At 54.2% G+C, this 480707-nt stretch overlaps 4 protein-coding genes across 19 annotated transcripts; 3 read left to right on the plus strand and 1 right to left on the minus strand.

Annotated features, from left to right (window-relative positions):
• Positions 1-50463: 50463 nt before the first annotated feature.
• Positions 50464-60449, minus strand: TEDC2 (tubulin epsilon and delta complex 2). 2 transcript variants are annotated; one of them, XM_042798782.1, is made up of 11 exons: positions 60174-60449; positions 60001-60099; positions 59756-59811; positions 58553-59267; positions 57065-57118; positions 56008-56064; positions 55034-55118; positions 54546-54654; positions 54211-54312; positions 53563-53774; positions 50464-50689 (listed from the first exon to the last, which is right to left on the minus strand). In XM_042798782.1, exons 1-11 carry the CDS (start codon positions 60197-60199, stop codon positions 50543-50545), a joined length of 1662 nt encoding a protein of 553 aa, XP_042654716.1. In that variant the 5' UTR covers positions 60200-60449; the 3' UTR covers positions 50464-50542. The 2 variants fall into 2 exon arrangements, with proteins under 2 accessions (XP_042654716.1, XP_042654717.1); XM_042798783.1 differs by lacking the exon at positions 56008-56064 and having other exon boundaries at positions 60174-60448.
• A 13546-nt stretch (positions 60450-73995) lies between these two features.
• On the plus strand, positions 73996-333265 carry LOC116964400 (ankyrin repeat and fibronectin type-III domain-containing protein 1-like). 15 transcript variants are annotated; one of them, XM_033003974.2, is made up of 26 exons: positions 73996-74082; positions 78894-79034; positions 80185-80313; positions 107820-107934; positions 150109-150302; positions 157005-157222; positions 257978-258018; positions 292645-292773; positions 316953-317154; positions 317482-317689; positions 318002-318196; positions 318450-318563; positions 319205-319302; positions 320693-320783; positions 322888-322995; positions 323255-323354; positions 323967-324099; positions 325229-325348; positions 325723-325938; positions 326294-326460; positions 326786-326936; positions 327717-327885; positions 328134-328300; positions 328856-329066; positions 329362-330017; positions 332037-333265. In XM_033003974.2, the coding sequence occupies exons 4-26, from the start codon at positions 107918-107920 to the stop codon at positions 332322-332324; spliced, it is 3993 nt and encodes a 1330-aa protein (XP_032859865.1). In that variant the 5' UTR covers positions 73996-74082; positions 78894-79034; positions 80185-80313; positions 107820-107917; the 3' UTR covers positions 332325-333265. The 15 variants fall into 15 exon arrangements, with proteins under 15 accessions (XP_032859865.1, XP_032859866.1, XP_042654640.1 ...); XM_033003975.2 differs by having other exon boundaries at positions 74079-74096; XM_042798706.1 differs by lacking the exon at positions 107820-107934 and having other exon boundaries at positions 74079-74096.
• A 45223-nt stretch (positions 333266-378488) lies between these two features.
• Positions 378489-379891, plus strand: LOC116964398 (noggin-2-like). Its single transcript, XM_033003960.2, has one exon. The coding sequence runs from the start codon at positions 379030-379032 to the stop codon at positions 379666-379668; it is 639 nt and encodes a 212-aa protein (XP_032859851.2). The 5' UTR covers positions 378489-379029; the 3' UTR covers positions 379669-379891.
• Positions 379892-399498: 19607 nt separating this feature from the next.
• On the plus strand, positions 399499-439281 carry NTN3 (netrin 3). The gene is made up of 8 exons (XM_042798906.1): positions 399499-399516; positions 401970-402096; positions 411310-412305; positions 419217-419405; positions 426118-426267; positions 427157-427210; positions 434849-434923; positions 435200-439281. Exons 1-8 carry the CDS (start codon positions 399499-399501, stop codon positions 435526-435528), a joined length of 1938 nt encoding a protein of 645 aa, XP_042654840.1. The 3' UTR covers positions 435529-439281.
• The last annotated feature ends 41426 nt before the right edge of the window (positions 439282-480707 follow it).

A 480707-nucleotide genomic window follows, 5' to 3' on the forward strand; every position in this document is an offset into this window, starting at 1 on the left:
TTGGCAAATGTATTGCCACTTCTGTAGCATTAGAGTGTGCAAGGCACTCCGTAGATACAGGGTAAACAGTAGGATAGTAGAAGTACTTGGCAACATTGTCGTCGTTCCCTCTCTTGTAATCTGTGATCTCCTGCAGAAACTAAGCTGCTATTTGAAAACAGAGGAAAAGAATGAATTGTTTAGCCATTATAACTGCAGACCCTCCAGACGGTGACTCAGTGCCATGATGTCTGCGTGAGCCTCCCTCCAGTCAGCCTGAAACAAGGACTCTGAAAGAGAAATTATGTGGGACTACTGGTTGCTCTCTATAACTCCAGCTAAATTAAATCTCCTTCCTGCAAGAAACAAAATCCTTGTAAAACCTTGCCCATGGCTAACATTACAACGGAGGTTTCTCTTGCCTGCATTCCAATGCAGGCCTGCTCCGTTAACAGGACTAGCATTTGTCTTATTACAGCAAACCCATTTCTGCCAGCCTTAGACCCGTTAGTGCAGATATTCTCGGTGCGCTTCCTGGCACTGCCTGCTGGCTCTCAACAGGCGTTGCTTGTCAGGGGACAGTCGACAAATGGGTGACCCTTTCTGGCTGCACACCGCAACCACCGGCTAGCTGCAGTCACAGAAAAGCTTCCTTATCGTTTAACCATTTAACAAACCCTGGACCCCACACATTTAGAAAAGTGGCATTCACAGCTGAGCAGCCCCTCAGCCCTGGCTATCCCCATGACCCCTCAGTGAGCTCCTGCGGCCTCTCCCCCCCAGGCCTGAGGTGACCCATGCTTGTAACACACAGCTCCCCTGGCCTGCACCCATGGCCTGGCAGAATGCAGGGTTCATGTCCCAGCACGTGGTTCTCCAAACCCAGCCCCGGGCCGGGCCGGGGAGGCTGCTGGCAGGGGCCTCGGCACAGCCGCTTCCCTTCCCCGGGGGTCGGCTGCCTGTGTCCGAGGCCAGCTCTGGTATGGGTATACGTATCCCAAACCTGGAATCAGAGTGCTGTGCAGGGCAGAGCAGTGAGAAGCCTCGTGGCTCCTCCAGAGCTGCCTTTAAGCTGAGGTTCCTGCCCTCGGGGCCACTGCACAAGCTACACTGCAGCCGTGGCCATGCTTGAACGTGTCTCTCTCTGGTTTGGACCCTGACCTGCTGACTTGACTTCTTGGCTTGACCTCAGACCAAGTCCTACTATGTTAATAGATGCTCTTCCTTCCCAAACAGGCAGTGTTTTCCCCACAGTAGCATATGTCAAAATAGAGTTTAGATGGTGATTAGAAGCCTGGAACTCAATCTTCTGAGACTTGATTTGGATTAAACATCCCAGTCAGTTTGAGCCTTGTAAACACTGCAGCTTCCAAGGAGCTAACAGCGGCGCTCTGCACCTCTTGTGAAATATAAGCCCCAAAGCCCTGCAAACGCAAGGCATAAAAATGTCAGTCACTTTTCAGGCTCAACTTCAGCAAAGAACAAATCTATGCACAGCCGCAATGGCAATTCATTTGCCTGAGTTTTACGGTGCCAGAATTTCATGGTGACTCCCATTACACTTCAGAGGCAATTTTAAAAGGTAGATTTTTAGAGACCTGGATTCTGAATGCAAAAAAGAAGTGGAATATGAGTTGTTGAAGAATATCTTTTGAGCTCTCTGCAGGCAGAAAGAAACTGCATTCCCTCTTGTCTTTTGTCTCCTGAAAATAGATAATGACATGCATTAAATACAGGTCCAGATCCTCAAATGTATTTTGCCAAGTAACTGCCATCAATTTTCTTTATGGATCTATGACTTGTTTTCTGTACTGTGCTTGCATTGCCCCTCTTCACAGCAAACTTTGCAGAAGTGTAGGAAAGAGTCTGACTGCTGCATCTAATTGCAAGAAAAATGAATCATTAGCACATTTCTAAACAGTTTAACTAGAACAGAAAACAGAAACAAGCTGTAAGGCCACCATCTTATTAATTAGAAGGGCAAAGGTAAGAATTAGGCTGGCAAGAATCTCCCATATGAATTGTTATGCAATGGAAAGTTAGCAATTGTGAAGCAATATCAAATTGGGCAATTTTTGACAAAATTATTTTTGATTGTTCATTGGTTGTTATTTTTTTTGTTTGTTTTGCTTTTTTTTTTTCAATTTGGGACAAATAATTTGGTTTGTTCTTTTTTAATGTAATAATTTACAGGCACACCTGGAGACAGGGGGAGAAATTGCATCTCCTCTTGGAGTCCACGAGGTAGGAGGGAGTCTGTGTCACTGCAGGACACAGTCACTGTCTTTGCTTTTAGTTCATTGCAGCATAAAAAGTGACTCCATTTCTCTTGACATCCCAATTGTCTTTGTTTCAGTCTGCTTCCCAGAAATTGCCTCTCTGGGAAGTACGAGCGAAATGCCTGCCTCCTGCAGCGAGAGCCATCAGCCACAGGCTCAGCCAGCGCTGTGCAGGTGCAGCCGTGTCTGAAATCTAGTTTAGAAAAAAATAATTGGTTCCTCATTCAGTTGATATTTCTTAGTCTTCTGCAATGGATCAGTGTGGGGGCTTCGCACATGATATATCCAAATTACAAGCAATTATGCCCGCCTGGGCAGGCTAATAAACATTTCTCCAGCCTCTGGTAAGGATGATGAACTCCATAAGGTGAGCAGGTGGGTGCAGGGTGACGATTTGTCTGTCTACCACCATCCTCTTCTGGCTTCTGCACCTCCCCAGTGCCAAGAGGTGCAGCAGTAGCCCTATATTCTTATGCCTTTTAGGCTTTTTAACATTTAAACAGATGACCTGTGTGCTGTAATGACATCTCTTGCATTCCGTCTGTTTGGTGCCTGCATGCTCACAGAGGAAGCTCTGGATTTATCCTGCCTGAATCAACACAGCAGAGCAAACCATGACCAGAAGCAGAGAGCATGCGGAAGTTCCTGCCTGGCACAGTCGTCAGCCTCTCTGTCTGAAACATGAGTAATCCCTGTGCAGATGCTGGTTATATTAGTGACTTGTATACTCTGTGTGAGCTCCAGCTTCCAGCTATGCTCCCCAGAGAGCTGGGCTTTTTTCTCCCCAGAGAGCTGGGCTTTTTTCTCCCCAGAAAGCTGGGCTTTTTCACTCCCCGGAGTAACGGGATGGGAAGGACTGGCGAAGCTCTGAGGAGGAAAGACTTCATAGCAATTCTTTCCACAACAGCTATGATCTTTAGGAGGAGATGAACACCTGTCTGCAAAGGAAAATGCAGCTAGTGGATCTGGTTGATGCTGTTCAGTCATCCAAGCCAGCACTGGATTTTCCAGCCTGTTCTCAGTCACAGGAGTAGCTCATGGTTCTGCTAGTGCAGTACCTGCCGTGCGTGTTGGTATGCAGCTGGTGGCTGACATCACTCACAAACCTGACAAAATCTGATGAGGGTACTAAAGATGCTTGAGTTAAATGGAAGGAGCAATTAAATCTCCCTTCTGCAACAGCTGAAGCAGTGGAGGCCACCACAGAAGGCATAGACAACCATATGGAGGTCTGAGCAGAAGCCCTGAAGCTCTCTGGTCATTTGAAAACTAACCCTGCAGAAGTGTGTTTTCACTGCACAGCCACACAAAGCTGGTACTGGGGAAGGGGCAGAGCTGTTGGGGTCACAGTGAGGGAGAAGATGGGCACTGACTCCGCAGGGATTGCATGGGCTCGAGCCCCGCTGGAGACTTCTTTTTGGATAAAGTACTTCCACTACAAGTAGATGTGGATTTCTAAGCAAGGAATCTGTCATCCTGCTCGTTTATACAGGGCTCAGGGAACCAGGCTTTCTGTGCTTTTTCTGTAAATATGTCCCATCACACTGAAGAACGTATCTGACAGATCCCCACTTCCTCCCACTAGCAGAGCCAGCTACGCCAATCCCTTCTCTTAAGATGCCACTCAGGCTAGGCAAGGTACCCGTTTTCACCCCCCAAACCCCCACTGAATAAGAAAGTAAAATTTTCACCTTGTTCTGTGATGACCATGATGAAGATGGAGAGCTAATACTCATCCAGCCTAACTTCGTACATGAATTAAATCACCTAACCTGGGCCTTGGCAGGCGCTGGTTCTGGTGGAGCTGGCAGCGAAGGGCAGGTGTCCCTGGTGTGTGAATCAGACACTCTGAGGGTGGTGTCACCCTGCAGAGCTCTCCAGGATAGGGACCCCCGTTGTTACACCCCAAATGCATAAAGTGGGATGAATTCAGGCACCAGTGACATCCTTGATGTTGGAGATGAAATCTGCAGCGTACAAGTCACAGGCTAGTATCTCATCTGCTGAACTAGCTTTCCTCTCACTCCGGTGTAAATTGGATTAGAAGACTCTTCATACAAAATTACACCCATGTTTAATTAGTGTTGTTGGCATTACAATATCACTAAGTGGTTCTAGCTGCAGATGAGGGCCCTGAGGTGCAGGCTCTGCACAAGCACTGCGGACCGGTTCCTGCCAGAAGTGCATGCTCACTTGGCACTGCATGGCGATGTGATAAAGCTTTGGTCAAAATCAGAAAAATGGTGTCCTACCCAGGAAAGCCAGGTAGTCATATACACTAGGTTTGGAGATCATGTTTTCCAGTTTCTGCTGTAAATCAAGATTTTTTTAACATCCTGTGCAATAAAACATTTGCATGGGAGTCCTGGCTTGAGAAAAGGAAGTCACTGATATGCTTGCAATTACATTTCTGGCTTTATGAACTACAAAATCAGAAGTGATTTCAGTAAGTGGGCTGCGGGTGTAACAGAAGAAGCTTGGACAAGCAGAGCCAAAGAGACAAGCATGGGAATGCATTCAATGAGCTGCCTTAGGCTCAGCCTGTGGAACATGTTACTGACAGCTGGCCAGGAATACACCAAGCATGCTGCAAGGTCCCTGTCCAAGGAATCTGCAACCCAACACCGGCAAACTCGAAGCCAGGACATCAGTGGGGAGGAAGGGGAGTGTGTCTGCAGCAGGAAGGAAGAGAAGAGCAATAAACACAGTTGCGGAAGCAAAGAGGCTGTTGGAGAACTTTGGGAGATAGGGAGTGACTGGCAACAGGGGACAAGGTGGAGAAGGGTCAGCCTGAAGGACAGCAAAAGAAAGAGAAGACAGGCATGGGCAGTGGGAAGGAGAGAGAAAATACGTTCGAACTCAATTTTTAATATTAATTGTGAATTGAAAAATGGGTTTAAATAAGTGTTTGCTGTGAAAATCCTGTTGTTGTCCTGCTGCTATGACGCTGCATTGGAGCATGTGTCTGCTGTGCTGAGTCCTACAAGCTCATCACCCCACTCTGTGTTTGTGGCACACGGCAGCCCCTCCTGATCCACGCCTGGGAGAGCAGGTAAAGGCAGAGAGCTCTGCGCTGCTTCCAGCCAGCACCGCCGGAGCAGCACTTCTCTGCAGTCCTGAACACTTCCAAGGGATGACCCGAACTTCTTCCCAGACTCTGGACCCTGAGGGCACCAAGAGGGTGAAGAGTCAGGCCAAAACCACTGAATATGCCTTTTGTGGCATTGCCCAAATGCTACCAGCGACTCCATGGTTAAATAATGTTACCCTCTTCTGATAGCTCCCTTCGATAATTATAAAATTTAATTTTCTTGGTGGTGATGCTATAACTTAGTGAGCTGGAAGCATTCCCAGAGAGGGAAGAAAACTGTACTCTAAAGACATTTATTTTAATTGTTTTATGAGGGACCCATAGAAAATGACACTAAGTTATCTCTAAAGAGGCAATGTTAAAGCATGGGAGCTTTTCCTCCCAAAGAGGCACCTCATGCTGAATTTCTGACAGGTCCACTTTGCCTCTAATGTGCTGCTTCATGCTGCTGTATGCTCTTTGCAGCTGATTGATAGGTTTATTTTCTGCCCTTCATCTAAGATGACTGTTAGTCAGCTTGGCTTGGACTTCTGAGATAAAAGCAAAGTTGCCAGGAATCCAAGTGATCTCAGAGAAGGGTACTAAAAAGCCTGACTCTCCTGTCACTTGTAGCGATGTAACTGTGAGGAGCTGCTGTCCTGACCATAAGTTGACCAGAAGCGACTGCTAAAAGAGATCCCAAAGCCTGCCAGATGTGCGGAGCGATACACTGCCTCTCTGGGTGGTGTTGCATTGTGCCCAGGAGTCAGTCCCAGCCTGAAACTTTAAACTGGGGTTCAGCTGCTGAGTTCTTGAGTTGTGCCAAAGGTCGCCAAGGAATAAAGCTTTTCTGATGGGGTTTCAAGATCTCAACCTGAAGCCATTTCCAAGAAGGAAATTGAAGTGGAAAAAAAGAGACAGTGGAAGAAGAAAAAGTTAAGGTTAGGACAGAAAGGCTTAAAATGCTCTGGAGCGAGCACTTCACTTACAAGACCACCATGAAGCTTTGGCAGCAGACCACCTAAGCTGTAATGGAAAATGAGACGTGACTTTTCAGGGCAGTCTTAGGTCCATGCTAGGTGGTGAAACCAGAGAATAAATTCCTGGGAAGTTGGTTTTGCCAGTAGACGAGCTGGGTGAAGCAGCTGTGGCCTCCTTCAGTGCTCTGGGCTGTGCTGGGGAGCCACAAGCATCTCCATCCCAGGCTGCGAGAGGACCAAACAATCAGCAACGCCACATGAGCCTTCACTTGTGCATGACACAGTACCCGAGCAACTCTGCTTCAGTGAAGCCAGCCCCCATGCGAAGTGCTTCAAAGTCTTGTTTTGATACACACGGGGAGCAGTAACTTTATTAACCAGCTTTGCTTCGCTGAACAGTCTCTCCATAATCATAACTGGTACAAATTGCGTTCAAAAGAGTGTGTTAAAGTCATTAGCTGAAGATTAGGTGAGGAAGTTATCCATTCCCTCGTGATTAACCAGCAATTTCCTATCCATCAAGGCCCAAAACCGTCCTCTGTTAGACTTTATGAAACATGCAGGGTGTGTGTAGGCAGAGAACATGGTAATTGCCTTAATTACAATTCTTTTGATTAGTAATATTTATTCGGTGTCAAGGAGGTTGCCTGCTCCTGCGTTTGTGGAGAGCAGTTTTCATCCCCTTCTTCTCAGGAACATACTTCGCATGAGCAGCGATCCCTACCACTCCTCCCTGCAGAAGAGCACGAGCCGCTTCCATGACAAGAGCTGTCATATTTTGGTCCTTTCTAAGCTCCCTATAATACTTTGCATCTTCATAGGCACAGCACAGCTTTATTTTCAGAAGCCAGCAGGCAGACTGTTTTCCTCCTGCCTCATTGTTCTCAGACAGGCTCATTAATGGTGCTGCTGTCTTGCACTTCAGCGCTTTCTTTAATCAGATCATACCAGTCCCAGGGGATACCTGTTTCAATTGCCAGAGCAAACTATTACATTTCCAGAGCTCACATCTGATAGGAAGGATCATTCGATGCCACTGAATTAGGACAGAGGTAGGGACAGTGCCATGTACGTGTTGGAAGAGTGCAGGACTTGTGTGGAAGGAGAGTGGCAAAGCCGTGGATGGCGCTGGGGTGAAGGGAACAGATTTACCTTCCAGGGTTTGTTGTCAGATGCTCAGTAAATAATTTTACTTAAGAGTTTTCTGGAATTTAGGTTGTAATGCAAGAAGGGCCTAACCAGAGAGGCTGGGACGAGGTGGCAGTCCCAGCCACGAATTGGCAGGTGCAAGGCAGGGAGCCCAGCAGCTCGCTAGCGGATCCTGGGAATGACTCAAGCAGAGGGAGTTTCTCTTTTCTGAAACCCAATTTCAATCTCCTCACCTCAAGTCCTCCTTGTTGGCAGGTGTCCCCCAGGACGTCACACCTTGTGTGAACAAAGCATCAGCATGGAACATCAGAACCAAACACTCTGGGGGGCAATGGGAAACTTGGGCAACCACACTGGAAAGAGAAGAGTGGGGGTGGGTGAGGGCGATGGTGTCTCCGTCCCTGCCTTGCCAGCTCTCTGACCAAAACACGTGGGTAAGGAGGGACACAGTGCAGGGACATGCATCTCATACACATATAGAAAGACCTAGCTCAGTCCTTTGGCCGTGCAGCTGAGGCATGGGGCCACCAGCATCCCCTGGGCGACCACCTGTGCAAGCACCACCACGCATTTAATGGTTGGCAATTTGTCCTCACTGAAAGTCACCCAGCGACGTTTTGCTGACGTAAAGGTGGAAGGCACTGAGTGTTAATCAAGCACTCCAAGGGTACAGAAGGAGCAGGATATTCAAAACCTGTGACGTGCCCCGAAGTGGCAGCCTGAGAACCCAGGTACCACACTGGGCCATGGTTGGTTGTGCACAGATACTGGTAGATTTGTATCATCTGCAAACACAATAACTCAAAGCCTTGCCTGTACATCTAGTAGCTGCATCACGGGGCTAGCAAATCCCAGGACTTGAGAAAGACTTTATCACCAAATAGAGGCAAGCTTTTTATATACACCTTACTTCCAGAGAAATATATCTTAGGGACAGACAGACACCACACATGACTAAATGATTAGTAGCCATGTAACAAAGTACATAGTGGATTCCTATCTAAAAATGTTTGTACTGTAAAATGTGAGGAAAGGTATACAAACAGGACATCGGTTCTCTCCCAAGCAGGGAGAATGCAGTGGCTGTGAAACTCCTCACTGTGTGGCCAGAGTACGGGCTGGTACAAGAGGACAAGATGAATGTGCTCCCAGTCTCTGGACAGGCAGGGGCTGTCAGAGATGGCTTTACCAGTGAGGGCTGGTTTCACATACAGATCAAGCCAGAGAGCATAAAGTTGAGGAAAACTTGTTCAGGAAAAAAGAAAAAAAAAAAAGCATTTAATGCCAATACTAGAGAGAGGAAAAATTATGTTATTGTAGAAACAAACCAGGGCATTGCCAGGGATGGACACTGCAGACGGCTGGGGACAGAGCATGTGTGATTGCCAAAGCAGAAGGCGTCTATGACACGCTCCATTTACAAAACGCTTATAAAATATGAAAAAAGGAACCCCTGCTGCAGCCAAATAACACTATTGCAACAACCTGCGTAGGCTGAGTGTTCCCACGTTGATTGAAATCAAGCCAGGTCAATGGGATTAACAGCCTCCTCTTGGGAATGTACCAAGGGAACTCCGCATGACTGCAAGCAGGCTGAACCTCCCCCGTTTCCAGTTTCACCAGCTGAACGATGGCCTCACTGGCACCAGGGCATCCTCCAGCGGAGCACAGTCGTTCAAGGAGGGCTCAAGGCGGAGAGGCAGTGCTCGTGGAGCTCTCTGCGCTGCCTTGGTCTCCTCAGGGAGTCTGCTAACCTTGCGCCAAAATTTGTGCTCCGTTTCAGTTTGAGATCTGGCAGAGGCAGCCCCCAATTCAGGCAAGTGCGGGGCCCCCTGTAAAAGCATTCACTGAGACATCCAGCCAGCAACCCCAGATCCAGCACCAACAACTGGACAGCTGTGACCTGGGCACGGGCAGGACCTCGGGCACTCCCGGGAGAACTCAATATATTCTGTGTTTCAGGTGGGATTTCCATATGCGTGCCATGCTGCCTGACAAGCCTGAGTTTACTTCTACCACAGCACCAAGCAGTTTTTGTTAAGAAACATCTGGCACGAGACTGTAGCTTGTGCCATTGCTGTTGTGTTGGGCTCTCATCCCTGGTAGGCGGTTGATGGCAGCGCTCTCCAGCCCAGATTTTCAGGGATGGTAAAGTGATGGCACAACAAACATTCTTAAGGCTGCATTAAATATCAACTTGGCATCTTTTTCTCAAGAGAGACTGAAAACCAAGAAAAGAATAGTGACGCTGGGCTGTCAAGATGAAGATAAACACAGTGCTGCAGCTTCTATGACAGGTGGTGGGCTTAGCTTTTCCTCAGCAAGGTTCAAGGGCCATTTGAGAAGGTAACACAGGGTCATTCACAACCCACCCACCTCTCCTTCCTTCCGTGCTTTGATCAGCAGAGGCTTAGGTGAGCAGATGGGCACTTCAGTCAGCCACTCATCCCAGCATCAGGACTGGCTCTGCTCAGCCAGGCACCCTCCGGCACATCAGACAGGCAGCCTGGAGATGGACACTGATGGATCTATTTACACTCCATCCCAGATTTAAAGCTTTTTGTCTCCACAACCTAAAGAATCGGAGATTAAGTGTTTTAATTTGGATGTAAGCTTAGAGTTTAACAGAGGGAGGCAGCCTCCAGAACAAGAAGTATGGGGCTGAGTCGTTGCAAGCCGACCCTGAAATAAAGCATGCGTGCAGCCCCATCCCTCCCCCCTGCCAGAGGAAGATGTCTCTGACTCCATTGGAGAAACTTCAGATAAAGGCAGGACCCACGGATCCAATGTCTCCTGATACTGAACTCCTCTGAAGCCTGGGGCATCCAGCGAGACACGCTCAGGAAAGAAACACTCGTGGCTTACCTGTCCTTATTCCATCTGAGGAGCACAATAGGGAAGAGTCATAAAGGAGCAATGGAAAGCTTTTAAAGAGCTCTTTTTAGCCTTTCCTGGCCAACTGAAAAGCTTTACAAATTGCAAGTGAGGGTTGTGCCACAAAAGCTTGCTCTGTGTTAGTCCTGTCTCATAGGAGAGCACAGGTTGGGAGAGGCAGAAGACAATGCATTTCAAAGGTCAGCAGAGACGCTGTACCAGCTCCCAAGCAGAGATGGCTCCCATTTACAATGACTCATCACACTACCCTATCACAGCACCCAAAGGCCATGTTTTAAATCATTATCTTCTGACACAGGGCACTGCAATCCCTGCCCTAGAGCTCAGAGTTTCAGCAGGGGATCGCAGGACGAAACACAAACGCTTTGGATAAGTCACACGTAGGATCTAGAGCAAAAATGGGAACCAGTTCCAGATGTCCAGTTCTGAAGGCAAAGCATCTGTCTTAAAGCCACCTTTTGCCTCCAACAGGAAAGTTTCTTATGTTTACTTCCTTGTGATCATGGAGAAATGGAGCCCTTCACAAGCTGCATAGCTTCTTAGAGAGCAAAACATCCATGTCAGGTCCTCGGATCTCTTTCTTAGTCAAAGGCTGGTTTTCATCTGGTTTTTGCTTTAGTATTGCACAATGCTTAAACAAGAGAGTGGGAAGATTCTTGTTCTCAGAAAGAAACCAAATGAAATGTCAAGGGGAACATCCCTGCAAGTCTAGCATTGAATGTAAATATGCATGAAACCCCAAGGCTGAGTCCTTTCGTCTGAGAAGACGTTAATAAAATTTTACCCTTCAGCTCACAAGCCTGAAAACCAAAGAATAATAGCCACATCTGGTGAACTCCAAAATGTTTCATAATAGAAACAGAGGAACCTTCTGGGCACTGCATACTTTCATTAAAACATGAAGGAAAAAAACCAGTGTTTTTTACTAAGATTAGGAACATCCTCCTTCCGAGGTATGTCTGTAGTGCTCGTGGTCTGCACGCCGAGGAGCGGCAGCCCAGGAGAGCAGCTTCCTCTTGAACCCAGGCCAGGGAGGCTCAATAGCAAAGAGCAATTTCTTCAGTTACAACACAGAAGTCCGAGGGCTGTGGCTGCCTCCCAGAGTGATGGTGTTATCCCGTCTGAGGGAACATGCGTCTGCTGGGAGTACAGGCCTGGTCACAGCTGAGATTTATGCCTGTGGTTACTGGCAGAAGGCAGGAGCCTTCTTCTACTTGCAGAAGAACAGAAGAAAATTGCAGAGCAGTGTAGCAGGGTCTGAACTGTGGTCTGCGATCCCTTGCTCTCCATCAGCAAGTTTCTGGTTACAGCTTTGGCCACTTTGTAGGCACTGGTCTCACTCCCAAAGAATGGACGTGCTCCATCTGAGACATGTAACGGGAGGAGAGAGTAAACAATCTCCGGGGGATGTTCCTTCTTCACCAGCTTTCTGAAGTGCATAAGGTGGCCTACAGCTGCCAGGGAGCCTCCTGGCTCCAACACAGCTCCCATAAATCAAGAAATTTTACAGCAGGTCTCAAGGTCCTCGTCTAGCTCCAAGTACAGTGGTGGCTCCGGGCTTGTGTTCCCATAGTGGAGCAAATTTTCAGCAGTCACGGTAGTGTCCTTCTTGGAAACATCTCCGCAGACAGGGACATGAGGATGGACTCTTGGGAGGCCTCTGTGGCTGACCCCAGGTAACCTTTATCAGACTTACGTTAGCTCCCCGAAGGATCCCGGAGTTATGTTTCACATCCAGTGGGACAAACAAACCTGTCCTGTTCTCTTCTCTTCCAGCATCACGGAAGGCACCTTCTCCCTGCTGCCTGAAAACATGCTGGTGCTCCAGCACCTTGGTGACAACACAGTGTCTGGGTGGATGAAATGAGGCTGCAAATGCAAATCAAACACTGCTGGGAGAGAAGATTAGCTAGATCCAATGGGCCTTCGATGGGCTGCAAGGTCCTGCAGCAGGCCTGGCAAGCCTTTTGCTCGCCATGCACGAGCAAGCCTGAGCCATCTGGTTTTGACAAACGCTAGCCAATATTTTCATTCAGCAGACCCACCTCTGCTGTATTACAGCACACAACACCAGCGCCCTAGGAGAGGAGTAAATGGAGCTGCCCTCCTGGGTTTTTGGCTCCTTGCTTTCCCAGGCTTCAAACCACAGCAGATCCTTTTTCTCTCCTGAGCGTGTGTCCCCAAAAGCGGGTCTGCGCTGTGCTCAGAGCAGAGCTGTCAGCAGGGCCCTGCTGCAGGTGGGTATTTAGTTCCAGCGCGCACGCACTTTTAAGTAACACCTCTGTATTTTTCGTGTTCTTTTAATAAGAAGCAAACAGTTTTGGAAGTCTTTTCCTTCTTTGCTGATGCTTACAAGAGCTTCTCAGCTAACAAGGGCTTGACATTGACCCTGTCTGGCTGAATGCCCACTCTGATAAAGGGTCCCACTGACAGCTCCATGAACTCCTGTGCCAAAGGCATGAAGGAGGCAAACTGAATAACAGCCACTGCGAAGGTATTTAGTTACTTTTACCAAATCCTCACAGTTAAAGTTTTTAGATACTATTTGACAGGGCAGGAAAGGTGCAGCCCCTAGCCCAGCCCCTCGCCGCAGTGGGTCGGATCTGCCTCCAGAGAGGCCCGTGGAGCTGCTGACTCCACGGGTGTGAGTGCAGCCCAGGGAGAAGCGGTGAAGAGGTGGAGAGGGACTTGCAGGATGCATCTTCTAATCCCCGCATCTCTTGGTGTGTGGAGTGACCGTGGGCAAATCACATCTTCCCCAGTCCCCACTCCGTCTGCTCGGGGGCTCCATCGGGATGCTGGGAAGCCAGAGTGCTAACGATGGGAGCTGCTGGGGCTGCCTGGGGGCCCCGCGTGAGACCGGGGATAACACATGTTGGTGCTTTCCTGCTCCAGAGAAACCATGCAGCTTCGTTTGCCGTGAGCCAAATCTTACTTCACTTGTGCTTGTTTACATACATTGTGGCACATCTAGAAGACCCAAAGCGTTTCGGCACAGGGAAAGCATCTGTCTCATCTGAAATAAAATTACAACTTAGGTACTATTTTAATAAAGAATAAGACTAATAGTTTCTATGGGTTTACAGTGTGTAACTGGAAACTCTTAAACGCTGGATGCTGCAGGCCAGCACACCTACTGATTTCAAATTTTCCATGGCAGAATTCACACCAGCCTTTTGTTTTAACTAAATTATCCCGGGTTCCTTTGAGGGGTTTGGTTGTTAACATTCCCCCTCCTGCAGAAATTAAACGTTAGCATTTCTCCATTCCAGCAAACTTCAAAGAAACAAAGACATAAAATACAGATGCCTCCACGTATATTAAGCTAGTGTTGAAGAAGAATGAAATGCAAGAGTGCTAGGAGAAGATGGGAGTTTATGAGTAGTCCCTGGAGCCAGAAATCCTGTTAAATCCTGTTTATCCAGCAAATACACTTAAGCATCTCATCTGACCCCGAAGCTTGACTGTGCTGAAAACAAGTCTTGCTCGAGTTTGCAGAGGAAAGCAGCCTGCTCTACAGTGATGAGGGCTGGAGAACTACTTAGAAATGTAAATGGTCCGTGCATAAGAGGCAAGCTCAAGCAGCTTGATGTGAGATTGGAAGAAAAAGCTCTCTCCCATACTTTCCATTGTCTCAGTTGAGGCATCTGATAGCACTTTTGGCTGGGGCCGTTGCACTGCTTCTCAGAAGTTTGGGGCTTTCCTTGAAGAAGAGGAGGGAAGCCTGTCCCCTTTAGGGATGGAGAACAACTTTTAGGGAGCCACGCAGCTGTGGCAAGGGAAGGTCCCCCCTTTGACTCATGTCTCACACATCTCCACGCTGGCCCCAGTCCTTTCGTTAGGGGACTGTCTGCACACAAGCACATCTGGGGCAGCCCAAGCTGTCGGGGAGAAGGGGTGCAGGGAGGGCTCAGGGCAGGGTTGTGAGGTGCTTTGGCTGCTCTGGCCAGGCTGTGCACCGTCACTGGACCCGTGCTGTACCGGGGAGGCTGTGGTTCAGCATCTGGCTTGTCTGAGGCCCCTCTCTTCCTCGCTGGTGCCCGGCAGGGAAATAAGTGAGTAGAGGTAATAAATGGGAGGGAAGCAAGAGGTAAATAAGGGAATAAAGGTACTTCCCTGATACTATCCAGGAACCTGGAAGGGAGAAAGATTACCAAACATCCCTGAGACTCTGTCTGCTTCCTTCCAGTGCAGCTTTTGGGCAGATCTGCGTGTGCCCGGCCGCAGGCGTGGCTGGGGCGATGGCGGTGGTGGGTGTACAGGCAGGACCGCAAGTCATGGCCTGGCCAGAAAGCACGAGGCAGCCCCGGCCAGCCTGCGTCAGGAGAAAGTGGAAAACTACAGAACAATCTGAAGAGCTTTCTATAGCCCCAAGGAGGCCAACTAGGCAATCTTTAAAGCCGTGTTACTATAGCAGCCCTGATGGTAATTTACCAGTACATCTCCTTTTCTCTTCTTCACACCCCTTTCACAACAAAAAAATGAGATTAGTCTCATCTTCGCCAATTACCTCGCCGTGTTCCCTTCGCAGCCTTCAGCTAACAGCTTTCCAGAAAAGCCCCACAACATCGCTGCACAGCCGAGGGCCCCGTGTTGTTCTCCCCCCGGGCGCCAGGGAGGAAAACAGCCTGTGCCAGGAGCAGCCTCTGGGGACGAGGACGGTGTCACAGGAGGAGACACGTGGTGCTCGCACGACGGGCTCCCACAGCACGGCGCCTCTGCTGCGCTACCCACAGTTTTGGCAGCAACTTTTTGCATGAGCAGGAGAGTTTTGCTGGACGTGTGGGCAGGAAACACTTGTCTGCCTCAAACCCCACAAATGTGTGGGGGATAAGGGTAAATCCATAGAGCGGTGCCAGATTTCCACTCTCTGGTTTTGCTAGTGATAATCAGTTTTAACTGATGGCATGTTGTTACCTGGAAAGAAAAATAAGATTTGGGGTCTGATCCCGCCTAGGAGGCTTGGGAGAAAACAGAAGATGGGGTTCAGGATGTGGTCCTACCTGGCTCAGAGGATGCTTGGTGCCTCCTAGAAAGCAGGTGCCCCGTGCCCCGTCCCCACAGGCTGTTGCTGCCCACGCTGCAGGACACCCCCCGCCAGCGTCCCGCGGGGCAGGGCAGCACGATGGGCAGCCGGGCACTGGCAGGCCCAGGGCTGGAGGGGCAGGGAGGGGGCCGAGGTCCCGCGGGACCCCCCAGCGAGGGCAGCGATGCTGCAGCCCCCTCAGCCCATGCCAGCAGCGGGGCTCTTTGTTGCTGCACACCATCACAACTTTGGCAACTGTGGTTTTTCTCTATGCTGATGGAGCTACAAGCTAGGATCAAAAGCCCTGGGTAAATCTCCACGCAGGACGGTCTGTGCAGGAGATCTGGTGCAGGCCAGCCTGCCCCAGGCTAGTCCCACCACTGCACCATCCTCCTTCCTCACCTACACTCCCATCGTGGACCTGAAGACTGCCCAGAGCCAGCCTCTTACTTTGTGCTTCTCTCCAGTCCCTTCCTACATCACAGAGATCTCCCCAGCAGAGCTAGTATTCAACGTGCTCTTTCTTCCTCAATACTCTTCCTTAATCCTGCACTGGAGGGGAGATGGGAGTCCTCCCTTCTCTGTTGGTGGTGCCTAAAGAAGAAAGACTGCTCCCACTGTGCTTCCTGCACAAATCAACCTAAATACTCATTCCAGTGTCATCTAATGAGCTTAAAGCTTTCATGGCCAGCGCCTCCTTCCCTCCCTGCAGGAGAGGCGGCTTCAGCTGGGACTGTCCTTAGCTAAAGAGCTTTGACAGTAGCAGAGGAACAGGAGGAAAAATCTTTAGGAAACAGAAGAGCATCGCTGGTGTTGCTGAGGCTGCTGAACGCAGAGCTGTTAGTCATGGGCAGGGCTCTCAGTGTGCTGGACACTCTTGCTGCCTGGGTGAGGCTGGATGGTGACGAAAAGGGATTTGGGGGCTCGCTGCTGCAGGTACCTCCTTGCTCCCAAGCCTGTGTCCTGCGGCACCGCACAGCCATGCAGGCGCCTTCCCAGGCTCTATATCACCAGCACTTTCCCCACGCTGAATGACACGGCTGGCAGCAGGTTTGCATTGCTGTACAGGGCTGCTGGTAGGCGAAATCCCTGTGATGGAGGAAGGCGCCAGCAGATGCTGCCCGTGATGATGACATCTCTAGGTGCATGGGGGGTCTGGCCGCTTGCCAAAGCTGGCTGTCCCCTGACTAACTGCTCTGGGGCAGGATGGCCCGGTTCCATCAGCAAACTGCTCCTGGTGCCCCCTGTGCCCTACGCCCACCCTGAGTCACCCCAGCATGAGTCAGAAACTGAGCTGAGGTCCCTGTCATCTGCAGTGTCATCGCTGATCTGTTGCAAGGCTCCTGGGTCCCACCTGCTGTTGTGCTCTCCTTTCAGAACAGTATGTCACCTACTGAGTGAGAACAAATTCACTTTCTAGCCTCAGAAGCAAAAGTATCCACCTCACAGGGCTTCAGCAAGCACCACTCTTTAAATGTCAGCCGTGACCACCCCCAGCACGCTGCATTCACTGCAAGGTTTGACATCTTTGCCCTATTGCACCAGCCATGAAGCTATTTTAGTGCTATGGCACTAATCCATCAGCCAGACCTCACCTGGAGCGAGTGTGATGTTTGCACTGGTGCGAGCAGGTTTCTGGGTTGCTCAGAGTGACTCGCGTGTGTGCACGGACCATGTCTGGGGAGAGGCAGTAATACGATTTTCTCAAACTATGATTGGTTTCCCAATTTCTAAAAAGCCGTCTGGCAGGCTGGGCCCCCATCCAAGGTTTCCTGGAAATATGAAGATGTTAAGAAGGTGCTGCTGTCAGAGTCGCTGAGGCAAGATCGAGCCCATCGCTCTCAGTCCAGCACTGCCTGGTGCTGCCAGGACAGGACTACAACTTTCTAAAATGAAGTCAAAACCACAGCACCAGACCGCTTGCACACCCAGGGCTCAGGAGCTTGTGGCTGAATGCCAGCTTGGCTGGTTCATCCTCCACCCCTGCTTATTTTCAATCCAGCACCAAGTTTATCCTTCGCTTCAGGTCCTGAGCTGTTGTGTAATGTTAATTACCGCATGCTGCCATACTCCTCCCACGTTCGCAGATGTATTTTGGGACGGAGTGAGGTGATTTCTGCACACAGGAGAATGAGAAGTGCTTGGGCACCTTTGATATAAAAGGTGCTGTGCCACTGAGGGACAAGGGAAGAAGGTGGGGTGATTGTCCTGGGTTGGAGTGAGTGGGGGGGTTTTTTGGCGGCAGGGGAGGGGGCTATAGGGGCCTTCCCCTGTGAGAAGCTTCTCGAAGCTCCCCCAGCTCCAAGTCAGCTCCACCTCTGCACCAAGGCTGAGCCCATCAGCTGCGCCTCTGCCATAATGTATTCAAGAAGGGACGTGGTGACGGGCAGGGGGACTTGTGAGGAGGAGTTGCTGCAGCTGCGTGAACACCAAGGTCAGTGGAGGAACGGAGGAAGAAAGGAGGGGGGAGGTGTGCCAGAGCAGAGACCCCCCTGTATCCTGTGGGGAGACGGCAGGGTGGCCCCCCACTGACACCCATGAAGCAGACACTGATTTATGGCCTGTGAGGGGCCTTGCATCATCAACTAAGGTGTCTATGACCAAAGGAGGCCAGGAGCCTGTGGGAAGAAGCAGCCCCCCCTGTTGTAGTTCAGCGCTGGGAGGATTGCAGCATGAGGGGGGTCCCACGCCGGAGCAGCTCGGGAAGGGCTGCAGCCGTGGGAGGGAATTCAGTCGGAGGAAGCTAGTGACCCATGACGGAGCAGTGTGGGGAACGCTGCGGCCCATGGGAGGAATTCAAGTTGGAGAAAGTTTGTGGAGGACTGTCTCCTGTGAGAGGGGGACCACGATGGAGCAGGAGGAACAAGTTCCGGACACTCCCCTCACCGAAGATAAGGGAAGTGGCAGCGCTGACTGCATCCCCCATTCCCTGCTCCTGCGCCCCTGGGGGAGGAGGTAGAGATATCGGGAGCAGAGCTGAGCCCGGGAAGAAGGGAGGGGTGGGGGGAAGGTGTTCTCAAGATGTGGCAATGCTTCTCACTGTCCTACTCTGTTATGTGTTGTTAGTGTCTGTAATAAATGTATGTTCTTTTTTTTCTTCCCCTAATGAGTCTGCCTTTTGCTCGTGATCATAAAGGGGAATCTTTCCCCATCCCAGTCCTATCTCGAACCCCAAGGCTGGCTCTCTGTCCCTTCTCATTGCTGGAGGAGAAGGGAAAGAGAGCTGCTGCAATGTGGTTGGCTGCCAACCAGGCGCAAACCACACCTTTACATGAAAACAGTGTTGGCAGCGAGGACACCCTCTGCGGCCGGCAGAGCTCCCTGCCAGGGCCCGGGCAGTGCGAGCTGCCAGTCCAGCTGCCAACACTTGCCCTGAGGAAATGGCCCACGATCACCACAGGGGCTCTGGGCCAGCCGGCCAGCGGCCGCCCGCCAGCAGATCCCAAAGCTCTGACCTGCCGACCCCACGGGAGACTCCTCGTGACGGCCCCATCCCCTGCACGATGCCCGCTGGCCACGCAGCCGCCCCCGCCCCTCGATTTAACCATTCCCACGAGGCCTCAACGCACATTTCAGAAGTTCTGAGGGGGCTAAAGGGGATGCTCACACTGCACACACTGCACACACTGCTCACACTGCACACACTGCACACACTGCTCACACTGCTCACACTGCTCACTGCACACACTGCACACACTGCTCACACTGCTCACACTGCACACACTGCTCACACTGCTCACACTGCTCACACTGCTCACACTGCACACACTGCTCACACTGCTGACACTGCTCACACTGCACACACTGCTCACACTGCACACACTGCTCACACTGCTCACACTGCACACACTGCACACACTGCTGACACTGCTCACACTGCACACATTGCACACACTGCTGACACTGCTGACACTGCTCACACTGCACACACTGCTCACACTGCACACACTGCTCACACTGCACACACTGCACACACTGCTCACACTGCACACACTGCACACACTGCTCACACTGCACACACTGCTCACACTGCACACACTGCACACACTGCTCACACTGCACACACTGCTCACACTGCACACACTGCACACACTGCTCACACTGCACACACTGCACACACTGCTCACACTGCACACACTGCTCACACTGCACACACTGCTCACACTGCACACACTGCACACACTGCTCACACTGCACACACTGCACACACTGCTCACACTGCACACACTGCTCACACTGCACACACTGCTCACACTGCTCACACTGCACACACTGCTCACACTGCTCACACTGCTCACTCTGCAGCAGCATCTCATGTCCAGTCAGACACTTGATGCAAGTCAAAGCACATTTTTCCCCTGAGCTTGTTTTCACTGTTTAAAACTCAACATTTTAAAACAATAATCAGAAGCATGAAGTGCTACCCCAGCTGGACCCTCTCCTTAGAGACATGCTGGCCTCAGCTTGCTCTGCCTTTGCCAGCCCTGCCAGTGGAAATATAGATCTTTTAACAAGTTCTCAAGTCAAACATTAGCCATTTATACCATGGTGAGGTGTTGGCTCCGAAGCTGAGGGACCCCCAGGGGCCACATGTCCTCACAGCCCATGCTGGTCAGCCAGGGAGGAGGTGCAAATTACAGCTTTGGTGATGAACCAAGAAAGAAAAAGGGTCCCTCATGCGGATGAGCGCTCAGGCCTTTGGGGTTTTAGAGGAGAACAGATGCTGGTTTACATTTCTCATGGATTTCGTTCAGCCTTGAATCTCTGACACTTCTGCAGATCCCTAATTCCTCTCCTTGCCACGCTGCGGATACACAGCCACGTTTTCTGCCTGCCAAAAGCCTTGAAGGCACCTGCCTCCAGACTCCCCCCTTCATAGCGGCACAGGATCCTCCTCTGCCCGCGCTGCCCTTGCCAACACCGCGCATGGGTGCCCCAGCGTGATCGTGGAAGTCTCCAGCATGCTCTTCCAGCAGCGGAGCGCTACATGCCCTCTGCACCCCAGCTGCAGGTAGGGCAAAGCCTCCACAGCTTCTGCAGGAGGCAGCTGGATCCAGAGGAACACGGAGCAAGGCAGTGGTGCTGCCCGCCTGGCTCATGAGGGTGCTGTGGGCAGCCACCTCTGCCAGAACGCACATCTGCCCGGCATCTCCTCGGCGAGGGGGGAGAGGCTGGGAGCTGAAGTTGAGCTGCGGGGACGGGCGGCTGGAGCTGCCAGGGCATCTGCAGAAAGTCGGCGGAGGAGCGTCGGCGCTGCAGGGGAGCGCTGGCCGGGGCGCTGGGCAGCGGAGCACCGGATTTATTGATGAGCCGGGTTATGCCGGTGACTCACAGTCACTGTCTGTACCTGGCAGTGACTCAGCTCTCGCTTCTCTGATGTGACACAAGCTGTAATAAAATCCCGGCTTGTTTGTCGAGGGGGTTATTTTACCCTGCCTCCCACCCCCACTGCAGGGTTAAGGCCATCATTTTACCACTATGGCAGCAGCCATCACAACAACAAGGCCACATACACAATTAAAAGCTTATTGGGAGCTTCCTGCCTGCTGGCCAAGGATCTGGAGGCTAAAAGGCTAAAGATTAGAGTAAGGCATGGCTAAAACGCCGTTAAATGAGAACAAGTCCAGACTCTGCTGAGCCTGGGATTGTGGCTCAGATGTGCAGCCGGATTTAGAATAAGTTGAAGGATAAGCAACATGCATGTGGCCGGAGACAAGCCACTGGATTATCCGTGAGGTTTTGCAGTGGAGAGCATGCTGCTGCCTTCGCTGAGCACCACCAGCCTCTCAGAAGGGCTCCTGTGGCCTCTGCCAGATGTTTTCTGGGAGGTCCCGCCTGTTGAAATTTCTGCCTTGGGCTTTGGCTTGCTCCTTCCCTGTCTCCTTCACAGCTCTCCTCTTCCTCATGTCACAGTAAGTTTCCACCTCGTTTACACACACCTCCGTTTGTCTGACCATGGATGCTGCGTTCTCTGGCTGGGATGCTCACTGGCACCTCAGCCAGGCCCAAGGTCCATGCTGGAGCAGAAGGTGTGGCCTTGGAGATACCCACTTTGGATGCAGAACAAACCAGTGATTTTTACTGTGTGCCCACAAAATGCCGCTGTGCTGCTCTACTGAAGGGCCTGTGGCTGAAAGCGAGTCACGCTTAGAGGATGCAAAGTGTTAATATCCCAGAGAAACATTTCCAGGGATTTTCTACCCCAACAGAGTAACTCTAATAAAATCCCACTGGGGAATACTGAAGGAGAACGAGATTTTTGGCACTGCATAGCTTCTTCCTGCTAATATTCCCCCAGGAGGTGGTGCAGATCATTGTACTTAAAAAATAAACGTTACTATCTCCTAGGAGGTGCAGAAGTGGGCCTGAAGCATGCTGCGCAGCACACAGTGCAGCCATGGAACAGGACGATGGTCCCATCCCAAGGGCTTCCCATCAAAATCGACCACCAGGTACAGCCTGTGGACAGACGGGGTAAGAAACAGCGAGGACAGGGTCCTGGACAGCACGTGCAGCCTGACAGCAGCCGTCTCCACCTGTGTGTCTTGTAGGTGATGCAACAAAAGCAAGCATTGAGAAACGAGCTGAAGAGTGGTGGGATGGCTTTGTGGCTATGTACAGGGACGTTCTCCAGAGAAAGGGGAATAAAAAGTTCTATATTTGTTTCCATTAGAGTACGTGTCCCTTCCTAGAAGGCCTTGAATGCGTCTCTGTGTCTAGAAGCAGCCCTCTGACAAGAAATAAGAGTTCCTGTTACCCTGTGCAGTGACAGAAGCTTGGAAGTCCCCGAGCCAAGTGACGCTGTGCAGCAGCCCCAGCTCCTTCGTCTGCCCGCTGCCCGCACAGGCAGCGCTCACAACCCGGGGAGGGCCTCTCAGTGGGGACCTCGAACCCTTGCCATGTCTCCCCCAAAAGGTCAGTCCAAGGCTTTTTTGGATGTGATGCTTTGAATATAGCCCTCACACTGATGACATCTCTTTGCCCAATTTTTATCTCCTGTTTATAGGGCCAAGGCTGTTTATTGCTTCATCCTCCTCTGTCCCTCTTCTACATACTTCCACCTCCAATGTTTTATTACTCCATTTATAATTAATTTAGCCTATCCTTTTTGCTCATAATGTGGCTGGAGAGCTGTCTTAGTTTGGGTTGAAATAGAGTTAATATTCCTTTTCAGGGACTAGATGAGTGCTGTGTTTTGGATTTAGCTTTGGGTTTGGTATGGGAAAAATGCTGATAGCACACTGATGTTTTCAGCTGCTGCTGAGACTTCAAGGACTCTCCGACTCCCCGTGTCCTGCCTGTGTGCAAGGGCACAGGGAGCAGGGAGGGAGCACGGCCACAGCACCTGACCCGAACTGGGCAGTGAAATATTCCATATCATGGAATGTCATGCTCACTGTATAGAGGAGGGGTGGCTGGGAAGGAGCTCTCTCAATTCCGGGATTGCGATTGTGGGATCTTGGTATCTCGGGGTCGCTGGCCAGGAACAGGCTGGATATTGGTTAGCGGGTGGTGAGCAATTACACTGTACATTGCCTGTTTATATATTTCTTTTTGTTTTCCCCCATCATCGTTATTGTTTTCATTTTATTGCCATTATTAAACTGTTCTTATCTCAGCCGGCGAGTCTCCCTTCACCCCTCTAATCCCCTCCCCCATTCCCAGGTGGGGAGGGGGAAGGGAGGGTGATTAGCTGCGGGGGTTGGTTGCTGATCAGGCCCAAACCACAACAAGAGCCCAGTCTCTTCTTGACCTTTTTAGTGCTGCTTCCTTTGTAGTTAGGACCCTGTCCCTTAATATTAGGGTTAATGCATCCTTGGAGTATGAGCACACAACCATGTGTAACCATGTTAGCACTTCTTAAGGTCCCATCCCTCAGCCAAGCAAGGTGCTGGAAATGCAAAGCACGAGGTTAGCTTTAACCCTGATGCTGTTTTGTTCTTTGCCAGGCTGCCTGACATTAATCTCTCTCAGCTGGCTCCTGTGGCGGAGGGCAACGTGTGTGCAAACAGCAACTGCACCTTCCTTGAGACGTACCAGCTTCTCTAATGCAGGTGTGCTGGGCTTGGGGGGGGAGGGGTTTGGTAGCAGGGGAGGGGGCTACAGCGGTGGCCCCTCTGAGAAGCTTCTCGAAGCTCCCCTGGCCCCAAGTCGGACCCACCTCTGGCCAGGGCTGAGCCAACTAGTGACAGTGGCTGTGCCACTGAGATAATGTATTTAAGAAGGGGAACCTGGGAGGGGGTTGGGACTGGCTCGGAGGAATTACGAGGAGGACACCTATGCAAACACCCAGGACAGTGGAAGGAAGGAGGAAGGGGGGGTGTGTGCTGGAGCAGAGACCCCTGTATCCCCTGGGGAGAGGGCAGGGCCGTCCCCCCCTGCCATCCATGGAGGTCAGCGGTGGAGTAGAGGCCAACTAGAAGCCTGTGGAAAAAGCCACTTGAGGGACAGATGGCTGCGCTTAAAGTAGGCCGGGACTCTGAGGGGAGAAGCAGCCCCCACTGTTGTGGTTCGGCGCTGGGAGGACTGCAACACGCGGGGGTGAGCCAGGACAGAGCAGCTCGGGAACGGCTGCGGCCCGTGAGGAGGCCTCACGCCAGAGAAGGTTCCTGGAGGCCTGTCTGCAGTGAGAGGGGAGCCCCGGGGAGCAGGGGAGGGCTGGGCAGCATTAACCCACCTCCCGGGAAGGAAGGAGCGGCGAGCTGGCCGTAACCCCCATCCCCTGCCCCTGTGCTGCTGGGGGAGGAGGGGGAGAGATGGGGAGCAGAGCTGGGCCCGGGGAGAAGGGAGGGGAGGGGGAGGTGTGTTTGGATGTGGTGGTGCTTCTCACTGTCCCACCTTGTCTGTTAAGTGATGTCTTTTCTAGTGTTTGAATTAAAGTGATGTTTTGTTTTTTTCCCGTAAGGAGTCTGTCTTTTGCTCATGACCCCTAATGGGTGAGCCACCCCTCCCTGTCCTTATCTGTATTCCTGAGCTTTTTACTTCATTTTCTCCTTCCCGGTGCTGGCAGGGAAGGGATGAGTGAGTGGCTGCATGGTGCTCAGTTGCCCTCTGGGCTCAAATCGTGACAGCGGGACAACCTGATTGCTTGAAATCACCTTTCTGTAGCTTTGGTGAGCTGAATTTGGTGAAGTGCCTCTCTTCATCAGCTTGTAGTCACAAGACTCTTCACCAGGTCCCTGTTTAGTTCAGACTGCAAAATTTCCTTTAGTCCTGCTGTGGAGTTGTACTATACATACACAGAGGAGATGTTTTCCAGCTATCTGCCATGAGATTTCCAGATGCCTATCCACCCTCCTGGAGTTACTCTTCCAACATAACCTGGACATCCAGAAATCCCAGACAAGTGCCCCAATGTACCTGTTTCCAACAAATTCCCAACTGGAAAACAAGCAGGTGCCTGAGCAACTCTGGCTGTACAACCGCCCTTGTGTATAGGGATGAATTTAGCATGCAGGTACACTTTTTAGTAGTAGTAGGCTACGTCTCACAGCAAAATAGATCTGTTGTTCTTCTAGATCAAATTTGGAAGACAAGCAATCATTCCAGGCTGGCCTTCAGATATGAGGTTCTCCTCTGGAAAAAACATATGGAGCTCATGTTTGTGTATATTATTTTCTTATACTTCCCTAGGGAGTCACTCTTTTTCCAGATTTATTGCTGGTGTCTTCTGCTGTGGATGCCAACCACTTTGGATGGCAAATGTAAGGTGCTGCCTGCACATGGGTTCAGTCTCCAGTTTAAGGACCCCTTTAAATCCTTTCTGTGTAGCAAATAGGAAAATTTCCTTTCCATGTAGTTGCACTATCACATTTGGACTAAACTAGTCGGATTGAAGTCTGTGTGATGACCCAGCACTAAGAGGTTTTCACTGGTCAGTTCTAAAAAGCCTTTAGCAAAAGGCCTTCAGCTTCTATATATCCTGCCACAGAAGGCTTGTTACTGCTGCTGTAAATGTCTTCCAAAAAGGGAGCCAACAGAAAGCTATAGGCTGCAGAAATGTTGTGACGAAGATTGCTGTGCTCTGTTGTCTCCTAATGAACGAGCAGAAGGGAGATCAGTGAAGCTGAAAGGCATGAAATCTAACATGGATGAAAACAATGTCACTACATCCATCTACGCTCACTCCATTCCCTGCCATGTGTTACTGCAGGAGGTAATATTCAGCAGAAGCCCCCCCCAAAAAATAAGGCTGACCTTTATGTGAAGTGGTGTGGTGATGCTGCAAGACTTCCCCAGCCAACAGCAAGTTTTAAAACTTTCTCATTTCTTCCTGAGTGCAAAATGGCTCAGAAGGCCTCAGGTTATCACAAGAAAAGGGGGGAGGCTGTCTGCTAGGGAGACACAGGAGAGCAAGTGGCGCGGGGGCAAATGTCCCGAGTGTGCCTCCAGATCTGAGCTTTACTCAGTGGCTGAAACTATTAAATGTGTCTTGAAGTATCAGAAATCTCTGGCAGATTTTAACTCCTGTGCTTGGTGCCGGTGTCTCGTGGATGGCTGAACTTGAGAACTTCTCTGTGCCGGCTCGGGAAGCACTTTCTGGGAGAGCCAGGAACGCGCTCCACGGCTGCACACGGCCACGCTGACACAGGCCAGGCTGACACTGCCTGCACATCCCACCTAATGAGCTCTGAGCATTAATCAAGAGCAAAGCTGGCACCCGGGGGCACGTCGCTGCACAAAACGACGAGGCAGAGAGCAGAAATGCACATCATGCCTTGGGGAGCTGCCAAAATGGGACCTGCCAACTGCTTTCATGACCCTTGGGGCACATCCCCTGATAATGCCATAAGCACTGCACATCTCCTGGGGAGAGCAGCCCCACAGGACTGTGCCGACTGGCTCAGCCCCATCCAGCCAAGCAATATGCCTCCCACTCCCGCTCAGCCCCTTCCAGGTTTCCCATCACCCCAGGAGACATCAAGGGGACAGCATAAGCCCTGTAGCTGCTCTGCACTGACCGTACCGCAAGCGTGGTGGGGTTTGATCACAACGGTGAGGGTCATGACTCCTCCTCATGATCCCATTCCGCTCTGATATGGTCTGGTCCAAAAATTAAGTGCTTGTATTTAATAGCTTTAATAAATCTTAGGTCACAAGAAAGACGGCCATGAACGGATTCAAACAGATCCTTCCTAAAAAATGCCATCCATCATCAGGTCTCCTGTCCTGTCCTGGAATTGTCTTCGTATTGTGCAAGGCTGGACATCCATTTTAAAAAGTGGTAGTGTGCCATTGCTCTCAGCTCCTGCATTAAGGATTCCCACAGCTCAGAAAACCTTGAATATGAAACTCAATAAACCAATTTTCATGCTTAATGTCTAACCCCAGAAGTGCCTATGTTCAGAAAAGCCAGAGTAAGCTAAGTGAAGGAAATATAGTAAGGAGTCATGCTGCTTTGTAGTGTTTGGTTATTTTTATTACAGATTGGTCAAGTGACTTGAAAACCCACCCCCCTGAGCAGTGACCGAACTGGCAGTGTTTTCCCTGAAGGCCCCCTTGGCTTTGCCAACAAGCACATGGCAGACCTGGTTTTGTGCATCCCGCGTGCAGGAGAAGCCATGCACCAGAGCGGCTCTGTGGGTTGGTTTTTTCCTGGTCTCTGCTCCCACCTTGGCCTCCCCATAAAATCAATATCCAAGTATCAAATCCCAGAAGGCATAAAAATGCAGTGGTGTTGATTTAGAAATGCCAGCCAGGTACTTTTAGGTTTATGCCATGGGTGTTTCATTCCTCTCGTCTCTGACATGGTCGGTACATCCCCGTGGGACCACCTTTGCCATGCTGCACCGTAACCTGTGTGAGGCATCAGGGCAGGTACAGTCCCAGCGGACAGCCCAGGTCTGTGGGAGAGGATAGACACATGGATGGCAGCGATGTGATTGGCAGCTGCTGTGGGATTTCTGATTATTTGTGTTTGTTCACCTACTATACACCCAAATTTTTTGTCAAACTGAAAATTTCAATGTAAAGATTTAGTAAACTTGAACATTTTTTTTAAAAAAAATATTATTATTTTAAATGCTTAAAATTAAGGATTCTGAGTGGAAAAGAAAAGACTTTGTAGATTTTTTGTCCCCTTTATCCCAGCAGGATCTGAGCCTTGCTCCTAGGTGGAGCAGGCTGTGAACTAACCCAGTTCAGACCTGTTTCAAGGAATAACTTAAGAACCTGTAAAACTCTCAGAAGCTTCAGATCCATTCTTAGCTCTGGAAAAACATTTCAGCATATGGTCTTAAGCACATGCCTAACACAAATCCCACAGAAGTGATTTACCAAGCTGGGGCACTACCAGGAGCCACTGACTACAACCTGCAAGTTATGCAAATTCAGCCTTTATTGGGCACCTTTTAAAGCCAGCAAACAAAAACTAATGAAGAGTTAAGCCAGGCACCAAAAATGACCCACATGGCATACGCTGGAGCCACCGTAGTGGTAACTGAGATGAGTTTTGCTGGGCTCTGGTGTAGCTTATGCTTTTCTTCTTCAAAAGTGCCTGCCAGGTGCCTTGTGAAGGGTAACAGTAACAGTTCTGTGTAATGAAAAAACAGAGCAAACATCAAAATCAGTCAGTGTCTCATGCAAAACCTAATCACTGAGCCGGCCCTCCAGGATTTCTGCCAGCCAGCTCTTTAAGAAAATACTCTCAAGGCAGAGGACTCTGAATAAAACAATGATTTTGCTGTGAACAGAACAAAGAAACGATAAAGTCCTGAAAATATTGCTGCAGAGAGGCCCGGTGCAAAAAGCTGCAGTGTTTTTGCTTCGCAGGGTGCTGGGTGTAAGAAGTGGTGAGGCTGACAAGGTTCTGCAGGGCTGGCGGAGGGACCACGCAGCGTCGCTGGGGTGCGGCTGGGACAGCACCCGCCAAGAGATGCCTTTAAAAGCCTCCACGACATCGCAACAGAAAAGGCCACACTCACTCATAGGTGTCATATTATTTTTTACTTTCTAAGTGGAACGCTGCAAAATGGAGACTTAAAAAAAAAAAAAAAAAAAAAGGTATAATGTGAGAAGTACTCTTAAAGGAATAGTTTAAAAAAGTCCCGTTAAGGAAGTATTTTAAAATAAGTGTTACTGCCTTGATCTTATTCAGTTAGAGGAAATTTGCTCAGTGAGAAATGCTGGTGAGAGCTCTACAGTCCTGGCAGCATTAGCAAACACCACTTCAGTTTAAACAAAAGCTGGTCTCTTTTTTTTTCAGCTATCATCATTTTTCCTGTCTCCTCCGTTATTATCTACTCTCAGAAGCCAGAAAACAACCTGTGTTTTCCACCAGCCACTGTGCTGGCTCCTGCTAGCCCAGCTTTTGCCATCCTTTCCCCCACCTCTCTCCCTGAGGACCACACTTGTTCCTTCACAGTCCTACCCAGTGGCATCTTTTCCAGGAGGATGCCCGCAGCAGCAAGACCCAGAAAAATCCATTACTTGCTGACAGGTGCTACAAAGTTTCCTAAAACACCCTCATTGCCTACATAACCCATGGTTTTAACTGTTTCCAAGTTGATTACCATTAAATAGCTGTGGGTTTGCTTGGATTTTTAACATATTTCAGAGCTTGCTTGATACTGTGCTATGACTTAGTGGAGATAGGTCACATTTTTGACCTAATGTACTAGTTCGTTTAAATACAAAAGTGAGATTTTACTCTGTACTTGTAGCCTGGAGTGCAGGAACAGCTTTCTGTAAGCGCGATGGGACAGAGAGGCACTGTGGCTGCCTGCATCTCTAATGGAAACCCATTTTAATCCAGCAGAAAGCCATAACTGTGTAATGGTCTCTAGCATTTTACTCTGATAATGTCATGGTATTTATAGTCTTTTTAATACATTTCATGACATAATGCTGTTTTGTACCAGGCTTTCACAAGATCAATGAGAGAGAATGATAACCTTTTACAATTTTCCTCCACCTCCACAAGCTATATATGCATAGATTCAGGAAAAATGAGTTTTGCACCTTGTCAGGTGAGAAGCCCAGGCCAAACACGGTGCAGGGCAGTCACTGTGAACACAAGGAGGAGAAAGCAGGGGGGAACACACAGGTTTCTGGCCTTGCTGCATCTCAGCTGTCTCATGTTGGAGCACCTTCTTCCTCCCACCAGGTACAAGCGAGCTCGCGAAGGCTTCCTCCTCAGCACTGCCTGCTGGGCACCAGCATCTTCTCATTTTGAGTAAAAAGACAGCAGAATGGCATCTTAAAATTGGAGGTTGACATCCCACAGATGGCTTAGCTTCATCCTGGATGCCTGAAGCACTGTGCTTTCCAGTCTCCCTTGGTGGCTCAATCTGTGCGCAGTACAGTCTGTATGTATTTGTTAGGTGGGCTTTAACGTAATCGCTAATTGTTGGGATTAGCAGCTGTGAGTAGCTTCTCCCTGGTCTCAAAGGGCTGTCAGGGCAAGGTGGGTGACTGACTGGGCTGGGATTGTGTGTGGTGGGGTTTTGGTAGCAGTGGAGGGGCAGTGGCCCCTGTGAGAAGCTTCCTGAAGCTCCCCCAGCTCCAAGTTGGACCCACCTCTGGCCCAGGCTGAGCCAATTAGCAACAGTAGCTGCACCTTTGTGATAACATATTTAAGAAGAGGAACCTGAGAGGAGGAGGAGTGGTGAGGAAGAGCTGCAAGGAGGACATTTCTGCAAATGTGGAGGTCAGTGGAAGAAAGGAGGAGGAGGAGCAGGGGGGTGCACTGGAGCAGAGCCCCCCCCTGCAGCCCATGGTGAGAGGGGAGGCCGTGCCCCTGCACCCACGGAGGTCACTGCTGGAGCAGATGCCCACCTGCAGCCCGGGGAGGAGCCCACGCCAGAGTGCGTTCCCCCCACCTCCCGAGAAGGAAGGAGAGGTGAGCTGGCTGTAACCCCCATCCCCTGCCCCTGTGCTGCTGGGGGAGGAGGGGGAGAGATGGGGAGCAGAGCTGGGCCCGGGGAGAAGGGAGGGGAGGGGGAGGTGTGTTTGGATGTGGTGGTGCTTCTCACTGTCCCACCTTGTCTGTAAAGTGATGTCTTTTCTAGTGCTGAATTAAAGCGATGTTTTGGTTTTTTCCCCTAAGGAGTCTGTCTTTTGCCCGTGACCCCTAATGGGTGAGCCACCCCTCCCTGTCCATAGCCAGATTCTTTGAGCCATTTGTGCTTCATTTTCTCCTTCCCATTCCTGAAGGGGCACGTGAGCAGCTTTGTGGTGCTCAGTTGCCCTCTGGGCTCAAACCACGACAAGGTCGAACCCCTGCCCGGGGAGGCCCCGCTGCGGTGTGTGACACCAACCACTCCTGCCCGTCTGCTCCCGCCGTGCCCGTGCCTCACCGGAGGAAGGGGAGGTTTGCCCCTGCAGCCCGGCGGGCCCAGGCTGGGCGACGCTGTGGGGTGGTGCCGAGCACAGCGAGCCCTCTGCCCATCCTCCCTGCCTGATGCCATCCCTGGCGCAGGCGCGGGCCGGCTTCCAGCACACCCCAGGCAGTTCAGCGCTGGTCCAAATACACCCGCCTCCACCATCTGCATGGACAGACACGTTGTGTCCGGGCTGAACGTGGCCTCTCTGATCCTGTGCAGGCACCAGCTGCTCAACTCACAGAAGAGCTGAGCTCAAGCCTCAGCTCTGGCAAATACCGTGTGGAAAATACGGCCAAACCACTGAGTTTCTGTGCCCAAGCTCTCTTCTGACAGGGAAAGAAAATATTCCCCTGTTTCCTTCACAGCGTGAGCATCTTCAGGCAGGGCTTGCAAAAAGGGTGCCTGACCATGGATGAGTCTCTGGGCACCACTCCAATAACCTTGTAGCCAGCAAAGACATTTACAATAGATTTTTTTCAACCTTGTGGTAAAACCTGCGTTGTTTTGAACCCCTGTTTGGGGCACCTGCCATCCAGTGTCACTGGAGGTTTGCTCCTGGGAGCTGACGGGGCATGCCGCACATTGTCATAATGCTTTGCAAGAAGGATAAGCCGTTCATTTAAGATGTGCTCTGTCATGGTGACAAACAAGGTTAATAAACTCCAGGCTGATACAGGAGATACCTCTGAGCTGGCTGCACAGCCGGTCTTTTCCAGGTCTCCAGAGCAGTCTCTGGACACAGCTTGTGTACAGCGACCCAGGGAGGAAGCTGCCTTGCCCCAGCTTTGTTCCAGGGAGGGATTAGCACTGGTTGAGAAACTTAAGCAGTAACATATGGAAGTCCAGGGGTAGTTTTGTGTCGCAGCATTTTTAACCTGAACTGGGACAGTGGGGTGGTTTCAGGCACATCAGCTGGGGCAGGGCGCTGCCCAAATGTGTGGTGGCTCTTGCTGGGGCCGTGCAGTTGGCTCCAGGCTTCCCATCACAGCAGCTTCACCCAACGGATGGAAGAGGGAAAGAGCAAGTTCTCAGAGTCCCATCAAGTGACCCAGAGGGGGAAAAAGAGATGGAAAAGGTTTTTCCACTCAAAGCACGGCGGTTTCACTGCTACAAGGCAGAGGCACACAGCAAATCCTGGCATTGCGCCGGAGACGATGGCTGGTCCCACGGTCATGGGGCTATTGCCACTCCAGGCCTGACTTCACGCACAGAAAAGCAGTCTGTGATGAAGATGAGATCTGTGTGGGATCTCAGGATGCCATCTAGCCCCGCAGAGATCTCCAAGGCTCCAAGCCCTGTCACCTCTCCAGGGGCCCCGCCTGGGTGTCTCACGCCCTTGGCAGGAACTGCCCTGGGGGCAGCGGGAGATGTTGGGGAGAAATGGAAGCTGAGATGCTCATGGCTCACCAAAACCCAGGAGAATAAACACCAAAACCAGGCATGAAGCGCACTCAGCAGCAGGTCTGGAAACGCTGCTAAGTGCGTTAGCTCTTTGGTGCGTAAACAGGAGAGGCAACTGCCAGCCGTCCCCCGCCAGCTGGGCTGGGACCCAGGGGGCTGCGAGCAGCCCCTTCCTGCTGCCCTCAGCATGGTGTCTGCCAGTAAAGGGGCACCGAAGCAGACAGCTCAAGGATGTGACCAGACCCCCTGTGCTTCCCCAGGTGTCCTTCCCCGGCCAGCCAGAACAAACAGCAGCCTCTGGCCCAGCCTTGCCCTGAAGGCAGGTTATGATGAGCACAGAAGAGGGCATGCAGGAGTGGACACTGCGCTAAGGAACTGGTTTAAATTGAAGGTAGTGATCCCTCAGGTTAGTTTTTACATTCGGTGGGAGTCCTACCTCCCTACCCACCTCCAGCCATGACTGCCTGGCTCGGCCTCGTGGGAGGAGAACATGGGCTGAGATGGTTTTTTGAACCACCTCTGGACAGCAAAAGGCCAGGAGGAGCTTATACCTTCAGGTCAGGGCAAACTTTGCAGCAGTTTTGGCATTTGAACGCCACCAGCATCTTTATGGCACTGAGGGCCCCGTTTCTCTGCAATGCTACAGGATCTCCAACATTGTCCTTAATCCACGTGAAAGCCCCGTGGGAAGACGATATAAACCTAAACCAGGGCTCAAGCAAGCAGCAGCGGTGAGCGGAGCTGAACCGGCCCTTGGAGGTTGAGTGGTGGGCTTGCCCCTCGCTCCCGCCGGCCGTGCCCACTGGCACCCCCCAGACCTCCTCCCCCCACCTCGCCAGGGCCATGGGAACCTTCCTCCGAGCTGCCGAAGCACTGCCAAGCGCTGCGGCTCCGGGGTGAGGGGACACACACCCCAAATGTAAGATACGGCCGTATCGGAGTCACGGCACTGAGACTGGCTCAGCGTTCCCCGAAGAAGCTGGAGCTGGCTGGGACATCCCTGCAGCATGGAAACTTCTGTGACAGGAAGTCCTCCAAGCACACAGATTTCAGCAGAAACTGTGTTTATTTCGAAAAAACCTTTCTGTAAGAGCAAAATATTCTGTAGCTGTCCATTTGGGGCTTCCTAAATCAACATTAGAGCAATCCCCCTGGGGAAGGGGATGCTGGGTTGGATGGTCTATTGATAATTTTCATGTTTCCAAAAGTCTGCTCCCAATGTTGACTGGCATTCAGCCCCTTGCCCTTGCCCTGGGAAGACAGAGCTTTCCATGCACAGCTAGGGAGAAAGCTGTTAAAATTTCCATTTGCGTCCCTGCAAAAAAATACCCAAACCGTAATGGGAGTAAATAAATTAGTTTATTAGCCAAGAATTCAGCCCAGCTGTCTAAGAGTTACTCATTGTTTTGCTGGCAGCTTTGGACTGGAGCCAAGTAGCCGTGCTTGGCCACGTGGACTTGTTTTTAAAGTGCAGGGAACCGTGCCGGGCGCCGTTTTGCTGTGGTGATTTTTGGTAGGGATGAATGTCTCAGGCTGTGCAGGCTTCTCTGCTCCTTGCTGGGATAAAAAAAACCCTCACTAGCGCGTCAGGCCAGGCTGTGAGCTGTGCAGGACCACGGCTCGCCTACATCTCTGCTTCTGGCTGGGAGAGCAGCTTTGCTTCTTGTATCCGGGAATTTCCAGGTCCAGCTGACACCTGGAGACGCAGCAAAATTAAATGTATTTTGAAAACTGTATGGGCTTGCTTAGGAATCTTTTTTTAGGGTGCCCAGGTGCAGCACAGACACAGTCATACACGGGCAGGGGGTGGCCTCTTCCTCTGGCCGCAGCTGGTGCCCGGCACCTCCGCTCACCGGGAGAGCTGGCAGCACCGCCGGGAGCAGGGACACGCACCACATCCCCGGCTGGCGGTATGTCTGCAGACCTCGGGTGCGTGCCCCAGCCCAAAATCCTGTCCCCTCGTCCAGGAGCTGGCTGGCCGGGTCCTCCCCAGACGCACCAGCCATGCTGATGGGGGAGCGGAGCGGGCAGAGCGGCAGGTCCCATGCCCCGCGGGGAAGGCGAGTGGCCGTTACCTCTGCACCCACCCCGATACCCAAACGCCACGTGAAGGCCGGGGATGTCCCCTGTCACAGGGGACCTGCAGGCACCCGGCCGCTGTGTTAGACTCGGCTCTGCCGCCAGCCGCCTCGCCGGCAAGGCGACGTTGTTGTGGCTTCATTCCTCCATCTGACGTGCTGGGGTCCTGCAGCAGCCAGGAAAAATGGTCCCTCTCCAACTGCCCCGCTGCCACCGCGTCTCTGAAGGGCTCAGGACTTCAGGCTCCACAAAGTGGAGTGGGAAATAGGAATCCCCACCATCCTGCTGAGGACCGGAGGCTGTGTACCCTGGGGAGACTTGAGTTCGGAGCCTGGTCTAGCCCAGGGAGCTCCACCTCCACCTTGTGCAGCTAAACCCAGGCAGCGGGAGAGGACCCACGTGTCAGCTAAGATAAGAAACTAATGTCAGATTTATTTCAGGGATGCATATTTTTATTTCTAAATTTCCCCTTTGTAACTGTTCCCAATTTGGTAGCAATGATTTGTAACCCTTCACTTTGATGCAACAAAACCTGTGCTTTTCCTTTTAAGCCTTGAAAGGGGATTTGGGTGGATCTGGCAGAAACAGGGCACATTGCTGTCACAAAAGCTGAATACATTAATGAGGATGAATTGTTGTTGCAGAGAAAGCCGTGGGGAGGCTGCCACCGGAGGCAAGTTTAGGTTCCTTAGAGTAAGGGAATATTCCCATTACACTGGAAGAGCAGCGGGGGTGTTGGTGCGATGCAAGGGGCAGGTTATATCAAGGCATGACTTTGGGAAGCAGGCGTCTTGGCACAGCCTTAGAGCCAACTTTCCTCCCCAGATAACACCTGCCAGGGGAGCGGAGGTCTCTGGCAGGGTGCAAGTCTCCAGCAAGCAGCGCTGCGTGGGGGCGGCACCAGGCTGCAGCTCCCCGCGGGCACAGCGCCTGCAAGGGTACGAAGCAAAGCAGACAAAGATTGGTGTTTGAGTGAGCTTTATGGGTTTATTAATTTTTGGTTCTGTTTGCCTGGAAAAGGTAGAGAGTGTCTCTTAGCTCCAAATTGCAGTAAGACAGCTACAGCGCTGCCTTCCCAGGGCACTTCCCCCGCTCCCAGGGACAGGCGGGTCCAGCTGGCCGTGCTGCAGCTGAGCCCCGAAAGCTCCTGCGCTGCCACCTCGGCTGCTGGGTGCTGGGTTTGGGCAAACGAGGCACCCATCCCAGTGAGCCACCTTTCCCTGCCAACGGCACCCGGGTGGGAGACCCGGCCTTTCGCTCTGCCATCAGCACCCAGGGCCGAGGCACCCGGAGCGGAGGGCGCCTGTCGGGCACTGCACCCCTCGAAACAGCGTCACGGTGTGCAGGGGGGTGCCCAGGCAGGGTGTGTGGTGGTGGGGGGGGCCCCACGTGGGATGCCCTCCGGAGCCTCCCCAGCCTGCACAGGGAAGGGAACGGCCCCAGCCAGGAAGCTCCCTGCAATGCCACCCCAGCAGGGACGTGAGGACGGAGGTGAGCTGGCAGCGTGTCCTGCCAGCAAACGGAGAGCCATCAGCCCCATCCTGCGTGCTGCCCAAGGAAGAGCAAAGTGGGTTGGTGCCAGCAGGGTGGCAAATTTCGGGTCCCTGGGTGCTCTGTGAGGGAGGACTGATCATGCGGGTCCTTTTATCTTCTTCCTTCCAGTTTCTTTGCTGAGCAGGGCGTAATTTTCCCAGCCACCTATTCCTGCAGCCAAAAAAATCACTCGGTGCTCTTTAAGGAGATAAATTTCTCTAGGACTTGCCCTTCAGCCAGCATGTGCAGCAGCCACAGTCCCACAAGGGAGCTCGCCGGAGTCCATCCACGTAAATAAAACCCTTGCAGACAGCAGGAGGGATTTTGTGTGTGTGCATCTTAGTACCGAAATCAAATCCAGCAAAGCTTTTAACAGAAACAAAAGAAAATACCAGTCTGTGGAGGACATTTTAGCCCGGGACTGGGCTGGATTGGTACTCTGGCTCATCCAGGCTCTCTCCAGGATGGGCTTCAGCTCGCCAGGTAAGCACTGCCCTGCTGAGAGCTTCCCTGAGCAAGCTCTTTGGGAGCAGAAGGAAAGAAGCAGCTCAGCACTGGGGAACCATATTTCAAGATCAGAAATGGTGTGATGTAATGGAGCCTGATGCCAGCTATTTTGGGCTGGCTGGCGAGGCTTTCCTCGGGTGTGCCCGGACAACCCATCCCTGCATCCTGTTCAGATGGGGCTTGCCTCACAGTGCAGGGGAAGAAAGGCTGAGCACTTTTAAAGTGAGCTAAATTTGGGCAGAATTAGGAGCAGGGCTGATAACCCAGCCGGTGGCTTCAGATGGTGGTGACGAGCAAGGTGAGAGCAGAGGAATTTGCAGGCAGCCACAAACCTGATTGCTGGAATATTATAGCAAGAAGAAGGAAATAAAAAAATAAGATGCAATAATAATAAAACTGAGCTGGCATCTCAAACTCTCAATAGTCGAGTGCTTTGCTGAGTGCCCCCCACGGCACATGCTGCTGAGATTCCCCACAGCTGGAAACCACAGGTTTGCTTCCCCCAAGACAGGCTGAAACCATGAACTTCAGACACAGAAACGCCCTGAAGCAACGACCAGGCTTCTGAAGACCAGCCCGGGCTCGACACCTGCTAAACTCATCACCCGCTGTGGATTTGGGCCGGCCTCTGTAGCACCATCCCGTCTCCTGATGGCTCATGGAAGTAAAGCTTCGGGCAGAGTTGGGGCTGAAAGTGTCGCCAAACCTCCCAAACTCTGTGAGGATTTTTGCCTGGGGTTGCAAGACTGGGGGCTCCACGTCCCCGTATCCCGGGCACGGCAGCTCCCGGCCACACACACGGCAGCTCCCAGTGCCTCCTCGCGCTGCAGAGCCCGGTTTAACTTCGGGGGGCAGAACTGGGGGGGCAGAGCTGCCGGGATGGAGGGTAGAGCTGCCAGGAGGAGGGGAGGGCAGGCAGCCTGTGGCATGGGATGCTCAAGGGGGTGCCGGGGCCCTGGTTCCCCACGCACTCGGCGCGGGCTTGGCTTTGTCCCCCCCCCAGTGCCCCCGCTTTTGGCCTTACTCACTCTCTTTTGCCGTGTGTGGAAAGCCTCCAGCTGCCGAGGGCCAGGAGCGGGGCTGCTCGCTGTAGCTCTTGGCACGGCCGCCCGTCGCGCAGGAGCCCCGAGGAGGGCGGGTTTTGGGGAGCCCCGTGGGTCGGGCGCAGCCTCCACGGCCGGGCAAGGTGCAGGGGTGCTGCTCCCAGAGCCTCCGGAGAGGGGCCCACGGCCCACGCTTACTTTTTAGGGTGAAGCGCTCAAAGGTAAATTCAAAGAACGGGAGCAGGCACTTCGTTTCCAAAAAAAAGTGGTAAAAATGTATTTGCTCCTTATTAATGCAACTCCAGCTCCTTGTCCAGCAACAGAATTGCTTTCAGACTCCCATGGCCGGGGGCTGCCCCTGCGAGCTCGCAGCCCGAGCCCCTTCTCCCCGGGCAGAGGGGCCCCCCCGCAGAGAGGACCTGCCCCCCGGGATGCCATCGGGCTGGCTCACCCCCACCGGGACGGCAGGAGCCCGGTTTCCCCCTCTGCTCGCCACGCCGCGAACGGCAACCACGCAGCAGCCGCTGCCCGCGGGGACCCCACGGCCCGAGCCCCTCAGCGTCCCCCTCAGCTCCCGCCCGCCCCTTGTCACCCACCCTGTCCCCACGCGTGTCGGTGTCCTGCCAGCTCCCCCCTTCCCTCCCCCCGCATCTCTCCGCACCGAGCGGCTTTCTTCCGAAACTCCTTTTGTCCTGAGCCACAAGGGTCCCCGCAGCAGCGCAAAACCACGCGTGGACGGCAGCGACACCGGCTTCTTCCAACGCCGAGCCGGGCTCTCGCGGCACCCTCCGACACAGAGCAGCGCCGTGGGCTGCGGGACGGTGCGTGGCGGGGGACGGGCGGCGGGTCCGCGCTCCGTGGGGCACCCGCCGGGTTCTTCCCGTGAGGGTGCCGGGCGGGGGGGGGGGGAGACGGAGCACCCCGCGTGTCCGGGGCGGGGGGGGGAGCGGGGGGCGCCGGGCCGCTGCCCCCAGCCCGGGTCATAGGGCTCCCTGCTCTAAGCAGACGGGCTCCTGGCGCTGCCGCCTCCGCTGCCTCTCCCGCTTGGCCCGCCAGCACACGTAGGCGGCCACCAGCAGGGTCACCCCGAAGACCAAAGTGGCCACCGAGACCACCTTCGCGATGTCCATCTGTGGGCCATTGATGGTGAAGGTGATGCACGTCGCTGCCACGCCGATGACCACGGAGACGATGCCGAAGGGGAAGATGCAGCGGTACCAGGATTTCTCAGTCCCGCCCGTGGCCAGGGCCAGCTTGTTGAGCGTCGCCGTGGAGTCGGTGGCCGTGGCCAGCGGCAGCCCTGCCTTCCCTCCCTGCAGGCAAGTGAGGGAGTTGGACTTGCAGCCCATCATGTTGGCGAGAAAGCCCGGGGAGCGGCAGCGCCAGGCGCGGGGCGCCGTGGGCAGCGCCGGCTCCTACATGGGCAGCGCGGGGGTCGCGGCCACTCGCGATCGCGGCCGCCGCTGCTCTCGCTCCCGGCCCCGGCGGCTCCCGGCTCTTTTGCTGCCAGGCGGAGCGGGGATTGGCGGTGGCAGCGGTGATCTCATGCCGGTGGGAGGCCCGGCTTGGCCCCCGCCGCCTGTTAACTCTTTCGGGCTCCGAGCCTGCAGCCCGGCTGGGATCGCTATCGAAACCTCGCGTCGCAGTTTGCATTTGTGTTCGCTCCCCGCGGTGCCCGGCCAGGCCCCGCTGGGGCAGGGGAGGTGGGCTGGCTGCCCCCAGCTCCAAATACCGCTTCGGGCAGCGAAACCCCAAAGGAACGGGCCGCAGGACTTACAGCTGCCCCCCAGAGCCCCTTCGCCTCCTCCTTGCCCAGCACCAACACCGCCCCCTCTTTCCAAGTTACTCTTTCCCGCCTTGGTCACCCTCTGCCTGCTTTGTCCCCTTGCACAGGGCTTGGGGGGACCCTCACGGGGAGCCCACGGGCCAGGGCTGGGGGTTGGACTGAAGAAGGTTCAAAGACTCACCGCAGCGGTGGGAGACTGATGGGGGGTGGCACTGGGGTGGGCGTGGGGTGAGCAGTCAGGGGACCTGGAAGGAAAGGGGCTGGAGCAGAGCTGAAGGAGGATCTGGGATTTGAGATGATGGCAGGGTAGGATGCTGAAGGGCAGCTCGGCCCAGGAGGGGACCAGCTGGTCTGGGAAGGAGAGCCAGTGTGTGCTGGCAAGGCTTGGGGAACCAGCACCATGCCCACCCAGGCCCCCCGGGTACAGCACGCTATGCTTCTTTTCCCTGCAGTGCCCAAATCTTGAATATCAAGATTAATTATTTTTAAGCAGCAATATTAAGCCCATGTAGGTAATGCTGGCTCCGCAGCCTGCTCCAGTGTGGAACCACACGCTTGCAACAGCGGCCGCAGCACGGGGCAAAGCACAGCAGAACCCAGCAATGCTGCCCGGGGCTCCTGGGCAGCGAGGAGGAGGAGGAAGGCACGGAGATACAAACAGCTTGGAGAGGGTTGAGCACAAAAGCCTCCTGCCCAGCTCTGACCTCATTTTTGCAGGCAAAATGTTTTTGTGCCACCTTTCCCAAGAGCAGATCAGGGAGACACCGAGACCAGAGCCGGCACAAACAGTTTCGCTTCTCCCACACTGACTTTTTTTTAATTGGTTTTCCTGAAGGAGAAAGGGAAGGAATGAGCTATTGCAGCAAATGTAAGAGACCTGGAGTCTTTCCCAGGTCAGAGCTTCCCCTGAGCTGATGGGGCCCAGCTGTGCTTCTGCATCAACTGAGAGGAAGCCAAAAATAAGGGAGAAAATCCACGTTGTAGCAGAAACAGAGCTGTGCGGTGAGAAGGAAGCTGCGGGAAGGTGAGAAGATGGAGAAGCAGAGGAGCTGATGGAACTGACTTGTGAAAGGGGAGGTTTGGGCATCAGTCCAGAGATGGGACATACTATCCTCCCTTTTTTTGTGGGCAGTGTGCTGGCCCTACACCATCCCTGGGGAAATGAACCCACTCCAGGGAAGGGGGAGAATAAATCTGGTTTGAATTAGCCTTTGCCCCTCTCCAGGCTTGGTCGGGAAAGCTGCACGAGACCTTGTAGCACGGGAAGGGAGATGGCGGGATCTTCAAGAGCGCTGGGATCTCTCCTCACCTCTAGTTTCTTAAATAACATCCATAAATAACAAAAGTGGAAGTTGATCAGGTGTCAGATGAATTCCCGAATTTCCGGGAGGCTTTGTGCTCCTGTGGTATTGCCCAAGGCAGCCAGCTGCAGGACACTGGGGATCTGAGCACAGAGGCTCTGACTCTGCAAATACATAGCACAGGGAAAATAACCACAGAAAAGTCAGATGTGCCACACGCAGTGCTCTGTAAGCTGAGAAGTTTTGTTATTTATTCTTCTGAATGCTCACTAAAGGGGAAGAAGAACAGCACAACTGCCCCGGTCAGTGCCCTTTGCCCAGCGAGGGCCAAGCCCTGCCGTCTTAAGGCTGGTACTTCCCCTTACAAGTTCTCTCTTCAGTTTCGTGAAGCTTTGTCAAACTTGAAACGGTTCAGGCTTCAATCTCATGTTGAGTATTTACCCTAGGATGAACCCTTGAAGAAAATTTCAGCTGAAATAATTCAGCTGCTCGCGAGAGCAGGGTCTGGAAGAAAATACCCTGGTGACAAGCCTGGTGATGGGCCACTTTCCAAAGTGCTTCTCAAGAAACCGGTGGTGTGATGACACCCCTAAATACAGCTCTAGCCCCCCGAGAGGAGGATGCTGCCAACTCAGCCTGCCCTAGCTGGTCCTACCCCTGAGAGCAGCCCCATGCCTCCAGCCTCCGCTCATCGGGTTGGGAAGGACTCTTGGCTTCCACCAAAACATGACAGCGTCAGTGGACTGACAGCTGTACAAGTTTTTTTTAAGTGGTGCTGAAAAGCAATGACTGGCCTTGAAAAAGCAGGAGGTGATAAAACCAAGCTCTAACTTCTTAGAAAAAAACCCCAACGTTTCAATGTCTCAAGTTCTGATCCGCGATGAATTTTAATATTTGACTCAGCAACACTGATGCGATCCCTCTGTAGCAACCCTGTGCACTTCCTGCATTAGTAGAAAACATCGCACCCACTACTATGTTAACAGTTGCTTAAAATTATACAGGAGTAAAACATATATATGTACGTGTACGTATGCATGTATACATGCATATATCAAACTCCTCCGTGTATACGCTGAGATGTGGCTCACCAGACCGTTTCCAAAGCAGCAGCAAGCAGTGCTGCCTGCATGCCCGACTGAGGACCCTCTGAAACCTCTGAGGTTGTTTAAAAGAAATTTGTTCTTTAAGTACCGAAACAGCAGATAGCAGAGGTGCACATCACTGAGCCATGCTTGGCTTTGCCCCTGGTTTGAAAGGAAAAGCAAAAAGCCTTAGCGGGACCAGGACAGCCCTGCACAGGCCTCGGGCTGGGATGGGGGTCACCTCCAGGAAACTTCTCACACGTGTCGAAAACAGCTGGATGAACTGCCCTTCTCCACTCAAAGAGGCAAAATTCAGGCAAATCTTTCTCTGATTTTGCAGCAGATTACTAGAAAACTCACAAGCGTGCTAAGGGAGAGAGGAAGAGGCTTCAGGTTGGGCTGAATGGCGTGAGCCCTTATTTTTTGGGCAAGGAATCTTCCCCCCCCTTGGCGGGGCTGTCAGGCTCCTCTGCCTGGGCACTCAGCTCCTTCCCTCCACGCTCCTTCTGCGACTAACGTAAGGGTGTAATTTTCATAGCAGAAATAGAGACTCGCGTGCATTCTCCTCCCTCCTCCCGCAGGAGGAAAGAAAAGCGCAGCTGGGACTGGATGAGTCATGCTGAGAGAGGAGCTGAGATGGATGACACCCCCCTACACAGACACAGACACACACACACACACACACATATATATGAACTATACCCCCAAGGTGTGTGCTGACCTGTCCGCGGATGGCTGGGGCAGTGGGGATGCTGCCCAGAGCTGGGCTGCAGTGCCCTCGGATGCGGGAGAGGCTCCGGAGCCTGGCTCTCAGGCCTGCAGCAAAGAGCTGCAGGAAGGCAAGACAAACCTGGAAAGTTTGTTTCTGAGAAACAGAAAAAGAACAGAGAGGGTTAATGGCTCTGGTGGGCAATGGAAAGCTTGTGTTTTGAGCAAGAAATGCAGATTCCTAGGAGGGAAACAGAGTTGAAGTGAGGAAGGACGAGGAACCCAGGATCCTTCTAAACCAGATTAATTACTCTGTTTTTGAAGTAAGAAAGCCCAGAACCCAATATGATGCTGACCACCACCAGGGAAGCCCAGGGGGAACAAGGTGCAGGAGGCGATCCACGTCCCCAGCACCGGGGCAGGAGGAAGGAAGTTTGAGGTGGGAGTCCATAATGACATGGGTAACCAGAGACACTAACACTGACGTTTCAAAGTAGATGTTAAGAGAGCCAAAATGATCTAGAGACCACACGGAAATGCTGAGATAAAGAATGCAGGGCCACGATGCAGAGACACCCACACCCCGCTTGCTGTGTTTACGGCTTCACCATGCGTAGCCCATCGCCTCCACCAGCGGCTCGGTGCCCTGCCGCCCTTGGGATGGCCTACGCCTCCATCCTGGAGCCACTGTGACTGGAAGGGGTTTGCAGATGAAGGAATTACACCTTATTTTTTTCCAGAAACTAAAAGGCAGTGTGCCTGGAAACAAGAACAGAAAACAACATATCTTAGGGCAAAGATAATCTCTGTTATACAATTCACATATAATCCTGCACTAGTCAAAGAAATAATACTCACACTTGCCCAGCTCATTTCTCATTTTCAGGACGCACAGCTCAGTACCCTGGGATCTGACTTGTAGAAATCCAGCAAATGGCAGCCCTGAAGTCCATGAGAAGTGTGCTCTGAACAAGTGACCCTCTCTCGTTTAACAACTGAATACCAACAGATCACACACATTGATTTACTGCACAGAGAAACAGTAAAAGAAACAACCAACCCACAGTAGTTTGTAAGAGCTACGATATCCCCACCAGGTTTTTTTTCCGTGTCTGTGAGGAAATTAGTAATTCTGCCTTTATTTGGCTGGTTCACGCAAGAGCTGCACATTAGATTTAAGACTAGGGCAAGAAATTCTGAATAACTATTTATTGCACAGCTATCCCCCATAACAAACAAACTTTGACTGCGGTCAAAAGTTGCAGTGAAACAAGAGCAGGTGAATATGGCATCAGCAACCACGTAGCCCATTGCCACAGATGGCCCAAACTGCAGCTGCAACCCGGGACTGCGGCTTCCTCCGAGCTCTCGACTGCAACTTCAACAGCTTTAACGTTGCCATTAAATACAGCCATCGAATAGACCCGTTCCACGGACTCACAAAAGCTATCTAAATATAGAAGGGCAGCTCTTAAGGGCTAAAAGGCTGAAAACTCAGAGGAAGGGGGGAATCACGCGGGAGAGGAAACGGTGACATCTGGATTTAGTGGCGGCAGCGGCTGTGCCGGGGCACGCGCTCCGAGCCGTGCCTCGCCGTCACACCCCGCCTGCACCCGGCTGTGAAAACAGCCCTGGCAAGGGCAGCGGCGGCTTTCGAGCGGCGCCATTAATTTTAAGATAAAGGGCAGGGAAGAAAACTCCTTACGCAGCAGGAAAGCTTCATTAAGGAAGCACAGGTGGCCTCTCGCAGTCCATTTTAAGTTGCTGTGTGCCATGTAAAACTGGAAAACGGGCAGCAAAATAAATCAGGGGGCCCAATCTTAAATTCTAGTGACCTAAGGAGTATTTTCCAGGTCTATGATTCAGCAAAAGGAAGGAAAAAAAAAAAAAAAGTGAGGGAATAAAGTGGCAACAGCCATCAGGAAGTGTGGGTCTGAAAATAGCAGCAAAGTGTCACCTTGATCCACTCCAACAAAGACTTTGCAACGGTGACAACTTGCTAGGTGACATCGCCCTGCTATTCTGGGCCCGTGTCATTACGTTGCGTGGTGAGCCCCGCTGGAGCATCTCCCAGCACCGAGTGCTCAGCCCAGGCGGGGAGGCCAGTGCCAGCCTGCCAAAGGAACTGCCGAACCAGGGACGGCTTTTGAAATCGGAGATTCGGGTGTCTTACAAGACAGACGCTTTCCTGTGGATTTAAATATAGATAGGAGCAGATGGAGGAGAATTATTGTCTCATCTGCCTGGCGGTAGCCCTGCTCCTTCCCAGCGCTGTGCAACGTCGGTGCAGGCTGGGCACATAAAGACCTCCCCTTCGTGCCTTCTGCCGCTCCGCTCCCGTCACCCAGCAGCTGACCGCCCCACGATAGACCACAGCCAGTACTCAGCACAAACAATATTGAGAACCAGGTATGATGCAGAAACAGGGGGGAAAAAAAAAAAAAAAAAAAAAAACAAAAAACCAAAAACCAAACTAGGAGAAAAGCTGATCCGCAGCAGCTTTGTTGATGTCCTCTGGCCCTGAAGAAGATGCTCCAGGTGCTCACGTGTGGCCAGGCACCAGCAGAGCTTGGTCTGACTCACAGGGCACACGCGCTGGTTTTAAGGCTCACAGATAAGAAACACACCTAATACATTAGAATAAGCTATTTTACTGTAATTAGTGCTTAAAAAAACCCGAACCGGCCAAGCAACAAAAAACCCAAAACACACCACAAAATAATGCCGTTTGGCATTATCGTAAGCAAACCTGAATTACTCTCTGTAAATGAAGACCGTGGCACTCACACTGCTAGGAGGAAGGGAAACGTAGTCATAAATGATTCAAATCATTAATGGTTTGTTCATTCAAACAACTCCATCTGGTGGGTTTGCTTTTGCAAGGACAACACAATCACTGCCGAGAGCTTTGTCACCCTCAAGAAGACTACAGAACAGCGCGGTGATGGGTCCTGACAAACACCATTTAATGCTAGACAAAAGCCACATAGTTAAGATTGAGAACAGTTGCAAGGATTTTGCCAAACACCCCAAATTTCCCAATGACACTAAAAGTGAGCCTTGCAGGCTCACAGAAACACATGGCTGTATTTAAATTTACATGACCAAACTTGTTAAAATATAAAAAATACTATGCCTGACTCATCCCTGCGTCCAGCACTTTGAATTCTGTCCTCTTATGCAGCCAGCACACAACTGTAATTAAAGCACTGCAGACTATTTATGTTTTTTTTTTAATGGTCACTATTTTTTTAAAGGTTTTTTTTTTGTGTTGTGTTTGTTTTTTGTTTTTTTTTCTTTTTTATAATTATCATTCTTGTGCTCTCTTCTGTGTGTTCATGTGTCTGGTTGGCACCAAATACTCCATTCCTCCTGAAGGCAGGGAGAACTACAGATGCCCATGGCCTTGTGTGACAGCACTGAGCTGCCCAACAATTTCAAAAGCAAGATTTACTGCACCTTATAGGAGATTTCATCTCAAAAGAGAAAAGTATTGTATATTCTGAAATTTAGAACCTGAAGCAGGGAAAAAACCCACAAAAGAGTGAGATCCTCAGGTAATGCACAACTCCAAACTCCGAAGCTACAAGGCTGTGCCAGCTGCAACAACAGATATGGTGCGACAGTTTTACTAGAGGAAAAAGGATGCTGAGGTGCTACAGAGGTGCAGTTCAACATATTTTACAATGCAAATCCATTTGTGGCAGACAAAGCAACCCTACTTTGAAGTTTTACTGACTTGAATGTGTGCATCAAGTCTCCTTCGTTTTCCTCTTCTTAAACTGAAGATAAAATGAGACTAATAGATTGTTTCCCACTACAACATGCAAGGGCTGAATAAATCCTAACCGGCAGGCATGAGCACAACTGGGAGTTTGTGTTCTCAGAAACTGGGAGGGAAGATGTCGGACAGGCTTTTCTCGGGAGTCAGTCTCCTCTGCTGACTCAGAGCTTGCTTCTATTTGTTTTTTCCTATCTGAACTCCAGATCCACTGATTATCTTTCTTGTTCTGTCTAAAAATAAGCCAAACATCTCCGTCTGTGTGCCTAAATAGCCCACTGCTGTAATTTCTCGCCTTCTGAAATTACAGTTCAAAACTTGCTTTTATTTTTTTTTTTTTTTTCCCCTCCCATTACCAGCTCTTTATACCCTGGCGTACGTGGCGCAATGCTTTCCACTCTCTTCTTTCTAACCCAGCTCAGATTAATTAAGCAGCAACAGATTTTTCTTTATCACAATGCTAAAACCCTTCCTTCTTCACAAATTAAAAACAAGGTGATAGATCTTTTCTTCTGAATGCTGGTTCTGATGTTACAAAAATAGTATTTGATCTGCATGGTGGATAATAGAAATTTTAATACCTATTTAATGAATTGTTTTCATGTCAGACCGAGTGATTAGGGTTTTTGTTTTGTGATGCTGTTTTCAATGGAAGTGAAGGAGGACTATTGAAGCTTCCAGTGCAACCAGATGAAACCAGCTGTCAACTGTGTCAGTCCCAGCATATATGCTTAATAAAAACCCCAAAAATCCAAAACCAAGAGGCCTTCCTCCAGAGAGCACAGATGTGGCAAAAATCAAGCTAATGAGCAAGTGAAATAACATCAGCCTCCATTTTACAGATAAAAAGTGAAAAGCCCCTGGTGTCAGATCCACCATCTCCTACAGCCTCTCAGTGACCCCACCTGGAGATAGGACTCAGGACTGGAAATGCACAGCTGTGTACTGGCTGCCTGCCTGCAAAAAAAAAAAATCCATGTTGGCCCCTTCTCCTGGCTTTCACGAGGTTATTAAAGTATTTCCAACTCATTGTTTACAGTATACTGTGAATTAGAGAGCCTGGGACAGTCCCGACGAGCGCTACGCATTCCTGTATTTACCCATGTTCAGCATCCTCAGCGTGGTTTGCAGTCACATTTAACTCAACATCACCACTTTCAGATTTATCAGAGACAGGCAAGATTTCCCAGCAAAGCTTCATCTGGAAATCCCAAGCTCACACTGAATTCTGTAACTCAGGGAGCGATTTATTTTAGTTTACTTTTTACTCAAATCCAAGGATGTGTGTAGAAGACATACAGCTGTCCTGAACACTTCTACTAGCTTCCCGTCTCAGCATTTGACAGCACCACTGCTCTTTCTGGAAATCCTCAACTGGCACGACAGCACAGATGCCTGACAAGCTGCTGATTCAGGTGTTAACGCTTCGGACTTGACTACATATAGTGTTTTAATTAAGTAAACTGCTCTCTGGAGCTCACAGAAACCTCATTTGGAGAATAACACCAACAGCAAAACTGTCGTCTACAGAGAGAGCTGGGAGATTTCCCCCCAGTTCAACACTTACCATCTTAGACTGCTTGTTGATGAAGTTTCCTTATCCCTCATAAAGTTCCTCCGGTTTTGTTTCTCTATAAACAGTAACCTGTGCTCCTGGTATATATGCAGTCATTTCAGCAGGTCACAGGTTGTCATGCTCCATCACTGCTCAGCCCTCAAAAAGGCCAGAAGAGGCAGGGCATTCCCCCACACCACTCTTGGTGATATTTGCCTTATTTCTTACCAAGACTCCAATTATTTCTGTTTTAGATGGAGAGTGTCCCTAAAGCCACATGCTGGACCTCCCAAGGAGGGAGCTGTGGCAAGCACTTGTTGGCATATCTGATAGCATCTGCAGGATAAACCCCTTGAAGGTTTCAACACAACGAATATCCAGAACTAACCAAAGATTACTAGTGCGTGTGAAATCCTACAAGAGGGTCTACTGATTGTAGAGTGCATCAACAGCGGCACTGCCTCTGTCTTTCCACTGGCCAAATGTATTTGTAGAAAGAAAAAACAGTAAGTGAAGAAATTGCAGAGGGGAAGGAAAGGAGGAAACCAGTGGAAAAGGCAAACCACAGCAGTTGGAAATACTTCAAGTCACAGATTGTGGAAAGAAAACAACAAACCTGTCTTCTCCCGGGGATCCTTCCTTCAGTAGTGGAAAATAAAAACAATCTTTTAAGACTCTATTAGAGGGGACAAAGAAGGAATATGAGCTGCTAATCCTCCCTGACCTTCACTATGCTTTGTCTCTGATCATGACTACACAACACCCATATCGCCTGTCTCTTTCCAAAAATGCTGCTCGTTTCCTGTATTTTGGTAATGCCATCCCCTGGCATCACAAAAACTGCCTTTTGTCTTTTTTTTTCTCCTCATCTCAATTTGATGCACCAGTGTAATTTCTTTCTATAACAATGGCACATTTTAGAAGGAAAAAGACCCCCCAACCACTGAGTTAAGTTGCGATTGAATCTTTATCTGCTATAGCACAAGACTCATTTGAAAAAGTGAGTCATTCAAATGATTTAAAGTCTTACACATTTATGAAAATTATAAAATGCCTCTCACATGGTGTAGGAAGAGTAATAAAACCACACTGCACCCAGAGGCATAAAACAACCCAGCTACCTGCCAGTTATCACGCTAGCAGCTGTGCCCCCCTTCCGCACCCCTCCTACAGTGTCAGCTTGCCTTTTTTGCTTCTAACAACCCCCGTGAACCCATTTTGGTGGGCTCAGTCTCTTTTTTTCCACAGTCCTTTCACACCTCTGCAGTCCTTGCTGTGGCAGTGAAGCTACTGCCAATTTACACTGGACTGCTCTGCAGAAAGAAACAGATACTCCATGACTCATGCAGTGCTTACAGACACAAGTTACGGATAACAGCATGATAATTAACAATACCAAATGTCATCTCTAAAATTCAAACATGCAGATATTAATGCCCATGGCATATGACCACGCTAATTTAGGAGGCAGTGTCTGCCCCTGTGAGCAGCCTTTAAATCAATATCTTGCAATCCTCCAGTACTCTTGACCACAGCGTGGTTTCCCCCGTAGATGTAAACCACATGGGACTCCCCTGCATGCTGCAGTGGGGAAGAAGGTAATGAACCCCTGCCCTGCTTGCAGACTCCATGGGAAATCAGATACCATCCAGAAAGAACTGAATGCAATGCTATAAAAAAAAAGTGAGAGATGATGATTTTCACTTAACATATCAATGATTTTTAGTGAATTTTGAGTGCTAGAAAGGGCCAAACGTTCAGAATAGACAGACAACTAACTCTGGCCTTGAAAAAATTAGAAGGAAAAAAAACAACCACTATCAGTACTGCTAAAAGCTAAATCCCCCCAAGTGAACAGTCCTAGTCCAGCTGAGAGATAGAGTGCGAGTCAAACTGTAATAAGCAGCAGCACACAGTGGCCCTTCCCTAAAATGGACTTCAAAGTGCTCACATGCAGAAGTATTCCACTTGACTCTAAAGCTTTGCTTTAATGGTCACATAGAAACGGATTTGTGGATTACAAGCAAAAACCTAAGATGCAGGAGGAATCGAAGCTGGAACTTCCCCATGGTGACCAAGTCAGAATTGCCATAGAATCTGTGTTTTCCACAGCCAGGCAGGACGTGGCATTAGTGCCTCTGGAACACGGCTGCCCCAGCAGCTGCCGGCAGAGGCTCAGCAGTAACGCAGGGGCCCGAGTGCCATCTACCGGGCTGCTCTATGGGCTCCCTCCCGCTGCAGCTGCATTCCTTCACCTCTCCCAAGCCTCACCCAGCCCTTCTCAGACTGCTGCCTCGGGCACAAGCACCAGATAAGGTGACATAGCAAAAATATTTCACTTGTAGGCTAGGTGTCAGTCCTTACAAAGGAGCCCGGCAAGTGGTGAAGTTGCCTCCTGAGTGGAGCAGCGATGTGACTGACAAACTGCTGAGAAGGGGCAGCTCCTGCAGCACCAGCACCCAGGCACCAGCCCAGCTCAGAGCAGGCACCCGCAAACCAGAGGAGTTCCACAAGAGGCACTACTGCATGCAGCCTGGGCCACTGTGGATGATGACATAAAAAAAAAAACCCAACCTGTTAGTCGGTGAATATTAGACAGTGACCGCTATAATGCTGGTTATATGCCAACTGGTGAAGAGTAATAGAGAGGCAGCAGCTTGGGTTCTCTGGATTTTCACATGCTGGAAGGCTCTTCCCCACCATTCTGTGGCTGTCTGATCAGCATAAATCATGTTTTATTGCCAGCTACACTGTCTGCATATAGGAGCCTCGTGTCCTGACTGAAGCAGCCAAGAATCTAGAGCCAGCCAGCCAGCCAGCCTTTGGAAGAAAAGCCCAAACCAGTGTCTACGAAGCCCTGAAGGGACTTCACAAAACCTTGGAGTTAGCAGGTCATAAAAGTGATATAAAAGAAAAAAAATAAACAAAACCAACAACAAAATACCCCCAAACCCCTGAAATGTAGTTGGACAAACAGGCAGAGTAAAAAAGTTAATAGAGAAGATTTATTGCTTAAAATTGTCTCCGGTTATGTGAATAGCTAGTAGGAGACTCCCACCAGATCAGTCTGCCAGCTCATCTCTCACCAGCACAGGGAATCGACTGCCTCCTTCACAGAGCTGCGTGTAAATCGCCCGATACAGCTGAGCCACAGAGGCTTCCAGGCAGAGCTTGGACTCCAGGACAGGCAGCAGTTCTGCCATCATGACCTGGGCAGGAGCAAAGGAGACATGTCACCAGAGCCAGTGTGCACTTCTAGGATTCCATGAAGTGAAGTGGCTGCATAACAAGTGAAATCTAACCAGAGCGGTATGACTAATAACATGCTAATTGATAGACAGATGCTTTCTCTTGTCATATTTAACAAAGGCAGAGCTGTTCATCCTCTGCTCATGAAGTACACCAGCAGCCACCCAGCCTTCCTAAAGCAGCGAGATAAATGGCAGTGCTTTTCCTCTGTTGCAGAGATGGCCCAGTGCTGGGATGAGATCAGCATCCTGCAAGAAGCTGAATGTCGTGGTTTAACCCCAGCTGGCAACTAAGCACCCCGCAGCCATTTGCTCACTCCTCACCCCCGTGGTGGGATGGGGAGGAGAATCAGAAAAAAGTGAAACTCATGGGTTGAGATAAGAACAGTTTCATAATTGAAATATAATAATAATAGTAATTATAATAATAATTGTAATGAAAAGGAAGATAAAGAGAGAAAAATAAAACCCAAGAAAAGCAAGTGATGCAGAATACAATTGCTCACCACCTGCTGACTGGTGCCCAGCCAGTCCCTGAGCAGAGATCGACCCCTCCTGGCCACACTCCACACCCCCCCAGTTTATATACTGAGCATGACATCCTGTGGTATGGAATATCCCTTCGGCTAGCTTGGGTCAGCTGTCCTGGCCATGCTCCCTCCCAGCTTCTTGTGCCCCTCCTTGCTGGCAGAGCATGGGAAACTGGGAAATCCTTGACTTAATCAGGATAAGCACTACTTAGCAGCAACTAAAACAGCAGTGTGTTATCAACGTTATTCTCACACTAAATCCAAAACACAGCACTATACCAGCTACTAGGAAGAAAATTAACTGTCCTAGCCAAAACCAGGATGCTGAAGCTGATGTTGACTCAGGAGCTCTGCAACCACACAGTGAAGCACTTACTCAATGCTAAATTCAACCATTCACACATGACTGTTCCTGCACCTCCCAGTTGGGCCACATTAATCCAAGACAGCCAGGCAAGCGGCCAAGTCCAGCCCAAACAGAACAAAGCTACACACCTCCCCAGCAGCACAGGCTACAGGGGATGCTAAAGCTGTCCAACATTCCCCAGCCTGGCCTCTGGTTTATTAAACCTAGCTCGTGATCTCAGGCCATGCTCTCAAACAACCCACTAGCCTGTCACAGCATAATTAACAGCACAAAGCTCTGGGATTATGACTGTGACTGACAACTCAAGCACAGGTGAACTTCCAGTAAAAGGACAAAAGTTAGCCTCTAGTACCCCACTCTTGAATTAATACTGAGAAAGACATTTTGCCTGGGACTTTTTTTTTTTTAATTTTTCAGCTGGCATCCGCTAATGAAGTCCGAGCAGTCTGCACATTAAAAAAAACATACAGCCTATTATACACACTGCCTTCTCAGGAGAAGAGTGGACAATGAACTGCACGTGTCAGTCACCTCCCTCAGAGCATTTTTCAGTGGCGGAAACAAAGGAAAACCCAAACAGAAGTTTGGTACAGAGTACAGGCCATCTGCAAGGGGTTTCCTTTCCTGTTCTTCATAAGTCTCTGCACAGGGACAGGGGAACAGAACACAGTTGCTATTCTCTGGGAAGAGTTAAGAGCTGCAGATATGAAAGCTATCCAAGGGGAAAGGCTGGCACATGAAGAGGTTGCTACACTGCTCCACTTCTTGAGAGCGAGCCCCTTCTCTTCCATCTGCCTGGTCTGCTCCTGGTGCGTAAGAATAGGGGAAATAGGCCTTCACCATCAAAGACAGGCTACGAGCTACGAGGACTTTTTAGGATTCTTAGCATTTCTCCAAGGAAAGGCAATGGACAGGTTTCACCCAAAAATACATACATCCTTTCCCAGGGTATTTATCTTGTAGCAAGTCCATTCATTTCACCTGTCCCAAGAATTTCACCTATCTTGCACACTCTGTAAAGAGCTGCTTCAGATGCTTAGAGCTCACCCAGCACAAAGCACCTACTTAGATACATGTGCAGAGAAAATCGAGTCACTTGACAAAGCATCAAGCAGCAGGCTTCGGTCACTACTTCATTTTGGGTAGATAAAAATCAAAACCCTCACAACTCATAATTCAGGATTATAGCACCAGAGTCCCATTTGAAGACAGGCAGCAATCTATCTTCATTCAGAGGGTGCTATGCTGCCAGTTATGAATAACTCTTCCTGGCTTACAAAAAACAACTTTTCCAAAGTGTCTATCATTCAGGTCAACAGCAAAGGTTAGGTCAAAGGAGTAGATGTGATTTCACAGATCTTCTCAGCCCTTTGCTGCTGTTGGCTGAGAAGAACAAGTGATCCCCGTGCAATGAGCACTCTGCTCAGGCTGGTGGAGAGACAGACCTCCTATCATGTTCTTACAGGCAGTCTCAGAACAGTAAAGTCGAGATTAGCAGCACAGTGGTTTGAGATTTAAAAGGAAAGGAACAGACACCAGAGGAGTTCACTAGTTGGAGGTCATGCAGGAGACAATGACAGAGTGAGTGCTCTAATGGGACTGTAAAGGACTGCCAAAAGGGGTCTCCAGGCACCACCAACATCCTCCACTGTCAAACTCTTTCAGAGTAGCTAAAACAACAACAACAACAAAAATCTTATCAGAAGACTCAAACACTGAAAGGTCACTGTTCTGGTCTTAACAAAAAAAGTAAGTCCATTCAATCTATAAAGCACGTAAGGCACTGATGGGACTTGGACACGAGGCATAAACATAGAAACACCACTGAGAAAGCTTGCTGTGCTGCTGCTCCCCACCAAGACCCCATATACCAGTTGTCACCCCACAATTGCCCTTTTCTTGCCCTACCCCAGGAGCACTAACTTTCAAAGACTCACCTTTTGTAAGGCAATTTCTTGGTGCAGCACTGACACTTGCAGCTTCAAGGCAAACAGGTCCCTCAGCTCCTGAAAACTGGAGTAACAAAGGAGAGGCACAGCCAGCATGCCTGCACTGTCACACGCCGGTCCCCTGGGAGGAACATGGGCTGGAGAGCAGCTTCCTCCGTCCCCAGTGCAGTCTGGGCACAGCCTCATCTGGGACTCCACAGCTGCCAGGATGGAAGAATTGAGAGGAGGCAGAAATAGACAAGTTAAATCTGTACTTGCAGAATTTGTGATTTACATGCTGTTCCTAGAAATGAATGATTAGTGACATTGTATTAGTCAGGGTGAGCTCCTCACACATGGCACAATCAGGACACCTTAAGCTATGGCATGCAGTCTCCTCATATCTCAATAGCTCCCTCACCAGCCCTCCTGAATTGCAGCAGTTAAAGTCCCAAGCCTCTCCTGAACATAGATGGGTGGCAAATAGATACCACAGCTTCATTTGCCAGCAGAGAATTTTACATGCTACATTATCATTAAGGATAACCAAGAGAAAATTTGTGTTGGTCCACAGTGTTCTGTGCACAGATGGCAAACTACTGTTCAAGCACAGCTGGCCACATTCCTACCTGACTAGAAAAACAGGGACTGGCTCACCTGCTCGCAGAAGCTGCAGCTTACGCAGGCACTGGGAAACTGTGGTTTGCAAACCCTCCAAGGTTAGAAGGCTTTCATATTCTCTTTGCAGAGTGGGATGGTCTGGAAGAGAAGCAGAGGAAAAACAGCAGGCATGAGCATACTGAAACCTTCTCTCCCAAATACCAGTTTCTAGAATGGCCTTGGCTTCACCAGCCCTCATTTTAAGCACAGAATGCTCCTGCCCCTCATGTCCAGCACATGCCAAGAACACCAGACACGTGGAACTGGACCCCACTGAAATCATCCTTATTCCACCTTCTGCCACCTCCACCCCTCCTTTTTCTTCTCCTTACCTGCAGGCTCAGCTTCCACATACTGGCTCAGAAGGGAGGGGACATCCTGGAGGACCTTCAATTCCTCCTCTATCTCTGCAGGACTGAAGGCTGGCATTGGTGAACAGAACTCAAACAGCAGCAGCTTAAGGAAGGTTTCACACCACCAGCTGTGTGCTACCCCAAGCCCAGAGCCAGACTAGGTGGAATCAGGGGCAGAGGCAGAGGGCAAGCAGCCTGTGAAGTGGCGTTGCAGGGGGAAGGCAAAGACAGCGCAGCTGTGTATGGCATGTGTGCCTTGTGGCCTTGTTTGTCCGGATCAAAAGTTTTATGACTGCTCAAGAGATTCACTGTGGAAAAAAACCACTTCCTAGAGACCCAGATTGAACTCCTATTATTGGAGGAATAACTCTCTCCAGATGGGAGCATGCTGCAGAACGACTGCACCCGGTGCCTACTGTATCACACCACGTGCTCATGGAAGGGGGCAGTGAGCTGAGAAAGGATACAGTTGTCTGGATCCTCTCTATAAAACAGTTCCTTGCAGCTGCTGCATCTGCACTTGTTTGGCAGAGACGACATCTCTCCCATGCCCTGAAAATTCAAGAGGCAGGAAGTGAAGTTATGCTCCACTGTCCCAAACAGTGCTCACACTGAGACGCGACACATCAATGACATATCAGTGCTTCAAATACAAGAATCTTCCTCATACCTCTCTTTTACAGGTTATTTACTAGCCACTCCCCCCTCATTTTTAACAGCTGGTATTAGATCAGCAAGGACACCCTGCAGAAAGCATTAGACTCTGCAAAACACCTATGTTATTTCTCAACTTGTTTCGAGGGGAAGGATTTACAGCCATCAGAAGAGAGACGATACGTTTCTACAAACAGAATGTGAACTTGCAGCACACCACTAATTCTATTGTATCACCCTACTCATGTTTTTATCCCACAGGAAACAACACATCTTCCCTTCCTTTCTTGAGGGGTAAGTCATTTGCATTTCTGTACATTTACTCTCTTAACAAATGTGTGCAAAAAGAAGAGCAGACAGGACAAATTCTCACCCTAGCTTTTACCACAGTGATTCCTTCAAATGTCAAACTTCCTCAAGACTGTCCTTTAACCCTTTTTTTTTTCCTTTTTTGACAAAGTGGTATATTTGGCAAGGGTATGACAGTAGTACATCAGTATCAGGAACACAAACATTTAAGAACAGTATCAGGAGTAAACTGGCCAGGACCTCGTATCAGTGTCCAGTTTTTAAAAGTAAGTGTTACACAAATAATAGCACTACCAGAGGTGCATTTCACTTACAGAGCTCAACATCCCCACTGATGCACAGTCCCCGTAACATCCTTTAAGTAAATGACTGCTTTAAAGAGCCTGTGCATCTCAGCCAGTCTCCCAAAACATGCTGCAATAAGTGAGAGCCATCAGGAAGAAGCTTAAAATAGTTAAGCAGTACATGACTGTCTAACCTGAGTATGCATGTGTCTTCTCTCCATCCAAATGGATCTTTTAAATCATGATAGAAACTGCAGTTTTCAGAAACACATTATGCAAAGAAGTAGCAAGGTTAATGGAACAGAAAATAAGTTACCAGGCAAGATGCATTCCCTCTATAAGGGATCTTTAGAGTAAAGGTTATTTTCAATCTGTCACTGAGTTGAAAGTAATAGTGAAGAGTGTAAAATTACACCAGAGTGATTAGGGTGCCAAAGGGTTCGATTTACAAGTGAAAATTAAAGGAAACAAGTCTTTACAACTTGCTGAAGGGCAGCTAACAAACTGATGTCTGATAAAAGACAGTTCCCAAGAGGAGGAGGAATTCTTAAAGGGCAGCACAAGGAGCTATAGCTAGATTTAAGATAGGGTTTACGATTAGTATCTAGACAAACTACATAATGAGAAATATCCTGAACTATGGCAAGATTTTTCAAAGGAAACAGTGGGAAACCCTTCCAGAGGACTGGAGAATGGACTAGAGCACCAAGTTCACCAGAAACCCAACCACCTGCACCATCAGTGCAGTAACTGACTCTTTTAAATAGAGTTCATCAGCAGGACTCAGCCTCAAACAGACACAGCTGTGGTGCTTCCAGGGCACAGAGGTGCCCCAGCAGAGCAGTTCAGGTCAGTAACTGGTTGGGAAACTCCTTCATTGCACAGGGTATAGAGGCACCCACCCCACAGGGTTTCCTGCCTTCACCAGGTATGTGCTATCAGCAGAGCAGCACTGTTAAACCCACGATTAAAGCATTCCAGTGCCTGTATAATTTGGTGATTAGCAGGGATTAGCACTCTGAAAACAAAAGTAATGCCAGTGGCTAGAATAATATGAAAACACATATCCTCAGAAACAGCCTTGCTGAGACACACTGTATTGGACCGTTCCTCCTGCTCTGAGTCCAGACCCCACACACTGTGGGGTCAGTGCCTCCCTGCAACCTGCAAACCAGCCAGGTCTCCCCCATCTGGCCCCTCTTCACAGCCCTTAAGCAGAAGGTAGTTCTGGACTGATCAGGCTGGGCTTACCTGGAGTTCCTGGAATAGGCTTTCCTGTAGGGAAGCGGTAGCTTCAGCTGGCATCTGCAAAAGAAAAGAAGCATCAATCCTGACTGCCAGAGAGCAGTGGAGCCTTGTCTTCAAAGACAGAAAATTACATTCTGTCTAAACCTGAAATTAATTTAGCTGTAATTAAGACGTCAGCAACCCTGGAGACTGCATCCCCCACTGCCTTTAGCCTGTCCTCAAGGAAAGAGGATCAGTCTGCTCATGCATTTCCACTGAGCGGACTTGGGAGAGTTCCTGCATCCCACCATCAGCCATGAAGAGGTTCATCCAAGGTGAGAAGCTGGGAGCAAATCCCTGACAAAACAGAGTACAGGCATGGGAACAACATGTTCGGGGAAGCTGATCAATACAGATGTGAGCATAGGCAGATCTCCCTGGCACTGTTGCCATACCTGAGCATGACAAGGCAGCTTTTCTTAGCACCATAAACACTCAAAGAAATGGGAAACGGACATTTTGGCTTCCACTGGGAATAAGCATCTTAAGCCCAAAGTATAATAACCCATAACTTGTTATTAGAAAAACATGTGGGTTGGCAGTTACAGCTAGAGTCACATGCAGACTATGAACGCAAGACCACAATTGAGATTTTAAGTAAATAAATATTTGAATCCAGATTCCTGTTCCCCCAGCAACTGTCACTCTGTCTTGTGTCTGTTCCAACACCACATGGACAGTGATAATTTCCTCCCTGCACAAACACAAGAGTTGGGTTGTGGCAGCTGAGAACTATTTCTCAAAATTTTCCAGGGACAGGTATGTATCAGATCTAAACTTCATTTTTTCTTTAAAGCAAAGAGTACACAGAAAATAATATAGAAATTATTGAACAAGACAGACTGGTTTGAATGCAAAGCAAATCTTCTAAGTATTATTTTGCCAACTTTCCACAGAGAAACTCAGTAACATCCATTTCATAATTCTTCCTACACCAAACACTCAAAACAACTGCATTTTAGTCAATACTATTTGTGTAGTTACACGGGCAGTATCTTATAGGTTAAAGGGGATAGTATTGAACCCAGATGCCATCTCTCCAAAGACTGAGCATATGAGAGGGAGAAAGTGCAAGCGTGCAATTAAAAACAAAAAAAAATAAAAAAATCAGTAAGTTGTAATAGAAAGTGCACTCAGAGGAAAAGTAAGGGTCAAGAAAGCTCACCAGGGACAGTTTTCCAAAACAGTCACAGGGGACTATGAAATATCAAAAGTCTTAATTAAAAGACTTTCAGCATCCCAGCCATCCAAGAGTAAGCCCTTAAAATGAAAACACTCACTGGATCACAATAAAGGCTTTTGAACTGTAAAGGATCCTTCCTCTTGAGAAGGATCCTAGGAGAGGTGAAACCAAGCTGGGTCTTACAGAGCAGTAGAAAAGACCAAGCTTTGCAGATGTGCTAGTCACTGTCAAGCAGAAGACGACAGAGGTGCCCATCTCTCAGCACTTACCCCTTTTCCTGCAGGGTGACTGGCTGAGGTGAGGTTCTCCTTCCCAAAGCACCTTCAGCTGTAAGGTCCTCCTTTTTGATGGACTCTCCCAGGAAACCATAGTGTTTTCTTCCTGCATCAAATAACTGCTCGCCTGCAGCTACAGAGTTCTTTCCCCCAGCTGAATTCCCTACGGAAAAGCTTTGCTTCTCATTCAGGGCAGATTTGGACAAGCCAGGTATCTTTTGGGGTTCAGCTGGAGCACAGACCTCTCTGTCACTGACACTGATTACTGTCCTATGACTCCTTCCTTGTTTGCAAGCCACCCCTTTTGAGGAGCTCTTCCCATCTGTCCTGGGACCTTGAGAAACACATCTGGCTGGGGTTTTCCTTTGCAGTTTCTTCACATCTGGGTCAGTCCTGTAAGGAGCTCTTAGCTGGTATGGAGAAGGCTTCTTCAAAGAGACAGGCTTTTTGCTAGACGGCTTCTTCAAAGAGACAGGCTTTTTGCTTACAGTTCTCACCTCTGTGCTCTCAGAAACATCCTGAACAGGTACAGGCACTTGCTGTGCTTCAGAATTCTTAGGAGCAGGTTCCTCACCTGCAGATTTCTGTCCTGCAGCTCCCTGGGCCTCTAATGGAGTTTTCAGGATGCTTTTCCTGACTTTCAGTGCCTTCTCTAAGGCCCTGTTCAGCAGTTCCAGCTCCTCCAGCTCCCTGGGTGAAGGCCTGCTCTCTGCAAGAGGATAACACATATCAGAAGGTCCAAACCTAGATCCTTCCCATTTGTCTCTACATTAACTTGCTTTTCCAGGTGCCCCAAAAGGAAACCAAGCCCAGCAAATGGTACAGTGGGTATTTTGGCCGCATTCCCACAGCAACTACACAGAGGATACAGGCAGGCTTGCCAAAAGCCTCGAAACCCCAAGATGGATGTGAGTCACAGGAGACAGCTCTCCCAAGTCAACGTCCCCTTCCATCAACAAGTAACAACCACCACATCAGTCAGGCCCACAGACACTTCGTTGCTGGCTTTGGTTAGTGCAGCACGACTCCAAGCCAACACCAAGGAGGAAAGTGGGAGGAAAAAGGTAGAGGGCGGCTCGATGTCAGTGCAGAGCACTGGAAGGACTTGTGACACCAAAGCCAGCTCAATTCCGGCCAGGCCAAACGGGCCGGTGTGACAGACATGAGGTGGCACCAGGCGGAGATAGAAGCGCTCACCATGTCCCTTGCTGGAGCCGGCCTCTGGCTGCGCCTGCTCGTCTTCCTCACAGCCCCTGGGGGAGGAAGAAACACAGCGCCAAGGGCCGGCACTGCTGAACAGGGCCGGGCTCGGCGGCCGGCGGGGCCTCTGACACGGCTGCGGGAACGCAAGCGCCCGCCTTACCGGCGCCAGGGGCCCCGGGCTCGCCCGCCGGGCTGCGGGCAGGGCCGCCCGGGGCAGCTCCGCGGGCCCCGGCACTCACCAGCGCCGCAGGACGGCCCGGCTTCTGGCCGTGCGCTGCTCCAGCTCCCGCCGCCGCTCCGCGCCTTCCCCCAGCGCCGCCTCCAACGCTGCCGCCGCCCTGCAAGGCCCAGCGCCGTCAGGGCCCCGGCACAGCCCGCCCTTCGCCCGCCCGCCCGCCCGCCCCGCTCTCACCGCCGGCCGCGGCCCGCGGGCAGCATGGCGGCCCGGACGGGCCCACACGCCGCCGCGGCGGGACCCGGTGCACCCGGTGCCGGCACTCCCGCTCCGTATCGCCCTGCCAGGACCCGCGGGGCGGCCGCGGCCCCGTCCCGCCCTCCCGGGAGCTGAGGGGCCTCCGAGCCCGCGCAGGGCGGGCGGCAGGGAGCCGGAGCCCCCTCCCAGCCCCGCCTGGGCCGCGGCAGCCGTTTTTCCCCTCAGAAGGGTTCAGTTATCCTGCTCGGCAGCGCCTCTCTGAGGGGAGCCGGCCGGCCTCGGGCGGGGCTAAAAAAGGTGAAGAGTGAAGACATATGGAAAATTACAAATTGCCAGTGGCGGCAATTTTGTTTGCTTAATCTAATCATATTTTTATTCGTAGTTCTGCTTCGGAATCTGCCTAACGAAGGAATAAGGTACACCTTATCTGTGACTAACAGGCTGGAGCCTGTCTGGTTGCATGGTTTAGGTACGCTCCGCTCCTATCTAGGAAAAAACAAGATAATGGGAGAAGGACACTGAAGCCTGCAGAATGACCAGATGCAACTGGTTTTGTAAGGGAAAGGGGAAGACAGAACCAAGTTCACAGAAAGGACGCTGTGGTGAAGATGAGGGTGATGAAGTAAATGACCACTGGGGGTCCTAGAAGACCACCTAGAGACTGTAGTGCGCATGTGGAAGGAGGCAGCAACATATTATGATTTTTTGGAAAAGTAATATCGTAATTAGTTCTTAGAAATTACATGAATATGTACTTACATATAGACATACATATATATACATGGTGTATAAATACCATGAACTCCACTGCAGTGCGGCACATATTGGGAGGAATGATCCCCTATGCGTCCAATACGTCGAATAAAGAATACCTGCCTAATAGCTATTACAGCTATTGAGACTAAATTCTCGGCTTCAGAGCGCTCGCAGAGCAGAGCCCTCCCAGCAGCTTCTTGTCCCCACTCTCTCCAGAGGGGCAGAGCAGAAATTGGATTTTATTTTGCTCAGGTGTTGCTGTGGCTGGCCGCCGCGGTGGAGCGTCCGGAGAGCACGCACTGCACAGCCCCCCCGGACCTGCCGCACAGGGCCCGCAGAAGCTGGAGATTAAAATTCGCCCATCCCACGGGCTGGCTGCGCTCCAGCCTCCCGCTCCGTGTCCTGCCCACGGACAGGGCCACGCGGGGATCCCCAGGCCCGCTGGGCCAGCGCAGGGAGAGCAGGAGAGCGGACAGTCCCGCTGGCACCCCACAGGGACACCGGGCTCTGCAGATGCCTCTGCTGCCTTTGGTTTGCGTCAGCAGAGCGGCAAATTTGTGGGTCTTTTTGATGGGGAGAGGAATCTGCCTGGTCCCGTGTCTCTGTTGGCAGCTGAACACTGCTGGGATCATCTTGGGGTACAGCTGTTGCTGCGGAGGGGCGCGCTCCAGGAGTGCCCACAGCTGGTACCCGGCGGGGCCTGTCCCAGGCAGCTGAAGAGCAGGAATCCAGTCCTCCCCCTTGCACAGCAGAACAAAAAATAACAAAAATTTATACAGTAGGAAAGAAGTGGCTCTTTGCGCTCGAGGGCTGAATCTCCAGGTTGAGATGTTCATGGTTTCTCTGCGGCCACAGGACCACAGACTCCTTTAAAGAGAAAAATATGAGAATTCCAAGTGACTCACGGAGACAGCACTTTAAAACTGCTTATAAAACATTACAAACGTATCAAGAAAATCATGGAATCAATCACAGCGCATCGTGGGCTTCCACAGTCACCATCACAACGTAGTTCCAGGTATAATTTGCAGATTTGGCATGTGCAAAGAATGATTTTTCCTTCTACAGACTTTGCAACAGAATCTGAAAATTAGGCTGGCCCCTTCCCGCCGCGTATCTTGCAAATAAGTGTGAGTCCAGTCAAAACATTGTTAACAATTCTGCTTTTGAGGCATAAGCCAAGACAGAGTCCAGCCTGCTCTTCCATGCCTAAGTGGGCTCAGCAGGGCTAACAGGAATATCACACACTCAGAAAATACTTTAATCATCAAAGTCAACAGCTCTAATGCTGTGAGCCCCCGCCCCCGGGGAGCACAGCAGAGGGACAAGAAGGGCTTGCTTTCAGACAGCTGCTTCTCCAAGTCTATTGGCTTTTCCTTCTGCAAGGGTCCCACTGGATTTGCTTGTTGGACAGCTAGGGGCTTCACTCAGAATATCCGCATTTGCTATAACGTGCACTTTGGAGCAAACAACAAGTGGTCCCTACAATGTTTTTGGCTGAATAGATTGCTTCATCTCGACTCCAAGTGCATGAAGCTTCTTGTGTTTCCCTCCTTTTGGCAGAATTATGGCTGTGGTTTTCTCCTGATGAAGTTTAAATGTCCGTCTCAGCGGGGGCGTCCGAGGGGTTGCAGCGCAATGCTGCACAGGGCGGTTTCTGCTGCAGGGGAATGGCCTCCGAGGTGCAGTTGTACTTCACCTCAGCAGAGGGCCGAGTGCTGCTGTAGCTGCCAGCATCTCCCCCTGCTCTGGAAGAACAGTGCCTGGGCGATGAGAGAGTAAGAGATCTCGTTAGGCACCTGGATGCTGTTGACATTCAAGCAATTAAAACCAACCAAAACAGGGATCATACTGCTGCAGTCCAGAGAAGTCTCCTGAGGCCTGAAGCCTGCTGGAGCAGTACTACTGACGCCAACAGCTTTTGCATTAAGCCTCTGTGGTTTAGAAGTGCTAGAAAATCAGACCCCAGAAACCCTTCGTATTTGAGATGAACCAGGCATGCGACCCCTCCTAAACCTCTGCCTTTGTGCAGGCAGTAAGATTCTTACTGATGGACAAGGAAGCTTTAGTGCAGGCCCTTTGTCATTAATATGCACCTTGCTGGGACGAAGGACAGATGACCATTTGCATGAGTCAAGATCAAGGTTGGGTAAGTGCCGCTGCCACCACAAAATTAGGAGTGGCAGCATGCCAGGAGGTGGAGAGGGCAAGACTGTAACTGCCCCTTCCAAATGCTGCAAGCGCTGCACGGGTTAAATCACTGAGTGAGACCATGGCGCAAGAGTTGGGGTGAGGTGATAATTAGCGGGTGGATAGCAGGAACTTACTGACAGAGATAAAACCACTCTGCTGCTGACTCCTGGGGCTCAAAGCGTGCCTACGTTTGACATAACCGCCTAACTGCTGTAAGAGCTCCCTCCCCGCAGCGGACAGCCCCTCTCCCACTCCCATCCCCACCTCCGCTATGGGCTCCTGCTGCCTCGCCTTCTGGGGAGTCTTGCAGCAGGGCAGCTGCTGGGTAAATCAGTTCACACCTTCTCTCGTGGGTGGTTGGCTTTCCAGTGGATCATCTGGCAAACCCAGCTGAGGAAAAAAATCCAAGGTATTTGCGTCTGATTCTTTTCACTGACAGCAGGTTGTGCTAGAAGGGGTAAATGCAGCAAAGAGCCATATTCTGTTCATGTTGCGATGAGCCCTGAGCCAGTACAGACCTGATCTGGCACAGCTGGCACAACGGACATCTTATGCCAGGGAGTGGATTTTAAGCTAACAGAGTCTGAACTATGGTTTTTCTTCATGACATTGCTTGCAGGGAAAATGCTGGGTACCGAAACATGGCACACATGCTAAGTAACATTTAAACTGGTGCAAATTACTACTTAAAGATTTATTTACAAAAGATATGTAGGTTAAAATGCCTGTGCAATGTACAAGTGGCAGCTGCTGGTATTCAGCTCTGCCACCAGTTATTTTTGGTACCTGCAGTGATGTGGCATTTTGCATAGATGAGATGTAGGGGAAGTTACAGTGTCAGCACTCATTGCTTAGGTTGACGGGTGCCAGGTGATATTCTGCAATCCATATTTCTTTTTTACTGAGAGCTCAACTGTCAAATACCTGTAGGCTAATAAAAATAGCTGTCTTGGTGCTTGGATCTCTGGCTGGGTGCCTAAAGCTCTTTGAAAACCCTGACCACAGTCTATCGTGGTAAATAGACTCTCCAGGGTAAAATTCAAGTAGGCATCACACTTTGTTGAACATCAAGAAGAAAAAATAAGAAGCAGGAGATAAACTTCATCACTATTAAACCCACGCACGCTTTCTTTATTATATTACATAAGTTATGTTCCTCCTCTGTTGCTGCCCAGGGAGATCAGTGCTGTCTGATGGGTTGACAGGAAAATCCACCCTGTATATACCAGGGTAATGTCCTGTACAAACTCTTCAGGTTCCGGGGAGACACCTTAAAGACCAAGGAACGGATTCACACTCTCGTGTAGGTTCCAAACCATTCTTTTTTGAGCCAGTTATGAGGAAAACCTCCCAATATTTCCAATGTAAGCCTGAGGATGTTGCTATGCTTCTGGAAAAATGCATAAATATCCAAAGATCCTTCTTCCGCTCTTCTTGTCATTTCTTTGGAACAAAGACTCCAGGAAATGAACCTGTGGGAAATACAGGTTATAGATTTCCAGACCCTGTATCTTGCTGCAGCGAAAATCCCTGCAGAATTCCAATGGCTATCAGCAAGATGGAGTGGGAAGGGGATGTGACATGTCCTGGATGTCTTGTGGCATGTTGCATGTGGAAGTGAAGTTTGTCAGTGTGCAGTGGACACAGTGATCTTTCTGGGGCACCCAGTGGGTGCTGCATCCAGCCAGCCAGTGGGCAGATTCCCAAGTTGCAGATCACAGGCTACATGTGTTTACAAAATCAGGACAAGCATCAGCTTTGTAAAACTGGCTAGGTGAAAAATGCTGACAAGCAGAGACACGTTTGTAGGGAAATACTCTGTGCTCACCCTCTTCCTGAACTGGAGGTTACATTTTTATCAGCCCTCATTAAAACAAAACAGGGAGGATGAAAATATTACATGTGTGAAGCCATGAAACAGATGGGGCTACAGTACGTATCTAAGTTGGAAAAGAGTACAGCTGAGGTGGGAAGATCCAGAAACAAAAGAGAAGGTCTTTCCAGACGTGGTCTCCTGAGGCATGAGTACACCAGCTTGGAGTCTGGGTTGGGGGAGAACCCAACATGCAGAAGCCAGGGCTCTGGCAGCTGGTTTTCTCCGTTCTGCGTTACCTCGGGCTCCAGCAGCGCTTGCACTGGATGCGGCCGTGAAGCAGACTGCAGCTCCCTCAGCGGGACCACACTCACATCAGCTGGTGGGACGAGCCCTGCTCTGACTTCAGCGCTGGAGCCCGGAGCAGGCAGCAGGCAGGGAGGGGAGGATCTGCTGTCCCATGAGAATTCCCACCAATGGCAGAGGACGAAGCTCTGGCCTGCAGCGCGGGTGATCTCTGCCCAGGCAGTGCAAATCCGGTACAGCTCTCAAGAGATCCTGTTTGGCTATGTGGGTGGAAGGAAGTGAGGTACTGTGGTTTGGGGGGAAAACAGTGTTTCAGCAAGGAGAGCCGTGCTGTGGAGTGCGAGTCAGGGACAGGGAAAGCTACAGAGCTAGAGATTTGGCCAGGGTGTTTGGAAAACATCTGCAGCAATTCATCACACAGCCCCGTGAACACCCTATGCAACAGTGTTCTGCCTCTGGCTGCTGTGTTACTCTGCCAGTGGGTTTTTTTGACATACTGCAGTAACAACAGGGTCTTTCCTCCCATCTCCCAGTAGAAAATGATGCCTTTAACACTTGCAGGTCCCCATAAAACCAGGCCAGTAGTTTGTATGCCACATGGGAAGCAGTGGATTAATCACCTGCCTAGGGAGTGAATGTGTTAAAGATCATCACATTAGCACATCTTCAAAATCCTGAACCCAAGCTGAGGTCTTGGTTCACATCAAATGAAAGCAGTGTCCCTTGGAGCTGTCAGACAAGGAAGGGGTCTTGTCCAGCTGTTTGTAGAGAGTCCCTGTATGGCTAAGGTATTTATAGGGCTGTTTTGCTCTTCAGGCTTCTTACCAGCTGATCTACAGTCTGGGAGAAATGCAGCCAAATGGAAACCTGAGGGGTCCTTCCTTTTTTTCCCCAAGCTTCTCATAGCATAGGTTCTTGTGAAAAGGAGGAGATAGGGTTCCTGCAGGACAAACAGCACCCACCCACAGACCAGGGCTTCTCCTGCTGGGGAAGCACTGGGGCTCAGGAGAGTGTTGGGCAGACTTCTGAAATGCCTGCAGTAATTCATCAGAGTTCTGACAAATGCCATGCTCATCCGCACCTCCCCAAACATCACTGCCTCTGGGCTGCTGCACTGCTGATGGCAGGAGAGAGACCCTCCTGCACGAGCACAGACACTTGCAAAGGAGAGACCCATGGCAGCTGTGGTCTGGGAGAGCCCCAGCAGACCAGACTCCCTCAAAATGAACTGCTTCTTCACCCAGTGCTTTTTTTTTCTGTGCTGGAAAGCCTTAAACAATCCTGCTAGAGAGAGTTGCCATGAGATTTGCGTGACCACTTGATGCTCTTGAGTGTTTGCACACTAGCAGTTAATTCCCTGGGAAGTGCAGCTCCCAGAGATGGGGGGTGAACTCTGGGCCCATCGCTACTGGAGTCTGCGGATGCCAAAGGTTGCATGGGTTAAAAGGGGGGGGGGGGGGGGGAAATCTATTAGCAAAACTCATGGGAAAAAAACATCAATAGGAATTAAATGCAAAGATCTGAGCCCTGGGGCAGGAGGGCTCTTGTCCATAGTTTGCCAGGGAAATAACACTGTATGTTGTTTGGTAGCATACTGTGTCCTGTGCTTCTGCTGTTTGCTGTGGGTAGAAACAGGGTACTGGGCTTGGTGTAAGCTGTGTGGCTTGTGGCCCTGAACTCCCTGTCCATCACAAAGTACACAGCGAGCAGCCTCTGGCCCATGGTGTTGTTCACACGTTCATGAAGTTTGAATGGGAACACAAAGGCTAGAGGTGGTGGGTACGTCGGCCACGCTGGCGACTGCATTCGGATGTGACCCCGAGTCTCTGACACCAGCGAGCTCAAGCTCTTGCTGCTGATGAGTTTGAGTTTGAGCCCCATGGAGGATGGAGAGGTGCAAGGACCGAATGTGGATCTTTTCCTATTTCTCTCAGAATTGCTGGTAAAGAGTACAACAAATTTATCTTCTCATCTGCCATTGTAATACTCATGGATAAAGGCTAAAAAGCTGCTGATGTTGCTTATTAGAGGAAGTTCAAACATGGGGCATACGTACCTCAGAGAGGCAAGGCTTCCCAGTCAAACACATATACTTTTATTCCCAAATGTCTTCCTTCCAGCTGAAGAAGCAAAGCTTTAACTTTGACAGGGCCAGTCTTTTCAATCTCAAGATATTTTTGGCCAGCCCGGTGAAGGTTGTTTTGCTGTACTTGTTTGGGAAGCATCTGTGCAGTGGGATGGAGGAGAACACAGGCAGGCTCAGACCATCTACTCCTCTGCCCCACGGCCTCTGCCAGCTCTGCGGGCATCAGGCTGTGGAGCACGTAAGGAAAGAGCTTACCATGGCCCCACACCCCCTCTCTGCCCAGAGTCAGCAACTGGTCAGACTGGGTGCTGCTGCAAACAACTCTTTGTGGCTATTGCCCAGGCGCCGGGCTGACTGCTGAAGGAGGCAATGCCTGCTGTGTGGTGAGCAGGGCCCGGTGTATGCTCTTGGATGGGGTGGTCCATGCTCCTGTAGTACAGAAGATTAAAACTGGTGAAAGTCCAAAGGTTTGAAAAACAATGCAATGCCAGGTACAAAAGAGAAGAGACCTGACGGTAGCTGTACAAATAAATCTGCTTCAGCGCTTAATGAAATGGAAGATATACTGAGAAAGAAAAACCTCCAAACAGTCCTATATCCATGTAAACAGAGGTCCACACAGTCAGAGTCCATCAGGCTGTTTTGATAGCAAAGAAAGGACAATAAGCCATGGCTTTATGAATTGCTTTTCCTAACTGCTCTTTTATTTTTTCCCTATTTAGTCAATAATTAGGAGTTAGAGGAGAAGAGAAATGCCAGTTCTGAGTCTGTGGTGTGGTCACAGATGCAAGAAGAGGTTGCAGTAATATATTTAGATTTTAAGGAGCATTTGACAGCGTGTCTCAAAATCTTCTGCGCAAAACTGACTAAGACAGGTTATATGTGAAAGCTAATGATGGAAATGTGCATCAGGTAGAGGAAGGTATCTAAGTTTCTACAAACAATGCTGCCAGATTAAGATCTGATTAATCAATTCAAACTAACATCAGATTAATATCATCTTCATCTTTGCTGCTGGTCTCAGACAAGACCTCTCAGCTCCAGGCCATCGCATCATCTGTTGCACAGGTAAGAGCATTTGATGAGCTCCATCCCATTCCCTGTGGGAAGCAATCATGCTCAGGATCGAGCTTATTGTTTTCTTTTACTCAGTTTCATCTTCCTCTTCTCAAACTCAAAAATTACTGCAAGTCTCCATGCACTGGAAATCTCGTTTTCATTACTCCTGAACTTGATTTAAGCCATAAGACAGTTTTTTGAGGCATTTTCAGCTAGAAAGACTTCCAAATTCAGCTGTCCATTTTTCATCTCTCTGAGTGCATTCAGCTGAAACCAAGTAAGAATCTTTCATATCAAGTGATTTTGAAATGCTCCAGATGTTCAGACACATGCATATCATCTCTGTAAGGACTTCTGATTTCCACTCATATCTCACACTCAAGTTTCCCACTCATACATCTGCTAGGAGCGCATCTTTACATTCACTGGTGATATCTGTGCTAGAATAACCTTCCACTTCTCATCCTTGTCAACAAGGTCAGCATTATCAGACAGCTCCAGCTCTCAGATTTATTTACAAAAGTTCCCATCTGCTGTTTTTGATGTCAGAGGAATGTAAATTCCTTTCTTGTATCATAATTTTAATGCCTTATATCTGGAAAAAATATTAGTGGTGGGCATCTAGAACATCTTGGAAGGATCATTGTTTCCATACCATGTCAGCTGCCCAAAGCAGTAATTCTCCATCTCCTGAACAGACTCACCCTCCTCTAGTATCCTCACTGAGTGCACTGAGAAACAGAAACTCCAGTCATCAGTAGAGGCAGGCATTATTTCTTAGTAGGGAGTCATATCAGTCTGCAGATGAAAAAGTTGCTTCAGTTCTCTTTTGTAATTCAAAGCGAGTACTGATTAAGAGCCACCAGAGGTGCTGTCTTGCCATCAGCAGCTATAGCTTTTACAAGAAAGCTTTTTTAAGATGGGCCAGCCATTGCGACTCTCTTCCATAGCCTTCTAATTTCCCCAGGATATTTGGTCATGCCCAAAATTCTGGAAGACCGTAGCAACTTTGAACAGTTTTTGTTTTGATCATATTAAATCAGTAGGCATCACTGGATCTGTATGACACCTGGCTGCAACAGCACAAGGTGAATTCCCTGTGAATTTGGTATTTATCCTTATTAGAGCTGAACCCAGCCTTGACCTGAATGAGGAAGGATCTGGTCCAGCTCTCACTGTGGTAATGTGGTTTGTCTGGAAAGGTGTTTCCCTGACAATTAAATCATGAAGGAAAAGACTGCTCTCCTGCAATCTGGGACAGCGTGCAGAAGGACCGGATGAGAATTATTAGAAGCTGGAAACCCTCTTTTTCTTTTCTTTATGTCAAGTGAAGTCAGCTTTAGCAGGAGCTGAAGGCAGGAGGGAACTGGCCCAAAGCCATGGCTCTTCCCCAGGCAGAAGGACAGATGCGTGGAGTGTTGCATTTGGGTGCCTCTTATTTTCTCCAGAAGTTGCCCTCTCCCTGCTAGGCATGTGAGGTATCAGTGGTCTATTCAGAAACTCTGCGCAGCCTGTGGTTGGGTCTGTTTGCACATTTTAGTCCTCACATGGATGAAGAGTGACATTAATCTGAAGAGTACAGCAGAAGGGCTCAAGGTGAAGTGGGAGTCCAGAAAGGGAGGATTAAGCATCTGGGTGTTGTGGTGGGAAGGTGTCATGAGAGTCTGTGGCCTGGCAAGAAATTCAGAGTATCAAGACCAACGAACTGCTGGACCTTGTCATATTCAAGACTTGCAGGTGATTCAGCAGCTCTCATTCCTCTCATTCCTCCTTCCTCTGAGGTAGGAATCTCCCAAACCATTATCAGCAGTGTCCCCTTTCTCAGAGCAGACTCTCCACCTTGCTGCTGTTGACATCAGACCCCTCCATCCCCACCAGCTCTGTGCCAGACCTCTCCAGGAGTGGGGACAAGGCTGGGCTGTGCCTGCCAGCATGAGAACCTTGAATGCCCACTGCCCACAGAGGGACAGTCCCATAGCCCTGCAAACCCTCCCGGGGCAGACCCGTAGCCCTGCAAGCCCATGAGCCAGGCTCGGTTGGGGAATGGGTTGAAGGCTGCTGGGAAATGAAGAAAAGCACCTCTCCTGCTTGGGAAGGAGGGACACCGTGTTGAGTTTATGCTGCATCTGTGTTGCAGCTAGATTAACACTCTTGAGCTGTCAGACCTGACATTTGTCATCAACCTGAGCTTGATTCTTTAGAAATTATTGTTAATTATGCTCTCCAACCAGAAAACATAGCTCTTTAATCAGTGCTTCACAAAGCAAGTACCATCCATTGCTGCATCTTGTGTCAGCCCATTAGGAGTTGCCTTCATTAAAAACTGTGCTCCTCAGCTGTGTCTGAAGTCCTGGACCTGGAAGCCTTAATAGTAAGAGAAGGAATAAGACAAGATTTTTGTAGCCAGCTCTCAAACCACAGACAGACAGTTTATATGAGGGAGGCCTTGTAATGAAGGTGCAATCACTGATGAGCAGAAGGTAAGGCCCAGCAGCTATCCCAGAAGGGAAGTAGGTGTATCAGACAGGATGATTTTTTTTGTCATTGTCTCATCTGCAACCCCAGGCAGGGATTGATGGTACCTGTGTTTGAAGCATGATAAACAGGAGTACACGTGCACCAAGTTTCTTGGAGCTGTACTGCCAGGGCAGGCTTTGGCCTTGCAGGTGCAAACTGTCAGTGTTGAAATTAGTGTTATTAGTGTTTTTGATATACTGTTCAGTGATTTAAAGCATAGCCAGTGTCTTAACCCTGAAAAAGCAACACACTCTGGAAGACTGTTGTCCATGAGGCTGCCCTGACATCACAGAATGATTGCTCTTCAGAAGTTTATAGAGAACTGGAAAGTGAGACTTTCTGCGTTAATTATAGCTCATTTTTCTGGTAGCCCACTGTTCTGCAGCTGATTTAGGGTTGCCTGAAGAGAGGTTAAGAACCCCTTTGTCTGACTATGTGGAGAAGTGATCTAAAATAGGAATAGTGTGGTGGTGGAGAAGGGTGCTCATGACACCGTGACATGCCCGTGCAGCAGCCTTTGCTCCCTGCTAAGGCAGAGTGGCCAATGACAACATTTGATGCAACAAAGTCATCACTGATAGAAATCAATTAAGCCAAAAAGCCCACCGGCATTCTCTAGTTTCCTTCTGCTTGTCCTGAGTTCTCTGCATTCCTCAGCTTTCAGGACACCCTGGTTTTGGACCTCCAGGCTGGGCAGCCATGCCCTGCTATGGTTCTCCTCATGGCCTTCTTGTAGCAGCCCCACGGCTGCAGAAAAGCAGTCTCTGTTGCCACAGTCAGTGCAGAGAGGAATGGCACTTGCGGTATCCTCCTCTCTTAGGGGGCAACAGCATGCCCCAAGAACAGCTGTGAAATGCAACCAGTGTAAAGTATTTCAGACCCCCCTTCTTTTTACATGCCGTGATTATTAGCTGTGCAAGCGCCGTGCGGGTCAGGAGCTGTGCTCCGTGCTGCGTTTGCAGGCTCAGGCTCAGCCTCTTGCAGAGCAGCTGCTCAGTCCCAGCCTGTCTGAGGAGCTGCTTCTATCCCCCAAGCCCTCTCTTGGCTCTGATGCTTTGCATCAAGGGTGCTCTGGATTGAGAAGGGAAAGTGTTTTTTCTTCCTTTTTCAGAGCATGCCTTGAGCATTTTGGCTTGGGAGCCCAGCTCATACCACAGTTCCTCTGCCAGACGTGGGCCTATCATGAGTTTTTTTCTGTTTAATCATACAAAGAAAAATGTATTTGCCTTTCTCAGCAGACATTTTCACTGCAATATCTCCTTCTTAGTCCTAGAGCATATTTTTTTCTCCTACTGAAGTATATGGTTTACTTTGTGTGCTTGTGTTTTGCCAAATGTGAAGTGTGAGGATGATGCTGTTTTGGAGACAGACTGATGAGGCCCTGCGATTCCCAGCCCAAAGGTTAATGCTAATGCAGGGTTTTATGGGACGTTTATCTCAGAGTGCTTCTGGGCAGCTTGGCTAGTAAATCACAGAAGTCTTAACCTCCAAATCACCAAAGCCTGATGTTAGGGGCATTGCTAAAGGCAGTTGCATAAACCTCTCGGGCTGGCAGCAGAGGCTGCTTACACAAATCATCACTGTTTGAGCACTCTTAGAATTTTTTAACTTGAATTAAATGTTCAGTGGCCCTGCAGCATGGCAGGTGGATGTGCACAAGATACCAATGGGAGGAACACGGCACTGTGTCCAGACACTCCCGTGGTTCCCACCCCACCCTGCAGTGCGCCTGCAGCTGGCCACCGCACTGAGATAGCCCTGTCTGCAGGGCAACCACTGGACAGAGCCAATTTTGGGGATGGCTGACAAGGCTGGAAAAAGAAGGCCTGACCCTGGTTCCATTTGTATCGCTGTAGATTGGTGTGGGGTAGCAGAGCAGCAACTGGGAGCAAGCTGCAGCTTGCCATCCTCCAGGGAACGCGGCACTGCATCACTGAGCTGCAGGGAAGTGGTGGGGACAGAGGTCTGTCATTGTCTCGCATCGCTGGCACACGAGGGATGTGCAGCCACTCGGCACACACGGGGCTCCAAAAGCACTCACCCCAAACCTGCCAGACCTTCCCTGTGCCTCGGTACCTTACAACATGGCAGGTTGCAGGTGGGTTGTGTCTGTGGGTGCCTGCAGGCAGCTGGCAGAGGGGTGCAGAGAGGCTGGTGGCTGCAGCTGGGAGACGTTATCAGCTCCAGCTGCAGTGGAAAGCAGGGCAAGAGGGGAGGAGAAACGGTCAGCAGGGACCGAGAGAACACAGGGAAGAGCTCTCAAAGAAGAGCTTGTAGGGATGGAAAAGCATTGTGGCTTTTTGATCCTCTGGTTTCTCTTAAGGTAGCAGGATTCCCCAAGCCATCAAAACTGCAGGGCTGGCACATGGCTTTGATAGGTCAGGCCTCATGTCTTAACTTGCAAAGTGGCGTATGTCCTGCCAGCAGTCTACAGCACCCTGCCTCCGTGTGTTTAGCAGCATAGTGTTTTTGCACCATTTGAAAGGAACATCTCGCTTAGGAGATCGGTTCGCTTTTTCCGGCCATCCTGCACTAGCAGATGTCTCCTGATTTTGAGGTTATGCACGTAATCGCTTGAGAACTAAAAAAATGCAACAGGAGGAATTTCACCGGGCGTCGTGCCCCGGTCGGGGGGAGCAGGTAGCGCGGGGGGAGCGCTGCTCGCCCTGCCTGTGCCCCCCCCCCCACCCCAGCCCCCCGGGGGTGCTCGGGGCGGTGGGTGCTCTCAGCGCTTCGCTGTGCGCTCGCAGGCAGGCACAGCTTTGCTTTGCTTCGCTTTGCTGCTCGGCGCACGCCTGCAGGGCAATTTCAACCCGGTTTTGTTAAACCCCAGAAAATGAATTGCAACGGAGCAGGGACTTGTCGACTCGGCTGAGCCACCCTAAGAGCTGCACCCCCCCCCACCCCCGTCCGTCCCGTTCCCCCCCCCCCCCCCCCCCCCCCTCCAGCGACCGAGCATCCCGGGGCGGGGCGGGCTGGGCTGGCCGGCGGCTGGGGGTGGCTCCCGGTGCCGCCCCTCCACCCCCACCGCCCGCCCCGGCCCACGGCCGGAGCCCGCTGCCCTCCGCCGCCGGCGGGACCGGGACCGGGACCGGGGGCCGTGCTGGGGCCCCCGGGCCGGCTGCGCCGCGGGAGGGGCCCGAGGGACGGCGGAGCAAGTGAGCGGGCTGTGGTGGGGAGCTTCTCCCCCTCTCCTTTCCTCCCCTTCTCCTTCTTTCCTCCCCCCTTCCCTTCCTTCCTTCCTTCCTTAATTCCTTCCTTCCTTCCTTCCCCCCTCTTCTCGCTCTCCCTTCTCCCCCCACTTCTTCCCCGCGCTTCCACGGGGGTTCTCCCACGTCGCCCGTGGCTGTTGGGAGCGCAGAGCTGTGCTGCAGGCGCCTGGGAGGGAGTTGCAAAACATCTCCTGGCTTTGCAGCACGCTTTTTTTCTTTTTTTTTTTTTTTTTTTTTTTTTCCCCCTTACACTTGGAGTAGCTAATTGGATAGGAAAACACTAACTGCAGGGGTGGGATTACTTCATGCTCTTGCAATGCTGTTTTGCTCTTCGATTTCAGTTCTTTCGCGTGAAAAGAGTCTGCCGGGCAGTGCTGTCCCAGCCGCCTTCGGAGTTTGGAGAGAGGTGGGCAGAGGCGCCTTTTTCCTAGCAGGTCTTCACTTTTATGGGAGATTTCGTTGTCTCCGTGGCTGCGTTTGGTTTCAGAGGAGATTTGCTCTTTTGAATGGTGCGTTCAGCGGGTCCTGTGGTATTCCCGGTGCATTGCTGTGTGCCCTCAGGCTTCCTCATCTGGCAGGTTAATTCCATCACTATGGCTATTTCTCTTTTGTTTCAAGGAGATTTCCATAGAAAATGTGGGATCGGGATCCAGTGAGGTGGTGGTGCTAGCAGCGGGCTGTTTCCTTCCCAGCCTGCCGGCTGGTGTCCTGGCCCTTGCAGCCATGGGTTGTCATGGTGTGGAGCAGCTCTAAGGTCTGCCTTGTGTCCCCGCCCCCCCCCCCCCCCCCCCCCCCCCCCCCCGAGAATATTTTTATCTTCTCTTGCTGCAAGTTGGTTTTCCTTAGGTTTGTCTGAGAATGGGGGGACAGGGAAAGTTGTCATATAGGTGGCATTGAAATTCAGCCAGCCAAACCAGCAGAAATGGCTCCCCTAAGAGTACAGTATGTCCAGATGCGCTCCTTGAAAAGCTTATTCTTGAATATGAGCAAGAATTTAAGTGTCGTTTTGAAGAAAAAAGACTGAGGAGGCAAGTCCTGGATGTTGATTCTTTTAGGCCAGGAGCCAGCAGGATGCTTAAATGTGGGGGTGAGCAATGTGGGGCTGGTCATTGGGTTGACTGGATGCATGCTTGCCCGGCTGGACAGTGTGCAAGTGAAGGATGGGTTTGCATCAGTCTCCTGCTCAGCTTTGCTGTGTGTGTTCGCCTTCAAAAGGGGATGTCGAGTGTGGTGCTCGGGAGCAGCCCACTCATCCTTTCTATCCTTCCCCTACAGGTACTTTTTCTTGCTCTCAACTGACAAAGCAGTAAAATAGGGAGGGAGCTATTTGTCTTCCTTCTTTATTGTAAATATTTTACCTGTCAAACAGTAACCCTAGAGATAATTAAAACCAAGGAAAGTTGCTTTGTACATCTTAAACCTGGGCTTCCCCTGATGGTATCATCCTCCGGGGTGCAGCTGTTTTGCTTTACTTGCCTGAATTAATTGGAGTACTGAGAACTCCCATGAGGTCCCTGGAAGTTGTCCTGCATTTTGAAGAGTTTAGAACTTGCTGAGTAGCTGCTTTTCTTCCCTAAAAGGTAGTGCTGTTAGGTGGGAAACTTCCTATCCCAGCCTGTCCCTGGGGATCTGAAAGCTGACATTTGTAGCTTTAACCCCACCAGCAGTGGTTTTGGTTGATATATTTTTTTTTTTTAAAGTTGCTTGTCTCATCTAAAGTTATGAATACTCAGTATTTCTCATAATAGTTGCATGAATTCGCTTATATCCCTTCTCCCCTTCTCTGAAGCAAAAATCCACATCAATTTTGATGCTAACAACAATCATTCAAGTGCTTCCCAGAGCCAGGGCACCTACAGTCCGTTAGTGTTTGCACGCTGGAGCTCTGTCAGTCTTGGATGGTCTTCCCCAGTGCATGGAGGGGGGGCTGGAGGTGTAGGGAAGGCAGATGCTTTTGGTGAGGCTGCTCCATGCTGCAGAAGAGCCAGAGCCTCTGCAAGGAAGGTGATGTAATCTTGGTGTCCCTTCCTGGACAATAGCTTCTTGTGGGCTGCGGCATCTCCTACCCTGTGTAGTTCAAGGATCTCTCATACCTTTTTCAGTGATGTCTGCTGTGATGTTAATGGGGAGCAAGTTTTGATGTTCATCTGGGTGAGAACTTGGTGACAACCTATTTTGTGTTTCTACAGCATAATTAAAACAGTGGTCAGAAAGGGGCGAGATGCTATCCTCAGTGTGGCAGTCATTATGGCAGTGGGTCTTTTAATTATCAGCCCTTTACCTCCAGCGAGTTATAACTTGAGAGCAAGCACTCTTTTTGTTAGCTTAAGGGATTTAATTTTTTTAAGAGGGCAAAGAATTGTCATTTGCACAGGGCTCAGCCAGAGTCATTCTCGTTTACTTTGCGAGGATCTCAAACTGCGTTACACTTTGCGGCATTGTTAACGTTGGGAATTGCAGGGGAGCCCCGCAGGGCTGGGGCAGAGGAGCATGTGTCTGGAGTCAGCAGCAGTGTGGCTGGGGAAACCTGGGCAGCGCTTGGAAGTGTAACTGCAGGGGATGTCGCTTGTGGTGGGGAGCTGAGCCAAAGCGTAACGGAGAGCCCCGTCCGCCCCGGCTGCCGGCAGCGGGAGCTGGCGCGGGCACGGGGACGCCCTTTGGTGCACTGCTGGCAGTGCCTGGCTGCTCTCCGGCTGCAGCTGCCGCTTGTGGGGCTTACGTCTCTCCCAAAAGGAGAAATGTGTGTTGGCTGCTTCACCAGCCCTGGGCTGAGCTCAGTGTCTGCGGCAGCAAGGGCCAGGGCTGTGTTCAGCTTGGGGTGGAGTTTCTCCTCTTTAGAGCCTGCATCCTCTCCAGCCTGTTCTTGCCCTTCCCTTCTGACATGCTTCAAGTTTTTCCCTGCTTTAACACTGAGATGTCATTTAACACCTTTGTGGTGAGATGTGGCAGATGAGTGACGCTGTATCCTTCTGAGGCTGTGTAAAACGCCACAGCCTGTTTGATGGGGGGATGCAGGCACTAAATCAGGAAGGGACAAGTGCCAGCCCCTGTGGCTCCTGGCCCTGCTGCTGCTTTCCTGCATCCCCATGCCTGCCTGTTCAGCAAATGCTACTGGAGCCTCCCACTATTTTATGTGGTTGTCTGAAAACCACAGAGTTTTCTGTGTCTCGCTGGGTCAAAATAAGAGCACATAGGCCAAATTGTCCCCTCTCACTGAGAGCTGGAGCACTGCTTGGTGTTTTGAGGATGCAAAAAGGTATGAAGAAAGGCCACGTAGCTGAAGGATGGGCGCAGAGCTGGGGGACAGCAATGCCGTTTCAGTGGTACGGAATTGGCCTGGGCAGAGTTACAAGGTGGGCTGGATGCTGTTGCTCAGGTGGAACCAGTTACTGTGGTCTCTGCTCCCCATTGGCTTCTGGTTAGGTTGGGAGAGGGACCTCTGTGGCTGGGGCCATCTGATTCCCTCGCTGCTCCCCTTCCTGAAGGAAGGGTTGACAGGGTGTCTGGCTGCATTGAAGCTGTTCAAGCCACGCTTTGCTTAGCCATGTGTTGTCACTGAGGGCAGGGGACGGGATGCAGCCAACTGGGATCACCTCGTGGGTGACCTCACTCCAGGATGGTGCCCGTGGGCAAGGCAGTGCAAGAGCACAGGCCCCCCTCCTCTGAGGAGTGAGGGTCTGCTCTGCCAAGACCCCTGGCACGGGCAAGGGGGATTGTCTTGTGCTTGGGTCCCCTTCAGAGCGATGGCTGATGTTCAGTGGTGTCTGATGCTGAGAGCTGCCCACTGGTGCTCACAGCCGTGGGTGAGCAGGTCTGGCACAGCTTGCTCTAGGTGGAGTATTTGCACTAGAGAGCCCAGGCTTTCAAAAGCTTTAATAGGAAGTTACTTTTTGTGATAAATTGATGGCTTCATTTTTTTGACCTTTGAAAGCTTTTCAGGCATTAGCTACATGTAGGAAATGTACTTTTCCATGCTGAGAAATGATGAGTTCTAGCTCTGAAGCAGAATGACCGATGTGATCTTTTTTTGGATGTCTAGCAGAGCTCATTTAGCATGAAACAAGGTTTGGGTCCTGGACTGAGATCCTCTGCTTCAGAGAGTCAGTGTCTGCGTGACAGTAGAGTTGAAAAGGGGAACCAGGAGAGTTTAGTAGAATTGGTTTATTTTGATGGCTGTGAAGGTCAGAGAGAGACACCAAGGCACAAGGGCTTCCAGACTTACAGAAGTGTTTTGGCAGTCGCTGAAAAGTAGCTTGAGGGGAAAAAAGGAAATGCTAAAATGCTGGAGGCTGAGAACTGCTTGATCCTGAGCCCCTTGGTCCCTGGGGCTCCTCTCATGCTGTTCTCATGGCAGCGGTGGCTGGCCACTGGGGGTCTGGTCCTGCCGTGCTGAGCAGCATGCTGGCAGATGCACCATGGCTCTGTGTGCATCGACAGAGCTGTCACGGAGCTGTCATTTCTTCCTTTAGCATTCCTTTACCTTCCTGGGGGCGTAGTGTCTGTACTGTCCCTGTTCTGGGTGCTTTGGGGTTAGCATTTGTAAGCTTCCTCTCCCAAATGGGAGGCAGCAACCTGCCTATCCTCCTAAGAACTTGTCTCTGTTCCCCCTGCAGCTGCCGTGGGTTACAGAGTACCCAAATGAACGCCCCGTGCGTGCCTGCAAGTCACTACGGTGCTGGCACCCAGCGTGGTTTTGGGGAGTTGTGATATAACGTCCACAGTATAAAACCCTGTTCTTGCTCTGTTTTTATTTGCAGGACCTATCTGGGATCACCATCACCTCAAGGTGCTTAGTGCTGGTGCAGTGCAGCAGACTCAGCCGCCCCAGAGGACGACTCTGCCTCTCCGGGCATTCAAGGTGACACTGAGAGCTGCCCACGTGTGTAAGCATGCAAGTGGTAAGTCAGGCAGGGTGGCTACCTGCCTTGTATTTAGTGTTTTGTAGAATGATAAGAGTGTACACCTATGGACAAGAGACCCCAGAAGTCCCTCTGAGATAACTGTTGTGCTTCTTTGCAAGTTCCCCTCTTTGCCATATATTGGTGTGTCTTTGATTTGGGAAGAGTGCAGTTGCTCTCTGGCTGTGCTTGAGCTTCTCCGATTGGGCCTTTTATTTTCTCTGCTATTTTGTTTCGAAAGCATCCCTTTTCAGCAGTGCAGAGGGGAAATTGGACCAATGTCTTCCTGAAATGCATTTTTTGGGTTATAAGCTGAGTATATCAGTCCTGCTTATTAACCTATATATCAGACTTGGTTGGGGACTGTAAGGCATATGCACACAGAAAAAAACCCTGTGACTTGACAGCAGATGCAGGCATTTGGTTTGCTCTACTAGAGGCAACCCTGCAATGCCACGTGTGTGTGCAGGTGGCCAGGAATCTGCCTGGAGTGACTGAGCTCCAGACTTGCCTGTAGCCTGTGAGGACCACAAACAGTCTTCTCCTTTTTTTGTCAATGTTTTTTGTCATCTGTGAGATGAGGAGAACAGTTTTTCCCAGGTCCCCAAGAGCAGAGCTGTATAGACCTTGTTAATGAGTGATTAGCAAGTGCTGGGAGGCTTTTGGCTGCAGGGTAAAGGGGAAGGGGGTGGGCTATGTGACAGCAGTAACTTGAAGTCTTTTTGTCCCTGCTGTTGCAAGCACAGAGGAAAACCTCGGCTTGGCCTTGAAGCAGGAGCTGTGATGTTACTGTGCCATAGGTGGTGGTACACATCCCCATGAACAGATGACTTAGTGATGCTGGGTGGGTTAAGTCACCCAGGCTGCAGGTGATGCTGAACCAGGAGTGTTTAAACCCCTCTGTGCTGCAGCCTGCTTCCCAGTGGGTAGCAGCAGGTGGATTAGGGTACCAGCCCTGCTCCCTGCTGAGCAACAGGATTTTAGGGTGTCATTCGGGGGGGGGGGGTTTCCCTCCTTCCCTCCTTCCCTCCTTCCCTCCTTCCCTCCTTCCCTCCTTCCCTCCTTCCCTCCTTCCCTCCTTCCCTCCTTCCCTCCTTCCCTCCTTCCCTTCATCTCTGAAACCTGACAAAATGTATCTTCTCCTTCCCAGGTGTGAGAAGAGATGATCTTGCTGGGGCAGCTTGTTCCCCAGGCTCTGAAGCTGATACGTGCTGAGTGAATGCCGGTGTAGCCCTGTTTGGGACTTCCAACAGTGTCTGTGCATTACGCTGTAGCGGAGGTGAGATTACCATGTTAAATACACTAATCCTCCCAAAGGGCAAAATGTAATCTGGGGAGGTGGCTCTTCATGGAAGTAATTAGGAAGGATTGTTGCCAGTGTGCTGGTCCCTCATGTAGGAGGTCGGGACTGACACCAGGGCAGCTGGTAGCTCTATGTAGTGGCTGATGACTATGAAGAGGGGAGGTGTGAGAGCGTTTTAGTGAACTGCTGGGCAGCTCAATAGGGTGTTTCTTGGGTTTAGTAATTATGGGGCGAAATATCGCAGGACAGCAAAATCTCTTAAGTGCTGTGAAGCTTTACGGTGAGTCTGGATGTCCGAAGTTGTTCTATTCATTCAGAAAGAAGAGATGAGACATGGGTTTGTTATTGAGGATGAGGAAACCTGCTGTGCAGGTCTGGCCGAGATCTGCCTTGGCTGGGGCATACCCGCTTGTCCTGGCGCCTGCTTTGAAGAGGCACGGGGAAAGGCTGTTCTGCACACAGGCACCTTGGGCTATTGTTTCTGGCTGGGCCAGGTGGTGTTTCTCCCTGCTCTCTTACAGCATCAGGTGCAGATCGCTTCCCAGGGAACAGCGCTCTAGGTATGTGGATGCTGGCTTGGGTTTCCTCCGGTGCAAAATGGGTTTATAGGAATGTGCTGAGCTCCTTTATAAAACAGCTTGAGATCTAATGAAAGACATCACTGTGTAAGAGAAAAATATTGTTAGCAAGTTACTCACATTGTTAACGAGGTCAGATCATTGCCTTTTAATGAAATTAGTTTGTTTTGCTCTAATCAGTTTTAGTAGCTAGAGTGCTTAATAATTACTCATGTCCTTATGGAAGAGATGGGACAGCGTGAATATAGCTGCTGGCAGACTTCTCTGACTTTGCAACGAATTGTGCAGATTATTTTGGGAGGGCATCTTTCGAGATGCACAGTGCCCCTGGAGTGATGCTGGCAGAACCCAGCTTCAGCCAGGAACAATCATGGTCTGTAGCATGGCTCCTCTGTAAAGAGCTGTCTGTAGGGGTGTTCAGAGAAGCATTAGCAGCAGGAACGTTTTTGGACTCTGCTGCTGTCTTCATTTTTACAATCCCATTTGACATGCAGCATGCTAGGTATCTCTCCCAACTCTTCCTTTTTTTAGTCTGTGTAAATTGTAAAGACCCCAGGGGCTGTCAAATGTATCTGCTCTGTAAAACAGAAAAGGTCCTCCTAGGTATTTGCGCGTCTAGTATCTTTTCTTTGGTGTGTTGTTTGTTTGGTTGTTTTTTTATCCTGATGTCAGTTGTGTGTTCCTAAAGAGGCAACCTGTGGCAGCTGGGTTGGATGGGCAGGGCTGGATGCAGCTCAAGAGGCCGGGGTACTGAGAGCCACTGCTGTGGTGGTGACTTGGCTTGGCAGAAGTGATTGTCAGCAGGCCATGCTTTTCCTTACCGGTGTGATGGCTGTGGATGTGCCTTCTGCATATCCAGCTGCTGCACAGCAAGAAAGGAGCTGTGATGATGGGCAGCAGCAGGCACCTTCTCCTGTGCCTCGCTCAGCTGAATGCAGGGTGGGCTGTGAGACGGCAGGACCTACAGTGGTCTTAATCTCTCTTGGAGACCCGTACCTGTAAACTGAGTCAGAGTGTAGCTTCTGATCAAAAGTCAGGCTGAAGCTGGCCACCCCACACATGCTGGAGGTGAGTGGTTCTTCTCCAGCGTCTGCCTGGCAGCTCCCTGGGAGCGTGGTGGAGGGATAGCAGAGCTGCATCACTGTGGAGCTGTTACGGGAAACAGCTCCTGCCAGCACTGTGACTTCCATTCCGTTGTGCTCTTCCTTCTCCTTGATGGGTCCTCACAGGAACCTGGGTCAGGCTCTTTGAATGCGCACAGCTCAGCAGCTTATACTGAAGTTGTCCTTTTCTGTGAGATACTTTCTGCAAAAGGATGAGTTCATGCTGGAGCCCCCAGCTTTCCCTCCCCTCAGTCGACTTGCTGACTTCAGCTAAAATACTGTTTTCTTGCTGTTCTTTCCCTTTTCTTCCTAGTATTTTCTTCTGGCTCAGCTCAGATGTATTTTTTCCCCCTAAAACTGAGGGAGCTGATGTTGGGTAATGTCTGTCTCTTGGAAAAGTTTCGGGGTTATTGGAACTGAGGCAGTTTGTGGGCTGTCATCTCTGCACCTTAGGGTTTGCCTGTCTAACTGGTCATAAACAGTAAAGTATCACTTGTCCACAGTACACATGAGGCTTGCTGGGTGTGCTCCCAGCACGACCTGCATGAGGTGTTGGAGATGGCTATCTGATGGACTCTTCCCTAAATAAGAACCAGTGGGAAGAAATGCTTAAATATGAGTTTCTGCATCTGATGCTGTGCCTGTAAGATGCAAATCTAGCTTCGGAGCTTTGACTGCTGTGTGGACCTGCTCCTCTGCTGCTGTTTGTGTTGTGAAAGCTCCTGACAAACAGACTGAGGCTGTGATTGCTGAGCTGCCATCTGTGGTAGCCCTCCTGCTCCTTCCCATACCTTCGCTCTGATTTTCCTGTAGTGAATCAACTGAAGAAGCTGGACAGACAAGAAGCCGCATACTGGTGTTGTAAGGTGGCATTTTTAGTGGTCTAGTCCCTGGGATCAGAAGTACTGGTGTGGGTGCAGGGAAGGGACAGCTCCAAGACTCAGTGTTTATCCTTGATGAACTTTGAGACTGCTGTTGGCCCATTTTTCCAGCCTGTCAAGATTCTTCTGAATGGCAGCACAACCCCCCAAGACAGATTTAGTGACTTGGTATTCCTACTGGGTCATCTGCCCTTGCTCCCACCCTTTGTGTACTTCCTTTGAATGTCTCAGATAAGCGAATTGTTCCTTGCTCATCTGTGCAGGACCCTTGCCACCACTGCTTGGTTTCCAGGAAGTGGAGATGGACTGTTTGTGAGCTTGGAGGACATGATCCATGACAGCCGACTGGGTCTCCTGGACTCTTGTTCTCCCCACGACTGTGTCCCATGGGATTCCTCCAAGCTGGTCACTGAGCAGGCCAGTCTGCTCTCCTGGAGGCCAGGGCTGTGGTCTGCAGGCTAGTTGTCCTGTTCACCCCTCTTGGGACCCTGAGCTCCACCATCTCATGGCCACTGCAGCCAAGGCTGCTCATGACCTTCCCATCCCTGACCAGTTCTTCCTTGTTTGTAAGTACTAGGCCCAGCAGAGGATCTTCTCTCATTGGCCTTTTGCTCTTCTGTGTCAGTAAGCTGTGATCAAGGGCTCTCCAGAGACCACCTGGCTTGCTTGAGCCTTGCTGTGGTGTTCTTCCAGCAAATATTGGGCTTGTTAAAGTCCCCTGTGAGGACCAGGATCTGCAGACACGAGGCTTCTTATGGTCGTCTGAAGGTCTCGACTACTTTGTCCTGATCAGGTGGGCTGTTGCAGACCCCCACCACGATGCTGCCTGTGTTGATCTGTCCCCCAGCTCTCAACTGGCTCATCAGCTGTCCTAAGGCACAGCCCGTGCGCTCCAAGCAACTCTACCTCCTCCTCACCGTCCCACAGAGCCCATGTCCATCCATTGCAGTGCTTCGTCCTCTCTGCTGTCCCACCACATCCTGTGGTCCTGGTGAGGCTGTAGCCTCAGCCGTGCCTTGGACCTGCCTTCAGGCCGTGGAGGGAAGCCACGTCCCCCTGCAGCATCCTGGACTGTGGGGGCTCGAGCTGTGCTGCCGCTGCACCATGGGCTTCGCCTTTAATCGGTTTTGAATTTCCCACGTTTTAATTCCATTGAACGCCCTTAATTCCTGTGTAACAGAACAAGGAGAGCTCTGTACAGAAAAGCTCTGTTAGAGACGTGTATTTTGGCAATTCTAAAAATACACCTCGCTCGCTGAGGCTTGTGCGGGGTAACCATAGCAACGTAGCTCCAGGAGCAGGGTTAAAAACAATTGCACCAATTAAGGGGAAAATAGAGCTGTTAAAGCTTATAAAACCTAAACATTAAAAAAAACCCCAAACAATCAACAGACTGTGCATGGTGCTGTGGTCCATGGGCCACCTTGTATTGGGTCGATTGAGATTGTCCCCCTTCCACTCTGAAGGAGCATCCCACGTGCGTGTTGATAACCTTGTTGTTCCTGCGGAGCGTCCGCTCTCGGCACGCCCAGCCCTGCCTGTTGGTCCGCGTGATGCAGCCGCCCCGTGCACCCGTGCGTAAGGCAATATTAAACAACAGGTAGATGTGGGAATGGATCTTCTTGGGAGTGAAATGTGCAGGCTCAAAGAGAGCAGCCTGGCTGAAACATGGGGAGTGTTTTGAGGATAAAAGCGTGGTCTGAAGAACACTTCTGGCCTGGAGCACTGGCCTGTGTGAGGGGGCAGATGTGTGTTAAAATCTGTATGCTGAGCCAAAGTCCCTCAAAATCAGTGGTGATGCTTTCGTTGATGGATTAGCTCTGGGTTGGGAAAACAGGCCTGGTAAAAGCTACCAGATGAGCCTGAAAGTGAAGGGCTAATTTTTCTTCAAAATAAATTTGCTTTAATTGTCCTTGCTGAGCCCTGGCCGGGGTCAGAGGAAACCTCACTAATATGCTACCAGCCTGCTTGCTGGGGATGGTGGTGGGGAGTGTCTCTCTGCCTAGAAACTTCTACAGGAGCAGACTGGGCAATGTGGTCTTTCAGAAAGCTTGAAATAAAATTTTTTTTTGCTATGTCTCACAGAAAAATATGGAAGGATTCAGAATATCTCTTTCCAATACGCTCCAGGCTTTTTGCAGATGTTGCAGGTGTTTTCCCTCCCCAGCTGGCCGTGCTTTGCAACCCCAGCGTGCTCATGCTGTCCCATATTTGTTGAGTGCTGTGGAGAAGGGGGGTTTGGATGCAGATGTGCCTCTACCTGATGCTCTGGGAAATTGCTGATCCTGGAGCAGAGCGTGACGATGCTGCCTATCCCTGGGCTTGAGCCTGGGCTGGTGATGGTTCCTGCCCAGCCTGTTCTCGCCAGGACTACTCAGCTCTGGTCTTGATCTGTCCCACTGACCCTGAAGAGCCCCTGGAAGCTTCTTGCTGTGTGTGGAAGCACTGGTGAGGAGGACCCTGGGGGGGGGGGGTTACTGGTTGCTTGCTGGTTTTGCTTGTCCTGAAGTATACAGGCATTGCTGTGGAGGAAAGGTTGAGGTTAAAACTGTGCTGGGCTTGGAGCAGTGGATGCAAACCAGAGGTCTGCGGAGAGGAAGGAAGCGGGGGCCGTGCAGCTGCGTTCAGAGGATGCAGCGCCCGCTGAAAGGCAGCAGTGGGGTCCCCTGAGACAATTTAGGTGAAGGAAGCCGCGATGAAGTCACCAGTTTACTTGGCTTGGTGATGTCAGGAGGTGTCGTTAGCGGTGCTGGAGGGGATGGGATGAGAAGTTCACATTAAAGGTGTCAGGAGGCAAATGGGCATGTCTGTCTGGTGTGTGCAGGGCATGGGCTCTGGGCTGGCAGCCTGCCCTGTGGTGGCTGAGCTGTCCTGCACACGAGGTGGTCAGTGTTTAACGCCGCCGTTGTGAGAGAGGGATCTCCATGTTGCCCAGAACTGGTCCTTCCCCTCCCCTGGGTGCGAGGGAAGCCTTGTCTGTGCCTTGTGACCGCAGGCTAGGCTGGTGGATTCGGCGTGATTGCAGGCTGGCGTTAGTCCCTGGGGAAGGCAGGTGTGGGTGCCCCTGCGGCTCCCGGGGACGCTTGCTTTGCTGGACCGGGGAGCTCCAGGGGGTGGCATTGGTCCAGGGTGATGGAAGTGCAGCCCCTTGTGACGCTGTGGCAAAGTCTTCCACTTACAGAGAAGCTCTGGACAGGATGGGGATTGGAGTCTTTAAACTGGTTTAGGCATATTCAAAAAAATTTTAGCACGGATGTCTTTAGCTTGCTTTGAGTTATGTTTTGCATCAGTTTGGGTTAATGGAGCTGGAGGCCACACTGTAGTGTGTTTTTTTTGTTTGTTTGGGTTTTTTGGTGGTTGTTTTGTTTTGTTTTGGGTTTTTTTTGCATAGGTTAAACAAAGTATGCATGAAACTGTTTTGGAAACTTGGCCAGGCTGGAAAAGAAATAGAGCTGATGGCAGGACATGGGGGAAGGTTTGAGCACACCTGGTGGCAAAGCTGGCGGCACATGAAGGCACCAGGAGCCTTCCCAGGCTCTGACTTTGCGTCCCTGGCTTCTGGCCGGGGCTGGTTTGGTGGGTGAGGACTTGGCAGTGAAGCTGGTGTGGTGGGGATTTAACAGGGACCAGGCAGCTGTGTGCTCTGGTAGCATCAAGCTGCTGAAAGAGTGAATGGCTGAGCTGGAAGGACGTGTGTGTAAATAGCTGAGGAGTCATGCTGCGAGCAGACCTGGCCACCCTCAGAGCTGTGGGAGCTCCAGCGGATGCAGGTTTGGCTCAAAGCCTCGTTGGGTGGGAGGGAGGAGGGCAGCAAGATTTCACCCCACTCTGCAGGCTGCTTGGGAAGGGCTGTCCCAAGGCTGGTCACCTCTCTAGCTGTCATATCTTGCACATGTAGTGCAACTCCAGCGCAGTTCAGTACCCGTTTTCCTGCATTACTTTGCAGGGTGCAACATGTGTCTGTTCTGTCAGCTCTTTGCAACCCTTTGTCTGGTGGCTCTGGTGTGTGTTTGGTGTCCGTGTGCCTCTGCGTTCCCTTTAGCAGGAATGCTGTGGAAGTGAAATCATATGCTTCCTTCTTTCTATGGCCACCTCTTCCTCAGCGGCCATGGTCCCCTGTGAAATGCCTCTGCTCTTCCAGCTGAGACTGCAAGAGGGGCTGCAGGGGGATGATGTGTGTGTAGGGAGAGGGGAAGAGGCAGCATAAAGAGCTACAGTTCCCTCCCTGTGCGAGGTATAATGTCAAGAGGATTTCTTACAACGTGTGCTTGCCCTATTCCTGCAAAATTAAAATTAGTTCTAATTAAGTGGAGGTTCACCTCCACTGTGCATGCTGCAAATTAATGGATTGTACGATTAACTTATCTTGCAGCACTAGAGGTTCTTGAAAATTACTTGGAAAGAGATGCAGCCCTGTATGTGGCTTGAATTTTTAATTTATGTTAATAGTTCAGGTTAGAATTAATTAATTTTAAATGATGGACCTTTGATCTTTTCTTTTTTTAACCACTCCTGCTTATGCAGCTTAAGTATATCTTTCCAACGCTTCTCCCTTTGTAGTGAAATGAATTGGACAAAAATACATAATATGATAAAACTGTGCTACACACACCCTGAACCACAACTGTGGTAAAGCTTGTCTTGTCTCTGCAGTGCAGGTGTGGGCTGTGGAGCTGTGGCGCCATCTCTGCTGCTGCTGGTGCCCCTGCCAAGGGGTGGGCTGCAGCAAGATCTAGAGGTGTAGGGGAAGAAATTATGTGTTAATCTTGGCATGAGTTCTGGACCAATCTTGTGGCTTTTTGCTTGCTTTGGAGGTGGTAATTTGGGTTTGCAGTCGTGTGTTTTGAACATCTTTCCTGGACAGTCATCTTTTGCTGTTCAAGTTTCCCTGTTGCAATACCCACATGAGCACTAGCAGGTCACGCTCCTGTTTGGTTTACCAAGCCAGGGAGGACTGAAACTCCTTGGGGAAAATCCAGTATGACCTTTCAGGAAAACATGCATTTCCACTTCCAGGAAGCCCCTGCTGCTTGTGTGCTGCAGGCAGGGGTGTGAGGATCTGGTTATGACTGATTTGGGTGCAGCATGCTAATTCACTCTTCTGCTGGAGATAGTGTTGAACTAGCTATTTCATAGAAACATAGAATCGTATATGTTGGAAAAGACCTTTAAAATCATCAAGTCCAACTGTTAACCTATCACTGCCAGGTCCACCACTAAACCGTGTCCCTCAGCACCACATCTACACCTCTTTCAAATACCTCCGGAGATGGTGACTCAACCAATTCCCTGGGCAGCCTGTGCCAGGGCTTGTCAGCCCTTCTGGTGAAGAAATTTTTCCCAGTATCCAATTTAAACCTCCTCTGGCACAACTTGAGGCCATTTCCTCTCATCTCATCGCTTGTTACTTGGGAGAAGAGACCGACCCCCACCTCGCTACGACCTCCCTTCAGGCAGGTGGAGGGAGCGGTAAGGTCTCCCCTCAGCCTCCTTTTCTCCAGGCTAACCCACCCCAGTTCCCTCAGCTGCTCCTCATGAGACTTGTGCTCCAGACCCTTCCCCAGCTCGGTTGCTCTTCTCTGGCTGCGCTCCAGCACCTCAGTGTCTTTCTCGCAGCGAGGGGCCCAAAACTGAACCCAGTATTTGAGGTGCGGCCTCCCCAGTGCCGAGTGCAGGGGGGCGATCACTGCCCTGGTCCTGCTGGCCACACTAGTGCTGACACAAGCCAGGATGCTGTTGGCTTTCTTGGCCACCTGGGCACGCTCTGGCTCCTATTCGTCCGGCTGTTGACCAGCACCCCCAGGTCCTTTGCTGCCGGGCAGCTTTGCAGCCGCTCTGCCCCAAGCCTGTGGCCTTGCAGGGGGGTTTGTGACCCAAGTGCAGGACCCGGCACTCAGCCTTGTTGAACCTCGTACAATTGGCCTCGGCCCGTCGGTCCAGCCTGTCCAGGTCCCTCTGTGGAGCCTTCCTACCCTCAGGCAGATCAACGCTCCCGCCCAACTTGGTGTCATCTGCAAACTCGCTGAGGGTGCGCTCGATCCCCTCGTCCAGATCCTCGATGAGGACATTAAACAGAACTGGCCCCAGTGCTGAGCCCTGGGGAACACCACTTGTGACCGGCCGCCAACTGGATTCACCTCCATTCACCACCACTCTCTGGGCCCGGCCAGCCAGGCAGTTTTTTACCCAGCCAAGCGTACGCCTGTCCAAGCCGTGAGCAGCCAGTTTCTCCAGGAGAATGCTGTGGGAAGCGGTGCCAAAGGCTTTACTAAAGTCCATGTAGACAACGTGCACAGCCTTTCCCACATCCACTACGGGGGTCACCTTGTCATGGAAGGAGATGAGGTTAGTCAAGCAGGACCTGCCTTTCGTCAGCCCGGGGCTGACGGGGCCTGACCACCTGGCTGTCCCGTACGTGCTGCGTGATGGCACTCGAGGTGATCTGCTCCATCACCTCCCCCGGCACCGAGGGCAGGCGGACAGGCCTGTAGTTCCCCGGTTCCTCCTTCCAGCCCTTCTTGTAGACGGGCGTCACATTTGCCAACCTCCCGTCACCTGGGAGCTCCCTGTGAGCCGGGAGTGCTGAGAAATGATGCAAAGGGCCTTGGTGAGCACTTCTGCCAGCTCCCCCAGTACCTTTGGGTGGATCCCACCCGCCCCCGTAGACTTGTGTGTCTCTAAGTGGTGTAGCAGGTCAGTAACCATTTCCTTATTGGATAATGGGGGCTTCATTCTGCTCCCCATCTCTGTCTTCCAACTCAGGGGGCTGGGTACCTCGAGAGCAACTGGTTTTATTTGAGCCATTCCAGCAATGTTTTAAGATTAAAATAGCAGACCTCATCTCAGAAGTTTCCCAGTCCCTGCCAGAGCATTGACCTCGTGAGGCCAGCTTCAGCTGGAGCCAAATCTTCTGTGAATGGCTGTTTTCTCCCCCACAGCTTCTTTTCCCTGTGTGCTCCCAAGCTGTGGGGACCCATGGGTGTCTCTGGATCCAGCTCCACGCCTGCCCTCCTGGGTCTGTGTTGATGGCCCTCCTCCCGGCTGTCCCCTGGTCTGCTGCTGGTGGGAAGCTTTGGTTGCACCATTCCCAGCTTCTTATGTTGCACTGCACGGACTGGCTGAGCCTTCACTGTGGTTGCCATCCAGCAGACGGGTGTTTCTTGAGGAACAGGAGTGAGGTCTGGCTTTTCCATTCCCTGCTCGAGCCCTTCTATGCATATGCTCTGGTTTGCAGCTTCACAGGGCTGGTCTTTGAATGCTGGCTGTGGCATATCCAACTCAGGGAGGAAATTGCTTGTCCCAAAACTCACCATATCAGAATCCCTGCGTTCAGACTTTTGACTTTGAAGATGTGTCCCATGATGTTTTGCTTTCTGCTGCTGTTTGCTTTGGCTTGAGGTTGCTCTGTTTTCTGCACGTATCTGACAGTTGTGTTGTCCAGGGTGGTGGGTTTCTGTCTGGGAAAAACAAATGTATTGGGGGAGGGAAGAGCAGGCATTGAGGGTGAGCTTGTTATTTTCTGAAACCAGGTGAGTGGTATTTGGAAGAGGAAGCAAAAGGGTGATCAGCAATTCCTAGCAGTGGTCTTGCTCTTTATTTTTGTGGTCAGTTAATGTCTCTGAATTGGCAGTAGTGGCTGCTGCCCATGTGGTAGTGGAGAGCACAGAGGAGGTCTTGCAGGAGGGGGGAAGACATGCTGAAAGAGATTGCACATGGCAGTCTCTTCAGCAGAGTACCCTAGGTGGATTGGGCATATTAACCTATCCTGGTGCTGGTGTGATGCTGTTGGGCAGTTTTGGGGACCCAGCGTGTCCAGGAGAAGAGAGGCAGTTCGAAGCTCTGTAATGGTGGTGCTTTGGAGCGATAGCTGTCCCTCAGTGTGGGCTACCCCATGGGGTGGTGGCACACGGTTCCTTGTCTGTTTTGGGGCTGAGATGGGTGGCTGTCAGTGTGGGAGGGAGAGGTGGCTGGGGCTGGAGAAAGGGGCTCTGCTGTTCTGAGCCCTCTCCAGCAAGTCAGAGGGACTTTTCTTCAGCCTGCCAAGGTGGTGGAAGCTATGTCGCCTTTGGTGCAGATTTGTTTCTGCATTACTTGCTGTTCTAACATATGATTGAAAACAAGCTGTAGAGGAGAGGGGGCCAGAGCTTTGTAGTTGAGCTACTGGGCTCAGTCAAGAGTATTTCTTGGAGAAAAAGAGCATGTAGAGAGAGTAGATCTTGTTGTTGGTGATGGATTGCCTGTGGACCCAGCTCTAGGGTGCAGCTGTACAAACGTAACGTGAGGGTCACAACCTGTTGTGTCACTGTTCAGCGTAAAGAGCTTGGGAGCACCCTGTGGTCTGGCATCTGGGGAGGTTCTGGAGGTGCTTGCTGCAAACCTCACCTCCCGAAAGTGCTAGCACTCACCTCCAGCAATTGCCTTGCCTGTGCTGGCTCCGTCCTCCGGGGTGGCTTCCGCTGGGCTGTGGAGACAGTGGGCATTGCCACGGACACACTGGTGCATGTGGTCTGAACATTCATCCCAGGTGCTGGCAAGGGGCTGGTGACCAAATGGGCACGGGAGCCTGTTGTGGCACCGGCAGTCTGGGTCCCTGTGTGCTTGCTGATGTTCTGTTATTTCAGTGTGGCAACAGTGCCTCACTGGTGTTCTAGCTGAAGTCTTATGAAATCTTTATATCTTAAATGTGCATGACCTATTAATCTATCTTTAGGCACTGGGCAAATACAGAGGCGTATCGGATAAAACACTACAAATATTTGCAATTTCCTGAGAAAAGGGCTCAGTGAAGCTTGAGGTTTTGTGTTATGTGTGGTTCTTTCTTGCTCTGCTTTTCAGGTTCAGATCTTGAAGTGCTTGGCAGAGATGCGAGGCTGGTCTTTCACAGCCAGGGAATTGAAGGGCTTTGTCACCTCTGCCAGTCCTGTGCCTCACACTTGTGACTGTCTTGCAGTCTGCCTGGTGCTGGTGTCAGCCCATGATGCAGACAGATGCTGGCAGGCGGATGCGTGCGATGGATCTAGACTCCTTTTCCAGGGGCTGATACTGCAGCTACATGTGGAGTCCAGTAAAATCCTGGTAGCCTGGCCAAGTGCTTTGGGACCTAGTGCAGGGATTTCTGTCTTTCTGGACCATCCCTTGGGACTGGACACCTGGTAGGAGTGTATATAGAAATGATGTATGTATAGAAATACTGAGGAGTTAAGCATGCTCTCAATGTAAAGAGATGGCGTGATGAGGTGGAGGAATATGCCTTTCACGAGGGTGGGGATGGTGTAAGGTGTTTAGAAGCCAAGTTTTCTTCTCTGTCATGGAGAGTGTTAGAATAAGCCCCGTTCCTGAGAGCAGTCTGTTGGCTGGAGGGGAGGGTGAGGTGCAGGTATGTGGTGGGTGTGAGGGTTCTGCTTCCTCCCTCCTTGGAGCACCACAAATTGAAACCCAAGGATGTTGGGTTTCAGCCAGTGTTCATTGACTGACATGTCTGCTGCTGTGAATTTGGTAATCTCTCCATTCCACTCCTTTGAAACTTGAAAGAAATTTTTCTGTGCATCTACACCAAGCAGATGGGGTGAGATGGGAAATTTCCAACAGCTGAGAAAAGCTGTTAGAGTTGCTGAGGGATGGCGACGTGGGGTGCAGTTGTGTGCTGCATCATTTATAAAACCCAGACACTTAAAGGCAGGGAAGTGTACAGTTTAAAGACATCGTAAATCTTACCTCCACCCATATCGCAAACATGAAGCGTTTCCTTCATACCCAGAGCAGGGAAGACTACAGCTTTAAAGGATCATAAACTATCTTTTTTACTGTGACATTAAAATTCAAGCACAACTAGAAATCCTCCTGCAGAAGTGACAATTGCAACAGGTCTGATCCTGGGAAAAGGACTTAAGTGTGAGTAACTTGGCTTGGCACGATCAGAGGGATTACCTGGGGCCAAATCCAGTGACAGCAAAGTTGTGGGGGAGACGACATACGCATCTTGCCATAGACCTAGGTAGATTTTGTGAGTAGAATGGGAGTACATGCCATGTGTGTACATAGACAAGCTCGGGATGTGCTAAACCAGCAGTCTGTGATCAGCTGGGTGTATCTGAGGATGTTCCCACTTTCCCTTCCCTTTTCCCGTTGGAGCTGCTTGTTTGATCTCTCAGTTGAGCCCCGAGCTGTCACTTGTTCCCAGTTCACCATAAGCGATGCGAGATGGATTTGCCGTAGCCTCCGAGGCAGAGCCCAAGTGTAACAAGCTTTTCCAGCTAAGCTGTGCTTACAGAAACGTTCCCAAGAAATGATTTCTGGGAAGGCTTGGAAATTCAGTTGTAAACAGAGATATCAGAAACATGTAATTATATTATTCCTCTATTTCCCTTGAAATGATGACAGTGTTTCCAAGTGACAAAGCACTGCGGTCCTCCAAAGCTGGGGACAGGGTGTCATCCCCGCAGGGTGGCCTTGGTGGCCACCTTCAGAGTGGTGGCTGTGGCCCTGCTATGAGGCTTTGCTGAGATGATGGGCGTGCCACCCCCCCCGGGGGTGCCCTGGGCAGGGTTATATCAGCATCTGCCAGTGGATTTGGGAAGAAAATGGATCCTCTGTGTGCATCTCCGAGGATCCTGTTCATCCTGTTTGGTTAGAGCCATCCCTACCCATTGGGCTTGTGCTGAGGCTTCTCTGTGCCGCTTCCCTGGCCTTGGGGGTCATGTGGTGAATGTGTGATTTCAGGTTTGATTAGGAAAATTTCCAATGTCAGCATTAAAGTCAACATTTATGAAATTTCCTAAAATAGTGTTCAGGTAGAAATTCATACTTGCACTTCCTTGGTGTGTTTTCAGACGTGTCTCTCAACAGGCATATGTTAAGCTAGGACCTCTGATCCTTATAGCAAATATCATATTTACATCCTCACCCTCACATATTTCTCCCTCCTCTTCACGAGAGGGTGCTGATCATTGCATTGAAATTGATACAAAACTGACATTTTGGCAGTTGTTCTCGTCTGGGTTTAAAAAGCATTATATGCTTTGAGTGAGACCTTTGTAAAACTGCAAGGTCTTACTAGCTCTCAACAATCATCTTTGAAAAATGTTGAATTATTTTTTTTTTTTTTTTTGCTTTGGATTTCTTCCAAGCTGAGTGCTTTGGGCTTTTGCAGATGTCGAGAAGCAAAGACACAGATTACACTGGGATCACAGAGTGTTTAAGCAAAGCCTTCTGGTGAAGCCGCTGCTGCAGTGATACCCCAGCACAATCTGTGGCAGAAGCGTTTGTTTTTGTTTGCTGTGCTGATTTCCTATTGGGATGGGTAACGGCTGTTTGCCCAAACTGTGGTTGTGCTGTCGGACATAGCAGCAGAGATGTGAGCTGGGAGCTTTGCACCGAAGGACGTTGCGCACTTTGCACAGGAGAATTGAGAGCCTGATCCGGTCAGCAGCCGGACACACGGGGGGTACAAGTGTGTGCATCACTTCCTCAAGCTCCATCAGCCAGCTCTCCTGTGGAGTCTGGTGTGTGCCGATGGGTCCCAGGTGCTGGCTGGGTGGTGGGATGCACCCAGAGAGATGCTCCTCATACCTGCTGGTGGTGCAGCGCTCTTGGGAGAGCAGCACCCTCGGTCCCACGTGCTCGATGCCCCCGTGCGATTCAGCTCTTCTGTTTCCTCAGGTGCTGCGAGAAGGGGCTTTTAGGTATTGGAAAGAGAATTGCGTGACAGAAGGCAAAGGGTAGGCTGCACGGTTACCTTTGGACTGCTAAGGATGGAGAAGTCGGTGGGGCCACCTAAGGACAAGTTTGGGTGCTCCATCGGCAGTCTGAAAACAAGAACACACAGTGACGTGATCTAGGCTTACAAAACCATGAAGGTGGTGAGTCAGATGAAGGTGCGCCTGCTTCTCACCTTACTTCTCAATACTAAAACTAGAAGGTGGCAGTGAAACTAGCGGGTAATTAATTGAAAGAAGATGAAGGAAAGTGCCGCGTCGCTGAGCAGGCAGTGAATGCTTGGAGCTCGGTGCCGCAGTGGAGGGAGATGGCTCGTTTGAAAGGCATCCCCAGATTCTTGCCCAGCAAGTCTATAGGGTGGATCCAGAAAGGCCTCACCTGGCATATACCCACTGACATACCTCATCCCATAGTTGTGGATGCTGGGACAGGCCAAGGGGATGGACCATGGGGTGACCAGACTCCTGTGCTCTCCCGAAACAGCCTCTTTGGAGAAGGTTAGGGCTGAACAGCAGAAAAGCCAGGCATTTCTGGTGGGCTCTGTGGAGTGCTGAACTCTGCTAGGGGACATCCCAAAGGTCAGGACAAATGTCCCTAATGCAAGAACTTGCACAGTCTTTCTTGAGCTCTGCCCAACTGTAAGATGCGTCTGTGGTTACTGCCAGGCTAAACTTTACTCAGACTAGTTTTTGCCTTCTGTAGGGACTCTTGATTGTAGCCTGTAGATTGGATGTCTCTGCTTGTTAAATGAACGTATTGGGCTGCAGCAGGTTTCACTCAAGATATGCAAAGGTGCTTTGGGAGCCCAAACCCTTCAGAGAGTGGAACTTCTCCTTGCAAAGCCAAGGGGACACATGCAGGGGGCAGCTGGTGGTCCCTACCATATAGGTCTTTACCTGGTGCCAGGACCAGGGTTGGCAGAGCACTGAAGTGCAGCAGCGGGAGGAGGTCAGTGGAAGAGGAGATCTGGCCCAGGAGGAGCAATGCTGTTTACACTGGTTTTGTTGCAAGCCAGTGATTCGTTGCCAGGTTTAATGGTAGAGCAAAGCATGTTTACTCAGCTTGTTTGGATGGCTAACAACTGCTGGATAAGAAACTGTCAGATGGGAATCAATTAGAGGCTTCAGCTCTTGAGTGAAAGATTATATTTGACATCTGATGCCCTATGAAACCGAGTAAGGACAATGCTGCTATTTATATGGTTCTTTTCTGGTTCCTTCCCTTCTTCCCCGTCATCATCTTTGCTCTAATATTAGAGCTTTGACCCTCTGTGTGTTGCTCCCAAAGCAAGCTCTGACACCAACCCTTTCACGTGGTTTCTGTGAAGAGATCTTTGTGTTTGCAAGGAGCGGGGGGTGGGACAGCAGTACTGGTGGAACGTTACACCCCCTCTTCCCTTCTCTCCCTGGGGAGGAGGCAGCGATTGCAGAAGACTGAGTTTCTGCTGAGAAGAGCCCAGGGCAGGTACTAGTATGTGCTGTGCAAGTGGTTGTAGAGGGGGTTTGAGTGGCAGCTGGAGCCCGGGCTGCCCTGCAGCAGGGTCAGAGGGGTGGTGCTTGGGGGCTGGCTGCTGTTTCGGCTCTGGGTTTGCTGCTTTGGGTGGCATTGTAGCCTTTTACTCCTCTCCACTTGATTCCTTGGTATGCTGAATGGTGACATGACTTCACCCGCTTCTGCTGGGAGCCGTCTTGTCACCAGAGCAGATGAAGTCATCTTCCCTTGTGATGACGGCCCCTGGCAACGTATGCGTGGAGTGAGGTGGTGGAGGAGGGTCCAGCAGAGCAAAGGGGGGTGATGACTGTTACGAACAAAAAGCTCCTGCTGTCCTGGAGATCCTGCAAGACTCCCGTGTTAGGGGAGAGTCACTGTGAGTTCCTGTCACCATGACATCTCCTTGCCTAGGACTCGGCCAACCCTGCCCACCGTTGCCAGTGAGTGAGTCAGCAAGCAGTGACTCACTAAGGTCACCGGACCGTATTTACCCTCCAGACAGAGAGATTCCTGGCTGCATTTATGATATATCTTGCTTAAAAGCCTCTTCACTAAGTGGTGATACTTCCACCCTTGCCCCGGGCCTCTTGGCTAGGGTACTGGCAGGCTGCTGCTGCTGGGGAGCCTGCGGCACTGTAGCTCTCAGAAAGAAAAGCACATGTGAACCTGCTCTCTGTCCTGGAGAAATGCCCCATCTTATACTATGAGCATCCATGCAGAAATATAACGCAGTGGAGGAAAGGTTTGCAGTGGGCTTGTCTCTGCCCTGCCTTGGTACCACACTAACTGCATTAAAGTGCATTTCCCTTGAAACACTCAGTCCTGAACACAAATGCTCTTGTCATGAGTAAAGGAAAATCTTTTCAGTGAGGTAAAATAATTAGTTTGCACTTCTTACCTCAGGAGTTAATTTTGAGGCTGGCTTGAGGCTTACAAAACATGCACTTGATCTTATCTTAGCTTCTTTATCCCCGTTTCCTCCCTTTAATGCTGATGCAAAAAAGATTTTCAACTTCTTTTGACTTTTGGCTTTCTAGGTATGCCTAATGGAGGTAGGAAATCTAGTGGGAACTTCTTAGATATGTGGGTTGTTCTGTAGCATGTACGAGGCTGTAGTGTTGTCCCTTGTACGTCCTTTAGAAATAGCTTTTATATTTGAAGGGTCTTTGGTCCGCAAGCTGAAACCTACTCTTCTAGCAGGGGTGTGCTGTTAGGTTTGTCAGAACTGCGGTGGTCAAAGCCAGCCCTACCATCTCTATGCCTGGCTTGCTGGGCTCTTCCTCCTCCCCGCTGCGTGCCAGCGAGGTCTCTGCTCCTGGAGCTGTCTGTCCTGCTGCTGGCACATCGTCGGGCAGCGTGTCCTCCCCGCTGAGCTGGGGATCAGCCTCGGTGCCAACCATGAGCCACTCGTGCAGCTTGGCTCTGCAGCACGTTGATGTGGACTTGAAAGAGAAGAGGAGCAGGTGAGTGTGCTTCAGAAAAGGTACTGTGCGAGTAGAAATGAGATGTTGGTGGCAGACCAAGAATGGCTGGAAGTACTGGGGCTCAAAACCCGCAAAGCTGTCCTGCTTTTCACTGGTCCAGCCCCTCCACAGTGCGGCTGGAGCTGGTGCGCCTTGGTAGGGTACCTAGGAGAGGCAGGGTGACCTTGCTTGGTTGGGCAGATCACGTCACCCCTCTCTGCCCCGCTTTCCCCAGGACAGCAGACTTGCCTCTGCCCTGCCCTCAGTGTGTGCAGAAAGGGGTCAGGGATGAGCTGGGTCTGCTGGGCAGGCTGCTTGTGGGTCAGCAAGTACAAAAGTGCTTGTACCACTTTTGCCTTCTTCCCTGAACAAGGCTGTCCCTGTACAGAAATGTAGATAGCTGGCCAGGTAATAATTATCTGGGACAGGTATCCTAGTAATTATCCCTCCTGGGTGCTATTACACTGCCTGTACATAGCTTAACGTGTGGGGCAGGAGCGGTGAGGGCTGGGTTTTGCCCTCCTCTGTGTTTTTTCAGGGAATGCTGAGCATGTCCTGGCAGTGGAGGATGGCTGTACGCTGCCTTTGGGTATGGTGGCTCACAAGGCAGCCGTTCTGCTCTCCTTCCTGGTCTGCAGAGAGCAGCCCGTGCTCTCGGAGGGCACATCTGCCGTGGGGTGGTGGGTGTCCCATGGGAGCACTGGCTGGTCTCGCTCTCTTGCCTCATCCCGGGCAGCTGTGTGAGGAGCGGAGGGGATGGGAGGGCAACTAAGGGGGGATGCGGCCTCACTGCCTAGTGGGGTTGTGAAGCTTTCCCACTCCGGAGGTGTGCGTGCATCCCGAAGTGGAGCAGTGCCCGCCTGTGCCTCGGCGGGTTTGGAGGCTGGCCCTTTCTAGGGAGCAGGCGCAGGCTGGAGGCGGTGGGAGGCTGTCGAGCTGGTGGGACGCAGCCCTGCCAGCACCCAGCCCTGCCCCGAGCTGCTCCCCATGCCTGCCCACGGCTTCTGGCAGCTCCTGGGAGCCGCGGCAGTGCTGAGAGCTTTGGCAAATTTATGCTGTTGATTTTGCCTTAATGCCAACATCAGGAAGCACTCTGAAATAAATTAAGATGACGACTGGAGGAAAGCCAAAGCCTTTCCATGGCTTCTGCCGGAGTCACTCCCACCTGAGTGCTTAAGGTGTGCAGTGTCCCCGTGTGCCTCAGTCGGCTCAGGGCTGCAAGTTGGGCTGAGACAGGTGCCGACAAGCATCCCCTGGGTTCCCAGGGGATATGCCTTGAGTAAATCAGTCCATACACCTGTAAAATTGTAATTGCACAACTTAACAACAGACTTGCAGCTTATCCTGGTACAACTTCAAGATAAGAGTGTTGTAAAAGTTTACAGCTGTAATAAATAGGTCCTCCTGTAAGGACAGTGTTGTTCTTTCACACCACCGCTGGTCAGGTTTTAACTGGGATGTTAAAAATCATGGGCTTTCTTTAGCAAAGGTTACAGTCTGCTTTAAAGCTCCTGGTTAACTACACCTCTGCTGCTGCCAGTTCTTAGCCTGGCGCTGGCAGCCAGCGCGTCCCATCCAGGCTGGCAGCGCTCCCAGCAGCGCAGGCACGGCCAGGTCATGTCCCCGTGTCACTCCCCCTGTGCCACAGCTGCTGTTTGCTTTGGCCGCGGCTCTGTGCCCGGCATTGCTTCTCAGGCTCTGGGATTTCTATCCCGAGTGCACGTGCTGCGCCGGGGATGAGCAAAGGTGAAAGCTGGCTGGCTGGGCACCTCTGGCCATGCAGGACTTGTGGCTTGCCTGGATTTCACCCTCTGCTCAGCCCAGGATGGGTCCTGGAGCTCGCCCTGCTGCAGGGGAGGATGCTCAGTAGTCAAACAGCCTGCTGTCTCTCTTGCCCACAGATTTTATTGGTGTGGCTTGGCTTTCTGGCTCATAGGTGAACTAATGAGTGGCAAAGCAATTTTCTCTCTTTTCTTGGTATGTGTAGAGTTGCGTTGTGGGTTTGATTGTGGGTTTTTTGTGTGGTGTGAAACGATGACAGGTCACCATGGCTTATGTGCAGCCTGAGAGCGGCTGAAAGAGGGAGCGGCTGGATGGCTGAGGAAAATGAGCCACCCTGTGTTATACCCAGCTGTTAGGGTAGAAAAATGTTGAAAGAGACTGGGGGGAGGTTGCACGCTGCTGAGGCCTCCCTCTGTGATAGAGCACAAGCAGCAGGGATGGTGATGGAGAGCTGGGCTGCAGCCCCGGGGCAGGGAGAGCCGCGAAGGACGGTGCTAGCCTGGGCTGGGAGAGGCAGTGGCTCGCTCCCCGTGGAACCCCCAGAGTCACCGCCAGACACGTGAACACGACGTGTTTAATGATGATTTTTTCATACTCCAGTACTCATCAGTTGTTACTCCTGCAGTTGTAGAGTCCTGCTGGGCTTTTGGGGGGCTGAGCTGTGTTAGGAGAGGGGACGCTCCCCTTCCCCAGCTGTGCTGAGCTGCAGGAGCAGCGTGCAGTGCCCTGTTTGCTCTGAAGACTGCATCCAGTCTCAGGTCACTGTCATTGCTCTTGGGGAGGGTTGGGGGGGAACAAACAAGCAAACGTATTGTGTGTAACTTGGTAGCCAGGAAGTGAATGGTTTGGGAGTGAATGGCATTTTTATCAGTAGTGATGTTCACGGGTTGTCTTATTGCACAGGGCTGTGTTGATTTACTTGTCCAGTACTGGTTATTGCACTTCATTACTTTCTGGAGGTAATCAGGCCCTGGGGAGGATATTTGCAGTGAGGAGATGGGGTTTTTTTATTTATTTTTTTTTCTTCTTCTCCCCTCGGAGGTGCTCTAATGGAGCTGGGGCTGTCAAACCTGTTATCTTTGAATGCGTTTGTGCCCAAGCAAGGTGGAGGACAGGGGCCCGTCCTGTGTGCTGGCATGCAGCAGAGCACATAGCTGGGGGAGCTCTCGGTTGCTGAAGTAGGCTGGCAGCCATGGCTCCACTTGTGTCTCCTCCTCTCCCTCCGAGCTGCCCCGTGCCTTTGGGATGGATTTCTGTCTCCCAGGAGCCCAGCTGCTTCTCGCAGGCACCGCTCCCCTAGGAGCAAGGTGTCCTTAGCAGCCTGATGAAATGTCCCGTGGTGCTTTCCGTGAGAAGTGAGTTACAGCACTCAAATGGGAAAAACAAATGTCTTTTTTTATTATTTTTTTTTGTTGTTGTTCAGTCTGTGTTTTGGAGCTGGCAGATTAAAGAAGCAGTGTTAATAAAGGTGTCGGGGAAGAACTTTGCTCTGGGTAGTGAGGCTGTTCCCAGCAATGTTTTGCTTAGATAAGCAACTTTATGAAATCAAGGAGGACATATGAAGTTTTGGACTATTAATGCTGGATTTACTCCTAGTGGAGGTCAAAAAAAGATAATTGTGTTTGTGTGTCATTACCCTGCAGTTTTGTACAGCAGCTCCATGGTAAAGGAAGAGCCTGAACAAACAACTGGCAAAGCAGTAAGATGCTTACATTATGGCAGCTGCCTGGTGAGGAAGTTTGTCCTTGCTTTTAATCAGTGATGTTGACCATGTGGGACTGTTTGGGGCTCAGGCTTGGCCTTATCAGCCAGCTAATGCTGTCTGCTGCGGGGCTTGTCAGGAAGCAAGATTTAGAAGCAAAAAAAATGAGACATATACATATGCATATCTCAGTCTTTTTAAATATACATTTTGTGTGTTAAATGTGTTAAAAAGGTCATGAGCTTTCCTCGCGCTTTGGTGCTTTGTTAAGGGGAGCAAGCTTTGGGCGATGGCCCTCTTCTCTGACCTGCAGCAGAGGGGAAAGGACCTTAGCCCGGCGCAGGTGGGAAGTCGGGGCAGGTAATCCTCACCTTGCCACCATGAGCAGCTGCAGAGTGGAGGGAAGAGAGGGCAGCCCTCCTTGCCTGCCAGTCCCTGGGGCACCCACCGCTTCTTTGGGACTGCTCTGGTTTTGGGGGGGAAGCTCCCAGAGGTTTGGGAAGAGGTCCCATAACTTCTTCTTACCAGAGAAATTTCTCTGACACAGCAGAAATAAAAACAAAAGAGCTTTTCTTCAGTGTTTACTTTTATTTTTAGAGGACAATAAGTGAGCAGATCGAGCTGCAGGCGGAAATGGTGTCTCTGAAGTTCAGGCTCCCCCTCCGCCCTCGTCAGGAAGCGCATGCTGCACGTGCGCCCGGCTGGGATGTTTGTAGACAAAGAGTTTCTTGATGTTTTTTTTTTTTTTTTTTCCTCCCCCCTACGGTTCCCTTGCCCATAGGCAAAGAGGATTTGCTTGCTGACATGCTGGAGTCTTGCACGGAGCTGGGCTCTGTGTGCCGGGGGAGCACAGCTGCGCCAAGCTGCTTCTCTTAGCAGCCATTTGCTTTGGGTGGGGGGAGAGCTTCCCGATTTTCTGTTCTCCTGCATCGGGGAATTGAATCATCACTGATGTGGTGCTGGTGGTGATGAGAATGCGGGGCTGAGGTGGCTCGTGGGTCCCTCCATTGGGCCGTCCTTCCTCTGTGCAGCTGACTCTGACGGAGCTTACGCTTCCCAGTTCTGCCGCAGCCTGGCTCAGTGGCCCGTGGGTCCCCCCGCTGCAGAATGCGTACGTAGCCCTGTTTCTTTTGCTCCTTTGCCCTGTGCCCCTTGGGGTGCTGGGGTGTCCCCGGTGAGCCGCGGAGCTCTGCCGCAGCGCGTCGTGGCGATGGGTGTTTGTGCGTGGCTCGTTTGTGCCTGCTCTGGCCAGAAGTCACTGCCTGCCACTGAGATGTCCCTTTTCACCAAAAAGAGACCAAACTGAAGCTTTGTTCTTCTGGTCATGGATATGGCTGGACCCGGGTTTATGCTTGTTGGGCAGATAGCCCATCTGGCTCTGCCAGGACCACGTGCTCCATTGGTGAGCCATGCTCTGCCCTGGGACCTGTGGCTTCCCGGGTGCCTTGTTTGGGGCTGTGTGGGAGTGATGGTGCTTGCTTTCCTCGGTGGTTGTTTTTTTTTTTTCCCCATGTCTGCGGTGTCTCTTCTATTCCTGTGACAAAGGAAGCCGATCTGAAGTAAACCCCAGGCTTCGGGCAGGTCTGCGGTGCCAGATGCCGTAACAATGGGCAGATGCCCCTTTGCAGCAGCCGTGACCGAGCGCAGGGGCCGTGTCCTGCTGTGGTGCTGGGGACACGGCTGTTGCCAGGGCCATGGCTAGGAAGTGGACAGAGAGAATTTGTGTTTGTGCACAAAGCAGCATGCAAAGGCTCTTTCATCCAGTCAGTGACTGTCGGAGCATGGCATGGTCCCTGCTCTGCCATAGTCTGGTCCCCCTGCAGATCTCCAGCTGAGGTCTGCAACCCCTGGAGCCAAGGGTTGAAACCAAAGGGCTGTCTGCCTTTGCGAGGGGGAGGTGGCTATGACTGCTGATTTGGAGCAAAATGGAAGAGGTGCTGCTATTTTGCAGCGATGATGTAGTCCAGCCTCCCTGCATCTGCCCCGGGGTGCGGCTGCTGGGTGCCTGGGATGGCCCGCTCCTTCCCCGCTCTGCGTGGGGAGTGACTGTATCTTGCTCTTAATGAGTTTCCCCTCATCCCCTTGAGTCGGCAGGGAAGGGAGTCGCTTGCTCCTGAGCACTTGCCCATCCTAACAGAGTGAGTGTTTCTCATGGACTTTTTGGCAATCCCAGCTCCCGCTGGGCGACGGCGTGGAGGGGAGACTGGAGAAGAGCCAGGGCTGTGTCCTCCCTGCCATAGCAGGGCTGGAGGGTGGCAGGCAGCCGCTGCCTGCTGCAAACCCTGCTATTGGCTCCTGCCTCTGAGCTCCTCCAAATGCCTTTGCCTCCAAGGGAATGTGGGCTTAATTCCTCTTCTCAGACTCCGGTTTGGGATCCTCTGTGCTGGCACAGCAGGTCCTTCTGGGTCCAGTGCCGCCCCCTCCACTCTTGGGGAGTGTAACCCATAGCAGACCAGCAGCTTCCGCAGACTTTCGATCTCACCCTGAGGAGCAAAGTGCACCCTCTAAGGGAAAAAGTGCTTTAAAAGGCGTGTGTGCATTGCTGTCTGGTTGACATCTTTCTTCTGTGGGTACTAAGGGAGGATGTTGTGTTGTATGGTCCCGGGAGTAGCTGTTTGTGTCCCTCCCTATGGACAAGTGCACCTCTGCTCCCTCTCGGAGCTGGGGGAGACTTTGTAATTGGCAGCAGTCCTCATCTGCCAGGTCCCCACCTCAGTCTGGCCTGTGGCTATGGTAAGAGTTTATGGCATTGCTCTTAATCCCTGTGAGGTTCTCCCGTGAAAGTATTTTGCTTTCCTCCTTGTTTTTCCCAGCTGCCTGCTATTGGAAAGGGTGAGGAGATTTGGCAGCTTGGACAGCCCCTTCAAGGACCGCAGGGCTGTGCAGTGCATGGGACACCAGCGCTGTCCCTGCCCAGGGACATGGGGCTGCTCCCCTGGCTCTTCCAGCAGGAGGGATGGGGTTTCCCCTTGTGCCTGATTTGGCATGAAGCTTTCCTTTCTTACATGGCACCAGCAAGGGGTGGCTGGGGAAGGGGAGCAAGGAGAGCTCGCCCAGTGTGCTGCTGGGGATGGCAAGTCCTGCCCTGCGCTGGCTGGTCCTGGGCGAGCTGGCTGCAGAGGTTGGCATGTGGCTGTTTCTTCCTCCTCCGGTTTGGAAGTTGACATGCAAATGCCTGAGCAGTGAATGCGTAACTTGCTTCCTTTTCATTAAGGTGCTTATTTCATGGCAAATTCAATAGTTAAGGGCACAAAACTCTTTCAGTGGCTATGAATTAAAAGCAAGAGCAGACAAACAAAACCAACTCAAGCTCCCAGGAATTTCTGAATGGTCTGTATTCTTGTCAAAAGGGGATTTTCTTTCCTTTTCTTTGAAGGAACCTCCTGAAGCTGTTTATTTCTGTATTCTTCTTGGCTGTGACCATTTTATGCAAAGAAGTCAAAATCATTAACGTAAAAATGAGCGGTTGCCAGGCCAATGATCCTCACTCTGCCAATATTGCACAAGATTTGGCTAAAAATGTAATGACTTGAAACTGTACGAGCTAAACGCTCTTGAAGAAAAGTGTGACTGTTTCTGTAAGGGGTGCTGGCTGGGCTGCTGGGTGGGTTTGCATCTCTGGCCATTGGTGCTGATATCCTGGTGTATGAAATAAATCCCCTTCTGGGAAGCAGCTGCTGCAAGACCATGGGACCAAACCTGCAATGAGTATCCTTTTGGTCCTGTCTGTGCCTGGAGTGTTTTACCTTGTCTGACTGAACGATTCCCCAGGTCCTGTGACAGTGTTGGGAAAGTGGAAAGAGTAGCTCGGGTTTTGTCACACTGGAGTTTCAGTGCTGTTTAGCTCCTTCCTGCATTGGCAGTGCACTGGCAGCAGAAGGGAGCCTTTCCCAAGGTCTGTTTGTGCTCAAGCACCCTCTCCGTGGAGGGGAGAAGCCTGTTTGCTCTCAGGAGTCAGAAGCGTGAGGGCTCGTAGCTCCATGGATGCACCCTTCTCCAGCTCGTAGAGGATGAGGAGGGTTATCTCTGAGCCCTGGGGACCATGACTGGTCACCGGGCAGCACCTGGATGAGGTCCTGAGAGCCAGGGCCGGAGGTGCTGAAACACAGTCTTGGCAAAATGAGAAGCAGCATCCTGCCACGAGCTCCTTCTGGGCCTGGCCATAGGGAGCAAAAGAGCATTTTCTTTCTGTTTAGTGAGAATTTCGATTGCGTTATCCTGGCAATGGAGATGTGTTGCTGCGGTAAAACCTGGCTTTGCACGGACTGGGGAGGAGGGCCAGGAACTTCTCCTTCCAGCCCCTGGGTGCTACAGTTCCTTATCCACAGCCACACACGGGTTTTGAAGTGTTTAGCACCTGCAGAAGCCTGATATATGGCTCTGGTGTCAGCCCCTCGCCCTGTATGGCTGCGTTAACCATGTGTGTTGCAGTGAGAAGGCGTTTGCGCTCAGATGGGCTCTTCTCGGGGTGCCACTGAGAGGACAGAGGTAACGAGCACAAACTGAAATACAGGGAATTGCGCTTAAACACCAAAAATGCTCTTCTGCTGGACTAGGCTGCCCAGAGTGGTTGTGGAGACTCCAGCCTTGGAGACATTAAAAACTCGAGTACGCATCGTCCTGGGCAGTCTGCTGTAGCTGGCCCTGCTTGAGCAGGGGGTTTGGACTGGGTGATCTTGAGAGGCCCCTGCCACCCTCAGCCATGCTATGATCTTCAGTCCTGAAACACCAGATGAAGATGGTTCCTTTGGCTGCTGGCGTTTAAGGAACATCTCCAGCTGCACTGGCTCTTGCTCGCCTTGGATTCTTAATGTTGGGTAATGAGCTGGAAGATTTGTCCAGTGCTTAAGGGCAAACCCCATTAGCTGTGTCATAAATAAAATTTCCCTGGCATCTTTCTCCACATCAGACACAGTGATTAGAGCATTTACTACTTGGCTGAGGTTGCAGTCTCCAATTTACAAGCAGAAAAATATTTCTAGCTGAAACTGAGGTTTCTAGGCTTCCACCTGACAATTGTCCTGGATTTTGCAAGATTTTATGAGGGTAAATAATTTTTGGCCAGATGCTCTCTGCTACTTTAGCAGCCACAGCTGGAACAGGAGCCAGGGAAAGCAGTTCACTTGATTGTGTGCATTAATATGAATTCAGAGGCGCAGCAGTGGCTCGGTGAGAGCAGGTTTCCTGACTAACAGGTGTGGCTGAGGATGTGGTTCAAATATTTCTTTTGCATGAGTGTCCAGCTCTAGTGAAGCAAAATAATGACTTGCAAATAATGTTCTTTGTCGTGTGTTTTCCCCCAGCAAAATTTGCTTTGAATACAAATGCTGAAGCAGACAGTAGTTAGACAGTGGAGACTGAATCCAGGCAGATATTTGTCTAAATTTCAGTGATGCTGAAGACTGGCAGCCACCTTTTTCTGTCTGTCACAGGGTAAATCTGAAACAGGCAGCTTAGTGATATGCACATTAGGGTTTTAAGGCTAAAAGCAAAGGTGCTCTGAGCTGAAACATGGAAAATGGAGCAATATTGTGATATGGCAGAAAAAGCACTGAGACTCCTCTTTTTAGTGGGGGAGTTTTTACTTTAGTATCCCTCATGGAGGAAGACTTTACGCTAAAGCTTTCTCTCCTGATCGCTTTTTGCCCTTCCCTGTCCTGCCTGTTTTTTGCTATCAGTATGGCTGTGGCCAGCAGCAGTGAGCATCCTGCCAGGCCGGGTGGGCACAGGGCTCACAGCCTGCGGCATGCCACGAGAGGGGTCAGGGGCTGCACTGCAGGAGGGGGTCGTGGCTCCCTCGAGGCTCGCGTGTGCTGTGGGTCCCGGTGCCTTACCTGTTCCCCTTGGATAGCAAAGGCTTCACCCAGTGACAGTGTCTGCTGATGGTCTTACCCCATTTATTCCTTTTCCTTCTCGTTCCCATGTTCTTCTCTGCAGTGGCAGGCTAGCCCAGAGCCAGGAATGCAGGTATACGTGGTGTTTTTTTTTTTTTTTTTTCCCCCCATAGGGTGACTGATCCACACCACTTCCCTGCTCCTGGTGGAGAGTTTCTCTTTCCCCAGTAGTCCACACTTCTGCCTTGGCTTCTGAACGGGGCATCTCATCTCTCTTACCATACCAGCTTTCAGGCTAATGAGAATATGTCCATGTAATAATAAATGAATTATGTGTGGCAGCAAGTAAATGTATTAGGTGTTCTTGCCAAGCCATGCATGTTTACTGAGGTCAGTAGGAAGCACTAATATATTTTGGCTGCTAGTGCCAAATAGAGGGGAGGGAGGGTATGTGAAAGTAAAAGCCCATAGTTCTTGATCACACCTCTACTTTTTACTGCTGAATAAGGAATTAGTGTAATCCATTAGCTAATGTAATCCTGTATCAATGCAGTGACTGATAATCATCTAGAAAGAGGACAGCACATCTGGGTTTAATGTCAAAGGTATCAAGCAAATGAAAAGAAGATTTGCATCCTCACAGTGTGCTCTTACACCAGCGTGCCCAGGCTCATGGCTGCTGAGATCCCTTAAACTGAGCTCATTGCTCAGGCCTGGGATAAGCCAAAGCCGCTGGGTGGAACTGCGCTGGACTAGATGTCTCAGTGGTTCTTAGCGCTGTCTGGCTGGGAAGCACAACCGTGCTGGGGCACGTGGTTGTCCTCCTTTGCAGGGCTCAGGGCATTGCCCTCTTCTTGGTTACGTGCTGATGATACGCCGGGCTCTGTCCGTCTCACTAATGGGCAGGGTCTCCATCTCTCCTCTCCCTTCCAGCGGCGCAGGCTGGCTAGCCATGGTGGAGCGTGGAGGTGTGCACGGCGGCTGCCGGGAGCCCGGGAGGAGCTGCTCTGGACCCTGAGGCCAGGGGCGGGATGGACCTTGTCAAAGGGTGAGTGGGGGCTGTGCCACGCTCCCTGGCTTTCACTCCCTAAAGGCTGGTAGGGGAAGACGTGTGCTGGTGTCTGGGGGAGCTGAGCTGATGCCTGGCCCCCCCGATGTAAGCGTCCGTCATGCAGGATAGCTTTGCTCCGTTTTCATACAGAAACCCCATGGATGAGCAGTAAATGCCACAGCTGAGGGCTTGCAGCCTTTCCCTGTGTTTCACCGTTTTTATACTGCCTGACAAATACCCACTGGGACCAAAGCCAGGCGCAGCACTTGCATGTTGTTGTGGGCGCTGTTGGGAGCGCTGGGCAAGTGTTTTATTTTTTAACTGGAGTAATGCAACATGAACAGTCTAAGGAATGACTAAGGAAGGTATGGATGACAGGGTTTGGACCTGTAGTGAAAGCCTGATACGTGCTGTCAAACCTGACTGTTTCACTGCAACAGTGGTTAAACACATATATTTAATCTCAGTCTATTGTGTCAGCTTTCCAGAGTGAGTGCCGTGTAAAGAAAAAAATTCTTTTTGATCCCCTTTATATTTGGTCTTGTTTTTCTCGTTAAGTTGCAGGGAGGATTTGCCTTTTCAGGGTGGTTCCCCTGGGAAGCATGTGCTGGGCTGTCCTGGCTGCGCAGAAGCCATCAGTGGCTACCGCTAAATGCTTCCCACCTTTAAGATCCGTGCTGAGATCCCTTGGGAGCGATCGCACAGGCGTGGAGGTAAACACAGTGCACGTGCTGGTCTGTGCTGCGGGCACGAGTGAGCATAGGCTTGCTGCAGGCAGGAGGGCTGCTCTCATCCCAGAGCTGGGGAAGGGAGAAAATGGGAGAAAACCAGTTGTCCTCTGGGATTTGTTTTTCTGCATGTGGAAATCATTGCCAGCACGGACATGAAGCTCTGGGAAGGAGCAGGATGGGCCAGGTCCAAGAGCAGAAGTGCAGGCCCTGCTTGGCTTACCCCTGGGGAGGAATGCTTTTGAGCCCTCAGCTCTCTGCTGGTCTGGGGGCAAAAGAAAAACAGGGGTGATAAATGGATTTAAGCTGGGATGGGTCAAACCCCTTTTGGCTCAGTCTTCCCGCTGCTGTGAGTGTGCGTTCGTGGACGGTGCTGCGTGCTGAAGGCCCTTGCGTGAGGGAGGACCTGTGGTGGGACCCCCAGCTTGTCTCAGGAGTGGGGCAGGCAAGAGAAAGGGAGCGTTGGAGACTTCTGCTGTCATCCGCACGTGGATTAGAAACCTCCAGGTGAAAAGCAGCCAAAGCATAGGCTCCAGTCATTGAGCTATCCAGTCTTTTCCCCAAAGCTAACTTTGCCTGCACAGATACAAAGGCCGGTTTGTCTCCCCGCCTTGGCAGGGCTCGCCATCAGCTAACGTTGTCTTTGTCTGCCACAGGCTCATGGAGCTGCAGATGGGCTGGAGCGAGCAGCCTCTCAATGCCGAGATTGTTTGCGGCTGCCCCCACCTCGCCTGGGGGACAGGCAGGGTGTGCTTGCTGTGCCCCCCCCCCCCCTTCCCCAGCTGCCTTGCTGGTGCCTCGGGCTGCTCTGGGGTCCCCAGCACCCCCAGGAGCCAGGCAGTGCCCTCGCAGCACAGAGCTGTTGTGACGAGCCCAGTCCCGTTGTCCCCAGGAGTCCCCTTGCTCCCAGAGGGAGCTATCTCCTGAGTGTCTGCCTGCTCAGAGCGGGGAGGAGGATTCATCCGAAGGGCACGTGGTCCTGGTCGGATGGAGATGCACAGACCTCAGCCCTTGCCATGGGCACTTCGGCCGCGTGGGTGAGAGAAAGGGGTGCTGGATATCCACACCCCAAATAGGCTTCGGTGCTCTTGCCGTGGGACAGAGGGATGGAGCCTCTCAGGGCGAGCGTGTAGCCCACCAGGGAGAGGGCCTAACCCTCTGCACCACTGCTCCCTAACTCCCTGCCCTCCCCTGGACTCTGTCCATGTCTGTCTTAAAGTGCAGAAGGAGAAGTTGGAAAAACCAACCTATGAGTAGTAAAGGGATGAGCTGGAGCTGGGCCGGGAGCTTGGTGGCAGATGCAGTAACTGCGTGCAGTCTGCTCTTTGAATGCAGGTATGGACTGCAGGGTGCCTAGCAGGTTAAACTGAAGGACGAAATAAGGTGGTGTGATGTTGGGGAGAGCAGCTGAGCCTGGGGAGGACGTGGTTTTTGTGGCTGATGCAAGAAGAGGTCGCACAAAGCAGAGTAGGAGGTGGGTGCAGCATGGGCTGTTTCCCATGCCTGATTCCTGCCACCCTCCCTCTTCGTGTCTGGTTGTGAATGCCTCCTTAGGACTGGACCTGCTGCCCAGGGATTGTAGTGATGGTGGTCGGGGTTGATTTAACATGGGTGAGCAAAGGGAAGAACAGGTTTCTGTGGCGTCTCTCCACCCCAGGCTCTTGCCAGGACTCTCGTCCCTCTGTGTTTACTTCCTGCACATCCCGGCTGCTTGGGGACGGCCGGGGACGTTCGGCTGCCATCACTAGTCTCCTCTGCCCCTTCTTCCTGGGATTTCTGGCTGAACTCTTTCCCTGAGATGTGGGAAACTGCGAGGGCTGTGCTGTCTCTGATCCACCCGCTCAGCCCCGCCGCTTCCCAGGTGGGGGTGGGAGGAGAGGAGGGGAGGGCAGCACGGTGGGGAGTAGTGGGGTCAGGAGACGGGGGCTGCGGTGGGTCGGGTCCCCGCGGGATGGTGGGTCGGGTCCCCGTGGTGTGTGGGGTGGGGGACGCGAGAGGGCAGTGCGGCACTGCGGCTCGCTTGGTGCCAGCACTCGCGGGAGCGGGGTGCGCCGCTGGTACCCCCTCACCTGCTCTGCTCGACCCTCCCGCCCTGTCCCGACCCCCCCGTACCTTCCTTACACTCCAGCTCTGTGTGCTCTTCCCACAGCCCCAGATCTTTCTGGGTGGCCAAATACCCGTCTCAGTGAAAATTCATATTCTTAAGCCAATAATTACTTATTTTTAAAGGGAGGACAGACCTCGCGCTTTGCAAGCATCAGAAACAGCTTTTACCAAAGGGAGCATCTGACACCCAGAGTCTTGCAGTAGCTGCTTCTCTCTTGGCAGGGTACCACGGCTGGGAACCTGCCTGCCCCTTGTGCTGCTGGGCACAGTGACAAGACAGTACTGCACGAGTGGGCTGAGAGGGGCTTTATGGACGGCTGCCTTTGCTTGCCGGTGCTGTGAAATGTGACGCCTCCTGCGTGCTTCATCCCTGGCTTACAGCTTTGGGAAGAGGGAAAAAAAACCCTCTGCAGAAGATGGTGGTTAAGACGTCAAAGGCATTGGAGCGGGAGGGATGTAACAAATATAAGGTGCTATCCTCTCTGCTTTGGAAAATGAGCCATGTGAGATAGAGATGCTTTGCACAGGAATTTGCTCTTTGGCAATGTGGGAAGGCAGCTGTGGTGCTAGCCCTTGTCAGGATGACAAGGTGAGATTCTCATCCAAGTGCTTGCTTTGGAGGTGCTGGGCAAGGCAGAGCAGGGTGCTAATCCCTTGGGAAATGAAGAGCTGTCAGGAGACAGAGCCCTAAGGCTCTTTTTTTATTTTTTTTTTTATTTTATCTTATTTTTATTTATTTATTTTTTTTTTCCCCCTACCCATCCTCATAGTTCTGACCTAGAAATTCCCCACTTCATTTGCTGAGCTGGCTTAGTTAAAGACTTGACTAATTTCTGAGGGATTAATTATTCAGTGACTGTGGGGAGGGAGGGTAATGTCTGCTCCCAACTCTGCAAGGCGGTGCCTGCTGGCACATGTGCTGCGCAGGTCCCTATCGGGGAGCACATCATGATGCATTTCTGTGTGCCGCTCTGGTCCTTTGCTTGTTTTCACTCTGTTTAAGCAGGAAACCGACTTCTGGCCTCGTGGTCTTCAGTGACACGTTTTAAGCTTGTGCTGCTGTTCTTCCTGGAAATCCCTGTGGCTAATGTCCCCGAGGCCCCGTGTCAGCCACACCGTTGCTCAGCCTCCCTGTTCGGGGTGGGCACCTCCGCCTTGGCCAGGGCTTTCCTGGAGGGTCCTGGCCGCCGAGGTCTCCAGAGCCCCATGCAGAAGGGCTGCCAGCAGATGATGATCTGCAGGGACCTGGTGATAGTGCTGGGGCTTGCGGGATCCTTGGCTTCTGTCCCTGTGGGTGGGATGCTGCTGGCCCTCCCTGCAGCCGTGCCCGTGGCCTGCACACTGGCCCATCTGGGGCCACTTTGGAGGGAGGGTACAACAACCTGCAGTTTGGGTAGTACTTGCCTCCTTTAAAGCCATGCTACTGTGCTCAGGATAATTGCTCAGATGTGCAGTGAAAGCAACTGTTTTTCAGGTTGCAAATAGCTACATGCCCTGGAGAGTGTATAAAGGAATATATTTCCTTGATCTCCACAGGCTCTTGATGTGCTGATGAAAGCAGATTCCATGTTTAACAGCAACGTAAGGGCAGGTTGGCAGTTTCTTTCCTTTACGTGCTTCCCTGCTTTCCTGATGGTGTTTTAGGAGGAAACGCAGATAAGAGGCTGTCAGCAGCAGCAGCAGCCGGGGTGTCTCAGTGCAGCTGGTGCTTTTGGACCCAAGCTGCGTGGCTGTGGGCTCAGATGCTTGGCCCTTCGCTGCAGGTGGGGGTGCAACTCGCAGGACTGGCTGCAGCTCTGCCATAAAGCGCCTGGAGTGAACGCGTGTTCTTCGGGCAAGTGCTTTCGCAGAGTGATTTTGCTGCTGTATGTTCTTCTGCATAAGGGGTTTTGGCAGGAGGCAGTATTTGTCCTGGACATCTTCCTACCTGCGGCAGGCACAGCTGTGCCAGGAGGAGCCTGGGCCACTGGTGGGGTCCTGTAAACCTGCTTTTTAGAAGGCAATACCTGAAACTTTTGTTTCGCTGACCTGTTGTGAACTGGCAGGTTTGCTGGTAGTGACCATAATGCTTTTTCCTTGTGTTTTGGCATAATCATTGCAATAAACATCAAATTATTTCATTAATAACCTGCAAATAGCTGCTCACCAGCTGAGCTGTGGGACCTGTCTGCGTGCTCACTCCTAGACTGAAGGGAGCGGCCAAAAAGCGCCAGTGTTCAAAGCTGACACATTTAGCTGATAAATACCATGGGCAGAGCAGAAGCGTGCAGCTGCTGGTGCTGGCTTGCTGAACTGCAGTGACCTGGCTGCTGTCGCTCACCCCCAAAATCGGCTGTTTCCACAGGGCACCTGGGCAGAATGCTGCTCGGTGGGGCAGCCACTACGGCGTTGGAGAGGCAGTCTCTGGAACCACAACTGCTGCTCATAGCAGAAACGCGTGGGGGCTGAGGAAAGCTCTGCTTGTAGCAGCCTTCTGTGAGCTTTGCAGGTGCTGGGTGGGGAAACTAGGGGATGTTGGTAAGAGCTGCTATTGCCCTGCTCCCCCAAAGGTCCAGCTCAAGTGCAGTGTTGCGCAGACCGCCCGTGTCTCCTGCATGAAGTGTGAGTTGGCATTTCAAACCAAGTCATCTTCTCAGGCAGTCTGAAGGCATATGTGTTTTCCAACTTTTCTCAGCATTGGTGTTTGGAAATCTGTGGGCATCCTTGCTTTGATCGGAGCAACTATGAATTTTACCTTTTACTTCCATCTGTGAGTCTGCCTTCAGCTGGGTCCTGCAGGAGCTTGTACGCAAGCTCCTGAGCCATGAGGTGTTTAAAGCAGGTGAAGAAGGGTTGGGAGAGCATGTGGGTGGCTCAGCTTCACCCAGCAATGGCAAGCTGGGAAGATCATCATCAGGGTCATGGCAGGGAAAATGAGCAGAGAATGGTCCACGAAGCAGGACCCTACTGGTGCAACACCTTTGTCATAGATCAGCACACAGAACTGTCGTGGAAACTTTTCTGATTTAATGCACTGTTGTGTGTACCTTACAGTGCACGTGCCAGGCTGCTGGGCTGCGTTTATGGAATTGAGATGTTCCTGGATCCAGGCTGAGACTGTGGAATGACCTTTCCAGGGAACAGAGCACTACGGCAGTGAAGGTGTTGGGGGGAGTTGCTTCAAGCAGCTTTCTTCATGGCGCATGGAGCACGTGGGAAGCAAACCCCACCAAAAAGGTTCACTGGAGTGGGGTGTTATCCTACACGTGTCCATGCTTGCTGGGGGAGGATGAGGGAGCTGTGCAGAGACATGCCCGTCACCTGCCCTGTGTGTTTGGGAAGGTGCCTGGATCTCTGTGGCGTGGAGCCCAGCACAGCATCCAAACCAATGGGTTCCCTTGGAAAGGAGTGGGAATTGGCAGCTGTGAGTCCAGAGAGCAGCACAGCAGTGCCAGGCATGCAGGTGGCTGCCTTTCATTGCTAACGTGTGGGTCATGCTCAGGACCTGGGAACTGCCTGTGGTCTGTGCTGAACAAGTTCAGGGGTCTCAGCTTGGGTTCCCTGGGAAAACTATCTCCAGGTGCATCTTGCTGTATGGAGGGGTTTGCTATACGAAAGGGCTCTGCGGGTACTAATGCAAGATCTGCTATGCAAACTCTTTCCCTGCATCTGTTTCCTTTGGTCAAGTCTAATGTCTGACTGATCAGGCTCCATTGTGGTGAAGCTGCTGAACACTCTGAGGGGATGTCAGAGCTGAATTTAATGTAGCCAGTGCTTCTGTCTGCAGCTCAGCGCTGCTGTTTAGAAAAGAGGTACTTGCTACACCCCGAATAGTGCTGTGTTAAACTGTGATTATCGCCCAAAAGTAATAAGATGCTTTAGCATATGGTGTTCCTGTTGCTGTGACAGCCTGCTCTCCTTGGTCCCGTTGACCCTGGCTGAGGGAGCCGGGGGTAATTCCTGCTTGTGTATCAGGAGAAGCACTAGCTAATAATTCCCGAAGTGCCAAGGTGCTGCCACCTCGGTGGGGGGGAACAGGGACTGGCATGTCCCTCACTCTTTTTCTGGAAAGCAAGACCCTGTGAGGTGTCGAAGGTCCCTTGGTGCTCCCAGCCCGGGGCTGTTTGCCCTGCTCTGGTGGCCTTGCCAGCCCCTGGATGCCAGCAGGAACAGCAAGAGATTGCTGCCAAGTGTTGTTTTACTTCCCTGGGAAGCAGGGGCTGTCTCGCTCTCCGCAGGCACTGTATGTCTGTGTCTGCACATTTGCTTTACTGCTAATAGAGCTGCTGCTTTACCCATTGGTTCCTGTATCCAGAAAGGGCTCACGAGAGCAACTGCAGCTTTCCCTTTGCTCTACAGAGCCTATTTAGTTTGCAAGTATTGCTGCAATGATTGCTGGATTTCATCAGATGAGAGGCACATCTTTCTTAATAGCCTGTGTAATTTCTTCCAGAGGGACACATTGCATTAAATCTTTAATCCAGCAAGCTGCTAAGGGAGGACACTCAGACTCTATGCATTTGCTATTGATCTCTTACACAGCCCTAATGCTACCCCAGGGGCTTTACCCTTTGGAGTAGCTGGAGCTGGTGCAGTCAGAGCCTTTGGAGGGAAGCTGGGGTGGCAAAGGGCTGCGTTGCTCCTCTGCTTTCTCCCTGTCCTTTGCTGTAATGCCACATCCACTGTGTGCCGGGGAAGGCAGGTTCCCCTTTGTACTGTGTGTACTTGGGTCTCATCAGCTGGGGCCTGTGCGGTGTGAAATAAACTGCGTAGGAATTGAAATGTGGTGTTGCAGGGCTGCTACCAACAACCCTGTGCCAGCAGGTCACTTCTGCCTTGGATTTCTTGTCTTCCCATCCTCAAAAATCCCTGCTTGCCCCATTTTCTTAAGAGTTTCAGGGTTGCTGACTGTCATTTTGGATAGTTTTTTTAATAAAAGGTCTTTTGAAAATCAGTTGGTGCATTGCTGACCCTGATGCTGCCTGCACTGCTCCCTGGGCAGGGGAGGGAGAGGGCTGTGCTGATCCAGCTCCCACTGCCCCATCCTACTTACACTGAATTGACTTTCAGTTGGCTTTCAGCTGCATGCTCTTGCTTGCTCTGACCTTTTCTTCCTTCCTTTCCCCTGCTTTCTGTCCTCACAGCCTTCTCTGCAAGGCAGGAGTAATTTGGGAGGAAAGCCTTGTTCGTTTTTCATGCTCAACCACCAAGTGCAGCTGTTGACTGTGCTAGCAATTGCCTTTGACTTACATTTACAGAGACAGTGACCTGTAAAAGAGTAAATCAAAGACCTGAAGCTAGTGCCTGGGATGTATCTTAATATGGTATAATCTCCCCTTCTGTTCCTCTGCAAATAGTAGGCAGATAACAAAGGCACAGCTGCAAATTGGGCAGAGTTCAGCCACAGGATGCAGTTTACCTGAGAAGAGGGGGTTGAACGTGGCTGGGATATCTTCAGACTTGGGAGGCTGGATGAAGGTACATTAAGCCTGGACTTGCACTTAGCTTCTGTAGTTCTGCATGAGGCGTGCCTGTTGATGAAGAAGATGGTTTGCATCTTCATTTTATTTATTTTTTATTTTCTTGTTATCTGCCTTTATTTCCATCTTGATGCCTTGAAATAGATCTTAGTTCTCAGCATCTCTGTGTGCTTATATGGCTGGGCTCTCGGGATGCCAAGACCTAGTCCGGGGCCAGTAGAGCCCCATCTCTTATTCTGCTCCAGGGCTGAACTCACTGCCCACTGAGGTGATCTGAAGAGATTTGGGCCGTGACCAAATCTCACACGCAGTGGTACCCGATGCAGCAGATCAGCTCTACCAGTGGTGCTTGGCATAGACATTGACACTCCAGTCCTCTGGGCTGATGAAGTGACTGTAAAGAGAAAGCTGCTTAAATTGCCAGAGCTGCCTTATTATCGGTTAATCTTATTCCTGAGCCCTGTGGGGCTTCTTGTGCTGTTACAAGTTCATTCATCCATGAGGCTTTCACAGGTCTGGCTGCTCTGATCTCAGCTCACATCCCCATGTATCTTGGCCAATATTGACCTGTCAGGAAATGTGTGCAGTGAAAACGTGGCCTATTTGATGTCCCCTGGCACTTCCCAACTTCACTGCTCATTCTAAATTTTTCCTGCTCCGTGCACTAGATGCAGAGTGACCTTTTAAAATGTGTTTTCTTGCACGTGTGTAAGGATGTTACCTGATTTTTTTTTTTTTTTTTTAATTTTATTTTTCTTCTTCTCAAACGCATATGTGGAGTCCCTGCTCTGCATCCCTGGGGGTGGCAGGAGAGATCCCAAGGCATTTGCAGCACGGTGGGGAGGACGTGAGTCGTGCTGGCTTGGTGACTGTTCCTCCTGCAGGGTGAGAGGATCCTTTCCTGGTGCATCATTACTGCTTTAACCTGTGGGCGTGGGGACCAGGAAGCCGGCCCTGCTCAGTGACATTCCTGCCTGGTCACCCCGTGGATCTATGTGCAGCATTGCCAAAACCTGCCCAGCCAGGCAGGGAGACCTTTCACAGCAGCAGCTGGTGGAACATCTTGCTGCAAGCACCGAGCAAAAAACCAACTCCCTTGACCTCTTCAGCCCCGTCCCATACTGTGGCCAACTCTGTTGCCAGCAAGGAGGCCCAGGGCGTGGATTGCCATGTACTGCTGTGGTGCCTGGTCCAGCCATGGCCCCTGTAGCAGAGCCAAGTACATGTTTCACTGCAGATGGAGGAAAACCAAGACTTTATTTGGAAGGTGAATGGCTGGAAAGGCACAGCTGCGTAAAAAACATCACCCAGCTTGGGCAGAGCCTGAGGATATTAGAGTGAATAAGTACCAGATTGTTTCTTGCAGCTTGAATGCTGCAGAGCAACACGGGATGGCCGGTGGCCGTTGCGGATGCTGGTTGCCCCCTCTGTGTGGCCCTGCTCAGTCTGTGATCTGCAGCAGCTGATGCAAAGAAACCCCAGGTGTTTGCTGAGCATCCCGAAGATAGTGTGCAGGGTGTCCTGTGGGAATGCTGGCCTGGACCCGAGCCAAGGGCAGAGCTCTCTCGTGGGACCAGTGAGGATGAGCCATGTTGAGGCCACACTGCGCTACGGAAACCCATCAACTTTTGCTTTTAAGCTGTGCCTACCCAGGTTCAGTTTTTGCAGGTTCATGTGTTGGCAAAGGGCTGCTGAGGTTAGACTCCAGGTGCTTTAGGAAGACTCTGAAAAGAATGATGAGGCGTCCTGATTTTGGTGGGGCTGTGACTTCTTTTTCCAGAATTTCTTTTGGGGGTTTGGGGAGTGAGGGAGTGCCCCGGGTACCAGCTGGCACATTTGTGGGTAGCAGGTTGGGGGCTCACAGAGGCGCTTTCTTCTTCACTGGAAGTGGGGGCTGAGGTGGGTTTGAAGGTCCGACAGTGGATGCGGCCATGGTGTGACAAAAGGGTTGGTCCAGAGTGCAGAGAGCTGCTGCTAGCGAGCTGGGGACCAAAGCAGAGTCATCCAGTACAGGGACAGCGTGGAGTAAGATGCAATCTTCCTTTCTTCCTTCTTTTTCTTGTTTTCCCTCTTTCCCTGATGAGGTGTCACAGCTGGGGAAGCCTCTTCCGTGCCCCCAAAGCAGGGGCAACCCATCACACTGATGGGGAGCTGCTGGGGCCTGCTCTAACCATGCAGTAGAGAAGCAGCCCAAGAGACTTTCTTGAGCCCCTCCTGAGAGGGGGAAAGCAGCACCCTTTGTTTTGCCTCCAGGCCCGTGGGAGGGGGAATATCCCAATTTTTAATCATTTGGGGATTGCACAAGGCTGAGCTGCTCCACTGAGCTCTGCCTGCCTCTGGTAGCCCAGCTGTGATGACGTCTGGGGCAGTTTCCTGGGGTGCATGGCTAAAAGACTGGTCTCTGTCCCAGTTAGTTCACCTGTAGTTTTGTGATGTCTGAGGGTGGGGGACTTGGAGCTGAGAAGGGAGCAGAGAGCCTGGGTTTGTTGTTGTGCTGTCATGATGCTCCCTGTGACTCCCACCTATTGCTTTCGCAAGCATCGGGCGATGAGAGATCCCGCAGCCCTACCCAGGGTGAAGCAGACGTGTCGGTTGGGGCTCGTCAGTGTTTGGGAGGCTGTGCCAGAGGTGCCGGCAGAGCCATCCAGGTTGCTGCATGGGACAGTGAAGCCGCTCGACCCCGCAGGTAACATGGTGCTGTGCCCTGCCCTGTGCGCTGAGGAGTGATGGTGCTGGGGGTGTCTCTGCTTGTGCAGAGGTGCACATCGTGGCTGAGATAAGGTTCACAGAAATGTGATGAACAAACCTCTGTGGTGTATGGTCAAGCTTTTTTTTTTTTTTTTGTGCTCTTTGGGGTGTTAAGGGATGTGCTGCTTTCAGGGCTGCTTGACGTTTTGTTTTACACAACCTGCGTGTGTGTATATGCGGATGCGCAGCAGTAGTACATGCAGGAGATGTGCTAAGTAGCCTGTTCTGTTGGACGCCCTTATGATGCTGGTTTTGAGGTATTTGACATGAAGAACCAATGACCTCAGTACCTTGTCCTTCGCCATCTCCTCTCCCGTGGTGGCTGGTAACTGGTGAAGAAGTTTCAGTTTCCAAATCTTCCAAGCAAAAGCAGTGGCTGTGCAGAGCACGTGCTGTTATTTTTCTTACCATGTTGATCGTGGGCTTGGTGGTTTGGGGGGCCTTTGCTGTGAAGTGTGGCTGTGGTACTGGCCCTTCTTCCTCCACGCTGCAGGCAGTGCACCCCTGTGTCGGAGCACAACTTGACAGACCCCAGTGGGGGTCTTTGTGAAAGGTGTTGCCTTACAGACTCTTTGGGGGAAGGTGTGGAATTATGGTAGAAATCCAGTGGATCCTTGACACTGACTGGCAGAAAGACCCTTGGCTAAACCTTGTGGCAAGTTAGCACTTAAGTCTTCATTCTCCAGTCGCCCTGTAGTTATGCTGCCTTTTTTTTTTGTGTGGTCCAGGCTCTGGCAGGATCCTAGGACATTTCAAGGGCTGGTGTGGTGTTCCCCCCCAGCTCCTTAGGGCACAGCTTCACATTACGCATCGTCTGGACCCCCATGTCCCTGGGCCAAGCCACCTCCCTCCACCGCCCTTGTGTCAGGTCCAGTGGTTGCCTGGCCGTGGGGTGAGTCAGCTCGCTCCATTACTGAGCGCTGAGGGAGCGTGGGTGGACCAGGTTGGTTTTTGGTTCATATCAGCTCAGCTCATCTGACTCATCCTGGGGCTGTGTGGCACGTTCCTGCTGATGGTGTTTCGAGTTTTCTGCCCCAAAGGTGAGTGACTGGGACAGCACACCCCCCAGTGTGACACAGATGTCTGTCCCACAGCCCAGTCCGTGGGTTTTCCTTCCCTCTGCCAGCCAGCAGCGTGGCAGCATCCTCTGGGGGCAGCAGCAAGGTGAAGGTCGGAGTAGATCATCAGCTGGGAAGAGCTGATTTGGGCAGAGGGTGCAGGATGCTGGCAGGGTCTCCTTCCTTCTCTTCATCGTTTTTCCCCAGCGGTAGAAACCTTGGTCACACCGTACAAGGTTGCAGTTCTGGGCTTGGACCACACGTTCACAACATAAGCGTAACAAGCGTGTGTGGCAGGGAGGTCTGGAAGCAGTGAGGTTCCTTGGGGCCCGTGCAGACTGATGTGCAGGGCAGCGGCGCGTGCTGGAAGATGCGGGACTTCCCGGTAACCCAGTGTGCAGCTGCCCCACGGGGCCACAGTTAATCCCACCAACTCCCAGGGACTGCAGGAATCACCGAGGTCCCAGGGCTTAGAGAGCTGATGTCTGTCCCCTAAGGAGCAAATTGATTAGAGGTTTTTCACTACCAACTGTATGGTGAGGATCTGAGCGGGGAAAGCAATGACTTGGAGCTGTATGGCAGTGGAGATCATCTCAGGTGAGGAGTCTTGATATGCAAGTTCTCATTTTGGTGGCATTGACCATCTATGTAATTGTTTTTGTTCTGCCCAATGGGGGCTTTAAATATTTTTGCTTATATTGTGAAGGATACGACGTGATCTGGTTTGTCAGTCTTTTTATTTTACTGAAATAAGTCAAAGTATTTGTTTACCCTTGGGTGTTATTTGGCTTCTGTACTCTGTTTGGCAGTCCTAGAGGTTTTAATTTTACAACTAGCATTTTGGAAGTTTTAGAGATTTGTTTTTACTTTGTTTTAATTAAATTGCTATAACCTGGGGGAAATCTTTCAGCTTAATTTAAATGGAAAGTCTTATGCTGAGTAAATCCAACATCCCCGTCTATCTGATGATTGTGCGGTTCACAGTTTTGACATGAAAAGTTAAAATTTGACTCCGGGCTTGAAAGTTTGCAATCATGGACTGCAACAGGCACAGCCAGCTGTGTCGTAAGAGGATTACGTTAATCTATTGTTTGGGGAAGAAGCTGAGATTTTAATAGACTCTATTTTGGTGCTGAAATGGGATAATTACCGGGTGAGAGGAGAGGAGGAAAAGGTTGGAAGTAGAAATGTCCTTCCCTGGTGTGTGTGGGTGCCTGTTGTTGGACCCTTGGGCTGCAGTTGATGAGGATGACTGTGCCCTTTGGTGGGGCCCCTAGAGAGCCCTGTGCTCCTTGGAGGGTTGTGCAGTGCTTATTTGGGGAGTGGGAGGATGAAAATTCCCATGGGGTCTGAGCACTGTCTCCTGGGTAGCCTCCCCACCGCACAGACCCCCAGGTGCCGGGCTGGGTCTGCTGTTGGTTCACCAAGGTCTGGGCCAGTTTGGGTTATGAAGCCCTGGGAAGTGGAGCGGCTCAGGACCATGCTGCTGTGCCTCTGGGATCAGTGGAAGGACTTGATACAAGTCGGAGGGAAGCTCGAGGTCACGGATGAGTAATTTCCCAGCGGGGCTGTTGAATTTATCCATAACTCACTTCAAAGCAAGCCACGCGGAGTGCTTGAAGGGAGCAGGTCAGAGGCGCATCCTGCTCATTCTGGTGCGTATGTAGGTGACCTCCCTTGCCTGGCAGTTAATTGCATTTTTCACCAGCTCCCTCTCCAGCCCGTGGCTGCTGTGGGCTATCTTCTCGCCCCAGTGAGCCCCGCAGAGGGGCCATCCCACATCCCCCCTTTGGCTCTGGCAGTATCCATCAGTCAGACATTTTAGGAAGCTGCAAGCGAAGTGGCTGGGGCGAAGGAAGCAGCAGAGGCAGGGTGGGAACCTGCCATGGTGCGTACAGGATCAGGAGGAGTGGGGAGAGTACAACACGAAGTGAAAACCACGCAGCTGGCATGTCTTTGCACCACGGGTTGGCACAACCTTTCCACCCCTTTTCTGCCTCTTCGGGGCTCTCTGACCAGAACACTGCAAGTCCTGGTGCCTTTTGGGAAGGGGGAAAGAGGTGCAGGTGCCTTAGGGGTTGTGTGCTGGCTAAGGAAAGCATTGTGACAACACCCATAGATCTGACGGTGGGGAGAGAAACTGTATGCGGGGAGCCAGGTGTAGGAGGGGGCTGCTCCTCATCAGAGACCCGGATAGGCACGAGTAGCTGCTTCTGAACGCAGGCAGCCGTATCGATTGTCGTCCTGTGACTCTCCTGGCCTGGAGACTGCTCGCTCCATATTGATTATTATTTTTCCTAAAGACTAATGAAGTTTTCTGGGTTATAAGCGCAAGAATGATTCTCCTTTCCATTTGCTGAAATTCTTGATCGTGTTAATGAGTTTTCCGATTTTTGCTTAGGGTTTTGACAGGGCTGGTTTTTAAGGGAGAAAGAACAACTAGTGTGTGCTGAGCTGTGTCTGTTCTCAGGCTGGCTGAGGATGTGGGAATTGGGATGGCACATGCCCCACTTTTCCCACCTGGGGAGAACCTGGGGGTTTTGTGTGAAAGAATCAAGTGAGTTTTGGGTGGATTTCCCGCAGTGGTGGGGGGCAGAGCCAAGGTAACCATGTACAGGCATGGCATGGCAGAGGCAGCACCTCTCGCCTGTAAGGTAGCCCTGCAGCTCCAAATGTCCTCAAATTACTGTGCTTTCATTTCTCCTTTTGCTGTGTTTTCTCCCATCATGCCACTGTTGACATTTTATACTTTCTTCAGTCCTTTCGAACTCAACAAAAAATTTTTTAGAAGGGACCAACCAATTTTCTCTCTTTTTCTCTTAGCAAGTATATAAAAGTCCCTGTGACTCCTTCAGCTGGCTGCTGCTGTCTGCTTTTGCCTGCCTTTATCTTTCCCGTGCAAGCCTGAGTCAGTTTTTTGTGCTGCCATCAAGGAGCAGGCACCAGGGATGTTCCTGCTTTGTGAGGTAATTGTCCCTGTGTGCGCTGTGATTTAACGGCACGGTGTTGCATGCGGGGAGAACCTTTTTAAGTGGGATGAAACAATTTGATAATTCCCATCAATCTGGGGGGGGGTGGGGTGGGGTTTAAAAAGGGAATTGGATTTCGTGAGCAGGCACATCCCATGCTGCTCTGAAAAGGGGCAGATGCTGATGAGCTGCTGCGGGTGGGTGACTGCATCAGCACCAGCATCTCTGTGGTGGGGGCCGTGGCTACCTTCGTGCTGCTGAACCAGCTCTCTTGTGGTGGTGGGGGGTTACACCTCTGTTTCCTGGGTGCTTCTCCGTGAAGGAAAATTTTGAGGCAAACTCACGTAAATGCTCACTTGTACCAGAGAGTGGTTTGGCCCTTGTGCGCTTTACCCTGCGAGGCAAGGAGCTGTGTAGAGAGGTCCCTGTTTTTGCAGGGCAAAAGGAGGGATTTTGGCAATCTGGAAGCAGGGTGCCGCCAGCCAGGCTCCCAGCACCCAGGGCTGCGTTCAGATGTCGGATGCTACAGTCCGTCTTCACTCTTTAATGTGGCTAATGCCTGCCCTTCTCCGTGTTGGTGCACAGGAGAGTGGCCCAAATTACAAAACAATGTATCTTTGAAGCCTCTCCATATGTAATTTGATGCTGTTCCCAAGAACAAGGATATTTTAACTGTAACTTTGGCAGCACATCTGGATTTGCTTCTGGAATTAGAGCAATTGTGCTAAATGAGTTCTAATGCAGTGATACACCAGGCAAATTAGGAAATTGATGTGGCTGGTTTATGCTAGGTATTGGCACTGAAATTTGTACGTAATGCAATATAACTGACAATTAAAGCAAAGCACCTAGTTAGACTGAAATTATAGAGCCTCTTGTATACTCTGCTTTTTATTACAGCTGTATGAAAATGTAGCACTTCCATAGGGCTTCAGAGCTCTGCCAGTAAGTGTGCGTTAGTCCCAGGGCTACGCTGTTTTGAGGAGTTGGCCTCCAGAAGTCTCAGGCTGTGTTTCTCCAGGACTGTAGGCAACAGCAAGGGCTTGCAGTTTGTTGTGCCACTGCAGGCTTGTGGCTGGACATAGCACAGGCACATTTGCTTGATTTGCGCTGCAAGGGTGGTAGGAAAGCCCAAAAAAGTGTTATATTTGGAACTATTAGTATTTTTGAAAAGTTCTCTGACCCCAAACTGGTTTGAGCAGCAGGGGGGTGTGTGTGCCTTCCGTTTGATGCTCTTCTGTTCCCTCCATTCCCCAGGGCTCGTTGGTGTTGCTGTGGGGGCACACTGAGACCAGCTGTGAGGATGGTCCAGGAGGCCGAGCTCTGGGGGGAGCTGCGGGGGGACTCCCGGTGTGTCCTGGCCGGGGTCCCTGCAGGCAGAGAGGTGGGCTTGCTGGCTCTCCTGTGGGGAGGCAGACCCACAGCCTGTCTGCACCCCGTTGTTTAGGTGTGGTAGGTTTGAGGCTTCACCAGCAGCCAAGAAGCCAAGTGCAAGCTCTGTACAGCCGACGTGTAGGGCGAGGAAGGGAGCACAGTGCCACACACGTGGGCACCGGCCACGGCGATGCCTTCACCGTGTTTGGCGAGTTTTGAAATGGGAAATGCTGGTCTCTCTGGCCTGAACAAGCATACGTACAGGAGTGTGTGAGATTGACCCAGACAACCACATGGTTGTGTTTATGACTTGCTTTTTTTCCTCCAAAATGTCTGCAGACAAAGGTGTGAGGTGCTTGTACAAAGCATTTTTGTCAGATGCTGGGAAGGGACCACAGCACGCGGGTGCGTTAGGCACTGCTGCTGCCGTGGCTGATTCCAGGAGGAGGGCTGCACTCAGCACCCCGTGGCTTCACCAAAATGCCTGGGGCGATGCTCAGCAAGCTTCCCGGGAGGCGACTCCAGGCTGACGTTTGTTTTTCAGTAAGCGCAGCAGCCCTGTTGCTGCATCTTCGAGTGTCGCCCTTGACCCAACCGCTGGAGGTGCGGGGTGCTCCGGCGGGGCTGGGAGCAGAGGAGAGAGGGGCCGAGCTGCCCGAGGGCCTCTGGAGGGGCTGGAGGGAGCAGTGGGAGTGGGGAGAACGTCCAGCCTGTGGCCAGCCCGTGCCCAGGGTGCTACAGCAGCAGCTTTGGGCCAGTCCGGGGCCGTGGTGGCCTGACACACCTCGTTCCTTAAACGGAAGCTTTTGAGTAGGCCGTGCCTTGCACAGTGGTGTGCTGACAGTGGTAAGTGACCGTTTCTGTGCCTTTGTCCCTTGAAAAAAGGGTCACTGATGGGTTTTATATTTTCATTTTGCACGATCTCTGCATGACGCACCATGTCACCCTGAGACTGTTTTCTGGTCCAGCTACGTATAGGATGCTTGCAGAATTATTTTAACCTCCTAAAGACCTAAAAGACTTGGGACCTTGGAACTCATGTATAACTTTGCAATGTAATGTTTTAATAGCGGTGTGTGTATGAGCTTTTTTTGGGCCTTTGGGGACATTTAAAAGTTAGTAGCAGTCCTTGTGCATCCATTGCTTAAATCAGTTCATACTTGCATTTAACATGTTTCCTTGTGTGCACATGATGATAACAGGTTTTGTTCATCCTGTGAAATAATGTATTCCCTTTTTATTTTTTATAACTATTCTGCAAAGTTTGGTGGCACTCTGGTACAGTGGTTTAACTGGTTGTGAAAAATGGGGGCTCAATCACTGTGTGTGTATTTAAAACAGGGTGGAAGAAAATTTTTTTCCTAAACTCCAAGGGTTAATGCTCAGAACTTGACAGGGAGATGATGTCTGTTTTCAGCAGTTTGGAAAATTCCTGCTCAGAAAAACCTTTGAAGTCCCCATGGTGCTTTCAGATGACTTCCCAGGTAACTTGGAGAAGCTGGCTCCTCCCCAGCTGGCAAGAGAAAGCAGCTCATGAGAAATCCTCTCTGACCTGACCCAAAGGCATAGCTGTTCCCTGGGGGATTAAGATGCTTCCCCTCTGTTTTGGGGATCTCAGCAGATGTTTTTCCCTCTGGGGGGAGAAGAACTCTGACCACAACAGATGGGAACTGGGGTACCAGGACCAACACAGTCCTTTTTCCTCTGAGCAGTGGCTCTGGGAAAGTTTGCCTTCTAGCCACAGAACATCTCAGCGTGAGCAGGTAGACCTGCCTTCTGCTGCAGGCTCCATCCCTGATCAGCTGCTCAGGCTTTGGCTCCTCCTTTGGCCAGGCTGGCTGCTCTTCTAGGCTGGACTGCTGTTGTCACTGCTTTAATTTCAAACCTGCTGTCTGAGACCCCACTTACACATCCTGCTGAATTCCATCCTCCACATTGCTAGAGGACCTCAAAAGGTGCAGCAGTTGCAGGTATCAGCCAGACTGGGAAAGGGCTACGTGGAGAGGGAGCCTTAAAACATCCAAGGTGTTGCCGTTTTTGTAGAAATGGGGTGGCTACTCCTGGTACAGCTTAACTCAAGACAGAGTTCCAGACCTACTTCCCCCAGACACTGGGAGGTCGGGTGCTTGTGAGCATCGCCTAAGCCGTCCCGGGGGAAGGGATGAGCTGCCAAAAGCAATGTCTGCATTAGCTGATGAGTGGCTCTTGGGGATGCAGCTCCCTGGAGGAGCCAGGGGCTGGGAGAACGGGTGTGTTTAACTTGTGTTGAGTGGTCTTGGCATGGAGGGCTGAAACTGAAGCCCTGGGGAAACAGGGCTGGAGTCCTCTGGCGCTGTAGGAGCAGACAGAGGAGCTGTCAGCGCTGAAGAGCGTCCTTTTCCTCCTTTCCTGCTTCTGCCTAGCCATGCTTGAGAAGTGGAATCAGAAAAAAAGCTTCCCGGGAAAGCCACAAAGATGCAACAAGATCTGGTTTGCTCACCCAGGGCTCAGGAGCACAATGACTGGGGGCTGCGAGGAGGCTCCCAGGGATGGCGCAAGGGCCACCTTCCTGTGCCGTCCAGCCTGTCTTGCCATGCTGTCCAGGCTGGGGACCTGCCAGAGGTGCTTTCCAGTCCACTGCTCCTGGACAGCCCTAGGACTTGCAGTGTTTGAGGTTGCTGTGAGGTAGCTTCTGCCTGAAAAGCTGTCACAGCTGTTTGCAAACTGAGACTGGATCCGGTTCCCATGTCTGCGATGCCTTCACCGTGTTTGGCGATTTTTGAAATGGGAAATGCTGGTCTCTCTGGCCTGAACAAGCATACGTAGAGGAGTGTGTGAGATTGACCCAGACAACCACATGGTTGTGTTTATGACTTGTTTTTTTTCCTCCAAAATGTCTGCAGACAAAGGTGTGAGGTGCTTGTACAAATGTCTCGGTGATGGTTGCGCAGCAGTGGCGATGCGTGCAGCAGCGCTCTGCGTTACCCCAACACAGAAAGTCCCAGCACTGTATGGATTTTGATTTCTGCTTTAACAGTCTCCTCCACAGCTCCTCTTAAAAATCAGTGTATGTCTCCTGCAAATTAAACTACCATTTCACTTATGAAGTGTTTCATTCTGCTATTAAGTGGAAGTGGGAAGCTGACTTTCGCATCAGTGAGTACATGGCTGCAAACCCTACCACAGCAGATTGTTAATGTGAAATTAGAGATATTTCAGCAATATCTCAGCAGATTGCCTACACTGCTTAATAAAAGGCGCAGAGCTCCCGTGGGAGACAGGCTCGTGTAACAGCCCTATCCTGAAGGGCTGACCAAGTAATTCCTTGAACAGAGACGGGCCTGAGAGCTGTTCCTTTGCCTTGCAGGAAAGGAGACAACCTTCCCTTTGCCCCAAGTCACCAGAGGAAAACCAGAGACTAAAGCACAGAGTAGAGATTATGGGTGCTTGTGCTGCTTCTACCCCGGTGCTGCTTGTGCTTCCAGCCAGATGGGTCCCTGTTGAGCCTGGTCTAGAGGACTGGGATGCACTGGTGGGGGGAGGGCTGTGGGGCAGCAATCCCCTCCGGAGTATCACTTTTTGATCACAGATGGAGGTGTTTATGGAGCTGTCTGAGCTTTCAGGCACTGGTACCTTGAATCCCACTATCCCTAGCCCCTCAGACATGGGGTTTCATGAACGCAGTTTCCTCCTGTTTGTTTTCCAAGTGCCGGCCCTGTTGGGCTCAAAGTAAGCTTCACAGCCTTGCAGGAGGCCTGAATCCCCTGTGAAGAGCCGCAGCTCCCACCTACCTGGTCAGGGAGAGGATTGCAGAAATGTGGGGCGTCCCCCATGCAGCGTGTTGGGGAAGGCTGGCTTGCTCCTTGGAGCGTGTGTCCCTCAGACTGTCTTACCCTCCTGCTGGTTTTTCTACAGTCTTCCAAATTGCCCTTTTGTCCCCAAACAATTCAGCTTTGCAAATGCCAAAGGAGGAGCCCAGGGACAGCACTGCTGCTCCTCTGCCCTCCCATCAGGTGGTTCAGAGGAAGAGGAGAAGAGAAGGATTCAAATTAACCCCGCTCATCCTTTCCACTCCTCCTGCTTCCCAGTCCAGCCCCTTTCCCATTGCCTTTGCATAGCTCAGGAGCAGATAAAATCACCTCTGCCAGGTAACCACTGCTGTCCTTAACCCAGCTGCTTCTGAAAGAGCGGGCATTATGCCTTTCCTCTATGGCAGGGAAACAACAGTTGTCCCCTTCTCCCTCCCGCTTGTCTGGTGTCCCCCTCAGCTGCTTTTTCTGCTTTTTCCACTGCCTCCCGACAGCCCCCTCTGCTCTCCTCCAGCTCCTCTGACCTCCTTTGACGTGTTGCATTTCACTGCGACTGGTAACGGGGAGCCGATGAGAGATAAGAGGGGTGACAGTGTTACCGGCTCACGCTGTGCCTGAAAGAGCCAGCGAGCGGATGCTCTGCCTCAGCCCTCTCTCCGCAAAGGACTCGATTTTAGGAAGCGCCCTGGACCCCTCCCTGGCAGCGGTGGAGCCCATCGGAGGGAGAAGGTGGGAGACGGAGGGGGGCGGCTGTGCGGAGCAGCGGGTAGACAGCTTTATTTTCCCTGGCTGTAAGAGGGAAGCAAGTCCGAGCTGTCCCCTCCCGATGCGTGAACGGGAGGGAGAAGGTGCTGGGGGTCCGCGTAGCTACCCAGTGGAGGGGCTGGCAGGGCCCCCACGGCTGCAGGGCCCCCCCCCCCCCAGTGCATCGCCAGCCCCCCGCTTTGTGCACAGGTTTACACTGGTTTGCTGTTTTGCTGGGATGAACGGGAGTGCCCGGAGCAGGGAGGCAGGGAGTGGAGATGGTTCAAACACACTAACCTCCCCCCCGCCCCCCAAAGAACAGCGGGAGGGTGAGGGTTGCTCAGTCACCAGCAGCCGGCAGGGACAGGCGGCCCCCCGGGTGACCGTGGGCCACGGGGCTCGTGCTCTGCGGGGCGTACCCGGCTGCTCTGGGCGTTTAATTTGGAGCGGGAAGCTGAACCAGAGCCTAGAGGAAAAGGAAAAAATTAAGGGAGGAGGGAAGGAGGGCTCGGCAAGGCACACAGCAGTATTTCGGTAGTGGATAGTCAGCCCTTGTTGCAAGCAGGCTGCTTGCAGTGGGTGGCTCTAAGCAGGGAAATAGCAATGAATGGGTTTTTGTTTATTTTTTAACATGGCATCCACAACAGAGGGATCAGAGGGACGTGAAGGTATCTTGCTGGTCTGCCAGTTGAGTTGATGCTGATTTTCCTCGGGGGTCTTTTGGCATGGCTGCCAGTCTGCCCTCAGACACCCCTTCCCCTGGACGTGCTTCACTGACTTAATCCGGCTTTGCTCCGTGGGGCTGTAGCGAGATTTTTTTTTTTTTTTTTTTTTTTTTTAAGTCCTTGTTTTTCCTCCACCCAGCTGGCGTCAGGCACTGAGGATGCAGAGACAAGTGCTCCTGACTTGGGGAGGTTTGGCAGTCGGATTTCCCTTCAGGTCCGCAGCATCCCTTTATCTGCCACCTGCTGTAGAAGGGTTTTGTGCTGGAGCCTGGGGAGCGGAGCCCACAGGTGACCTCTAACTGGATCAGACTTGCTTGCTTTAAATGTGTCTCCTGCTCCTTGCACGCAGGTGTTTGGTGACAGGCTGGAAAATTGTGTTAGGTAGGTGGTGCTGGAGGCTAAGGGGTGCCTTTTGCTTCAGGAAACTCTCTTTTGGAAGAGAGGGAAGAAAACTGGTGAACTCTGAATAGCCACAAGAAGAGCGAGCGGGGATCCTCACCATCTATTGTGCTCGTCTCTGTATGCTGTAACAACAGACCCTTTGGAAATTCATCTGAACAGCTGATTTCTTGGGGTTTCTCAGCACCTTCTGATTGAGACAGCATCCCCTTGCCTGGCCAAGGGCCACCACAGCCACCCTGGGCCAGCTCCTTCACCTGCCCAGCAGCCACGCGCTGCAGGGTCTCGCAGACCTGTGCCATCGCTACCGAGAGGATCCTTTCCAGTGGGCTTTTTTTTTTCCCCTTTTTTTTTTTCCACCCCCCTCCTTAATTCAGCTCTGCAGCATCACACTAAATAAGCATGCAGACGCCAGCTGCTCTCGTGCAGCCTGGTGCCTGCGGTTGGCTCGCGGAGGCAGGGCTTCCCAGCCTCCAAATTTGAGGGATCGCCGTGGAGCGTGGCGTGGACTGTCCGACAAGTGATTCCTGGCTGAACTCCTCCCGTCTCGTGCTGCCTCTCCCTCTCTCTGACTCGCAGCGCTCCCTGCCCGGTCCCGGGGGGCTGCGGGAGCGCGTGGGGTAGGGAGCACGGCCGGGGTGTAGCATGCACGAGCGTGTGGCGGGACCGGTGCCCCGGCACACAGGCGGGTGCGTGCTCCGGCGCCGCGGGGGCCATGGCTTCGTTCGGGAAGCTGACGGAGTACTTCAGCCTGAGGAAGTCCAGGATGGAGCTGCGCTCTGGGCGGCGGGGCCGGCGGAGCGGGAGCTGTTGCTGTAGTGTCACTGAGTGCAGGTATGGGGTGGCAGTGGCCCGTCTGTCCTGGTACCTGTGCGTGCGCTCAGGGGGCTGCAGGGTGGGAGATGCAGTCCTTGGTGTTTTGCTTTCCCTTTACCTCTCCAGGGGCTAGGAGCAAGCCAAGAGCTCTGGGAGCATCAGCTCGGTCTTGTCTGGGGCTCCTGAGCAGCTCAATGCCGTGGGATGTCTCCCGCAGGCTCCGTGCTCTGGCATCCATCTCCCTACCCAGGGCACGTCCCAGGTGTCGGTGTTACGTCTTGGACGTCTGCTGGGTGACCGCGTGCATGCATACCTGCTTGCCTCTGTCTTTTGCTTTCTGTGTTGTGCAGATGTGCTGTCTCCTCATCAGAGGAGCGAGGTTATCGTGCCGCGGCTGCCCTTCCCTCCCTCTGCCCCTCGCGCTGCTGCATGCGAAGTCCTCAACTGCACAGGCAGAAAGATGTGGCTTCACAGGTGGAGTTGAATCTTTATGTGTAATGTGGTGCTGATGGAGCCTTCTGGCACGCAGAGGCTGGGGAGAGGTGGTGGTGGTGGGGTGTCTCGGTTGCTCTCGGGAACAGGGTGCAATGGTGAGGGGGCTCCTCTGGTCAGACGGACACACGGTTCATTGTCAGCTCCTTTGAGCTATGGATTGATAAGGGGAATGCGCTGGGGATGGGGAGGGGTGGCACTGAGCTGCCTGGAAATCCCCTGGGAGTATGTTGCCATCAGGGTGCTCAGGTGGGAGGCAGCAAGGGCAGCCCCAGCTGTAGGGTTCACGTGTCCTTGTTTTCCATGTAAACAGAGTTATTGCAATTAAGAAAATTGCTCTATGCCTGGCTGGCTTGTCTCTCCTTGGATTTTATGAGCAGCTTGTAGGACGTGGCTAGCACTTGATGCTGCTCTGAGCTCTTTCCCCCTCTGTGGGGGCTCACAGTGGGGCAGAGGGTTACCAGCCTGAGCAGTGTGTGTCCCTAAATCCTCCTGCTGACCTGCACATGGTGCCTCCTTGTTTTTGGACGGGGCCAGGTCTATGTGGGGATACACGGGGAGGAAAAAATAGGTAGCCTCTCACCTTCTTCCTTGTTTTTTGAGAATCTCATACTCTGCAAAGGTTAAATATCTACAGATTAAAAAGAAGTTGGAGGTCTGTGGCTTGGGCCCCTCCTGCTGCTCCCCGTGTTGCTGCTGAGACAGTAGACGTGACGTGCTGTTGCTGTCTCCCCTCTTCACTCCGCAGCTGCAGGAGACGGTCGCCTCTTCCCTGCTCGCTCGAAGCACGGCACGGTTTCTCCGGAAACGCAGAAACATTTGTGGCTGAGCCAGGAGCTTTGTTCTGCTCTTTTTTTTGGCATTGTGGACAGAAACCCTGGTTTCTGCCCTCACGTTTTTGCTGTGCTGGTGCAGAGCTGGATGTGAGGAAGGTTGATTCTCCAGGTGCTGCCGAGCACGGCACGTCCCTGGGGTTTGCTGGTGTGCAGCCGAGCGCCACGTGGAAAGTGAGCCTGTGCCACGTCTCGGGCAGGAGGGCGATGTGGAGGTGCTCCCAGGGCTCCAAACCCTATCGATGCACCATACACAGGGTGCTACAGTCGTGGACCTTGTTTTTTGGGGGGTGAATTGGGTGCTTTCCCATGTAATGGGTGCCTTTCTAGCTCTGGGGCACAAAAGTGGCATTGCTGGTGTGTAGCTTATGTGCCAGATTTTCAGAGGGGATGCTAGGCATGGACGTGTTTGAGTGCTTCCCTTGCTCAGGAGCGTGGCTCACCGTGCATCAGTCATGGCTGTCGGGGCTGCTCAGCTCCATGTGGGGCTGGTGGATGCGCTTCCCCCAAGCAGAAGTTTCTCCATGTGCCCGGGTGGTCCAGTGTGGCCAAGCTTGAGAAGCAGGGAGCTGTGCTCTCCCCGCTCCTTAATGTGTTTTGCCCCCTCTCCATGCCATGCAGCTGCTCCAGGGCAGCTCCTCTGGGCTGGCTCTGAGCATGTAGACGGCGTTCCCGGTGGCCCTGACTCCCCCGGGGACAGGGCTGAGGTGCACCTGCAGATACTGAGCCCGTTCCCTTGATTGCGCGCAGTTGATTACAGAAGTAGAAGTGTTGATTGAATCACGGGATGCTTTTGAAATCAGTGTCACTTTTCACCCAGGCTACTTGAGATTTTGGCTGTTTTTTTTTCCCCCCAATGTCTGTATATTGAGCAGCCCCACTTGAGACCCCTGACCCAAGCTGAACTGGCTGCTGGCATCCAGAAAGCTTCACGGATGCTTCATGGCTGGGATCCGAAAGGCACCATGTCTGACCCTGCCCTTACTCTAGACAGTGCTTTTTCTAGCTCTATTGAGCAACTTTCAGGTTTTACGTCATTTCTTCATCCTAATGTGGGCAAATTTAAACAAGGAAATAACATGCTCAGACCCCGTGTTTTCATGTGCGTGGAGGTACGGGAGATACTGCATCCCTGGCTCAGCAGCGTGGTATCTTCGTGTGGCTCAGGGCATCTGGGCTCCCACTGCTCTTGCCAAAGCCATGGAGTCTCCTGGGACCACAGCAAACAAACGTAGGCAGGTCCCCAGTAAAGAGGATGCACTAACTGGTGTTATTAAATTCTAAATATAGTGGTCCCACGCATTCTCATAGGACCTCACAGATATTAGCAAATGTGTAGTTATGATCTTAAGTAACACGCCTGCATTTTTAACCTACACCTCCACATAAAGCAATGCATATAAGGTGGGCTGAGTAAGTCTGCTGGATTAGAGAATTGGTGGGCTCAAACTTGTATGCAAAAGAAGAGCCCAGAGATTGCACTGGGTCTCCCCATGTTCAGGTGCTATTGGGCAAATGTGCTGCTTGCAGGAGCTCTGCAGCCTCCGACACACCCGTGCCCTCCTGCTCTGCCGGGACCTGTGGGGCAGAGCTATGTCGTGACCCACACCTTCGCTGGGAGATCAGCTGGGAGTTTTTCTGACCTGAGACTTGCCAGCTGTGCTCGGCGGGAGGACAGATGCTCTGCTGTGGTGCTGGGGCGTAGTTGCCTCGTGTTATTAAATCGATTGGACTGTCAGATCTCCAGCTGTTGAGAGGCTCCAGGTGTGACAAGCTGGGGATCAGAGTGTCCCCAGCATGCAGCTTGTACTGGTGTAGTGATTGAGAGTAAACGCACCAGCCAGAGCCAACCTCAGGAAAGTGTGTAAGTGATTTATTTTCAGTAAGCTTTTTTTCAGTCTCGTAGAAGCATTGATGGATGAACCAAGGGCTAAATGTGACTGGCTTTGGAGCTGTACTGCTTTGTGTGGGGTAAAGGCCTGGGTCATCGCAGGGGTTGATTTCTCTGCAGCTCAGAGGCTGCAGCACTGGATGCAGGTGCCTGTGAGCAAAAGACAGGAGTGACTGGGGACGCCCTGTGAGGTTCAGGGTTTGTATTGTGGTGCTAGACTCAACGTGCTTGTGCCCAGCTCTCTGCGTGTTGACAGGAAGTTTACAGAGGATCCATTTCTGGCGTGAAGGAGCAATGAAAGGAAAAGGCAGGTTATTCAAAATAGCTCATCTATTTCGTGAGCTATTTCTAATCTGAAAGGTCTGGACAACTAATTCTGAGTTCCTGCAGCTTTTGCCAGTGGATCAGAAAATCGAGGAGGGCTACTGTCTTGTAACTGGGCTGAGAAAACGTCCTTGCTCTGCTGTGAGTGTGCTGGGGGAGGCTCCAGGGCGAGCTGAAGTTTTCAGAAGCAGGCTGGCACCTCTCCAGGCCGCTGGTTTCAGCCAAGGCTGCTTAGCAGCAAGCTAGCCTGGCAGAGTCCTGGCCTGAGATCCTGGGTGCTTGCAGCCATTCGGGGAGGACGGGGATCCAGTGCCACCTGACAGAGTTAACAGTTTTTGGAGAATTTCTCAAGGAGACTCTTGGAGTTGGTCTCAGCCTGAATGCAACACTTTCATGCAGAAACACCTTTGGGGAGGCATTCTGTCCTCCAGGCAGGAACTTGGGGGGCTGTTTGATTTAGTGGCTTTCTCTCTTGGCCCAGTACTGGTGTGGGCTAGATCTGTTCGCCTGGCTTCAGGAGGCTGATGCACATTCCCTCTTTGGTAGCTGCCACCTCTCCCCTGCTCTCTGGTCCCCAGGGCTGCATGCAGTCCCCGCAGAGGGGCTCTGATGTGCTCATCTGGAAATCGCTGTCTAGTTATGGAAAAGCTGATCTTCATGATGGGGGAAGAGGAAGGAGAGATTTGTGCCTGGTTTTGGATCTTGTGTCCTTCTCCTGGGGGAGACCTTTGGCCTTGGAGGCAGCAGGACTGAAGACTCCTAAAAACTTGGGGGGTGAAGAGCCTATGTCCTCAGTGAGCTCCAGGAGAGGAGTTTTTCCCCGGCTTGGGGGAGGGAGGCAGTGGGGTGACCTTCGGCAAAACCCAGGGAAGCTAAGCTTGGGAAACAGGGAGGAGAGATGGTTAGCGTGTGCTGAACTGGGAGAGTGGGCAGGCAGGCTGTTAGCTTTAGGGATTTGATGTCTTTTTTCTCAATACCTGAATTGGTGTTCGAAGTTGGTGTTAATTAGCAGTGAATTGAACTGTGTAAGAATTAAATGACATAAAAAGTCCAACTTGCCTGGCCTGTTTTGCCCATGTCACTAGATAATATCCAACTAGAATAATGATGCTCGGCCTTTGCACTCGCATGGGGAGCAGGGTTGGGTCCAGGTGTCCCTGCTGCTCTCGGCGTCAGAGCCCGTCCCGGGCCTCTAGGGAAGCTGGACCAAGGAGCTGCTGTTTGCAACAGGGAGCAGTTACCACCCCTCCTTTGGGGGGTATTTCCCACGCTGATATCCTGATGCAAGTTCCTCGCTGTGTAGTTTGATGGGTTTCGAGGTGGGTGAGTGGGGAGGGGTAGCAGGCAATGTTTTCCTGGCAGGATTGTGCTTAGTTGTTTTTGGGTGTTTAAAAATATCTCTTCAGCTCTGGCAGCACGTCTGTGTTCGAGCACACAGTCGTGATGTGGAAGAGGAGGAACTGGCAAGTTTTGGGGCTAGAAAACTGCACTGAAGGAACAAATCCTGTGTTAGCTGCGTACAGCGTGAGGCAGATAAAAATGGCAGCAGGTCTTCCACCCCTGGCTTACAGCACAGCCGTGCCAAGAGTCCCCACCGCTGGAGCGTGACTACCTTGTGCATCCTCCTGGGGTGTATCACAGTGGCTTTGAGTCGCCTGGTATCCCACTGGACACAGTGCTGGGGACTCGGCCCTACTCCTTCCAAGCCCTGATCCCGGCGTTTTTAGATGACACTGGCTGTTTAAACAGCTGTAGGAGCTGAGCGCTGGTAGGATGGAGCAAGAAGCCAGTCGGGGAGCGCAGAGCAGTGAGGCAGTGCCCGGAGCTCCAGGGCAGCCTCTGTTCATCCACCAGCCTCACTGAATGCTCGGGGGTGTCTTCTGCACCCACCTGCAGCATTTAATCTTGCAAATGTGCATGGACCATTTTTCCTAAGTACTGTATCCTGCAGCTTGAGCTGGGTGAGAGGCATCTCCGAGGGGCAGCGAGGGTTCTCTCATACATGGCTGATAGTTTGACTGACTTTTCCCAATTTATTTTTGACATGTTTTGAACAAAACCTTTCTGCTTCCAAGTGACATGTCAATACGGAAAGATACCTGCATTTTAAGGGAGAAAGCAAGGAAGGAACTTGGAAGTGTTTTGGGTTAAGTGAGAAGTTTCCACCTGAAATTAGTCAATAAGGTGTTTGTGGCACTTGTATTTCAAACTTCCCAGCACTGACACCTTCCTTGCAGGCTGAGAGGCCAGCAGGAAAATGTGTGTGGGTGCGTGGATTTGCATTTTTGCTGCAACAGATCATTTTTGCTGTAACCTATTCAACAATTGACGTCCATCGCTACTGCGTGGAAGTGCTGGTGCCTAACCTGGCTGATCTGGAAATAGAGTCCTAAATCCAGTGGTGGTGACTCAGGCTGCGGCCTGCTTTGCAGAAGTGCCAAGTGCCCATTAATCCTGTTAACTGTAACAGGCAGCAGACACTCAGCATCTTTACAACTTAGCCAGTATTGTTTGCGTGGCTGTGCAAGAACGTGAGAAAGAGCTTCAGGAGTCGGAGCTGAAAACTTCAACCTCTTTCAGATGGAGAGGTGCTGGGTTGGGGAGCTCAGCTCTAGGTCTTGGATGGCACAGCTGGATAGATGGCTGTCCTCAAGCCCAGCTTGTGTGCTTTTAGGTGAGGCTTGTTTGAAATTGTGAGTGCTGCTGCTGCTCTTTCTGGCACTGCGGTGCTGCGTGGTTGTGGCTGTTGGAATGACTGGTGCCTTTCAGCTCTCGCGTTTTGCAGCTGCCTCCTTCACCCTCTGTGCGTGGTGAGGTGGAGGACCGAGTCTTCCTCCCCTCTCCTCTGCGTCAGCTTTTCCCCGGGCTGTATGAGCGCTGCATCCCCAGTGTCTCACAAAGATGTCAAGCTGTCAGACGTAAGCGGTTCTGTTTTGTGAGCAGAGTGGCAGTGCCACAGGAGGAAATGACATTTAGCTTTTGTTGCTTGATTGAGCTGCCTGGGCTTTGCATGTTAAACCTAAAGAGGCTCTTTAGCTTTGCTCTCCCCTCTTGTTTGCATCACTGTGGCTGTGATCTATCAGCAAGGCACCTGGGATGCTGCACGGAGAAATCTCTCTCCCCATCAAACCTGTCCTTGCAAGGGGCCTCTCCACCAGGACCTGACACACCCCGGTTCTCCCCAGAGGTTTCTGTGCACTGGGGGACACCCAGGTGTGTTTCCAGTTCCAGCACCCAGTAACCTGGCCAATGCTCTGCGGTGCTCCTGGTCTCGGGGGGGGGCTGCTGGCTCTGTCCTCTCCTGCCCTGTTGTGGTGCTGGGCACCAGCGCATGTGCAGGGGGAAGCGATGCGGGCAGAGCCAGGCATGTCTTGCTTCTCTGGTCCGCTCTGCCTCTTGATACTCCTCAAAAACCTGCTCTCATGGCTGTAGGTAGAGATGTGTTTAATATCTCTCCCATGCATGTGCGAGCTGGCTGGGAAGATCAAACTTTCTGGATCTGACGGGCTGGAAAAGCGCGTCTGAGCTCTTGGTGTCATCTTTTTGGGTTTTGGGGCCATGCTATATCTAAATCCAAGTGATATGGTTTGCACCCGGTGTTCTTCCTTTATGCCTAGCTTCTGGCCTCCTTTTGAAGATAATCTTTGGGACAGGAGATGAGGTTGGGAACTGACTATTTTCTGCACAAGATGAAGCTAATCTGGATTAGGCAGAAAAAAATGGATAGTCATCCTTTATTTTGAAATGGTAGTTGGATGGGGTAGCAGGAAGAAGGGGAAGTTATACTGGTATTAAGGGGAATTACACATGTAGCATGACTGCAGAAAGCCCTGGCCTGTGAGTCACGGTTGCTAGAAAGACTGTTTGATTCCTAATTCACCCACTGTTTTGGCACTGAGTCACATCTGGGTGGGTGTGCAGGTAGGAAACAGAAGCAGCAGCAATACACACCGGGACTTGTGCACGGAGAAGGGGAAGGGAGTGATTTCAGATAGCGGATGGGAATTTTAACAGCTCCTAATAAAAGTGGTGGCTGGCAAGGGGAAGATTTCTGAATGGAGGTTGTCCCTGTTTGCCCTTCTCAGTGCTCCTGCCTGCGCAGGACAGCCCCCAGGGTGCAAGGGGATGCCAAGCAGCATGTGGAGCAGGGGGCTTTTCTTGCTCTGCTTGTGGAGCAAATGCTGCTCTCCAGCTGGGAGTGGGTTTTGAGGGGGGCCCTGCTGGGCACAGGGGAGCTACGGTGGTCTTGGCAGCCCTGCTAACAGCTGCCAAGATATCTAGCTGCATCGGCATCACTTGCCTTTGGAGGTGAAGGGAAGGGGCTTTGTGCCCTCGTGTGCCTCAAGGAGATGTTGAGCTGAATGGCACATGGGGAGCCCGTGAGGATAGTGGTGTTGGAGCCCATGAGTGCCCGTGGGGGCAGTGAGCAGAGCCCTGGGGAGCCAGGAGGAGATGGCATAGTGATTTTGAGGGGTCTGCGCACAGGGTGTCATCTGCCCGTTGCCCTGCTCATGAGCATGCCAATGCTCAGCACCCTGCTGAGTGAGGCCCTGTCCTGCCAACAGCCGCCTGTCCTTGGATGCTGAAGGACCTCCTAAAAGTGACCTGGCCCCCACGCGAGGGTGGGAAATCAAAGACAGAGCAGCAATGTGCCCAGCCTGGAACCTTCCTGCGGAGAAATTTGAGTGGGTTGTCGCCTTCAAAGCCCTTGCTGGGGGAACAGCCAGCCCAGGAGGAGAGGGCTGCTCCTGAGAGAGCATCCAGCTGATACTCTCCGGCCAGAGGTGGGCTGAGGCAGGGCTCCTGAAGAGTTGGAGAGGAAGGGGAGGAGGGATGGGTTGACAAATGAGACTTTTTCTGGACCCAGGAAGAAACGTTTTAAAGGGGAAAGAAAAAAGGAGGCTTCCATTTAGAATATTTCAAATGGGAACAACAGCATACTTTAATAATGAAAAAGTTATGTGTGTTTTTTTTTTTTCTTCTTTCAAAATTCTATGTTTTCTCCTGTAGTAATAGTTGGCAATTATACAGATTTATGCAAAATATTTTTAGCTTGCATTTTTTTGATGTGGAAGAATGCAGGCGGGAATAAGCAGCTCCTTCTGGTTAGCTGGCTGTGGCGGCCACATTGGCGTGGGGGGAGCGGAGCAGAGCCCCAACCCTCACCCCCCACCCGAGGTAGGCCCTTGGGTGTGGGCACTGCTGCCCGGAGCACCCATGTGCTTTCCACGGGTGTTTGGTGCTTGGAAGCCACTGGAGCTGGTGTTCGTGTCGACCAGCTGCTGCTGCCTGCCTTGTGCACAGAATTCAGGTGACCACCTCTGTTACATTCTTTTTTGGCTGCAAATCCATGTTTGTGAAAAGCTGGAAAGCTTCAGCACATTTGTCTGTTGCTTTCAAAAACAAATAGCTAAAATTTGGATAATGGGAGCTCTGTGGCTTGGTGCATGTTATAGGAGTCTCCAGAGATAGGCCCACAGCTGGCACCCCGAGGCTGCAAGGGGTTGCCACTGGGGGCAGTGGAAACTCAAGGGTTATTTATTCCTTCCACCTTGATGACCTTCCAAAGGCATAAGAACTATATGACATTTATGTTCAGGAGGAACAGAGGCCGTTTTTATCTTGGGAAGGCTTGCTGCTGAGGAAATTTCCAGTCTGTTGTTGGCTGGGCTGGACAGCTTGGGATTTCATCTTCCCGCGGTCTCGGGCGCGGGCGGCTGCAGCCTGCTCCTGCACAAACCGCCCGGGAGCCGGCAGGAGAACGTGGTCAGGGGACGTGTGGAGAAAATACATCCTGTGGCCGAAGCAGAAGAAAAATTCCCAGTGATGGTGCTGTTAACCCCTCGTGGTGCTGTTTGATTAGGTACAAGTGGTCGTGCAGGGGAGGAAGGGAGGGTGGAGGCCGGGTGCTGGGCTGCGGGGCTGACGGCTGCGGAGGGAAGAGGCGCTGGAGAAGTGGGTTTCAGCAGGTGTGTGTTGATTCATCCCCCTGGTGCCAGGATGTGTGTTACAAGGCCCTGAAGCAAGCAGCTGTGCTGGCTTTTAACGTTCGTCTTTTCCAGAGAGGTAGGGAGAGCGGGAGCTTATTCAAACTGAGGATTTTAGTTTTTTTTTTTCTCCTGAGGGGCAGCAGCAAGTATGTGCTTCCCCTGGCAGAACCCTCCTCTGCCTTCCTCGGCAGGTGCTCAACCAAAATCGCTCCCAGGCAGCCTGGTAGCTAAAGCTGTGCCCGGGCTCTTGCTTTTGGGCTTTGTTTCCCTTGCATCCCGTGGGACTGACCTGCAGCCCGGCCCTGCGGGGCAGCTTCTTGCCCTCCGTGCTGGTGCCTTTGTGCAGCGATGCCCTGGGGGGGGCTGTCCGGGCTGGAGACCGCAGCCCGCCTCGCCTCGAAGGAAGCCCCGTGGCTGCGTACTCCTGCCCGGCCTCCATGCTCCCGCAAGCTGCTCTTCTCAACTGATCAGCGCCCCACTGCAAAGACCAGGGGGTGGGCTTCCATTCTGGTGTTTTGGGGCTCTTTGCTCTTCACTCTTTCCCTCACAAGACAGATGAACCCCTTTAACCCTTCACAGCCCGGGAGGGCAGAGGCGAATACTCGCTGCGCGCAGCGGTTGGCGGGGTCCTGCCCTTGCTGAAAGCTCTGCTTCCAGCTCCTCGCGGCACCCTTTACTCCTTCACTGAAAGCCATTTTTTTAGGGATGTTACTGTGACACGTTGGGAGCATAAAACTCTGTCTTGTTGAATGGGCTTGTCCGTCTGACCGTGGTGGTGACATGCCTCTTGTGCTACTGATGCTTCAGAGGAAAATGAAAACCAGCCCAAGGCTCTGAATGAAAGGTGGTGCCCAGGAGGGTTTAAAACAACAATATACTGTCCAAGCATACGATTATAAATATGTTTTTTGACCAAAACAGATGAATTTTTTTTTTTTTTTTTTTTTTTTTTTGCCACAGGTCAGTAGTCAGAGATAGGCCAGCTTTGCCATTGTTAGCTTGAAGTGCTGGAAAACTTGATCATGCTGCAAAAATTTAAAAGAAACCGAGCAGCCCGGACATAGGTCTCAAGTGTCGTAATGCTTTCTGTGCTGGAGCACGAAGAGTTCGCGCCTGAAGCGTCTCCCCTGTGTTTGCCGGGAGCAGCAGTGCCCTTTCCAAGATGATCTCAGCAGCTTTTTTGTCTCTTCCATCGTGTGACTCGGATTTTGAGGCATCAGGGGAGACCAGCCCTGTGTCATGGGATCAGCAGTTTGGTGCTGCAGGCGATGGGCATCCCCGGGAGGGGCTGTGCTGTGCTGGGGGGGGCAGCAGTAAATGAACCCTGTGGCCCTGGTCCTGCCTCAGTGACTTTGTGCTGGTGCAGGGTGGGTGAGAGGAGGGCGCTGGGTGCTGGGCTCGGCTGCGGTGCTGGGCACGGCGCTGGACCCCCTTCACATCCTCCCTGAAAGGTGTTTGCAAATGTGAAGGAGACGGTTGTGTATCTAGCTTGCAAGTTAACCAGCCTTTAAAAATACGAGCCAGGATGCTTGTCTTCCATGTTACTTGTGCTTCATTAGCTTTTGTGTCTGAAATTTTTCAAGGGTAAATGGGAGATGAGTAATCGCCACTAAAGAAAAGCCAGGAGCCAGGGCACGAAGTCTGTGGTTCAGTGTCTTCTGAACCTGCGGTGTGGGAGGTTTTTGCTCTGTCCCAGCCTTTGGCAGGTCACATAACCTCCCTCTTCTCACCTCTGCTTTCCCCACCTTTAAACAGGAGTATAGGGTTGATAGTGGTGTGGCACTGAAAGATTTATTATTTAAAACAAGGAACTGTATTATCGTCTGCATTGCTCTTCTCTGGGCCAGTTTTTTTCCCCCTGACTTAACGTGCCCATTGTGCAGCGGCTGTGTCCCAACACACCTCGCTGTCCCTCGCCTGCCTCGGGGCTGGTGACGTTTCTGAGTCATTGGTGTGTCCCTGGGGGGTTGCGTCATGTTTGTGAGCTGGCTTCCAGTGTCCAAGATCGTGAAGTGAGCTTCCTAATTTATCTGAAATACCCTTCTTAAAAAGGTGGGGAGCACAGCCTCGGCCCTCTTTCTTTTGGAGAGTGGTTCGTCGAGCCTGTCGCGTTCCACGTGGAGCATCCCAGATGCCTGTGGTGTCCTCTCCGCTTTGCAGGTGCCTGGATGGCAGAGCACGGGGGCCCTGGGCCGTTCACAGCACTGGTCCCTGAGGATGCAGGTCACGCTGCCGGCAGGGAGGATGCTCGCCCGTTCCCGCCGTTGTGCTGGGATTCCTGCGTTCACCTTCATCTGCCCTCTTTCCCCATTTATCAGAGAACTTTGTGAGCAAGGTAAATGCTCACACTCCATAAATGTTTCTGCTTCTTTCTCTGGCCCTGAGGACTTTCTGTCTTTGGACTTTGTTTTTGTTGAGGAGGCCGCAACTCCAGCGGGTCTGGGCTGGGCAGAGCCCTCCCAAGAGCCCAGTGCCTGCTTCACCCCCGTTAATGGTGTGCAGGTCGGTGTAGCCACTGGGAACAGGTGCCCAGGGCTCCTCTCCTCTGCGGGATGCAGAGGGGATGGTCTTGTGGCATCGTAGGGACAGAGATTGTCTGTGTGCTGGGATCTGGTTGGGGCAGGGTGACTGCCAGCGAGGGCCCCTGCGGGATGCGCCCAAACTGGGGAAAGCCCTGGGGGGGGGGGGGGGACTGGGGAGAGCTCCCTACTGGCTGGGGATTTGGTTTGCTGCCTGCAACAGAGCTGGAAAAAAAGGTTCTTTTAACAAAGAAACCAACATACTTTGAATAAATGAATGGCAGCATCTGACCTCAAAGTATTTCCTTTCCCCTTTTTAACAATTACATTTAAGTAGATGTTGAAATGGAAGCGTTGCTATAAAACACAGCCACGGTGCTGGGGTTCAGAACTGCTGATGTGAAACACGAGTGGGTTTTTTTTTTTACCCTGTTTTTTTACCCTGTGTGAGGCTGGCAGGCTGGAGGGGGGCTTTGCTGGTTGACCAGTTTGGACTGAGGGGCTGGTGCTGCGGGGTGAGTGCCCTCAGAGCGGCGGTGGGTCTCTAGTGCTGAGTAAAATGCCTGGCAGGGGAGAGGCTGTGGGTAGCGCCGGCGGTCGCACACCGGAGAGCTCAGAGAGCAGCAGGCAGCTGCTGCCGCGAGAAGGACTTTTGGCCTTTTTCTGGGAAATTTGGCAGCGGGCCCCTAGCCCAGCAGGGTGGGTGCTGGGAGCGGGGCTGGGTCTCTGGGCACAGCCGGACTCGTAGGGGGGCAATGGGTGCTGAACGCTTCTGCTCTCAGTAGCTCTTCTGAAATGTTTTGCTGAGGCTCCCCCTGTGTTTTCTGGCACATGAGGTGGGGGACCTCCTCTCCGGTGCCTCTCGGCAGCCCCTGAAGCCCATCTCACCCACCCTCATCCACATGTAGTTTTGCAGGGACAGGAGCAATTAGTCCCCTGATGCCGGGTGGTGTTTTGTTCAGTGCTTGGGCGATGGCCCTTGCTGGAGAGATGCACTTCATGCTGGAGAGGTGGCAGGAGAGGAAGCTTTTGCAAAGCAGCTGCTGGAAATCATGGTATTTATCAGCTCACAGCTGAGCTTGGGAAGGTATTTTTATAACTTCACATGGTTTGTTTTTTTGTTGTTGTGATTTTTTTATTATTTATTTTCTGAAATTGCAGGACAAATGCTGTTTTGGTTTTTGTTTTGCTTTGAAACTGTTTCACAGCCGGATAAAAGATGCTCTGTTTTCAGCTATGGTCATCCACTCTTTAGCCTGTTACATTTTAACAGCAGGAAGACAGTTTTGTGGAGGCTTGGCTTGAGTTGGGGGGAGAGAGATGTCACACAGCTGAACTCCTCCGGCACAAGGGATACCGGCTGTGCTCTGTGCAGGCAGCAGAAGGGGTTGCTGTTGCCTCCTCTCTGGTCCCAAACAGTTAAAAAGTAACCGAGCATGGTTAGGTGGTCCCCAGTGCGGGACTAGGACTGTCCAAACCTCTTGTGCTCCAGGGATGTTCTGGGGAACAGGGGAGGACATGGCAGCAGCTGCTTGCAGGTGATGGAGAGGAGCTGCCCGGCAGCTGTGCGGGGTGGGGAGCGGACTGTGCACGGGGCTCGGCTGTGCTCAGGCTTCTCTGATAAATGGTTGCCTCCCTCGGTGGTGTCGGCTGCTTCTCTCTCCTGGCTCTGTGTGACAGGGGATCCTGCTGTAAGGAAGTGACAGGTTGTCGCCACTCACTGCCTGTAAGATGAGAATTGGCGCCGGTCTGCAGCTTCTGCCGTACCCAGACACGTCTACTGGTCAGGGAGAAAAGATTTTCTGTTTGGGTGTTTTTTGAATCTGAAGGGAAGATTTCTCAGTGATTTTCTCTGGCTTTGCAATTCACAGGGTCATTGGAAAAGTACGGGTGACTCACGGGTTTGCTAACTGTTGATAAGGTTTCCAAAGCAAACCGTGGTGATTTGAACACATGTGGATGCCCTGTTAAGGCTACGCTCTTCCTAACTCCTTGGGCTTTGGTTTTTGAGGGCACCCGGTATTTCACCTGTTGTATCGCTTCCTCTCAGACTTCCCCAGTGCTGTGCCGTCCCCTTAAACTTCACCCTCTGCCCTCCGTGGAGCCCTGCTGCTGCTTTGGGCTGTGGACCACACTGACCTGCGGCCCGGAGGCTGCTGCCACTGTTGCCTTGTGCTTCTGCCCAGAAAAGGCTTCTGAGGCACTTGCAGGCTCCTGTGCTTCACCTCTCCTCCCGTTGTTTCCTTTTCCTGCGAAGCCTCTCTGCAGAAACCAGCTGCAGGCAGATGTGTCGTCTCCTGCCGCGCGGTCTGGACAGGGATGAAGGAGAGCATCACACAAATTGCTGCTTGTCTGCTCTTCCCCATTGCAGCCAGCCTCCCTGCAGCAGAGCTCGCACCCGGTGAGCACCGTGTGCTCCTGGGGTGCCCGAAGCACAGCCGGGCTGGTAGGATGTCCGGGATCCAGCTCCACTCCTGGCTGCTTCCCGCAGGAGCAGGCTCTGCCTCTGCCCCGGGCATGGACAGAGCGTGGGGTGAGGCATCATGGGGGTGGCAGTAAAAGGGGAACCCAGCACCATGGAGCTGAGCACTGCTGGGAAACCTCGTCCTGTCCTGGCTTCTCCAGGAATTTTTGAATACTTGTTTGCCTTTTGGGGCGGTGAGCTCTTCAGGATATGTGGTGCCTGTCGCCTTACACCCAGCTGGGTCTCTGCGAGCTGTTTCAGGGAATGGATGTGGGTGTTTGGTTTCTGGTTTTCAATTTTGCAGCCACTGTGTGTGGTAAGAGGCTGTGTGGTTCAGGCTGTGGAGGAGGTGCACGCTGCTTTCACCCTCCTCCCCAGGCAGAGGTGCGCCTGCCCTTGCCCCAGCCAAGAGAGGGTTGTGGTGGGTAATTGCACCTCCTGGCTTGTAGCAACTCTCATTTTCCTGAATCCAGCTGAAACCTTTGCTGAGTTTATAAGGTCAGGTTGCTAAGTTACACCTCCTTGGAGGAGCAGGCTGAGGAGCGTGTTACAGGCAGGAGCAGTCGCCAGCTGGGAAGATCTGGGAGTGGTGTCGCTTCACAATACCAGGACTCTCCTGGCCCCTCTCCCTGCCATCCTCTGTCAGTCCAGGGCTAATCTCAGGACCTCATTTAGCTGTTTGTCCTCAAGCGTTCAGCTTTGAAAGCTTCCTTTGCTCGGCAGATTTAGTGAACTGAATTGACTGGGGTTGTAGAGGGACCACCCGCAATTACCTGTGAAATGCTGTGCAGTCCTGCAGGAGGAGGAGAGCGGTTTGGCTTTTCAATCTTCTTTTTTTTTGAATCCTTATTTCAAATCGCTTGTTCGGGGTTGTGAGCTCTTCGGGACATGTGTTGTCCCCCTTGGAGCCTGGAAATGGTCTTTGCATGCCAGGGTGTATGGCTGTCACTAAGCCACAGCTCTGGAGCAGGCAAGCAAAACCCAGAGCAGCTGGTGCCCCGCTTCTCGGCCCCTCTCCCTCTTTAGCCTTGCTCGCTGGCTTAACCTCCTCCTCTCCTTCCCATTTTCCACAAGCAGCCTGGCTCTGGGAAGACTGGGGGAAGCTGGATTGACACAGTGCATGCTTGGGTTTGTCCGAGAGCTGCTGGCACTGAGTGCTGTGGCAAGGCAAGGGCTTCCCTCTTCCCAGGAATGGGCCGTCTCTGGAGGGTCACCATCCTCAGGCATTTCCAGATGTGCAGGAGGTTTTCTTGCTCAGTTCCCTGGGCAATCATGTAAATGGGTGAGGTTTCTTGGGCTCCTTTTTGGATTGTGAGAGTAGTGGGTTTAGAGTTGTTTGTTTTTCCCTCCTGCTTGCTATCTCTGTTTTGTTGCTGGATTTCTGCTGGTTTTGGCTGGCATGGCAACTCTTCCATGTTTCTCCTGGGTAAGCTGGAGACTCTGTTCTCTCTAGGTTGGGCTGGGAAGGGCCCTCTGGAGAGCAGCTTCTCCCACATTGAAATAAGCAGGGAGGTCAGGCTGGGGGTGCAGTTGCTTGCAGGAGGGATGAAGGATCTGTCTTTCCCTGGTTTAATTTGCATTATCCTTTTTGCTATCCTTCCCTTTCTTTTATCTCTGCTCAGTCCTTCCCCTCGCTTTCCCTGGGGTGATGGAGAAGCCATCGGGTAAGGACATCACCACGGGGAAGGCACCAGACACAGCACATCTTTTGAGATGTGTTCTGCCTAATTTTTTTTTTGCCTTTTTTTGTCACAGTGGCTTTTTTTTTTTGTTAGCCTGTTTGCTTTTAGTAAAATCCTGGGGAGGTAGCACCCATGTCCCCCGGGGGTCACAGGCAGGGGCTCGGGTGGGGGATGCTGAAGCAGTCAGCTGGGCTTGCACCCCGCCTGGCACAACCAGCTTGTGCCCCGCAGCTCTCTGCAGGGTTGGTGGCAGGCAGGGCACTGGCGACTCTTCTCACATTTCCCCATCTGGCTGTGCACTGGGACTGATGGAGCTGTCACTGGGCGCCTGCCTGAGCTCTTGCACGCAGCCAGAAGGATTTTTCCACCCTTGTCAAGACTTGATTATGTGCTTGCCTTTCTACCAAAATGCCGAACAGCAGCTAAATATAGGCTGTAACAGCATCTATTACGGCTTTTCTAATTGAGCTTTACACTCCATCAGGGATCTTTACTAATGGGATGTGGCATCCTTGATAGCAGCTAGCCGTGGAGCCTGCTTGGGGAGCATATGTAGATGCAGTGTGACTTCCCAGTGGCATCGTGTCCTGGCTGGCAGTTGTTACTGAGGCCTTGAGTTGTGCACGGGATGGTGGGTCCACAGAGCTGGAGTGTGGTTGGGAATTCAAGTCCAGATATAAACAGGTTTCTAGTTGCTTTGCTCTTTCTGATATCGATCATTGTCTGTAGCTATGCAATTTAAAAATTGCTCCTCTAAGGGTATGAATTCTTCCCTTTTTACCCCCATGTGATTTGTGTGAGTGGCACTGTAGGCAGAAGGGGATGTTGGCACTTAAAATGCTAATGCCATTCTGCAGGTGATGGAGCTATATGCAAGTGTGTTTAAAAGCACTGAGATTTACATGCAAGAAAAAAGGAATGTTTTGAACTCTGTCAGAGCCCGGGACTCATTTATGCAGCCTGGCGACGTGTGAAGTTACATCCCTGTTGTTTTGTGCCAGGGAAATGTGTTACAATGAGAGGTACATACGTTTTACTGAAATAGAAACAACTCAGGATGCTAATTCTGGCTTTGTATCTCCTGGCTCGGCTTGTTTTCACGTCAGTGCAAGTGAAGCACGGGGCTTGGAGTAGGCAGGATGGTGCTGTGCGTCTGGTGCAGCTGCGGAGGTGCCTCTCCAGGGCTGGGGCAGCGTTGTTGCTGCAGCGACAGCTCCGTGGAGCCGAGCAGCATCACCCGGGAATCAAGGGCAAATGCAGTTAAATTCAAAAAAAAAAAAAAACAAACCCTAATAAATTTCTGAACCTAAACGTCAAAGCGTAGTCCTCATTCCTGCTCTGATGGATGCATCGTTTAGGGTCTGGGCGAGGGGTGCTGGCGGTGAGCGCAGGGGTTGCCTGGCCCCTGGAGCTCCTGTCCTCTGCCCCGGCGCTGCGTGCAGCCACGTTACCGTCCCACGGGAGGTGGCTGCACGGCGCGTGGCTCGTGGCCCCCGTGTCGCTGCTCACCAGTGAATTACATCAGGCGCCAACACCAGTAGGGAGCTGCTGTCACATTTGTAAAGGGAGTGAAAAACGATCGTAATAAACGTAGCGGTGACAGGCAGCCACTGAGGGTCAGGAGCTTTTGCATGATAGACTCTCCCTGCATGACCTTGAGGACTGGCTTAGTGGAAATAAGATAAAATTTAGTGCTGTAATGTGCAGGGAGGCAGAGCGCTTGCCCTGCTGTCTGCACCAGGAGGTCAGCTCTGCGTGATGCTCCAGGATGGGTGGAGGATGCAGGGTCTAAGCTGGAGGGAGGGCAAATGTGGGGTGTGGAAACGGCCGTGGGGAATGAAAGTTCATTTTGTGAGAGGAGGCTGAAGGAACTTGCCTTAATCAGCCTGGAAAAATGCAGGTCAGAAGGGGCTGTGACTGCAGCATAATGGAAATTAATCACGGGAGCAAACACTGGAGAGGGGAAATAATTATTTAAGCTAAAGGTTAATACTGGCACAAGAACAAATGAGCATAAAGCAGCTAAGAATTGAATTTTGGATGGAAATTTGAAGATTTTGTCTGAGATTCAGGAAGAGCCTTATGTGAGGAGGGGCCCTTTGCCGAGCTCTCTTGGGGTGTGCTGAGGAGCTCGGTGAGGCTCAGGTGTGGGCTCTGTGACAGCGGGGGACGGGGGACAGCCTTGGGCAATCCCAGCCTGTAGCTGTCGTCACAGGGCCATCCCCCCCATGTTTCCTCACACCATGGCAGTGCTGGACATCTGTTCCTTTTTATCACGTTTTGGGGATTTTTTTCAGCATGGCCTAGGCCAGTGTCATCCCCAGAGATGGCACCTGAGGACCACCCCTTGAGGGAGGCTGTGGGGTGAAGCAGGGGAGAAAGGGACCTGCTCCCATGCCCCGCTGCAAGGCTTGACATACTCTGGGGTTTTGGAGGAGGTGGTGGCATTGATGTGCATCTTGCTCACCCCTGCAGCTTTTGAGCCCCCTCATCAGACTGAGTTTTGACCCCACAGAGACCTTGAACTTGTGTTTCTATATGTTTCATGACACCTTTGTGAGCTCTACAGTGCCTGCTGTGTGAGTCTGTCTTGCTATAGTCTGGACCCTCCCTATAGCGCATGTCCCTGGGACCCCCGAGTGATCTGATTTCCACCACAAACAGCATTCTGGTGTCTTGGACGATGCTCAGTGCTAAGTGGGGTTTTTACTCTCTTAAAGGCAATTTGTATCACTTCAGAATTAAACCCTCCGGTTTGTTTATTTGCTTAATTCTGGTTATCTGTGAGTTTTGAGGTGAGGTGGGTGCTAGAATGCTTCATGTGCTGTTTATGCTGATTGTGGCTTGCAGCTCAAGATGCAAATTCTAATTAAAATACACTGTCGAAGGGAGAAGGCTTTACTGAAATAGCAGCAGTTTTACAAACGAAGGGTGCAGCTTGGTGTTGGGAGAGGACTGTGTGCTCTCAGTCCAGCGGCAGCAGAGTGTTACAGAAGGGTCCTGGCTTGAAGAAGCCATTCCACCTACTGAAAGGGGTATGCCCTCTGTTTTCTCCCCTCAAGGTCTCTGGACAGAAAGCTGCAGCGACCGCTCCTGGGGAAGTCCCGAACGCTGCCCAGCATCCCGCAGTCCCCGGTCCTGAGCAGGCTTCCCCTCCTTGACTCCACAGCCTACAGGGAGGAGATGCCGGAGCAGAAGCCCTACAAGAAGCACTCAGCCTCCGACCACCAGAAAGGCTGCACGGTCCCTTCTGCCGGTGAGTGGCACAGCACTGGGGCGAGCTTCCACCCCTTTCTGCCAGGGGCCTGCAAAATCCCAGCAAATCTTTCCTGCTTCTCCACGGGCACAAATAAATGCAACTCCAGTCTGCGTGGGGTTTTATCCTGCTCCAAAACCAGCCCTTCCTAATGAAGTTTTTTGCTCCTCTTTGAGCCTGTTACTCAAATCTTTCATAATTACACTGATGAAAAAGCGGGTTTGGCTCGTGAAAGCCACCCAGTGCAGGGAGGTGATGCTCAGAGCCTTCTGCTTCTGGGTGAGCCCCATCTCCTGGCTGCATGCACTGGGGCGAGCTGCTGCCTCAGTGGCTCTCTGGCCTCTGCAACAGGCCAAAGTGCCTCTTCTGTGGTGTAAAGTGGCTTCAGGGCACTCATTGCTGATCTCCATTGGGAGCAGTGGCAGAGACCGGCACTGCTGTGCTCTTCCCAAGGTCCTGGCCTGGGATGGGGATTTGCTGTAGCAAATGCTCCCCAGCCCTGGTAGTGTGCATTAGCCCTCAGGTCAGCTGGGGGTTTTTATCATGTTCTTCTACTCCTGATGAAATACTAATACGGTTGGGCCAGCTGCTCTGAACAAGTTTATTGGCAAAAACGTTGATGACCAAAGTGTTTCAGTGCTTTTGGTGCCAGTGGAATCATGCTGGAGCCATAAAAATGATGGGGAAAGGGATCATTAGCACTGAAACAAAAATAAGGCCTGCAAGCCACAGCTGACAATTCAGCTCTAAATAAAATCTTTATAAAGCAGCTCCTTTAAAACAGCACCCACCCTTGGATTTTTTTTATTTTTTTTTTAAAATCTAACCTGCTCACAGTCACTGTGAGCTACCCAGCAGAGCAGCTGTCCAAACCCTGGCTTAGTTGTAATGCTCTGCAGGCTGTGTTTCATTTCCTGGTGTTACTAATTCTCCTAAAAGTTGTGCACAGAGAGGATCTTGGCACGTCGCTGAGCCCGTCCTGCTGTGCTGGTCGCAGTGGTGCTCCTGGGCGTGCTGCAGTACCCAAACGGCTGCTCTCCACTGCCTGCAGGACCTGTGGTTTTCCTTTCAGCCTGTCAAATTGTTAGAGCAGGTCTTGGTATGGGAGGAAGACCTGTGGGAAAGCTTGTGTGGCTGGCTCCTGGGAATGTCAGGGATTGGGAATAGGTAGGTAGTTGCAGGCAGCTCCATTGTTTGGAATCAAAGACTGCTTGTGAGGTTCTGTGAGCCCTCAGGATTTCCTGCATCATGGTTTGCAAGGACAAACCTGAAAAAATGGTGAAGGTCTGCCTCCTGGTAGAGGGCAAAACAAAGGGCTTTGCAGGATTTGTGCCTGAGAGAGCATCTGCTGTGAAGGACACAGCATCCAGAGCACTCTTCTGCACCCAGCAGGTCCCAGGTTGGTGTGTTGGTGCTTCCAGGGGAGCTGTGCAGGAGGTGGGGGGTGAGAGCGAGAGGCTGGTGTTGGACCATGGGATGAAGTCCCAGCATGAGTCACACCCACTGCAAACTCCATCACCTTCTGCTGCAAACACCTCCTCCCATGTGAGTGCAGGCATGCTCGCACACCGTGGAATAGCCACTCTGGAGCAGACCCTGCGCACAGCCCTCCCTGCACAGCGGGTGTAAGGAAGAGCCCTGATTGCACCTAACAAGTATTTAGGGCATTGCTTTATGTGCCCAGGATGCCAAGAAGAGGAGGAGGAGTGTGAAAACCCTTGTTAGGTTGGATGGCTCCCTCCACAGCCAGAGCCTTGGATGAATGAACAAGGGGTTGTTTTCTGTCCAGATCCTTCCAGGCTCTTTTCCTGGCTTGTTCATACTCAGTTAGGAACTGCTATTTAGCTACTCATTAAAGCTATCAGCATACTATTGTAAGGGGAGCCAAAAAAAAAAAAAAAAAAAAAAAAAAGGGGATTGCACCACTAGCAGTGTGTGATTTCTGGACAGCAGGACAAGAGTGGAGCAGCACATGGTGCAGGACATTAGCAAGCCCTGGTATGCTGATGAGGAAAGCAGGATTCCCACAAGTATTGATGAACGAGAGCTGGGCTGCAGGGTGTCAGGAGGGAGAGAAAAATCCTTTCCTTAAAGAACTTGTGAATTTGCTTTGAGCAGGTGCCACTGCTCCCCCTTTGAGGCGGGGGGGGTGGGATGGACACATGGCCAAAACCACCTCAGGAAGAGGCTCACCCCCAGGGACGTGAGGCTTTGGCAGGAGCAGGGCCATTTGTGGGCGAGGCGGTACACTCATCTTCAGGGAGAGTCACTGCTCTGTGGGGAGGAAACCTCGCGCTGGCTTGCTGCTGCCCTGCGGGCTGCCAGCAAAGGAGTCACCGAGCAAGGTGGGAGAAGCTGCTGTCTCTGGCGTGGATGAGACGTGACATCCTCATCTAGTTGCCGGGACGTGTTCCCCAGCTTTTTGCTTTGTGTCCCCTGGTTCCAGCGTGGCAGAGCTGGAGGAGGGGGAGTGTCCTGTCACTCTGTGGGAGGTCACAGGAGATTGTCCTGCAGGTCTTTGTGTGTGGGCAGCAAGGTGCCTGGCAGGGAAGTTGGGCCCCGAGGATGGACAGAGGAACTGAGCCTGCCAAACCTCCTTCTCTCAAAAACAACCTTCCTTCTCATTTAGCGAGCCGGATAGCTGGCTGGGCCAGTGAGCAGGTCTGGGTTTCCTATTGATCTGGTTCTTTTGTTCCCCTTCAGGTAAGCCACAACAAGCAGTGGTGGGGTCAGCTGGGACAGGCTCCGAGCTCTCTGTCTCCACCTTTCACTCCCTTGCCCACAGCAGCAGTCCTGGGTTAAACCCAAACTCCTGGTGGCTGTGAGCCCTGGATGTGGTGAGGGGGGAGACAAAAGCAAATGGGGCTTGGTTGAACAGGGGCCGGGGCAGCGCCTGCCTTGTCCAAACCATTATCCGTTTGGTGTCAGGTTTTGCTGTGTGTCAAGGGATTTCACACGTGCTGGCAGCACAGAGAAATGAGCTGCCTTTTGCTTGTCCTTCCTTCTCCTGTGCCCCTGTGAAGTTTTAGGAGTGGGACTGAGAAAAAAATTTTCATTGCTCTCCTCTCCCTTCTGTAGCTGTCAGGGGCTTCTTCTCAGCCTTTGGTTGCCTGCAGCTCTTACCTGCCAGCCTGCACAGGGAGGCCACTGCATGTGTTTTTCATGATTGAGCCCTTGCAGTTCCCTCAGCCTTCCACGTGGAAGGAGCGGGCAACACTGGAGCTCTTCACTACCTCCTCTCTCCCTTGTCTGTCATGCAACGTGCTGAGCTCTTCAGAAACTGGCTTCATGCCCCACCGTGAAGCTGGGAAGAAGCTAACTGGTAGCACAGTTGCTGTGAGCTGATGGGGATTTCTGCCCATGGGAAGAAAAGAAAGAAGCCAAAAGGAAGCAGCTGGATTTGAGCTTAGACCAGGACCCTGGAATTAATTTTCCTAGTACTCACAAGGGTGTTTTGGGTGGCCTTCTACAACATCTGCATGAGTGTCGATCTTGCATCTCTGTTGAACTTGGTGTGGGCACACGAGTCCCTCCTGAAACAGCTTTGCTCGCAGCGCTGTCCATCCTGTGCTTCCAGCTGGGTAGCGGTGCTGGTCCCTGTGCTCCTCTCCTCGGTGGCGTGTTGTTTAACAAGAAGACTCCCGGCTCTGAGACTTCAGCCTCGTAGCTGGGCAATGTGCCACCCCCTGTGCAAAAGGAACAGGTGGGCCTTTTTACACCAGCCCGTGGATTGGTGTTGAGAAAGACCTTCTGTGATGCTCGCAGCAGCTGAGGGATCAGCCTGTCTGTGCTGAGAGAGGTAGCACTGGAGAGGCAGCGGGTCTCTGTCCTTGCTGCCCCCTCTGTCCTGTGGTGCATGTCTTCCCCAACACTTCAAATTCAGAAAGAAGAAAGATTTTGCAGCAATGGTTATTGTCAAGCCCGAGAAAGATGATTAATATTTTAGAGATGCTGATGTTGCTGGGTATAGCTCTGGGTGGCAGAGAGATGAACAGCTTCAAGGCAGAAGAGCATAAGGCTGGTTGGCCTCCAGCTTGTGGGCTTGCTCGTGTCCCTGGCATTTCTTCTCCAGGGACTTCTTGATCTTTCCCTTCTGACCGTCCTGGGCTTGATCATTGATTTGCTTGTTTGGTAGAAATCGGGAATAAGCTCCTTCCACATGTAGAAAAGCTTTTTTAGGGACAGCGAGGTCCTGGGTCCCTCTGCAGTGGCTCCCCATGCCCAGGGCGAGGGACTGTAGCCCTTCTGCCCAAGCAAGGGAGAGATTTGGGGAGGATCACCTCTCGTGCAGGCAGGGAGCAGCTCTGCCTCTGGTCCAGCTCCAGGACTGCACTGGAGGGTGCAGCTGCCTGTAGCCCCTTGGAGAGAGAAGACACAAGAGCAGCAAAATCCTTGGGAAACTGGGATCAGAGAGATCAGATGTGAACCCAGTTGGTCTGTGGGGCTTGAAACTCAACTCCTCGTCCTTGGGGGAGGTGGCCTGCACGGAGGGGTGTGTACGGCGGGTGGCTGGCCTTTCCCTTGTAGTGGGGGAGCTGGGCTGTGTTCGGCACGCAGCCCGGGCCCCCCTCAGCCCGGGCGGCCGAGCGGTGGTGGCTGTGTCCGGGGGTGCTGTGGGGCTGGGAGCAGGCAGGCTCGGGGACAGTGGTGGCTGAGCCATCGCAGATGGGCACGGGGGAGCACTGGGGCTGGTTCCTCCTTCCACGTGCGGTTTTCCTGCGTGTCGGGTGGGTCTCCTCCTGGGCTCAGTGCCCGTGTTTCCTGCTGTGTCCCCGGAGCGATGCTATCTTGCGGTGGCAGTCTGGATCTGGGCTCCGATTGACGTGTTTGTGCATTGAGTAATCACAGCTTTCAAACAGCAGTTCCTGTGTTGTATGAGTTGACATTTGGAGAGGAGGAGAAGCAGCTTATTAAATTGAAAGGGGGGGGGGGGAAGATTTGAGGCTAGGTAGTGCTGTGTTCCAGGTTGCCTCTTTGTTCACGTTTTAAAGCTCTCTATCTTTCTCTTCCTCCCTCTTGTCCTCTCAGTTCTGCTGGCTTCAGTTTGGTGCCTTCAGATCCACTGGCAGCACTTGGCACACAGTGATCTGTCTTTACACCTTAAAAAGCTCGGGGACCTTAGGGAAAAGACACTTTTGTTGAGACACGGCTGATGGAGTGGCTGGACGCTGCTCTGAGGCTGTAGTGGCCAACCTGTCTCTCATCATATTCAATGTAAAACCCACAACCTTGCTGGGTAAGCCAGACTTCGCTCACTTTGTGGCTGGTTTTTACCTTAAGGCCTTGATTTGGTTTAAACTGTGCGAGTATTTTGCGCCTCAGTCACAGTGTAGCAGAATCACGGTCATTCATGCCCAAAGATGCAGAGTTTTTCAGAAACCAGAGACAAATGATCTTGCTTTGGGAAGAGGCTGCAGGAGGGAGAGAGTTTCTGAAAACAATCCTGTGAGGTGCCCTTTTGGGCTGCAGTGGCTAATAGTTAATAATTTTTACAAGAATTGAGCACGAGGGCTTTATTGTTTATTTGTTATGGCTATTGAGAAGTCATTTTGTCTGGGGGGTAGGAGACAGGACAAAGTCCAGCTCCAAAGAGGAGACTGGCAACAAAAAGCAAGTGGCACCCAGGCTGCTCAGAAAAGAGCAGCGCAGTGATATTATGGAGACATTTCCTCTTGCCTTTAGGTCTTTCTCCCCCTTGTTGCAATGAAATATGGTCAGTCCTACTGCGGGAGCTCCAGCTCTGTGTGGTGCCGACTGTCCTCTGCTGCCGCTGCTTTCTCAGCATCAATGAGGTTTTGTCTCCGGGTGCTCCAGCCCTGCAGTGCTGCATCAGATGGTGCTGCTGGCAATGGGCTGCGCCGAGCTCGAGGAGACCAGAGGTCTGGTTTCTGTCCTCGGTTTGGCTGTTGATTTGCTCTTGGCTGTGCCATAAAGAGTTTTCTGGAGGGGGAGATGGCAGTAAATTCTTTTGCAGTTTGCAACATTTGTGGTGCCTCAGTTTTCCCATTCACGAAGCAAGATTTATTCTCTCACCGAGCACAGAGTGTGTGAATACCTGCAGGAGAGGATTTTGATACAGGTGCATAGCATTAATGCCAGCAGCAAGAACTGTGTGTGGTTCTGACTGTATGATTTTTATTCCTTTAAAAAAAAAAAAAACCCAAACATTTTATTTTAATGGGGCATATCTTACTGGACTTGGGGTGATGGAAAACGAGTGAATTTTTTTATTTCTTTACGAATGGCCCTTTTAAATGGGATTAACCCTACTAGAGTTAAATAGCAGGAAGTTTTTAAGTAGTAGGGTTTTGGTTATTCTGATTAATAGTATTTATACTGTGATAGTGCCTGGATGCCCTGACTCTGGCCGAGTCTCTGTTGTGCTCGGCTGTGTTTGACCGATTCTTGCCAGGAAGGCGTCGGGTGCTGTGGGCACACGAGGCTGGACGGGGTGGGAGCAGGGGCTGTTGCCTGGGGCGGGCAGGGACCAGGGGTGCGCAGGATCTTGCGGCAGGGATGTGCCCCCCCGACCCTCGCCGGGGAGCGAGCTCTGCAGCACCCGTACCCCGTGGGGTGCTGGTGGGTGTGGGATGGGCAGAGGGGTCCGGGCTGTCCTCTGGGCATGACCACGGGTGGGTTGGAAGGGTGGGACGTGGCCCGGGCTGCGGCTCTGATGGGGTGGCGTGTCCTCCTGCTCCCCAGGGGAGGCCTGGCGCCTGGAGGACGACTGCACAGACCCCCCCCCGAACCCCCAGCTCGGCACGGCAGTGGAGGATGCCCCGTTCAGCTATTTCCGCACCCGCTCCTTCTACATGAGGAAGAGTCTGTCAGTGGACAACCACCTGGGCTCCCTCAGCTATGCCGTCCACCCGGCGGAGACGAGGGCCGAGCGCGTCAAGACCAAGCTGCGGCGGCAGTTCGTGAGTATCGGGGTGCCTGGCCCCAGTGCGTTCACACACGCGGCTTCTCAAAAACACCCAGCGCGTGTCGGAGAGCTGTTTTTACCCGAAACCAAAACGGGTTTGGTTTTACCAAAACGACAGGAAGAAGAGGCTGCTCCAGCCTGGTGGAGCAGATGGCGGCGGCTCGGGTTTGCCGACGTGGCGGCAGAGCCCCTGCCCGGCAGCGTTCCTGGCTCCGCGCTTCCCGCCGGGCGGCCGGGGCTCAGCCGGGCGATGTGTGGGGTACACGCTTCGTCGCCGGGTGCTGCTGGCCCAAGTAGGAAACCGAGTGGAAAGTAAGAAATGAGTTGTCCTGCCCTCCGCCTCGCCTGCGCGGGCGACTGGGACTTCTCGAGGGTTTGCAGCGGGCCGTGGGCGAGCAGTGAGCCAGCGCTGAGACCCCGGGGCGGTTTGGAGAATCCTGGTGGCAGGACAGCAGGGACATGTGAGGGCTGCGCCGCAGCTGCGGGAGGCTCTGATCAATGTTTAATGGCCTTTGCCTCTTCTCTTTCCCAGAGACACCCGACACAGGGATTCATGTGGCCTTCCTCCTGCCTCGTTACTGGCCTGGGGGTTGTAATGAGGGCTCGGGTGTCCTGGTGCTGAAAAGCACTTGATGTTGGTTGGAAATGGGTGAGAGCACCGGTACAATGGGAGCGGAGGGGGGAGCGGGAGCCCGTGTAACCCCAAGTGCTGCCGAGAGCTGCCGGCTGAGGCAGCGGTGCTCACTCAGCTGTACGCTTCGGGCAGACACACCTTTTGAGACTCCCTGTCCCCGAAGTCACTAATTTTCCTTTAGCCTGGAGGAAGGGCTGATCCCCCTGCCAGGTCACCCAGTGCTGCTTCTGGTGTCCCCTGGGCTGAGTCCCTGCTGTGTGGCGTGGTTTTGGGGGGCTCACCCTCTCTGCTTGTGCTTGGACAGACTGTTGATCGTAACGGGAAGACAGTTCTGACCTCGGCAGCGCGTTGACACTTTTCCGTGCGCAGCAGCAGTGGATGCCTGTGGGGGTGAGTCTGGGGGAGCTGGTCACGACCGTGGCACCCGTGAGCTGTCTCTGTGGGAGCTGCTGCTGCCTCGGGCTCAGGAAGCAGCTGAAGGCTTCAGGGATGGAGACGAGCAGAAGTGGGATGGGGCATCCGATGAGCAGCTGAAAGATTTTGGAGGTGTTTAAGATGAGGCGGTCCTGCTGTGGGGTAAGGCACATATGTCTGCTTTGTCTATCTTTCAGCCCGGATCTGCAGCCCCAAGCTGCACCCAGGAGAGCAGCAGGGAGAGGAGGTCACTGAGATGTTGGGGATCCATCCGTTTTCGGAGATGGTCTTTCAGTATTTCTGTGGGACCTGTCACCCACAGCCTCCCTTCTGCGGTAGAGGTGGGCACAAAATACGTGGAAGGACCCGAGCTCTCAGCCCAAGCAGTGTCCTGGTGCCTGCAGAGAGGTGGGCTCTGCCCTTCCCCATGGGGCATCCCACTGTCCCTGCCCACGGGGCCAGCCTGCTGCCTGCTCAGCACCATCGTGGCACTGTCTGTGGCTAGTGTGCTTTGGCCTTTGACTTCATGAGGTTTTGGGGACCTTGAGCTTTCCTTGGTGTACCCACAGAGCTGACTGTCCATCAAGGAACAAAGCAGGATTTTTTCAGGGTGTTGTTTTGTTTTTGTGGGGGTTTTTTTGGTGGTTTTTTTTTGTTTTTTTTTTTTTTTTTTCTGGTGGTGTTTTGTTTTTTTGTGGTTGGTTGCGGTTTTTTTTTTGTTTTTTTTTTTTTTTTTTTCATTTTGTTTTGTTTTGCTATGTCATTTCTGGTGTGTTTTAACAGCTAAAAGGTGTTGTGGCTGTAGGCTCTGGCCACGGGCTATGACCTTGCGAGACCTTCTGAGAAAAGCAGACTCATCCTACCTGGAAAGAGCATCGGCAGGGCCCTTCAGTGAAGGCTCAGGGCAGCGAGTGTGCAGGAACCTGAGCTGGCAGCTTGTTAGCTGAGGCTCGGGCTGGTGTGGGGCCAGTACTCCCCACACAGCTAGCGAGCCTGGTTAAGTTCAGAGTAAAGGTCCTGTCAACCCGGGGAAGTTATTTCCAAGAACAGGTAGCTAGGGCCGGGGTCCACATCCTCCTCAGGCTTGGTAATTACTTTCTGTCTCTGTGCTGGAGGCATTGCAGTTTCCCCTGGGTTCGTGGTGTGCCCTGGCCCGCTGCATGATGCCTGCTCTGCCCAGCCCCTGCTCTGCCCAGCCCCTGCTCTGCCCAGCCCCTGCTCTGCCCAGCCCCTGCTCTGCGAGCGTGGCTGATGGAGGAATTGGTGCCAGGTGAGAGCCGCTTTCCTCGTGCACGTCAGAGCATTTATAGGCGAGAATATGATTTGCCTTTTCTGCAGTGGCTCATCTGGGACCTTTTAGGAAAGCCCATATTTAAAGCTTGATTCATTTTTCCGGGCTGTTGCACTAATTCAGCTCCTAACACTGGATTTCTGGCTTTGCTCTTTCCGTGCTGACAGCCTGAGCTGCCTTTGCCTGGTGATGCAGTTGCTTGGCTTTCTGTTTTGGGAGGTGCTGAGGGAGGGGGGAGAGTCCTGATAGAGGGCTTTTGGGGGGACAGCTGGGACCCTAACCTGGCAGGGCGGATAGAGATGGAGCAGAGCTATTGCCCGCATGCATCCTGTGCTATGCAGCTGTCTTGCATCCATTTGATTAGGACCACTGCCTAATGAAGGCTTTGTGTCGGTCATGGGCATCTAAGCTTCTACGAGGGAGAATTTATTCTAGCTCATGTGAAAACATTTGAGGCTTGCCTCCCTGCACCCCTGGGGTATGGCATGCTGGAGTGCTGCCGGTGTTGCTGAGGCATCTTTCCGCTTCCCTGCCAGTGCAGAGGGAGCACCTGCAAATCCTGCTTGGGCCCCGTTCCCCAGGGGTGGCCGTCCTTCTTGTGTGTGCTGGAGGCCAGCATGCCTGCCTGCCTCCCACAGCACCGTGGAGGGTGGATTTCCCCCAGCCACATAGCTGGTGGCATGTGTCTGTGGTCCCACTTCTGGCATGTGATGGATCTGCACGTACTACTTAAATTTGCATAATTTGAATTTTAAATGAATTCCAATTTTTGTGTTTGTCAGAACGAGTTTTCTTTCTAATAAGCCTTTCCTTTTAACTCCTCTAAGGCTTGTAATGTTGCTGACATTTCCGCCTTTGAGAAAGAGGAGCATTTGATTGCTTTTTACATCTGCCTCTCACACGGATCCCATGCCTTGCCCCAGTGGGTCCAGCATGTGTGTGCTGTGAAGGAGGTGGTGGCCATGGCCGGGACTGGGCTGTGCTCTGAGACCTTTCGCGTGTGGTTTTGGGTCACTTGGTGATGGACAAGGGACTGTTGTAGTTTTCATGCCCAGCTGGCACTGTGCTGCCTCTGAGACAGGCAGCAAGAAGCAGGGATGGGACCTTCTGCAGTGTCCCTTGTCTGGGGGGAGGAGGAGAGCAATCACGGGATGGCTGTGTTACAGGCTGCAGTGACACTTCTTGAATTCACAGGAGCCCTGATCGTTAAAGGTAGAATTAACCCTATTAACCTCGGTATTAGCCTTACGGAGCATTAAAGGAGGTCACTCAGGACTGAGTCGCTGTCTGTGATGGCTGCGAAGACAGTCACTGCAGATTACAGCAGGGCTCTGAGTGAATTTGTGCTCTTTCGTTTTCCCTTTGGGATTTTGAAGTACTCTGTATCTAGGCCGGTAGTTCTGGTATTGCCCACTGACACCGCGACGTTATAAGGAAACCTGTTAAGCTGACAGTGCAGCTCCTGCTGCTCCCCAAAGAGCCCGGGCTCCCGGCGTGCTGGCTGATGAGCCATTAGCTTGATTTGCAGCAGGTCTCTATCCTGACCCCCCTGCTCCTCTGAAATGAAATGCTGCTCTTTGTGTGTCACGGGAGAGTTAGCCCGTCCGTGCAGGTGAGATGGAGGAGAGCGGCAGTTGGCGTGGTCATGCCACGGCAGCTGAGCCAGCTCTGCCATCCCTGGGGCTGCCCCAGCTGGGCTGACACTTCTGCTTGCTTTAGCTCATGCAAGTTTCAAGACTCAAGGTTGTGTTGCTTTCCTGGCTGTGTTCTCATGCACTGATTTATTTTATTTTTATATTATCATTATTTTTTGTATGGTATTTTTTCCAGGCAGTCATTCTGTTATGAAATGTCTGTGCCCTCCAGGAAAGACTTTGAGCCCTGTTTGTCTTGGGAGCTCTACAGATGCGCTGAGCAGAGGTAATCCATGCTTTACAAAACCTGTAATGAAGGAGAAAAGGCTCCACTGGAATGATAGAGCCTGGAAAAAGGAGCCAGTGAGGAGACAAACTTGCTTTGTGGCAAAACCTGATGAAATCTGGTGCTTGCTGAAGTTACTAACAGTACCTAGGCTGCAGAAGGAGGTGGGCACTGGCTGATGTGTACCCATTCAAGTTTCCTGTCCCCATGGATAATGATCAATCCAGAAACTCCTACTGTTCCTGATGGACACTGCAGTGACGCCGGGGAGCTGGAGCGCACAGGTCTGTGCAGGAGCCGCCTTGCCCCAGCGCAGCACCAGGCCATGGGGTGTGAATATCCCAGGCTGGGCTGCTGGTGCCGGATGAGCTGGGCAGAGCCTGGAGCAGAACAATTTCTGCTTAGTGGGACCCTGTGCTATCCCAGTGGTTTGGACTTGTTCTGAATTATGCAGGGAATTACTGAATCTGTTGGAAGCAGTCCATCATCTCCTGTATGCAGCTGGTGCCAGAGGCTCTGCTGTGATGCTTATGGTGACAGCAGAGTCAGGCTCAGCCCTGCTGTAATCCCACCGATGCCGGTGAAATCACACTGGCGGTAACACTCTCCTGCTTGTTTTATTTTATTTGGTTATGTTCTGACACTGCTACAAAACCGTGCTCTCTCATAACTGATTTCAGAAAATGTTAGCAAACTGCCAGTTGATACTTGTTTGTGCCCTGTAGTTCAGTGTAACAACAACAGCAACAACAAAAAAAGAAATAAAAGAAATTAGAGGCTGGAGCCATACAAGAGGCAGGTCAACTGTGTTTCATGAAGAGGGGGAGTAGAGCAATGAGGTCGTACTGGATCTACACACATGTTGCCCTCAGTTTTGCAAAGCACAATTGCAGTTGACTATCTTAAGGAGGTAAATGCAAAGGGAGGTGAGGGATGCGCACTGTATATCACCCAACTACGCCCTACCCCACCTTGGCAAATTGCTCACTTGCTGATGGTTGTTCATTGAGTATTTAAAAAAAAATACTAACCTGATAAGTGACGTGACACTTGAGTGGGATACCAGCTCATTCACTGGAGAGCAGTCAGCAGAGAGCAGGAACCAAGTGGGAGAGGCTACCTGTGAAACACTCCACTTTGCAAATTAGTGCGGGAGTGAACCCACACAGTAATGCCCGAAACCAAAATGTACCCAGCTCATTCCTTTGGCAAGAGTGGTTTTATGTGCAATGGCAGCTTGTAGTGTCCCTGAAAACGCTTTGTGGTGCCTGTAGTAGAAGCAGCGATGGCTTGGGAAGAGGAGAGCATGCTGTGGGTTTGCTCTTAGCATCCCCATGCAAAGGGAAATGTCTCCTGTGGGGAGGAATTAGAGAGGGCGGCTTTGTGGGGACCACTGAAAGCTGGGCTGGTAGAGAGGGAGTTCCTGGTGATGTATGTGGACAGTTGATGCGATACATCCCACTTTTTCAGAGCCAAACTGGTGTCTGTGATAAACAGGGTATAAACCAAGCGAGCTGGGGCGGATGGGCTCACGGCTGCTCTTTGGAATCGAGGATGAGCAGCGAGTGCTTCGCGCTCACGATAGAGCGAGGTGGTGCTGCGATACCGTGGAAGCTCAGTGCTGGCAGAAATGATCCTACGTGCTGTTCGCTGTAGGGAGATGCTGCTGCTTTGCTCGGTGGCTGTGGTGGGGCTCGGTCAGGTGCAAGGGCACCTTTTGAAGAGGAGTTTTGCTCAACTGTGTTTGGGTTTTGGCCAGCCATGCTGGCTCCCCTCCCTGCTGGAGCTGCTGGAGCCAGGTGTCTCTGGGACCCACCTCCTATCGCAGGGTTGGCAGGTCTCTGAGCTGTGAGGCACGGGCAGTGCAGCAGGATCCCAGAGCAGCAGTAGCTATTTTTCTTAAAATCTGAATTAGACTGTAGGGCTCCTCTGGCCCACCTCCACTGGGGGCTGTTTCACACTCAGCTGTGTATCTGCCATTAGGATGGGGAAAATCTCCCAGCTCAGTCTAGGAATTTATTCTGCACCTTGGGCATTTAATGTCAAACTTTGGTTACTCTGATGCTTATGAATGCAAATGCCTTGGAGAGCTTGGCTGAGACAGGTGTGAGATGGGAAAATAATTCTCTTTTTTTCCCTGCTCCTGCAGCACATGCTGGCTCTCTGCACAGAGAAATCTCCTGCTTGGGCTCTGTCAGCCCTTCCCTGCCACCCTGCCCATGGCACACAGACTGCTGGGGGCTCAGGGCTTGGGCACAGAATCATCCGTGTTTGTGCAGGAACATTTTTAGCATGTTTTCCTGACAGACAGAGGTTTATTCTGTTCACCCCTTCCCACTCCCAGCCTTCCCCAGGGCAACTTCAGCCAAATCTGGGCAAGAGTTGGGCATCTTGGAACTGTTGCTACAGCGCACCGGAATGATGACTGTGAGGAAGGGACAGAGGGATGCAGCCTCACCTAGCGTTCACTCCAAACCCCCTTCCTTGGCACCACACTGGGTGTGAGAGGATGGCTCTGGGCACCCCGGGATGTCTTAGTGTGTGCTGAACATCCCTGAAGATGCAGCGGTGAGTGCAGAGGTGCCCTGCTGCACCAAAGGGCTTTTGGTCCCCTGGTCATGCAAAGGCAGCTCCCGTGGTTGGGAGGGGAGTTTTGCTTAGTGTCAGCCAACATGCCGGGCTGGTTGCCTGCTTATGGGGGAATATGGAGGTGGGATTTGGTGAGATGCGTAACATATTTTTTGGTTTAATTGGTTTGCATATCCAAAATGCAGGTCATTCAAAGTCTTGTTTTTCTGGAGTAATGTCTGTCTGTATGAACACCAGACTGATATTGCCAATATTCTTGAACCGCGCTCAACTGCTACTCTGTGTGTACCTTCCTAACCTTCCTACCCCTTCTGGGCTCAGTGGGGAACTCGTCTGTGAGAACAGGAAAAAGAAAATGAAATCCAAGTGTCACACAAGCCCAGATGGCCAGAAGCACTGACAAAAACTGTTGGGACAGCGCTGGGCTGCAGTGTTTACAGAGCTGATTCCCCGGAGCTCTGTGAACTTGTGTAGTTCCTGATCCTGCCCCAGCTTTGCGTGGTTTCCCCCTGTTTGCCTTTGGGGACTGTAAAGTTGTGGCTGCATTTCCCAGCATGCTGCTGCTGCTGGCTGTGTACCCGGCTGGGATGGGGCTGCGGTGTTCGCTGGGCGGCAGCTCAGCTCTGCCCTGTCTTCAGCTCCACGCAGGAGTGGGTCTGTGTTTAATTGCCCACCCGGCTCTGCAACAGGGACAGGCAGAGGTGTACTGACTTCCAGGGTAGGGAACCCACTAGCGACTTGACACCCGGCACGCTGGGATGATTTACAGCCCTGCAGGAGAGCGAGGGGACGTGTGAGCACTGTGAGCCAGCGTGATGTTTTGCAGCAAACTGCCAACAGGCAAGAGACAGCATTTCTTTTTCCTTTCAGAAAATACTGGCTCAGCCATAAATTCTCCCGTTGCAGAGGTTAGGTGAGCAGGGCACAGCCTGGGAGGTACCTGTGTCATGTTTCTGCTATCAGGGCGTCTTGTTGGTGCTCTTAGCTGTCAGGGTGGTGCTGGTGCTGGTCTGCTGGGATGGCTGAAGAAGCCTGTGCCTGCAGTCAGGCTGTGTTGGTGGACAAAGCCAGCGCGTTAGCGTGGGAAGGTTACAAGCTCTGGCAGTGCTGGCAATAGCAGAGAAGATCCTGGGTGGGAGCATCAGGTAATCATGCAGCGTTCCAGGAGCGGAAGGTTTAATGGCTTTGCAAAGGATCAGCTGTTGACACCTTAGTTGCTTAGCTCCATGTTGTGCAGTGTTTGATCGCTGCTGATCCATGACATGCAGCAGGTTCCTGAAAGCTTGCACACACTCTTCCCTCTTCTCCTCTGTAAATCCTCAATTCCAGGCCCCAGGGCAGCCTTCCTCCACCCACAGCTAAAAAGATCAGTGCATCTGCAGGGTGGGTGCATAGATGCCTGGTGGGGTGCACCAGCCTCTACCAGCAAACCTCTTTAGGTCATGGGGAACTGGAATGTGTGTTCCCTCCCAATTCTGGCATTAGAGAGATTTTCCAGTTTTCTAAAGGGAGAATACTGAGTAGTTTGTCTCTTAAATCCATTAGTTAATATTTATTTATTGCTTAACACAGGGTAAAACCACATTGCCTTTGTAAATCACCCGTAGGAAGCCTCTCCTACAGGTCTCCTTTGTTGAAAGCGGTATGAGGCCTGCTGATGGGCAGTCTTTCAGGGCTTTGAGTGTACAGTGCTTTAAAATAAACAGACAGTAGCTGTGGGACCCTGTGCTTGAATCTGTAAGGTGTTTATTGCTGAGGGGCAGACTTTGGTTTTGATTCGAATAGTGCCATATTGCCAGTGGGATACTACTGAGAACTATATGTAATTTTCCAGGGCTGTTATAAGAGAGGCTGCAGGCTGGCTTTGGTTCTTAACTTGGGTCTTTCCAAGTAACTTATGCAAACTATTAGGAAATAACCTCTAGATTCAAAATATAATAACCACAATTAAAAACCGCCACGAGTTCCCTGCAAACCCTCAGTGTTTGCTCCCTCTGCTGGCTTTGCTTTGGGAAGGAGCAGCCTGGGTTCAGCCATGTGCGGCCTGCACAGAGGTGAGGATGCTGGCAGAGTGCAAGGCTGGCTTGGGAGGTGCTGGGAGGGAGCGTCCGACGAGCTGACAGAGAGAAAAGCAGCAACTTTTCAGCCTCCAATGTGTTAGCATTTTGCTTCTGGGCAAGGAGCATCAAATGCACAGAAAGCAGCGGGGCTGAGGAGGAGGAAAGCAGAGTCCTTTGCCAACTTCCAATTTTACTCTACTTCTCCAAGCTAGACTTGCTAAAAATGTGCGCTGCATCCTTTGGTATTTGAAATTTGCGTGAAAGAAAAAGACAACTACAGTGATTTAATATAATCGAGACATTATTTCATGAGCTGGAGTATTCCTCCTCTACGGCAGGACTGCTGCCTCACGATGTGAAACTTGATTGAGTTTTCTGGTTGGTGCTGTAGTCGGGACTGGGGTCTCAGCGATGTGGAGTGGGCTGGGGATGCTTTGGGCTGCTGCCAGCGATGGTCCAGCTGCATGGAAAAAACAAACTCTTTTGGATGGCTCGGGCTTGCTGAGCACACCAAGGCTTGTGCTGGCAGGGGCTAGACTATTTTCTAGTCATGGTGAGGAGGTGCTTCTCCATGACCCAGCTTCTTCGCCTGCCTTTGGCTGGCTGTCCCCTCCCAACATCTGGGCGTGATGGTGACAGTGGCCGCATGTCTGCCTCTGGGTCCTTCCTGGCCTTTGCCTCCAGCCAGAGAGGTACAAGCTGCCAGGGTTGTTCCTGTTAGTCCCAAAGTGCACAGACAAGTGCTTTTTGTAACCCTCATTTCTTCTTGCTTCTGAGCTCTGTGGTTTTCCAGCAGGAATGGCTTTGTGGTTGGAGGTCCCTGGATCCCAGCCTGGTTGCTGCTCAGACCTGGCATAGTAAATCATGTCCTCTACTGACCATAGGGCGTCTTGGTCCATCTATGGACCTTTTTTGTGTTTCCCTTGGTAGATCTGCTCCTCCTCTTGGGCTCTCTTGCTGTTGCTTTCTCAGATATCAGATAGCAAATCTGGTTGCTGTAGTCTGAGTGCTGTAGTCTCTGAGTCTTACAGCTCAGAGTTTACAAGTTTTTGTGTTTTCTCGATTGGAGGAAGGCAGGCACCCCAGGTTCATGAGCAAATGGTGCAGCTCTTCAAATGTAATCCGAAAAACGCCCTACAGTGGCTATTGGAAACTGCCAGCAAAGAAAGTACTTTGACAGCCCGAGGTTTAAACCCTTCAGAGTACTTTTCCTGCAAGCAGATTCACGCAGGGAGGTGCCTGAATAAGCCCTTTTGGACAGTGTTGTGGCTTCATATAGACTCAAGGATCTGGCAGAAATGGGAGCAGTTTGGTGTAGTGGCTGTCTGTAGGTGGCACTTTGTGTGTGCTGGATGCCACCAGCTGGATGCTGCAAGGCCTTTCCAGTTGCAGCCTGCCTGGGGGTGCACAGGATAAATCACCAGTGTGCTGTAAAGTGCTTTTTTTTCATCAGAAGCCACGCGGCTCCAAGAGATGCTCTGTGGTGTTGGTGTGTGCGTGCAGTAGCAGTTATGTGCTGCAAGAGGTCTCTGCAGCACTGTGCTTCGGTGCAGCGGTACCCACCACAGAGCAGCAGCTTCTTGGGCTGCTCGGACTTTTCTTCCCCCATCTTTGCAAGAAGGGCTTCGTTTTACTTATCTCTGCCCTCACTGGAGAGGTCAGAGTTCTCCTTCAGCCTCCAAATCCTCGTGGTCTCCCCATTCCTCCTTGCACCTTAGGAGGCTGGGGAAAAGTACGAGAGCTCCCCAAAGCATCGGAAGGTCGCTGTGTCTGAACATGGAGGTCAGATCTGACCGTTCGTGGTTAACGAGCGCTGTCAGGGCTCTGCACTCTGCCCTCCATCTGTACCTGGAGCTGAGGTTTGGCTCTTTGCTGCCGTCTGCTGTGAGCTGTGATGGTGAGGAGGGTGCTGGAATCTGACCCTGGTGCCACCCAGAACATCCTTGTCCTGCTGCAGGCACTTGGGGTCCCAGCACCTAATGTAGGGTTTGCTGCCTGCTTGGCTTTGCTGGACCCCAACTAAAGAGACTTTGGGGGATGTTGTTACAGACCACAAACCATATCTGAATAGAGTTTTTTCTCGCACAAAGGCTGCCTTACCTGCCTCTCCTGTGTCTGCAGCTTCCATGGGACCTCAGCAGTGGCAGAGCTGATCTCCAGCCCTGTCCCTTCCCTGCACGAGCAGCTCCCCTGAAAGCGTGACGTGGCAGGATGGCCGTCGCCCTGCTTCACAAGACGTTGGCATGTGTAGAGGAGAGGTGATGTGTCTAACTTGTGTTGTCAGCTGTGCACGTACGTCGGTGCCAACCCCAGCACATGGGAACACACTGGGCACCATGAGGTCTCTCTGGGTGCAGCCTGGAGTAGGTTCAGCTCTTGGGCAAGGGTGACAGTGAAAGGCAGAAGATCTGGTGGGGACGTCTCCAGCCTTCTGCAGAAGGACTGGGGATGGGGAGAGCTCTCTGCCATCACCAGAGTCCTTGGCAGGCTCTCTTGCGGTGACGTCTGAAACCTCCCAAAGAGTACAGAGGAGCGGAGGTTTGGAGAAGGAGCTGCCAGTGATCTCAAAGGGGATGTTGGAGGCTGAAGATTAAGCGGAGCATTTCCGGTGGGAACAAGATGATGGCTGGGGTCGGGTGTCACCTCGCTTTGACGGCAACAACAGCCTTGCTGCTGTTGGGAAGGGTGGAAAAAGAAAGGATCCTGAAACCTAAGAGCTGTTTTGCTATTTACTTTGGTTCTGTTTTTACTCCAAGAATAGAAACAAAGACGATGGATTTGCATCACCAGGAGCAACTTGAGGAGGGAGGAGGAAGTGGTGGGGCCTCATTAGTGGCAGGAATGTGCTGGCAAGAGGAGAGCCCTGGTGACAGGGGAGCATGTTTGACCTGGGGGTTCCTATTAGCATTTTGTTCATCTTGCTTCTCTCCCCCCCTTGTGTTTTATTTTTTTAATGACGAGTTTGCAAGCTTCAGAAAGCCAAACCTTATCTCTACAAGGGAGTGTTTGCAGAGGCAGAAACAGCCCAGGCTTCAACAGAGAGTAAGGTGTCTTTGGAGGCTGCCTGACTTGCACAGTTGGGTCTTGATCTCCTGGAAAGAAAAGGAGATTTATCTCCTTCTGCACTGACTCTTTAGAGGTCTTTGCCTGTCATGTAGAAAGCTGGTTTTCCTTCCTCCTGCTGCTGCAGTTGCATCTCCAGTCTGAGCCTGATCACACCAGAGGACTAAGAATAGCTGCAGAGGGGTGGTGATGGGGTGGCTGTATGGCCCACAGCTGTGAGACCTTCCGCCTTGCTGATCCTCACCCTGGAGGAGGAGGGCTAGGTTGAAGAGGGGTGGAATGGATGCTTTGGCTCTGGAGCTTTTGGTGCCTCATGCCATGGCAAGGAGTGTGCTTGCTGCCAGCCTGCTGAACCTTTCCTTGCTGAAACTTTCAGGCAGCCCAGGAGAAGGTGAACTGGGACCCAGGACTATTGGAGTAGAAAGGCACAGTTATGCTTTCGTGGGGGTGAGAATTTCCCTCTGTTTTCTTTGACTGTTACAGAAGTGGTTTTCTCAGGTAGAGAGACTAGCTCTTCTGAGATGCCCAGCTACCAGCGTGACAACGCTCAACTTCTGGATCTTCCTGTTTCCTGACAGCAAAAATGTCCTGCCTCGTTAAATGTTTCAGCACTTCTGGACGCTTTGAGGAAAGCAGTGTGAAAGCTGCTGTCCTGGAAAGACACAATGCGCACGCAATTTCCCTATGAGGTGGTGGGGTCTTGACACTCTTGCCTGGGCACCTATTATCTCCTGTGGAGGAAAGGGTGGGAAGTGATTGCTGGAGGAGACCAGCTATGGAGCTTCACACAGGGAAGCTTCTAGGGACATTGATGGGGCCATGTTGGACCTGGGTCCTTGTTCAACTCCTTCTGCATTCAACTATGGCAATAACTGCTTTGCATGGTGAGGAGGAGACACATGTGTGGTCTGTGGTACACTGAGGCTGGAGAGGACTATGTACTGAGTCTGGTTTTGGTTCATTCTACTTCCCCTCTGGCAGAGATCTTACCCTTTCAAGAGTTGGCCTCTGCATTTTTATGGGTGGGTTCCTCTTTCAGGCTTGAAAGTCAACAGCAAATCCAGCCCATATCTCAGCTGTTTCATCCAGGTTTTTGTTCAAATGATCATTTTCTGTTCTTGTGGCCATTTGAGGTACCTGTGGTGAGCACCTGTGGCATCAACTCCGGAGCGGTAAGTTGTGCGGTGGCTGCTTGGGTGGTAGGACAGAACAGTGGTTGCCCCAAAAGTAGGGAAAATAGGGTCCTACTGCCTGGTGCTGGCTTGAGAAGGGGATTTGTTTTGACTACAGACCTTTGCTTGCCATGAAAAGGTGATGACTCCTTTGCACTGGGATTAAGCATCGTGATGCTTCAGGAGGAACACACAAACCACACAGCTTCCCTGGTAGACTTTCTGTTTTCAGAGAACTTTTCTCTTTTCACTTGTGGGGAGGATTCAGGGCAGGAAGCAGGAGGTGCACTGAAGACTTCTAGTGGGGCTTCAGGTGAATCCAGCCTTTCCCCTAGACCTCTGACTGGTCTTCTGTGGGGGGTATTTGGTGTGTTGTTGCCAAGTGCCTCGTGGTGACAGTATTGGTTGTGTGATTATGGTGTTCCCAACCTTTCTGCATTGAGCCTGTGAGGAGGTAGCTTCTCAGGTAGGTGCAGGCCTTTCTACTGTCCTTCCATCTTCTTCCTGAGAGATGGCATTGACACCAGAGAGCCATTTGCCATGATTATGCATTGCCTGATAAATCAGCAAGCTGCTTTGTCATCCGAGAAGCCAAGCGGGGAAACTGCAAATCTTCAGCTTGCTGATGGGTGAATTAAATAACTGGAGTATCTTTGGGCGTTTCCTGCTTCAAGTCCGCTTCACGCCTGTTTGATAGGACACAACTGAGCTGAAGCTGGCTGCAGCTGAACACCATGCTGATGGGAGTTTTGTTAGTTGGGCATGTTCTCCTAGGGCGTATACACTGATTTAACACCTGCAGGGTAAACCAAACTGTCTTTAGTTCCTGACACGTACAGCAGATCAAAGTGTTTTTCTTTCCTGCACATGGCCATACACATCCCTGGATGATATAACTGAGCTTAAGTCAGCAGTGTCTGACCTCCCTCTGCAGAGATGTCTGTCCAGCCACGTGTATGTGCCAGGGTCCTGCTTTTGGGTATCATGTTATTGCTTATATGTGGCGACTGGTGTCGTGGTGTGAGCTCAGAGGGCAACTGAGCACCACAGAGCTGCTCACGCCTCCCTTACCCCCCAGCGAGGAGAAGAAGAAAATAAAGCTGAAGGCTCAGTAGCCTAAGCTCAGAAGGCAGCTGAGCTCCACGTAGCCGCTCACTTCCCCGTCCCCCCTCAGTGCTGAGAAGGAGAAAATAAGATAATCCAGGCTTGGGAGATAGGACAGGGAGGGATAAATCACCCATTGTGGTCACGGGCAAAGGGCAGGCTTGTTAGGGGAAGAAAAAATAATGTAGATTTATTACAGATGCTAACAACAGCAACGCTTAACAGAGTAGGCCAGTGAGAAGCATTGCCACATCTTGAGAACACCTTCCCCCCACCCCTCCCTTCTTCCCGGGCTCAGCTCTGCTCCCGATATCTCTACCTCCTCGCCCAGTGGCGCAGGGGCAGGGAATGGGGGGTGCAGTCAGCGCTGCCACTTTCCCTTATCTTCGGTGAGGGGAGTGTCCGGAACTTGTTCCTCCTGCTCCATCGTGGTCCCCCTCTCACAGGAGACAGTCCTCCACAAACTTTCTCCAACTTGAATTCCTCCCATGGGCCGCAGCGTTCCCCACACTGCTCCGTCATGGGTCACTAACTTCCTCCGACTGGATTCCCTCCCACGGCTGCAGCCCTTCCCGAGCTGCTCCGGCGTGGGACTCCCCCGCATGCTGCAATCCTCCCAGCGCTGAACTACAACAGGGAGGGCTGCTTCTTCCCACAGGCTCCTGGCCTCCTTTGGTCATAGACACCTTAGTTGATGATGCAAGGCCCCTCACAGGCCATAAATCAGTGTCTGCTTCATGGGTGGCAGGGGGGGGCCACCCTGCCGTCTCCCCACAGGATACAGGGGGGTGTCTGCTCCCGCACACCTCCCCCCTCCTTTCTTCCTCCGTTCCTCCACTGACCTTGGTGTTCACGCAGCTGCAGCAGCTCCTCCTCACAAGTTGAACTCCTCTTCCCAAGTCCCTTCTTGAATACATTATGGCAGAGGCGCAGCTGATGGGCTCAGCCTTGGTGCAGAGGTGGAGCTGACTTGGAGCTGGGGGAGCTTCGAGAAGCTTCTCACAGGGGGCTGCCCCTATAGCCCCCTCCCCTGCTACCAGAAAACCCCACCACTCACTCAAATCCAGGACGATGGGAATGCTGAGCTCTGGCCATCTGTTTGTTTGGGCTAGATTTTCATGGGAACCCTTTGAAACTGTAAAGTGGTGAAATAGATACGCCCCAGCACATATGTCCATGGGGTATTGAAAGACCCGTTCATTTTCAGCGGTTGCTTTCAGGTTTACAAGGGCAAGCCTGCTCTTTTCAGGCCTGCAGCACTTGAGCTGGCGATAGGCACGGCTTCGTCTGGCGTTGGGCTTCATCTGGTGCCCCAGGAGCCCTCTGCTCCTGCAGCGTGCTCCTCTCGTGGGAGCAGCCCTGGGCTCTGCTGGCAAGTGGTGCTGGTCGGGGTGGGCAGCGTTTGGCGTGCACAGAGCTCCTCCAGTGCTTTGCCTTCCCGCTGGTGCGGCTGCAGTTGGGTTTAGTTCGTGCTCCTTTTCTGTGTGTGTGCACCGTCAAGGGGCTCGTGTGTCTGAGGAGGACTAAAGCACAGCAGCCTCCTTTGTAAGAGCATCGAGGAAACTGCAAGAGCAAGCTGGAGCTCCAAGTGTGCTGCAAGCGCTTTGCTGGAGAAATTAATGACCACGCTAAGAAAAAACAGATTTTTCATCCTGGGAGGGAAATAAATAAGTTACTCTCACAGGGTGATGGGCAGACCTTGGTAGAGGGGCCCGGGAGAGAGGAGAGGATGGGATCTAGCCCTGTTCATCCTGCAGGAGACCTGGCCTGTGGAGCTGCAAGCTGGGAAGTGGCTCCTTCCTCCCTAGCTGGTGCAGGGTGAAGGTGCCCCCTCCGCTGCCTGTCCTGCCGGCCGCCCCACCTGTAAGCCTGGGCTGGCAGGGACGGAAAGCCTGGCAGAGGGTGGAGGAGGTGAGGCTCCAGTTTATTTTAAAACACAGGAGGTTGAGGTCCTCGGCTGCTGCGAGTCGGCGTGGGGCCATGGGAGGCTGTGGGGATGGTGCGGCTCAAAGCCTGATCTAAATATTTTTAATTACCCTGCATTTAGAGACCTTTTATAAACAAACCGGCAACAAGCCACCTCCTTTTCTGTTGCCAAGGCCTGTGCAGAAAACAGATCAGCAGCAAAGGCAAATAATCTTGGTCTAGGGACGTGAGGGGTTTTATTTTGCAGGTTCTTTTTGCATAGGCTGGATCTTTATTTATTCTTGGTTTTGTTTAGCGTGTTCCCATCATACATAAACTCAGACTCCGTTAAGGCATTGGACGTGTCTCCTTTCTCCAGGACCATCCGACGCCCCCACGAGCATCGCTCCCCCTTCCGAAAAAGTTATTGTTCCTAGAAAGCAGAGCAGTGCTGCTGGAATGTTAATTGGGAGAAGTGAATAACCACTGCTACCCTCTGCCTAACCTTCCCCAGCCCCCTCTTAACAAGCAAATTGAATTTATTTAGGCATTGAAGGTCCTGTCTCTCTCTCCCCTGGGCAGACTGAAGTGTCCATTGTGCAGCTCTGCATTGGGATTTGCTGCCATTTGTTCCAGGATTTTTTTTTTTTTTTTTTTGAAAGAAAGGCAAATTTTAAGGGGGGAGTACCCTTTCTGTCTTGCTGCGGGGAGATGAGATGAGTTGTGGCATTCAGAGGTGGGCAGGGGAGTGGGTTTGTCACCATTGCTGTTCCCAGAGTGACTTGGGCTTTGTGCATGGGAGGAGATGCATGTGTTTTCCAATCTCTCCTTGTTGAGCCCACAGAGGAGACAGGGGACATGGAGTCCAGCCTGTGTCTGTAGTGCAGAGTAAAATCCACTATATGTCTTGGTGGGTGCTCGGGGTGCTGTTCCCCACCGGCTCAGTGCCCGTCCTGGGGCCTCACATCCCCGTCCCACCTCCTCACCGCCGGAGAGGAGGGCTGTGCTGGGGCTGCGCCCGATCCTGTGCCGGCAAGAAAGAGGTTTTGCTGGCAAGGGAAAACCTTTGAGGCTGTCTGCTCAAACCTGCTAATGCTGCCGCAGCTGGCATGGGGCGATTGTGGTTTTGCATCTGCGTTTCTCAGTTGCGAGTACTTCACCGAGTGCTGCTCTGACGCCCTGTCCCAGCCCCAAGCTGCGGTTTTATGGCTGAGATCACGGTTCCCACAGATGTGCACAGCTGGCCGGGGAGCCCTGGGTGTGTGGCTGGGCTCTGGGCTGGGGCGGGGGGGCAGCCCCCCTCGTCAGAGCTCCGTCAGTCCTGCAGCGTAAAGGGCTGTGGGTTTGAAGGGCTCAGGTTTGCCTGCAGGCTTGAAGTTGGGCTTGTCCACTCAATCATTGATATTTTTTTGTTTTCCTGGTCACTGGGCTTTGGATTTACCGCTTGAACCGTTGGATGGGTTTTACTGGTGTCCTGGGATCTCCACCCTGTGCTGGTAATGCCAGGACCGTCCCAGGTGTCAGAGCCAGCTGGCCTTGGATTCCCGACCCTTCACTGTGTGGTGCAAATCCTTTGCTTAGATTAAGCTCTACAATTTTAAGTACAAATGAGACTGGCTGGTGAAGTATCTCTGGCGCTGTTTATTTTGACATTGCATTTGTCTTCACGCTGTTAATTCCCGTCTCACAGCAGGCTGCTATTGCTTGCCTGGCTGGTTGTCAGCCGCAGGTGCTGGGCTCGCTGGGGAGGGGGACACGGCTGAGAAGGGGGTCCTGACATTTTCATAAGGTGCTTCTGCCAAGAGGCCCAGGGCTGATGTGCTCATAAAATCCTGCAGGCTTCAGAGCTGATGGTAGTGGAGGGGAGAGGTTGTGCCTGTCTGCTTCCTTGCAGAATCGGGAACTGGACTTTTTTCTTACGTGTGCTGATTTTTATTGTCAGTGTTCTGCATTTGGTGTTGCTTTGTCAGCCCAGGATTGACCTGGGAGCCTGACCTAATGTTTGGAGGGAGCCTTGTGTGATGGTCTTGGGGTGGAGATGGAGGTGGTGGTGGTGGGCTGGACCTGGGACGTGAGTGCTGCTTCCCAGAGCTGGGCTGTGGAGATGGTAGGCACCAAGTACATCACTCTGTTGGGTCTCGACAATCTCAAAACTCAAATATCCCCTGCAGCCGCTCCTCCTCGGGGTGTGTGTTAGGAGGGAATCTGCAGAAAGGAAGGAAGGTGATGCAGAAAACTTGCAAGTCTGAGGGCTTAGCTGAACCCCCCCCCCCCCCCAAAACACCTCTCTTCCTCCATGTGCAAGCCTATTTGGGGACGGGAAGGTTGTGGGGAACTGCAGGGTCACCTCACCTGTGTGCTCACTCCTTCCCTGGTGCGAGGAGCTCTCGCATCAGCTGCGACTTGGGGCAGAGCCAGGGAGCAGGGTGTGAACCTGGTGCTTCTCTGACGGTCCCGCCAGTGACAGCAGTCGGTGGCGTGGCTTCCCTCCCCCACTGACATCTCTTCACAAGGAGAGGTGAGAAATCTCAGTCCACACTAAAGCACAAAGCCCCAGCCTGGCGAGGGCAAGGTTTTATACTGGGAAACAACTTGGTGAGGACATGTGAAACTGTCTTGCACGTCGCCTCTTGCAGCCTCTGCAGGGTCCTCCTGCTCGTCCCCGTATCTTTCTCTCCCGATCCGCTTTGTCAGGACAGCAGAGGAGACCTCGCTCTTCTTGGTGGGAAGGACTACAGGGGGAAGGTTTGTTTTCATTACTCTACAACACAGGCATCTTTTTCTAAGCAGAGTGAAATGTTGAACCGACACTGTGAGGATGGGCCCCTTCCCGGCGTGGGGCAGCTGGAGCGCTGGGACCCTCCCTTCTGGAGCAGGCTGGATGTAGATGCTGTGTTGGGGTCCAGGGACTGCACTGCAGTGGGCAGGAAAATGGGATATGATTCTCCCTCTGCATGAGGATGGTTTTGGCTTTGAAGCTTGATGTGGAGCAGTTTATGACACAGGAAACTCGCTGGGACTGATGGCTGGAGCCGTGGCTTGCACAGAAATCCGTGTCCCAGGCTGCTGGGGACTGTCCATCTGTCCAGCTTGATGGCTCACCTGCATCCCCAGGTGCAGCCTGGAACCCCAGGGGAGAGGCTGCCTCCACCCCAGCAGGGACTCTAGAAGGCTCAAAAGCCACTTTTTCCCCATCTGGTTGGTTTGATTTTTTTTTTCCTAAAGCTTGCACTTTAGAAGTCCATTGCCTCCATCTCCCATCACTTCTAGACAAACAGTAACACATACCAAATCTAGTTGAATAGATCTGCAGAGTGGTTAAGGTAAAAGAAGATAATTCTGCAGAGATATCATTGGGGTGGAAACTAAGGACTTGATTCTTGGTTCTTGCTAAGTAGTCAGCTCTCTGCCACGATGCTCGGCAGGGTCTCAGGCCCTTGGAAAGCAGATTCCTCACACGTTGTCTCCTGAGCTTAGGCAAGCAGGCCTGGAAGGTGAGAAGCAGCGCAGCAGGTCCCAGCAGCAGGAGAGAGGTGCCTGGTGACTGGACTGTTGCTCAGCCCTGCCTTGTGCTCGGTCCCTGCCCTTTTTGTAGAAGAAATTAAATAATCCATTCTGCAAAGCAACCCTCTGGTGAGCTCTGGGTAGCTCCTGTTCCCTCTCCCAGTTTTCCAAGTGGCATGCAGTGCTTTGCACTGACAGGTATTGATTGCTGCCTGCCCCATGTTCTGCTGCACACCAGCTTCATAGCACCTTCATGTGCAGAAAATGCATAAAACACAGCAGAAGGCAGGTGTTGGATGCTTGGGAAGGGGTCCTAAGCTTCCTTGGCAGCAGCAGCCTCTGCAGGACTCCCCGTTTAGTAGGTTTGGTGTTTGACATTAAGTGTAATGGCATTAGTGCCCGCATGAGAACTTGCACTCTTCCCTTCGGTGTGCATCGCCGCTCTGTGACCCTCTGCACACCAGTGTCACCCCCGTGCTCTGCCCTGGCCAAGGCTCAGGCAGAAGTGAGCAATATCTCATTACTCGGTGCATTTGTTTTGCATAGATTAAACCCCATGTTTCTCCCTCCTGGCTGCCCGCTAGAGTTGTCTGTGCTGTTCCAGCTGCTCTCATCCCCACAACTTTCCACCAGCCCTTGCCTCTGCCCACCCTCCCTCACTTCTCCTCCCTCTCCTCTCCCCTTTGCTGTCCTCCGTGGAGCTGCTGCTTTCCACCTGGCAGTGGGGAGGCTTTGCTGGAGGAGGGAGAAGTGCAGACTGGTGTTCCCATGACTGGGAGGAAATGGGAGAGGCACTGCTGGGCTGGCTGGATGCGTGGTGGCAGGAGGAGGTGGCAGGTCCTGGCTTTACCCATCCCCTCATTCCTTTCAGTGCAAAGGAGGGAGGGTGGCAGCCAAACCAGCCTGAATTCTGGGTCGCCCTGTATTGCGTTTGGAGACTCTTTTTGTTGTTCATTTGTTGCTGATTTGTATATTCATGATTAAACCCGCAGCTGTCCAGTGCCTGGAGGATTTGGAATGAATTAGAATGACAAGAGATGTGGCTTTTGCAAATAATAATTTTTCCCTGCACTTAGCATTCATCCTTTTTCAAAGGTTCTCTGTGTGACGCAGATTTGCTGCACTTTCATGCCGCGACTGCGGGGAGGTGTCTGGATCTTGCAGTCCTCTTTATTTCTGTGGCAGACGTGGGTGCGATGACGTGGGAGGAAGGGGCAGTGTGTTAAATGCTCTGATAGTTTTTAATGGTGTCAAAGTCTGCCATTTAAATTGGGACTTTCATGCTAGAGAAGAATTGAAAGGGGAAGATGGGCGTGAAAATCGATGCCGTGGGCCTCCGTTCCTCGGCAGCGTCCCTGTCGCAGTGCTTGTTGATCAATCTCTCTCCTCCCGGTCCCGCTTTCCCGCCCGCCGGAGCTTAATCCTCTGCTGATGGCATCCCTGCGTTGCCATGGAAATTGCCATCCGGCTGCTGGGGCGCTTCACCTCTGCCTGATGGAGAGCTGGATCCGGCGGCGGTTGGCACCACGGTGGCTGGAGGTCAACGCTTGTGCTGCAGCAGGAGGGAGCTGGGACGTGGGCTGCAGCAGCAGTCTCCTCCTGTAGCACGTTATAGTTGTGGCTTTGACTTTTTATCGCGTGTCTGAAGTTTATCCATCATGAGAAGTGGCGATGTGTGCTACGGGCGGGAGCGCGGGCGGCCAGTCCCCTGAAGGTCTCTCCCTGGCCACTGGGTCTGGCTTCCACGTGGTCTTGCCAGTTTGTGTGCCCGGGAGCTGTACCCCACAGCAATGCTACCATTGCGTTAGTGTGAGGTTCTTTTGGCGAATGATCCCGCAACTCATCATAAAACTTCCTGAAGCGATGGCAACTTTTGCTCCTTGCCTCCCTGGAGTTTGAGACACCAGTGTGAGATACGTGTCCGTCGGACACTCCAGAGATACCCGAGACCTCTCCCTTGGGTGCTGTACTGGCTCCTGGTCCCTTCCTGGGGGGCGGTGACGGGAATGGCTGCTCGGCTCTCCTGGCGTGGCATGAAGGGCATCGGTGGAAGCGGTAGGCGTAACTCAGGATGGGTCACGGCTTCAGGTTGTTCAGGAACCGTGTCCCCGAGGTTGTGGGACCTGCCTGGCTAAGGATGGGTGGGAGCAGCCTCGGGAAACAGCGGAGTGGGGCTGAGGTACTCATGCTTAATGCGAAAGAGGCAATGATCAAAGCCGGAATATTTAAAATAGGCATTCACTCGAGCTGAGGCTTTTCTGAGTGACGGCTATCCTCTGAATTCTGTCCCAGAATACAGGCATGGTCTAATTGAGGATCAGGCTGTTATGAGGATCATGGTGAGCAGCAGCTGTGTGCCCTCAGGAAGGATGGAATGGAGTCTCTGCAAAGAGGAGGAGGAGCTGTCTTTACCAGCTGCAAACATTAATCCTCATGACGTGGCTGAGGGCAAGCAGGCTGCCATCCGATCCTCAGAGGGTTGGTTGGTTGCTGTGATCTTATTGAATGTTTTTCGTAAGTTCCACCGAGCAGCTTTGAACCTCCACATAACTCCATTGTGAGAAGAAGGCTTGCTGGGTGGTGGTGGTATTTCTGTGCGTCCTGGTCTTTTGGTCTTTAGGGATTGCAGTGTCCTGGGAGCTCTTTCAGGATGGCATGTAACCCTCCTGTGCTGCACGGTGGTGGCAAGGAGCTCTTGGGCACATCTTGCAGAAGGTTGGTGGTCAAGCCCAGAGGCCAGGTTTCTGGACAAGGGCAGCTGTTCTGTAAATGACACGGAAGAGGCACTATTATGGCACTGGCAGGTAACAGATGTGTGGTGCAGCCATCCTTGGGTACCAGGGCTGGGTGGAAGGAGATCCAGTGGATCGTGGTCTTGCTGGAGGAGCTGCTCAGTGGCACATAGAGCACCAAAGCTGCTCCTGCAGCACTGGGGAGGCACCAAAGGCAGGGGAGATTAATGGGTTAAAAATCCCGTGTGTGAGAGTCCTCACTGGAGTGTGAGAGAAGTGCTTACTCCTCAGACACTTCCTTAATTGTGTTGTTCAAAAAACAGTTTCACTACATGAATCATTACGTCTTTGAAGGTGGCTGCTCAGCTCTGGGTGAAAGCTGAGGCTGCCACACCACCAGCCAGCTGTGCATCAGGTGGCATTTTCTGTTAAATGCAATATTTGGGTATGCTGATCAAAGGCTTCAACCCATACTGATGAGCCTTAAGTGTCTTTTGGTATTTGGTATGTCTCAGAAATCTCTCTGGTTGTCCAGGCCTCGGTGTAGCAGACGGCGGCGGCAGGCTGGGTGGGTTGTATGCTGGTGCCCGATCCTGCTGCTGGCCGCAGCTTTGCCCGTCGGCTTTCGGGGGCCAGCTCTGCTCACACCTGCCTTGGGTGGGGTGGGATGGGGGACAGCCGCATCGCAGGTAACGCCGCGTCTCGAGGAGCGGGTCAGCGGCCCCTGTGATTAATTCCTGTAGGAAAACCCCATCCATTTACCTCCTCTGATGATGAAGCAAAAATGAACTGGGCTGCATGGAAAAGCTGGAAGTCATGTGGTAGGTGGGACAACATGGAAAGTGGGTTTATTTCTGTGTCTTGTAATTGAAAAGCCAAACAGATGATGGCTTTACATCCATCCACCTGATTTAAATGAAGCCTTAAAACATCAACATTTCCCAATAAAAAACTCTTGACAAAACAGCTGCTCAGCTCCTAGAAGCAAAAATACTCCGAATTAAATGCAGGGCATGCATTTTGGCAAAAGCAGGCTGAGTAAGTCTCCAAGCTGATTTTTTTTTTTTTTTTTTTTTTTTTTCCTTTAAGTAGCACGTTTGGAAGATAAGAAAGTAGAAGAAACATTACTTGATAGTAGGTCTGTTTCTGGGGGGGTAAACACATGGAGCACGTGTGGTTGGTTGCTGTGCCTGGGGTGTTGCATACGTGTTGGAAAGATGTATTAGAAGGGCTGGCGTGTTGGTGTGGGCTTGTCAGTGATGAGTCTCTTCATTCTCTTTTTCAAGAAGCACATGCATTGTCATTAGGGGCTGGCTCAGTAAGCTGTATGTAGAGCAAAGTTTGCTTAATTGCCAATCCAGATGAGATAAAATAGTTTTGTAGAGATTTATGGGGATAATAAACCATCAGGGAAATTTATGATATGTCTAGCTGTGATCAGTAAACCTTTAAAGGGTTTATTGGGCAAGGTTGTTGTCTGCCATGGACAAGTCCTGTGTGGTATTGGAACAATTGGACTTCTTGTGCTATTGGCTTAAAATATCTCAATTTAAGCCATTTATTTGCCAGCTGATGCTTCTTCCCAGAGGCTCTCCATAAATGAGCTTGCCAGAAACCGCACCCTGGGCACAGGGAGAGGACTGGTGGTCAGTCACCTCCTAATTTTCATCCAAATGAGAGAGAGAAGAAGCTGATGGAGATTGGCTTCAGGAACCCACTGCAGAGCACCTTGTGCAGTACAAGGCTGGGGGTGTCTTCTGGTGTTTGTGAGCCTAAAATTGGGATAAACTGAATTTGTGTGCCCAAGCCATTGACTTCAGGGTTTCTGTTTGTCCAGATGTGCGCGTGTCTTCCTGCCAGCAAGTGAAATAGTCCTGCCTGTCCTGGTTAAAAAGGAAAGGGTTGGAAAATGTGGAGGTTGTCAGAGGGAAGGTGAGCATCATTACGGGGAGGACCCTGAAGTGAGCATCTCCTCCTGTGTCCAGGGAGTGCAGATAAAACGAACAAGAAAAAGCTCGGATTCTCCATGTAGGGACCTGGACCCATGTTGCACAATTTGTACGAGATCTGAGAATGAAAGATGGAAAACCACTGACCTTAACAAATATGAGATGACTAACGTGCATGTCTGTGGGAGAAATCCTGAGTCCCCTGTTACTTTTAGAAAAGTACCACCTAGATATTAAGACTTTGTATAGACTTTGTATACTAAATGGTCTCAGAAACCTTGAGGCAAAAGCGGGCTGCTTTGGGGTTTTAGGCAGGTTGTGTGGAAGAAGCTGCTTTACAATCAACTTAAATGACCACAGAAAATACCAAAACCTTGAGTTCATAAACAGCATCTCTACTTTACTATAGTATGTTTTTAATTTGTAGGTAGCCTCTTCCAAACTCTTAAGAATCCAGTTTATATTTTTTTGTATACTGTTCATATGGTGTATCCGGTTAAGACCAGAAAGCCCGGGAAGTGTGTGAGAGGAAGGACGGAGCTGCCTGGGCTCTCTGCAGGAAACAGAGTGATGTTGAACACTGCATGATCCGTCCAGTCCCCCACGGGCTGCCCTGTGTCCCCTGGGCATGGGTCCCACCAGCTCCTGAAAAAGCCGTACAGGAGCCCGAGGGTCTCTCCCTTGCAGCAGGGAGGGATCCTGCATCTGCCTGCTTGTCGTGCTGCCCCGGGCCAGGCGATGCAGGGTGCACGGGGCGCTGGGATGAGTGGTGCTGCCCCATCCTGGCTGCACCCTCAGCCCTTTGCAAACTTGGTTAAAAAGCCAAGTAAATAACCCCCTCTCCTTGCCCTCGTTAACTGTGGTCAGGGGCAACCATGCAAATAGAAGAGGCGGTTTCTTCCTCCCCAGCTGTAGCTAGTTTTGCCTTCCCTTCGCCCTCCACCAGGTTTTGGGATGGGTCTGTGCCCTGAGGTTCTCCCGGGTCCCTCCTTGCTATCCGCCAGCGCAGCAAAGTCCAGGTGGGACCTCTGGGCTCTGCAACAGCCTGGCCACGTAAGCTCTGGCCTTTCTCATCTGTGTTTCGTATACCAACAAGCATTCAGTGTAATTAATTGCACCGATTCTTGCCCGCAGCTGGAGAACTTTACGGGGAATTGTGTTTCTTTCCATCTCTTACTTTCAGGCTGTGTGGAACAGAAGAGAGCTGAAAAGTGGGGAGGCCAAGCATGGGAGCTGTGCTGTTTCCCGTTGTTGAGCTCAGCATTTGAGTAATTACTCAAATGCAGAATGGGTGGATAAGTCATGGAGATGGACTTAATTCCCAGTTGTGTTCCCAGTTCTCTGATGCAGCTGTGCGTTCTACAGGTCTCTCTACACCATTTCAGCTAACTTTTCTTTATGCCCGTGCTTAGTGCCTCAGGAAACCTCTTTCTTCCTCTCTTGGAATTTTCAAGCAACCAGAAGTAAGGGAAGGATGGAACTTCAGGCCCCGATGGCCCCAAATTGGGGCAGTAATTTTACATCACGTTGTCATTTCTGCAAGAGGGGGTTTGCATGGATGGGTCTGTCCCTCTTGCACCCTCTGCCAATGCAGGGCACAGCTTGCCTCCTGGCAGCCATAGCCCACTTCATGCTGGCTTCCCACCACCTCTCGCTTGGAGTCTCCTCTGCTCTGACACCATACTGCTGTTTGCTTGCTGATCTGTAGCTCTGCGGAATTCCCAGTACCTGCTCTAGGAAGGATGGCTATTTTTTCTTTTCAAAGGGAATAACATGCCTTTAGTTTTCTTCTCTACCAAGCAAGCACAAACCCAACTTCCGTTGAGAAATTTTCCCCTGTAGCTTTGTGAGCCCCTGCTTTGTGGTCTGAAGAATGTCTGGAGGTGGAAGGGACACTTGCACAAGTGCGGTTTGGCAGCCCGGGGTGCTGTGATGGAGCTGCATGCTCTGCAGCAGGCACTGCTGGGTCAGGATGCTCTGCTCCAGGCGGCAGCCCAGCGTGCAGCTGGGACTCAGGCACCGGCCAAGGGAGATGCAGGAGCTGGAGGAGCCTTGCTGACTGGGGCCAGCAAGCCTGATTCTGACTTTGAACACTGCTTTTTTTTTTTTTTTTTTTTTTTTTTCTCTTGGCCCGTAAGAGGATTTTCTCTCTTTGCAATAAACAAGGATTGTATGAAATGCCTCATATCTGGTGGTCTCTGCAGAGGGTTCAGTGTGTGCCTCGTAAGGAAATGTGGTGGTGGTTTGCTTTTCTCATGTTGTCATGTCTTCCTTCAATTATGGGATAAATATTAATACCACAACCACCCACTAAACAGGCGCTGCCTGCCATGTCTTATCATCCTGTCCCTGGGCCGTTGGAACAACTTTACAACACCCTTAAGTTTAAAACAAACACACGCGAAAACCAGTCCCTCTGGATATATTAGAGCTGACCAGCAAATGTGCATTTCATTACCTAAAATATGCTGGTAGACCCAGAAGAGCAAGTGAGCCAAAGGGAAGTAGACCTGCAAAAGGCTTTGGTACTGGATAAAATAGGAAAAGTGGTTTTTTCTACCCCTCCCCTTTCTTTTCTTGATTTCTCCTGCTATGAATTCCTGGTTAAAGACTTGCATTTCTGAGGGAAACCCGGGCGCCAAGCTGGAAGACACATTGTGCAGCCCAGGCACAGAAATGGCAGGGCAGGAGTGAACCAGCAGATGGTTAGAAGAACATCATGTGTTTTATTTTTATTTATTTTTTTTTTCTTAAAGGCATCGGTGCTTGGATCTGAGTGCCTGGGGTGGATAGATGTTTGATGTCGTTTTCCCACGTGGTTCAGAGCCCAGTCAAGGTCCTGCAGTGGGAGCAGAGCTTTTGCTGGGCAGGCGCCCAGGGGGAACGTGGACAGGGTGTTCCTCCTCCACTTGGGGTGCTTGGCACAGAAAGGGAGGGACGATGGGGCTGTGGGGACCACAGAGCTCGGCACTGCCCCGGTCTGGCTTGTCCAGGAATCCACCGTTGGCACCTCCATCTGGGTGTGATTGGCAGCTACGGCTTCAAGGTCAGCCCCATCCATGCAGAGGTATCTCAGATGGGGACTGGTAACACCTAGCCCTGCATTTATACTGCTTGGTACAAAGCACAGACACCAGGGCTCCCCTTTCATCCCTTCTTGGTGGGCTTGGCAGGAAAAGTGCTCGCCTTTTCCAGTGGGATTTTGAAGGCGTCCGTTAGTTTGCAGTGTTGATGATATCTTCTGGTGCTTGGAAGGATTTTGTCATCTGAGGCCAAGCTGTGCAGTACAAGGATCCTATGTTGGCCCTGAAGTGAAGGGGAGACTGGGGCAGAGCTAATTTCCATGGGCTTCGAAGAGCCACACAGCAAAGAAGTGTGTAAAGAGTTATCTTCTTTTTTTTTTTTTTTCTGAGAAATGTTTTGCTGTTGGATGACTGGCTTGTTGTTAATGTGGAGCAATGATTTTTATTCAGCAATGTCCACATATCCCACTGCTTTGCCTCCAAGAAAAACACGGCGAGCTGTCTCACCAGTTCCACCAGACTGGTCTCATGGAGCAAAACCCGGCTGGTGGCTTCACGCAGGGAGTGTTTTTGCATGCGAGAAGATGAGTCACCATCGGTTGCTTGGTCAACAGCAACTGTGTGCGTTTTGTCTGTCTGTTTTTGGACAGTCTAAAACTCTACCCCCTTTTTTAGATGAAAAAAGAGGTCAAGAACCCAAACTTGATCAAGTCAAAGAAAATTCTGCCATTCCACCTAATATTAAAGAACGATAGAGGGCTGCACTTGTAAACTCTAACATCAGTTCTTCGTGAACAATGTGGTGGACATCTCTCTGCCCTCTCCAGGGCCCTAGACTCTCTGTTGTCATCACCACAGTGTCCACACCAGTTAACTCACACCTCACATTTAAGATACCCTCTTACATTTTTATCATCCAGGCTAAAAAAGAATGGTGTTAGCTGGCTATTAGTCTGAAAGAAAAACGTTTTTATTCTGCTAGCAGCCATGATGGACTGACTGCTTGTGCCACTGGCTGGGGAAGCAGTGGCTCCTTCTCTTCGTTGGGATTTGCAGCAACACTGGCAGCCTGAAGTGAAGTTGGTGGTTGGAGTTTTTAATCTCTTTTTTTTTTTTTTTTTTTTTTTTCCTTGGCAAAAGACAAGCTCTCAGAAGGGACAGTGGCAAAGGGACCTGCAGATGAGGTGTTCTCTGTGTTACAGAGAAAGGTGGGTTTTGGCCTTGATTAGTGATGACCTGCAGAAGAGAGTAGTGATGGAGGGAGCACTGTGCAAAAGTTTCAGGAGAGGCAAAGCAAAAGCTCCCACTGTGGGGGTGCAAAGCAGCAAGCCAAATGTCTCAGTCCCTTCCCATGCCTGTGTCCCTGGGCTCCTGGTGCCAGCCTCCCCAGTGGCAGTTTCACTGCTCCGTGCTCAGCATCCTTCCACTTGCTGCCCTCTCTCCTGCTTCCCTTGGAAGTTTCTCAATTGCTTAATCATTTAATGCAGGTACAGACCAGTGGGGTGAAGTCTGACCCATATCACCAGTCTCCCAGGTTGTGCTTGGCATGCTGACTCTTCCTCATCCCTTCTCAGTGCTGCCAGCTGCGTGGTGCTGGTCATGGAGAGGACCTCCTGTCCCCCACGGCACGGGCCTTCTGTATCTATCAGGGCTTTGCATTTCAGAAGAATATCTGGAGCTTTGTCCGTGGTGATTAATGCTTGTAGTGCCTGTCTAGATTAAATTGTGCATGGCTTTCCTTGGACCAAGGAGAACAAGGGCTCATCCCAGCCACCCCCTGTGAGCAAGAAGGGCTGTCTTACCTCCCCGCTGCTTTGCTGGCCAAGTGGTTCCCATCGTTAGGGCCTGGTGTGAGCTGGGGGGGCTCACTCTGCACCTGAGCCCCGTGCCACTGCGGAGCCAGGCTGCTGAGCCGCCCGGACAGTTAAACTGATGGGGGGTGGCAGATTTTACATCTCTATATTTTCATCTCCTAAAATGTACTTAGTGATGTGCCTGATGATGGGAGAAATGCAGAAGTTTGGTCGATGGGAGTCAGGTCGATTTCTGTTTAACACAAAAATAATTTACAGCTGCAATTAGTCCTTGTTCGTCCTCCCTTGCAACCTGACTGATGCTGTGACACCGTAGCCAGGCCACAGACAGGTACTGTGCATGTGGGCTTCCCCTCGCCGCCCCCCAACTCTACCAGCCCCCTGCCATGGCATAGCCATAGGGGCCGGGGAGGGCTGCAGGGAGGGAGGTTGCACATCCCTTCTTCCCACGTTTCCCTCTTAATTCCCCTGTGATCTTCTCCAGGACCATTAGGACACTGCCAGGCTGGCCTGGGTGTGGTGCTCGAGGTGGGCTCAGGATATGCTCAGGGTTTGAGCAACCCCTCAGCTGAAATACTGCAAGTTTTGGGGTACTCACTGTGCTCCTCTCAGCTGCCAGTGCCTGGTCCAGGAAAGGTTGGTGGTCACACAGTCCTGGTTAGCAGGAGGTGGCATGTCTTTGTGTGAGGTAGGACAGCAGCCTAGTCCCAATTTAGGGGCCCTGGAAAGTTAGGAGATGTCAGTTTGTGAGCCGCTGGTGGAACAGCCCAGTTCTCAGCCCTTTCTTGGTGTAAAGAGATGGAATTGCAGCATCCTCACATGGCTTTTGCTGTTGGTGACAAATTAGCAGCGCCAGCTCTAAAGCAGGTGTTTTGCTTTCACTTCCCATGAGGTGGGGATCCTGGTGCCTTTCCTCTGTTGGAATCTCCAAGGAACTTCGGAATGCAACCCAAGACAACACTTTTTGCCACACTGTTGGCTGCAGGTTGTGTAAGGTGAAGTGGGGAGTGGACAGTGGGAAGGACCATGAGAAAGTGAGCTGCAATAGTAAAGGTTTAAGGGAAAATAAGTCTTTGGGAAGCATGCCACGGGCATGAACTGGCATTTAAGTAGCAGAGGTCAAGAAAAAACTTTCCCCAGGGGCAGATTGTCCTGTAAATGCTACTTCAGGGCTGCCTGTGTGTGAAACAGCCAGTGCTTTTGGTGACTGTAAAGATGGTGAACCAGGCAGGTGGGCACCCCCTGTCATCCTGTCCTAAGGATTTTGGATTTCTCCCTTTCTGGGGAGCCATTTGTTTCAAAGAACCAGTAGAATAAATGGTATCTATGCCACTGTGTCCCCGCCCCGCCGCATCCCGCTTTGAGGCACGTACGCCCTTGCTGCCGACTGCCACAAGGACCGGCATCTGGGCCCCTTTCTGGGCTGCTGGGACTCCGCTGCTCAGGATTGCTACAGGGCAGGCACCTGGTCTTGCATTTTTGCCTTCCTGGGAGGTGTATCACCTTGGTGTCTGGTGGCCAGTGGCATGAGAAACAGGAGAAGGGGCTCTGCTCCGTTTTAACGTGTTGCCCCAGCCCCCCAGCTGGTGCTTCTGTCGCCATTCTCCCATGCCTTTGCACTTCAGGCATGGCCAGGGCTCTTCCAGGTCATGGTGATAACAACTGAGATTTTTTTGGCTTTCCCCTTTGCTCAGGGGGTGAAGGAGGCGCTGAGTAGCACCAAGGCAGAACAACCCTGTTGTGAGAGCAAACCTTTGGCTTTCTCTACAGAAGATGAATCTTTGGAGAGAGAGAGAGAGAGGCTAGTCAAATCTGTGAGCTTCTTGCGATGTGCAGTTGGCATACAGCAGGAACAAGATGGGCCATGATCTACACCAGCATCTGCGAGATGCCGGGTGGTATGGGCTTGTGGCAGAAGATGACCTGCTGAGCCGAAGACTTGCTGGATATTGTTTTGAGGTCCCACATGGCTCCTGCAAATGGTCCAAGCTGACCACTGGTAGCAGTGGGTGAAAAACAAGCCAGAACATTTTCTGTCGCGTGAGGGGGATGTATTTAATTTGCTCTATCTTAATTTTAAGCTTTGGATGGGCACTAGTGCTTATCTGTGCTGAAGCTGCCTGGTGCAGCTGGGTTTTAGCTGCAAAGGATGGGAACTGGGCCACTGTTGTTGGGCACACATAAACCTGTGTAGCAGCACAAGCGACGAGAAATTGTTTTGCAGCGGGCTACGAAAGGTTGCCGATTCAGCACTGGCTGTGTTTGTTGAAACAAACGAGTTTAATCCAGGATGTAAGAATTATTGACAAACTGCTTCTTAATGTTTGCTTGCAGGATGCAATAAGGTGGTGATCTGTATACGTTAGTAGGTTTCTGTGTTCAAAACTGATTAATTTAAGACTCATAGTATACACCTCAGTATATACCTCAACCTAAAATCTCCAAACTTCCTAGTTTAGCGATGTGTAAGCTGGTGTGAGTATCAAAGATGACTGAGCTGTTGGTTTTGGGTGGCCCTGCACGTGTCTGGCAGTGGTTTGGTCTGGCTCGGCCGGGCCCAGAGCCATACCAGGGGCTTTGGCTGTGTCAGCAGGAGGTGAGGTGCTCTTTCTTTTGCTTATAGAATTTTAGGGTATCCAGGGTGTTCAGAAGCAGAATTTGTGGTTATTTATTTCCTGTCTGTGGAGTAGTTGTACCAAAACGTGTTGGATGGAAGTGTGAGGAAAATGGAGACTGTGTTACTTCCCCAAATTAACATTCAGGTGGAGGGCAGAGCCTGGGGATGGAGAATGCCCTGGGCCCTCCTCTGTAGTAGAGCAAAGGAATTTTCTAGAGGAGCAGTGGGACTTGAGGGAAGGAGAATAAGTCCAGCAGTCTGCGAGGGCCCCCAGCCAGTGCTTGGCTTTTTGAATGACTTGTGCTGCAGTGATGGGAGGAGATTCTGGTGCCCCCAGCTTGCCGGTGGAAGGCCTTGCTGTGACTTCTGACACATCGTACCTGTTTCGTCCCTTGCTGTCTTTGCTCCATTCATGCTGGAACCATCCTGCACCATGCAGGCAGAGCCTCCTCGGGCTCTCATCAGCTGGCTTTTCATGGCCTTTTACTCTTTTCCTGCATAGAAAAGGAAAAGTTTAACCCACTAAACCAGTCTGTGCAACAAATGGTCCTTCTTTATTCTTCTTGTTCTCTCTTTCCGTATCCAACATAGCCCTCCAACAAGTGCCTTCCCTCTGCCAGCCCACGTCAGGGTTCTGGGCTGGTCTGTATGTTGGTAGGAAGACGGCTGCATTGGAGGAACAGTGCTGGTTTCTTTTTTGCACTCCTGCAGCAACTGGTCTGATTAGATCAAATCACCACAAGTCAGTACAGATGGGCTGGCCTAACGTTGAACTTGGGTGTGTAATCCAGCTACTCATATCAGCATCCCCCAAATGGTGCTGTTCTTACTGGAAAGGTATTTTGTAAGGAGCATGGAATTCCCCTACGCTGGTGCACTTGACCTCATCTTTCCCAAAGGGGTGGGATGAGCATCATGGCAAAGGGTTAGACTTGCTGAGGGCAAAAGGCCCTCTCCTCCTTGCTCCAGAGGTGTCAGAAGCACAGCTGTGGGGGCTTGTGTGCCTCCTGGGCTTGCAGCAGGGCTGTTGACATCCTGCTTCTGACAGTGATAGCATGCACACATGAGCAGGTGAAGGACTTGCAGCAGATGTGGTTTTTGGAAGCCGGATTCTCCTTCGAGGATAGCGGCACAGATCTTGCCAGCTTCAATACGTGGTGCTTGGAGAAGCATGCAAGCTGCCTGGGGAACCAAGGAGCAGCCCTAGATGACCCCCTGTGCCAGTTGGGAGCAGTAGCTGGTACCGGTGTCACTCAGATACATTGCTTACTACATTTTAGCTGAGGAGCCCACAGTAATTGAGTCTCCTATTGCTCAAGTCAGGTAGGCCACTGCTAATATTATTCAATAGATGAAATCCAGAAAGACTAACGGACCTTCCTGATTTTGCACCCGGATAGTGACAGATAGGGCTTTGTAATAAAAGTTCAGCAGGTTTTTTTATCGTGTGATGCTCAGAAGGGCTGTTTCCATTAACTACCCATCCACACCTAGAAAGCAGCAGAGCCCCTGGCCTTGGGAGGGCTCCCGAAGCCCAGGAGACATGCTGGAAGCAATACCTGAATGTGCATGTGCACTTAAACCCAGTTCCAACACTGATACCAAGAGGCTTTTTGAAGGAGGGCGCTGGGCAGGGGATCAGGCTCAGGACACCAGTCCCATGGACCAGGTGTGCCTGTAGCCCTGGTCTACACCATACCCTGAAGATGTGTCCTGCCTGCAGTGTCCCCATTCTCTTTTCCCCAGTCCCACCAAATTGTAGTTATTTTGTATAAGAAACAAAGTGCCTTACTGTAGAGCCTTCCTAAATCTCCTGTTGGGATTAGGAGCCTGTGTTTCCTCTTATGAAAGTAGAAGGGATGTAATTTTCCATGTATAGAACCACAAAATCTCTGTCCCTGTACAAGATGGGGTCTCAGCAATCTCTGCCTGGCTCTCTTCCCAAACGCCACTGCTTCTTGTATTTTGACACATCATCCTAACTGCATCTCCTGCCATCCGCTCCTGCTTGCTCTGGGTGGAGAAAACGAACCTTTAGGTGCAACCACATCAAGGAAGGGTGGAGGTCCTGTAGTCTGACCCGTTGTTTGGCATTTTTCTCCAGCAAATGTACTGCATTGCAGGTAGTGGGTGCCCTGTTACATTTGCACAAGCTGGGGCAGAACAGAGAAAGGATTTCTTCAAGGAATAACCACGCCAAAGACCAGTCTGGAGCCTCTGTCCCCTGGGCTGTGCTGCCCAGATTTTGTCATCCCTTGTGGTGGGACATGAGCTCAATATCTTGTCTGAGACCACATGTACAGAGAGACCAGACTCTCCAGGTGCTCTGAATCCAAGTTTGACTCACCAGACTGTGCTGTCTGGAGGTAATTCCCTCTGTGGATATATAGTGGTTTTAACTAATCATCCTCCTGTAGAAACTGTGTATGTCACTGCTTGTGTTAGCAAAGTCAGTGTGTGAGTGGGGTAGCTGTGTCTCTGTGAGTGTGTTATCCTCCATAAATACCTTTCTATAAATAAATAAACAAATAGATAAAGGGATTGCTGCTACAGGACGTCCCTGCAAATGAGTTCTTGGTATGCCTGTGAACCCTCTGTAAATGACCTCATTCACCAAATACAGGGCTCAGTGGCCCATTGGTGGGTGAGTGTGCTGTGCCTTTGAAGGGAGGCTGAGGGTGGTGGAGCTGGTGGGTTCCTCCTGCGCCTGCAGTCAGGCGTTGAGCCTCCCTCCTCACCCCAGGCACGCTGGGGTGGGTGGAGGGTTTATCCATGACAGCGTTGGGCTGCAGTGGTGGCCCTGCCTCTGGTGGCACGATGGCTCAGGCAGAGCAGAGCAGGCATGTGCTAGCATGGAGCAGAGAGAAAGGACTGCAGGTGTTCTGCTTTGCTAGATAAGGAGCTGGTTTGCTGGGCTTGCTGCTCCTGCTCCCACTGCCCTGGCTCGCACGGGATGCGGCAGCGGCTGTGACGCAGGGCTGCTGGCAAGCTCCCAGCTCAGGGCAGTGCCAGGGCTGCCCAGGAGCACTCACGTAGCTCTGCTCCTGACTGCAACCATTGCTGGTGGACCAGGAGAGAGCCAGCTCACAGCGCCCGAAGGAAAAAACCCAGTTTGGCTCTGAGAAGCCGATCTGAACTTGAAGAGACGACAGTATGGTGTTACTTCAGAAAGCTAAAATGAAGGTACCTGGTTCTGGAGATGGCCAGGCTGCTTCTCTTTTTCCCCCTGCTCAGTGCAGGTGTTTGTGGCACTGCAAAATGGAAACAATGCCCTTGTCTGGTGCCCAAAGGCAGCGTCTGAGTGCTGGTTTAGGAGAGCTGCTTCCCAATCCTGAGCCTGGAAAGCTGTGGTGTCCTGGTTGTTCCTTCTAAAAGGGCTGAAGATCACTGAGTGGAAGCCAGCCAGCCTGTTTAACAAAAAAAAGGCTGCATAGGACAGGGTCTGCCATGGGTGACTCTTGGCTTTGCAAGGGAAAGCTATAATAAGCGGGTGGAGTCAGAGAGGGGGATTTGGGTGAGAAAAGGTAGGAAGAGAACAGAGAAAAGGAGGAAAGGGTGTGAGAAAGCAAAGTCCCTGGGGTAGGAGGATGGCAGGAACAGAGAGGGGCTGGGTGAAAGCGGGAGGATCACCCCCACAACTGGGGACCCCCCCATGTGGGTTCCCATCACTTGTCTAGTATCACTTGTCATTGCATCTCTGGTCTTGGGAGTTTGCAGCTCCAAGCTGCCCTATCCCCTCCCAGGCTGGTTTGGTCCCTGCTCAGCAAGAGGAGCTGCCGCAGTAACCCGGCCCCTCTTCTGTTTACAGGGGCACAGCTGGGACCTCTTTGCCTTTTGAAGCTCCCCACAGGGCGTTGTTTACACCCCCGTTCGCAACGCGTGTGTCTGTCTGTACACTGGGGAGCACTCTTGTCTCTCCATGCACGTCCCGTGGCAGATGCTCGGAGCACGTGTGCTGTGCAGCACGCTCGGGAGTCACGAGGAGACCTTCCCATCGGCAGTGCAGCTTTCCTCCTGCCATTTACAGACTCAGAAGGGATTTTGTGGACAAGTCACAATTTCAGTTTGTAACTGTGATTTATCAGCAGCTCTGCAGGCCGGAATTGCTCCATCGAATGCTTTTCTCTTGCTGAGTGTTTTTGTTTTGGGGCAAAGAGAAGAGCTGATGTTAAGGTAGGGCATGAGCTGTGCAGCTAGATGCTTGTAGGGCATTTTGAAAATATCGTACCCAGAGCAACTGTTTCATTTCAGGACTCTGTGTGCTCAATGTGAACAAGTGACGAGTCACTTTGATGCCCCTGCTTTTTGGGGATGAAGCTTTCGGCAACAAAAATGCCCTTTTTCTTTCTCCTTTCTTGAGAGAGAGGAAGGCAGGAAGGCCAGGATGACCACTGGTGCACTCAGGTGGTTGTGGAGCAAAAGCAGCTCTTTGGAAATGCTCATGGACTCGCTTTCTTTGCTGGAGCTGCGGAGCTTCCCCACAAGCCTGGTGGCACTCGGGTAGCTCGACACAGCAATGCTCCCGCTTGTCTTGATGCCTGCCCCTTCCTGAGCTGCCTCCCAGGGCCCTGTTTCAGAGGTGACAGTCTTCATCCTGTGGCCAGTCCGGATTATGAGGCGGGTTTTGGGTGCTGTGGGCCACCCCTGCCCCAGCTGGTGAGAGGTGGGCGCTGGGCTCCATCTCCCCAGGCTGCTCCCAGCTGAGGAGGATGCTCAAGGCTTGTTTTTCCTCTTATGAAAAAAGTTACAGTGAAGGTAGAAATGCTAAATTAAAACTATCCGTGGCTTATGGCTAATTGGTTTGACTTTGCCTAGGCTCAGTGCTCCTCGAGCTGAGCACAGGTTCGGGCCACGACAGTGACCATGGGCACTGCCATTCCCACTGTGCCTGAGTGCACGTGTGGCAGCTGGCTCTACCCTGGTTAAACTAAAGGCATGAGATTAAACAGGCTCTGACCTGCTGGTTGGTGAGCTGGGATGAAAGCATCAGCGGTCTTGAGCCTGACATCCAGCAGCTGCCATCTGACATTGTGGTTATCTACCGACTGAAAAATGTTCCCTTGGAGCTCCGGGAGAACAAGTGGGGAGGGTCAGCTTGCTCTTTTTTATGTGTTTCTAAGCACACGCAGGGGATGCAAACTTGCACGCTCTTCAAACATCAGGGAGAAGAAAGAGAGTAGGGTGTTTTTTCCTCTGCCAGTGTCATTCATGACAGGAAGGACCAGCTTCTGAGCCTGTCTGCTAGGGCCAGAGATGTGGAGAAGCCAAGCGGTTTATGTTGTCTTGAGTTGGATGCAGGTTCTGGGGATCTGGGTGCTCTATATTCCTGGAGTTTTCTGAATGCCATTCAGCTTTTGGTGGCTATTCTGGATACCTTTTGAAGAAGGTCAGTGAACAGAGAGTGGACATCCATGTCTTAAACTAATACACAGCATATGGTCTCTGGTGCACCAGCATGGCTGAGCCTGTGCGTAGCAGTAAGTACAAAAGTAGTTTAGTTGTGGCCAAGGAGATGAGAAACCTCCCCAATATCACCACAGCCTGCTTGGGTGCTCCCAGAGGGGCAGCGATGGGCTGGTAGGGGTCTCTTTGGGAGAGGTCTCAGGTCTGTTGTGCTTCCCAAGGTTAGGCAGGCGTTTCTCTTACTACAGCACTCACCGATTGCTGCGCTTGATACTTGCTGTTATTCAACTCCCACATTTTGGGGAACATCTAATGACAGAGATCCTTGGTGGGACCAGAGACTGAGGGCAGATGGCTGTCTGTGGCTCTTGGTGAAAGGCTGAGTGTGAATGTAAGGGACACAAAGCATGCTGGAAGCCCTGGAGAGCTCTAACTGTGATATTTGGAGCTGTCATAGACTGATCAAAACCAGATTATCTGCGTTCATCAGATATCTTAAAGGGCCCTTCTCACTTCTTGGGACATTATTATGAGTCTGTGACTGCCATGTCCTTGTCTGATCCAGAAGGATGTAGCTCTGAGCTGAGAAGAGTAAGGGGTGCGAATGAGCAGCCGTGGGGAAAAACGCCGGTGGTCCCACTCAGTGCTACTGCTCGGAGGTGTTCCCGCAGCCCAAGGGAGCGGTGCGGTGTTAAATATCATTTTAATGTGAACAGCATCCCCCCTAAATGAAGCAGAATGCAATATGAGATGAATCAAAACTGTGCTAATGGTGGAAAATGTACATGGCTTTTAAAAAGTAGTGTTACTGCGGGACGTAGTCTGTGTGTCACTGGAGACCTTGAAAGGTTGGTGCTTCGCTCAGCCAAAGAAGACAGGAGAAAAACTGGCTGCTGAATTGTCCCCTGTTGAACTTACGGTGGTGGGGCAGAATAGGGAGGGAGAAGTTTGCCTAAGGGATACTCAACCCATGCTCAACTCCAATTGGCCGTGATGCAGAAAAGGGAATGGGGGAGAGAGGAGGGAGAAGTCTGTCACCATAGTTGTGTGGGGTAAAGGGAAAGTCAGACTTTCCCCCTCCCTTGGAGTACCCCCATCCCATAGATTTAAACACTGGCTTTAAAAGGAGAATAAAGAAATAATGAGGACATGGATAGATGGTTTCTTTTTATCTCTACAGCTGAAGAGATAAATGTGACATTAATTATGTGACACAGCTTTGAAAATCATTATATATCTCTGTTTTTTTTTAAAAGGGAGTTTCAGATTTCTGTCTGGGACTAATAAAGAAGGACAATTTTTTTAAAAAAAAAAACTTTAAAGATGATCTGTAGGGAAAGAGTTTGTTGTCTTAATTTTCTCTTCTGTAGATGAAGCTTGTTCAGCTCTCCTGTCTTTTGCATAGAGTGAATGTGCATGTGTTTGAAGGAGATGCTGAGAGAGGGAAAACCAGGGCAGCTTGTGAAGTTTAATAGGAGAATATGGGCTTTTGGATGGGTGAGGGGTGAGATGGGGCTGCAGGAGGGGGAAGAGTTGAACTCTGCACCCCTCTGTCCTGAGGAGAGAGGAAATTAGAACAGCCAGCATTACTGAGTAAGCAGTTTGCATGTTTTGCTCAAGGTCTGCAGGCATCTACCTCCTGAGCGTGGTTGCAGTAGAGTGGGCAGAGCACCCAGATGGGTGAGGTTAGTGAGGGCATTTGAAGCGGTGGATTAGTTGCCATCCTCGGCCTGGCTGCAGGCTGGGTGGTTCCACCAGCCCTGCACGAGACTAACTGGAGGAGTTGGAGGTCTTGCTGCGTGCGGAGCCTTGGTGGGGGCTGGTTTCTCCCCAAGGGCTCGGCTGGGTATTAAGCTGATTTGCTGCTCTGCAAAACTCAGTCAGTGCTGCTAGTGAGTTCGCTGATGGCCCATCCGATACGCAGGTGAACGCCTGGGAAGGTACCTGTCATGCACAGGGTGGTCCCCGAGCTGGTGGTGGGGTTGCACTGGTCAAGCAACATCTCAACGGAAAGTGGAGTTACGCATCGACATGTGGCTCATGGGGTCATTGGCCTGAGACTTTTTTTGCTTGTAGTATCACATTGAAGGTTCCTGGTTGGGGTGTTACTAGGTAGAAATAAACCCAAGAAACTTTATTTGAGCTACCTTCTCAACTGCAACACAAGGAGCTGCAATAGGGTTTAACCCAGGCTTGCCTGGGAGAGGAGTTGAAGTCTCCTGTGAGCGCGGTGGTGGTTGGTGGTTAGAGGGGATGCAAACTCATGCTATCCAAAATGCTTCTTAGAGTGGTCTGTCGGTGAGCATAAAATGATGTGGCACTAGGACAGGCAGGGGAGTTGCTTGGGGTAGAGGGAAGAGGTGGAAAAGTGTGAGATTGATCCGTATCTATGATCAAATCCTTGTGCCAGAGCCAAACTGGGGCCAGGACTGTGGGGGGGGATGAGGTGGCAGTGGAATCTCAGGCCCCCTGTGGCAGGAAGCCTTGATCCACAGACAAAAAAAAATGGTTTGAAATAAATGCTGTGTAATATTAGATTCCATAAATGGGGATTTCCTACAGATTGCTTGAAGGATGCCGTGGCGAGGTCTCTTGTGTCAATGACTTTTGGTATCAGGTAAAGGTGGAGTCCTACAAGTGGGAGAGGAGCAACACCTGTGTGTTTGTTCCTGTCTGCAGAAACCCAGAGATTTTCCTTCTTTGTGGATCTTTGGAATGCTAACCCAGGCAAGGTGTGTACAGCAGGATTTTTAAAGGAGTAATAAGGGCTTTTTGTATCAAGTAGTTGGGAATCCATGAGCTTCGAGCTGCTCTAAGTGCTGCGAGGAAGCCCAGATGGGCTGATGCTTTCCTGGCCTTCTCCCCAGCGTTTGGCAGCTGGCTCAGGGGTCTCCTGGCAGCAAAGGGCTGCCTGCAGCAGAGACACGCTCTGAGGCTGTAAACATGCCTCACTTGAAAGCAGAAAACCATGCAGTTTGCCAACGCCTGAGTCACTAGCGCAGCAGTCGTAACCCCGCTTTGCGGCGTGGCAGACGGCAGCAGCGCTAAGTGAGATTTCATCAGTGAGAGCAAAACCCCAGGGCCAGGTGAAAAGCCGGGGTGGCTGTGGCTTGCGTGGTTAATTTGGGCTTAGGCGCATCTCTGTTTACTCGGTGCGTTTCTGTGGAGCGGCTGTGTTGGAGGTTGCAGTGGTGGCTGGTTAGTTGGAGGCAGTGGCTGGTGCACGTAGCTCCCCCGTGGGTTGGTGGCTCGGGAGAGCTCCAGCCTGGCAGTCGGTGCGGGACCTGCGCAGTGCCGGGGATGCGCGCTGCAGGGCTCGGCATGCTTCGTGTGCTAGGGGCTGGGGTCTGCAAGCTGTGTGTCTGCACGGCATGATGCTTCTTAAAAATGAGCTTGCTACATGGTCCGCCAAAACTTTACTGAGGGTTGAGCTCTATTCCTGCTCTGTATTCTGCCCCCGCCATCTGAAGAGCAGCCCGCAGAGAGGGAATTGCCGTTTCGAAGGGCAAAGCTTTACAAAGTTTTTTGCCAGCTTGATCTCACTTGCTGCTGCCGTTGTGGTGAGGGGCCTGCTGCACCGCACTCTGTGTGTGGGGCCACGGCCGGGGAAGCTGTGGGGCACTGCAGGGCCCTGCTCTGCAGCCGGGGCTGGAGTGGGGGACGTGGGAACTTCGACTTCCTCGCGCCCAGGGACCCGCCAGGCATCCATGACCATGCACTGCAACTCGTCTGCACAGGCAGAGCAGCTTTGCTGCTCGGCGTGCGCTCTGCCTTGAAGGTGTCCTCCCGGCAGGAGCTTCCTCTCCTCTTTCTTAACCTCTCCATGCGATGGGCATTTCTCCTGGGCAAGTGGGTACCTGGGGTGAGGAGTAGAGGAGGCTCTCAGGTCACTGCTGCTGTGCCCGTCAAAGACCATCAGCTGTCTCGGCTGGCAGTGTAAAGGATATTGCGCTTTGCAGTCGCCATCAGACACGTGCAGGGAGAGATGGGGAGTGCAGAGAAGTGATGATGAGGAGGACAGCATGGCAGTGATGGCCAAGGCATGGAAACATCCCCTGGGGAAGCGGGGGAGGAGGGAGATTCCTGCTGGCGTCCGTGCCCTACCCCTCCCTCAGGCATAAAATAAATTTTGGAAAGACATCCCAGCGAAGCACGCTGCTAAGTTTGGGTGGGTTGGGTGTCTAGAGTACATGGTGGCTTTGTGATTTTTATAACATTCATCTGCACACTTGCTGATGAAAGGCTAATAACTCCCGTATGGGGATTGCATCTTGCTACCAGAGATGGGATGCAGGGAAAAGCCAGGCGGCTCAGACCCCTTCTGAGAAGGGGAATTTTCTCCTGCCTCATGCGTGGTGGCCAGGAGCCTGACACAGCCCTTGCTTGTCAGAGCCTGTTGCATCTTGGCATCCTCCCAAGGCAAGATGATGCCGTGGTTCTCCTCCTCCTCCACCCTGATGGATGGTGGCCGGGCAGGCTGGAGGACCTGCCTGTGGCAGAGCAGGATTAGGTCACCCTCTGCGGTGGCTCCCGCTCTGTGGTGGCTGTGTTTGGCAGCGCTGGCCCTGCATAACCTCCACCGCAGGCCCTGCTAATGCTTGCTTTATGACATATCTTTGATAGTGTTTCGTGTGTGCCCAGCGAGGCCCTATAACTTAGCAGCGCCGTTCCAGCCGACATAACTTTAGACCAACAATAACAAAAATAAATCACTCCACACTTTCCGTCGAGTATATATTTAGATGTTACTGTACATGAGCCACCAAGAGAAAATGATGTGTTTATTGGGGGCCAGCCTTGCACCTCCCAGCACATGCCCCCACGCTGGTGCTCCTCGAACCCCCAGATGCCTGGTCACGCTGGGATGCAGACCCCAGGGTCACCCCTCCAGGTACCTGTCAGCATCTCAGTAAATTGTGGAGATCCCCGTGCCCTCGCCCAGCGTGGGCTTGAACTTTCCCTTGAACAGAGGGGCTCAGTTGGAGTCAGCAGAGCCCACCCAGAAGGTTTTGGCAAGGGGAAGGGGGGAGGCACAGAGATGCCCCCCGCACGGGGCTCCCCTTCCTGCTGCTGGGCTGAACACAGGCTCTCATTTACACTCGGGAGCAGTGTCCTTTCTCCTTCCAGCTGTTATTTTAAACACACCAACCTTGGAGACCACCTTTCAGCTCCAAAGTTTTCTGAGAAAACAAAAGTGTGCGAGCCCGCAGGGTCGTTCTTCCCTGCTGCTCTTGGGGAGGCTGCAGGCTGCCTTTTGCTGCTGCTTCCAGCCTGTTTTTGATGGCAGCTCATGGCAGTACCTGCTGATTAGTTTAAAAACCTCAAACATGGCCCTTGTAGGCTGCCCATAGAATCACAGAATCATTTAGGTTGGAAAAGACCTTTAAGATCATCAAGTCCGACTGTTAACCTGGCACTGCCAAGTCCACCACTAAACCGTGTCCCTCAGCACCACATCTACACCTCTTTCAAATACCTCCGGAGATGGTGACTCAACCAATTCCCTGGGCAGCCTGTGCCAGGGCTTGTCAGCCCTTCTGGTGAAGAAATTTTTCCCAGTATCCAATTTAAACCTCCTCTGGCACAACTTGAGGCCATTTCCTCTCATCTCATCGCTTGTTACTTGGGAGAAGAGACCGACCCCCACCTCGCTACGACCTCCCTTCAGGCAGGTAGAGGGAGCGGTAAGGTCTCCCCTCAGCCTCCTTTTCTCCAGGCTAACCCACCCCAGTTCCCTCAGCTGCTCCTCATGAGACTTGTGCTCCAGACCCTTCCCCAGCTCGGTTGCTCTTCTCTGGCCGCGCTCCAGCACCTCAGTGTCTTTCTCGCAGCGAGGGGCCCAAAACTGAACCCAGTATTTGAGGTGCGGCCTCCCCAGTGCCGAGTACAGGGGGGCGATCACTGCCCTGGTCCTGCTGGCCACGCTAGTGCTGACACAAGCCAGGATGCTGTTGGCTTTCTTGGCCACCTGGGCACGCTCTGGCTCCTATTCGTCCGGCTGTTGACCAGCACCCCCAGGTCCTTTGCTGCCGGGCAGCTTTGCAGCCGCTCTGCCCCAAGCCTGTGGCCTTGCAGGGGGGTTTGTGACCCAAGTGCAGGACCCGGCACTCAGCCTTGTTGAACCTCGTACAATTGGCCTCGGCCCGTCGGTCCAGCCTGTCCAGGTCCCTCTGTGGAGCCTTCCTACCCTCAGGCAGATCAACGCTCCCGCCCAACTTGGTGTCATCTGCAAACTTGCTGAGGGTGCGCTCTCCTGGGAGAGGAGGTGAGATGTGGCCATACTTGTATGCAGCAGCTCCACAGGGAAAGGCTCTTGTCTCTTCTCTGAGAGAGTGCTTGTCTGTGGTAGTGCTTGGGACTGCAGGGATTGAGCCTTTCCAATTGGTATCTTTGCTTTATTATTATTATTAAGACTCAGTGTGTTTGTTGTTCCTCCATGTGTCAGGATACAGACAAAGCTGTTCTTTAGTCTCTCTGTCATGCATGGGTCTAGTCCCAGTGCCAACACCATCTCTCTTCTTGTCTAAAGCCCTTATTACCAATTCTTGGTCTGGCAAACTCTTCCAGTCCCTGACCTTTGGGTTCGGGGTGCTTACTGTGTTTATTATCTAGGTGGTTGCATGTCCTGGCGCATGTGGCTGTGATCCCTGTGGCACACCATCTTGTACCCCCTTTCTGTGCAGTCAGAGACTGGAGAATTAATTTGGGACTGAGCTGTGCTGCTCTGATCCTTCGAGCTTCCATGAACGTGGGGGGCTGCAACAGGCTCTTTTGCTCTCCATCTCCCCCTGCCTTCCCCACTGGGGCTGAGGAGGGGGAAGACCCAACAGTGCTCTCAAGCACCCTTGTTGGTAGTTGTGCCTGTGCTCAGCACTGCCTGAAGACAGAACGCGACCCTTTTTGATTTCCATCTGGGTATGGATTAACCCCTGTGTATCTAGAGGGAATTCCCACCAGCTCCCAGCTCAGCAGCTGCAACAGAGGGTGGGCAAAGCAGAGCGAGGCCTCAGGCTCTGGCTCCTTTCTTGATGCTGTTCCCCACGGCAGGGTGCCAGCAGAGCTGGACAGGGGCACGGCTGCATGCAGCTCCACGTGCATTCTCCTCCCAAGCCCTTTGCACTTCAGTCGTGCTTGCAGGGTGAGCCATGGTTTGGCCGGGGTCTGCTTCACCCCACTGTGGTCCTTTGAGCATCTTGTGGCTGCCCACCCAAGCCTGGAAAAGCACAGAAGGTTGGGAACACCCCAGGAGGGAACAGCCACGGGGTCTGGGGTGTTGCAGTCTAAACCTCTGCCTTAAAAAGCAGCGTATTCCTCGGGTGTGTGCATGCAGGGAGGAGGCAGGAGGCTAGTGCTCTTGGGGAGATGTGGTCTCAGCTCAGCCCAGCTTTGCTGGTGGCCTCAGGCAGCCACTTGGCCTCTGCTGGGGAACGCTGTCTCTGTGCTCAGATGCCAAGGCCATGTCAACTGCCCGGCTTTCCTCATGTACACATCCACCCCTAGAGCTGCTCCACACTTTGCTTGGGTGGAGCAATTCTAGAGCATGAGTAATAATCCAAACCAGACTAGAATTTGGCTTTTCTGCCTGCAGTGAGTCTTTGGCCTGATCTTGCTTTGCCCTGTGCAAAGCCCATTTTCCACCAGGACACCCACCAGAAGAGACGTGGGAGCAGTTCTTACCATTTTAAGCCCTGTGTGGTGTTAGAACCAGACTTAGGTATTGCAGAACTTCTGAGGATGCTTTCCCTTCCCCACAGTGCCACAGTGGTGAAGGGACCTGCCAAAGCTGCCGTTTGAGTCAAAATCTTTGTGCAACTGTTGCATTACTTCTTTGTGGTGGGGATTGTCATCTGCCTTTGTTGACTGCCAGTGGGACCTTGCTTTAAAATCTCCTGGGGGTCCATCACAACAGAGTGGGGGATGGAGAGGGCAGGGGGTGCCTGGGGCAGTGGGAGGGGGGTGGCTTTCTCATGGGCAGTTGCCTTGAGGCAGCCTGGGTGCTGTCCAGACAGCAGACCTCCCACCCAGGCGGGCATCCTCACGGTGAGTGACCAGCACAGGGAGAACAGATGCACAGTGAAGAGGATTTGCTTGTGGGCCCATCTTGCTCTGAGGTCAGGGCAGAGGTTGCTTCAGGAGCCCAGTGGATCAGGAGGTGGCTGTGGCCTCCAGAGCACCCAAGAGACATGTATGGGGTTGCCTTTGAAAGTGACTGGGCCTTGTTTCCCTTGGGGGTGAAAATGATGGGGTTTTCAGGTATCTCCTCCACTAGACAGCTCACCCTGGAAGCATGCTGAGGGTTGATCTTGCCCTGCTAGTTATAGGGATCATCCATCTTTGCTTCAAGGCCTTGACAAGGTGGGCAGAGACTTTTTCACAGTAGCCGTGGAAGCCAATGTCAGGGTTTCTTTTGGCATCAGTGAATTTCAGATAAGAACTGTAATTGCTGCTCAGCACTGTAAACCTAATCTCTTTGCTCCTGAGCCTGAACTTGCCTGCCTTGGACTATAAATGATGCACAGCAGTAGAACGCATGCACATCACGTTTGCTGCACAGCCACTCCTGAGCATCTGTAATCAGGTATCATTAAATCAGCACAGTTCATAACCTGCCATCAGTGAAGCAGTTCAGGTTGGGAAGTAGGCTGTGCCCTGGGAGCTGGCTGTGCAACTGCTTATGTTCGGTAAACACTCCGCTCTGTGGGGCTTTTCAGCTCAGCATCCCTCGGTGGGTAGAGTTAATGCCTACTGGCAGGAGTCTGGGCTGCACGCGTGGCCTCAGCCACGTGGGAGCATTGCTCTGGAGAAGTGTGGCCATGCAGGAACGGCAGCACCTGCCAGGGGTCTCTGCATCTGGCAGGAAAAGTAGCCCCTGTCGTGGTGCAGAGTTATTCTGACATGTCTTTTGGTCTCCCAGATGTCCACGGAGCCAACCCACACTGCAGCCTTGGGTGATGCTGTATGGTCTAATGGATGATGCTGAATGGGTCTGTGTGGCACCATTGTAGAAGAGCTGGTCTCCAGCTCTGCCCTGTTCAGCTGTGGAGCCTCTGGCTCCATCCCCAACTCATGGGCTGATTCCAAGAGTGAGTGACCGTGCCTTCATCTCTGTGGACCTGCTGTGTGAGCGCTGGGCCTGATCCTGCCCCTGATTGTGGGTTGATGTCCCAGTGTGACCTCAGATCTGCCTCATCACCGCCAACTTGCTGGTGATCTGGACTCCTGCTTGAACTTGGCCATGATCTCCAGGTCTGCCCTGCTTCTCGCTGGCTCCCCTGGCTCCTAGCCCTTGCTGCACACCAGCAGTTCCCATCGCAGCTTGGGAGCAAGTGGGAAGAGCTACTTGGGGCTGGCAGCACCCTCCCCAGCATCTGCTATGGTGGGAAAGCTGTGAAACCACAGAGCTTTGCAGGGATCACCTTCAAAACACTTCCAGATGCCTCTGATGTCATGGGAGAGGAGGTTCTCATGCTGGGTCACGGTGGGGTCTTCCCATCCAGAGAATAACGTTGCAGGTTTGCTGTGGTCCTTTCCCCCCACCTGGAGCTGTGCCGGATGGCGAGCCAGGCCCTGCCGTGGTGGAGCTCGGTCACAGCTGTCTGGGGAGCAGCGCAGGGTGTTGCCACGCCAGAAGTGGTCCCACATCCTCGAGGTGCAGGGTGCCAGGCCACCCGCAGAAACACATGAGCACCTACAGGCTGCATGGAGCAGGATGGCCCCAGGATACCTGCTGCCCACTGGATCCCGCTGGCCTCCTCGGCGAGGAGCGGTCCTTGGCCTCAGCTCCCGCTGAGCTCTCGCCTCTCCACTCGGAAGGGGAGCAGGAGTGCTGCTGGAGAGGCAGGGGCTGCTGCTGCTGAACGTAGGCCTCGAGTTTTGTGGCTGCTCAAGGTTTTGCAGCTGACAGAGCATCGTGTGTGAGCGCAGCCAAGCTGTGGGCAGTGGTTGGGATCTGCAGACCCCAGCTGAGCTCTCACGGCTGCTTCCCTTGGGCCGGGAGCTTGGGCTCGAGGAGCGAAGAGCTGGGGCTCCAAAGGAAATCAAACACCGCTGAATATGCAGTGCTGCGGTGGCTTTGTGGAAAGGAGTGTGTCCTTGCAGGGCAGCACGGGGGCAGGCAGGGTGCCACGCTGCCTGGTGCCCAGCAGCCCCTTAGCCTGGTACTCACCCTGCGGAAGGTGCCAGCACTGATGTTGCAGAGTTCAGAGGTTTCTCTTTGGATGTGTGGGGTGCGTGGTGTGAAAGAGTTTGTTCTCCGCTGCGATGAAGGTCCAAAGCTCCCTTACCACCTGCTGAGCCCAGAGCAGAGGGAGCTGGTCCATACTCCACAGGCAGCACTTCTTGAAAGAGCAAATACTGAGTGTGCAAACCCAGGGCAGCCTGGTATCTGTTCTGTTTTAAAAATAACCCTTGTTGAGCTCTGTTCTCATACTCTCCTTGGGAGAAGAATTGATTACTGATGTGCCTGTAAAATTAGTTGAGCACTTTTTATTCTCCCCCTCATTAATATGATTGTGGCAATGACAAGTGAGAAGGTTTGGTTTCCTTGGGAGGAGAGATCTCACAGGCATCCTCAGTGAGTCTTTCAGATGGTACAAGTGCTGATCAAGGATCACGGAAGAAATAAGTTGCTCTAATTCTGCCTCAGTAGGAGGAAAAATGGGAAATAAATTAATTTCTGCCTCTGACATGGCAACATAAACCCCAAACCTCCAGACACACCCTTGTGCTGCTGCCCCTCCCCATGCATTGTAGCAGGGGGCTGTGTTTTAACATGTGTGTAGATCATTGATCTGGGTGCAAAGGGTGTAAGTACCTGTGTATTGGTGCATGTATACATGCATGCACTTGCTTTTACCCCGAAACCATGATTTCCTATCTCTTTTTGGAAGGCTTGTCAATAACTGAGAAAGAGTCAGAAGAATTTTTTATTTTTTCAATTCTAGGTTTAAAGAATGTAAGTTCTTAAGTTTTGAAAGTCTCTTTCTTCCTAAGGTTGGAGTCTTTGGGTCTTTAAGCAAAATAAAACCAAAGGATCAGGCTTTCCCTCCTATTCAGTGGTTCATTCCTGTTGAGATGTCGCATCTGTTGGTTATTATGAATTTTTCTGGTTTCTAAAGTGTAGGCAACATTTCAGTTTCTGATGTTGGAGGTCAAGGAAGTAGAAGAAGATGTGTTTGGAGATAAAAAAAAAAAAAAAAAAAAGTGTGTTATGCCTTAAAATGTACTCCATTTCCCTAGATTAAGCCAAGAGATAAGGTGGTGGTGGTCAAGAGAAACAACTCATCCGTGGGAAAGTTCAGTAGATGAGTTGTCTTTTAGCCAGGCAGTGACTGTCACATTCATGTGTGTGTCCCTGGCCTGGGACTTTCACAAAAGACCTGGAACGCTGTGAGTTTCGGTTTCCAAAGCGCAGGAGAAAGGTTTCCTCCTCAAGTCCCCTCCACTGACGGGGGATGCAGCAAGCCCGTGGTCGGCAGCGCGCACCGTGCTCCTGGCGTGTTTGGACCCGGCTCGGGGCTGACCTCCGTGCATTTGCCTCTGGTGCTGTTCTGCTTTCCGCAGCCTGCTTAGCAACATCTGCACTGGGTTTGGGTTTCCTGGGTGTTTTGAGGACCAGGAGGCTCTTAGCTGAGGAGAGGTGGTATTTCAAGCTGCCTTTGCTCATTCAAAGATTGCTGGGGGCGGCAGGTGGAAGTATCCTCCCTTAGAGGAGGAGAAGTGTCTCACCTGGCTGCTGGACCGACTGCCAGGATCGACCTGAAGACGGGCTTGTCTGTTCACCCCGGGGATGCCCAATCCAGGTCTCTTCTGGTACTTGCTTTCTGTGGTTGTGCCTGCGTCGTGCCAGGGCATTGGAGCACTTCTGCAGACTGCCAGCAGGCTGCTGGCTGGGATGGAGCACCGCTCCTGTCCGCCTGCGCTGCCTGTTCCCTGCACAGTCCTGTCTGCGGGGTTCACATCTGTATTTATGCCTTTGGCAGCTGCTCAGCCCTGTAGTTATTCTGATATTTTCATGCTGGGCTTTGTGGCCTTTAGCTGTTCTGTTGCAGGAAGCTCCTAGTATCTTTTCTCAACACAGCACCGATGCTTTCTGCCTCCTTCCTCCCAGCCAAGGGCCAGCTGGGCATCACCAGACAGCTTTCCCCCATTAGAAGATGCCCCCCTCTCAACCCTGGTGGGTTTTCATACCCTTATTTCATTCTCGGGTGCCTGTCTCTGCAAACAGGATCTGTTTTGCCCAGCCAGCTCATGTGCATGAAAGCATGGGATAATTTTTCCCTGTCCTCTCCTGCCCCACACGCTCGCAAGTCAGTGACTGCCTGTGTGGTCTGGGCCCTGCAGGTGGGAAAACTTGTAATTTTTCTATGTATTGCTCAGATTTTGGGAATGCATTTTGGGAGTGCATTTTGGAAATGCAAGCGTGCACTGCAGGCTCCGTGCTCGAGACAGCTCTTTCCCAGTGGGCCACGAGGTCTTCACTGGATGCAGCTGCTCTGTAGCCTCCTTGCTGCATCCCTGAGGTTTTCGGTGTTGATTTTGGAGTTGTCAAGGCACGTGGGGTACCCTGGCTGTTAACCAGAGTTAGCTGTGTTTGGACAAGGGCGGTCTGTTGGCAGGAATGGATGGACAGCCTGAAGATACCTTAAGAAAGGAAGCGTAGTCCTGTGGCTGAGATAAGGTAGCTCAAGCAAGCTGGGATTGGCACTCGTGTACATTTGTTTAGCATTCAGCCTAGTGAGACCCAGATTTTAATTTAGACCCGGACATCCTCACAGTGCTGAACCCTGCAGAAAAGGAGGGCTGTCAATTCACCCCTCCCTACTCGGTGGTAATGACTCTGTGCCTGTGCCCTCCTTAGTTGTGCAGAAGATTTGTACTACAGGTTTGTTTTTTTTTTTTTTTGTTGCAGTAGTTCTTGTTCTTAATTACAGGGGAAACCTGTAATCAAAGCAAAAGGTGTTGCAAGCTTTGTTGTGGCTGTTCTTGTCCACAACAAGCAGCAATGGCAGCGAGTCAGCTTCTGTTTCCACTTTGCTTTGTTGGTCAGTGAAAAGTGCAGGGAAGTCCCTTGTCCTCCAGACTCTCTTAGATCTTATATCAGGACCAGCTGGAAACCAGACACACACCTTTCCTGGGGTGCTCCCATGTACTTCATTGACAAGAGCCTACATATCACCTAGGTGAGAAGAAACCAGAATTTCGTTGTTAGAAGGAGCTGCAGGACATGCAGATGTCTGGGTGGAATGATACACATCCTGCCGCCACGTCCTGCAGCACTTGAAGATTTGGGGTTAGAGTGATTGATGAGTTTAATTCAGTCTGGTGTTCCCATCCGGATCTCAGCTGCTGGATTGCTCGGTGCTAACCACAGTGTGAGCTGGTACCCAAAAACGTCTTGCTGTGAAGATGGAGAACCGAATTTATCCAGACAATCAAAGTCTCGCATGTGAAAGCAATGTGTGCTTTGCTGTGCTCTTCTTGCTGCCTGTGGGTGAGCAACCTGCCTTCCTTCATGTGACGATGCCGCCGATACGAGGGGCGAATGGGAATGAAAATAACTGCTTGGTTATTATTTTTGCACAAGCAAAACTTGACTACTGGGAACCTGCAAGATAATTAACAAAATTTGGTGGTGGCATAATGTGTAAATATCTTGCTCTCCTAGATAATGATCTAAGAGAGCGCCTCCCTGCCTTAGACACTGGTATCTGTTCAGGTCAGCTTATAAAGTACAAGGCTTATTTTAATTCTAAAACTGATGAAGATGAATGTTTCTTAAATCATTCTGACTTCAAATGCATTCATAGTTTCTAGCACTGTAGTGCCTTTCATCTGAGGAGCTCCGAGCAGTCAGCAAGGAATGAGGCAGCTGGAGTCCTTGCCCTCCCTGAGCAAGGAGACACCTCTGCAGCAGGGCTGGGAGAGCGGCAGCAGGAGTGGGTCTGAAGAGGTTCAGCAAGCACAGGCAGAGCTGGGCACAGGATCTCTCTCCTCTTTTCAGGTGTGTGGCTTAACTATTCAACAGTTGTAACAGAAGGGGAGTGGAGTCAACAAATAGAGCAGATAAAATAATTCCAGATTTGAGTAGAAATTCTGAGTGCTGTGCTCTGGTTGTAGACCTATCCTCACTGCCCAGAGCTGAAGATGATAAAAAAAAAAAAGCTCTTGGGGATGTTCTGCTTTCTCCCTGAACGGGCTGAGGCTTGGTGGCTGTCACTGGCAATGGGAAGGTTTGATGTCAGTCCTTCATACCTCCTTAAGCAGGCTTCCTCCCTGCTAGGGGTGCCACATTTGGGTAATTATGTGGAGGTGGATCAGAGGCAGCCCTTCACGGCCTTCCTGCTGCACCCAAATTATTGTTCAGCTCAGAGCAGTTAGTGGTGGCTGTTGGGAGACGCCCCCCCTATTTTCTGCTGCTTTGTGGGTGCCAGCAGAGGCTTTGTGTTCAGAGCAACTTCCCATCAGAAACTCGCCCATGGGTTTTTAGAATGACCTTATGTACTAGTCTGAAGTAGGATTGGGTTTGGCATTTCTTTTTCATCTTCACTGAGCGTCTGTTCAGATTCTTCTCCAGGGTTATCAGACAATAACAGCTACGTTCTTCAAAATGGGATCACATCCATGTCCTGCATGTCATGGGAAGTCTAGTGGTTCCAGCCCGTTCCACCTCAGGTAGCATCTACCGGGAGCCCCAAAATGAAGGGGGGCAGGATGACAGAGGACTGGTAATAGAGATGGAGCTCTCCTCCTGTCAATAAGTGCTTTGAAGCCTGTTCTGAGTGACCAGAAATTAGCAATTTCCATTCGTTAGCACTGGGTCTTTATGAAAGCAGGTGACGGTTTTGTTCGCTCCATCTGGGACACCTGCAGCCGGCGGGACCGGGGCTATCCCGGCAGCAGCTATGAGGGCTGGGTGGCCAGGTTGTCCCTCTACCACTAAAATGGGCGTTATGTGGTGTCCTGCCCCCGTGCAGTCGCTGCCCGGGGGGTGTTTGCTGGCTGGTGCCCCGTGCTGTGCTGCAAGGGGCCGGCCGGAGCGCAGAGCTCAAGGGCTGGCTGGCCGAGCTGCTGCCACCATGCAGGTGGCATCCAGTATCTGGGGGTGACAGGGCAGGGCCTGCCATGGCCTTTTCTCCTCGATGCTTCAGGAGTGAGGGGAAACGTGCTGCTCCCCACGGGGCAACCGCCCCTCCTGCCCTAAATACTCTGTGCCTGACTGCTCTGCAGGCACAAAGCTGTCCGAAAGCGAGATGGTCCTCGGTGTTCAAGTTCGGAAGGGAGCGATGCTGCAGCGTCCAGACAGGAGCCTGGAAAATTTCAGGCTTATTTTGCATTTCCCAGATACTTTTCAGCTGAGGTTCCCAAAGCACGTTTCAAATAATAGGCAATTTGTTCTTTTACTGTTCCTTTCAGGCTTGCAAATGCTGTTTTCCTTTTCCACAGAAGCAGTCTCATGCACAGGAAAGCTGCTGGGCCTCTGAGGACCTGCATGGTGCAGCCGGGGCTGGGAGAGGATTTATTTAAGACTCCCAGTCCTGGGTTCTCCTTTTTATGCTATTTCTGCTGGATTTGGGTCTATGGTTCTCCACAAAAAGTAGCGAAGGCAAAGTAACTGTGGAAATAGATGCTACATGGAAGCACACTGGGTGATGGGTCCCAGCCAAGCTTCAAATCTGCTCCTGGTGTCAGGGTTTACGAATCGCTGTTATTTTGAGAGGTTGCTTTGTACACTTAATAGGTGTGTGATTGATCCCGGTGCCCAGGAGATTGGCTGTTTTTGTCAGGTCATTTTTTATTTATAACCTACAGCAGCTGGAAGTTTCCTCCTGGAGGGAGCAGCGGTCCCCGGGGTTGCTCTGGGCTGATGGCAGGGTCAGGTCCTCCTGCCATCTCCAGCTGGCTGTGCGTTGGCGCTGGGGTGAGTCCCGAGAGCTGCGGCAGCTCGAGCAGGGGCTCCCCCGCCCCAGCATGGGGACAAAGCAGAGGGGAGCCTGGTGCAGGGACCTCTCAGCCTGGTTTGGACTCTGCGGGAGCAGCTCTGGCGAAGGACCTCCAGCTCCTCCTCTCGCAAGGAGAGGCTGCTCCAGGAGAGACAGCGCTTGGGATGGAGCCTGCTGTCCCAAAGGCACTCCCCTCCCTCTCTCATGCCAGCCCCTTCACCACACATCCATCAGTTTAAAAATAGCTTTTGGGATCTTTTTAATCTAGGAAGCCTCAGGCTAGTGGTAAGAGTTGCTGGAGGAGGGAGGGAGCGCTGTGCCTGAGCACGCACGCAGTTCAATTAACCAGCACGGTGTAAAACACGATCAAGGTCCCTGTCCCCCTTGCCCAGACTCAATCAGCTATCTCTTTAATGAGGACCTGCCTCGTGCCTCGGTCAGCTAATTAAAGAGACCATGCCAGTAAGCCGTGGCACCAGGTTGACGGTGGGGAGCTTTTCTGAGCAGTATGTGAAGGGAAGAGGGATCACGCTGGCAGCAGCTGCTTGGCTGGGGGCCCTGTGAGTTCAGCTCACCCCCACCGAGCTACTGGAAATGGAATATCAGGTTTTAAAACCCAGTTATAAATACGAGCGCGGGAGCTGATGCAACCCCAGCAGACGAAAGCGAGGTGTTTAGAAACGGGAGACTGCTGGCGGGGAAGGCAGAGCTGCCTCGCTGCCCCCGGCCGTGAAAGCCGAGGCGGCCCCCCTGGCTGCGCAGGGGCTCCCTGCCGCCTTCCGCTCCCCCGGCACCGCGCACAAGGGACAGCGTTGGGCTTCAGTGAGGGAGTTCGCCCGTGTGATTAGCGGGCTAGGTTCACTCGTGGTTCTCTCTCCCTCTCATAAGTGTGGGACTTTCCCTTGTTGGCATATATATTTAGATCTACATACACTAATGTACGTGCGAGCCGTCACCTAGGCAGCTGGATGCCCGCTCAGCATGGGTGATGCTGATTGATAGATTTTGTTGGATGCTGATTGTTCTGTCCCCAGACGCGATCGCCAGGGTCAGCACTGCCCAGCTCTTCTGCAGGACCAGTCCAGCTCTGGAAATGCGACACTTATCCCAGCAAAGCACAAAACCTGCTCCTCTCCCCATGATACAATGTGATATGTGGATATTTCCCTTGCTGGAGAATACTTATTAAGGTTTCCCCTGCTCAGAAAGGGTGGGTTTTGAGGCTGTAGCTGCTCTGTCCCCTGGAAAGCACTGTGGTCTCCAAGTCTTATGTAAAATCGGCACACCCAGGTTGCCCTGTCCTGTGGTTGGTCTCCTCTCCTCTTTCACTGCTTACCTTGCCACCCCTTTGCTTAGCAGCAGCCAGCAAGCTCTGTGCTCTCCCTCCGTGGCACGGCTCGGCTGCTGGTGTTGGTGCAGGGGCTGCTAGCCCTGCTCAGCGCCCACCTCTATGGTGCTGGGGGGGAGCATCATCCGTGGGGTGTGTACCCAGCTATAGGTGAAGTCAGACACCAACAGTAGCTGAAATTACTGTTTTCCTGGGTATTGTGCTGCCTGCACTGGGCAGCAGTGTCCAGGGCACTTGGAGCACTGTGGTTCCCCCCCTCCAAGAGTGGATTGGTGCTGGGGTGGGCCAGAGGGGGACTGGATGGGGAGGAGAGGGAAAGGGTTTTGGGGCAGCATGCTGCACCCTGGCAGCACCCAGGGGTATTTTCTGACTGAGGTCTACTGTGAGAGTCCCGTCTGTGGTTGGCTCATCACCCGCAGTGCCCTGGGGGTGGAAGTACCCAGCCCAGCACACCTCTGCCCCTGGAGCCCGTGGCTGCTCCAAAAGCCCTCTTACCTTTAATAGAAATAATGTCCTGGTTTGACTGGGGCAAATCGGGGTCTCTGTGGATTGAGATGGGGTGAGGCCCTTGCACTGTAACCTCTCTCAGTTGGTTCAAAGAAATTACTATAATTTCTAGGAATAGATCTTTGGAATTTAGTAAAGAAATTTGCACCTGCCAAAGAATATTTCAGGCTGCTGTAGAAGAAACACAGAAAAGACTCTTGAGAATAAAAAACTCTGTAGGCTTCAAAATAATTTGTTGAGCAGCCTAATAGTTTGTTACCTGCGAAGTTCCTTGCAAGGCTTTCCCACGAGGCATTAAACAGTGGGTGGAAAAGCACTGGGAAGCAGTATGTTCAATAAGGTAGGAAGAAACAGAAGTGCTCAAGCATGGGGGCTGCTGGCTCTTGGCTCTGTGCTGGCACCCGGTGTGCACCGCACCTTTCCATCTCACCTATTTTCCTCTTCAGCATATAGTTTTGTTCCTTTACAGCGGGTACTCCCTGAAATGAAAGCGTGGCACCAGCCCGTGAGTTTGCATAAAATAAAATTCAAACCCCGCTGTGGTTCCTGCAGCCCAAGCCCTGCTCTGCGTTCCTCTTGCAAAGCGTTCTGCAGCTTCATCCCCGAGTGCTTTGGGACGCTTTGGCCAGGTTTGGTTGTGTCTGCAAGGAGCAGAGCTGCTGTTTCTGCAGCCCCCGGAGAAGGCAAAGAGCCCCAAACCCCCTACCCCTTTGGGGACATCACAGTTGTCAGAGCTGCCGTTCGGAGCACTGGTGGCAGCATCCCTGCATCCCCCAGTCCTGTGTGTAGGCACTGCCTCTTCCTGGCAGCACCGACAGCTCGTTGGACCGAAAAAGATGAGCTGATATAGGTGAGGGATGTGCAGTCACTCTGGTATTTTAAGCCCAGCATCACCTAAATCTCCTCTGAGCCCGGGTAGGAGCCACAGTGCTTAAGCAGCCTGTGCATGTATCTGGCACCGGTGCCTGCAGCCGGCGGGATCAAGCAGGAGCTGGGACACGGCAGCAAACCCCTCCTTGTGCATCCATGTGTGAAGTCCTTTAGGTGTCGCACTGGAGCGGTGAGTCCCCCTGAGAGCCCGCAGCCTCCTCCTCTTCCTCGCCTCCCGCCCGGCCCTCTGGGGACTTCAGGAACTGGCTCCTGGTGCCTGGCTCACGAGGAGCTGCGACTGCCGCATCGCCTGGCCCACCGTGGGGCCACCGCCGCGGGCGCGTTAGGAAGGGACTGGCATGGCTCTGGTCTGCGGGTTGGAACCAGATTTGGGGATCTCTTGAGCTCCTGGGGTCTCCCGGGGGGCTGCCCCACCCTGTGGGGGGCTCATGCTAATCCCTGCTCCCCCGGGAAAGGTATAAAGCACTTTCCCTTCGTTAGCCAGCTGGGTGTCCGGTTACCCGGGGCTCCAAAGCATCCTCTTCGCAGGGCTGTGCACCGTCTCACATGCCAACAGTTTGCTCAGGGCTCTTGGCTGGCTTTGGGGAAAATCTAAGTTTACTGGCAGTGACGCACTGTGGGTAATGTTTTTGGGGCAGAGGGCTGGGAACCCCCAGGGCAGAAAAAATCATCTCCTGTTGCTCGATGTCCCGTGCACTGATCGAGGAGAAATGCAGCCCTGGGGTGGGATGGAGGCTTGGAAGGGGTCAAAACTAGGAGCTACCTGTACTCTGCATCTGATCCTAACCCATTCCCTTGGGGTGGACTGTCTGCGTCCTCTGCTGGCTCTGTCTCACCCTTGTTTTTTTGTCCTGCTGTTGCTTTACCTCTCAGCTTTCCATTCACTTGCCCTAACTTTTCATTAGCTTGTTCCATTTGCAGCTTGAGTCTTGGTTCTTTCTCCTCCTGCTGCCAGTTCTCTGGGTCGCGAGCCGGCCCCTGGGTCACACTGCCCCGTGGGAGGGAAGAGCCCTGGGCTGGAGGAGAAGCTGGGAGCTCTCCTGGGGAGGGGGGTGGCATGGGGAGGGGGGGGTCTGCAGGAGACCCACAGCCCAATGCGCCACTGCTTTGAGCAGAGTTGTCCAGGTGTAAAGTGAACTGTGTTTCTGCCGATGCATTCAGTTGCATCTCCAGTCCTCTTTCGGGGCCTGTCCAGCCAGAGCAGGACACATTATGGATCCAGCGATGTGTGCCCAGCCTGCACCTTTCTCAGGGATAAGCTATTTTCAGGCTGGATCATTTTGTTCCTACCCTGGCACTGCCAGGGTGAGCGACATCAGAGGCTCCGGAGCTGAGCCGCTCGACGGGAGGGATTCAGTTGTGGAGTGCTTGCAGAAAGATTGGATCATTCAGTTCAAAGGTAGAAGATCCCTCTTCTCTGGAGGCAGTTCAAAAAGCCCAGAATTGCTTCCAAAGCTCAGATTACCTGACCTTGGGCATAAATGCTCTACCCCTGTGCAAGGCAACCCCTAACAGGCTCTGTGTTCTGGGAGGGAGCTTGCCCCAGCAGGACCCAGCCGAGCACAGGGGTCTGCCAGGGTGCTGTTTGGGGAGCTGAGTCAGGTCCCCCTGACCTGATGGTGGCCTGCCCTTGGGAGCTACCTGGTTGGCAGCAGTCCCTGTGCCAGGAGCCATGGCTTCTCCTCCCGTGGCTGGTGAAGGTCCCCCTCCTGCGTGGCAGCCTGTGCATCCCATCACCCAGCGTGAGCAGCACGTGTGCAGGTGGCTGAGAGTGAGGGCGGGCAGAAGCTGCCTCGCCTCCTGAGGCAGTGAATTCGAGACATCCCTCTGTGAAGCCCCACCACAGCCACATCAGCAGGGCATGTGGTGGCCAGAGGACCCAGCAGGTCTGGCCCCATTACCCCAAACCCAGCGCCGTGGGCACGGTGTCATGGCAAACCCAGTAGGCATATCTCATGTTTGCAACCTGCCTGCTTTCTGCCGCCTCCCCTCCTCCTGATGGACACAGGGTTTGCTGAGCCCTCTCAGCACCAGCATCCCCGTGTCCCCGATATCAGCAGCTTGAATTCTGGCCTTGCAGGTCTGAGCGCTCTCTCCGGTTGCGGTGGCTTTGTTTCCCCTCGGTTCACACCAGAAGATGGATGTGGGACAGCTGCTTGCTGGAGGAGGCACATCTAGGTGTGGAAAGGGCAGACAGGTCCCATTTGACTTTCCCTTGTTAGTCTTAGCTGGTCCCTAGAAGAGCCACCATCGGCAGGAGGTGTCAGTGCTTGAGAGGTGACAAATGTGTCATCTGCGAGCCAGGGTGGCATCACGGACCACCTGGACATCTGCCCTGTGGAGCACGGCTAATCCCCCGACTGTAGGACAAGTCTTGCTCCTGCTCCATGGAGTTTTTTACCATCCATTTCAGCAGACAGCTGGGTCTGGGGCTGATCCAGTTAGGAGAGGGAGGAACAGAATAAGCAAATAATATTGGCGGCTCCTCCGTGGGTCGTTGGCTGCTTGGGGGAAGGAAGCTGTTGTGTTGGGGAGTGGGATGGTTCCCAGGGAGAGGGAACTCCCATGGATTTCAGCCTCTTTCTACGAGGCAGGCTACAGTGAGAGGGGGAAGCAGAGGGGAGGAGAGAAGCCGCATGGATGCAGCGCTGCAAGGGGTGGTGCAACACCTGATGCTGTCTAAGGTGCTCCCAGGGCTGGAGCGTGGTCCCTCCCGGTCCCTGTGTGCCACGCTGGGTGCACGAAGCACCACCAGCAGCTGGGGCGCAGGTGAAGCAGAGAAGACTTTCCTGTTCCCTTTCCCAGCGGGCTGGAGGAACAGAAAGAAGCAGGTTCGGTACTAGGCATGTGGGAGTGCAGACGCCTCTCCCCTCCTTTCCTGTCTTCCCAACTTTATGGTGTTTTATGGGGTCAAGCAGATTGCCCAGCCCCTCTGCAGCCCTGCAGAGGGACACTGCCGGCTCTCCTGCCCACGGGGAGAGGGAGGCTCAGCGCGGCTCGCTGGGCTTTTGGGGCCAGCGCACGCTCGCAGGGTGCAACGCCTGATCCGTGGGAAATGTGGGATGGTGGCAGGAGGGGAAGGGAAAAGGAGCAGGAGGAGGAAGGTGTCCCCCCCCTCACACCCCACACCCCCACCCCCATTCCCCCCCCCCCCCCCCCCCCCGGCCCACTGAGTGTGCGGCGAATTCCTGCCGGCTGGGCTCATGCGAGAGTATTATCCCTGGGATGAGCTCATGCGCGAAGCGCGCGGGTTATTCGTGCGATTCCGGGTGCTGGGGGCACCGGTGGCGGATTCCCCGGAGTTATGCGCAGTTGCCATTTCCATGCATTCCTGGGTTAACAGCCGATCGGGTTTCGCTGTTCACAGCCTCATTGAGCACTCAGGGCGATGGCTCCTGACGCTGGCAAAGTGGAGCGAAATCCCTCGGTTGGCTTCTGCTTTCCCAAACCTTGCCTTCCCCCTTCCACTTCCTTGATCTTCTCCAGACCCTCCCTCCCCTCTCCCATGGAGTTGAACGCGTTGCAGATTCTCCTTCCCCTTCCTCATTTCTAGTTGAGCTTTAATGTGTGATGCTGGTAGAAACTTGGTTGGGGCCGTTGCTGTGTTGCGATGCTTGGAGGAGAGCTCCTGTGCCTTTGCTGGCACGCGGACCAGCCTGGTGATGAGTCCCTGCACCCATCAGTGCCCTTGCTCTGCTCCGCTGTAGTGTCCTGCTCAGCATGAGGCTGACAAGCAGGGGCTGGAGCAGGGTAATTCCCCGCTGCCCCTTCGTCTCTGTTTTCTCCACTGGTGGGATGACCTCGGGGAAGGTGGACAGCTGAGGAAGACTTAGCTGTGATCTCTCTGTTTATAATTTAGTCTCCAGCAGGTCAGTGATGGGACCAGCTCTGTTAGGGTGTCTATGACTAAGCTGGAGGATCAGGTCTCCTCAATCGCTGACTTCTCCCAGGCCATGAGAGGGTCTGGGGCATCTGCACGTGGCTGCCGTGCCACCCACGGCAAAGGGCGCTCTTCAGAGCTTGACTTGCTCAGCTCTTAGCACTTTTCCTGTTGAGGAAGGGGCAGGGGAACCATCAGGGCTGTAACTTGCAGAAAAGGAGCTCTGCTGGGGCTGGCTGGCGCCCATGTGCCAGAGAGGCTCTTGATCAGCACCAGGCTGGGCTGTGGCTCAGCCCACGGCTCACCTTGCCAGCCGGGACGGTGGCCCTCCTGCCTCCACCCAGCCGGCCGGCTCCAGGGGAGCACTCGGGGAGAGCTTGGGTGCCTCCCCAAAGGGCTAAAGACAACGCACATAGATCAACGTGCATCTAATTCGGTAGCAAAGTGGCTGGAGTCTGTTCACTTTCCAGGGTCACCCCGACTTTGAGAGGGAGCATCTGCATGGAAGCTCTTGGCGACGCTGGCATCTACACACCACCTGTGACTTCAGGGGGTGAATTTGCTGCCGACTCCTGGTGCAGAAAACCCTCCGGAGCAGTGGCTTGCTCTGCCAGCTCTGAAGTGACCTTCAAAACCAGTGCCAAGCAGGGTGACCGTGGAGGTGATGGTGGGGGATACCACTGCTCAGATTTCCTTCATTCCAAGTCGGGGAGCGAGGTGAGTGAGGAAGAAGGCTGACCACCCAAAATGAGTCTCCACCCTGAATCCAAGGGTCGCCGAGACCTGCGGGGAAGAATCAGCTCATCACCTGGGGCCGTGCAGGGGAGCGCTTGGAAAGTGAACTGTGGGAACGTTTAACTAGTGTGGAGCTTATGTGAATTTTCTGCTCTCCAGAATGCTGAAGGTGTGTGGTGAGCCTCAGGGGGGTTAGCGGGCAGGTACTCTGCAAGTGGAAGTGCTGGTGCTGGCTCTCACACATCCAGACATGAGAGTTGTGAGTGCATCCCTCCTCCTGCTCGCCTCTGAAAGGTTGAAACCATGTTCCAGTACAACAGGGAAGAGTTGCTGGTCTGAGCCTGCTTTGGACGTTCTAAGAAGTAGCCTTTTCTAAGAAAAATAATGCATGAATTGCCCTTTTTGGGAGAGTTTCTGTGCTGCCAGTTTGTTAGGGTGTGAACAAGAGGCATTTATAACAGCAGTCTCGGAAAAAATTTGCTGAAACTGTATATGTCGAATGGGGCAGAGGACTAAACTCACAGACTGATTTTATTGTTTTTTTTTTCATCTTCCGTGCCTTACGAAGCAAAAGATGCAGTGATGTGAGTAGTTATAAAATGAGGTAATGTCGCTTCAGAAAAATCTCATGGTGAAGGCTGGAAGAGCACACCTGTAATCGTGGCAAACCTGCGCGTGCTGCCTTCTGCCTGTGCTGCCAGCAGCTCAGCCCTTACAATTTAGATACAGGCGTTAGCGTGCTGTCCTGCTCTCCTGGCGAGGTATCGTCTGACACGTTATTTTATATATACTAGCTGCGCTTTACAGCTGTGCTAATGTTGTTACATGAACCTTTTTAATTTCCTGCCATTTACTCTTTTTTCCTGTGCAACCTTTGGATGCTGCGAGTGAAGTTTCCTTTGTGTCTGTGGGTGTGTGGAGAAGGAGAGAGGGAGGAACGCGGCAGGTTAGGAAGGAGATGCTCGGCAGAGCTCCCTGCTCAGGGAGGGAGGCTGGAGGAGACAGGGGTAAGCTGGGCTCCGACACCCTCCCAGAGCAATGGAGGGGAGGAAGGTGGAAAGAACACACAGCCTAGGATCAAACACACAGAGTGTGTGCTGAGCCGTGCCCGCTGCAAAACTTCTCCTTGTTTGGCAGGAGAGAGGTGAAGGGTGTTGACATGCTAAGTGGTCCCAATTAGGCCTGGGAGTTAACACCTTATTAAGCAGGACTGGGGGCAGTTGGCACCTCCTGGCCTCTGTGTCTGCAGGCGCGGCCAAGGCAGCAGCGCAAAGAGGCTCCTTCCCCGGCTTTAGGGCTGCGCCATTCCTTTTTGACCTCAGTAAAACTCTCCTGGCTGCCGGGCAAGGCAGCGAACGCTGCCGAGGACAAAACGGGTGTCCCTGGGCAGTCAGAGGAGGCACAGGGCTGCAGCCCAGCGCCGGCTCCCGTGGCACCCGGCACCCTCGCCAGCACTTGCCCTGCTCCGGCCGGCTTTACCACGGCGCGATGACAGCTCCCGGGGCAGGCGCTGCCTTGGCTCAGGTTTTCCGTCTGGGTTGCCAGCACCGTTCTCAGCTTCGGAAGGGAGGGCTTTGATCCTGCCCCCCCTGAAATCTGGGGCGCAAAGCGCCTGGGGGCTGGGGTGCTGGGGCAGGGGTGCTGTGGCCTTTCCTTATCCTGCATGACTCCGGCTGGTAATAGAGCACGTGCCAGGCACGTGCCTTTGCTTCTCCAGCCTCAGATGTGATGATGTTGATGTAGAATCATCAGGCATCGGAAAACCTATACGGTGTGGGGCTCTTTTTCTCTTCTTGTGCTGTGTTTTCAATGATTTTCAATTAAAGGGCTAGAAAACATGCTTAAAATTATTTTTATTTTTTAAAAATGTGAGGTGGTCATGGCACAGGAGTAGTACTGGAGCATGAGCTTTAAGGAAAACACCAAATAGCAGCATAAGGCCCATGGCACAGCTGTGTGTGCTGCTCAGGCTGCCTGGAGTCACTCTGCTATTTATTTTGTGCATTATTAGTTTGTGCCAGCAGCCACTTCCCAGCTGATCAGCTGTCTCCGGGCTTGCTGTGGAGGTGACAGCCTGGGGAAGGGTTCATTCCCCAGCACCTATATGGGGGAGAGGGGGACAGCAGCCCACGAAGCGCTGTTAGTCCTGCCACGTTGCATTTTTTGTTATGAATACTGGGATGCACATCCCTGAGAGCCTTTCATGAGGCTCAGCCTATTTGCTCGTTGGCTTTTAGTGGCCTTCTTCGTCCAGTTTCCTGATTCAGCCCGTTTGGGCTTGAGCTTTGCAAGGAGAAATTCCAGGGGCGGCATTGAACTTTCTTGGGTCGTTGCCCCATTTGGAGGGAGAAGCCCTGGCGGGTCAGAGGGACAGGGGTGAGAGCTGTGAGCCTGTTGCTCAGCCTCTGTCCCAGCTTCCCTCTCTTTCTGCCATGCCACAGAGCAGATGCAGAGGAGCAAGGGCAGCGTGCCTGTGAGCTCCATGCGGGGAAGATGCGTGTGGTCCTTCCACGGTGACGCAGACCACAGCTGGTGGGGCTGTGGAGGATGCTCCAACCGGGCATGGGAGGAGCTGTGCCTGCTGGGACACCCCAGGAGATGGGATTTTCCCACTCTGTTGATGGCTGCCATTCCCAGATGCAGCTGGGGAACGCTGGTTTGGCTCCTAAGGATGCTTCCAGCCCCCTTCCTTGCAGTTCCCTTTGGGGAGTGACTTCACGGCCTGGGGTTGGGCTGAGGTAAGTCCCTCGAGGTCAACCTGTTGTACTGGTCTGCTCCAGCCCCTGGCGATGTCTTTTCCCCGCTTCCCCCCGCCCTGTTTCCCTTGCTTGGGAAGGGGGTAGGTTTGGTGGCCTCCGTGGGAGCCTGTGACCTCACTGCTGTTACTGTGGCAAGGCTGCGTGATGTCACGGCGCTGCAAACTCGGAGGAGGAGGCGCCTCCGGGCGGGTGTGAGCGGGCGGGAGGGGCGGGCGTGCCAGCTGCGAGGGGGGAAACCATTTAACTGAATCAGAATGGAGCAACGTCAAAATCTGAGATGGCATTAAAGATAAACTGCTGTAAATGTAATGGTTTTCAATGTTTGCTTTTATGTGACAGCTGCTTTTAAAAGCTGGCGGCTCTCCAGGCGGCAAGAGTCGTGGGTTAGCAGAGCGGCTGGTCCTCCGGCAGCGCGGCGTGCCCTTCAGAGAGAGAGGCTCTGCACTGTGGAGAAGATGCATTTTTGTGGTTCTTGTGGTTCCCTGTGTTTTCTGGTAGAAGGGAAGAGGTGACTGGGGCACAGATCAGCGGCTCGAGTGCTCTCTGGGGGCAGGCGACTCGGCGCTGGGAGTGTTTGCGCTGCCCGGCCCGGCACGATGCCCGCAGCCACGGGTGCTGCTGCCGGGGGCCCTGGGGCAGCCGGGGTGGCCGTCCCCCCTCTCGCTGCTGTGACTGCTGCCTGAACTGAAAGCGTGTGCTCCCTAACGCCATGTCACTTGGCTCCCGTGCTCGCGGCCAGCTGGCTGCCCCGTCAGTGACGGGGCAGGAGCAACGGCCCCTTCCCCTGGGCAGGACCAGCGGCCCCTTCCCCTGCTCACTGGGCCGAGGTGCGGAGCCCTGGGGCCGGGGTAGCCCAGGACATCGGGGTTTTGCTGTAGCCTGAGGTTTTCATGTCTGCTGCTTTGGCACGGGGCTGCGTGAAGGCATCTTTTACCCTGACAGCAAACCCATGGTGACAGCTACCGCGAGGGGTAAGATTAAAACCAGATGCACCCCTCTTTCTCAAAAGCTAGCCGAGCCAGAAACGGTCCTCTGGGGATGGATCGTCTGGGAAGGGCTTGGCCGCGCTCCTTCGCCTGCGCTCGGCCTCCGAGCTCAAAGGCAGAGCTAAGCCCCGGGCGAGGCGTGCCCCGCCGGCGCTGCCCGCTGTCGGGCAGGAGCGGGCAGCTGCGGGGCCCGCGCCCGGCAGGCAGCATCGCCTGGAGCTCGCGCGCGGCCCCGGCTAACTAGAAAAGACATCTTTAATTAGAAAAAGGCAGCACGTAGTATGTGTGGCGCCTGCTTCTAAAGGGCTTTGCGTGTTGTCTTCGTTAGGGGTGTGAGAATGCAGCTCACTCTCTTTTTCTTTTAGAACAAATTAAGGACACATTTCACCCATCAGGAGATGAAATAAAATACGATCAGGGAGTGAGCGTGCCTGGCGAGCTCCGTCTCCGAGTCCGGCCTCATCCCTTGCTCCTCCTCCGCCCTGCCCATGGCAGACCCTGCAGTGGGCAGGTGCTGCCGGGCTCCTGCCACCCCCCCGCCTGCCCTCGCAAGGGCCCCGCAACCTTCCCGGCTGGCCTGGGCTGCTCCCGCACTGGGGTTGGCCAGGGGGACACGCTGCGCTTCGGGGCTCCCGTAGGCTTGGTCGGGGTGGAGATGTCCGTGGGTGGAGCAGCTGGTAGAGCCCAAAGCCCTTGATGGGGCTTTAAGGGGAAGCAAATGCTTCGTGGCAGACCGATGTCTGGAACGTGGTGGGATTCTCCTCCCCGGTGCTGGCTGTAGGGATGAGACCCCTTTGTGGGCACCTGCTTTTCCAGTTCTTTATTTTTTTAAAGCTTCTTTTCCTGCTGCTGGGTTTGAACCCCCCAGAGAAGCACCATCTTAGGGCCTTGAGTGGAGGGTGAGGTGTGGGTTGAAGAAAGGGGCAGGGAATCAGCGTGTTCCTTTGAACAGTTTTGACATTGGTGCTCTGTAGCCAGTGGTTCCGACTTGGCGCAGACAGCTGCCGTGAGAACCACGGCAGTCGGAGCCGGGAGAGCCGTGCTGTGCCGGCGGGGCTGAGCACACGAGCGTGGCTGGGGAGAGCTGGCAGGGTGGGCACTGCGGGGGGGGGGGGGTCCGCCTGCAGGAGCCCTGCCTGGGGGCACGGGCCTGGCAAAACAACCTTGGGGCAGCCCTGAAGGCTCCAGCCCCCGGCGCTGCCGTCCCGCTCCTCATTTTTACCACGGAGCATCAGAAATGTTGAAGCCTGAGAAAAAAAAAAAAAACCCTGGTGCAGCCATTCCTCCCCTTTCAGTAATCCTTTCTGTGAGCTGGATTTAGGGATTCACTGTGGCATTAAATGCAAATAACAAACGAGTCGGTTTTGCACCAAATGGGGGAGGAAAGCAAGTCTGGGAAAGGAGTTTCTGTGCGGTAACGTAACCATAGCTCGGAGGGGCCCACGTCTCTGCGGTGTGTGTCTCTCTCTGCGTGCCTCTATTTTCCTCTTAATACTCGTGGACTGCTGGCTTGTAACATGACGACTTTTCAACGTCAATAATGTATTGAATAACAGTGTAAGAAACCGGAGGAAGCGTTAACTCTTTCCCTAGTCTGCAGCTTGCAGCGGTGAGCCTTTGGGGGAGAGCTGTGGTCCCGTGGCCGGGGCTGGGGCTGGTAAAACCCAGCCCTGGGGGGGGATCCCTCATCCTAAAATTGCTCCGCGTGCCCCAGCCGCAGGGGCGAGAATGACGGGCACCTTGTCTCTCCCATCTGCTGTTGGGCTGGCTGACGCGTGCAGGGTAGCGCGCCCAACGCAAACCGGTTGAATTAGCTCGGAGTCTGTCAGTGTGGTCACGTTAAATGTCAGGGCGCTGCTTGCTGTTGAAACTCAGCACGTCTCTGTTTTCTTTAGTGTCCTGGTGACTGAGGAGCAGCTTTTAGCACTTCCAGAGTGGATGTTCCCCACCTGGGAAGTGCCTGTGCCTCTGGTCTGTACCTGCCCAGTGTCGTGGTTTAGGCCTGGTTGGCAGCCAACCCCAATGCAGCAGCCCTCTCTCCCTTCCCCTTCGGCAATGAGAAGGGACAGAGAGCCAGGCTTGGGGTTCGAGATAGGACTGGGATGGGGAAAAATTCCCCTTTATGATCACGAGCAAAAGGCAGACTCGTTAGGGGAAGAAAAAAAAGAACATACATTTATTACAGACACTAACAACACATAACAGAGTAGGCCAGTGAGAAGCATTGCCACATCTTGAGCACACCTTCCCCCACCCCTCCCTTCTTCCCGGGCTCAGCTCTGCTCCCGATATCTCTACCTCCTCCCCCAGGGGCGCAGGGGCAGGGAATGGGGGGTGCAGTCAGCGCTGCCACTTCCCTTATCTTCGGTGAGGGGAGTGTCCGGAACTTGTTCCTCCTGCTCCATCGTGGTCTCCCTCTCACAGCAGACAGTCCTCCACAAACTTTATCTGACATGAGTTCCTCCCACGGGCCGCAGCGTTCCCCACACTGCTCCGTCATGGGTCACTAACTTCCTCCGACTGGATTCCCTCCCACGGCTGCAGCCCTTCCCGAGCTGCTCCGGCGTGGGACTCCCCCTCATGCTGCAATCCTCCCAGCACTGAATTACAGCAGTGGGGCTGCCTTTTCCCATGAGACCCCGGCCTTCTTTGGGCACAGAACCTTGATCAGACAAGCAGAAGCCACAGGCCATAAATCAATGCCTGCTCCACCGTAGATCTCCATGGGTGTCAGTGGGGGGCCGCCCTGCCGTCTCCCCACAGGATACAGGGGGGTCTCTGCTCCGGCACACCTCCCCCATCCTTTCTTCCTCCGTTCCTCCACTGACCTTGGTGTTCATGCAGCTGCAGCAATTCCTCCTCACAAGTCCCACTGCCCGTCACCACGTCCCTTCTTAAATACGTTATCGCAGAGGCGCAGCCGATTGGCTCAATTTCCCAAACAGAAGTGGAGCTGACTTGGAGCTGGGGGAGCTTCGAGAAGCTTCTCACAGGGAGCTGCCCCTATAGCCCCCTCCCCTGCCACCAAAAAACCCCCCCACTCACTCAACCCAGGACACCCAGATGGGACCACTTTCTGTGCCAGACTGGTGCGTCCTCCTGCCCTGTCCTTGTCGGTATCTCCTGCTCACGAGGCCAGCGGTTCCCTCTTTGCAGTTCCTTGGTGTTTAACGTGATTTTTTTTCCATCATGGAGACTTCCCTGCTATGGAGCCAGTGCTCCAGCAGTGCTGAGAAATGGCCAATACCGACAAGCGGCATTTGTTTTGTAAATTAGTCAGCAATAACGTCGGGGAAAGGGCCATTATAATTGTTAAATCTGTGCTCCTCTGATTCAAGCAGAGAATTTCAGCTTTAACATTTGCAGCAGATAGCCAAGCTGGAGGGCGGCTCTGCACGGAGCGGTGCCCGGCACCCTGCTTGTGCTTGGCTAAAGGGCAGCAGTGCCAGGGTTTCCCCTGGGCTGAGGAAAATTGAGTTTCATCGCACTGCCCACTGTGCCTGGGTCCGACAGAGACCTGTTGTGGTGGGAGCAGTGTGCTGAAGCCCCGGGCTCTCCCTCCTCCTCCTCCTCTTGCCATCCCCAGAGCCCCTCGGCGTGATGAGACCAATGTGCCCGCTGGCCACGGAGCTTGCTCCACATGGGAGAACTCAGGGCAGCACCATCCCCTGTGCCCTGCACAGACTGGTGCTTTGAAATGGTGGCTTATGAAACAGGCTTATGGGTTTTGAGCTCTGCTTTAGCAAACCACGGGTATTCCCAAGCCAGCTTTTATTTGTTTGAGATTTGCAAAGCACGGATCCCCGTGCTGGAGGAGGAGGAGCAAGAGAGCAGCTTGGTGGGCGGCGGGCGGGCAGCCAAGGTCAACCCCGTCCATCCCTGGCAGCTGGGGCTCCTCGCTGCTCCCTGCCACCTCCCCCTGCTCATGGGCTCAGCACGTCCCCTTGACCCAGTGTTTTGGAGACTGAGCCTGCTTTCCAGTTCCTCCTGCCCAGTTGCATTTCAGTTTGCCTCATAGCATAGCAAGATGGCATGGGGTGGGGGACTTGGGCGTTTGATGAGTGCAGAGAAGCTATGCCCCTCTCCTGACGCTCTGTCCCATGGCTACCTGTCCCACTGTGGGATGATATCGATAGCAGGAGCATTTGTATAAATGCTGTGAAGATGTTGGAAGGTGGTGGATGGGGGTGCCAGGAGCAGTGCTCATCTGGGTGATGCAAGCGAGATTCACTCTGCAGCCTCGAGGTGCAATTTCCTCCTCTCTTCCTGAGCCCCATTTGCTGTGCTCATGAGCACCGTGCTGGGGATGACTTCCAGTTCATTTTTCACGTGCCTTGAAAAGCTCCGCAGCTCCCGATGTGTCCACAAACATGACTGGTGTTATCAATGGCACGGCATCGTCTCTCCTCTAGCTTGCCGTCCTCAGGGAAGCTTCTAAAACACTATAAAGACAGAGGCCCCGGGTCCCCACCGATGTAAATCAGCAGCACGTCCCTGACTCCACTCGGAGCAGCACTGATTTATGTGAGCCAGGAGCAGACAGCCTGTTCCTACGTGCTTGCTTCGTGCCCTGGCCCTGCAGCATCGCCCCGCGCACCCTGTTCGCCTGGGTGCTGCTGCGGGGAGGGGGCTGCAGGGGCCGCAGCTGGGAGCCGTGTCCAGAACCGGCTGAGATTAGCTGGTTTCCAGCCAGCATGGCTTCGGCTCCGTACTGTGGGGGACCCCCTCCTCCTGTTTGGCCTCAAGGAGAGGAGGGAATTAAAAAAAAAAAAAAAAAAATTGGTTTTGTTTTGGCGGGGGAGCTGGAGCCACAGGGAATGTTGGGTAAACCACAGCTCGGGTTACCCACACGGTGTGACGCTCCGGCTGGGAGGCAGAAGGGGCTTCTCTCTCCTCGCCCTCCTAATACAGAGCACAAAGGAAAGCCCAGCCCTGAGCCACAGGAGCTCTGTGGAAAGAGGGTTTTCTGCTGAGAAGCAGTGCAGACTGCTTGCTCCAGGTGGTGAGTGGGGCTCTCTGGGAGCAGAAACCAGCACAGGTGGCACTGGGAGACCAGTGCTCTCCCCACTAGCTGCTGCGGTCCACTCCCTAAAACGGACAGGGCTCCATTTTCACTCTTGGTTTTGAGGGATTTGCTTGTAGGCAAAAACCTCCCAAGGAAACCAGAGCTACCAGGGCGAGTGCTCAAGCAGGAGGGAGGTGTTCTCCTTGCTAAGTGGATGGATGTGAGTGGGATCTGAACCTCCTGAAGAGCAACCCTGGAGTCAGTGGTTCCTGGCGTGAGCACTTTTGGGAACCCTGTGCTGGGCACCCTGACCATTACTAGAGCTTGTACTCGTCGGGACCCTTGGCAATAGTGCAGATGGGTGCTGGCATCGCAGCAGATGAGGACTTCACCTTTATCTGTTACCCCCCACGATGCAGGGGACCTCACCAGCCCAAATGCTCAGAGACCAGCTCCGTGTAGGGTCAGTGAAAGCTCATAAAGAGCCTCGGGTACCCCACAGAGTCTTTTCTGTAGAAGAACCGGTATTTTGACATAGGGCACAAGAAACAGTTTTTCTAGAGAGTCCTAAAGTCGAAGATGATGGGGACCAGGGTGGGGAGAGCGGTTTTCTTTGGTTAGGAGTCCTGCATGTTCATGGTGCAGAGACTTCAGTTAGGGCACTGTTTCAGTGCCAGAAGGGTAAAAGGATTTTGTACGGAATGCTGTAGACTTTTTCCATCACGATAACCTTAATTCAGTGTGGGTCATCTGTGGCACATCCCTCAGGTAGGCAAGGTTATAAGGCCACAGTAGCAGAGCAGGAGAAGCCCCAGATCCTTCTCCCGCTGTACTGGCACGGTGTGTGTCCATCCTGGTAGGCTGTAGCACAGAGAGGGATCTCATGTGGCAGGTACAGGCTGTCTCATACACAGTACTCGGCTCGCCATGGTGTGACATGTTGGGTGACAGCAGGGACACGCTGCGGGACAGCTCTTCCACTCTCCAACACGTGGCTGGAGGGGAATAGGATCTTGTAGAGGGGAATGGGACCTCATCTGCTGCTGCCCCGTTGTGGGTGAGCAGGCAGGGGGGAGGCAGGAGCATAGCCAGGGTCTGAGGAATGTCTTTCTGAGCTGTGGGATGTGGCACCCACCCTGGGAATGCCCCCCCACCCCCCCCCCCGGCCCCTTGGGTGCCACTGAGAGCTTTCGGAAATGACGGCCAGGACCTGAAAGCCCCTATTCAGCGATGGAGAAGCAAATTGTCTTATTCTTTGGTCTCCCAAACCACCGACTTCAGAGGGGACAGCTTGAGAGGAAGGAAGGAAGACCTGAAACCAGAGCAGGAAGTTCCTGAAACGCGAGAGCAGCCTTCATCCCGATGTGCTGAGCCTCTCCTCTCCTAGCGCTTTTGGCTGAGCACTAAGTGGTGTTAAATCTTGACTGCAAACTCTTTTGAAGTTCAGATCTTCCCTTCTGGTAATAAATCCAGCCACGGCTCTTCCTGTGCTCCTGACGTGGATCTTCTGAGTTTACCATATCCTCTCACATTTGGTTTTGTTGGGTCTATTCTGACTTGGCATCACTGCAGGGACCCCATGGATCTGTTGGTGATGAGCGTGTCCCCCTGGGGGGTGGGGGGGGTGGCGGCTTAAGGTGCAGGTCAGGTTAAAAGCACAGAAGCTGTCAGCTCCTGGGGGGAGCAGAGGGCCCCGCGGGGTGTGGGTCCTGCAGGTTTGGGAGGTTCCGTAGGTGCCGTGGCTGAGCACGTCCCCGCGGCGGGACGGGGGGACGCAGCCTCCTGCGGTAACGGCCGTCAGAGCCCCAGACACGGGGTGGCAGCTGGAGGCGGCCGGGGAGACAGCGAGGCGACAGGGCTTAGCGCTGGGAGCGGGGGCTCACTGCGGGGAGGGGGGAGCACCCTGCCTGCGGGGCTGCGGGGCTGTCCGTTGAGATTTTTCGCTACCGAGAGAAGGCAGATGCGGACGGAACGGTTCGGCGCAGTGGTTTTCTGGGTGGGGAGGGTGCGATTTGCGGCGCCCAGGCTCCGTGGTGCTTGGTGCGAGATGCGGCGTGGCGGGGGGACGCGGCAGGCAGCTGCCCGTCTGCCAGCGCGGCCGCATGCCGGCGCCGGCGGGGAGGAGGCGTGAGCTGCCTAGCTGGCTGGTGCCTCGCAGTGTTTCTTGCTGATTCGAGGGCAGGCAGGTGGGGATGACTTGATGGGGCTGGAAGTTTTGATAAAGATAGCATGGTTTCCAGCCCGGTGGATTAGGCTGGGGCTGGACTTGCTCTGTGTAAGCGCTCCCAAGCATGCGCCTTTCCCAGTATTTCCCATGTCCGGAGCTACTGTTGAGTGACTGTGGAATTAAAGTATCGTTTGCAATTTTCTACATTCCAGAGCAGTGTCAGATTTTAGTGGAGGGCAGGCTCTGTGTATGCCTGTGTGCTTCACTTGGCCTGCAAGCCCCCAAGTATCTCGGAGACGACGCACATCACTCTTGTCCCTGCAAACTCCTGCTCGACTGAACCAACGGGGGAAGCATAGCAGAGCCAAACTGAGGGCAGGAGGGAGCTCAGCCTCCCGGCTGCTTGGCTGGACAACAGTTTGCCCCCACACTACCACCTCTTTCCAAACAGCAAGTTGTAGCCCAGCAACATATATTAATTTTCCCAGGGTTTTGAATGATGGGAAGATTGCAATTCAAATAAATCCAGCTGCCCGTGGTTTTAGACATCTCGTACTCCCCCCAGCATCAGGTGGGTGGTTGTCTCCAGAAAGGCTGGCCACCAAACGTAACCGAAATCCCAGTCTAAACCCCCAGTTAACTCCAGCAAAAAGAAAGAAGGGAGTTGTTGTTTCAGAGCAGCCGGTCCATCTGCTACCCCTCGTGGGGCCAGGGCCGGCTGCGAGAAGCCAGCGGTACTGTGGCTTTGGGTGCCTGCCTCCCTCCGTGCAGCAGGGATAACGAAATATCAGCACTGGATTTACCTAACAGCGGAGGATCTCAAAGCGGTTTGCAGGCTGTAATGAATTAAGCCTCTCTACGTTGCTCTGGTTGGGCTGGGATGGCATTCGCGATCTGTTTTTCTTTTGCAGCAGAGGAAACTGAGGCATGGAAACACGAGGGGTGGGATTTGTCTGTATAAATAGAGACACGGTGGTGCGGATATATGGCTCTGGGCTGAGTGTTTGGCCTCCCTTTCTTAGATGATGGAAAGCAGTGGGCATCACCAGAGTGTTATTGGCTTGGATAAATGAGTGTGTAAAACAGAGGAGAGGAATGGTGTCTTTGGAGATAACCCCATCTTGCCATTGACTGGAGCAGATGCCTCTGTTGAAGACATGGAAAGGAAGATGTCAAGCCTGTGCCCGGTGATATTTCTCAAGAGACGTAAGAAATCTCCAACAGAAACGAAAGTGGAATGTGGCTCTGTTGTGAGCCCTGTGGGTGTTTTAGTTGTCTTCCTCCACAGACGGCTCGGCTGGCCTCACCTCAGCTTTGGACCAAGGAGTTTACTTGCTGTTATGGAAGTAAACTTGCAAAGGGACCTCCATGGAGTCTGCTTCAGCCCATCTCCATTTCCTTATCCCCACATGCCCGTGATGCCCGTCTGGGCCCTTTTCCCATGTTCAGATGTGCAGCGTTCTGGCAACACTTGAACACAACAGGGTATGGCCTGGAGCCTCAGCTGAAGATGTGCATGGGACCGTATTTCTGTTGGTGTAAAAGGTGTTCCTGAGTTATCTTTTGTGGGAACCATGGGGTTGCAAGGATGAAAAGAAGCGATCTGAAGCAGGCAAACCCTTGTGCTTGTGCTGGAGCGGCTCCTGAGGCCTCCCATACCCCATGGGAGTCATTTGTAGATACCAAAATACAGCGTTAGGTTGTAGGGCTCTAGTACCCTTGTGAAGAGTCAGTCAAATGTGACATTAGCTTGCTTTAAGATGAGCAAAGGTTTCTGTCTGAACAAGGGGAAGGAGAAAAGTCCCGCGCTGTCCAGTGGAGAGGGGTGTGCAGGGAGCGGGTGTCTCTCCCCTCCGCTGGACTAGGAAGGCATGTCTAGAGGCCGCCTCCTGATTCTTTGCATCCACTGACTTCTGAATGAGACAGGACACATCGGGTGTTGGGCTCCTTCCGTGGCATTGTAGAGCAGTAGTCAATATTCCAGCAAGGTCTCCGAGGCTGATTTGGAGATCGAGACTTCCTTAATCACCATACTCCTCAGACAGACACCTCTGCTATTTACTTAATCGGCTTCATGGCTTTGAAGCGACTCAGATGATATCTCCTATGGTCTGTTTACCATTGTGGTGTGGCTAGTTCATGGGAGGGATATTGTGAAGAGTAAGTAAGTAATTTGTATATTTGTATATATACATATACATACACAGCAGTGCTTGGAGAAGGGAAAAACAACCAACTGAACTTTCCTCCTGGTGCTCAGATTTGGGAGGTGAGAGAGGTTCTTTGGTGACCTGGTTATTCCACTCGCGTCCTCTCGAGAGATCCTTCTCATTCATGTCCTCTCCTTGGAGAATCTGTGGAGGCAGCCTCTAACGAGCCTGCCTGCAAGGCAGAGAGGCAACCACCCAGGTCTTTGAAACTCTTCCCTCTGGTTAAAGTGCTTGGACTCTGAAGGTCTATTTTGTTTTCAGAAACACTGAATAATGTAGAGGTTTTCCTCCAAAGATGCCTGCTCAGTGTGGATATTTAGAAACCCCCCTCATGCATAGCATGGTGCCTTCTCAGACGCTGGGAATGTTTTCTTAGCCCTTTGGTATGTCATTCATGGCAAGATGATGATTCACTCTTAGGACATGACTTTGGGGTAGAGCTTTGGTTATCTCCAACCCCATCCAGCCACCCAGCTGGGGCGAGCAGCTCCGCTGCGACTCTTCCTCAGCGCATCTCATTAGAGCACCGCAAAACCCAAGGCCTGGCACGCCAAAGTTCCTCCGAGTGAAGCGGATGAGCTCATAACACAGGGTTGCCACTGGTTCCACGGAGCACATGTTCCAGACTCCTGACTCATTTCCCAGGACCGAAGCACGCAGCCCACTGTCTAACCCCGATTTCCCCAGCGTGCCTGAGGTTAGGAGGGGAACAATAGAAGGAAAGGACCCTCTTGGATTTCCTCTCTTGATATTTTTCTCCATATTCGTATTCATTCTCGCTGTTTCTATTTTAAAATTGTTTTCTTGTACAATCTGTGTGGGTATGTGCTGCTATATTTAATACTTTACTAGTATCAGATTTTGCTTTCAAGGGCTTTCAAAACAAAAACAATAAAAATAAATCCTTCTGCAGGAGGTCACTGAGGTGGAATGGCTTTTTCCCAACTGCTGACACGCTTTGGACTTCTCCCTGCTCCCTGTTCAAGTTTATTTCCCGCTTGCCAAGAGGCCCTTTTCCCCCATCAGCTCTCCCCATGCCCAGCGATGAAGATGCCCCGCAGTGCTCCGGGCGTGTAGCTGGGGGTGTGCAGGGCTGGGTGACTGAGGGAATTCCATGTAGCCCGGTGTTGGGGAGCACGCAGGGTGCTTGTGCGGAGCAGTGCCAGAAGCATCTGTCCTTTGTCTGCTGCTCTTGCAGGACTCGTGCTTGCAGGCTGCTTCATTTTGGGAGCTCATTGGTCCCTTAGCTTGAAAACGTCTCTTGGTTTTTAACATCAAGGTTTCGGACCGTCATGGCAAATCCATCTCCAACTTCTTCCAGACACCGTTCGTTTCTGCTGGAGAAGCTCATAGGTGCGATGAACCACCGACCAGCACCAGCTGGCCAGCCCGAGCAAACAGGGAGCTGTTTGCAATCCCAACCAGAATTGCCCGGTCAGGAGTGTCCCCCCCCCACCCCGGCTCACTGCTCCAGAGTTCTGCATGGCAGCTGGGGCAGAGCCAACCCGGAGAGGTCCTGGGGGTGTCCCGGCCTGCAGGAACGCGCCCTTGGTGCCCAGGGCTCGGAGCGCAGCGGGACGGCGCTCCTGGCTCCGCGGCACAGCCGGGCAGGTTGCCTGGCACTGTCTGCCCGGCGTTGTGGAAGCGGTTGTGCTCTGTTCTGGAGTACCCAAAGTCGGGTTGCAGAGGAACCGAGGCTCCCACTGTTCTGTTTTATTTTTGTTAGCCAAACTATTTAACCAGCAGAATTGTTTGCAGAAGCAAAGCACTTTGGTCCCCGAATCGTTGAGCTTCCGGTTTCCATCCGCTCTCGGCAGGACAGCGATCATGTGCTAAATCCCAATTAATCATTAAGAAGATATTTGAGGTTTAGCAGCTGTGTTACAAGATACAGTTTTTACTGGTTTCAACATCAGTTAAATATGTTTTTAATAGTGGATGGTATTTAATTAAACATAAAATAACAGAGGCTTATTAAATCTAGAGAGACCTTCCTTAGTGATGGATATTGAATGTTAAGTAAATACCAGTTGGTCATTAGAAGCATATTCAGTGTGGTTTCACGGCTATGTAATAGGCAGGTATCTTGTTACCCACCTACCCAGTTTCAGTGAATACGCTCTTAATAATCAATTGCCATTCATTTAATGTGTAATAATAACTATCCTATTAGAGCTGAATTAGATCCTTGTAGGAGAAAAGGGGGGTAACCTGGTACCCGCTGTTTTTTTCCGAGCGTTTTTTGTTTTGTTTTCAGTTGATGGTTCGTTGGGATTAGGTTTTTTTTTTAGGATCGTGGAAGATTGGATGACGCCGGGGCGGATGGTGGACGAGCAGGCTTCACACGGTGCTCGGGGCGCAGGGTGACCCGGGGGGGGGGGGCTTGGAGCGCTTCTTGGTCTTTCTCTTGGGCAGAAATACATTGCACAGGGCTGGAAGGAAGGAAGGAAGGAGGTGGAATAACGCCGTGGGGAAACGCTTTCTTATACAGGAGGCGTTGCCCTTCAGAACTTGCTGCTACGCGGGATCTTCAAAGCCAATTCATTAGCTGGTGTCAAAGGAGGATGAGACTCATTTGTGGGTGATATGATCAGAAAGAGTCGCTTAGGGCACAGCTGGTGTTTCTGATTCATGATCCTGTTTAAGGACAGACCAGCAGCTGACCCTGTTTCCCAAGCTGTTTCTCATCTCGCTGCTCCATGGAGTCAGGTTCTGGTCCCCTGTTTCTCCAGATTTTCATAGCGCATCGGCCAAGTACTTTCCAGATTGCAAAGTGTGTAGATTGTCAGTGAACAAGGACCATAAGGGGACTTGAGAAGCTCCATCCCAACCTTAAAAAGCAGGCTGTTGCAGCCGTTGGAGTGCTTTTGTTTCATTTTGAGGTGAAGTGTGAGTTATTTTGCAAGGCCCAGCACGTCGTTGCTGATCACCTCGGTGAGGCATTGCTGCATGGCAGGAGCTGTTGTGGGGTGGGAAATGGGGACTGGAATGCTTGGGAAGAGTCAGCAGGGCTTCCTCCTTACCAGGGAAAGATGGAGCAACCTGGCAGCTTGGCGACTGGAGAAGAGCTGGAGGGTTAGGAGCTGGAGGGTTTGGCCCTTGAGGAGCGGGATGGTTCCCTGTCTTGAGACAGACCTTGCTCTGGGAGTTACTGTTTTCCCCCTCATCAGCATTCAAAATCCCATTTTGTACTTTTGGAGGAAGCGATAGAGCAGGGCCATGAATTTGGGGACAGTGGGGAAGGCATGGGCTTGTGTGTGTGCAATATGCGTGGCCCAGTCGGGGTGGGAAGTACAACAAGATCCAATTAAGATTGTACATTTTAAATTATAAATACAGAGGTGGCCACTTTTCAGCAGAAAGAAAACTGATGCTGCAAAGCACGTTGCCCGTGCTGCAGCCAGCGAGCCTGCCTGTGATGGAGGTTTGCGGGTTTGATTTCTGGTGAGGGGGCACATCCACGGAGGGGGAAAGCTGGAGCCCAGAGCATTTCTTTTCTGGGACTCTGTGGGTAGTCCTATTAGCTTTCTTACAGTAGCACTTCTTTTTTAATTTATCAGTGCTGCTGTGTTTCATAGGCCATAACTTTTAATTTCTCCCCTTGTTAACTTGCACAGCGGTACTGACTCAGTGCTGGAACAATACATGAGACAGTCAGGAGAAGCAGTGATTCATGCTGCCTGGTGGATGGGATGAGCCCGTCTTCTCTGCTCGCTTATTAATTCCTTCTAGTGCGTGAGTCAGGCTCTCCTCGCCCCCGGGGAAGGAAAGCAGCTGCGGTGAGTTTTAAACCGGGAGCTGGGAAATGGGCTGCGGGGAGGCTGGCAGGTAGGGGCTGCCGCTGGTGGCCCCCCCCGCTCCCCCCAGCGCTGCCAGCTCCGAGTCGTCCAGCGTGAGCACAGGGGACACGGCCGTGCCTGCACCTCCGGCCGGGTCCTGCGGAGCAGCGGTGCCAGCGACCCCGCCTCTCGCCGGCTCAGGAGCCTCGCTGCCTTCCCGAGGATTCCCCTGGGCACGGGGGTGAAGTTTGCCAGCCGGGCTCGCAGCCAAGCCAGCTGTTTGCGGCGCGTGCTCTCCTGCTGCTTGGTCACAGGTTTGGAGGCAAAGGGAGCCGATTCAGCCAGCCTGCCCTGCACATCTCTCTTGGTGCGTGGCACAAGGCTGGGAGCCCCTTTCCCCACCCTGGACGGGTCCACCAGCCTGCAGGCGTGTCCTGACACCCATCCTCCTCCTGGCCAGCGTGTTCAGCGGGGTCCCCTGCATTCTTCATCGCTTGGCAGAAGCTGTGGGAGCAGTAGGACAGAACTGAGGGCAAGGAGGTTCATCACACATGCAGGTTACAGAGCAGGCAGCCTTGTGTCCCGGCAGGATCCAGGACTGGAGCGCTGACCCCCGGGATCAGCCCCGGCACCACGACAGCCCCAGTTGCAGCTTTGCCAATTAACGGCAGCGACGGGCCCGTGAAAGCAGCTGGGCTCCAGCTTTGCAATAGGTAAAGCTGTGAGAGCAAAGGTGGGGGAGCACTCAGGCTGCTGTCTTTGGCTTGGCTTTCACCAGGTAGGCAGCAAAGAAGCTGCACAGCTGCCTGCAGCCCCTGGGAGGTTGTCCAGTGAATCGCTAGATACACATCTGGGGGAGACAGGAAAAGTCAAAGCTTCCCCAGACTTACAGGCATATGAATGGTGGGAGAGCAGTTTGGGAAGTCCTGATTAGCTCTGATCTTGGAGGATGCCTGTGGAAAATAACCCCGTGCCACCTGTGTTGTGCCAGAAGCCGCCGCTCCGGGCATCCCAGTTGCCTTTGGGAGCATCAGGATGGGGATGCTGTGGGTGCTGCGGGGATGGCTGTGGCAGGAGGCTTGAGATCAGCCGGCTCCCGGTCTCATCTGGACTGTGGTGGTGTGAGTGGGCACCTCAACACAGTGGGCCAGCCTCACCGAAGGGGTCCTTGGGCCAGGAGGTGCTTGAACGTGGCTCCCGAGGAGCATTGATGGTGCCGATCCTGGGGGTTTGGCATCTTCCAGAGCTTCGGCAGCAATGGGAGGGGAGGTGCAAGGCATCAAGATGGCTTTCTCCCATCTGGCTGGCACTGTTCTCTTCCAAAAGGGCTTCCTAGCGGTTGTGCTATTTGTCCTTGATGTCACGGTCCTGTGCAGCCCCCGGGAAGATGCAGCGGTCTGTACCAGACTTTTCCTGCCTGAAACAAGAGCGAATCGATTCCCTTCCGTGGGCAGGGAGCTGCTTGGTCACCAGGTTATCCACTCAGCCAAGAAATTTCCTTGTTGGAAGTCACCCTGGCTGTTGAGTCGCCCTGCCCCATCCAGAGGGTGGGTGCCGGAGCCCTGCCTGCATCTGACCGCCGGGGTGGGCTGGGGGCACGCCAGGCGGCTTCGCATCGCAAGCCCCCGGGCAAGGGGCATCACAGCCTGACCCTGCGGGAGTTCACTCTGTCTTCCTCTCATTTTGTTCTCTACCCTCTGCAAACAGCCCTGAGTCTACCCCGCCGCCTTGGCAGGCCTCCCCGCGTGTCCTCCACCCCCGGCCAACCCAGCCATAAAACCCTCTAATCCGAACAGGCTGGGGCAGAGCAACACCGCTGCCATCAGGACAGCTCTCTGTGTGTGGTTTCCATTTATTGCAGATTTATTTCCTCTGGGTCGCCGTCTCTGTTGTTGCTCACTCCTTGGCTCTGCTTCTTGGGAGCATCCAGCATTTACCTTCTTGCAGAAAGGGGCTTTGGGGGACTGTAACTTCATTGTACATGTCAATTAGGAAAACACCCTCAGGAATTTCCTTTCTGATGCTGCCTGGCTCTACAATAACCTCTGTCTCCGTGTCTGCTGTCTCCCCAGAGCCTGTCCCGCCAATGCAAACCAAAAGGGAGCCGGGAGCAGGCTCAGCTCCGCAGACTCATTGAGCTTCTGTTCCAGCTCCCTCTGAGCGTGGAGCCCCATCTCATTTCCACTTCTCTCGCGCTTCTCACTCCCTCTCTGGGCACTGGAGTTTGGAGTTGTTTTGGAAACGGCTGCAACTCCAGCATGACGTCACCACAATTTTGTAGTATCTCTGTCTCCATCCTAGTTAGGCGCTTCCTGCTCTTTGGCTCTTGCTCTGGCTCGCCTGGCGTGTCTACACGCTTTTTTCTCCTCCACAATTCCCCAGGGATTTCTTTTCAACTACTCCCCCCCCACCCCCCTGCATCTCTTACACAGCAGCTTTTTCTTCCCTGTTTGTCCTTTCTTGATTTTCCTCTTCTTCCATCCTTTTCACAAAGAGCCCTTTTGCCCCAAAACTGGCTTTCCCAGTTAATTTTTGTAGCAGGCGGCCATGCCCGCTCTGCTGCTGCCAGGAATCCCGAGGTGCTGGGATGCTCCCAGGCAGCTGGCTCCCGAGGGCAGGGGCTGGGCAGGGGTGGGTGACCCCCCCGCCACAGCAGTGCCACCGTGACTGCGCAGGGGTGCGAGGCGGTGGCAGTGGGGCAGGGTCCGGTCTGCGGAGGGTGTTTTCTGCTGCCCCTCTCTCTGCTGGCAGCGGAGCTCAGACCTCTCCTTCCCTCTCCTCCCCCAGCTCCTCTTCCACCGCTTCATCTTAGCCCGGCTTTTTTGCACAGCAAATCTTCGGCTTTCCCCTGCCAAGCCCTCTGTCCCCACATCTCCATCCAAGCCTCCTTGTGCTCTGACATCCCCGTCTTCACCCCCCCTGCCCTGGCAGCACCCGTCCCACTCTTCCTGGGAGCACCCGCATCCCTGTGCCAGCCCAGGGCTCCCATGCCACCCTGGGACCAGCCTGTGATAACCAGCACTGCTCTCTCCTGCCCAGACTCGGGGAAGAGCATATGCAAGGCTTAATCATGACTCTCTAGCGAGTGTTTACTGAGCACGAACAAAATACGATTTATTTCTTTAATTTCTTCCCTCGCAACAGCTTCAATGTTGCCTGATTGCAGGCAGAGCTCCCCAGGGCCTGCTGAAGGCATCGCTTGCCTGCCTGCTGCTGCCGGCGCATCCCGACCCCCAACCAAAGCAGCAAGGTGCTGTGCTTCCCATGGGAGCAGCCCTGGCAACTGCGCTATTAAACAAAACATGCAAACGTATATATATGTATATGTGTGTATATATATGTATATACATGTGTATATAAATATATATATTTGACTTTCCATTGCCCTGCAGGAGCTGGGTTTTGCCGTACCTGGCTGTAACAAGCGGGTAAACTGAGGCATGTGGTATGAGTGCCAGGAGAATCCTGTGATCACACCACTGTTGCGAGACAGACAATTAGCTTTCCATCCTTGGCTCTGCCTGTGGCTTGCTAGGTCATTTCATGCCCGGAGTATCTTTTGTATCTTATTTGGATTAAAATTGGTTTCAGACAGTGACTGTCTCTCAACATGTGAGTACGCAGTGTCCAGTGATGAAGCCCCAGCAAAGATCAGAGGCTTCAATACAAACTCCTGTTAAGGTTTTGGCTTTTACTGGGGTGAAATGGGGTCTGGATGCAGGACCCTCTTTGTCTCAGTTCCGTAGGTTCTTCCTCTGACTTTCAGCTCGTCACCCTGCACAAAGATGTATGCACATACTTATTTTGAAGCGGCTCTCTCCCTCAGTGAATGGTGCTTGGCAGACACCTGTGGTCAGTGGTACTTGGATGCTTTTCACTTGCCACAAGCTCGTGCTGGACCAGAGGCTCCTGCATCCTCTCCAAGGTGCCTGAAGTCCATCTGCTTTGTATCCCTAAAATAAATGAGCAGAACAGCAGCGAGTGACCTGGGTAACTCCTTGCAGTGGTGCTGCTGCTGCCTCGGAGCAGACGAGCGGTGGATGGGCAGGGCTGGAGTTACTGGCTGCCCCGCTGGGCAGCTAGTTTGTGAGGGCTTTGGTGGGACCAACTGTGGGAGCTGGGAAACAGGGGACCCTGTTTAGGGCACAAACCCTTCCTCAAGTCAGAGGCTGCCATCTTCACGGAGCTGGTGCTGCTTCCACAGAGTGTTTAATCCAGCAGAACTGGTGCTGCTGGGCAGGGCTGGGAGTTGCAGTGGGGTTAAGGCAAGGGACGGGGCGGTGAGTTCGTTAGCTCCTGTGGGACTGGGGTAACAAAGTAAAAAGGGCCATTTCTTACTTGTGGAGTATGGAGAGGATTGTGGGGAGAGGAGCTGTAAAGTTGTCGGACCCTATAAAAGCAGTTTCTATCATGAGTGTGGGTTTTGTTGTCTGCTGGAGCTACGAATTCCCAGCTTTGCTCTTCGGATGGGGTTTTGGGGCTTTTGTGGCCATCAAGCCCGAGAGGTCAGAGGTGGAGTGAGTGCTTCGTGAGAGCTGTGGTGCTGGTGTCCCCACCGACATCAAACATGTCCCCTGCTGCCATCGGTCCCCACCCCGACTGTGCCTCTTTGGGATACGGCCGTACCCCAAGCTCATGTGTTTGACGCTTCTCCTGCAGCCGCCAGCTGGGGCCGTATCCTGCGCTGCCCATCCCAGTGCCCCAGCACCCACATCGTGCCAGAGCTGCACAGCACAGGTGTGCCTGCCAAATACTGTCTAGTGGGTTAGAAAAACCCACCAGTAACCGTGTGGTTGTAGCGTTAAAGGATCACTTTTATCTTCGCAAACGCAGGGCCCATGCAAGCCCTGGGCAGTTTCTAGCTGTTACCCCACTTCTGGGGTGGCCACCCCAGCCCCACAGACCTGCCCTTGCTGGGAAGGAGCCAGCGGGGCTGGGGACTGGGGGAATATCTGTACCCTTGTTTTCTAGGGCCAGGTTGAAGCTAGTTTGCTGCTCTCCACCTGGTTGTTTCGGATCACCGTGCGGCTGGTGCGTGCGGGATGCTCTTCTTTAGGCAGGAGAAAGCAGGGGCAGATAAACCTGCCTTTGAACAGAGACATTTCCATGGAAGTTGCCTCGAGGTTTGTCGTTGCTCCTTACCGTGGGACAGCCACGGAGGCCTGTAATTGTGGGGAGAGGCTGCAGGCAGCTGGATAGGAATCTGGGGACAGGCTGCTGCCCTCCCAGCAGGGAGAGCCTGGCTGCCCTGGGAGGGAGGGGAGGGAGGAGGACAAGGAGGAGAAGGAGGAAGAGGAGGTGGAGAAGGAAGAAGCAGGGGCTCCTGTGCAGCTCTGAGATTTCCAGAGATGGTGAGTGATTTAATGCCAAAACTAGAGGTGTACCAAAGAGATTTGCTGGGAAAAAGCTAAAGTGAGTTCAAGGCAGCTATTGTTTCACGCGGTTCATGAAGATGTGGATCTGGCTGTGATGAAGGCCGGAAGGGCAGGTGAGCTCAGTGAGCAGCCTTGGGGGGCTGCTGGCCTGCGCGGAGCGGAGGTGACCGGTCCCAGCCCCCTGTGTTGTGTGAGGATGGGACCGCTCCAGCGGGCATGTGGGGGGCTGGCCCCACGCCGTCGTGGCTCTCCGCTCCGAGCAGCGGCTGCCAGGCGGGCTGTTGGTTTGGCCTTGTAGGTTACCTTAGTTTTGAAGGCTTCCCCGTGCCCACTGCTCCGGAGGATCAGTGCAGGAGCTGGCGGGATGGGGTGAGCGTGAGGACAGGGGCAGGAGTCGCAGGGTGGGGACCAGGGAGTAGGTGCGACAAGGAAGGGCCGTGGGCGGCAGGAGGAGGAGCGGTGGAGCCTTGCCCAGCCCTAAAAGCCCCAGCAGCTTTTAGAGATGCGCATTTCGCACGCAGCATGTGTCACCCGCCACCCGAGCAGCCGCTGTGTTTCAGCGCAGTCCTTCCAATATGCATCACCTGCCGCGGGAGGATGCCCTGTGTGAATGTAAGAGTCGCTTTTTTCGCGCACTTGTCGCCTTGCGCACGGACGCCAGGCTTGGCTGCCCTCCTGCGCGGCGGCCCGGCGCGGCTGACGTTGGCAGGAGTTTTCCTGGAGAGCGGGTGGAGTCAGCACATCACCCTTCTCCCTGGTCTCCAGGTCCGCAGGGGCGTGAGGACTGTCACCACCTGTCCCTCGAGTGACAGCACACTGCCACCGAGGTCCTTACGGGGACTGAGGCCTCTCTGGGCACCTACATCACCCCACCGCCCTAATGAGATTTCTTAAACTTGTTTGATGATGCATTAAAACTGGTCCACAAGTCCCGAGGGATGGAGGAGAGGGGCCCGGATGGGTTTCAAAAGGGGCCAGGCAACAGGGAGGTGTACTGGGTCTTGTGCTTGGTAGCAGAGGGGAGTTTGATTTCTGGCTCTGCAGCACGGCACCTCAGCGTAGCTTATTTTGAAGATTTGCGAAAGAGGGATGCTGGAGCTGAGAGGCTCTGCAGAGCCCTGGGTTTGACCTACTGTGAGAAAGCATTCTAATTTTAAAAATACGATATGGGTATTATATCATCTGTGTTCTTTGCAAGGATTTACCAAGACTGTATCATGTCATAGCCATATGTTTTGCTCTTGGTTTCCTGAATCTGGTGTTTCAGTTGAAGTCGGGTGCAATCTCTGGCAGTATGTTCGTTTAGATCTCTGCTGTGCAGCATTTTTTCCAGGTTGACGGGGTGGAATCTCCTCTGCCTGCAGGCAGCAGATGTGCAGCCGCGGTGTGGGGCACCCGGGGGACCCCAGGGTACCCCCAGCTCTGCAGCCTCAGCCCGGGGGGCAGAGGGGCTGGACGTGCCTCCTCCCGCATTCGCTGTGCACGGCTGCCACCGCCTTGGGATTTCGTGGCACCTTGCGTGGTGTTGTACATGAGTCCTGCCTGGCTCTGAGTCTGGCCCTTGAAAACACCATGTCTTGAAGGCCCAAAAAAGAGAAAATAAATGAAAAGGCTGCTGTGATAGCTTGCAGGTGATATCCTCCACCCTCTGAGCAGGTGCTGGCATTGCTGGGCTCTGCAGCAAGGCACTGGACTGCTGCCCCGTCGCCTGGGTGTGCTGGTCCTTCCACCCCAGCACGGAGGTGCTACCCTCTCCTTGCTGCGCGTGGGGGCTGCCCAAACCAGGCAGTGCAAGAGTCACAGGTGTTTGAGCAGTTTATCAAATTTCAAAGTGATTTGGAAGGGCTTCCCAGCGCCAAAGGGTTCATCCATTTGTGTTTCGCAGTCTAACATCCCCGGGTAAAGTTCATGCGTGCCTTTATGTTCAATCCATAAAGGGGCGGAAGGTGGATGCTCCCTCATGCGTGCTCTTTTATTCTCTGTGCTGACAGCAGTAATGCCAAAAAAACAAATTTTTGTTTTCTGTATTCGTTTGATCTGCTGCAAAAACAGCATGTGGAGCTCGTACAGCCCTCCACCTCCCCGGAGTGCTGCGTGAACATGACGTGTGTCTTCTTGTGACCAGTAAAGAGCATTTGGGTAGTGAAAAGAAAAACAGAAAGGTTAGTTTGTTATTCTTTGTGATATATGAAAGAGCTGTCAGCTCCTTCCTGAAATCATGAATCCCTGGGTGTTCCTGGGACAGGGCGAAGGAATGCATCCTGTAGTATTTTTTCACTTGGAACAACCATTTGGCTTTCTGGGTCTGAAAAGTTTAACTTCGGCTGAGGAACAAATTAATGCCGTCTCTTAGTCACTGTCTGGCTTGGATGGAAACACTTAGCTGACCTGGTTTATCTGTGTGTCCATCCCGATGGCTTGGGCAGGTCTCGCTGCTGGCTGCCTCCCAGGGCGCTCACATCGCGGTGCCGCTCGCCTGCGAGCTGCTGGACGTGGAGCTGCTGGTACTGGTCATGGGCTGGGCGTAGGAGCGGAGGTGGTTTCTTCAAGAGCAATTTTTTTTTTTTTCAAATTCTTTTTTATTAGGCTGGTGGAACTGGACAAAAGAAACCATTGCTTCTTCAGGCTTCTGCTTCAGACCAGCGCCACGGGGGTTCTGCATCCCAGCACCTGGCTAGTTTAAAAACTGCAGGTTGATCTGATAAAAGATGAGCTGTTGCCCTTGTCCCCATCTCCTCGCCTCTTCGCCGCATCGCCCGCGCCTCGCTGCGGTGCCTGACCCTGCACGCTCTCGGGGCAGAGACGGGCTGTCACGGGCTAAGGGTGTCCGGGTGTCTGAGGACGTGGTGTTGCATCTGCAGGAATGTATGAAAAGGGAGGGGTTTATCCACCTCGGATCTAATGCAGGGTGACGGGGAGCTCAGGGCTGCCTGTGCGTGGGGAAGCTGGCACCCGCGTTGCTGGGTGCTGCTCTCCAGGTCCCACATCCCCCCCCCCCCCAGAGTCTGGCACTGGGGCAGCTCCACGTGCTTCAGGCTAAGAGGACCCTGCCTGGCTCCTCGCACCCCTGCAGAGCTGCCCCTAAACCACCCTGCTCCTCGGCCGTTCAGGAGAGCCCAAGCAAGATGGGCTGGAAAGCCGGTCAGAAGCAAAGTTAATTTAAAAAAACCCCAACGAAGAGCTGTTTTTCTAGTGTTGGCCAAGAAACGTGACACTGAACAAATAGTAGAAAATAAAACAAAAAATAAAATTCACATTGGATCTAGAAACGGCCTTTTAATTTGCAGAATCTACGATGTCTGCGTGCAGAAATCTTAATTTCAGATCCGGTCTTTCAATTCAAATGGCACTTTAAATAGATATTCCTGTGCGCGTGTTCTGGTGCCTTTTGCCATGTCGTTAATGGATTGCTCATTCTGTGAGTACATTCTTGTCTCATTTTGTATCCCCATACATTAAATTGATAGTTTGGGGGATTATTGCTCTTTCCAAGATTACATGGGTGGAGTCCCCTTTATATGGCCATGCTGGTATGTAGTGAATTTGAATTGGCGCAGCAGAAAACTTGAAAATTTGGAACAGATAACTGTCTCCTATCTTTATATGGGAACATCAGAGTTTCTAGCTTTATTCTGGGGTTCTTGCCATTCCAAATATAATTTATTCTTTTATATAACTGTTTTCATATGATACACTCTGAAGAGTGGATAATGGTTTGGGGAGTAATATAATCATTTTTTTTTCCCCTCCAAGGCTGTCTTCCCAATTAATGAGATTGAGAACACGTTCCAAAAATCTATTTTTCCCCTCCGGGCTCTTTCTAATGTACTCAATTTATGCTGTAGTGTGTCTTGCGCTTCCTTTATGGAGTTTGATGCCTAAATATTTAATGGTGGTTGGCCGACTGGAGCCCATGTAAATACTTAGCATACTGATGTGGTCTCTCAGCAAGCTTGGGCAGCGAGGGCAGGTCTGGCCGTCCCGGTGCCTTTCTGCCCAGGCAGGTGGGCTCGGGGATGTGGCAAAATGCCCCCCCTCCCCGCCCCGAGCCATGTGTGCTGACCTGAACCTTGCTGCTGGCTGGGGTTGGCTTTATGGGGGAAGCTGCTTGCTTTTGGGGGGATAGAGGGGTAACCTTGTCCCCCCTTCTCCTTTTTACTGTCCTGTCTGGATGGGAAGCGGGTGGTGTGGAGTGAACCGGTGCCTCCTTCCCTCAGCCTCAAGGTGGCAAGGAAAGGATATTCCTAGAGAAACACGTGAAGCTCAAGGAGCTTCTTCTACTTAGAGCCTTACCTGTAACTTACATAGATAATGGTTTTGTACATTTTTCCCTGCTTAAACAGTTTGTTGGGTATATACCTTTCTTACAAATGCATCCAAGTAAACAGCCCCAGGCTTTCTGCCCTGCTCTGCCCTCCGTGGCGGTTGGCGTCGCCTTCCAAAGATGCTTGTTTTCCAGCTTTCTCTGGCGGTGCCACAGGATGCAAATTCAGCCTAAAACTTCCGACTGTGCTGAGCGGTTCCAGCGTGGGCTTTGGTGCCCCGGGGTTGTTCTTCTGCAGGCTCCTGGGGCACCTGGGCTCTCCCAGGGCACTCTGTGCTCCCCCTTCCTTCCCCTGGCACTCCTAAACCCATTTTTGTGCCCCCGGGCAGTACCGGGGGAGAGTGGCCAGCTGGCAGAGCTGCCATCCACCACACAGGTGGAGGCGAGGAGGATGAGGCTGAAGAGCGGGGCCGGTGTCCCTGGGGTCCCCAGAGGGACGAGGGCTGCATGGCAGCAAGGACCGCAGGAGCACGGACATCAGCATCTGCTCCTGAAAGCCTGTAGCATCTTAATTTCGGAGAGCCTTACAGCTCCAAAATGGATTGGCTGATATGCTCGAAGCCCTGTTTTTAAAATAACTACTTTTGGTTTGAGACTAAAGATGAATTTTTAGCGCTGGAGGAGTTACCTTGGGTTGGTGATGGTGGGAAAGGGGTCCTCAGTACAGACCCTGAAATCGCGCCCACTCTCTTTAAGCACTGGTTTGGTTTTGCAAAGTGCCTGTATAAATATCACCTTCTCACTCCGTGTCTTTGCTCCCCCTGAGTTACATCTGCTCCCTTTCCTGACCAAAACTGAAGGGCGCATTGTAGTGTCCTATGCCCGCCAGCCCTCCCAGAGCCATCAGCTCCGTGGGGAGGAGCAGTGCAGGAGCAGGTTTCCTGGTGCAGTGGGCTTGGTGCCGGCCGCCGTGGTGGAGGGGGGATGATGATGAAGAGGCCAGCTGCGAGGAGCGTAATTATTTTGCAGTGGACACGCTGTTCTGCAAGTGGCTCCGCTCTTCCTCTGAGGTCTCAGTGAAGTTAAGAGCACATCACGGTTGCGTTTGCATCATGCCGCGGTTGACAGGCACGGAGCCGGCTGCCGGCAGCCAGGTTCCCAGGAGTGAGGCTTTATATTTACATAGTTTGACTCAGATGTTGTATAACCCCGGGGAGCCGCTTTCTGGGCCAAAACGAGAGACTTGCTCTCCGATGGTGTTTTGAGCTCTGGTTGGATGATGTCCCGTGCAAGGGCTGGGTTTTTTTTGGTCCCCTGCTGACAGCATGGTTCATGTTCCTGCAGGTCTTGCATGCGTAGTGGTTACTAATAGCTCACTGGTGGGTGGGTGACCAGCCAGGTTAGCTGGATCCCTGCTCCGGCTGGATCCTCTCCCTTTTCCAGGTGTGTTACCAAAGGAGTGATTTGATGGCAGAGGACCCTCCCTGAGTGTGCTGCCCTGCAGTGGCCCTGGTCCCACTCGCTGGGGCAAAGGCATTGTTGCCTGGGCAGGCATCTGTGGTGCCCGGGTGTCCTGGTTTGAGCCTAGAGGTCAACTGAACACCACATAGCCATTCACTCACTCCTTCCCTCCCAGCACTGGGAAGGAGAAATCGAAGCAAAAGGCTCAGGAATCCAGCTAGGGACAGGGAGGGTAGCTCATCCATTACAGTCATGGGCAAAAGACGGACTCGTTAGGGGAAGGAAAAAAATCACTTTAATTCAAACACTAGAAAAGACATCACTTAACAGACAAGGTGGGACAGTGAGAAGCACCACCACATCCAAACACACCTCCCCCTCCCTTCCCTTCTCCCCGGGCCCAGCTCTGCTCCCCATCTCTCCCCCTCCTCCCCCAGCAGCACAGGGGCAGGGGATGGGGGTTACGGCCAGCTCGCCACTCCTTCCTTCCCGGGAGGTGGGGGGAACGCCGCCCAGCCCTCCCCTGCTCCCCGGGGCTCCCCTCTCACTGCAGACAGGCCTCCAGGAACCTTCTCTGGCGTGAGGCCTCCTCACGGGCCACAGCTGTTCCCGAGCTGCTCTGTCCTGGCTCACCCCCGCGTGTTGCAGTCCTCCCAGCGCCGAACCACAACAGTGGGGGCTGCTTCTCCCCTCAGAGTCCCGGCCTACTTTAAGCGCAGCCACTTGTCCTGGTGTGGCTTTTTCCACGCTTCTAGTTGGCCTCTACCTCACCGCTGACCTCCATGGGTGGCAGGGGGGGACGGCCCTGCCCTCTCCCCAGGGGATACAGGGGTCTCTGCTCCAGCACACCCCCCCCCTTCCTCCTTCCTTCCACTGTCCTGGGTGTTTGCATAGGTGTCCTCCTCGTAATTCCTCCGAGCCAGTCCCAACCCCCTCCCAGGTTCCCCTTCTTAAATACATTATCTCAGTGGCACAGCCACTGTCACTAGTTGGCTCAGCCCTGGCCAGAGGTGGGTCCGACTTGGGGCCAGGGGAGCTTCGAGAAGCTTCTCAGAGGGGCCACCGCTGTAGCCCCCTCCCCTGCTACCAAACCCCCCCCCACAAACCCAGCAGGCCAGCCTGCCCCGTGGGACAGCAAATCTCAGGCAATCGGGGTGGGGGACCCCACTGTGGGGACCCTTATGCTGTGGTCCACTTGTGTCTGGTGGCTTGTCCCTTACCGAGGGGCTGAGGCTGCCGGAGGAGAGGAGGACGCGCGGATGCATCTCGATTTTACAGGCTGAGTGGGAGGGTACCCCCCAGACCCCAGACGGGGCGGGGAGGTGGGGTGCAGAGGAAGGCAGAGGGAGAAAACAAGGGAGCTGCAGAGGCCTGTTCAAGGAGAGGTGGATTGGCTGATGGGACCACAGTCAGGCTTTCGGGGGGGACCAGCCGTGCTCAGCCTGCTCCTGTGGGGCAGGGCGAAGGGTGGGGTGGCGGGTGACAGGCCTGCTCCCTGCCAAGGGGCTCCTGGGGGGTTCGGGGCCCGTGGACACCACCCGAACCACCCTCCTGGAGACCCTTATCCGCGTGGTGCCCACCAGTCCCCCTGGATGCTTCAGGGGGGGGATCTTTCCCAGCCCGAGCTGCAGCCCTGGGTCCTCTGTGTCCCGGGAGGCTGCAGCTGACGGAGCAGAGCATGCGATGGGGCGGGCGCCCGCTCGTTTGCTCCCCGCACTATAATTAGCCGGGTTGGCGGGCAGACCTGCTGTCAGGCTGCCTGACACCCAGCCGGGCAGCATCTAAAGTACATGCTGGAGGACGGGGTGTAATTAACTGCAGGCCCTTGGAGCTGAGAGCTGACTCCTCGGCTTCCAGCCTTTTTTCTTGTTTTTTTTTTTTTTTTTTCCTTTCAGTGATGAAATACATAACTTCACCTATAAACCAGTATAAACATGTATGAGCTAGCATGCCCAAAGATTAAAAAAAAAAACAAACAGAAATGTTTGAAAATACCAGGCAGTGCATGAATGCAATGTTAAGATCAGGCAGCTAACAGCACGCCCCCCCCCCCCCCCCCCCCCCCCCCCCCCCGCTAAATGAGGCAAAATAAAATAAAAAAATGCTCTAGCAGCAACATGAACTCAGCCGCACTGCACCCCCTGCGCGTGCCGTGCTCAGGGCTTAACACTATAAATAGCAGCATATTCAGCTACACATCTCGGCCCTGATTCTGCAAACACTTAAGCCCAAGCACTGCTCTTTCCCAACATGCTTAAAGTTGCAGTAATAGTTTGCAGGCTGTAATCAAGAAAGAGAAGAAAAAATAAAGTCGAAAATGGAGCGTGTGCAACACGCTGTTGGTACTGGCTCTCGATGAATATACAGCCTGGGTGTCTGCTGCTCCTCCCTTGCATCTCCTGCACCCTTACCTAACTAATTAAGGATTTGATTAATGAAAACATGGAGGGAAGGTGCCCACGCCTGTGCGTGCGTGTCACCCTGGATGTTGCTGCTGAGTTGGAGGAGTTTACAAGCTCCGGTGGTTTTGCCAGCAATTTGACAAGTCCTTTCATCCAGTGAAGCTCCGATGAGCAGCAAGTGCATGGCTTGGTCTGTGCCAGCCCTCAATACGGCTTGGGGAGGTCCTTCCAGAACGAAAAACCTTGTAATAAAGAGGCTGTGCGTGCATGCATGTGTATATATGCATAAATTATTTTTTACAGGCATGTAGCAGTACAATAGAAGTTGAGAAAACAAAGTTTCCTGGATGAGCTCTCGGCGCAGAAATGCTTTGAAGTTCAGGTCTGCCTTCGGATGGTGTGAGCTGCAAGGGGTTTGCGGATGAGCAGCCCCCGTTGGCGTGGGGAGCGTGGCCTGGGAAGAGGCTTGGCTGGGGAAGGCGGGGGGGTGGGAGAAGGCTGGGGGAGATGCTGAGACGGGGTGGAAAGGCAAGGGAAGGCATGGTGGCAGGGGAGTGAAAGGTAAATGCAAATGGACTTGTTTACTGGGGGGGCATCTGCTCGTTAGCAGACTTGCTTTTCTTTCCAGTAGGAAGGCTGACGCCGGGACAGAGACTGTCCTCATTGCCCCGGTTGATGAGGAATCTCAAAGTTGGTTGTGAGCACTCGTGCCGCAGCCAACCCAGTCGTGTGCATTTCCCTGCCAAGTGGAAAGAGACGGGGGGAGGAGGGGGGGTTGCTGAGTGCTGCTGGTGACAGGGCTGGTGGGCGCCGGGGCGGTGCTGGTGCACCTTGCAGCGCCGGGGCCAGCACGCACGCGTGCGCAGCTCTGCTCCGCCGTGCCATGCACCCGCAGGGATATGCTCTGAGAAAGAGGACGAGGAAGCAGAATTTAGCGATGTTGGGGAGTTTGGCACTGCTCTGGCTTGGTCTGGCCCTCATGAATACAACCTGTTGGCAGGGCCAGGGTGAGCTGCTGAGACGTGCTCTGGAGCGAGGGGCCAGTGATGGGGCTGCTCGCCAGGAGAACCCATCTCATCGCTTTCCTGGGGGTCTGATATAGGTTGGGTGAAAGGTGAAGCCTGTTTTCCGAAGAACCAGGTTTACATTTGCATTTCAGCCCCCAGGAAAACACCAAGGTCTCCCCTCCTGGGTCCTGGACGTAAGGCTGGATGAGCAAGCAGGGAAGAGCATTCAGCCTCTGGGGAGATGTGCTGGTGGAGCGTGGGTGCCCACCGGCTCGCAGGAGGCCGTCCTGGAGTGGCAAGATGGTGGGTTTGGGCTTGGCATCGGAGCAAGACTGTGGTGTTGGGATGCCCAGGGGAGCCAGTGATACACGCGACCTGTTCCTGAATAGGTCCGTGGTGTCTCCAGTGGGGAGAGCTGCTTGGAGGACACCACGAGCTCCTCCAGCTCCCAGGTGTGGGTTGAGCTGCTCTGCTGGGGGATGGCTGCAGGGCTTCCTTTCTGTTCCCTGGATTCCTTCAGTGTACCTTGTGTGCATAGCCATGTTTCCCTTGTTTTTCTCCCTTAGATGGTCCAAAAGAACTTTTCTCTAGTTTTCAGCATGTTTTTCACCTTCCATCGGAGTCAAAGCCCAGCTTGGATGTGTGTCAATGCCCCGCGTGCATGCACAGGGTCAGCGCTCTTTGCAGGCAAGTGTGATAGCTGGTTCAGGCTCCTGCTCCAGAGCTGGGCTGGGATGAGCTAGCTGCTGAAGAATGAACATATTAGAGCCATTGGCATCCTCCCCTGGCTGGGTCAGATCTGTGGGGAATCGCCCGCCCCCTCCTTGGAGCCTTTGTAGTTGAGGCAGGAGGAGGCAGGATCACAACAGCGAGAGGCTGGGGCTGGCATGTGCAGAAACACCGGCGGCTCACGCATCCTTCCCATGGTCTGTCGGTGCTTCGGCTTTGCTGAAATGCCATCCTCCGAGAGACCAAGGTCCTTTTCTGATTCCCAGTGGCACGCGTCCTCCTCCCTCCTCCCCTCGAGCCGGCCCTTCCCATCTCTCCATCTGGGCAGACAGCACTGCTGCCCCAGCCTGACCCTCCCCCTGCCACCAGATTTTGTTCTGCTGTGTGACCTACCCTTTCTTAATCATCTCTGTTCTCTGTTCCTTAATCACCCCCATACTTCAGCACGCAGGCGGGGGATCTGCTCTCCAGCAAGGCTGGCCTTTGGTGGAGCAAAGCTGCGCCCAGCCGGGTGGCCTGGAGCTCCCTCCTTGGCGTGAGCTGGTCTGCAGCCCTGCCACGTCGAAGGAAGGAGTTATCACCGTGATTTTCAGCTGAGCGACCTGATTCATCTGGCCTAAAATTCAGGTTTTAGGATTTGGGGGTTCATCTGGCCTCAAATTCATGTTTTGGGGAGACTGGGGGCTGTATTAACCCAGGGCCCTGGCAGTGCCGGGGCAGGGGTGTTCAGAGGGATACGGTGCAGGTCGCGGTGGTGGGTGGGATGGGTGCTGGAGCCTGCAGAGGGGAGCCGGTGTCTGCAGGGGCGGAGGCAGCACTCCCACAGCCCTTTGGTTTCTCTTTCTTAGGCAGGCCCGTGCCAGGGGCAGGGGGCTGCAGGGAGAGAGGAGTGTGTGGCGTGCCGAGCCTCAGGATGCTCTGTGTAGGTCGGCCTTAGCTCAGAAATATGCTGCTAGCTGGGACGGGGGGGTGACATCGCCTTTCTCCTCCTTCCAAACAACTCCCTCACATCCCAGGCTCAGAATTTTATTCCTCTTCTGACAGTCAGGCATCGACTCCCAATTACTCATAAATGCAGCATGTTGCAGATACGCGGAGCTTGATGAACGGCTGCGCCTGAAAGCACAAACCACCAGGATACAGGGGCGAGAAGCCAGGGTGGGGGGACGCGGGCTCTGCAGCCTCGGTCCCCCCAGCCTGGCCTGGCCTGGGGGCCAAGCGCCTGCTGCCTGTGCCCAAATCCCCCTGAAATCTGCCCAGCCTGGCTTGGGAACCCGGCTTGGGGATGAGGCAGGCGCTGGGGTCCCAGCAGGTGACGGGGCGTGGATGGCAGGTTTGCAGCACAGACCGTTACCGGCAGTGGCCCACAGTTTTGTTTTGCAGAATCCTCTTTTAGCATGGAAAAATAACTCATCCCTTGGTTTTTATCTCTTTTGTTTGTGTGGGCATTGATTACGCTGGGAGTTACTGAGCCAGATTTTATTGGAATGACTTAGAAAGCTGCCACCTGCAAGCAGGCGCTTGTCTTTGGGGATTATTTTGGTGTAGTTTCTAAATAATTGCATGAGGCTTCTTCAGCCTTGCTAATAACTTTGTTCTCCCAGAGACACTGCCCAAAAAAGATGAGCTGAGATTATGCTTGGCAACATTTAGGAGAGGAAAAAGTGCAACAGGATTGCTGTCTGCTGGCATGAATAAATAAATAATACAATACCTCTGCCTTAGCCCCTCCGTGAGCATCCTTGTTTCCAACTCTGTTATCTCCCCAGCTTGGCTGAATTTCGGAATTCAGAGCGGTCCTTTAAATCAGTCTCATCTTTTCTGTCTGCAGCATGTTGTGCTAATTCTTATCAGGGACCAGCAAGGCTGGCTCTAGAAATGAGCTGTCCTAGGGAAGCCTGACTGGTAGCTTATATATGTTGTGTAAGTTGGGCTTCTTAAATATAAGATTTAAATAACTTTCAAAATAGTTTACTTAGTGCCTGAAATTTGAAATTAAGAGAATAATTTCAGGCACTCGTGTTGGCCCAGATTCTCACAGATTTACAAGAACTTTGTGAAAACCGTAAGTCATGTTTTAAATGGAGAGACAAGCCCAGAAATGACTTTGACATTTTGTGCAAAATCTACTATGTAAAAGAAGCCTGGTTTGCAGCACCGAAGGGAGCTGGGTCGTTGTGTATATGTCCCTGCGATCGCTCTGCCTTGCGAGGAGGATTGGGAAGGGCAGCTCTGGGAATGCCACCGGGAAGATGAGAGGTCTTCCCACCAGTCCACTGGTTTTGATGCCAGTGGGAAAAACTTAGCAATGGCCCGGATGCAGCTGGGTGTTGCTTTACCAGTTTGGGAGGCTGCATTTTTACACTCCTGAAAGGTACTTTTTGAGAACCTGGGCACGGGTCCTTATGGCTAATAAATCCACTCTGGCCTCTCAGTTCATCTTGCTTTAGTGTAGAACACCAGGAAGGTTGGTGTCCTGTTGCATTCCCTTTCCCTCACAGCATTTCTAAGGTGGTCCTGCAATGCTGCGCTTTCGACGTTGATGTTGCACTTTTCTGCAAGAGCAGAAGGGCTCTGAGCATCGCATGGAGAGGTCCTTTAATTAAAACAAGGACACTGCAACCCTGGCTCAGGTATTCTTGTACAGTGAGAGGCAGAGGATAGCGGTGACAATGACCTTGAGACAACACTTTCTTAATCATATTGGCAGGCGATTCCCGCTTCTTGGCAGGCTGCATCCTGGCACCCAGGAGCTGTGGGCTTGGCATCAGAGTCCCCTTCTGCTGCTGCCTCTGCTCGGATGGTTGTTTCCTCTGCAGAGGAAAGGGATTAAAGACAGTGTCCGGCCGCATCCAAAAGGGTAGGCGCTCAGGGGGCACACACCCGGCGGGGAGCAAGGCGTTGCGGGCACTGCCAGGCTCTGAGAACATCGTCTGGGACAGCATCCTGGTGTCCCACCTTCCTCTCCTGGCCCTGCTGGCAGCAGGAGCATGAATGCCAGAGGGATTGGAGGTTGCAGCCTGGCAGCTTTTCGGTAGCTGCCTTGCCCAGGGCCACGTGCCGGGGCAGCAGGGTCTGCTCCTGCCCCTCCACGTGCCCCCGCGCTGCCAGACCCCACGGTCTCACGCTTCTGTGTCTCGGGAGGAAAGGGTGGGTATGGGCCCAAGCCTCACTTGAAGTATTTGTTTTAAAAATACACGCTGATAAAAATGACTCTCTCCATTATTTCATTAAGGGATTTAAAATGTGCTTCCTAAACCCTGAGTCATCAATCAAATGAGTGAGTGAGAAGCAGCGCAGCGGGTCGGGCTGGAGGCTGACTCACGCTGCGGGGTGGCTTGGGGCTTGCAGGGGACTCTTTGAACTGGGGGATGCTCCGTTCCCTCCCTCCCTCCCTCCCTCCCTCCCTTCCTCCTTCCAGGGATGGCCAGGGTCTCCCCAGCATCTTGAGCAGCAGCAGGAGGTCTCTGGGAGTCCATGGGGCTCCTGGATTTGTTTTGGGAGCCGAGCCATCACACTGCAGCCGTGCCTCTTTGGAGACCCCAGCTATGCCTCGACACACAGGAGCCACCAGCGGACAACTCTCCTGGAAGCCTGTAGCTCAACCAACAACAGTGCATGCATGCAGGCTAGCATTTGATTTTTTAACTGCATAGATAAAAGCCTCCAGATCCCATATTGGTTCAGAAGGTATGGATCTTTCCTCCAGAAAGCAGGGGAAAATGCCATTTTGTGCTCATTTTTGGGAGCTCTCTGCCTCTTTAAGTCCTCAGGCACAGACAAGAGAAAAAAAGCCAGTCCCAGCTCCCTGGGAGGCCAGAACTGGCCCCTCTGCACCACTCTCCATGGTTTATCTAGTTGGCTTTTTCAAAGCCCTTAGAAACGCTGCTGGATCCCTCCCTCTGGAGTCGGTTCAAACTCTGTTCAAGCTCAGTGCCAGGACGTTTTTCCTAAGATCCGGGCTGCGGCTTCCCTTTACCCAGCTCGGCTTCCTAACATCCCAGCCTTCCCTTGACCACTTTTCCATAATCTTCCCTTCTTGTGGACGCTGGCCGGGACCGTGGTGCCGGGCGCGGTGGGACAGAGGTGGTGGCGGGTGGCACTGTCACAGCCCACACTGCTGCTCTGGGGGAGATGCTCCAGCTCCTGCCCCTTCATGCACCGTGCTACAGCAGGCAGCACCCGTGCTCGGTCCTGCCCACAGCTTCCCATCACCGATTCCCTAAGTGCTTTCTAATTAATATCGTCAAGCCGTCGGCGAAGGCCAGCTCCCCTGCTTGGGAGGATCTCTCCAGGTGCTGCTCTGAGCTCTCTCAGTGCTCCTGGCCAGTTGCACCAGGACGTCGTGATGTCCCTGCTGTTACTACAGCAACAGCTTATAGTGACCTGCTGCGCAAAGTCAGGCCAGAGCCGAGGTGCCCTGTGGTCTCTTAGGGCATCGCTGCCTTCTCACCTTCTTCCTTCTGCCATGGCTCTGCTCTGCTTTACTTGCAGTTTTCAAAGTGTCTTTAGCTTATCCTTTACCTGGTTTATTAACTGCCTTAGTCCCTGTCCATGGCTCCTGTTGGGACACCATGTGTGCCTGCGCTCACTTCTCCTTCCATATTTTCATGAGGATCTTGCTTAGAGGCGGTGAAAAACACATCCTTGCCTTAGGTTTTGCTGCCGGCCCTGACCACCTTCTCCTGCCCAGGCATCACTTCTGGCAGCCTCCAGCAAGTTCTCCTCCGTTTCCTGGTGATGGTTGTGGCCAGGCTGCTTTCCTGACACCCTCCCGGAGCCCTCGGGACCAGCAGCCACCTTGGTTTTGTGCATGCTTGGGAGAAGGAATTGCAGCGTGGTGGGATGGACCTGTGTGGCTCCATCTCACTGCCGGGCACGGTCCCTTTCTTTTCTGGGAAGGAAGCAAAGGGCTGTGCAGGGGCAATATGGGGAAACTGAGGCACAAAGAGGGTAGAAATGGCCAAAGGCCAGACCTTGGAGTTGTGGTAGAGCCAGGAGCTGATCCATGGCTCCCGGCCTTGCTCCAGGCCAAATTCCTTGAACACGTTGTTGGAATTCTGCTTTTCCTCCTCATTTGCTATTTTCTTAATAAGCTTTAAAATCAGCTATTTTGGCTGATCACTGCTGTGATTGCCCCTCATTTTATTGGTTTGTTTGTTTGTTTGTTTTGTTTTTACCTCTCTGCAAAGTTAGCGCCTCACTGTTTTATTCCAGATATGTAAAAACTTCTCAGTTTTCCGTGACTCTTAAAAACTATTTGCTTGATAAGGCCACGGTAAGCCCTGTCTCTTAGCGTGCTCGTGTAGCTCATCCTGCCAGCGGGGGGGGGGCAGGCTGCCATGTTCGCGGCTTCGCGAGACCTTCTCCACCTCCCGTTCACCAAGCACTGAACTTGCAAAGTGACCCTTCCTTTTCCTCCAAGTTCCCGCGTAGTTTCCCTCCTTAGGGGTTGATTTTGGAGATCTGCACCTCCATCCTAGTGAAAGATGAGTGGAAGTTAATGCTTGTGGCTGCGTGTGGCAGTGTGAAGGGGCTACTGCAGATTCTGTCATCCCCTGCGCCGGGAATATTGGTGATAGTGTTAGTCCTCCAAGCATTTTAAAAAAGTAGAAAAGTGTCAGCATCATTTCTTGCTGTTATCAGTTACCAGAAGGCTCAGGGGCTGTCTGGAGCTGGCTGTGGGGTTGATGGGAGCTTTTTTCCCACAGACCTGAGCTGCAGCTGGGTGGAGGGTCTGGCTGAGTGGGAAGAAGGTTTTTCATGTGTTGTTTCAGTAGTGTTGAGAAAGCTGTTTGCAAGTTGTTTCTCCTTAAATATCAACAGTTCTCCGTGATCTTTGCTCACGCAGAGAGCAGAAGGAACTGAACTTGTTGTGGCTTGTGAACCTCATTGCAACCAATCCATAGTTTGGGAACCAGCACCCTGGGTTTTAAGTGTCAAGTTTAAAGATGTCAGGAAATATCTTAAGGGAATTCTGCGGCCAAGGGAGTGAAGGTGTTCCCAGATGTGTTGTGGGCTTGGAAGACAGGTCTCATCACTCAGGGCATTTGCTCTGTGCAGTTACTGCTCTGCTTGTTTCTTTGCTGCTTCAGGAGTGCACAGAGTGGTTGAGGAGATCTGGGGATCTCCTGGAGATCACCCCGTGCAACCCCCTGCTCAAGGCAGGCTCATTCTCACCGGGTTGTCCTGGACATCTAGGACCATGTCCAGTTGGGTTTTGAATATCTCCAAGGCTGATTGCTCCACCACCTCTCTGGGCATCCTGTGCCAGTGTTGGACCACCTCATTCTGGTTTCTGGCCACTGATCCCATGGGGCTTCGCCGCAGCTTCTTGCTGATGTGGTGTCAGAGGAGGGGAAGCAGGAGGAAGAGCCAAAGGGTGCTGCCCTCTCTGGCTGGTGGGGATTGCTCAGAGCTTTTGTATGCCGGTGCGCCAGTCGGCGCATGGGCAGATGAGATCTTCCCACCCCAAGGGGCTGCTCTTTGTGTGCTCCCAGCTCTCACCCAGGACAGAGCTCAAGCATGTGCCTGTGAGATGTGCAGGCGGGTGGCACGCAGCCAGACCCACGTCCCCTGTGCTGTGGGTTTGGTTGAAGCCTCCCCGTGCCAGTGTCTGACCAGCACGTCTGTACTGTGGAGAGGGTCAGCCACCACCAAATGACGGCCAGAGCTCCCTTTTCGGGGGGCGTTTTGGTGACAGTGGATCCCTGACTTGCTTAGAAGCTGGCTCCCTCCTCTCCTCGCTTGCTTTTCAGTCCAAGAGTGGGAGCACCCGGTGGCTTTGGCTGGAGAGAGGGACCACGGGCAGAGAGCTCCGGGAGAGATCCTGCACCCTGATTAGCATTCGGCCCCGCTGCTTTTGGCGGTCACGCTTGCCATTGCCTGGCAACCACGGAGCAAAACTACAACAGCAGCCCCAGAGCCCCAGCGCGCTTCCCGCGGGTGCGCGTGCCCGCCAGCACACGTCTGCTGCCCACGCGGGGCCGGGGCCGGCGTGGGTGGTGGGGCCGCCCCACGCTGCTGCCCACCGTCCCCCCCCCCGCCCATCCTGGCAAGGCGCAAGGGCGAGGACTGTCCCCGGGAGGAGGAGAGGGCTCTGGCGGTGTAACGGCTTTGCTGCCACCCAGGTTTGGTGGGTCGGTCTGTCTGTCTGCCCTGGCGCTGCCCGCCGCGAGTAGCACGCTGTGTCGGGCACAGCCTGTCCCTCTGCGGCCCCTGCGGGCAGGGGCCCTTCCACACCCCGCAGGCTGGGGCCTCGGAGCAGGGCAGGGGACAAGATGTGCTTTGAGAAGAGACTTGGGCGTACGTGGGTGTATACGGAGAGCGGGGCAAGGCAGGGCGGTGCAGGCACGCTCTCTCTGCTGTCATGCACGTGCCTTGCCTTGCACCCAGAGCGGGGTCTGTGGGGTGCCTGTCACCCCGAGGCTCCCCGCGGGGACACTCAGCCTGGCTGGGGTTTCCCAGGGGACCCTGGCGCTCCGGCAGCATGGGGTGGGATGCTGTCAGACTTGTACCAGACCATGCTGTCGGTGGAGTTGGCAGTGGGCGGGAACCCGAGCGTGCATGGGGATGTCTTTGCTTCCCAAGCTTGCCCGTGCTTGGGGTCTGATGCTGGTTTTTTTGGGGCAGAAGAATTCCGTGGTCCTGCCCCCAGGGAGTGGCTGTGGGCCCTGGGCTCAGTCCCCTGCCCCACCGGAGGGTCCCTGCAGGCGGTGGTGGCTCAGTCCCTCTGCCAACCCTGCACTTTGTCCGCTTTCCAGCTGGGCAGGCTTGAGAGGACACGAGTCATCTCCTGACACAAGGTGCTATGCTTCTGCAAGTGTTGGGAGAGACACACATGCTTGAATACATTGGGTTCAGACCTAACGCATCCCCACACCTCTGCTTTGACTCTTTATTTTTACATCCTTGGCTGCTGAGGGTTCTGCCTCTGGCATGTTCGGTGGCTGAAGGCCCTAGCTGCCTGCCCTGTCCAGCCAGCCCACATATAACCATCAGGCAGCAAAAAGCATAGGTGCATGCCTTTTCCTGCTCATCACACATCTTCATCGGTGATGCTTGCTTGGCAAAGAGTTAAAGAAATACATCTGTCTTTTGTGTCTTGCAGAGCCTGGGGTCGGCGGACAAGAAGGACTTTTACCAGCCAAAGTAAGTGCCAGTAGCTGTGGTGAGTAATTGCATGGAAATTCCCGGTTGGTCCATATTACCGAGCAGCTCTGTAGCTTGCTAAGATTAGACATTTCAATGTACAAGAATAGCTGCTGCAATTACACAAGCGAGGATAACACTGGAAGGGCTGTCAATCATTTTGGCTTCAGGGCATATGCAAATCATTAAATCAGGTCAGAAGGAATCACAACAGCTTGACTGAGCCTGAGGGACAGAGCCGGGACCTGGTGGCTGGGAGTGGGGGATGCAGGGGTGACCTTTCCCACCTCTAGCTCCCTCTGCTCTGGGTTTGCACAGCTGAGCTGCTTTGGGGAATTGAAGGGTTTAGTTCTGTGCCGCAACGGGCTGATCTTGAAGCATGTCTTCTGCAGCCTGTGCTTTGACGTTGATGCCTGTTGTCTTCCATCCATTGTGTTTTGTAAAGCATGGTGAGCCACAGGGATGAGGGGAAAGGAAGAGGCTCTCTGGAGCCACCATATTCATGAACATGAACAAAGGGTCTGCAAATCACCCCGCTAACATAAACAGTTGGTTACTTAGTGCATGCCCTTGGCCATGGCTCCGAGCTGGCGGTGACAGTCTGTAAGCGAGGGAGTGAGAGCAGAGCACTTAGAGCTGTCAACCTCTGAGACCTGTATTAAAATGCAAGCAGTATGCCCTTGCAGGCCAGTTATGTTGTTGCACCCAGTATTTGCAGGGCCTCACGGCAGCACAGCACCTTCGAGGGAAGAAGGCTGTCTCTTTGCTGGAAGGATGTGGCTGATACCGTCCTTACTGGGGTAATGGCAAACTTCAATAAAAGCCGTGCTGAGAGGTTCGGTTCTGGCCCTGGCCACTAAGCAGGTGTGTGTTGTGCTGCTGAGCACGTTGTTGCTCCTGCTCCGTTTAGGGAAGTGAACTTCTTTATGTTATCACCTTTTTTCTTCTGAAAAAAACCCACCGTAGGTGGTTTTGAAGTTGTGGAACAGTGCTCTGGTGTGCAGGATTGTCAGAGGAGCGTGGTTTTGGAAGATTCAGAAGGGACTGAGTCGATGAAATTTCTCTTCCAAAACTCAACGTGCTTCTTCACTTGCTCTTTCTTTGCTGCTTTCCAAAATGTTCCCGCAGAGCTGCTTCCCAGTGGTGCCTGAGCATGCAGCGAGCACCGAGGCAGCATCCTCGGTCTGAGTTACTCTCGGGCTCAGAGGAGGCACGTCCAGGGCACCCCGGGGATGGCAGGCTGTCTCACTTGCGGAGCTGCCTGCTCACAGTCTGTGATGGGGAGTGCAAGTGTCGGCTGGGTGTGTGTTCTGCAGTTATCTGCTGGTTCCTCTTCCTTTATGCCACCAAAAGTTTTTAAAACTTGGCGCTGGTCTCCTAGGTCTGTACTGAAAAATCTGATTTCAGGGAGCTCCTCTGTCCGCTCACCCCAAGGCAGTGCTGATCATCAGCTTGCCAAGACCGTTGGCAGCTGAAGACTTCTGAAAACACAGCCAAAGCCATTTCCCAGGCTGTTTAATCCCGCGTGGCTTTCTGGGAGATCAGGGGGATATCCCAGGAGGTTATGGAGTCATCGTGGATGCAACAACAAATTGAACTCACATTTGGCAAAGGACTTATAACCGTGCTTTTGTGACCTCTACCAACAGTCATCCAAGATTTCGGCGCTTCTTATTGTAGTGTGCTGTGTGCATATGTAGAGTGTGTGTTCTGACAAGCAGACTTGAAAAAGATTGAAGCATCTCTAGTATCCCTATTTCAGCTGAAGCTTTTTTGAGGCTTTAAGTAAGAGATTTGGAGGAAGTACGTAAAGAGCTCTTACTCTTTGGTTTTCTTGCGGAGTGGTTTTGGTGGTAGGTAGCAACATTCTAGTGCTACTTTTATAATAAGCTCATCTCATCAGAGAAATGAGGGGTGTTTCTTTACCTTAAATGGGAGAATATGAGCTTCCCATCTCACTGAAGGTGCAGAGATGTTGGGTCAGAGCGGTGGGTGCTGGTGCAGAAGGTCTTGTAGATACAGGGTATCTTACCAGTGCTGTCTTGTTCCTCTGTGCCATGATGCTACAGGACCTCCCTGGTTCGGCCAAGCAGCTTGTGTTTTCAGCTGTGTCAATCATAACCATATGATTTTGGTTAATGCCCTTCCTATTTACATTCCTCGGTGGCTGTTTTGGGGTTGCAACCAGTAGGGTTTGTGGCCGTGAGGTTGCCTGGTACCACTTCCCCCATCCAGTTTGACTTTCTGATCCGTCGGCTGATACCGGCACCGTTGCTGTTGCAGTCAGACCTGCTGTCACTGCCACAGCCTGTCTGCACGGCTGGGCCAGGCGCCTTCCAGGCCCTCAGCCTCTGGCAGGACTGGAGCCCCGGTCTTTCTCAGCAGAGAAGGATCACCGGCAGCTGCCAGAGGTCTGGTGGACCTGTCAAGTGATCAGAAGAGCTCAGCGCTTCTGCGGCAGCTCCACATACGCTTACCCCAAGCCCTGGGCAAGGTGGCGATGAGCAGCTGGAGCATGAGAAGTAGCTGGTTCCTGGAGTGGAGCCAAGCTGTGGTGGTTCATGAACACATCTGTGCGGTGAGACCGGTGATCTGAAAGAAGTCTGGCAGCGGATGGCTGGCCCTCCAGCCCCCATGTGCCAGAGCAAACTTGACTCTGCCTCTGCTTTTCCTTTTCTGCGCTTCAGAGGCAGCAGTTCACTCTGCCAACCAAACCCACACTGTGGGAGTGGGGTCAGAGCATTCCTGCTCTTGGGTCGGTGGTTTTGGGCTCTCACAGCAAATGTAAGTTATAGAAAAAGGAAAGACACACATGCCAGAAATCTGAGCAGTGGGTTTTATTACCGCTTGTCCAGGGAATGAATCTTGCTCTGTTCCTGCCATGTTCAGAAGTTTTCTCTGATCAGATGTCCTCCTCGTCCCTGGACATCAGGTACTCTGTCATCTGAGCTTCTTTGCATCACCCCTGAGTGACTCCTTTCTTTCCTTTGTTGCATCTTCCCTTCAGAAATGGAATTGCTGTCATTATGTTCCCTCACCCTACAGCTACTGTTTGTCTATCTCGGCCAGCAGTAGGGTGTTTCCTAAGCTCCTGGAATAGTCCAGTGCTCACCAAGGGTATGGAGAAGTGTCTACCCTCACCCTCCAACCTTTGGTGGCCTTTACCCTAGGGTCTTCCTTTCTGCCCAGAGCATCCAATAGGTTTTAAGGTACAAATCTCCTGCTAGGTTGCACCAAATGTGGAGTGGCAATCACACAGGAAAGCGTAGCGAAGGTGGACCTCCACTGCGGGAAGTCAGAGGTGCCCAGGATGGAGCCACCAGAGCTGAAATGATGTTGCTACCCGCGCTGGGGGAGGCACTCTTACTTCCAAGGGTTCCAGTGAGAGTGCTTACGGATGTTCCTGCAAGAGTTGGCCCGTGTCAGGAGTGGATTTTAGTGTGCCTGGGAGGTAATGTTCTCTCTTTCCAGGTTAAATGGAAGGGTACAGCCTGAGTCAAGAAGGTTGAAGCATTAATCTTAAAGAAAGTTACATCACTTGAGAACTGAATAGGCTAGAGACCATCTTAGGAAGAAGAGGCACACAAAGAGCTCCTGTGGCTGAAATACCTGAGAGAGGAGCCTGGCATACCAGGAATGACCAGAAGTCCAGAAGTGAGCCAACATCTGCATGGGTTTCCTCACCGACACTGGCTGCCCCAGCCACCCCATGCGAGCAGATACAGATGACTTTCAGTGTTTCCAAAATAGGTTGTTCAGATGTCAGAATGATATATCCCGACCTAGTAATTCTCATCTGATGCAGTTTGGACACATACCTCCCCCACCCCTGTTTCCACCCTACCTTCAGCCCTGCTCCATCTGGGATCTGGCCAGCATTTGTAGGGACCAGGGAAGAAACACCTCATGGGCCAAGTCCAACCCCTGAGCTGCTTGCTCCTTTGTCACCCTGATTTTAGAAGCTGCTAATACAGCTGTAATGCTGTTAGAATAGCTGGGCTTCCAGAGGTACTTCCAAGTTTCTGACAGAGGGCCCTTGACCGCTTTGTCACGGCAGTTTCGTGAGCAAGGACCTGCTGGCTGAAGACCCAGGGACACCATGCTCAGAGACAGGAATAGGCTCTCCCAGGGCCGGTGCTTTTGCTTAATCACTCTCCTAGCAGGGCTGGTTGGAAGTGTCTTGACAGGAACCGAGAAAGGCCGGTGTCTTTGCTAATTCCCCCTGGCATATATTTGCTCCTCAGTGTCAGGCACCGACTGGAACTCAGTTTCTTCGAACCCAGAAAGAAGTTTTGGTAGTAATAACAATCATAAAACCCCTAGCAAATGTAGACTGAAATACCTGGGTTTAATTAAAGTGTCACTGGTTTGCTGCAGGAACTGCTTGTGCTCCCTCCCCATGCTGTCTCCTCTGCTGAGAGCGATGCTCATCTGTCAAAAGAGTCGTCACTCGGGAGCAGTTAATATTTGCCAGGCACTTTGAGGTGTCAAGAGAGACACTGCTGTAGTGACACAAAATGGTCTCCATTGACCAGTCACTTGGGATGATGTGGCCATGCTGAAGAGACCTGATGTCTCAGAGCCCAGTTCTTGCTCCAGCAGAATCCCACAGCTTTTTTATACAGGCACCTCATGGCTCTGTCTCCATTTCAGATTAAAGACTGCCGCCCGCCTTCTGTGCTTAAGCCTCAGACATGTAAACACACAAGGAGCCCTAGAAACCACCTTACATAAAGTAGCAGCTCATGTTTGTTTTGCCTTGCAGTCTGCATTATGCCAAGATGTCTCTGCAGCTAATTCGTTGTCACCCTGCTCTTAAAGCAGAACATTTAATCTCTTAGACTAAACCTTTCTGTGCCAGCACTTAGATGAAAGTGAGTGTTTCATTGCTGAATCATTATCTTGTAAAACTGTGGTGTTTTTAAGGATGTAGAAATCAGTATTTACATCTTGGGAGCATTAAGGGCCATCATAATAAGCTAGATGTATTCCTGAGCTGGGTGTTCATTTCATTGCCTCCTTAACTCAGACATTATTGTTACAGTAATGATGATAATACACATAAATGCTACATTTGACTTCTTTTGCAGCGGCTGAGAGTCATTCAGCTGGGATGCTCTTCAGGTAGCTCAGGTTCACCTGCAAAGTGCCAAGCAGTGGGAGGAGGACACACAGAGCAGGGAGGGGAATAAGAGATGGTGCAGATGATGCAAGGGGAGTGGTGGGGGGAGGAGAAGCAGTGCCGAGGCCACCTTTCTGTATTGAAGCCGTGGGATACTCAATGCTGTAAGAAACTGCCCCAAAACCATCTTCACAGGGTTGAAGAACGCTTCTCCCAGCTTCAGTTGTAAGAAAGGCTGAAGCGCCGTCACCAGCATCTCTTGCGGCAGTGGGGTGGCAGGAAAGTGGGGTGTGGGAGGGCGGTGCTGGGATCTGTGGGGTGGCTGCCCCTCAGGCAAGGGAGCGGAGCCCTCCAAAAGGGACCACAAGCACGGATGGTCTCCTAGCTTTCAACCCCAAATCCTGGCTAAGCCAGTCTTCTGAAGAGTTGGGGAGTTAACTTCCCCACAAGCAACTCAAGTAAAGAGGATTACGATGCTGCTCAGGGCATCCTAGTAGTAGGGTCTGAGCCACTGAAACTTTACAGCAAGCGCAAAAAAATATTTCCCCTGTCGTTTGGCCAGATTCAGAGCCTGAGTTCCAGGCAGGTGGAGGGACTTGGAGCCTTTCTGAGTTCTGATAAAGGAAGGGAGTCCTGGAAAGGTACTTTGGAGAAATGTTGTGGTTCAACAAATGCCAGTTTGGAGATGGAAAGCGGAGCCAGCCCAGAAAAGCAGAAGTGAGTATGGGCGGTGGGGGGTAGCTCATGGCGTTGCCTTGGACTTTTGAAGTGGGTGCAGGAGACGGGCTGGTACTCCAGCCTCGGAACAGTTCTGCAGCTTTCCTTCTGGCCTTCAAAAGGTGTCCCCTGCTCTGTGGTGTGCTCATATTTTAAGCTAAGGTGGCCCAGTCTCTCCCAGTAATGCCCTGAGCCCAGAAAGGCTTCTGGAGACTTGGCTGCTCTGGGGAAGGGTCTCTGTCCTCGGGGGACTGGTGCTGCTCCTTGCCCCGGAGCGGTTCGGAGGGCGATGGGTGCTGTGGTGTGCCAGGCTGGGGCTGGGGCTGTGCAGTCCCTCCAGCCCTGGCAGCTCCCTGCGGGGGGCAAGTGTGCTGCTTCAGGGCCTTGCCATGGGGCAGGAGGATAGTCTGCATCTCCAGCCTCTTGGGAGTGGTTTTGTCCCCCCGAGAACATTGGCTGTGCTGCTGTGACTTCTCTTAGCTCTGTGGCTGTAGAGGGAAGGGGACACGGCCTTGTTGGAGGGTGGTGCTGGCAGAGATCAGTTGGAAGCTCAGAGATCGAGGAGGCAAGCATTGATTCTCCTTGTGGTGTATGGGCTATCTGTCCAGGCTGATACCGCTGTTTGCTTTTCGAGCTGGGAAAGCTGGTGCTGATCCGTGCCCAGTGAAGCGAGTGGGAGCCCATGCTACGGATCTGGCTGTCCTGCTGCTATCCCCATCTCCAGGCGGTCTGGGACAGCAACATCAGGTTGTGTGCCTGATAGGTCCTGCTGAAGACCCGCATTTTTGTAAAGTATGAATGAATACAATTCTTATTATTTATTATTGCTTGTTGTGTGGGAGTGCTCACCCTCATCCCTACATCTCCTGGGGCTGACAGACCGTGGTGGGGTGTTCTACACCCAGATCTATGACAACAGAGATGGCCTGGATGGCACCAGGACCCTCGATACCCAGAGCTAAGTATCTTGGCCCAAGGGAGGTCAGGACAAGGGACCGCTTGGTTTCAGCAGTCCCTTGAGCTGAGGGGACAGGAGGAGGAGTTGTTGGGGCTGGTTGGACCCATTTTGCCATGCTCTGGGTGCCCAGGCAATGAGGCCACTGGACCACCCCCTTGCTTGCTCTCTGGCTGGGAATGGACCTGGTGGTAGAACAAAGTTTTGGTTTTCATTGTTTCTGTGCAGCTTTTAATGTGTTAAGTGAGGTTGCGATGTAGGCTCTTACTGTGTTGGTTGTCATAGAAACTTGAAGGGCTTTTTTCTCTTATCCCCCCAGCCCCTTTCTTTAAACCAAAGCAGGGTTGTTGTGGTTTGGTTTTTTTTTTTTTTTTTTATTCTCCCTGTAATTTCAGTTCCAGTTCAATTAAAAACCTGTCTGGCCCAGTTTCCCCCATCTCCATCACTGCCACGCGAGGACTCGGTGTCTTTATGTTGTGCTTCCTTTTGTCCCGACCGAAGGGTGTGTGTTCCCACACACCAAAGGGTACTTTCTTGGTAGCACTAGATGGACTTCTGTCCCCATGGAGCCCCCAGTGGGGTTGGGGCTGCTCCTCAGCTCGTGTCCCTTTGTGGTGCCTCCAGGCAGGAGAACCTCTCGCTCACCGTGGGGTACCTCTCCTCGCTGCTTCTTCTGAAACCAGGGAGCTGAGTGGGGCATGGCTGCTTGGTGCCCAGTCGCTGGGCCGGTCCTTAGGTGGAGACATTGATGTGGCATCTGCCTGCCCCACTGGTCTGAACCCGGGGCTGCCTTCCCCTCACACAGGATGGGAGGTTAGCGCTGCCAGCTCGCAGCTGAGAGCGGCACAGAAGCCACCTATGCACCAGCTGCAGCTCTGCTGCATTTGCTACGCTCTGCATTAATCATGAAAAGGGAATCGAGCGTAGGAAGATGGGCACTTTTTAACAAAATAACCAAGGCTGTGTTCTCCCTTAAGCAAGAGAGCAAAGCGTTTGCTGCAGTGAGTCAACACAGAGATGCTTTTGGCATGGGAGGTAATGCTCCCACCCACAGCAGCTTTCGGTCCCACAGCCGGGTACCAAGAGGGAGAAGTGGGTCGAGGTGTTTCCCAAGCTGCTTGGCCAGCACTCTCTGCTGGCATTTCTCCAAGAGCAGTGAGAGATCCTTTCCCACATGCTTTGCTCCTGGCACAGGATTTGACGGGGACTCCTCACAGCTAGTCAGTCTTCTAGCTCTGAACCTTGCCTTTGAGCAGCTAGCACTACTCATCTTTGCTGCCCGGCGCCTCCCCAGCTCCTCATTGCTCTAAGGCCAGTGCTATCTCCTGCATCACCTGTCTTCACCGTGGTGCGTGTCAAGGGTTGGCCTCGGACCTCCAGTTATCCTCTGGGACTCGCTTGCCTGGGATTTAGGTACAAAAGGATCTGCCTATTAGATCATGCCATTTGGCCTCCCGTGCGCCGTAGGGACGTGAGTGCTGCCCACGTGCCTCTCGGCAAACTGAAGAGGTTGTGATTGTCCTCGGAGAGGTATCTAATCCTGACCCAAAATTTATTTGAACTTGTTCGGCTTCAGTTCCCTGCCCCTGGCTCTCTGCGTGTCTTGCTGGGTAAGAGCACTTGACACCGTTCTGGTTTGGAGAGCTGGGGTGTAGACAGAATTTTGTCAATAAATGCAACATTAACTCAAATCTTTTGCAGCACGGTATTTTCTCCAGCCCTCAGATCAATCTTATGACTCATCCCTCCGGCCTCTCTGCTTTTTTAGTGTCCCCTTTTACATGCGGGCACCTTAATTGCCAGAGTGTTTCTGTGTCAGTCTCAGCAGTGCCATACACGTAACTCTCCTCTCCTCCAAGAACTGCATCAGCTCTTTTCATCACAGCATCAGAGCCTTGTGTTGGGCTGGTCACCCGTGGTGACCCTTGAGCCTTTCTGGAGGCTCTTTCTTGTCTGGGATACAGTCCCTGTTCATAAATACGGCCTGAAATCCTTCTCCGTAGGTGTGTCATTCTGCACTGGGCTGCATTAACATGTACAGTGTTTGAATGGGCTCAGCATTACCAAGCAACCCACATTTCACTCTCTCCTCATCAATATTTACCATTACATCAATCTTCCTGTCATCTGCTAATTTTTTTGAGTGAGGATTTTGTATTTTCTTCTTGATCATTGATGAAAATATCGACTAGCACACTCCCCGTGGAGCCTCACTAACGATTCCCCATTGACAACTTCTGTTTGAGACCTGTCATCTGGCTCTTAATCTATTTAACTTGCTTTATTGATACTGTATAGTACTGTCTTCTAAAATCAGAATGTCAGGAAGCACTTAGCGCTCTGCCTGCACAGCTGTAATGTACACGGTGCCTTTTTCAGCTGAGCCTGTATTCACTAAAGAGTGACATCGGTCTCATTTGACAAGATCTCTTTTCCACAAAGACACACCGGCTGACTTTAATTATAACTTACATCCTTTAATTATGTCTTGATTTAATTCCAGATGAGCCCTGGCTTCTGGGCCTTATATCAGGCCGACCATTTAGTAGTTAACTAGGTCATCTTCATTGCTGGGTGTGAATATTGCTGTGGAGGAGCCATTTGCCATCTGGACATGGCAGCCCAAAGTTTCCTCACAGCAAGCAGCAGAGCCCAGAAAACTCCCCAGCTTTGGGTACACATTACCTGTGTTGGCTCTTTAGTACTGTTTGGCTGCCTTAGATGTAGGTGAGAATACTGATGGTTTAGGAAAGAGTCATCTCTCCTAGTAAGCACTTTACTCTTCTTTTTTCCTCAAACACTGAATAAGTACCTATTGTATAGATTTGCTTTTTCTGCATCATTATGAGCAGGCCTACATCCTCTGCTTAAAAATGGTCCTGTTGCTCCTTGCAAATGGACCTATTGCTAGAATTTGTTTGGCTTCCAATAGTAGATTTTGCATCTCCAGCCATGCATTTTGCACTTCTCTCCCCTTCTTCAGTTTCCCTTATCAGTTTCCCACACATTGTAATTTCTCATTTGTTTTGACCACTCTTCATTGTATACTTTCTTTCCACTCTGAGCCTTCATTTAGCAAAGGGGATTTTTAAGCGAGTTGCTCATTTTTCTAACTATGAAATTTGGACTTTACAGACATTCAGTGAACATCCCTTAAAGAACTCGTATATTTTCATTCTACTTTTTCAAAGTCTTTCTTGACAGTCAGTTTGATCCCATCTCCCGGGATGTGAAAATAGCAATTTAGCAATACTGAGTGCTGGTCCATGGGGATTGCTGCCAGCCTGGGCTGCCTCTGCAGGCAGCCAGCGACTGCTCAACCTTTTGTCACTTGCCATGCATTAACTTCTGCATTGAAAAGTTATCAACTATAGTGTTTAGAAATGCATGTGTTTTTTTACTGCTGCCTCTATGAGTCTTCTAGCGTGTGACTCACAAACCCAAATAATTTATAGTGCATTATTTCTTTCTATCCACTGAGAACATATGTTGAAGGCTGAGCTCCTGTAGTCCTGTGCTGGCTCAGGTGTGATGTGCTGTGCCTCTTCCCAGTCCGTGGTGAGAGGGTAAATCTGCATTTCTTCAAGCACTGGCTGCTAAAAGATCTGTAATTCTAAAGAAAAAGATATAATGGCATGTATATTAAGTATACAATGCCCTCCTCTTCCTTTTCTGCCACCCTTCCTACGCAGAGGCTTCTGATCATGTAAATCATCGTAGCAGGTTTCAGTAGTGTCGAGTGCATTAAATTTCTGCTCGTGAGTGAAAATTTCTAGTTCCTTATGCTCCTTTCTCAACCTCACTGCCTCACGTCATCTGAAGAGCTTGCTGCTTTGCCCATCAGCACAGCGCGCGCAAGAGCTCTGATACTTTTTTTTCTGGAACGACCGCAGACTTAATCTGGCTTTTTATTCAAATACACTGTCTTGGTATTTTCTCTCCATGCTTTCACCTGCAGTGCCAGATAGACAGCTGGGCCGCAGAGCCATCAGCAGCTACAGCAGCCTGGACTCTCTTCAGAAGCTTGTTCTTGCCTAAGGCCACCCCTGCCGTGGCCAACCTGAGCTCTTTGCTGTGTGGCAGCACCCGAGGTTGCCTTGTGCTCGCCTGCCAGAGATGCTGTTCTGTTCTGCAGAAGAGTGTTTTGGTGTTCCTGAGCCCACCGGCAGGCAGAATCTCCTGGGAAAGAGCGTGCAATGTCTCTTCCCAGCTTCACATCGTCTCCAGCGTGGCTGCCTCCTGCCTTGCTCTGGCGGGGGCCACAAGCGGAGCAGGGCGTGTGCGGCGGGCGGTGGCTCTGCAGCCCTCCTCCGAGCTGCCTGAGCTCCTGAGAAGCAAAAACTGCCCGTGGTGGTGGAAACGAGAATATTAGCCTTGAGAGCAATCAGCCAGGACTGTGCGAGTTGCGGCGTTGGTGTTTCTCCTCTGGCTTTTTGCTCTGGGAGGGATAATCAGGCTGAATATGCTGATTTACTTGGGCTGTGCTGAGCAGACTGTGGGGAGACGTATAGATAGCGCTAATTTGCTCAGGGAACAGCGTGGCTAAGGACATTAAAGGAGGAAAATACATTGTCTTTACTGCATCCTGGCAAAGTGGTGTGCACAGAGGTGAGATCTGAGGCTTTCAGCTTTCCCCCAGGTTTCTGGCATTAACAAAAATAGGATTCAGAGTAGCACAGTGACTCCCAGGAGATGTGCAGTGGGAAGGGACGAGGGTGTGGGTGCTTGGCTGACTCTTTAGGCTTGGGACATCATTTAAAAGGGCACCAGCTCCAGCGTGGCCGGCTAATTTATGGGGAAATTAATTCCTCCTCCAGAAGTGCCTGATCTCTCCATGGACTGCACAGGGAGCCTGGGCAGCTAGCTCAGATCTCTGCTATCAGTCCTGCCACTGATGGCTTTCAACACATCCAGAAGATGAAGGTAGGATGAACCTGTAATAATAACTGAAGAATCACTGGATATGGGTATTTATACCTAATTAAAGACTTGACTAAATCAAGCAGTAGACAATACAGGCAGGTTGACTTTGGGGAGACTTTGGGACATTTTACTGAGGGGTTGTGGGAGGTCTGCTATACCCCCAGCCACAAGAAAACATCTTCTTGCTCCACAATAAATGGAAATGCGTGCAGTGCCTTGAGGAAACAGGCTGGAGAAGGAGGCAAAAGAAACCCTAGGGCCTGCAAAATCCCATTTTTACATTTAAAAATAGAAAAGCCAAGCCTTCCAAAAAGCTTGAATGCCTCAAGAAAACCTCTGGATCTGACAGTGCTCAAGCAGGGCCCGTTACAGGTTTTTCTTTGCAGTATGAGGTAGGAAGGAAAAAGCACCCAGGGAGGGAAAGTTCATCTGCATTCATTCTCCCCCTTGGATGTCAGGGGCGCTTTTGTTTTCCAGCAGTGCTTATTATTCATGCAGCTATCTCATTAGACAGCTGAAATACAGCTACAGCTTGGGGCTCATCACGGCCCGGGCCCCACCGCAGAGCCGTGCGGTGTCTCAGCTTTCCACCCCGTGGGAAGTCCCGACGGAGCTGGCAGGGTGGTGCTTGGTGCCTGCCTTTGGGCACTGGTGCCAGTCAGTGGTAGTTTGGTCATCTTTTCCCCATTGTATTCCTCTCTTGTCCTCTTGCAATCAAAGGTTTTGTCCTGGATCCTAGGCCACCATACACCATATGTGTAGGCTTAGCATTGCTTGTCCTGAGGGTCCTTCAGCTCTCAGCAGCAATCTTCCCAAACAAGAGCTGCTATCTCCGGATGCTTCCCTTGTTCCCAGATGTTTCCAGTAAGCCACTGTGCCTGTACACATCATCTTGACCACCTGCACTGAGGCCAGGTTGCCAAGCCCAGCTGTGCCAAATCCCTATTCTGCAATGCAGCCGGTCGGCTTTGCCGATTCCAGATCGACTGGATGGCTCTGAGGAGGAGGAGGACTCTGCTTCTGGACTTTTACTGAGCTTCTGTGTCCCCCCCCGCCTCCTCCCAGCTGGTGAACGTTGCTGGAATCTCTGCTTTGAACCAGAATCTGGTCTCAGACTCCTAACTAGTTTCTAACCACCTCAGACTGGTTTCTAACCATATTGGGTTTGCTGCAGCCAGTTACTGGCTTCAGAAGTGATGAAGTTGATCTCTGAAAGTGGGGAGGAGGCAGTGTGCCTGCTGCTGAAGACGGTTCTGCTTCATTGAGAGCGTCCTGTGTAGTCCCACCTTTGGGATTTCGTTGGCTGGCTGGAGCCACCAGTGCTGTCACCAGGAGGGACCACGTGCATCCCGGCACGCTTCGCTGTGGTCGGCAGCAAGTCGAGTGTGATGGATCCCACCTCCTGGCACCAGTGCAGAGCAGGGTCCTGGGGGATCTGCTAGCCACAAGACCCTGCTCACCCGAGCAGCGGGAATGCTGCGGGGGGTGTCAGCCACAGCAAATGTGAAACCCTAAATATTTGTACACAAAGGCCATGCTGAAATCCCCATCCCGGTCCAGACATCAGAGGTGTCAATTTTGATTTCCCAAACACAGAGAGAGCCCTTTCAGCCCTGGCCCGCTCAGACACTGCAGCTTTAATGTCCAAGCACCCAGCGTGTTTCCACTCCCCTCAAATGCATCAATCAGGTCTCGCTGAGGCTCTGAAAGAGCTAGTTTGTTAAACAAACACACTTAGTGTAAAAAGTTTATTCCAGTTAATTAGGACTTCATTGCAATGGAAACAAATTACCCAGCTGTCATCTGCCAAGTCAAACAGCAATGGGGGAGAGGGGGTCCTGGCCAGGCAGGAGACAAACAGCCATCTCAGGCAACCTTATTTATGGCCTTTTTATGTATTTCTGTATTTATTTGGACATTCCTGAGCTGGAGAGCTGGGTTATTGCCGAGCTGCGTGCCCCAGCACTTGCACAGCGTAGGCTGTCACCAGCAGCAGGTTATCTGCCTGTGAGGCTCCCAGGCAAGGAGCCAGCACTGGACCGGGCGGGCACTGCCCCTGGGGACCTGGGGGCTGGCGTCTGTGTCCCCAGGCACATCCCTTTGGGTTTAGACTGGGGCTTTTGCTTCGGAGAAGGAGGTGAGGTGCTGGATGTGCAAGCGATGGGCAGAGCTGCTGGGCCCTGCTTACCGGTGGAGCTGGGGGATTGCAGGGGTCCCCGCACTGGGGTGGGGAGGCACTCGGGAGGGCCGGGGGCTGGTGGTCACTGAGAGCTTTGCCCAAGGCAGGGACTCCCACGCCACCGTGGTTCCTTGCCCTCTCAGTGGGATGCCTCATGTCTGCATTGATCCGGGGTATGAATCGTCATTCCTGCTGTAGCCTTATTCTCCCTGCCCAGCCCAGGCAATTAACTTTTAGGCAGGAGAGGCGTAAGCACTGCCTGATGAGTCTCCCACTCATTTCCATCTCATTTTCTTTAAACAGACACCCCGTCGACACCCTTCTTTCCTTCTAAATCTTTTATTGGGAAAAAAGCGAGGAAGGAGGTGCTGGGATGGGGGTTAGGGAAGCCGGAGGCAGGCAGGGAGCAGTACTTGCTGGGAGCCAGAGGCCACGTGTTTCCCACGGGAGTGCTCGGGGAGCCGAGCAGGATGGTGCTGGCTCCCGCAGCCGGCACGCGGAAGTGACAGATAAACCCGCAGGATTAGCAGTGTGTATCGTTGCAGGAGAGCAGCATCCCCTTCCTGGAGCATTAGTCACCCGAGCCTGACGCCGGGGCGGGGGAGGCAAGTGCAAGTCATCAAATTACGTCCTTCTGCCTGCTCCCGTGTCGTGTCCCCCCCCCCCCCCCCCCGTCCCTCCCGTCCCCCCCTGCTCCCAGGTGGCCTGTCCTTGCTTTGTGCCCCTCCAGCTCTGCCCTTGGTGGCCGGGGTGGGGACGGGGGGGGGGATGTTGGCCCCGGGGATGGATGGATGGATGCGAGCAGCACATCTCCGCTTGGCCGTGGAGATCCTCTTGCCTGTCGTAGCAGGCGGCGTGGTGGGTTGGGGTGGCACAAGCATGGAGGCTCTCCCCACTGACCTCGGGGATGCATTCTCCCCTGCGGGCCTTGGGGACATGGAGGACAAGAACAGCTCTTTGCCCATGTGCTGGGACCTTCCGCTGGGCTTGGACTTCTCTTATGTGCCTGGTGGATAAACCCAGGGCTCTTCCCCCCTTCTCTTCTACTGCGATCGCATCCAGGCCAGATTTTTCTGATCCTATGAAGTCCTGAAATTCACATTTGAATTTCACATTGCGAGCGAGTTGCCATCCCGAGACTTTTATACACTTTCAAAGAATGTTTCTGTTGCCTTATATCTGTGAGATCACCGTGGCCTGTGCTCTGAGGTTTCTGTCTGTGATGACGTGTTCGGGGGGGATGGAAGGCCTGGATCAGGGCATGCATCCTGAGAGGGGCCTGGAAGGGGGCGAATAGCAGAGCCGAGCACTGATAGCTGCAGAGATGAGTCCTGAAACTGGACTGATCTCTTCTGAAGGATGCAGGAAAGATGGTGACCAGCACTGGCAAGGACAGATTTGGCTTTGTTTCTGGAGCTTGGAAGGGAGCGGAGGAGGGATTGGGAAGTTTGGTGCAAGCATCTTGGTTCCTTGGGGTCAGCTGGCCCATCTTGAGAGGTAGTTTGAAAACACAAAGATAAAAGTCAGCAAGGAACCTCAGCGCCACGTTTCCCTGCCCGAGAGCTGGGCTCTGTTGGAAGTAGCCCACCATTGCTTCAGAGGCAGCGGTGCCCCCTCGGACCCGCAGCGATCTGCACAGGGGTTCCCATGCCCCTACTCCCCGTGGGAGCCTCAGCAGGCAGAGCTGGGACTCAGGGTGCCAGGCATCTCCCTCCTCTGGCTGGCAGCCCTCTATTATTAGGGACTTTAGCTTTCTGTTTCTAGATTGACTTGTTGTCAGTGTTTATTTTTAGCTCCTCCAGTGCCTCGCAGATTCATCGAGGGATTCTTTCTTTCCCTCCTACAGGTTTGTTTGTAATGTAGCCGCGTTGATTTGAGCCACAAGCAGGAGCTTTCAGCGCCGGCGGGGGCTGCACTGCAGTGCTGGCTGAGCAAATTACCTTTGCGGGTTTATCTAAGGTTGCTGGGTCCGTGGGGTGTGGGCACCCTGGGGGCAGTCATCCCTGCGAGACCAGGGTGCTGAGAGGGCCCGTCGCTCCTGCCTAGAGCCGCCGGTCCGGATGCCTCGCGGTCATCACTCAAAATCCCTGTCAAAGCGTGCTGGGTGGCTGTTGTCCCCTTTGCTCTTCTCAGCACTGCCCTCCTCAAGGTTTCTGTCTTTTCACTACGCAGGGGAAAAAATTCAGATCAACATCACCATACTGGCTGCGTGGAAACAAAACCCAGGGTCCTCCCGCAGCTCCACAGCCAGGTTGGATGGAAATTTTTAAGCATTTTTTTAAAGCCCTGCATAAAATAATTCAAAACAAGTTGTGAGTATATTTTGGACTCCAGTGGAGCTGTCATCGTCGCCTCACTTCGCCCGCTGGCTATCCCAGACAAGGGCTCACTTTGAGCATACCCTACTGCTGAGCAGGGGGGGAATGTTTTCATTCCTAATTTAGAGCATCCGTCCCGCCGGGGTCCAGCTCCCCGTCTCCCGCTGAGCCCAGCGCAGCGCTGGGAGCCCGGGGGCTCCCTGCAGCGAGTTTACCTGTCACCACCAGCTCCAGGGCTGTGCTAACATGTTCGTTATGGAAATGTGACTCTCTTTGGACTTAGCCTCCTTCTTCTTGCCCTGGGTTGGCGCTCAGTGGGGGATGTGTGAAGGTACAGTTTGTGCTCTGTTTTTTCCAGGATTTCTGTTATTTTGTAGAGGAGGGTAAGTTTGCTTATTTTTAAACACCTAAAATATAGGTTGATATTCAGTATAGGCTTGCTGTTTTTCCTGGGGAGAGACAGCACTGGGAGGTCCTGTTCAGGTACAGCTTTGGTGGTGGTAGCTCCATCACTGTGGCTCTGATCCAGGAAAGTGCATTTTTCTGAAGCATTGATCTCCACGGACCACTCTTACCCTGGGAGATGAGCACATGCTTAAGTGTTTTGTTGGACCTGGTCCTGTAAAAGCAGAGTCCCTTCAGCAGCTGAGGGAACCAAAGCCAACGATTCAAGCAAACCTGAAAGCCACTCGCAAGGCCATGAGAGTTAGGTCCCATCGCAGCAGCAAGGCCTCAGCATCATGGTGTTGCAGCTTCTCTTCCTCTCCACGGATTAACCAGCTGCAAGGAGGAGTAAGGAGAGCAGGCACTGGAGCCACATGTCCCTGAGGAGTGGGCGGTGGGACGTGCTGAAGGAGAAGACAGGGACCAGTGCCTGCAGTGGGGCTCTTGCTTGCTTGTATTTTGCAAAGCCATCGATCAGCCATCACCTAATGGTGCTTTCTATGGTGGTCGGGTTATAGCTGGCTGAAATCATGCCCAGGATTAGCAGAGGGGCTTGGGGTACCTCTGTGATGAGCCTAATGTCAGACTCCACTTTAATCGAGTGACCTGGTGCTGGAGGTGAGAGGTTTTGAACATGGAAGCAGGTGCTGTGGTGTGCCAGGTCCACGGTGGACTTTCCCCTCTCTTCTCTTGGTTATTTTGCTTTGGGGTCTGACTGCAACTTTTCTGGTGTGGAAGTCGTCACTGAGGCTTTTCTGACCTTTATTTTTATAATGTTCATTAGCACAGTTCCTTTCAAAGAACAGCACGTTCCCTCCCTGTCCTCGTTTTCTCCCTGGTTAATAACCCTTTGCTGGTTTGGCTCATTTGGAAAAAGAGACAGTAGCTTTGGGAATGATTCCTGGTATAATAGACAGACGTCAGCATTTTCAATCTGATCTGAAAAGTGGCATTAATTGAAAGAGAGAGCTCAGTGATATGACTGCAGAAGGCCCATGTTACGTGTCTGAGGAGCATTGAGCCAACCTGTATCAAAATGTGGCAGTGTGCCTGTGTTCCTCTGCGCTGCTGAGAGATGCGCTGAACCCAGATGGGTGCTTTTCCTTTCAGAAATGGGCTCTAACAGCAGCCTCCTGTTCCTTCCTTCCCTCCCTGAGGTTCCGCTTTGGATATACCCGTTGCTGAGGCTCGTGGTGCAGTGAAAACCCTTATAACAGGGTTGAGTGGTGCAGAGGAAGACCTAAGGTGCGAGATATTGTACAGCAAAGGCTGAGCTGTTGCATGCGCCATGGGTGTTGGAGGCATGTGCTGGGGGGACCATGTTTTGGCTGGGGTTGGATGGGAGGTGGTTGTAGTTTCTGAACATCTGCTCTGCTCCAGAAGCCCCCACCATCTTCCTCCGTTGGGTTTTATCGGTGCCGAGGAGCAGACCGAGGACACCAGACTATGGTTTGAAGTGAGCAGGGGCAACCATCGCAAGGCCATGCTCCAGACTTTCTGCCTCGGGGGGTGGGGGTGGGTGTGGAGCAAGTGCCAACATTGCATCCCAAATGCTGAACCCGTGGGTGTTAGTGACCCAGCCCCGTCGCGAGGACCCGCGGGCATTATCTGGAGGTAGGGAGCCTGCTGCTGGGTTGGGGAGAGTCAGGAGACCACCTGCCTGGTGGGACCCTTCCCTGGGGAGAAGGGGTATATACCAAGCAGGGCTGAGTCACCACCTCAGAGCAGAGAAAAGGCTGTGTCCTTTGGGTGGTTTCAGTAAATCTGGGATTTAGTTCCAGGGGAGGTTAGGATTGTTGTGTGAGATTGGCAGTCAAGGGAAAGGAAGCAAGAGGCACCAGTGAGATGCCCTAAATCTCGGAGACAAGGTCTCCCATCTTACCTGTTGTAACCTTGACCGCTTCAGGGTAGCTTTTCCACTGTCTGTGAAAAGCACAGCTGGTTCAGAAACATCTCCAACCACTGTTCTTCTCCAGAGCACAGGGCCCAGCTCTGCAAAAAAGAGGTGTCATTCTGCAGAGCCTCCAGAAACTCAACTCTCAGCTGCGGTGCCCTTTGGGCCTTCTGGCTGGTCACATCAAAATGTGGTTTGCTCTGAGAAGAGGGGAGGCACTTGCTCTGTGACAGTCTGGATGGAGTTGCAGCGAGGTGTGAAGGGTGCTGTGTCCTGGGGGACCTGCCTGCTGTGGTGTGCCCACCCCACGGACAGTGTTTGCCATGCGCTGAGATGTGTTTTGGGCAACGACCTGAGATGTGTCCCCTGCTGGAGGATGGAGAGGGAACACAAGACCCCTGGAAAACATCCACACTGCTATTGCCAGCGTGAATAATCCACCCCTTCTTGATTCTTCAGGGCTATGGGTTTTCTCCAAGGACAAACCCTCCCATGGTTTATCTTTCATTGCTGGCTCTTCGCTTTCTGAGTGGCTGAAACCACTTTTGAAGACTTTGGGCTGATGGCAGCCAGCACTGCAGAGCGCACCATGCTGGGATTTTAAGTCAGCTGGGGCAAAGTCTTACATCATGGGTTTGTCATTGCATTTCTGCAATGTGTTTCGTGCTTGTGTTGGTGGGCAGATGTTGTCCAGTGGTAGAGAGGGCCTTGCACAACCACAGAGCAGTCACGCAGTTTGATGTGTGAAGTCCAAGCCCACGATGAAAGGCAGAGAGTGAGAAGGTCACTCGTCATGGCTCACATCTCTAGCACTGGCTTTACCCAGTGGTTGTGGTCTTTTCTGCAGGATTCTTTGATTGGAAATGAAGGTGCCTCATCTCCCCCATCACTCCAGGATCAGTCCAGGTTGAGATGTAACCCTCTCACATCTCTGTCCCTTCAACCACTGCCCTCAGCCTGGTCATGCATGAAGGGCATTTTAGGTGTGGGAGCTCAGCTGATGGGCTGTGCTTCATCTGGAGGACGTCAAGTTCCACTGGTTCTCCTTCCGAAGGATGACTGTCTTGCATGAAGAGGCTCCCGTGTCATAACAAGATGCCTTTCACTGGCCTGGCTGGCACGGTCATCCTTCATGGGGTCTGAGGTCATGGGCCTCACGGTGATTTAATGATGCTGGGCGTGGTGAAGTGTAGACAGCTGGCTTCTGAGCAGCTCGTCTCCCCGTGAGTGTTCAAATAGCAAAGGCCAGTCCCTGCAGCCCTTGGGGATTGGTGAATAATAAGAGTTACTAGGGAAACCGAGGCACAGAGACTTTAGCTCACAGGTGAGGCCACTCAGCCCAGACCCATGCGCTTTGATCCTCATAGTACCAGACAAAAGCCATTGTGCTGGGTCCTCTCGCTGTGGTCACCCACCTGGCCGGTCCTTGGCCAGATGCTGGCTGGAGACGTGCCCCCCCCCCAGGTCCTACACCTCTGACAGACCACAGCAAGGTTCCCAGCCTTGGAAATGGCTTTGGCCAGTCCTGCTTGGCTCCTGCTGCAGCGCACCCCTCCTCCCAGTCATCAGTGCTTGCCTTTGGGGTTGCTCACATTGAGCCCAGGCCGTTTGCTCTTCCCCAAGGGCGGCAAGTGCCTCTTGCTCCCCCTTGCCTTGTTGCTGGAGTTTCTCGTGCCCCAGGCGCCGAGGAGCTCTCCTCTCACTTGGCTGCAGAAACGGGCTCAGCATCCCAGAAATTCAGGCTTTCATGTGGGAGCCAATAGTCACACAGCCTCCATCCAGAAACCATCATTATTGACCGCTTGCTTTTTCTTGGTTTCTTTGAACTACAGCTCCCAGGATGCCTGAAGATATGCAGACATCCCGAAGACAGTGGTTTCCCATAAACTTTTGGGGTTTCATGCTTTGCAGGCAGGAATGTTTTTATTGCATCGCAAATCCCTTCAAGTCCCTCAAACCTCCATGGCGCTTCCCCGCCGTGGGGCAGACGCGGTGGCTGGAGGCGGCTGCAAAGGAGGCATGCCAAGGGCTTTTCTCGCCTGCATTTTTCCCCTTCTTGCAAGAGGGACCTTTGTAAATCCCAGTCATGCCTTTTCAAGGGGACTTTTAGACTGGGAGGAAGTTTGGACGAGCTGAGGTTTGCCTGTAGGGATGTGTTTCCTCTCTTCCTTGTTCCCGTTATTTCAAGGGGTGCGTCCTGCATCCCTGTGCTCATTGCTGAGCAAAGCAGGGGCGATGCTAATGGGCAAGTGACTTGGGCAGGGTGGCGAGAGGTTTTCGCTGAACTGGGAAGAGCTGGGGATGCAGGGAAGATAAAAAGATGCAGATTCATGCACCCGTGCAAGAGAGCCCAGCGGGCTGAGTTTTAAATCCTGACGTGCTCACAAGACCGAAGAGAAAAACAGAGAGAGAAATTTTCCTGTAGCATAGAAAGATGTGATTGTAACTGTGACCTGGTGGGTCCCCATCTCCCAGCCCCCCAGCGCAGATTCACCCACCAGGCCAGGGGAAGCACTGGGGGACAGTGCATGCTGTGCACAAGTCCCAGGGGTGCCCTCACAGCTCCACATCTTCCTGCTGCCCATCCTGGGACTGCGAGGAGGGTGCTGGAAGCAGAGCAGGGTCTGTGGCATGGACCCAGCTGCCCCTAATAACCATTTACTTTCTGTAGGAGAGGAAACATGGAGGAGACAATGGGGCTGTGTGTAACTCAGTGGCATTTTGCGGCATTGTTCTTCTGACCGCAAAAATACTTTAATGAGTTTTTCCCATTTGGTGCTGGTGAACACTGATGTTAGATCTTATAGTCACTTGCAGTATTTTGCCTTCCTCCTTTTCCCTTTGGTTTGTGAAAAAAAAAAAAAAAAAAAAAAAAAAAAAGCCCAGTATCCTCCATGGGTTAAGTTTTAGTATGTATTTCTTCTGTAGGTGCTACTTGACCAGTTTGAGGAGCTTTGTGAATGAAACATGGAGGTGCTGGGTGCCCTTCGGGGGCCACCAGCACCCGCAACCACCCAGCTGTCGCAGGAGGCAGCAGGGGCATGGCTGTGTGCCCTGGGGACGTGTCCTGGCCCTGCTCTGCACTGTCCCTGATCGGCGAGGCCAGCGGGCTGCTGCCGGGGGTCCATTTCTGGGTGGGTGTCCTGGTGCCTCCGGGGTCTGGACTCCTTCTCAGCCCCCCCTCTCGTGTTCTGCGCTGCAGCCCGCTGTGCAAGCACACCTGCCCGCGGAAGCACACCCAGGAGCACAAGCGTGCCCGCGTGCACACGTGGCCCCTGGCACCTGCCCGCCCGTCCCGACAGCCAGCGCTGGTGGCAGGCGGTGTGGTCCGCTGGAGGAGGCGGGTGCCAGCCCAGAAAGGAAAACCATCGAGGCTTTGTGGCCGGCTCGCGTTAACCACATCACTCCTCTCCTGCACTTGGAAAAACCTGACCGCCTGGCAGCCCAGAATAACAAGCTTTTCCATTCCTGCACACAGCGTCAGACGTGGGGCCATTTAAAACAAGAGCCGGCTCCAGAGTGAGTGCAGCGCTCAGACTAAACAACGGCACATCCCCCGGGGGTGGCTCGTCCCCTGCAAAGGGGGATCAGGCTGGAGCTCAGCTGCTGGGCAGGTCAGGACGGCACGGCACGGCACGGCACGGCACGGCACGGCACGGCTCGGCCGGGATGCCGGGACTGCACGGTGCTGCCTCACCAAATGTGGGCTCAGCCTGGGCAGCGGCCGGAGCAGGTGGAGGAAGATGAAGGTCCCAGAGGGCTGAGCCCCTCCAGCGACCTCCTTACCCATCCTTGCTGGTGGCACATGAGGAAAGAGTTTTGCTGGTTTTGTCCTTTTCACTTTTTTCTTTTTTTTTTTTTTTTTTTCATTTTCCCTGGTATCTTTTTAATTAGGATAAAAGCTTTAATTGCTAGGGGGGGGGGGCGGAAATTCTGAAAACTAGGGCTGTGCGCAGAGCTCTCCTGTCCTCTGGCAGGATGGGAGCAGGTCTGCACGTTTCTCTGCCTTGGTGGACGTACAATCAAGCACACTGACACAGCTCGGTTGGAAGAGCCCAAGCTCTCTGTCCTGCTGCTCAGGAAGGAGCAATATCTTCATTAAAAACAACAGTAAAGGGAAATGATAGAATTCTTAAAAATAAGCAAAGTGGTGGGGATTTTGCCCAAGGAAATGAATTTTTGCCCATTTTACTTTGTAGTTTTTATTTAGTTGTCTGTAGATAGTTGGACGCTTGTTTTAAGGTAGATTAAGCTCATTTTGAGGGTGAAGTATACTGGTACATGCTGTTCATGAAATGGTGCTTGTCAATGATACGGTTTATGGTACAGAGTCAGGAAAAGCTCTTTGCTTACATAAAATCATAGAATCAGTTTGGGTTGGAAGGGACCTTTAAAGGTCATCTAGTCCAAGCCCCCTGCAATAAACGTCTTCGGCTAGATCAGGTTACTCAGACCCCCATCCAGCCTGACCTTGAATGTTGCCAGGGATGGGGCATTTACCACCTCTCCATCAGAAGTGCTCACCAAGGCCCTTTGCATCATTTCTCAGCACTCCCGGCTCACAGGGAGCTCCCAGGTGACGGGAGGTTGGCAAATGTGACGCCCGTCTACAAGAAGGGCCGGAAGGAGGAACCGGGGAACTACAGGCCTGTCCGCCTGCCCTCGGTGCCGGGGGAGGTGATGGAGCAGATCACCTCGAGTGCCATCACGCAGCACGTACGGGACAGCCAGGTGGTCAGGCCCCGTCAGCCCCGGGCTGACGAAAGGCAGGTCCTGCTTGACTAACCTCATCTCCTTCCATGACAAGGTGACCCCCGTAGTGGATGTGGGAAAGGCTGTGCACGTTGTCTACATGGACTTTAGTAAAGCCTTTGGCACCGCTTCCCACAGCATTCTCCTGGAGAAACTGGCTGCTCACGGCTTGGACAGGCGTACGCTTGGCTGGGTAAAAAACTGCCTGGCTGGCCGGGCCCAGAGAGTGGTGGTGAATGGAGGTGAATCCAGTTGGCGGCCGGTCACAAGTGGTGTTCCCCAGGGCTCAGCACTGGGGCCAGTTCTGTTTAATGTCCTCATCGAGGATCTGGACGAGGGGATCGAGCGCACCCTCAGCGAGTTTGCAGATGACACCAAGTTGGGCGGGAGCGTTGATCTACCTGAGGGTAGGAAGGCTCCACAGAGGGACCTGGACAGGCTGGACCGACGGGCCGAGGCCAATTGTACGAGGTTCAACAAGGCTGAGTGCCGGGTCCTGCACTTGGGTCACAAACCCCCCTGCAAGGCCACAGGCTTGGGGCAGAGCGGCTGCAAAGCTGCCCGGCAGCAAAGGACCTGGGGGTGCTGGTCAACAGCCGGACGAATAGGAGCCAGAGCGTGCCCAGGTGGCCAAGAAAGCCAACAGCATCCTGGCTTGTGTCAGCACTAGCGTGGCCAGCAGGACCAGGGCAGTGATCGCCCCCCTGCACTCGGCACTGGGGAGGCCGCACCTCGAATACTGGGTTCAGTTTTGGGCCCCTCGCTGCGAGAAAGACACTGAGGTGCTGGAGCGCGGCCAGAGAAGAGCAACCGAGCTGGGGAAGGGTCTGGAGCACAAGTCTCATGAGGAGCAGCTGAGGGAACTGGGGTGGGTTAGCCTGGAGAAAAGGAGGCTGAGGGGAGACCTTACCGCTCCCTCCACCTGCCTGAAGGGAGGTCGTAGCGAGGTGGGGGTCGGTCTCTTCTCCCAAGTAACAAGCGATGAGATGAGAGGAAACGGCCTCAAGTTGTGCCAGAGGAGGTTTAAATTGGATATTGGGAAAAATTTCTTCACCAGAAGGGCTGACAAGCCCTGGCACAGGCTGCCCAGGGAATTGGTTGAGTCACCATCTCCGGAGGTATTTAAAAGAGGTGTAGATGTGGTGCTGAGGGACACGGTTTAGTGGTGGACTTGGCAGTGCCAGGTTAACAGTCGGACTCGATGATTTTAAGTCTTTCTTCTGCAACTTAAATGATTCTATGATTCTCTCTGGGCAACCTGTTCCAGTGCTTCACCACCCTCATCGTAAAAAATGTCTTCCTTATGTCTAGTTTATAATCTCCGCTCTTTCACTTTAAAACCATTACGTCTTGTTCTATTGCTATTTAGTCCCCCCCCACCTCTCCTGTCCCCCCTTTAAGCCCTGGGAGGCTGCTCGAAGGTCTTCCCGGAGCCTTCTCTTCTCCAGGCTGAACCCTGGTGCTGGCTCATATCCAGCTTTTCATCCACCAGTACCCCCAAGTCTTTCTCTTCTTTTAAGCTGTTTTACAAACCCAAATGGAGATAACAGGATCTTAATGTGGCAGGGTGACAGTGTGGAGATCCCAACCTAAATATTGCTTAAAGTCTGGAGAGAGAGGAAACTGCCAGATCATCTTATGTCATCTTCAGGATCCCACCTCTTCTGAAGTCCCACAGCCCCATTCATGGGCCACGTTCATGTCGGTGGGCATGGGATCTCTCAGCAGCATGTCCCACTGCCTCTTTGCCGTACTTGCCCATGGGATGCTTCCCGGTTTGTACCCACGTGGGCATGGGGTGACTCACCAGACTGTGGGCACACGTGCCCAGCATCTCTGTTCTTGTATGGACAGCTGTTGGTCAGAGAGGTGACAGTTGTTATTGTCAAAATGCAAATGAGTAAAATCATTGTTTTGGCAGGGAATTTTTAGGGGAAGGACATGCAAATTTACCTTCCATTCACAATGCACATTGGTATTAAAATACAATGTTTGAAAGTGAAAATAAAGGAACATTTTAATTTGGGACTCATCAGATGGTTCCTTCTGCTTGGATTAGCATCAGATTCGTTGCAGCAAATGCTGTAAGTTTGACAAAACTCTGATTTTCAAAGAAAACAAGAAAAGTTCTACAAATACCATCCATTTCCAGGGATTGTTGCTGCTTTCATTTGCCTCCACTGTCATGAAGTGACTGGCCTGGTACTGAATACTGGACAGGCCAACAGAAATAGGCTTTGGGAAATGCAAGTAGGATGTGTGGTTGGGTTTCTTCCTGGATGCTGCTTTAATCTGGTCTCTAAATAGCTCAGGAAAGTCAAGCCGGGGTTCTGCTCAGAGGCGCAGGACCCGGTGGTGGGAGCTTGGAGCACACCTGAAGGGTGCTGACAGACCTCACCATCGGGGTGGGAGAGAGTGGGCAGCGGGGTCACGAGGCTGCCCAGATCGCTGATGGAGGCTGCACTGAAGGGATGTGTTGTGCTTTTTTCCTTGGTCTTCTTTATAAACACCCTCCAAATAAAACCTGCTTTTCCACAGTGCTCAGAAACAGCTGCGCTGCTTATTTAAACTCACCCATGAAGTATCTCCGTCCTTCTCCCCCTGCTTCCCTTCTCCTTTCATCCTTGGGTATACCTACCCGCCTTGTGTTGCAGATCAGAAATAGAGACTAGCCACCAGCTTGCTAATTGTAATGCAGCCTGATAATGCCAACTATAATTAGCTGTACGTATCAAAGTGGTTGTGCTGGCGGAAGTTTTTTGTGACCCCGTTATCATACTTTAAATAGAGGATCCTGTCTGCTCTGCCCGGCTCCTCATTGCAGAGCCAGGTCCTGCAGAGTCCAACTTGGCCCTTCCCAGCGAGACCAGCCCAACGTCAGCCTAGGTGCCTGCACCTGCCAGGCTTGTGAAGATCCAGGCCTGGCAAAGCCGCGCTCACTGACGTGCTGTGCCAGTGACACAGGGCTGCCCTGGCTTGTGGTTAGTGGGGCTTCGCAGCTCTGACCTGTCTCTGCTTTATGGCTTTAGGGTAGTCATTAACCATGAGGCAGCTTGTGTTGACATGTGCTGTGGCACGAGGACAAATGGTTCAGGTCCTCTGAACTGTTCAGGTTCTCAGGATCAACTTGTCTAGAGCTGCAGCATCGTGTCCCATGACTGTCAGACATCTGTCCTTGTTCCCTCTTGTCGAGACCTTTAGCTTCTTTCTTTACCATCTCATGCAACTCCTGCTACTCTTTCCCCATCGGCAGCATCCCCACCGTCCCTCTCTCTGGCCTCACGAATCCTCAGCCTGCTGGCTAGCTGTTCTGCCATCACAGCAACCCCCCTCGTTGGATCAAAACAGACATCACCAGCTTTGCTCGGTCCCACAAGACTGGCTGGTTTAGCTTGTGAAGACTCATCCTTGGCACACTGGTGAGCCAGCGCACTCACAAAGCTCATCCCCTTAGCAGTGCAAAAGCCTTTGGCTTCTTCTCTGCAGCATCACCCAACCTCACACATTAGGCAGCTCACAAGCCTGGTGTAATAACACATGGAAAAGTTTGTTTGGGTGGATATGCCCAAATTCATCACTTGCTCAAACTGTGGCTGTCCACAGCTGCTCTGTCACGCTGTCTAATCTGTCCTGAGCTTGTCAGGGAGGTAAACGAGTGCCTGTTCCTCTGATGTGCAGTTCGACACTGCAGTGCTTGAGGAGGGGGCAGGGGGAAGAGTCTTCCTAATGTAATCGCCTGCAGGCAGACCTTGGGCTGTAACGGCATCAGATCTCACACACTAATCACGGTTGAGTCAGCCCAAGAAGTGGAAAGCTGAAGTCCCGAAGGAAAGCCGGGGACTCGGAGAAGCTGGGGGTGAGTTCCTCTCCCTGCGCTGCCCTTGGGGTGAGGAACCGAACCTCCTGAGCTGCTCTCTGCTGCCCTGCCGCAGGGACTGCAAGCCCAGCCGAGTTCCTGTGCCGCTGTCGGGGGGGAAGGCACCTCACTGTTGTTCAGCTTCAACTGTTGTGTTCTGACAGCTTCCCGTTTCCATCCTTGGGCAGCACCTGGGGAGTTGGGGGTGAGTCCCCAGGGGTGCGGCAGAGGGGCAGTGTCCTGTACAGGCGTGGGAGGTCGTGAGCAGAAGCCTTGAGTGAGCAACCTGGGCGGGCAGCGATGACCACGTGCAGTCAGTGTCTGTCCTTGAGCTAAGGGAACACATTGAGGGCAGGCTTCAGTCCGGGGGTCCGCAGTGCTTCCCACCCACCACTCACCTGGAGCTAAGGTGTGCAGCATCCATTTGGCCTTGGGCAGCGTCCAGTGCCTGTCACTTGATGTCCCAAAACAGTGGTGGAAGAGGTCAGTCCGCGGCTTGTGCACCCCAACCCTGGACATTGCTCATGGGTTTAGGAGATTGAAGAGGAGGAACGTGAGGAGAGTGGAGTACGTGGCCATCTGTAGCTCACCAGGTTCCCTGTGTTGTCACCCATGAGCACGCAAAGATCAGAGACCAGTGGCCAAACCCACTTTCCTGAGTGGTGAGAGCAGGAGCAGGACAGCTTGGCAGCGTGGAGGGGCTTTTGGGCCTTATCTGAAGCTCGCCTGGGGCCCCCAAAAGTTTTGGTGGGAGTCAGGGCAGTTTTCAGCATCGCCACCTCTGCTTTCTCCCCTTCTCAATAGGAACAGAGAGCAAAGCAGGGCGGGGCAGGGTGGCAGGGGCTCACGGCATCTTCTGAGGGTGCCAGTGGGGTTTGGTGGCATGTTGTTGCATCAGGAGTGCCACAGAAAGCCCAAAGCCAGTGGAGGTAAACCCAAGGCATTGCTGCCTTCTGCCTGGTGGTCCCTCCGCAGCTGAGCCTGGTCCCCCTTGTTTGAGCCTGGTCCTGCTGTCCCCTCACCCAAGCCCAGTACCCCTTGTCTGAGCCCAGTCCCCCCATCTGAGCCTGGATCCCCCGGCTGAGCGCAGTCCCCCCCGGCTGAGCCCGCACAGACTCGTGGTTATGTAAAGCCCCAGCGAGCACGACCGGGAGATTCTTCAGTGTCGGAATCTGAGTCACATGGGGCTGTTTTATTTCCCCCTCTGCTAATCTCGTTTCTATAGAAACAAGATTGGGAGGAAAAAAAAAAAAAAAAAAAAGAGCAAAAAAAAAAAAAAAAAAGAGCCAAGCACAGAGCGAGCGAGAAACCTGAGGTGATGGGTGAGGGAAGCGGAGGTGGCGGATGAGGAGGTCGGGCGCACGGGTGGGATCAGGGGATCCTGGCCGGGATGGGAGCGTGCCTGTGGTTGCGTGCGTCGAGGGGACAGGGACTCTCCCAAAGAGCCACTCTCGGATGAGCTGCTCCTCCGGCAGCAGGTGATCAGCAGAGCCCGGAGGGAAGGGAGCAGAGGCTGTGCAGGTGAGTGAGCATCGCTCGCGCGGCTCCCGGCACGGCACGGCACGGCTGTGCCCGGCTCACCGGGGCTCCTGGCCCGGGCTGCTGCTTCGGGGACCCGCTGGTGGCTGGACCCACGGTCGGTGGGCACCGTGCCCCACGCGCGCTGCTGCAGCGCAGGGTTTGCCGGAGCGGCGTTCGCGGTTGACGCTTGCCCCGGAGGCTGGCTGCGTGTGCGCGGCCGTGCAGCCCTGCACATTCCCTTTCTGAAGCCTCTCTCTCTCTCCCGTAAAAGGCTGCTGCCTGCTCGGGAGGCACCTTTCCAGCTTCAATTATTTTTCCTCTGTTTTATTCTAACTGCACCTGTGCAAATAAAACGCTCACAGGAGCCAAACCGCGCAGCTGCGGGGAGCGCAGAGAACTGTACTCGCTCCCAGCCCCACTCATTCCGAGGCAATGTCCGGCTTCCCGAGGCCAGGCTGCAGCCGGGATGCCCGTGGGGATAAGCCCAACTCAGAAGCTGGTTTTGCAATGGCTGTTCTCAAAGGGAGGACCAGCTGAAAATGCTGCTTGTTTGCCTGCTGCCAAGTGCCTGGGCTGCCCACAGCCACCGCACAGCTTGTCCCAGGACTTTTGCTTGCCTGTGCTAATTCAGGAGGCCGGCGGCTGCCTGCCAGGAGCTGGGTTAGTTCAGAACCACGTACAAGCGCGTGCTGCTCCCAAGTCTCAGGCTAGGGAGTGCAACAAGTGGGAGTTATTCCTGCCTGGGCTAAGATATCTCCATCTCTATGGGACGAGTGGCTCGTGCCTGTGTGGTGGCGAGGGCACTGGCTGGCTGTGCTGGTGGAGCAGGAGCGTTGCTGGTCCTGTGCCGGTGCCTGCGCCGGCGCTGCCTCATGACCTCTGTCATCCCACCCCCGTGGCACGGGGTAGCTGTGCCTGCACGGCCCACGGTCTGCCCTGCAGCTCTGGCCACGGCACGGCTGGGTCTTGCAGGGCCAGCGCCTGGGTGAGGCGCCGCACGAGCACCCGGGCTTCTGCGGGCTCACTCTGACGGCTGCTGACTGCCGAAATGCGCTGCTTTTTGCAGAGGCTGCCTGCGATGTCCCTCCAAGGGCCACTGCAGGGGAGAGGGAGGGCCGCAAAGCTGAAGGCACAGGGATTTAGCTTGTCATCCCTTTCCAGTTGTGGCGTGGTGTGTGTGTGGGGGGGGGGATGTGGCGGTGAGGCATTGCAAACCCCTCGGCTGGATTCGCGCCTGTGCGCACTGGTGAAGCTGGAAGGATGAATCGAGTCCCTGTGTATTTCTGTACTAAGTCAGCTTTGGGAAATGTCATTGCTCATCCGCCTGCCTGGCCAGCGAGGGGGTGGAGGGCGGCGCTTCAGACCCTTGTCCTCATCCAGAAGGGCAGCTGAATGGATTTTTGTGCCGGGATGCTGCGTCCTGTGATGGCTCAGCGAGCTGGCTGAGCCACAGGCAGGACGGGGCCAGGCTGCCAGCCCGCCGTGTCTCTCTGCTCTGCCTGCCTTCCCACTGCCTCAGCAAGCCAGGGGCTTTGGCAGTCACCCACGCTGGGGTCAGACCCTGAGAAAATGTACCCGGTGAAGGGATGGGCATCAGGCTGGTGCTACACGGCACGTTCAGGCAGCACAGCTGGCCTGAGAGCTCTGCCCTTTGCTGAACCAGAGTCTTCCCCCTTGGTCAGGCTGGGCTGTGCTGGCAGCAAGGGGCTGAGTGCTGCTCTGGGCGCTGGTTCATCCCGGCTGCACACCCCAGGGAGCCATCAGCACACACCACGCTGGGCACAGCACTGTCCCCATCTCTCTCCAGCAGCAGCATCAGCCTCTGGCTGCCCCTGCCTGCTCGGCGCCTGCGGCGAGGGCCGGGTGCTGTGCCTGATGCCAGGGGGGTGTTTGCTACGCCGGGTCCTGCCGCCCCCACGTGCACACGAAGCGATGGTTTTATGGGGGAGATGTCACGTGCGGGCTTTGCATCCCCACGCCCCGCTGGCAGCGGCACTCCTGCCCCCCCAGTGCTGCAAGCTCTGCTCCGCCGGGAGGTTTGGAGAGGAGGGCTCAGGATGGGTATTACTGCAAGAGTCTCCAGGGTCGATAATTATTTCTGGGGAAAAGATGCTGTGTTCTGACTTAAACGCTGACATGGGACTCTGAACATGTGTAATCTGGCTGACAGATGGCAAGTCACAGAGGTGTGATTTATGATACAGCACAGTAGCTGAACAACCTTCTCTGGTTGTCAGGAGACAATTCTTCTCAGCGCCGTGGTTGATGTTTCAATTGATGGTTTTCCCCGCACGTCCCCTTGGCTCCTCAGCAGCGTGCGGGGATGGCCAGGGAGCCTTGGCAGGTCCTGGCATGGCAGGCTGGGTCCGCCGAGCCCCGGCAGCGCCGATGCTGAGCTGCTGTAGAGATGCTGCTTCTGGCGGTGGGGTGAGCAGGTCACCCCAAATCCTGTGCGGGCTGGACCATGAGCAGGCAGGGCTGGGGCCTTGTCCCCATCCCGCGGCTGGGATGAAGCTGGCTCAAGGTGGCAGTGGCTCTCTGGAGCTGCCTGTTGCCCAGACCAGCACTTGTGGTGCCAAGTGTGCTGGTGCTGATGGGAGAAAGCACAAAAATCTTGCCCATCAGTGAAGCGCACAAGAGCACGGATGCCGACAGCTGTGGGGAACCCACCTTATTCGTACAGCCTCTCCGTGCCTCAGTTTCCCTGCTTCTACCTTAAGATCCCTAACGTTGACCTTTCGCAAGGGACAGGAGCGCCTATTAGTGTTTGGAAAGCACTGGGGAAGTAAAAGTGTGGTCCTGGCAGTATCCCCCTCCCCGTGTTAGAGGCTCATCTCTGCTGCCACCCGCAGAGCACAGACCCCGGGCACAATGCCCGGTGTGGCTGCGGGAGCATCCCAACCCCAGGGGAGCAGAGCAGCCCCAGCATGAGGAGCTCGGGGAAGCTGGGGCCTTGGTGGGGCCAGGGGAGTGGGGCAGAGCAGGCTGCTGGCGTCAGGCTGCGTTTGCCTGTGTGCACGGCAGAGCAGGTATGATTCATTCCCTCTTCTGCAGTACAGTTTATGTAAAGCAGCACTGTATAAATAGCCAGATGATACTGTAATGTGCTCCTGGCTTTCTAATTAGTGATGCTTCTGCTGGAGCTTTTGGGTCTGGTGGAGGTGAGAGGAGGCTGGTTCATTGCTGAACACTTGGGTGAGTTGCTGACAACTCTCAAGGCTGTCGGCGTGGTCGCAGCCATCTCCTTTAACCTGGCTGTGAGCAGCTGGAGGTGGTGGGTGAACCGGCTGAGTGACTGGCAGGAAGGTTGGTCTGGGGTGAAAGCAGCACCCAACATCTCAAGATTCTTGGTCATCTTCTGGCCTGTCGGTGGCCTCGCTTTTCCACCCTGGGTTGGGCAGATCTAGGCAGCACCTGCCCATCGCCGTTCTCCCTGCGCCTTGCCCTGTGGTGCCGTGCTGCGGGGGGAGTCACGCTGAGGCCACATGTCCCTGAGCACCCAGGTGGCTTCTCCAGCCCCACCAGCTCACCCTGCCCCCAGGGACTAATGCTCCCTGTCGGCACGTCACCCTGTTTTCCCTCTGCCATCTCTTCTTGGCAGATGCTGTTGGCTCTATCCAGTGGCTGCTCCTTCCCTGCTTGGGGCAGGTGTCCGGGTAAACCTCCTGGGCAATTGTCCCAGTGGTGTTGATCACAAGAGACACATACTGGCATGACAGAGGCACTTGTCTGTCGTGGTGGGTGGCTGCCTTCTTGCATCCGTGCAGGCGATTTGGGATTTCTCAGCTCCACCATCCCTGCTGGAGACCAGTTCGGGAGGGGTGGCTGTACCGGTGCAGGGAACATGGTAGGGATAGGGTGAGCACAGCAAGCAGGCCAGCGCTCTCCAGACAGTCCAAAATGTCATGAGATCAACATCCCCAGCGGCCTGGCAGCTGGGCGTGGAGCCCTCACCCCTGCGGGGTAGCAGGAGCCTCTCCTGGGGAGGTGGAAAGCCGGGAGGCGTTCAGCCCAGTGCCACTGAGGAGGTGCTGTAGGAAGCCAGCAGCACCCCGGCCCACCACCCAGTCCCGGGGTCCACCCCGAGTTCGGCTCGCCTTGGGGGGCTGCTGCAGAGCATCAGCAGCTGGTGCCTATGCCTCCCTAATTTGGGATCTTATTCGTTACAGCTGAGCTTTGACACCAGATCAAAGGAGTGGCGAGGTGGAGGGGATGGTGTTAGGGCTCTGGTCGATGGGCTTTCACAAGGCGCCTGGATCGCTCCTCTTCGAATGCCTCTTCTCCGGCTGCGAGCAGGGGAGAGCTGGGGTTTGGGTTTCTTGTTGGGTTTCTTTTAAGGCAAACCTCATCCTTTACATCAAAGTAGTATTTCTTCTCAAGAATGTAAAGAATGGCCCTGGAAGGTCTAAGCGGCTCTTTCCCAGCGGTGATTGGAGAGACAAGAGCCTTCTCCAGAAAGCTGTCTCCACCCTGTCCCCAGCAACAGCAATTCATAAGCTGAAAAATAAATCAATAACCAGAGTTAATGAATTGAAGATGTCTGCGTTTAAAGTGTATCAGGAAAAAAACTGTTAGCTGGTCGTGGTTGGCTTAATTATTGTGAGGAAAGGCGGGGAACTCTCATTTCTGAGAAATATCTTTTTTTCTTTTTTTTTTTTTTGGAGGTATTTTGTTTGGTTGAAGCCGGTCAGGACGTGAGAGGAGAGGAGGATTGGCTTTAGCAACGTGTGTTGGTTCAAAGTCTCCCCCCAGATCTGTCCCTCACCCCCCCAGGACCTCTGTCAAGTCACTCCTGTCCCCTTCCCTGCCCAACCCGGGGCTGGCTGGGCAGAGGGAGCAGGTTGTGCTGGTGCAGGACCAAAGGCGGAGGAGAGGCAGTGGCTGTGCCGCCGTGTGTGGGCTGGTTGTGTGCCCAAGCTGGGGTGTCTCAGCTCCCCAGGCTGCTCCTCCCTTGCTGCCACCTCAGCTCCTGGGGGAGTGGCAGCAGGGACAGGTTGTGGCACTGTGTTCAGCTGCAAGCCGGGGCTGCCAGCCCTTGGCAGGGCAGGCACCGGGGCCTCCGGGTGCTGCAGAGGAAAGCAGAGGGCTGCGGCTCTCTGTGGGGCAGGCGCCTCCCAAGCAAATCTCAGTGCCAGCTTTCTGCATGCCGTTGGGCTTGGAGACAGTGCGGTTGTGCCTCAGGACAGCGGTTCTCTTCTGGAGAGAGCTGGGGTGGAGCGGGGTGTGGAGCGTCCCCCCGGAGCCTGGAGGTGCTTTCCTCCCATGTCCCAGGGACTGGAAGCGGTGCTGGAGCATCCCTCCCGGCGGGAAGTGGTTTTGTCACCACCAACGGGTCTTTCAGCTGAACCCAATTGCTTGCACACATTTCTGTTTCCTCCCCCGAAACATCTCCAACATGAGCTGATTTCCATGTCAGCCCTCATCAGGAAAGCCATCCCGGTGTTTGAGAGCCCCAGCTGGGAGGCCACAGGCTTTGGGGTTTCTCTGAAGGAGCACGTGGCAGAGGTCTGCTTTGATTCTCTCGGCCGATGCTTCCCTAGCTGCCTGATCCCTCTGGGGCAGGCACTGCAAGAAGCAGAAACATCCAACATTTCTCCAGCACTGGCCATCACCAGTTGGCATTTGGGCAGGAGCACACAACCTAGGGAGGTGATTTTGCTGCAGCAGGACCCCGTGCTAACTCAGCTTGCCGGGCTGGCAGCATCAGTTTTGCTAACAGCACACCATGGACCTGTGCTGGTCCTGGCTTCACCAAGCGATGCTAAACCCACTGCTGCTCCGCTTCTTCCCCCTGAGGCTGGTGCCACCCCATCCCAGTGCCGCTGACCCCCTGGGAGCCCCCTCCTTTCAGCTCCCAGTATCACCTGGCTTTGTGCCGTGGGCCTGCTACTGGGACCCCGGGGGTGATTCAGTGACATTAACACCTTTCCTCTCCCCTTCCCCAGGTCGGAAAGCAGCCTCTCTAGGTTTGCTCACCGCTTGTCGGTTAAGCAGAAGCAGGAGAAGAGAAGGAAAGCTGAGTATGCCTCGGCTGAGCTGTCTGCCTTCCGGCCCAGGTCTCTGAGCATTGAATGGTAAGAGCTGCAGGACAGGGCTGGGGGAAAGGAGCTCCTGCCTCTCAAGTCCCCCTCCTGTCCCCACCGCTGCCACTCTGTCCCTGTCCAAGCAACATCCCATGGGACAACAGCCCTTCAAACCCTCCCATCTGCTGCAGAACCTCCCCCAGGGTATCAAGCCGAAACATCCCCTGTCACCCCAGTGCAGGGAGCAGCGGGGAGCCCCAGCCGGCTCCTTCCTTGGGGGGGCTGAAGGAGACCCTACAAACTAAGCCATGGGGGTCTTCCGGGGCTCATGTGGAACATGGACATACGTGTCTGCCGGGCCAGGGCGCATGAGCGCATGACCTCCGGCAGCCCCCGCCGCCGGCTGCTCCCCTCTTCACCCCCTTCCCACCCCCCCCATTCCTTACAGGAGCTACGAGCAGATGCTTCCCACAGCCCCCCCGCTGCCCCGCACACCTCCGCTGGATAAACCAGAGCCGAGAGCCACGGCGGGATGGCCACAGCCGGCGTGGGGGCGCCGGGAGCCGCAGGGGCTCCCCCGCTGGCACCGTGACCAGGGTGGGTGATGTGAGGGTGCAGAGCTGCCCCAGCACAAGCCGCCCTTGGGGGGCAGCCCCATTTGCCCACCCCGGAGGGATGCAGGAGTGCTCCCTCCTTCCCTGCTGCTGCTGCTGCTGCTGCGGTGCCCGTGGGGCCCCTTGTGCCGAGCACAGGTCTCAAACTGCTCGAGCAGGGAGTAATTTATCCTGGGTTTCAAAGCTCTGATGCAACAGCCTTGGAAGCAGATCACAGTCTACCTCCCCAGCATTAGAAGTGACTTGCTAAGGATATTTAAAAGAACTGGACATTGCATTGCTTTCTACTTCCTTAGATGGATAAAGGAGGGTAAAACTTAAAAAAAAAAAAAAAAAAAAAAAGAAAAAGAAATGCTTAGAAATTGCAAGAATGTTCAGTTTGGTTTTCGTTTTCCCTGCTTTTTTTTGGAGATCTTTCTGGCATTTATTGTATGTTCTAACACTTCAGCGTGAGGTTGTGGAGTCCTTCTCAAAGGCTTCCTCTATCTGTGTGGTTAGTTAGGCATCAAAGCTAACTAGGTATTAATGAGGCCAGACAAAGAATTTAAGCTATTTGGTGACAGATTGCTTTCTTCTCCGGTTGCACAACTTTCTTCCCTTTGCTAAAGCGATGTCATCATGAAAGCTGTTCTGCAATTACTATGAATCTTCCAAATAGACAAATATGTGAATTTGTAATATACCAACTAGGAACACAAGCAAAGAACTAATTAAAACCAATCGGAGTTTCTCTTTATTCATAATAAAGAAGCAAGAGAAGTCAGTAAATCTCTTTTCTCCCTTTAAATGTCTCTTTGAAGCCCCCGGATCCCATTTTAGCCCTGCGGTGTCAAGGTATATTTGTGGTACATTTTCACTCGCTCTGTAGCATTTTCCTGGGGGAAACCATCTGTCTTGTATTATTTTGCAAAGCACCATGTACAGCAGCAACTCCACAGCAGCGGTAGACGATGCTATTTTATGGGGTTTCTGTTAGCCAGCTTGGAGATGGGCTCTTGGTGAGGAGGAATTGCCTTTGCCTTCAGTTTGCCACGTGCCATCGCATTGGAGATCAAGGCTGAAAAGCGTGGGGCCTGGAGGAGAGGGAGCTGGTGTCACCCCTCCTGCAGGGACGTGGGCATGGCTGCTCTGGCCGGGGGAAGGATGACCGCCCTGCGGTCGTTGGTTTTCTCCATGGCTGGAGACATCTTCAGCTGGATCACACGTCTGACCTGGCCGCCAGGCTGGGCTGGGGTGCTGGGACTCGCGCCCTGGGGCTCGCTGGCACTCAGCAGCAGGGCACAGAAGAGGGGTGACCCGAGGGGGGGGGGTTGCAGTGAGGGGAGCTGGGCGGGCAGCAGCAGGGTGAGGACCCTGCCCACCGCCTGCTCCCCCACCATCTCCATGTCCTTCTGAACCCTCTCTCTGCTGCTGCAGTTAAGCCGACAACCCAGGAGCTGTGCTAGCTGTGTTGCCGCGGAGCAGGAATTTCATTTGCTTTTACATGCACACAGCTGGGTTTCCAAAGAGCAGCTGGGGCACCTGCACACGAAGCACGGAGCACGGCCTCCCCGGCAGGACGGGCACACTGCAGGCTGGTTTTGACACATGCCAGCCGTGCATGTGCTTGGTCCACGCGTGCGTGCTTGCCCTCAGGGAGGCACTCGGAGGCTTTTCCCATGCAAGCACCAGCTTCCTCTGCAGCCACGTCCTGCAAATACACCTTCAGGGATCTGTGATCATCCTAGCAGGATCAGCATCCTTGGTTAGTCGCTCCAAAAGGGCCTTTGGAGCTGTGGGAGTCGCAGCCCCGTGCCTTGCAGGGGAGGTCCTGGGCTACAGGCAAGGCTGCTGGGTGCTGTGGCCGGTGGAAAGCGTGGCTCATGCCCTTGCAAATCTACAGATGCCTGATTTGGCTTCCAGAGCAAACAGCTACATGCATCACATCTGTATGTATTTAGAAGCTTAACCCAAGGCCACCACTGCATCGTTTTACCTGCCTCTGTGCAGAGGGTGAACATCCACACTGTGTATGGTGGGGGGTTCGGCTCATCCCACCCAGGTAGGAGAGGGGTGGAAAAGCAGTGGACTGTGTTTTCCCAAATCAGCAGCTTCTGAGAATCCTGCCCATCTTAAGCCCAAGTCTTGAAGGCGAGGAAGGGCTCCTGGACCCACTGCTACCTGTTGCCAAGGAGGAGGTAGATGATAAGCACAACATCATCAGTGCACATTGCCCGGAGAAGCTGGGTGTCAGGCTGGTGGAGGGATTAGTGTTTTCTGCCTGAAATTCCTACCAAAACACTGTCAGTCCAACCCCTCGTGTCACTGCCAAAAGCATCCTCACCTTTCATCCCCATGGACAACAAGCTAAGCCAGTTTTCCAGCATTCCCAGATGTTCAGGTGCTCGGGTAGGGCTGGATGGAGCTGAGGTAGAAGCAAAGGTGCAGCTTCACAGTGTCTGCCTGACACCGTGTCCCCTGTGCTGAGCGCTGCCAGGTAGGATGGGGACAATAGGTTCCTTCATCTCCTCTTGGCCCTTCTCCCTTTCCCTGGGGACACCTCAAAGCCCTGCGGAGAGTGTTGCTGGGTGCTGGCATTTCTCTGGGCTGGGGGATGCAGTTATTTGCTGCCACAATAAAGCAAGCACTGAATGTCCCGCGCTGCCTCCCCAAAAGCACAAGGATGCGCCCGTCACAGGTCTCGCGGTCCAGGCGGCCGTCAGGGCACATCTCCCCCCGCTCGCCGGGTGGGACACGCTCGCGGGTCGTGTTTCTCCCCGGGCACAAGGCAGGCTTTATTCACACAGCACGTGTTTATGTGCTGCACCGGGTGAGTGGAGCGCGGTCCTGCTCCCGAGCTCGGCTGTCAGTGAGCGAAGCCTCGTTAGTTCCACTTATTAAAAAAAAAAAAAAAAAAAATTGCTGGGGGGAAGGGAGAGAAGGCAGGGAAAGAGTGAAGTATTGAGAAAACACTTCTTTCATTCATATGTTGTTTACTGAAATAAATACTTCATTATTAGGCTTTTTTTAGGCTATTTTTTTTAAAGCCAGCGCCACAAAGTCCCCAGTGTTAGGGCCCATGAATGTTCCATATCACCTCAGCCCATTGCTCCTGCGAGCCGGTGTCTTGCTGCCGGGAGGTGCCTGGAGAGAAGCGCCCCGGGGAGTGGGGTGGTGTGAGGCTTTCCCAAGCTTGGGGGAGAAAGCTGGGGGCTGCTCGTGTCCAGTTTGATTGAGGTTTGTTGATTCCTTTCTCTTCCTCTTCGCTGGACGCTGCACGCTGTGGCTCACAGAGCACCAAGGCAGCTTGAGCTCCAAATGAGGCAAAAGCTGGTAACCGAGGCAAGGATTTTGAGTCTGATTTATTAAAGCTCTGCTTTCTGCTGGTCTGTGATACTAATCTAGCTCCAAAGTTTAAATATCACGAAGGCGTGTGACACAAAAGCAGTCTTTATTTGAAGCTAGCCACCTTCTGCTGTTGGAGTGAAGAAGTCGAAAGCTGGCAGATCCCGTGGAGACCTCCTGCTGTCCCTACAGCAAGCCAGAAATGCCAGCAATCCCATTTCTCACCCCTTAGGGTGAATCGAGGCAAAGAGAGTGTCCTCTCCTCTTCTGCACGTCACCTGAGAAATGATCCACATTTATCTTTCCTCTTAAGCGAGTCTTAATCCAATCAAAGGGCTGCAATCTGCTGGTTTACTCTTGTGTGTGCAGGGCTCGGGAGCCTTTGTCCCCCTCTCGAATCCTTCCAGCTCTGGATCTTATCAGGAGTTCCAGCCCCAGCAGGTTTGTCCTCCTGGCATCCAGTTGTCTCTTCCTTTTCCTTTCCTACCTCTCGGTCTGGTTTTCCTTCTTCCATTTTTTCCTCTGTTTGTCTTCCCCCCCCTCTCCTTTTCCCATACTCACCTCTTGTTGCCCATGCTGATTTTCAGCTCTGTTTTCTTCTTGATTGTTTACTTCTACCCGCTGCCTTTTTTTCTATTTGGGCTTCTTGAGTATTTTCATGCCGGACAGCCTCCCTGCAATCCGTGGTCAGAATAGCCTATTCCCATGGTACCTCAGGAAAAATGCAGCGCATTCCTCGCTTCCCCCATCCCCTTATCTCAGTTCTGCTCGCTGGCTGCCCACCACAAGCTGTTAAAGCAACACTGGCAGGAGCGTGTCGTCCGGCGGGTAGAGGCAGCCAGCCGGGTGGGGTTCAGCCCTGCCTGCACCTTGGTTTGCTGCCTGACCCCTGGCGTGTTGCTGAATCTCAGCTCCTCGCTTCCCCTCTGCTGAAGAGAGGGACGCACAGAGACCTGCCTGCCCAGCAGCTCCCAGTACAGACTGTGCCCGACTGGATGGGAAGGTGTGGAGTGGTTTTCCTGTGATGTCCCAGCAGCGGGGCTGGGCGTAAGGGCTGTCAGGGAGGGCAGGACCTGCAGCCGTCAGGCGTGGGAACTGCCGCTGGCACCACCGGGCTTTGCAGAGGCGGCACGCGCGACACCGTCCTGCGTTGTGAGTTTGGTTATAAAGCAAAAGAGTTTTAACAGAATTGGTTTTGTGAAAGTTGTTTAAACTTTGGCAATGCAATAATATTTCCCCTTTGGGTTTAAGTGATCTTGTGTGGTATGGAAATTCTCCCTAAATTGCTGTGCTGGGGGCATGAAATCTGGGCTGTGGAGGTGCCTGGCTCTGCTCAACCTCCTTCCATAGCTGCTGTCAGCTGATGGGGACAGGCAGTGTGGACAACCTGTCCCCATCGACAGGCTCCTCACCTTCTGGCACCCGAGTCCCCCGGGGCTGCAGAGCCCATGGGAGATGCTGAGCTGCTGGCTGATGTGTCTGACTGTGCCCGAGCCAGTGGACCGAGGTGCTGCTACTGCAAAGCTCTACAAGAGCCTTGTGTTGTTTCCACTGTGGTAGCCTACAGTGCCATAGGACTCTCCCCAGGACTTGACAGTTGTCTGTTTGGCAGGGGGAGCCAGCACAGAGTGAACTGTCAGCAACTTTTTGGGAGGCGGGAAGGAGCAGCACCCTAAAGACAGAGGGCTCAAAGCTCCTTTGGGTTCCACAGCCCTACTCGACCTGTCTTACTCCTAACTTAATGCACACATCCAAGAGGAGGCTTGGAGCCCCTTCTGTTCCCAGCTGACGAAACTTGTAGCCTGAGCGAGGGAAATAAGAAGGAAAATCAGGCTCTCAGCCTTTCAGGGGAAGCGGAAGAGCGCCAAAGTCAGGGAGGGGGGAGCATCCAGGGTATCTGCTCTGGGCAGGCTGAGACGTGGGCACCACGTCTGCACCGGCTGTGGTGCGGGGCTGCCAGCCTTGGCGAGAGCTCTGCCTCCCCCGTCCCACCGCTCCCAGCCATCGCTCTGGGGGGGAACGCAGCCACCCCCAGGTCGGCTGTGCCGAGCACAGGTCCTGGACGGGCCGGCGCGGTGTTGAAACAAAACGCGAGGCGCTTTGTCTCGACTGGGAGCGCTTTAAGCCCTCGCTGGGGAACAATGGCCAAGCTATGGGGTCATTTGTTCTGGTATTTCAGCAGCTTCTCATGATTTATGGGATGTTTTGTTCTGCTGCTTGTCTTAGCTTCCCCCTCTCCACCCTCCCTGTCTCCATCCCTTCTCCATTTCAGCTCCTCCTCCCCCCACCCCCAATTCCCCTAATAGCTGTGGAGCCTCTCTGCCTTATGAAGTCATGGTATCTGTGACTTATTGAATTAGCTGTATGGGAGCTGGACTTCTACACCACGCTGTGGTCTGCCAGGGTGTCCCGGCTGCCCGGGGAGCCAGCCTGCAGCAGGGCCCCTTGCCCAAGGGCTCCGGGCAGCCTGAGCTTTCCCCACGCACGGCAGATGGACGTTGCCATCAGCAGGCCACTAGAAAGCTGCTTTACAGGCAGCAAACGTGGTCAAGAGGAGCTGCAGCCCGAGCTCTGTCTGCCGAGACCCACCTATTCCGGGGCAGGATGGGGGCTTGTCTGCCTGCCCCTGGTGCTGCCGTCCCCCCACCCTCCCAGGACACCTCGCCATGGGTGAGGTGGACACCAGTTAGGGAGCCTAAGGGCTTTTGGTGTTGAGGTGTGCATGGGAGGATGTGGTTGAAGAGCTTGGCTTTAGCCCCCCGCACGCTAGGGATGGCCATGGTCAGTGCCTCTGGGTGGGAGCAGGAGTTCACCCCCCCAGGGCTGGTGGGACAGTGATTCACCAGGGACTCGCTGATGGGGATGGGGATGAGCGAGCCTTCAAAATCTCTCCCTGAAAGCTGGGTTTGCCTTTAGGAAAGCGTTTGAAAGGAATAATTTATTTGCGGAAAATCACCTTTTATCCTTGCTGCCTATGAGTCATCTGCAAACAGATAGAGGCTCAAGGGCAACTGCTGTTCACGGTGATGCATGTGCTCCTGCTGCAGCTGGTCCTTAGCCCAGAGAGGCCTTTGCAACGGTGGAGAAGTCCCGGCCCGTGCAGCGTGGCTTCTGCCGGCCCGTGCTGCCATCAAGGAGCTCAGAGCTCCCCATCCCACGGGCGCAGGTGGGGAAGGAGGGCAGCGGGGGGGGGGGGGGGGGTTGGGACCATCCAAATCTGCAGGGTCTGTGTGAGGCTTGTGCCTCCCCTCCTGATGCCACAAGTCTACATCAGCCCAGGTTTCCTCCTTGTCTGGGGGAGATGCAGCTCGGTTTGTGATTATGATGAGGATGGAGAGGTTGGGAGAGGACCAAGGGCCGGATCCTCTCCGTGTGCAGCTTTGTGGTGTGCTGCCACAGGCGCTGGCTCCAGCACGTCCAGCGGTCCCAGCTGCATTTGTTTCTCGTGTCACTTCGGTGGGAAAAATTGAGCCCTCTGGGAAAGTGACAGAGGGAAAATGTTCAGAGAAGACTGATTTCCAGGTTCTCCCTGTCTGGGACCGGAGCTCTCAGCCAGATCCCCTCCTCACTGTGGAAGCACAGGAAGCAAATATCATTTGTTTAAAAGACAGTTTTAAAATATTGTGCCAGTGTGGTGTTCTGGCCACTTTCCTCTGCTGGTAGCTGATACCTCCGAGCCCTAATAAGATTATTTCTCGGTGCAGCGTATCCATTATCCTCAGTGCACTTTGATTTCTCTCAAACAGCCCATTTGCCTGCCTTGTTTTGTTTTATTCTCATCATCTCTCTGCCGTTTCCCATGGCCTGGATCTGCAAAGCAGGGTGGACGTCTTGGGCCCTGCTGAGGAGCATGGAAGATGCTCTTCATTCTGCAGGATCTCCACCCGTTCTTCTCTGTGGATGTGTCCATGCCCAGAAGGTGCCAGTTGCCTGGGTTTGTACAGCAGGCAAGCCCCATGGTTACGCTGGGGGGAAAGGGCAGAGATGCTGCAATCCTTGGTATGAAAGGGAAAGCTCATGGATGTCGGAATCCTAGTGGGAGACAAGCCTTTCCCAGTGGGCCCATGGATCCTCCACACCAGCTGGTATTCCCACAGCATCAGTCTGCTGGATCTGGAGGGTCTTAGCTCTCCCAGTCCTCTTAGCCAGCACACAAAAAATAATCTCAATATATTTCTTTTGGTGGGAGCATTGATAATCATCCTGGGTTCCTACTGATGGTCAGGACTTCAGACCTGCTGGCTTCGAACCTGGCTTCTCCGTGAGCTGATTTGCAGCCGGGGAAGGGCAGCGCAGAGGAGCTGTGTGTCTGGAGCAGCCCCAGCAAGGCAGGCAGTCTGCCCCAGCCCCTGGGCTGCCAGGCTGCACCCAGGCCAGGGACAGCTTCGCCCTGGGAGCAGAAGGGATCACTGGTCTTGCTGCTGAAGCTGCTGGGGACACTGGGGTCAAGCATCAACATTTCCAAATGGTCCTGACAGCCGGCACTTTCAAGGTATTCGAGTACTTTTAATCTTCCCTTGCCCCTTAAACAGTAGTGGTGGCTGTTGCGAAGGTTTTCTCTGCTCTTAGATAGTTTCCTACTAGCTGAGACACTTCTGCCTGCCAGAGCTTCAGGAACCTCCTGTTTATCTTCCTGGAGAGCGTCTCTCCATGCCAGGTCAATATTGGACCTACTGACTTGGATGCTGGCAGGTTGGGCAGCACTCAGTGGGGAGGCCGAACTGGAGGCAGGAGTCAACCCAGGACACTTGGGACACCGCGGATCAGGTCCTTGGGTGTGATGGGATCTCTCTCCACCTTTGCTTGAGTCTTTCCTGCTGCCTGCACGCTCACTCTTCCCCATCGCTTTGCTTCACTCCCATCCCTCTTACCCACCTTTCTTCTCATGGCTTGCTTGCTTTTCAGAGGAGGTTTGTGAGCCCAAGTGAACTCCACTTCTGCCGAGCCTCATGCCCAGTGGAGGTCAGGGAGAAGCAGTTATGTTCCCCTCTGCTCCTCACTTCCAGATTTCCTCCCATTCTCCCCAAGATTGAAATATTTGGTGTCGTATATCAATATCACTGAAATACCCCAGTGTGTCCTGCAGTAGCTCACTCCCCAGGGGCATTCGTCTCCCCATCCCACTTTGCTGCTTTTATTTGCACTGTTGACAGTGAGGGTTGAGCAGGATGAAAATCTTCTGCCATAAGGAACTGTTGGGCAACGTAGAGGAGGTCTTTCCATGTGGGCAGTGCGAAATAGTGCAGATCTGATAAAAGCGCCAGTTTCAGGGCCAGAAAAAGACAAGGTTCATGCTTGGCTTTGTCCAAGGTGGAATTGGACATTTGGCAGCAGCTGCCAGTGTCATCATGAGAAAATGCACATGGTCTTCACTCTTACTCATGGTGCAGAGGTTCATCTGAGCACCCTCCAGGTCTGTTCAGACAAAATCTGGTTTTCCATCCAAGCGTCCTCACGGGGCCTGTAAGGGCTCATCAGTCAGTAGCTGGGAGACAAATCTCTCCTGCCCGAAGTCAGGGCAGGCTCCTTCCTGACGATCTGCTGTGAAAAGCTGTCGTTTCTGAGCTTCGAAAAATGAACATATGACATGTAGTAGCATTTGTTAAGCACGGCCACCAGAGCAGCTGCTGAGCTGAGCCGAGCAGAGCTCCAAGAAACATCTCTTCTTGGCGTTATCAGAATTGTCTCTGGCCCCCTGCCCCGAGAGGAGCCATCATCACCTTTGGCGGGATGCTGTGGCCTGTTGAGTTGAGGTTCTCCATGCAAACCCTACAGGTTTCCGAGCGTGTGGTGGTTGCAGCCTCTGAGATGGCAGGGGCTGCAGGTGGATCCGGCTCTTCCCGCAGTCTTGTTTCTCCTCGCCACCCCTAGGCTCCACGTTTAGGCACTGAAGGGGTCAGGACCCATACTGACTCACTGAAGTTTCTGAGCTTCACCCATCACAGGGAAGAGTGGCCTGGGCTGGGGAGCAGTGGCCTGGGGCATAGGGCACCTGGCTTCTTCTGGCCCACCGAGCGACTGAGGGCAAGATCTGCCCCTCTTTGTGCCTCAGTTTCTCACTCTTTAAAAGGAGCACAGCAATGCTGACCTTTTTTCTCAGGCACTTTGAGTTCTACTGATGAGGGAGATGCCTCTTGCATCATGACGTGGTAACTGGGCTCTTCTGCTGGAAAACCCATTCCCCCAGCTGCAGGGGCAAGATGTGGTCTGGCTCTGAGCTTGGAGCTGGCAGGTTGAGATTTCTCCTGTTAGGTTTTGTAAGTTTGGGATCACAATCTAGAGGTGTTAGCTTATGTTACCACTTCAGCAAAGAGCACCGAAGTCAAGGTTTCTGTGCCGTATGTGGTGTTCTGCGTGGCTGGAACTTCCTCTGCCCAGGGAGCAGATACTAAAAAAAGAGAGTCTTTTTTTTTCCACCCCAAGTGGCGTTCTCATTCATCAGCATCCTCACTGGGAAAGAGAAGGAAGTTGTTCTGGTCAGAGGCAGGAGTGGAGGTGGGCAGACAGCTCTTTCTAGGGAGATCCAGGAAGGTATAATCTTAAAAGCAAGTGGTTTGGGGTTTGAATGTCACTGTGCACTGGGCTCTGGGGTCAGAGGGTGCTCGCTCCTGCTGTGTGATGGAGCCTTTGGCCTTTCTGCAAGCCTGGCCTACGTCAGAAGACACAAGCCTTGAAGGAGACGCTCCTCGGAGGGTCAGTCCCTGCTACCTTGTGCCAGGGAGCAGCCTTGAGGACGGAGACAGCCCGGCGAGGCTTGGCTGGGTTTCTGGTGCTGGGAGGGGCTGCTCTGCCTTGGGACCTTGTCAGAAAGGGAAATTGGGCGAAGGCACGCATTGCTGGTGAGAAAGCGGGTCATCTGAGGTCTGCCACGTGCCGAGGCGCTGCCGGGGTGCCTTGGTGCTCCATCCTCCCTGCCGCAAGCCGGGCTGCCGGCGCTGCCGCTCTGCGGGGGCAGCTCGGAGCCAAGTCCTGCCCTGCCCTGCGCCAGGCGGGTGCTCGCTCGTGTCAGCTTTCCCTGAGCATCGAAAGCCCGCGAAGCAGCGGGCCAAACCCTGAGAAGCAAAGAGGCTGCTTCTGGACACAGATGAGCCGGCGTGACATGTAGCTAATGCTTCTGCTTTCTCCGGTGTCTTGCTGGCTGTCCAAGGGGGTGTCTGAGGGACCCTCAGCTGTGAGCGGGTTCCTGGAGCTCCTTGAGTAATGAGGTGGGTGAGCTGGTGGAGAGCTTGCCTGCTTTCTGTGCTTTCTGACAGCTGCCAAAGAGGTCTCATCCTCCCAGTGCTCTCCTGGCCCAGCTCTGCCCCGGTCATGAGCTCTGGAAGGCTCATGGCAAGCAGAAAAGCAGTTTTCCTCATGGAGCAGAGCTCCACTCAGCTGAACTTCACATGAACTCATGAAGTTTCTTTGGCCGTTTTCTTTCCTGATGAGGCAGGCAGGTCAGAAACAAGATGCTGTATTTCACGGAGACCGAAGGCTGCCTTCCTCATTCACTGGCACACTCTTGTCATCCTCCTGCTGTGCCATGGAGGAGATAGCTGCTGCCTGAGCAGCTGCTCTTCACCCCGGGTAGACATGCCAGCAGACAGAGCTGTCCCTGGGCTACACTGGGAGCATGCTGCCAAAACTGCTGCTCTCCCCGGTCTTAGGGGGGGTGGTAGGCGCCCCATTGCAGCATCAGGGCTTTAGTGACCCGCTCAAGGTCACTCAGGTAGTCTGTGACAGAGGCAAGAGTTAAATCCCCGCATCTCCTCCTGCTCCCAGGCGTTACCAGGAGATCACACTTGTTAGCTTCCACATCTGTGTTCATAGCACATCGTTTGGTCTGTCACCGGAAAAATCAGGGGTAGGGAAGGAAGAGGAGCCCTCTGGGATGAGGCCTTGTTGGCACAGTAAATAGGGAAGTGTGGTTGCAGCCGGAGCCAGAGTGTGTCAGGATGAGGGACAAGGTGTGGCATCCCAGGCCAGCATGTGCCAGGACACGGTGGGCACCTAGAGAGGCTTTCTCAGTCCGTGAGCATCTTGGTCCCGAGGAAGCTGTCTTGCAGCACGCGGCCAGAAGCAGGGTGAGGGGCATAGCGGGATGAGCAGGGTGTCTCGGGAGCACGCGGATGTCTCCACCCCTCCTCTCACTGTTCAGGGGATGATGAGGGGGGAGGAAGGAGCTGGCATCACCCAGCATGTGTGGGGGCCACCAGCTCTGTGAGTGGTTTCCCAGCCTCTCAGTGATGGCGGGACCCAAGCTGTTTATGCCTGGCCCAAAGCTCCTGTTCGGTGTAACTGTGTGAACAGGGATCTCCCAAGCGCTTTGAGAAATCTCTGAGGTGCTGGGGTGATTTCCTCTCACCCCGTGCTGCCACCTCTCATCTCCGGGGCCACTCGCAGCCATTGTCCCCTGCCACCCTTTGCTCTTCTGTGCTGCAGTGAAGTCATTCTCGTGTGCTGCCATGGAGGAGGGCACCTCTCGCCCAACGTTGTTTGCAGACAGAGCCAGCAGACGCCTGTTGTTAAGACCGTATAACACTTTCCAGCGGAAGTTTGTTTGCTTATACTGCTTATACCTTTGCCAGACTTTAACTGTTTGAATTTTTCCATGCTTGCTCTGCCTCAGGCTGAACTTTCTCTTTCCTTTTTTTTTTTTTTTTTTTTCCAAATTTCAGCAGAAGATTGGGGAAAAATGCTAGCTTTGCCATTTTTTTTTTTTTTTTTTTTTCCTCCCATCTCTTTGTTTGAGGACTTCTGGTGCCTCCACGCTTTGGAAAAGAGACTTGAAATCTGGCAGGGTTGGTGCATTCCTGGTGGAAATCAACACAGATTTGGTCAAGTTGTTAGCCTCTGGAAGGCATGGTTGCATATGCTTGGAGGAGCTCTTCAGAGGCGAGCTGCTAAAGTCCCCATCTGCAAAAAAGACTCTGGCCACTGCACCCACTGCTCTCCAGCTGCACCAAGCACCTCCCGTCCCCATCCCTGGAGACACCCCCTTGCCCACGCGAGTCCAGGTCAGGAGTGGTGACTGCGAGAAGCCGAAGTGGTTGCTTGGTGCTCCTCGTTAACAAGGCTCAAACCACTTTACAAAAGACGACATTGTCTTTATCTCCCATTTCCCACACGTGGAAGCTGAGACACTGGCTGTGGGCATCACCTGCCTCTTGGTCTCAGTGGTAGAGCAAAGAACAAGAGCTCAGGTCAGCTTGGGCAGTGTCTTGTCTCTAGACCAGGAGAAGCTGAGGCAATGCTCAGTGAGAGGAGAGAGCATTTTCCAGTGCTCCTGTGCTGTGTGAGGCCTCGGGAAAGAGTGTTTGCATACCTGCCTCCCCCATGGGTGTGCTTACCAGCACTGGTTGATCAATGCACGGACAGATGAGCATGTCCTCATGGTGGGAGGTTTGACCTGGTGATTACTATGGTTTTTAATAGTGCTGTTTTATACTAAGATGGAAGTCTCTTCTACTTGCCATTCTAGGGTCTGTAATTCCTCCACAGGCTCTATTATCCTTAGCTTGAGCTTCTTCACCTGATGATGATATCTCACAGCTTTCTGCAGCTAGAGGGAGAATAAAGTGACACATGAGGTGGGAAAACTTGTGTCTAAACAAGGCAGCAGGCAAATCTTAGCTGGAAGGAGGCCTGGCTGGTGACAAGGTCTCCCCAGCTGATGCTGTTACAAGAGCACTTGAGCATTTCTGGGGTGTTTTCTAGCAAAATGGCAAAAAAAAAAGTTGGCTTCTCCTCTTGGACTGCAGCCTTTGGACCCTGTCTGCACTGGAGATGCAGGGAGGGAAGGTTGGCTCTGGCGTACGTGAGTGCTTTTGTACTTAGGTGGCAGTGAACCAGCTCCTCTGGCATTGTGATGGGTGGTGCTGGCAGGAGACCAGCACCGGGGCTACGTGGTGGGGTTGGTCCCTCCTGTCAGAGGAGAAGACTCCAGTGGGCGCTCAGCAGGGAGCTGGCCGTGGAGCAAGCTGAGCAAATCCTGGCATGAAACGGTGCGGAATGGGGAGCCAGCCTGGGGCATGACACTGGCAGTCCAAGGAGATCCCTAACGGGGGGGTGGCCGTCCTTGGTAGCGGTGCCAGGGACACTCTGTGGGTAGTGGCCAGCGTGCCCAGTGCTCCCGGCTGGGTCCTGCTGGTTGCCTTCCAGCGGGAAAGGGGTTTTCTGACTCCAGTAACATTTACCAGCTGGGCGGCAGCTCTGGAGCTGGGTGTGTGCATTTGTCTGTTCTTCCATTGTGTCTTGGACGTTGTCTCCTCCTCCCCACTGAGATCAATGTCTGTGGCCTGCCTTTTATAACCACTTTGGGTGCAGCTCTGGAAGTCTTCAGCCAACGATGCTGGTTTCCATCGTGCAGCTTCATCGTGCTTGAGCCGCTTGGTCCCCATCTAGATAGATGGCTTGGTTAGGACGATGGACTGGAGGTGGGTTTCCACCAGAAGGTCCTTCCCACTCATGGCTGGGGAGGTCCCCTGAAGCGCAAGTGGGATGTAGTTGGCTGAGGATGGAGACCAGCCACAGATATGGGGGAGTGAGCTCATATGACCTCCAGAAGTCCTTCTTGGGCCAATTTTTCTACAATTTCATGGTTGTGGAGAAGAGGTGGTTTCTGATGGAAGTTGGATCTCACTAGCGTATTCTTCCTGGTGTCACCAGGTGGCGCAGGAGGGTAAAGGATTTGCTTGTAATCCGGGCAAGTCTGGGTTCAAATTGATTGCCTCTCACTGCTGTGATGAGTTTATAGGTCGCAGCCCCCAGGGCATGTGGCTGTGCCCCCATGCCAGGGCGAGCTGCAGCTCCAGGGCCAGGCAGCGGGGACGCAGCTCCCGGGAGCCCTGTTTCCAGCAGAGCAGGGAGCTGAGCCAACGTTTGAACCAGAGCAGGGGGCCTGGGCACGCGTGTGCTGCAGAGCCCCACCGTCCCAGGAGCAGGGCAGAGGAGCCAGTCTCACAGGGAGAGCCCCAGAGTGTCTCAGCAGGGGCGAGGAGGAGGCAGTGCAGGGTGCTACCCTGGTGCGAGGCCGTGCTTGAAACGCAGAGCATCCCTCCCACACACGCTCAAGCCATCACGGGGGATAGGCAGGTTAGTGCTTCTTGCTGGCTCCTGGGGAGTCCCGGGCGTTTTGCTGGGGTGCAGGTGCATGGCAGCCGCCCGCCCTCTGAGGCTGGGGCAGTGCCATCCTGGCCCCCCCACGGCCCCTTCTCCCATCGGGACAGTGCTCGGACGCAGCTGCTGGCCCCGCGCAGGCTGGGGTTGCCACAGCGGCTTCGCCAGCAGCCGGCCCCGCTCCCTCCCAAGAAGCGGGTGTCAGGCCTGAGCGAGGGGATGGGACCAAGCTTGGCTGAGCGTGGTCTTACCTCCCTTCTCACCGCTCCCGGCATGGCAGCTGGGCCCCAGCCGCACGGCTCAGCATCCCTACACTGATCATCCACCTTCTGCTCCAGTCGGGTCCAAGCTGGGGCCCTGCAACCCCACAGAGGTATCTTTTTCTCCCTCCTTTTGCCTTCAGTGATCTTTGAGACCAGGCGTCGTATGACTCAGCTTCTGCATTTGATACCCCCGAGAAGAGTTTTTCACACATGCATCTGTGGCACAGAGCAGTGCTTGTTCCTGGCAGGCCAAGCCGGGATAGGATTTCTTCCTGAAAGAGGGGCAGTGAGTCCCTGCTGCTCATCCACTTTTAATATGCGGAAGTCTGATTTAGCCGGGATGGTGCCAGCAGGTCGGAGGTGTCTTCCAGCGTACTTTTGACCTGCTCCAGCATCCGGGCTTGTGAGATCCTGGAAGGATGGGAGGAAGCGCCATTGCAATGCAGAGCAGGTGCTCAACTGGTCCCTCTGTGCACTGGAAGTCTGTCTGTCCTCCCGTCCCTACCTGCAAAGGCTCAGCTTGTTGCGGGTGCCAGAACCATCCAGCACATTTTGGGTGCTGGGGCTGAACTGCTAGTTCTGGCAGTCAGCGTGGGGCATGGTCAGCAGAAGTTGACACCGATGTAGATCCTGTGAAGGGCCGTTTGGGCGCTGACCTTTAGGTCCCGTCCGTTTCTGCAGCTTGAGTCTGGAGGCAGCTCCTGACTCAAGCAGGGAGCACCCAGCCAGCCCCCGGGGTCGAGCAGCCTGGGCGGTCGTGCTGAGCTCCCTCTCTGGGGTGCCGAGGGAGCACAAGGTCACAGACCCTGCAGCGCAGAAGTTTTCAGGGGGCAGCAGCCTGTAGTGGGAAGGGGTTTGCAGGGCGCAGGGGTTTGTAGGGCACACGGGGTTTGCAAAGGGCAGGGTTTGCTGGGCACAGAGATTTGCAGGGTGTTGAGGTTTGCAGGGCGCAGGGGTTGGCAGGGTGGCTGCGAGCCCCAACCGAGCCAGGCCCCTGGTGCTGGGCTCTTGGTACCGCAGGACAGGCTCTGCAGCATGGGTTTTTGGATGGTCACAGGGCTGTGGGCACAGCCAGTGCTGCCCGTTGCTCCTGTGGGTACCTGGCACAGGGGCGGCTGTGCAGGGCTTCCCCATGAGCTTGGGTCATGGCTCGGGGCAGCCCATCCTGCTCAGTCCTGTCTCCATCAGGTTCCAGTTAAAACCAAATGCGTTCTCCAGCCTAAGCTGTGCTGCCGTTTAAGCCCTTCCAAAAATGAAACAAATACCCACGGACTGTAATTCGAATTGCAGCTCAATTAGGGCTTGTTCCCAATGCGATCATAAAACCTCCAGTAGGAAAACAAACAACCCAACCAAACCACATCCAAGCCTGACAGCATCCTCTGGAATGCCTTTAAAATAACAAGGGGGGCAGAGGAAGATGAAAGCGGCGTGGCCGGTGGGAAGAGGGCTCTTCGGCCCCAAGGGGCAGCCCGGAGGTGGGCTGTGCAGGTGTGGGGCAGGGTGCTTTGGGATGGGGACTGCTGCCGAAGTGACGGGGTGTGATGGAGACGGGCTGGGATGGGGACCAGTGTGGAAGTGATGGGTACGATGGAGAAGGGCCGGCTTGGGGTCCGTGGAGTAAAGGGTTACGCCGTGTTCCCAGCAGGATTTAGTGGGGTGAGGAAGAGGAGGTTGCATAGGTGTTTTGGAGCATGGTGGCTGTGCTCTGAGCTGCTTCCACGGCAGGCCGGGGGGGGCACGGGGCCGGAGCGGGACCACGGCGGCTGGAATGCGTGTCCGGCGTAACCCTGGCTTGCACCGAGTCCAGCCAGTCTGGTGCCGCGGTTTGGGTTTCACAGCGGACTTTAAACCCGGCCATATTTAGCGTGGGCTTTGCTGGCCTGTCAGGGAGGGGAAGCCGCAGCACAACTAATAAAAAAAGCCAAACAAAAACAATGTAATTAAAGAGACTCAGCACTGTGTGTTCCCATAGCAAGAACATTTACCCAAGACTTCCTTGCTCAGATACTTAATGTCAAGCAGCAATTAAAGGCTGGCATTGTGGGGAGCGCGGTGAGGAGGGTTTACCCTGACTGGGAGGTGGGAGCCCAGGGCTGAGCACAGCTCCCGACGGTGACGGGGGGGATGCTGCATCCCAAACAGCGGCTCCTGACCCCCTCCAGGCAGGAACACCCTCGCTCTGAGATGCACATAACTCTGCTGGGGTAAATCCTCATGAAAACAGTGAAGCCAGCAGATCTGGGCAGGGGTGCAGAGCCAGGGGCCCGATGGGGACGGTGCTTCTCCCCTCCAACATGTCCTTCCAGACCCGGATCCGTGGATGGAGCCTGTGTGAACCTCTAAGATTTTATGTTTCCCCTCCCTCGAGGGATGGCTGGGGGTGCCTGGCTCCAGGCTGTGCCAGCCGGTGCCCCCTTCAGAGCAGCTCAGGGCTGGGGCTCGTGGGCTGATGGTAGTCAGCATCATCTGCCTTGCCCAGAGAGCCAGCCACTGTGTACCATCCTTAGCACGGTCCCCGAGGAGAGGTGTCCCAGTGTCCTGGCAATGCTGTGTGAGGCATGTGTGCAGGCAGGGGCTGCCCAGGAGGGACCCACGTGTGTGGGCACGGCCAGGACACTGCTGCTTTGTGACTGCAGCGGGCATACCACAGTGGTCCTGACCGTGATGGCAGGCTGTCACAGGGGACTGAGGAACTGAAAGTCTGATTTTGGTCATATTTTAATGTGGGTTGAGCCACAGGGTCCTTCTGAGCTCACTTCAAAACAGTGGTCAGGATGCTTAATTAAAAAAAAAGAAAAAAAAAAAAAAAAGAAGAAAGAAGGAAGCAGCAGCATTATCGTGTTGCAGCAGAATTTGCCCGAGCGTCTCTGCTCCCTTCCTCCCCCAAATGTACTGCTGGGCCTGCAGAAACTGGGTGTTTTATGGGAGGCCTCCTCAGGCTGTCAGCAAGTGATCTACTTGGTTGGCTCTGAACCACTCTTGGAGTCCTGGAGTCTCCATCTCTCCCGGATTCAGAGCCTGTGATTTAGGAGGGAGGTGTGGTTGGGGGCAAGCCTTGCGGGTGGGCTCTGCCCTGTTGTGCTGCACTGGGGGACAGGGCTGTGCCTGGCGAGGACACTGCTGACCCACCAACCGGCCCCGTGATGTGGGGCAGCGTGGGTCCGACCCGCCTGCTTCCCCGCTGCCATGGCCCCTCCAGCCGCTGAGCACGGGCTGGTCCCAGGGGGTCCTCACCCCACACTGCAGGGGCTGCCCTCCCAGTGCGAGTGTCCCCCGAGGGATGCAGAAGCCCCCCCGATTTAGGGAACAGCCTGGACAGTGAGGCGCTGAGTCCATCTTGTTCCCACGGGGGGAATCCTCCACATCTTCCCCTGCGGAGGTGCAGGGCGCTGAACGCTGGCAGGCTGTTGCAAATCTCACCCAAGCTGTGCTCTTCTTCTCCAGTTTATTCAGGTACCGAGCTGCTGGGAGTCAGCTTTCAAAGCCAACACCGTGCCGTGATGTGGTGGGCTGCGTGGCCATGGGGCCTGCTCTCTGCTGCCTTGGGTTGTGAGCTCAAAAAGCACCTAACGTGCGCCGTGGCGTGCGTGGTGCAGACAGCAGAGACAACGTGCGGCTGTAGCAGCGTTGCCAAACTGGTGTCTGATGCTCGGGAGGCTCTGCAGCAACCTGGGTGCTGTGCAGCACCTCCTGGCCTTGCGCCACGCTGAGCTTCTCCGAGCATTGGACTAACAGCGTTGGGCCTCTGGAGCTCAAACAAAAATGTACTGGCAGGATCTATATAAGTTAGTTATTGCTAAACAAAAGAGGCATATTCATTGTGGCTCCATTCAAAACAAAACCCAGCGGGTTTGCCAAGTGGGGAAAAAACAGAAAATCTGTAGGTAACAAACAAAGCCCTGGGTCTGGTTTAATGCCTTTCCCTGCACCCGGGTTTCAGTAAGCAAGTGCATTTTCCAGGCGCGCAGATGTTTCCGTGGAGCAAGAGTGTTTAGCTCCATCTTTGCACAGCTAGGTCACCGTGCAATATTTAGATACCTTTGAGATCCATACACCTTAGGATGGGTAACTGGTGTGCAGGCTGCTCCCGTGATTTCTGCTGCTTTGCAGAGATACTAAGCACAGTGTTTCGTCCTAGCGTTGAGTGTGCCTTTTGGTGAATTATGAACTCCCACTCTTTCGGAAGGGCTCCCCTACTCCTGCTCTGCTTTGGATCCAGCCTCAATTTCCCCAGTCCTGAAAAATTGCTTATACTCAGGCAGCTCCTCTCCATGCTGGACACTGTGCTTCTGGTTCCTGTCCCCGTGAGCCGAGAGGAGCTCCTTTGTCTGTTAGGAGCTTGAGTGGACCCTGTCGTGGAGTATTTTGATGCCTGAGCGTTTGTGGCCGTGATGTGTGATTTCCTGCATGGTGGTGCAAGGGTGAGCGTGGCCAAGTGTGCTCAAAGAAGAAAAGACCCCTCGCACTGAGATTTCTTTGGAAACAGCCTGTATGTTGATCTTGCCAGCTGATCTCTTGATGCAAGCTCCATTCGGGGTGACGTTGGCTGGGTTGGGTTAGCACTCAGTGGTAACTGGTTTTTAGGCTTCTCCTGTCCCTTGCCTGTTCATTTTTTGGATAACAGGGACTGAATTGGTCTGCGGTTCAGGAAAGTATCCCTGGCAGCTTACGCTAATGTACCACTGACATCCACAGCACCACCAGGCTACCGTGAACCCTGCCAGTACCCAGCCCTTCTCCTCCTCCCCACCCTAAGCCTCGCCCTTTTGAAGCATTAACACCTTTCGCCCTCTGTCCTTTGGGCTCCCTTTTTCTCGTGCACAGAGCCCCACGGCTTCTCTCTCTGCTGCGTCAGGCTGCAGTCAGCGGGGAGCAGCTTCCCGAAGTGACAGCCCCCCACGCCAACCCCGAGGGCAGGAGCAGGGGGCTGAGCTCATGTCTGCCACTACGACCTGGTGCCAGCCCACTAGCTGCCAGCACAGGCAGGCACCCGTGAGCTAATACTTTCCACAGCCGGCGTGGGGGGGCAGCAGGGACCAGGCAGCCTCCGTTTTTGGCTGGAAGGCCACTTCCACCACCAACAGCATCACTTGCACATGAGCCTTTTCACAGCCCAGGCTCCCACTGGTGGGAGGTGGCATGGGGTGGCCACTGTGGTCCCCAGCAGCCGTGTCCGGGCAGGATGGTCAGTGTCTGCCTGTCCAGGTACCTCCAGCCTCTGTCCCTGTGATGGAAGCACATGGTGGCAGGGAGGACAAAGTCCTTTGGTGCTTGGGGTGCTTGAGGAAGGACAGCCAGGTCCTGCTGGGCTTGGGGCGGGCAGGGGTCCCTCCAGCCAGCCCGGGGTATGGGTTCCGTGGGTGGGAGAGAGCAGCCCTGTCTGATATGGACTGGTTCTCTGCTGGAGGGGCCTACGCCCTTAAACAGAATGCACTTAAAATCATATAATTACAACAATTATTAACACTGTTTACTAGGCCAAGATCTGCAGCGTTGGAAGCATTAAAACCTACAACACACAGAAACCACAACATTATAAACCACCCAGTGGATTTCCTTGTGTTCGCTGTAGAAGGAAGGAGAAAATGAAGTTGTCTTCCGCACATCCATCCTCATGCTTTTTAAAACAAAAGTCCTCATTACATTGGTTTCATGAGACAGGTCTGGCCAGCCCTAACGCATCCTTTCACAGAGCCTCAGCCTTTTCCATGGAGAGGGTGATGGAGTTTGCTGGTATGTGGATTTATGGCATTGCAGACCTGATGTCCACACCGGCTCCCTGATGGTCACAAACACCTCACATGGCCAGAAAACTGAACTGCTAGGTCAGACAAAGCACCCGTCCCCTGCTGCGGTGGTTGCAGTAGGTAGGTAAATAATTATCGACAAGAACTGATTGTGTCTGAGATAAATTTAGTTTGGCTGCACTGAAATTATAAAGGCAGAGGAGGTGGGATCTCCTCCCACCGCCTCCCATCAGGATGGGGCTTTGCCACTGGGGCAAACTGGTGTTGGCTGGTCATACCTTGAGGGCACGACATCTGTGGGTGTTGTTTTCAGCTATCAGTTGCTCCACCGCAAAGTTTAGCTCGAGATAAATCAAGACTATTTCACTGAGTCCAGATGACTCATAACCACAGGGCAGGAAACTCTTTTATCTTTGGGGCAGCCAGTTTAATATAGATAGATGTACACTCCTGAGCTCTGAATAATTTCCATCTCTTTATTTCTCATTAAAAGCAAATCAGATGAGGGAAAATAGAAATTTCTCTGTGTCGCCTCTGTTTCTACCATCTCTGAGAGAACTTCCTCCAAATTGTGCAGTCTGCCTGGACTGGGTCATTTGCCGCATATTTTAATTGGCAGAAAATATGCTTTTGCTCCAAAGCACCACTCCTTTTTTAAACCTTGATTCTGCAGGCGTGGATGGAGCAGGGATCTGCCTCATCAGGGTCTACTCCAGCTTCCAGCAAAGTACTTTTGGGGTCTTCATTCCTTTCCTGACATGGGAGAGCATTGTTACCTCCTTGGATGAAGGGGAACCGCAGTGGAATTAGTCATCTTGTGGATGAGCCTGCTAGAAGAGCCGTCTTCACCTCTGAGCAGCAGCTGGAGGTGGAAAGAGGACGACTGGGGCAGCAGGGAGCTCTTAAACACAAGAGAAGGGGCAAGGTTTTGCTGAAGAGTCTCTCAAATCTGTTATTTTTCTTTCCTAAGTATGTGAAGTAGCACTTTGCTTCTCAGGCTTGGTCCACGGGTCAGGACCTGCCTTCCTGGTTGCCTCGTCCTACCAGAGTGCCCTGCCTGCACAGGCACGGGTGGCTTTTCTCCCTTAATTTCTGTCCACCAGCGACAGCCAAGCTGTGTGATGCTTTTCTGCTCCTTTGATATCTGGGATCCCGTACTTGCCATCTGTAGAGGCTTGTGTGTGCTGTGTGTGGAGCCCCTGGCATGAGAAGCCTTCAGTAGTGGCTGTGCCAGGAACTGCTCCGTGTCCGTGATGAAACACAGAGTGCTCAGGCTGCCCCAGCTGTAAGCTGAGGACTCTGTGTCCAGAGCCAGGTAGGTCCCACCGAGCCCGGGGCTGGTTCTCCAGCCCTTCCCTGTGTTGTGTAGGTCTCTCTCCCTGTGGCGATGCCCTCCGGACGGAGAGCGGCTCCCCTTGCTCCCACCAGCACCAGCAGGACCCTGCTGCACAGATCTCACTGGGGGTGCTGAAGTTCACGTGGCTGATGTTCACTGTTTGTCCAGTCTGTAAAGCCCTGTGTCCATGTAACGCCCATCTGCAGAGGAATCCAAGGCAGTAACTGACCACTGCGGCTTGGGCCGCACTCGAGACCTCTAAATCTGTAGGCTGAAGCCAGTGAGATGAATGATTGGCAGGAGCCAACCTCCCCATCATTTTCTGCTTTTAAATAGCACAGTAATAAAAGGTAAAAATCATTAAAGGCCTTTTGCATCCCACTGTGCCCAATCTGAAATCAGGAGCACATAGCAAGGTTGTTATTAATACCCTGCCTCCTGATGATGGCTTTATAAACACCATCATCACAGGCACAACCTCGCAGTAGCATTTTGGCGTGACCTTCTAGACAACTGTCCTGCTTTTTATCGTGCTTACCCCTTGCTTGATGTTTAACCAATAAAGCGATACGGAGAAGTCCTTGCCCCTAAATATCTGGCCTTATACACGGGGGTAATAGGTCAAAACTGAGAGAAACTGTCTTGAGCGTAGTTGCGCTAAATGCTCTGTAGCCGTGTTGCTCCTTGTCTGGGAGCTGTGCCATGGGCTACAGCAAGAAGGGCATCAGATATTTGACGCCAGCGAAAACCCTCAGTGCTGTAAGGGCTGACTCATGGGCAAAACCCCCATGCAGCAGCGAGGCCACGCTCGTGCTGAAACCGGGGACTTTGCCCGGTGTGGCGGAGGTCTTGGTGGGGACATGAGGGTCACAGCTGCAGGGAGAGGGGCAGCTCCCCCCCTGTGAAGCCAAGAAAAGATGCCAGCTTTCTTAATGACTTGTACATATTTATCGTGGCTATTTAAAGTGGAAATCAAAATCGGAGTGGAGAAAAGGTTTTGGAGCTTAATCAGTGTGGATGGAGAAGGTGAGGAGCAGCTGTGGAGCCTGGGTCTGCTGGGGATCAGGAGACCGGGGGTCTCTGGTCCCCATCAGGGCCTGGCGTTATCTCAGTGACGTTAGAAGTGGCCTTTTGTCCATTCCCTGCTCTAGCTTCGCTTTCAGAGGGTGCCCTTTGTTCCTTTCTTGGAATAAAGACCCCAAGGAAAGTCACGTACCAAAGAGAGCTGAGCAGCAGCAGTAAGAGTGGGAGGCAGGTTCCTGCTAGCAGGATGGATGTGGAGAGGGTGCACAAGGTCATCCCAAGGCAGCTGCATGGTGGGCAGCACTCACCCAGCACAGGGCTGGGGGGCTCTCTGTCCCTGTGGCCCCCACTGCAAAGGGGATCTGAGCAGCCCCAGATCGGGCAGCCCATTTCTGTAAGAGCGGGATGATGGACACTAGGAGTAAGGAGAGGTTTCCCCAGCGTGATGGGTGGAGACCAGTTGAAGAGCTGAGCAGACTGAGGTTGCCTGGAGCATCCTAGCTCAAGGGCAGTGTGGGGCCAGACCGGCCCTTGGGTCTGGAAGGAAATGTCTCACCTACAGGGTTCATACAAGCCCTTGGGTAGTGCCTGTAGGGCCAGCAGCAGTGATGGGAAGGAGGAATGGACTGGCCTCAGCTGCTAGCAGACGGATGAGGGCCTTGCTGGCACTGTCACCCGTCTTGCAACTGCTAACGTCGGTGCTGCCCCAGCACTGCTCTGCCTCTCCCGGGTTGTGCCTCAGTCCCGATGACGCAGATATGCCCCTGCCTTTCTGGAACATCCTCCATGCCTCGTTTCCCCGCACCTCCTTGCTCTTTCCCAGGTCATCCTCCCCTAAAATGACGCAGCAGATGCGGGACTTGCAGCTGGCGCAGGCCAGGAAGCCACCGGGCCCTTCCTCGCCAAACGCGGCCAAGAGGCTCTACCGAAACCTGTCGGGGAAATTCCGCGTCAACTACACATCCTTCGACGAGGGCAGCCTGGCGGGACGGGGCGAGAAGGAGAAGCTCCGCAAGTCCTACCTGGTCAGTGCCTGCTGACTCCATCCAGCGCTGCTGTGGCTGGGAAGGCGGGCACGGAGGGTCAGGGCACGGGTGATGCCGATGCCCGGGCAGAAGCCCAAGAGTGCGTTGAGTGAAGCCGCTCTGAGGCAGGTTCAGCTGGAGCTGGTCTGAGTGTTTGCTCAGCATCGTCTGGCTGTGCCCGCAAAGAACCGAGGCTCCCAAACCCCTGGGACCAGGGCATCCCACCCTGTTTGGGTTTTGTGGGGTGCTGGTGAAAGGCTGGGGCGTTGGGTGGAGTGGGGGAGGTTGACTCACGCTCAGCCAACCTGCATTTCACCCTCTGTCCAGTTCCAGAGCAATGCTGCCCTCTTCGAGGCGGTGGAGCTGCAGGACCTCGACAGGGTGCAGGAGCTGCTGAAGCAGTACAGCCCCGAGGAGCTGGACCTCAACACCCCCAACAGTGAGGGGCTGCTGCCTCTGGACATCGCCATCATGACCAACAACGCTCCCATCGCCAGGGCCCTGCTGCAGGCAGGAGCCAAGGAGAGCCCACACTGTGAGTTGGTGTGGGGTGGCTGCGCCGTGCCCATCACCTGGGTCTCCAGCCTGGTGAAACGGGGCACCCCCAGGCAGCGGGGTCCTGGTGGGGAGTCAGTCACTGGGCTCTGGGAAATTGGTGCAGGCTGTAGCAGGGACTTGAGTGGAGCCATGCACTCGAGTGGAGCCCCGGAGCAGGACACAGAGGGGAGGATGGGGTCTTGGGGCTGGGACTTGGTGCCGGTGAAGCCTGGGCTTGCCCTAACCACCTTCTCTTCCCTCCTCCTGGCTCCCCTCCCGGGACCCACGGCCGTGCCCACCCACCCCGCAGTCGTGAGCCTGGAGAGCCGCTCGCTGCACCTCTCCACGCTGGTGCGGGAAGCAGAGCAGCGCGTCAACGAGCTGACGGCGCAGGTGGTGAACGAGGCACCCAACACCGACTGCTCTGAGAAGGAGAAGCAGCTCAAGGCCTGGGAGTGGCGATACCGGCTTTACAAGCGCATGAAGGCAGGGTTTGAGCACGCCCGTGAGTGCCCGCAGGAGGGCTGGAGGGGGCTGAGGGGCAGGAGCAGGGCTGTGTGTGGTCCAGGCACGGGGCTGCACCAGCACCTGCCAGGGGGTCCCTGCACCCTCTATCCAGAGCTCACTGTCTGGGTGCACGGGGGAGGGTGAGCGTTCCAGGAACGTGTGCGTGGGTGCAGGGGGAGGCCCAGGAGGGACACTGAGGGGTTCAGAGTGACCGTCCTCGCTGTAGTGGTCCCCGCGCTCTCTGTCCCCAGGAGTGCCAGATGCCCCCACCAACGTCCACCTCTCCGTGGCCAGCAGCTCCTCGGTGCAGGTGACCTTCTGGGAGCCCCTGAGTATCAACTCGGCCGTCGTCACCAAGTACAAAGGTGAGGACTGAGGTCCCCACACCAGTTTAGGGCACACGCAGCCATGGTAGTTACCTTGGGTGTGCTGGGGGGGGGGCCACGCTGGGGGTGCTCCCCCCGTGCATGCCACACCAGCGTGCCAGGGGCATGGGCGGCGCTGCTGAGCCCCCATCGAGCTGCCTTTGCGCTCGAGCATGGAGGAGCCAGAGCTGCGCACTGTGACACCACCCAGCTGCCAGCCAAAGGTCCAAGCCGGACCTGACCCCCCTCCCGCACCGTGGCAAAACTCAGAGTGCTGCTTGTTTGCTCCCCGCCTTGTCCTGCGCACTGCAGGGCTTTGCCATCCTGCCCCTCCTGCGCCCCTCACCCACTTAAACCAGCTATTTTTGGCTTCTGGGAGAATTTCCTCCATCCCCCAGCCCCTGACCCATCGCTTGAGGGTGCTGACCCTGTCTGATGCAGCTTGAGGGGGAGGACCACAGATCCCCACGCCGTCCCCCCCTGTTGCAACTCCCCCTCTCCCCTGCCTTTGCTCAGCTGCTTCCAGCTCTGGTCCTGCCCGCGGTCCCTCTGCAGCTGCTGGCCCCAACATGCTGCGGCCAGCCCTGGTAGCCTGTCCCCGCTCCGGGGCCACGGGGCACACTGGGGGTCTCTCCTTTCAGTGGAGTGGAGCTGCTCGCCCACCTTCTCGCCGCCGCTTGGGGAGGCCGTGATTGACAAGCTGAAGAACCTGAACTTCACCATCCGGGGTCTGGTGTCGGTGAGCTCTCGGGGTGCCCCAGGGGGGTCTAGGTTGTTGGGGGGAGAGTCCGCTGGAAAAGCCGCTGGTCATGGTGCAGCCCATGGGGTCATTCCCTGCAGCTGATGCGGGAAGGGGATGGGGTGTCATTTTGAGCAGGAGGAATGGGATTGTGCTGTGGTGCGTGCTGTGTTCAGCACAGCCTACGGGCAGAGATAAGAGCATGGGGCTAGCAGAGGCATTTGTCTGTCCCTGCACAGCCGTGGCTGTCCTGGCAATGGGGAAACCCCGGCACGGGCTGCCTGGGGACTCTCGAGTGAAAGGCAGAATGAGTCCATTCACTGAGTGCCTGATTTATCCTCTGTCCCCCGCCCCGCTCCCGTCTCCACCCGTGTTCCTCCTGGGCAATAAATCAGCAGCTCCTTCCTCTGCCACCTGCACAGATCAGCCCCCTCGCACCAGCCCATCGCTCATTGGAGAGGGGGGGACCAGCCCCGTCTCCATCTCCCGGAGTTTGGCAAGGTCACGGGCTGGTTGGGGCTGGGGCTTCCTGCTGTTTTATCTCCTTGAGAACCGCAGGGGCCATGCTGCCTGTCAGCTGTCCCCTCCCCTGGGGGGCTGCTGTCCTGTCCCCAGCACACACCGGACCAGTCTGGGGGAGATGGGGCGGGATGGGGACTGTGGTGGGGTGGAGCTTGGAACAGGAACACGCAGGGATGCCCTTACCAGGGAGGTGCAGCGCTGAAGCTCCCGGGCAGGCAGGAGGGGACCACTGGCTGGAGGAGCGGGAGAAGCCCTCGATGCAGTTACAGAGGCTTAGCCCCAGGCAGCAGTGCCGGAGCCCGGGAGCTGATGTTGGGGTGCAAGAGCTGCCCTGGTGCTTGGCAGGACGGAGCCCGCAGCAGCACTGCTGCAAGGAGCTGGCCCGAGCCCATCAATCATGCTTTCAGAGCTGCTTCACAGGCTCCTGTCTGCCTTCATGAGTGCCTGGAGGCTTTGCAACATCTGGCAGCTTGACTGGGTTTTAATCAGAGGCCTTTAATCACCGACGCCGTGCCACAAGCCCTTGACAGCGTTGGGCCAGCTCCCTGTCTCCAGGGGTCAGTTCCTTGCGTGTCGCGGCGGGAAGGCAGCACCCCGACCCTGCGGAGGCCCCGTGTCTTTTGGGGCCGGATCACTTCCCGGCAAGGGGCACCTGCCTGCCCCCAAAACCACCCACCCAGGCCACGGCGGTTCTCTAGTGTCTTGATAACCAGAGCTTTGTACAGCTGGAGGAGGTCAGAGCTGGTGATCCGGGGTGTGGGCTCCCAGTTTAGTACTCCTTGTGGTGTACTGGGCGGGGGGGGTAATCCTCCTTCCCTCATACCTAGCCGGGAGAGGTGCCAGTGTGCTGAGTGTTCCCTCCTTGCAGGGCACGGCTTACTATGTCCAGGTATCTGCCTACAACATGAAAGGCTGGGGTCCCCCGCAAGCTTCTGTGCCCCCTTTCGCCATCCCTTCCAGTAAGTACCACTGGGAATGCCTGTGGGAGCCAGCACCAGCTGTGGGATGGATGGGGGGGAGGTGGCAACTCCCTGTGCCTTTCAGGGGTCCCTTTCACTGCTGGGATGGGGTCCAGTGGACCCAGGAGCAGAGGCAGCATTTGGAGTCTTGGGCCAAGCAGGGAGGCTGTGCCCAGGGGTCCAGGCCTGTGCCTCCAGACGATAGGAGCTTTGCCAAATACTGATTTTTCAACCTGAAATTTTCCTGGCTGGCTGGTAAAGGCTGAGCCATTTTAGGCCACCTGGATCAGCTCATCCTAAGGAGAAAGCTAGGAGAGAGGATGTTTTGCTTTCTCGTTTAAAGGGAAGGAAAAACATCCCTGGGTTTTTTAACAGAGGTCTGTGACTTAGCACAGGGCAGCTTTTGGGTGGCTCAGTCCTCCCCACCTCAAGGCAGTTGGCCCCAAAGTGGCCGAACTTGTGCAAAACCACAGCTGACACGTGCTGAGGGGTGACGTGGTGGGATGCCCCAGCTCAGCCCCTGAAGGTGCCCCCCCAGGGCTCCGAGCCATCCCAGCCCTGGGTGACAGCGGGCCTGGAGCCCTCCCCGTGCCACCACGTGCTCTCGCTCACCCAGCCCAGCCCCAGGGACCTGTGTTCCCTGGCATCGAGCTGGGGTGGGGACAGGAACCCCACCAGAGATCCGCTCGGGGCTGTCAGCACTCGCCTCCCTATGCTGGCACCTGGACAAGCGGAGGGGAGGGAAGGGAAAAGCCACCCAGTATCACACAAGGCACCCCGGGGTGCTGGGGGGAGGGAGGACCGAACTGGAAGGAACACCCCCAAAGCGGGCTCCGAGGTGGCCCCTGCCCCTTGTCACCGGTCCCAAGGCGGGGTCTCTGCTGCGTGGGATCAGCGCTGTCGGGTGGGTGAGGAGCGGCACCGTTCAGAGCTGGGGAGGCCGAGCCTGCCCCGAGGAGCAGGCAGCAGGGCAGTGGGCACGCAGTCCCTGCCACCGTGCCGGCAGGCAGCGGGGGACCAAGCGTGCTGCTGCGTGTGAGCAGTGACCGCACCGCCCGCGGGTCGGGGGGCAGGTCTGGCAGCACGGGAACGGCGCTGGGGGGCCAGAGGTGGGCAGCACCATGCATCGCTCTGGCTGCAGGTCCACGTGCCATATAGCACCGGTATGGGGAAGATGCAAAAATACATTTGCATGTCGGTGAATGCATATAGCAAGCATGCACTGCATTGCCCTGCCTTTACCCTGTCATGGCAGCAGGCGTTGGTCATGTTTGCACCCACTTTAAATCCCCTTTGCCATCCCACACGGGTCACATTCCCCATGGCAGAGATCCATGTGGCATTGATACAGAGTGCAGCCAAAGTGAATTTTATTATGAGTGGGTTTTATTTATTTTTATCTCCATTAATATCTCTCCCTTCAGTAAAGATCCCTCCTTGGCCCAGCAGAATATAGTCAGGCACCTCCCTGGGTGTTTTTAAAGTTCCTAAAAATAGTGGCGAGCCCCAGCCAAAGTTAACAGAGCTGAACTTTCCATGGAAAACAGCAGCAGGCAGGACATGGAGGGTGTTTAAAGCAATTAATGTAAAGCTAACGTAGAAGTGCCGGCGGGTCCCCGGCCCCACTCCTGGTCCCGCTGCCGGCTTGCAATGGGTGGAGCTGGCAGGACAGCTTATTTATGTGTTTGCTGAGGTGAGCCCAGCTCTCGGCACTCGCCTGGAGAAAGCTGCAGCTCTGGGGAAGACCTGGAGGAAGACACTGGAAAGAATTTTATTTTTTAAGGCCAGTGAAGTCCAGCAGCAACAGACAGGACCTTGTTCTTTCCTTCTGCTGTGCCCCTACTGTGCTGCTGCAGGGTGGCCAGTGGCCATGGGGTGCTCCTGGGTCTCCCCATGGCACAGGACTGGGGAGCTCCCGGAGCCCAGCCCACCCAGAGGTGCCCAGAACCCCCGACTGCTGCCCTGCCATGTTGTGCCATGCTGTGGCTGTGGGACACCTGGGTGGGGTGCCAGGATTTGATGTGCCATGGGGAGGAGGGGATGGGAACACCTTTTTTCCCCCAGGCCAAAGGGTGCTGGGGTGATGCTGGTCTGTCCCCCACAGATTGGCGGGAGTACGACGGCCGGGCCCCACGGCGACGGGGACAAGCTGAAGCTCTGGACCATCTTCTGGGCCAGGTGAAGACTGTCCACCAGCACTGCGTTTGCCACGGTGAGTGCACAGCGTGGTGCTGTGGGGAGGCTGGGGTGTGGTATCCACATCCAGGCCCTCCCGCCAGGGTTGTGGTGTGGTCCACGGGGCTGGAGTGGGACCAGGAATAGGTCTATCCCGTGGATGAGCGTAGCAGGGAGACGGCTCAGGCAACGGAGACCTTGTCAGAGCCTGCCCACCGGGCTGGCCTGCCATGCCACGGGCTGCTGGTGCAGCCCCTCGTTTCCTGCTGCAGCATCCTCTGCTCTCTGCTCCCCAGAGCCCTGCAAGAACCAGCCCCAAAGCAGGAAGCACTCGGTCTCCAAGAGCCTCAAGCACCTCTTCCACCCCGGCAGCAAGTTCCTCAAGACGCTGAAGCGGTGAGAGGCTGGTGCAGGGGGGTGGCAGAGAGCCCCTCTCCCCGCGGGGACATTGGGCTGCCCACCCTGGGTGCAGCCAGGAGCTGTGCGTGCAGGCCGGGTGCTGGGGTGCTCAGGGGTGGGTCCTTGCCTGGAGCAAGGTGGTACCAGTGGATATGAGTCCCGTTGCCCAGAAATCAAACATTTCTCCTTAGTGTTTCCATTTGGGCTGGCTAAGCTGCACCTGTACCCTGCTCCCTGCACCATCCCCGAGCATCACTCAACACCCCCCCCTCCTCTAGACCCCACCACCCTCCCACCACCCATCTTCACATTTGGCCTCCAGGCACCACAGCGTGTCTCCTGCACAGGCCTGGCTGCGTCGCCTTCCCTTGTGCTGGCCGGGGCACTGGGCACATCGTCTGTGGCATCGGCCAGGCTTGCCTTGCTGGCAGCGTTGGGTTCCTGTTCCTGTTCCTGCTCCTGCACTGGCCGTGTGCCTCTTCTGCCACGGGCTGTTGGAGAGGTGCTCAGACCTGGGGCAGGACATCTCAGTCGTCGGGAGAGACACCCTTTGGGAAATGAAGCTGGCAGCTGGGGGTGACGCCGAAGTCTGTCTTCCCTCCTGTGCAGGGGCCTCTACCTGACAGCCATCTTCTACAAGGACGAAAACATCCTGGTGACCCATGAAGACCAGATCCCCGTGGTGGAAATTGATGACAGCTACTCCTGCCTGCTCATGCAGGATTTTCTCTGGTTCACCAAGGTGGGTGGCCCGGGGACCCTGGGTGCTGGGGCATGGCAGCCGTGTGTCTCCTGACACACCTCTACCTGCCTGGCCACCACCCTGGCCACTGCTGAGATGATGGCCACCACGATCTGCAGACCACCTTCATTGCAGCGCCTTCCCTGGCGCTGCCCACCCCGGGCAGCAGTGCCCACCATGCCTGGGGTGCAGGGGGGGGCTCTTGCCAGGGAGGGCTGGGTCTGATTCAGGGCCGGGAGCAGCACCAAGGGACGCTCCGCCTCGCACAAAGCGAGCACAAGCTACTCGCGCGGGACGACACAACATCCAGGACCCCCGCTGTGCCGCTGTCCTTGCGTGCTCCGTGGGGCAGAGCGATGCCCAGAGCCAGTGGCAGCCCAGGAGTGCCGGGGTGAGCCCAGTGGGCATCAGGAGCTGCCGCTGCCTTCGGCTGGCAGCAACCTCCCCCTGCGCCCCAGGCACTGGGGCTTGGCTGCAGCTCACCAGGGCTCGGCGCGGACCGAGAAACCGCCGAGGAGCAGGTGTTTCCACCACGGTCCCTGGAGGCCCAAAGGTGGGCGGTGGGCTGGCTGCGTGCCACGTGCCACGACGGGTGGGTGCTGCCTCTCCACGGGGACGCCAGCGGCTTCTCGGCTGTTTAACTGCTTCACCGCAGCATCCCGCCGCCGCAGCTCTGCCTGTTGTACAGAGCAGGACGCGCAGGGTGCTGCGCTGCTGCCTGGTCCTCTACTGGCAGTAGGCTTAGTGGAAGGGCAGGTGGGCAGCTCAGGGCCAAAATCTTTGGCTGGATGGTCTTCCTCTACTGAGGGAGAGGCTATCTTCTCCCTCCTTTTTTTTTTTTTGGCTATCTTCAACTTAAGAAAGTCTCAGTCCTAGATAGTCTTCAGTCCCACCTCAGACTGATATCTGGGTGGGCACAGCATGGTGCTTCCCTCAGGTACAGGCTCTGGAGGCATCTTGGGGTGCCTGTGGCATAGGAAATCACACCCCTGCTGAGAGGTGCTATACGCCCGTGCCCGTTCCTAACCCAGCTCCAACAGAAAGGCAAATGGGTTCCCCCAAAACACCTTCGTGTGAACCAGCTGCAGGCAGCAGCGGGTGGTGGTGACGGCCCTTTGGTGTGCTGCAGGTGTCGTGCATGTGGGATGAGATCCTGTGGCTGCGGCAGTGTGTCACCGTCTCCCAGTCGTCCTGCTCCTGCATCCTGCAGACACGCTTCAAGATGCTGCTGGCCATCTCGCAAATGCAGGTGAGGGTGGGCCTGGGGGAGGAGCGGGTGCTTTTTGGGGGCCCTGCGGGCCAGGCTCCCTTGGGAGCAGCACGTGGATGTGCTGCAGCCAGGAAAACCGCAGGGTCTGCCTGTCCTGCCTGTCAGTGACAGGAGTGGGTGCCCCTGCCTCATCCTCCCTGGCAGGACCCCAGTTGCAGGGCAGTGAGGTGTCAGGCTTGGTGGCAAGCTCGTGCAGAGGGGCTGGGGACTGTCGGTGGACTCTTTGCTGGGCAGGCTGGTTTCCAGCAGGCAGCTGCCAGTCACGTCCCAGCCGCCCAGACCCGCAAAACACCATGCCTCGAGGATGTCCCTTGACACTCTGCTTTCTCCCGCTCTCCCATCCCGTCATGCAGGGGCTGCTGGGCATCCAGGACCTGGGGCAGGTCTTCTTTGAGCCTGTCAAAGACAAACAGGGCAACATCCTCATCGTCACCCTGAAGGAGGTGAAGACCAACCAGACCTTCGAGAGTGTCCGCTGGGTTCCCGTCTGCAAGCTTCAGACCAGCCGCAAGTCCGTGTCCTCCCCGGAGGAGCCCACCGCCCTGGACACGCTGCTGATCTCCATCCAGGTGCTGCTCCGGTGCCGTTGCGGCAGGGGATTGCAGCGGGCTCCGCTGCAGGACCACCAGCACTCCCTGCTCCCGCCTTGGGCTGGCGAGGCCATGGCAGAGCCCCGGGTCACGGAGGGTTTGGTCCTGGCTGCAGGCAGAGGGGGAGCAGAGCCCAAGCAGCTTGCAAAACTCCTGTTGCTTCGAGGGGAGGCATCAGGCTGGTGCCAGGTTCTGCCTGGCAGCACCCGGGTCATGCTTGCTCTGCCGCGTCCCTTCTGCCGGCGGGGCTGGCTGTGCCGTGGCAGCTGGCACGAGGGCAGGGGAGAGCCCCGCTGTGAGGGCTTGCTCGATCCAGCAGTGCCTTTCTCCTCAGGACAAGCTGGCTTACCACCAGCGGAGCAGCCATGCCCTCTCTCCAGGCCTCTACCTAGGCTACTTGAAGCTCTGCAGCGCCGTGGATCAGATCCGAGTGCTGGTGCCGGAGCGGCTTCCCAACATCCTGTGCCACGTCAAGATTCGTTCCAACCCCAACATCTCCAGGTGGGGCTCGCAGGGGAGCTCACCTGGAGCAGCCAGGCTCTTCTGTCCCACCCAGCCTAAGAGCACCCATCACCTCCTGCTTCTGCTCTTGGGCTCCTGGCAGCAGTGGAATGTTCCCTCTCAGCCCCGCTGCCTGCCATGCGGGACAGCCTGGAGGTGGAGCAAAGCAAGGACCCCCTCTTATCTCAGCAGATCCCGCATCCCTTGGGGTGCTGCACCCTCTGGGGGAGGAACAGCTGAGCAAGCACAACTCCCATAGCAATTACGTGTTCAGGCCCACCCCAAGCTGCTCCCTCCTTCACACGTCTGTCTCTCCCTTCTCCAGGGAGGAGTGGGAATGGCTGCAGAAGATGGCCAGCGTGGAGGAGCCTGTTCCTGCAGAGCCAGAGACTGAGACAGCCCAGAACCACTTGTTTCAGGAGCTCCAGGTAGCCATCAAGGAGCTGATGACCCTGATCAACATCCCGTTGCAAGAGGTATGGGCAGGTGCCGAGGTCTGGGGAGGAGGGAGGGGAAGGACCCATGCAGCACCGTGCTGCTTACTGTGGCAGGCAGGGTACCACAGCCCCTTCCCCCTCTTTGGGGGCCTGAAGAAGCATCCCTGAGATTTTAAACTCGTGCAAATAGAAGGCAAGTGGCGGACAACCAGCATCTGAAGCATCTGCCTGCCCAGGGACAGTGTCCACAGGAGCTATTTGTCTTACCCTCCCCTGTACCACCAAAGCAAGGATGGTGACTCTGGGTTTGCGTTATTGCCTGCCTGCCACGTGGTTTGGTCCTGGGGTCAGCCCTTGCAGCGTGAGACCAGCCCAACGCTGTCCCTCCAAAGCAGGACAGTCCCTGGCCAGTGGAGGGATGGGGCTAGAACCCCCTGGGCCAGACTGCAGAGGGAGGAATCCCTCCTCCACCATGTCAGGTATTCACCAGGAAGGTGCCCACCAGCCCCAGTGCCATGCATGTGCTTCTGGCCGGGCAGCTGTGAGGGCATCTCTCTGAGCAGGGCTGAGAGCACTGCTGGTGGCACTTCTTCTCTGAAATCCTGTTGTAGTGACTTTGACCGGTAGTTTAGAGAGTTTTAGGCAAAATAAGAGAGAAAGGGAGGTATGCAGGTTATGCCAGAAGCAAGGGGCCTCTGGCTGTGTGCTGAAACAGCAGTGTCCTCTGGCTGCAGGTTGGCATCCCTCTGTGGATGAGGTCTTGGCGGAGGGCCCACCAGATGCTGTTTGCAGCTGTTAACCTGCAGTGTCTTCTTGCAGGCCAAAGATTTCCGTCTGTACAGCCAAGAGGTGCTGGACTTCGGGGGCCAGGTCTCCTTCCTGCTGCTGCTGCCTCCGTCGGATGACGTCTGCACCGCTCCAGGCCAGAACAACCCCTACACCCCTCGCTCCGGCTTCCTCACGCTGCCGCTGCAGATCTTCGAGCTAGGTGATGAGAGGGAATGCCAAAACCCAACCTTGCTGGTTTCCTTGTCCTCTGAGACCTCCCGAGAGCTGGGACAGGCTCTGGGGTGGGATCCCTCCCCCAGGAGAGGAGGGATGGAGAAGGATGCTGAGGCAGAGTAGAGAACCGTGTTGCCTCCTCCTGTGTTGGGTGAGCAGGGAGGAGCCTGTAGGGCATCCACGGCGAGGGACCTGATATTTTTCATTCCCCCCTCTCTCTTTTCCTCTCTGCAGTCCACTTCTTCACGTACGACCGGGAGTTCATCACCCAGTACTGCCAGGTGTCCGCTCTCCTGGAGCTGGAGTCACTCCTCTCTCAGCAGAGCCTCAGGGAGGCCTTCTCTGACGCCGAGCTCTCCACCGCAAAGCAGAGGCACCAGCAGGTTCAGGACTACGTCCAGGTACATGGAGTGGGAGCCCGCCGGGAAGGAGCCGGGCTTAACAGTGCCTGGGTGTGGGCAGGACAGTCGTGCCCTGGCTGAGCTGCAGGAGCATCTGCACCGGGGCTGTTCACTGATCTTGGGGGCTGTGACTCCATGGGATTTCCCTGACGTGGCAGACGGGCAGCAGCAGGCAGGGCTTTGTCTAGCAACTTCTTACCGCAAGGATCACCTTCAAAATCCTGATGAGACAGCTGGAGGCTCCTGCTCTGCAGGTCCTCACCTTGCTAGAAAGGGCCTGGAGTGCATTTCGGGCTGGACATGTGAAAGACCACCACATGCTGCCCCTTTGCCCAGCACCCCTGCCTGCAGCAGGCAGGTCCTGCTGAACTGGCAGCTGCTGGTGGTCGAAGCAGCATCTTCCCACCTGAGAACACTTTCTTGGAATTTCCTGACTCAGGGATTCCCCTGAAGCTTTCACCTCTTGGGAAAGGTGCGTGGGGAGAGGCTGCGTGGGGCTTTTTTGTTGCCGTTGTTTGCTTTTTGAAAGGAATCCTTCGTTTCCTATTCTGGCAGCAAATGGAGGAGATCTGGCGCGAGATGCGCTGGATTATGGATGCCCTGCAGCACGCCCGGTACAAGCAGCCCTCTTGTGGGGTGTCTCTCAGCGGCTTCCTCGCCGAGGCCGGTGGTGCAATGAAGGAGAAAACCCGATCCACCTCGTCCCACCTGGACTACCTTCCCTCCCCGGCACCCTCGCCAGAGGCCAGCCGTAAGCTCAACTCCGGTAAGGACCCAGCTTTGCAGAGCTCCTGCCGGGTGGGCTCAGGGGGCTGCCCGTGCTCGGGGAGGGGTCAGGATTGCTGCTCTGGCTGGCTGCCCCGGCGGGGTGCAGGCAGGGCAGTCGGTTTCAGCTGGGGCAGGACCTGCTCTGCCTGCGCCTTGGCGAGCGCAGCAAAGGTGTACAGCAAGGGGGGGGAATGCTCGGGGGCTTCCTTGGGCTCCAGCTGGTGCAACCCCCCCGGCCAGGGTTGCTGACAGCAAGGCTCAGCCCCGTTTTGCTTCTCTTATACCCCTTGCAGACTCACATGGGCTGTCGGATGAGGAGGGCTCCTCGGAAGTGTTCCTGGCCACCGACAGTGACTACGACTCCAGCAGGGCACAGAGCCCAAAGGAGCTCGACCTGGTGTACTCCTCCTCGGGGCCCGAGTGCTGCAGCAGGAGAGTCACCCACACCCTCCGGGACGGTGCCCCGGACGTCCTGCAGACCCACGAGCTCAAGACCCCGCCGCCGCCGCCGGAGGAGCCCCGGCCACCCCCTGAGCTCTACGACAGTGACTTTGTCCTGCCCAGCCGCCAGATCGAGCTGCTGCGCATCACGGAGAAGCGACAGGCGTACTGCGTTCGAACCAGCAGCCTGGACTTCCCCAAACCACTCTGCCAGGTGGCCAGAAAGTCCTGCCCCGGCTCCGTCGACAGCTCCCCGACGGAGAGGACCGCAGGCCACTGCAGCCAGCTCAGGCTGGGGACTGGCTCGACACCCAGCCCCGAGCGTGGCCGGGGCGGGCAGGGCTCTGAGCCCGTCTTCCGGACGCACTCCGCTGAGTGGACTCAGAACTTTCAGGAGCAGCCGGAGCAGCCTGGGTGCTTGGCCGACCGAGGGAAGAAGCCGGGCTCTGTCACCTTGCGGGTCTGCCCTCAGTACGAAACCGGACTCTCCAAAGAGACCAGTGTCAAGGTACCGGAGCCTGCAAAGGGCAGCGCTGCGGCTCTGCTGTGCCCGGATGGAAAGGGCTGGCAGGACGGGGCTCGCGTGCCCCTCGCCTGGCACTGCCCTCCCCATCCTCCACCGTCCAGGGGGTGAGGTCCCCCGGAGACCCGCAGCACTCCTGCCCTGTGTCCCTGCATGCCTGCGGTAGTGCTAAGACTCCCAGCAGCGTGGGACAGGGCGTGTGGCTCTGCAAGAGCGATAACCGCTGCTGCAGAGAGGGCGAGCCGGGGCCACGGCTCAGGTGGTTTTGGGGGGACAAGTTCAGCGGTGCTGTGGTTCGGCTCTCGGTCCCTGGTTCGGCAGGTTAGTGCCACCCAGCACGGGCAGGCACGGTGGGCGAAGGTCACATTGATGGGTTTCCCTCGCCGCACCCCAGTGTTCGAACACATCGCTCCCCCAGCCATCACCCCCTTGCCCCGTCCCCAGCGTTTCCACAGCCTCCCCCGCCCCGGGGCCTGCGCTCCCTCCCCTCCAGCCCTGTGTGCCTTTGGGGAAGGGAGAGCAGGGCTGCTGGTTCCCAGCCTGGGAAGGGGAGCGGACAAAGCAGCCTCCTTGCTGCAGGCGTCGGGGTCCACCAGAGCCGCTGTGTGACCTGGTTCCCCTCTGCGAGGGTTTTGCTGCTGAGAGCTGACCCTCCCCCCCCCGCCCCAGCTCTGATCTCCCTCACCTGCTCTGGGTGGGCTCCCCCATGGAGGAGATCCCCCAGGGCACGTGTCTTGGGCAGGTGCCCCTCCGGCTCTGCCATCTCCTTTTCGCCCTGCCATGAAGGTCTCTCCTCCACTGCAGTTTCCCTGCCGACATTCCCAGTGCTCCGAGCCGAGGCTGGCGGAGCAGCCCGAGTGCTGCCTGCCCACAAAATGGCAGAGGAAGGACAGAGCCGATGGGCTGATGGGTTTTATTGCTGGGGGGTTTTGATAGCCGGTTTCTCCACACCCAGCAGGGACGTTAGAAGCGGAGGGGAATCTGACTCGCAGTATTTATTTTCCATTTGAGAAATTACCATAGATTTCTATGCAACTGAAGCATAGCCCTCGGGTTCCTGGCGGGCTGCCCACGTGGCTTTTGAAGTTGCAAAGCTCTGGACACGCCTGCTTGAAAGCATTTTACGATGTTCTTCTCAAAGAAAGCCCAGTTCAAAGGAAAGGCTCCTCAGCTGGCGTAAATCAGCTGAGCCCCGCGATGATTGTTCGGAGCTGGCAGGGTTCACGTGGGCCGAGGGCTCGGACCACCCTGCCGGGGCACAGCTCGCGGCGCTCCGCAAACCCTTATGGATGTGCCAAAGGAAACCGTCGCCTTGCCCGGGCGAGGATGGATGTCCCGCGTTAGGGCCTTTGAAGTCAAGTAGCGGGCTCCCGGCGGTTGTTAGCAGCCAGAGCTCCGATGAGCTCCTTTTCTTGGCTGTATTTGGGATTCAGAAGGCAGTCCCCGAGGATGTGGAGAGGGAGACCGAGGGGAGCTGTTGGCGGGAGAGCCCCGAGCTTGTGAGCAGGATGCAATTTAGCGCCGCTTCCCAAAGAGGCTACAGTTCAGCACCGCTAGCTTGGCAGAGCCACTGTGGCTCAGCTGGTCTGATGGTCTGGATCGTGAGAGGGACTTTATGCAGATCCCTCTGCGGTGCCAGGAGCGAGGCTGGGGCTATCCTTCTCTGGCCACAGGTGATGGGACAGTGGGGCAGCCTGAGCGGAGCGAGCGAGCTGCAGGGGGACACATGCAAGAGTTGAGCTGTCAGGTCTCAGAGAGTGTGGTGGAGGCAAGAAAGTGGTGGGTGAGTCTGGGCCTCAGCAAGCCAGGCGTCCGCAGGCAGTGTGTGCCCACGGCTGGGCGCCGGGATGCTGCTGCTGCTCGCTCGGTGGGCACTGCTGGGGTGGCCGCTCCTCCGCCCTGGTCATCATCGCCGTAGGACTCGCCGCGTACTGCCTCTGGCCCCCGGTTCCTCCTTGTTCCTCCCCCTTACCATCCGTCTCTCCCACCTTTCTCTTTTCGCAGCTGCACATCACCAGCCAGACATCCGCCGGGGAGGTGGTGAAGCTGGTGGTGCTCGAGATGAACGACGTCTCCCGCGGCGTGCTGGGCGGCTCCGCCGCCTTCTTCTACGGCGAGGAGCAGCTGGAGCACTTCGGACTGGTGTTCGCTTCCGACGAGAGCGAGCGGTGGCTTCCCGACGACTTCTTGCCTCTGTCCCTCCAAACGACCCGGCCCGAGGGGCGGTTCTATGTCCGGATCAAGGAGACGTCCCCTCTGGTGCTCCAGTTCGGGCCAGCGACCACTGTATGAGAGGAGGATAGCTGGCTGGGCAGTGCGGGGACCTCAGCTTCCAGAGAGCAGACAGCTCGTCTCTGATGCTTCCTTCTTCCACAGACACCCTCTCATCAGGCATCCGCGGGGTGGAATGGGATCATACTGGGCTGTGTGTTATTTGTTTGTGTTATTTTTTAATTTTTTTTTTTTTTTTTTTTTAACCAAAGAGACATCAAGACTCAGTTTTTCTGACTGCAGAAGAGTAGGGTGGAGTGCGGAGACCTCAGAGCTTGGGAGGAATCTCTGCAGGAATGGAATTTTTGAAAGTAAACATTTTTAAGGGGAAAGAAGGGGGGAGAGAGAGGAAAAATATTACAAGAAGAAGCAGCAATACCTTTTTTTTTTTCCTTTCTTCTTTTTTTCTGAAAAGCCTTGTTTGGGATTCACTGAAGGCAAAGCCACAGAGGATTGCTGGGGATGGCTGCGGTGTCAGTGAGGAGAGGGCACGAGTCACAAGGACAGCACTGAGAAGGGTGTTTTCCTATCTGCCCTCCTTTCACTGTACCCGGAGAAACGATTCTTGCCCATCGTTCTTGGAACAAAACGACATTGTTATTTTTTTCCTGAAAAATTGAATACTAATCGTGCTAGAGACACTGAAGTTGTGAAAGAGGCGAAGACCCTTTGACTTGTCTTAAAGGCGAAAGGAGGCCACGCAGCCAGCCCCACGCGCACACAGGCATGCACAGAGCTGTGTTGGTACCACCATGAGAGGTTTGCTATAGGGCACCTACTGCAGCACCCCACACACCACACTGGGATTTCCTTTCCTCCTCGGTTGCCGTTTTGTTCTGGTGATTGTGCTTGGCCTCTCTTGTATGTCCTAGAGCATGACATTTTGTTAGCCACTAGGTCTCTTGTTAACAAGGTTATTTTTCTGATCTCCTGTGGTCCATAGTAAAGATGACTGCTGCTGACTGCGTATCACTCTTTTCCTTCTTGCGGCTCGATGCATAGTGTTCCTTCATCCCCCAAATCAGCCCTGATCTCAAGGGCTGGGCCCATCTTTCCTAGGAGCATTTAATTTGATGCTTCCCACCCAGTGGGGGTTTACATTAACACGCAAATCGCATGCGTGAGAGCGAAGTGCAAGTTCAGAATATTTTTTCTGGGCTTCCTTGCTCTGGAAGGCAGTAAAATAAGCTTTGGCATGCAAAGGCAGTCACCTCCACGTGGTGTTGGAAACCGGGTGGTTGCAGGGCCTGAGCATCTGCAGTTAAATGCATTAATCCAGTCCTGCAGCCTCCACCGAGGGAAGAACACCGAGGAGAGGAGCCGTGGAAGGCAGCGAGAGCTCACAGCTGCATCGCAGCTGGCGCAAACGCTTCCAAGCGAGCGGCAGCAAGCGAGGTGCCAGGCCGGTGGTCCTTCGCAAGGTGAGGCTCGCGCCGCTGCTGCCCCTCCGGCGGCCACCTCGCTCCCCTTCTCTCTGCGTGGAGGGGTTAGGGCTGGGCAGCAGAGCCCCGTCCCTGGGGGCTGGGGTGAAGGCAGGGGCTCCGCGGGCAGCACCCGGGGTCCGGCGCTCCTCGGAGGATGGTCGCTTCCCACCTTGCTGCAGAGAGCCGGCGGCACGCTGTGCGGTGCGGGCAGGAATATATCCCAGCACGAGCCCTTCGCCGCCCCACGTCAGCGCCGCTCTGGAGGGGAGGATCGTGTGCCAGCCCCTCAGCTGGTGCAAATCAACGGCACCGCATTGACGTCAGCGCAGACGCCGCCATGGGACGCGGAGGCGAGCGGCAAGGGAACATTTAAAAAAGGCACTTCTCCCATCTCCTTTCCCCTTCACCCACCTCCTACCTCAAGTCGAAACCAATCCCACTTTCCCAGGTGAAGGCAAAAGCAGGTTGGTGCCTGTAGGGGTTCCCATGGGGTTAGACCTTGTTGGGCATCCATGGCCATCGACATCCTAAAGAGGCAGGAGCTGCAGGGCAGCCCTTCCCTAGCGAGAGCCCATTCGCATGCATCACCTACTGATGCTCAGAGCAGAGGAGGTGGTGAGGCACAACTGGTGGAAAACTATTCAGTGGCTTTCTGGGAGCCACAGATTGAATTCAGTATTAGAGCAGGGCTTCATACAGAAAGCTACATCTGTGTTCCTGATGCACCCGAGCACAGATCCATGCAGCTCTTGCTGCCCTTTTTTTCTTGACCCCAGAGGGGAAAAAGATCTCCCATTTAGCAATTGTTCTCCCTTCCTAGAAGCCCTGCTCCATTGAGAGAGAGGGAGCCGTGACCCGCAGCCAGGCGCTGACTCTTTGGCCGGGGTGGCCATGAGGCAAGCTCTGCAGCTAGACCCTGCTGGGATCTGCTTACCCCCGTTTCTCAGTGCAGAGCCCTTGCCCATGGGAGGATCTCGCTGGCCGTACAGGACTTTGCTGCAGGAGTTTCTCTGTCCATGTAGCAGGATTGTATCACTTGGCTGCAGGGAACAAAAGCAATACATGTTTTCATGGGAACTCCTCCCATTGCCTGGAAGAACAAGAGAAAAAGAGCAGGGAACTCTGCGTAGAGGCAGAGTTGGATGCAGTCAGGGTGGGAAGGCTGGAAGTTGCATAGCAATAGTGCAGGGAACCCCCCCACCGGGGGCACTGGGATGTGTGATGTCCCGATGGAAGCTTCACTCCTCCCCCAAGCACATCTTCAGCCCCATGAGATGGACTTGCAGACGCCTCTTCCCTGCCCTGGTAGATGGTGCGTGATAAGGTAGGACTGCTGCCCAATGCAGGACTGAAGAGCATGTCAAAAGGGGCCTGAGGGGTTTCTGGGGCAGGCTCTGCTGCCCAACATTTCCTGAAGAACGATGCTTGCAAGGTGGTTGCATTGTTTCATGTTCTCCTTCTCTCCCTGGGCAGCTCCATGGGCACATCCGAATGTTTTCTTCCCAACCAGATCCTGAAGCCCTCCTGCCCTGCCCTATGGCCAAGAAGTAGGAGCAGAAACCAGATAGGCTCTGTATGCAGCAGTCTCCAAGGCTCTAATCTCAGTGCTAAGGGCAGTGAGGAGCTGATGTGTCTGCTGGAACCAGCCTGGAGCTGTTTACATGAAGGTTGTTTTGTTTTTTTTTTTTTAATTTTTGAAGGCTGTGTCACACCTGCTCTTAAGCAGGATGGTGTTCTGGTTAAGACTGGGGCTTAGTGGCTCAAGGCCCTAAGGGGCACTGAGGATCTGGATTAGGTGGCTCAAGCTTTGTTCTGTCACTTCTTCACCACTCTGCGCCCCGGTTACAATCTGTCCCCTTCTTTCTCCAACCCAAAGCCATGTACCTGGCAGCAAGTGACCCTGGCAACCTCCCAGCAGCTTTAGCATCCCTCTTGGGGCAGCTGTCGTGGCCTGAAGGGGTGTTGCTGTCGGGCAAGGAGGAGCCATGGCAGGCACTCTCAGCAGCACAAGGGTTAACAGTGTTTGCCCCGGTTGGTCTCCCTGCACTCTGTGCTAACCGCACTGGTGACAGAGGTTTGGCGATGGGGATTTCTCATTCCAGCGTGTGCACCATGGCACAGGGGATGGAGGAAGATCCCCAGACTACCTGAGCTTATCCCTGCTCTCTCCCGACGTAGGGAAGCAGTGGAGGTGGAGCTGGAAGAGGCATCATTTTGCTTGTAGCAATCCCTTTTCCCCAGTATTTTTAAGGAGCTAAGCAGGCTAGAATCCAGGAGGGGCCTGGGGGGGGGGGGGACGGGACTGTGCCTATGCAGATCTGCATCGCCAGGCACAAACATCACCGTCCCTGCAGTGCCTGTGTCCCCAGTACTGCCAGTCACAGGCACTGCCAGTATCCAAACACCCCGGGCGAGCACTAACCCCGCTCCGCACTGGCGTGCCACCTCGACACCCCGCGCGCAGACCCCGTCCCTGCCTGGGCACCGTACCCCCACCTGCCCCAGCCAGCCCCCCCATCCCCCTGGATGTGCAGATGCGCGTCTGAGAGGTGGGGCAGGAGCAAAGTTCTGGGAGAACCACAAACCTGGGCTGCAGCCCCAAAGCTCACGGTGCCAGCCGTCATCTCCTGCTAACCTCAAGCCAACAGCAAACCAAACGGCTCTGGGGTTTGCTTTCCAGCTGGCAGCAGGCAGGCCCTGGGGGCAGCGGTGGGCATCACATGGGGATGGGTTTCCCACCTTCCCTGGGGGGCAGGGACCAGTCTCCTTGGCTGGGACATGTGGCCTCCTCTTCCAGGCTCCACGGAGCACCAAAAGATGACGCTGCACAACAGTTTGCACTTCGTGAGGGCTCTTTCGTCTCTTTATCAACATCACTTCTATCACTAACAGCACTTCAGTGCGGATCAGTGTATTAGTTTTTGCTGTTGGGGACAGTGAAGGTAAAATATCAGCTGGTGCAGTCCAGCAACCAGGTCTTCTCCTCCCTCTGCTTGGAGGCAGACCCAGGTCCAGAAGCTCAGCAGGAGAAAACTGGCATACTTCCATGAAGGTTAATGGGAATGTTATTAACTGACATCACCAAAAGAGCCATGCCTGCATGGTATTTTTCTCACATTATATGCATTTATATGAATAAACCTGAATTGTGCCACTGAATTTCCTCCCCAAAATCAGGAGCTTGTTGGCATCAGTTCTAAAACATCTGCATTTCTATTTTGCCATCCAAAGGGAGTTGCTCAGTTTATCAGACATGAATCCATCTTTGTGTTTCCCAAGTCTTGTCTCTCTGAGACAGGGCAGGAGGGGCATTTTTTTTTTTTTTCTTTTTTGCCTTTTTCTTCGCCCTCCCTCCCCCTACTCCCTTTTTTTTTTTTTTTTTTTTTTTCCCCTGGGATGCTGCTTCTTTCCTTAGTTCTGGTTACTGGGGAAAGCAGAAGAGCTACCCTTTCTCCAAAGCAGCTGTGCAATGCCCACAAAGGAGAGGTGCTCTGAGCCTGAGCTGTTGAAGTCAGTGGAAGCCTTTCTTCCCTTGAACAGGAGGTGATAAAGTGAGCAAGAGCCCTGCCAGCCATCCAAAACACAGTGGAGGTTCCAGGGCTATTCTGGCACATGCAATTACTAAGTTAATTATTGCTCTATCATCTGTAGGAACTCTGTACAATTACTGTGCAGTTACATGGACTGTTTATCCACGTAGCTTATGAATAGAGTTGCCGTATAATTGAAATGTGGTGTGATCAGATTTATGCTGCATGAATCAAGGGGCTGCAGAGTGACCACACTTTCCATCCCCAGCACAGATGCCCACTGAGGATGCAGCTTCGCCGAGCAGCCGCTCAGCAAAACACTTTTGGCCTGGGGCTCCCTGTCAAGTAGCCTTTACTCAGACAGCCCAGGTTTCTCTGAGAAACCACACACTGGTCTACTCTGTACGCTGTGGGCAAAGCCACTTCCCATGTGGAACCAGGCTGGACAATGCAGATTTTAGACCGAGACTGCAATTTCCCAACCACACAGACACTTGGATTGGAGGAGATGAGGGTCTGGTAACATTAGCACCATCGGAAATCTCCAGCTGACTTTGGTGTGTCTAGGATTTTTTGGTTTGAAGTTCTCCAAACCCACCTATAGACCAGGCAGAAAAGCAGCTCTTCCCACCCCATGAATATTCCTGGGATGCAGGAAAGTCTTCTGTTCCCCTAAGTGACCTGAAAAATAAAATCTTGTGAAAACAGGAACTGAAAATGCAAAGGTAAAAATTTATGAGGAATCAATAGTGTTTTATTTTGTTTTATTTTCCACTTTAAAACAAGACAAAACAAAACAAAAACTGAATTATTTTTTTTTAACCAAACTCATTTTCACTTGAAAATCCGAAACACAGAAACAGGCCAGTGACTATCTACAAGTTTGTTCTAACTCAAGGAATTTGGAGGATACCATTTGTTGAAGCCGACAATCCTTTATGGATAGTTATAATGGCTAAAATCTGGTGGGAATTAAAAAGAAAGACCCATCAGATGATGTGTTAAAATGTTTTTATATGGTTATTCCCTCAAGCCCCAGCTTAATCTGATAGATCGTAAACCACATGCTTAAAGCTGAGCATGCACTTTGCTGACTCAGGCTTCAGAGACCCTTTGGAGACGCAAAACGTGTTTGTCCTGAAGTTGTATAATTTGATCTGTAAATTAAGATAGCAACAAAGCTACGATTTTGCTCTTCTTCCTCTGACCACTTTTGAGCTGCTGGACAATGTTCCTAGACTTTCTGTGCCACTGCTTGAAATGGGGTGGGGGGCCGCAGGAGCTGCAGCCACTGGAGAAGAGCAGAGCAGCATTGTGCACAGCCTGCAGCTCCGTGCCGGGGGGCAGCTGGCCGGTACCCGCTTTTCATCTGACTCAGCCTCCCGGGAAGTCCCAGGCCGGGGCTGGCTGCCCAGCCTGCAGGACAATCACAGCAGCTCTGCCGTCGAGGTGCACTTTGCGATGGCAGAAATAGCCGCAAGCACTGCTCCTGAGTCAGCCACATTCCTCTCTTCCCCAAAGCCCCGTGTGGAGCTGGCCGCAGCCAAACCACAACAGAGCGCTCCGCGCAAACAAATGTCACCGCTCCTGGCTTGCTGTTGTAGAGGGACCATCACTGCGATGGTGTCAGTTGACCTGTTTTCCAGCATTTTCCCTTAAGACAGATCGTTTCCAACAGTGCCTCAAAACTGGAAATTAAATGCCCTAGGTGCTTCCACTGAGGTCCTGGAAATCCACCCCACTGAGCTCCTGACCGTGCTGCCTGGAGAAGGGGGCGGAGAAGGGTCCCAGACACGATGAGCAGCGTGTGCTGTGGTTCACTGGTGAATGTCATGGTGGGGAAGCATACTGGGAGATGTTATCTCCCCAAGTGTTTTGTTATTCCTGGACCCAACGCTGCTGTTCCTGCTCCTGCATGAGCAACACACTCAGTTATTTGATCTACATTAAGAACAAATCCAGCCCAGTCCCCTGCAGTGCCACTCGTTGATGCAAAGCTCAGCAGGTCACAGGGTGGAGGCTTTCATGCAACAGCATGGCTTAGATGAGGGCACCGCTTCTGTGCGTGCTGGATTTTCACTCTACCCACAGTTTTCCCGGTAATGACACCAGTAAGCTGAAACCAGCTGCTGAAGTCTAAGTTTATCTTAAAGGATGCGGGAAATGACCAAGTAATTATAGATCCATATATCTTTAAAGAAAAGATCCCTTGGGTGGCATTTGGTAGAGCAGCCACAAATACCGTGTATGTTTGGGCACAACATGGGAATATGCCAGGGTGTCACTGCTGCACCCTGCAGTCAGCATCGGTGAGACACGAGCGTGGCTCACACCACCAGGCCGGCGGGCAAGCCCTGGCCGTGCCCGGCTGCATCCCCTCCCCGGGGGCTGCCTGGTCCTGCCACCCTGCCCGTCGACAGCACCGAGTGAGAAACCATGGTGAGAGGGTGGTACCCACCACGCTCGGACGGGGAAGGAGGGTGGGAAGAGAGAGGCAGACAGCCTGCCTGCACAGTGGGACTCGGTGCTGTGAGGACTCACTGAGGTGTTCGGTTTTCCTGGTGTCTGATGAAGGGCTCTGCAAGGGGAACACCCTGTGGTATGGTCTGCAGTCACTCCACTCTAGGCTGAAGGACTGAGCATTGATTAATGGTGCACCCGAGCTCCCACAGGGATTTAAATCCTGGGGTTTGTTGTTTTGACTGTAAGCGGAAATGTACCTTTTTGCACCAGGCTGAAGCACAAATATTGGTACAAATTCTAGGATGCAGGATTGACCAGGTTGGGGCCAGCTAGTGCCATGTGCTGCCGTGGCAAGCAGAGATGGAGCCACACTAGCAGAAGGCTTTGGGCCCTTGCTGATCAGGCCTGATAGCACAAGGATGTGCGTGGTGGTAGAGATGGGCAGCTTGTATGCTACCAGAGCTTGGGATTCCTGGATACCCACAGGTTAAGTAAAACAGAGCTAGAAGATACATTGGAGAATCTCTAGGAAACACCCAACTGGACAATTTTGTGGTGGTGGTTCCTTCCAGATGACTTTCCCAGCCCTCCTGCCTTGCTGGGCTAACTCAAGGTCAAGTCTCAATGAAGCCAACTGAGAGTTGCCCTTGGCACCAGTGGGACCAGAGATCTGGCCTGGGAGCAGGCTGCCGGGCACGGGTGATCTGCCGCCGCAGGGAGTGCCTCTCCCAGCACGTGCACATCCAGCAGGTCCCTCGCCGTGGCTTGGGTCTTGCTTTCTGGTCCAGGGTGTGGTGGGGACCTGAGGAAGGACACTCACTCCCTCCGTTGGCAGTTATCTCCTGTTTCCATGTGTGGCTGGTACAGGACAAACCAAGCCCTTTTTGCTTTGTCACCAATCGCGGGTGACTTCACGAAGCCGAGCTCTGTTGCACCGTCATGCTCTAGCTGGAAGCAGCTTTGATCTGGGTGTTTAATGAAGACGTTAATTGATAGCACATGGGGGGGAATTTGAGCTGCTCTGAGCTGTCTCTGAGTCCCTCAGATCCCAGAGCCATCATCCCTTCAAAACAGAACAGAAGAAGAGTTATTACAAAACAAATCATGTTTGTATAGGCGCTTAAAAAAAAAAAAAAAAGTCCTCTCCAGCTCTGTTAAGCTCATATTACTGGCAGGGCTAGAGCTGGAGAGACCATGTGCACCATTGAACGCCTTCAGCATATTAAACCAGCATCAACAAGAGGAGAAACAAGGAACTGCTGTCCAGATCCTGTCCAGACTGAAGCAAGACGAGACACGACGCAGGACAGCCGTGGGTCCCGTCCTGCTTGGCGAGGCGCCCGCAGCGCGGCTCCGCTCTCGGAAACGCCTGTCCCCAGTGGAAGGGAGACTTCTGCCCGCTGGGAGCCCGTGCCTTTCAGCCGAGGATCCCTCAGCCCCGGCGCTTCAGGGAGCTGGAGGCTTTTCAGCGCTCGGCTCCACGCGTTCTGGCAGCCATGGCTTGCTGCAGATCCCGTCCTCCGCTGCCCAGACGTGCGCTAAGTGCAGGCAGCGCCAGGCCCTGCGTAGCTGGAGCTCGCGTCCTTCCGGACACGCATGTTTCTCCCAGCTGATGGGGCGCATCCAGCTCCATCAGCCAGCGAGGTCCTCTTCCCAACCGGGCTGTGGGTTACCTACTGGCAACCAACTTTGACCTCACTGCTCTTCTCCGTGACTTTGTGTGGAAGATGCTTCCCTTCCTCATCTCGTCCAAGCTACCTGTAACCCCGGCTAGCCGCTCAGCGTACTGCCGGGACACTTGGGAGGATGCAATATTTTGAGACCTCTCCCCCTCTGTCAGATTGGATTGGAATTGGCTGGTGGACTGAGAAGTTATTAGGAACAGACACCCCCAGACAATGTGATTGCACAAGCTTCATTTCCTTAGAAAATCAGGCCAACAGAGCAGGAGTCTGTCAGTAAACATGTTGATTCCAGGGTCTTTTCTGCACTGCTTGCAGGAAGGAGCACACAGCGCTGGCGCCGGGCCTGCTCCGCCAAACACTGCCTTTTGCTTGGGGACGCCTGGACTCGGCTTGTCTGCCGGAGGATCGGCAGCGTTCGAGCGCAGGGTTGTGTTGCCCGGGGCTCCTGGCAGTTGCCAACAGACCAAAGTTCTCCCCGGGCAGGCAGGGTGGGCGACGTGCGGTGAGCCGCTGATTGCTCCCATGGCGCAGGGGGGGCACTGCTGGGCTTGGGCTCAGTCCTGCCTGGCAGATGCGTTAGGCATCACCGTGGCCCAGAGGTGGGCTCAGAGCAGGACATCATCGTGCTCGTATCCAGAACCGTCCATCCTCCTCAGTCAGAAAGGCGCAGGAGGATGACATCTCCCCATGGTATATGGTCCCTGCAGCCCAGCCTCTCTGCTTCCCACCTTGCCTTCCAAGTGGGGCTCAGAGCCAGGAATCTTGGGGCACTTTCTCCCTTCCCTTCACCTAGACACTTATCCCTGTGCTTCCCGGGCCCTGGAGTTACAGCCTCCCAGCAGCCAGGCTGGAGGAAGATCTCTTGCAACACTGGAATGCTCTGCAGTCATTACCTCCCTCCCTAGAAATTTCTGGGGTCAGAGGACATAAGTCTCAGTAATCATCCAACAACGTCAATGGAGCTCTGTTGATTTACACCAGCTGAGGATCAAACCCCTCCCTTTCCTCTCCCATATTTAAGATATTTTCCAGACTTCTGATGTATACAGAGAAGGGAGTTGATGGCTCCTGGGTTGCTGAAGAGGTTCCAGCTTTGGTCCTGGCCTAGAGTAACAGGAATATGGTGGCTACCCTGGCTCTGCCTCAACGTGGAGAGCCACGCTCCTGTGGTTTGCTGGCTGCCAAGCTGGCAGACTGGCTGGGACAGGCATTAGGGCTCCCACACATCTGCTCAAGGTCTCTTCAGTCACCATTTCTCTCACGGCCAGCGCAAGCGCTCTCCCAAATACGTTGTCGTCGCTCCGTGCTATGGACCCCACCGCCTCTGTTCTTCATTTCTCCAGCCGCGACAAAATCCAGCACACTGAAGCTTCGTATGGTCCGTCTCGGGGCTCACCACGTCCCTCTCAAGCCTTTGCCGAGCAGGACGTCGCTGCCGTGGAGCCGGCAGAGCAGGAGCGGCGCTGCTGAGCTCGGGACTCACCCCCCCGGGGACCAGAAAACCCAGCCACCTAGACTATCTGCAAGAAAAAAGACACTCACAAACATCGAGGCAACCTCGGTTTCGATGAGTAACAGTGAAAGTTTATTCTGAGCCCAGTGTTTTGGTCTGGGCAGCTGGGCCAGTCTTGAGGGGAAATGCAGTTAATACTGCTGATAGCTGGATCCAATTTATAAGGCGCTCAGCAGAGACAATCATCAGGGAAGGAGACAAATAATCTTCAGGCAATTAAATTTAATTGTTCCATCTGAAGATTATTTATCTCCTTGCCTGATGAATGTCTCCTCGAAGTGCCTAATAAATTGGATCCAGCTATCACTGATAGTGGCTGCTTTCCCCTGGCAGCGGGGAAGGGTGTGGAGAGCAGAGCAGCGCTCAGCTCTGTGTGTTGCTTAAGATCTGTCACCTCGAAACATCTTTTTAGCAGACTTGAAAGTGTCCACAGGCTTTATCAATACATTGCTCTTATACAGAGAGCTTGGCAGTCCTGGGCTTGATTGTGTAAAAGCTCCCAGACCAAGGTGCTGGGTGGAACAAGATCCCATGTATTAGGTTACAATGTCAGGCAGCAGTGAATATTTGGAAATATCTCTGTCTGTCTGTCTGTCTGTCTCCACTTCATTAACTTTCGGTCTGGCTGTTTGTGAAAAGGGCTGAGGAGGAGGAGGAGGAAGCCCCGCAAGCTGGGGCAGGCTGAGAGCTGGTCTGCCACAGCACAGGGGGTTTGGAGAAGGGATTCCCGTGGGACCGTGGGGCACAGAACAACTCCTGGGAACTCCCCCAGGGAACACCGTGAGCCCTGAGAGGGTCAGTTTAGAGCTGGGGCAGGACTGGCACACTTCTCCTCCCGTTGCAAATACTGGGCTTGTCCTTGCAGTTAGCCCTTTTTCATGGGTTTGCTTGTTTGTAGCCTGTGTGGAAACGGGTCTGCACTGGTTGGAGAGCCCAACGCGTACATCCAACAGGCAAAGTGAGGTTGGTCCAGGTGAATTAAAGCGAGGAAAGTCTTGGCAAGCAGCACAGTCAGGAAATCATCCCAGGAAGGGGGAAGAGTGGTGAGGAGTGTGTGGAGCTCTTCTCCCAAGAGAAATAGAGTAACTGCGGGGCAAGTTATGTTCGGGATGCTCTGATTTCCTGGAGACAGGATGCATGACCTGCATTTGAGATCATTTAACCACCTGGACAGTGGATTACAGCCATGCTCATGTTCCCAGAGCTCCTGAAGGACAGGTCACTTGACCTGTGAATACCTTGTCCTTCCTGTCCACAGCCTGTTATCAGAGCTGGTTACAGGCTCAGGGCAGTGGTAAAAGCCTTGGGAGTCTGTGGGTGTTCTGAGGGCCTGTGTGGCTTTCTAAAAGCGGGTCTCTATTCACCATCCAACTGTTGAATAGTTCAGTAGTATTTAATTAGCATACAATAACTGTCCCATTGAATTTGATGGAATACATCATTTTGGAATGCTATTTACAGTGCTAGTTTTCTTACAGAAATCCATGTGTCAGAGCTTTATCCATTATTATAGTCTTTAAAATAGGCAGATGTGCCTTTCATGGCCAACTGCATGTTTTATTAATGGGCAAGAACTATCAGATGCATTGTAAATCACAGGACGTAGCCACCAGTCTGGTGCTCCTCTCCTCCAGAGTCCCAAGAGAAGTGAGCTTAATTGCCTGAATGACTTGTAACACACCATGGGACACACGCTCACTTCCCTGCTGTAAGAGCAGGTTCCCCCAACCACTAGTAGTCCTCTATGCCCTGCCGCCGCTGCCTCTGCTCCTGACCACATCTGCTTCCCTTTGCCTGCTCTGGAGGGCATGCAAACCTCCAGTTGGCACATGCAAACCTTCACATTTACATATAGATAAAAGAATAAACGTGGGCTGCTCCGTTCCCTCAACTCCCTCTTTCCCCTCCTGCGTTTCTTCTTTCACCTGCCCCTCTCCCCTCCACACTCTGCCCTCCAAAGTCATGGGCAGGAACAGGGGACCTGGGGCCTCTCTTGCAGAGCTGCACTCCCCAGGTCGTCCATTCAAGCCCTCACACTTTGTGCACGTTTCACACAACTGTGTCCTGTCTCGCCCAAGCCAACAGAGCAGCATCTTGCTTCATTTGAATATTCGCTAACAACTTTAATGAGCTTATTTGGCGGGATTGAAAATACTGCATGGGTGATCACACCATTGGAAAGAACCAGGAAAGGCAGTGAAGGGACACGCCAAAAGTGAAAGCCAACATTAGGCTGAAGGTTTTGTTGAAAAGCATTTGGCAAAGATGTGCTGCCCGCAGTCAGAGCCCGCCCAGCCAGCTCCAGGCACGTGGCAGGGCTAGCAGGGGCCCACCCGGGACGGCTAGCCTCCCTGCGAGCGCCAGGACCGTGCCCGAGGACATCCCAGCCAGAGGCTCAGTTCAGCACTGCTGTCTTCCCAGTGGGACCAAGTTTGGGCAGGAGCAGCCTCGTCCCCTCCCGCACACTCACCCCAGTGCAGGAGCTCCCTCGGGATGCTCCCAGCCAGCGCGATCCCTGCGGGAGCACCGGCACAGCACCCAGACCCTCTTCTGCAGACTAGCCCGGCAGGTCTCACGCCTCACTGACGGCAAAAAATACCCTGTTGCTGCTAACAGGGAGCACAGCCAGTGACCAGGCTCGCGAAGGAGGGGTTAGAGCATTTTTGGAGGGTGTCTGCAGCGAGCGCAAGCTAGCTGCAGGACCTCACGGCTAGCACTCGGGATGATGCCGTCTGCAGTGACATCTTACCTGGATGAAGAATGAGCCTGCAGACTCTGGGGGCTGCTCCCGAAAGAGGCTTGGAGAGCCCCTGCCTGCAAAGGGAGGTGTTCTCCATGGCTGGCTTTGTAGAGGTGTGAAGGACCAGCCCGTGGCCCAGGCAGTGGCCTGCTCCTCACTGCTGCTCAGGTGCTGCTCCCCAGCAGCATCGATGCGCAGGAGAAGGGATGGGGAAGGCCAGAAGGAGACGGCTGTGGTTGGAAAGCACTCAAAGGTCTGTGACTAGCAGGAGGAGCCAGCATATGGGCAAAGGGAGCCATGGCGGATTGTAGACGAGGAAGACAGCAAGGAGGAAGGAGGGCAGGGTTGTGCATGACCATCTCCACTCTGTGCATCTGTAATGATAGCACTGGACGTGAGCACAATACTAAAATCCTAGATCTGTGCGTAATACTCCACTGGGGACAGATGTCCTGTCTTGTTTTGTACACTGTAAATGCAATATCGGTCCCAAACCCAAATGATTCCCCCCATCCAGAACTGTCCTCCCTCCCATCAGCTGCAAATGGCACAGATGGCTGGAAAAAAAGAATAGCTATTTTTAAAAAACAAAAAAAAAAAAAAAACCAACCCTGTTATTTCTGCATTTTTTCTGCGTGAGGACACTTCCTTCCTTCCAGGAGAAATCAATCCAGTACCAAAGTGTTAACTGCTTCCCAGCCGTGTCTTCCATACAAGGTGAATTTGTGCTGGTCCCTGGCAAGCATCTCACCTCGCTGCGCTCCCAGGCTGCCCCTCCTGGCCCTGTGGCTTGTGAATCACCCCTTGTTCCCTGGGCAGAGGGATGGAGGAGGCTGGTGGCCCAGGCGGAGTCATGGCGAGCCTTCAGGACGGCTGCTGGAGGTGCTGGACAGAGAAGGCTCCAGTCGCAGAGCAGAGCAGGAGAGGGTGAAGGAGCTCAGCCCGGCTGTCGGCGCGGTTGGCTTCCCGGCGGATCAGGAGCAAGACGAGTCCTTGGCAGTGACAGCCCGCTAGCAGCTCGGAGGGGCTGGACGGGCTTGCCAGCAGACTGCATCCTCGTGGGACCGCAGCGCATTGGCAGGACATACCTCCTAGCAGGGCCAGGGACAAGCTGAGCATTACCTGCTCCTTCATGGGGATCCTCGCGTGTCCTCCTTCTCCAGCTCCGTGGACCATGACAGAGACTTTGGGGTCTCCTGTCGGAGGTGTTTAGGAGCTGGAGAAGGGGAGTGGGGTGCAGAGCCAGCTTGGACGCTTGAGAGAGTCTCTCGGTGCTTGTTGGTGCAAGGCTTGCTAGCAAGGGTTGTGTTTCTCACCGTGAGCAAGCTCCTGGCAGGACGTGGAGTCCCTCGGGCCATGCCCCAAGCAATTTCAGCCCTCTGTTAGAGGCTGAGCCCACCACCCGGATAAGAGCCACCAACAAGGATACGCCTTCCCCTCGTCTCAGAGAACCATGTTACCATGCAGGCATCGTGAAGGAAGCCCAGCAGTCCAGAGCCACGCTGGCTCTTCTGCAGGACCCGGCCTCAGGTGGGGAAAGGAGCTGGGGCTCCACCGAGATGCTGTGCAGGAGGTGGGAGCAGACATGATGCCATGGGTAAGCAAAGACAAGAGGCAGCCGGGGGAACTTGGCTGTCCTGGCAACCAAAGGAAGAGGGATGCAGAAAGATGTGTGGGCAGTGGGAGCAGAAAGGAGTGGGAGGCACCAGCGGAGGTGCATCAAAATACACACCGAAGCATTACGTTCAAACTCTTCCATTTAAAGAGCAGCCATGAAAATGAACTGCTCCCCCAGGCTTTGAGACCCACCTCATGATTTAGGGGAGGAAGAGGAGATCCCCTTGTGATCTTAGAGCTGTCCCCCTTGGACTGCCTACAGTGGGGATGGGGTCCCTCAGCACCCAAATGACAAGTGGTTTGCTTCTGTGGAACTCTGGAGGCAGTGCTGCTTGGTGAGCATAATCTTTGTTTGCTCTCCACCTAGGGAGCAGTTTATGACCCCCAGCCAAAGCATTTCCCCCTCCCTTGCACCCCAAGGTGCCTGGTGGCAAGAGCCTGTGTGCGAGAGCTGGGCTGGCCCTGCTTTTCAGGGGACACGCTCCTCCCACACGCCCTCCAGGCACCATTTCACAAGAAACTCCAGGAAAAACCCAAAACACTTGGATTTTGCTGGTGAAAGAGCAGTTGTGAGAGGGCTGCTGCCTGCAGAGCTCCTCGGGCACCTGCCTGCAGGAGGTTGTGCACAGGGACCCCAGGATAGCACAGAGCCAGGGGGGATGAACCCCTGCCCCCCAGGGCCCACTGATGCCCAGAGGGAGCCAAGGGGTGCTGAGCAGCGCAGGGGAGGAACGGGGCAGAGGGGGTGGGGAGTGCTGCAGGACCCTCCACCGTGGCCATCTCATCTGGGCCACGTGCAGCTCCCTTGGTGAAGTCCCCATGCCAGGAGAGCTACTTTACTAGGATACTCTACTGAAGGGGAGCTCGCTCAGCAGGACCCTGTCCCCTCCTTCCTCGGGGTCCAGCTGCCCTTGGAGCTCTGCTTTGGCCAAAGGGACGGTACCTCTGCCTGGATGCTCCCATCTTGGGAGGGTGAGGGAGATGCGAGAGGACGGGGAGCTTGGGAGGAGCAGCAAGGGTGTGGGGACGGATGGGGATCAAGAAGGATCAAACCAGGCTGAGGGAATCGGGAGGGCTGGGAGGAGAGGGGTGAGGGGTGCTGTGTGATCCGAGCTGAGCTGGGGCTCCAGGCGATGGGAGAGAGCCGATGGGGTCAGGAGATGGACCTGCCAGAGGTCTGCGTGGGGGCTGGGGGGGGGACAGACCGGGGTGCACTCAGGGGCTTTGTGTGCACAGCCCGCACAACAGCTGTCGGCAGTATGGTTGGCTCCAAAGCTGGTGTTGACAGTCCTTCACTTTTATGGGAACTAAATTTACCCAGACACACGCAAAATCAAAAAAAAAAAAAAAAAAAAAAAAAAAAAAAAAAGGGGGAAAGAAAAAGATGGGGGGGTTGGAATTAAAATAAATTGCAGCAGCGCCAGCATCTGCTCCTTTATGGCACAGTCTGGGTTACGGAGAGGGGAGGAGAAGTCCCCAAAAGGGAGTAGCACTGGTGTTTACTGCAGCCTCGAAACATCCTCTGTTTGCGAGCTGAGTGTGTTTTCACTGTGTTGCCTCAGGAATGCTTGACATCCAAGATGTCAAAGAAATGTACCCACTCGGTGGAAAATGAAGGCCCAACCAGTTTCCATGGGTTGGTCAGTGGATGTGTTTGCTAGTGTATAGGGGCAGTAACGCGCTGCGTTGTTAAGGGAGAGATCTGCTGGGAGCTCAGAGGCTCCAACAGGAGAAGGACATGACACTTGGAGCTTTTACCTCCTTCCTTTTAAGATGCCCTAGAACTTTTGCTGAAAATTTTAGTTATTTTGCAAGTTCTTTTCTCTTCCCTCTCAACCCCCCCAAGCCAGAGGCATGCCCTGTTGTGATGGTGTTTTCCTTCGGCTGCTTGGTTTCTTGTATTTGGATGCCTTGTCTCCTCCAAGTGCAAGGCAGCAGACCCAAAGCATAGGCAGGACTGGCTGGCTGGTTATGAAGATCTTCGGTCGAGCTCCCAAGGTGGTGATTTTAAAGGCGGAGATGCTCTGGAAGATGCTCTACCATTTAAACGTACGCCATGCCTGGTGCCACCCGGGCACATCTGCCAACACTGAGCTCAAAAAGCAAGAGCCACACACCCTGGGCGTTGCACTCTTATATCTCCATCAGCAAGTATCGCAGAGCAGGCGTGCCCTGCCTGCTGTGCAAGAGAGCTGCAGGCATCAGCAGACCTGCATTCCCAAGATGTGCATGGCCCACACTGTACTGGGGGGTGTCTCTTTGTCCAGGGGGGCTTGGAAGAGCAGGGACACCGGCCGGTCGCAGTGTGGCCGGTGCCAGCTTGGCACGGGAGGTGCAGAGGCAGCCGGGAGAGTGTCCTGGCACGAGCGTCTGTCTGTCTTGCTGTGGGAGCCTGCTGCGGCATCGCGAGGCTGCTGAGGGGCTTTAGGTGCCTCTCTGCAACAACACAGGCCAGGCTTGGACTTCCATTCAGAAGACGAAAAAAAACATCCTTATTTTTAAATATCGCCACCACTTTCATGGACATTTAACACTGTAAACAAACTCTGCAGCCACGGTTTACAGAAAGTCTACTTGTCAGCAGGGTTTGTCTGCTGGCCCCCCCAGCAGCTGCAGATGCATGCTGTTCCCCAAACTGTTTGATTAAACTGGTGCCCAAACAGAGGAGCAGAGGAAAAGGTTTTGATGGTTTCGTGTGCGGCTAGAGAGGAAGAAAACCAGCACGAGTGGGCACAGTTTTCAGAAGTTCGGGAGATCTCTATTTTTAGCTGCCTGCCGTCTGATTTTTCCAGATGACAAGTGCGCCGCTCTTTCTAAAAATTGAGCTCTTCTTGGGTGTTTTTGGTTTGATCCCTAATTTTTTAATTAAAAGGGAGATGCTGAAAACAATTAGTTACTTTTTTAAAAATTGTAGCCAACAGTTTCTTTTGCTTCCTTCAGCTGTGATGTGACTGGGGCCAGAAGTTATGCTCTGGGCGGAGGTGGGAAACCAGGATGGCTGGCATCATTTTGGCATTTAGTGGGTGTGTAAAATGGGTGAAAATTATACCAATCTGGGAGTTATTCTCTGAGGAGTAAGTACAGCCTCTGAGATGAACTCTGAAGTCAATAGGAAACGCTCCCCATCCCACCAGGGCTGGACTGGGCCGGGGATGCGGCTCGCGATGCTGCAGCCTGTGCCAAAGTATGTGCACGTTTGAAGTGCGTGGATGGGAGCTCTTCCAGTCCAGCGGTTACTGCTCCTGCTCCATGCTCTCCTCTTGCACGCACAAGTGGCTGCTCGCTGCTCTTCTGCCCAGCTTTCCTGGGCAGCACAGCTCATCTCGCTTGTTCGTGGCGCTGAGAGGTTTGGCCTGGGCTGTCCCGTGGGGGGTTACATGTGTTTTACTTCTTGCAGTAGCCAGCTGGAAGGAGCCTGGGGACTTCAGCGATGCCACCAGTGCAACAACATTGGCTGAAGCAAGAGCAAGGTGGTCGTGGTGTAGGGTGATGGGTGCTTCGTGCTTCTCCTTTTGTGGATGAGAACCACCCCTGTGTACTGCAAAGGAAAAAATCTTACAACTAAACCAGTACCTGAGACGTAGCCCGTAGCGTTTAAATAAGCCCATATCTTTTCTGCTTTACAAGTTGCTGAAGGCTGGTCGCACACCGGGCTTGGTTTCAGCAGTGGTGTTGCCAGCACATGTGTTTGTGCTGGTGCTGTCCCATCAAAGCCCCAGCTCCTGGAGTCATGCGATGCAGCAAGGTTTTCTCTTTTCACTAGATAATCTCCCAGGACTCTGGGCTGTGGAGAAAACTAGTCTATGAGGAAAGAAATGGGAAGAAGACGAATGTGTTTAATTACAGCCTGTAATCGGAGCTCTGGTTCTGGGTGGCCGAGTGAATCCCTGTCACCACTGGTAGCTCTGCTGGCTGCAAACCTGGAACAACTTCTCGAAACCCAGCAAGGCTGGTGTGGTTAATGTGAGGGTCTGTGAACACCAGATTGCTTTCGCAGTCCCTGAGAAGGCTGTTACATTACCTGAGCTAGGGGAGAGCTCACGTGCAAACCAGGCTGTGGCAGGTATAGGAAACCAAAGCCTCCATTCCCTTTGCATCCCGGGAGTGCTGTGGATGCCCACGGGCTCCAGCCCTCCTGTCCGGCCACCACGGGCATCCACCCACCCCTCTGTGCCGTGCCGCCCCGGCCCCTTTCACACACACCCGTGGCCTGAGCGCTGGGAGGTACGGGCAGCCCGGAGGCAGCAGGCACGCTCCTTCGCGGGACTTCAAAGCAGGGTCCTTTGTGTGCGTGCGTGTTTGTTCCCCTCCTCTCAGTACGGCTGCTCTGATCGATGTGACATCACCTAGAGACAACGCGGGGGGACCAGACCCTGCCATTGTCCCCGGGCTGGGAGGCAATGTCCGTCTCCTAGGAGGTGGGAGCTGGGGCTCGCAGGCATGCTTTCATCTCCCTGACCTGCCCCGCTGGCGAGAGGGCTCTTCCCAAGGCACCAGCCTGGGGAGAGGCGTCCCCACTGCACAGCAGAAGGGACACGAGTGAGAGACAGACACGCTCACAATGTTTAAAGACATCATTAAATGCCCCCACCCTGGAAGCCTGCACTTGCCAGCTATACCCATCTGTTGCTTTTCATTAAAGAGAGCCCGCGCCTTTCCAAGGGGTGTGTGTGCGTGCGAGAGTGCGTGCAAGCGTGTGCGAGCTCAGCCCCTCCTCATCACCCCCCATCTCTGCACCCAAGGAGAAGGAGGGTGGGAGGAAGCCCACAGCCTCTGGCTTACTGGGAGCTGCTGGGTCGGGGCTGGGACCCATCCCGGGAGCACAGGGACAGCGACGTGGGACCCTCCGAATTATCCAAGGGCTGTAGGGAGGAGCTGACCGCCCTGCTTGGATCCCACGGAAAGCAGACTGGCACCTTCCCAGAATGGGTGAGAGAAGGTGTCCCGAGGCTGATGGCAGAGGAGGAAGACTCCTCCTGGGCAGGGGATGGAGAAAGGCTGAGGAACCTGTTCCTGCAGGGGTCAAAAATTTGTAGCTGCTCTCTTTTTAGCTTTATGGGAGCAGGGGACTTGTGGCCCACCTTAGGCAGTGGCCAGGGACCCCTAGACTTTCTTGTGCTTTAGCAGGAGCAGAGGGGACATTGAGGAGCAGTTCCTCACATGGCATGGGCTCCCGTCCTGCCTGCCATGGAGGAAATCCCCCAAATCAGCTGATGAGGGGGAGTTCCCCTCGCCTTCCACCTTCAGAGAGGCAGGTGGAGACAAAGCGGCATTTCAGTGCCTGGTCCTTGTCCTGGCTGCCCACCAGAGACAGCCCTGTGGGAGATGCACAGCCAGTCTGCCCCATCATGTCCCAGCTGAAAGGAGAGACGCCAACACCCTTGTTCAGTACCTGGCTACCTGCAGGAGTGTGTTGGGGTGGGGTCTGTCCCTCTCCGGAGGGCAGGGCACCCAATGGTAGCAACCAGGCCTGCTTTGGGGTGAAGTGGATGAGGGGGTGATGGAGCTGGGCTCCCTGGTGCCCCTGCGGGCTCCTACCTGGGGCCAGGCTGGCGCATCGGTGCAGCTAGCAGCAGGCGCCCTGAAAAGATCAAACGTGACTGAACGGAGGCAGGCAAGAGTGCTCCAGCAGCAGCCAAGCAGGCAGGGACCCTGCTCCATTGTCACGGCCTTTTGCCTCTTCTTCTGTGCTCCAGCTCCCCAGCAAGGGGGACAGCACTGGCAGGGAAACCAGGGGCACCCCTCGTGCTGGACCTCAGGGCTCTGCACGGCACACCCCTGGCTCTATAGTGGGAGACACCCCCGGACCCAGCCTGTCTGATGCAACTTTGGAAAGTGTCTCAGGGAGGACATTTGTCATCTAGGCTGGAGCCAGGCACAAGTGACTCGTGCCATCTGCCTCCAGGCGATGCTGGCTGGTGAAGGGTCCCCACTGAGAGGGCAGAGTGACAGAGCTGAATGCCCCCCCTTGCACCCAGCGAGGCCCTGCCAGCTTTGGGGCTGCACTGCAGAGGGAAGCAGCCCCTAGAAGGTGATATCCACACACAGTAGAGTCAGAGGGCTTGGCCCTAGCAGTGTCGGCAGGACAGTATCCCCATCCACCCAGGGCAAGGAACAGGACAAGGGGAGTTGGGGCCAGGTCTGGGGGAAGCGCCCAGGATACTGGCGATAAGATGGGTGCACGTGACAGGGTAGATGGGAGAGGAAAGGGTGGTGGTTTGAAATCTCAAATGCAAAGGGATTCCTGTTCCTGTCATGGTTATCTGGGACCATCTTTAAAGACCTCCTAGGATCCTTCCCCGTTTCCACCACTAAGAGTACCACTGACTTGTCACAGCATTTTAACTGTGGGCAGGAAAGTGGGGCCTGGGCTTTGACAGTCTGTAAGTCAAAGCTCCCCTTGATATTAGCCATAAACATGTGATGCTCTCAACTTAATGACGGGCTTAATGATAACGACTGAGGCCATCTCCTGTGAGCATAAAGGCCTGAGATGAGGAGACCACTTCACTCTTCCATCTCATAGCATCTCTCAGAAACTCATGCCAAGGACTGGCAGCCGCTGAAAGCAGATGGGTGCAAGGCATGGCAGGACTGTTCGGGCTCACACCAGAAGTAGGCTGCTCTTCATCATCAGCCAGAAATTCTGCCATGTCATCCCAACAAGAGATCTAGCAAGCCTTGATATCTGGGCAGCCTCCCCACGAGGACTTCATAAAGCAGCCCCATTTTTCAGTGTCTTGGAGCAGTGTGGGTTTGTCCCCACTTGCTGGAGCGGTTTACCTTCAGAGCCATGCAGGGAGAAGGGCCAGGGGCAGGAGAGGTAAGCTCTGGCCAAGTGCAGCCCCATAGCCATGCTCTGTATCTCAGTACCATGCTCTGCCTGACATGTGATGTTGGAAACAGTGGTGAGATGCTCATGCTGAGCAGTGACATGGCTCTTCCAGGAGGAGGCTGGGCATCTGCATCTTACACGGCGCTGGGGAAGGCCTCAGAGTTGGCCATTCACCACCTCTTGGAGGCACAGGGCATCCCCGCCTGGCAGGAAGAAGAACATGGGGAAAACAAATTGCTGAGGGACTGGGTTTGCACCACTCTCCAGGTCTCCAGACTGACCAGAAATGGTGTCACTGGGAGGCACTAGGAGGGAAAGTCTCTTGCATGATCCAAAGGAGGCAGGTCTGGAGAGCTAGAGCGAGGTTTCCAACTCTGACCGGTGTCTGCAGCTCAGCTCCACGACGGGGCCAACATGCAGGGCAGGTTTTTATCCGGATCTAAACTTAGCAATCCAACACTAGCATGTCACACTGCCTGGGACATACCTACCTGGCAGACCGGCACAAAAATGTCCATCTCTTGGCTCTTCTGCCTCCACAGCACAGTGGTGCTCAGTGCTACATGTGCAGAAGAAGCAGAGTGGGGTAACGGGAGCTGAATTGCTCCTCCAGCCAGTCTCTCTCCCTCCGTGCATGCTGCCCTAGCAAGCCAAGGCCGCTCCACGGAGAGTGGGGCACAGTTTGGGAGCTCTCTGGTCTTCCTTATTGCACCCTGGCTCTGCCTTCCTAGACCACCACAACACATTTGTGCCTCACCCCCACAGGGCAAGCTGCGGCTGTCCCCACACCCACTAGCTGCTGTGGCCAGACCCCCAGCTGAGCTTGCGGCTCACCGAGGCATTTTGCACCTTCTCCCCACCCAGCCAGCCCCCGGGTTGCAGTGGGGACCCATGGATGGTGGAGAGCAGAGAGCTCCTGGGATAGAGCTGTCATGGCCAGTCCTGCATTTGCAGACCAAGACAAAGTCAATCTACATTATTTGCTGTTGGGATTAACTGGTAGGGGAAGCTCTTCTTGGAAAGGACTGGACTTAATTATCAGTACATCGTTAGCTAGCAAGCTATCTCCTAAGCCGGGAAGCTCTGAGCTGATGCCATCAGTCACTTCTAACAAGGTGGGCTGTAGTTTACCAGGAAAATTTACAGTTTCTGATGGGCAGTGCAATTCTCCACAGCATGAAGGAATTCAGCAATTGCTGCTATGTAATGTCTTCTGCACCTGGCAAGAAAAAGAGGGCCAGTGCCTGAACACGGTGCTGGAGAGGCTGCCAGAGAAGAAGGTGATCTGGGCATAATGTGCATGATATATATAACCAGAACATGCTTAGATGAACATCTCACGTCCAGCCTAGCACTCAAAAGAGTGGGATGGGTGAACGTTGTTTTATGCTGGTGACCTCAGCTTGCATGCTGCACGCTTCAGCTAGGGCAGCACAGACCAGCAGTGTGCCCAGGAGTCTTCTGAAGGCATGGCAGGAGAGTCTCAGAAGCTTTGAACCATTGCTCTGGGGTCTGCTGCTGTCCTCCTGCCCGCCTCCCCCTGGCTCTGCTCTGTCTTGACACGGATGGGATGCTGTTTGCTCCCAGGTACAAGTGCGGAGGACTCAGCCAAGCAGTCCCCATGCATGCCGGTCACCCGAGCTTGGCACTGGGCTCATGAGAACAGGGACTTTTCATGAGCGTCTCGGAGGAAGGAAGCATTATGGTACAAAATGTTCTATGCCCATCCCAGAAGGAAACATGGTTATGAAGGTGTGGGAAGCTGTGCTTCAGTGATACGAACGTGAGAGGAAGCCTGAGCGAGATGGCTTAGGGTTGGACTCTGGTGGTGAAGGCATATGGGAAAGCTGCCAGCCTGATTTCCCATAGCAGCAGCAAGCAGCAGACTCTGAAGATCCAGGATGGAGCAAGGCAGATGTGAGCCTAGCAGGCCTGGATGAGCTTGTCTGAGTCAGCATGAGCAGGGCCAGTCTTTTGTAGGTCACCGGGCTCCAGAGCAGCAGCAGGGGATGCAAAATAAAACCACGGGACCGTGGGCTCTTCTCACCTGGCCAGCCAATCTGGGGTAAAACCAGATCTCCCATGGTGTACCACCACACCCGGGCAACTGGCATGGCTATTCGATGTTGCAAAGATGCCAAAATAATGAGCTTTATCCTTATGAGTTTGCCCAGAGCTATTGGCGCTTCTGACACAGCCTCTGTGACAAAATTACAGCGAACGGCTGGTTTGTGGGGATTTTCTTTCATTTTTTTTCAAGCTAAAAGAGCATAAGAGAGACTCAGGCTCCAGCGCCCCAGGGTCCTGACACCCCAGCCCCCCGAGCCCGCCGGGTTTCTCAGCATTCACTGCCACTTGGACGTGCTCTGGGATCTGTCATTCCCCTCTATCTGTGCAGTGGGAGGGTGTTAGCGGGGCAGGGATTGGGAAAGGCCCCGTGTTTTGCTTGGCTTGAAGGAGGAACCCTTGTCGCGAGGGAAATAGAGGCAGTAAAAATGACGGGTTGGGTAGAGAGGGAAGCGCACAATCCAAGGGGCTGATGTCAAGGCACTGGGGGCCGGGGGAGTCTTCCCCTGGCTTGGCTGGGCTTTGACGGAGGGGGAGCCGGGCAGCCCGTGGCACTGGCAGAGCCCGGGAGACAGCGCTGGCAGCGCCCGAGCTGCTGCCCTCGGAGGTGTTGATGTCTCCGGGTTGCGATTCCCAGCAGGATCCAGAGCCCTGGCCCTGCCTGCAGCAGCTCGCTCCTCTCCTCCCCTCCTCTCCTCTCCATCTGGTCTCTCCTGAGCTTCTGTTTTGGACCCTTCTGCGCTTCCCGTTCCTCCCCCTGCCCCGCGCCCTGCCCTGCCGGGGCTGGAGCTGCGGGGGCAGGCAGCAGGCAGCGCCGGGGGGGTTAACTGCGGCGCAGCCCTAATGCAATCCAGCGTCTCTATCTAGAGTTCTGGTATTACTGGCTGCTCTTACCATACTAAATTGTATCTGCGCTTCAGGAAAAAAAAAAAAAAAAAAAATCCCATGCTGTCTCTAGAACTGGCTTTAAAAAGGATTACACATCAATACCCAGCCACCCTGCTCACCCCCACCCTCCACCACCATTGTTCTTTCTAAGGCGCTCCTCTCACTTTGATGATGATCACTGGCAGAGTTTCAAAACGATGTATTATAAAATCTTCAAAAAAAAAAAAAAATCCAGTTGCCATAACGTAATGCAGATTTTTGTCACCGCTCCATGGCTTCTGCTTTCAATTTCCAGTGAGGGGGAGAGACTCGGTCGCAGTCAGATGGAGACCAGCTCGCATCCCCACTCTGTGGGCCCCCAGGCAAAATCCCTGGAATTTGTTCCTTACTGATTGAAGGCAAAGCTGAGGGAAAAGAGTGCAGAGGGGAGAGAGTGGGGAGAAAAGAGGTGTCAGTCCCCAGGCAGATAGGCACAGAGCCAAACTGTGCCCCAGGTGGAAGTGGCTGTGCAGCTCTGGAGCTGGCCCTGGGCTCAGCACACCTGACCAGGGACGGGAAAACTTGTGCAGGAGCAATTTTTCACGGGGAGGTTGGGCTTATCATCCCGCAAGGTTTTGAGCAGTGATGCGGGGTCTCATCCTGGCTTTAGGCTTTTGATGTAGCCTGTCTGTCTGCCCTGCTCCAAACCAAGCATCCAACCAAGGGGCTGCGGTTTGTTCCCACTGAGCACCTGCCACTGGGAGCGGACAAGTACCAGCCCAGCAGCAGCGCTCCGGTTCTGGGACTGGGAGATCTCCAGAGGCTGGGAATGATGCAGGCAGGACAGGCTGGGGTGACCCAGTGGGACTAGACTTCTCAGCTGACATTTCTGCCTCGTGCTGGGTGTCCTGGCTCTGGCTGCCTGCGGGAGCCCCAGCCTGGCCCGTCGCTGCTCAATCACCCCGTGCAGGGCCCAGCCGCAGGCAGGTGAGAGGGGCCAAAGCAATCCCTGCCTGGGAAAGCTCCAGTCTGACAGCTGAACCAAACTGTTTGTCGTGTATGTCCTGGGCTGTTATCCTGCCCGGAGCTGCTGTCACAAGCCAAGCAGTCTGCTGCTGGGGTCAGTGTGAAGAGCAATCCAGGTACTGCATGGCACTGTGACATTAATTGCCCAGTTTACTCCCCGTCTGCTGTCTCAGAAGGTTTTGCAGCTGCAGATGTTTGCGAGGGTGCTGGGGTAGTATTCCTCAACATAAAAAGACCTGGGACACTACTGAAAGAGCGGTGGGCTATAACCCACCCACTGCAGTCTCCCCCTCAGAGCTTGAAAATCAGGTGGACTTTCCCCAGGCTTGCAGCCTGAGAACGAGGTTGCTGCATGCTGTCACTGCCGTGGTGGGAGGGACGGTATGCGGCTCTCCAAGTGAGGCATGCCTCAGATTTTTGGAGAAAAGGAGCTGTTTCTGAATAGTTGAGACCTTTCCAGGGTTCATATCACAGCCGTATGAGAGCAGGGCTTGCTCTGAACCAGGCAGTCAGGGCCAGCCCTTGTCACAGAGCAAAAGGACCTGGTGGTGCCCACGGCTGGGATGCACCCTCTGCCATGGCCAGGGTGAATTTGGAGTCAGTCCACCGGGAGCTTCTTGGGCTACAAAGGTTTCCTGGGCGCCAAAAGCGATGTAATGTTTCTGCAACTTTTCTTTCCCTGGTGGCACCGTGTACCTGGATGGACCGTGCCTGGTAAACAGGAAAGCCCCTGAAGTTTAAGGGTGTCCTGAGGGCCCCTCACTCCTCCTGCCTCCAGAACAGACCACACTGGACTTGCAGCTTCCCAAATGGGAACTGCATCCAGTAACTGGAGGACTTGAGCAGAGTGGGGAGAACGGGGGAGCATTTTGGTTTCGTTCTTGGAGAACATCCATGAGTTTTTTGCAGACGCTTTTGTTTTGGAGGGGTTAACCGTCTTCCACTGAGAAATGGTGACTCAAGCTGTAGCATGTGAATGCAGATACAAGTCATCTCCGAGTCCAGCATCTTCATAGGTGGAAGCCTTCCACAGATTCTACTGGGGACAATGGCACTGCTGGACCTCAGTGCTCATGAACAGCTTCAGTGTAGGAGTCATCCAATGATTGATTAAGCTATGAATAGTTGGTAAGCAGCCGAACACATTTAAAAACATAAAATGACCCTTCCCTCCATTGCAGGTGTCAAGCAAGTCCTGACTGGAGCTGTCACCGATGCTCATGATCCAGGAATGTCCCTAACTGGTCCTCTGTGGCTACCCCATCTTGACTGATGGCTAAAATTTCCAAACAGTAGTTATCCAGAAGGTCAGTCTGCACTCTTGTATCCTGGGTGTCTACCAAGAACCACAGAAAAACGTCCAGTCTGGCCATAGCTGCTTTTGTCCCCTCACCAGTACTCCTCTGCCCCTCAGCCCCCTGCACGTCTTCCAGTTTGTCCTCTCCCCCTAGTTCTGATCTCGTAGGTGGGTGCAAAGAGTAGGGCTGGGAGGTGACTTGGTAGAAAGCATTGGCTTCACGGCGCTAGCTCTTAGACCCATCCCCACCATCTGATCCTAAAAGGGAGCGTTTGTCAGAGTTATGAGCCTGTGCAAACAGGGCTTTATAAGGCAGCATCACTAATATGGAGCGTACCCTTCCTACCCACAAACATCCTGATACCCTTTCTGGTGTGAGTTTGGCTTTGTAAGCCAAGCCAATCTGATCAGGAAAATCCCGGGGAGAAAACAAACAAGGAGCCCCAGGAGGAGGCTGGAAGTCGCTTTCCAGAGTCAGAGCAGATGTTGTTTAGTAGACAATGATGCCACAGATGTGCCTTGGCTGGCTGATCCGTAAGGACGTGGCAGCCTGGCCACGGGGCAGAGGGGGCTTTGTCCTGGCGCTCCTGGCTGCCCCTGCCCCGCTGCAACCCCTCTTCCCTTGGCAGCTGCTGGGACAAGCTTCAGGAGCACCAAGGAGATGGGGGAGCCCTCCTTCTCACCCTCGGTCACTCTTCCTTCCCCCTCCCCAGGCCATAAGATGGCATTTCAGGATCTGTTGCTTTTGTCCCAGTGCTGGTGCCAAAGGTTGTGGAAAACCCTTTTTCCTGACTGGCTCGGCAATGCCCTGCTCCCCCCAGCCACGACGTCTGCAGCTCCATGCAGGGGGGAGAGGCCAAAGCCCCAGGGAAAGGGCTCCTTTTTAAAAAATTTTATTTCCCTTCCACTTCTCACCACCGCTGCAGCCGTGTTCGTCCTGTCCCGTCTCCCCACCCCCCCCACCCCCCCCCGATAATGAGCTGTTGTCTTGTGCAGCATTGAGAGCTAAGTAAGCATGAAAAATTGGAACAATAAAGAAGTAGTTCTGGGACAGCAAAGCCCCTTGTTTGACAAGGCTAATTCCACACCCCCCAGCCTCATTTTCTTTCAGCCACCTTCCCCCTCCTTGCTCCTCCTTTATTAAATGAACTGGCTTTTATTGGGGTGGAAGCTGGGTTTCCTTTTCCCCTCTCGCCTCCCCCTCTGTTCACATGTAATTTGGAGAGTTAATCTCCTCAGGCAGGAAATGTTGTTTCTTTCACTCTTTCTCTCCAGCCCTTTCCATTTGGCTCTTTTAATTGGGGCCCAGACCAAGGAAATGGCCACACCACAGAGCCCGAGCAGGAAGAGGGCTGTTTCTGTTGAGGGGCCCTGAGCATCCCTTCCCGCCTCCCCAACTCACATGGTCCCCTTCAACAGATGCACCCTTCGGCCTGGGATGGGGGTGCCCAGCTGCCCTGGCCCAGCGGGACATGCCGGCTGACCTGGGGAAAGCTGGGCTGGAGACGTTGGTTGGCGTTTCTGCTTCTTTTCTGAATTTCTCTTCCTGCTTCAGGTCAAGTCACCCAAGGGTTTCAAGACGTAACATCACGCAGGGCCATCTCCCCCAGCTCTCTGGCAGTATGAAAGCACTTGGCTGTTAATATTTTCTGTGGAATCACTTGGAAAGACATGACGTCATAAAACCTCGTGGAAATTCTTCAAATTTTTCTTGATGTTTTCCCCCAGTTTCTTTTGAAGATAATAATTCCATTTTAATAAAAATACAGAGCTGTGTTTCTCCCTCCACTCTCTAGCTGTCTTGTCTGTTTAGGCTGAAGGAGATTTACAGCAGGCCCTCTTGCTGGCTGTATGTGGAGCACGTGGCCCAGTGTGGACATTATCTTGGGTGGTGCCGGTGAATACAACTCATAGTACAAGAAACTGTGATTGATAGTACAATGAGACTCGATTGCTCAACACTTGCTAGATGAGCGGTTCCTTCGGAAAAGACAAGTAAAACTGTTATCCACACTTCACCTAAAGGCAGGGCAAGACCATGCTGAGCTTTGGTTAAATAGAGAATCCCAGGAAGCTACTGGGAACTCATGGGAGAAACCCTTCCCAGGGCAGAGCAACGCTGGGCAGGAATAGGCACTCGGAGCTTGCAGCAGCCTCTGAAGGTGCTGGCTTGGTGTGCACCAGTGTGTGCAGGGAAGCACAAGGAGGCTTCCCTTTTGTGATGGGAAGAGCCGTTGGAGCCTGGTCTGCTGCTCAGAGCAGAGTCCGGCTTCCACTGTGCCTTTTGGATGGTGAAGTGGGCTGGGGACAAGGCTCCGGGACACCTTTGGTGCCTCCTGCACCAGACTTTGGCTTCTTCCAGCTCCTCTGGAGACCCGGCCAGGGGGGAAGAATCGTGGCTGCTGCCAGGCAGGGCTGGGAGAGGCTGGTCAGCCACCGACAGGCTGGGAAACTCTGGAGACTCCAGTCTCCTCCTAACCACAGTTTGGCCTGAATGTTCCCAGCTCTCTGACAGCCAAAAGCTTTTGGATAGCTCTTTGGCACCGTTCATCACTCCCAACAGGGCAGTGATTCATGCTGGGAGGCTAATTATTGTTGAATTCGCTCCTCCCTCTGTAGATAACCTCTGGAGAAGGGGATGGTCTGGGGCTGCATGTTTATCACCTGCCTTCACCCACGGAACTTGACGCCTGTGCAGATGGCATCGGTGTCCTGCATCAGGAGGGACAAGGAGGAACCTGTCTGCAGTCTCTGACTTCAGGAACTACCTGGGGATGAGCAGCAGGCCACGTGCAGTCGTGCCGCAGGAGAGGCATCACCCTGCTGCGACGTACACCATGCACAGGCTGAATGTCGTGGGGTGCCCTGCTTAAATAATTGCTGAGAAAAACAGACTGCTGAGTGTGCCATGCATGGCAGAGGAGACTGGGCTCTGAGAAAAGCAGCTGGATTTTAGGACTAGATAACCAGATCGTTGGCATGAATTGATGCTGTCCTGGAGAGAGCAAAGCTTTGCTGGTCCGTACTGGGTGAGTGTCCAGCTTCTGGAGTGGGAGGCTGAGGACAGGGATACCTGGAATGGGGATATCCTCTCTTGGATGTGATCCCAGGTGTGTCTGGCAGGAGCTGGAGGGAGGGAAAAGAGACGCTGGAGGTAGAAATATCTGTGACCCACAGGCTATCATCTGTCACCTCCTCTCTCACCTGTTTGGGGACACCCTTAGTCCAGCAAGGACCTCAGCCTCTAGGAAGCTCAGAGTGCATGAACCAAGGGGACAGAGTTTTATGGAAGACTTTTCTAGGCAGTGTGGGAAATCCTGCTCCTCCCTGTGCCCCGGCCCTCTGCATGGGGACCTGGGAGCAGGCCCCAGGCTTTGCCTGATGCTGGCTGTGGAACATGCACGGGCTGTGCATGGGTCATGGCTCAGTGACCCGGCCTCAGGGCTGAACAGGAAGATGGTTTTGCAGTGACAGGTTGATCTGCTCATGTAGAAAATGAAGGGCTGTATCTTGCTTGCAGTGACACTCGTGTAATTCCCTGCGCAGGTCCTGAGGAGTGCTACACCTCCTTTTGCGCACCTCAATGTCATCCAGGTGGATGTGGTTCCTTTTATTTAAAGCAAAGCAAATTAAATCCCAGCAGCATCCCCCTTGGGCTAGCCAAGATGCCTGGATCTGCTCCCAGTGCAGCCTCACCCTCCAGCAGCCTCAGCCCTTCACCTCCACTTCCCTAAAGCTTGACCACTTAGAGCCGGGTAAGTATGCTTGTGCCGGGCTTGAGTCACGCTGTGGAAAGCAGAGAAAGGTAGTGTGCCCTGCTCGGGGTCTTCTGTGCTGGACAGGGTGAGCAGGAGCCTCCCTGGGGCAGGGGTAGGGCTGGACAGGACAGACAGCCCTGCTCCCGCTGTGGTATCACATCATCACATAGGGCTGGACCCTGGGTTGTAGGATCCAGGCACAAGTGGGACACTGAGCTCTTCAGACCTGCCCCCCAGCTGCCTCAGGAGGCTGCTCATGGCTCAAGGCTTGGGCTGGGAACAGGCAGCATCGGGCTCACGGGCACGGCACCGGGACAGAGGGGATGCCCAGGGGCGCAGAGGGTTGACACGGTGCTGCTGGGCACATGTAAGGCCTTTTGACGCTACCCGTGTGTGGTAGGGGAGGGTGACAGGGATGGGAAGGTGGTGGCAGAAGCTTCTCCTCACAGAGCTGGCCGAGGTGGAGCCAGCCCTGGGTCGGGCCAGTGCTGCGGAGCAGGAGCGGCAGCATGCGTGGCTGAGCATCGCTGCTGCCGGGGGGACCCCAGGGCCTCACGCTGCTGAGCGAGGGACACGGGACGATGTGTCTCGCCCTGCTTGCCCACCCCCGGAGGACAGGGAGGAGAGGGTTAACCCACTCCCCAAGCTCCTCGGCTCTTGCAGATGATGCCACACTCTCCAGCTCACTGCCTGCCGCCTTCCCCCTCCCTCTCTACTGCCCATCAGAGCTCTGAATAGGGAATTAGTTTTGCCTGCGTTTAGACCTCTTAATTAGCTATTCTTTTTGCTGGGCTGGGGAAGAGGAGGGGCGAGAGGAGACCCTCACGCACCCCCAGCTGAGCCCTGGCCCTGCTCCTGGAGCAGCACAAAGGAGCCCAGCAGGCAAAGCCATCGGAGGGCGCTGGGGACGCCAGGACCTGTCAAAGCTTGTTTCCCACCTTCCAGAGCCAACCTTTTCTGTCCCAGCCAGGAGACAGCCTGCCTTAATTGGGCTGAAAATCTAATCATTTGTACCTCCGGGCCTGGGAAGGGGGCAGGGGCGGGAGTGCAGAGCCCGCAGCCCCGGAGCGGGGCAAGGCTGGAAGGATGCAGACGATGGGAGGAGGGACAGGAGTGAGGATGAGGGGGAAGCATGGAATGGAGAAAAGCAGAATAGAGATGACGCGGGAGAGGGGCGAGAGGAGTCCCTGAAAGTGCATAGGCTTTTGGAAGAGCTGAGAGGACCAAAATACATATATATATATATATATTTTTTTTTTTAAGAAGTAAATGAAAAGTCACACCTTTGAAAAGATAAAAGAAAAACAAACAAACAAACAAAAACCCAACCAACCAACCAAAAAAGAGTAACTGAAGGATGAAAGGGAAAGACAGCAGCAAAACACACATTAGCCACTTTTCCTGATTTCCATCTGCTCTGGTAACTCGACCAAGGCTGCCATTGTGGTCCTCCCATGTCCCACCGACATCCAGAGCCTGAGATGCTCCTGCACCACAGGCATTGTGTGTGCATGGCCCCGCTCCCATCTCAGCATCTGTGTTATTATGGCTTTGACACTGCTCTCCTGCCCCTTGGGTACCAGAGTCTTACCTCTCCTGCCTCCAAATAACGTGTGCAAGCCTTGCCCAAAAGAAAAGAGCCGGGAAAACTATTCCCAGAACGGCCATGTGGCTTCTGCCATTGCTCATGTCCGTGGGGCAACAACTGCTCTAGCATCTGTGCTCCTGCTTTATTTCAGCTAAATTTCAGGCTGCCTGTGTTGCCTGGGACATAGGAGTAGGGTGGGGAAGTGCCAGCCAGCGTGCTAAACTGTTCAGCTCATTCCCCACGGCTTTGCCACCTACCTGGTATGTGCAAGCCAGGTTTGCGGAGTGAGGTCCAGGCCCAGGTGCCTTGCATCTCGACAGTGCTGCTTCTCTGCTTACATCACTTCAACCCTTCCTGCTTCAAACACCTTTACGCAGTGGCTGGAGGCCTCCTCGTATTCAGGCTGATGGTTTTCAGGCAGTTACAGAGGGGCAGGAGCAGAGGACAAGCCTGCGAGCAGTGCAAGCACGTGCAGGCCACCTGACTGCTCATGTCTTTTAGGGCAGTTTCTTCAGCACCGGATATTTTCACCAATACTCTCAAACCACACTTCTAACTGCCTTCTGTTTAACATGAGAACACTTCATGTCTCCAAAATGACGCCCACAAACCAGGGTTCTGCATGTGCATACCTGCCCAGCATCCTAAACCAGACCAAAGGCACAATAATAAGTGCCAGACTAGGGGGTGCAAGTAGATAAGCGGGAGAAGTAGAGGAGCCCCTGACTGTGGAGTGATGGAGATGCGAACAAGGCACTGCTCTCTGACACAGCATGGAACTAAATTGTGGACTCCTTGTTAGGGGATGCTGTAGAGATGCGGTGTGAAAGGGGTCAGGAGCGGAGACTCCAGCCAAAGGAACCCAGGGCAGAGAGAGACTCCTGAAACTGAGCCCACCATGGTCCAGTGGACGTGAAAACCCTCCACGGTGTAGGAAATAGGACAGAGCTCAGGGGAAGAAGAGGGATGAGAGAGCCTGCAGAAAGCCCTGGGGTGTGCAAGGGCTGAGCCCTGCAGGGATGGAGACGAGTGGCAGCGTGATCCAGATACGAACTGCGGTGCGAGGTGGTTGCCCGCTGCTGTGACCACGGCCCCGCCGTTAGCCCCATGGCACAGCTGGATCGGCTGCCCTGGGAGCCTGCCAAGCTGGGCAGTGGGCTCAACCCAGGCACTGACAGAGCACCAGGCATCAGTTCTGCACCAGGAACACCTTGGAGCTGCTGCTAAGACGCCTGCAAATCTGGAGATTTTATTGCTGGGAGTCAGGAAGAGCGGATTCTCAGCAGTACCACTCCTGGCTGGGCAGAGAGGGTGGGCAAGCCAGGGATTTGACTTGGTGCTCATCCATCCCAGGAGGTCCTCAGTCTGTGAGAAAAGGACAAGCCCAAAGGGTTCACAGGCTTGTGAATGGGTCTGGGCACAGAGGGCCGGGAGCTGCTAACCTTGCAGCAGCAGCACCTCTGGGCAGTCATGTGCAATGAGGAGGGGTTTGAGCCCTGTTTTCAGAGGGTTGGTTTGGGAGAGGCTGCTTGGAGGGTGAGGTGAGGCAGGAGAGCACACGGCTAGGATGAGGCAGGGTGCAAGGGTCCCCAAAACTCCCACCACTCTGCAGGGTGCCATCCTTTGCACAAGGCATCTGTGAATGCAGTTGCAGCGAGCAGCAGAGCGGGCACAGCGGGTCCCGGGTCAGCTGAGGTAGCTGTATCCCAGCCAGTGACAATGACAAATTGCAGGCAGATACAGGCAGGCGATCTGCCCTTGCGATACCCTTCCATTTTCTAGCAATTGATGCCTTAGCGACTTCCTGAGCCAGGAGCGGTATGCGTGTCGTCCCATGTAATAGCTACCATGGAGTCTGCCCTCGCTGAATTTGTCTAATCTCATTTCAAAGCCGTGTGTATTTTTGGCCTGTGCGGCATCCTGTGGCAATGAGGTCCACAATTTAATTACGCGTCACGTAGGGTAGTAATGCCTTTGGTCTGCGTGGAACCCAGGGCCAGCTCGTTTCATTCATAACTTCTCCCTGTAACCTCAGCTTCCTGATTCCAGTGGAAATTAGTCAGCGAAAAGCTGGGACTCCCTTGTTTGGTGTCATTTTAGCTGGAGGAGTCTTTGGAGGCACGCAGCCAGGGCTGACCTTGGTGGAAAACACGGGGAGTTTAAGGCGAGCAGGATGTCCATGCCCAGCAGGGATGGAGGGGCTGGGTGGGGTGATGCTCCTCACCAGCCTGCTACAGCGGGGAGAGGACCTGGGAGACCCATACAGGGTCGAGGAGAGCGACCTCAAGGGATCCATGGGCACTGGGGCTCCTCAGAGAGCTGGTATCGACGGTTGGAGGCGTGAAGCTTGGGGCAAGAAGTTGGTAGGTGTATGACATCGGAGTGAGGTCATGAAGCAAAGCGGGGTGACAAGGAAAGGAGTGGAAGGGCTGGTGGTGGTTCTGGAGCCTTCACCAGAGCTGAGCAGAGCGGTAGTGGGGGAAACCTGGAGCATCTCCTGCTGTGTTGCCCCAGAGCGGGGCTGTCCTGAAGAGTGCAGCAGTGGGGACCCTGGGGGGTTGATTAACACTGATGTAGACACCCCTCTTTAACACTGCTACATAGTATCATAGTATATCTAATTTTAATCTCTTGTGAGTAAAGAGGGCATGCCAACATAGGAAAAGTACTTCCTGAATAACCAGTGTCTAAATCTTTCCAGTCAAGCTGAAGAGTCACAAAACATGACAGACAAGGTGATGTGCTACAGGATAAGATACTTGATTTTAGTAGATCATCCCATTCAGCATGTCCACAAAGCCTGGCTCCAGCGAGGCTCCCACATGGCCAGTCTCCAGCCAGGTCCCAGTCAGTGCTACGGACCTCCTGGCACAGGCGCAAGAGTCGGGTTCACATTGTCTCTTATTTGTGCTAGGATTACTTCTGGCTTTGTGCTGGAGTCAAGAGTGCAAGAACACAGCAGGAGCCCCAGTGGTGACCAGGAGGTGATGGGACAAGGACTGTGGCTGCCTGAAGGCACTGAGAAACACGACTGTACATTGACTTGGACTTTTCAAGTTGCCTTGAATAATGAGGAATGTCCTTTGGCGCAGAAGGTCACTAAATCACTGGCTCGCTGGACAAAAACTGCCAACCCCCTGCTGCGACCTGGAGCAGCTTCAGGTCTGGGCTTCACATCAGTGTGGAGGGAAGGGCAGGGTGCTCTTGTGCAGCAAGTGCTGCTTTCCTCGCTCCTCTCCAGCAAGGAGCTCACATCGTCTCTGTCCACACCACCCTGTCTGCAGATGCCTGCGCTGCCGGCGCAAGCCCTCGGATTCATTGTGCTGTAACTGGTCACCTCCTTGTACCCCTTCCTCACCTTCGCTCTCCAAACCACACATTCTCCACAGGCAGCCAGGTGCTGGACCAAGAAGATCTGGATGGTGCTGAATGAAATATTTTTAAATGAATGGTTCATTGTTTTTTTTGTTAAATGTGGATTCAGCGCAATCAAGACTTGTCCTGAATTTAGATCAAATTAAGCAAACAGTTTCCTCTGAGAAAATGAAAGGTCTGGAAAAGTTTCATTCAGACATTGAAAAATTAAATCATTCCTTAGGACACCCAGTTGGTGAAGCAGAGCTGGGCGGCCCATGCTGATGCCAAGGGAAAGCCCAGTTATGTAAGTGCAGTTGTCCCTCCCCAGTGCACTCCCAGCCTCTTGCAACCGGTGCTTGTGTCCCTCCTCCTGTGGCATGTGTCCTGGCCCCCATGCCATCCTGCAACAGTCAGCTCCACGGGCAGGAGCTGCACAAGTGGCCTCCACTGCTCATTGAAACACAGGGTGCAGAGGAAACCCTGCCTGCTGAGGAACACCACAGGAACCAGAAGGGTGCTGGGCTTCCTCCCCTCCTCTGGTCACCGCACAGGCAAGTGCCGGTGTCTGTCCCCACATGAGACCCCCAGTTCGGAGGGCTCTGAGGGTGAAGATCCAAGGCTTTTGGTTTCTCTACCAGTTTTTGGTGAAGAAATCACTGTTTCTCTTGGTGGAACCTATAGCCCACGGTGGGCCCAGCCTGGATGTCATGAACAGAAGGGATTTCTCACCTGACAGAAAAGACACTGAAGAGCCCATCCTCACGTTGGAGCAGACATTTCACAGCTCTCCCCAGCTCAATCTTATTCCTTCCCTCTGTTTTTTCTTTGCTGCTGCCCTCCGAAACATCCATCAGGACAAAGGCCACATCAAAATGTCAGCTGTACCAAGAGCGTTTCTCTGGCTCCCTTTGTGGTCCCCTCCAGGGCTGATAAAAGACCCACAAGCTTCTGGATGTGAATCCTAGTTGCGCAGCATCGTTACAAGTATTTGCATGGGGCGAGCAGGAGGGAAACGCCCCAGGTCAGAGTGGCAGCTTCTTGCACCCACAAAGGTTTGCACAGGATGGGAGGGCGAGCGGGAGCCAGGCTCAGCCCCGCTGCTCGTGCATTTGAACTCCTTTGCTGCTAACTTTCCAGCCGGAGGGAATGACTGACAGAGACTGATGGCGTCTCTGCCTGTGTGTAATTTTAGAGCCAGCTGGATTTGGGAAATCTCTTTCATTGCTTTAAAAAAAATAAGCAAGCGACTAGACTGAAGGATCCCGATTAACTGGGAAAATCTGGGCAAAATGCAAATGCCTTCTCAGGTTCTCACCCCTGCGAGCCATGCTGCGTGTCCCAGAGGAGGGTGGTGAAGCCCAGCTCAGGCTGCAGCGCAGGAGACACAGCCCGAGCCTTGGGGAGGGCTGAATCTTGAGCCTGCCACAGCCATGTGTGCAGGTCTTGAACGCAGAGCCGAGCTCCCCTCCAAGCTGCCCAGGGCTGGGAGAGGTCTGTGGATGAGGAGCACTTTGCAGGCACGGGGATGTGCTGCTGGTCCTGCAGGCCCTCCTCCTGCCTGCCCTCGGTGGGCCACACTCAGGGATGCTCGTGCCCTCCACTCCACAACAGCTGCCATCCTCCTGGCTTTGCACTCCATGGGGTCTGAAGGCAGAGTTACAACCGGTCAGAGATGACGTTATTACGTTGAATTATTATTCACAGGCACTCTCTTAAAGTCACTCTCTGGCTCTGCCTGCTCCCTTCTCACGGGGTCCCTGAGTCACCCGCACCATGTTTATCTCCCTACATCTCCACAGCATCTTAGGGACAAGTAAAGCTGGAACTGAATCAAGAGAAAATAAATACACTGGTAGAACACAGCTGAGAGGAAGCTGCATGAGTGCAATATAAACTGCCCCATGGGGCTGACCAAAGCCTGTGGAAAGCTGAAAAGCTGTAGTTCCCGCAGGTTTTGAACCAGGTAGCAGGGTTTCCAACCTGTACTCGGGAAATCTGGGAGGCTCTTGTGTGTCTTGTGTTGGAAAGATCTTTGTCAAACATATAACCTTGTCTTCTGTGGCTGAAAAAAAAAATGAATTTGCAGGTTGGAGTGAGAAATGCCAGGGGTAGCAACTGCAGGCACAAGTTTCCTGGCTGCCCAGTAACAAGGGTGTGGAAGAAAGCAGGAGGCAGGAGGCAGCTGGCTGCATGCGCTTGGTTGAGAAGCTGCAGCTCAGAGCTGGTGCAGCCTCCAGCACTGAGACACAGAGAATGCTCCAAGCCGGCACTCTGGTCCCCCGTTAGACTGTGCACGAAGTGTTCCAGGGTGAAAAGAAATCTTTTCTGTGAGGAGAATCACCTGGACACCATCACCCCTGCTCTGCCCCCGGCTGGCTTTGGGACTGGCTCTGCTGTGGCACGAGGCAGCTCAGTGCTAATCACTCTCAGGGGCTAAGCTCAGCCCAGATGCTGAATTCCCTAGGATTTAAAGACAAAAGGAACTTGTCCCTCCCGCAGCCAGTGCTGAGCTGACTCTGCTTGTGACGTGGGGCAGGATGTACAGATCAGAGGGAGAGGTGGATGGGAGAGCTCCACAGCAAGTAGCTTCCTCAGGGTAAGCACAAGGCCACATGCTGACATAGGATCCCATTTTCTGCCCTGTGTCAGCCTCCTGCTGCCTTCCACCAGCTTCTCTTGGGCAGGGACCGATGTCACTGCAGTGAGAAATGTCCCTCCTAGAGCTACATGAAACAGCAGGAAGAAAACCCACGGACTTTTTCTCTGACTGACCTGTTGTACAGGAGAAGTACCAGGCTTTGGCAGTGTTAAACCTTGCACGCATGCTTCTAGGGTTCCCCTGGCCTCCATGGACCTTGGCTTAGCGGGCAATGGGCCCAGCTCCTCAGGGACACTGAGGTTCCCTAACTCCCGATGATATAAACTGTCTCACCCTCTTATCCCTGCTCTCCTCTGACAGCCATGTCCTCCTAGGTGGGGGCAGTACTATCAGGAAGAGATGCCTCTTCTCGGAGGACTCTCTGGGATGCAGCTCCTCAAAGCTGGTGAGCAGGTCAGAGTGATTCTCTAAGAAAGACCCAGCAAAGGCTGTACAGACATGTGAGCTTGGAGCGAGGTGCTCTGAGACCCCGCATTGTGCTGGGGAGACGGGGCACAAGCAGCCCACCGTGTCAGCTGGCAAGGGAGTCTCACAGGCACAACATATCACAGCACGGCTATGGGAGCACGGCTCTGCGCTCTGAGGCCACTCTTGAAGATGAAAAAATCAAAGAAGATTAAAACTCCTTGAAGATTAAAACCCCTTGAAGATGAAGAAAGCAAGAAGATGAAAAAATTTCATCCATGCACCTTTGCCTTCAACACAACTCCCAAGATAGAGCCCCCTTGCCAGGGGAGGATGGTGTGTGCTTGGGGCGCCAGGCCGGGGAGAAGAGCTGGGCTCCAGATGTGGTGTGGCAGGTCAGCCAGGTCCCTTGGAACTTCAGCGCGGAGACGTCCTGGGGTAGTGGCACATCAGCTGGTGCAGCAGCAGTTCAGCCTCTGTGGAGCTGAGTGCTGGTGACAACGGCCCAAGGACTCCCCGTGAGCCCCGAGAGGGTGGCAGCCGGCGCTGAGCCCTGTCCTGGCTGCCGCCTGAGCTGGAGCTCCCTTCACACAGCAATTACAGCCCCAACCTGGTGTCCCTGGGAGCATCATTGCTGTGGTGCTCCCTTTGGCCTCGAGCTTGCTGTAGCGGGACATGGGCTTGCACCTGGGCTACAGCCTGGAACACGCTGGCTCGGGGAGGGGGCCCGTGGGCAGGCTGGGACTGCTTGGACCCAACCTGCCAGGGCCATACGGGCAGGAGAGTGCTCAGGGGGGAGCTAGGTGAGGCGACAAAAGGAAAGTGCTTTGTCCTCCAGCGGGTGTCTGCTGGGGGGATGGAAGTTTGGAAGAAGAGGTGCGTGAGGAGTGGGCTGGGGAAGGGCTGTAACTGGATCTTCAGTCCAGCTGCAGTTGGAAGAGATTCCTCGTAGCTGTGTTGGGCAGTGGCTGGGTGCGCTGTGCACGGCTGCGGCTTTTCCTGCTCATCTATGTGGCAAGAGTTCCCATCACCGGCTGCCAGGTCTCCTTGCATTTCAGAGCGGCACAGAGCAAAAGCAGGGCTTGTCAGAGTGGAAAGGAGGGATTGGCAAATTTAGCAAAGCCTTGTGTCACCAGGTTGGCCTGGGGCTGGTAATTTAGATTTGGTTTACACTGGCAGCAACACATTGTCCTGGACAGAGCTGCGCCCCAGCATAGTCACTCTTAGTGATGGGCCATGTCCCCAAGGCATGCTCTACTCCTTTTATTTGGGACATTTTCAAAAAATAGCTGCTCTGAGCAGTTGTCTCTGACTTGGACTAGTGTTGACAGCAACTGCCACGTATAGCATGACGTGGCAGCATTGCTCTGTGTCAACATATGTGGTGACAGATGTGTGCCAAGTGGGTAGAGATCTCAGAGCTCCATGTTGTTGTTTTTTAAATGTTGGTGGGTGTCCAGGGATCATTCCTGGTCCTTCTTCTGAAGAGTGTTCCTGGGGGTCCCCTGGGAGTGGAGAGATCACCCTTGTGAGTTTTCAAGGACTCCATCCTGACATCCCAGCTTCTGCCAAGCCCCTGGGATGTGCAGTGGGCACTTCGGGCTGGAAGGCGGATCAGGAAAATCAAACTGCTGCACCGGGGACTTTGCTCATGCAAATTCCCTCACTGGAAGTTGAGATCTCCTGCCCAGGAGCACTGGGCCACAACAACTGATGCATGTGAACATTTACAGGGCAAATGTCAACAGAACTGTTGATGGCTTCAGTGAGACAACCCTCCTTCCTTCCTGCAGTGCCATCACCTGCCCAGAAGGAGCTGTGCAGAGGACACCAGCCTAGTCAATAGTCCATCAGGTGTCAACTGTTATGGTCTCTATGAATGGGTTGAGACCAACCAAACCTTTTGCTCAGTGCAGCCTTCTCCACCACGCTGGGCATCACTTGTCCCAGTTGTCTAGGCTATAGGCCACAGCAAATGGGATGTAATCAACCCCAGGCTATAGGGGAAGAGGGAGGAAAACCCCACCTTGGACTTCTTCATATGTAACGGCGGTAGGGTGCAAATGTCAAAGGGTCAACTCAGGGAGATACGGAACCAGGTGTACAGCAGGAAATCAGTTAGGTTCATAAATGGGTGAAGCAGTGAGAGATGGGGCACAACACCATGGTGCCAAGAGGAAGAAAGTCACGAGGAGCTTGAAAAGCAGAAAAATATCTCATGATAAGGACAGAAAAGGATGCCAGGAAGCTCAGAGTAGCAAAATCACCCTACTTGGTATAAAGAAATGTATCCCTGAGGCACAAGTAATCCCCTTCCTGAAGCTCAGCGGTGTTTTTTCTTTCCCATCAGCTCTTTGGCACATCTGAGCTTGCTGCAGGCTAAGTGCTGAGCTCCCAGGAGCACGGCTATGAGGTCCCACCGGGGTGCTGTTAGCTTGGCTTCTCAGAGGAGACCTTTGCCAGATGCTCCTCCACGGCCCCACTGGGGAAGGGCAGCACTGGGCAGCCGAGGTGGGTTTTTCAGGGCTGGTGGCCCATGGCTATGGAGGAGGGAGCTGGGGGTGAAAAGGGCAGATACCAAGCCAGCATGGATTTAAGCCCCTAAAGCAGAATGTGGCTGGGGCCACCTTTCTTACCATACCATTTCTCTTCCCATCCTATTCCTGCTCCCATCCTGATGGAATGGGAAGAGAAACCTGTGAGCTGGTGAATAACTTCATTAATAAAGGGACTACTGAAATGCTTACGGAAATTAAGTACGTCTATGATGAAAATTAGAAAAACTCCATGTGTTTGGGTGTCCCTGTGTCCCATTTGATCCTTTTGGTGACATTTCTGCCCCAGGGGAATTTGGCCAGCTAGAGACACCCGAGTCCTGCCCCTGACCTCTGCTGCAGAGGTGTGTGCCGAGTCATGGCCAGCCCTGGGCAGCTGCCTGGGCTTTGCTCTCCCTCTCCTTCACCAGGTTTTGGGGCCAGTCAGCTGCTCTCAGCCTCTGAATTCCTCCTGCTGACAGCAGACTGCAGGAACTGGTGAGCCCATGAGCTGCTGCAGGAGGCTGCTCCACGGACCCCTGCCAACTGCTTGCCATGGCATACTGTGTGAACCGCTCCTTTAGACACACCGAGGAGAGCAGGGTAATGTATTTCTACTGGAAAAAACAAACACATATCTCTAATGAAATCCTGGTGCACCGTCAATTAATCTTTTTTTTTGGGGGGGGAGGGGGTTCCTTATGTGAAAATTAAGTCTTTGTCTTGTCAGACCCAAGCCTTTCCTCATACTTGCCATGCCACCCCATCAACATTATTTCTCATGCATAAAGAGAGCCTGGAAAACTTAAGCAAAGAGGAAGCAACAGAAAAACCCAAAAGAGGCAAAGGGCATTCCTTCCCTTCCCTTCCCTTCCCTTCCCTTCCCTTCCCTTCCCTTCCCTTCCCTTCCCTTCCCTTCCCTTCCCTTCCCTTCCCTTCCCTTCCCTTCCCTTCCCTTCCCTTCCCTTCCCTTCCCTTCCCTTCCCTTCCCTTCCCTTCCCTTCCCTTCCCTTCCCTTCCCTTCCCTTCCCTTCCCTTCCCTTCCCTTCCCTTCCCTTCCCTTCCCTTCCCTTCCCTTCCCTTCCCTTCCCTTCCCTTCCCTTCCCTTCCCTTCCCTTCCCTTCCCTTCCCTTCCCTTCCCTTCCCTTCCCTTCCCTTCCCTTCCCTTCCCTTCCCTTCCCTTCCCTTCCCTTCCCTTCCCTTCCCTTCCCTTCCCTTCCCTTCCCTTCCCTCATTTTTAGATTTCCAAGCCTGGGCTTCCCGCTCTCCTGGTTTGGGCAAGAGGCTTTTTCATGGTTTAAGGTATGGATTTGAAGTTTTTGTGCCTACAGCTGAAGGAATAGGAATGACTTTGTAACAAGCACAATTTTGTTCTGTATCTTTACCCCTGGCTTTGACTTAAATTAGTGCTGCCTGAAACAAGCTAAAAGATAAAAAAAAACTTTGTCAGATGAAAACTGTGTTGCTAAGACAGTACCACTGATGTTTTGCTGCTACTAGGAATTTTCTTGCTTGTGGAGCCTTCCACAAGTAAGCACCACCTAAGTTTCAAATGTGAAACAGAAAGCCCCTTTTTCTTTTGTCACAAATGATTTCAGGTCTTCTTTAGGTGGTAAAGGATGCCAGATGAGGGAAAGAAGCAAAAAATAAGCAGTTTGCAACCATTTTACCCTTCAGAAGCTGCCTTTAACATCACATATTTCTTCTTACATGGAATTATTTTGATAAGGATTTTCTGTATGTGATATGTACCCTTTCCAACTTTAAATCCTTTAATTAAGGTCTAAATTGTGAGTTGGGCTGTGTGCCTGCAGGGAGCAGTAAGAGGGAAGGTATATGAATGCACAGTACTGCTTGGCCTCTTAGTTCACGCATGGAGCCATAAATAGGATTTTGCCTGAGTGCCTCTGGTCCCAAAGAGAAGAGAATGGGAAGGGGTTGGAGAAGAAGCCTTTGGCTGTCGTGGTGGACCCCACGGGCAGAATTAAGAATTAAATTTCCCGCCTGGGGCCTTGTCTTTATTTCCGCACCCACCTACCCCTCCCTTCAAAAGTTGAGAACACCGAGTGAAATGCTTCACGCTGGCTAGCACAAGAGCACAGCAATTAGCCCACTGCAGGCTGTCTGCTAGAAATGCTGGGTGGGTCTCCCAACGCCCCTGCAGACCTTGGTGCCTTTCCTGCGCTGCCCCTGGGATGCGCCAAGCACCGCTTTCCAGGGATGTCGCCTCCAAAAGGGGAAACCCTCTCCAGCCCACCCTGGAGAGCCTCTCCTCTCCCATGGGGGACCTGTCACAGTGACGTGAGAATGCCCAGAGCAAAGCCATCTTCGCCTGGCGTGGAATGATTAAGAAGCATGTTTATAAAGTCCAGGAGACAGCTGAAGGAGTTAAGTTACTTGAGTGCTTTGGGATCCTTCAGGATGAAAAATGCTGTATACATGTCGGATTTTATTATTACAATTACAGTCAGATGTTAATCCCCTCACCGGGATTTACTAAGGCAGCAGTGCCAACAGCAGTACATCTCGCTGAGTAATTGCTCTGTTCCTGACTCTTGGGTGTCTCTGCCCTGAGCTGCTTCTTGTTACTGTGTTTGCTTTAATTCTGACACTGCTGAGAGACCTGCGCTTTCCCACCCAGCAGCAAGCAAAGGCAGAGTGCACATCTGCCTGCACACCGAGGGCTGACTTTGGTTCAAGCATTGCATGTGTATTGAAGTCAGGATCTTGGTAATGAGAATGTTTCACTGATAATATTCAGTATTGAAGGATAATGATACCCATCTCTTTTACAAATACTTTTGAGAGCGAATGATAAAAGAGCCAGGGAACAGCACTATTCCTCCATGACTCTAATTTCAGAGTGCATGTGAGCCAAATGAGTGAAGAAGAGCTCAGAGTTCAGCAAACCAAGCTGGGATCACGATAGCAGAAATACACAGCAAGGGAAGAAAGGCTGGATACATTTAAACCATGCGCTTTAATCCTGGGTACTGTAAATAACCAGGGCGCACTGTGACAGGCTCCCGAGCCGGCCCGCGGCAGCTTTGTCTCCCTGAAGTCTAAGGGACGCTCTGACTTTATGCAGACTCAGGGCTGGATATTCAACCTTACCATTTTTGGGGGGTTTGTTTTCTTTTCCTGTCTGAACCCAACATTTGGCGTTTCTGAGATGACGAAGAGACAGAAGCCTGGGGTAAATGCTCCGCTTATTCATTCGCTGGGCGAAGCCACCTCCGCGCACGCTCAGGGTGCAGCGGTGAGGTGCTCCTGGCCGGGCGGCTGTTTGCAGCCCTTCACTTTGCTTGGTGGGTCGTATGCACATCGCAGTGAGGAACTGGCCCCGCCATCTGCCTCCTGCCCCACGCGCCCTGCCTTGGCCCCAGTGGGTAGCTGGTTATCTCATGCCTTCGGGAGAGTGACTGGCATGGGCAGGAATGTTCTTACACACTGTCAGCCTGGAGGAACCAGCTGTGTGTCCAATTTCTGGATATGGTTCAAGTGTGAGCTCAGTGCTGAGCAATGTGGAGGTAAAGGAGGTGAGAAGGGTTTGGGTTTTCACTGTGTTGACGCACACCAGGCTCCCAGAACTCTGTGCCACAAATGTCATGGGTCCAGCTCTCCGCCAAGAGATTTAGCCCCACACTACTGACAAGGGGTTGGAGAAAGAGCCACTGATTTAACCTGGCTTTCTATCCCACTGCTGAGGGGTGAGGGAACACTTCCCCTCGAGCAAGGGTGATGCTCCTGGAAGGCTGCAGCCTCCCTTGCAGAGGGTGCCGAGATGCTGATGCTGGGGTGCATCCGGCCGTTACACCCTGGTGTGCTGCCCCCAGGGTCCTGCCCAGGAGGGGCTGTGGGGGCACCGCGCCCTACTCGTCTTTTAGCTCCTCATGAAGCCGGAAGATGGCTTTGGAGGTGATGTGGGCTCTCGTGGAGGAGCAGCCGCGGAGCAGCTGTGGAAAGCAGAGGCGGAGCAAGGGCCCAGCTACCCAGGAGGTCTGAGCCGGTGCCCGGGCGCCGGCAGGGGATGCCCAGGCCAAGCAAGGGCTCCTTGGTTTGGGGGTCCCCGCTGCGACCCCAGCGCCGTGCCCAGGGCTGGGGCCACGTCCCCTGCGCGCGGGGCCGCGCTGCGCCCGCGGGCGGCGGCGGCGGGACCCGGGGGCGGCGCGCGCGCGGGCGCGGCTGTCACTCAGCTGGGCGCGCGGCGAAAGTGACAGCGGGGGCGGGGCGGCCGCGCGCCGGGGCGCGTATTTAACTTGGGCGGCGAGCGGCGGCGCGGCAGAGCGCGGCGGGCGGGCGGGCGGCGCGGAGGGGTGCGCTGCGCTGCGCTACGCGGCCGGGCTGCACGGCACCGCATCGGACTGCACCGAGCCGAGCCCCGCCGAGCCGGGCCGCAACGCGCCGAGCCGGCAGCGCCAGGGCGCGGAGCAGGGGAGGGAGGCGCGGAGCTGCGGCTGGATGCGCGGAGCGCGGCGGGGCCGACCGGGCCCCCGGAGCAGCGGCGGCAGCATGGGGCGCCGGGGTTGCTGAGCGGCGGGCCGAGCCCGACCTCCGCCGAGGAGCCGCGCGGAGCGGCGGCCGTCGCCAGGGACCGCGCCGGGAGCCGGTGCCGGGGACACCCCCTCACCCCCCACCCCCCCACCCCCCCCCCGCCACGCCGAGGATGCCCCGGGGGGCCGCGGGCCGCCCCAGCCGCTCGCCATGAGGAGGAGCCCGGCCGGGCAGCGGGCGCTGCCGCCGCCGCCCGCCGCCGCCGCCGCCTGAGCCCCGCGCCCCGGCGGTGCCCGCGCAGGGGCCGCCCGAGCGGGCCGCGGCGCCGTGACCCTCCTCCCCGCCCCCTCGCCCGGCTATAAAGGAGGGTTTTATTCTCGGGCTCCGGTCTCACGCCAAACCCTGTCACACCGTCTAGACGAGCTGTCGTGGGGCTCGGCCCAGCTGTCACCATGGCGATGGAGACGAGTCCGCTGTGAATTTTGGGGGGGGGGAGCGAGCGAGAGCGGCGGCGGAGGAGGAGGAGGAGGAAGGCTCGGCCGCCGCCGTGCCCTGCCCTGCCCCGCCGCCGCCCGTGGGGGGGAGGCACGGACCCCCCGGCGCTCTCGGCCGCGGCTGGAGCCGGCCCGGCGGGGAGCCCCGGGGAGCCAGCGGCCGCGGGCGCGGAGCGAGCCTCAGATGCGTCTGTCACACAACCCCGGCCGAGCTATTTAAAGTAACGGGCCTCGCCGGACTTTTGTCTCTGCCTATTTATGAGTCCCCGGGAGCTGTCAGGCGCCGCCGGGCAGCGCTAGGAGCCGAGCCCGCCGCGCCAGCCCCGCGGGGAAGCCAGCGCCGAGCCGGGGCCGGCGGGGGCCCGCCCGGAGCATGACGGCGATCCGGGCGCTCCTGCTCTGCTCCTGCCTGGGGCTGCTGCGCCCGGGGGCCGGGCAGCCCTTCCTGCGGCTGCGACCCTCGCCCAGCGACAACCTGCCCGTCAAAGACATCGTGGAGCACCCGGATCCCGAGTACGACCCCAAGGAGCAGGACCTGGACGAGAGGACTCTGAGGAAGAAGCTGGGCAGCCATTTCGACCCCGGCTTCATGGCCGTGGCCGTGCCGGGGCCGGCCAACGCCTCGGGCGCCGAGGCGGCGGCGGGGCGGGGGCGGGCGGCGCTGCCCGCCGAGCTGCGGCGGCTGGAGCTGGGGCCGCCCCACGGCCCGCGCTTGCGGGTGGGCAAGAAGGCGCGGCGGAAGGTGCTGCAGTGGCTCTGGGCGTACACCTACTGCCCCGTGCTCTACACCTGGAAGGACCTGGGCGTCCGCTTCTGGCCCCGCTACATCAAGGAGGGCAACTGCTTCGCCGAGAAGTCCTGCTCGCTGCCCGAGGGCATGTTCTGCAAGCCCGTCAAGTCGGTCACCAAGACGTTCCTGCGCTGGCACTGCCAGGGCTGGTCCAGCCAGAAGTACTGCACCTGGATCCCCGTGCAGTACCCGCTCATCTCCGAGTGCAAGTGCTCCTGCTAGCCTCCCCCGGCCCCTTGCACTGCCGCCTTCTGTCGTCTGGATGATTTCGGGGGGGTGGGGGAGGGGGTGTTTGGCGCTTTTTTTTTTTTTTTTTTTTTTTTTTTCCCACACCCACCCCCCACCCCCCCCCCAGCGCGGGGTGAGGGAAGAGGAACCGTTTTTGGGGTGGCTTTTTGGGGTGTTTTTTTTTTTTTTTCGTTTGTTTGTTTTGTGATTTTTTGTTTTTTTGGTTTTTTTTTTTTTTTTTTTTTGTGGGGGGGGTGGATTTATATTAATGTTATTTTATTTGAAAGGGGAAAAGCGAACCCAGGAACTGCAGGGCAGGCCAAAGGCACAGTAAAGCACTACAATCAGATGTCTATTTTTATACATATATAGCCTTCTAACAAAAGGAAAATAAAAAAGTAAAAAAGAAAAAAAAAAAAAGAAAAAAAAAATACCAGCCGTGTAAATAGAGAGATTTTAAAGGAAAGGGGGGAAATCGCAGCTGTTTTTTATTATAATAATTATTATTGTTATTATTATTATTTTAAAGACATAGGACCACATTTTAAACCAATCCCCACAGAACCCGAGCACTTCCCTGCTGAAGGGAAGGGCAGAAATTTCCTGTAAAGATGATTTTATCAAAAGGAGAAGGGGAGGGGAGGTTAAATAAAAAAAAAATAAATAAAAAAAAAAAAAAAAAAAAGGAAGAACGGCAGCATCCCCGAAGATGGTTGTTTCTGTGTGCTGTATTATTTTTTTTTTTTTTGTCTTCTTCAGACCTTGTCACTGATGTTTGAACTAATTTGCAAAGCTCTCTAGGGATTTTTTTTTTTTAACTGTATAACAATTAATTAAGGAGGAAATTTTAAAGAAAAGTACAAATCTATGAAAGAGTGGAATCGTTTTGTTGTGTGGGAATGCATATAGTCGTGTAGAGATGTTAAAAGGAAATTTTCTCTGTACAGTTTATTTATTTTTAACGTTTGTGTATAGGAAAAAAAGCTAGAGATTATGCCAGAAACTATTGGAAATGTTTACTTGAATATTCCTTTAAAAACATATCAATGTAAATATGAGCTATCACTGATCAAAACATTTTTAGCAATAAACTCTATCTTTGAAGAAAAACCCCATGCTGCACCCCAGCTGCCTGGGAGACCGGCGGAGACTTGAATTCTTGCTCGGAGCAGGTGATGAGTAAAGGGCTTTGGCTGGGCCACGCTGGTGTAAATCGCGAGACAGCCTGAAGGTTGGGAGAGCTCCACCAGTTTATGCCTCTCCGGGATGTCGCTCTAGGTTTTCTTTGCGTATGTAACCTGTTGGGGAGGAGAAAAAAAAAAAAAAAAAAAAAAAAAAAAAAGATGGGTGAGAAATGGCTCGTAGCACTTAAAAGAGGTGCAGTGTCTTGGATGGAAGGTGTCATGCAAAGTCCCGGGGAGATTCCTGCTTCGTGTCGCCTGTCCTGGGCTCCCGCATGCTCTGTGGCTCTTTGGATTTGGCTCTCCCGCTGGCAGAGGAAGCGGTCGAGGTTACCGCCCCAGCCATCAAAGCGCCTGACACAGCTTGGCAGCCCCGTGTGTGTCAGAACAAATGTTTTTTCTCAGCTGCCGCCACTAGCGCAGGAGGGAAGGATGGAGACGAGCCCTGTGCCCAGCCCTGCCGCCGCGACAGAGCCCCGAGGCTGGCATTTCTCCCCCGCAGCGCAGCCGGGTGCGTGCTGGGGTCAGGAAGAAGCGCGTCGCCCTTGTGGGCCAGGGGCTGGTGGGACCCCCCCCCCCCCCCCAACTCCCCCACTGGAGCTCGTGGAGCCAGGGCGAGCGAGGGAGAGACACGGTGGCTCTGCGCGGGCAGGCTGCCGGCAGCCGGGCCGGCTGGGGAGGAGCCCGGCGCTGGTGAGCGAGGGCACTGGCAGTGCAAGCCCGCTGCCGACGGAGATCCGTCTGTCTGTCGTAGGGCTTGGAGCGGGGCCCTGATGGGCTGCCAGGCCGTGTCGTCGTCCGTCATCCCCCCCCCCCCCCCCCCCAACATGCTCCGCGTGGGCTGATGGTGCTGGAGGGGAAGGTCTGGCCGTTCCCTCCGGTGTCTGAAAAGCGCTCAGCATCCCCCAAGGAACAAACTGCTGCTGAAGGCCCTTGCCAGCGAGGAGCCGTGCCCTGCCAAGCCATCTGCGGAGCAGCGGGGAGACCCCGGCCCCCCTCCAGCTCAGCATGCAGCGGAGGAGAGGGGCGTGATACCGAGCCCACAGGGAGGCACCGGGACCCTCTGAAGGGTCTGGCTCGCATCCTTCCATCTTCCTCCGAGGGGACTGCGGGCCGGTGAGCCCCACTGGAGCAGGCCTGCGGAGCCCGGAGATCGTGGGCAGACTGAGGCTGAAACAAGGAGAGAGCTTTTCTAATGGGCACGGTGAGGATGAGGCGAGAGGGACGGCGACATCCAGCAGCCAATGTCCCTGCCGAGCCCGCCGACCATCCTTCTGGCCCCGCACGAGGAGGCAGGTTGGCCTTTCCACACGTTCGTCAGCGAGGGACTGAAGAAGGGGGGGGGACGCAGAGGGCAGGGTGGAAAAGAGACCTTGGTGAAGGCAATGTGCAAAACATCAGGGGCATTTGGGAGAGGAAGGGGAAAGCTCATTTTGCAAGAGGAACAACATCTGTGGTGTGGGGGCCGAACATCTGTAGGAGGGAGCATGGGGGGAGGGCATTCTGGGAAAATATTTCTGACATAATCCCAACAGTATCTGGTGTGTTGGGATTTGGTTACAAATGGCCCTCTAACGTCTTTGTGCGTTTTGTTCTGCTGGTTCCAGGGGCACACAGAGACCCCTGCTTTGTGCTAACCTGGGAAATAAACCATTCGCTGGGCTCAATGGCTGAGTTCAGTTGCACAGGGAAGGGCGGGTGGGAACGGGGAAGGCGAGATTTGTGTGAACTCCAGCAAAAAACAGCCTAAAAGCCTCCGTGCCATGTGCTGGAGGGAGGAGGGGGGCTGCCTCTGTCTCTGGGGAGAACTCTGTGGTCCCGCTTAGGATGATGGCTTCTCTGGAGGCAAAAGCGTGAGAGCGGAGAGCTGAGGTGCTCGGCGCGGGCAGGGGCTGGGGAGAAGAGGGCAGCCCCGCGGGGTGCACGCCAGCTCGCCGGGTCCTGCCTCGCCGACCCGCTGCGGCGCTGGTGTCCAGTCACCTCGTGCCGATGCGTGGTCGTCACCTCGTGCCGATGCGTGGTGGTCACCTCGTGCCGATGCGTGGTCGTCACCTCGTGCCGATGCGTGGTGGTCACCTCGTGCCGAGGAGCCTCCTGCTCGGCTGCCCCAGGAGACGATGAGTCGGACGTGTGACGGCCGGGGCCGTGGGCGTGATGGCTTGCCTCGTCTGCTGAGCCTCAAAGGAACGAGAGACAAAGGGGAACAAGCCTGGTGCTTTGGTGCGGTTATTTCATTGTCTCCCCAAGCTGCTTGTGATTAAGGGACAAGCTGGGAGGGGGGTGGGGGGGTGGGCAGAAAGGGGCAGAACAGGCAGAACCCACATAGCCCTGAGATGCAGTGGGTGCCAACTTCTGAAGACATGGGTCTTTCCCCCTGTGCTCTGGGGTGGTGGCCCAGGAGACGGGCTCGGCGCTCTGAGGGTGGGTGGCATCCTCTAGGTTGGGTCACACTTGTCATCACGTTGGCAAGAGACATGCATGGCTGCGGCCACACACTGACAGGCATGGGCACGCCTGCTCCTGGGCACCCAGCCGGTCCCTTCGTTCACCCAGTATTTACAGGGGGGGCTGCGTACATGCCCTGTGAAGCCACAGTGAGCCACACGCTTTGCAGTCTCCCTTCTCTGCCCTCAGTCTCGGGGCTTAAGCAGGAGGTGGTTCGGCTGTTTAACCCCTTCTTCCTTCGGGCAGGGCAGAGCGGACGTAGCAGAGGAGGCTCCACGGGACCTGGTGGCTGCAGGCACACATCCGTGGGCACAACTGGGAGGCAAAGGCGGCTTTCCCCTCCACAGGCAGTGCTGGCCAGAGCTCGCCTGCTCTGACACCACATGCTGGGCTGGGGCAGCTCCCTCGGCTGGATCATGTCCGGATCTCTTCCTTGTAGTCCCTACAAAGCCAAGCCCGGAGCAGAGAGCCCTGCTCTTAGGTCCGCAGAGGTCTCCGTCTCTTCCTTGTGCACCTCAAAGCCCTCCTGTCACCTGGTGAATTGCTCCCCCTCACACAAAGCCCAGATTTCGATGATCTTGTTTGTCTTGGGAGAGTGTGTGAGCTCAGGATGGCTTCTGACATTTGACTCGGTGGCATGGAGGCACTTTTCCATTTGCCTTTCACATCCCAGTTTGGCTTTGCCATCAGGAGCAGGTTAACCCTTTTGTCTCTGTCGCCAAAGGGTATTTCATCTCCCTTTTCCTGTGCCGCCTTGCCCCCTTTAGCTCAGGTCCCCTCAGCTAAGGCTGGTCTCCAGGAACGCGGTTTGTGTCGGTGCGCTGGCTCTGCCAGGGTGACCCAGATTCACCGGGCCAAAGCTCGCAGATGCCTAATGCCAGCTCTTGAGATATCTGACTCAGGCCCGGGTGATGATCTAAGCCCATCACTCATTGTTCCTAGAAAGGCAGACGAATGGTCGGGAGGCAGTTACTGGCCTCCTCAAACTTTCAAGCTCAGGCTAAACTGGGACTTTACTCAGTGTGCAACACTGTGTTTGTCTCTTCCCCCAGCATGAGCATTTGCTGTCACTCGCCTTTGCAGCCTAGCATGGCCACCAGCAGCTGGCAGGGAAAGCCAGTCTCCCTGCACACCCGGCTTGGTCCACTACAAGGTCCCTGGTGAGCCCATCCTGCTGACCAGGAACTCCAGGTGAGCCGGACCTGCTTTCTCCAGGTACTCCCAGCTCCCTGTTTGTCACCACAACGAAAAACATGCAACAACGCTGAGGTTAACTGGTACAGGCGAGGGTGGACCGTGCTGCAGGCATGCCCCGCGGGGTGGGCAGAGGTGGGCTCCTGTCTCGCCATCTCCCCTGGGCTGCTGGATGCAAGGGTGGAGGGGAGGGGTCTGCTTCCTCTGTGCAAGACCCACCTCAGGTTCCCTTTCTCTCTGCTCCTTTGCAGTTCTCCTTAGCTGCCTATGTCTCCATGTATAGTAAACCCTACCACATGTCCAGTCACTGCCAGTCCCTCTCCAGCACGTGCGTGAGGGAACGCAGGGAGTATCTAGGGCTTTACTCACTGTCACTCCAAAGGTGTCAGATGGACTGCTGGTTCATCTGCAAAAAAACGAGCCTGAGCCTCCCTCCCCCCTCAGTGATTTAAAACAAACAGCAGCACCATCCAGGAGACACGCTTGCTCTTCGGCATTAGCTGTTTGGTATTCTGCTTAAAAATGTCAGACACCCTGTCAAGGAGAAGGGACCACATCATGTGGCACCGGGGAGCCCAATCAGAGAGGCAGCGCCACAAAGAGCAAATCACGACTAGCTGGGAGGCAGCACTCACAAGCTGACCATTGGCTAAAATGGCTCTTTCAGGCAGCCGGTGAATGAATCCATTCACAAAAAAAAAGCAGGACTAGTTTGCAAACAGCAAAACAGGCTACATATTTTTTTTTTTTTTTGCGCTGGATGAGTCTGCCAGGGAGACACCCAAGCCCTGAAGCAGATGTGTGGGATGTGGCTGGTGCAACCATGCCCAAGCCCAGCATAGGTGCAGTGAATTCGGAAAGACCGATTCCACCTCTCTCAGTTGGCAGGCCCCACCATTCCTCCCAAGGAGGTTCAATGTCCTGCCCAGAGAATCTCGGCCTCCTGCCATACTCTCTGGAGTGGGACGCAGAACACTGAGGGCCCACGGATCACTGTACAGGTAGGGGTCCCTGCCCTCCAACATCACACAGATGTCCCGGAAAAGGGAGAGGAGCTTTTACAGAAGCCCATGGTCCCAGAGATACAACAGAGTGTATGATGCAAAAGGGTCCTCCTTGGGTCTGGAAGCTGGGATTGAAGGATGTTACTTTGTGTAACTGGCAGATCTGGGACGTGGTTGCTCACAGAGGGCCTCACTAGGTCAGCCATGTCATGTGCCTTGTCACCAGCAAACATGGACCTTGGAAACCAGTTATGTCCCCATGCTGGAGAGCTGAGAGCAAAGTGACCAGCCAAGCTCACTGGCCATTCTCAACAGTTAAGATCTGGACTTTTCCCCCCAGGGAAGTCTTACAAGCTACTACAAAAAGCTGGGGCTTTGGAGCCAGTGCTGCCAGAGCTGCTGGGGGTCCCCAGTGAGGGCCCTGGAGCTCCCAGGACGGTGACCCCCCCCGCAGAGCAGCAGCGTGCCCAGCACGCAGCATGCTGCAGCTCCTCCGTCTCAGTGTTGGCCACAGTGGAGACAGCCTTTGGGAAGGTAGCAGGAGGCAGAGCTGAGCAGCAGGAATGCTGAGAAGGGAAGTAAGGGCTGCATCTCTGGGTGCCAGGGCAGGACAGCCTTTGGAGAGCAGGCTCTGAGTCTGGGGTGGGTAAAGAGAACAACGGTGCCGGAGAAGGAGAGCTCATTGCCATGGACGCTGGCTCACTCTGAGGGATCACGTACAGGTGTTTAAGTTCATAGCCTTCGTGGAAGGTTGCACAAGAGCCATCAGAGCCCCTCTGAGGATGGCTGTGTCCTCAAGCGTTGTCTGGTCTGCTTCCACCCCATTTACTGCCAAAAGACGCTTTCTCTCCAGGAGACAGTACTAAAAAAGGACTGAGCCTCCAGCCTTGTTTCAGTTTATCTTCTTTACTGGGACAAGGACTGTATTTTATCCTGGAGCTGAGATTAAGCACTGAGCTGGACTCGGTGTTCCGTTCTTTGACCGTATTTTAGGAAAGAGCCTACTTTTGCCTCCTCCCTTCCCACCGGGAACTGCAGCCAACAATCCCGTTGGGCACTTCTTCGAGCCGGAGAAGGCAGCATGCAGGTCAACGCGTAGCCGTGAAGTTGGACTTTGCCGCTAGTAGTGAGGATGTTGGTGAAGGTGCGTGTAGCGTTTCTTGTGGTACCCACCAGGAGCCCTTGGCTGAGCTGTATCAGAGGTGCCTTCAGCCCCGGCTGCCCAGTGGCCACTGAACCGGGCCACGCTGTGGCTTCTCGCTGGGAGCACTGGGGCTCTGCCTCCTCCCAGACACAGCTATGGAGGTGGTCCCAGCGTGGGCTGGGTGACCCCAAAGCAGGCGGAGGTACCCCCAGCTGGGTGCGGACAGAGCCCTGATGTCAGTGCCGTGGCACGCTGCTGGGCGCTGGGGGGGTGGGTGACCCCCGGCTGGGCGCGCCGGGGTGGGCCTGGGGGGCAGTGGCCGAGGGGTCTGTGGCGGGGCGCAGGCACTCTTTGGGCCCCAGAGAGGCTGGGTCCCTCGGGGTGCAGCCCCACTCCGGTGCCGGGGCTCTCAGGGGTGCACCCCGGGGTTGGGTGGGGGGGGGGGGGGGGCGGTGCGTGTGCGCTGCCCGCGGGCCCCTCTTCTTCCCGCTCCCGCCTCCTCGGCGCCGGGGCGGGGCCAGGGCGGGGAGGGGCGGGGCCGGGGAGCGGAGGGGCGGGGCCCACTCGGGGGCGGGCTCCGCCGGCTCCGGGAGCCGGGGAGAGGGCGCCACCTGGCGGCCGCGCGGGGCCAGGCGTGCCCCGCCCCGCCCCTCGCCCCCCCCCCCGCCCCCCGTTCGCCCCCCCCCCGCCCCCCGTTCGCCCCCCCCCGCCCCCCGTTCGCCCCCTCCCCGTTCGCCCCCCCCCGCCCCCCCCGAGCGATGCGGCGGGCTCCCCAGCGCTACGGCTGCGCCCGGTCTCGGGCAGCTCCTCCCCACATCGTCGCCGCACCGTGGGCAGGGCCCCGTGTCGCGCCGCGCGGGGCTGCCCTCGGTGCCTTGTGGCCCTTCCCGCTCTTGGGGGGGGCCCACAGCTGAGCCCCCCCCCCCCCCCCCCCCCGCCCCCGGGGCTCACGGCCACGGGGAGCTGGGAGCAACCGGCCTTGGGCCCCGCGCGGCCGGAGGGGAGCGGCCGGCGGCGGGGACGCGCCGGAGCCTTTGCCGAGCGGTGCGGGACGGGAGCTCGTCCCGTCGCGGGGGCCGTGTTCTCCCGTGGAGCGGCCGTGGGCCCTCGGGGTTCGAAGCCCTGAGCCCGGGTCGGACACGCTGCAGTTCTCCGCGAAGCCCAGTGCTCGCCGGCCACCGCTGACCCTGGAGGACCTGCAAGGCCACCCCGGCGTGGCATGAGCCACCCCACTCCGGTGGCCACGGTGGCCGCGGTGGCAGCCACTGGCCAGCAAAGAGACCCAACAAGTCTAAAGCCCTCCACGGCTTTCCTCAGGGCTGGAGTGAATTTGTTCTTCACGAGGAACTTCAGCATGCCTTGAGTATAATAAAGGCTTCCCATGAGGACTGCGTAAGCAGCCCTCCGTCCTCCCGGAGGGAGTGGTGGAAGAAGCACAACCAAAGATACCCTGCCTAGAAGAAAGGAGATATCCTCCACGAGTGCTCTGAGTGAAGTGGGATTCATCTCAGCCCCTCCATCTCTGTTGCCTACACGCTGAGCGTCTGTACGCAGTTGTTGTCCTGGTCCAGGTCCAGCCCCGTTGTCCAGCTCAGTTACTTCAATAAGCCTTCAAATTGCTTAACAAATACCACACAAATGTTTAAACCCTGAGAATTTGTACTCTGGTCTCAAAGTGTGATTTATCTTCATCTATGCCTGCAAGATTTATCAGCCCCAATTAAGGGAATGGCTGCCCCCTTTAAAGTGTGGTTCTAGTCAGAAAAACCAACTGGAGTCTCCTCTCAGTGAGTAGGACACATGGCCAAACCAGAAAGGAAAAATTGAGAAATGTTTTTCTAAAAAAATCCTTGTGTTTTTTGGTCAAAATTTTTGAACCGTGGATGAATTTAGAAACATTCGACCAACTCTGTAGTGAGCCAGGAGTCAGGAAAGGAATCGTGAAAATTCACCCAGGTTTTTTCTTCTGTTCTTCACCAAAATTTCATATTTTGATGTAATTTTTCATCAAAAAGTGCTGGCAAGCACTATGCAGCACATCTGCCTAAGAAAGGCCATCTGCAAACCTCCACCCCTTTGTAATGCGGATGGGAGATGTCTCTGGATGCACACGCACAAGAGAATAAGAGCACTTGTTCATGTGCTCTGGGCAAACCTGCTAAAACACGGGACACGAGGACTTAATCCTGGGCATAGAGGAGGGCACTGGTAAACACGGCAGTAATTTCTACTAATGAACCCTGCAGACTTGCAGTGCCACTCATCGCTACCGTGCTTCTTCCTTTCTTCTTGCCGTGACACTGAGCTCCTAAGGCAGAAGGCTGGCTCTGCTACACCCCAAGAGTCGCTGGAGCAAGGCCAGGAAATCCCAATGCTGTGGGCAGCTTTGGGGAGCACGGAGTCCTTTATCCTCTCTTAAAACCTCTTCAATTCGATTTCCAAGGTGTTGGCCATGCTCAGAAGGAGGGGCCCCAAAACATCAACCTCCAACAGGGTAAAACCTCAAACCAGGCAGAGCAGATCAAGAAATACAAGAAGATGGACCACTGAATAGTTGTCACTAGGATCTAGAGAGACCAGCTTTGGAGCCAGATGACATTAAACCAAAGCCATACTGGAGATGGGAAGGCACAGAAAATGGGAGCAAAGACCCATGCCAGAAAGGAACATCCCCAGGAACTAGATTTGCTATTGTCAGGAAACTTTTTCAGACCAAACTTCTTTTGAAAATATATTATTTGTCTACCTGTGCAATTTTCCATCAAATTAGATTGCAGCAAAAAAAAAAAAAAAAAAAAGTCACAATGGGGCATTTTAGAGGTTTCCTTCAGACAGCATCAGAGCCTTTTCATCCAGTTTGAACCCCTAGACTCCATACATTCAGATTATGGTGCTGGTGTGATCGCAGTGACACGGGGCAGAAAAGGAACCAAAAGGCCCTTTCGGGCTGGATGGTGGAGGTGATTCTTTCCCAGTAAGTGCGAGGAGAATGTTTTATTCCTCATCAACTTGTCTGGGTCAGTATGTTTTTCTCCCCCAAAGAAAATCCTTTGTAATTAAGCCTTTTCTGTGCGGTATTTCAGGGTGCATAACAAAAAGGATTTTCCTATGTGGAAGTAGTGTGCTGTTAGATATTTCTAGCTATAGCTCTCAGGTTGGAGGAGGTACAGAACAAAAAATCTGACCTTTTATGCCTACCATCTTTGCAGTTGGGAGGGTCCCAATTTCAACCTCAGTAGCAAAAGGCATGTGTAAATCTTTATTTAAAAGGTCTGAAATGACTCTCATCGTCTCCTCTGGCCACTTGTCTCATCCAGCCACTGTCACCTCATCCAGCCTCACCTGGGATCAAGCAGAGGCAGCTGGATCCCGTGCACACTGCTGTCCTGGCCAGCCCATGCGTGAGCTCGTCAAGGCCAGATGTCCTGAGGTGGGGGCTTCAGGGGCACTGTCCCCCTGTTAGTACCCATGTCACGTCGCACAGCTGTGCAGCTCTGCGGCCCCCCTAGGCCTGACCCAGCCTGGTTGTCGTCCATCCCAGCCGTGCTAGAAGCCATACAGGGGCAGGAAGAACCCGCAGGGATGACTCTTTCCCAAGGCTGAGCCAGACCCATGACGAGAGAGGAGCCCCAGGAGACGCCTTTGTTTCCCCTACCACCGTCAGCAGTACGTTCTGCAGCTGGAGACCTGAGAGCAACCCATGTGTCTGTCTCACACACCGTTTGGCACGCAGACAGCAAAGGGCTGGGAAGATGTGCAAGGACTAGTCTGTGAGGGTTACCTTGCCATTGCCTTTCCCAACACTTTTACCTAAGAAGAGATGACAAGCCACTGACTGGCAGGTGGCTGCGAGCGATCAAAGTCCCTGTGCAGTGCTTCTGGCACTTGGAGTGCAGCAGGGAGTATGCTCTCCACCAAAGAGCATTATCTGGCAGTGCGTGCAGTTTTTCCCCAGCTGGGAGGCTGGATCACAAGTGCAAAAAATGTTCCTAGTGCTGCCAGAGCCTCTGAGACAGCAGGTGAAATAAAAGCAGGGTCATGGTGTCTGTTATCTCAAGATCTCTCCTGTGAAAGCAGGCATGTCTGGGCAGATGTGAATGATTTAAATCATGCCAACAAGCGAGACTTCCTCCTTGCAGGGTGCATCAGCTTGGCTACTGCTCACTGTGCTCCAGGAATCACACTTCAGGATCATAGCCCTGTGCCTTCAGTCAGCGATCTAAGAAGTGCGGCCAAGACTGTGCAGGCACCTCCCCAGGACTCCCTGGGCCTGTCACAGGGCTGTCCCCGGGGGTGGCTCTTTGCCCTTGGCTTTGTTGAGCATCCCCAGGCCTTGCCTATAAGAGGAACTGTGGGAACTGTGAATTTCCTCAGGACTGCTCACTGGAGCACGTGCACTCCGAGAACCAGTGGAGAAAAGCACAAGGTCTCATCCCTTGATGTAGCTGCAAAACCTGCCTCCTTCCCATTGCAGAGTGTCCTACTGCGGAAATCTGCAGCGCTCTCGTGCCTCCTGGTTAGGAGTAGAGCTGTGGGGCCATGAGAACCCCTTCTCTTTCACCTGCATGCACACGGGCAGGTTTCGCTCCTATCTCTGCTAGTTCTGCTTTTGGACAAGCCAGGGGACCATCTGATGGGCTGTGTGGATGTTTGAGTCCAAAGCTTGGTCCCAGGCTACAACTCTCCCAGGTCTGAGCTGCTTTTGAGACATCTGCCGCCCAGGGCTGAGAAGAGGTTCCCAGGCCTGCTCAGAAGAAAACCGTCGCTGCCTGCTTGGCATGAGAGCTTGGACGGGAATTCTCTTGTTTTTCATGAGCAGGCTGAGCGGTCAGCACATACCACGAGCAACAGTCAGAGGAGCAATAAATAGCCTACCCAGACCAGAAGGAGACAACCTGTTCAGACTGGACCGCTCATCCCCTGCGCCGGGCAGAGTGACTATTGCTCTGCGTCAAGGTCTCGTGCGTGCTGGGGGAAGAAAGCCTCCAGCCCGGCCCAGACTGCACTGAGTGGGTCTTCCAAGAGGAGCCATGGTTACTGCTTCGGTCGGCACGTCCCAAGGATGTGGTAGGCGGCCGTCGGGGCTGTCTTGGTTCCAGTGGGGCGTTTCGCTCCTGCTCCCCAAGCTATGCCGAGAGGCAGATGCCATCACCGCAGGCTGGCTGTGGACTGCTCCTGCAGGGCTGGTTCCCATTTGGGATCACACCCAGCTGTACTCCTGCATCCCAGCAAATGTCCCAGCTTTGCTCATTCTCCAGGAAAAGGAGCACTTTGAAAATGTTAAGGTTCTGTAACTCATCCCAGGAAAACCCTCTTTTCCCAGATGATGTTTCTTTGTGGTCTTACACCACCCATGAGACTGCGGGGAGCAGGAGAGGTCCCAAATAGTCAGTGCAAACCCATCACTTAGCGTTTCCCCTTCTCCCCTTCAAGGCCTACAACAGAAGCAGGCGTGAAGGGTGTTCCTACTGCTACAGGCCAACATTCCCTCCTAGTCACCTCGTGCCAAGCATCACATATGGAATAGCGAGGGGTTGTGAAGTCCTCTGAACCTGAAAAGTGCTAACTAAGAAAATAAAGCACAACATGAGTGTTATTAATAAATGCCAGCCGCTGTTATATAACTCCTAATCATGAACTGCGTCTTTCGGCCCCCATTGTTCCATTGTCAGGCCCCATTATCTGGGAACTCTTACCCATTGACCACAAGAAATAGCCTGGGCTCTGCGGGTTTGCAAACTTTGTTGTTGGAAAGCTTTTCATGCAATTGTTTTTGCTTTGCACTGTTGCCTTCCTTATTGTACAGATGTGGGTGTGTATCGCAGCCCACACCCTCTGTCTTTTGCCCCAGGATAACTCTGGAAATGAGCTGATCCGTCTCAGTGAGTGTTTTTCCTAAGAATTCTCTTTAAAAACAACACCATTCAAACCAAAAAAACCCTAATTTTCCTGAAGTGAAGCTTGTGCTGGGGAAAGATGCTGGCCTGCCATCCCAGCAGAAGAAAGACTGCGCTTTATCCTCAGAAGAGACTCCCCACAGGACTGGCAGTGCCTTAGCCCAGGCCTGAAGGAGGAAAGGAGCATGGGGTAACTGGGTCCCTGGGACTCATTCGGAGCCGAGCACCTTGTGGTTGCAGAGCTGGGCTCGTGGTCTTCCCCTAGCAGCCTACGAGCTTTCAGCAATCCCGCTTCAGTGCTCCTTGTCCTGGTTGCCACAGCCCGCCCTCAGGCCCTCGGGGTGGAATTCTCCACAGCATTTCTACCTGGGAGTCAACATGAAGCTTCTCTGGCACTGGCACAAGCTTGTGAGTGAGTCTCGGCCTCTCCTTACGAGCCAACCCAGGTCTGTGCGAAGGTTTCCACACCCCGATAAGGAGTGCGTGGATCTTTGAGGCACCTTCACGCTGGTCGGTGTGAGACGCACCAGCGTGGGAAGCTCTGCAGGCTGTGTCATGGCTGTTCGGGTTGGTTGGGTCGTGGCCGTTCAGGTTAAAAGTGCTGTCATTTCCCAGGGCTCAGGCTACAACTGACCACACCGAGAAATGGCTTTCTGGTCAAAATGAAGAATTTTACTGAACTTTGTCTGAGTTTGGAAAAAAAATTATAAATCAAAACCAGCAAACGCCTGGCAAAAAGATTTCCGTTTCTGAGGCCTGTATTTTCCCTACCAACAACGTTTTAAAAACCAGTGCATTTTTTTCTTCCTTTCGCTGGAAAACCTGAAATGACACAGGTAGATAAAAATAGTAACAATACCCAACCGAGTCATTGGTATTTTTCAATCAGCTCCAATGCAAACTTCAGGGTTGGCTCAGGCACAATTTGTTACTTTTTTGACCAGGGCCTATATCAGTGTTGTGAATATACCCAACCAAAATGGCCTAGGAAAGCCACCAACCCATTCCTGAACGGTTTTCCCTGGAGCTCATCCAGTGCCTCGCACCTTCAGGCAGCAAATGACCAGTAAGCGCAGTGATGCTCTTGGGATGCGGACGGAGGTGAGGGACACCCGCGGCAGTGCTGCAGGGTGACTGTGCTGTGGTTCCCAAACCCGGGGCTGTGGCCCTGGGGTCACCCTCCCTGACCCTCGGGAGAGATGGGCTCTGGGACGCTGGTCTCGCTGGCCCATCCTTGGTGGCTGCATCTCCTCCCCAGGTGAGTCCGAGCTCTCCCAGGTGGCTGTCCTCTGGCCCATCCTGTGTTTTGCAGTGAAGGGCGGGTGCAGAACATGCACAGCCACCACCAGGCATCTTCTCGCCTCCTTCTGCCCAGCTGGTCCCAGTGCTTTCCCTTTAAGAGAAAGCGAGACACGAGGCACAGAGGTTGTGTATGCTGCGCGGGGAGCTGGGGCAGTCCAGGAGACCACTCTCCCGGGACCTCTGCATGGCACAGAGACGTCTACCTAACAATTGAGGGAATATTTTCCACCCAAAGAATCCATCTCGTGGTCCCCTCTTCATTTGTGACACAAGGGAAAATGTGAAGCAGCCAAGACGCGTGAATCACTGTCCCAAACAACATATAATGAACTCATAAAATCAAAGGCAGGGTTTGTTTCAACCCGTGCTGCCAGGGCTCCTTGGACATTGTCTGGAATGAATTTAAGTTGTTACAAAACTCTCTGTGTGTCTCTCTTCCCTCCAACCCCCCAACCCGTCTTTCTTCTCTTCCCTCTTCACATTCTGCTTTCCTGTGAGCTTTTATCCCCTCCTTCTCCTCCCACTTTTCCTCTCCCTTTCCTGCCTTCCCTCCCTCCCTGTTCGCCCAGGTCCCTCCTTCCCAACCCTTTGCCCCAGCCCTTCCCCTTGGACCCCTGCTCCCCCCAGCCCTCCCTGTGGCTGCCGGCCAGGTACCCCCACGACTTGCCAGACAGGCTCATTTCCACAACAGCTTCAGATAAAGACCTTTAGCTGCTTCAGCAGGGCCCGTACTGCCTGCTTGGTGTAACACGGCCACGCCAAGGGACCCCCACGTTCTCTCCCAGTGGCGGCTCAGCCCCAGGGCCATCAGCAGGCTGGATGGAACAGTGACCTTCCCAAGCTGTACCTGGGGCTGGAGGAGTGCGGCCGCAGAAGAGCAGCCTCAACCCCACCATGAGCACTTTGGCCATCCGTAGCCCCAGCAAGTGCCACGCTGGGGGCTGAGGGTGGAGGCATGCTGGCCCCTGTGGGGGTGCTGCAGTGAGGGGCTTTGGCAACGCGGCGGCAGCCGTGCTTGGAAAATGCCCACATGCCCCATGTGCACACGCTGGCTTTGGGAGCATGTCGTGCTCCGCCTCGCCGCTGCTGGGAGCGGGGCTGTGCTCCTCAGGCTCTGCTGGGCACGATGAGGCCGGCAGCAGCACAGACGGCTGACCCGGACGGCACATCAGTTTGACCAGGTACTCATGCTCCTTCTGCTGCCTCCCAGGGATTGCTTTCATCCCCATGGTCCTGCCTATGCGCCAGCACTCCCAAAGAGGGCAAGGAAGCAGGCACTTAAATCCCACCACCACTTCAAAAAACCAGGGCTTTGTTTATATCATGCAAAGCGGTGCTGCTCACAACTGAGTGGGCTCTGGAGCTGCAGGCTGCTAGCAGAGACTGCAGGGCACTGCCCAAGGCAGGTTTGAGCAGCAGCAACCGGCCCTGATGTTTTGGGGACCTGGGCTAGCATCTCTGTGCTGCGACTCGTGGTCCCAGCAGCAGGCCGGGGGCAAACCAAGAGCCCCGGTGCCATGCCTGACTGAGCAGCAGAGGCACGGCCCAAGCTGCTGAGGCTTTCTGGAATCCCAGCCCAAAGCTACCCGAGCACTAAAGGCTGAATTGGTTTGGAGCAAACAAGACACAACCCAAACCTCAGCCCCAGTCATGCCAGAGCCAGCCTAGTGAGCTGCTCCTGACTCACACAGGACAGCCTCCATCTGCCAGGCAGGTTTGTGGACCTCTCCCCTCAGTGTCTCGCTGGGAACACCCCTGCGGCACTGGGAGCATGCTGTGCACTGGCTGCAACATCTGCAGCCACTGTCTGTGGTGAACGCCTGCTCCTCCAGCGCTGCAGCCAAGGTGCTATCCTCCAGGCTGACACAGATCCGATTCTTCCAATGCACAAGAACATTGCCCAGCTCCTCCAGATTCCTGGAGTAAGCCCAAGGCTGGTGGGCACCTGACGAGCTGGGAAGTGAGAGCAGACCTAAAGATGCTGAGTTTACCTGATGAGGCTCACTAAAGAGCTCCTTGTGCTAAAGCCAAGGTTTTCTGCTGACTTCAGGCCTGTGGACAGCGGTTGGGTCCCTGAAAAGCAGCACTCGGAGGTCAGATGAGATGTTTCCCAGCAGAACTCTTTGCGCTGCATCCACATAACCCTGCTCAGCAGAGACGCTGAGACGCTGCCGGTGGGCGGCCGTGCTTCCCTGAGAGACCCAGCCACGCGTGGGGCGCGCCGGGGCCTCCCGCCACCACACCGCACAGCTTCCTCCCGCTGACGAAAACGCAAATTTACCTGAAAGTGCCCGCAGGGGACGAGTTCTTCACGAGTCCATGGGACCGAGCTGCCCACTTCTCGGCTGCCGGAGCCCGTCCCCGCCCAAGCCCCAAAGAGCCGGGGCTGCACCGGGGCTGCGAGTCCGCAGCTGCGGGGAAACGGCACCACCTCGCGGCTGGCCGGCCGGCCCGGATCGGGCCCCGCACCCCCCACCACCCCCAGCTCCTGCACCTCTGGGGACACCCCGGCACACGCGTGTCCCTTTGCCTACCGTGGGGAAGGGGTGCGCTGGCTGCCGTAGCTGTCACGGCGCAGCAGGGGCTGGCCGCAGAGATGATTGTGAGGTGAGGTGACAAAATTCTTGAGCGGTCTGCACACACAGTGATGTGGGAAGGGGAGTAGTTAAAAATGAACCATAGCGTGGCTGGAAAGGGTCAGGTTCAGGGCTTGCAGCTCAGAAAGCTGCTGAGAGAGGGAAAGAGACACAACATCAATTCCTGACCCCCACTAACAGCCTCTTCTAGGTCTGGGGGCCCATGGTTAAGCAGGATTCGGTCATCACATTCAGCATTGCCCAGGGCATGTCTTCACCGTGGCAGTTAGCATGAGCACACACCAGCTTCCTCATCATGGGGCAAGGGCAGCCACAGAGGCATGACACAGAGCTGGAGACACGCTGGAAGAGCAGGGCCCGAGGTGTCTGCGGAGCGCAGCTTGCTGAGGACACAGAAGGTGTTTGGGGAGGTGCTACGCATCTTTCCTGGCCTCTGCACCCTCCTCCCGCAGCATCTGCCCAGCCCGAGGCTGGGAAGGGTGATGGCTGTGCTACAGCTGGCACTGGCACGTAGCCTGGACGCAGGCTGCCATGGGTTCAGCATCCCTCCAGCCTCTCCTCAGCTCCATCTTCCTGGGAAGCTGCAGGGCAGGCTGGCCCTCGGTCTGCCCCAGCGCTTGGTCTGGGGCTGTCAGCTCCTTCCCATTCCAGGCCCGACCCATGCGATATTAATGCACAGCATCCTCAGGCTGGGCATGGCTGAGGAGGGAAAAATCCGCAGAACATCACTCCGCAGGGATGTTAGATGCTGGATGTTGCAGTGATGTTACGCCTTGTTTCTTTTTCCCAAGCCATATTCATTGCACACCGGCAATGATTGCATTTCAACCGGCAATCCCTATCCCCACTGGGGTCTGGCTCTAGTGTCTGCTTATGCATGGAAACAGGTATTTATGTCAGTGGTGAAATGGCTCATGTATAAATGAGACTCAAGTCCCCGATACTCATCTTTCCCCTGGGAGACAGCAGGCAGAGGCAAAAGGTGTATATTTGTCTGTGTTTCTGCCCGTGGCAATGTTGTGCTAATTTTATACAAGCTCGTAGGCGTACCCAGACCTGAAAACCTCACTGTGAGCTGCTTCTATCCACCCTCCCGGGTGACAGAAAATAGCTATGGCACAAAGCAGTGCTTCTGGTGTCCATAAAAGGCCCATTTGGGCTGTCCCTGTACCCTCACGGTGCTTAAACTCCGGGCACTGCCTGTTCCTGGACCCCAGGGTGGGCAGGCAGCCTGGGAGATCTCTGTTCTCCAGCCATGCAGAGTGAGAGGAAGAACCTGAAGGCATTGTGGGTGCACTGGGCCTGCAGGAAGGCTGGGGGCGAGCAGGAGTCTTAGGGCTGGAAAGGACAGACCCCCAAGGGCTGGTGAGCTGCAGGTGAGTCCCAAGCCCCTGGTGTGATGGAGCAGCGGCAAGATGCCCTGGGCAAAGTACACCCAATGAGGCAGGGTGTTTGTACCTCTCTGCATGCCCGGGGAAGACCACGTTTCAGTTCCTGGGGACAGCTGGGGTGATCCACACTCCAGAAGAAACCAGGTGTGGGGCCAGACTCTAAAACAGCATGGGAAGGGAGATCTGTCTGCCAGGAGACTGGCAGCCCAGCAAGGCAAGCGAGGCATGGAACATACCTACAGAGAGTAGATGGCACAGAAAGAAGGGAAACATGAGAATTATGGAATCACCCTGAAGGTGACCTGGTGGCTAAAAGGGGATCCTCTAACTGCACTGAGGCAGGGGCCTGCTGGGACCAGCCAAAGGAAGACTCCTCCCTTCTGGCAGCAAACCTCTTCCTTCTCCAGTGAAGAGATTAAAGAGGGACTCGGGGAAGGTGGTAAATAGGGTCTCTCCCCTGCCTACCCAGCAAGAGGGCAGAAACCTGCGTGGGAATATGAACCTCCACCTCTCGGATCCTTTCCTACGCGCTGGGGTGTGGAGGCAGGGAGGGGGCTGGTGCTGCCTGGTGCCAGCACGTTCTCCTTCCTCTGGTGGGGCGGGGGGCTGTGGCCGTCCCGTTGCGGGTCTGGCAAGCGGAACGGCCCTGGGGTGCCCAGCCCTTGCATCGCCGCGCTTTCCTGTGCCCAGCATCGGGCCACCCTCGTCCTGCCACGACTGCAGCTGAGCAGGAGGGCAGGGATGTGACCCCAGCTGTAATGCTAACACGCGTGTTGTCTGCCCGGGAGGCCCGGGGACTGAATTACAGCCCGGCTCATGGCCTGCAGCCAGCCGGGTTTTGCTGAGCCCAGGCTGCAGCCCAGCAGAGGGCAAGCGAAGGCCGTGCATCGGCCCGGCCGTGCCTGCGGTGCTCACAGCCCAAAAGCAAAGGCCAAGCAAGTCCTCTGCAGGGCTGGCCCGGCTGGGAGTGTGTGTCACGGAGAGGATGTGAGATACTAAGTTCAGGAAGGGTGTGAGAGTTGGGGTTGTTCAGCCTGGAAGGAGAGAAGACTCCAGGGGAGACGTTATTGCAGCCTTCCAATATATAAAGCAGGGTTATAAGAAAGATGGAGAGAGACTGCTTACCAAAGCTTGTAGTGACGGGACAAGGGGCAGTAGTTTTAAACTGGCAGAGGGCAGGTTCAGATTGGACATAAGGAAGAAATTCTTTACTATGGAGATGGTGAGACACTGGAACAAGTTGCCTAGAGAAGTTGTGGATGCCCCATCTTTGGAAAGGCCAGGTTGGATGGGGATTTGAGCAACCTGGTCTAATGAAAGATGTCTCTGCACCGGGGTTGGACCAGATGAACTTTAAAGGTCACTTCAACCCAAACCATTCTGTGATTCTGTATCTGTCCCAGGCTGACTCACTGCCAGAGCCACAGCTTTTGCTCCAACAGTTTGTGGATGTCCGTGTCCTTCCAGCAATCCGTCTTTATGTATGAGAAGCCTGGCTGGCACCAGGTGCTGGGCCTTCACATGGCACGAGGAGCAGGAACGGGTGTGCACACAGAACAGGAGCTTGCAGAGGGCAGAGCTTCCTGCAGACACCAGGGTGGCAGAAACCACACAGTGCATTTGCCCTCTCCTCCCAGCCCTCACAAATCTGCCCAGGACTGCAATGAGCATGGGTACCCCGTTCAGGGTAATGTTGGTGAGCCGAGGGATGCCCAGCAGGGTCTCAGCAGTCTGACTCCTACTAGAGCGAACAACCCATCCCTGATGAAGTCCTTGCCCCCTGGCTGTTTGCCAAACCCAGATTCATATTTTTTTCTAGGTCTCTCCATCCCACAAAGAGGGAACGTGCAGGGAACGGTGGAAATGGGGATCCAGGAAACAGTTTCTGCCCTTTTCAGCTGGGCTTTCACTGAGGTGAGGCCTGTGGGCAGCAGTCCCAGGGCTTCCCGTGTGGGGGCCAGCACCTCTAACATCATGTTTGGGTCCGACACCATCCTCTGAGTGTGAAGACAGCAGCACCGAGGTTGTGGTAACAGCCCCCCAGCTCAGCACCACCCTGGAGCAGCCAAGGCCAGGCTGGATCAGCATCGCAGCTCGCGTTCATGGTGGTCCTTGTGCTTTCTGGTGAGGAAAGCACCTTCAGGTCCATCCCTGGGACAACTGCTGCATTGCGTCACCTCAGAATCTTGGAGCTGTACCCCCTTTTGTCCCCTTGCCTTAGTCATCCCAGCCTGTTCGCAGCCCCATGCACAAACTCCCGCACTTTTCTGACAATCACCGGCCCCACTCTGCCCCACGCTCCCATCTGGGCCTGTGCAAGGCAAATGCTGGCCCTGCACTTGCTTCCCTTCTGGGATCTGCCCCTGAGCTGCTGGGGCTTCGTGGCTTGGCCTCCTGGTTCTTCAAATGCATTAGCATCCCCAAGAGAGGCACTGGAGCTGCAGGACACACATGGGATCAGACTTACAGTGCCATCCATGGCCCGTGTCTCCTCTGCCCTGTCACCTGGTGGCTTTGCCCTTGTTTATCCACATCCCTGTTGCTGGAGAAGGGGGGGAAATAGCCTTGTTGCACAAAACGTGAGAGCAGCAAACAACATTTCCCCTGGGACTCCTGGCCAGCTGGGGTCTCCTCCTTCAGCAAGCATCTGCCAGCTGGCTGGGGAGAGTGTTTCTCCTGCAACCTGCTGCCCTGAAGCAACAGGATGTGGGTAACCAGGGGTCCTCTGGGAGCAGGACGCTGCTGGGTGGGGGTCTTGAATGTAACGGGTGAACACCGTGCTGGCACCTTGCCCATCACCTCGCCTCTGGTACCCTTCTCAGTCCTCACAACCATCACAAGGACATCTTTGGGAAGGATGTTCCCCAAGCCAAGCTGGAAGATGTGTGGGGGCTGTAGTGCTGGGAACACAACCCCAGTGAGCAAGGGGATCCAGGTCCAGGTTTTCTGCTCTCCTCCACCGCCTCACAAAAATGCTGATTAAATTAGTTTCACCTTTTTCCTGCCCTACTTGCTCGCAGGTGGCCTGGGGATGGCATCGAGGTGGGTGCAGACCGTCCTGGGAAAGCCCCGAGCCATCTGTGCTGGGTAGCCTCTCGAAGTGGAAATGTCTCTGTTTCTTTCCCCCTCGACCCAAAATCAGAGGCCAAGACCGGCCCTGGTGCAGCAGCATGTGAAGAGCCCCCGCATCACGGGATGGAGCGGAGACTCCAGCCTCCTCCGTAAGAGGAGGCTGCTCCCCGCCTGGTAAATCCCTCATTTCTCCTGCTTTGGGAAGCGAGGGGAGGATTATCGGCCGCCTTCCTTGCGGCACCGGCTGAGCCCTCGGCGTGCTGGACTCGCCGGGGCTGCCGCTCCGGAGCCACCAGCACGCCGGGGGCGATGGACCCGCTGCGGGCAAAGACGGTTCCCGGGAGGGGCGGGGGGGGGGGGGGGCGGTGCGGTGGGGGCGGCAGGTGGGACCCCGCGGCCACCGGGACCCCCACGACGGTGCCCCGCCGGGGAGGGCCGGCCCCCGCCTCCCCTCCCGGCCCGCTCCGCCGCCGGCCCCTGCCCCGCTCCGCTCCCGGGAGGGCGGAGGCAGGGCTGGCAGCGCCGCGGCGGGCGGCGCACACACGCACACACACCTCCCTGCATGTGATTAAATGGCTCGAAATCTGCTTCTGATTTCCTCGGGGAGGTGACTTTTCCCTTCTTTTCAACCCGGGATTTATTGGAGCCTTTTTACTCCGCTTCCAGGCAGCGGTCGGGGCTCAGTTTCTCCACTTCTTGCTTTGCTTTTTTTTTTTTTTTTTTTTTTTTTTAAATTTTTTGGGGGGGTTTCCCTTTCCTCTCCTTTTTTCCTTTCCTTGCCGCCTCCCTCCCTCCTTCCCTCCCTCCCGCAGCCGGAGCAGCCGCGGGCGGTGCGGCGGAGCGGGCGGGAGCACGGCCGGCTGCGGGCACGGCGCTGGGGACCCGCCCGCACCGCCGGGAGCAGCACTCCCTCTTCGCACTATTTCGCCCTATTTTACTTTCTCTTTCCGCCCCCCCCGTTCCCTGGCAATTTGTTATTACTGCCTTTTTTTTTTTCCTCTCCTTTTTTGCCCCTTTTTTTTTTTTTTTTTTTTTTTTTTTTTTTCTTCCTTTTTGTGTTGCGATCAGCCAAGGGAAGGGGGAGCTGCCCCCAGGCCCCGCCGCCCGCCCTGCTGCTGCGGCGGCCTCCGGCTCCTCTTGCCGCCTCGACCCCGGACCTGCTGCCCGGACCGACCCCGCTACCTGCCCGCCCGCGGTAAGCTGCTCCTCCAACTTCGGCGCTGGCGGCCCCGGCCGAGCAGCTCCCCGCTCTCCTCCCCGCCGCTCCCTCCGTCGTTGCCTTTTATTCCTCCCTCTCCCCCCACCCCCCCCACCCCCCACCCTCCCTTTATTTCCCTTTCCATCCTTTCACCGCCGAAAGCGGGACCTCCCCGCGGCGGGGCCGGGAGTGCCGCCCGCCCGCAGCCGGGCACGGCCGAGCCCCGCTCCCGGCCCCGGGCAGCTCCAGCCGCCGCTGACTCCGTGCTTTGTCCCGGCCCGGCTCGCTGCCACCGCCCCGGCAGAGCCGGCGGCGAGGGGGGGGACACACATACGCACACGCCGGGGGGGTGCTCGGCGCTGTCTGAAGCCCCGGGGGGAGCGGAGCCTCCCCGGCCGGGCGGCTGCCCGCGGTGCCGGCTCACCGGGCACACACGTGCTCCCCGCAGCTCCTGGGGGGGGGGTGTGGGGGGTGTGGGGGGGGTGGCCTTTATCCGCTCGGGTAGGTCTCCATCAGCACAAAGCCGCTGGGCACCTTGGCAGGGTGGCTTCGCCCTTGCCACCAATCCAGGCTTGGGGCCGTCGCTGGTCCCTTCCCAGCACAGCTGCCTCGGAGAGACCCCTCGGCGGGGCGGGGCGGGGGGTGGGCTCCCCCTGGGAACAGCTCCCGCGCGATGGACTCGGCTGCGTCGCAGTCCTGGGGCCAGGCTGGGTGAGACCCCCCCAGCACCCCCCAGCACCCTGCCCCAAACCGCAGTTGGGGTGAGGGCCGGCAGTTCTGGCCAGGGTGCGTGCGAGAGGGTGGTGGCGCAGGGAGAAGGGAAGCTGAGCTGCCTTTGGTGGGTTTGCTTTAGCTTTCCTGTCTCAGAGCTGCTGAACCCTTGTTTTCTTCAAAACACCGTCCCTCCCACAGCTTCCCCGACCCACCGGAGAGTGGGTGGATGGAAATACCTTTCCTGGGATAAGGAATAACTGGGGGGACGTGGCGCTCGGCAGTCTGTTGCCTCGTTTGGCTCTCGCTGAGCAGGGTGGGTGAGGAAGGCCCCATGGGCAGGAGCGGGAGCTCCTCCGGCAGCGCGGTGGTCCTGCTGGCTCGCTGCTCAGCTGGGCACTGCTTGTGCGTGGTTTCCCCTCTCTTGGGTGAGTTCGCCCCGTGAACGTATGAAACATGAGCCGGGCTGAGCATCCCCCACCTCCGTCCGTGCCATTTGTGTTGGACATGTAGTTGGGCTGAGATGGTACTGAGCGTAGACCTGGATGTGCGACACTGGACGGCTGGAAATGACGCAGATACTTCTTCCCTGGTCGAGTTTGTTGCTGCCTGCTCTCAAAACCAGGAGAGGCTGGAGCTCCCTGTAACCAGTGCAGCAGGGATATATGGCTTGAGCTATGCTCTGAAAACACCTTCCAAGGCATTTGGATGGATGGAGGGCAACTTTTTCTTTCTTATTTTCCCCTTTTTTTTCTGCAATATCCCATTTATAAAACAGAGGGAGCTGCTGTGCTTTTCTGACCACCTGGTTGGAGTGAGCTGGTGTGGGGACAGGAGGTCCAGCAGTCCAAGCGCAGGGTGGCTTGCGGGGGTCCCAACATCCCTTCCTCCTCTGCTGGCGCGTGGAAGGAGGAAGGTGAGTTGGGTCCCTGCAGGGAAGAGGGCAGGTGTAATGCCAGGTTGGGAAGGAGCCGAGGTGAGTCTGCAGCCTGGGGAAGAAAGAAGTCAGGCCTAGGGATGCAGCTGAGCGTACTGTGGCCTGAAGCGATGAGCCCATCGGAACTGCAGGCTGCTGGGAGTCTAGGCTGAGCAGCTTTGCTGCTGCTCCCTGGGCACCAGAACATGATGCCTTCAGCCTGGGCCAGCTGGAGCAGAGCTCCCACCTCAGGTGGCAGCTGGCAGAGCTCTGGGTCTGAGGAGGGTTTCGCAGCCCCGAAGAAGGTGAGCATCGGCGCAGACCCTGGGGCATGGGCCGAGATGGCTTCATCTTCCTTCAGCAGGGGAGCAGCCTGCCGTGCCAAGGGTGTCCGCGGCACCTCTGCCTCCTGTTCCCCCCACCCTGTTAGTCAGGCCCTGCTCCATAAGGAAGCAATTATTTTGTGCCCCCACAAGCCCCTCCCTGAGCCTGCACAGGACACTTGTGCTTGGTATGGAAACGCGACAGATTTTCCATATTCCGCTTTGCCCCATGATGTTTAAAAACGTACGTGACAGCCTCTTCCAAATGCTGCAAACTTGGCTGGCACTCAAGCAATAACAGGCTGTGTGACACCAGGGGCATGAAATATTGTACCAATAGCCAGAGAAGGGGGAGGAAGGGGGGGGGAGGAAGAGATGTCAAAGTGCAGCATGCTTCCGGCCCTGTTGTCGTGAGCCATCCTCTACCCGATGTGAGAGATCTTTCAAAGCTGGCCAAATGTTGTCATCTCTGAATACCATTTTAAATATTCATCCAGACTATTTTCAACATCTGTGCCCAGCATGTTGTGAAAAGGCAACAAGGGACGTTATGGAAACCAGATCACTTTATTCCCGTATGGAGTGGAAAGGGGTTGAAGCAATGAGGGCTTCTGGGCTGGGACTGTGCGAGTCCTGTGCATCCGCTGGAAGCAGCGGGAGGAAAAACCCTCTGCACCCTGAGGGATGCTCCCGGGACCACACAATGGAGCCAAGCGATGTGGCAGGAGCATACAAAGGGGTTCAGGGAGCTGGGGTGCGATTAGAGTTGAGTAGAGCAACAGGTTGAGCAGTAGGAGAGGTTAGTAAATAGTGTAGCATCAAGGCAGCCGTACTTTCTGCTCCTGCAAGGCCAGGGGTTCCAGGTGCCTCGAGCTGCTGTTGGGTTGGGAGCACAAGGAGGAGATATCCAGCTTGCCCTGGCTGGGGGATACAACAGTGTTCCAGCAAAATGGATTCAGCTCTGCAGTGTGTGGGTGAGTCCATGCTTAAATCTCCCCTCCCGGGAGCGGGACCACCTCTGCTGAGGGCCTCTGGTGAGCAGGGTGAGCGTGGGGGACCCAGCAGGACAGCATGCTGAATGTTGGTCCCTCCTTCCCATGGTCAGCGTGGTGTACGAGTTGGTGAAACGGGTGAGCATGGATGCATCTGTGCATCCAGCCTTTGACAGCTCTGTGCACATGGCTGAGTAGCCCGGGGACTGTTTGCTTCGTGGTGGATTTTGGATTTTTCTTTCTTTCTTTTTTTTTTTTTTTTTTTTTTTTTTTTTTTTTTTTTCTGGTTGTTTTCAATAACCTAGGAAATCTGGGCTCCGTTTCTGCCTTTTGTAATGTCAGGCTGCAACTAATTCAAGCCAGGCCAGATTCTGACCACAGGTATGCTAGTGTAAATTTGAATGGAGTCGCTTACGTCTTGGTTTGGCCCAATCTGAATGGAGTTACTTCTGGCTGATGCCAAAGGGGCTGAGGTCAGAATCTGGCCCATCCTTTCCTGCATGCAGTGTAATTTGTATGTGTCTCCTGGCACTGCTGGGGTATCGTATGGCTTGTGTAATTCTGGCTCCGGCCTGCCAGAGTGCATTGCAATATATATCGCCAGGAGTGCCTGCTGCAGGAAGACACTGCCTTGTAATTGCCCACGTGAGCTGTGCGTACTTTGGGGAGTGGGGGCTGAAAGCCCGAGGGGCTGCGCAGAGCGGCCGGCTCTGCAGATGTGGGTCCGTGCGTGCTTGGAAGCTTCGGATATTTAAATACCCGAGGAGAAGAGGGAGCTTGTAAAGAAAAGGGAGGCATCTCCTCGGTGCCATTAGCTGCGTCCCAAGTGGGCACTGGTTGCTCCATTAGCAGCTGGGAAGGCGATTAGCACTGCCCACCGTGCCGCATCCCTCTGGCCTCTCCCCGCCGTGTGCGCTCCCTCCCGCCGGAAAGCTGAGCCTGGTCCCAGCGCCTTGGCTGCATGGAGTTTTTCCTTTCATTTTAAATACTTCTCAGTTGTGTTTTTTTGTCCCAGCGACACATGGAATGATTTATCCGTGGCCAGAGCACAGTTTGGTCCTGATGCATTCTGCTTGTTGGGTGGGGGGGACGAGGCATTCCCCAGCTGGCATCAGCACAGTGGGTGAGGGGCTGGTGCCCATGGAGGGAAGCGAGGCGGTGGGGGCCCAGGGACCCCAACAGCTCCCCGAGATGGGTCCTGTTCATGAGGCTGGGGCAGATCTGCAGCGGGTCACTCCTGCGGCACATGTAGCGAGGGAGCAGGGATGCACTCATCAGAAGAGGCCTGTAACGAGGCGGGAACGTGCAAGGTCTGGTAGCAGATACATCCTGGTCAAGGAACACTCTCTGGTTGTTTGTGCCTGGTTACAGCTTTTCTGAGCACCTAATTTCTCTTCTGCTTTGGGTCCTCTCCTGTCCCTCCAGTGCCTTCCCGCTCAGAGGACACCTGAACTGCTGGTGGGCTTTACTGGGGATGGCGCAGCTCAGGGCTGAGCAGTCCTCATGGATCGGCTCTATCCGAGTGCTTTGGATCTAGTTGCTGGATCCCCTCAAGTACTTGAGTCCTTTGGTCCTTGCCTGGGGCTTCTCTGCCCGCTGCTCCGTGGCTGTGCCGTGCCATGAGGAGCCTTTTGGCGCACCATGCAAGCGGGTGGCTCTGTCCCTGATGCGTGCTGGCACCCAGGACCTTATCCCTGTGATGCAGCACCTTGTGGGGACCAGGCATCGTCGTCTCATCTAGTTCCCAGGAAGGCCACATGCTTTCCTCGGGTGATGCGAACACCCCACGCGCTGGGCTGGCCTGGCCTGGAGGAGAAACCCAGCCCCCCACACCCCATCAGCGGCATCAGCAAGGCCCTGGGGGAGCAGCACAGGTCCCTGGCTGGAGGGAAGCACCATTTCCCTGTCATCCCTCGAGGGTTTCCCCTTCCCCTCCCCCGGGCAGTGCTGGCTGCTCGGCTTTAGCCACCGCCTGCCCTCTAAGCTCCTGTTTTTCAGTGACAGGGCTGCAGCAGGCAGCGGAGCGCTGCTTGGGCTGCTCAGGCTTTCCCCCTTCGCTTTAATTAGAGAAGGCTGCTCCTGTGCAACAAAGGTCCTGGGATCAAATCTGGCTAATAACCCCCCTTCCCTCCCCACCCCGTGTTGTTCCACTTAATCCTGTAATTACCTCTGCAAAGCTGCCGCTGCCCCTGGGCTGCTGGGTGGTGACCCTGGGCCTGCTGCAGTCACCAGCATCCGTATTTGGGGAGAAGTTTGCCGTCTTTGCCCCAGCTCACCTGCTGCACCTGCCTTGTGAGTTCAATTTTGGGGAACCAAGCACCCACCCAGTGGCTGGGCAGCGGGAGACCTGGAGCTCTGGGCATGCATCTGTGCCCGGCGTCGCTCTCAGCAGCACTGCCTCCCGGGAAGGCGATGGGAAGGGGAACCCACAGCGGGCTGGAGCATCGCCCCGATGAGCCTCCCACAAGGCGGGGAAACACTGCCGTTCGCCTTGGGAAGCAATATTGCTGTAGGGAGAAGGGGTGTGGAGGCGTTGGATGCGGTAGCTGATTTTTTTTTTTTAAAGCACTTCTGAAGCGCTACGGCGGCGTGACTTCCTTCCAAACCGCATGGCTGTTAGCATTCCCTGAGCGGAGGAGTGAGGAAATCGCCCACCTCAAAAATGCAGCCACTTCTGGGGAGGAGCCGGGAGGGCGGCTGCTTCTTTGGGAAGGGTGAGCCCTGCTGCTGTGTCTCCCCAGCCTCGTGGGTGCTGCCGGTGGCCACCTGAGAGCGTCGCTGGGGACACCTTTGGGATGCTGGCCCTGGGAGATGCACCCCAGCGCTTATTCCCCTCCTCGTGCCAGATCCAGGAGGGTGCTGGGCTGGATTCGGCACTGAGGAGCTTGTCCCCCTTCTCCCTGCTTAGTCAGCAGCGTCTCCATTTGATCTGAACCGGGGGCAGCAAATATGGGAAGCGGAAAGGGGGGGGAAGCTGGGGCCGGGGAGAGAAATACCCACTCCCAGGCCTCTCTGGCAGCTTGCCGGCAGTCCTGGGGTCACGCTGAATATGCATAAAAGGGAGCAGATTGCAGCTTGCCCTCCTCTCCGATACGGAGGTGAGGCCCGCGGAGACCACCAGCCCCGGCTCTCTTTCAGCGGGATAATGGGGTGAGCCAAGCGCGGAGCGTGCGTGCCTGTGTGTGGTCTTGCAGATGATAATGATTTCCATTCATGCCCTGCCTCTGCAGCGCCGATGCACCGCTGGGCGAGAGTTGGCTCCCCGGCAGCTGCTCCCTGGCCAGAACAGAGCCCCCAGAAGTTGGGCACCGAATCTCTGGGGCTTGTACCTTGGAATGGCTGGCAGAACGAGTTTCCCATTGGGGCAGAGAGGGTGGGCAGGAGATGCTTATGCCCACCACGGGCCACAAAAGCAGCAGTAACTCCAGCCCAGGTTCTAGACTTGCTGCCCCAGGCCTGCTCATATCACCTTTGCCTTTGGGCACCCTTGCCACCAGTGGGTGCGGGTGCTGGTGCTGTCTCCCTTCCCCGGGCAGGGGTTTCCCCATACCTTTGTGTCTGGCCAAATGGGGAATAAAAAGGCCGTTGCAGGTGGCACGCTTGAGTGTGGCCCTACTCCTGTCCGCTTGCTGCCATGTAGAAGAGAGGAGGTGGTGGCTGGAGGATACTCCTCCTTGGCAGGGTTTAGTGGGTGTCTTGTTTGATACGCCCTGGGTCCCCCCAGAGTGGATAGATGCAGCTGCTGGGGCATCCCCGGGGGGCTTCTCCTCTCTCCTCCCAGTGCAGAGGTCTTCCCATGGGGTTGTCCCCATGCTACGTGCTGCCCCAGGACTTGTGGAATGGGGGGCTGCACCCAGCTGGGCCCCCCTCTGTGGGGTGTGCGGTGAGATGGGGATGACGGAGAGCTGGCAGCATCGCAGGGCTGAAGGGGCTGTGCTGGCCTCCGCAGGTATGTGCGTGGCCAGGTCTCACCGGGCATTGCAGGGTGACCCATCAGCATTTTGCAGCCCGCTGTGCTGGGTGTGAGTACAGGAGCAGGGGCCCGTGGGCTGGTAGGGGCTTTGGCTCACAGCTCAGCACCAGGCAGGTGCTGGGGATGGTCCCAGCAGCATTTCTTTGGAGGGGGGGGGTTAACCAGGTGCTGTCTTTGTTCAACAATTCCCAGACAGGCAGATGCTGGGGAGCTTGCAGCAGCCACAGCTTCGTCCAGGAGGCAGCTGCCTGCAGTGGGGCCGGGGGCTCCCCATGGAGCCCTGGGGGCTGCCTGCAGCGGGGGATGCTCTTCACCACCTGGAGCTTGTGGCATGGTGCTTCCCCGCCTGTGGTGACTGCTACGTCCCTGCTGCTCCCCTCTCCACACCCGCAGCCCTTGCCTGCATGCCACGCTCCTAGAGCAGAGGGTTCTCAGTGCTCCAGGGACAGCTTCCCTTATCTTGCTGCCTGCCTTCTGCCCAGCCACCAAGCCACAGGCTGACGTGCCCCTGAAAGGCTCTGCAGCACTGCCGGGTAGTGAGGATGAGCTGCTGGAGTTATGTAGAGACCACCAAGGGAGCCACTCATTTTTCAGCAGTGAGCATCTACTTTTCCATCAGCAGAGGATTAAGCAGTGAGGAAACAGCATGGAGGTGGCAGGGCCAGGATTTGTCCTGGAGGAGATGTTCAGGGATGGGCCGAGACCCCTGTCCCTGCTCCCGCCTCGGTGGGCTCTGTTGCTGGCTGCCCACTTGAGCGTGGCTGGGAAGGGAGGAGCTTCCCCCCATTAGTGGTTTGGCAGCCTGGAGTGAGGCAGATTTCTCCCACAGTTTTCCTTTTTTTTTTTTTTTTTTTTTTTTTTTTGGCAAAAGGTTGGAAAAAATCCTGGATCATCTGAAGTGGGCTGTTGTCCCCTGCCAGTCTGCTTTGGGCAGAGTGGGCAGCTGGACAGGCAGGACCGGTGCTGGGGGCTGTAGATGGGGAGCAGAGCATCCGCTATGCTGGGTCATGATGCCCGCACGGGAGTTTGTTCCTGAGAGTGAAGCACAAAACCCAAGTCATCCTGTAAGGTTTTACTAGTGGGAGAGGCGATGGTGGAGGGGGCATCCCCTCTGCCTGCCCTGGCTGTGGCAGGGGCTGGCAGAGGCCAGAGAACCTGACTTGGTGGCTGGTGACTGCCAGCCAAGCACGTGGGATGGCAGGGCTGATGCCACCCGCTCAGCTGTGGCGCTCGGGGCTGTTCTCCGTGGCCGCTCTCGCGATGCTAAGGATGGGGCACAGCCGACCGGCATCTTGCGGGATCATCCTGCTGCAGCCAGAGCCCCCGGGAGTGGCCAGGACCTCCGGTCCCTCTTCCACCCTCCAAGCCAGCAATGCGGGAGAGGGGCCGGGTTCCCTGGGAGCCACCCAGCACGCCCTGGCCCTGTGCCGTGGCTGCCAGGAAAGGAGCCCAGCCAAGCCCTGCATTTGGTCCTTGCCTTCCCCTCCGCTGACAGACAGGTCAGACCCAGACCTGGAGGTTTCTTGGGGGTGAGGCCAGAATAACCTCCTTTTGCCAGTGGGATTACTCGGGTAGTGTGGTGGTGGGATTTGGAGAGGATCCAGCCCCTAGCTCAGAGAAGCCACCGTGCCCACGGCCAGCAGGATGCTGCTGAGACTGTGACATGGCAGGGAGAGTGGTGCGGGACTCGAGACACCCAGGGCTTCATCCTGGAGAGCTCCTGCCTGTTGCAAAATGTCCCCATGCTGTGTTTTTGCAGTTGCTTCTTTCTCCTGCACTGGCGGGAGCTGTTTTGGGCTGTGGTTGGATAACTTGGGGTTGGTTATATATACTGTCACAGCTAAAAGGTCTCCCCAGCTCTTCCCTGCCACCAATCTGCGGCAGCCAGGCAGTGACAGGGGTCTCCAAACTCTGCGTGACAGCCAGAGCTGCTGGCAGGCATGAACGTTCCTATCTCCCCAGAGACAGTTTGTAAGAGGCCAGGGAAGGGCTGGACCCTGATTTCATCCTTCTCCTTCCAAAGCTCAACTCCTTTTGCCATATCCTGCGGTATTTCGCTCCTGCTGATGAGTGGCAAGGGATTGTTGCGGATAAGGCAGTGCAAAGTAATCGCCTCTCTGCCCTGCTCCCAGGATGCTGCATAGTAAACACGGGGTGGAGAGGTGGGCGCAGGTTGAGGCCCAGCCGTGGGGGTGTTCCCCATCACTTACCAGCCTCCCTGCACGGGCAGTGCTGCGGCAGTGCTACTCCCGGTGGGGCTGCTGGCACCATTCACTCTCTTTGCTCTCACGCCAGGGAGGAGCTGCTTCCCTCGCCGCAGGAGGATGGAGGTCCTGCAGCTCCTGCGCCTGCTCCTCACCACCGCCATGCTGGGCCCCTCCCAGACGGTGAACCCCTTCGTGGCCCAGCAGACCCCCCCCGACCCTTGCTACGATGAGAGCGGCGCTCCTCGCCGCTGCATCCCCGAATTCGTCAACGCCGCCTTCGGGAAGGAGGTTCAAGCCTCCAGTACGTGCGGGAAGCCCCCGACGCGGCACTGCAATGCCTCGGACCCCCGCCGAGCCCACCCGCCCGCCTACCTGACTGACCTCAACACCGCCTCCAACATGACTTGCTGGCGCTCAGAGACCCTCCACCACTCGCCCCAGAACGTCACCCTCACCCTCTCCCTCGGCAAGAAGTTTGAGGTGGTCTATGTTAGCCTCCAGTTCTGCTCGCCCCGGCCCGAGTCCACTGCCATCCTCAAGTCCATGGACTACGGCAAGACCTGGGTGCCGTACCAGTACTACTCCTCCCAGTGCCGCAAGATCTACGGCAAGCCCAGCAAAGTCACCGTCACCAAGCAGAACGAGCAGGAGGCCCTCTGCACCGATGGCCTCACCGACCTCTACCCCCTCACTGGTGGGCTCATTGCCTTCAGCACCCTCGACGGACGACCCTCCGCCCAGGACTTTGACAGCAGCCCCGTGCTCCAGGACTGGGTGACGGCCACCGACATCCGTGTGGTCTTCAGCCGCCCGCATCTCTTCCGCGACCTGGGCGGCCGGGACGGCGGGGAGGAGGAGGGGGCCACTGGCTCAACCCCCTATTACTACGCGGTGGGGGAGCTGCAGGTCGGCGGGCGCTGCAAGTGCAACGGGCACGCGGCGCGCTGCGTGAAGGACAAGGAGCAGAAGCTGGTGTGCGACTGCAAGCACAACACGGAGGGTCCCGAGTGCGACCGCTGCAAGCCCTTCCACTACGACCGGCCCTGGCAGCGGGCCAGCGCCCGTGAGGCCAATGAGTGTCTGGGTAAGTGGTGTTTTAAATAATTAATTTTTCCTGGGCTGAAACCCTGAAGTGGGTCACTTGGGGGGAGGAAGTGACGGGTGCTGAGCTGAAGCGACGGAGCGTGCTGGCGCAGAGATGCTGGGGAGCATCCCCTTCGCTGGAGGGCCGGGAAAGGCTTGAGCGTCTGCCCTGTCTCTGCTGCAGGTGCCCCCCCCCCCCCCCCCAGAGGTGCGGTGGTTTGGCCATGAGCCAAAGCACCAAAACCCTCTGAAAAATCACCCGTGTCTTCCAGGTGGTCAGCAAGCTTCAGTGTGGGATGTGGGATGGCCAGCTGGGAGTGTTTCCCCAGGGGCAGCTGGGGAATCATGAGGGTCCCCTGCGAGATGTGCTTTGGGGCAGGGAGCAGGCAGCAAAACCTGGCAGAGATTAAGGAAATACTTGAGATATGCCGCTTCAACATTTTATCATTCACGTTCGTTCTGGCGTGGTGCTTTGCGTGGCAATTTTAGCTTGTCTGACCTTGCAAAGGTTTCCATGAGCTAAAAATACTGCCATCGAAATGAAACATTTCCAAAACATCGAAGTGGCATTGCTTGGCTGTCCTGCTCATGAATCTGTGTGGCATTTTGGTGGAGGTTTTTGACTTTTGTCCTGATTTGGGATGGTGCTGGGGGATGCCAGAGCCCTGTGAGGGTCTGGGGGAGGGAGGAACAGCCTCTCACTCCTCCTGGACCAGAGCCTGGATCCCAGGGGGTGGCAGGAGGATGACGACAAGGGAAAGCCGTACCATTAATCAGCCCCTGAAAGGCTCAGTGGATGTGCCAGAGGTCAGAGGGACTGGTTAGTGTTTGTGATCGATGCCTTGTTGAGATCCCAGCTGTTGGCTTAAATATGTATCTGTTACAGTGGATTTCTTCTAAGAATGGCTAAAAAGGCAGAGGATTCAAAGCAAAGTGTCAGAGCTGATGCTTTAAGCCACCTCACACCCTCTGGGAATGCGTCGGCCCCTGCGTATTTCCACCTCTCTCGGGAAGATGAGTTTTGGAGCAAAGCTCAGGAAAAAAAAAAACAAAACTCAACTCTGCACCCTGCCCATGGCTGCTGCCTCGGGAGGGCTCCGGCTGGTGGGTGAACCCGTGGAAACCCCCTGGGACAAAAGGAGGACCCTGAGCTATTGGCTGCCTCCCTCGTGGCACCCCACGCCATGTCTGCTTCTCCTCTGAATCCTCCAGTAAAGCAGCGTGATGGTAGCGGAGGTGGCTCTGCTGGCACAAAAGGGGTTAAACTGGAGGAGGCTCGTTTTGAGGGAGCATCTGCAGATCTCCTGTCCGTCTGTCCATCTTGTCCATTGCAGGGTGAGGGTCCCACTCCACAGGGCAGTGCTCCTGAGCATCCCTGGTCCCAGCTGCTTCACCCTTTTGGCAGATGGGGCTCAAAAGATAAACGAGGGAGAGAAGAGGAGGTGGGGGCGCAGCGCGGTCCCTTCAAGCTCCCCCCTGACAAGCCCCGTGCACAAAGACCATTCCCCGAGCTGCGTGTGAAAGTAGTTTTTCCTGTTCATTTGCTCCCCTTCTTTCTCCCTTTCCCCTCTCAGGCTTTGTGCCTTGTCTGAAGGGACCTGAAAGAGCTTCTCCATCACCCGCCTCCGAAGGGCTTAGCGGCTGAAAGCTGGATTAGCTCGCCGAGCCTTCCCCTCTGTGCCTTTCAACAATGACATCTCCCCAGCCAGCACGAACAGACGCAGCAATTAGCACCAATTAAAAGGAGAGGCCGCCTGGGAAGTTCCCTTTGCTCAGACTGAGGGCTGCAGGGTTTCGGACTCTGTCCTGTGGCTGGGCACCAGTGATGCTGGCTCGAGGTGGTGAATGGTCACACAGGGCTGGGGAGGAGTGAGGAGGAGGAGGGTGGATGGATGCGGGAGCCTGGCAACCCAGTGCCAACCTGAGGGGAGGTTTGAGGGGCTGCAGCACCCCAAAAGTGGTTCTGGATGGAGCCATGGGGCTTGTACAGCTTCAGATCATGTTGGGATGTCACCTCTTGGCTCTGTGCTCCGAAGCACCCTACATGGGGGTTTGTTCCCCTCCAGTGCACGGGAGTCTCTGCCTGCTCTGGCATGGGAACAAATGGATGTCCTGCACCATGTCAGGGTGCCGGGACATCCACCCACGCAGCTGGAGGTGAGGACAACTTTTCTTATTTCACAAGGATTTCTGCCTCTGGCTGGTGTGGGGAAATGCAGAGGTGAAACAGCCCAGTGACACCTGAGGTCCGAGCATTGGCACGGAGCATGACCCCGCCATCGCTGCTGTAGGGTGGTGCTTGCAGGGACATCGCTGTGCTGTGGTGTTACAGGGGTCGGCGTGACTTTGGCGAGCAGGCAGATTTGGGGATGTTGCAGCCGGGACAGCAGCGGTGGGTTTGCCACGCTGCTGGCTTGGCAAGAGGTCACGGTGCCAGCTCCGTGCCGCAGGGTGCATGGCCCCATGCCTGGTGTGTAGAGAGCAGTGCCAGAGGTCCACAGGCACAGGGGGCTCTCCTCACACCCCAAAAGGGTTGCATGTCCTGAGGGGAGCTTGCCCTGCCAATACTGGGATGCTCTGTGTACCCTCTGGTGTGTCCTGCCCAAAACAGGGGAAAGAGAAGAACAGGAAAGAGAGAGATGTGTCCCCATCTATGCGTCCACCCAGGTCAGGCTCAGTGAAGGATAATCCTGGCAGAGCAGCCAGCAGGAGCAGGATTTCCAAAATCCCAAGACCCACCATGTAATGCATCAGCTTTATTCTTGCAGACTCACGCCGCCTCCTTCCCACCGCTGCTGCCGGTCCCTGCCTGCACTCGCGGAGATGCTTGGGGCAGCCTGGTTGCCCTCCTCGGCAGGCCGTCCCCGAAACACCCAGCCTAGGGAAAGGGGAGGGAAGCGGATTAGCACAGGGCAGCCACTGGAAGTAATTGATGCACTCGCTGGTAATGCGGGAGCTCTTGTTCCCTTTGTGGCCACCACGGCGGGAGCGGTCTCAGGAGCACCGGGATAATGCGCAGGGCTTGCTTTGATCCAGGGAGCTCGGCAGGGAAGGGCTTGCACTCTCCTGGGAAGACTTTGCTGGCTGCTGCTCCCCCTGTTTCGGGCTGGGGTGCTGTGGCGACCGATCTGGGATGCCAATGCCTGAAAATACCAATCCCTAGAGGGGCAATGGGATTTAGAAAATCCCCTGTGCTTCCCCCATGTCCTCTGCCCCTTCTTGTACATATTTGCTTTCTTTCTCTATCTCAGTGCTTCTTATGCAAAAATTATCTCAGAAATTCCCCAGTGAGCTGGCCTGGACTGTTTGATCCAATGGAGCAGGATCCGTACTGCCGGTGACCTGTTGGCAGTCGCATCTGCAGCCCCTTCCCCTGCTGCGCACCCCCAGCGGGGTGCTCCTCGCCCTCTACCCGGCAGATCCACTGGAAACTGGTGGGTTCCCAGCTGTGCTGGCCATGATCCTTCCCCACGGAGAGCAGGGGACAGTGGTTTGGGGTAGGTGATTGCTTTCAAAGGTTGGCAAGCAAGCAGCATCCTCCTGCCACCCCTGCTCAGGCACCTGCTCCCCATGGGGCGCAGCATCCCTGCAAATCTGGGGTGCAGGGGAGGGGCAGTCTCTGCGGCGGAGAGGCTTAACAATTGCCTGACCATCCGGAGCCCTGCTTCTCCCGGGATGGGGCTGGAGTGGCTCAGCTTTCTCCCCCGCAGCCCTGTTCTCAGCTCGAAGCCCCTCGGGGAGGGCTCTCCACTTCGGCTTCTCCTCCTGCTTCCTGGCGGAAGAGGCACAAGCCCCGGCCCCTCTCTCCGAACACCTTCCCCATGACGGGGGCGCGGTGCGGGTGGGAGGGAAGGGGCTTTTCTGCTCTCAGTTCCCATCCGCGGGCGGAGGTGCAGCCTCATCCCGGCCGGGCTCTCCTCCAGCCAAAGCAGGGGCGTAGCTCAGATCCGCTGTGGGTTGGCAGCAGCGGCCGGTCTAGGGTTTCGCTGAGCCGGCTGCCTTCACTAATTATTCCCAGGGAGCTCGCAGGGGCAGCAAGCCCACCTCCTGCCCCGTGGGCTCCCTCACCTGCCGCTCGTGTGCCGGGGTCCCTGCCCCAAACCCCCTCGAGCCATCGCCCCGGGCTCTTCCATCCGCAGCAGCCTGGAGCAGAAGAGGTTGTGGGGTGGCCAGGGCCTGGACAGGGGTTCAAACACCATCAAAAGGGGGGACAGAAGGTTGCTCCATTGCAAGGTGTCGATGTTTAATTAGTCTATTATTGCAAATTATTAGATCTTGTGATTGTTTAATTGATCATATGATTGTTTAATTGGGCATACTGTACAAGGGCGGAAGCTAGCTACCACGTAATTAGCCCCAAACTGTGCAATTAAATTCTTATTAATACCCCAAACAGCAGGAAACATTCAAGCCTTTAATTAGTGATTAACGGGAGACAGACAGAGCTTGCAACCGAGTCAGCACAGAGGAACAGTGCAAGCATTTAGCTGGGGGAGAGGGGGGACCTGTCTGCCCCGATTAGCAATGGGTGGCTGAGCCGGGGGCGTGAGGGGACAGTCATGAGTGCTGGTGTGACCCTGTCCCCGAGCAGGGGACAGCCACCCATCCCAGTGTGGCCAAGCCCAGCGGGGTCCCCGTGTTGGCTGGCCGAGATTGCGCCAGGCTTGGCTCCTGCGAAGCTGGCGACAGTTTGCTGACAAACAGTCGGAGTGGGCAGCATCGCTGCCTGCGGGCGGGGGGGGGGGGGGGGGGGAATGCTATCGGGCAGCAAGAGGAGGGTTCTCCCCAAAAGTCAGCTCCTGGGAGGATCTGCAGCTTGTTCCCAGGGAAAGGTGGCCCCAGGGCGGATGGGGACGTGCCAGCCAGGAGGACCCCCAGCCGGTGGCAGGGTTGGTGGTGCCATGAAAAGGCCCTGGCCAGTTACTCTCTCACCAATTAAACTGGAAGCAGAGAGGGACCTGCGCTGTGGGCGGCAAATCATTTACCTGACCTTTCTCCTCCGCTGCCCATTGCCTCCCCTCTGGGCTGCTGTCCCCTTTCCTTCTCCAGAGGATGCTGGGGGCTCGTGGAGGTGGCCCCAGGTATTCCCAGCAGGACAGAAAAGCTGCCTTTTGGGGTGACCCAACTGGCCTTTACAGGGCTGCAAGGGAATAATGAGGCCCCTTTACCCCACCCCCCCCCAAACTTGCTCCCTTGCCACAGTTACATGCAGCTACCTCAGTTCAGCGGCACAAACCACCCCAGTTTAACCCTGTCCCATTATCTGGTGAGTGCAAGAGCAGACTGGGTGTTGGGGTACTTTACCACGTCTCTCCCGGCCCTGGCAAAACCTGGCTGAGCATTGACACCCCCAGCACAGCAGCATCCTAGGCTGCCTGGGACCACAGGCAGTATTTGCTGCTCTCCCTCCAGGCGCTGTATCTCAGTGCCTAGCCCCGTGTCAGAATTTGCCTCAGAAGTTCCGATTTTTCACCAGCACAGGGGAAAAAAAAATGTGCTCAAAATGCACAATCCCCGAAGGCACCTACCGCCACGCTGGAGTGTTATTTTGATGCCTGCCATGTGATTTTTACACTAATCTCATAATGCAGGGGAGCTCCGGGGGAGCTGAGGTTGAGTGCGTGGTGCCAGCAGCGCTGAGCCCAGCACCAACCTTTCGCTCAACTCATTTAAGCCTCCGAAAAGGCTCTTTTTTTAGGGCTGGGGTTCACTCAGTCTTTCTTCCCCCAGCGTCTCCGAGGTTGGAGTGACGAGGCGGGCGAGGGAGCGTTTGATCTGTGCTAGCTGAAGCTCCCACCAGCGCTGCAGGCTGGGGGGGGAGGCAACTTCACACGACCGCCAAGCCAGGCCTAAGCAGTTAAATCTGGGCTGACACGTTAATGAATTTCACAGTATGCCTGGAAAAACTCTCACCCAACCTCAATTTACCAGCGCGGGGAGGGGGCCGGGTTTGGGGAAGGAGGGCGCCACGTTTTGCCGAAGGAAATCTTGTTCCCATTATCTTTTTGCGAGAGTATTAAGCAGGAACGGGCATTGCTTTGCCTTTTTATCTCGCACACGTGGAATCGGGCAGGGGGGGCTGCGTGGTTCCTGGGGCTAACGAACAAATAGCGTGCGTGTGTGTGTGCATATGCGCATGCATCTGTGCACGCGTATTTGTGCACGCGTATGCATGCACATACATGAGCATGCGCATGAATGTGAATGCTTGCATGTGTGAGCATGCACGCCGGTGTGCATATCTGTGCACGTGTAACGGTCTGCGGGTGTTTCTGTGCACATGTGTGTGCGTGCATGCTCACGGGTACCTGTTTGTGTGCACATGAGCTGGTGTGTGTGCTTGTGCACGTTTGGGTGTGCGCACACGGGCTGCTACGTGGGCTTCTTTGTGTGAGTGCATACGCGCACAGGGTAGAGCCTTAAGCGTGAGGAACTGGGGGGCTCCGCTGCCGACGCTGAGGATGGCACCCTGCGAGGCAGCAGGGGCCACGCCGTCGCAGACCCCGGTACGAGGCGGGTGGTCTTGCCGAAAGGCTGGCCAGGCTCTGTCACTGGAACCAGCTGCCGTGGAAGTGGCGGGGGGATGGCGGGGCTGCAGATGCCCTGCTGGCCCTGCCGGACCCCCCAGCTGCACCCCTCCATCCCACACGTGCCTGCTTTGCCCCGTCCCTACCTGTGCCCTTTTTCCTCTGCCCTGACCTCCCAGCACTGGCCCCGTGGGGCAGCGGATACTGCACATCTGGATGGCACGCTGGGGCCAGCTGTGCCGTGCCTTGCCTTGCCCATCCCACTCCCCCAGCGTGGGCAGCCCTGGCCCCCAGCGGCAGCAGAGGGCACTGGGGCAACTCCAGCCCACCCAGGGGGGTTCCCAGGTTTCGCCTCCAGCCCTCATCCTCTCTCCTTTCCTTTCAGCCTGCAACTGCAACCTGCACGCCCGGCGCTGCCGCTTCAACATGGAGCTGTACAAGCTCTCGGGCAGGAAGAGCGGAGGCGTTTGCCTCAACTGCCGGCACAACACCGCGGGGCGGCACTGCCACTACTGCAAGGAGGGCTTCTACCGCGACCTCAGCAAGCCCATCACAGACCGCAAGGCCTGCAAAGGTAAGCTGGGGGGGTCTCCATGCCGGCAGTGCGGGTGATACAACCTCTCTTGGTCTCCTTGCTCTTCCCTCCCATCCTCGGGACGTCCCTCTGCTCTGCTCGGAGCTCAGCTGCTCCCTCTGGCAACTGCAGGTCACCTCCAGCCTCAGTCACCCTCGTCACTTGTGCCACCCCAAGGGCACCAGGCAGGGAGATCACTTCGAGCCCAGCACCTCCTCGAGGGATGCGGAGGATGACGGACAGGGAGTGAGCAGGCTCTCAGGAGCCTGGTCCATCCCAGAAGGGTCCTGCTGTGGCCCCAGTTACCGTCTCCACAGTCGGAGAGATGCTGGGCAGGCACTGGAGAAAGCACGTGACTAAATGTGCTGGAAACCCGTCTCTGACACTGACGTTGTCTGGGCCATAAACACTTATGAAAGCATTCAAGCTGCTTCACAAAATGACCCGTGGTGACTTCCCTGCCTTGATGGGCCAGGGATGCTGATGGAGGTTTCCATCTCCCTGCTGGGCTACAGTGCAGGACCCCCTGGCGTGCGTTTCAGCTATGGGACCTGTTTTGGGGGGGATGCTGAGCACTACGGCTCTCGGTGCCTGTGGGCAGGGTGGCTCGTCCCCTGAGCTGGCCAGGAGCCATACTATCTCCAAGCCATCAAGCCGCAACTTGACCTCGCAAGGTCCCCAGCCTGTGCTAAATGTTGTGGGACCTGCAACTTTCCTCTCCCTCCTCTAGCTCCTGGCCAAGCCTGTCTGGTTTCTCTTATCACTCTGTGGAGCCTCAAAACAATAGTTTCACCGAAGAAGTTGAGATAAGCAAAACACGTTGCCCATCCCCATGGACTGGCAGGATCCAGGCTCAAACACTGGAGCAGGCAGGAGGTTGGCCATGGCTGCTCTGAGGCCGGGAACTCATCTCTGATCTTTTTTTTTCCAGCTTAGATTGCAAGTACCTCCTGTAAGGGAGTGCAGCATCCCTCTCTGGTGCATTGCTCAGCTCTGTGGGCACCAGGCACCTTCGCTGCTGTAAGAACATGGTGCTAGTGTGTTTATGTAGGGCCTACGGGAACTGCTGGAGCTGGTTTTGGACCATTAACATTGTGGCCACAGACCTGAATTGAAGGATTTGGCTTTTGGGTTTCCCCTCTTGGGTGCATTAGTTTTTGTAGGCATGGCTCATTTGTGTCTGGGATGGAATAGGTAAAATTCCTTCTTTTCCTGTGCTGTGTGAGCCACCCCTCCCTCTCCCCATCCCTGTCCCCATGGGAGCGGTTGAGAGGATGGAGAAAATGGAGAAACTTCCCACGTTTGACCGATGCCACAGAGGTAGTGGGAGCAGAGCTGAGCAGGCGCTTTCAGGGGGAGCCCTGCCTGCAGCCAGCTCGTGAGCACATGGCCAGCTAGCCATTTTTAATAACCCAAGCAGCTGACTTGACACCTCAGCACCGCGTGTCCCCAGGGGACCATGCGCGGCTCCCCAGCCCCACGGCCTTGGCCAAGCTGTGTCACAGGAGCCCCCCAGCAGCAGCAAGGGTTTCCCATCGACAGGGCTCGTGCCAGGTGGCAACCAGGTTGTAAAACCATGCCAGGTGGCAGCATCCTTGGTGTGACACTGGGAGGCACTGGGAGGGAGTAAGAGGAGGAGGCAGGACAAGGCGTGCATCCCAAAGGTCTGTAGCACAGCATCCCGGGTCATGTCCCATTCCTGGGAGGGGTCCTGGCTCCGACTGAGGCCAGAGAGGGATGCCAGCAGCCCCTGGCTCCTGATGCAGCACTGCTGGACTGGGGCAGCTGCAGCAAAATTCCTGTTTTCTGTGAGGATTTTCCTTGAGTGCTGGGTGCTTGCGGGCAGCCCTGGATCACCCTGACTGGCACTGGGGCTCACGAGGCACTGGGGTGGCTGTGCCACCTCCACCTCACCTCCCATCCTCTGCGGGTAGCGCCCAACCTCCCCACCCCTCCCCGAACAAGGGGTTTCTGCTCTCCTTTGGTTCACCGGATCCTTCTACTTTTGCTACCAAAATTATGTGATAATATCCCAAGAAAAGTGGAAGCCTTGCAGGTGTTTGCCTCCCTGTGGGACCTGGGGTTCCCAGTGCTGACTCTGTGCTGGGTATTGAGGGTCCAGACAGGGAAGAGAGCACTTACCAAAATACTAATACTACTACTACTACTACTACTAATAATAATAATAATAATAAATAAAGCAGGATTGGGCTAGGTGCTGTAAGCAGGGAGGAGGGTAATTGAATACAGCTCAACGTGTGTGTCAGAGCTGGATACGGTTTTGTGGGACGGGGGACACTGCAGGCTCAGTGCTTCCTACCCAGGCGGTGACTCAGGTCCCTCTGTTTTCAGGGCGGAGGATGGAGGAAGCAGAGGGGCCCTGGCTGCCTCCATCTGCCTGCGCCTGCTTAATTCAGGCAGCAGCCTGTGGTCTGTGAGGGCTAGTCCTGCTCCACCATCCTCGCAGGGCAGTAATTGTGGAGCATTAAGGTGATGGAAAGCATCTCAGATTCAAGGTGGCTCCTCTGGAGGGGATGATGTGGGCAGAAAAGCCTAAGGTGCTCAGGAGCTGCTGGGAGGGTCAAGGGCTGATGCCACTGTACAGGAGAAACGCCAGTGAGCGATATCCCGGCTGCAGTGGAGCAGAGGAGTGGGGTGCTGCAGCAGCCCCCGCCTTGCAGACAAACCTGCCTGTCCCCGTGCCAAGCCACGGGCAGGTCTCTGCCAGCCCTGTCCACGGGGGGTGCTGCTTCCAGAGGGCTGGCAGTGTTTGCCCACAGTTTGGAAATGCTGCAAAGGTTCAGCCCAGCCAGATGAACATGTGCACAAGGACTGTCCCCTGCTACGGTGCATATGTTGAGGAGGGTCTGGCAGTAAAGGCAGTACACTGGGTCTTGGGAGCCAGCTCCTGGCTCTGCCTTAGGGAACTGAGTTAATAATAAAATCCCTGATGCTTCTGATCCTTTGGCTGCCCCTCCTTCAGTAAAGCAGAGAGTTTTCACCCCTGTCTTGTACTTATCCACTGGTGGATGATCCGTTGGGATTGGGAGCTCCTTGGAGTAGCACCAGCACCTGGGAGCCTGCCGGCCCAGTGCCATGAATGGGAGCTGGTGCTGCCAAAGAGATATATAAATGGGTGGAGATGTGACAAGACAGTTTGGACTTGGTTTTACGGAAGATGTGTCCTGTACCTACAGCTCAGATACCTACACTCCTGCAAGAAAAAAGAAAGAAAATGAAAAGCAAGGCTCATGACAGCAGATAAAAGCAGGTGTGAAGCAAGCTGCTGTGAACTGACATCTGCAGTTCTGAATGAGGGTCTCTGCACCCACCACAGCGCTGGTCCAGGGCAGAAGCTGAACATCCCAGCAAAGGCGAGTTTTGCAGGCATTAGGAATGAAGCTTGGTTTGTGTTTGGGGGGCGAAACACTAGCCCAGAAGCCAGAAGCTACTATGTTTTATCTCAACAAACTCCAAAACATGTTGCTAAATAACTATCAAACCATGGTTCATCCCTGCTGGGATGCGATGTCTTTGAAATAGGCACAAAAATAGCGACTGCAGATTGCACAAGCCCACACCTCTTGCCAGCAACCGAGCAGAGCCCTCAGCCACCGGCTGGCGAGTGGGGAGGCGAGCTCTTCCTTCCCTCTTCCCTCTTCCCTCCAGCCCTCCAGCCGCCGGCGTCACCACTGGACGCTGCAGGATGGAAAAGCTGGGAGGATGGAAAAGGCAGAACAACCTACAGGATTAATTCAATGGTGGTAATTGAAAAGTCAAATAAAGAATGGCTGTGCATTAATCCCTGTAATTTAAACAAAGCTATAAACAGTGAGCTTTCTCCAATGAAAACTGGTGAAGCAGTAGCAGCTAAGCCTTAAGACGCAAAAATACCCTCAATATTAGGTGCAAGACATGCTTTCTGGCAAGCACAGCTTGATGAGTTAAGCTCCAAGCTAGTGACTTAATTCACCATTCAAGCACGATGGGCCAGATCCTGGCAGCCGGCAGGGCGCGAGCAGCAGGGCTCGGTGTGTGGGCAGCGGGCAGGGAGCTGGGCTGTGCCCTGGTGCCAGGATGGGGTCCCCCAGCCCCTCTCTGGGTCGTGTCAGGACGAAGAGGGATGGAGATGCTACAGCTGGAGTGGTGGGATGCAGGATTGGTTGGGGTAAGCACCGAGTGCTGCCTGGGATGCTCTTCCTGTCAGAGAGGGAAGGAGAAATGGACTTTCGTGGGACTGCGGGAAATCCCACCACAGTGGTGTGAGGGGCCAGAAGGTGGCCTGGCAGGGACCAAGCTCCTCTCCCAAAGACACATGTCTGTTGCAGACGTAAGATGAGCAAAACTGCCTTAATTGCTGACGCAGCTAAAACATTAAGAGTCGTAGAAAGCCTTCTTCCACCGCATAAAGAGGGATCTGCTTAGATGAATTGGACCCTGATTGTGCAGAGATTTATGTCCATCCTTAGACTTTACACCAGGAATATACCGCTGGGGCCCAAGAGATTATCCGCAACGTGTGAAGCTAAGCACTCATATAAATCTTTGCTGGAAGCGTGCCTTTGGCCATAAATTTTGTAGGGCACTGACTGTTGCTGTGCATGCAGAGCAGGAGCGGTGGCTGCGGGGATCCCTGAGCTCGCCCTGCACGGTCATTGTCTCAGACGAGTGGATGTTTGGCAGGGCTTGTGCCCAGCCACTCTGGGCTGGGTTGGCCTTCGCTGGCTGGAGGTGGGTGCTGTGGCCCTGGGAGCACCTCCGAGCACCAATGGTGGGGCGAGAGCCCCTTGTTCAGGGCAGCACTGGGGTGGTGCTGGTGTCACCGGGCTGCTCTTTCCAACACGGGTGGTGATGAGGATGGGTGACGCTTCATGCCCAGCCCCACTAACAGAAGCCCAAGCCTTTGCTATCAGAAAAGAGACAAAGAAATGGACGGTTTCCAAGAAGCGTACCTGCCAGCTTGTCAAAGGCACCTGCTTCCTCTAAGTACTGCAGGATCCAGCCGAGCCCGTGAAGAAGATCCCTGTGGGGTAGGCATAGAGAGACCATCAGGATGCACCTGAAGTAGCTGAAATGTCCCTGGGCATGATGGTTCAAGAGAGAGTGGTAAGCCCGATGTTCTCCCCTGGGGTGAAGCACTGGTGCTGTCCGCATGGGTCACCCAAGGCAGGCCAAGCACGGGACCATCACTGCTGGTTTTGCTCCTCGCGGCCCAGGGCTGAATGATCTCAGGACCTCTGGGGGTCCCTGATAACCTGACGGTGCGTGTTTGCAGGAGAGCCAGGAAAGCCTGTCTCACTGGAGAGAGCCGGCCACCCCGACAGGAGACAAGCCTGTTGTGGCCGAAAAAAGACCCCATGTTTCCAACAGCCCTACGTCATGCCAAGACTCCCTCGCTTGCTGCCATTTGTTATCACAGCTGAGCCCCCAAAATATCCTTGTCAGAAAGACGTCCGTTTCCAGGCCCATGCAAGATCTGATAAGGCTGAAGCATCTGTTCCCCATTAGAGGCTGCTCGCTCTGGTTTCTGACTGTGAGGGAGAGGGCCCGAGGAGCAGTGCCGTGGTGCTCCCACCAGTCCCATCTGGTGAAAATTAGGGAAACGATAACATCGGGGGGCTGGAGGGGCAGGTGGGGGGAGGGTGGGGTGTTTTTATTTTGCTTTGGAATCATGTTCAACTCTTACACTGATGGAGGCCAAGATAGCCTCCTCCAGCTCAGAGCCAGTCCAGCCCCGGGCAGGCAGATGGGAAGGTCCTTTCCTGAGTGAGCTGCTCCTTCCCGCACCCCTCCTCATAGACAACCCTTGGTGGGTCCGTCATCCAGTGTTGTGTGATGGAGAGCCACTGCAGGGCTGTCCTGAGGATGGACACCCAACTTTCACCCACCTCAGGTGGGATTTTTCCCCTGGCGAGGCTGTGGGGACAAGCCATGGAGACAGCCTTTGGCTGGGGTCCCCAGGAGACAGGATGGGTGTTGAGGCTCATGAGTTTGGGAAAGGTCACAAAGATCCGCTTCAGACCATCCTAAACCAAAAAGAAGGCCAAAGTTTATGTAAAAGCTTGGTGTTGGTTGAACTCTGTGGACTGGAAAGCTCAGAAGTGGGGGCACAAGTGGGGAAAATGCCTTTTCCTGCTGCAACAGGAACATCGCCCTGGGGTTGAGGAGGGAGAAGAGCAGACCTGGGTGGGTATGTGTCCACTTTCTGTTCCTGCGGTTCCCCCAGTCCCACCCTGGCCACAGATGAGGGTTTGCCTAGCCCATTTGTGGGCCCTGCTCCGGTTGCTTGCACAGGACAAGGCTGGCAGCAGGTGCAGGGCTGCCCGTGGAAATCCCTCCTCCTTCCTGCATGTGTGCTGGGCCGTCCCCAGGGCAGCTGCCTGCAAAGCGGGCAGGAAGGATCCTTAAACACCAGATTGCAGGTGCCTCTGTGAGCCGTGGGGTCTCCAGGGGTCCATCAGCAGCATCCCCATCAGCGGGTGCTGTACCCTGGCCAAGCCCTTCATGCTCTCTGTCCTGCGTGTGCTGCTCAGCATGCGTGGGGCCGTGGTCTGCACCGAAGGGTCTTGGCTGAGCCAGCCCCAGCGCCTGCTTTCCACTGGTGTGCTGGAAGGACCCTCCTCCTCACCTCTCCAGTGGTGGCACCACTGGGTCCAGTTTGGGATTTGCATTGCGCATCAACTCTCACGGAACGCTTTCTCTCTCACCCTAGCCTGTGACTGCCACCCTGTCGGCGCCGCCGGCAAGACCTGCAACCAGACGACAGGGCAGTGCCCGTGCAAGGACGGTGTGACCGGCCTCACCTGCAACCGCTGTGCCAAGGGCTACCAGCAGAGCCGCTCGCCAGTGGCCCCCTGCATCAGTGAGTGCCGCCGCACCCTGCCCGGTGCCCGGGGACCCCCACCAGCACCAGGGGATGCTCCTTGGGCTGGCTTGCGGTGGGTGGGAGGCTGAGCCAAGGGGCTGCCCGTCCACGTGGTTGTGCTCCAGAAGGTGACCAGGGCAGGATGGTTGGGTCACCTTCTGGGGGCACCCGTGCCTTGCCCCCCTCAGCCCAGGAGGTGCTGAAAGACCCCTTGGGTTAGCGCTTCCAGCTGGCTGAAACGTGTCTTCAGCTGCAGCAAGGTGCCTTCCTCACCCAGCTGAGCCCTGAGTGCGGTCAGGTTTGGGGCAAGGCCAGATCCTGTGGTCAGTGTAAAATCATTTTTATTGTTGTCATGAGTCTGAATCTGATCCAGGCAACAGAGGAACAACTTGCCACCCTGCAGCATCTGCTGGCACTGCTGAAGCAGTGGCAGTGGGGGGGAGTTGGTGGGGCTGGCTCTTCTCCCTCTATTGTTCCCCAGTTTTGGGGTTAGGACAGAATTTCCCCCAGGTTTTGTTGTCAGGAGTCCCGAGAAAGTGTTGTCTTTGCTTGTGCTTATCCCCGTGCTGTGCAGCATGGAGCATGCAGCACGGAGCCAAGCATTGTTTGTCTGTCCATCCCCAGAACACGTGTCCTCTACAGCAGTGACTTATGGTTCTTGGCAGTTGCAGCATCTCAGACTGTCCCAACTTACTAAGATCAGTTTGGGCATTTCTGGGCATGTGATATTCAGGTCAGATTCATCTCATCTGTCTGTCTTAACAAGCTGTCAAAGGTGACCCAAAAAAACCACCTCTACATCCTGCTTGCGGAGGGCTTTTGTCCAGGTGTCACCCCCAGAACTGGGGACCCCTTTCCTTAAGACATCTCTCCCTTTCTCTTCCAGAGATCCCTGCCATCAATCCCACCTCCCTGGTGACCAGCACGGAGGCGCCTGCAGGTAAGTGCTCTGTGTCCCAGGCCAAGTCCACACTAACCCAGCCCTGCCCAGACATGTCCCATCCCACCTCGCCTCTCCCCATCACACCAAGGAGATGGGCTGAGCCCTGTCAAACCCTTTGGCAAAAAGATTAATGGTGAAGAATTTTGGCAAACAGTTTTGGTGAAAAAAAAATGGCTGGGATCTGAAATCCTGTGTATTTCTGGTAAAGGGATCGACAAAGCTTGATGGGACTTTCCCAAGGAAAGGTTTTCTCCGTTCCCTCTGAGGAGGAAAGCAGGGGTGTAACCTGCCAGGGCCTCGCCGCCCTTCCGCAGGTTGTGGCAGGAGTTGTGGCATACGGCACCTATGGTTCAGCGGCGCTTGGGGGCTGGCTTTTTATGATCTCTTTTTATCGGTGCCAGTGCAAGAGGTTTCTCCTCAGTGCCTTTTACCATGACGGGGCCTTGGCTCTCTGCGCAGCGCCAGGGTGGTGGGGGTCCATTGGGCAGGCTGCGGAGCCCCGGTGCTGGGGCACGGGCTGCCAGGGCTCCCCGGGGTCATGGGTGACACAGGGCTTGTCCCATCCAGGTCTGGTGGAGTGAAGCATCTGTGTCTGAGCTGCTTATCCTGGCTCTGTGGGCTGATGGGGCCATGGGACCACAGGAGGATCGATGTCACTGCTGCTGTCACCCGGTGGGAGAGGGGACAGCTCCGGCTGCAGGCTTTGCATGGGTGAAGGAGACATTTCTTCCACTGTCCTTAGAGGTCCTCAAGAGCTGCCCTAGCTTCATCACATCTCCACACATGCTGCAGGTTTGCTCATGCTCTTGCAGAGGCTCGGCTGGGGCTGGGCACTGGTGGGTGCATGGATGCTGCCTGCACTGGTGGGTCAGGGTCCCTCTTCCAGCCCAGCCACAGCTGCCAGGGCCCCAGCGAGGTGCCCTCAGCTCCCACCCTGACACAGCACACGCCGATAGCACCACACAGTTGGGTGCTGACCTCCAGACCCTATGCCACCACTGCCATGCTCAGCCCTCCCTGGTGCTGCAGGATGTAGCCCGGCAGATGCCGTGGCAGATGTCACGGCCCCTCTTCTATCAGCCATCCCTGCCATTCCCTCTGTCTTCCTGGCACCTCTGTGCCCTGTGTGGCGGTCACCAGTGGTGGGAGCGGATGGGCTGTGCTGATGCTAGGCCAGCTCTTCAGAGGCACGCGTGGCCATGCGTCAGAGAGGGCCATAGCAGGGCTTTTTGTGGGATCACAGACTGGTTTGGGTGGGAAGGGACCTTAAAGATCATCCAGTTCCAACCCCCCTGCCCTGGACAGGGACCCCTTCCCCCAGCCCAGGGTGCTCCCAGCCCCGTCCAACCTGGCCTTGAACCCTTCCAGGGAGGGGGCAGCCACAGCTGCTCTGGGGAACCTGTTCTAATGTCTCATCACCTGCACAGTGAAGAATTTCTTTCTTCTAATATAAATCTAGTCTCTTTCAGTTTTAAGCCATTATCCCCCATCCTATTCCTACGCCCCTGGATCCAGAGTCCCTCCCCACCTCTCCTGTCCCCCCTTTAAGCCCTGGGAGGCCGCTCGAAGGTCTCCCCGGAGCCTTCTCTTCTCCAGGCTGAACCCCCCCAACTCTCTCAGCCCGGCCTCCCAGGGGAGCTGCTCCAGCCCCCCCAGCATCTCCGTGGCCTCCTCTGGCCCCGCTCAAGCAGCTCCGTATCCTTCTGCTGTTGGGGGCCCCCGAGCTGGCCCCAGCACTGCAGGGGAGGTCTTGCAAGAGTGGAGTAGAGGGGAAGAATCACCTCCCTCAACCTTTCTTTCTCTCCCCCCTCTCCTTCCACAGTCCTGCCAGCAGCATAAGTGTGGCTGTTCCTAGCCATCCCCCTCTGTAGGGATCCCAAACCAGGTCGAGGGGCAGAAGCTACAGAAAGAAGCAGCCCTTTTCCTCCTTGGGCCACCCTTCATCCTGCAGTCCCCAAGACCTTGGTCTTCTCCCACATGCCAGCATGGAGTAATAGGCATCCTGCACCATCCTCCACTCCATCCTATGGCATGTGGTCCTGGGAAGAGAGCAGGGGCACCTTCAGCTCCTCATTTCCGTATTTAATGAGGAGCTTCCCCGTGCCCTGTTTGGGGTACATCTATCCTGGGGGAGCCTGCACGCTCTTTGGAGACCCAGTGCCCTGCATGCATCCTTCTCCCCAGCTCTCCTTCTCAAAACCACCCCACATTAGGAGTGGAAAACGCCAGCAGCCCCCTGCCAGGCTGGTGCATGCCTGTGATGTGCTCCTCAGCCTTTTGGGAGTATCTTCCAGCATGGCCTCTGCAGCCACGTGCGTACAGGGTGGCCGTAGGAGGGGGACTGGGACGAGGAGTGTCAGGGGTACAGAGCTATGGAAGGAGTGAAGCACGCGGATGGAGATGGAGAGACGAGATGTGTCGGGGGGGAGGCTGGTAGCTCAGCTCCTCACGGAGCAGTGCTGGGCCCTGTGCGCGCACACCCACACGGATCACGCTGACTGATGCGGAGGCTGGGCGTGCTGCACAGCCCGGCACCCACCGGCACGGTTCAGCCCTCCCAGCCCTGCTCCGCAGAGGCTCCCAGAAACGGGAGCCGTTGTCGGGACGGGAGCTGAGCACGGATCATCTGGCAGGGGTTTTGCTCCACGCTGCAGCAGCGGAGGAGAGCCGCCCTCGGTGGGGTGCGTGTCTGGCACAGCGGGGACGGCCGTAAGAGCGGAGCTGTCTGTGACAGGAACGCTGCTGGGGAGGTGGCGTGGGGCAGGGCAGACCACCGCCACCTCTGCCCCTGCCTGCCCTGCCTGCTGCCGGGGAGGGAGCTGGGAACACCAGGCTTTGTGAGGAGGAAAAAAGGCGGAGGGGGGAAGGGGGATTTGGATGGTTTTATTGCAAACAGAGAGTGACACATGGAGCAGAGTTAATCAAGGTGACTCCCCTCCAGCGCTTTATAAATAGGAACAGTCTTAGAGTGATGTCTGATATTCTCAACTGTGTAAAAATAAATGGTACTTGCTGGAGACCAGGGTGTTTACTTTGTTTTAGCAGAGCAGCTCTGCTTTAAACTGCCTCTAGTTTTATCTGTGGGCTTGTTGTTTTAAGATTTCTGGCTTCTAGCTTGAATATCTTTAATACAAAGTAGCTTGCCTCTGCCCAGAGTCTGCGTCAGGGGAGAGGGGACCTGGTTGGGGTCCTACTGTCCCATTTGCTGGGGGGATCAGAGCTGGTGCAGGTGATCCTGCCCTGCCCAACTCTGCCTGGGGCGCAGCACTCTGCCACAGCACCTCACCCTGCCTGCTGCCTGCACCCCTCTCCCCTAGGAACCTCCGGGCTCTCCCCCAAGCAGGGCACTCCCTGAGAGGGCTCACATCCCCCAGTGCCCAGACAGCCTCCGAGTCCCTTCTCCCCCCATTTCCCCAGCTCCCTCCCTGCCTCTGGTATCAGGTGCCAGGCTGCAGGAACAGGGGGGACATTGTTTGGGGCTGCTGTGCTCAGGTGTTGGGCTTCCCCCCCCTCTCCCCGTCCTCCTCCCTGCTGGGGTCCTGTCCCTGGGTGCATTTGGGCTTTTTACTGATGTTGAGATCCTCTGCATCGCTCTTCCCAGCTTTCTCCTGCCTTTCTGAACCTTTGGAGCCTTTGAGGTCCAGCTTTGATCTTTCTGCCCAAGCGGCCAACTGGCTCAGCAGCAAAATGTCCTGGGTCCACTTCTCATAATTTTTATTATTATTATCTTAAAATATTTTCCACTTAGTGGAAAAAAATAAAAATCCTTGTTCCCCATTAGCAGAATTAACAAAACTCGTGGAGCACAAAACAGGGCTTTAAAGGAATTCAAAGTCAGCAGTAAAAGATTTGCAGCCATAACACCTAATTAAGTTACATCTCTCTTAAAACAAAATATTCCTTCTTTTTTCAAGGCGAGGAGAAGTAAACCAGATGTGCGAACTTGCCGCCTCTCACACGTGCTCCCCCCACAGAGGCGGGGGATGCCCATGCCGGGCCAGTGGCTCGCTGACCGCCTCCTCCCGTGCCTTCACCCGGTGCTTGCCCCACGCTGTCCATCCACCCCAGAGGCCGGTTCCCGGCTGGCAGCAGAGATGTTCCTGTTCACAGGGTGCTGCTGCCCGCCCCACGGGCTGATGCCAGACTGGCATCAGCAGGCAGTGATTCGGTGGGTGCCCGCCTGTGGCAGCCACCCTCCCTGGTGTCTGTGGAGGTTCCCACCCCTTGCCAGCATCTGCTGAGTCTGCCACTGATGTGGGTCTCCCGGTTGCTCCAGGGAAGCTTTATGGTAGCACTGGTGAGAGATGGCCAAGGAGCTGGGACTGCCTGGCCAGGAGCTCCCCTGGGACACCAGTGGGAGCAAGCCGTGCCTGGGACAGGACTGTAAGCGTATCTCAGGGGGGCCTCGGTGTCTGGGACGGGGCTGTGGCACGTCCCAGGGGATGCAGCATCATCTCAGGGTTTGTGGGTGCGCTTTCGCAGCCTCGGATTGTGGCAGGTCCCGGCCATCCCCCAGCCCCTCCACAGGGCTTGGCTGCCCTGTCATGCTGCACAGACACGGCTGGAGGAGGTGAGCAGGAGGGTGGCTGCAGGCGGAGGCTAAACTTGATCTTCTTTCCAGTACCCTGCAGCATGTGTAGCACCGCGTCTGGGAAATTTAAAAGAGAGCTGGGAAGGTGGGGGATGCTCTGGGAGCTTCCAGGGGAGTGACAATCCTGAAGCGGCTTCTCTGATGGCCATCCAGCTTCTCCTGATGGTTTTGTGGGGTGGACAGAGAGTGTGCTGCCCAGCTGGGCTGGCAGGGCAGGCAGAGCTGCGGCCAGGCTTCCGGGAGACTGTGGGAAGAGCCACTGCCCAGCACGTGGCATCCTGGTGGGCACGGGAGGATGGAACCGTGGTCCATGGCTGTGTCCCGGTGAGGGATGGGGGGCTGAGACCCTGAGTAGAACCCTGCTGCAGGGGGACCTTGTGGGGACAGCACTAGGGGGTTTGTGGAGGTGCAGACAGGACCTCCCCGCCCCGGGTGGAGACTGAGCCGGGTGGCAGCCCTGGCACCCTCGCCTGGCCACTTCCCCAGCCACAGCACCCACACCCGCCCCACACACGGCCGTGGAGGCCACATGCTCAAAGGCAAGGAGAGGAAATGCTTCCAGTTACTTGGTCTTTTCTTTTGTTTCTTCCCAAGTTTTTTACATAAATTGAGCAGGAATTTATTTGTATATTTGAGAAATGTTCCTCGGCACAAAGCTGAGGTTAAAAAAAAATCCCCAAACCCTAAATTGATAATTCTCAACACTGTCTTCTGTCTCTTTGGAAACATAGTTTTATGATGTGAATCATGAGCAGGAGCCCAGGGAAGATACTGGTTTTCCTTCTGCTTTTCTTACTTTTCTTTCTTCTCCATCGCTGAGCAAGATGGGTGGCAGGTTGGCCAAGGCTGCCCTGCAGCCCAGTCTCACCACCCACCGCCCCGCTGCCCCCGGGCTCGGCACTGGCGTGGGCTCGGCACCGTGTGGCAGCTGCCCTGGCCGTCTTCCCCGCAGACACCCTGCTTCGTGCCACCCTCCTCCGCCACAGCACCCAGTGCCCACGGAGAGGCCCATGGCAGAGCCAATGCCAGCTGCGGGGTGGTTTCTGCACCCCACGGCTGCCTCCTTTCGCCACCTGGCCCTGCATGGCGTGGTGCTGGCAAACCACTGCGGTGGCACGGCTCCCAGCAGTGGGGGCACCGCAAACCCCTCATGGCCCTGCATCTTCTCCGAAGGCTCACACAGGGCTGGGAGCCAGTTTGGGCCCTGTGGTGGGTGAGGAGGGGCACACCCTGCACTCGTCCCCAAAAAGCGCCTGGTAGTCTCTCCATGCCAGTCCAGTTCCTTGAGCACACAGCCAGCCTCCTCCACTCTGCGTGGGGAGGAAAATGGCACTGCCCAAAATAAAGCAGGAGCTCCCTTTTGGAATCCCCTTCAGGTAGCAAGAAAAGACAGAGCGGAGTGTCAGGGACGGAGCTGTAGCATGTCCCGGGGATGCAGCAGTGTCCGGGATGGGGCTGTAGCACACCCCAGGGATGCAGTGGATGGGGGCACCTTCAGCACCGCGGCCGAGCGCTTCAAGCGCACTCAGCAGGCACCTGGCACGGGGGTCCCCTGCCCCTCTCTGCTGTCCCAGGGGTTGCAGCGGGGCCGGGGCAGCTCTGCCAGCCCAGGCGGAGGGGCAGCACGGTAGCATGGCAGGGCTGAGCCAAGAACCAGGGCTCACATCCCTCTGCCAAGCATTAGCTTCGTGCTGTGCAACTTCTATCAGTGACAAATTTGGAACAGGCGGCACAAAGTCCCCGATAAAAAAGAGCCAGGCAGAAAGGAGAGCAGCAGAGCCCAGGGCAAGTTTGTGCTTCTGGGCTTCTTTCTTTACTCTTTTCTCCTCCTCCTCTTGGCACAGAGTGCTGTTATTCCCTCGTCTTTCCCCAGACCCAGCCTCCATCCCCAGTGATTGCTGTGGCAACCCACAAACAAAGACAACTTCAGGGACTGCTGGCTCTGTCCTGGGATGTGGGGCCAAGTGGGAGAGAGAACCTACAAGAGGGAGAGAAAAGAAGAAAGATGGGCTTAGAAAAAACATGCCATTTGGAAAGAGACAAATTGAGATGTTCAAAGGAAGATGGCAGGGGGAAAGAAAGGAGGAGAACCCGGCTGCTTCAGGCAATTGTTGGGATCAAAGCCTTTGGGGAGAAGGAAAGAGGCATTCCCTGCCCTCCCTCTGCTTGAGATGCAAATCTGGGGACTTTAGAAATGCACAGAAGAAAGCCTCCTTGAGGGAGGGATGCTTCGTGGGGTGGAGGACAGCCATTCTGGAGCAGCCTGAGCAGGGGATATTTGGGCAGCAGGAGTGACCTGGTGGAGCAGAGCTGCTTCCTTCACTGACCTGACCCCCCGGCCTGAGTCCCATTCCCCATTTTTGGGGCACCAGCGAGGCGCAGGTCTCTGGAGGGATTGCCCCATGAGGATGCTTCCTACAACCCTGGCCCCAGAGGGCTGGGTTGGCCCTGAGGATCGCAGCCCCCTTGGCCGGAGGCCCCCTCCCCGCAGGGCCAGTGGTGGGGTTGGTGCTGAGTCCTCTCTTCCCCACGTCACCCAGGTTTGCAGGGCCACAGCTGTTCTGGATGACTCTCCTTGGCCATGGCCCCTGCCTGCTGTGGTGGCCACCATCACCTCACCTGCATTTCCCCCATCCATCCCCTTCTGCATCCCCGAGGAGAGTCCCTAGGCTCCCTCCGCCACCCCTGTGCTGATTTTTCCTGCAGGACACCATCAGCACTGAAGGTGACACGGTCTGCTCAGTGAGCTCAGAGTCACTTGGTTTCCCTTCCCAGCTGATGTGGTGTCAGTGTTCATGCTGGGATTTGAGCCTCCAGCCCCTGTGAGCTGCCAGGGTGGCAGCTGGACTTGCTGGACCCCCATCCCCAGCAGCAGCCTAGGCCCTGGCTCGGGAGCCTTCTGGAGGTGCTGGGATGTGGAGTACCCACCACCCTCTGCCAGACTGGGTCTTGCTGCTGTCCCTTCCACCCTCTTCCCTTCTGGTGGGCTGGGACTCCACGTGCTTCAAGCCCCTCGGTGCTCAACCTCTGTTCTTCCTCTGCAGACTGTGACTCCTACTGCAAGCCTGCCAAGGGCAACTACAAGATTAACATGAAGAAGTACTGCAAGAAGGACTATGGTAAGGACCTCCAACCTCCCTGGACCATACTGGGCTTTGCCGCAAAGGCAGCTGAGGATCAGCTACAGGCTGGATATGGGGGGGGGGAGATGCAGGTGTCCCCAGGGATGGGGAGTACCCAGCACGGAGAGGGGTCCCCACATCAGCCCTCCCAAAGGTGCAGCGGATGAGGCATGTGGGGCTGCTGGGGACAGGCAGTTCCCTTTGCCAAAGCTTCCTTTTGGGGAGCAAGGCAAAGCATCCCCCGTCACCGTGCCTCTCCCTCTTTTCCCTCAGTGGTCCAGGTGAACATCCTGGAAATGGAGACGGTGGCCAACTGGGCCAAGTTCACCATCAACATCCTCTCTGTCTACAAGTGCCGTGACGAGCGGGTCAAGCGTGGCGACAACTTCTTGTGGATCCACCTGAAAGACCTGTCCTGCAAGTGCCCCAAGATTCAGATCAGCAAGAAGTACTTGGTTATGGGGATCAGCGAAAACTCCACTGACCGGCCGGGACTGATGGCTGATAAAAACAGCCTGGTCATCCAGTGGCGGGATGCTTGGACACGCCGCCTTCGGAAACTGCAGCGGCGGGAGAAGAAGGGGAAGTGTGTGAAGCCCTGAGGGGCTTCCACCCATCCCATCCCACCCTGTGCTCAGCCCCAGCCTGGTTGTGCGCTGCCAGACTGCGCCCAGAGACTCTGTACATATATAGCGTGTGAACAGACTCTTCTGTCTATAGTGTATATTTTGGCAATGGTTTCTCTTTGTGTGTGCGTGTGCATGTGTGGGTGTGTGTGGGGGTCTTTTTCTCTAAGTGTGTATTAAAAATAATGCAGTAATGACAAACCTTTAATAAGGAGCAAAGTGGAGCGAGATCCTGTGGGTGCCTGTCGCCTGAAGGAGCTTGAAGGCAATTGATGTTCTGCTCCGGGCATGCTGTTCGTAGCACTCGTTTTCTAGGCTTTTCTTTTACCTTTAACAAAGTCTTCTTCTGCCCAGTGTTGGCATTTGAGTTGACAGCTCTCCCTTCTCCAGTGTCGAGGGCCCATCTTTTCCTCACTCTTTGACAATGTGCTGCTGTCAGACCTCTCTCTGCACTTCTTGCCCAGTAGGAATGGGAGGTCAGAGTCTTCTGCCCTTCATCCCGATATGCATATGGGCAGGCTGAGTGAAAACCATCCAGTGCTGCAGAGGGACCACCCCCAGGAGCTCCATCAGGAAGATCAAATGAACTTTGGCAAGGCCTGATTCTCTGGTGACCTCGGGTTTACACAGACCAGCTCTGCTGCCTGGGACAGGACCCATGCGATGCTGCAGTGCCATGGGGAGGATCCAGGCCCTGGCAGTGTGTTGGCGGCCACTACCAGGCAGAGCTATGCCCACCAGGAAGAAAGAGACAGACTTCAGAACCCCCTGGCCGTTACCTATGCTGGTGCATAATCCAGGCGACCCAGTGGGAAAGACCTGGAGACACCCATTTTCTCCTTCTGTATCCACCAAGGCTACAGCCTGCCCTGCCAGCAGGACCCGGAGTGGAGTGGACAGGCTGACTGGAGCCATCATGTATCATCATCAATCCACCCACGTCTATGTCCCTATATTCTCAGCTGGTACCAACTGGCATAATTCCACCTGTTTCTGTTGAGCCAACACCAAGTGGCCGTCTGCCTTGGTGTGCATCCATCAGAGTTGGCCTGACTGCATGCTCTCCTGGGAAGTGTTACTGTGGCCAGGGTTGTCCGAGGAGATGCACAAGGCAGAGGTGGCAGGAAGAGAGAAGAGCTTTCATTGACCCACCTCTGGTCTTTTATATCTTCTTCACCATGTATTAGTCTCCAGTTCAAACAGACATCAGTATCTTCCCATGTTGAGATTGTAGCAGTCTTGGCATAATAAATATGAGTAGAAACAATAGGTGCTCTGACAATAGATATTCCTTTCCCTGCAAACCTTGCCTTGCTTATTGAATGGCTCAGCACTGTAGCCTACATCACAGTCTTCCAGTGCTTTAGGATGATGCTTTGCCCTTTTGAGCCCATAGCAGCTTGTGTGGACTCCCCATCCCTTGGGTGGTCTGGTGCTTTGGGGCTCCAGCATCCCAGGGTGGTGCTGGAGCCTGCAGCTGAAGACACTGGTGGAGCACTGTTGGGGTTCAGGGCAGGGGAGTTTGGGGAGTGAGATTCTAGGCACTGGCGGATGTCTGTGTGGGCAGGTGCCCTAGTCAGGGAGCTCAGTGCATTGGTGAAGCTGTTGGAGATGCTGGGAGAGGCTTTTCAGGGATGCAGAAGGCCTGCGGTGCCATCTTTCAGGTCCCATGGATGCTTGGGTGCCTGCACAAGGCACAGGCAGAGCTGGGGGCAGGCCAGAAGCTGAAGGGCAAAGGGTATGTGGGACCACTTGGGCTTGGATGAGCTGGTCCTATGCCACACCCCTGACATAGAACCTCCCTTCCCTCCTGCAGCTGAGCTGAGGGGACTCTCCCATCCCTGGTTCCTCTTATTCTGGTTGTCATAGGCTACTGGCCTCTGCCATGAGATGGCCCTTGAAATATATGGGCCACCCAGCCCTCTTCTCCTTCCTATGTCTGGTTGCACCCAGGAGCTCAGGAAGCAGAGCTGCTGCTCTTGCCACAGGCTCACTCTGATCCCATGCACCCAACAGCCCTCATGCAAGAGTCAGTGGTGGAACACCCTCTGGTTGTGCATGGTGGGGACACCCATTGGGGTCATCCCCATGGCTCCAGGGGCTGCTTGGCATCACCCCATGGGGTGTGGGAGCTTGCTGGCTTCTTCTCAGCAGCCACAGCCCATGTAAGAGCAGGGAAGCATCACTCTCTGTGGGCATGGATGCTCACCAGGGCAGGGCTACAGAAGGCATGTGCTTTCTCTAAGCCAGTACAGCCTTTAGGAGAGACACGATGTGTCTGCGCTCCCCAAAAAGTTCATTGCACAGCCTGCTGGGGCAGGAGGCTCCAGGGTTTCTTTTGGCACCTGATTTATCCTCCTTTGAAGCAGGGCACCTAAAACTCTTCGAGGACTTTGGTGTTGGCAGTTGATGTTCTCAATTTATCCTCCCAGATGGTTCTCCCCTCTTGTTTCAGCTCTGCCATCTGGGACTGCTGACGAGGAAGGATGTCTCCCAGCTGGTCTCCCAGAGCACACGATCTGCTGGGGCAGATCAGAGACGCTGGGGCAGGACCACCAGACCCCCCATGGGCTGCTGCTGAGGAGAGGAGCTTTACCCCTTTGGCTGGGGGATGTCCTAAAATCCTGGCTGAAGGACTGGAGCATGCTATTCCGTATCGTCACTAAGGCTGTTGCCTGGAAGATGTTTTTCTTGACTTCCCCTGTTTGTGTCACCCCAAAGTCCAAAGCAAGAATTCATCTTACTTCTTCTTCCTCTCCCTCTGCCTGGCACAGCCAGCTGGAAACCCCTGCACGTGGGTTCGGCTGTCCCTGGGACACCAAGGCTGGGTCACCCTGAGTTGGTGCTGGGGTGCCAAGCACGGTGGTGGAGGCACCATGAGGTTGCACAGAGATGCTGCTTGTCCTGGCCTGCAGCTCGGGGCAGGGCTTGGTGAGGATGCTACCACGGGCACAGTCTGGGTGGGGGGCTGCAAAACTGGGGGCTGCTGTGCCATCCTCACGGGGCTGGTGCTGAGTTGGCTCAGAAGAGCACATGGGCCGTGCCTTCCCATGCCCCGCTTGCCATGCAAGCAGCTTTCTGGGGAAAAGAGGCTTTTTGCAGAGAAGGCTGGCAACATCACATCCAGGCTGCATGCAAGCCTTGCACGGGCCCTGCGCTGCACAACCCCGCACCACTGTTATTTTTCTGTCTGCATTTAACCAAAGCTGGGTGCCAAATGCAACCAGAGGCAGGGGGAACAACACTGGCTGGGGAACCCAGCCTGACAAGCTGTGCCCAACGCCTGCTGCACTGGGTTTTTTGGGAGAAGCAATGCTGCCCAGGGGATTTAGACATGGAGCTGCTCCCAAATGCCTATTTAAATCCTCACACACGTCCACGTGCCTTTTTATCTTCTTTGTCTGTTTGCTTTATAATTTAAAAGCATGACTGGATGGGGCAGATCCAGGATGCTGGTGGAATCCTTTGTGAGTCACCCCATGTAGATTTGAGGGTAGGCTCTGCTGTGCTTCTTGGGGTGCCCTGGTCCTGGCTGCTGGGACATGTGTCATGTAAATACCATTCCGAGGGTGCCCATGCAGAGGGATCTGGCCCTCCAACGTGATGGCATCTGTGAAATATGTAAAAAGAAAAACTAGCAAATGCTATGGACCATAGTGTAACATATATAAGATATGTACGTTTTAGGGGGGATTATTATTATTTTTAATAACACGAGTCTAATAAGTACCAACTGTCTAATTCTGTGTCTTCTTTGCATGCACATGCGGTTTGCGTGTGGGCTGGGAAGCTGGGCAGCTTTGCCAAAGGGTTTCTCTCTCCCATCACCCCCAGCTCTGCAGGTTGGGGCTGTGCTGACCCACAGCTTTGTATCTGGACACGAGTGGGCTCTGGGCTTCCCCAGGGACCGATGGCTCATGGCCCATCATGGCCCCCAGGCTTGGCTCTGCGGTGGTCCACCCGTCCGAGTACAATGGGGATGGCAGACACGGGGGAGCTCTTCCACCTTACCAAGACTGGGTAACTAACCCCCAGCCAGCTCCCTTGTACTCACCGGACTCACTGAGCAAGTGGGGGGCTCTCCCCAAGCCCCCCCCCCCCCCCACCTCCACTTCTCTGGCAGGTCAAGCATCTAGAGTTACCCAAAACCTGTACAGCTTCGCAGCCACAGAGGTTAGATATCTGGAAAACCTCTTCTACTTTCCCATCTCTCTCCAAGAGCTGTAACTGAAAAAAACCAGAAACATTAATGATATTACTCGCTGTTTATTTTATTTAGGTATTGTTTTTATATACTCATTAATGGCTTATGTAATTACATTTCATTGCTCTCCGTAACACTAACATTTAAACAAAGCCACAGTTAAAAGAAAGTGCAATCAAGCCAAATTTCCAGTAGGCTTAACTGCTTTCAAAGCTAATTTAAGGGGGAAAAGAAAGGGATAATTAGCAGTCAAGCAAGGAGCTGCCTTGCTGCCCGCGTTGATGCAGCGGGGTGCTGGCTGGCACAAGCTCTGGCGGGCTGAAGCTGTGCTGAGGCACTTCCACATCCGCCTCACCCACTCATCCCCCGTCACCTCCTTGGTGGTGGGGAGTGCTTGTCACCACAGGATGCTGCCAGAGCCTGTGGGTGACACAGGGCGGGGGGTATTGGGTGGCAGCACAGGCTGTCATAGCAGCTGTAGGCTTTGCAAGGGCAAGAGATTCTGCGGTGCAAACTCGCCTTGCCACAACGAAGGTGTACATTTTCCAAAACAGTTCTTCAAGGTAAAAATATTAATTTGGCAAAGGATCTGAAAAGACTTCAGCACACTCGGGTGTGCTCTCGTTACCTAGAGCACAGATCTCGCCCGCCCCATGCAGCAGCTGGCTGAGCTCAGGCATGCACCGAGAAATGCCACGCCAGGACTGGCTGCTCCAGGCAGCAATGCTCCGTCCTCATGCAGGAAGGGCCAAAACAACCATACAGATTTTGCATCAGTGCTTTTTTTTTTTTTTTTTTTTTTTTTTTTTTAACAGACCTTTTCTTAGTATTCAGCTGGGGCAAAACATTTGAGATTCAAAGGCAGCTGAAAGAGAGGCCAAGTTTGCAAGTTCCCTCCTGCTTTGGGACTGAATTTTGCAGCTGGTTGAAATTTTTCTCATTTCAAAACACCAATAGACATTTTTCATGGAAAACCCGGAATTTGTCCAAGGAAAGAAGCAAAATGTGAGAATACTACAGAAAACTCAATGCTCTTTTTCCGTGTCATCCAGCCAGATCTGCTCACAAGAGATCGCAGGAGCTTGGGCAGCTGAACCCCAATGCTAGCGGACAGACACATGGGTGGATGGGAAGACAGATGGGTGCATACACAGATTATTTCCCACCATTTTGCTTTTGGTAACCAAAGTCCATATAAATAAAAATAGACCTGAATCCCACAGGAAAACACCTCCCTTAGATGCAGTGTAGTTGAGCAAAGAACATTTTGCTTGGCCAATGGGGCACAGCTCAGTGCTGGGCCCTGGGAACCTGCTACCTCGTGAGGAGCTGTGTCTCTAAGTAGGGGCAAGACCTACCTCAACAGGCAGGAACTATTTGCTTGGTCCCTTGTCATGGCCTGACGTGGTCTCCTGGCTCTCCTTGCTCCCTTGCTGCTCTCTGGTACACAAAGCACCTTCTCTCTGTCCTGCAATGCAGATCCATGTGGGTCTTGGTAGGAGCTCCAGCTGCCGGAGAGCAGTGAAAGTGGCCCTGCCAGCCCGTCCTTTCCATGCTTCTGTGGTTAATAACATGGAAAAGTGGTGCTTTGTCTCCTGTGGACATGGTGTACGAGGGGATGGTGGCCTGCTGCCAGCCCTCAGGTGTGGTGACCTGTCCAACCACCACGCTCAGCCCTCAGGGACAGGCAGGGAAGGCAGCGGTGTCCGCAACAGTGGCCAGACTCCTATGACCAGGACTTGCTGCTGAGAACAACGGCTCTGCACTCCCCCAAGGCCCAAAAAATCCTTCTCATCTGCCTTCCCCAATGCAATGAAAAGATTTAATGTGATTAGTCCTCCTGCAGTGAGACCAGGAATCATCAGCTCCCAGCAGAGTGGGTCCGCACGGCAAAGCCTGCACTGGCTTTCCCTTGGTACCACAACACCCTGCCCACCACCCCCTACCCAAACATGGTGTTTTACTCGATGCTTTACAACTCTCACAAGCCTCTTTAACCTCCCGGATTTAGTTTCCTAAGCAAACTTTGGCCTCTACGTTTCTCAGCCCCTCTCTTGCCCTCCCAACCCTGACCAGGACTCTTCCACCACCCTTGGCCACCCAGGCTCTGCCAGAGGGGCTGTAGGACCAGAGCAGGATATGCTTTTCGCACTCATGATCATGTCAGCCAAGTGTGCAGGGGGTTTAGCTGCTCCAGCCACTCTCATCCTTGCAAAACAGTGTGAAATATGCTATTCTTCAAAATGCCACGTGTATTTTTACAAGCCTTGGGGCATTTATTACATCAGAGTTAATCACCATGTCATTCATTCATTTGTTCATTTATTCCTTCATCCAATCTATCTGTCTCCCCCTTCATCTCTATTAGGGCACAATTCGCTGGTTCAACACATGCTCCCCATGTGTGCAGGATACCCAGCACCTATGCGGGGCAGGGGGGCACAGGGGGGCAGAGGGTCTGTTCAGCAGAACCTGGGGAGTGGGGAGGCAGCTTCTCACATCAGCCACGTGGGGGGAACATGAGGAAACCATTAATCGATGGGCTGGCCCACGCCGTGTTTTCCTAAGGAAGACCTGAAGACTGGGAATGGCTGGGGTCAGCAGGGCACCATCTGGAGAAACCCGCCAACTCCCTCCTGCTGGAGTTTTCCCACCTCAGCGGTGATGGAGAGAACAAGACAAAAGAGAAGAGCGGTCCCCACCAGTGCCCTGGCGATGAGGGGACCCTGATGCACCCCATGACCTGCCCTAAGGTATAGCTGCGATGTTGCATCATGACATTTGCCAGTGGCACAAAAAGACCATCCCACCCTAGGATTCTGCTGCCCCCGCAGAGCCGTGCTGGTCCCCCTGTGACTTGAGCTCAGCATTGCTGCACCTCCTTCCAGGCTTTCATCACTCAGCTGCTGCCCCAACCTCATCCCTGCTACCCCTGTTTCATCCTCTGCCATTCACGTCCCCACCCTTCGAGGAACGAGACCTGGGTGGGATTGCTGGTTCAGGGGGATGCTACGTCTCCGTTACATCAGTGACAGGCTGGGGGCCTCCACACGGGCTGCTGAGCCACCAGCCACCATCCGTTGAAGCGAGTCGTCTATTTACACAGCCACTGCGTGATTCAGATAAACGGCTGATGTTTTCAGCTTGGACAAGACGCCCTACCCCAAAAGCTTGAAGAACGGGCCTCTCCACTGTCGAAATAAACACCACCCGCCGCTTCCCCCTTGGTGCACCCGTGAGATGGGAGATCACCAGCCTTTGTTTATTGGGAGGAGCGGGGAGAGGTGACACTTTCAGAAGACGTCTGGTGCTGGGGGGCTTCAGAGGAGGGATTGCCTTCGGAGAGCCAGCAGCGGCCAGCCGGGGTGCAGGCAGCCAGCAGCTGAGCCCCGGTTTGTCGCAGTGAGAACCATGACCCTGCTCAGGACATTGTGAGAGAGGGGATGGAAACGGGACAGAGCAGACACAGATCAGCATATCTGAGGGGTCTGGAGGTGCTTGGGTCGGGAGTCTCCCTGACACCAGCACCCCCTCAGAGACCTCTGAAGCAGCAGTGTAAAGCCGGGTGCTGAGTCCTACCTGTCCCCTGCCTGTGCCCCGCTGGACAGATGACAGTGGGAGCAAAGCTTCTCCAGTGCTTGCAGTTGCAGGGCTGTGCAATGGGTCACTAAGCCAACTTCATGGCCATTTGTGGCTTTTGGTACGTGGTGACCCCTAAATGTCCCTTCCCGGTGCCACTGGCTGCTCACGCCATGATGCTTGCAGCCCCAGGGCCTGGCCAGGATGGGGTCGGTGCTGCTCGGGTCAGTGCCCCAGGAGCCCCTGGTGGTCTCCACGTCGTGACGGCAAGGGTTTCCTCATCCATCAGGAAGCCCAGCAGAGCCCAGCAGGCTCTGCCTCACGTCTTGAGCCAGAAAACAGGGTGGCTTTAACCAGACAACCACACAGACCTTCACGCTGTCCCTTTCCCAGCCAAGCCAGACAATGCCTGGAGCTGGGAGCAAGGCAGGGTGGCTGAAGGGGGCTGGTGGGGCGGCTTGGCAGTGCTGTCACCGTCATCAGCAAGGCTCAGATGTCCCTCCTGACCTGCCCGGGTCCGAGCGGTGTGGCAGCAGCCCCATGGGTGCTGCTCCCCACCTTTATTCCCATCCCTCACTCCGGTGCTCAGCTCCTTGTCTTCAAGAGCGATGCCTTTCCATCAACCTGCCGGCCCATGTCGGGAAATTCCCGCTCTCGTTCATTATGCAAAATTAGCTCTCAGGGAGCGCCTGGTGAAATTGCGGGGCCTTCGTCTGCTCCGGGCTCTTTCAGACTTTTCCCTGGCATCCACCAGGATGGCCATAAATCTCTGCTACTGCCTCCGAGTCGAACATTTCCTCCGAGCCCCATTATTAATTTTCTGAAAGATCCCATAAACCCCCAGATGGAAAAATACGGAGATATTTGCACATGTGCTGTAAAACACATTGCCCATCTATTTCAAATGGATATGGCAATATATAAAGCATACTTAGGGCATGAGCCAGGTTTCACGGTATTTAAACAAGGCGGCATGATGTAATTGGAATTTGCAGTATAGGAGCAGATTGAAGCTGGGACTTGGTTACGTACCATATATCTTCGATCTCCTGAAGATTTGGCCTGCTTTATAATGCCAAATGCCTTTTGTACTTGTCACCTATATTTTAAGTGGATGAACAGCTCCTTTCGTGAAATATAATGGTTGGAAAACATATAATTTTTCCATCTGAATTTCACAGCCTCTCTAGAGAAGAGAGGTCTCCTCTGTCCCCCTGCAAACAGTGAATATTGCCAGGGATGCAGGTGTCTCAGAGCTTCGCTCCCCTCATCCCCTTGCCCAGATGGCCCCTGTCCCTTGGCAGCACGGTGCCACCGCCTCTCCCACACCGTGGCCTCGAGCTCTGGAGGCTCTGCAGTGTGGGGTGGGGATGAGGACCTGCTGCACACAGTCACTCTTCTGTGGAGCAGGAGAGGATGGTGAGCCCCCAGTGCTGCTCCCCGATGCTGGGAAGAGCAGCCAGAACTTCAGGCATTGCTTGAAGGAGTGTGGGCAGGATGTGCTCCAGTCAGAGAACAGCCCCTGTCACCATCAGGTCACAAAAAAAGGATGCAGCCCCCTCAAAGCCAGCACTGGGAGTAGTAGGAGGCGATGGGAGGGTGATGGGAGAGCTGGGGATGCTCAGAAGTCAGCAACAACAGGGCTGTCCCCAAGCCATCTCCATCACCAGTGCAAACACCCCTCTGACACCCCTCCCCAGGATAGGGTGAGCAGGCAAAGCCGGGGATTTTTCGGCTCTGGCAGCCTGGTTCCTCCCATCAAGGTCCCGATTTCTCTTCCCCTCCTCACACCGCTGAGACCCCCCTCAATGCTCGTCGTTGTAGGGGATCTCTGGGTAGGTGGGGGGCCCCAGGGGAACTGCAGCCGAGCCGGTACCTTCATGCTGCACCCCCTCCCTGCCTTGCCCACACCCTCCCCACAGTGCCCACCCAGCCCAGGAGGAGCCCCCCAGCATAGACTGGGGCCTGCACCCCAGTGTGGGAAGATGGGGTGGCCCCGTGGTTGGGGCAGGGAGATAGTTACGTGCCCTGTCCAAGGGACAGGTTCCCCCCACAGCTTGGAAATCTCCCGGGGCCTCCCCACCTGAAGGGAAAGGAAAAAAAAGGGAAAGGCAAAAGATACCAAAGCATAAAAGTTGAAATTTTGATCACAGATGAGCTGGTGGTTCCATCCCAGACAGTCTCACTGGGGCGTTGTGGGTGCAGGGCTGACAGCACCCTGGTCCCCAGCCCACGAGTGCCAAGGTAGGGCTGTAGGGCTGTGGGCATTCAGAGGGGTGCTGGGGAGCCTGGGGCAGCGAGGGGGTGCCGGGAGCAGGAGTCCCCCATGCCTGCTAGCTTCAGGCTGGGCTGGTGGACCTGGTCTGGCCAAGCTCACTGACCCTGTCTCCAACCTCTGAGCATCCAGGATGTTCGGATAAGGAATTTTTGAAAAAATGAATAAATCAAGTCGTTCCCTTCCGGCAGAAGGAAAAGCCCTCCAAAAAATGTCAGTTATAAATAATCCAAGTGATTTGTTTGGAAAATTTTGAAGTGCAGGTCCTCCTGAGAGCCAGGATGGCCTCTCGGCCTCTATCTCCAGAGCCAGGAACTGAGAGCCAAGATCCCAGCTCCAGGGCAGGAAGCCTAGAAACTCTCATGGCCACGGCTCAAGCTGGAGCCCAGCGGAGCTACAGGCCACCTGCAGCTGAGCCAGGACCAGGACCCCATGAGCCCACCTGGAGCCAGAGCTGAGCCTCCACGGGGCTCTCTGGGTGCAGGGGTCCAGCCTCCCAGGGGCTGGTCTGGGTGCTGAGGAGGGGGCCAGTTAGTTGGGCTGGGAATTTTCTAACCAGCCCTGGCTCTTGATCATCAGGCAAGGTGCTGGACATGGATGAGACACAGGGGCTGGGGCTCGCTGGCTGCTGGTGGGGAAACCAGATTGCAGCAGGCTCTGCACACACCACACCGGTGGCAGACCCTGAGGTGCTGTCCCACAGAACCTTTTCCTGCTCCACAGCTCCAGACTTAGCTCCTGCTCATGAATGAGCTGAACTGCTCTGCAGAATTATGTTAGAAGCCACTTGTTAGTTGGACAGCAATTGTGGCTTCTCTAGACCTTAAGAGACCTCCTCTATCATTTTCTGAAGGGCTCTTACTGCCAGACAGAAGGTCTCTGAGGGTTTCTTGTGAGCTTCAAGTGTGTACAGCACAGTGAAAACTCCTCAACAAGTTTGTGTGTGTGTGTGCGCACTTCCAGCTCTCAGACCTTATGAAGACCCAGTTATCAGAGGATGTTGAGCATCAGCTCTTCGAAAGCCAGGAACCTTTCCGTCATTGCCACGAGGGAGGCTAAATAGGCAGGCAGCTGGAACCACTTGCCATGCCTGAGAGTTTGGATTTCACCAGGCCAAAGAATCAGCCTCACCTAGTGCTGAATTTCTGGCGTTCAGCTAACTCTCATGGGGTGTGTCCTGCAGAGGTGTTGGCACAAGCCGGTCGGCACCATGTGCTGAGCTCCAAGTTAGAGGTGCTGATGGAGGTGCTTGGCTCCTTGGTTGCTCTGGGGCCAGTGGCAGGTTTCTGGCATGAGTTAAATAATGTAGAGCTGCATCCTGTCGTCCTAACTGCCCCTCAATGGTATGTTTCTCTGAGACGAGCTCTCCCAGGATTTTTGGTAGTCATCCACAGGATGCCATCAGGTTGTTTCTCTAGGCTGACTGCAGTGGTCATCCAATATTTTGGCTCATTAGTTCTAAGGGAAAGGGGAAAACAACAAAACAAGCTTTTCTTGTGCTACCCCCATGGCGCTATTTTTCAGGGTACTGTTACAAATGTAAGAAGAGAAGAAAGCAGATGATTTAAGCCCTGTGGTTTTATCTAAGGAGTCTACAAAACCCCGCAGGGAAGGGGTGAGATTGCCAGAGGCTGGGAGCATTCAAACCCAGGCAAAGCAGCTCTGACAAATGGATGGAGCTGGAGGTGATGGCTCAGGAGGGGATAGCGTAGATAATGAGAGACAGGCACTGCGCTAGTGATTCTCTGCCTGAAGAGATTGCAGATGGAGCAGCTCTAGGACCTCAGAGATACGTGAGGCCTTTGTCTGTATGGCACACAGTAGGCACCGATGCTGCAGGGCTGGCTGGCACAGAACAGATCTTCAGCAGGAGTCAAGAAACGTGACAAAGAAACCACGTTTTTGTATCTCTGGACCTTCCTTTCATGTTCTCACCACCCTCCTCCATCTTTCTCTTATTCATCTCTCATGCCTTTGACCTCTCCCCTCCTCCCACCAAACTTTCTCTTTTCCTAAGTTTCTTGCTGTTTGGCTGCTTGTTCTCCCATTCCCGTCAGGGATGATAAATCACCTCTTTGGATGAGCGTCATCAGCATACCAGATTCATCTTTCTTTTGACCTCCTCGGCTGTGAGCCACTTCCAGGAGGTAAGAACTGGACCCAATTAAGCTGAAGAGATCACCAGTCGACCCAGTGAAACAGGAACTGGTCCATTCCCCTTTTTTCCTCCGGTCACAAGCCCTGCCCTCTCTAAGTCCTGCATGTTCAATGGAGACAGCACATCCCTCCAGCCATCATGCTGTGTGTCTAGCTGGGGCACCTCGTGCTAAAGAGATGGCCACGTACACGTGCCCCTCTCCTTCTCTTGATCTCCTTTACCTTGCCCCCCACCTTTCCCTCCCCCAACACACATCTGCTCACACAGTTCCAGAGAATTCGTTTCATCTCACTATTGAGCCGTTTATTTCTTTCCAGAGAGTTAAAAGCCTGTCTCCCTTGATTTAGTGAGTCAAGAGTGGCTGGGAGGGAGGGGGGAGAAGAAAAGAATGAAAGAAAGAAATAAAATAATGAAAAAAAGGTCTTGGGAACATCTGGAGTTGCTCTTAAGCAAGACGCAATATTCTTGGCCAGATGTTGAGTGACTGGCTTCTACTTGGGAAACGTCAACATGTCAGACGTCAAAATCCCACCCGACACCACCTTCTCTTCCCTCCCTGCCCCTCTTCACCTCCTCCTTGTCTCGCTTTGGTTGTGCTTCCTGCATCATCCCCTTGGGACAGCACTGAGCAGAAGTGGTGTTTTCTCTGGGACCTTGATGGGTGTCACTGGGAGGCATATTGTCACTTGGGAACAACCGGTTCACCAAGCAGAGGGATACGGAGAGGCTGGGTGAGCTCACAGTGGTGCTGCCTGCTCTGGAGGAGGCAGACCCAGTCAACTGAGGAGGCATCTATAAGCAGTTTCAAAGAGCCGGGAGTAGGGCTGCAGCAGGACAGTCTGGGTGGTGAAGCCATCTGAGGTATCTGGCAGCAAGGTTTTTCCCAGCAAGGCAAGGAAAAGACTTTTCTCAATCCCTGCATGAGCACATCTGAGCAGACAGCTGCCAGCAAGGCAGGTAGGGCACAGGCACCCTGGCGCTCTTGGGACCGCTTCCCTAGAGAAAGGAGATCTTGGACAGACCAGTCGTACTGAATCATTGTCGCCAGTGTAAACGGACTATAAGGATTTATACCAGCTTCAGAACTTGGCCAGGCGAGCAGGGAGAGCACATCAGCAAAAGCCAGCATAGCCGAGGGGGGTGACATCCATCCTGAGCTGGACACGCTCTGCACACTGCAACACCCCGCCGCGGCAGCGAGCAGCAGCTACTGGAGGTGTCACCCCTCATGGGCTGGATATGGCACATTCATCAGCTGATGGGCTGGCACCAAGAGCCCTCTGCTCTTGTGGGGTGCCCTTCTGCAGCGCCTTGGATGCGATCCATCGCCCCCTGTCCCATGGTGCCCATCCATCACTAAGCCAGCGCATCCAGCACCACCACTCGGGAATGCTCAGGAATGAAATATACCTTCTTTCCACCTGTAGTCTATAAATTATGAGCTGCGGTGTGAAAAAGCAGAACTGGAAGTTAATCAGAGATAAAATCCCAATAGGCTGCTTGGGAGGAGGACTGGCACCCCAGGACAGGAGCATTGCTGGGTGGCACCCGCCATGCCAGGCCAGCTCTTTCCTCATGCTGGATGCCCTGCAGAGGCTGAGGTCCATCCATTTGAGCCTGACCACCTCTTCTACACCTCTGGCCTCAGCTCCCAGTGCTGTTACTCCAGGACCAAGCCATGACCTCCTGTACCCTGATGCTCTTCAGCTTCCTGCAACCCAGGGCATGGACTTGGCTGGTCCAGGCAAGTAACCATAGCCAGGACTATCCACCTCCCTTTATTCACACCGTCCTGAGGATCAGTAAGGAAAAGGACCAGTACTACTGCCAGTCAAACCCAAGCACTGTCTAAGGGCCTTGTAGGTGGCTTTTAGCTCCCACATCTTATTGTGGTGGGTGCCAGGAACCCAGGGTTTATGCCCAACTGTATGTTTTTTTCAGGAGCTGGAATCCATCCTCATGCCTCAGCAGCGTCCAAGTACCAGGACAACCTCCCCAGGGCTCATCCACACAAAGCACAGAGCACCACCAATATCTTCCCACATCACTGAGCTGGACCATGTTAAGCAGAAATCTCCCTCCCTCCCCAGTGAGACTGGGAAATGACGGATGGGGAAGGACAGCTGAGCCACCCCTCCCATCCCCAAAGCCTGCCTGCATGTGGTTACCTCAGCAGGTATTGCGTGGTGTCACAGGACTGCGACGGCTGGGACCTGCCCGCGAGAGGCTCCAAGTCATGCCAGCAGTGCCCGTGTCCAGGAGAACCCTTGGGCTCAGAGAAGGGTCCCTTTGGGTGCTGCTCTCCCTGCCTCCCTGCTAACTGCAGGGTCCCAAAGCCCACTCATGCCCTTCAGTCATTGCCTGAAGGTGCTGAGGAACCACAGCCATAAGGAACATCTTCCGCCTCTTCAAGGAAGGGACAGGGACCACCTTAGCCAGTGTGTGGAGGAAAGACAGAGGACCAAGGCACGTGTCTAGGGCTGCCTGCAGCCTTCCCTGCACTTTTTTCCTTTTCTTGGACTGAAAAATAATAGCTAAAAGTCATCTGCTGAGTAGAGGAGCAACCCAACCTCAGGGGCTTTCCATTTGCCCATGGCCCAACAGCATCCTCTCCCGCGGCACAGGCAGTGCTGCAGAAGGACACACAGTCCTCTCATCTCTGCTGGTCTCAGCCCTGCGTGTCCTAGGCTGGGCTCCCCGTGGCCAGGAGGGAGGGGACCTGCCAAGGAGGTGTCAGCTGTCCCAGTTGCTCTGGGGGGGTCTGCAGCAGAAGGGCTTGGTCCCCAGCATGACCTGGGGCATCAGTAGGGAAGGTCTGAGGGACAAGGGACTGCCACTGCTCGGGGGTGACTCCTTCTGGGTGCCCAGAGCCATCATCCCCACGTGGCATCAAAGCTCTGTGCTCCCTCCTACTATGAGGGGGGTCACTTACGGTCCTTAATCCAGGAGAGAGTTACCAGGACACGATCTGTAGGGAGAAAGAATCATTTCTGAGCAGCGAATCAAGCTCTGGAGCAGCGTCCCTCCCCACACTGCCTGGGGAAGCCCCTCACCCTCTACCCCTCCACAGGGATGGGATTAGCGGGGCCCAACGCCACATCACGTGGGGGTCCTGGTCCTTCTCCCTTGGAACAAGCTGCCCTCCAGAGATGGAGGTGGGGTGAAGTGGGGTGACAGTGCCGAGAATGGGCACTGGGCTAGCAGGATCCTCAATAAAATCCCCACAGGACGTTCCCACTCCTGTACCCCCACCCCACAGCAGCAGCGCAGGGTACCCAGTGGGAGTGGGGGGCCAGAGCCTGGGGCAGGGGCAACGCAGGCTCAGGTGGCCACGGCGGGGGCGTGGGGCCGAGGGCGGCCGTGGTAATGACAACCAGGTGAGCGGGTGGCGATAAGCCCCCAGGAATGTGGCGGCGGCAGCTGCCGGCCCGTGGCTCGCTCAGACCTTGGATGGACCAATTAAGTAAATAGAAAATTTGGAGCGCGGGATCAAAGCTGGAGCGCGTGGGCTTTATTTATTTGGAAAAGGTCAGATTATATTGGCAGATGTGTTAAAAGAGAGACGAGAAAAAAAACTTTCAAAAACATTGGCCCTGATCTGAGGTTTCCTGACGGGCTGGCTGTTGTTTTTTTTTTTTTTTTTTCTTTCTTTTCGGGCCACGGGTGGGTAGGAGTGCTGGCAGCGTGGGGGGGACGGGTGGGAACGGCACATCCGGCAGGCTTGCCCACACCAGACTCACTGCCCCTGCCCACTCGCCTCCCAGCCCCCCCGGCCAGCAGCAGCAGCCCCAGAAGGGGTGTGTGTGTGTGTGTGTCCCTCAGGTTCAGAGCCCGCATCCCATCACATCATGCTGGCCACAGTCATCTGCAGTCGGACCCTGCACTGCAGACCCCCAGCCGGACGGGGAGGTGGTCTCCAAGGTGGACCTGCTGGGCTCTGCCCCCTCCCTGGACTCCCAGCAGCTCCATCGGTGCTGGGCTCAGTGATGCCACCAGCCACCCAGTGCCACCCTGTCTGTCCCTGGCCATCCCAGGTCACTGTCCCACCACTGCTCTGCTGCCTTTTTGATTTTCCCAGATTGTAGGGGTGGAAATCCCACCTGAGCTGTGCCCCCAAGCAGGGGCAGGAAAGTGCCTGGCATTTCCTAGCAGGCTCACTCTCCCAGGGGGCCAGGGGACCCCTGGATCACCTCTCATCGATGAGCCTGGGGACATTCCCAGTGCCACCAGCACTTCCAGCGGTGTTTCCAAGCTGATGCCTGGGCTGGAGCTGAGCTGGGTCCCTGCAAGCTTGCATTCCAGACCACCACCTCCCCGTGGGTGCTCAGCCAGCCCCCCCAACAATGCAAATGGGGCCAAACAACACCTCCTTTAGCACCTAAATCTGCAGAAGAGTCGCGCAAACCTCAGCATCCCGCATCCTCACACTTTGCTCTGTTTCCCAGAAGCAGCGTGTGGGGGTCCCAGCTGGGGAAACTGAGGCAGGGGGAGGGAGAAGAGGAGAGGGGGGATGTGGTGCAGGCAGTGGAGGGCGGCAGCATCCAGCACCAAGGTGGGAAGGCGGCAGGAGGGACCTGCAATGGGGAGAGGAATGTGTTCGCCCGGGCAGGAAATTGTTGGGCTCGGCAAGCGCGGGACCCGCCTGCTAAGAAAACAAGTGGAGGCCGAAAGGCAGCGGGGGCGAAGCGCCCGGCGGGGGGGGCAGGAAGGGGGCTCCGGGGGCAGGAATGCCGGCTATGCTCCCACTCTGGGCAGGTGTGCCGGTCCCACTGCCGGATCCGCTGCCAGCCCGCACCGCCGTGGCAGCTCGGCCATGGGAACCCTCTTTCCTCCCCGCAGGCAGGCGTGGAGCGGAGCGGCAGCCCAAGACATGCAGGCAGCTCCTTGTCTAATCTTGGCCTGGCCCTGCCTCAGTTTCCCCAACCTTAAAATCACCCTGCGCATCAGCCACCCGTGGTGGCAGGCACAAGCGGTCAGTGGGGCTGGGAGCTGCAGGGCTTTGCTGGGAGCAGCCCTGGACCTTACTCAGAGCCATGGCCAAGGGAGCTTCTGATCTCCCACGTCCATGGTTATGGAGAAGGCAACTCTGCATCACCGCTGGTCACCCTGCTGGGTCTTCTCTGGCTGCACGCTGGGTACCACAGGCGTGATGGGGTACAGAGCAGAGCCCAAAGGGGTGGGAGCAGGACAGACCAGGAGCCGAGGGAGAAGCCGGGAGTGATTGTGCTGGGAAGGGCTGGTGTGAGGGGGCAAGGCCACAATGATGGCCAGGGGCAGGGGATCCCTGACGTTGGCAGCTGCCCACTGCCTGTTCCCCCACGGGGCTGCCACCGCGTGGCCACCCTGAGCACCCACCCCACCTTGTCCTCACTAAGGGATGCTCAGTGCAGGCTCAGGATGGATTTGCAGCCACGGGGACATTTCTGAGTCCTTTCTGTTCCCTTTATGGGACAGCATGGCACAAAATGCGACCTGGATTACAGCGATGTTTGGAAACTCTGCTGGCATGTAATACAATATCTGGCAGGGGCGTCTACGACTTTATCTGCAACAGATCAGGTTGGAGCAAAACCTTCTGAGACAGCATCTGGAAGTGGTTTAACCTTCGCCAAGTTTTGCATGAAATACCAATTTTCCACCCCTTTCATTTAGTTTATTGAAATTAGGAGGGGAAACTCCCCCTCCTCCCTTCTACTGCTCCCCCCGCCCCCTGCTTCTCCTCTGGGGCAGCTCAGCTTCTCACTGGAAAAGCTGAAGACATCATAGAGCTGCGTCTTAGGCCGGGGAGCACCTCCCTGTGCTGTGACCAGCAGCAGGGCTGTGCCTGCACAGCTGTATCAGAGGTGCCAGAGGTGGGGGCAGCCGCGACAGGTTTCAGGAAGGCAGCTGAGTTGGGTTGCAGGCAGCAGCGGGAGCGGGATGGTTGGGGGGGGGGGGGGGAGCACGTGGTGGCCAGCACTGAGAGCGGCGGAGCAGGGGTGGGTGCAGCATCCCAGGGTGATGACCCGGGGGGAAGTCCCACCGTGCTGAGTAAGGACACAACTCGTCACATGGGACCCTATTAGGAGCTGATGGGAGCAGCCAAGGGCATGACAAGCTGGCTGTTCCAAGCTGCTACGGATGCCGAGGTTTCAGAGGAGGGATGTTTTAACTAAATCTGGCATTTTCACCCCAATCTCCATTGGGCCAAGCTGCAGGCCTTCACTACAGATCAGGGAGATACGAGCGGCTGAGCAAACCATCGCACACCCTGGAAAATCCAGCCAAATTCCGTACTCGGATTCAAACTGCTCAAGCAGCTGCCCGGCTCCACACCATCTACCTGAAATTTTCCTTTAAAAATTATCACCTTAGGCAGAGGTGCAGAAAGGGACAGCTTTAGGATGGGCAGTACCAGCCTTGCCACCCGCTCTGCTCGCCAGGAGCCGCCAGCCGGGTCCCAGGCGATCCCAAGGGGCCAGCTCACACATGTGTCATGTTTTCAGGATCCAAGCAGGTGTTTTTAGGATGGAGCTGGCATATCAGCTCGTGGGACAGATTTGCATGTGTTTGCCCATGCGAGGTAGGGACTCATGGTGGCACCATGTCATTCCTGGCACGGGGCAGCAGCAGTATGTTGTCCCACAGGAGAACTGGCAGGAGCCAGGGAACTGGCTCTGCTCCCACCATGGGGACAAGGGTCAGGGGACAGGGACATGCCGAGGCCCATGGCCAAGGGAGGTGTGCTGGAAAGCTGAGAGCAGCGGTGCCTCAGCAAGAAGCTTGGGTATTAAAATAACTTCCATCTTCCAGGTTGGAAACACATCCCAGATCTTGCCTGGCAGGAGGTGGTGCGGGCAGATGCCGAGCTGCCTGCAGCTCCCACTGGCACAGGTCCATCGCACCATGGGGACAGTCCTTGCAAGCTCTTTCTTGGACATCCGAGGAGCACAGGGAGTGTGTCTGGAGGTGGCACCAACCCAGGCTGCATTACACAGCCTTGACATCCCCCCTCTGGGAAGAGGGGCAGGAGGGTTATGAGGCTGCTTGTCCCTTTGCTGGGCCTGGGGACCTGGGCTGGAAACAGCCACCGTGGCACAGCTCTGTGAACCTCACTGGGGTACAGGGTTCAGTCCTGCAAAGGCCGGGCCCCACCACAGTCCTGGCCCGCCGAGGCTGGGGCTCTGTGCTGGCTCCCCCCTCACCACGCAGCTCCCCGCTGGGCTGCAGCACACCCAGGACCATATGTCCCTGTGATGCCACCGTGATGCTGCTGCCAAGGTTGAGCATCCCTTCCCGCCACACCCTCTCCTGCAAAAGGAGGATGGAGGGAGAGGGGGTCCCGTGTGAGCATCCTGGGGGTGCACTGGGGCTGAGGGTAGGGGTGGGCTTGTGCCCCCACCATGGCCAAGGTTGCCTTTCCACCTTGCCCTGGGACCTACTGCGGCAGGAACGGAGGAGTCCTCTCCTGAACCATGGAGTGGGTTTTAGGGGGTCCTCCTTTCCCGCACAGCCCCCCAGCCCCCCAAACCCTGATCCTCCTTTCTCCCACCCCACTGCCCCCAGTGAGGGGATGGAAGGGCATTTGTTTTCCACTGGCATGGGTCCACGTGGACCCCAGCTGCCAGGTGGGGAGGGGAGGCAAGGCTAAGCCAAAAGCTATAGAGCAAGATGTGTGAAGCTCAAGGTTTAGCTGTCCTCATCCATGTCTTTCTCCTCCTACTCCTTGTCCCCAGAGGACTGTGCCTTTCCCATATGCTGGCAGGGCCAGGCTGGCCAGGACCAGGGCCAGCACAGAGCAGCGGATGCACTCGGCAACAGCAGCCTCAGGCTCGGGGGCTGTGCTGAAGCCCCTCTGCTCTTGGGAGAAAGCGGGAGCTGCCAGGGGCTCCAAGAGTCTTCCCAAACCCAGGCACACCCCAGCATGTGCTGCTGCCTCAGCATCCACCTTGTGTCCCCATCCCCCAGCCTTGGCCCTGCAAGGGGTGGGCACCGGCTAGGGCTGGGCCATGGTACAGGATGTGACCCATGGGGGTGAGACCCCCCCTCCAGGTACTTGTCCTGGGCGCTGTGACTGACAGGACACCTCCATCACCACTGCCGGGGTCAGCGGGACGGCACCCAGCCCCACTGCCAACACCCCTGTGGGGTGGGAGGCCAGCAGAACCTTTAGGGACCTTCCAAGAAACCCAAGCCCTATGTGGGGGTGTGGCAGGGTGGGTTTATAAGAAGAACCAGACCCCCCCCCCCTCATCCAGCCAGATTTCTACGGTCACTCTTATTTGTCGACCTGAATTCCCAGGTCGGACACCAGGCTGGAGCTCCCTCCTCTGCAGCCTCTAGCACTCCTCAGGGGTCCCAGACTGTGCTCCACAGCTGGGGAAACTGAGGCTCTGTTGGTGGGAGCATGTCCTGGCTGGGCCTCAGTGAGGTGCCACCAGCATCCCCCTGGGATCTGGGGATCCCCTTCCCTCACTGCAGAGTGCCCATCCCTGCATCGTGCCAGTGTGGAGGTGGGATGTGACAGTCCCCTACACACGAACAACCTGCCCAAGATTTCCTCCATGTGCTCGGTGATGGCTCCAACCCTTTCCCCAGAGCTGGACCCAGCCAGTGCAGCCACAGCGACCAGCCCTGCTCCTCCCATCTTGCAAACCCCTGGGGTGTCCCAGCACCCACAGTCTCCTCCCTGCACAGAGTTGCACCTAATTAATTAAAGGTGTGAAATGATGTCATTAAATCAGTGCTGGGCTCTTTGTCCAGACTGCTCTGACACCTTACAAATGGCTGTTTCCACTATGTTTCATCCTTTTTTTTTTTTTCTTTTTCTCTCTCTCTCTCTTTTTTGGCTTGGTTTCCCAGGCAAATGAGGTTTCTGCAGTCGTGGTATGTGCGGGTATGTCTCTCTGTCCAGCCCTATAACTTTCAAAGACACCAGTAAATTTCAGCCAGAGTCAACAGAGGGATGGAGGGTTCAGAAATGTTCTATCCCCAGCCCTGCTTTCACTGGACACCAGAGGAGCCAGATGGGAAAACAGCCTTGAGACACAAATCCCCAAGTTGGGGTTTACCCCCACCAGCCCCAAGAATAATTTGTTCTTTCCTACTGGAAATGTTGCCTGCATCGACGCTGCTGAGGTTGATTCACTTTGAGAGCCGTTTTGACCAAAACCCCAATTTTAAAACATCCTTCCCATTTAATAATAACAACTGAGGAAGAAGAAAGGAAGAGGAAAAGCTGAGCAGCATGAAACTTGGCCAGGACCCTGGCTGGGGAGCTGTGACGGTGCATACGGCTCACACCAGACTACCCAGCTAGGATGCATCCTTACAGATTAATATTAAACCGTGCCAATTAATCTTAAACCCTAGTGCTTTCTAACCTGGGCCTCTCCCTTGGGACCTGGCAGGCAGAGGGATGCCGTTACGTGGGGATGAAGATAACCTGATCACAGCCTCTCTCCCACCCCACCCCGGCGGGCACCGGGCAGGGGCAGCCCAGCACGACGGCCCTGGGGGTGCCGACTGGTCCCAGCCTGGGCTCTTCTGCCACCGCCCCTGCCCTCCATTCCAGTTCCTTCACCCCGTCCTCGCTTCTGCTCTCACCTCAATCCTCTCTTCCCCCTTTCTTGGCTGGGTGTTTGCCGGCACAGGTGCACACTTGTGTCGTCCCCCCCCCCCCCCCCCCCCCACTGCTGCCCTTTTTTTAATTAGTCGATAAAGAAAGCGTCCTTTTGAAGCAGGTAGGGGATTCCTCGCATCCCTGGCATTGCTGGGCTGCCTGCCTGTAACCCTATTCCAGTTAAAAGCTTTCTGCGCCCGTCCACAGCCCGCTGGGCCTCCGGCTTGCCCCACACCTGCAGGCAAGTCCTCGCAGGCTGCCCGCTCGGCCACTCATGCAATTACCCAATGTGATGATTAACTGAGGGAGCGCAGGAGGGACGGGGACTTTGCCCTGCCAGCAGCAACCGCTTGCACCCCTGATGCAGGGTGGCTGGGCCCCCCCGACACCGGACAGCCCAGTACCCAGAGCTGCCTCCGGAGCAATCCCCAAAGCCCCAAGGGGCTGCAGGTGGGTGTTGGGGGAACCTGGGTCTCAACATAAATGTCCCCTCCCTGACAACCCATCGCAGAAACCGGGTGTAGGGTTGTTTGCTGCAAAGCCCAAAGCTGGTTTCTGGGCTCCTCCCAGCCCTCAGGCAACGGGGTTTGTGACTTGGGGAGAGAAAACCAGACAATGGGACTTGGAGTCCTCATCTGCGCAGGGTCTCTTCTCCCTGGGCTCCAGCAGCCTGGAAGCCCTCAGCTGGAGATCAAGGTTGCAAGGCCCAGTACACGTCCTCCCGCAGCCTGACGCCCGTCCCCCTGGGGCCATGTCCCCCCCTTGCCCCCCGAGGCATGGCCCCCCCTGCAGCCCAGCACACCAGCAGGCCCCACAGCGTGCCAGCGTGCCGAGGCAGCCTGTCAGCGCCGCACGGCTCCCGGCCCCATGTGCTGCCCGTTATATTGCGGAACCAGTAAAAATGATTTCGGCGTGTGCCTGTGTGGTCTGCTCCAATGCCCTATCCTGAGATAACCTAAGCAGAGGAAGCACTAGGCTGAGCTGTAAATCTTCCTGCCCTCTGCCAGCAACCCCCAAGTGTCTGACCTCCCCACCCCATGGCCAACATCTCTCCGTGCTGGAGAGATGGCTTGGGGATCCCAGCAGCAACCCCCGGCGGGGTGAGCTCTGCACACCACGGTGGTGACGGCATTCAGATCCCGCTTTAAATCAATTGCTGCGCCCTGGCAGCTCTATTTCCACAGTCCCATGTTATTCTTTCACTCAATCATGGGGAGAATGACTCTGTTTTCCTTTGGCAGTTTTCGTTCTTTTTCCTCTTTTCTTTCTTTCTTCCTTTCTTTCTCAGGGCGAAGGATGGGGTCAGAGAGAATATTCATTTCCACGGTTCCAGCTCATTGAGAACAATAAGGGCAGTAAACAGAGGGCAGCATTGCTCAGGAATGTGAAGCATTTGCCTGCGGTTTAAAATTACTAATTTTTTTACAGGCAAGAATATATATCTTTTTAGAGACCTTTAAGGACAGGCCAACTTCTGCTCCCCCACATCGCTCCCCCCCAGCAATCCCAAATCGTCCCCCTCGCTGTGTTTGTTGCAGACTGGCTGTAAGCATGAGAGGTGATGGAGGGCTCAGAGAGCCGGGGATCCGGGGGAGCCCAGCCACAGCGCTGGAGCAGGGAGGAGAGACCCAAAGTCACCGGTTGAAGCTGCAGAAGTTGGACCTGAAGCCTGAAGGTTTCAGGAATGGGCACCAAAAAAAAAAAAGTGCTGCTGCTTGTGCCTCTCACTGCAGAAAAGAAAATTAAATGTGGCTGGGGGTGAGACAGCCCAGTGTGGCAGCAGGGAGGGGATCCAGGCTGCGGGGCAGGGGGACCTGTCGGGACACACATGCCCTTCCCGGGGTCCTGCAGGGCAAGGCCAGGCTGTCCCCACACAGGGGTCACACGCTGCTCTTGGGGCTGCTTCTGCCCATCAGGAGTGAGAGCTGGGGAAAGCAGGGCCACTGGCTGCACGGAGGGAGGGGGGACACCTCCAGGTGCCCTCAAGACAGCGTCAGCTGCTTCCCCCCTGCCTGGCCACCAATGACCTTCCCAGTCCATCTGGGACAATTCCCACCTCCAGGAGCAGAGCAGGAACTTGGAGGTCCTGTGCCCCACCACTGCCATGCCCCAGCCCGGAGGTGCTGCCTGTCCAGCCCCAGTACCATCCCATCCCCGCATCCACGCTGGCTCAGAGCATCCCCGTCCCCCCACACTGCGATGCAATCCTGCAACAAGAGCTAATCTGGGAAAAATGAAGGGATGCAGGAAGGCAGCAATGTCTTCACTCCCCAGCCTCAGAGGGGTGATTGTGCCTGAGAGTCCCTAGCTTTAGATGTGCTGCCCAGTGCCACAGCCAGCAACCGGCACGGCAGGCAGAGCTGCGCAGCTTGTCCTGGGGGCACCGGCTCTGGGTGATGCGAAAGCACACAGGCTCCTGCTCAGCTGCATTGATCCCCATGTCTCCATCAATTCCTCCCTCTGGGAGGAGGCAGGAGGACCAGGAGAGTCAGCTGAGGACATTCAGGCTCACAGCTTCACTTCCGAAAGAAACAGAGGAGGGAAGCATTGTTTTATTGAGAGCAATTGCTTTCATAGCCCTGCCCCAACAGACACACATGCATCCTGTCTCAGGGCTGATTAGCTCCAGATCTGCACACGCTGGCTGTGTGGGGATGGCTGCCTCCTGCTCCCCACTCCTGCAGGCCCCCCACCCCCCCAGCCCTGGGGCTGCCCCCCACCGACCTTCCACCCCACGACCCCCAAGACATTCAGGCTCTGCTCGCAGGGAGCAGCTGTGGTTCCCCCCCATCTGGTTCCTCTTTGCAGATCCAGCTCCCAAAGATTTTGCCGCTCACCCGGAGGCCAAATGGAAACATTTGGACCCTTTCTCTTTGCTTGCCTCTTCTTTGCTGCCATGAAACCCTCCCTGGGCCTTCTGTGGCAGCACGAGTGCTGCCCTGGGGCAGCGGGGCTCACCCCAAGCTGCTCTCCCCTGCTGAACTTCAGGCAAAGGCCATTGTAAACCCCAAGCTGGACCCTGCAGCAGGACCAGTCTGGGCCAAGGGATGGATTTGGAGACCAGATGAACCCCTGGCTGATGCAGTTTGCTTCCACGGGCCTTTTACAACAGTCAAACAGCTTGACGAGTCACAAACCATGAAGGAGTACAGCAAAATCTCCATAAATCAAGTAAAAAGGCATAGATATAAAGCTGGGAAGACATTTGCCTTTTATTGTCTCTTTGGACAGGCTTAGCATTTAAAGGCTTTTATCTCCTTTTTATGGCTTTTCAGGCGGGCTCCAAGCCAATAGGTACCTCGTGTCCTTGCTCTGCGTTAAATTACATCATGAAGAAAGGAGGCTGGGGAGCAGATCGCAAGGAGAATGAAGCCAGTGCATCTGTACCCGCTGCCAGGGAGGTCTCGCCTCTGGCAGGGCTGCCCAGGTGACTGCGCGGCAGCTTTCCTGCCCTGAAAACCTCAGCCTGCTGTCCAGCTGTAGCTGGTGGGAGGAACTGCCCTATCTAGGACTTAGGTGATGTTTTGCAACAAGCTGGGGACTGGATCAGAGCCAGGCCTGTACTAAAAGCCTGGAGCCCAGAGGCCAGATGATGCAGAAGAGTCCCCAGATCTCAAGGGCTTGTGCAGGCAGTTGGTGAAATTCCACCTTCCTTCCTAACAGACCCTTAGTGCGTCCTCCCCGTTCACATGTGCCGACTTGAGCCCCCAAACCTGCCCCCTCGGAGGCAGTGCCGGGCTGCAGCCAGCCAGAAGCACCCAGCTGACGAGACTACAGGCGCCCCAGCCACCCCCAGACCCCTGACCGCCAGGAGAGGGGATGCTGCCGGAGTGGAGGAGTGGGCTTATTGTGGGAGAATCCCGGGGGAAACGTCACCAAATCACCCCCGCAAGGCAGGCTGGAGGCAGGAGCTCCCGGTGAGCTCTCAGCAGAGGCGAGGGCGGCGCTGGGGAGGGCGCGCAACCTTGCCGATCCGGCAGGCAGACCCCTCGGCAGGGTGACTGGCCCAGCTGCAATGACCCGCAGTTTCAGGACAGGCTGTTCGTGCCGCAGAGCTGGGTTTGCTTAATAACAGACATTGAATTGAATGTGCTTTTTGTGAGCTTCCCTGCTGACACCACACATCAGCTGCATGATGAAAGACCTCTGCTCCCCCCAGCCCAGCACCCCATGGCTTCCCCCCCCCAGAACTTCCCCTTGAAAGGTTCTTGTACCCCCACAGAAGCTCCTGGGGGGGTGTCGGGGCACAGAAAAAGTGAAGGCGGCCTTTGAACCCCTATCTCACCCATTCCTGAAAGAGTTCTCCTTTAAATGGGGTCATGGTCCCCAGAGGATCATGGCGTTGTGGATGGGGTCATGAGTGGGATGTGCAGCCGGGGATCACCATGCCAGGAATGGGGCCATGGGGTGCACAGTGGGCTATATCCCAGCAGCTCTCTGCTCCTGTGTCCCCTGGGCCTGGGCTGGGTGGAGGATGGACAGGGACCTCTGCATCTGCAAGTGGCTGCTCCTGGAAGAGCCATCCACACCCGCACCCTGCCACCCTTTGCTCCCCCAGCTCTCCACTGCCCAGGGTCTCTCCTATTCCACTGGGAGCCCTGGGGATGGGCTGTCCAGGGCCTGAAGATCTTTCTTCTGCAGGATTCCCATACCCCAGGGACACAGGGGCAAGGATCTCTTCCTCTGCCTTGATCATCCTTCTCACCCAGCCCCAGTGCTCAGCACTAACCGGGCACCCTGTTTTCCCCCTGTGGGGCTGCAACCTCTGCTGAAACCCAAAGGCTCCTGGGGCTGCAAGACACTCGCTTAGATGACTGAGCAGGCGTTTTTTCTTCCCAAAGCTTGTCTTGTGTCTGTAGCAGCAGGTAGCTGTGTGGGCAGGGATGGAGGGGTCCAGGCGCGGCTGCAGGACGCAGGTCAGGAGCAGGGACTCCTGGCAGAGCTGTGCCCCCGGAGCAAGGAGCTTGTGAAAGAACAAACCTCACTGCCCTGTTCAAACCAAGCATATTCTGGCCAGACATCAGGCTGGACGGACTGATGTGTGCTGGTGGGGAGAAGTTGCAGGGGACACACACAGAGAGGAAGCAAAGGGAAGGGACACGGCACATGAAGTGTTAAAGGTGTCCTTCCCACACAGCATATGCCGTGTGCCAATCCTCCCAGCCATGTGTTTGAAATCCTTTCTGCTATCTCCTGAAAATATTTACAGTACATGCAGATAAATTAGCTGTAGCGCTTATTACGTCTCCTTGGAAATATATACAGCAGTTAAAGATGTTTAAAAAAAAATAGCCGAAAGCCGTCTCTTTACTATATCTGGAAGATACTTCACAGTGCGGGGAATTTACAGGGCTGGGTGGTGGGGAAATCACATTTATTTTCACTCGAGTAGAGAAAGTTAAAGGACCCTTCACTGGAGTTTATTTTCATCTCTACTCGAGAGACAAGGAGCCAAGGTTGGCTTGCAGTGAGCTGGTGCACCGAGGCAGGGGTGCAGGGCAGGTTGGGATAAGGTGGGGATGAAGACCAGGAGCTTGGTGGCACCACGGTACACATGGGTAGGGATCAGCAGTGCAGATGTAGGCTCCTCACATTGCTGCTGCAGGGCATGGTGCCTGATGGACCTCTGGCTGGGTCTCCAGGGAAAATGGGTGGTGTGGAGGTTGGGAACACCATCACTGGGTACCCATGGAGGCTCGGAGGATGAGACACCTCTGGTAGTCCAGGATGCCTTGTCCAGGGTGGAGGGTCCTCCTCCTGCTAGGGGGATCTCAGCGGATCCCACTCCTCACAGACCTTCTCCCACAGAAGACGTGCCTGTCCCCTTGCCCCCAAGCACACATTTGGACGGCACTGAAAGTGTCCAGAGCTCCTGCAGTGCATCAGAAGAGCAATGTCCTCCACGCACACATCTCCTCAGACAAAGCAGCCTGAGACGTTACTTTCATTCCCAGTGCCAACCCAAGTCAAGAAGCCCTGGCAGCACAAGGTGACGGGGCACTGGCACTGTCACACCTGATGGCTGCTTTGTTTGTTCTTGTCTGCCAGAGAAAAACAAAAGCTGGAATCGTCTCCATGTACAACTTTATTCTGGGTGAAATAGCTTCCAGGTGGAAATCAAGGTGATCTTTAAACCCACAGCAGAGGCACCAGCTGTCACAGACTCTCCCCATCTCCATATTTCAAGGCTGACCCTCCTCAGAAGTCCTTTCCAGAAGTCCTCAGATCTCCACACTGGGGTGAATGGGCTGTGGAGGAACATCTCCACTTCTTGGTCAGCTCCCGTAGCCAACGTCGTCGTGTCCAGTGAAAGCTCGTTGACTGAATCGTTCTTTTCCCATTTTTTCTGGCTTCTCCCTTGGTTGAGGTTTCCCATGGTGAAGGAAGACACCTGCCAGCTAGGAGTCAAAGACTGAGGTCCTCAATTGTACTCATTGACTTGCGGTCACTGACCCAACATGAGATGACAATGTCTTCTGGGCCACTGGCATCAAAATCTGGAATCCAGCTTCTGGCCTTGACGTAAAAGGCTTTGGGAAGCCATTTGCTAATTCCCCTGAGTCACCCGCTCCCTCTGGCTGTTTTGAAATTCATATCTAATGAGTGGTTTGGGTGAAGGAATTCTGCAAAGATGCAAACAATTCCTTTGCCAAAATAAATGGAGCCAGAGCCGGGCTTATAAACATATAAATCATTTCTAGTTTTTAGCCTGCAAACAAGATATTTGTTTCTTCGTACAGATTTAGGGAAGAGCAGGAGGCAGAAGGAGGAGTGGGGGGAGCCAACTGAAGCTCCCCTCCAAAGGCAGCCCATGCCTTCCTTGGAGAAGAACATGGGGCACCAGCCATGCTCCAGAAAGTCTCCAGGAGGAAGGAGCACCAGCAAGCCCTCCAGAAAGTCTCCAGCAGTGAAGACAGTTGGGGTTTCCACCAGCTTTTTCAGTTATTAGCTCCTCAAATAATAATCTGCAGCAAATTAACTCAACCAATTCTTAATTTTCTCTCCAAGTGAGGGATGCTATGCTCTGGTCCAGGCAGGGAGGAGAAACATCCTTGGGGTTGAAGGACATTGCACAGAGGACAACTTAACCACGCCGCACAGGGCTGGCTAAACATGCACGCTTTGCTATGTGTGTGCTTCACACAGGATTGCTATTGGACAGGAGAAAAATGGTGTAAATCACCCAAAACAAAGTCAAGCGTTGCATGGCCCTGTCATGGCCACCAGAGGATGGAGCTCACCTGGCTGCAGGCTCCCTCTAAGCCCTGTGCTGCTGGTGGGGTTCAGCACCCCTGGGACACAGGCGGTCCTTTGCTTTTGGCAGCCCTTTGCCCAGGAGCTGGGGGGTGGCGAACCTGCGCCCTGGGATGGGAGTTGCTCCTGTGGAAGAGGTTTGCACCGAGCTCGCGCTAACTGCATTTTTTCCCAAATAAAGTGTTCCAGCTTGGTCAAATTTGAGCATATTCCAGGGACACAAGACGAAACTCATCCTCTCTTCCCTCCCTACTTGCCAAAATGCTTCAAAGTCAGAATTTTAAAACAAAATAAGGACAAATGCTTTATTTCCCCTTATCCCCATTCTTGGAAAGAGCCATGCTCTCCAGCTGAAATTTTTCCCCAAAATTTAACTGGAGGCTGCAACCTACCCTGCAAAAAATTGCCACCCAGCCTGGGATGGTCTGGCAAAGCTGGCAGCAACTGCAGGCAGGGTTTACAGAAGGAAACACAGAGCATCCTTAAAAGCAGAGGGCACCTCCCGCTCCCCACCCCGAGCACATGGAGTCCATCTGCGGCACGCTCAGAGCCCAGTCACTTTATTTATAGGACACCGAGGACGCGCCTCGGTCTTCCAGGGGCTATTTCCCTGTTTTTTTCCCAAGCTTGCGGAAGCCAGCCAGATAACCAAAGCCGTTCCTCACTTTCACAGCAGATAAGCTAATTGTCGGATGTGCCCTTTGAGATAAGCAGAGCTGGGGTTTACGAGGGAACATGTGTTCTTGGGAAACACCGTCACCCAGCCGTTGTGTGTGCAATAACCCAAGGACACGCAGGCTCCCTCCTCAGGGAATTGGGGTGTCCCTCAGCTGGGGGGGCTCAGGGGCAGCTGTCTTGGGCCACCGTGTCATGTTTGCAGGGGAGCATGTTCCCCTGCTTCCCTGCTCCCTTGCTGCTGAACAAGGAAACGTTGTGGTTCAGAGCACTGCCAGGTCCTCCCAGAGAGAGAGCCAGCTCTTCAGACGCTTTCCAATTCAGTACAAAGTTTCACACCTATTGAAACCCATGAAAAAAACCTTGCAGTGAGTTTAGGATGGGTTGGACCAGCCTGGTGGTGATAAGGAGGATTTCCCAGCAGCACCAGTGGGTGCTGGGTCCCTGACCGAAGCAGGAGGGTGTGCCTGCGGACCCGTATGGCTCCATCAGTGGTGTGGCAATGGTTGAGCCCTGGTCTGCACCGGGGGAAGCTGAGGCACTGGGGGCTGAGGCTCAGTCCAGACAGAACAGAGCAGGGGGAAGCCATGGGCGACCCTGCGGATGGGTCACTGATAGGTTCCTGTTTTTTAGCCAAAAATCTCTGGAGAGGGCCTGTTGCCCACACACAGCCTCCAGACCAAACCTGGGGCCAGGTTTACCAAATTTCACTGAAATGTCAAAGTCAGGGGACACCTCGGAGGCCATTTCACCTGTCCCAGCCTACCCTGACTGCAACCAGCCTGTTTGGGAGCGGTCAAGTCCTCGACTCTGCTGATGGGGACAACAGAGGCTCCCGCGGACGGCGAGGCTCACCCCAACACACAAGTCACGCTGTGCTGGCAGGAGCACGCACTGCTCAAGGGATTTGCACCAAAATCCCTCCCACACAATCTTCCCCGGCACAGGGAGAGAGCAGCCATGTTCCTCCGGGTCCGTGCTTGCATGCCGGGAGCGAAAGGCAGGCAGAGCCAGTGTGGTCTGAGCCAGCGTGCCTCCAGCCCCTGAGAGGATGCTCAGAGGTGTGTGGGAGAGGGCTGCAGGAAGAGATCTGCTTCTCTGCCCTGCAAGGACACTGCCTTTGTTGTGACCTTGACCTTCCGTCTGGTCCCCGCTCAGACACCAGCCCTGCTGCACAGACCAGGACCTCCCAGTCTAACTGTGGGAAAGACACCCAACTGTCACTGGGGATGCTCAGTCCAGTGTGGCTTCAGCACTGGGGATGCTCTGTCCCACTTGGCTCCCAGCACTGGGGATGCTCTGTCCCACTTGGCTCCCAGCACTGGGGATGGTCTGTCCAGCGAATCTCCCAGCACTGGTGGCGCTCCGTTCAGTCCAGCTCCCGGTTCTGCGGGTGCTCAGTCTGGTCCAGCTCCCACTGCTGGGGAAGCTCAATCCATTCCAGCTCCCAGCACTGGGGATGCTCCATATAGTCCAGCTCCCAGCACTGGGGATGCTCAGTCCAGTCCAGCTCCCAGTGCCACCACCCACAGCCACACCTGCAGGAGCTGCACAGCACAGACACTTACGCCCTGTGATCCCACGATCCCCACCCGAGCAGTTCTCCCAGGCTGTGGCAAGGCCATGCTCCCTCGCCCCCCAGGCAGGCGAGCCACCCTCACTCTGCTGTCCCTTCCCTCCCTCCCTCCCTCCCCCCGAACAGCCATCACTCACCAGGCTTTGATTACGGCCACAAAGGAGCCTTGGAGGAACCATGGGGAAGCTGGAGGGAAGCAGGCAGATGATGAAAGAGCTGTCAAATGGGATTAAACAGTAACCGTCTCCCCTACTGCTGGGCAGCGGGAAGGGGGACAGATTGTACTGGATTGTAATGCAGGAGCCCTCCCGCTGCTGGAGCCTGCCAGGCCTGTCCTCCCGCGGGCTGCCGGCCGCCGTGCCCTGCCAGTGGGCAGCGGGACAGCCGGGCAGCGGTCCCCACGAGGGAGGCGGTGGAAGGTGATGCATGGTGGCTCTTCACACAAGCACCCACGTCCCACGGCATCACCTCCAACCCGCGGATGAGAGCCGCCCATCCTCTGGGGGCTGAGGAAGCCATCCCCAGAGTTCCCAGGCACTGAGAGCCCCTGGGGGTGTGGATGGAGGGTCTGTCCACCCCCAGCCTGCAGCTGGTGATACCCCCTTGTCCTCACTGGCACCTGCTGCTGCCATCGTGGCCCTCACCTCCCCTGCCAGCCGGTCCCCAAGGGGACATGGTCTGGCAGGAGACACCTCACTTGCAGCGTCCTTCTTGACAGCCCTTGGGTAGAAACTCCCTTTTTCCTTGCCTAGCCTCCAGGCAGAGGATCACAGAGATGGGGAAGGGGTAGGCATGCTTCCTCGTAGCACAGGGACAACTCCAGAGCTGCCGGGGGACTTTCTGCAGCTCCTCAGGGATGTGGGTGCACCCTCGTCCCACCAGAAAGAGCCCTGGGGGCAGGATGAGCATCAGAGACTCTGCCTTTCCATGCATCGTCCTGCTGACCCCTGAGCAGCACAGTGAGCAGGGCACAGGGTGCCACAACCTGTGGAGCCATCCCAGGCATGGCATGGGTGTGTTCCAGCTCTCCCAGGGGTGCGCGTCATCAGATCTCGGCATGTGGCACATCCTCCAGCATGCTGAGCAACACCAACACCGGTGCTCTGGGGCTCCCACCCTTCCACTCCCTGCTGCTACCCCGTCTCTGCCTTCGCCCCTTCCTCCACTCCGTGGGACAACGTGGCATGGGAGGGGGTGTTGGGAGTCCACTGGGGATGCTGTTGTCCGAGATCCAAACAAGCCGCTCAGACAGGATCTAAAGACCAACACTGCTGGGGACATCCCAGTGTGAGAGCAGGTCAGGCGTCCAGCAAACCTCCGCAATAACTGGGGTTGCCCTGGCATGGCCAGGCATCTCCATATTCCTTCTGCATCTCCTAATTTTCGGGGGCTCTGACATCGCCGCCCAGGGCTGCTTTTCACCGCAGTGGGTGGTACAGCGGGGTAGACCTTTCCCTACGGCCACGCAGAGTCAGAGACTGGGAGTGCTGGGATGGGCATTGGCAGGGCTGGCTCCCCACAGGCAGGGCGACAGTCAGGGGGACCCAATCCTCGGCTTTCCAAACACCCAGGCAGCAAGGCCCTTGGGGAGCCCCTGTCACCCCACGACCTTCCCATCCCAGCACCATGAGGGAGCCCCCAGCCGGGAGCTCGCAGGCGGACCCCCCCCACACCCAGCCCCCCAGGCGCCAAGTCCTCACCACCCACTCCGCCAGCAGCAGCTCCAGTTTCTCACAGCACCCTCTTTTCTGAGCCATTCGTCACAGCCCCCGGCACAAAAGCCAGAGAGAGAAAGAAACAAGGAGTAGGAAAAGGAAGGAAGATTTAAAAAAAAAAAAAAAAAAAAAATAGAAAAAGGGAGCAAGAAGGGAAGAAAGAGGGAGGACAAGGCGTGAAAAGAGCCAGGTCTGTCACCGAGGAGGGAGGAGGGGAAATTATGAAATAAATGAAGCACCTCGTCAGTTCAGGGGGCACTGGAAGACAGCCCGACCACGGCTGAATTTTAAACGCCTGCTGCACAATCGGTCTCATTTTGTGAAGAGAGGAAGCTGTGTCCAAAGACCCTCATGTTTATTCATGAGGACCCTCGCTGGCCCCTCCCACCCTATTGTCTGGGGGTATTTATTTGGGGGCATCTGTCTGGCCCGATGAATGGCGGAGGGGTAATAAATGGGATGGTGGGGCCAGGGAGGGGAGCTGGCGCAGCCGAGCTGGGTGGTGGGCTGCCCTGTCTCCCAACCCCCTTCCCACTCCTCCTCTTGGCCTTATGCCTCCCAGGGGGTGTTTCTGCCCCCTGCGCTGTCCCTGGCCCCTGAGGAACTGCAGGAAGGACTCCCCACAGACCCATGGCAGCCCAGGGGTGGCAGGGCAAGGGGAGCGGGGAGAGGTCTGGAGAGGCAAAGCTGGGTGGTGTTGGGTCTGTGGGCTGCTGGAGGCCAGGGGACTGCAGGACGGTGTCCCCGGTGCGCCAGCAGCAGCAAAGCCGGGACAGGGCACGGAGCATGGCGTGCCACCAAGAGCAGCTGCAGGGGACAGGGCTCGCTGTGGGCTTGGCTTGCCTGGCTGGGAGCAGCAACCAGCCCCTCCATGGGCAGCAAGGAAGGCCGGGCAGCCCCAAGGGTCAGGCAGGGCTGGTTGGGGAAAAGGACACAATTCATCCATACAGAGGAGCAAGAAGGCTCATTAGGGACAGGGTGGGCAGCCTGCAGTAGGAAGAGCTACGTCCCATGTCTGCTGGGCCAGGCCACTGCTCTCTTGTCCCTCCTACCGGAGAGGAGTAGCTTCCTCCCATGGAAACTCCTCCTCATCCTCTCTCTGTCCTCATGGGGAGCAGGGAAGAGCTCCACATCAAAACCAGCCTTGGTCATGTCAAGGGGCTCAGGCACTTCACAGCCCAGAAGCAAGACACTGGGGTGTCCTGGGGACACGGGGACCCTTGGAGCACAGCAGCTGATGGCCAACATGGCTCTGTGGGAGGCACATAGCACCAGAGAAAGCCAGCAGCTCTCCTGCCAGTGGGGCTGGTGGAGGTGTGCGGAGTGACTGAGCCGATGCAGGCAGCTTGGCTTTCTCCATCCCAGCCTTTCCTCCACCTTGTGCTCAAGGGAGCTGTTGTCCAGCCTGACCCTCATTCAGGGAACACCTGCAGGACACGGGAGCGATGCTCGTTTGCAGACAGTCATTACAAGATCACCCGGCTGGAAGCTGGAGTTCGTCAAATTCAACCTTGAAATAAAAGCTACAGCCTTACAGCTGCCAAGAAGAGGAGCAAAGAAAGGAAGTGTCTCTCAATGGCACAGCCATTCCCCCAGCGCATGCTGTCACCCAGATGCTGGCAGAGGCAGCACGATGAAGGTGGGAACCAGGGCTGCCCGGCAGCCACTTCCACGGCAGCGGCAGAGCCCAGACTGATGCTCTTGCCCGGGCACTGGGCACTTGAGGAGGGTTGGGAGGTGCCGGGCAGGGAGAGCAGCCGGGGAGATTCAGCCTGGCCGGCAGCTCGGGGAGCAGATGGTGCAGCCAGCAGGAGAGCGCAGACACTTCCCTGCGTGGGCTGAAAGCCAGGGTGATGGCACAGCTCCTCACCGGCACCCGCAGGCCCTGCTGGGATGGGGAGGCAGCTGGGCGAGTGGGCTCCCCATACCCAGTCTCCCCCCCTCAAAACACGGATGTCCTGGCTCCTGAGTGGGAACAAGCGTCGCATCAGCCAGCATGTACAACCCGAGTGCAGCAGCGGTCGGTAGGAAGACGTTGGAGCCATGCCTCCACCTTGGTCACTGGCAGAAGCTGGCTCAGCAGTTTGCTTGAGAGCTCTATCCAGGAAAGTATTTTGGGGAGGGCATTAGGTTATTGGCATAAAAGTCACCTGGTAGCCATGTAAGCCCAAGCACAGCTGTCATCTGCACTTCCCTGATCTCTCCCATTCCCAAACCTCAGCAGAAAGCCCCTCTTTAGTCACAGCCAGTGCTCACCAGGTCACTTCTCCCTCTGCCCCTGTGTTGGACAGTTCCTGCCGCATACCCTCCCCAAGCCCTGACCCCCGTGACAGTTTATATCCCACCCAACTCTCCAGCAAGTTTTGGGACAGTGTGGGCTCCACACAGGTCTCTCTGGGATGAGTCCCTCCAGGAGAGCCACACTGGGGAGCAGATCTCCAGGAGGCCAGGTGAGAGATGTCCCCCGGCCACCAGCCTCTTGGGATGACAGTGCTGAGATGAACTGGCTCAGCAGTGCTGCTGAGGATCCTGCTTTTGGTGAGGTTATTAAATGCTTGTAACTGCCATCCCCAAGACTCTGCCACTAGACCTTCAGCTTTTCCTGGCTGGGGTGGCAGTATGCGTCCTAGGAGGAAGGGCAAGAGGAGGTGGTGGGGAAAGAAATTGGTGGGAAAACCAGCCTACACCTCAGCCCAGAAAAATCAAACACATTTCCAAAATACCCTCTCTTCTCCACTCAGGTGTCATAGGAGAGGGAGTGCATGGGGAAGATTACCATGGGTAAGAAAAGATGGTGGCCAGATAGGCTCCTCACCCTCTCACACGCTGGCCAGCCCGCATCCCTGTGCCTCTGGCAGAATGTTTTCCCCGCTCTCTGTGTTTTGGAGACCTCACTTTCCACTAATGAGATGCTTCCTAGGTTGTAATTTGGACAAGTTGGCTTTGGTTGAGAGAAAACCAGAAGGAAAATCCTCCCAGTCCTTCCGGCTTCTGTAATTGAATGCAAATTGCTCGGTAAATATCTACAGCCAAACACCCCTGCAGCCACGGAGCAGAGGAGGGAGTGCCGTGCTCCAGTGGGGATGGTTTCTACCACGGGGTGATATTTCCGGTATTCATGCCTGGCTTTTCATGACAAAGGGAGAGAGCTGGGGGGCACATCCCCAGCCAGCATCAGCTTTGCTTCACGGGCGGTGACGACAGGGTGGACAGCACATGTGCAGGAGGCTGTGATCCTCCCGCGGCCTGTTGTTGCCAGCCCTCCCTGCCTGCCGGTCCCATGACCCGTGGAGTTCAAGGGTCCCTGCGGGGAGGGCACCGCGGCGAGGCAGGGCAATGCCCCGGCCAGGAGGGATGCTCCTCGGGCTGGGAAACAAGCTGGGTGGAGGCAGGGAGGGCAGGAAGGAAGAGATGTGGAAAGAGACCGCAACATGGGCACTGCCTTGTTTATCATGAGCTGTTTGGGCAAAGGGGGGCACCTTCTGAACTCCAGAGCCACTTGGGATAAAGGAGCCATAGCCAGGCATAGGTCACTGCCCTGCCCAGGGCCACGGTAGCTGCCAGTGGTCTCTCGCAGGGGCACCTCACTGCAAGTGGGAAGGTCACCTATGATGCTGCATCCAAGCCTCAGGGATGCCTTGTCCCCCCCTCCATGGCCACGGTGTGTAGGACAGTGCCCCGGCTGGGCACCACCTGCCCTTGGGCAGAGGGAATGGCCCCAGAGCAGTGCTGGTCCTCACTCTCACCTACCACCCATGGGGATCTGCATCCAGCCCTTGACCTCAGGCCAGCCACCCACCCAGCCCCCATCACTCAGCACACCCCCACGATAGAGATAGCATCTTCAACAGCCCGCCGTGACCCACTGGCACTGTGCAAATAGTGTGCACATGCAGAGCTGTGAACACTTCTGTGTGCAGACACAGACACATGGCATAAGATCCATGGCTACAGAAACATGCTCCCAGGAAGATATTTAATCAGGCAAGGGGAACAGCCCCAGATGCCCAAACTTGCTAACAGACAGATGCAAACATTGAGCGAGACACCCGGAGCCCACGACATGTGCATACACACAGTCAGACACATCCATACACAATACCTCATTAAACATGGGCAGTGTACAGTCCCAGATTAGGTCTGGCTGGGCTGTGGGCACCCGGCCAGGCTGGGATCAGGGTTCAACTTCAGCTTTGACAAATCCTGAAGTCTCATGAGCTGTTCTCATGGGATTCCCATCGTCCTGGGCTGTCAGCGGGCACAGAGGGGCAGCCCTCGACTGGAACAGGGACAAAAATGCTTAAGCTCATCTGGTCCTAAAAGCAGGTTCAAGATCCCCTGAACCTGTGGTGGTTGCCACTGTGGATGCCCCATCACTGGAAGTGCTGAAGGTCAGATTGTACAGGGCTTTGAGCAACCTCACCAAGTGAAAGATGTCCAGGGAGGAAGGACTAGATTATCTTTAAAGGTCTCTTCTGACCCAAACCATTCTCTGATTTTACCATCCAGGGATGGAGTTGGCTTCAACCCGAGGGTCCCACTCGTGGGACCGTGGTGGGGCCAGAAGCCGGTGTAGGAGGACGCGCATCCCACCCCCACCCCTCCCTAAACCTCCCGGAGCGGGACCCGGCACCCCCCGGCTGCCGCGGCTCGGCCCCGCGACCCCCGGCCGGGCTGTCCCAGGGCCTTTGCTGCCACCTCTCCGCGCTGCGGGGAAGCACAGCCCGGCCCGGCCCGGCCCGGCCCGGCCCCGCGGGGACCGGCCCCCGCTCCCGCACCGCTGCGCGGGTTTTCCCGGGGCACTGGCGCCCGGAGCTCCCCGCTCCCGCGGGAGGGTACAGCCTCCGGCTGCCCGCTCGAGGTATTCCGCCGGTTCGTTATAAAGGCATCGTGTCGAGAAATAACAAATTTTCTGCTTCGTCATTGCTCCGAAGCGACGCCCAGGACGGAGTGGTGATAAGGGCTCCCGTCTTCTCCCACCCTGAGCCTGGGAGGCAGGTTGACCCACCGTGGCTAAAATGCTTCCCAAACCCTCCTGCTTTCAAAGGTCTCTCCTCTCCCTCACAGCCAGACCACTCTGAGTCAGTGACGTTGCCTCATGGACTTCAGCAAGATGCCCCCGTGAAACCTGGAAGGTCCCTGCCCTGGTCCCGCTCCCCACGTGTCCCCCTTGCCCCATGCCAGCAGCGCTCCTTGGCCCACTCCCGGCCCTGCTCTGGCAAGATGCCCGAGACCCCTGTGTCCATCCCTTCCTCCCAGTGCAATGAAGTGTCCCACCTCAAACTGGGAGAACTCCTGCACGGCCCTGAGCCTGGCACCTTGTGCAGGATGCACTTGCTGTGCTGGGCATCTCACCTCCAAGGGCTGGTGGGTCCTGCAGCGAGTGGCAGGTCCCACAGAGGGCAGGGCAGGGGAGGTTGGGCACAAGCAATGCATTGCATGGGTGCAGCTGCTTCTGCCTGCAATTCAGCTTTCCGCACTCCTGCACAGGACACCACGGCTGTCTGAGTGCAGCCCAGCAGGCAGCTGGTAGGATGCAGTTTGGGGATGGATGTTAAGTGATTGTTTGGGGTCTGGAGGCCCCGCAGGATGTTCAAGCGTAGGTGCTGGGCCTCCTCATGGATGGAGACAGGCCATCCTCCATCAACATGGGTGACTGCCCCTCCTCTCCTGTTGGGACAGGCAATGGACTTGAGCAAGCACTCCTCAGATGTACCGCAGGCACGGAGCAGTGGTTCCTTATCCACATCATTTCTGAGCGTGACCATCTAAGCAATGTCTCTCCCTTCAAATGCCAGATGGACTTCAAACCCCCTACAGGCATCCTGGAGAGAGAGGAGGCCAGAGCATCCCCTGAAACCAAACCTCCAGAGCCAGCCCTGGGAAAGAGGAACGCTTCACATCTTCATTGTGTCACCAAGTCCTCAGCGGTACATAGCAACAGGGAAACACAATTATTGAGACAAATGCAGCTGCCTCCCACATGAAGGAAACAGAACTGGTCAAAACCGGGAAGCTTGGGAGGGGGGAAGGAGAAAATTTTCATAAAATACTCCTTTTTAATGACAACGGGGCTAAATGCTCATTGCGCGCACACACACACACACACAAAACAAACAAACAAAAGCCCTAACACACACTGAGGTCCTCCAGCAATGCCTTGAACTGGTTTGTGGGAGGGCCTCCCTACAATGCCACCACCTCGATGGCCACCCCTCTCATGCGTTGACAAAAGGCAGTGTCACACATGCCTGAAGAAGCTGGTCCCAGAGCCCGTTTGCTGTTCTTTCCATTGTTTCACTGTAATGATTTGCTAGCGAAGGCTGACCTTTCCTTCTCCTTCTTCAACAAAGAAACAAATACATTTCTCAAAATCACGGGGGAAAGAAAACATGTCAGAAAGAATGATGGCCTCAGAGCTACCAAACGTGCCATTGGCAAAGACCAAGAGAACTGCAGCGAGCCAGCGTGGCTGAAGAGCCCTGATGACCGGGGGGCTTCCACCATCAGGAGGTGGAAGGGATGCTCCTCTGAGCCCGAGGCCGCAGGTGCAAAGCACGCTGCGGGGCTCAGGCTTTCACCAAGACATTCACAAATCAGGTTCCAAAGATCATTTCTGGGGTGGGACTCCATCAGCCAGCCAGCAAGGGAACTCCTGCCATCCCAAAGCGCTGGCGCTGCAGGAAGGAGAGAGACCTGCTCATACCCACGCACCAGAGCTGAAGCTCACGGGCTCCAGATTCACAGACACCTCAGCCCCTGTGTCACTACCACCCCAACGCCTCCATCAGGTGCAGCAGCAAAGGGCTGGGACCCCATTGCCCCCATCAGCGGGTAGCTCCAGCAGCACGGCCAGGTCCCTGCCCTGTGGCAGGCATAGGGCAAAATCACGAAACGCTGAGGTCAGGGCTGCCCTAAACGCGCACTTCAGCCTGCGTGTATCCTGCTTAACTTCAACATCTCCTCAGCTAACGGAGGAAAGCAGGTGACTCCCGAGGAGCAGCCTGACCCGAGACAGACCGCACAGGCCTCTGAAGGTGCCTTCTTCACTACACAGGAGATGCTGCTCCTCATTTTGGCACAGTGTGCACCACTGCTTCAGCTCTGGGATATCAGTGCTGAAGCACAAAGTCTTCTGCTGGCCCAGTGAGACCAAAACAGGCCTGTGACCCCTCCCAGCACCAGCTAGCCAGGCCACCACTCCACCAAGCCGTTGTCTCCGTGGCCCAGATGTCTTAGACCTGCCCAGATGGCTGCTTCTGGGACTGCAATGCAGAGGGTCACAGCAGCAGTCAGACCCAGCAGCAGATGATTTATTTTTAAGGGCCCCACCACTCCTTTTCCATGGCACCTCTGGGCTTTGGGAGGAAAGACAGTCCTGGCCATGCACTCACCCAAGACACCTGCACCAGGGAGGTGTCCCTCCACCACCCAGCGCCAATGGGCTTTAGAGAAGGGGCAGATTTTCCCCAACACTTCCCACACTCCGGCCTGTTTCAAACCATGTTGTGTATCAGCAGCTCCACCCAAATCCCTGCCAGTGTCCAAACATCTGCAGCTCCTCAGAATGTGGCATTCCCTTTCTTTATTTCATTGGTGTTGCTGGAGTTAACCTTCCCTTTCCCCATCTGAAGACTCGCACCCACCACCCAGCATCTCGTCTGGATGCGGCGGCTGCTTGCGGGTGGGTGTGCTGCCTCCTGGCTCCACAAGTGTTAGTGCTGCTGAGCTGCGGGTGTGGGGGCATCGGCTGGTGCCCTTTCCTCCCACGGTCCTTTTTATTTTTGGTGAACCAGTTTTCTGCGAATTTTGGAGCTCCTGTAGAATGTTTAAGCTGCTGCTGCTCAGTGTGGAGAAGCACAGCCTCCGTCAGAAGCTGGTGGAAAGAGTCAGACAACCTTCCTGTCTCTTGTGCTTCTGGTGGCAGCAGTCAGGTTCTTTTCCCCATCCTATGTGCTCCTGATGGCAGCAGCCAGCTCTTCCTCTCCCTCCCATCTTGCTGAGGTCCACCCATCTCATGGAGGCTGGACATCCCCTTGAAGAAATACAGCTGCTGACCCTGCCGCATTTCCACAAAAGCAGCTTTCCTTGGCTCCATGCACCATGCCATGCCACGCTGTGCCATGGCCATAGCTAACCCCCTACCCTCTCCTCTCTCACTGCTCTTCCTCCACTAAGCAAATCCTCCTTCAAAATACCTTTTGTCCTGTTTACACCTGTGCTGGCTCAGGGAAGGGTAGAGATGTGCTGTTGCAGGTCGCCCAGGCTGCCCCAGCTGGAGCATGGCCAAGCTCCGCGACCAGAGCCTGCCCTCCCCGGCCGCACGGCAAGATCACGGAGTCTTAAAAAATGACGTGGGAGGTGTTCCATTGGAGGACACTCCTGTCCTGCTCAGTGTTCAGGGCTGGAAAGCTCTCGGAAAGTGAAAGGGGTTGACACTTTTTCTGGCAGCGGAGTTCAGCAGGGGTCAGGGCTAATCCAAGCAGAGCCGACGGGAGGGGAGGGAGGTGGCGGGGGGAGTCAGGCGTTGACGCGCTGAGAGGTAAAAGCTGTGTCAGACACTCCCAGGAGGGAGGAAACAAATGTATAATCAAAACAAAACCGGCTGGGGCTCGCGTGGTTGGTGGTGGGTCTACGGGGGGCTCAAATTTTATGTTCAGCTGCCGCAGACGGCACAGAGGGAGAGCAGGGCTAGGGGTGCTGCTGTTGGGAGCCAAGGTCAACTCACCCACCTTGCAGGCAGCCACGTATCTACCGCGCCTCAAAAATGTCAAGGTGCCCAATAGTCCTCAGATCAGCCTGCGGATGCTCAAGGCTTGTTGTAAGACGACGCATCTTCCAGGGGTGGTTGGGCAGGAGCTCAGACTGACAGACACCCTGGGAATTGTGTTAGGACTGCTGTGACACCCCCGAAACACTCCTGCTCCCCCACCCTGTGTTTCCACAAAGCTCCAACCTCTGTCCTGGAGGTCCCAGGGGAACCACACTGCCCTGTGCTCAGGCCAACACAAGATCCAGGGCACCACACACGTGCGGAGCACCAGCATGCATCTACAGTGAAGGGGAGATCTTTGTCTGCCAGTACATGATTGACTCGACATTGATTCTTAGGCGCAAGTCCAAGCCATGTGATGATACTAAGCAGTGTCTGATAATAAAATCAGCACCAGACAGCAGAGCCCATTTGTTTCAGATCAAGGGGATTACCAAGATTTTTACACGTTTGCTAACAAACACTGGGGTATTTGTGCGGACTTGTCTGGGCCAAATCCATCTTTCACCCAGAAGTCTCCCTGCAGCTCTAACAGTGGATGCTGTGGGAGCTGAGCATCTCCTTCTTTTCAGGCATGCCTTTTGTTCATCTAAACAGGATGCAAGATTGAAAAACACACCAAAATCTCTCATCAAAAGCTGGCCAAAATATATGGGTTTCTAGTGCTTTTGAATGTCTTTGGGTGGTTTTATTTTTTTAACGCAAGGGATTTAAATTATTAAATACCCCCAAAAAAGAGGAGTGCATAGGCAATGTGATGTTAGGGGCATACAGGTGCAGAAGGGCATGTGCGTGTCCTGTTCCTCCAGCCAGGCAGGTCACAGCCCTGGGCAGGCCCCTGGAATGGGGTCTGCAACTGCGGTGTTGGAATTGATGTTCCTCACCAAGCTCCCAGCCCTGAGCCACCCATTGTGCTGGCCCCCAGCCTTGATCCAGGACTGGGAACACCAGGAACTGAAACCCCAAAGGCAGGCTTCCCCTCAGCTGCACCTATTCATGGAAAATCAGCATACAGGGAAAAAAACTGCACAAGCAATCAATCTGGGGCATTTCAGGTTTTTTGCACATATCTTAAAGTTTCTGAGTCTTCACATCATGCTAGTGTCATGTTTTCAAGTTTTCTCCATGGTGGTAGCAGCTCAAGCCTTCCTTTTCCTTGTCAGCCCCCCACCCCCACCCCAACCAAGCAAAGTGGAAGCCCCCCCAAGTACTGTGACTCCAAGAACTTGGCCCTTAGGAGGAACATCTGGGGCTCAGGGAGGAAAATTTGGCAAAGCTGCAGTGCAAAGTCATGGCATCCAGCTCTCTGATGGATTAATTGGAGGAGACATGGGATGCACCAAAGGCTGTCTGACTCGTGCCACTGTCCTTTAAATCACTCCCTCTTCCAGTATCCCCAGTATCATTGATAAATCCAGGAGGAGATGTGCTGCCGAAGGGGAAATTGTCTGGAATCATCCCTGAACGGCTGCTTGGGGACAGCATGATGCCGCAGACTGGTGAAGCTTTATAATCGCAATTTCTCCATCCAGATTGCCCTTGTTTTGAATCACCACTGAGCCCCTTGCTGCAGCCACCTCCTTCCAGTCCCCAGAGGCAGCGGTGGGGGGGGGGGTGACCGTCCATTTTGCAGTCAGGGACTGAAGGCACCAGCAGGTCCTGAGCCTGCCAGGGACCTTTGCCCACTCAATGGTGGGACATGGTGGGACGGTGGGCTGCCTCAGTGGAGCGGGGTCTGGCTGGGGACAAAACACAGGAGCAGTCACCTCCAGGGAGGGCTCCGAGATGGGGATAGAGGGGGTCTGAAGAAGAGGAGGATGGGGCAGGGGGCTGCCCATGCACTGACCTGCCAACTAAGTGCTTCACCAGGGCTCAACGCCCTTCCAGGGACTGTTCTGGCAGGGGCCAGTGCAGCCTCTCCCACTTGCCCCACGGACCACTGGCTCGGGGTGCATACTGTTCCTGTCCTCCCATGCCCACACTGGCAGAGACCTCTCCCAGCACAGCACGGGGGGAGCCCCCCCAGCCAGCACAAGCCCCTTCCCCCCCAAGAGTATGGCAGAGCCAAGGCTGCCAGCCACACAGCATCTGAGGGGTTAAGAAAACCGAACCTGCCACAAGAGATTTGAGCAGAAACTCCACTAGAGACCTTGAAATCCTGTTAATTGATGCCACACATGTGCTGCGTTTAACCTCTGCCCTTTGCTGTAATAGTTTACACAAGTGGCATGAAGGCCGATGTCTCCCGATGCGCAGGGGCAGTCAGTGCAAGCCTGAACCCGCTGCGGTTGCACCGAGCATCCTCCCACCAAGGCTCATCTCCTCGGTGCTGAGCTTCTCTGTCCCAAAGGTGATTGCAAGCCTCTCGCCAGGCGTTTCAGATCACAAACCTTTCACAGGACTCTTAGCGGTCAAGTCCCGGGCAAAGGAAGAATTCATGTGTAATTATTCCCTTATTTGCAATAAAACCCTTGCCACAGTCTCTGGGGTGAATACAGTCCTTCCAGCTGGTGCCCGGGCAGACAGCGTCCCCATCCTGCTGGGTCTCACCCAGGGGTGGAGAGAGGAGCTACTGCTGCTTGTGGTTAACACCAAGGGTGTGGGACCAGCAACTTCCCAGCCCAGCTGATGCAAGGTTTGTTCTTTATGACTCAGGAAAGAAACTGTGGAGTCAACACTAAAAAAAAAAAAAAAAAAATGAAAGCTCAGAAGAGTCATGGCCACTGTTACCCCCCCATTATAGCCAGGCAAAGCACAGAGTGAATGATACCTCTCATGTTTATCCATCTTAAAAACACCCAAGCAGGTGAAAAAATTAAAAAAGAATCTTGTAGCTCCTACTCAATACAAGGCATGCTTCAAATCAGCTTGTTTCCTCTGGTGCCCAGGCTCCGGGGTTGGACACGAGAGGTTTGCTCCAGCGGCAAGGCACCAGAAGGAATGATGAGAAGATCTGCAGGACAAGGCAGAAGACACCAGGACTTGCTGCTGCTGGGGAAGGTCCAGGGGCCATGGGGACTTGTAGAGTTACCAGTGATGATTGCATGCTTGCTCCTCAGCCTCAGGAGCTGATACCTCACCCAGGATGACAGCGCTCAGTTAACACATGAGCCATTGCAGTGGGAGCCAAGTCCCAGCTGACACATTAGCAGGTACATGGTGGATCCACCAGACTTCCCAGACTGGGTCAGTCAAGAAACAGAACTCTTGGGTTACCAGGGCCATGTCAGCACCAAGAGCAGTCCATCAGCCTTCCAGTCATGAAGTATAGTTATCATACTATTACTGCAGTATAGTTAACTGTCAAATAAGTGATCTGCTCTTGGACAACCCAGAGGTGGATTT

Source organism: Tyto alba, unplaced genomic scaffold (genome assembly GCF_018691265.1).
Source record: "Tyto alba isolate M040663 unplaced genomic scaffold, T.alba_DEE_v4.0 Super-Scaffold_28, whole genome shotgun sequence".
Classification (NCBI taxonomy): Eukaryota; Metazoa; Chordata; class Aves; order Strigiformes; family Tytonidae; genus Tyto; species Tyto alba.

Bases quoted from the DNA above. Each gene is read 5' to 3' on its own strand.
- TEDC2 (XM_042798782.1), bottom strand. From the start codon at position 60,199: ATGCTGCCCGCGGGCCGCGGCCGGCG. The intron at 57,119-58,552 runs GTAAGTGCTGAG...TTTCTTTTGCAG, and splicing joins GTCACCCTGCAGGAAAAGGG to ATGCCAGCTGAAGCTACCGC. The intron at 53,775-54,210 runs GTGAGCCAGTCC...CCATCCTGGCAG, and splicing joins GCTGCAGCTTCTGCGAGCAG to CTGTGGAGTCCCAGATGAGG.
- LOC116964400 (XM_033003971.2), top strand. From the start codon at position 130,751: ATGGCTTCGTTCGGGAAGCTGACGGAGTACTTCAGCCTGAGGAAGTCC. The intron at 323,355-323,966 runs GTGAGAGGCTGG...CCTCCTGTGCAG, and splicing joins TTCCTCAAGACGCTGAAGCG to GGGCCTCTACCTGACAGCCA. The intron at 328,301-328,855 runs GTACATGGAGTG...CTATTCTGGCAG, and splicing joins AGGTTCAGGACTACGTCCAG to CAAATGGAGGAGATCTGGCG.
- LOC116964398 (XM_033003960.2), top strand. From the start codon at position 379,030: ATGACGGCGATCCGGGCGCTCCTGCTCTGCTCCTGCCTGGGGCTGCTG.
- NTN3 (XM_042798906.1), top strand. The intron at 419,406-426,117 runs GTAAGCTGGGGG...CTCTCACCCTAG, and splicing joins AGACCGCAAGGCCTGCAAAG to CCTGTGACTGCCACCCTGTC. The intron at 427,211-434,848 runs GTAAGTGCTCTG...CTTCCTCTGCAG, and splicing joins CAGCACGGAGGCGCCTGCAG to ACTGTGACTCCTACTGCAAG.